This window comes from Camelus dromedarius, chromosome 8 (assembly GCF_036321535.1).
Source record: "Camelus dromedarius isolate mCamDro1 chromosome 8, mCamDro1.pat, whole genome shotgun sequence".
Lineage (NCBI taxonomy): Eukaryota > Metazoa > Chordata > Mammalia > Artiodactyla > Camelidae > Camelus > Camelus dromedarius.
Genome location: NC_087443.1, coordinates 53,588,693 through 54,120,645, shown reverse-complemented (window position 1 = coordinate 54,120,645; position 531,953 = coordinate 53,588,693). Strand labels below are relative to the sequence as shown.

At 39.0% G+C, this 531,953-nt stretch overlaps 5 protein-coding genes, 2 non-coding genes and 1 pseudogene across 14 annotated transcripts; 1 reads left to right on the top strand and 7 right to left on the bottom strand.

Annotated features, from left to right (window-relative positions):
• Window positions 1-2,229: 2,229 nt before the first annotated feature.
• On the bottom strand, window positions 2,230-37,994 carry LOC105084249 (cytochrome P450 2C18). Of its 2 annotated transcripts, none has more exons than XM_031461414.2 (9): window positions 37,627-37,994; window positions 31,204-31,366; window positions 30,884-31,033; window positions 27,934-28,094; window positions 25,437-25,613; window positions 20,475-20,616; window positions 17,387-17,574; window positions 4,403-4,544; window positions 2,230-2,605 (listed from the first exon to the last, which is right to left on the bottom strand). In XM_031461414.2, exons 1-9 carry the CDS (start codon window positions 37,792-37,794, stop codon window positions 2,424-2,426), a joined length of 1,473 nt encoding a protein of 490 aa, XP_031317274.1. In that variant the 5' UTR covers window positions 37,795-37,994; the 3' UTR covers window positions 2,230-2,423. The 2 variants fall into 2 exon arrangements, with proteins under 2 accessions (XP_031317274.1, XP_010972613.2); XM_010974311.3 differs by lacking the exon at window positions 37,627-37,994 and adding an exon at window positions 32,929-33,161.
• A 22,641-nt stretch (window positions 37,995-60,635) lies between these two features.
• Window positions 60,636-97,257, bottom strand: HELLS (helicase, lymphoid specific). The gene is made up of 22 exons (XM_010974310.3): window positions 96,994-97,257; window positions 96,449-96,570; window positions 91,347-91,469; window positions 88,954-89,010; window positions 86,363-86,399; window positions 86,212-86,276; window positions 83,691-83,732; window positions 80,835-81,059; window positions 80,301-80,483; window positions 79,560-79,703; window positions 77,114-77,310; window positions 74,961-75,057; window positions 73,470-73,631; window positions 72,110-72,249; window positions 71,884-72,022; window positions 70,582-70,665; window positions 70,379-70,498; window positions 68,883-68,999; window positions 68,407-68,566; window positions 65,941-66,037; window positions 65,780-65,856; window positions 60,636-61,186 (listed from the first exon to the last, which is right to left on the bottom strand). Exons 1-22 carry the CDS (start codon window positions 97,022-97,024, stop codon window positions 61,092-61,094), a joined length of 2,514 nt encoding a protein of 837 aa, XP_010972612.1. The 5' UTR covers window positions 97,025-97,257; the 3' UTR covers window positions 60,636-61,091.
• Window positions 97,258-103,625: 6,368 nt separating this feature from the next.
• Window positions 103,626-178,132, bottom strand: TBC1D12 (TBC1 domain family member 12). 3 transcript variants are annotated; one of them, XM_031461412.2, is made up of 14 exons: window positions 177,037-177,164; window positions 152,680-152,803; window positions 149,180-149,216; window positions 130,850-130,965; window positions 125,750-125,832; window positions 124,426-124,543; window positions 123,068-123,174; window positions 118,106-118,186; window positions 115,346-115,434; window positions 114,305-114,376; window positions 109,140-109,268; window positions 108,766-108,875; window positions 106,237-106,495; window positions 103,626-105,495 (listed from the first exon to the last, which is right to left on the bottom strand). In XM_031461412.2, exons 5-14 carry the CDS (start codon window positions 125,772-125,774, stop codon window positions 105,427-105,429), a joined length of 1,059 nt encoding a protein of 352 aa, XP_031317272.1. In that variant the 5' UTR covers window positions 125,775-125,832; window positions 130,850-130,965; window positions 149,180-149,216; window positions 152,680-152,803; window positions 177,037-177,164; the 3' UTR covers window positions 103,626-105,426. The 3 variants fall into 3 exon arrangements, with proteins under 3 accessions (XP_031317272.1, XP_064344306.1, XP_031317273.1); XM_064488236.1 differs by lacking the exon at window positions 149,180-149,216 and having other exon boundaries at window positions 177,037-178,132; XM_031461413.2 differs by lacking the exons at window positions 149,180-149,216; window positions 152,680-152,803 and having other exon boundaries at window positions 177,037-177,239.
• Window positions 146,344-146,506, bottom strand: LOC116156130 (small Cajal body-specific RNA 16). The gene has a single exon (XR_004139989.1). It is a non-coding gene; the product is annotated as a small Cajal body-specific RNA 16 (non-coding RNA).
• Window positions 178,133-198,790: 20,658 nt separating the features above from the next.
• On the top strand, window positions 198,791-234,660 carry NOC3L (NOC3 like DNA replication regulator). The gene is made up of 21 exons (XM_010974308.3): window positions 198,791-198,918; window positions 199,808-200,015; window positions 203,177-203,309; window positions 204,031-204,188; window positions 204,780-204,833; window positions 205,942-206,072; window positions 207,731-207,892; window positions 208,087-208,180; window positions 210,729-210,904; window positions 211,339-211,467; window positions 214,852-214,983; window positions 216,447-216,527; window positions 216,990-217,090; window positions 219,240-219,312; window positions 219,391-219,454; window positions 219,540-219,611; window positions 219,974-220,155; window positions 221,239-221,367; window positions 222,235-222,332; window positions 225,289-225,373; window positions 225,724-234,660. Exons 1-21 carry the CDS (start codon window positions 198,910-198,912, stop codon window positions 225,850-225,852), a joined length of 2,400 nt encoding a protein of 799 aa, XP_010972610.1. The 5' UTR covers window positions 198,791-198,909; the 3' UTR covers window positions 225,853-234,660.
• Window positions 229,712-530,528, bottom strand: PLCE1 (phospholipase C epsilon 1). 5 transcript variants are annotated; one of them, XM_031461396.2, is made up of 34 exons: window positions 530,362-530,528; window positions 500,779-502,334; window positions 398,121-398,409; window positions 364,224-364,540; window positions 317,996-318,141; window positions 312,506-312,764; window positions 310,481-310,686; window positions 300,041-300,716; window positions 294,290-294,472; window positions 293,163-293,280; window positions 291,537-291,693; window positions 288,738-288,860; window positions 288,510-288,646; window positions 286,156-286,394; window positions 284,588-284,649; window positions 284,065-284,230; window positions 280,403-280,510; window positions 278,218-278,334; window positions 275,232-275,390; window positions 267,662-267,791; window positions 264,562-264,603; window positions 263,521-263,642; window positions 262,498-262,615; window positions 258,332-258,463; window positions 257,067-257,357; window positions 252,045-252,208; window positions 250,488-250,749; window positions 248,425-248,543; window positions 244,608-244,736; window positions 242,902-243,111; window positions 240,172-240,330; window positions 239,201-239,419; window positions 233,767-233,979; window positions 229,712-231,037 (listed from the first exon to the last, which is right to left on the bottom strand). In XM_031461396.2, exons 2-33 carry the CDS (start codon window positions 501,979-501,981, stop codon window positions 233,791-233,793), a joined length of 6,951 nt encoding a protein of 2,316 aa, XP_031317256.1. In that variant the 5' UTR covers window positions 501,982-502,334; window positions 530,362-530,528; the 3' UTR covers window positions 229,712-231,037; window positions 233,767-233,790. The 5 variants fall into 5 exon arrangements, with proteins under 5 accessions (XP_031317256.1, XP_064344305.1, XP_031317258.1 ...); XM_064488235.1 differs by having other exon boundaries at window positions 264,562-264,600; XM_031461398.2 differs by having other exon boundaries at window positions 291,585-291,693.
• LOC105084359 (small ribosomal subunit protein mS26-like) lies at window positions 301,673-302,500 on the bottom strand (annotated as a pseudogene).
• LOC116156161 (U6 spliceosomal RNA) lies at window positions 311,817-311,923 on the bottom strand. Its single transcript, XR_004140008.1, has one exon. It is a non-coding gene; the product is annotated as a U6 spliceosomal RNA (small nuclear RNA).
• Window positions 530,529-531,953: the final 1,425 nt, after the last annotated feature.

Here is a 531,953-nt window from a genome sequence, read left to right as displayed (position 1 = left end):
TGGAACACTGGTTGCTTCTACGGTTGGGGATTGACCAGAAAGGAGGTGAGGGAACATGTTAGGGGGTTGGGATTGTTCTATAGCTTGATAGGGTGTGGTTACTCAGGTGTTGGTGTTTGTCAAAACTAACTAAACTGTACACTCAGCTCCCATCAGAAGGCTCCATGCCCCTCAAATGAGCAAGATGTTAAAGGCCATTTCTAAAAGGAAAGGTGTACCTGAAATAAATCTGTTTTCATATCCCTTCTCATCTAAAGTGGCCATGTATTTATACTTGCTCTTTCAAGGCACAACTGGACTCTGCTTTTCATTATGGTTACAGATTAATCTTGATAAAGATTATTTCTGATAACAAATAATAAAATAACTCACTTTAAATGGTAAGAGGGACTTTGCAAATATAATTATGTTAAGGACAGTAAGACGAGGAGGTAATCCTAAATCACCCAGGTGGACCAAATGTATTTACAGGGTCCCTGTAAGAGAAAGACAGGGAGATTAGCATAAGTACTAGGAGATAAGAAAGAGGATAGAGCCATGTGAGGAAGGTGTCATGAGCCAAAGGATGCTGGCTGTATCCAGAAGCTGAAAAACATGGGGAACTGGACTGTCTCCTAGAGCCTCCAGAGGAAGCAGCCCTGCTGACACCTGGATTTTAGCCCACTGAAAGTGATATTTCACTTTTGAACTCCAGGATTGTAAGAGAATAAAACTGTGAAATTCTAAGCCACTAACTTTGTGGTCATTTGTTACAACAGCAAGAGAAAACTAATACAAATACTACCTACCTTCTAGGTTTATGAGAAAGACACAGTAACATAAAACATACAAAGTACCAAAAACTATATAAGGGAAGTCAGAAGTTGAAGGATGGGAAAGGTGATGATGGAGGGGAGATTACAAGTTTTAATAAGATTCTCAGACTTCACTAAGAAGGCGACATTAGAACAATTATAAGACTGCCTGTATCCTACACATTTACTAATACATTAAACTTTTTTTCATTTACCAATCAAGAAGGGTCAAAGTAATATAATATAGTTTTAATTTGCACTTTGTAAGACTTTTCATATGTTTAATATCATTTCCATTTCCTCTTCTGTAATCTGTCCCTTCAAATTATTTATTACTTAGAGGTTTTCCTGACATTACTTAGTGCAAAAACAGCAAGTTGTAGAACAATGTGTTGTATGAACCCAATATTGTAAAGAATCATGTTTCATCTCATATGCAAATGTGTGTATACAATATATATCACTGTGACCACTTACTTATGCACATACATATACACAGATATCCATATACATGTATATCCACGTGTTAACTTAAAATGCATACCAAAGAATAAATGGATTTCTCTGGGAGATAAGCTAGTAAAAGGTGAATGGGTGATACCACTTCTCTTTTCACGCACTTCAAGACAGAAGGAAGGCAAAATGATGCCAATAATTTGACTTGTACAAAATGTTCAGTCATCTACACTTTAGAGATGGCATGAGACTGAAGACTTCAGGATCATAGCATCATGCTATCCATCACTCTTACATTAAATATAAAACAGTGTGAAAGAAGGTATAAAAAATAGAATTTGCTGATGCCTTGCAGGGGTTTTGTTCTCATTCAGGAAGAAAAGATGGATGTTATTAGAAGATGTTATTAGAAATATTATTAGAAGATTTAGAAGATGTTATTAGAAATATGAAAGCATATGATAATATTTGACTATAACCTTGAAACATGTAGTAATGAGAACATGGTATGTCTTTAATTAGCATTCACAGTGACACCAAAGCCAAGAAATGAGTTCCAACCCTTATTGTTCATTCCTCCCACTGCTGATCTTCTCATTGTTTCCCTACAGGTTGGAGCTGCTCCTGAATACAATTTCTCTCACTTTCAAATCCAAACCTCAAGTAACTGTAGGAGACACTCAGCCAAGGGAGTTTTTCTGGCCCATTCCCCTATGTCCCTCTCAGTGCTCATCATTCAGGAGAAGTAAGGCCTCTTTGGACTCTATTTTCTTCCATTTCTTACCTGTATTATGTACAAAGAAGGAAAGTTTGAGAACAGGCCCAGCAAATACTGAGGCTATTTAGAACATCCAGAGGACAAATGGCTGTGTAGTGGCTTATACTCCTCATTCTTCTGTGTTTCACAGTGATAACATAGTACTAAGTCAATATTAGATAAGTGTTAGCATTTGTGGTGGCCAAAAGAAGTGTTACAGACTAAAAAGAATAACACATATATTTATTCAATAAAATTCAGGAATCTCACCTACAATGGAGGCTGGATGTTCACTGGATATTGATGGAAAGGGAAGATGTGAGATTAAGTGGCAAGAGAAATCATCCCTGGTAGTGAGAAAAAGGAGGGGGAATTAGAGACAACAGCACAGCAGCAGCTGGATGGTGTGCCCTTCATCACACAGGAATGAAGCAGAGCTGGTACAAGGGTGGCACATGGCCAAACCCACTAGAAACTGGGGTGGTGTCGATATCCTTAGGGTCAACCATAGATTCCAGGGTAAATTTCTGTAAAATGGTGGTCAAGAATAAAAACAGCTCCATGCGGGCCAGGCCCTCTCCAAGACACATCCGTTTTCCTGAAAATAACACACAGAGGGGATTTGTTCCGAGAATAAGACGTTGGGAGCTGTAACAAAACATATGCAGTAACTATTTAATGAATGAATGACTAGATGGAGGGCTGGAAGGATGGTTTAAGAGACAGATGGACAGAAGGATGGATACATTCACTATTCACCTATTATGTTAATGAGAACCTTTCATTCAACAAATATTTGAGTGTCAGCTCTATATCAAGCATTTCATTATGTATGCCCACATTATAACTGCTCTTTTCCATTTCCAGTTTCCATCAGTCTTTGTAGAAATATCCTCACTCTGCTTCTCCAGACGGGTTGAAGGTAGAAGAACTGAGAGGTGGGAACTCATGTTATCTGTGTTTCCCTTTCTACCTCTGGCACCAAACAGCCAAAGATTCTTTTCCTTCCTGTGCTTTTAAAAGCATGTGTCGAAATGTGTCACTCTCCCACTTTAAAATATTAAATGTCTCTCCCATCTGTTCCATGGGATGAGGTCCAAATATGGATTAAACTGGTCCTTCATATTTTGTTCCCAGTCTGATGTTCCCTATCATTCCTTCCATTCTTCATACCCTCTAGTCTCAGCACTAGCCATATCCACTCATCAATTCCTAACATACCATGGAGTTTCTAGCTTTGTCTTGTGCTGTTCCATTTGGCTAAGATGCACTTCTCTTATACTTCCTTCAGGACCTAGGTCCCGTGTCATTTCCTCTTTATGATCTTTGTGATCTTCACAGGCAACAGAATTTTTGCCCACCCTGGGTTTCCTCAGCATCATTCTCACACTTCAATTGAAGCACGGATCACCTTGAGTTGAAATTCTCTGCTTATTTATTTTTCTGCTATGCTGAAATGTGCATTCCTTGGAGAGGGCTCAGTCCTTGACATCTCGGTATAGTCAGAGCAAGACCCAAAGCAGACATCAAAAACCACTGAATAAATGAAGGTGGCTCTGGAGCCAGAAATCAGCACACACTGTAGCTGTGAAGACTCAACATCCAAGACCTCTGATCAAGAGTGGAGGAAGATCACGGTGCTCAGGAACCACTGCACAGTATCCTGCCACATTCCCAAGAACTTCCTTACACCACAATTTGTTGGGAGTTTCCGACCTTCTCAAACTACAGGAAATGTCCTGCTCCTATGAAAGTGCCTTGCTCTCTCTTTTTCCCTTGCTCCATGTCCTCTGTGATGCAGGTTAAATTACCTTTCTGCTGTTGGAATGTTGCTTACCCATTTTAGGCCTCACTGTGGGGTATGAGTGACCAGAAAGGAGGTAGCTTCCCTCTTGGTCTCCTGGCAGCCTGTGCGCTCCTCTCTCACAACACTATGCTTAATGAATTAAATTGATCTGTTTACTAACCTCCCTTCCCAAGTAGGATGTTAGCCTCTTTGGCGCCATTCTGTGCTTGTGGATACTTGCAACCCCAGAGCTCAGCCTGGGAAGTGAGGGATAGCATATAAAAAATACATGGCAGGCAAAAAAAGTCTAGATGAGTTTCACCTGCTAAGAAGAGCTCGTGGGTAGCTCAGTGATACATTTAGAGGCAGAATTCAATCTACCTATTTTCGAACTTTCTCACTTTGGAAGAAATAGGTCACCTCCCCAGACTTTCAATAAGGCAGATGTACGATGAGTGAGTGGAAAGTGCATGGGCACTGGGAGTGGTGCTTGTAATCATGAACAAAGTGCAATTCTACCAGCCCCTGAGTGAGCACCATGTAAGTTCCAACTGGTTGCAAAACCATTTCTTGTCCCCTGAAGTATCTTAGGAAAGTAATTTTAATTACCTGCTGAGAAAGCCATAAAGTAGTCACTTTTCTTAAAGCTGCCACTATCATCCAAGAAGTGGGCAGGGTCAAACACCTCTGGGTTGGGGAATTCTTTGTCATCATGTAGCACAGAAGTCAACGATGTTAATATAGTCGTGCCCTGGAATGAACAGATGAAGATAAATCAAGTTATAAAGAAGTCCTGAAGCTGGAAGAAATGCTGCAAATCATTTACTCTGATCTTTCAATCTGTAGATGAGAAATCCCAGTCCAAAGGAGGGCAGTGGCATTTCCGCCCAGACACAACAAGCAATAACAGGGATGAGTTTAAGACCAGTGTCAGTGATGTTACTAAAGTAGACTCCAACAGCATCAGAAATACTGAGTACTTGGTTACTTGGGTGCTAGATCTCTGAATCCCCTTACTTATCACAATGTTTGGACACCGCTGTCTGTCCCACCCTTTGCTCTATCTCATAACTTCAGTCTTCATACACTGTATATGTGGATTGTAGCTTAAAATGAAAAGTCTCTGCTCACTCTTGAAAAGTCAGATGTATCTGGAATATGTTTATAGAGCTTTTAAAGATAGAGATCTGATCTGATTAAAAATGACATCTGGCAAGTTCATACACACAGAAACAGATTAGTAGCTGTTAGGGGCTGTAGGGAGGGAGGAATGGGCAAGGACTGTTTAATGGGTAGAGGATATTCTTTTGAAATACCGAAAATCTTATGGAACTAGATAGTAACTATGGGTGCACCACATTGTAAATGTAATAAACTTCACTGAATTGTACACTTTAGAATAGCTAAAATGGTAATTTTTATGTTATGTGTATTTTACCACAATAGAAAAGAAAACCTGGGAAGGAGAGATTTCTGGACAAGATGGCAGAGTAGTAGGACCACAAGCCCACCTCTCCTCATGACTACAACAAAACCACAACTGACTGCTAAACGACCATTGAAAAAACAGACTGGAACCTAAGAAAAAAGAACTACTGGAAATACAAAGAGGAAACCACAGCAAGACAGGAGGAGGGACATGTTCACAATATAATTGGGCCCCATATCCCCGGGTGGGTGACCCACAAGCTGAAGAATAATTAACTTGCAGAGGCCCTCCCACCAGAGTGAGATTTCTAAGCCCCACGTCAGGCTTCCCAGCCTGGGTTCCAGCACTGGGAGGAGGAGACCGTAGAACATCTGGTTTTGAAGTCTATCAGGGCTTAACTCCAGAAGTCCCATGGGACTGAGGGAAACAGAGACTTCATTCTCTTGGGAAGTGTACATAGAATTTCACGTGCTCCAGGTCCAAGGGCAGAGGCAGCGATTTCACAAGAACTTGGGCCAGACTTACTTGCTGGCTTTGGAAGGTCTTCTAGCGAGGTAGGGGACAGCTGCAGCCACCCGGGGAACCTAGAAGCTGCTGGTGGATATTCAGGTAGTGTTCATGGACATGAGCTTTCCTGGAGGCTAATGTGTTGACTGGATAATTAGCACCAAGACCTAGCCCCACCCAACAGCCTACAGGTTTAAGGGCTGGGAAGCCTCAGGCCAAACAACATACATGGAAACACAATCACACCCATCAGCAGACTTCCTGAGCCTCTAGACATGCCACTACACACCAGTACCAACTTCTACCCAGCAATGGGCAGGCAGATTCTTCTTGTCAGGAAGCCTGCATAGGCCTCTAATCCAGTCTCACCTACCAGGGAGCAGATACCAGAAATAAGAAAACAACAATCCCAAAGCCTGTGAAAAGAATTCACAAACAAGGGCCAGACTCTACCTTGGGACTGGGTGGACTCTGGCCCTTGGGTGACAAGAGAGCAGTGTACTGTCAGGGCAAATAGGACATCTCCCACAGAGGGCTACTTCTCCAAGGATGAGATATGTAAATAATCTACCTAAAAATACAAACAGAAAGATAGAAGATATGAGGCAGCAGAGGAACATCTTCCAGGCCAAGGGACAAGATAAAATCCTAGAAGTAGAAATAAGTGATGAAGAGATAGGCTATCAATTCAAGAAAGAGTTTAGAGTAATGATGGTGAAGATGTTCAGAGATCTCAAGAGGAGTATCGATACACAGAGCAAAGTTTTTAGAAAATGTTGGAAAACATAAAGAATACCCAAACAGAGTTGAATAATAAAATTATTCAAATGAGTAACACACTAGAAGGGATCAAGAATAGACTAAATGAGGGAGAAGAACAGATCTGTGAGCTAGAAGACAGACTAGTGGAAATCACTTCTGCAGAAGAGAAAAAAGAAACAAGAATGAAAAGAAACAAGGATAGTTTAAGAGAAGTCTGGGACAACATCAAGCACACTAATATTCTCATCATAAGGGTCCCATAAGGAGAAGAGAGAAAGGATCTGAGAAAATTTTTAAAGAGATAATAACCAAAAACTTTCCTAAATTGGGAAAGGAAACAGTCACCCAAGTCCAGGAAGCTCAGAGAGTTCAACACAGAATCAACCTAAAGAGGAACACGTTGAGGCACATAGTAATCAAATTGACAAAAATTAAGGATAAGGAGAAAATATTTAAATCAGCAAGAGAAAAGCAATAAATAACATACAAAGGAACTCCCATAAGGTCATCAGATGATTTTTCAGCAGAAACTCTACAGGCCAGAAGGAAGTGGCAGGATATATTTAAAGTGATGCAAGGGGGAAACTTACAACCAAGAATACTCTATTCAGTAAGGCTCAGATTTGATGGAGAAATCAAAAGCTTCACAGATAAACAAAAAGCTAAAAGAATTCAGCACCACCAAACCGGCTTTACAACAAATGTTAAAGGAACTTCTCTAGTTATCAAATTACAAGAAAAGAGAACAAAAAGAAGACGAAAAAAAGACCTACAGAAACAAATTCAAAACAGTTAATAAGACAGCAATAAGAACATACATATCAATAACTACCTTAAATGTAAATGAATTAAACGTTCCAACCTAAAGACATAGTCTGGCTAAATGGATACAAAGACAAGACCCACAGATATGCTGTCCACAAGGGACAACTTCAGAGCTAGAGACACAAGCAGAAAGTAAGGGGATGGAAAAAGGTATTCCATGCAAACAGAAAGCAAAAGAAAGCTGGAGTAGTAATACTTATATCAGACAAAATAGATTTTTAAATAAAGACTGTTACAAGAGACAAAGGACACTACATAATGCTCAAGGGACCAATCCAAGAGGCTACAACAATTGTAAGCATATATTCATCCAACACAGGAGCACCTCAATATATAATGCAATTGTTAAGACATAAGAGGAGAAATGGACAATACACAGTAATAGTGGAACACAGTGCATTCCATCCAAAAGCAAGAGACTACACATTCTTCTCAAGTGCACACGGAACATTCTCCAGAATCAACCACATGCTGGCCACAAAGCAAGCCTCAGTAAATTTAAGAAAATTGAAACCATACCAAGCATCTTTTCTAACAACAATGCTATGAGGTTAGAAATCAACTATAAGAAAAAAACTGCAAAAACTGCAAACATGTGGAGGCTAAACAATACACTACTAAACAACCAATGGATCACTGAAGAAATCAAAGAGGAAGTCAAAAAATACTCTGGGACAAAAGAAAATGAAAATACACATGATCCAAAACATCTGGGATGCAGCATATGCAGTTCTAAGAGGGAAGTTTATAGTGATACAGCCTACCTCAGGAAAGAAGAAAAATCTCAAATAAATAACCTAATGTTACACATAAAGCAACTAGAGAATGAAGAACAAACAAAACCCAAAGTTAGAAGAAAAGAAATAATAAAGATTAGAGTAGAATAAATGAAATAGAGACTAAAAAAAAAAAATAGAAAAGATCAATGAAACTAAAAGCTGTTTCTTTGAAAAGATAAACAAAATTGATAAACCCTTAGTCAGACTCATGTTGATCAAAGGGAGAGGGCCCAAATTAATAAAATTTCATTTCAGAAATGAAAAAGCAGAAGTTACAACTGATACCACAGAAATACAAGGGATCATAAGAGGCTATTATAAGCAACTATATGCCAACAAAAAGGACAACATAGAAGAAATGGATAATTTCTTAGAAAGGTACAATTTACCAAGACTGAACCAGCAATAGACAATATGAATAAACCAATTACCAGTACTGAAATTGAATCAGTAACTAAAAATCTTCCAATAAGCAAAGGTTCAGGACCAGATGGCTTTACAGGTGAATTCTACCAAACATTTAGAGAGGAGTTAACAGCTATCCTTCTGAAACTGTTCCAGAAAATTGCAGAGGAAGGAAAACTTTCAAACTCATTCTATGAGGCCATCATCACCTTAATACTGAAACCAGACAAAGATATCACAAAAAAAGACATTCTATGAGGCCATCATCACCCTGATACTGAAACCAAAGATATCACAAAAAAAGAAAATTACAGGCCAGTATAACTTATGAATATAGACACAAAAATCCTCAAATAAAATACTAGCAAACCAACTGCAACAGTGCATTAGAAAGATCATACACCATGATCAAATGGGACTTATCCCAGGGATGCAGGGATTTTTCAGTATCTGCAAATCAACTGATGTTATATACCACATTAACAAATTGAAGAATGAAAACAACATGATCGTCCCAATAGATCAGAAAAAGCTTTCGATAAAATTCAACATCCATTTATGATGAAAACTCTCCATAAAGTGGGCATAGACGGAACATGCATCAACATAACAAAGGCCATATATGACAAACCCATAGCTAACATGATAGTTAATGGAAAAAAGCTGAAAGCATTTCCTCTAAGATCAGCAACAAGACAAGGATGCCCACTCTCACCACTTTTATTCAACATAGTTTGGAAAGTCCTAGCCATAACAATCAGAGAATAAAAGAAATAAAATGAATCTAAAACGGAAACGAATAAGTAAAATTGTCATTGTTTGCAGATGACATGATACTATGCATAGAAAACTCAAAAGCGGCGACCAGAAAACTACTAGAACTAATCAGTAAATTTGGTAAAGTTGCAGGATACAAAATTAATACACAGAAATCAGTTCCATTTCTATACACTAACAACAAAAAAGCAGAAAACCAATTAAGGAAACAATACCATTTACCATCGCACCAAAAAGAATAAAATATCTAGGAATAAACCTACCCAAGGAGGCAAAAGACCTGTACTCTGCAAACTGTAAGACACTGATGAAGGAAACTGAAGATGACATAAATAAATGGAAAGATATATGACGTTCTTGGATTGGGAGAATCAATATTGTTAAAATGGCCATACTACACAAGGCAGTAATATACAGATTCAAAGCAATCCCTATCAAATTACCAATGACATTTTTCACAGAGCTGGAACAAAAAATGTTAAACTTTGTATGGAAACACAAAAGAACTCAAAGAGCTGAAACAATTTTGGAAAAGAAGAACAGAGCTGAGGGAATTACACTCTCTAACTTCAGACTATACTACAAAGCTACAGTAATCAAAACAGGATGGTACTGGCACAAAAAACAGACACTTAGATCAATAGTACACTATACAAAGTCCAGAAATAAACCCACGCACTTATGGTCAGTTAATGTATAATGGAATACTACCCAGTGATTAAAAAAAGAGTAAAATAATGCCATTTACAGCAACACAGATGAACCCAAAGATCGTCATTCTAAGTGAAGTAAGCCAGAAAGAGAAAGAAAAATGCCATGTGACACTGCTTATATGTGGAATCTAAAAAAAAAAAAAAAAAAAAAAAAAGACACGAATTATTTTTACAAAACAGAAACAGATTCACAGATATAGAGAACAGACTTATGGTTACCTGTGGGGAAAGGGTGCGGGAATGGATAAATTGGGAATTTAAAAATTGCACCTCTTGGAGAGAGATAAAAATGTTAGCTATCTTGATTGTGGTAGTGGTTTTATTGGTGTATATATCTATCAAAATTCATCAAATTGTACATCTGAAATATGTGTAGTTTACTGTATAGGAACCATACCACAATAAAGGTGTTAAAAAGAAAAGAAGAAAAAGACAAGTTGCCCAAGAGGAAAAATGACTTCTTAGATATATCAACAGGTACACTAACTACTAAGTATCTATCTCTGGGATATAATGACTACACTTCAATAAAAGTACATATTTAAAAAAAAACAATAACCTGAAAAAAATATGGGAGCACTCTACATTATAGATGAATTCTAGATTAAAAAACAAAGAGGCATGATAAAATTAGAAAAATTATCACTTTTCACCAATTCAGGTAAAGATCATCAATTAATGCTAAAACTGCTGTATGAATGATTTAGGAAAACATGATATTCACAAGGTCTTAAAGTACCATACCACAGATTTATTATTTATTATTTATGAAAAACAGAACCTCAGCAATGGAGATGGCAGACACCTCCTTAACAGTACCTTAGCAACACCAGTAATGGAATAAACTGACATTATATGTCTTCAGCCAAAATGTGATGCAGTGGGACATACACATCACCTATGTAATTTTTTTGCCAAAAACACAGAACTGGAATCTAATCTCAAGAAAACAATCACACAAAGCCAGACTGAGGAACATTTTACATGACAATTGTCCTGGACTCTTTGAAATTGTCAGTGTACTGAAATAAAATAAATAAAGGAAAAAGAACTGTTCTTGATCACTGAGGATTAAAGGGACAGATAATCAAATTAAATACTTGTTCCTTTATTGGATTCTGGATGTTCCCTCAAGAAAAGCTATAAAAGATATTTTAGGATAATTGAGAAAATGTATTTATAGGCTAAGTATTAGATAAAATTATTGTAGAGGTGATCATTCTTTTCATGTGAACGCTTTCATTGTTATGTAGGATAAAGTCCTCGCTCATATGTTCCTAGAAGATATATACTGAAGTATTTAGGTGTTAAATTTGGTAGCTATCTTATATAGACAGATGCAGATAGACATGTAGTTAAAAGGTACACAATTTCATATATATTTCATGTAGTGTATATATATAGTGTGTTTAAATAACTACTTCAATTTTAAAATGTTTACATTCAAAATTGGGAAGAAATTTCACCCCTTAAGTTTATCATATTTAAGACCTCTAATTTTGTTTTTTAAATTACTACTTTGTATATTTTAAAACAAATAATAAGTGAAAATGTTACTTTAAGATTTAAAAAGCAGGTGTATTTTCAACAAATGGTGCTGGGACAAGTGGATATCCATAAAGAAAAGTAATAAAGTACGGTCATTACTTCACACCATAAGTAAAAATGAACTTTAAATGGATCATAGACCTAAATACAAAAATTGAAAAAGAAAAGCATAAATATTTGGTAGCATATGTTGGAAAAGAAATATGACACAAAAGCACAAGTTGTAAGAGAAATAATTGATAAATTGGACTCTATCAAAATTATAAACTGTTCTTTGAAAGACATTCCTAGAAACTACAAAAAAGTAAGAAAAAACACATACTGGGAGTAAATATCCACAACACTTAAGATATAATAAAGAGGCTACATGTAAAATATATACAGAACTGCAATAATTAAATAATAAGGCAAATAACCCAATAAAAATAAGAATATAATTTGAGCACTTTACCAATGAACACATATGAATGGCCACCACATAAAATCACCACATAAAAACCCAGAGATCATTATTCATCAAGAAAACAGAAGTAAAACAAAACGTGGTATCACTACACAACTACAACAGTGTCTAAAATTTAAAAACACTAAGAATGGCAAGTGGCAGAGGGCACTGGAACTCTCTTACATTACTAGTGGGAATGTAAAATGTCACAGTCATATGAGAAAATAGTTTGGTGGGGTTTTTTAATAAAGTTAAACACTTAAGCAACCAGCCCTATCCTCGGTATTTACTCAAAAGAAATAAAAATTTATATCCACACAAAAACCTGCATGCAAATGTTCACAGCACTTTTATTTAAATATCCCCAAACTGGAAACAATCCAAATATACATCAATTAGTGAATGAATAAACAATCTGTAGTACTCCATATGATGGATTACTCATTGTATAAAACAAACTAATGATACATGCAATAACAGAAATGCATCTCAAACATATTCTGCCACATAAAAAAGAGATACACGTATATACTGATTACAAGTTATTTCATTTATGTCACATTCCATTATATTGAAATATTCTTGAAAAGGCAAAACTGCAGGACCAAAAACAGATCAGTGATTACCAAGGGCCACAATGGGGGGAAGTGGACTAGTTGCAAAAGGAGAATAAGGGAACTTTTTGAGATGATGGAAGTATTTTATACCTTGGTTGTGGTGGTACATACATAATTTCACACATTGGTCAAAACCATTAGACTCCACACATACCAAAAACCATTACTCTACCTTCTACCATATGGGACAACACAGATATTCAGAATTATCTCTTCCTCAGAAGATAGAAGTAGTGGTTTCAACCTTAAACTCATAACCCTTTTCCCCTTAAAGTGAATTTTTAGTTATCATATTTTTTATATAATAGTAATATGTGCAGGCTTTAGATGGGAGTAGTCTGTAGGATACCAACTAGAAAGTCTGAATAAAAACAGAAACCAAGTGTTAGAAAGCATTAAAAAGCTGCTGACAAAATGAGTTTCTAGATTCCATAGAAGGAAGAAACTTGGAAAGGTACACTAGTATCTATAGTCAATTTCTGACTGCATTAATATCCAATTCTGAAACAGGAGGTGTTAAATAATTCTTCCTACATAGTGGAGGAAGGATGAACACCTTCTGGAAGAAGATAAACATCATCTGAGACTGCATTCTTTATCTTATGTATATCTGAGCTTAACCAAAACTTATTAGGCACAGGAAAGACAGAACAAAGTGAACACAAAAAGAAGAGAAAAGCTGGCAATTACATATATACATATATATAAACTCTCCACAAAATGGAAAATAACCCACCTTATTTTATAAGGCCAACATTACCTTGATATCAGAAGTCTGATTAAAAATTTGAGAAAGAATAATTGCAGATCAGTCTTTTGTGAATATAAATACAAATGTTCCCAATAAAATGTAGCTAACTAAATCCAGCTGCTTATATATGAGAGACAGACACAGAGACAGAGAGGACAAAACATATGCCATATAAATGAATGCAGAGAATCCATTTGATCAAATTGTACACACATTTATGAAAAACTATACAGATTGCAAAGAGCAGGGGAGAGGGAGATATGGGGAGTTTCTAATCAATAGGTATAAAGTTCTAGTAATACAAGATAAATTCTCAAGATCTGCTATATAACACTATGCCTATAGTTAAAATTAATGTATTGAACATTTACAGATTTGTTGAGGACATACCTAATGTTAAGTATTCTTAAAACAATAAAATTAAATTTTGTTTTAATTTTTTTAAATTAGAAAAGTACCAAATCACTACAATCTTTCAGGAGGTAGTAGCAGCAGCAGTTGACCCTAACTCATTTTATAAGGCCAGCATTACTCGAATACCAAACCAAAGACATTACAAGGAAGGAAAACTAGAGATCAATATCTCTCAGGAACATACGTGTAAAAATCCTGAACAAATTTTACCAAATCTATTCCAATAATGTATAAAATGATTTTTATCCCATGTATACAAGGCTAGTTCAATATCTGAAAACCAATTAATGTAATCCGTTACATCAACAAGCCAAAGAAGAAAAATAACATGATCATATCAACAGATGCAGAAAAAAGCATCTGACAAAACAGAACAACCATTCATGATAAAAATTCTCAAAGAACTAGGAGTAGATGGCAACTTCCTCAACTTGATAAAGAATATCTACAAAAAAACTACAGCTAACCAAATTTATTGAGAAACTCAAAGTTTTCCCACTGAGATCAAGAATAAGGCAAGGATATCTCATCTCACCACTGTTTGTCAACATCACACTGTAAGCCTTACCTAAAGGAATAATAAAACGTATACAGATTGGGAAAAAAAATAGAAGTCTTTGTTTGCAAATGACATCATTATCTATGTAGAAAATCCAAAATATTTGAAAAAAATTTCTGAAAATACTAAGTACCCCATGACTACAAGATAAAAAGTTAATACACAAAAGTGAATCATTTTCATATGTCAGCAATTAACAATTGGAATTTAAAATTAAAATCACAATGCCACTTACATAAGCATCCCCAAAATGAAATACTTAGTCATAAATCTAACAAACTATGTACAAGCTCTATATGAAGAAGACAACAAGATGCTGATGAAGAAAATCAAAGAACTAAATAAATGGAGACATTCCATGTTCATGGATAGAAACTTAATATTATCAAAATGTCAGCTCTTCCCAGCTTATTCTACCAATTCAATGCAACTTCAGCCAAAATCCCAGCAAGTAGATATTGATAAACTGATCCTAAAGTTTATAGTCAAAAGACCCAGAATAACCAATTCAATATTGAAGAAGAACAAAGTTGGAGAACTCATACTATTCAAATTCAAGACTTACTTTAAAGCTATTGCAATCAAAACACTGTAGTACTGATGAAAGAATAAACAAGCAGATCAGTGGAACAGAGTATAGAGCCCAGAAATAGACCCACATAAATGTAGCTGACTGATCTTTGACAAAGGAGTAGTGGCAATACAATGGAGAAAAGACAGTTTTTTCCAAAGACCATTGCTGGGACATCTGGACATTCACAAGCGGAAGAAAAAAAAAATGAATATTACATCCTTCACAAAATTAACTCAAAAAGGGTCATAGATCTAAATGTAAAATGCAAGACTATAAAACTCCTAGAAAATAACATAGGAGAAAATGACCTTGAGCTTGGCGGTGACTTTTCAGATGCATATAAAACCAACACTAAAGGCACAATTTATAAAAGAAAGAACTGATAAGCTGGACTTCATTAAAATTAAAATTTTCTGCTCTCAGAAAGACATTTTCAAGATAATGAAAAGACAAGCCACATTGGGAGAAAATATTTGTGAAAGATATATCTGATAAAGGACTGTTATCCAAAACATACAAAGAATTTTTAAAATTCGACAATGAGAATATAAACAACATGATTTAAAACTTGAAAAAAAGATGTGAACAGATACCTCATAAAAGGAGATATACAGATTGCAAATATGCATATTAAAAGATGGTCCACATCATATGTCATCAAGTAAATGCAAATTTAAACAACAATGAGATACCATTACCTGTTAGAATGGCCAAAATCCAGAACACTGACATCAAATGCTAACCTGGATGTGAAGCAACAGGAACTCTTCATTCACTACTCTTGGGAATGCAAAATGATACAGCCACTTTAGAAGAAAGTTTGGCAGTCTCTTCTAAGACTAAGTATATTCTTACCATATGATCTAGCAACCACACCCTTTGGTACTCACCCAAATGAGCTGAAAACTTATGTCCACACAAAAACCTCCACAAGGATGTTTATAGAAGCTTTATTCATAATTGTGAAAACCTGGAAACAACTAAGATGTCCTACACTAGGTTAATGGATTAAAAAACTGAGACACATTAAGAAAATGGAATATTATTCAGCACTAAAAAGAGATGAGCTATCAGCCATGAAAAAAACATGGAGAAAACTTATTTGCATATTATTAAATGAAAGAAGCCAATCTGAAGAGACTATCTACTGTATTCCAACTGTATGATAATCTGGAAAAGGCAAAACTATGGAGACAGTAAAAAGACCAGTGGTCGCCAGGAGTTTGGGGGAGGGAGGGATAAACTGTCAGACCACAGTGAATTTTAGAGCAGTGAAAGTACTCTATATGATACAACAATGATGGATATACACTTGCCCCAACTCACAGAATATACAACACCAAGTGTGAACCCTAATGTAAATGATGAACTTTGGATGCTAATGATTTATCAGTATAGGTGCATCAATTTTAACAAATGCACCATTCTGGTAGATGATGCTGATAATGGCGGAGACTGTGCATGTGTGGAGGCAGGGGGGATATGGGGTAATCTCTCTATCTTCAGCTCAATATTGTTGTGAACCTAAAACTGCTCTAAAAAAATAAAGCTTATCCCCTCAAATCACACAAAAATAAGAGTTGAGGAAATACTTCCCTAATCTTTTTTTTAATGTTTACAAAAATATACATAAAACACCATTCTCAATGATGAGATACTTAACCCTCATCTCTTCCTGGATATCATAAATGACACAAAGGGCACTAGGATCACTTCTGTTCAGCATTATCCTGGAAATCCAGCCAGTGTGATAATGAAATAAAAAAAATTAAAGTCGTAAGAATCAGAAGATATGAAATAAAACAAATATTAAACCATAGAGCAGAACTGCATACACAGAAATTACAAATAAATTCACAAATTATTAGCAATGATAAATGATTTTGGAAAGGTTGCTAAAGTCATCAAAATAATAAAGCCAATATTTCCATATAAGAAAAAAGTAGAAAAGGCATTTTAAAAATTATGCAATGTAAAAAAAATTATGTAATGTATAATGACATCAAAAATATTTATCTGGGAAAAAAATAACAGATGTGTAGTCAGTGCACTGAAAACAAAACAGTATTAAAAAAAAGTAAAGAATGTCCAAATAAATTGGAACACTATACCACATCCATGAATTGAAAGATGTAACATGTCAAGATGTCAATTCTTTCCAAATTGATTTAATATCATCCTGATAAAACTCATAGCTGAGTGTTTTGAGTAACTGACAAATGGATACTAAAAATCTTATCTGGAAACACAAACAGGTAAGAGTAGTCAAAATAATATTTAAAAAAAAAATTTGGAAGACTTAGCCAGATATCAAGATCTGTCATAAAGATTTATAGCCACAAACTGGAAACAATACAAAATCTATCAAGCTACCACATGTATGATTTTTGCAGTTCTCTCTCATCTTGCATTGGTAGAGGATTGAAACCACACATGGATATGGGAGCTTCAAGAGTGCTGAGGTCACTACAGGAGAAATCAATCTTACCTTGGGGATGAGGTAGTTTCTGAATTTAATGTCATGGGTCACCGCATGGGGCAGGTTGGTGGGGATGAGGTCGATGTATCTCTGGATCTCGTGCACCACAGCATCTGTGTAGGGCATGCGGCTCCTGTCCTGCATGCAGGGGCTCCGGTGTCGGCCAATCACACGGTCAATCTCTTCCTGGACCTTAGCTGATAAGAGACAAGAAAGACTGATGGAAAAAGAAAAATGTGCCTCCCACATTTGCATACCAATTCAGAAATACATGAGGCATTATGAAGTTGTCCCAATATCATTGTAAACATTAGTTATATTTCAAAAATGCACCTAGACATTGAGTGAACTGTCATAATATAGGTACAAATGACTCATACAAGCTATGCTTTGAGATAAGTCTGTGCACACCTCTATATTAGCATACAGAATCATTAATACAAGTAGAAAGGATGAAATACTTCATATATAAATAGTACATTAACTCAAGAAATTACTGTCCTCACAGAAAGAAAAACAGGGAACAAGTATTAATTACAGATCAAATAATATATGATGCTTTAAAAATCAAATTCTGTAACTGATGTATACCTATGTATGGTTTGTGTGACTGTATGTGTGTTGTGTGTGGATTTATTTACAAGTTGCAATTCTATCTTCTCTAATCCTCACACTCCCCAAAGGTGACCACTTTGAAACATTCTAGCAGTTTCTTCTGAAATTTATCTCATATTTCTAAACAATGACTATTTATATTTCTTGATTTATCCATTTTTAGACAAAGTGTGACTTTATGGTAGGTGACCCGAAGGCTAATATCTCAACCACTACCCCATACAAAATACACACACACACACACACACACACACAAAACTTCCCCTCACTCAATTTTCTCCAGTATATTTATATCACAATTTTTTATTGTATCACTATTCATTGTTTATATCATTATGACTATGTAAAGTAAGACAACTGATTATGTTTACCCTTTTCTACATTCCTGGTCTTACAAGCACCTATTTCAATTCCTAATTTTTAGGTGCCAGTTTAGAATTATTGAAAATGCTCAGCCAGATGTTTCAAACTCCTAGTAATAATTTTCTGATTACTGGAAAGCCTCAATTTATCATTTCTCTTTTGTTCTTGGTGTTTCCTCTCACATCTGTTTTATCCATCTAATCCATTTTGAAATAGTTTTCTAAGCCTTTTGCACAGCACCCTCTCTGAAACCTCCATTCTCCTACATGAGATCTACTGATTCTTTTTCTGCAACTTAAACAGGAGTAATTCTCATCTGCAATTAATTTATCATTTCAATGGGATTATGACTCAGACAAACATAATTTCCATAACCAATCTGCTATTCATAACCAGAACCTGCTTAAAGATAATTTAAAATTATTTTTTAAAAAGTTGTTTATAAAAGTTAAAACTATTAACCTGAAAGGAAATTATTATGGTAAACACCATTTTTCTGGACTCAGACTTCTGGAATAAAAAAATTCCTTTTGAATTGTGACACAAGTACAAGAAAAGAAAATTACAGGCCAATATTCCTGATTAACACAGATGCAGAAATTCCCTACAAGATACTAGCAAACTGAATACAACAGCACATTAAAAGGACCAGACACCATGATTAAGTTGAATTTATCCTTGAGATACATGTGTGATTCAAAATATGCAAAACAATATGATATACCACATTAATAGAATGAAGCATAAAAATCATATGATCATCTCAATAGATGCAGAAAAAGCATTTGACAAAGCTTAAGATCATTTCACGATAAAAACTCCCAACAGATTAATTATAGAAGGAATGTACCTCAACAAAATAAAGGCCACATATGACAAGCCTAGAGCTAACATCATACTCAACAATGAGGGAAGTGATGTTATAATCACAACAGTATGAGATGCTCCCTTTGTTTCTCACCTTCAATCTACCAGTAAAACATCCATAACTCAACAAAGGTAACTCTGCCCAACACACTAGGATGCCACAGAATTCCACACAACTGTTCATTTAAAGGTGGGTGGACTGGAACATCCAGAAGCAGAACTGGGAGAACAGACGAGGCAGTGCCTGAGATTGTGGCACCCAGCCACGGCAGCTGAGCCTGCAACTCCAGAGAACCCAGCAGTAGCAGGGGAGGCACTGCACACAACTCTGACCACCTGGTCAGAGCAGCACGTGTCCACAGCTACAGGCAACTGAGCAGCAGTGGAAGCAGCACTTGTGACCCTGTCCCTCCAGTTGTGGAGGCAACTGCAACTCTGGACCCCCCCACGCACAGCAGCAGCACCTACAAACCCAAAAAGCCCTAAGACAGCAGAGGAGCCCACAACCCCAGCTGCCCTCCGGACAGAGAATGAGCATCGCACTTATGGAGCACCTCCGCAGACCTGAAGCCATGTCCCCAGCTACGTGTGGCAGCCCTCATCCAAGGCCCTTACTCACATGTTTGAGGTCACTGCTGGGACTGCCCCTAGATGGATATCAGCAGCTTTAAGCTATGCCTGGGCTAGTTTGTAGTGACTCACTGTGGAGCATCCCCCAGACTGGCATGTGGCTCTGTATTTGTAAAGTTATCGGTGTAAGAAGCAATTAAATTTTCTCAGGCTTTCACACCGAATTTCTAGAATTTCTGCTATACCTCAACAAATATAGTCCCCATTATTCCCTACCCTAGCATTAGAACACTGCATATTCAGAATAAGGAAAGATCGCTGCAAAACCATACCTACCATTCAAAGTGGCCTCTTCTTAAGAAAATTAATATTCAGTTCAAGGCCAATTTATGCTGGCTGTGCTTGCTGCAAATCCCTGTCCATGAAATCCAGTCACTTACCCAGAATTTTTCACTGATGAAATCCATAGCTTTATTGCTGTTACTACTGTTCACACTATATTCACTTCTCTCAATCATCCTCCCCTATTGTACCACTTTGTCTCACTTTTATCCTTTTTTATATTTGGACAACTTATAGCTGGTAACACAGAAATCTCCACAGTAAAGCTTCATGAAGAGAAGTAAGATGACGGACCCAATACCTTCTCTGAAATTCACCCTGCCCACCATGTTGGTCATACCTGTGACTTTTCGGTGCTTCAGCAGGAGCAGGAGAGCATATCTTAGGGTGGTGCTTGTTGTCTCTGTCCCAGCTCCAAACAAATTAGACACAGTGGCTATCAAGTTTTCAAAAGTAAACTCCGTCTGTTGATTGTGCTTTTCCTAAGAATTTTTTGATGTAATTATTTGATAGTTTACCAGCATATACAATTACAATGAATCCAAAAAACTCACATTGTTATAAAATTAAAGAAACTCGGACACTGTGTTCAGTATTAAAACAACAAGAATACCATATGGTATGGCAAAGTGTTTGGATTGACTAAATCTTCATTTCCTACTCTCACACCTTGCTTGCCTAAAAATCCCATTCCCAGCCTCTTCTGCAGCTATATTGGCCAACCAACATACTTCTTAACAATGGCCTACTGATGCCATTTTCTTATTTTTCTTCTTACTCAAAACACAGATATGAAGATGGAGGTGGTGTAGACATCATCTTGGAACATGAGTATCTGAACATGAAGATGAAACCTGTGTACTAAGTATGCTTAAGAAAAACGGAAGCCACCCAAGTCCATGATTCTCTGGGGCTACCATACTAGCCCTGGACGGCCGAATGCCCAACAGGAGACTCTCTGTATGTAAGATAAACTCCATTATTTCTTTAAACCTTTATTAATTGTTTTTCTTTCTTACTAGTAGGCAAACACAATATTAATTTAGGCAAATCAGAGCTGTATCTTGAAAAATGCTACAAGCCAGGATCAAGAGATTGCAATTCTCTTCTATTGCTGAAGACTTTATGTGGATTCTATATTGCCTAAAGACTCATTATGAAGCTGAAAATGTGCAAAAGCTACCATAGCAGCACATCCTAGAATACATTACAGAGAAAGAGAATGGATTCACAAAGACAAAATGGGGTCAGCCACTACTGTATTCCAGATGTGAGGCAACAGGCAATCTGGTCCAGGAAACAAGTGCAGGAATTAACAGGAATATATACACAGAAGAAATGTTACAAACATGAAGACAAAGAATTTGGGCATTAAATGCCCATGGAGGATGAAGGAGAGAGATGAGGTAATGCAGATGCTGAGAACCGGAAGTGACTGAACAGAGCTCTCATAAATTGGAAATTGGGAGAATAAAAGCACTTCATGAGGACAACTAAGGTTGCTTTAAGATGAAGGATATTGTGACACAAAATTGATAATAACAATAGGATAATTTGAAATATTAACTATGGATGTCATTAATATACAAAAAATGATTTCTCCCTATCAGTCCTCTAGACCAGCATTAATAAGGCTCTTTGAATCCCCAAGGGACCTGTGCCATGTATAATATTGTGTCATCAATTCCATTAAGACAGACTTAATCCTACCTACAGTGGTACTCGGTAGACAAAAGTAACCATCCACACTGGTAACAACAACTTCATTCAATTTGCTAAACTTGTCAACTCAAAATTACTCTAAGGCCAGAAGCAGAGTAGAGTACCTATAAACCATTACTAGTATTTCCATCTGTTCAAATGAATCTGAAGAATCAAATGGCTGTGTACACTTAGGCTATCAAAAAAAGTTAGCCCATAGAAAACATTGCTAAAAGAAATTAAAGAAGACCTAAATAAGTGAAGATACATCCCATGTTCATCTATGAAAGACCTAGTATTGTTAAGATGGCATTACTTCCAATGCCTACAGTTTCAACATGATCCCTATCGAAATCACCGCTAGCTTCTTTGCAGAAATTTATTAGCCTATCCTAAAATTCATATGGAAATTTAAGTGACCAATAGACAAAACAATCTTGCTAAAGAACAACAAAACTGGAGTACTCACACTTTCCAATATCAAAACTTATAATAAAGCTACAGTAATCAAGACTGTGTGGTACTGACATAAAGTGAGATATACAGACCAATGAAACAGAATTGAGAGTCTCATACTTACAGTCAATTAATTTTCTACAAAGTTGCCAAGACCATTCTATGTGAAAAGAATAGTCTTTTCAACAAATGGTGCTGGGACAATTGGATATACATATGCAAAAAAGAAAAAAAAAAAGAAGCTGGACCCATACCTCACACTATCATCAAAATCTGATTTAAAGTGGATCACAGACCTAAATAAGAGCTAAAGCTGTAAGATTGTTAGAAGAAAAACTGGGGAGAATCTTCATGTCCTTACATTAGATAGTTTCTTAAGAAATGACACCAAAGCACAAGCAACCAGAGAAAAAGTTAATAAATTGGATTTCACAAAATTTAAAACTTTTGAATATCAAAACGTTATCAAGACGGTAAAAAGACAATCTACAAAATAGAAGAAAATATCTGCAAATTATATATCTGATAAAGGACCTGTACCTCTAATATTTAAGAATTCTTACAACTTAACAACTTAATAATAATAGCCAAATTAAAAAATGGGCTAAGAATTGAAATAGACATTTTTTCAAAGAGATATATAACTGGCCAACAAGCTCATTAAAGATGCTCACTAGCCATCAAGGAAATGCAAATCAAAGCCACAAGGAAAGACCACTTCACACCTACTAGGATGGCTGGAATCAAAAAGACAGATATTAAAAAGCATTGTCAAAGATGTAGAGAAATTGTAACCTTCATACAATGCTGGTGAGAATATAAAATGGTGCAATTTTATGCACAAGTTTTCTCCTAAGAGTTTTAGTTTCAGCTCTTACACTTTAGTCTTTGATCCTCCAAAGGTTAAATATAAAGTTGTCAAAGACCTGACAAGTCTACCACCAGGTATATATCCAAGAGAAATTAAAACATATAAACAAAAATTTGTATACAGACGTCCACAGAAGCGTTATTCCTAATAGCCAAAAAACAGAAACAACCAAAATGTCCATCAACCAACAAAAACATATAAAATATGGTATATCCACAATGAAATATCATCCAATGATTCAAAGGAATGAAATACTGATATATTGCACATCATCAATGAACTCTGAAAACATTAAGTGAAAGAAGCTATACAGAGAAAGCCACATATCATATAATTCCATTAATATGAAATGTCCAGAATAGCTACTCTATAGAGACAGAAAGTAGATTAGTCATGCCTAGAGCAAGGAAGGATGGGGAGCAATGGGGGTGACTCCTAAAGTATAAAAGTTTTCTTTTCAAGGTTATAAAAATATTCAGAAATTGATTGTGGTGGTGGTGACAGCACAACTCTGTGGAAATATGAAACTACTGAATTGTACTTAAACTGTGTGAAGGGTATGGTATGTGAATTATACTCAATAAGGATTTATCAAAAAATAATGTTATACTCTAAATACCATAGTGAAATCCAGAGAAATAATGTGGTTTTTAAACATAGCACTGAGGAAGCAGGCTAATTGAAATTACTGACATAGCAGACTTTAACACCTCCTTAGCCCAGGATTAGTGGAGAAGTTTCATAGCATTAAGGAAACCCCTCAAAATATGTGCAGAATATCAAGAACTCATATAGACGTGTTCTTCTGAGAAGGTAACCATATTTTTAATCAGATTCTCAAGTCAACTGGACCCCAGAAAGATAAAAATATTTGCCCCAGCAAGAGAGAAAGCAGAGAATAGCAATAATTTGCTTCTTCCTTCCTCCAGTTTCTTCAAACCATACCATCTGCTTTACTTTGTTCCACCTGGGACACGTGATTTGAGCAGTCCAGTTCAAATCCATAGACAATTCTTTCAAAGCAACCTTCATCAGCGTCTGTGACTCCTTGACGTTTTAGTATACTAACTGATTTCTCATTTCTGCCCAATGCTACAAACTGGTTGAATAAAATAATGGTGGCCTCAGATAAAGGAATTTCCTTCTCTAGAATTAGCTCTTTACAGTGTGTTCTGCCTTTCCTCAGTTCAGAAGTTCTCTGCACCCATACAAGGGTTTTGATGTCATCTACATTCCTCTTATCATAGTTTCCAACCTGACCCTACTACTATTCAAATTCACTATTCAGATTTACTATCTGAATGTTTCTCTCCTTGGTTGAACTTCTCAAATAAGGTATTTGGTCATATTATTGAAATTTCCCATACAATCCCTACAATTTGGCTCTCATCCTCTCCGCCAACTAAAACCAATCTTTATTGATCTCTGATAATATGACAAGATGGGCAGCTTGATTTTATTTCAGAATCTTCTGTATTTCCATGGTCTAAACTTTCATCAAACCAAAGTTCAAAAAAAAGAAAAATCTCACAGCTGGTCCTTGAGCTCCATTCTTATGATACAGTTCATCTCATAGAACTTTCAGGATAATTTTCCCCAGTAGTTATTTGCATTCTACTCTTGTTTTGGCTCACACATCTCTGCCTGATCAAATCAAAATTTTTCATGCCAAAACTCAGGTTTACAGTTACTGGACAGACACCAACCTCCACCTCTGCTTCTGTCCAAATGTATTTTTGATGACATTCAGTTCAGGCTTCTCTCTTCTAGCCATCTAATTTCCTTACCACAACACACCTCTGAACCTCTCACTGTATCCTTCTACCAATCTGAAATTCCCTCCCCTATGACTTACTGCAAATATTTGAAGATCTACATCAAACCTTAGGACAAAGAGGAAGCCCACCCAGGTTAAACTCTTCCTTCTCACCCTCCCACATGCTGTGTGAAATGATCACATCCACCTTCCTTCTATGGCTCAACATTTTGTATGTCTCGCTTGTTTGTATTTCCATTTCACCTGGGATATACATTCCTTTCTCCTCAGGTAGCCTATTAGTACCTAACAAACAAAGTCAATATATTCTAGTTATTTAACAGTACAATTTTAAATCTCTCATGATGTTCAGTCCAGATCCATGCACACACAAGTACCCAAAGTGCTCGTCAAGCATTTCTTGTCAAACCATTTAAACATCCCAAGTAAGTACAGAACTAGTCAATGAACCAAACAATTCAGGCAAACAGATAACCAATCCGTCATTAACATTTTACCTGTTCCATTTTGATCAGAAAACAGTCAATGAAGTCCCGAGGGTTGTTAATGTCCAGGGATACTTGGTGTTCTTTTATTTTCTCCAAAACATAGCTTTCTAAATAAGCAAAATTTTTAAGTATTTTGTTATGACTGCCTGGGAGATAGTCAATGAGAGCAGGGAAATTGTTGCAGACCTTAAAGATTAAAAAATACATTGTTTATTAACTAAAAACATATATTGGAGACATATACCATATGCAAAGCCTTGGTTAAAAACAGAGATGAATACAAAATGGTCTCTGTCTTCAGGGGGAGCATTTTATATTGTACATATAAAGTAATTCTCTCTGCTGGTAGAGATATTTAAGGGAGAAAATTCTGACCAGTTGATGAAAATTGATAGTAATTTTCTATACTCATACATCAACCTTATAGTATTAAAGCATCTTTACAGCAATTCTTTCATTTTTTAACTTAGTTTTTTGTTACAACCTATAGAATGAGATGAATTACTAGGACTCACAGTTTACATATGAAGACAAGAGGTTAAGGAAGTGTGGGTAAGCTGACATAGATCACAAAGCCACTCCCTGCTGGTTCTACTATAAGGCAGCCCCAGAAACAGAATCACTCTTCTAATTCAGCAGGATGCAAAACTGGCAGGAAACCCGACTCAGCATTTTACGGATAAAGTACATGTGCACCAGAGCAGGCAAGTGACTTTTCTAAGATCATGTGGTTTTATTTAGGCAGAGTACAGGACACACAAGCTCAGCACAGGGAAAAATCGTGGTGTTTGTTCATGGTTCATACACCAGAAAACCATTCTGTCATCTTAACCCCAATACTTTGTCAGCTCGGATCCCAAACTGACACATGACACACCCTTGCCCTAGTCAGCGTTCCCTGGCAGCATCTGTTCACAAACATTCTCCCTCCTTGAGAGATAGTCTCTTCCTTTCTTAATTAGGATATTTCTGCTAAGTTAAAGTGATGAAGAGGTAAGTAAATGTGACTGGAGGACAAGACTTGTGAGCAATGGAGACCTTTCAGCAAGGACCTGGGGGTTCACTGGGTGCTATGGCCATGCTTTGGGGCAGTTATGGAAACTGCGTTTTAGGGGGTAGTGGAAAAAACACTGGCCCGGAACCCAATAGGCTTGAATTCAGGTATTTCTTTTCTTGTCTGTAAAATAACGGCTCAGCTATCTTTCCCAGATGTTCACTCTGTGATGCTAGCTCTGGGCAGGACTATGGTGTTCAAATATTCACAGATTAACATCAGCAAAAACAGTGTAACAGATAGCTCCAAAGGCCCAGCCCTACACAGAATGTTGGAAAATCAAGCAAAAACTGTCAGAATCAATTTCTCAGAACTCTTGAATTCAAAGGTTTGGAGCAATCACGTGAATGCTGAATCAAGAAAAAAGGTAACTTAAAAATGGTGGGAAAGATTTGTGGCTTTTTTCCCCCTTGTTCCACCTCCCTCCTCAGTTTGGCAGTGGTCTTCACAAGGGAAGCTTCTGCCAATGTGGGACCCTGGTTCCTAGTTCTGGAGGGACCAGAGCAGACCTCACTCACAAAGAATTGTGTTTCTGTGTCCTGACCTCTCTGGGGCCAAAGAACTGACACAGGCATCTGTCTTTGTGTCATCTAACTTAGAACACAGGGTGGAAAAGCAGCAGGTATGTCTCAAAAACCCTGCAAGATGAATGAACAACCCACAGCCACCTGGGGCAAAAGATTACAGTTAAGGCATACAACAGAGCACCCGACCTCGGGAAGAAAAGCTGGCGGGGGGAGTCCCTCTGGGAAATTAGAACATTCAAAAGCACTCATGTATACTGAGGAACTCAGAAAGCTACACACATGCCCAGGGCGGGACACAGGCTAAAAAAGACCTGAGAGACACTATGCTTTCACTGCTGATCTCTAGGCTTAGCGCAAGCAACAAGTGAAGAACAAGACAGAGTTAAAAATGGCCTGGCTAAGGGCTGAATGAGTGCCCAGCAACACAGAGGCAATCTGGAAGAGTTATTTCCATCCCTCCTTCCATCCTTCCTTCTTTCCTCTTTTCCCCTCTTTCTCTTTCTTTTCCTCCTTCTACCTCTACCCCTTTCTCTTCACCTCTTTTTTTGGCTCCTCACATTCAAGGACATCTCTATCCAAACACTAGCTGAACATAAGTTAAAGGAACAGAGATTTCAGAGACCACACACACACACACACACACACACACACAAAAGACTTTGCAAAAATAGTTTAGAAAAGTCACTAAATAAACAAAGACCTATAGCCTGTAATGGGGGGGGGGACCTCCTCCTCAAAAAAAACCCATAGGGTAAGCAAAAAACAAAACAAAGAGAGGGGAGAAACTAAGTCCCAGAGTTACCACACTGTAATATCCAAAATGTTCAGTTTTCAAGCATTCATTTCACAGCCTGGTCCATATGTAATTCTGAACCTGTCAGAAGAGCATAAATGACTTTTCAGGAAGAGAAGATCTTGACCTTACCTGGATCCATGGGGAGCTCATAATCCTGAGGTTTTCATTAAATTTTTCCAGCAAACTAAGAAAATCGTGATCTGTATAATCAAAACGGTTCTGGAAAATAATGGAGCAGATCACGTTGCAGGGAGCACAGCCCAGGATGAAAGTGGGATCACAGGGTGACGCTAAAGAATTGGAAATATTTATAAAACATCATTAAAATATACATATAAAACTTTGTTGTGGTTAACAAGTAATTTTAGAATATCTAAAGCAGTATCTACCTAGAAATTCCCTTATCAGCAAAACTTTAAGCATGCTTAAAGTCAACACACCACTTTTCCCTTAAACATGAACTGACCATTCCATCCCAGTTTGTTTAATAACAATTAATAATAAATTTTCCAAATACTCCAGAGTTATATCATTGCCTTGACCCAAGGTGCTGGGTATTTTGAAAAGCAGAAAAAAAAAAAGGAAAAAAAATTAAAGGCTGGTTTTTAAAACACTTAATAATTCAGGCTATTTATCAATGTAGAATCACATCTGCCTAGTAAGCTTATAACCAATCAAGCATTGATGTAGGAAGGAAAAATAGTTAGGGACCCAGAAAACTTTTATACATAATGAATAGTTGAAGGAACAGCTTGTATAATCAGTGAAGGAACAGATTAAAGATAGAAAGATTATGGAAAAATTCAGGTATTTGATGGAACAATAGAAAAAAGCAAAAGCCATCCATGTTGCATGAAAAGAAAAACTAACACAAATGAACACAAATTATAAGATAGATTTGTTTTCCTAAAATAAAAGAAAGTAAGATTTCTTCATTTCAAACTTAAATCACAGATAGGGCAAACAAGAAAGGTTAAACTGATAAACAGAGTCCCTTCGTCTCTCTATTGTAATATGGTGGGGGAGGGGGGAACATCCTGCTCTAAGAAATAGTGTCCTTACTCCCAACCAGGCCTCACATTTAACTTATTTGACAGAACCTGCTCTCTTGTGGAATTCTGGGATATTGCTATATATGCCCATCAACAGAATACCATGCTATTATAAAATTTTAAATTCGAATTTAGATCAATTCCATCACTGTACAGATAGAGCAGAAGAAAAGTAGTTTTCTTTTTTAGGGGTCAATATTTAAATGAAGTTGCTGTAATCAAACAATCAATAAAATTTATATGCCCAAATCCACATCACAGATGTAATTAAGGGTGACTTGAATCAAGGTGTTCTGAAGAAATGATAGGGAATTAAGTAATAGGAAACCTGTTAAACAACTGCTCCTTTTCAGCTGAAACATGCCAGGGCACTAAGCTTTCAGAAAAAAAACTTCTTTTAGAAGGCAGTGGATGATTTCTTTCTGTGTGTTGACAACTAAAATCTGATTTTTAATCTTTCCTTCTACTTCATTTGAAAAAGAGAATTACAGAGCAGGGAAATTTGGAATTCAGACTGAAAATAAGATTCATTGTGACAAGCACTTCACAAGTCAGTATAGCTGGCAGTAGGTGGTAAAAAAATTACCAAAAAGTTCTAACTTAAAATCCAGTTGTTTTAAAATGTATGTGGGGTTTTATTTTTATTCAGATGGTGAGGACAACAGATCAGCAGATGATAGCCATCAAAAAGACAGTTTGTTACTTACACATCCCAAGAAGAGGGGGTACACCACACAGGGCCACAAGGGGGAGCACCAAGGTCAGTCAGGAGGCAGAAGGGTCAAGGGGAAAGCATGCGCCAGAGCCTTTACTGGGGTTTTCATTGAAGAAATGAGCAATGCAGGGTATGCATGCTGACTAAGTTGATGATTAGATAGTTTGGGTAATTTCAGAGGGCTCTAGACTATAGGCGTGGTCTCCAGTTTTCCAGTAACTGGCCTTGGGTTGATTTAGGGCAGGGAGAATATTGGCTTGGTGTGTGAAAGTTTAATAAAGGAGGTGGCTAGGGGATATGGACATTGGATAGGTTAGTTTGAAAATCAAAGGCATGCTCACAGACAAGATGTTTGCTCTCAGAATTAGCTAATCCTGGGAGAGGCAGTTGTTCCCTGGGTCTGTAAGGCCCCCAAGATGTCAAAGTATCATAACAGAGAAAATTAAAAACATGATTATTACATTAATAAAGGAGGAGAGGAATACAAAGAAAGCTGAAAACAGAAGCCACTACTAGGGAAGGCAGGGCAATGAATTATTCATAAAAGCTGAAATCTGTTTGAATAAATCATTTTATAACCTGGTATTTGGGGAATGTTGAGGATTATGCTATAGCATCTATTTCTTAAAATATATAAAACAATACTTAAGTAGGGAGCAACATTAAATAACTTAAGCTGGTAATTTAAAAGCAGTTGTTTACAAGGAAATCACAGCTAATGAGGTCTGCACTAAGGGATGCCAAAGCAATTAAAATCATAGAAAAGTATCATTATGAGCCAGAACATCAAGCAAAGGGTCTTGGAAGAAACCTTCAGATATGTGAGTGAGGCTGAGCATACAAATATAGGCCAATTAAAAAGCACATATCATTTGTTTCATGCTTTATCAGGGTGTATGAGGTCACTTCTACCATGTCCACCTGACAAGTACTCCTTGGTGAAATGTTCTGGAATAGATAACCCACATTTACACTATGGGAAAAACACTGTTCTCTAACGTCAAAAAACTAAGACTCAAAACTGTCTACCTTTATGACCTAATGATTTGAAAACAAGAGTTCAGGACAGAATAGCATTAAATGACTTTTAATCCACACTGTATGCACCATTCTGGGCCTACACACACACACAACAAGCATAAATACACAAAAGCTCCTTTGCTTCTCTGGGTCAAATCCTTCCTCCTCCACATGAGGACTGACAGCCACTACCCACGTGAAAAATGGGGCCGCCCCTGAAATATTTCCAAGGACGTCACTGGAGAAGTGAGCAGCCTGTTAAGGTCAGAGATTGAGTACAGAAATCACCCACCATTGGTTTTTCTCAACTCCTCCACAAGGCAGCGGGCTTCCTCTTGAACACGGTCCTCAATGCTCCTCTTACCCATTCCGAAATTCCGCAGGGTCATGAGGGAGAAGCGCCGGATCTCCTTCCATCTCTTTCCATTGCTGAAGAGGATTCCTACCAGGAGGGGAAGCAGAGACTAGGAGGGAGGTCCTAGGGAAGGAGGAGTGAGCTGACACTTGCCAGCCTCTGGGATGAACCAACTCTGCTGAGGAGTTTTTCAAATTTCTGTTCTCCACCGTCCCCACACCCATTGCCAATGCTGAATATGAAACATGCACACATACCATATCCCTTATTAACTCTTTCAGCCAATGGGAAACTGCCTCTTCCAGAAAACTCTTCTCCCATATCAATTAGGGCTTCTTTCACTGCTTCATATCCATGCAACACAATAGTGGGCTTCAAGCCAAAATACAGAGTGAACACAGGGCCATAAACTTTTGAGAGCTGGAAAATGGAAAGAAAATGCAAATATTTTAAAAATTAATAAAAATTTTAAAAAATTAATTAAAAAATTTTAAAATTAATTCAAAAAATTTTTAAATTAAAAAATATTTAAAAGAAAATGCAAATATTAGCAAAAAAAGTCACAATTTGGTCTATTTTGCTCATGATTAAGATTGCTACCATCACATTGTTGATATTTTTATTCTGCCACACATAATTTCAAACATTTCTGGATCTTATATATAAACGGGGTGATAATTCAACACCATTCACAATAAAAAGTCTCACCAAAGTGGGCATAGAGGGAACATATCTCAACATAATAAAGCCATTTACAACAAGCCCACAGGCAACATAATATTCAACAGTGAAAAGCTGAAAACCTTTGTGCTAAATTCAGGAACAAAACAAGGATGACCACTCTCACCACTTCTATTCAACATAGATTGGAAATCTTCGCCACAGCAATCAGACAACAAAAGGAAATAAAAGGCATCCAAAGTGGGAAGTAAGAAGTACAACTGTCACTATTTGCAGATGACATCGTACTGTATCAAGAAACATGTCTCCACCAAAAAACTATTATAACTAAGAAATGCATTCAGCAAAGTTGCAGGATACAGGATTAATATACAGAAATCTGTTGTGTTTCTATATACCAATACTGAACTATCAAAATGAAAGTTTAAAAAAATCCCATTTAAAGTCACATCAAAAAGGATGAAATACCTAGGAATAACCCAATCAAAAAATAGGCACAAGGCCTAAATAGACACTTTTCCAAAGAAGACATACAGATGGTAAACAAGCACATGAAAAGATGCTCAAAACCACTATTAGAGAAATGCCAATCAAAACCACAATGAGGTATCACCTAACACCAGTCAGAAAGGCTATCATCAGAAAGTCTACAAATAATAAATGCAGGAGAGGGTGTGGAGGAAAGGGAACCCTCCTACACTACAGGTAGGAATGTCAATTGCTGCAGCCACTATGAAAAACGGTATGGAGGTTCCTCAAAAAAAAACAAAAATTGACTTACCACATCATCCAGCAATTCCACTTTGGTTATACATCCAGAAAAAACAAAGATTCTAATTTGAAAAGATACATGCACCCCAAAGTTCACAGTAGCACTATTTAAAATAGCCAAGACATGAAAGCAATCCAAGTGCCCATCAACAGACCACTGGCTTAAGAAGATGTGATACATATACACAACGGAATATTATTCAGTCATTAAAAATTGTGACCAACTATTCAATTTAAAAAAAATGAAATGATTTGCAACAACATGGACAGGCCCAAGGAATATTATGCCTAGTGAAAGAGGTCAGAGAAATAAAAAATACTATATGATATCACTTAAACGCAGAATCTAAAAAATAACACAAATGAATCTATACACAAAACAGAAACAGACTCACAGACATTGAAAACAAATTTACGGTTACCAAACAGGGGAGAGTACAAATTGGGAGTATGGGATTAACAGACACAAACTACTATACATAAAATAGATAAGCAACAACGATTCACCGGACGCAGAGAGAATATATTACATCTTGTAACAGGCCACCGCCAAGATGGCGGTGCCCAAGCTGCGCTGCATTTTCCATCCGGTGGTTTGGAGCCTCAGGCCAGTCAGGAGTTCTGCTCCCCGGGCTGCGTGAGGCCCACTCAGGCGCTCAGGGGTTGCTGGCGGTGCAGAAGGCTCAGGGTCTGTTCAAGTTCTTCCCCGAGAGTGGTGCGAAGAATGAGCTCACAGAGCTCTTCGACCCCGTCACCACAGGCAACTTTCCTCAGGCCACTCACTGAATGCAGGGCACCTGCTGGTGCTGTTGGGCCTGTTTTCATTTCCAGCGAGCGGGCCACAACCGGATCAAGCTGGTGGGAGTCAGGCGGACGCGGAGCGCGAGGCGTGGGACGCGGAGCGCGAGGCGTGGGACGCGGAGCGCGAGCCGCGCGCACGCAACCTGCACCCAGGACTCAAGGCGCCTCACTAACCCGCAGACCTGGGGCAGCTTCGGGTGCTGGACGACTCGGTGCGGGGCTAGAAGCAGCTCCTGACGAACTTCCGGTCGGCAGTGGGCGGCTGCTTCCGCATGGGCGCACAGCTGAGCTCGCTGAGCGTGCAGACTGGGCTCAACAGCCCCAGGAGCATGAGTTTGGCCGGTTTTTTCTACCAGGTGCTCCAGGCCTGTGATTTCTACTACCTATTCTAGCGTTATGGATGCCAGGCTCAGCTGGGTGATCTGATCAGCTGGCCAATATCATGTCCGGATACGAGTTCATACACAAGTTGACTGGAAAAGACGTTTTTGGACTCTGTTCCTCTAATTACAATTGGAGCAAAACTGGGAAAGTCCGCCAGCGGTGCTGTTGGGCCAAACAGGTATAAGACATCTCCGTTTGAATTGTTTCCAATTTTTTTGTCAGGCAGCAGGACTATTTGGCAGAAGGTTACCTGACGCTCTCTACTTTTCTGCCCCCTTCCAGGGGTTGACCACATAATGCAGCTGCATGTCAAAGAGCCAGAAAAGCCGAGTCCTTAGAAAGGACTTGCAGAAGTAACAAAGTTTGTTCGTGAAGGAGAAGGGCTGGACTCTGCTAAAAAGGTGTACACAAGCCCTTTATCGTAGCAGCATAGATGCACTGGAGGTCATGTCTGATCAAGAGTTGTTTAAAGAAGCTTCATTTTCTGGAATTTTGTTTTAACATTTTTATTGAGTTATAGTCAATTTACAATGTTGTGTCAATTTCCAGTGTAGAGCACAATTTTTCAGTTATACATGAACATACATATATTCATCGTCACATTCTTTTTTGCTGTGAGCTTCGTTTTCTGATTTAGTCCTTGACCCAGGAACAAGCGTCCTAGATACATGCTGCAAAGCAAATGCCTGATGGTCCTGAGGGTATTGGATGATAACAGAAGGCGGAGTCAGTATAAATCACAGACAAGTAATAAATCCTGAGCGCATTTTAGTTTTTTGCAGAACATATTCTTAAGAACGGACTTTCATTACTTACAATAGGAAAAAGGAATTTCTACATTATGACTTCAGCTGTGGTGAAAATCCTTCTGGTGGTTCAAACTCATACATTATTCATTCTAAAGACATTCGAACTTACACCTTTGCTTATGCAAATGAAACACAGAGAATGGAGTATACTCTAGGCATCACAGTGTGAGTAATTTCATCTTTTATATAGGTTGGTTTTGTGTGTCTAACAGTGGGATATTTTATTTCCTAATCCTTAAATATGAAGGACTCCCACAGAAAAGCATGATTTCCAGAGTTAATCTCTTAATAATTTTACTTCATAAAAAAAAAAACTAATGGTTGTTTTCCTGTCCTGTTCTTGCTCTTTTGGAGATGGGAGAGGGAAAATGAAAAAGAGGTAGTATAGGAATTGTGGGTACTTTTATATCAGGTATATATATCACTGAATTTTTTTGTTGTTTAGGAAGCTAATACAGTTCTCCTTAAAAAAGGAAACATGGTAGAGGAAGCCATAGTTGGCATTAGAAATTATAGTAGAAGTAGTTTCTTTTCAAAGAAAAGAACAAAAATCAGTACCTGACTTTTCAGAAAGTTTCTAATTCAATTTTCCAGTCCCTTGCCTATGTTTTCATATAATGAAATTTACTCAAGCCTTGTCTTTTTATTTAGTAAAGTAAGGTAGCAATGATTTATAAACTTTTAAATTAGTTTTGAGTTTCAAATTCTGTCCCCAAGCATATTGCAACTTGAGATGAACTGAAAAGTTAAGTGACCAAGCAGATAGAAGAGAGTTAACCAAATGAGACTATCCAAAGATAAAAGGGCTAAAAAAAAAGAAAAATTCAGGTCAGATTTAAAGGATTTGGAATCAAGGCTTAGTTAAATTAAGCTCTACATACATCAGGTGAGTTAATCCTCCAGCACTATTTGCAACATGTGAAAAACCAAGATAATAGCACCCTTATGTCCCTGAGGATCAAGTGAAACACAAACACACATGAAATGGTTTACAATCAGATTTCTTTTAGAATTTACAGGCAGCATAGCATGGCTTTAGAGTTCAAATTCTAACCATTTACTACCTGGATTTCTTGCAGCAAGCCACTATCTTCATGTGCAAAAATGGAGATGTTAATAATACTTCAGGCAATTCTGAAAATCTAATAGGAGAAATATCATAAAACTTTCATACAGTATAAGCTGTACTGCTGTGTTCCAAAGTAGATTTCAGTGTTAAAAATCTGGTTTATCTAAACCTTCTTCTGAGAGTAGAGTTGGGAAGAATTCACTCCTTGACAAAGTTTTATGTCACTATATGCTGGCAATTTTTTGACATAGTAAGTAATAGGTATCCAATGTAAATGTCAGAGATCATCTCTATGGTTCAGAACTTCACTGTTTGAGGGCCAACAAAAGGTTTTCTCTTTCCATACCTATCTTGCCTCTGTTTTTCTTTGTACAGGGTGTGTAGTACTAGCAAGTGCATTAGCACAGCAGGTAACGTTTTCAAATTGAAATTTGTTTGATATATTGGAGAAAGGTGCATTATACTTACTTTTCCCCCTCCAAATTCAATAGGCTGAAATAGCATGGTAGTCACCGGATCTATCCGAAATAAGTCATGTATGGCTATAATTTCAAAACTGATGTTGAATGATGGCAGAGTGATTTTAAAGTGTGCTAACAAACATTTTGGAAGCATGTATTCTATGAAGATATAGAGTTGTACCATATCATAGCAGACCGAGTCTGTTTTTTTTGTTTGAGATCAGTTGCTGAGCCTACTGTTTCTTAGTAAGTAGGTACCATTAGATAAAGATAACAGACACATCCATATTGTTCCTGCCAGTAGTCCTTCATAAATGTTGTGACTTAAAAAATTTTAATATCTGCAATATATAATTTATCTTAACATGTATAATGTAATTCATGTCAAGAATCACCTGGGGAATTTTAAAATGTGTGTATGTTCTAGACCTCATTCCCAACACCCTGAAAGCCTTTAGGAGTATGTGTGTCCAGATGTTTTGCTTTAAATAATAAAGCTCCACCACTATTTTCATTAAAAACAAATCTTATAATATCATATAATAGCATAAAATCTTCAAAAAAAAAACTGAATCACTATGCTGAACACCTGAAACTAATGCAGTATTGTAAATCAATTATAAATTTTTATTATCAGTAAAAAATTTTTAGACTAAATATGATACTGATAGTTATATCACCTCTGATGTGCCAGGCAATGGCCTGGGCAATTGGTACTCAGATTATTACTAACCACCAGATCAACACTTTGAGATAAGTCTATTTACACTGTTCTATAAATAAAGAGATTGAGGGTCAAAGAATTTCCTGTTTATTTGCAGTGTGTCACACCTAATAAATGGAAGACCCAAATTTCAGCACTTCTTATTCGACCTCTAGTGCCTGAGCAATTTATCAGTCCCCAATGCCTACCTTAGGGCCAATTTCCAGCTGACTATTTCCGGATCACCTGTAAAGGTCATCCCATGGGAGTTGTGACTCAGTAGTGATAAATGCTAGAAATCTGTATTTTTTAAAACCACTCTAGGTGATTCAAATGCCCAGCCCATTTCCAAATCTGCTGGTATTACTAACACAGAAAGGGTGTAAGCGTAACAGAGGCAGTGTCAGGACATGCAGCATCTCATGAAAGAACAGTTTCTTCCACCCTGCAGCGTTCTTGGCCTCAGCCGCTTTGTGCAGAATTCAGATTCAGTCACCACCCAGCTGGCTCTGACTAGTTACTCTTTTCTATCATTCACTCATCCTGGTCCTGATCCCCAGCTATTTACTGGACATCAGGCATAATTTGCTTCTTCAGAGAAGTTCAAAATTCATGGCTGTTCTGACCAAAACATACAGTTTGTATAGTAAATGACTTCTTGAATGAAATCTCTGATGACAAAACACTTCCCTTACCATTCACTTGCAGCCCCAGATCATAGCAAATGGTGGTAAAACAAAGAAGAGAAGGAGCACTCCCATCTTCTGCCACTTTATTATTTTGATTCTACCATACAAAGATCTAAATGCTTCTCCAATCACAAAATGCATTACTTCATTCCACTGTTCTTGACAATGACAGACCAAAGGTAAAACTCTACAGGGAGTATTTGCTTTAAAATGACATATTTTAATATATTATAATAAATAGATTTCATTTTAAAGTAGAAGTTAACTTACTTACCTTTTGCAAGCCATGGGAGGACTATAAAACATACTTACAATTCTTAAAGATTTGCTGATGTCCTTAACATCTAACTGTAGGATATTTCCAAGAATTGGGAGAGGAGTGGGGCCAGGCGGAAGGCTCCCTCTCTGAGATCTCTGTTTCCACAGAGACAGGAGGAGCCAACAGGAGAGACAAAGCACGAGGACCACAGCTAGATCCATTGAAGCTTTCTCTTCTTACTTAGACAACTGTGAGCCTGAAATCTAAAGCTTTTCTAACAGTCCGGCTAATTCAACCTGTGAGTCTTTGATTCATAATGATTCAAAGTAAACAATCAGCTAGGTGTACTTTAATCTCTCTTATGAAGGGACTTTGGCCCTCTGATAAAGATTAACATATGGTGTTCTTTGCTCTAGTTCTTCTTTCTGTCTAATGCCCCACCCTGGACAATCTGGTTTAACAGGTCTGGAGTGGAGCCCAGGTACTGGTAATTGTTTAAAAACACCCCATGTGGTTGAGAACCAGTGAAGTCAGTGATTTAATTTTTAAAAAATTGATCAACATTCTGGATTCCCAGATTAATGACCAGTTGAGAATTTATGGCTTTGAGGGCAAATCTTTGTATATTAAAAAATGTTTATCCTTTAATGCTTGATCAAGCACTAAGATACTTTGTTCTTGAAAATGAAAGCCTTTTGAAATATTTTAGTGCACTGTACCAACATTATAGCTTCCTAAACATAAACTTGGTAACGTAACTCATACATCTGGAAAGTCAAACATGTATCAAGTAATTAGCTAAGTAAATTTACATGTATTTTACATCAAACTCTCCTCCTCCCACCCCCCCAAAAAACCACTAGAAGAATGGATTATTAAATTTTATTTTCAAATAGGGAAAGGGAAATTCAGAGAGAATTGGAGATCCACCCAGAGACACACAGCTCATAAGTGACAAAACTGGAATTTGAACAAATGTCCTCTAATGCCCCTTGTAGTGCACTGTGACTTACATCACAGCTGCCTCAAAAACAATTTTAGGAAAACAAAACCAAACCCCTAATACATTAGTCTCTGAATGTACACCCCACTGAGTGTTCACAGAATAACAGACTTCACACTAAAGCAGATGCTCCTCACTTGACTCCAAGGATAAAAGGATTGTGGATTCTCAAGAGAAGACATACATGATACGGATTCTCCTTCCTCCACCACTGCAGAGGTAAAACTTGTTCAGGCAACTAAGGGAAGAGCCAACCTCAGAGAATTTAGGGTATAGGACTTGAGAAGCCACGACTTCTCTCCTCCCAGTCACCTCCAGGTACAGCTGCTTTTCTTTGGTTGCTTTCTTTGGCCCATCATTGTCAGAAATAATGGAATGAAGTGTGCACAGCAAGGAAGGGAGCTTTTAAACAACAAAAGGTGTGGTTTCAGTGGAAGATGGAAAACAGGGACTTCAATGAACAGATTCACAGCCCAGAAACCTTCAACATGCAGACACAAACAGGAAACGTTTAGTGGTCATGAGGATCTAAATATCACTGAAATTATATACATTAAGAGATTGCTAATAATAATGCTTGTACAAAGACATTCTGTAAAGATAGCATCATAGTTTTTATTGAAGTATAGTTGATGTACAATATTATATGGTACAGGTATACCATATAGTGAAGTTATACTATATTTACAGTTGTTACAAAAATTGGCTATATTCCCTGTGTTGTACAATATATTCTTGTGGCTTATTTTATACCTAATAGTCTGTACCCCTACCTCTAACTTACCCCTCCCTTTATCCCTCCCCCAACTGGTAACCAGTAGTTTATTTTCTTTATCTGTGAGTCTGTTTCTTTTTTGTGATATTCACTAGTACAGGAGCATGTACTTTTTCAGGCTGTACTTGAGGGAAGCTTCTACAGAGTCCACAGACTTCACTGGACATCCTCAGGGAAAAGAAAAGTAGCCACCCTATGAGCAGTTCTTGTATTTTCATATCCAGCATTCGATTTTCAGAACTCTAAAACACTTTATGTTAAAACTTCTTTTTTTTTAGATTTATTTTTTAATTGAAGTATATTCAGTTTACAATGTTGTGTCAGTTTCTAGTGTATAGCATAATGTTTCAGCCATACATGTACGTACAAATATTTCTTTTTATTTTCATTTTCATTATAGGTTACTGCAAGATAGTGAATATAGTTCCCTGTGCTATACAGTAGAAATGTGTTTATTTTATTCATTTTTTATTCTTATCTTTTATTGAAGTATAGTTGATTTACCAAGTTAGTTTCAGGTGTATGGCAAAGCAATTCAGTTATACATATACATACATATATATTTTTTCAGTTTCTTTTCCATTATGGCTCATTATAAGAAATTGAATATAGTTCTCCATGCTATACAGTAGGTCCTTGTTTTTCCATTTTATATATAGTAATGTGTATCTGTTAATCCCAAACTCCTAATCTGTCCATCCCCCCTCCTTTTCCCCCTGGTAACCACAGTTTGTTTTCTATGTCCATAAGTGTATTTCTAGTTTGTAAATCAATTTGTATCTTTTCTTTTTAGATTCCACATATAAGTGACATCATATGTATGATACTTGTCTTTCTCTGTCTAACTTACTTCACTCAACATGATAATCTCTAGGTCCATCTATGTTGCTACAAATGGCATTATTTCATTCTTCTTTATGGCTGAGTAATATTCCATTATATATACACCACAACTTCTTTATCCATTCATCTATTGGTGGACATTCAGATTGGTTCCATGTCTTAACTATTGTAAATAGTGCTTCTGTGAACATTGGGGTGCATGTGCCTTTTCAAATTATAGTTTTCTCTGGATATAAGCCCAGGAGTGGGATTGCTGGATCATGTGGTAGTTCTATTTTTAGTTTTTTAAAGAACCTCCATACTGTCCTCCATAGTGTCTGCACCAATTTATATTCCCACCAACAGAGTAGGCGGGTTCCTTTTTCTCTACACCCTCTCCAGCATTGATTATTTGTAGGCTTTTGAATGATGGCCAATCTGACTGGTGTTGTAGTTTTGATTCTCATTTCTCTAATAATTAGCAATATTGAGCATCATTTCATGTGTTTGTTGGCCATCTGGATTTCTTCTTTGGAGATAAGTCTGTTTAGGTCTTTTGCCTATTTTTTGATTGGGTTGCTTTTTTTTTTTTATATTAAGATAAATGAGCTGTTTGTATATTTTGGAAATTAGTCCCGTGTCTGTCATGTCATTTGCACCTATTTTCTTCCATTCCATAGGTTGTCTTTTTGTTTTGCTTATGGTTTTCTTTGCTGTGCAAAAGCTGTTAAGTTTAATTAGATCCCATTTGTTTCTTTTTGCTTTTATTTCCATTACTCCAGGAGCTGGTTTGAAGAAAAAACATTGCTGATTTACATCAACAGTGTTCTGCCTATGTTTTGCTCTACAAGTTTTATAGTATCCAGTCTTACATTTATGTCTTGAATCCATTTTCAGTTTATTTTTATATATGATGTTAGAGAATGTTCTAATTTTATTGTTTACACATTACATTCCAGTTTTCCCAGCACTACTTATTGAAGAGACTGTCTTTTCTCCATTGTATATTCTTGCTTCCTTTGTCATAGATTAATTAACCCTAAATGTCTGAGTTTATTACTGGACTTTCTATCCTGTTCCATTGATCTAAGTATATATTTTTTGCCAGCACCATGCTGCTTTGATTACTGTTTCTTTGTAGTATAGTCTGAAATCAGGGAGCATAGTTCCCCCAGCTCCATTCTTCTTTCTTAAGATTGGTTTGGCTGTTTGGAGTCTTTTGTGTTTCCATACAAATTTTAACATTTTTTTGTTCCAGTTCTGTGAAAAATGTCATGGGTAGTTTGATAGGGATTGCATTAAATCTGTATATTGTCTTGGGTAGTATGGCCATTTTAACAATATTCATTCTTCCAATTCAAGAACACAGTATATTTTTCTGCTTGTGTCATCTTCAGTTTCTTTCATCAGTGTCTTACAGTTTTTAGGGTACAGATCCTTTGCCTCCTTAGGTAGATTTATTCCTAGCTATTTTGTTCTTTGATGCAATGGTAAATGGGACTGTTCACTTAATCTCTTTTTCTGATATTTCATTGTTAGTGTGTAAAAATGCAACTGATTCCTGTATATTAATGTTGTGTCCTGCAACTTAACTGAGCTCTGGTAGTCTTCTGGTAGCATCTGTAGGGTTTTCTCTGTATAGTATCATGTCTTCTGCAAATAGTGACAGTTTTACTTCTTTTCCAATTTGGATTCTTTTTATTTCTTTTTCTTCTCTGATTACTGTGGCTAGGACTTCCAAAACTATGTTGAATAAAAGTGGCAAGAGTAGGCATCCTTGTGTTCCTGATCTTAGAGGAAATGCTTCCAGCTATTCCCCATTAAGTATGATGTTAATTATAGGTTTGTCATATATGGCCTTTATTATGTTGATATATGTTCCTCTATGCCCACATTCTGGAGAGTTTTTATTATAAATACATTTTGAATTTTATCAAAAGTTTTTCTGCATCTATTGAGATGATCATATGATTTTTATTCTTCAATTTGTTAATGTGATATATCATACTGATTGATTTGCAGATATTGAAAAATCTTTGTATCCCTGGGATAAATCCTACCTGATCATGGTGTATGATCCTTTTAATGCATTGTTGGAGTCAATTTACTAGTATTTTGTTGAGGATTTTTGCATCTATATTCATAAGTGATATTGGCCTGTAACTTTTTTTTGTCATATCTTTGTCTGGTTTTGGTGTCAGAGTGATGATGGCCTCATAGAATGAGTGGAAGTGTTCCTTCCTCTGCAGTTTTTTGAAGTTTCAGAAGGATAGGTGTTAACTCCTCTCTAAATGTTTGGTAGAATTCACCTGTGAAGCTCTCTTGTCCTAGACTTTTGTTTCGTGGAAGTTTTAAAATTACTGATTTGATTTCAGTATTGGTAATCAGTCTATTCATATTTTTTATTTATTCCTGGTTCAGTCTTAGAAGATTGTACCTTTCTAAGAAATTGTCCATTTCTTCTAGGTTGTCCTTTTTGTTGGAGTATAGTTGCTCATAGTAGCCTCATATGACCCCTTGTATTTCTGTGGTGTCAGTTGTAACTTCTTTTTTATTTCTGATTTCATTAATTTGAGTCCCCTCCCTTTTTTTTCTCAATGAGTCTGACTAAAGCTTTATCAATTTTGTTTATCTTTTCAAAGAACCAGCTTTTAGTTTCATTGATCTTTCTATTGGTTTTTAGTCTCTATTTCATTTGTTTCTGCTCTAATCTTTATGATTTCTTTCCTTCTACTAACCTTGGGTTTTGTTTGTTCTTTTTTGTCAAGTTGCTTTAGGTATAAAGTTAAGTTGTATTTGAGATTTTTCCTATTTCCTGAGGTAAGCTCTGTCACTATATACATCCCTTGTAGAACTGCTTTTACTGTATCCCAGTGGTTTTGGATTGTTGTGTGTTCCATTTTCTTTTATCTCTAAGTATTTCTGATTTCCTTTTTGATTTCTTCAGTGATTCATTGGTTGTTTAGTAGCATATTGTTTAGCCTCCACGTGATGTGGGTTTTGCTGTTTTTTTTTTCTTATAGTTGATTTCTAATCTTATAACACTGTAGTCAGAAAAGATGTTTGATATGATTTCAATTTTCTTAAATTTACAAAGGCTTGCTTTGTGGGCCAGCATGTGATCTATCCTGGAGAATGTTCCATGAGCACTTGAGAAGAATGTGTATTCTGTTGCTTTTGTGGGGAATGCTCTGTAAATATCAGATAAGTTCATCTCATTTAATGCATCATTTGAGGCCTGTATTTCCTTATTGATTTTCTGTCTTGTTGATCTGTCCATTGATGTAAGTGGGGTATCAGGGTCCCCCACTGTTATTGTGTTACTGTTGATTTCTCCTTTTATGTCTGTTAACAGTTGTCTTATATATTGAGATGCTCCTATGTTGGATGCATATATATTTACAATTGTTACATATCCTTCTTGGATTGATCCCTTGAGCATTATGTAGTATTATTATTTATCTCTTGTAACAGTCTTTATTTTAAAGTCTATGTGGTGCTCTCTGTGGGGAAACTCAGGCTGTTCTGCACAGACTCCCAGCCTCAGCCTGCACCACACGCCAGCCCCCTGAGGCTGCCTTTGCACAGTCAACTCAGTTCCCCTCCCTGGATCCATCCTGTGAAGCCCAAGCTCCAGCACCCAGTCCCAGCCTGCATCTGCCTGCTCTTGTCTTAATCTAGGGATTGCACACACCCTCTGTGCTGGTTTTTCTCTGTTCTGTCCGCCAAGCAACTGCTGCTTTCTTCTCTGAGCCTCTGAAGCTTCCTTCTGTCCCAGCTGACCTCCCCGGTAGAGAGTGGGCTTCCTAGGGTGAGGGCACTTTTCCTTCTTTGCCACTCCCTCCCCAGGGAACAGGTCCTTTCCCATTTCCCTTTTCTTTTTCCTTTTTTATTTTTCTGTGCATTTTTGTGAGGATTATCCTTGTAGTTCCAATTACAAGAGAGAGTCTACCAAAGTTTAGTAGGTCTTCTGTGAGAATTGTTCCATGTGTAGATGTAGTTTTTGATGTATTCATGGGAGAGGGTAAGCTCCGCATCCTTCTATTCTGCCATCTTGAAGCCCTGCCTAAAACTTCTTATTTTTATTGCTCTACCTTCTTTGTATTTCCTTTTTAGTTTTTAACTTTTTAAGCTATATTATTCATTGTTTGACTCATTTTCACATGCTTGTCCTAAGTTTTCTCAAGTATTAATTGTACAAATTTTCTTTATTGAATAATGTTATCTCTAGTCTATGTATTGTTGGTATCTCTGTTGTTAGTATTTTTTTAAGTATTGTACAATATTGTTTTAGGTGACTTCTTTGATCCAGAGATTATTTAGGAGTGTTCTAAAATTTCCAGGCAGTTGTATTATTTACTTCACACTTTCTTTTTTAAATTATCCTAAAGTGGGATTACAGGAAATGATCTCCATTACACGATTTAATTGTTTTTTTCAAAGGTTGAAAAATGGTGAATGTAGTTTTGTAGTTGAAAATGGTGAATTTTAATTAATGTTTCACAGTCATCTGTTATTAACATTTGTTCAACATTTTAAATTATACCACTCTTTTATTCTGCATTGGCAGGAGTTTTAACTGCCTGATGAGTCAGCAGAACATGATGTGTGAATCTCCAGCGATGGCAAGTGATGGCTTTCTTCTTCCTTCCTTCATTCAAATGCTCTTTCATTTATTCTTCTCACAAACATGCATTGAGCTCTGGGCCCCTAGTCCTGGTCAGAATCAGCCCTGGGCACTGAGGACGCAGGGGCAGGAAGGCACAGTTGTTAAAGGAAGGCGTGTGTCCCACATGGGCAAGGGGAGGGAGGTCTTTTCCAGCCTGAGAGGACAGTTTGCCTTGAGGGTTGGATGGACCTGCTGGGGCCACAGAGGAACGAAAATGCTGAGAGCAGGGTGGAGAGTGTGTGTATTTTTTATTGCTTTGGTGCTGTTCACTCAGCCCTCTGCATCAGTTACCTGTCACAGGAATGATTCTGGGCGGAACCCAGCTCCATTTTTCCCACAGTTCGGTGTGGCCCCCGGCCATGGGAGCAGCTGCAGGGGCCTCTGCATCAGGAGCCGCTACTGAGGAACTGCATCCTGGCAGGATTGAGTACTTGTAGCAATTGCAGCAGATGCTAAAGAGTTTCCTGGCAGAAACCCCTGACAATGAGACGTCTCCCTGTCCCTAAACACCAATGGGAGATGGCCAAGGGTACTGTGATGGTTCAGGTGTTCATAGCTCTCTTAAATTTAGGAAGAGTTTGTCAATCAAAGAATGACTTTCTCTACAGGGAGACAAGGTGTCTGCCAGTTGTTCAGCACTAGCTGTGGCAAAATGTAATACTCTTGACAAGTTTTGTCCTGTGGGCCAAGAAGATACAAATATGGAAGTGTCTGGTGACGTTCACATGTTCAACCCTGTGATGAGGAACATCAGGTACATTGTAGTAAAACGTGGGGGGAAAGAAAATCCCCAATATTCCGACCAAGAACAGTTGATACCTGTTTCTGCAAAAAAAGATCCAGCCTCTGGGAGATGAAATCAGTTCTGTCAAAAAAAGTGGAAGAAGCTAAACCATAATTAAAGCTATTCTGGGCAACTGAAAAAAGGCTCAGGGTCTCCACAGTGAGCTCCAGGCCTGAGTGGAGAGTCAGTCATGTCCCCGCATGTTGCTGGCTCAAGATCAGAGTCCTGACAGCTTCCCCGAAGGAAGTGCACACAGGTCATGACCTGGAATCAGAGGATGGAGAGAATGTTTACAATCCAGAAAACGGATCCAGGAGGACAAAAAAGAATACTCCCAAGTCAAATGCACATTCCAACATTCAAAATAGCAAGAACAGTCCATTCTACACCAACACAGTGTAAAGAAGAGAAGAAAAAGCCCACCAGACAGGTCATCATGAAGACATCCGGCTGAGGAAGCCTCAGTCAAGTGGGCAGATCGACATCCTAGGAGGGAGGAGAGGAAATGACTGAGCTTCATCAGCAGAAACAAGAAGAGCATCTCAGAATTACCTGTTGTGGCAGGTCGTGCCTTGGCAGCAAGAAGTGGGAAGTTCTGAAGCAAGTGACCTGATAAGCCATGAAAATGATGAGCTCAACAACTATGGAAAACAATTCAAAGATCTCAAAGAAAAGCTGGAAAGAACTATTTCTTCTTCACGGAGGCACAGTCTGTCCCTGGAACTAAAGCCTCAGGAGAGTTCAGGAGGGACCTGAATGAAACTTCGTCATCTACAGAGAAGAGGTTGCAGATTTGAGCTAAAGAAAAACTCTGTGATTAAACTTGGGCTTCTAGAAGTGGTTCCTCAGACATCTGTTGAATCCAACTGTTGAACATTTGGCAAGGACCATTTGTTCCCAGTCCCTGTGCCCAAATGCTGCATCCCTCTCCTCCGAGCCTCCCCTTGAGTGCAAGGCTGACCTGCCCCTGCAGCTCTGTTCCCTAATCCATGTTTCCTGTGAGTCTAAGGTGGGAGCTCCTGGCAAGAGATGTTCTCCACCTTTCTAGGAAGACTGCATGCACCCCTCTGAATCAGATCCCAACAAGGAGTTTGGTCCACCTTTTTGTCCATCACGGCCTGTTTTTTTTTTTCCCTGAACACCTCCACCATGAAAATCAAAGTGTGTTACCTGTGGCTTCCTTCATGACACTAGTCATAAAAGTCCTAATACATTGGTAGACGTTTAGATCACTGAGTTTCTTATTTTTCCTCAAAATATTATGGAACTATATATATTATTTTCAGACTAGAAAGCTAACTTTTGGCAAGTGGTTTTGATTTTCTCTCATCCTGATGTTAATATTTCAGGATCAGTTCAGAAAACAGAGATCATTTAAGTCTTTCTCATTACATTATACCTCTAGAAATTGTAAGTAGTAGATATTTCTTTGGTAAGTCAGTTCATTCTTCTTTAAACAATACAATATTATCTGTGAGCAGTTTAATCCACAAATACCCTTGAAATAAGAAAATACTTTTCTCTGTTAATGTTTCTATCTACCAGTGTTATAACAGAGAGGTGAAATTTTCTTCAGTCTATTATATTTGAATTTTAAATGGCTCATTGGTGATGATTGAGTGGAGAGGGCAGCCTGTGGAGTGGGGAGTCAGTCCAGCAGGACTGGTACCCTTTGGCTGTGTGGAGCTCTGGAAAGGGCTACACAAATTGTAAGTGTTCAGTAAAGAGGGAGGCAGCCTCAGGCTGTCACTCCTTGCCTATGCCCCAACTCACCAGGAGACCTGGTGGCCACTGGGACCCTCAGACTCTTCATCGGAAGGTAGACCTATCCCAATATCACCCCCTCTTCAAAGTACTGTCTTCAGGCTTCACGTGCTGATGTCATCAGCAGTATCTTGCTCTAAGAGCTTGATTACCAGAGGACTAGGTATGGAGGCAGCTCTGCTCAGCAGCAGGGCTGACGCAGAGTCAGGCATATCCCCAGGGCTGGGCAGAGCTGGGTGTGAAAGGGTGCGGGAGCAGAGAGCACAACGGAAATCTCAGGTATTTAGGCAAGGTGTCTTGAGTCTGAGGCCTGGGCCAGTCCCACGCTACAGACAGCAGACCAGGCTGTGCTGATCCTGAGTCTGGTCCAGAGCCACACACATTCAGGGCAGAGAAGCTGTCAGAGTCTTCAAGGGAGCTGGGTCAGAGGTCTTCAGTGTCATCCAGACCATGGGGCTGGGGAAGTTGTACACCCTCTGAGCACTGCCGAGTCTCTGATTCCCCATCTGTGCCTGGGTCCAACATTAGGAGCTCTCACTGTTCCTGGACGCTTCCAATATGAGTAGAGTCTTTGATTCAGGATAAACCTCTTGCCCAGACCTGTTCCCAGTTACTCAGTCTGAAGCAGGAGCGGTGGTGCTGTTGAGCAAAAGCGACTTTCCTTTCTGTTCAGTGATGTGGTGGGAGAGTTTCGCCTTCTAACAATGGTGGACACGCTAGCCTCATCCCGCCTTCTCCCAGGTAATGATGACTAAGTCTGGGCAGTGTTTTCATAGGGAAACAATTCAGAGTGCGTGTGGAGAACCGCCCAAATCAAACAGATCCTCGAAAGGATTTCTTAAGGAAAAAAAACTGCAAGGAGCAGGATCTGTAAGGGGGAACAGGCCCCCAGATGCACTAAGTATCAGACTTCACACAAATGACACCAGGGCAAATAGAAAATCTAAAAAGTCACGTGGGTCAAAGAGAGTGATTTTATAACCAAAGTTAACCCCACAAAGTCAACTTTGAGTTCAGATGGCTTTCTTGATGATATCAAATTGGAGAAAGAGAGAACACCAAACTTACAACAACTCTTTTAGAAAGTAGAGGAAGAAAAAACACTTCTTGCTGTCTTGCTGAACACCATTTACCATCCTGACAGCACGCCTGGCAGAGACATCACACAGCAACAGGACACACCAGTACAGTCGTGATCATGCTCTCATTGAGTCTTTACAAAAGATAATGATCCAGCAACATGTGGTAAGCAAAACATCATGGCCAACTGACACTTATCAATAGGATTGTAAGTTAACCTTGAAAAATATAAAACTTAAGTCCACCCTTGTTAACCATGTATAAAAGACAAAGCATATATTCATATCAATAGATTTGGTAAAACTTGGGAAAACATCATTACCCATTCATTATGAAAAAAAAAGACTCACAGCAAAAATGAATAAAGAGGAATTTCCTCCGTGTGATTAAGTACATCTATTAAGAGTCTTGAGATTCATCGGTGAAACATGGAAACACTTCCCCCATGCTCCTGAGAACAAGGCACTTCTACTCAACATTAGGTAGCAGATTTAGTAAATGAAATATGGCAAAGAAAAGAGAAAACAGACAAGAATATTGAAAAGGAAGAAGGAAAACTTTCCCCCTTCACAAATGATATGAATTTATATGTAGAAAACCTAAATGTATTTCTAAAAGCTGCGGACCTTAAAGTATACCTGAGATTTGTTTTACTCACACAGACACAGAAATGACTATCATGAAGGAAGAACTTTTTGCTCACAGCTGCCTAGAAGCAGGAGGCCTGGCACCGCATGCAGGGCCATGCTGAGGAAGCACCAGGTTGCTCAGGAGGCAGGAGTGGGTGGAGGGGAACGTGGCGTGGTTTTCTTGTGGTTTTCATGGGCAGGAACGGGCCAGGCAGGGTAGGTAGACTAAGTAAATGTAGGTTTAGCTGTTTGCTTCATTTCCGTGGGCTCAGGGTTGTAGGTACTACCCTGGTACCTGGCTGCCTGGTGACCGACCCTGAGACGATCAGGGGAGGGGAGCATTGCCTCCTGGCAAGTGAGCCTGATCGAGGAGGCGGGTGGGATCCATTGGTCTGCATATCAAATGCATGCCCCTAGGTCAGTCATTTACTCCCTTGAAGAATTAGCTAACCCTGGGAGGGGCAGTCTCTCCCTAGTCAGTGAGACCCCAGATGTCAAAATATAAAATACGGAAAGTAAAAAACAATACAATTGGCCCCTGATGATTTGACATCACGTAAAGGAAATTTGGGGGGTGATAGTAGCGGAGACTTAGGAAGTAGGGCATAAGTTGCCCTGAACATCATAGAAAACATTTTGTAATGGGGTAGAAAGGAGGGACACAGTAGAGGCCTAAGACGTCGTTCTGCGTTTGCTCATAACTCAGTTCCCGTTTGTATGGCACTAGCCAGTGAAATGGACCTGAACTTGTCTGAAGTCTCCAGCAGTATCTCAGTGTAGTTGTAAAGTGAAAATACGAATTTGACATGCTATCTCGGTACTTCTCGGGTCAAGGTGGCAGGTCCGGCAGTTCTGTGGTTGGGGAATATGAACTGACATGTCAGTAAAGTGCATGTAAAGATGAGTGTGGTGTTTGTGTGTGACCCAGGGAGGAGTGGTTGTGGTCGGAGACGTGGGGCAGCAGGGTGTGGGAAAGGTGGCAGGGGTGGTAGCAGCAGGCACTGGGGAGTGAGTGGTCCTCTCCCCAGAGAGTCAGGGGCTGACTGATACGAGGCCAGAGCCCCCTGGGGAAAGTACTGATCTCCAGTAATTTTGGAGTGGTACAGGTAGTAGTAACCTCCACCAGACTTTTCTTGAGGCACGGGAGTTGTGGGGGGGTCTTGACAAAGAGCAAGGAGTATACCAGAAACATGGGCTAAGCAGACAGCGGGCTCAGAAGTGTAACAGAATCCCTATTATCCAAGGAGGAAGAGCAGTAAGTGTCCTGGGTCCAATTTGTGCCTCAGGAGAGGCAGTCCCAACGTGGCTGAGGCTGAGGTTTTAGTGTCTGGGTGAAGCCGTCTCTGACACAGAGGGCCAGGCCATCTCAGCGGTGAGGTCTTGGCCTCCGGCAGCAGCGTCTGGGCTGTGGGACTGGGGTATCCTTTCCAGTGGATACCCTTGCAAATGGTTGTGGGTCTCAGCATTTGCCATGTTTGGTTGAAACTGGCTTATTTGGGGGGTGGGGGTGGGTTTGGGCCTCTGGGTTGTAAACCAGTGAAAGCACCTGGACCAACAGTAGTAAAACTAACAGTCACTAAAATGATATATAGCAGCACTTGACAGGTTTTTATTCTTGTTTTTTGTTTTGGGGGTTGTTTACACTTAAATGGTCACATACCCAATGAACACTGCCTGGCTTGTGGGACAGCCTGTGGTTAATGGGTTCCAAGAGAGTATGAGCCTCTATCTGACCTCCAGCCCTTATGGGATGGGGGCAAGATTGGAAATTCATAAAGATGGGGGAGGCATTATTAAAAGAGCCTCATCTGTAATGAGTTTTTATAGACAGGAGACAAGACACATCCCCCTTTACATATAGGAAACGGTGATGGGGAAGTTTTAAAGTGAGGTGTGAGCCAAGGGGCCTTGAACTAAGAGATTAAGGCCTAGGGAAAGGGAGAGGCCCATTTAGGAATTTATTTGCCAGACTGGGTTCAGTAAGCAGAGATTCTGGGTTCAGTGTTGTAGCTTGAAGAGTTAAAAGGGCCCAGAGAGTTTGGATGGTTGGTTGGCTAGAACGTGGACCCAAAATGGCCTACACTAAATGGGGTTAAATGCCAGAACTGCCTTGGCATGCTGCAGATAAAAGGATCCATAGGCTTAGGAAGACTGGAAAGTTCAAGTGGGTTTATCACGTCAGACTTGCTCACACACCCCAGGAGGGTCCAGAGTTAGACCTTGCAACACGACTATGAGAAATGCACTTATAAGGGAGCCCTGCATCCCTAAAGAGGTCTGTGGTCATTCTTCTAAGTCAGAAATTACTGTGGACACTGCTGCCACCAAGCTGACGTACTATATTATTCCATTTAGTTGGGGAAAATTTAATCGATAGTAACAGAAATCAGAAAAGTTGTTTTAGGACAATTGTGGACATTGATTGACTGGATCAGGCTCAAGAGAACTTCCATAAAAAAGAAATTATGTTTATATATTGTATTTTTAGGTGAAATTGACATATATCATACAACATAACGGTTCGATATTTGTATATATTGCAAAATGATCACTACAGTAAGTCTGGTTAACATCTGTCCCCATATATAGTTAGAGAATTCTTTGTCTTATGATGAAACTTTTTAAGACTTACTCTCTTGGCAGCTTTCAGACATGCAATACAGTACTATTATGTATAGTCACCATGCTGAACAGTACATCTTCATGACATTTATAACTAGAAGTTTGTCCCTTTTGACCCCCTTTGTACATTTTGCCCACCCCCAAACCCCTGCCTCTGGTAACCACTAATTTGTTCTCTGTATGTAAGAGCTTGTTGGTTTTTGTTTGTTTGTTTCTAGATTCTACATACAAATGAGATGATACGGTATTTGTCTTTCTCTGTCTTATTTCACTTAGTATAATGCTTTCAAGTTCCATACATGTTGCTGCAAATGGCAAGATTTCATTCTTTTTTATGGCCGAATAGATCCATTCCATATATATACTATATTTTCTTTATTCATCTGTTGATGGACACTTAGGTTGTTTCCCTATCTTGGCAATTGTAAATAATGCTGCAGTTAACATAGGGGTGCATATACCTTTTCAAGTTAGTGTTTTTATTTTCTTCAGATAAATACTTGGAAATGTAATTCCTGGATCATACGGAAGTTCCATTTTTAATTTTTTGAGGAAATTCTATACTGTTTTCCATAATATCTGCATCAATTTCCATTTCCACCAACAATGCATGAGGGTTCCCTTTTTTCCACATCCTCATCAACACTTATTATTTGTTGACATTTTGATATAGCCGTTCTAACAAGTGTCAAGTAATGGCTTATTTTGGTTTTAATTTGCATTCCCCTGATGATTAGTGATGTAGAACATCTTTTCACGTGTCTGTTGACCATCTGTATGTCTTCTTTGGCAAAATGTCTGTTCAGAACCTCTGCCCATTTTTTAGTTGCATTATTTTGGGTTTTTTGTTTTTCTTTTTTTTGCTGTTGAGGTGTATGAGTTCTTTATACATTTTGAATATCAACCCTTTATCAGGTATATGATTTGCAAACATTTTCTCCCATTCAGTAGGTTGTCTTTTCGTTTTGCTGATGATTTCCTTTGCTGTGCAGAAGAGCTTTTTAGTTTGATATAGTCCCACTCATTTATTTTTGCTTTTGTTGCCTTTGCCTTTGGAGTCACATCCAAAAATTCATTGCCAAGACCGATGTCAAGGAACTTAACACCTATGTTTTCTTCTTGGAATTTCATGGTTTCAGGTCTTAAATTCAAGTCTTTAATCCAACCTGAGTTAATTTTTGTGTATGTGTAAGATAGTGGTCCAGTTTCATTCTTTTGCATGTGGCTGTCCAGTTTTCCCAATTTTATTGAAGAGACTGCCCTTTCTCCGTTATCTAGTCTAGTCTTGGCTCCTGTGTCATAAACTAATTGAGCACATAAGCATGGGTTTATTTCTGGGCTCTCTGTTCTGTTCCATTGATCTATGTATCTGTTTTGATTACTGTAGCTTTGTAATATAGTTTGAAATCAGGGAGTGTGATGCCTTTATCTTTGTTCTTCTTTCTCAAGATTGCTTTGACTGCTAGGGGTCTTTTACGGTCGCATATAAATTTTAGGATTGTTCGTTCTTTTCTTTGGAAAATGCCATTGGAATTATGATGGAGATTGCACTGACTCTGTAGATTGCTTTGGGTGGTATGAACATTTTAAAAGTATTAACTCTTCCAATCCCTGAGCACAGAATAGCCTTCCATTTGTTTGTGTCTTCTTCAGTTTATTTCATCAATGTCTTATAGTACAGTCTTTACCTCCTTGGTTAAATTTATTCCTAGGTATTTTATTCTTCTTGATGCCATTCTCTACATTGTCTTTTTACACCAGCACCAAGTGGAAATTAAATTTTTTAATTGTCATTTATAATAACAAAAAAAAATCACGTACCTATTAAATCTAACGTATTACATGAAAAAATTCTCTGGAGAAAACTATAACACTTTATTGAGCAGAATGAAAGAAAATTTAGGTAAGTAGAGGGCTGTACCAAATCCGTTGATTGGAAGAGCTGATATTGTATAGCTTATTAATTCTCTTCTAACTGATCAAATAGATTCAGGGCAATCCCAGTCAAGCTTTTTTCTTTTCATAAAGAAAAAATTTTTGTGAAAAATGTAAAGCCCAGTAATAGGAGCAACAGGAGAAAAAGGAGAAGGAGGAGGAAGAAGGTTGGAGAAGGGAGAGGAATAGAAGGAGAAAGAGGAGAAAGGAAGTTTTACTCTCCCAGAAATCAAGACATTTCATAAAGCTAAGTAATGGGTGATGGGTACAGTGACAGAACAGATAAAGTGGACTCTGTAAAGCAGAGTGGTTAATAAGCATGCCCAAAAGTAAGTTAAATTATCATTACTTAGACAAAGTTTACAAGACAGACTGCTCCTAGGTAACCTTATGAACTGTTTTCTGTGATTTCTGTCACACTCAATATTACACGAGCGTCCCCACTGCCTGCCCCGTCCCACTCGCAGGTGTTCTCTCTTGGCATCAACAGGGACATCGGGATGTTCCTATCCCAACACCTCAAGTTCAGGCTTCTCGAGCCTGTGTTGATGCTCTTAGCTTCGTTAAGAGAAACCTAAGTAATCTGATGAGAAAATCATAAAGTTACTCATAGAAAGAAAGGCTTTTCTGCTAAAAGTATTTCAATAAACGTCAAGAATTTTAGCCCTTGTGGGGGACTACTTGGTTATTCCATGAAAATATCTTAGGCCAACATTATAAACTCCTTACTAGCCACAGAATCTTATTTTTAAAAATTTTAATGTCAATAATTTTAGAAAAGGTATGCTGTCACCACTTTGCATGGGCCCCAATATTCCCAATTGGCTTCATTCATTTCCTTTACTCCCCTAGTTCCTGCCTTGATCTTTAACTTAATCAGAGACTCTCTTGGTGGGTACCTTGCTCACTTGTTTAGGTAGAATGGAAAGAACGAAGTATAGGAAGTCAAGAGATCTAGGTTCTGAGTATTACTCCAGCCTTGTCATCTTTGGGAAAATTGCTTTTCTCTCTGGCCTTAGTTTCCTTATCAAAAAAATCGAATGGGGAAACATCCTGTTCTCTAGGGTCCTTGAAGAGAGGAAATTGTATAACTGAGCTCTGCTAGGAATTTTGGTACTTTTACCTTTTAAAAAAACAGTTTTAAACACTTTTTTTTTTAAACTATCACTCCCAGTGAGAAATACATTCACATGGCAGGAAGATGCACACATACACACACACACACACACACACACACACACACAAATGAATTGATAATAAATGAAAAAAAATGAGTGAATAAATGAATACACACTGCTTGTAAAGTGGGTAAGCTCTGTTTTAATTTTGGGGAGGTAAGATACAGCTATAAGATTAGATAGATAGACAGACAGACAGACAAATCATTCCTACACAATATGCATCAAAAAACTTAGAAATATTTACAACTTCCCATTTAACAAAATTAATTGAATAAGTTAATACACATACACAGTGATAGGTAAATGGGTAAATATTTAAATGGGCAAATCATTCTTAGACAATATTTATCAAAAGCCTAGAAAATGTTCACACTGCAGGCTTACAGAAATGTACCCCAAGAAGCAAATCAGAGGCTTACAAAGCCCTACATAGGAGACATCCCTATATATCCAACAGTTAGCCAACAACAGACAATTATTTAAAAATAATTATGATCCATGTATAGAGTAAAATAATTTAGTATATACCCAATAAATTCTTAGAAAATATTTTTAGATGTAAATGTGTGTATCTTATGTTCTTACAGAGAAGAAAAATTCACTGTTATATACAATATGACCCTGAGAGTATAAATATGTGTTTAACTGTGTACATAAAAAGAGGCAAGGAACATGATTTCTCTGTTTACCAAATTTTCTGAAACTGTGAACTTTTATAGAGAAAAAGTCGACTCTGCTTTAAAATGTAGTGAAATAACTTATAAATTTCCCTTGCTGTAACAGATACAGGAGTTAGTGAGTTGTTGTTGTTGTTTTGTTTTTCAACAGGCAAAATAAAATTGAAATCTTGCTGGGTAAAGTAGAAAGACTGCCTAGTATTTACAACCCCAGAGGTCCGTTTTAATCAGGGAAATCACGCCACGTTGTGGTCTTTTAGTATACTGCCACGTATAGCCATTTTTAGTACAAATTTCAGTACTCAGTTTTGAGATTGTCCTCCAGCTTGCACATTTGAGAGCTTCTCCTGTGATTTTATGCCATTTACTTGTAACAAAGAAGACTTTGTCTAAGGAATGGTACGGTCATAATCAATCAAAAAAGTTTGTATTCACTAAGCTACTATTATCAATAACAGGACATCTTTGAATTAGCTAACCCCTAAAGTCCCTTTTCAATTGAAACTATAATTCTAAGCTTGCAGCAGAATTTTTATAGTCTCTGGAGAGAAAGACTGGAGTCACTGACAAATTTTTTTCCCTTCATTGATTGTCAAGTGAGAAGTGAAAGGGCTGAGGAACACATTAACAGCCAAGGGGACCAGTGGAGCCATTCAGTGGCCCTTAGTCTAAGCCCAGCCCAGGCCAAGTCAGATCCTTGCAGGCACAGTAATCACAAGCAGAGTCACAAGGCTGGGGGAGACAGTGGGTGCAGTCACCTAGCTAGAGGCCTAAACAGTTAACAGGTTATGCAAGCTCCAAGGCAATTTCTTTTAAAGCAAAAAAGAGCTAAGGACAGATTCACAGAGAACGAAGTAGGAAAAGAAAAAAAAAAGCAGAAGGTAATTGATAACAGTAAAAATCTGGCAAAAGATGGCATATATATATATATATATATATATATTTCGTCATTAAAGTTTTTGGTTGCTGGTTTGTTTTTTTTTTGTAAATTGAAGTATGGTCAGTTACATTGTATCAGTTTCTGGTGTACAGCACAATGTCCCAGTCATGCATATACATACATATATTCGTTTTCATATTCTTTTTCATTATAGGTTACTACAAGATATTGAATATAGTTCCTTGTGCTATATAGAAATTTGTTTTTATCTATTTTTATAGTGGCTAACATTTGCAAATCTCAAACTCCCAAATTTATCCCTTCCCACCCCCTTTCCCCCAGTAACCATAAGATTGTTTACTATGTCTCCAAGTCTGTTTCTGTTTTGTAGATGAGTTCATTAGTGTCCTTCTTTTCCTTTTTTTAGATTCTACATATAAGTGATATCATATGATATTTTTCTTTCTCTTTCTGGCTTAACTTCACTTACAGTGACCATCTCTAGGTCCATCCATGTTGCTGCAAATGGGATTATTTTATTTTTTAATGGCTGAGTAGTATTCCATTGTATAAATATACCACAACTTCTGTATCCACTCATCTGTTGATGGACATTTAAGTTGCTTCCATGTCTTGGCTATTGTATATAGTCCTGCTATGAACACTGGGGTGCATGTATCTTTTTGAATTAAAGTTCCCTCTGGATATATACCTAGGAGTGGGATTGCTGGATCATATAAGTCCATTTTTAGTTTTCTGAGTAATCTCCATACTGTTTTCTATGATTGCACCAAACTCTTTTCCCACCAATATTTTAGGAGGATGTCCTTTTCTCCACACCCTCTCCAGCGTTTATTTGTACTTTTTGATGGTAGTCTTTCTGGTGTTTGTATCCCTTCATTGGAGAATTGCTTGTTTAGGTCTGCCCATTTTGGGGTTGAGGTTTTTATTATTATTAAGTTGTATGAGTTGTTTATATATTCTGGAAATTAAACCTTTGTCAGTCACATCATTTGCAAATATATTCTCCCATTCCATAGGTTGTCATTTTGTTTTGCTTATGGTTTCCCTTGCTTATATGTTTAATTAGGTCCCATCTGTTAATTTTTGCTTTTATTTCTATTGCCTGATAGACTGCCCTAGGAGAACATTGCTAAGATTTATGTCAGAGAATATTTTGACTATGTTTTCCTCCAGATTTACCATGTCTTGTATTTAGGTCTTTAAGCCATTTTAATTTTTGTGTATGGTGAGGGAGTGTTTTAACTTCATTGATTTACATGCTGCTGTCTATAGTTTTCCCAGCACCACTCACTGAAGAGACTGTCTTTTCTCCATTGTATATTCTTGCCTCCTTTGTCGAAGATTAATTGACCATAGGTCTGTGGGTTTATTTCTGGACTCTCTGTTCTGTTCCATTGATCCTGTCTGTTTTCATGCTGTTTTGATTACTATAGCTCTGTAGTGTTGCCTGGAGTTGGGGAGAGTTTCAGAGATCTACCTAGTTACTAGATGAGTTTCATAATTCAACCACTATATACATTTATATACAATGTGGTTATTCTACCTCTTTAGGAGAAATTGTCACTAGAAAGTCTGGGTGTGATTTGTGTCTGTTTCTCTTTAAAGAAACACTTCAAATAAATTAGATTTTAAATTAATGTTACTAGAGGGAGGGTATACCTCAGTAGGAGTTGCATGCCTAGCGTGCATGACAGTCCTAGGTTCAATCCCCAGTACTGCCATCAAATAAATAAATAAGCCTAATTACCCTGCCCCAATTTTTTAAAATTTATAATTCACTTTAAAAGTCATTTCGGGGGGGAGGGTATAGCTCAAGTGGTGGAGTGTGTGCTTGGCATGCATGGGGTCCTGGGTTCAATCCCCAGTACCCCCTCTAAAAAAGTGAGTAAACCTAATCACCTCCCTCCACAAAAAATAAAAATTAAAAAAAGTCACTTCAATTTTTAAGTAAACCTGTTTAGAGTTAAAATCTTTACCTAAATTAGTGATATAAAACATATATGTCAAGCTTCATCAGATTGATGTTACCTCTTCTCTGAATGCAGCAATAGTACACCAAGTGATGATTCCAAAGAAACAGACCAAAGGTATCTTTAATTTTACTCATAAATATGATCCCTTGGGCTCGACTTTTATAACCATAATTGATGGTAAAGTATTAATTAACATAGTGTTGTTTGTGAAGATGTACTAATACAGCAAATAGAATTATAAGAAGTAGCATTAACTTAAAAAGCTCAAAACCAAAATACACCCTTTGAAATATAGAATTTAAACTAGAAGCACTTATTTAATGTTTTAAATATAAATATTAGTGCTTTTCATAAAGTATTACTTCAAACTTCTAAGACTAAAAAACCATATACAATTGCTAAGATATTAGTGAAAGATTCCATTAAACGTATTTGCCTGGAAATGTTCAAGTACCACTTTCACTATACCTCTCAACATATTAAGAATTGCCTAGTAATACAGAATGACTCACTGAGCAAATAAAGTTAATGAAGTTATTTCCCACGGCAATTTGAAGTGATGGAAGACAAGTTCTGGTTAGAGAAAACCTTTTTACAAAGATGAAGCAGGGAGCATTTGTTTCAATATTATGGAATGAATATATCTGTTCCCCTGTGTTCCTTAAACTAAAATCTGGAAACTAAAGTAACAATAAAAGGATGAGTCATTAAACTCCCAAGCAAAAGAACACACACATACGAAGCACAGGAGAGCACAAGAGATGACAACACAAGACTTTAGAAGCTGAAAAATAAATGCACGAGTGGTATCAGTCTCAAGAGGCTGGAGAACAAGTTCATTAAATTCAGATTTGGGACAGTTTGTTATCAGGCAACCAATTAAAAATGTCAAGTAGGCAGTTGGAAGTGAGTCCAGGAGAGATTCTGGCTGGAAATACAAATCTGAGTCATCACCACATAGTTGGTATTTAATTTAATAGATAGTTGGTATTTAAAGCAACAAGGTAAGACATCAAGGGAGCCCGAAGCCCTAGTTTGAACATAACGTTTAGGGGTCCAAGACTAAGAAATAGCAAAGGAGACTGAGAAAGAGAAGTAGGAAGGGAAACCAGACAAACCTGTTTGTGGAAAAATCCAGCAAACTAAAGAAATTGTTTAGTGGAAATTAAACTGTATGAAATGCTGCTGAAAGGCCAAGTAAGTGAAGTTGCAGAGGTCACTGGGGACCTTGGTAAGAACAGTTCCAGTGGAGTGACAGGGATACAAATGATTGGAATGGGTTCAGGAAAAAAACTGAAGAGAATTCAATAGTTAATAGAGACAACTTTTCAAGGAGTTTACTATAAAAAAAAAAAGGCATTTCTGTTGGCTCTAACTGGGACAGACTATATTCATACTAACAGGGAAGGAGGATGGGTGGGCACAGATGCTGGTGGTTGCAACTCTGAGTTCTTTTCTGATCGTTTTTATTTTCAGTGTAGACAGGGAGCAAGGTGAGAGGGAGAAGTATTAGAAATGTGAGGACAGAGATAAATCCATGAAATAATCATTTGAGCCAAATACGAGAGAACAGAGTAGGAAAACAGTATGAGTACCAAGCAACCAACTAAGGTCACTGATTCTTCGGCATGACTGTGTGCCTGATGAACACTTCCACTTAAAAAAAAATACCCACGCTGTAGCCTGTTCTTTCCTTTTGCTGATTATTCTCTCAAAAAAGTTTTTATTCTGATTCCCAGGTTCCATTACACTAAGGCAGAGAGAATCTGATCTACATTTGAACATACATGGTGGCAAGAATAACATTTTCCTATGAGATAAACAACTTACACAAAAATGTACGTATGGTTCAGGGATCATTCAGTATTTCTCTTCCTTAATCTCATACACACGGGGTCTAAATTGTTCCCATTCTGGCCTTTAAGCTCCTCTAATATGGATGTTGATTGCTTATATTCCTAAGTCTTATTTTTACCCCTTCCTGCTATAAATTCTCGGGGTCTCTTCTCCCTTATTTTTCATGATACACGGCCACTTCCAACTTTTGGTCTTTTGTCAAGAACCTACAATTTCTCCCAGAGCCTTCTCTACATTAACCCAATGTGCAGCTGAAATCTTATGGCATATGTGTATAGTACTAATGAATGAAGCTGAGTCACCATAATAATGTTGAATCGCAGTGCCCGTCAAGACTTCTGCTATTATTTCACCTGAGCCATTATTTTCTGAAAAAATAATTTGAGATCATCTTATAATAAACATTTATTTGGCAAACTTTTATAGAAATAGACCCTAAATCAAACCATATCTTATTTAAACAAAAGAAAGTATAATCCCAATCTTTCCCCCATCAAAAGCCTACTCCATAAATGAAGTACCAAAAACCCATGAACTGTAACTGCTAAAAGAGGGGTGGGGGAAAGACATTAAACTTCCACAGGAAGACTGTATAAATCTGACAGTGGTTAAGAACACATCAGCCTGTACCCAAGAGTACTATGAAGTCTGAAAAATCAACTGAAAAATCTAAACTTTCTATGAGTATGTCTTTGTTCTTTCAGAAAAGTATGCAATGGTACAAGTTATGTTGTGTAAACTGATATAATCAAAAAAGTAGAGTGAAAAATCTGGCTTTTAACACCAATGCAGGTAAATCACTAGATGTAAACAAGAACTTTGAAGACATTCTTCCTCTCCAATTTAAAACAAACATTCAGGACTGGAATCTTCAGAATTCTCTAGTATCTTGAAAATCCCCATCTTCTCTTTAACTGGTCCCGAGGCATTCATTTGATCTAAGAGAAAAATATATAAACAAGTATTTCTTTTTTTTTTTCAAAAAGGAACTTAAAAAGAAATCTTAAAAGAGATGTCCAGAATATTTTTATGACAAGTGAGTCATCTGTCCAAAATTTTAAGATCTGCAGAAATATGGGCTGCTTTCTCCCTCAGTCATTAACAACTGGAAGTACACTCCTCTTATTACAACTAGAACTGGCCTCCAGGAAATAAACAAACCCAAACATCAGCTTGCTCATCAGAATCACTGCTGCTCAACATATACAGATACAGAGCAATAAACAGAACACCAATTTGAATTATGTATTCAAGAGACGTTTTTTTTTTAAGTCCAACCATGGTTAGTTTAAAAGGGAGGCAAGACACCATGAAAATTTATCTTTATGCACTTCCATAGCTGATATGCAGTCTTTTATATTTTTGTCAAATTGATAGCTATTGGAATGAAATCATGATGGTTTTAATTTGCATTCTCTGATTTCTAGGGAATTTGAAGCATCTTTTTATGTTCACTGGCTGTTTCTCTTCCGGTAATCACCTGCTTTTAGGCTGTCCAGTTTTCTTGTTGATACTTATTTATATATGACAAACATTTCCTGTGTGCTACAGATATTTGTGGTTTGTCTCTTATCTGTTTATGGTATTGTTTGCTTTTACAGAAGTCTTTAATAAAATCTATCAATTTATTCATTTAGTTTTTGAGTTCTATATCCTGTTTAAGAATTCTTTTCCTATCCTAAAGCCATACATATTCCTACTTTTTAAGTTAAAACTTCTGCTTTTATTTATATTCTGACTACCTAGATTAATTTATCTAGAATTTATTCTTTATGGTATGTTGATACAAACTGTCCAGCATACCATGTTTTATTATACTTTGTGAATATTACATTTTTTACAAATTGAAGTTTGTCGCAACCCGACGGGCAAGTCTATTGATACTGTTTTTCCAAGAGCATTTGCTCCCTTCATGTCTGTGTCACATTTTGGTCATTCTCACAATATTTCAAAACCTCGACTGGCAAAAAAGATTACAACTTGCTGAAGGCTCAAATATAGTTAGCATTTTTTAGTAGTGAAGTATTTTTAAGTTAAAGTGTGTACACTTTTTTAGACAATGCTATTTTAAAGAGACTACAGAATACTGTATGACTTTTATAAGCAGTGAAAAACCAAAAATTTATGACTGCCTTTATTGCAGTGGTCTGGAACTAAGCCTGCAGCATCTTCTAGGTATGCCTATATATATACTGAATAATAGGAATTTCCCCTCTGGTGTGAAATGACATTTCTGTCATTGATTTTCCATGGAAGTTTGGGTGACTTTATAGATTTGCGATACCATTAGTCAATTTATCATATGCTAATTAAACAGTCTTAATTTTTATGACTTTTTAATGACATCTTAATACCTGATACAGAATATTTTATGTTTCTTCAAAGTTGTTTTGGCACTTGGCCTTTTACCATTCCATATAAAGTTTTCAAAAAGCCTGTCAGATTTCTTTAAAAAGTCATAATGGAATTTTAATTAGAAGATCAATGTAAGTTAATTTGGGAAATACTTACAACTATTGCGAATACACATTCTACTAAGTTATAGCAAATTTCTTGAATTCTATTCTAACTTTTAGATTCCCTTTGACTTTCAATGGAGACAGTTATACTACCTGCAAAAGCAGTAATAATGAAACTAATTATTATGCCTATTTTTGCAGTCTTACAGCATTAGTTAGGCCCTCCTTGTACATTGTATTGTGTTGTACACTGTTCAATGGAGTGAGAGCTGTTACCCTCGACTGCTCTTGATTTTAGTAGTAATTTACTAAATGAATGTACTGTCAGGTTAAGAACATTCTCTATGTCAAATTTAAGAATTATGAGGGTGATTATCAAGTGGATTTTCAGTATCTAGTTCTCCTTTATTCAGTTAACGTGAATTAATATTTTCAGATGTTACACTATCCTTCCGCAACTTCTATAGTGCTGATTTTTATTTGATAATTTATTTAAAATTTGGAGATAATGCTTTATCTTCATCTTTTATTTTTTCCTGAACTATATGAAAATTAAAACCCAGAACAGCTAAAGCCAACTTGAAAAAGAACAAAATTGGAGTCGTCACTCCTCACAATTTCAAAACTCAACCATAAAGCTACAATAATCAAAGCAGTGTGGTACTGGCATAGGAGTAACAAACAGCCAACAGGAACAGGACAGAACTCAAGAGTACGAAGTAAACCCTTATATTTATGATCAGCTGATTTTAAACAAAGGTGCCAAGGCAGTTCATAAGGGAAAGAACAATCTTTTCAATAAATTTTGGACAACATGCAAAAAAATGAATAAACCTTTACCTCATACCCTACACAAAAATTAACTCAAATCTAAGACTATAAAACACTTAAACATCACAACCTTGTTAAGCAAAGATTACTTAGATATGACACCAAGATCATAAGTAATAACAAAAAGATAAATGGAACTTCATCAAACTCTTCTTTTGCTCTTTAAAAGACACTAATTAAGGAAGTGCAAAGATAAGCCACAGACTGGGAGAAAATATTTGCAAAACACGTATTGATAAAGGATTTGTATCTAGAACATATAAAGAATTTTTTCAACTCAATGATAAGACAGAGAACACAATTTTAAAAGAGCTATTTAACTAAGTTGAAGACATCATGACATTACCCAATAGTGTGCTGGTAGCCTAACAATCGGCTCCCTGCCCCTCAAAAAGGGCCCTAGTTTACAGTTTTTTTCCCTATTCCCATGGTATTAAGGATTCCTACCATCACCAGTACCAAGTCACCAACGTAACACTGCTGAATGTAGTTGGAAAAAGATGCACAGAAGCACACCATTATTTATTTCCACCCATAGATACAAGACACATAAATAATCAAGAGCGTAGATACCCATAATATGTTATAAAATTAGGAAATGATGAGTTTTAAGTATTTATTTTATTTGTATTCAAATTAATTCACCACTGTAAGCATCAACTCATTATTCTTACAACTGATACACAGAAGAAGCAATTTATCCTGCCTCATCTGTATAGACTGTATCTCAGAGTAACCAAAGAGTTGAGATGGGAGAATTATAATAGACTGATTAAAGCTAATAAAGAAATGACAGAAGAAAAATCACCACTTTGCAATGCTCAAAAACGTAATGGTTCAAAACCATAATCAATGAATGCTAAAACCATCAGGTTAAATAAAAGATAGACAGGAAACTTTATAAATTAAGATCAGCCTGAATCAGCTGATCAACTTTAACTAAAAATAAGAAACCCAGACATGATGCATCTCCTGGTATGATTTAAAATGTAAGAACAAAGCGCTGATATTCCCAAAATATGGAACCTGGATCTAATTAAGCCAAAAGAGCTATTTTCACAGCTATTTACCACTTTACAGAAAATAAGTAAATAGAGGAACAAGTCAAAGGATAATACAAGAAAGGAGTGGTGGAGAGAATCAGCCAGTTCCAGAATGGAAGTCTTTTTATAGAACAAATAACCCATTTTTTCCAGGAAATCAATGGCATGGAAAAACAAAAGAGAAGAGGGTGTTATAGAAGAAAACAGCTGTAACAAACAATGAAATCTGCATACCAACTCAAACTGTAAAAAGATTTGAGAGAACTGGGGAAATCTGGATGTGAATTGGGTATTAGATAATACTAAGGTTTCTTTTTTTTTTTTTAACTGAAGTATAGTCGGTTTACAATATTTTATCAATTTCTGGTGTACAGCAGAATGTTTCAGTCATACATATATTCCTTCTCATATTCTTTTTCATTATAGGTTACTACAAGATATTGAATATAATTCCCTGTGCTATACAGTAGAACCTTGTTACCTGTTTTATATATAGTAGTTGGTATCTGCAAATCCTGAACTCCCAATTTATCCCTTCCTACCTCCTTTTCTCTGGGTAGTAACCATAAGTTTGTTTTCTATGTCTGAGAGTCTGTTTCTGTTTTGTAAATAAGTTCATTTCTGTCATTTTTTTTTTTTTAAAGATTCCACATATAAGTGATACATGGTTTTCTTTCTCTTTCTGGCTTACTTCACTTAGTATGACAATCTCCAGGTCCATCCACGTTGCTGCAAATAGCATTATTTTATTTTTTATTGCTGAGTAGTATTCCACTCGTGTGTGTGTGTGTGTGTGTGTGTGTGCGCGCGCGTGTGCGCGTGTGTGTGTGTGGCACAACTTCTTTATCCAGTCACCTGTCAATGGACATTTAGGTTACTTCCATGTCTTGGCTATTGTAAATAGTGTTGTTATAAACATTGGGGTTTATTAATGCCAACTCTCTTAAATGTAATAATGACAGAGTGGTTATGTTTAAAAATATGTTCTCATTAAACGAAGCCTAAGAAAGTGGTTATGGGTAAAATGTCAGGAATTTAATATTCTGAAGAAAGAGTGGCAATGAAGCAAAATTGGCTAAATGTTGTGAACTATTATGGCTGAATGACTTATACAGGGGTACACAATACTATTCTCTCTACTTATGTTTCAAAGTTCCCATAAAAATAATAAATAAGTAAAAGCATAAAAGATAATTACCAATGAGATCACTTCGATCTAATAACAACTCCAGGTCTTTATCGCTAATGACTTTCTCCCTTGATCCTTTTACTTCCCTATAAGAAAACAAAATATTTAAATCCAAATGATGAATCAAAACTTTGAATTATATATTTTTAAAATAATAAAAAAAATCTTACCTTTCATAATCTCTAGATTTTAATAATTCCATTAATTCCTTAGGGTCTAAAAAGTTCTTAGACTGATTTAATCCAGATTGACCACCTTTGAAATGATCTAGAAAAAATTTTCAAGAAATTAAAAATACTCAAAATTGCTTTTAAAACCAAATACAATACATTATAAACCAAGCAGAATGCCTGACTTTTAAAAGGACAAACCAAAAGTTGTTAAGGAAGAAAAGCAACTGCAATTCTCATACTTTGCTGGTGGGAGTGTAAAATGCTATGTCCACCTGGGAAAAAGTCTGGCAGTTTTCTATGGGTAAACATATACCCTTCCCACCCCCAAGACCAAGAACAAATAAATACATATATCTACCAATACTTGTACAAGAGGAGGTTATTCATAAGAACCAAAATCTGGAAACAATTCAAACATCAACACAGAAGAGATGAACTATTCAGCAATATTTTTTAAAAATTACAAACTTCTAACACAACATAGATGAATCTCAAAATATTAATAAGTAGCGAGGCAAAAAAGAATACATACATACAAATGAATCTCAGTATAGAGGTAAAGAAAATACTAATCTGTGACAAAAGCAGAATGATGGTTGCCTTCTGGGGAGGGGTAAAGGAGCCTAGGAAATGACTGAAAAGAATGCATGAGAAAACTTTCTTGGATGATGGAAACGTTCATTACCTTAATTTGGATGATAATTACATGACTATATACATTTGTTATAGGAATCAAGCTGTACACTTAGCTGGGAATTTTATTGTATGTATATTATGCCTCAATAATACATTGTCAGCATTTGAAAAATTCCTTTCAAATTATTCTCTGAAATTAATCTTTCAAATTACTGAAACTACAACTTGGGAAAATAAAATCTTATTAAGATCAAGTTCCTTCTTCCTCTAACAGAAATTCCAACTATAGTCTGAATGCTCCATCAAACCAAATTAAAGATGTCTAAAACCTAATCCATTATTTCACCCAAATCAGATACACTGGAGAAAAGTATTTCCAAGTAGAAAAGTAGCATAAAATAAATTGGTAGTGTTTTTCAAAATTATTATGATTTCTATATGCTTCAAAACTTGCATAAAGTGATTTTCAACTTTAAGGTAGTTTTATCTTTAGATAAAAAAGAACTTCAATGAATAAAAGTAGAACTCCAAATCTTACAGAACAGAACATAAAATGCCACTGCCTCACCCACTTCGCTTACCCTATTCCTCAGAATCTTTTCTAGATTAAAAATACTATCTTTAATATACTATGATTTAAACTATGAAAATGGCATACTGGAGTCAAATATTTTTTGAAATAGTGGGTTCAATGCAATAAATAGGTTTTATTATAGCACTATTTTAATAATTTAATACTTAATACATTGACCTTGCAAGAAGAGGCTTAAAAGTTTTCTTAAAGCATTTTGGTAGGCAAATCTCTTACCAAGAATAAACATGAAGAGTAACATACTCAATAGTGAAAAGCTGAAAGCTTTTCCTTGAAAATCAGGAATAAGACAAGGATGCCTACTCTCACTGCTTCTGTTTTACACAGTATTGAAATCCCCGACACAGCAATTAGGTAAGAAAAAGAAAAGGTATCCAAATTGGAAGGTAAGACGTATAACTGTCACTGTTTGCAGATGACATGAAACTATCAAGAAGAAACTATGAAGTCTCCACTGTTAGAACTAATAAATGAGTTCAGCAAAGTTTCAGGATACAAGATTAATATACAGAAACCTGTTGTTTCTGTAAGCTAATAATGAACTATCAGAAAGTGGAAGTAAAAACAATCCTGTTTAAAACTGCATCAAGAATGAAATACCTAGGGCTAAGCCTCACCAAGGAGGTGAAAGATCTGTACTCTGAAAACTGTAAAATGCTGATGAAATAAACTGAAGATAATACAAAGGAATGGGAAGATCCCCCGTGTTCTTAGATTAGAAGGGGGAAGGGGCAAGGCAGGGGTGGAGGATTAAGAGATATAAATTACTATGTATAAAATAAATAAGCTGCAATGATATATTTACAGCACAAGGAAATATAGCCATTATTTTTCAGTAACTTTAAGTGTAGTATAATCTATAAAAATTGTGAACCACTATATTGTACACTTGAAACTAATACTGTAAACCAACTACAATTTTTTTTTAAAGGGTTTTTTTAAATGGGAAAAACAAGCAGTCAGTACATGTCAAATCCTCATGCCAGAGTTTAGGAAAGGGCACTTTAAAAGTATACTTGATATTTTTCTCTGCCCCACTGCTCCTCATTCTAGGCACTCACTAATTTTTCTTTTATGTCCATGATCACACTCACTCAGCTTAAGTCTTCACAGCTCCAAATTCCCCACTGCCTATTTAAATCCTGCACTAATTTCTCTTATAAAGAAACAGTACCAAAAATCACAACACACAATATACAACTGGAACAAAAAAAGTACTACGAACTGTCATTTACTTTTGTGGATGATCAACTTTTCCAGTTTTCTTTTAGCAGCTGCTCTTTCCACAATTTTCTGATCAATAGTATTTGCTGTGACAAGACGATATACAACAACTGGCTTTGTCTGACCAATTCTATGACATCTGTCCTGGGCCTGAAGATCAGACTGGGGATTCTTAAAAGTTAAAAAGAAACAACATTTAATAGTTTAAGGTTAAAATTATTTAAACTCATACCATGTAGGTAAAATCAACATGCATGATCCAATCAGAATCTTTTAAACAGTGCCTTAACTCAATTTAGATTTCTAGAGTGACTTCAATGATGAAGTATGTTGAAGTCTTACACACCAGACACTTGACAAAGAAATGATTCTCATCTTAAAGTAGATCCCTTTTCAAAATAGATAAATGAAACTGCTAAGTATACAATGAAATGATTAAAAATTTAGACTAGAAACGTATTGGTATATTGCTACACTTCCAACTTACCCAATCACTATCATAAATGATAACAGTATCTGCTGCAGTCAAATTAATGCCCAGGCCACCAGCTCGTGTGCTCACTAAAAAGATAAACACATCTGGATCTGTGTTGAAGTTGTGCATCTAAAAACAAAGAGGAAGTAAAACACAGGGATTAAGAAAGAAACTACTCCTGCCTTGGAATGTGGATATAGTGCTACATACTAAGCAGCTATGCGTTTACCAGGAAAGGAAGGGGGAGGGCGGTAGTGTGCCAAGGGATATAAGTCAACATTCTTCAAACTGAGTATTAGTTCTTCAGCATCCACAGAACTTTTGAATTGGGATAAATAAATACTGAAAATCCCAGAAGCCAGGAAGTTGAAAAAGGCTAATTAGGTGGAAAGAGATTAAATAATCAAAGATTCACCTCCCATGAAACAAAAAAATTATAATCATGCTGATTTCCCAGGTTGTTGTGTTGATACACCAGAGGCCCCAGGATGCACTGTATCAATTTGACCTTCAGAGGGGCCAGAGACTGAGTAGGCTCGGGCCAGTCACACAGAAGCTCTATGCCTACATTACTGACCCTCAATAAAACAATCATTAAGATCTATAAAACAATTACATTAACTAACAAAACATCTGCACATGTTAACTTCATTTATTTTCCAAGCACCTATTTTAAGATCTTTGTTAAAAACAAAACCAAACCCCCAAATATCACAAGGGAAGTTTAAGAGAGAATATCAAATATTACAAGAAAAAATATTCTAGGCCATCCTCCCTCAAATAATGGTGACAAAAAAAAAAAAGGGGGGGGGAGTTGCCTAGGAGATGGGGTAGGCAGGATAGGTGAGTTGACTTGGGAAGGGGTATGAGGGAACTTTCTGAGCTGATAGTAATGTTCTGTACCTTGATAGGATTTGGGTCACAGGTATATATGCATACAGCAAATAAATACTTTATTCCCTTCAACAGATGTAAAATGTATCCCCGAAAGACAAATATGAAATAATCAGAAAGAAGTATCATCTGTAATTTATTCTGAGATGCACCAAGAGGATGGAATGTTGAATGGATACAGTAATGGACTGATGCTATATCATGGGTATGTGATTAAAAAAATGAATAGTAAAAATTTAATGGCAGGTACTATGTGGATTTACAGGTGGTTACTATAAAATTCTTTTGCCTATTATATATTTGGAATTTTCGTAGTAAAATGTTGGGGTGGAGGGAAGAGCCAGAAAGGTCAGGAGAAAAAAATCTCCTGTTATCTCTATAACCTTACAGTGGTGGTTAAGGAGAAAATTATTAAGTAAGGTTGTGCTAGAATATATAATTTGAGAAACATTATAACTTATTAGTACACAATCAAAATGCTTGTTTTTGATCCTGCTATAGGGTTTTTGGTCTTTGACACCTTATTAAATTATAGGTCTATTTTGAACATTACTTCTGAAATCAGGACAGGAGTTATAAAAAGTATTCAGTATTCATGACATAAATAGTCTTACATTTTTCTCTCTCTCTGAATAAGACATGGATCCATCAAGCCTGCTGAAGTTGAAATTTCTAAAGTGACAATAATCCATCAAAATGTCCAACATTCTTGTCATTTGTGAAAAAAGCAGCACCTGAAATTTAAATATATCTTAGTATCTATATTGATTAATAAAGAATAATTAAATAACCAAAAATCAAACCAAAAGTACCACACCTTGTGACCTCTGGTTTTTAGTTCTGGTAGCATTCGATCCAAAATTAAGAATTTCCCAGAATTTGTTACCAGTTCTTCATCAATCTTAAGTGTGCAAAGAAAGAAAAAAAAGTCGCAATTACTAATAATCTGTTTTTGTCAAAATAAAAACCATGTGAACAGTTTAATTTTCATTGACAAGTCCTTACAAAACTTAAAAAAAATTTTAAATTGACCTTGTTATTTGATCTTTCCTATCAAAAGACAGTTCTCAAGGAAAGACATACTCTAGAATTTAAAACCAACGATTTCACAAAAAACAAAATTCAGTTTAAGTATAGACTTGATCTATCCTCCTCACCCCTCTCCCAAAAACTGTGTAACATTAAGTTCAAACTTAATGTTGAGGTTTATTCTTTATATCTGAGTATACTTTCAACCAAATGTATATGAAAATTACTGCTAGAATTCAAATAGGAGCTTATAAGCAATGTTAAGTATCAAAGATGATCTGGTGAGTATCAATTACCTTGTTAGAGATTATCATCTTCCTTACTTGAATGAAAAGCATTTAAGTTGTGGTTCTCAAATGGGGCAATTTTGTCCTTCACCCCTAGATTGTATCTGGCAGTGACTGAGAGACATTTTAGGTTCATACAACTGGGGGAGGGAGATACTTTTGGCACCTTTGGCTAGAGGCCAGGAATGCTGATAAATGGCCTACAGTCCACAAGACAGCACCTCCTGAACAATTGTCTGGCCCAAAATGAGGGAACTTTCTGAGCTGATAGTAATGTTCTGTATCTTGACAGGATTTGGGTCACAGGTATATATGCTATTTTTCCATTCAGCTACCTAAGAAAGCAATTTAATTCACTTGATCTCAAAGCCCACAACTCAGCATCAACTTTTTGTTCTCTTCTGTGGCTATTTGTTGGGATTTAAGCAGTGGGCAGCCAGACTGACTTAGACAAGTTGAATGCTAACTAAAAGGAATAATGAAAAGGTAACAACTGTCTCTAAAATACTCAGCAGGTAAAACACAGAGTGGATATCAATTGCCAGTATCAGTCTAAGTTTAGGAGGATTCTTAGCTGTTCACATAAAATATATAAATAAAAATGTTAGTAAGCTTATATGTATAAAACACTCTTCATTCTAACACTCATAAAGTTCTCTGAATTTGGGGGAAGACTGTCTCTGCCTACTAGAAGGATTATAATCTTCATATAAGAGCACAATATTTACTATAAGTAATAATTCACTTTCACCCAACAAAAAAGTTACAGAAATCAAAACAGTATGTTCTTAAATGGTATTCACCTTAAACTCTTGCGTGACTGGGTCTATAGGGTACTCAATCAAATATGGATGATTACAGCATTTACGAAGGAGCATCATTATGTTCTGCAGTTTCAGATTAACTTCAGATTCTATAGGGATATTTGTTTCCACAACAGCTCTGCCCAAAACATATAATGCATGAATATGAGAAATATGAAAAATATCACAATTTAAAAGATACTTAAATTTATTTTTAAACTCACACCTTTCTCGGTCTACCTCTGGCTGTATTTGACTGATCAATTTTTCCAGTTCATTAGGGAAATCATCTATTTCGCTGTAATTTATTGACTTTCGAGTTCGCCGTTTTGGTCGTCCGGTGGGACTTAGCTCAACCGTTTCTTTCTAATACAAAACAAATTATTATTATTGTTGTTGTTGTTATTATTATTGGGGTGGGGAAGTAATTATGTTTATTTATTTACGTTTAGAAGAGGTACTGGGGATTGAACCCAGGACCTTGTGCATGCTAAGCATGTGCTCTACCACTGGAGCTACCTCCTCCCCACCTAAAATAGAACAAATTAAAAGAGTCTATTCAAAAAGCTATACCTTGAGTTCTATAAATAAAGTGGGATATAATATTTTTATGTACAAAATGTTTTAAGATAAAAGAAAAAAATAATTTTGTCTTACATCAAGTTTAGTAATTTCCAAAGGTACAAAATCAAAGCTCCATAAACTATAGCCAAATGCAAATGTTTTCAAGTGAAATTTGTTTTAATACTAATGACAGTATCTAGAATCTGAGTTAATGCATTCATATCTCACATTCATATCTCAGTGGAAAAAATTAAAGATGGATAAAACTGTTTTGAACTTATATAAACGAACTTAATGGCTTACAGCTGAAATAAGGCTTCATATATATCTGCATTACAGAGGGTGTTTCTTTGGATTGGTATAATATTGCAATGAAATCCCTCATAATAGGCAACTAATTTAAATTTCTAATTACTAAAAAGGCAGATTTTCCCTTTAATTAAAATGAAACAGGGTAACAGTCTAATGGTTATACAAAACAGAAATGCCTAACCATAAATATTTTGAAAAGAAATAGAAAAGTCCATGGCAAACAGTAAAAAATCTGGACATCTGAACAAAATGTAAGGGTCTCCTAGTCTTTGATTATAAGATAATCACATTCTAATTCAATGTCTTATAATATGGTGTGTGACTAAAAAAGATATTTCTTTCAAATAGAGTATTTTATTAAACTTTTTGGCTACCAGTAACCTCCCGTAAGGGGATGTGCATTTGCAAAGACTGCTTACTTGTCAAATCCTCAGTATACTGTGTGCTTGTTCAAATGTATTTCTAAGTCCATATCCAGACAGTATTCCAGATGATTATAAAGCAACTAATATATGAACCATCACTGGAATTTTAGTTAAGACCACAGAATTACTAAGATAATTTTTGCTACTGGCCTTATGCCTTACCCTCCAGTTAGAAATTCTCAACAGGTCATGAAAACAGTTGATGAGCCTATGTAAGACCAATATCAACCATGAAATTTTCTACACCCACTGTTAGTTATGGTTTATTTCAAATCCACAGTCTACCTCACTGGATCCAAACATGTTTGCAATTGTACGGTTCACAATGGCTGTATAAAAGATCTCCTGTTTCTTTGCAAGTGGTGCATAAACAACTACTTCTCGTTTAGGAGGAACTTCAAGAGCAACATCAGATTTCAGTCTTCTCAATAAGAAAGGTGTTAAAATCTAAAATTTAAACATGAATAAACATGTAAATAGTAAACGTTCCTATATTTTCAAGGAATATGTTCCCCACATACCTTTTTACCCCTTTTTCCCCTTTTCTTCCTATATAGAACTATTCTCAAAAGGTCATATAAAATATCTCCTTGAAATTTTCCCAGACCAGACCACCACATGATAAATTTTCACAACATTTATCCATACTGTTTCACAACTTATTAATTTTTCAAAAACTCTGATATAACATCAATACTTAAAAAGCAGAAAGAAGGTGTTATCTCTACTTCTTAGGGATAGTTATAGCCTAGTTTTTAAGAGTGAAGTTTTGGACTAGTAGCAAACCAACGAATTGATCAACCCAGAAATGTAGACATGAAAGTTTCTTTGTTTAAGTTCTAAAACTTCAGACTTAAAATTACTCTCCTTCATTAGCTATGTGATGACGAGATTTCCACATTTATAAAACATAGAAGCAATAGATAATTATACCATTATTAAACTACTTAGGTCTTTAAAACAAACTTCTTTAAAATCATTTTATATCCTATATAGCCATATCTTTAAATATAAATTAGTCATGAATTTATACACAGAAAAAGTTCATTTACAGGGCTCTGTAATTAAATAGCCCACAGGTAGAGTCAAGCATAGAGAGACTTTAGTTTACCAGGGAAAGAGCATTATCAATAGTTAAAAAAAAAAGTATCTATACACAGCAGCCCAGAAACAAATATACCTACAGGCAATTGTCAGGTAAAAAATACAAATGATTTGGAGAAATATGATTTGGAATATTATTTTTACTTTGATTTCTGTACTGTTTCACATTTTTATCATAAATGTGTGTAAACTTCAAAGTCAAAAAAATTAACAAAGCTTCTGAATAAAACTGTCAAAGCACAATTGAGGCTTTCAGGCCTACATATGAAACTAGGAGACCTTTGAAAGATTATGTTTAAAGTAAAGATAGATGGGATGGATGGAGATTGCAGGAAACAGCAGACTGGATCATACAAATAAGTAAGTTATGTAACCACTACTGGCAAACATTGCATAAAAAAAACACTTATTTTCATTTTTGGCTAACAAACATGTCAGTAACCATTAGTCGTAAAGTAAGTATACACGAAAAGGTCAAAATTTTGAAAAGCACTTTAGTTCTGCTGTAAAGCCATTTGACCTCTGGGGGTGGGTAAAAGGCAAGGGAATAATTTAAATTGGAGGGGGCGGCTCATTTTTAAAAATCTCCTACAATGGGTTGAACAGGTAATCTCCAGGGTTCCTTTTTTATTTATGAGTCTATACTAAGCAGAATAAGAAAAATGTTAAAACCTGGTGCAGCATGTGCAGTACATTCTGTTCTCTTTCTTTAGCAATAATATCTTCAGCAGTTTCAGAAAGACTAGTGATATCAAACCAAGATTCAAAGCTGTAAGAGAAAAAAAGTATTACAAGTTAACCTATCACGTAAGTCAGTTATAATGACATGACATGTTTTGCATTTTTAACTTTATATTAACCTGTATATTATGAAGCAGATTATTTTCTTAAAGGGAACATTTTTCCTGATTCATAAATACATTATCTTAAAGTAGAATGAACAGCAAATAAACATTAAGGTATATTTTTTCTTTTTTAAGGGCAGACTGCCACCTGCAGCACCTCATCTGGACCTGTCTGGAATCTTGGAAGCTTAACTAACCTAGGTTCTCCTACAAATGGACCCTTGAGAGCTTATCTGGAGGTTCTAACAGGGGAGTGCTGCTTCTTGTATACCCTAAACTGAAGAAGGGTCCTCCTCTATCAGGAAAGATCACCCTCTTACACCAAATGTGAAGCTTCAGGAAAGATGCACATGTACCATGGGAGGAAAGGGATACCCAACTAGCCAGCCACATCAGCTGAATCAACCCTACCAATCAATGGGGTGACAGATTTCACAGCCAGATCAACCTTACATCTTAAGGTACATATTCTATGAAACATTTTACTGAAGTTATAGAAATGAAAACTGTGAAAGCCAAGGCCATATGATCTCTCTCTTTAGGTAAAAATATGACCCACTACAATCAACGTTTTTAAAATTCAACATATAAGTAACCCAATAATGATATCTGTTAATATCCTTAGTTCTTCACAATGTAAAAAACAACAACAAAACCCCACACCTATTAAAATGAGCGATTAAATACAAGCATGTCTTACAGTCTATAATAAGTAACACTTTATTGCCAGAAATTCAATTGGGAAAAATACTAGTAATATTAATGAGGTAGTTAGACCAGATATTCCCAAACTCTGATCACCTGAGGCACATTTTATAAATTCAGATTCTCAGCTCCTACCTCAGTGTTCTAACTCAGCAGAAATGCACAGGACCTGGAAATCTTGTCTTTCAATAAATATTCCCTAAAACAGCCTGGCTTGGGCTAACTTTGGTAACCAGAGGTAGAAAACATTTTCAAAATAAAACAGTTTAAAAAGATATTTTCCTATATAAAATTAACTTTCTTCTGTCACTGATGCCAAATTAAGTATAAGCAATTATTTTGCCCTCCTGATTCTGATATTTCTGTCATAATTAGTTTTAATTTCTGGTAAGATTATTTACTCTTCCATTCTGAGCATACTAATAATTTTCAAAAACTATTTTTCTATTTTGGTTTTTATGATATAAGCTAAGATTCAAACAGTTTCTAGAATAAAAAGCATCAGGGTGATACTGGGAGACCCTGGTTATATTTTTGACTCTGACATTAACTAGTTATATTTTTAATAACTTTACACTGGGTTTTCTTATGTTTGAGACGGGATACATTCAACATCTTTTATCTCTTGTTTGTGGGAATAAAATGAGAAAATTCCAACTGAAACTGTTTCACAAAGTTAAAGAGCCACATAAAAATATTTGAAGGTAGCATTCAACGGTTTTTCTTTAATCAACACAAATAAGAACTTGTAATAATCTTTCCTTTATCTCCTTTAATAATTTGTGTCAGGACTAGAACATATACAGGCAAGGGGAATTGGGAGGTGGTTAAAAGGTACAAACTTCCAATTACAAGATAATAAACACTAGGGATGTAATGTACAACATGATGACTATAGTTAACACTGCTTATGATATATAGGAGGGTTGTTAAAAGAGTAGATCCTAAGTGTTCTCACCACAAGAAGGTAAGTTTTTTCTTTTTATTGCATCTATTTGAGATAGATTTAACAAAACATACTATAGTAATCACTTCACAATATATAAATCAATCATGCTGTACACCTTAAATTTATACAGTTTATATATGTCAATTCTTTTTCAATAAAACTGGAAAAAAGAAAAATAAAAAGAACAGAACATATAATATATACCACAAAGTTGCCAAAAGCTATCATTTTAATCCAGGTACCTAGAAGAAATTAATTTTAACTATGAGCAGATTTTGAGAAGGTTGGAAAACCACAGAAAATAATTAAATAACTGGCTTACTCACCTTTTCAAGTCATCAAAGACATCTGGCAACAAAAAGTTTAGCAATGACCAAAGCTCTGATAAATTGTTTTGTAAAGGAGTACCAGTCAAAAGAAGTTTGTTATCCGCATTGAATCGTTTCAACTCCCTGATCAGACGGCACTTCATGTTCTTAATCCTGTGTCCTTCATCTACTATTAAGTATTTCCAATAGCAATGCTAGAAAAGGAATTCATGGAAATATTTTTATATGATGCTCCCACAATTTTTCCTAAAAATAAAATCTCTTTACTAGGAATGTATGTTCATTTTTATCAAATGGTATTTCTGCACCTATTGAGATGATGTTTTCCTCTGATCTACTAAAAGAATAAGCTAATTTCCTAAAATTAATATGTACTTATGTTCTTGAAATAGACCTCACTTCGCCCTAAACTAATAATTAAAGTCTACCCAGTCTTATGTATTTAAGATTTCACCATTCACATTCTTTAATCAAAGCAGTTTGTAATTCTCCTTTCTAATGCTTTGTCAAGTATTAGTGTTATCCTAGAGTCCTAAAAAATAACTGAAATACTAATATAGTTCTATATATTCTGAAACATTAAATAGCATTAGAGTGTTCACTCTTGAGGCCCCATCTGAGACTGATACTCTTTAATCTGATGGTGTTTTCAACTTCTTACATAGTTATTGGTTGTTTAGGTTTCCCTTTCTTCTGGAGCTAATTTTAATAATTTACATTTTTGAAGAGCCATCCATTTACTGCCATGAAAATTGTTTTAAATTCTCATTTTAATCTCTCTTTTATTTCGATCAGGCAAGCTTAAAGTTGATCTAGCTTATAGTGTAAAAAAAGAGAAATATACACTATTTCTGGGGAATATAAATACCAAACTGGAAAGAGAAGGTATCCTTGGATAATAGGATTGGCAAATTGGGGGAAGAGTATGAAAAGGGGCCATCTTTTACATTTTATGTTATATATTCATAGCTGAATGGAAAAGAGAAATTTTTAAAATAATGTTATGACTTCTTTAATTAAAAAAAACTTGGAACTTCTTTTTCAGATAATACGGCAAACAAATCAAACAGCTTGAGTAATTTCTCCCAATAGGACATCTACATTAAAAAACCAAACAAAATAAAAAACATCTTTCATAAATGAATAGGCAAAAGAGAAGACCCAATGGAACAACAATAAGGAATTTGAAAAATGAAATAGTAAATGGACTCAGATACTTCTCCCATTCAGGAATAGGAATCCTGCACCCCAAATGCCATCAACCCCTAAAGCTAGGATCCTTGAAATAATATAAGCTCAGTGAAAGGGAACATTACAGAAATTCTAGCCACTTATAAATGTAACTGACAAAAAAGTTTGTTTCAATATGGGCTGGGGATGGAAAGCAAAATATTAGAAAGGTCTTCATGTTTTATTATTTAGTAGAAAACAGGTGTTTTAATAAACAAGGTAAAGTCTTACCCTATGCATACATTATACCTATATGCTAACAATAGTTATTCTCAGGTAGAATTACAAATACTTTTAAGTATTTCTGTAAGCTACTTTTTTCTACAAGTAGTATCTATTACTTTACTGTGAAGAAATAACTGCAAATCATATTCCAAAATTCTACCACCACACAAGTAAAATTTGATGTACAGCTGCCTCTTAACACAAGGTTTGAACTGTATGCGTCCACTTACGTGCAAATTTTTTTCAACAGTGAAAACTACCTATCGTACAACATGATTCACAAGTTGAATCCATAGATCTGGAAATTGTGGATATGGAGGGGCAGCTATAAAATATATGCAGATTTTAAACTGTACATAAGGTTGACACCCCAACCCATGTTGTTCAACATTCAACTGTACGGGTCAGAGAGAAAAATAAAGCAGTAAAAAACTGTATGTGAAGTAGGTGAGTCAGTGAGGAAGAAGTTCAAAACACCAAAAACTAAACTGATAGAGGCAATGAGAGGTCAGTTTTCCAACTGCATTGTAATTTGGGCACTAATAAATAAGTAGTTATAATACAAAAAACAGATATGGGAATGTTACATCCTAGTAGATTCATAAGATAGCAAAAACATAACTTCTTCATATATTCTATCAATTAAAATTAAACAGATAAGTAAGTTCTATACATGAAAAGAATAAGTCAGAGATTATCTGTAATACATTCACAGATTAAGTCTATGTTTGGCTGATTCTAACACATTTAAAATGGTGTTATGGCTATAGACAGTGCCAAAGGCTTTAATTTTCTTGTTAGAGACTACAATCTTCATCTCAATCTGTTAATATAAACCTCCAGTTTCTAAAAGAATATGCACAATACAATCTATTGCTTCCACCTGAAAAAAAAATTCAACAAATGCTACTGGATGGTTAGAAAGAGTTATGAATTAAGAAAAATGTGATTTACGGATTACAAAGAATCAAATGAAGACCATTTGTACCTGTAATGCATTTCGGTCTCTCATGGCTATTTCAAATGAAGTGATCACAACAGGATGAATCTGCAGAGTCCCTTTCCGTTTGTGAATATGCTTTACCAGTTTTCGACGTTCTTGCTGGGCCCCATGATATAACATAGTAGGAATCTAAAAGGTTTTATGTTAATTTGTAACAAACTTTAGAGAAAAATGTAAATAACAACGATTTGGAAAATATAAAATTAATCATTTTTGAGAGAAAAAATATAATTTAACCCAAGATTAGTCCCATTTTTCTATAACAAAATGAGTCAATCAATTCTAATAAATTATTGGGCTACTATGGGAGAATAAAAAAGTCATAAAAACAAATTAAGTATAGGTAAGGAAGATGGCAAAGTTATTTCTGGAATATGTATTTCTCATAAGGCAAGGATGTGGCTAAAACACATATATATGGAAGGAAAACACCATTATAAGGATGAACAGAATTAAAAAATAAATTCTACCTAGGTCTGTCTCAGGTAAATCAAATTTTTCAATGCACTAAATAAAAGTCATCCAGGGATATTCTTGGCAAGATGTCCAAGATTACTGACACCCATTCTTCTATATAAAAGTAGGTATTGCTGAGATTGAAAGGTAAGTCATATAAGATTCAGTGCTTAAACAGAAATCAATATAATTATAGTAAGAAATCTGTAATTCAGGTAACAAAACAAAAATTTATAATGATAATATATTTAACAAAAGGAAACTTCTTACTTCTGGTGTAAATCTTTGGAATTCAGCCATCCAGTTAGGAAGTGTAGATAAAGGGCCACAGACGAGGAATGGTCCAGGTACTCCTCTCTGAATCATCAGTGCAATTGTAGCAATGCACTGAACTGTCTTTCCCAATCCCATTTCATCTGCTAAAATGCCATTAATTCCATTTTCCCAAAGCATCTGGACAAAATAATATACACTGTATTTAAATGTTAATATAAACACCTGTCAAATTAGCAAGATTCTTTCTTCTTTTACTTATGATGAGACTGATATAGTCACAGTTTAAGTTATAGTAACATGGGAAGTCGGTTATCAAAGCCATAAAAATGTTGGTAGCCTTGAATAACATAATTTTTCACTTCTGAAAATTTACTCTGGGGAAATAAATCAGAAAATAAATATTTACACAGAGATGTTTGTTTTATATATAATAGTGAAACATGAAAGGAATAACTCAAGTTGTGTTATACTAATAGGTTATTATATAGAAGTGAACCAATGTCTTATTTAAAATTGGGGATTCATTACCCTGAGCCATTCCATGCCTTCCACTTGGTACCATCGCATCACTCCTCCTGTGAAGTGTTTTGGTTGCTGAAAGGGTACTGGCTGTCCATTACATTTCCGAACTGGGTCAAAAAAGAATTTAGTATTTTGCCTAACCGTTTGAGATAATCTATCTTTAATTATGCTATTTGAATCCTTGTTTTTCTGAAGATCTTCTACACAGAGATTAGAAGAGGAGCTTTCATTCTGTAAAGAAAAAAGTTTAATTAGAAGTTTAATATGTAATAATGCTACCACCCTCCGTTAAACAGAAAATGTAACTACTAATCATATTGTTCAATCCTATAATCACTGAGTAATAAGAAAAAAAACCATTATGTTGACTAAAACCCCAAAGTTACTTCCATTCCCCAACAAATGCAAAGCCACTGAAAAAAATTTTTTTTCTGAAAATAACTCTTACAAATAATAGGTGCACACTTTTGAAATGACCTTTACAAATGTACATCCGTTTCAAATTTACCCAGGAATTTACCCAAGCAAAAACTGTCTTCTTAATAATTTCCTTCACCCATAGCAAAGGTAACAGATAATGCTATTAAAAAAAAAATTATTTTCAAGGAACATAAAAACATTTACTTTCACCTAAGTAATTACTTTGACTACAGAGAAAGGGGCAAAGTAAATATAGTTTAAAAACTCACTACATCAAACATAAGAGTGTCAGTTTATGTTTGTTGACAAAGCACCAACTTATGACCAATGACAGATTTTACTGGTTAGCTATATCCACAATTCCATTTTAAGAATGTGAAAACAAGGATTAAGTCAGTTCAAAGGGAAGTCTTATAAATGATAGGTCTTATAAATGATGCCACAACTGAATATTCAACTGGAAAAATATGAAACTTGAGTTTTACCATTCCATACATAAAATTTGTGATGAAATCATATACCTAAACATCAAACCCTGAACCATAAAGTTTTTAGAAGAAAACAGAATATCTTGATAACCTTGAGATGGACAAATATCTATAAAAGACAAAAAAGCACCAACCACCAAAAGAAAAAGTACTAAATTGGGCAATTACAAAATTTAAAATTTTCTGCTTATTAAAAGATACCATTAAGAAAATGAGTAGGCAAGACACAAACTGAAAGAAAATACAGTACACAGATCTGACACTGATAAGATTAAAGAACTCATATTATCAACAAAAAGACAACCCAATAACTGGGCAAAATTATGAACAGAAACTTTACAAAACATACAAATAGCCATTACAAACATGAAAACAAACTCTACATTAGTATTTAAGAAAATACAAAATAAAACCACACAGGATTCATTTCGTATTACATATTATGGCTAAAATTAAAAAGACTAACAACATGAAATGCCGGCAATAATATGAACTGAAACCTTTATACACTGTCAGAGTAAAATGGTGTGTTCACTTTTTAAAAAGATTTGAACTTTCTTATAAAGTAGTTTAACTACATTTACCATATGACCCAGCAATTCTATTCCCAGGTATATCCAAACATGAAAATATGAAATATGAAAACACATCCACATAAAGATCTTTTACACAAATTATCATAACAACTTCATTCATTGTCACAAACTGGAAATAATCCAAATGCCCACGAAGAGAATGGATAAAGAAATTATAATATTCAATGGAATACTACTCAGTAATAAAAAGAAACCAACTAGTAATAAACTTAATAACATAAATGATTATCAACAATGCTGATTGGAAAGTAGCACGAAATAAGAGAATACATATTTATACTTCATTTGTATGAAAACTAGATTGTGAGGGGGAGGAGACAGCTCAGTGGTAGAGTGCCTGCCTAGCATGCACAAGGTCCTAGGTTCAATCCCCACTAGCTCCACTTAAAAAAAATAAGTAAATAAATAAACCTAGGTACCTCTTCCGAGAAAGAAGAAAGAAAGAAAGGAAGGAAGGAAGGAAGGAAGGAAGGAAGGAAGGAAGAAAGAAAGAAAGAAAATTAGATTATGATGGAAGTTTAAGAAAAATAATCAGGCAAAACCAGTCTGTGGTAGAAGTCAAAAAAGCAGTTACCTTTTAGTTTGGGGTGAAGAAGTGACTGGAAAGGGATACAAAGGATCCTTATACCATAATGAAAAATTGATTTGGATGGTGGTTACACAGATGTATATATATATTTGTCAAAATTCATCAGAATGAACACAAGATCAGTATGTTTATTTATTGTTTATTTTACAACATGGTCAATTCCACAGTAAATTGTGGTAGTAGATTGGATTTTATCTTTAAAAATGCAACTAAATTATTTATTAAAATATGCTTAATCTTATTTACATTTAACATGGCTGGGTTATAACTGCATCATAAACCTTATACTGAATAAAGAATAAATCTTATAATTGAAGAGTCTTGGATAATACTCAGATAACAAGAAACCTCTCTACATAAAATGGGGCTGGCAGGGGAATACCAAGTCTTGATCAAGCCTTCCCAAACAGAGCCAAAGAAAATCTTTTAAGGCCAGGAACAAGATTGAAGTACTCCCCAGGGTTTCCACATACTATGGAATATATATATGTGGAGTGTATATATCCATATGGTTACAGTTACTTGCATAATTGCTAGATCCCAAAGACCCATAAATTAATATTCACACATTAAGAACATGCAGTAGAACATGATATATAAGAAAGAAGCACGTTAAGATAAAAAAAGCAAATGGGTATATTTTTTTAAAGCTAAGATACAGGATAACTAGTGAGAAAAAAATGTACACTGGTGATTAAAAGAAAAGAGCCTAATGATCAGGGAAGCAAATTATGATTCCTAAATTTAATATCTATTATAAATCTCTTACCTCATTCTCCTTTTTACTTTTCTTAGCCACAGATAAAATTTCCTAGATCATTGAGAAAACAAAAACAAAGTAACAATGTATGTAGTTCACTCATTTATCTATTCAACAAACACACACTCTTGTTCTGATTTCATGCTAGGAAATGGGAATAAGGCTCTCAAGGTAATTAAAATATAAAGGAATAAAACTGGTGGACCTCAGACAAAATTAAGCCTACAGTGTCTATGAAATTCTAAATACATTAGCAGCACTTAAAAATTGGGATATTTACTCCTGTATTTTCCAGTTTTTTTAAAATTGAAGTTTATCTGAATAAATCCAAATTCACACAGTCCTCCAGTACAGAGGTTAGCAAACTATAGCCTGTGGACCAACTCCAGCTGGCAACCTATTTATATAAATAACTAAATAAAGTTTAATTTAGAACAAAGTCAGGCTCTTTTGTTCAGTTTGTCTATGGCTGCAAAGTTCAGGGTTGGTTAGTTATCCACAAAACTACTCAAAGTAAAAAAACGTTTACAGAAAAAGTTCTAGAGTCAAGTTGTGGTTACTCCCGTTATTCAAGGATTTACTCCCAAATATTAGTCCCAACTTCAGCCCACTTTAGGCCTCTGGAGAGACATCTGAGTTTGTCTTTGCGTCTTGCTCAGAATTGCAAACACATTAAAAACACAGAATAAAAGTGTTCTGATTCTCAATTACTTACTAAATGCTAAGGGAAAGGAGACAAGCAATATATGAGTGTCCCTGGTAACTTAGGAGAGTATTATATGACATCAAATTATCTGGAAAAGTTATAATCAGGGCATAATCATTAAAGACAAATTTAGGTAGGGGACATTTCAAGCAGAAAGAACAGCATGTGCAGAGGACAAGGGGTATGAAATAGTTGATACATTCAAGAAACTTTAAACGTATCTCAAATTTGAGATACACAGATGAATGACAAGATGTGTAAGTGGCTGACAGCCACATAAATATATACAGTATAATGTTTCATATGTACATGTAAAGTATATAAGTATAGACATTCATATTCTAAGGTTGAAGGTATTTTATATAAAGAATGGATAGAAGAGTCGTCATTTAAAATGATTAGATAAGCTGAATCTTTTTGGAGAACAATTTGTGAATGAATCAAACAAACAATACCAACTATGAAGTATTCTTTTTAAAAATTAAACCTTCTAAACTCCTGAACCTGCTTACCTCCACATCCTTCACCACTCTTTCATTTACAAACTGGAGCCAAATTTAAGTTTTTTGAACTTGCAGGGATCTTTCCTGCCTCTGGACATTTGTCAAAAGTTCTCTCTTCCTAAGAACACTTCCCCATTATTTTCCCTGTAGCTTACTATTTCTCTATTAACCCACCCTCACTTTTAAATGATTTAACTTTTATCCCTTATGTCTCATCTTCCTCGATGAAACTTTTATGAACCTCATGCCTGAGTTAAGAGCCTTCTCTCTCTATACTCAAAAGCATTCAGTTTTCCAATTATATTTGACTACTTACTTCTAAATAGTTCTCACTGGATATAGCCTAAGGCAAAGACAGTGATTCCCTTTCTTTACTAATCGATCTCATCAACTTAGAAGTTTGCCCATAGCAGATATGCCACACACATTTGATGAATTAAAATAACAGCTATGTAACAGATACATACTACTATATAAAATAGTATATAAAACAAGGACCTATTTTATAGCACTGGGAACTATATTCAATTTCTTACAATAAGCTATAATGGAAAAGAATTTGAAAATGTGTGTGTATATATAGATGTATTACTGAACTGCTTTGCTACACCCCTGAAACGAACATTGTAAATCACTACATGTCAATGAAAAATGAAAAATAAATAAATAAAATAACAGCTATGTGCTTAGCTAAACTTCAATACTTGTCATTAATAGTGTTTTCCAAACTGCAGGCTGAGTGTATTCCATAATAAATTAAGTGTGTCCTAACTATTATTTTTAAATGGAAAAAATGAAAATATCAAAGTATATCTCTACAGTAAAGCCAATATATTTTATACTTTATAAAGATGAAAAGTTCGAGTTTCAGGTAAAAGAAAAATGTAGCAGGTAAAAAGTTTAAAATTATTTAAAATATAAGAATAAGACGTTAAATTATGACTAAAGAATATTTAGGGTCTATCATAATTGAAGATGCTCTTTAATTAATTTCTATTTAATAAGGCACCAATAAGGTGAAAAAAGGATCTGGTTTTAGAAATGAATTTATGATTTTAGTTTCTTAATGGTCTTCAAACAAGGAACAAAGTTCTTAAGATATGGTTTTGAGGTTACAAAGAGTTATAATCATTTCTGATTAGGCCAAGCTCATGCTTCTTTAACAAACAGGAAGACGGTGCCATCTTCTTCCCTAAAACACTTATCTGGCTGAAAAGCCAGGTGAAGCAACAGTAATCAATACAGCTTTAATGTGGTTCAAAACCCACAGTAGGTTTTACTCAACATCAAATCTTATGGGCCCTTCCCCCTTTATTTTTACCTCTTTTGACATGACCTCTGAAATATTGTATGATTCATCTTCTCTTCCTCTTTTCTTTCTCATAACTATAAAAAAAGACCATTTTATTTTTGATAGTAATTAAAGCAAAAATATTAACATATATTCTTCAAAACTAGAAAAGGAAATTTACCTGTATTCTCCTCACTTGCACCCATGGAATTTTTACCCTACAAAACAAGGATTTAGACTATTATTTCCTTAAAGACTTCTATGGTATTACATGTTCAAAGGCGCTGATTAGGTAAATGTTCTTTGAAGTTGCACCAAATCCACAACTCTTCGCTATTATACTTACCAATATGTAACCTTTTTCTGTATTTCCCTACTATAACTTGTTTGTAACCACATCTCTCTCCCAAAGACCCTACTTCCTCAGTTTTCTTCCATGTAAGAGAAACTTCAAAATTAAACAGAGAAGGTATTTTTATTTTGAAATTTCCATGTATATCTTCTCTAACTGTATGTTTATGCTGAAGATATTCATTGGGCATGGTATGAAAGGAGTACTCATTTTCAGTACAACTTATAAGTTAAATACAACTGAAAACAGACATAAAAGAGAATACTGACTGAAAAAATATTAGTGAGGGGAGATAAGGGAAAGAAAGAGATGTCCAAAAATAAAGTTTCAAAATGAAAGCTGGAAAAGAAAAAGTAGACAACATGTATGAAAAATCAAAACAATGAAAAAATAAGGTAAATTTTAAAATAAAGTAAAAAATTTAAAGGATTAAAAAAGAAACTACCAGGAGGGGTGGGGTATAGCTCAAGTGGTAGAGTGCATGCTTAGCATGCATACGGTCCTGGGTTCAGTCCCCCATACCTCCTCCAAAAATAAATAAATAAACCTAATTCAACCCCCTCCTCAAAAAAAAAAAAAAAAAAAAAGAAAATACCAAAAGAGACCAGGGAAATGGAGTAGGCAATATTTAACATTTTTTAGAACAAAGGGGAAAAAACCAAAACCTGGTATAAAAAGTTAGCTGGGTGAAAGTGAAGTTAGCCGGACTAAGTCCAAAGGTTGAAGTATAGTGAGTAAATGCTTAAGCCAGGAAAAGTATCTTTAAGTAGGTATGTTCTTCAAAAACCCAAAATAAGTCCCTTGAATTCGCAGCTTAGTCAAACATCAGTTTTCAATAACTGCTTTTTTTTGCAAAGTTATCTATTAGGTACTTAAATATCACCACTAACCACACTAAGAATCAAGTAACTGGACTTAAAAGATATCCTACCTATTTTTCCTATTGACATTTTGATATTTTCTAATAAAGGCAGTTTAGTATACAAGTGTGGGGTCTGAAACTAATCCTGGGTTCAAATCCTGGCATTACTATTTATTAGATATGTGACCTTTCTCATTCACGATTATGAATCTATACAGTTGTGTTCTATAAAGTCACTGTGACTCCTGAATTAGTGAACACTGTGTCAGTGCATCTAGAAGAAATACAAGTTTAAGTTCCTGCAAGCCAATGGTCACATCTTCAACAACTGATCAATACATAACCCTGTTTTATGTGTGTTGTTGTTTAAAAACATCTCACTTAAAATATATGCTGATTAACACTGAACTCAGGGCCAACAGCACTGTAACTCATACCTGAAGGAAGCATATCTAACACACGTATTTTCTCCATGAGGCACATCACAGCCTTCCTGCATTAGAAACACTAGACAGTAGTTCAGCACAATGTGGCTGACAGTCCTTTTCAACAGCAAATCACCAAAACCACAAAAATGCAAAAATCATGGCATTAAATAGGCCATGAAAAACTCTTGTTTATAAATAAGGCAGACTCCCTTGTCTGACCTCAGCTGGGAATGTGCATATTGGGAGACTCAAATTTTTTGCCATTCTGCACATGCAGATGTCTGTAAATGACCACAAAAACACAACTATTGATTTTGGGGTTACAAATAAATTTTAGCAAGTAGGCTAATTGGCAAAAACAGAATCTATAAATAAGGAGGATGGACTGCACTTTATCTCCTTGCATTAGCTTATTTGTATGTAAATAGCGATAATAACAGTATTCCTACTTAACAGAGCTGCTTTGAGAATTAGGTAAAAACATGTAAAGCTTAGAACAATCCCTGACACATAGTAAGTACTCAATAAATGTTACCTTTCTTATTTCTCTTATTACTAGCACAAGTGTTGTTTGTACAATCCTTATCAATATGGCATTAAACAGCCTCATGTTAAAATATATTCCCAAAGAAGATCACATCTACAATTCAAGCTATCCCTAGCGAATGTTCTATCTGAGCTGCTATTATCATATGTATTATCTGTTTTGATTTTGGTTCCACTGCTGCAGATACAAATTGAGATTATTGTTAAGGCTGCAAGATGACGTGATAAGGTTGGAGGCATAAAAAAGTAATCATTACAGGCTCCAAAAGAGCTGGCCACTTATAAAATGCCTTGAGGTGTAAAATATTTGTAGATTTTTCCCAGGTAAGAAAGTAAAACTTTACTATTATGAAAAATAGTCCACAGGATAAGAAATTGAAGGGGTCATAGTTTAGCTCTTCTCCCACATCTAAAATACTGAGAAACAGATTTTATAGATTTGCATAGGAACAGTCAACAAAGATAGGTTATCAGATAAAGGTTAAAATTAAATAGATAATCAATAGTCAAAAGAATTCAAAAGAATATCTTCAATATTTAAGGTAATGTATATATACAAAATATTCTAGCTTACTATATATTACCTTAGTAACTTTTAAAGATTCCTTTTTTCTCTCCAATTTCTCTTTCTTCTTCTGTTCCTGTTAAGATAATTTCTTCTTAATATCACAAATAGAAAATGCAAAGTATGAAAAGCACATCTCAAATAACTTAAGTTCACAATGAAGAAACTATAAAAATTTAAAAACAAGGAAGAACTTGCACTTCAAACCTTTACGGACTAACAGAGAGCAGACTGACCATCCTGCCTTAAGCAACTAAAATCTGGATAAAATATATCTTTGAGACAACATGCAGCAAAGAATAGTAAACACTGACAGAAGGGAAACAAATGAGGTGAATCTTCTGATTGTCCCGCTTACTGCCTGGAGACAATTTTCAAGTGCACATAAAGGAGGGAGAACCCAAATAAAGCTCAACAGTCTCCCTGTGTCAGGGAGATAGTGTGCAGAACTCAGAGGAGCTAGCAAACCAGGGTCAAATTCCAGAGAGGAGAGAGCTGCACACAGAAGAACTGCTGAAGATCTGTAGTGGCGTCCTCAGGTTGAGTACTGATCAGCTTGAGTGGAAGGAGAAAACCACGGCCATGAACAGAACAACGAGAAAGTAGATGAACAATCCCTGTGCTCACAAGGGATCAAGAACAGTTCACATTCCTGTCAGCCAAAATGGAAAGGCCTCTTAACTGAGCAAATCTTCCTACAATCTAGCAGACTATAAATAAATTATACAGTCTTAGGTGATAAATGCAATGGGGAGAACTGAGCAAGGTAAAAGGGATCAGAAGTGTGAGGCTGGAGGTGCCAGGTAACTAAGGTTGTCAGGGCAGGCCTCACTGAGAAAAATTTTAAGCCAAAGCTTGAAGATAATGATGAAGTAAGCCAGGCAGATAGCTATTGAGAGGAGGGTTCCAAGAAGAAAACAGCCAGTGCAAAAAGGCCCAAAAGGCAGGGAACACACCCAGAACAAGGTCTGAAAGGTAATGGGGTTGAGAGAGGCAACCAGACTCTTACAGTCTTGTAGAGCATCAAGAGGACTTTGCCTTTGTCAGAAACAACATAAGCTGGAAGGCAGTAAAACATCATTAAAATACTGCATAGGGGAGGGAGGAAGCAATAAGAAAATAAATAAATTCTCTACCCAGGAGAAAACCTTTCAAAAATGAAGGTAAATGAAGACTTTTCCAGACATACAAAAGCTGAAAGAACATACCACCAACAGAAAATGCAAACAAATCTTTAATTACAGAAAGGAGACCAGTAGCTATCCGGTGATGAAGACAGGATATGAGAAAAGACAGGAAGTGAGGGATGGAAGAGAATTAAAAAGGGGCAGAAATTTAGCCATAAGTAATCTTGCCATTTGTAAAAATATGGGCGGACCTTGAGGGTATTATGCTAAGTGAAATATGTCAGACAAGGGAAGTCAAATCTCACTCATATATGGAATCTTTAAAAAAAAAAAAAAAAGAGCTCATAGATTCAGAGAACAGATCTGTGGTTGGGGGCGGAAGTCAAAGGGTACAGATTTCCAGTTATAAACTAAAGTCATGAGGACATACTATTCAACATGGTGACCATATTTAATAATATTGTATTGCATATTTGAAAATTGCTAAGAGAGTAAAATCTTAGAAGTTCCCATCTTAAGAAAAAAAAATTTTTTTGAACTATGTGTGGTGACAATGGTAACTATACTTACTGTGGTGATCATTTTATAACTTATACAAATATTGAATCATACTGTACACATGAAACTAATATAGTGTTATGTGTCAATAATATCTCATTTAAAAGGGGGGACAGGAAGAATTTTTTGGAATTGATGGTTATGGTCATTACCCTGATTGTGGTGGCTTCATGGGTATACATTTTAAATATGTACAGTTTTATGTATATCAATTATACTTTAATAAAGCAATTCTTTAAAAGGGGACTGAGCAATGTAAAATTCACAATTCCTAGCATCCAAAAAATACCACTGGACAGGATGAAAATGAGTCAACAGGTGACTAGAAAAATAAACATTGATATATTCATACAGTGGAATGCTTCTCAGGAATAAAAATGATCTACTAAATAAACACACATAAGTGAGTCTCAAAATATGCTGAGCAAAAGAAGCGAGACACAAAAAGTGCTTATCATATGATTCCATTTATGTAATATTTTAGAAAATTAATCTATAGTGACAGAAATCAGTGGTTTTCCGGGGCTAGGTGTGAAGATCACTGAAAAGGGAACTTTTCAGAGTGATACAGAAATGTTCTTTACCTTGACTGTGTTGGTGGTTACACAGGTCAAAACTCATCCAACTCTAACCTTAAAATATGTGCATTTAATTGTATGTAATTTGTATGCCAATAAAGCTGTTTTATAAAAAATGTAAGCTATGTTAGCTGTAATCAATCACATACCTCTAATTGTTGCTGTTCCATTTTAGTCAATAAAAATTTGGAGTAGATATTGCTTTTTTCAAGCAAATGTTGAAGTCTACGATATCGAATGTCCATGGACTCTCTATCCCAAGACATGCGAGCCTATCCAAAGAGAAAGTTTCCAAAATTATTAAAGTTTTCTGACATACATTGATTTTTTTTGCATAAGGTATAACAAACATGGCTAAACAAATGCTCTTTAGGTTTAATATGTACCCTGTAATTAATGAAATTATTTTTACAATATTAAATTCATTTACTAAAAATTAAAAATGGTTTATCTTCCAAAGAAAAAACTCAAATAGCTAAAAAAAAAAAATATGATTCTGGGGTTCAACAGGCAATCTGGTAAGATATAGCACGGATAACAAAATATTGAAATTTGAGAGTTAAAGGCACATTTTCAAAATATTTGAAATAAAAGTTAGAAAGTAAATATTTAAATCAAGTTAAATTTTAGTTTTAAAACAACCAAATGACTTCAGAAAAGAAAAACTTTATATACCAGTTTTATCTGAAAGAGCACTGGAATTAAAAGATAATTTCACTGGCTAGGGGCTAGAATATCTATTTTTAGAATTCAAAAACTACATTGTGAAAATATTTCAACATGTTAAACCTACTGATAATTTCTTAAAACCTTCTTTCCTCCTCAGTATTGTGCTGCCCAAGCCTTGCCCTTACCTTCTAGCTTTCTTTTACTCTCATACTCTTCGCTTTATCTTTCACTTGTATATGCCTTCCGTTTACAAACCTCTGCTTTCCATATTACTCACACATACTATTGATTTGTAAGAGTATACAGTCTAGTAGCTGAGGAGGACCCCTCACTCAATTCATAAGAAAAGTTAAACATTTTAAAAGAACAATACCAGAGGGCACAACAGGGAAAACAAAAGCAACAAATAAACAGTATAGTTCAATAGTCAACAAACTTTTTGTAAAGGGGCAAAGGGCAAATATTTAAATATTTGAGCATGATACGGTTTGTACTGCCAGTTCTTAAATTTGCCTTCTTACATAGGAGCAGTTATATACAATACATAAACAAATAGGCAATGTGTTCCAATAAAACTTTATTTACATAAAGCACAGGCCAAATTCAGTTCATAATGTGCCAAGGCAACACTAATCTGAACTCAAAAGAAAAGCATTAAGTGGTCAAAGTGAGTCAAGTGAGAGTTGAATATATGCAAATCTTACTAACCAGCATTCTACTCCTGAGACTAAGAGTGTGTGAGTGTATTAATTTAGTGATTATGGCTTGACTCTGTAAATCAGACACCACTGTATATTGGATTTCCCAAATGTTATGTCATCTCACTAACTTTTCTTTCAAAATAAATTTATTTTCTATTACAAAAGCAGTGACAATTTAAGACACCTAAGAATAAATCTAATGTAAGTAATACATGCACATTATAGGAAAATTCCAATTCTTTTAAAAACTACCCATAATCTTACCCATGCAGATAATCTGCTCGTATCTCATAAAACTATTTTCAGTTCTTTTATGACAGCCTTTCTTTTACTATTACCAATATACTACTGTGATTACAATAGGCAGTTGAAATGTTACGGAAATGACAGGCCAGCAAGAAAAAAGCACCACTCGGAGGGCTGGAGTACTCAGATTACGCCGGCAGGCTCAGAGGGGCTTCTGCTCCGAAGCTCTGAGCACCTCCAAGACGTGTGCATGAGGTTTTACAGGGTTAATTACAAGCTTGGGGTATTTGGCCAATAGGCATGGAACAGCTTTAGCGGCATCATTATCACAAAAGTAGAGGCAGGGAGGCAGCAAACCAACATTTCAAGGCCAGATATGTTTCTCTGAAAATCTGGCTAGGTAGCAAAAAACATGAGCAGAGAATCAGCAAACCGACACTTATTAACTTAGTTTTACGAGTTAGCCCAGCAGAACTCAGGTCAGTAATCCGACACTTGTTACACTTAGATTTGCGAGTAGGCCCAGCCCGGCTTTTCCTTCACAAAATGAAATGGATATTATAAATGGGGAGATGAAATTATATAAGAGTTTATACAAATGAATTCTTAAATTTAACTTTAAAAAATATTTTTAGTTAAAATACTCTGTCCTTAATTTAGGTATTTCTGCTGCCTTAAATCTGTTCAGAATAAATAAGCATGCATTTTTAAAGTAATTAAAGCTCTATGGTGCAATCATGGAACAATATTTATAATATAATTAGAACATTATGCCAAGGGTTAACCTATAAACTCAGTCCTCTGTATTTCAAAATAATTTTGTAGCAAATATTCTCATGTGTCATTACTCCTTCTTGACTTATATTTTATTAGTTGTTATATTAAGGTAAATTGTAGCCCCATCTGTGGAAAGTACTTAAGTGCCTGGCAGGAAGCTTCTCTTGATGATGAGAGAGGATGTCAATGATCACCAAGAGCATAAATTCTCCACTGTCTACCTCATTACCTCTCCCAACACCAACCCCAGATTTTTTTTTTTTTGGCAGGGGGAGTTATATTTCAGTCTACACAATATGAACCATCTTCCTTTTCTCTCTCCAAGAAACATCACAACTCTTACGTCCCCCCTCCCCCACTAAACAGCCATCAAGGCTACTCTCAAGTCTTCTAGATTAACAATGACTTCTTTCAAAAGGAAATGCAGGTGAAAAGTCAAAGAAAATAACTGTAGCAAATGAATGTCAAAGTCACTCTCCAGGCTCTTCACAAAACTTCCTAAAGCAAAGTAAATGCTTTTCATTAAGAACTTAAGCTAGCTCTTCTTCTCTTAAGTACTTTTAAATATATGCCCATAAATACTGTATTCTCCCAAAATAAAAGGAATCTTTACTTTTGTAAAGTGAATTTTTTGGCTCCAAAGACAAAAAGTAATCAAATTCTTTCAATACCTATACATAAAAAGACCATGTAATAACAATGGACCACAATACTACTAGGTTTTTAGCAAATTACACCCTTCTGTTAGTAAGACTGAAAAGAAAGAGCTATACACTTTATTCATGGAAAGATTGAAAAATGGATTAAAAATTGCTTTTTAAAATTCTATGATGCATAAATTCTAAAGAAAGTCTAGTTATAACATACCTATCCCTCAACACTAATAACAATTGCAAAAAATTTTAGAGCTGATTACAAAATGCTTGTTCAAAAGCTTAAATATTTCACTCAGAGTAGAAGTTACTTTGACTCCTAGTGTAATCAGCAAATATTTATGGTACTATATAAATTTTTAGGTTTTTTTTTAAAACGTGAAAATAATGTTTTTTCACTTGAACTAATACATTCTGGAAATGTGTTCTTATTATATCCCATGTCTTTCTTCAAATATTTTCTTACCTACCAACCTTCATGGGTTATAAAAGTGAAGTACATGACTCAAAATTAAGGCTTTATCACTCTTACAACCTCTGAAGTTGATTATACTCTGGACACTTGACCCAGGAATCATCCTTTACAATTCACCTTGTTACAATGCTAGCAAGTATTTTTTTTTAATATAATCATACATGTTATGTAATACATTATAAAGTATTCTTTTACCTTGGTTAGAAATTCAACATTCACCATTGCCTACTATTTGCAGGTGCACAGCCTACAAAACCAGAACAGTTAAGTGATGTGCCCCCAAGAAACAAAATGAGAAAGGATCAAGTAATTAATAGTAATACTGTGTAACAAAATAATATCAGAATTCACAGAGTATAGTAAAGGTGGTTCAAGGTTGACCTCTCAAGTCCCTTAATAAGTGTTAAAATATTACCTTAATGTCTTATGGTCAACTACAGATGATCAGTAACAACAGAACTAGCATTTACTGGAGTCAAAGTTTAGCAAAGTGGTTAAAAAGTGAATTCTGGAACCACATGGCCTACATTAACATCTGTGTTCTGCCATTTACTAGCAGTGGGACCCCAAGCAACCTCTAGGTATCTGCTTCCTCATCTGTAAAATGAAAGGAAAATTGAACCTACTTTACAGAATACTTTAATAAAAGTAATACTAGTAAGTTTAATAATAATAATAATAATAATAATAATAATAATAATAATGAGTTTAATAATAGTACCTACTTTATAGAATAATAGTATCTACTTTATAGAATAGTTGAGGATTCCATGAGTAAATACATGCATGGCATTCAGAACAATGATTGACTCACAATAAATGATCATGAGGTATTAACAATGGTAACAAAACCATTACTGTTGATAAAAAATAGCAGGGAACCAACTAATTCATTATGTCTTTGGAGTGTACTATTTCCCAATTTAAGTAGTTTTGTAATTACATGGAGTTAATTCAGTATCAATGTCCTTAGAAGTATAGGGTTAAGGACAAGAACTCTGGAGACAGCCAAATTTGAGTTCATTAATGTGTGACACCCCCCCCCCACCTCATTGCCTCAGTTTCGTCATAAGTGTAGATATCAAAATTACCTTAGGTATAACCATAGTATTGGTTGGGCTAAATAAATTATTACAAGAAAATTACTTAGTAGGCAGTACGTAAGAGCTGACAGGTATCATTCTTCTTGCATGAGCAATAATTAAGCAAGCAGTAAGATGAGACATTACTGGAGTAAAACAAACTTAAAAATTAAATTTAAGAGGTCAAATACTGGTTTTAGTAATCTACAAAAGACTGTACAAGAAAACCACAAGTAAAATAACTTTTCATTGAAAAAGTACTTCACATTTTAACCTAAAGGATCTTACTTAGCAATTGCCCACGAAACGGAAAAGAAAGCAAAAAGCAAGGTGGAAATACCGCACTGAAAGAATTCAAAAAGTATTCACTACCGACCTTGGAAGAATTATAAGCGCTAAACAAGCCATGCTCACTTAAGAGAGATGAAGCCAGTTAACAGACCAAGACTATCTCATAGAAGCATCTTTCAAAGCTCGTGCAAAGGTTTCTCAAAGATAGCATCGGGAAAGATACAAATAAATACCGAAGCCCCTTTTAAAGCTCATTAAAAAAAAAAAAAACAGACTAGTAAACTGAAGAACAAGACCACGCCTCCAAGGAAGCTCCAGGTTACTACTTCACGAGGATGAACTTGACTGCTAAATTACCTTTTCTAGCATCTTCCGCTCTTTCTCCAGCCCAGCAGCCTCAAGCTGTTCTTCCTCTTCTAGCATGGCTGGGGTAATCACGGCCGTCTTCGACTGTTCAACCATATCTGGAGCGAGGGACCCTGTGGAGGGGACGAGGCTTTTAAACTGCAGTTTTAAAAAGTGACCAAGTACCCGCTCCCGAATTTAAATAACCTTCCTCCCCTTCCCAGATGTACTTAAGATAGAAGTTGAAGCCCCACGGGGAAGCCAGCATCCTAGACATTTTAGGTCTTCACAATGTCAACAAGTTGCCCGGACCCCAGTTTACATATGGGGGTGTTCGGGAAAATGCGGCTCCCCTGCGTAAAAGCTCCTATATCACGCACGTATGTGCAATTCCGGTGTCCTCCAATCACTCCCCACAGAGTGGGTAACCCTACTCTCCTCCTCAGTCTCTGCTCGGGGTCGGCTGTCCCGGCAAAACTCGGCTGCAGTCTCCATGCTGCCCGCCACCCCCCTTCACCCCGGGTGCCGCCGCCCGGAGGCAGGTTCTTCCCACTCACCGCCGCTACTCGCGGGCCGCTGCGCTGGCATGGCTGGACACACACTCCGGAGCCGTGTACCCTCCTCTCAGTCCCTCAACACCACCCGCTAATTCCTCACAGCCGCTGCCGGTCCCAGTCTCCCGGCCAAGTGAGCGGCCAGAGAAAAACGCGCGCTTCTCCTTCGCGGGAAAACGCCGTCATCTCGCGATACTTCGTGCTCCCTACCACGCCCCCGAGTCCGGGAGGCGCGAGATTTGGTGAAGTTCGGTTTCCGTCGGAACCCACTTGAGCGACGGTGAGCTTTTGTGTCGACCTCGGTCTTGGGAAAACTGGGTTCTGTTGAAGAAGTCAGCTTTTAACTGGCTCTGTGATACCAAGCGAGCCTGACTACCGCGGAGGGTTCAGTTTCCTTATGTAATTGGTGATGATGCCGAGCTAGTGCAGTAGCGCTCGTAACAGTTTGTAAGGCACCTTCACACTCTGGCTGATGTGATTAAATCCTGACAACCGATGATCCTCTAGGTAGGAAAGATGTACGAGTATCGAGGTGTAGATGTCAGAAACAAATATTTCCAAACTTGCCCGCCACCTGCAGTTCACATTTTGAGTGGAAATGACCCAGAAGAGAGGATATTTGTAGGCAGGGTGGTAGAGAGAAAAATGAGATTATGGTAGAGTTCAAAAAAGTTGTTTCAAGATAAGGGAGAATTGAGTGCAGTGATAAACCAAGCGGAGTGGCCAGTAGAAAAGACATAAAGTTCAGGAATTCAATAGACCAGTAATTAGAGTGCCTAAAGGAAGGAGCTGGGCTTTTCTTGTCTCTGGTTTTCACTTCAGCCTTCAATCCCACTCTTTATTGCCAGCAGTCCCCTTTAACAAGTTCTTGTATCACCACCCCTACTCCTACCCCCGCACCTTCAGGATTTATTCTATACCAGCCATGTAACCACGTGATTCCTTCATTTCTGACTCCAACAACTTTAATAATTGTATTTGTACAAAGTTTAAGGGTTTACAATGCACATTCCTCATAACCATCTTCGGCAACCTCGTAACACTGAGATTAGCAGAGCAAATTGTTTTTATTCCTACATTACAGGTGATAAAACTGATGCTCACAGAGGATAAATTGACTTGCCCAGAGCCTGCAGTCACTTTGTGGTAAAACAGTAGCCAAACTCAGGTCTTTTGAAAACTAATTCAGTATTAAGGTAAACTATAATTTCCACTAATAATTACTCTTAAATCCTACCTCTTTCTAATTAACCACAATAGCTATCAGTCTCTCATTACTAAAATTTTTGACCTTCATCATACTAACTCCAAAATTTCTTTCCCCTTGACTTTATAGGATTTTCCCCTAATGTACTGAAAATCTTTTTGTCTTCTTTTGAACTCAGTGGTGCCCCATCTCTCAAAATCTTTCATCTGTTGCTTTTCTCTGTATACTTTTTTCCTTGTAGCATTTGCTCTACAGATTTCAATGATCAGCTCAGGGCCAACAATTGCTTCCCTTCTAATTCCTCAGAGACTGAATGGGGAAGATTTGTCCAAAAACACATGGGATGGAATTCCAGGCAATTTCATCTGCTTCTCAAAGGTCAGAAATCTCATCTAACATGTGACCCCACGCTTAACACAAGTTGCACTGATGCATCTCCTGACACGTTTACCACCGTGCAGCCTCAGAGTGGCTGTGAAAAGTTTCATTCTTTCACTTTTATGTAAGGGTCTACATTTAAATGTCTCCTGGGTACCTGGGACTTTTTTAGGTGCTATGCAGCAATGAACCAGACAGACAAGATCCCTGTTGATAATGGAATTTACATTCCAGGAGTTGAGGCAAATAAGTGTGTGTGAGAAGTACTCTGCAAAATATTAGAATAGAGTGACGTGAGAATAACTGCATAGGCAGACTGAGTAATCAGGTGTCTGAGAAAATGACAGACATTTAAGCTGAGAACCAAATGTCAAGCAGCAAACAGCCCAGGGGAAGAGTGGTCCAAACAGAAGCTACAGCCAGTAGCTAGTGCCCAAAAAGACAAGACATTGTTCCTGACCTCAGAGTTTACACTGTACTGGAAACAACAGACACCTATATAGAATAATTGTCTGCTAGTGATAAGTAATAGATGACAATAAAGAAATATGAAGTAGAGTAAGGTCATGAGAATGGTAGAGGATGGATAGTTAGAGAAAGCCCAACTCTGAGCAAGTGACATTAAGTAAAGACCTAAATGAAAAGAAAATACAAGGCATACAAAGAGTTAGGCAAAGAACATTTCTGAAGGAAAAGCAAAAGCCCTTAGGTAGACAGAAAATTGGGAGATTTGAGCAGTTAGGTCCACGGTGAAGTTAATAAGGTTGAGTGGCAGTTGAAATTGTAGAGATAGGTGAAGACCAGAATATATAGGACCTTGTAGAGCAGGGTAAAGAATTTGGATTTTTATAATGAGGAATTTCACTAGAGGGTCTTGAACAAGGAATGATAGGATTTGATTCACACTTTTGAAAGATCATAAAACATGTAGTCTAAATAAAATTTTGATGAGAATTTAAATACCCTTCCAAAGGCTCACATAAGTGGCTTTAAAAATCAAATCATAAGAAATATTTACAACTAAGTAATGACAAATTACCTTATTGCAATACTATTTAAAAATCACTTTGTATAATTTAAGAATTTAAAAAACCCTACTGATACAGGAAAAATGGGGTACAAAAGGATAGTTGTGTCCCAGGTCTTGGGCGAATCCCTGGGACGCGTCCCACCAAGTGAGGATCCTTGGCTTCAGACAGAGAAGAATCCAAGAGCGAGCCATAGCTGGGTAAAGTAGATTTATTCAGAGATGCACACTCCATAGGAAGAGTGTAGGCCATCTCAGAAGGCCAGAGAGGCCATGAGGTGTGGGGCGAGTGTTTAAAGTAAAAGTAGATACTTACTGCATAGTACAGGTAGTTTCCGAAGGGAAGAGAGAGCGACCACGAGGTGAGGGGTTGTTAGTATTTATGGGCAGGTAGTTTCATATGCTTACAAGTGGGAGGACAGTTCCAACTACTTTGGGGAAGGAGCTGGGATTCCCAGGAATTAGGCCATCACCCACTTATTGACCTTTTATGGCCAGCCTCGGAACTGGCGCCTGTGGGTGTGTCACTGACCATGCTAATATATTACGATAAACGTACAATGAGACTCAAGATCTACTGAGTCAAATCTCCCACCATCTTGGGCCTCAAGGTCTAATGAGAGTTCAATTTCAATTGCCGTGTCATTCCTTTAATGGCTGTGCCCTGCCCTCTTCCCTCCTGTCTGATCAAACCCTTTCCAATTCATCTTTTCACCTTAAAAGTCCAAACACAGGCATTCAAAGCCTTTTACAATCTACCAAATCTGTTTTTTCCTTTTTTGTTGTTGTTGTTGTTTGTTTTTTGTGAGGGGAGAGGTAATTAGGTTTATTTATTTATTTTCAATACCCAGGACCTTGTGCATGTTAATAAGCATATACTCTACCACTGAGCCATAACCCTCCCCCATCTATCAATGTTTTAATCAAGTTAGTACTTCCCTTTCAAAGTTTAAGAATATAGATGCTAAAATTAAAAGACCTAGGATTTATGTGATAATCAAAATACATCATGTACTTACAGTATTATCAATATTGTTTAGAACAAGAAAATTTGAGCCTTCACTTTATGCTTTTATAATACCATTGTGTACATGTAGTCCTAAACCTAACGACGAAAAATGAAAACAAACATATATACCCCATTGTTGTCAATTTTATATACTTCTTCACATCTGTATTAGTTTATCATTTACATTTTATTACAACAATGATTTTCCAAATATATTGCAATAGTACAAGTCATTTTGAGACAGGAAGGAAGGGGGCAGGGCACAGCCATTCAAGGAATGACACAGCAATTAACACCAAAATGGTAGACGATTCAACTCCCAGTAGACCTTGAGCTCAAGATGGCAGGAGATTTGGCTTCTTGTAGACCTTGAGGTTCAGTATACACTTATTGTAATATTTTAGCATGGTGAATGACACTTCCACAGGTACCATGACCCTTCCAAGGCTAACCATAAAAGGTCAAAAAGTGGGCAGTGGCCCAATTCCTGAAGGGAATCTCAGCCCCTTACCCAAAGTAGTTCGAATAATCCTCCCACTTGTAAACATATGAAGCTATTGAGCCCATAAAAACTAACAACCCCCACACCTCGTGGCCACTCTCCCTTCTGAGTAAGACGGTCTGCACTTTGTCTATGGAGAGTGTATCTGCTTTTACAGCACCCAGCCCTGACACTTCGTGGCCTTTCTCTTGCCTTCTGAAACAGCCTGCACTCTATGGGGTATGTATCTCTTTAAATCTACGTTTACTCAACTGTGTCTTTCCTGCGTGAAGCCAAGGATCCACACTTGGCTGGGCATGTCCCAGGGACTCAACAGAGACCGGAAACACAGCCATCCTCTCACTCCATATTCATTTTTCCTGCATCAGTTTTACCTTAAATAAGGAAAGTACTGTTTACTTAAATGTTCAACAAATGAAACACTTTTGCAATGCAATTTTTTTAAAGTCAAATTTCCTTCTTGGAGTATTTCAGAAAATAAACCCATGAAATGCACAAAATAGAGCCTTATTAGTTGGAACTGAGAGAAAAATCAATATAAATGGTAGAATGTTTAGAAAGAAATGCAATTTTGCTAAGTTCCCATGCCTTGTAACTTTATGCAGCCTATCAAAATACTAAGGGGCAGTGCTTGGTACATAATCAGGGTTTACCAAGTGTTCCTGCATTTATTTAAAATACCAAGGAGCTCACTTCTATTGCAATTGCACTGTTAGTAAGCAAACTTTTTAAAGGGCAAGGCTTTCTCCTTTCTCTGAAGTGGCTAATTTCCCTGAAATTTAAAAAAAAAATTTAAATCTTTTAAAAAATGATATAATTTTCATTTTTACATGTTGTGTAGCAGACTAGTACAAATTAATGATTTTACTACTATAAAAAAGCAAAATTTGCCACCCCAAAATGTGTCTCTTTGGCATGAGGATTAATTTAGGCTAATAATTTTTAAGAAACAGAAGACGCAAGAAGTTTTTCTTGTTTCTTCCCCCTAAAACTTCCTAAAAGAATTTTTATAGAGGGCCTGTTCTGGAATAGAACTAAGAATATGGACTAGGTGAGGTGGGGGAAATTAGGCAGAGCCTAGAAATCAGAGTCCATTCTGTGTCCCACCCTCTCTGCAAGGCCCGGCAAACATTTGTTTACCGAACATGTGCTCTGCATCTCCACATGAATTGCCTTACTCTGCCTTTGATGTCTCAAACCTTACCTCCAACATCTTTTGTTTCAGCTGAAGATGGTATTTAAGGTGAGGGTTTCAGTTATTTTGTTGAGTTACTCAGTTTTCCTGAGTCTCTCCCATGTATACATGTTATTAAACTTTTGCTTTCTCCTGTTAATGTGTTATATCTGTTAACGTGTTTCATGTTAATTTAATTATTTGGTGGGGTGGTAATTAGATTTGTTTGTTTGTTTGTTTATAATGGAGGTACTGGGGATTGAACCCAGGACCCTGTGCAGGCACTCTACCACTGAGCTATACCTTCCCCCTTCAGTTTAACTCTTAAACCTGCCAGAAGAACAAAAGATACAGGAAAATTTCTTTCTCCCTGACATGACATTTGGGAATTCATATTTTGGACACTGCTTTCACAAAATCAAAATAATATGAATTGAACAGAAAAATAACTTCTCACCAGAGGTAAGAACTTTGTTTTCTGACAAGATATATGTCAACTATCATGGCAAATTAAATTCTGATTTTCCATTGCTACCTCTCATTTTTTTTTTTTTTTGCCTCTTTTTTATCAGCCAGTCTCTGCTGTCTGAATATACCTGTGGAATACAAAAAAATTTTACCTTATCCAAACAAAAATAGGAAATGAAAAATCACAATAAACCATATGGCATTTTAAAGTAAGACAAATTATTCCATGATTATATGCTTTAGTATCATACCCTCCAACAGTGTAAATTTTAAAAAGTTGACAATTCTAGATAAAAATAGCATTAGTTCCTAAGCTACAATGAAAGCTGTTATTCTGAAATCAGAGGCTTTGAAAATCTCAATGCTCTTTCACAAATGCTACCTAACTTCTGTAGAGTCAAAAAATATACTCAAGCTGGTAACATTATATGAAGGTCATCAGTGTGAAAAGAATCAGCAAAACTATGACTATGTTCTATGACTTTAGAAAACTATGCTAATTACTGGAATTTTCCAGTAGCATTTAAATGATACAATGTAGACCTGGGCTAAAAGGACAATGAAGTGAGAAATATTAAGTATACAAGCAAATGAAACACCATTATTAAATTTCACATTATCTTGAGGATTTTAGGAAAATGTTAGTTTTTAATTGAAAATATACTTTAACCAAAAAAAAAAAAAAAAAAAGAATAGCCCCATGTTTCCTGTATAGGAGCTTCAAGGGAAGATATAGTACTATATTTTAGCTGCCAGTTCTGTCAGTCTCAAGAGGCTAAAGGCCTTGTGCATCCCCAAGAAAAGTTCATTCCTTTTTATCTCCATCTGTAGTTAAATATCCCCAAAGAATTTAAGACTCATTTCAAGTAATTACTCTGCTTGCAAGTTTTATTTACACAGTAATTGTTAATAGTGGTTTTTAGTGAATTCGTTGTATTTACATTTTATATACACATTTATACTTGAAAGGTAAAGAAACTGTACAAGTTTAAAAAAATGAGAAAAAGAAATACAGTAACTGAGGTCCAACTCAGGAAACAAATACATAAAAGTAAGATTAAATTTAGGCAGGTAATATAACCTCAATGAGATTACTGCCAGGGGTTACATTCCTCTATCAGAGCCACCAATACCAAGGAAGTAGTTACCAGAGTTCAAATGTCATTCTAAAACCTATTAAGACCCTGGGTACTCCCTCAATATTTTACTACACTACTAGTTTCCACTAAGCAAGCTCCTATGATAGGAGTTAACTTCTGAAGGTTCCATTAGTGGTCCCTAGGCTAGAATGACCCATGGGGTAAAAAAATATGGGTACCATCTGGTCCCATACTCTAAAGAGGCAGTCACTACACTAACAAGGTTCTCAGGCTTGTTAGTTTGAAGACTATATACCACTAACAGAAATAGTGTGCTTAAGTGTTGTTTCAAACCACACTGCAACATAAAAGCACACTGTAAGTCTAATTATTACCAAATAGCATGTTATATAGATATCACTCATAATATTCAAGTGATTTATTTTAGGTTCAAGGATTAAACATATTATAATAAATTCAATGTCAATTTACCAATAACTAATCATTCCTTTATCTATTATACCATCAAAGTTAGACTCATTAGAAAAAAATTATCTTTTTCTTTAACTCTTATTTCCATTGATTAGAAAAATTATACACAGTGTTTTACAAGTCATGGACTTGGCTACATATTAAGATTTCAAATTTCAAGTTGAAATCAACAAATTTTGTTTCTACAGACAGTGAAGGAATTTTAACTAACAAAGCTGAAGTTTTGCCAAGTACCATGCTATTTAAGAACTCTCAGAATTCATCACTTTTTACTCCTACCAGTGAAAAACCTCATTTATATTTATGGACTTACTCCCCAAAACAGTCTTCAGTCCATTAAAGTGCAAAGAACTTTCTTTCTACCAGTTAGCTTTCTTAAATTACTAGATGAACAATTTCTTAAACTAAAAACAGGCTAAAATTTTTTTGAGTGATAGAAACTCTGTAAGGAAAAGAAACAACTTCCCTTCAAAAACTAGACATGATACTGTGGAAAACACCTAAACAAATGCTAAACAATCTCCCATCAATATTTCCAGTTCCCAGATAACCCTAATTTCCCCCAACCTGTGAGTGAAGATAAACAACTTCAGTGACTTAACTAATTTACAATAAAGTTGCTCATTCTTGGTCTATAACATTTTCAAAGGTTCGGAACTGAAGATAACACCTGTACTAAGGTATTTATTTCAAATAGTATTTTGGAAGTTAAAGTAATATTTAACTCTCCTGTTCTGACCACCAAAGTGCCTTTATGCTAATTGTTAAAAAAGAAAAATTTTTTAAATTTAAACTATCTCCAAAGCTGTTAAAAAATTTTATTGCATTAAACTGTTCACTCCAAATTATGGAGTATGAACTAGCCATTTAAACTTTTTCCTTTGTAAAATGGCTCTCCCTACAAAATACCATTTTTTTTTTTTTAATACTGTCAATAGGTTACTCATTTATTTCAGCCATGGAATTCAAAATCAGCAGTTTTCCATGTCTTGCTTCTTTCAGCTTTCTTCAACATTTTCTTCCATGCTTTTTACATAGGAAACAAAAAACTTTTATAAAAAAAATTTTCTCTATTTCAACTAGTCTGTTAATTTTGAAGATTAGCTTTTCAGAGCAGGACTATTATTCTTTTCTCCTTCTTTAATATCCTTCATTACAGATGCAAAGACCTGGAAATTATATAAAGTAAACATTAATCCTAAAAAAACTACCATGCCGATTAAAGAGATTTAAATAACTGTAGTTTATTAACATGAAAAAGCTTTAGTATACTTAACTCTGCCCCCTTAAAAACTGCCATTCTCAAATCCTCGTTTGTTTCAACCCAACTTTATGGCATATAGTTAGATCCTAGTTTTCATCATTTGCCAAACATTCTAAAATTAATATTAGGTAACAAAATATTTTCTGGACCAATATTCTTATATTTTCATTTGGATAAGCAATAAAACTGTGAGCTTATAATGCCTACTGTCTATCATTCATGGAGCAAGTTTTAACACTACTTTTATGTAATTTAACTTTAGACTGCCAATGCATTTGCTTCCCTAACAAGGCTAAGCATCTAAAAAGTCAGGATCATACATTATGTTCTTTCTGTCGCAAACCCTTAGTGCACATCAGGTGTTTCACACAATTGCTGTCTACTTGAAATACCAAGGTAATTACATAATTGCCCTGGCAAATACATGACTATTGTAGGCTGCACTTCACTAAACTCATGTATCTGGATTTACATAAAAATAAAACCATAGAATAGGTGAAAGAGAAGCAATCCATTTTTTTTGAAAGTGAAATTTTTTAAAGTTCTCTTTTTAATTTAGCACTAACATTTGAGAAATACATACTTTTTTTTTTAACAAGTAAACTGTTTTAACACATCAATTACAAGTAGGAAAATGTCACTCTACCTGAGTCCATTTTTTGGTGCTATTCTGCATCTGAATGGCTGCAATACAGCTGAATAGCTTTTCTGATGTGATATCTTCCGGCAATTTAGTTAGAAACTGTGCTATATGAATAAAGTCCATCTGTAGGAGAATATCTTCATATAATCGGAGGATTCCTAATCCAGTCCTAAATAAAAATTCCTCCCCATCTCTGCAAAATACATCCCAGACTCGACAGGCCAGATCAAGTGGTAGTGATTTGCTATACAGTGTGAAGATCCTAAAATTAGGGGAAAAAAATAGTCATTCAGATTTTTCATTCACTTACTCGTTTACTCATTAAGCATCTCTATGTAAAAAGAACAGTGCTTAAGTAGAGATAAAAAGGCAAATAAGATATGGCTCCTTCCCTCAAAGAACCTCAGTCATGGGAAATTAAGTAATAAATAACAAAAGCCGGTGAATTTATAACCTTAAAGTAGAGATATGGTCCAGTACGAACCAGAGTGGCAGAATAACCTCATGGTTAAGGGTATGGGTGCTGAAACCAGAATACCTGAGTTTGAATCTTAGATTTGCAATTGATTGGTTGTGTTACCTTGAGTAACATAATTATCCCTGCTGTGCCCCAGTTTCCTCATTAGTAAACAAGATAATAAAACTACCTTTCAGGGTTGTTTTGAAAATTAAAGGAGCTAATAAATGTAAAGTGTTTAGAACAGTGCCTGGCACATAAGAAACGCTCAATAAAAGTTACTTATTATTGTATGAGGAACCCAAGTATTATCTTTTAGTAACTTAAATACAAGACCATAAAGTCTGACTTCTCTCTTTTCTCTTTCCACAAGCATCCACTGCTTTATTTTCCCTTCACTGAACTTTACTTACTACTTCTTTTGGAGCATGTATACCCTCCAACAGAATCACCAAAATGGTTTTTCCCATCCTTTCTGACAATGTCTGATCATTTAAGTCTTTATCCAGTAGTACTTCAGGGTGGCATTCTGGCTGGAAAAGTAGGGAGAGTAGGTGCTAGAGAACTTCTCTTGAAGTTACCTTGACAAAGAAGGTACATATTTTTTAAACAAACTGTGTGTATATCTGAGGTAGTGCTGATGAAACGTGAGCAAAGGAACTAAAGGCTCTCCTGCGAAAAAAAGAAAAATATACCCTGTAGTACTGCCTCTTATTTATTCCTCTTTTTTTCTTGCATCGATTCTGGGATTTGTATGTTATAAGCTTAACAAGGCAGTGAAATAAATTCACATCTACTTCTTAAATTATAAACCCATATTTGACTACATAACAAAAAGCACACATACTCTTGGTAGCACAGAGAATGCTAACTCACTGTTCAAAAAGAGACAGGGTACCAGTAGTGCCTAGGCAGTTTCTATTATACAGTACTCACTTGGTATTAATTCCATTCTGCAAACTTTAACAATTGTGATCCTGTTTTGCCTAATGTTCACACTCCTTAAAATGAACAATTGAGGGTTTTCCCCCACTTCTTTACAGATTTAGTATTTGATCTTGGTCCTCTGGGTCCCATGATATAAAATCCTTCTCCCCATGATCTTAGGTCTTACCCAGAGGAACTCTAATGTTCCTAATGGGAATGGGCGGGAATACATCGAAAAATAACTTACTTTTTTTTTAAAGCCTGAATAAAAGAAACCCCAAACAACTGGAAAGATATTTGATCAATGCCATTATCTATCTATCTATCTATCTATCTATCTATCTATATTAAAACTTAATGTCATTTATATAAAACCTACTGATTTTTTTTAGAGGGGGATTAGGTTCATCTCTTTATTTATTATTTTTGGTGGAGGGACCAGGGATTGAACCCAGGACCTCCTGCATGCTAGGCATGCACTTTACCACTGAGCTATACCCTCCCCACCCTGACTTTTTAATGATTACGATTTAAGGTTTAAATATTTAATAATACTCTTAACAATCTATCTTAAGAGCAACAGCTCCATCTCTTGGGAAAAATTCAGTCCCCTTTCTATAATCAACTGGCTACTGCTCACCAGAGTCCTAGCAACAGAAAAGCTAGAACTGGAAAGTTGAAAAAAGACATTAGCACTTAAATAAGGCATCATTACTCTGTCAGAAAGCTGGATAAGGTCTTGACAAACACAAAGCCCTTGGTAAAGAAATACTATCATAACTTTCATAAGCCTTTGTGTGTTAAGAATACTAAAGGAATAGCAACTAACTCTTTTTGAGAGTTCAGTATGTACCGGGCATTGAATGAAATAATCCACGTAAAACACTCTCACTACACCTCAAGATACAGATATTATTATTCCCATTTTATAGTCAGGAAACTGAAATACAAACTGAGGGATTCTGATTTCAACCCAGAGTCTATGCTCTTAATCAAATGCCTCCCCACAAAAATGAGAGTTTCTCTATATGTAAGAGTTTTTTATATGTACTATCCTGTGCATAAGATTTACTCTAGCTCCTAAAACATAAAAAAGTTACACTTTGTTTCCTTTTAATTATATTTTACATATGTATGTTATGACTTACCAGTCTATCAAGTATATGTCTGGTGTAAGACTGTAAGATTTGAAATGAAGAAATAGTTTGGAGAGATTTTCTTCAAAAAATACTTCAAACGTTGCAAAGTATTTCAACATCTACAGATAGAAATTTCAATAAAATTATTTAAGAGTATACTCTAGAAATAGAAAAATTAAATCCTTAATCATAAATTAATAGAAAACCTTGCTTAGCACCTCTGACTCTTTTCATCAAGCATTCATAAAACTATAATTCCATGAAAACTTTATTTTACATCAGATTATCTTAGTCTTCTAATTACTGTTTTTCACTCTAAAGGGCATTTAGACTACAGAAATTGACAGTCAAAGAAAAACATGATTCATTCCAAATGTTCATACCATGCTGTGATCCACACGAAAAAAGGCTAATTGGCATGGCTTATTCAGAAGATTTGCAAATGCAATGAAGGCATCTGCCTCTTCCAAATTGAGAATGAGAACTGCTGCTATGAAGGACATCCCTTGAACCTTCAAAGGGAAAAGAAATTAATCAAAATGTGCTTACAATAATAATTCTATACAGTTTATTTTATCATATTCCTCAAAAATGACAAAGTGATATTACAAAGTAGAATTAAACAAGATTTCTTATTTCTTTTTATCTCCTAACAAAGGTAAATATAGAGAACCACTAAAAATTATGAAATTCTCCCTAATTTTACATTTCTTGTTCTTATAGTTTAAAAAGCATTACAGAAAATTTTGGAAAAAAGAAAAAAGTATCACCTTTTACTTGCTACATACAAAAGCCTATCTCAGTATCCTACTCTAGTTTTCATTTTCTCTGTCTGAAGTCTTTCAAAGTATAAACTCACAAAATTTAATGAAAATGAGGTGATTGTCCTCATTGTTATAACATATCTGCTGAGGTAGAACGAGAACAACTAAGAATAAAAGATCTATGAGAGGTGCTGCTGAAATTCCAAGAAACAAGAGGTTGTGGGGGTTAGGCTAGTAAGGCTGATTCCTGGGAAAAGCAGGAGAAAGAAATCAAGAAAAACCATTCTAAGGAGGTGAGCAGAGACATACAGGACCAGCTCAGCTGGAGCACAAGATTTATGAGAATAATGGGGGAAATTAGAAAAAGTAGGATGTATTTACAAACTGTGGAAGGTCTTCAGTAAAAGGCTCAGCTATATAGATGTCTGCTTGTGAGTTATAAGTAGCTCTTGCACATTTCTGAGCAGATAAATAAATTAGAACTGCTACTGCAAAAATATTGATTCTTTCATTAAAAAAAAAGTTTATCAAGTACTTCCGGTAGAGATTTGTATAACAGACTTATACAGTGGCCACTGAGAACATTTGCAATGATACTTCTGTCTCTTCCTCCCAGCAAAAAGTTTTGAAAGGGATACCTACAATCACTATGTCTACTTTCTCAGCTCCCTTTAAACTCTTTAGCGCACTTCAATCTGGATTCCCACTCTATTACTATATATACTATCATGAAATGTCTCTTGCCATGACAACCAATTATATTCACTGTAAAATCCAATGGACACTTTCCTACTCTCTTAGTAGAATTTCCTTAGCTTCTGTGATCCAATATTTCTTTATTCTCCTCCTGTTTCTCTGGCTTCTTCTGAGTACTCTTTGCAGACTCTGTAGTAATTACCTATTTGATTTTCTAGAATATAAATTCCATGAGGACAGAGCCTGTGGTAGGTAGAATAAATCTGCCCGTGAAGATATCCACATCCTAATCTCTGGAACCTGTGAAAATGCTACCATACATGGCAAAAGGGACTTTACGGACACGATTAAATTAAGGATCTTGTGATGGGAAGATTATTTTGGATTGTATGGCTGGGCCCAAGGTAATCATTACAGACTCTTTATAAGTACAAGAGGTTGGCAGGAGACTAAAGAGATATTTGACGATGCTACACAATTGACTTTGAATTTTGGAGGTGGTGCATCAAGAGCCAAGGAATGCAGGCAGCCTGTAGCAGCTGGAAAAGACAAGGAAATGGCTTCTCCCCTAGAGCCTCCAGAAAGAACATAGGCTGCCAACACTCTGACTTGAGTCCAATGAAATCTGTTTCGGACTTCTAACCTCCAGAGTTGTCAGATAGTGAATTTGAATTGTTTAAAGCCATTAAGTTTGTAGTAATTTGTTACAGCAAGAATAGGAAACTCATACAGAGACAAGATTGTGTCTGTTCATTCACAGTTGTATTCTTAGTACCAAAATATTTGCTGAATGGATGCGAAGGGCAAACTGTTAACCATCTGTAACAGAAGGGTAGCAGAACAAAAGAAGGGATTAAAAATATATTTAATTGAATCAATATGTTTATTATAAGAAACATTATTTTACATATCACAAAAAGGACAAAATGCTGCCAATTAAACAATGACAACGCTTTCTTAGAATTTATATTTTATGTTCACTGAGCTATTTAAAGCTCAGATTTACCATATATCACTCTTCTGAATATATGAAAAGGAAACAAGTTATATCTACAACATCTTTAGAGTCCAATTTTTCTGAATATTCTGTATTATTTATGAACTCATGGTATGATGCACTGAAATAGGCATTTAAAGGAGACTAAATAGATACAACAGCTAAGTGCCACACAGGATTCTGACTTGATCTGGAAAGGGGGTAACAGAACTCCTACAACTTTTTTGTTAGTTTGAAGTTGTTCAAAGTAAAAATTTGGGAAACAAACAGTAATTAAAAAAACAAAACAAAACCTATATATGGGCCACTCACCTTCAGAAATAAAACTTTACCAGTTAAAGCACCTGTGTAACCCACCTACTTTCTGCCACATGAAGTCTTTCTCTCCTCTCTTCCCCTATGCCTGCCTCGGATATGGGAGGAGGGCATCTACTCAGATTCCCCATTCTTTGTTATCTTTGCAGACATGCACACAGATCTTTCTTATTTTAGGGGTTTTACTGATATAATCACTATTGAGAAACAGAGTTACAATGAAAAAAATTAATGTGGGAAAGTTACAAAGCTTACAGATTTCTTATGGTAATATCTGACTTCTCGTCTACAGTTTCTGACTCCTGTAATGATGGGAAATTTAATCGGTCTTCTCATCTTCACTTTTATGATACACTCACCTTGGAGTCCCACCATAGTGCAGGCCCAGTTCGCTATATGTGCCAGCAGATACAATCTGGCAAAATAATAGCAACCTATCTCCTTGCTTCAAAGGAGAAAGCTTATATCAAAGGACCTACAGACAGCTGACACTCAAGACTCAAAGAGTTTTACTCTATTCACAAGTAATCTAGAACGATTTCCTCCTAGTAGGAAACTAACACAATTCAACAATCAAAATAGAGTGGGCTTAAATTGGGACAACCATACCCTGTAGAAAAAGACTTTCCAAAGAGCACACTGTATTGTCATGAATTATTTTAAGGGAATTCATTTGTTTAATTTACATATTTTTCTTTTCTTAAAATGGTCTGCCTAAGAATGTCATTAAATTCATAGAAGCAAATGATAGATAGTCACAGTCCTCACCCATTACAAAACTATGGTGAATTGCTCTGAGGCATGAAATACAAAACAGGATAATTCTAAATACTGTTTTAGAAAAGCCTCTGGCTTCCTATCATATATAAATAGAAATATGATTGAATTCCATCATGTGATAGAATAGAGATGAGTAATTACAATTTTCATTTCATTTCATTACAAAATTCAATTACAATTCTTCATTCCATACCTTTTATCTAACAATATGTAACATTTGATGGAGAGTCGCAGGAAAATGAATTAAAGATAGCAATGCAAATTGGTGCCCTTTGTTATTTTAAATATAACTAGAATGTAAACCACTACCAAATTTTTACAAAATATACTGAAGAGAATTCCACAGATAAAAGTTTTGGTGTGACTGATTTAGAGATTCAGATGTATTTTTTATTAATGTAGTTAAAAACCTTTTTGTCAAATCACAGCATGAAATATGTATTCTAATATAGTTGATACTATTTTTATCTCTTCTTATATGTCTGATTTGGCTGACTGGTTTGCCAATGAGGCATGCATGGCTTTACCAGTTAGGTTATAACATGGTCATTTTACATCAATCTAATGAGTTAATTAATTTGTATATCCTGTAGAATACTAACAAAGGGATTGTTTATACATTTTTCTTTAAATGGATGATGACATATATAAACTCATTGTAGTGTTTAAAGTGTTTGGCTACACTTTTTAAAACAGACATACATTTTATTTTAAAATGTATTTAACAAGTGCTGAAAATTAAACCCTTGACAATTACACTTATAATGAAAAAATTTAAATAAATGTTAACTTAAAAATGTGATGGGATTATGTAATGTTTGTATGATTCTATTACAGAACACATGAGCAAGAGAGTATAGATTTTCTGTTCAAATTTTATTTTCTCCATAAGGACTACGTGATCACCTTCTTTTAATACTACAACTTGCTCCATCTCCAAACTCGGCACTTCATCCCCTTTACTATGGCACACTTTTTCCATAGCACTTATTACCTTTTAATATAACATATGATTTACTTATTTATTTGTTGTTTATTGTCTGTCTCCTCCTTCTAAACTAAAAGCATCAGAGAGAGGAATCTTTCTTTTTGTCCACTGGAGTGAACAAAATGCCTAGAACAAGGCCTGGGAAATATCAACAAACACACAATAAATATCTGTTGAGTGAATGGATGAATATACAAATGAACATCAAACAAAATAATCTGTACCAGGCAGCTACCTACTGTGAGTGCTCTAAAATTCTTCTATTTTAAGACAAAGGCGAGAAGATGAAGGTTTTACGATTTCTAGTTAAACACGGCAAATTGAACGCATTGTTTTTTCTTTGTTCCCTTCGAAAGCCAACTAAAATAACAGAAAATGTTTTTCAAAATTGTCCTAGGAGGATAAAAAAAATCGAAAATAATATAAAAAGTAGATAAAAGATGTCAACAGCATTTTAGAAATTTTAACTTCACTAAATGTAGAATGTTGATAGTAAAATATATGTAGAGAAGGAAGCCAATAAGCAGTAAGCCAATTCAGCCATAAAATTCGGAAAGGCTCAGGAACTGAAGTTACCAGCTACTTTTAAAATTGAAAGGTAGGGCTAAAACTAGGATTGGCTGAAATCCATAGAAAGAGCAAATCCTCTCCCCTATCCTGTATGGACAGGTGCCTATCTTTCCCTCAACGTAGCAGAACATAAGAGGTTTACTGCTAAAGGAACAGTCAGGAAAAGGAGCATTAGGGAGAAGAGGACAAGGCACCACAGCAGGGACAATAAATAAACATTTACAAATTGAATGGTGAAATCCCCAGCTGCTCTCCCAGAAAGCTGGCGGTCTAGTAAGTCCCTGGTAGGAGATGGGAAGATTCCTCTCCAGGTAAGTTGACAGGACCAAGAAAAAAAACATGAGATACAGACAATTGGGAGCTAATACAATATAAGATACTATGAGATATGACAGTTAAATGTTTATATTCAAAAAACAGATTGAAACAAATACTTACATAACCAACATCAGGTCTGTAACATGTATATGCCCCTAATATACTATGTAAGACATCATGATATGGGCCACCCTTAGAGAAGAGAAAAATGAAATGTCAAACTGTACAAATAATTGTCTGCAAGTTAACTCTCAAAATACATGTTAATAAACTTTATACTTCCTAAATGACTAGTTTTAGTATATTTAATCATTGTCAAAAATATTCTAAATGCACTCTACCAAAATGTTTTCTAAGGAATGGATAAAAAGTATTTCATTGTGAATAACAAAAACCAAATAAACTAGTTTAATGGACACAAGCTATACAGTTTGTGTACAATGTTAAAGATGTCTACATTTGGTATAATAAGAGTATAAAAGATTGTTTTGTTTGATACAATTTCAGCAAAAGAAAACCATCAAGCTACACTAAATTAAGTTTATCAATAATTTAATCTTAATGATAAAAATTTTAATCTCATTTTATCAACCTACAATAGAAGGATTCCATGAACAAAGGCTTGAGTCATATATACATATAAAATGTAATTATTTCTCTCCTCATAAAGTATAAGCTACTTTATAACAGCCACTGCACAAGAAATTAACCACTTCTTCCCATTTCAATAGTGATTGTGAAAACGTTTAAGTTTTGGAACAAACTCCTTCATATTTTAACAATTTACTAGGCAAAAATGTTAAAATTCAGATATGTTACAGAATAAAAATAAAACAAAGAAACTCACCTCAGTGAAAATTCATCAAGCATCTTTATGTGCTATGCTAACTGCAATCTATTCAATCAGTGGAATCAAATAATAGAGGGAGGGGAGGGTACAGCTCAGTGGTAGAGTGTGTGCTTAGCATGCACAAGGTCCTAGGTTCAATCCCTAGTACCTCCATTAAATAAAAACAAAAATAAACAAAACTAATAGAAATGCCTTAAAATTTTCCTACTAGTTTCACATTTTTTTTATTTAAATGTCCCTAATTTTTATAGTTTTGCCTGTTCTCTTGGATTTAAAAAAATAGTAGTTACAAGCTGGTTAGAAACTCTCACCTTCTGAAAGATGTAGAGAGATGGAAATGTACGAGATATGTCCAGCTTAATTAATTCCAAACTGGCTTCTCGATCAGCAACAGATACACCTGCATTTGCCAGGCAGAAAAAATTTAAATGATTACTTGACTATACCAAATCCAATCCTGTAAACACAGAATGATCACATAGCAGATATGTTACTTAAGGAAAGATGAAAGTTGAATAATCAAGAAATTTCAACAAGTGACACATAGCTTTTGGTAAAACTTAGAGCCCTTAATATGAAGAAAGTAACTAAAAATTTATCAGAAAGTTACACAGTGAAGGATTTCTGCTTTCAGATTTAATAGAAGGTGGGCAAAGACTATTGCTCCCACAATAACAACTAGGGAAAAACAAATACATTTCAAATATTATATATTTTAAAAAAGGCAAGAGAGCTGTGAAACAAAGAGGTCTAGAGGATTTAAATTCCAGAAAGAATATTCTTTCATTTCCCAAGTGAGGAGACACCAGTGGCCATTTTTCTTTCTAGGGGCATCTGCCAAGTCTGGGCAGGGGCTCAGGACTAAGCTTGCCAATGACATAGGTATTCTGGTGGGGAAGGAGAAACCAGAGAGCTTTTTATGGCCACATTAAGTCTGATGTGAGAGATAAGACCTGGAGGAGACTGAATGTGTATTTAGTTTTCCCCTGTGGGACTTTTGAAAACTGAGTGCTACTGTAGTGCAGGAGGCTGGGCAGGGGAGGCAGAATGAAATCATCCTAAATCACATGGTCCTTGGGAGAATGTCTTGGGGGGAGGGGGCTGTAATCAAAATAAGAAAGTTCTTCCTATCAACAAATTTGAAAATCAAGATGAACTAAATCTGGGGAAGGGTATATAGCTCAGGGGTAGAGTGTGTGACTAGCATGCACAAAGTCCTCGGTTCAACCCCCAGTACCTCCATTAAAATAAATAAATACCTAATTACCTTCCCCCAAAACAAAATTTAAAAATAAAATCTTTAAAAAAACGAATGAAATCTATCTAAAGCTGCAATCTTGCCCCAACTTAGTTCAGGTTACTGACTGAACTGAGGTAATAAGTCCACTGCCTAACAGAAAAGAGCATGTGCCCTCTGCAGGGGAAACATCAGCTTCAGTTTATACATTCTTTTCATATGTAATGACTGACATACAATTTAAAATTTTAAGATATGTAAAGAATCAGGAAAATATGACTTAATAATCAAGGGGAAAACCAGCCAATAGAAGCAGACTTGCATTTCTGAATTAACAAACAAGAATATTAACTGTTATAAATATGTTAAAGGAAACAGAGAAAATGAAGGGGGAAATGTATGGGATAGAAAGATGAAGAATTTCCACAGAAAAATAGACTCTACAAAAGAAGCAGGTAGACATTCTAGAATTACAAAATATAATATCTGAACTTAAAGACTCATTGGACATATTTAACAGACATATCTAATAGATATGAGAAGAGAGGATTCATGTACTTGATTATAAAAATCATCTAATCTGAAGCATAAAAAGAAAAATAATTTTTAAAAAATAGTATGAGACTTATGCGACACTGTTAAATGGTCTAATACACATATAATCAAAGTCCCAGAAGGAGATGAGAGATAAGGCAGAATATTTGAAAAGATAATGACCAAAAAAGTTAAATGACAACTGCAAATTATAAACACTCAGGAATAAGAAATCAACAATTTAAATAGAACAGTGCTTCTGACTGAAAAAATTCTTCATTTATATTTAATTTCTACTAAAGTGTAACTTTTACCATTTAATCATGGCAAAATGTCTCAGAAGTAAATGCTTATGATTTTAATTCTTATACTTTTAATACTTATTAAAAATGAGTTTAAAACTCAGGCTGAGACCCTGCCAATTAAAACTTCTTATATCTTCTTCCTTGTACTTTTAGTTTCCCATAAATAGCAGACATAGCACTAGGTCTTGGGATGAGTCAAGAAATCAAGTCTTCTCCCTAACCTTTTTTAGTCAATTTTCCCCACCCTACTGTTCACTTTTCTAAAGTAGAAAAAAAGAGTATTCAAGGAATTTAACAGAGTTGTTTAGATACTCACAGAAAACCACTTAAGATGTGTACCATTTCTCTACCCTAAACCACATTCGTTAACTTCTAGAGTTTTACTTACAGGCAAGAGAAAAATTTGCTTTTTATGAAGTAGAAAGAAAAGTGACTAGCAGACAAACAGCTCTCCTTTACTCAAGGACAAGAGATAACTGAATTAATTTACCTAACTTTAATAAACTATGATGACAGGAAAAAAAGTGTTCTTGTTTTTCCCAAAATGACAAGGAAAAAAACTAATGAATGAGATTAGAGGGAAAGATGACATCTATGTGTGAATTAAATGAAAAAAAGGTTAAGGTACAATATAGAATTATAAATAATATAGTAGAGAGTGAATTAAAGTCAGTGAGGGGGGAGACAAGAGGTCACAAGTGAGGTGTAAATATTATCTGTCTTTAAGTTAAGTAAGAGTTGGGCTAAAAATACAGCACAACATTAGTCTTATCGTTGTGATTAAATCCTGGTCCCTGGGGTCCAACAATCTGGGTTTACATTACACCTTCACCGTTTACAATTTAACTGTTCTGAGCCTCAGTTTCCTCTTACATCATTCAGGATAATACCACCTACTTAAGAATTACTACAGTTCCTGACACATGGAATCACACTATTATCTCAGCAACTGGATTTTCGAGAAATTTTTATTGAAAAGAAAAAAAAAATCACACCTTCTATATCATTCTCTGAACTTGTTTCACTAAAGCTTTTCCAACGTTCTTTTGCTCTTGAGAGGAAGATTTCATAAAGCTCTGGGGGAAAAAAGAACAAAAACTCATAAATAGTAGGAAAGAAATTTATTTACATATTTTTATTTCTACTCTTAAAAAGAAAAAGAAAAATCCTATTATAAGGTCAGGTCTCCCTTATGTAGCAGGCATCAAAAATGTGGCAAACTGAAGTATCTGATTCTACCAAAACTTCATTACACAACCAGAAAGGCAAAGAAGAACACTGCAGAGTGGTCATCCAAATAGCTACGATACAGAATGCATGTAAGAGGCAGGAAGAGATGCTTCTGCTAAAGTAGCATCATTGTAGTACAGCAGAAACATGATTTTTTTTTTGAGTCAGTCATACCTAGATTAAAATTCCAGCTCTGCCACTTACTACCTGTGGAACTTCAAGAAAGTTACTTGATCACTTTCAAACGTGGCTTTCTTCATCTGTAAACTGGAGAAAAATAACACCTAATCATGGGGTTACAGACGATTAAAAAAGATAATTTACATAAAGCTCCTGACACCTTACAGACCCTCAATAAATGCTAGTTCTTCATTTCCTTCTCTCTTGAAACTAGTTTCTCCATTATAATATTGCTATCTGAAGCTACTGAACTTTACACAGATTTGGCCAGAGAGTCTACATACAAAAATCTCTACCCCTATCTTTTTTCTTCAAGTGCCTGATCACTTTCTGAGAATGCCACTCTGTGCTTCCAAATGCAGAATCTGATTAAAATGTCAAGAATAGAAAAAACTAAACATTTTCCCTCAGTTCTCAAATTTTAATTGTTCCTCCTTTCTAACTAAACAGTGCAGATACTATTGTTTATTTTTCACTTTTTTAAAATTGAAGTATACTTGATTTACAATGTTGTATTAGTTCTGGTGTACACAAAAATAGTAAATTTCAATGACAAAACAGGAAAAAATATTTCTTGCCCACACACCAACATTTATATATTGTCCCAAATATCAAGAACATTTTTTGCTTCAATGAATCTTTTTAAAAAATGTATTTGTTTTTAAAGATAATACATGAACATGATTTTTTTAAAATTCAAACAGTACAAAACAGTATAGAGTGAAAAATAAATTTCCTTCCCTCCAATGCACCTATTCTTACTAAAGCTCTAAAAATAAACACATGCATCCACAAGCATTTATATAGTTTCCTTTAAAAAAAAAAGTGGCTACATATTAAATGCACTGATCTGTGTCTTGATTTATCATATTGGAAGTTATTCCATATCAGTAAAATAAATCTGCTTTAGGTTTTTTTTTTAACAACTGCACAGTATCCCAATGTATGACTGTACTATAATGAGTACTCTTATATTGCCAAGAACCAGATCATTATAAAATAGTTGACTAGATATATTTCAAAGACTCTTACTATTCTGATCCCTTCTCCCTTCTGTTCACTTTCCATTTCTACGAATGGTTTGGAAAGAAGAAATTAAAAAAAAATTTTCCATTATCTGTGCCCAGCTCCGTCAATGATTTGATATATGAGGTAGATATAATCTTAAAATTTAGATATACAATTTTTTTGTAGTTATCAAGTATCAAATTGAAGTTTGCGCTTTTTGATTTCAAACTGATTCCAAGCTATGTCCAGATTCATTATTCTATTCAAATTTCAAAACCGTCTTCGGGGAGAGGGTGTAGCTCAGTGGTAGAGTGCAAGCCTAGCACACACAAGGTCCTGGGTTCAATCCCCAGTACCTCCATTAAATAAATAAATAAACCTAATTACCTCCCCTCCAAAACAAACAAACAAAAATCTGTCTTGGAAGAAGAAAGGTTAACCAAGATCACCTTTGAAAGTCACAAAATTGATCCAATAATAAAAATGTGGCAATGCATTTCAAAATATCAAAGGACACTTCTCCAGGAAAGATTTACAGTGCTCATCTATAGTAAGATGATCTGCATCTCAGTTCAATTCCACTCTTGACTCCATATGTCACACATTTTATTTTGTATCTACCAATGTAGAGCTTGAAGCAGACTTAAAGAAGTATCTTGGGCTTCAACAGAGAATATTCTGAGATCAGTATATGTTTCACTTTCTGATTTTCTGACAATAATGATTTGTATACACTTTCAGCAAATTTCACTTTCACTATAATTTTATGTTTCTTTTCAAAAATAACTGTTAGAACACTCCTTTGAGATAGCTAATAATCTTACCTCTATTTACAGATGAAGAAAACTAAGACTTCCAGATGTTAAGTAATTTGCCCAAGGTCAAAAACCTATTATATAGTGGAACCAAGATTTGAACCACATTTGACTGACTTTAGAATACTTATTCTCAGTTACTATTTTCAGATGGTTATAAATTTCATGATTAAAACCAATACAGCAGGTATAGTCACCAGTAGAGCCACTGAAAGTAATAAACAAGGTTATCCAAAGTAAATTTACTTCAATCGAAATTTAGCTTCCTTCTCATCACTAAAGAAGAGAATGAGTACTCATTCCATTCCCGAATACATAATTGTTTAGTAGAGAAAACCTAACATTACTTTGAAAATAAATCACCCAGTTATTTCAAACCTTATAAATTTCAAGCTTAAGAGAATTTTTTGATTATAGTATCACAAAAGGTTAATACCAACTTAACCAGTATTTTAATGTCTGAGTGAGTAGGACACCTAACATTGTAAAGCCAAAGTTCTCAACAAAACAAAATTGTAAACAAAATTTAAAATAGCCACCAATACTTCATCATCTCACCTGTATGCAAAACCGATTCCTAAGACTTTAAACTATTACAATACCTAAGTTTAAATTAAAACTCGATTCTTCTTTAAATTCTAATTTTTTAATTGAAAAAAGGTCCAGTTAAAATGACATATTCATTACAGGATATTTGTGAAAATCAATTTTATAAATCATACATGATAACGCTGTTCAAAGTTGGTATCATTTTTAAGACTAAAGATAAACATTAGGTATTTGTTATAAATTCATTCCAACTATATATAATGTTGGTTGCTGCAATGAATATCCTTGTGGAAAAGTTTTTGTACCCAATCCTAATTATTTATTCACTTAGAGTGTTAAAACCGGAATAAATGGGTCACAGGTTATGTTTTTAAAGTTTTTGATAAATAGTTCTGAATTATTTTCAGTCATGCTTTATGTGGATAATTTTCATTCATTTTAATTACTTTTGAGGAGTAAAAAAACAGTATCTTGATGTGGTTTTAACATATATGTCTTTGATTTAACTATCGCTAGGAAAATGGTTAAATAAATTATAGTACAGCCAAACTCTGGAATACAGTGCAGCTACAGTACATATAAGGTACATTTGTATGTACTGACACGGAAGGATGTTCAGAATAGACTACAGTGTGGAAAAAGCAAGCCACAGAATAACCTTAAAATCCAAACTGCCTTTTGTGGGAAAAAAAATAAAATAAAAGGAAGAAAAAAAGAAGCCTTAAAAATTATCATATGTAGATGTACACCTTTTTTATGTGCATAGAAAAAAGATTTGGAAGAACATATACCAAATTGTTAACTTGCACTTATAGTAGGATCAAGAACAGGAGTTTGAGTGGAAGAAGGGGAAGAAACATACAGTTTGTATTTTACTATTACTTGACTCTTTTTCAATAAATATGTAAATGAAAAATTTTAAGTAACAATACATATTTATATTATTATAATAGAATCCCTAAGTCTTTCTGTGGTGCCTTTGTCTAGCATTATCCTTATCAGTCAGACCACTTAGCACCTTTTATTATTAACTATTTTACATTTTCCCCTATTTGATATTATCCTTATTTTATCTAATTTTTTAAAATATATTTTTTATTGACGTATAGTCAGTTTATAATGTGTGAATTTCTGGTGTATAGCACAATACTTCAGTCATATAGGAACGTATATATATTCATTTTCATATTCTTTTTAACCATAAGTTACTATAAGATATTGAATATAGTTCCCTGTGCACAGTATGAACTTGTTGTTTATGTATTTTATATATAGTAGTTAATATCTGCAAATCTCAAACTCCCAGTTTATCCCTTCCCACTTCCTTCCTCCCTGGTAACCATAAGTTTGTTTTCTGTCTGTAAGTCTGTCTCTGTTTCGTAAATAAGTTTGTCTTTTTTTTTAGATTCCACATATAAGTGATATCATGTGGCATTTTTCTTTCTCTTTCTGGGTATCTAATTTTTTTTTTAGGTCATCAAAACTATACTACATTTTACTCCTCTCCTTCAAGGTTTTTTTTTGGGGGGGAGGTCATTAGATTTATTATTTTTTTATTTTTAATGGAGGCACTGGGGATTGAACCCAGGGCCTCGTGCATGCTAAGCACAGCTCCACCACTGAGCTATACCCTCCCCATCCATCCTTCAAGGTTTTAAGAAACTTAATAAAAACAACTACTCCTTGAGAACCGTCTTACTTCTTTATGTTTTTGGTTAACTTAAAAAAATTTTTTTTAAATCCAAGAGGACTGGTTTGTGAAGAAAGGTAGGAAAAAAGGAAATTTCTAGCCTTCCCCCAATATTTACGTTTTTTTGAATAAAGAAGAAGACCGTTCCACAATTAGACCATAATTTTTCCTTGGATATACTTACTCAACTACTGCTACCTAGACTCCCAGAAGTTGTTGAATTTACCTACAGTTAAGGTATTTGGATGTCAAGATTATTATTGATGGTTGTAAACTAAGGGAAAACCCACAAATCTTATTTATAGAATATGAAAAATAGTAACTTATTAAATCATACCAGATTTTAGGGGGGATGGGGAATGAAGCATGCTCTTAAAATAACATATATGGTAGTGCCTTTTCAAATGCCCAATCCACTAATCTGTTTTGTAATTCTGGAGATAGCTATTTGCATGTGTGGGAGTAACTGAATACAGAATACAAACCAGGAGTGATATTTAGTTCATTTCCTACAGCTAGACTCCAAACTTTCCCACGAACACTAGGGGGCAATCCCTGCCACCACAATTCTCGAACTCTTCTTGTACTACGCCTAGAATTAAAGGGGGAGAAAAAAGGAGAAAGTTACTTTTAATACCAAAAATACTAGCTGCACGATGGTTTATCTAGTCTATGGCCAAGTGACTGAATGATTTTTTTCAGAACAGAGAGAGTTAAGTATGTGATGCATCCTTTCCTTAGGTTCATGCTTGTAGGCAAAAAAAAAAAGCCTAAAAATATATAGTACCCCAAAGAGGGGCAAGAGTAATTTAAAAGGAACAGCCTTCTATAGCTGCCACTTACACTCAGAATACAATGAAAGAATCAGAAATACGGGGACAATTATGAAAAAACAGGATAAAAGGAAAGTTGTCATTTCAGTACCAAAAACAAAATCACAAAGTATTTACTGAGGGCAAAGCCCTCGTCTTTGAGAGGCAGCATAGTCTACTGAAAGAAATGTGGGCTTTAGAGTCAGATAGAGCTGAGTTCAAATCTGGTTAACCATTCACTGACTATACAACCTTGGGCAAATCACTTAACCTCTCTGACCCTGAGCTTCCCTGTAAGATAAATGGGAGCAAAGGTTGTAAGAATCAAATGTGATTACTTATATAAAGAGCTTAATAAAATATCTATCACACTCTGCAGATAGTCAACAAATTCCCAATCCATGTCCTACACTAGGCATTGCAGAAGACATCGCCTATCCTCCAGTCTAGAGAAAAAAATAAGGTATATATAAAAATATCATCAAAAAATAAAAGGCAGTTAGGCAAGAAGGATATCACTCTCAAAGTATAATGGGATATTAAAGAAGGGGAAGAGCATTTGTGTCATATTCTCTTGAGTATGAGAGAAGCATATTAAAAATCACTTAAATATTTAACATTTAATGAATGTATACTAGATTTAGAATGTACACATTTAATATTTTTTAGCCAAAAGCCTGCTATTGCATCAACAGTATATATTGCAATAGATGGTATGTTAGAATTAAGAAAATACGGTAGATGATGAAATTAAAGATTTCATAGATCAATTAGTATTTCAGATGGGACTCAAATGATAGGTAAAATTCTGACAGGCATAGAGGGTGGTCAATAAAGGAAGTAGGCATTAGAGACTGAGAGATTTACAAAAGCAAAGCACAGAGATAAACATGAAAATTTTCAGACATTAGTTAATCACAGTATAACTTAACCAAAACATAAGATACATGCTAGAAGTTGTAAAAACATAGAATTGGAAACATGAGATCTTTGGAGACAGACTGTAATTCAGGAAAAGTCTGCTTACTTACATTACTTCCCAATTGGGTAGTATTTCATTGATCCAAATAACCATTGCACTTGCAATATTTTCTTCCTGTTTAAAGCGTTCTTTCATTATTTTTTTTCTTTTATGTGCTTCTTTAATTTCTGTTTTAAACAAGTAAAAATTATTTCAAAACAAAAAGAGCTAGATTAAAATGCCTTTCTTCTACCTAAATCTACAAAAGAGGCTTTCTCAAAAAGAATACTCTGATAATAGGAAGGAAGGATAGAAAGGCAAAAGGGAAGGAGAAAGAGAAAAGGAGGGAAGGGAAAAAAGAGAAAGAAAATAAACTTAACATTATTTTAAAATAGCATCTATTCTACAAAAGTAAATGGAAAAAAGCTCAGAAAAATGATTTATCTAGAATTCTATATCACATATTCTATTTATACTTAATCAATGAACGAAATTTTTCATGAATTAACTATGTAAAAATAAACAACTGTTAGCAACTAACCAATACCATTTTTTCATACAAGGGGTTTATGAATTACCTCACATAAACCCACATGTCATTAAAAAAAGATTTTGCCAACAGCACTTATTACAGTGAACTCTTTTTAGTATGATGTTTCATTTAACTAATTAGATGGAAACTTTAAAATCCCCCTAATACACACACATACACACAACAACCCTCTGAAAAGAAGTTACAATCTTGGAATACAAGATGCCTCAAAAATAGAGAAATGATAGATATATCATTAATAGTGCTTAGTAAATAAATATTGTTAAGTTATCCTTATATTTTTGGTTGAAGAGAGAATAAATGAAAAAATGTGTGAATTTATACACATAAAAGTGCACACTTACATGCCTGTCCAAATGACATAATCAGGATTCTAGAAACTTTGTAGGTCATAAGAGCAAATTTTAATTCCAAATCATATTCTCACAACCATATACAAAGTTACTGCAAAGTGTTAAAATTATTAAATTATAAAATATCAAAAGCCTAATGTAAAAGAAGTGATTTTCATGAATAAATTCACAAATAATACCTTCATTTATATATTAAGATAATGGTAGTCCAAGTTTTATGACTGTAATTACAAGGTCCCTCATAGATAGTCTGCTGCCTTTCTCCTCCTACTAGTTTTGTAAAAGTACTTACAGAAAAACTGTGATTCTAGTATGACATTTTATTTTTCTTTGAGAACAATTTTAGTTAGAAAAATAAAAAATCAGCATCATCTTAAAGACAGACTTGGTCAATTTCACTATCTGCCTCCCTGCTGATATTAACCAAGAGGTTGATTGCCTACTGACATCAATAAATTAAATATACCAATTGGAGTTCAATTTTATACCTCGTTTTTTAGCCTCAGCCACCATCTCATCATATTCTTGTCGGTGACGTAAAGCTTCTTCCACAGATTTGGCAGGAAGATTTCTGGAGAAAAGATAATTTAAGTCAATTTTTAGAAAACTTTTAAGCTTATTGACTTCTTCCTTTTTATAGCCAGACACAAAGAATTTCTAACAACTTTCACATTTCATACATTACAAAAGTAAAAGGTTGAAAAGAACTCTGCATCTTAGAAAAGAATCAGAATCTAGGTTGCTAATATTTGTTATACATATGTGTATATATTTATGTCATACATATTTGTTTATATATTAAACATGTCAGATTTCAGCCAATAATTCTAGGTTGTTAAACTCATTTATTATAGTTCTTTTTTAGTCAACTTCTTTGAGGTATAATTTCATACTACAAAATGGACAAACATATTTTAAGAGTGTAGTTTGATGAGTTTTGACAAATGTATAACACAACAATCAAGGTACAGAATGTTCCCATCATTCCACAAGTTTTCTTTTCGATCCCTTTGCACTTAATACTTACCAACCTCCTAATTTAAGCAATCACATACCTGATTTCTATCACTGTAGATTAGGTAGTTGCCTTTAAGGAATTTCATATAGATTCTTTTGTGCCTGGCTTCTTTTATTGAGCATATTTTTGTCTTTTTTTTTTAAATTGAAGTATAGCTGCTGTACAATATTATATACAAGTGTACAATACAGTGATTTACAAATTTTAAAGGTTATACTCCATTTATAGTTATTATAAAATATTGGCTATATTCCCTGTTCTGTATGATATATCCTTGTAGCTTTTTTATACCTAATAGTTTGTACCTCTTAATCCTCTACCCCCACATTGCCCATCTCCCCTTCCCACTGGTACCCACTAGGTTGTTCTCTGTGAGTCTGCTTTTTTGTTTATTCGCTGGTTGGTTGTATTTTTTAGATTCCACATACAAGTGAACCATACAGTATTTGTCTTTCTCTATTTGACTTATTTCACTTAGCATAATGCCCTCTAAGTCCATCCACGTTGCTACAAGTGGAAAAATTTTATTATTTTTTATGGCTGAGTAGTACTCCATTATAGATACAGACTACATCTTTATCCAGTCATCATCTGTCAATGGACACTCAGATTGCTTCCATATCTTGGCAATTGTAAACAATGCTGCTATGAACATTAAGGTGCATGTATCCTTTCAAATTAGTGTTTTTGTTTTTTTTCAGATATACATGCAGGAGTGGAATTGCTGGGTCATGTGGCGGCTCCGTTTTCATTTTTTTGAGAAACCTCCATACTGTTTTCCATAGTGAATGTACCAATTTACATTCCCACCAAGAGTGTACGAGGGTTCCCTTCTCTCCACATCATCACCAACATTTGTTATTTGCATTCTTTTTGATGATAGCCATTCTGACAGATGTGAGATGATATCTCATTGTGATTTTGATTTGTATTTCCCTGATGACTAGCAATGTTGAGCATCTTTTCACGTGCCTGTTGATCATCTGCATTTTCTCTTTGTAAAAATGTCTACTCAGTACTTCTTCCCACTTTTTAATCGAGTTTTTTGGGTTTTTTGGTATTAAGTTGTATGAGCTGTTTACACAGCTCAGCATGTTTCTGCTATTCATCCATGTTGTTCTATGTATTAATAACATAGTCCTTTTAATTGGTGAATAGTGTTCCAATTAGCCACATGGATGGACATTTAGATTGTTTCCAGTTAGGCACTACTATGAATAAATGGTATGATAAATATTCATTTCAAGTCTTTGTGTGGGTATCTGCATTCATTTCTCTTGGTAAATACCTAAGAGCAGAATTCTTAGATCATATGGTAAATGCAGGTATATTTTTATAACAAACTGCTTTCCATTAGAGTTTTAGGGTAACATTCTAAATAAAAAATTTATAATCAGTTATTCATTTGCACACACTATATTTTGGTTTATAAAACCAAAGGCTTCACAGAAGCAGTGGCTTAGATATATGACTACACAAAAAAATACACTAGAATATTATCACATATTCAAACATACCATAATAATGTCTAGTTTTTGGAATCAGTTTTTTAAATTATTTTCAACAGGCTAGGTGGGGAAATGTATGTGACAAACTTTCAAATTATACATTCTACTTCTCTTCTCAAGTTAGTCAGATTCCCTGGGTATGCTGCAGCAGGGAGGAATAAAGGGTAAAATTTCTGCTTCAGACCATAATGGAATACAAGGAATCAGATTTTCCCTCTTGCCCTAATTAGAAAAATAAGTATTAAACAACAGTTTTTAGAAATTGGAAAACAGGCAGCAACAGACCACGGTCCTTATGAGAAAGAAAACAAAATAACAGTGCAAGTGCCTGACCTTACAGCTTGGAGTTTCCAGGTCTCCGTGCTGGGAAGGAGTGCCAAAACAGAGCCCACCAGGTCTTGCTAAGTTGAGGAAACAGAATTTGAAGTTGGGGAGTCCAAGACAGCTAGAATTTGCAAATCAGAGTACCAGAGAGGAGGGAGCTACAGAGGCTTTGGCTGGATACTGATTTGTGCATGCATGTGATTAAACTATAGTGGCCATGGAAAGAAACACCAGGAAAAAAACAAACAAAACATTCTCAAAGATCACACTGGACTGACCAGCCAGAGTGGAAAGACCTCCTAATAGACAGGGTATCAACTGGAGTCCTTAGGGTAATGCCTTGGTAGTAATGATAAATCAGCCCTAAACTAAAGGCTGTCCTGGATGCACTCCAAAGATTATTAGATCCAAAGGATCAAACCAATTCAAAATAACTTAACTATAAACCAAACCAAAAAATATTTAAAGTAATACAAAAAAGTCCAACTTCCAACCATGTAAAAATCACAATATCTGGTATACAATAAAAATTACCAGGGATGTAAAGAAGCAAGAAAATACAAACAATAATGAGAAGAAAAATTAATCAACACAAATGGCATAGAAATGTCAGACAATAGGATTATAACTCAGGGATGATAAAACTGCTGTTACAAATATACTTAAGAAGTTAGAGAAAAGCAGGAGCATGATAAGAGAAACTAAAGATCCAAATCAAATGTATACAGATGAAAATTTCTAAAATTATAAATATAAAAGATGGAATTGACAGCAAATTACACACTGCAGAGGAAAAAATAAGTGAACTTTAAGCTATAATAATATAAAACTATACAAAATGAAATAGGGAGAGAAAAGAATTACTTCCCCCCTAAAGAAAAGCATAAATGAAATGTGGGACATGGAAAATATCAAGCAATGTATGTTTAATGGACATCTCAGAATAAAGGGGGGACAGCAGACAATAAAACTGTTGAAGAAATAAAAGCTAAAATTTCCCCAAAATTGATAGAAAACTATAAATGCACAGACACATTAAGCTCAATGAGTGCCAAACAGAAGGAACATGAGGAAAATCCTACCACAGCATATCATAATCAAATTCGTGAAAATCACATAGAGGAAAGTCTTGAAAGCATTTGGTAAATAAAAGAATTCACTGAAGGTTGAAAAAGTCAACAAAGACTTGGAAGAAAGGAAAACGTCTAATCTTTAAAGGGTTAGTAAGTAAGTAAGAAGTAGAAATATGATAACTGCCTTACAAGTGAAGGTAGTAACAAGAGCAAAGGCAGGAAGGCAGGAATTTAAAAGACAAATTTGATTATAAAATAGAGAATGGTATAAAGAAAAACTTGTTCCAAACATTGTCTAGAACAGAACTTTTGGCATAATATTTTTATAAACTCCTTCTGGGAAGAAATTACCATTCCTGGTAAAAAGCTTAATCTATTTTGGATGAATTTTAACAAGTTTAACAAAGCTTTCCTGGGAACTTAGCTATCTTCCTACTCAGCTGTCAATCAGTCAAGAGTCTACAGATCATTAGCCAGGTGTTCTTTTCTTATCTAATCACTCTTTCAACTGGCCTGGTTCACTCCTCCTTGGCAGCAGGATTGAAATAAAACTTTGACATATTCTCAAAACTAAATTTCTAAAAAGCTTCTCTCATACCATGAAGTTTTCTCTCATGAAAGAATAAATATGAATACATTCACCAAATCCTACATGAGTTCTGGGATGAAGGACTGTAATAAAAATTTTAAAAAATAAAGTACTTGTGTTCAGCCTTTCTTCTCTCACAATGTCTAAAGAATATTCAACCTCTGTCTGTTTGGCTCCAGATTCTTGTATTATTCTCATCAGGATCATGAATGGAAAAAGCTGTAGACCAGGAAAATGACCAAAAAAAAGTTAGGAATTTTTATACTGGAAGTAAAGAACAATCTAGAAGAAGAAAAAGATTACATTCAGAGAGCCCAAGAAGGGGAAAAGGAGTTAAGGACCAAGTTGTCTTGCTTTAGGAGAAGTGTGATTTGTTTGGCAGCAAATCAGAGACTATATTTTGAAGAACAGCAGCCTTGCAGAAGACTGAGATGGGGAAGGGCAGAAGCAGAAAGGGAAGAATTTAAGATGTTTTGCTGGGTATTAAGTATATATATACATATTTTAAAACATATTCTTAATAACAGTAAACCAACTAGTTGACAGCCAGTAGTTGTATGGCATAAAAGGCCAGAACAAATACATCTTAAGTACATATTAAATGTCAAGAAAGGAGAAATAACTGCTCTATCATGTTAAGAAAAGGCAGACGAGGGTGGGCAAAATAGATAAAGGGGAAAGGTACAAACCTCCAGTTATATAATAAGTAAGTCACAGGGATGTAGTAAACATTATAAGGAATATGGTCAATAACATTGTAATAACTTTGAATGGGGACAGATGGTTACTAAACTTATCGTGATCATTTCATAACAAATGCAAATGTCAAATTATTACATAGTGCACCTGAAACTAAAATAATATTGTATGTCAACTATATTTCAATAAAAATATGCATAACGCTTAGGCATAACAATTCTTCCCTGCAGTTTTAAGATTCATCACTGGAATTAAAAAAAAATAACAAACCTATTTCTTTATCTAATTCCCTGATCTCTTTCAAGTGAAACAGTAAGCAAAATTAAATTTAAATTTAAAATATAAACAGTGTGCCTGATGATCACTAAAATACTTACGATGGTCGATCCTCAAGAATCAGGGCAGTAGTAGAGAGTGGCTCAAATTCAAAATTCTTACGTCTTGAAGACTGAGGTGGTGGTTTACAGGCTCTCCCTGTTCGTGCTTCATATTCCTAAATGAGATAAAAATATATTTATGCAGAGACTTTTCCAATTTTCAGTTTGTTTTCCTGTATTTGTATCATTAAAGATATTATGCTATAAGGAGTATATACAATTCATACATTAATTTGGTAAAAATGTCAGGTAGTCAAAAAAAGTCACTTTTTCTCTCTGAAGCAATCTAAATTATGAATTCATATTACATGCAAAGTATGAAAGTATGTTAAGAGAGGGGAAGACAGAAATGCACTAATTAGGTAAGGTTTTAGAAGATGTTCTCAACTGCCTTCTACAGTATCAGCTATGCCAACTGCAGCTCTGAATAATGTACAAGAAGGAAAGTCTAATTCTAAACTTTCAGGCAGATCAATGATGGAAATATTGACACGAGATATAGTTACTCCCACTGGATGCTTTAAAGATCTCTCTCAATGGTGACACTGAACCTCTTATCAAATGCTGGCTTTGGATTTCAATTTACTCTGAAACTAACTACTGTAAATCTACCTACTTACTGTAAATTTAAACAATTCACCAACAAGCCTTATCCAAAAACATGGACAAAGATTGTCAAATACTTCACTAAAAATAACAAGTTGTTACTACAGTATTTTTCTCATTCGACTGAATTGATAATCCTCTTTTAAAAGAAAAGAAGTTAATTTGACATGATATGTTCTTGGTGGACACATTTAAATCTCTACAGTTGAGAATTTTTTCATAAATGTTCACAAGCTTTTGCCGAAATTTATTTCTAGAAATCTGCAAAAGATCAGTAACAAGATTATTGGCTTGTAATTTTCAGAACCCACACTTTTCCCTTTCTTAAAAAAAAAAAATCAAGCTAGTGTTTGATCATCTCCAGATAACAAATATATTTTTCATGACATTCACAAAGACTACCCAGTGATTTCATGAGTAGATCTGCAAGTCCATTGGCATCTAGAGAAGGCATTAATTTAAATGAAGAAAATTAAATGCACTTAAAGTGGTCAAGTGTTTCACCTGCTAGCTGCTTTCCTACCATAGCCTATAATTCTTCTAAAATTATTATCCTTTCTAACCCAAAGACTCTTTCTCCCTACTGAATCTGACAGTGGCAAAATATGAACTGATGGTTCTATCTCTCTTAAAAATTTGATAATCTTGTTGAAGCTTAATATTATTTGACATTACTTTAAAAAACAATTTATGTTGTCCTAAGCATTTTCTGTAAACTTCAAACTTGCTTTATGGTTCCTGCCACTGCTTATAAAGGTTTATACTATTGTTTTATAATTGTCTTCAGTTCTGCATCTCTCCTTCCAGCTACTAAATCTACGCTGTTAATCTGAGAGTTCCTTTGCACAACTGCATTGGATTTTGAGAGACTTTTTTTCTCAAATTATTTAGGACTGTGCATGCTGATTTTTTACTAACTCCCACCCCAAAGAATTGTACAGTGTCAAAAGCCATGGGGTCACTCTTCTCCACTCTTAAAATTTTCTTTCCTAATATCTAGGATATACATGTAATTATGATCAATGTTTCTTTTCTTCATTACAAACTCAAGTGTAACAAATCCCCTTTTCGGCTAGTGTTTTTCTTATTAAAAAATCATAGATGCTAGATACATATGAGGTTTGTAATCACTTAAATGGCACTTTGTTTTCCCACAGCATGACCTGGTCTCACTGCCAGACAGAATGCATTGAGTATTATCCAGTAAAGCATTTTCCATGCAAACAAATGCCAGTGCATAGACAGCAAAATAAAACTTCTAAATCAGTATATTAATAATAACAACTAGCATTTACTGACACAGCATACTACGCACTGTTTCAAACATTTAACATATTTAATCCTTGAGACAATCTTGTGAGGTACCTAACTCACAGTAGAGGAAACTGAGACACAAAGATGTGCAGTCACTTGCCAAAGGTCATAAATCGCAGGCAGGGTAAGCTCCAGAGCCTGGCCTTTTAACAATCTATTATCTTACTATATTAGCAGACAGCCAAGTAGCTATCTATGACAATTTAAAATAATGAGGTAGATGAAATCATTCAGTGAGAGGATAATGGGGAACTTTAAAATGGGGAGATCAGGCTAACAATACTTCAATCACCGATCCATCTAAACAGTACCAAAAAAGACCACCAGATAGTATGTGTTTTCTGATGCAATATGAAGTACATGCCACCATTCTTGAAATATTCTTACCAAAAGAAAAATCAAATAAATATTAAGCCTCTAGAATTGTGCTTTCCAATAAGGTAGTCAAAAGAAGTGATAACCAAATAAGTCATATACTCTCAAATATAAATAGAAAAATATCAAGGAATTTGAACTATTAGGAAGTTCTCCTCTAGAGGGCTGGACTAGAAATGAAGGGCACTTGTCCAACTTTATAAAGTATTGTTTGACTTTTCTTACAAGAGAAAATAAAGTTGTTTGTAAGATTATTTATACTCATGGTGGATAATTGGCAAAGATTTTATTGAAGGGTTGGAATCAGAACAGGGGCAAAAATAATAGGTATTAATTACACAGACAGAAAGTATTGGAAAGAACAATCCAGGGGGAGCAAGCAAAGGCGTGGATCAGGGAAATACATTAATCTCACTGAATATGAACAAGGATGGGAAATAAGTGTAGGCTAAATTAAGGGGCCCTTCATTGGCAAAAATATTTGGAATTCATGAACAAAATGGAGAGCCACTGAAAGTCTGAACAAAAAAATGAAAAGTCTCCTATTAAAAATTAACTGAGTAAGTACACATTTAATATAAAAGGCAACACAAAATGAAGTACATAAATATTTATTTATGTATTCACCTTACGAATGAGCCTTATTCAGAACTGTCACTCAAATATTTTTCACATGAGAAAAAGAAAGTTGATTCTAGTGTTTCCTATCAGAGCTCCTTAGCTTAAAAATGCTTAAAATTTCTAGACTGTAATTTTTTTAAAAGCTTAAAACATGGTATCAATTCATCCATATCTGAATATAAGATAGATTTATTTATCTTTAATGATTCAAATATTTGCCAAATAAAGATGTTAATGTGATTAAAATTGCAAATTGTATTAGAAATAGTCAACTGAATTAGAAATAGTAAAATACTAAGTATCAGCACTTTCAAAATTAATCACAAAGTGATATCAAACACATTTAGGCAAACTGATTAGACCACAAGACTGAATAGTCCATACACTCAGCTAACTTTGGACTCTGACTAAGAGGCTCATAGCGTCAGTCAGACTCCACTGCTCTACCACTCTCAGCTAAGCCCTCCTGCTTCATGTGGAGGCTCGTTGCTGCTCAGAGAAAGGACTGCACAGCAATGCGAGTTGTCACATCCTTATAGTGTAACTTTCAAAGATCCTCCGGTTGCTCTTTTAATAACTCTCACAAAAGAGAAAGAAAAGATCCTTCCTGGAAGTTCCCAGTAAACATCCCATTCCACAGGCAATTACAAAGACCTGAGAAAGACAGACAACAAGTTTCTTCTGTATAGCACAGGGAGCCATATTCAATATCTTGGAGTAACCTATAATGAAAATAAATACGAAGAGGAATATATGTTCATATATATATGACTGAAACATTATGCTGTAAATCAGAAATTGACACACTGTAAACTGACTATACTTTGATAAAAAGACTTCACATCAAAAAAAAAAAAAAAAAAAGACCTGAGAAATATGCTTTATCTATGAGTTAAAGTTAATCAAGGTGTATCCCTGTAGCTGAGGAAAATCAGATGACTCTTAAATAACTCAAGCAGAAGGCAGTAGAGAGAGATAACAGCGCTCAAATTATTGGTAAGTAGTTGATATACATAAGACTTCATTTAAAAATACAAACAAAAAGTATCTCATGAGTAGAATTCCTGAAGTCATTTTCACTTTAAATCTGTGTATCATGTCATAAAAAAACCCATATATTTATTCTATAGAAATTTAACAATGAGCAAAATAATGATAATTTTCTTATTAAAAAAAAACTTTACGATAGTAAAAAGCAACTGGAAATATCATAGTCCAAGGAAATCAGTAAATAACTAGCTATAATACATTCACTGTTTGAAAATACTGTACCAATCTGCCTCATTTCCTGACAACAAAGGTCAGTTTTACCTGACTTATGAGTGGTTGGGAGCTACTTACCAAGTGTTAAGACAAGAGGCAATCAGTTTTTCTTTTAACATGGGAATGTATTTCTATGAGGTGTTGTAATAAAGCCTGTTACTTTAATTTATTCTTCATTTTCCACTCAAAATATTGTCCTATGACATATGTTTACTTTCACTGAGGTAATTAGAACAGTAGATGAAACCACTGCTAGGGGTAAGCTGGCAAATAACTGTAGGATAATTTATTCTAGCTACTGTAAGAAAATTTGAGTCAAACAGGCAATTAATTTTAAGCCTGATCAAAAGATGCTGTTATCTCCATGAGCATAAAGTAGAAACAATGACTTCTAATTCCAAGGCAAAAAAATACTGGATTCACATAAATGAAAATGATGTTTTTACTCAAAATAATCTGTTAGAAAAGAGGGATCACATTTGTTTAACAACATCTCTAATAGTATGGGTGCTTTCTCTCTATTGATTTCAACAGCAAAGCATTATTTGGAGAAGGTGCATTATCCTGAGATTCTCCCAGTCAATGCTAGTTTGAAAGGTTTTTATAATTTTTACTGAAGTATAGTTGATAAACAATATTGTGTTAGTTTCAGATGTACTGCATAGTGATTCAATATTTTTGCAGATTACACTCCACTTTAGGTTATTACAAGATAATGGGTATAATTCTCGTGCTATACAGTATATCCTCATTGCTTATCTATTTTATATACAGTAGTTTGTATCTGTTAATCCAATACCCTCAATTTTCCCCTCCCCTCTTCCCTCTCCCCACTTTGGTAACCACAAGTTTGTTTTCTGTATCTGTGAGTCTGTTTCTGTTTTGCAAATACATTCATTTATATTATTTTTTAGATTCCACATATAAGTGTATCATACAATATTTGACTTTCTCTGACTGAAAGGTTATTTTTGATTAGTGGGTTTTTCTGCTGTTTTGTTTAATTGGAGTAGGAGAGGAAGAAAATAAGCAAGGAATACAAATAAGCAAGGATTCCAGGAGGTAGAACCATTCAATTGCAAACTATCATAAAGGGTCTTTTAAACATTACCTTCAAAAACAATATAGTAAGAGACTAGGTTGTAGAGATCAAAATTTTATACTTATATTTTTTAAGAAAGAGATTTAAAGGAAAATTTTTAGGCAGAAAGACTATATCTTATGGAAACATAAATCTACACAAAGAAATAAAAAGCAACAGAAGTAGTAAATACAGAAAGATATTTTAGAAAAGACATAAATAAAAGATAAACACATGAAAGCCATTTTTTAAAGTATATTTGACTGCTTAAAGCAAAAATAATATCAGCATACTGAGGGGTTTACAGCACAAAATCAGAAGGGAGAGAATGGCAGTATATATACTGTTGTAAGGTTATTACATTGTGTTCAAAGTGGTATAACATTATTTGAAGATAGACTGTGATCAAGATAAATACCGTAAGTCCTACTGCAGCAGTTCTCAACAGTGTCCCAGAGATGCTTTCATGAGGTCTGCAGAGTCAAAACTATATTCCTAATGGTGCTAACAGTTTGTCAATGTGTTGACAATGGCATTAATTTTGCTAAAGCAATTCTGAATAAAACTATTGATGCCCCAGCATAAATCAAGACAATGGCACCAAATAGTATTACTAATCACTGTATTTATTCTTCATGACATGCACTCACAATTTTAAAAAAAGGGGGGGGGGAGAGGGTGCTAGCCAATTCCTCTTAAGATTGTCCATGATAAAACAGTAAAATGTATTAATTACATTAAATCTTGACCTATGAGTAAACATCTCTTAAATATTCTATGTGATTAAAGGAGAAGTATACCTAAGGAACTTGTGCTACACACCAAAGTACAGTGGTGTCTAGAGGAAAAGCACATGTGCAATTATATGAATGGTGAACTGGTCAAACCCCTTTTATCATGAACACTATTTTTACTTAAAAGAAAAACTGATTGCAAACTATATTGTAATTCAGATGTGAATATATCTGGCAGACATTTTCTCAAATTCAGACAAAGTGAGCACTTCATCTCTGTGGTATTCCTCCCCAAAAAACAAAACTCAGTCAAGTCCTGTGGAAATCATCAGACACACCCAAACTGAGGATGCAACATAATAAGAAATACATATTTGGTCTCTGCCCATTTCCTGGCACATAGGCTTTGAAACCCTTGATATCTCTAATGTGTCTTTTTGTATGCTAATGAGATGACTAGTGGCTGAATGTCCCTGGATATTCTCAGGATAGGGGCTAGTTGCCAAAGGTACTAATCATATAATTACAGGGTTAGAAATTTCAGCTTTACCCCCTGACTTCTGGAGGAGTTTTGGAGGTTGAGCTAATCACTAAAACCCAATGATTTAATCAAGTGTGCCACTATAGTAAAGCCTCCATTAAAAATCCTAACTGAAGGGGTTCAGAGTGCTTCTGGGTTGGTGAACACACCAAAGTACTAGGAGGGTGACGTACCCAGAGTGTGCGTGGAAGTTCCATGTCCTTTCTCATAAACCTTGCCCTGTGTATCTCTTTCATCTGGCTGTTTACGAGTTGTCCCCTTTTTATAATAAACTGGTAATCTAGTGAGCCATCTATTTTCGTGAGCTCTGTGAGTGGTTCTAGCAAATTAACAAACCCAAGAAGGGTGTCACAGGCATCTCCAACATACTGCTATTGGTTAGAAGTACTAGAAGCCTGGATTTGTGACTGGCATCTGAAGTGGGAGGCAGTCTTGTAGGACTAAGGCCTTAACTTGTGGGATATGATGGTAAGTACAGGATAACAACGTCAGAATTAAATCAATTTGTAGGACATCCATCTGGTGTTGAAGAATTGGTCAAAGTGGAAAAAAAACCTGACATAGTCACTGTCAGAAATACTGAGGGAAGAAAATAAATAGTAGTTCTTCTTTTAAAAGACATTTTGGAAAATATCTGACCAGTATTCCCCAAAAGTGTCACAGTCATAAAACCAAGGAAAGATTAAGAAACTATTAAGGGGCATAGAGACCAAGAAACATGATAATGAAATACAGTGTGGTATCCTGGACTAAATCCTGAAACAGAAAAAGGACATTAGCAGAACAACTGGTGAAATCCAAATGAAATCTGGAGTTTTAAATGTTGGCTTCTTAGTTTTGACAAATGTTCAAGGTAATGTAAAAAGTTAACATTAGGGAAAACTAAGTGAGGAGTATACAGGAACTTTCTATATTTTCTTTTCAACCTTTCTGTATATCTAAAATTATTCCAAAATAAAAAGTTCATTAAAACAAACAAAAAAGATGAATTGATCCAATGATTTCAAGGAAAGTAACTGAAAGTAACTGTTGCCAATAATCAGAGTCAATTATTCAAGTGAAAATTAAAATTCTGCAAAGATTGCAAAGCTTCAACATATGTTTCACAGTTTCTAGTACTTAAAATTTTCAGATACGATCAATGGTGATATTACTGTAATGTTCTGATACTAAATAATGAAATGTTACATTTGGGTTATCTGCATAATTTGATGAACCAATATTTTCCAATACATGATATTACAAATCACATATGGGTAAAAACATCTATTCAAAAGTGCAAGGGAGGGGATTTCAGTCAAGATGGCAGAGTGGTAGGAAAATGAGCTCAACTCTCATTGCGAAAACAACAAAACCACAACTGAATGCTAAACAACCATCGGAAAAAAGACTGGAACCCAGCAAGAGGGATCTTCTGCAACTAGAAACATGAAGAGGGAACCACAGCAGGACGGTAGGAGGGGTGTGCTCATGATATAATTGGGCCACATACCCCCTGGGTGGGCAACCCACAAGCTAAAGAATAGTTAAGTCCCAGAGGCCCTCCCATAGGCATGAGAGTTCTGTGCCCCACGTCAGACTTCCCAGCACTGGGAGTAGAAGGAGACCCCAGGATATCTGGCTTTGAAAGCCAGTGGGGCTTGGCTCTGGGAGGCCCTTTGGGACTGGGGGAAACAGAGACTTCATTCGCTTGGGAAGTGTACACAGAAACTCACGTGCACCAGGTCAAAGGACAGAGGCAGTGATTTCATAGGAACCTGGGCCAGGCCTGCCTGCTGGTTTTGGAGGTTCTCCTGGGGACGTAGGGAACACGGGACATAAAAGCTGATGGCAGACATTCCAGGAGTGTTAATCTACATGAGCTTTCCAGGAGGCTGATATCTTGATTGGATCATCAGCACCAAGACCTAGCCCCATCCAACAGCCTGCACAGAAGCCTCAGGCCAAACATACAGTGTGGGAACACAGCCCCCGGTAATCAGCAGAATTCCTAAGCCACAAAAGCCTCTAGATATGGCCCTACCCACGAGAAGTGCAGGACCAAGCTTCACCCAGCAGTGGGCAGGCACTGGCTCCTCCTGCCAGGAACCCTGCATAAGCCTCTAGTCCAGCCTCATCCATCAGAGGCAGATACCAGAAATAAGAAAACAACAATCCCAAAGCCTGTGGAAGGAATCCAGACAGGCCAGACTCTACACTGGGACTGGCTGGACCATGACCCTTGGGTGACAAGAGAGGAGTGTACTGCTGGGATGCATAGGACATCTCCCACAGAGGGTCACCTCTCCAAGGTCGAGAAACGTAACTAACTTACTTAAAAATAAAAATAGAAAGATAAGCAATACGAGGTGGCAGAGGAACGTCTCCCAGGCCAAGGCACAAGATGAAATCCCAGAAGAAGAAATAAGTGATGAGGAGATAGGCAAATTATCTGAGAAAGAGTTTAAAGTAATGATGGCGAAGATGTTCAGAGAACTCAAGAGGAGTATAGATGCACAGAGCAAAGTTTTTAGCAAAGAGTTGGAAAATATAAAGAATACCCAAACAGAGTTGAAGAATAAAATCGAAGTGCAAGGGAGACTAATGAATTTTAATATGACAGAGTTGTATGACTTCAAATTCCACAATATAACTTACCTTTAAGAAACTACGACTTGATGAGTTTTGGAATGGTATCAAAGAATAGACTCAATTATCTGAAAAGGTTATTAAAATGCTCTTCCTTTTACTATCTACACAACAGTGTAAGGCCAGGGTTTCTTCACATACTTAAACTAAAACAACATATAAGCAAGAAATTGAATGCAGGAGTAGAGGTAATCCAACCTTCTTTTTTTTTTAAGCCAGACATTAAAGAGATTTGCAAAAATGTAAAACAACATCACAATTCCCATCAGTTTGTTTTTTTTAATAGTTTTTTCAATAGAGTTAAAATAAACATGTTATTTATGTTAACACATAACTTTATTACTGCTTTTTTATTATTGCTATTTTAATTGAATTAACAATATTTTAACATTTCAGTTTTAATTCTGGGTATAGTAATAATTAATAAACAAGCCCATAAACAAAAACTCTTTGGAATTTTTCATACCTAAGAATCAAAAGGAGCTGTGTAAATAAAACATTCGGAAACTTTTGCCCAAGAGTAATCACCGGAAAACTAAAACAAAGGTATATCTAATAAGCCAATAGTGGAAATAAAGTAGAATACTAAAAATACTCATTTAATCCAAAAGAAGGCAGTAAATGAGAAAAAGAAAAAAATACCAGATGGGACAACTTGAAAAGTAGCACCAATATGGTAAATTCAAACCAACTCATATCAATAAATACATTAAATGACATGCCATTTAAAAAAGAGGGCATCAGACTGCATACAAAGACCCAAATATATGCTATATACAAAAAAACCCCACATTAAATATGAAGATGGATAAAAAGTAAAAGGATAGAAGAATAAATATCACACAAACACTAACTGAAAGCAAGCTGCAGTGACTAAATTAAAGTCAGAGAAAAACTTCATAGTAAGAACCATTACTAGAGCAAAAGGGACATTACATTAATGGTAAAGAAGTCAATTCATCAAGAAGACAACAAAACAAAGATTCAAAAGAAAAGAAGAAAAAAACAAAAGGAGAAACAGCCAAGTAGATTATGGTAGACATTTTATTACTCCTCTCTTAGTAATTCACAGAACAAACAGAAAATCAGCAAAATTATACAAGACTTGAACAACATTATCACCTAACATGACCTAACTGACATTTATAAAACACTAACCCAACATCAGCAGGATGGCTGAAAAAGAATGAAACTGCATAATATATATTATGAGCATAATGGAACTGAATTAGAAATTATTTACAGAAACGTACCTGGAAAAGTTCTGAAATATTTGAAAATTAAAACAACACATTTCTCACAGACAAGCAAAAACTAAAAGTTTAGCAACACTAAACCCATGCTAAAAGAAATATTGACAGGTCTACTCTAAATAGAAAAGAAGGAGGATGCTACAAAAATGAGAAACTCATAACTGGAAAGGTGATAGCTACCATGAATTACAAGTAGAATAAACATAAAATTGTAAAAGAAGACATCTAAATCATTAAGAGTGGGAGAGGGAAGCAAGGAAAGCCACTGTGGAAAACAGTATGGAAATTCCTCAAAAGACTAGGAATAGACTTACCATATGACCCAGGAATCCTGCTCCTGGGCATATATTCAGAAGGAACCCTACTTCAGAAAGACACCTGCACCCCAATGTTCATAGCAGCACTATTCATAATAGCCAAGACATGGAAACAGCCTAAATGTCCATCAACAGATGACTGGATAAAGAAGATGTGGTATATTTATACAATGGAATACTATTTAGCCACAAAAACTGACAACATAATGCCATTTGCAGCAACATGGATGTTCCTGGAGAATGTCATTCTAAGTGAAGTAAGCCAGAAAGAAAAAGAAAAATACCATATGAGATCGCTCATATGTGGAATCAAAAAAAAAAAAACAAAACATAAATACAAAACAGAAACAGACTCACAGACATAGAATATAAACTTGTGGTTGCCAAGGGGGTAGGGGGGTGGGAAGGGACAGACTGGGATTTTAAAATGTAGAATAGATAAACAAGATTATATTGTATAGCACAGGGAAATATACACAAGATTTTGTGGTAGCTCACAGTGAAAAAAAAATGTGACAATGAATATAAGTATGTTCATATATAACTGAAAAATTGTGCTCTACCCTGGAATTTGACACAAAATTGTAAAATGACTATTACTCAATAAAAAAAAATTAACGTTAAAGAAAATAAATTAAATGGGTTCAAATTTGAAAAAAAAAATGTACATCTATTCTTCATAAAAACTCTCAATCCTTAACATGATTAAGTAGATCTATCTTAACCCAAAAACCATCATTATACTTAACGGGGAACCACCAGAAATATTTCCATCAGAGTCAGAAACAAACAAAGGTTATTTAATCACTCACACTGAAGCAAATGGTAAAGTTTGTGGAATTTTGCATTCAATTACCAGGGTTCAAATCCCAACCTTGTCACCTAGAACCTACATGACTGTGGGCAATTTACTTACTATTTCTCTGCTGAGTTTCCCTCTCTGTAAATGGAGATATGATAATACTTAAATCTTAAGGCTGCTTGCTGTGAGGTGTTAATAGCTTGATAGGTCTAAAGTACTCAATAGGTGCATGTAAGTATTTGGTAAATATTGACTATCATTGCTACTATTTAATATTATTTTTGAGATACTAGACAAACCAAACAAAGAAGAAGGGAATTAGAGGTGTTAAGAGATAAAATTATCTACATTTTAGTTACTATAATTGTAAAACTTGAAAATCCAAGACAGTCTAAAAAAAAAAAAACACACACACACACATTTCTGAACAATCATGAGTAAAAGAAATAACAGAAAATATTTTTAATCAAGTGAAAATAAAAATACTGAAACTTGTGAAACACAGCTACAGCATAGTTAGAAATGTATAGTTTAATACACATATTAAAAAGATAAAGATCTAAAATTAATGATCCACCTTAAGAAAACTAGAAAAAAAAAACGAATTCAAAGCAAGAGGAAAGTAAATAATAAAGAGCAAAAATAACTGAGACAGAAAAAGCGAAAGAGGTTAAAATCAATGAAACAAAAAATGTTTATTTTTAAAGATCAGTAAAACTGATATATTCTGGTAAAACTGACCAAGAAGAAGACACAAATGACTAAAATTAGGAATATATGAGAGATAATCTCTATCCATATCACATAACCAGTAGACATTAAAATAAACATTATTAACAACATTATTCCAATAAATCCTACAACATAGGTGAAATCTAAAAATCTCTTGAAGATGTAAGTTGCCCAAACTGACTCAAGAAAAAATACATCAATTAAAATATTAAATTCATAATTAAAAACCTATTCAGAAACAAAAACACTCCACACTCAGTTTATATGTTAGAAATTCTCAATGGGGGTCGATTTTGGCCCCGAAGAATGTTTGGCAACATCTAGAGACATTTTTGGTCACCACAACTGTGAGGGGATGCTACTGACATCTACTGGGCAAAGGCCAAGGATGCTGCTAATCTTACATTGCACAGGAAAGGCCCCAAGAACAAAAATTACAAGGCCTACAATGTCAGCAGCACTGAGGTTGGGAAACCATGGCTTAGATAATGTCACTGATTGGAAAAGGAGGAACAAAAACTGTTTTTGTTTGCACATGCCATGACTGCCTATGTAGAAAATCCAAAAGAACGGTCAAAAAAATTCCTGGAAGTAGTAAGCGATTACAGCAAGGTTGCAGGATATAAGGAAAGTCAATCACTTTCTTATATACCAGCTATGAATAAAAGGAATTTGAAATCAAAACACATTAATATTTCCATTAGCATACAAAAATGAAATAATTAGGTATAAATCTAACAAAATATGTACAATATCTACATGGAGAAAATTACAAAACTCTGATGATACCAAAGAATGACTAAATAAATGAAGAGATAATCCAATTTCATGAATAGTAAGATCAAGAGATACTGTCAAGATATCAGTTCTTCCAAACTTGATCTATAGATTTAACACAATCCCAATAAAAATCGCAACAAGTTACTTTGGGGACACTGACAAAGTGATTCTAAAGTTTATATGTAGAGGCAAAAGACCCTGAATAGCAAACACAATATTGAAGAAGAAAGTTGAGGACTGATACTACCTGACTTCAAGATCTACTATAAAGCTACAGTAATCAAGCAGTGCAGTAATGACAGAAGACTAGACAAATAGATCAATGGAACAGAATGGACAGCCCAGAAATAGACCCATACAAACACAGTTAACTAACTTTGGACAAAGGAGCAGAGGTAATAAAATGGAGCAAAGACAGTCTTTTCAACAAATGGTGTGGGATAACCGGATATCCATGTGTAAAAAAAAAAATGGATCTAAATATAGACCTTACACTCTCCACAAAAATTTTAACTAAAAATGGATTATAGACCTAAATGTAAAACAAAAAACTAGAGAACTACTAGAAGATAAGAGGAAACCTAGATTACTTTTGGTATGATGATGACTTTATTTAGATATAAGACCAAAGGCATAATCCATGAAAGAAATAAATGAGAAGCAGGACTTCATTCAAATTAAAAGCCTATGCTCTGTGAAAGACACTGTCAAGAGAATGAGAAGACAAGAAAAGACACAGACTGGGAGGAAATGTTTGCAAAATATATATCTGAATAAAGGACTGCTATACTAAATCTCCTAAAACTCTACTGAGTTCTTTTGGCGAAAGATCAGAAAAGAAACCTCACTAAATAAGATATACAGATATCAAGTAAACATTAAAAATGCTCTACTTCATATGTTAATTGAGAATTGCAAATTCAAACAACAATCAGATACCACTACACACCTATTAGAATGGTCAAAATCCAAAATGCTGACAGCACCCACTACTGGTGAGGACGTGAAGCAACAGGAATGCTCATTCATTACTGGTCGAAATGCAAAATGGTACAGCTACCCTGGAAGACAATTTGGCTGTTTCTACAAAACTAAAATGCCATACAATCCAGCAATCAGGGCTCTTTGGTATTTATCCAAATGAAATGAAAACTTACATCCACAAAAATACTTGCACACAGACGTTTACAGCAGCTTTATTTATTATTGATAAAACTTGGAGGCAACCAAGATGTACTTCAGGATGTGAGTGAATAAATGAACTGTGGCACATTCTGACAATGGAATATTATTCAGCATTTTAAAAAAATTTCATGTCATGAAAAGACATGAAGAAAACTTGGATGGCTATTACTAAGTGAAAGAAGTCAATCTGAAAAGACTGTACTACTGTATAATTCCAACTATATGACATTCTGGAAAAGGCATAACTATGGAGATAGCAAAAAGATAATTGGTTGCCAGGAGTTAGGGGAATAGGGAGGACGAATAGGCAGAGCAGAGATTTTCAGGGCAGTGAAACTTCTACATAATACTATAATTGTGGATACATGTCATAATACATTTGTCATAACCCATAGAATGTACAAGAGTGAACCCTAATGTAAACTGTGGTCTTTGGGTGATAATGATGTGTCAATGTAGGTTCACTGTTTACCACACAGTACACAAATGTACCACACTGTGGTGTAGGATGTCAATAGTAAGGGAGGTTGTATGTGTAGGGAGAGAAGGGACATACAGAAACTCTCTGTAATTTCTGCTCAATTTTGATGTGAATTCAATACTGCTCTAAAAATAGCTTATTCATTAAAATATATATAGGTGTGTGTGTAAAGGAAATTGAATCCAACAACATACAAAATGGATAATAACTGTGACTAACTGGAGTTTATCCCAGGAATGCAAAGTTAGTTTAACAATCTGAAAATTTTACAATTTAATAAGAAAAACGGCCAAAACAGAATGCATCTGAGCTTTATCTCATCTGGATGGACGAAAAAACTAGATAGCTAGTGCCATCAGGGACCTGAGAGACATAAATTCAAATCTCTGAAGGATGGTCACCTTAGCCTTCAAATTGTTTTCTACATATGATGTTTCAAATATCACATCCAGCACCCAAAAGGTAACCAGGTACACACAGAGATAAAACAGCATCTGATGATAAAAACTAGAAGAATCAGTATTCAACATAAACAGACCTACAGAATTTCCAGCCATTGGAATTATCAGACACAGACTATGAAACAACTATACTTACTATGTTTAAGAAAATAAAGGTCAAGCTTGAAATGTCAGCAGGGAACTGTAAACTGTAAAAGTGATATAGTAGATTTGAAAAAGAACCAACTACAAACAACAAGAATTGAAAATCACATAACTGACATTAAGAACTCAAAGTATGGGGCTGAGAAATCTGGTTTTTTTTTTTTTTTTTTTTTTGGTCCTGTTTGCAGTATCATACATGATCATCAAATGGCTGCTAGAATGTTCACACCTGTTACTGCAAATTCAAAACCCAGGGAAAAAGTCTCCTGGGAATTTACTTTAGGTCAGGGTTGGGCTGCCTGATACAAGGTTGCACTGAGGAATCTGTATTCTTAACACATTTCCAAGGTATTCCACTGTGGGAATCAGAATCATAAAGTACCATAATTAATCTTAATGTCCTTGTTTGCAAACCTACTCTTTTATAACTTCTATAATGCCTCCAGAATTTTTCTAATATATGGATTTGATGTCTTAGTGCCTTATATAGAAGTATTTTGGTTAAAACTCAACTTTCTAGCTTTGTGGCTAATGACCTTCACTATATACCCTACCTCCCTGAAATACTGACCTAATACTAAGCTAAACAATAAACAAGTCTTATGCATTCCTGTTGCTCATTCAATTGCCTCTATCTGGAATGGCTTTCCCATCTTGTCTATCTAGTGAACTTCTACTAGCACACTTCAGAACACAAATCACCTGTCATCTGTGCAGAAAATTATTCACTCTTTCATCTCTACTCTCAAACTTTGTTCACAATTCTACTACAGCACTTACTACACTATATTAAAACTACATATGAACCTTCCCCCTCATGTCCACAGTTATACTAGAATAACTGAAAGGCTCAGACTTATATTTATCTATATTCCAAGAACCTGAATCATGTCTATTGTAATGTTGAATACATTATATATTCATCAAAATGAAAGTCAGACCATCTTAGGAATCTAGGATCAATTAAAGAATTTTGTCCTTCAAGGTCTGCTAGAGAAAAGGTTTAGAGCTTGCTAATATGAGGTCACACAGTGAGTAAGTGGCAGAATGGTATTCCACCACATTCTGATGCCTTGGGTTCTGTATCTAAAGGGATTCACCAGAAAGAGCGTGTACTAGGAGCGAAATGTGAGACAAGATCAGTCTATGGGTTCAAAGGGAGGGAGGCAGGAGTCTTTGATTAGCTTCTCAAAGTAAAATATAGGCTAGGGAGAAGAAATAGAATAGGAGCTTCTCTTCAAAAGACAATGTCAAAGTCAAAATAGCCTGATATACACACTGCCGTGACTTTTGAGTTTCAGTGGACAGTGAGAACACTCCTCCTAAAGGGATTAACTATTAAACCCACATCAGTAAGTAAACCCTCCTATTTCTGTATTCTGTGGACAATTTACAGAGAGCCAGAATGATGTTTCAGAAATGGAAGAAACTCCCCATGTGGATATCTCTATCACCTCAAGACCATATCTGCTCAAGATAAAGAAGCACTCTTATACCATTTGATCCAAGAGCCAGGGAAATTAATCATGCTTGGAGTAGAGAGGGTTTAGCTGATTAGGATGCCTTTACTGGTTTATTCCAGAATCTGTTTATTAGAAGAAATAGAACCCATCCCAGAAATTCAAGCTTAACTGAAACCTTCAGGCAAAGCATTTCATCACCTCTGGCATATAGAAGTCCCTTAACAAACTTCATTTTGGCAAAGTTATCAGTACAATCTTGTTTGTTTAGTGTAATCTGAAGCCTAACAACATACAAATCTGACATAAAGATAGAATGAATACAACTTCTACTGTAACTCTGATATTCAAACTGTATGTATGGAATCAAACAAGTAAGTATTTTCAAACTGAAACTCCTTTCCAAGGCTCTGTCTCTAACAATATAAAAAAAATTTCCCCCAAATCCTGTCCTGTTCATTTTATGGGAACTTATCATTTTTATTCATTTAGTTTTAACTAATTTAACCTTCCCTCTTAAAGTTCATACTTTCCCCCTCTCCCAGAAGCACAGGCCCAGAGCTGTTATAAATTCCTCTCTCAATCTTCAGACCGCAAAAATTAACTTTTATGAAATCTATTTATTTATACATAGGAGAGATATAACTCATTAACTATAAATAAGGAACACACATGCAGCTAGAAAGGTATTAACTACCTTTTCAAGGTGAGGATACATTAGGTAAATAAAAGTGAAAAAAACATGCAAGTGTATAACAATTTTAAGGACTTATCAAAAATGAATCCTGAAAGTAATCCAGCCCCTCCACAATTAACTGCAGTGCTCAAATTTTACACCTGTCGTATCTATATTTAAGCATAATTAAAACCAACAAGCTGTTTTCAAGCGTCCTAATGCTACACACACCAACAAAGTTAGTAACCAGAAAATTAAGCTCTACCACTTGCAAGATGTTATATATTTAACATAACTGCTCACAAAGGACATGTATGTATTCTAGTCCTTTCCACAATGCTATTGTTCCCAAAGCAAAAAATTTTAAAATCAAAGGCTTAATTGAGGAGAGTGACCTATTCTACTTTTAGACAGTATGAAATGCTCAGATTAAGAAATCACTGTTTTAAAACATTTTTTCCCTTGCCTTTCAAAAGTTATGTGAAGGTGATTCAATCACTGAAGTAAAACATCACTCAGAAAAAGACATGAGTGATGAAAAACATGAAACATCATCTAAGTACCACAACCTTCTTTTCTCATTAAAGATGCCAATATAAAAACTGCCAAGCAAAAAAATCACTTTCTACTGCAAGATTGTCAGTTTGACATAAATAGAGTATACTCAACTAATATGCAATCATGTTACAATTATACATAACATGGCTCATTTGAAATAATTCTCACTTGCAGTTTGGAAATCATGAAACAAACTATGTAGCTGCATTCCAACTTCAGCCTATTAATTTAGAAAAAACAAAAACTTAGGTCAATTGAACTACCATATAACTGAAATATTATTTATAATTAATAGATGCAATTTTTAACATGGCTCACCAACTGGTTCAAATGGCCACAAGCAGGAATTTCACACCTGCAAGAGAACACATGTGATAATCCTCATAAAATAACATTATGAATATTCATGTGATTTGGGAGTTGATTGTCAAATTAAATGCCAAGCTTGAGTCAGTCTGATTTTGCTGTTACCTAAAGTGATTTTTATATTTGTTTGCTATTAACATGGAAAGCACTAAAGTTGATTTAGACATTTAATAAAATTTACTACAAGAATAAAATTTAAAAAATATTTAATCTACAAGTATCTTCAACTTTTGAATTTCATAAATCTTCAAAAAGTTATAGGTGCAAAACATGGAAAAGTTAAGTAAGTCCCCCCAAAATGTATATATAGTAACATTTTGTTCTTGAAAAAAATACATAACACCATATATGTAAAAATATACACACATGAAAATAATCATGTTTTCCACACAAAAATTGAATTTTAAAAGGCCTAAAAACATGTAGGGAAAGTGAAATGAGACATACATTCCTATAATGTTTTATATTTTATATAGAGAACATAATCGTGTTATTTCTGTAATTAACAATTACTAGGGGAAAAAGTTTGTATATCAAAACTTACTTACTCTCTCGTTCACTTTATAATCTTACGGGTGTCTTTCCACCAAAAAAAAAAAAAAAAAAATTCTAGCCCCAAAACATATACTTATCCTTAAGAGTATAGCAACTGCTTTCTGAATATTTGCTATAAAAATAATTACCCTATAAAATACTTCTACTGCTCTAATACTGTAACAAATCTTACTGTTTTGCCACTCAATAACCAAATGAGGCATCTTTAGAAAGCTCAAAGGAATCTAACTTTCCTTAGTACTTTTATCACTGCCTCACTTTTTCAGGCAATTTTACACTGGGATTACTGTCTACCTTAATTTTCTATAACATTAATGGCTTAAGACTGTACCCTAAAACATGACAGACATGTCCTAACATTCTTCATGGCTTTAGTGGTAAGATCATTTTTGATTCCTGATTCCAAAACACATATTTAACACATATTGTAACACATATTTAAAAGGAGTACATGATCAAGGATCTCGAATACAGTTTTACATTCATAGTGTTTTACAGAGTTTAGAAATCAGGTCTGTGAAAAAATGTTTTCAAGTGGGAACAGAGACGCAAAGCTGTAAATTTACTATTACTAACAAAAGAAAATGCTGTCGACTTTGAAAATGACAATTGCAGGGAAGAGGACAGCAAAGTGAGACAAGTGGGGAGTAGAGGACATACACAGGAGGGAAGGAGAAAGCAGGAAGGGAGAGGCAGAAACATATTCCATCACATGGTGAAAGAGATATATTTTGAGGGTGGAGAACGGTCAGAAGAACAATGACTTTGCTATCCATCACACCCTCCAGAAAACAAACAGAACCATGAAAAAGACACCATTGTACACACTCGTACCTACATACGACTGGAAAGCTCAAAAAATAAAAGAAGCAGCGAAGAGAAATCATCATCCATAAAAGGCCAGAAAAGGGTTTTGGAGGATACCAACTGCATTTCAACTCCACTCCTTCTTCCCTATGGAAATAAGAGTTGTTCTTTTCCTGACCACTCATCAAATTTTCAAACTATATATACATTATATACATATAAAGGAGAAAGAATGTGAGGCCTTGGCTTTCCAACATGAAAACAGCAGATAGGCATAGGCATATCAGTAAACAGATAATTATCCGGCTAGTAATTTATTTAGAGATGTATGGTCATAAAATATCACAGAATGTTAGTTTACATAAAGATATAAAAGTATATGCACATGCATATTTAAGGTAAACCACCATGAAGTCAAGAATACAAACCTTCAATAGCAAGACCCCTGTTTTTACCTCTAGAGGGCGAACTTGGTCTTCTGAAAAACTCTAGATGAAAGACGTTACTTTCAGACTTTACAAAAAAAAAGTTAAAATTTAAGATGTCCGGATAGCAAAGATTCCAAAACTTTCTTGATTTACAGTGACCTCAGTATCTCAGTAATTTTTTTATGGCACTCCCTAAACCAACAGAAATAACTAATCATTCTGTTTAATAAGTAGTTATGCCAAACAGTTTAACAAAGATTTATGTCCTAACAGTAGCAACTTGAAAAAATAGTATACATGAAAGGAAAAAACAGTTTTATTTCATTCTTTAATAACCACAATTAATTACTAATTGAGCATATAGTATGCCTGTAGTGCACTGTACAATTTCACAAACCTTGAAATCACATTGGACACCTCATTCACAACCTCATTTCCTGTTCCACAATGATTTTCGCACAGTATCTTATTTTTTACCACAGCAAACTCAGAAAAACCAGATTCACAAAGATACAATGCCACAGAAAATAATATATTACTATTTAATGTTGAAATTATGTACTACCTCAAGCTTACAGACTATACCATATTCAACAAACGTGGAGTAACACTGAATTTGCCACGGTTCCCTCTCTGTGTTAGCTGGAGCACATGGGGTGCCTGGGCATACAGCTTGGGAATCACAGCACTATAGCTTTAAGTCCCAGCAGCATATAAACTAGTCAATATTTTAATTACTTGTAAATAAAATTAACTATAACAAACGCTTTTAAAGATCTAAAAAGTATTTTTAAAGATCTAAAAAGTATTTTCTTATTTACTTGGGAAACCAGTTTTTCTTTTAAGCAATTAAAAGACACTTAAATCCTTAAAGAATTTTTTTTTCCAATTTGAATGATGATTATAGCTTTAATGTAATTATTTTTATAAATATTGGTTGTGTTAAATCTGATAAACTACATACAACTGGAAAGGAGAGAAACAGGAAATTTATTATACATCTCCTTCTGAGAAACAACTTCTTTGAACTTAAAAATGCTGCAAATTGATCCAGTCTTACTGCTTTCCAGCCTTACTTATCTCCTAGCACTGAGGAATATAAGTTCAGGAGTCAAATAAGATCTGAAATTCTTTACAATTCAAGAATATGGATATTTATACAGATAGTAGAAGAACTGGCTCATAAACTACTAGAAACAGACTATATGCCCACCCATCTCACAAAGTCCTTGGTAAAGACAGAAAACCAGAAAAGTGACAAAGGAAAGAGTTCAATCCCAAAATCTACTCAGTTTTCACTGTATACTATTTCATCAGTTCACAAGAATCGTTATCCATAAAATCTGTGCCATTGGCAAATGCTACCATGTTCAATTAGAAGTCAAAGTATGTGGTGAGAATGGCTGGCGAAGAAAAAAAAAAGAACCTATCCTAGGAATAACTAGGAAAGGAAATCAATGTTCAATTATTGTAAAGAATTTTCACAACCATAAAAGATAACTGAAAATGTGTTGTGTTAAAACAAAAATTAAGGTTACTACAAATATCTGTAATCCCAAAATGTTATATATAAAAATATGAATGAGAGTATAATATGGTTAATTATCTAGGAAAAGCTTTTTGGAAAGCTAAGACAAACCATACGGCTATACTAGTACTTACCTGCTGAATGATTTTGGAAGTTTTCTGAAGATTCTCTCTGGGAGGGACTTTACCAAATAATTTCCAACCAGGAGCACTATGTACAACTGATTTGAGCTCCTTTGTCCTTTTTGGAAAAAGGTTTCTGAAACACAGAAAGTTACATGAATTGTGTTTCTGGTTACCAGGGAACCACTTAATAGTACTTTTTAAAGAATGATTATTCCCAAGATAAATACGAAATTCTTTTAAATTAAAATTATTTCTACTACTTATACTATTATTAGACTAACAAGACTCATTTAAAACTATTTGGCTTATACAGAAATATTAGAAGAATCATCAACAGAGATATTAGAGAGATAAATAAATTGGGAGAAAAATGACAACTATAAATTAAATATAAATATTTGCCTTGAATCAGCTACAAAATATACCAGAATTGACTATACATGTACTTGACAATAAAAGTCAATAATCTGAAAACAAAAAAGTTAAAGGGAACCTGTATACAACAGGCAAAAGATTAAGTAATACAATCTTTGGGGAAAATATTATTTAATTATTTCCAGTAATAATTTGTTACTGTTTATAATAAAAGGGTATCTACTGAGCATCCATTGCTATAATATATGTACATGTAAATTATTTTTCCTATGACAGGTATGCAGTACAAGAAAAGCTTACTGCAAGAGTCAATATGTAACCAAGGAAGAAAGTATCTGTCACTGAAAATCCAAAGAAAACCTGCACAAGGATCAAGGATTTTACTTATTATCTCCATGTCCTTAAAAACCAAATTAAGTATCTATTGCACATGTAAGTAGGAATGATATTCAAAATATGTATTCGTCAGCACAGAAAGCCAGGGCACCATGGACCAATGAGAAAGGTACTGATGAGTCCAACTGAATATCAGCCCTGCATATAAGCTGTGATATAAATGCTCATTAAGAAAATTTTAAATTTGCACATACACTTACGGTTACAAATTATTTGAAGTCCCAAATAACTTGGTTTGTCTACACTTAAAGTATCATATAAATACATCTGTTCTTAAAAGTATAGTATTGTGGTAAAAAGGAAGTAAGTTTTAATGTATAATGTTAAGGCTATTCTTCAAGTTTAGAAAGGTATTAAAGGCTCCTACAAAAGAATGTGGGCTAATCAATAGTAACTTAAAGAAACACTCTAATTTCCTTGAGTGTGCAATGGAAGTGAATCGACGACAATTTAGACCAATTTCTACTCAAACTCTATAGAGGTTTCACCTCAGAGACCATATATAGTAACTCAATTCTTTATTTTATAAGCTCTCTAGGTTGGAGGTTTTCAATAATGATTATACTGAGGACTGGTATATTTATAACAAAATTTTACGCTGCAAAGGATGGCCTATTTTTTTAAACAATATTTGGTATCTTGTGTGCTGCCTGTCAGTTTATTGCCTCTTAGTTCCATATTCACCCTGCAATATATGCTCTATGATAACAGAATTCCTTTCAGCATTTCTTCTTTTAAAATAAACATGAAACTGTTTAGCTTTCTCAACAGACAGCACAGAAGGGACATTGCAAGAGAAAGGGGGTCTGCTCTCCTGTGGTTTCCAGTTGCTGCAGAGTGGGTCAGTAGTTTGGGTGTAAGGACATCCAGTAGAACTCTGCTCAGTCATATGCCCAGAACATGAAGTCCCTCAGCAAACTTGCAGCCTCAGCAATTCATCCTGGAGATGGCTTTTCCACAGCCTTGTTAACATGGAAACCAGCACCCTAAAGACTTCATGCCAGTACTGATGCACCAATCCTCTCTGTAAGCTCCACACAGCTCACCCACACTCCTCAAATAGTTCTCACCAACCCATGCTTCCCCTTAAGGCCCCTATATGGCATGCCTCCACTCCAAAGGTTTGACTTCCAACCATGCTAAACACAGGAGAAAAACTTTGTCACCATGATTTATTTGAAGAATTCTTGAACGTGACAAAAAAAAGAGCATGATATATAAAAGAAAAAAAAAGATGAACCAGGCTTAAATTTAAAACATTTGTACTTCTAAAGACATCACTGACACAAAAGGAGGAGTAGGAAGATCTAGAAATCAGTCCCTTCACCAAAGTAAAAACTGAGCCACAAAGAGTAATTGGAATGAACTATTTTAGAACTACAGAACATTATAAGATACACTTATAACAACCAGGGAAATGCTTCAAAGGAGAAGTATTAAATTAGTTTAGCAAGTGGTTAGCTATAAGATCAAAGAACAAAATTTTGTCTTTGTATCCATTGACAACAGCTAAAAATAAACAAGTTGAAAGAGATACAATAACAACAAAATATAAAGTACCTAGGAATAAATCTAACCAAAAATTTTAAAAGATCTTTTGGAGAAAAGATACAATCATCCTGAAACACATCTAAAAAGACCTAATTACATAGACCATAGATAGGAAAATGCTATCATAAAACTATCAATCATTCCTTAATTTATCTACAGATTCTATGCAATCTCCATCATAAGTCCAACAAGGTTTTTGAAGAACTTGAAAAAAAACTTTAAAATTTATATTAAAGAATAAAAGTAACAAAAAGAGCCACAATACTTTGAAGAAAAGGTGAAGGCTGAGTTGCCCTACCAGATATTCTAATTCAATGATTACGGTTTTTAAGACAGTATGGTATTGGCCTAGGGATAAAGAAATTGATTGATGGAAATAGAATACACAACTCAGAGACACATCCAAGCATATATGGAAATAGGTGGCACTACAGATCAATGAGGAAAGGATAGATCATTTAATAAGTGGTCCTGGGACCTTTGGCTATCAATGTAGGGAAGATGAAATTGAATTCCTACCACCTACCACACAAAAGTGTCAGTTCTCAATGGATTCAATAGTTACAGCAAACTTTTAAAAGTTTTAGAAAGATATACAGGAAAACTTTAAAAAAAAACCTCACAGTACAAGAAGAATCTAAAAACAGAACCCAAAAGCACTAATCACTTTTTAAAACTGGATAAAATCACCAACATTAAAATTAAGGATTTCTGTTCAAAGGGCACTATAGAGAAAGCAAAAAGATACAAATTTGAAGGAGAAACTCCAAAACATATAAATGGCAAAAGATACAGAAAAATATAAAGAACTCCTTACTAATCATTTTCATAAAAGACAAACTGTCTAATAGAAAAAAAGACAAAAGCTATAATATAAAGAGGGAATACAAATGGCAAATAATGAAATCTGTCAAAAGATATTTTGCCTCATTGGTAATATAGGTGAGCTCACAAACTAAAACCAGAATAGTATTTTATATACTGGACTGGCAAAAACTAAGACTGATAATACCAAATTTAGAGGGAAAGGAATGCTGCTAGGAATTTACATTGGTGTAATCACGTTTATTCCTAAGCTTATAGAACAACTGCATACATTACCATCTAGCATTATATTTCTAGCTACATACTCTAGAGAAAGTTCTGGATGTGCACACTAGAAGACATATAAAAGAACATTTAAGGCAACATTGTTCAAAAGAGCAAAAAACCTTTCAACAATTCAGAGATTCATTGACAGAAGACTAGAACACTTAAACTGTGGTATTTTATTAAATGTAACATTATTTCACAGTGAAAATGAACCAAAGCTACATCCATCCAAATCAATGACTCTTAAGAACAAAGCTGAGTTAAAAAAAAAAAAAAAGGCAAGATGAAGAAGAGTTCACAGTATACCATTTTTATAAAGCTCAAAAATAATAAAGTAACAACAAAAATTTCATGGCAAAAATTATTCCTTAAAACATCAAAGGAATTCACTTTTTAGGGGTGAGCAGGATAGTAAGACATTCATAGGCAGTATATCTCAAAAGTAGTGTTGATAATGTTCTATTTCTGAGATTGGACAAAGGGTTCACCAATGTATACTGTTCATCATAATTCACATATCTATTACATATTTTCTTTTCTATGTGTCAAAAAAACCCCACTAGTTTTTATTAAGTTACATAAACCTATGTCCCAAATTGGAAATCCCTTGTAACATGAGAGCACTAGCTAAAACAAATAAAATACTTCATATTCTAAATCCACCATTGTTTAGAAGCTATAAATTTAGCCTTTTCCTACATAGTGTTAGACATCTACTTTTGCCACAAGCTTAGTATATTTATTTGGACCAAAGTTGATAAACGTCTCAGATTTTAAGAACTCCTCTTAGGGTTAATTTACATACATATATAAATTTGTCTTAATCATTATGATTATTGAGGTAGTTATTAGGTCAGAAGCCTTCACACTAACAATTAGCTCCTGGAGGGGGAAGTCTACAATGAACCACCAGTTTTGTTTGTTTTCCAAAGCTACCAACAACTCTAATCAATGACCAGAATCAGATCTTTAACTACAATTTTAATTGTTTCAAATCTAAAAACCTGTAAATTGTTTTTCTCCTCACAACAATGCATGAACAACGTAGTGCTTATGAGGAGGGAAAAACAGCACTTCATTTTCCATACTACAAACGTAGGGTTATATTATATATATAATATGTATAATTAATTAAAGCAGGGTAACCATAAAATAAAAAGGCATAAGAAATTTTTTTTTTCAAACTTGTGAATCACAGCTTCCAATAATGTGACCTGGCTGAGAACACAGACATAGCAACAGAATGAGGAGACCACAGTATAAGATGCAATTATACCAAAGGACAGCAATAACTACAGATAAGAAAAATCTCCATATGCAGGGTTTTATACAGATTCTTTGGGGGTGGTTATGTCTCTTTACCTTTACCTACAATTAGATACTATAATTACTACCAAACACATTCTCGTTTGAAAAACTAGAAGCTATACATATTAATACTGTACATCAGACCTGTATAAGTTACAAAACTCTTTAAAAATCCTAGCCAAAATGCCAAATATACGTAAATTTTTTAGTAAGGACTGTTAGAAATTATCTGTATCATTTAAAAAAACTTAAAATGTATGTATGTGTTTACATGCAAAATTAATTTATAAGGATATTCTGGACTTCTAAAATTAAAGTCAAAGAAAACTAACTGCTTAAACCAAACAACAGTAGGTCTTTCAATGGATGTAGTTTCTGAAGAATCTTGCCATCACTAGCAGGGATACAAAGGGAAAAAGAAAAAGAAATAAATAACCTCCACAATAAAAAGTCTGGTTTATGTCAGTGTTGAAGAGAAGGGTCATTAATTCTGTCTGTTTCATGTTTCAGGGGAGGGGCAGGGAGCCCTTAGCTTCTCCCTGCCCCCTGATTCATCTCCACCTGTTGGGTTAAAATTTTGGTGACAGACAACTGCTACCTATCAGCAGAGAAGACGCAGTTTGCTCTACTTTTCTAATATGCAGGCTGTTTCCTCTGCACCCCTCTGTCCCCCAACTCCACAGGAAAGGCCTGCTATGTGAGGGAATAGCTGGATAAATTTAATTCAGGTGAAGTATTAGGAGGCCCACTGAACCCAAAGGCATGTCTTTCAATCCAGATTTCATGTTTTGAGGTTCCCATTTATCTTTGCCCTATGTCTTTTTCTCTACTGATTCCAAACCCAGATGGGTTGATAAACAGGTGTTATTTACTGGTTCTCCCCAACCCCAACAGTCAAGTTTTTGTAAGTTAAAAGGTGTCTTATGCTTCAGAAATCCTCAAAATATTAAAAACTATGTTTTCTAGTTTTTTTTTCATTCTGTGACACATTTTTGTCAGTATATATAGGGGACAGGTAATAGTAGTGGCAATCCATCTTTCCCCCGTTAAATTTACTCTCCGCCCCAACCAACACTATATTCACATACACAACTACCTACACATACAGAGATACAAACACACCACCTTCCCACTCTCTACAATTTGTGCCCACACTTTGTAACAAAAAGAAATTGAGGAAATCTATTGCACCACTTAAGAAACAACACCAGCTGAAAAATAGCAGTTCAGTGTTTCTATATTGCTAAAAACATAAAGAAAAAGAAAAGAGGCACACCAAGAAAACATTGATGTGGGGATTAGAAGAGAAAGAGAAAGAAGAAAAAAATACCTACCGTTCTCTCAGTGGTTTTTATAACAAAGGTTGATGAATGACTCTTGCTTGTTAATACTTGCTTCACATATCTGTGTCTTTTCATTTTTCCAATATTTCATTTCTTTTACCACATGAAAAGAGTTATAGATGATATAAAAGAGTCATATTCACTACACCATATTAAAGGATACAGCTAACCAAAAAAGGGCAAAACTTACACCATGTAAAGTTCTCTCCTCACGATTTCCAAAGTACAACCTCCAGTGCTTGGGTCTTTAAGAACTGGCATACTCATTTGTATATCTGGGCAAAAGCCATGTAAATTCCATATTTTCTCAGATTGTGAAATTTAACACTACAGAAAACTGACTGCCTAATCCTGAATCTTTTTACTGCCAAAAATTCTGTCAGTGCTAGCAAAACAAAATAAAACAAAACAAAAACATTGGTTTTGCCTAATATTTACATCTATATGACTAATTTAACTCTTCAGATTCATTAGATAAATTCTTAAATGGAGTTATACATTAAAAAGGGGTTAGAATACTTTCCCAAACAGGAAAAACTTCAACTTTAATCAAAAGAGTAAAATCAGCTGAAAAAATTAGAAATCATGACTTGATCTTCAAACTCTGTCTCAGCAGAAGTTGAACTGTTGGAAACTCAGCAACTTCCTGGACTTTGTACTTAAGTTTCCCCAAAGTATAATAGAGGGCCAAAAACAAAACATTATCTAGTGAACATGGAATGTCACAGTTGACTACATAATTATTTCAAAGAAGTATAAGTACTGTCTCTTTAAAATGCAGTACTTTGGCATCCCTTAAGTATTTTGGATTAAAGATCTGGCATGAAGATTACTTAAATTCTTTCCAAACCTCAATCACTTTTCACTTGAAATAGACTTTCAGCTCACTATAAGCAAAAAAAAAAAAAAAAAAAAAAAAAAAAAAAAGTGGGTTTTTTGGCCAGATAACTTAGTTTTTTTTTAATTCCAAGAATTTTCTTTATCAGGCTGTTTTTGGATCTTGTATTTGTCATTATTACAAATCCTAAAACTCAAAAAATAAAAGAGAATTTTATTTACAACACACTGCTTAACTATCCTAAGTAGTGCCATAGATCAGAACGATCAGAAAAGGCCAGAATTCAGTATCATCTATTCTTCGTCAAAAAAAAGACAGAATTTCAATGCTGAAAATACAAGGTTATAATTTTTTTTTAAAGTACTTTAGAGTTGCCAGGGACCTTAGAGAGTAACTAAGTCCAAGGATCTTCATCAAGAATCAGTGAATCTACAGGAATGGGCTAGAGGAGGTCCATAAGCCTCCTCAAACTGTATGCACAATTTGAAGTAAATGATGTGCTCATGAACATTCTTCTTGGACAAGTGTATATGGCTTTCATCAAACTCTCAGTCAACGTGCCACCCCACCCCAACCCCCAAGAAAGGTTCACAAGCCACTTCCCAAGGTCACATCAATACTAAGTGTTGGAGCCAGGTCTCTTGCATAGTTCCTCTTCTTTCTAACCACACCCACCTTGTTCATGTCCTCCACAGAACAATCAAGGTGTAAGAGCTTCATAACTATGCCTAATCTCTTTCATCTTACACATTGCCAAAATACCTCTTGATATTCATTTAAACAATTCAAATATATAAACTATTTTCTTCTTCCACCTGTGCTCATGTCAGCAAGTCACCTTATGGTATGTCTTACTTCTTTTAGTAAATGAATTTAAGGCAATATCTTACTTATATATATATTTTTTACTCTTTTGTTGCAGGGAGAGAATAAAACTGAATACAATTAAAGAGAAAAGAAAAAAATTATAAAAGTATTCTTGCTTTGTGCTGCATACTAATTACACCATGTATCAAAGGCTTCACAAAGAGAATCCCCATTGCTTTAAGCCTAGTGTAGTACTAACACATTCAGAGGAAAGACAGAAACCACCAGAAGAGGAAGGATAAGGAAAGAACTTTTAGGAGAGGAACATGGGCAGCAACAAGGAACAACATCAGCAAAATAAGAGCTAAATATTCCAGTCACCAGGAGGCAGGATTTCTTTTAACCCCTAAGATAAAGTTGGAAAAGAAAGGCAAGATAATGACTGATAATGATGAATAAAACTAGCCACATATGAATTTGCCACTAGCTGCATTTTCCATTTATGTCTCTTATATGAATAAGTAATGTTAGTGTTTTTGTTTACAATAAAAGTAAAATATCTTCACATATATTTAATCTTCATAATCAATACATGTTTTTTTAGAGGGTTATAAAAATGTTCCAAAATTGTGGTGATGACTGTGCAACTGTGAATATACTAAAAATCACTGAATTATACAATTTATTTTTTTTTTTGCATTTCTAGTTCTTTTTTTTCTCTTTTTTCTATTGAGGTATATAGTCAGTTTACCATGTTGTATCCATTTCTGGTGTAGAGCACAATTCTTCAGTCATACATGAATATACATATATTCATTTCCATATTCTTTTTCATCATAAGCTACTGTAAGATATTGAATATATTTCCCTGTGCTATACAGTATAAACTTGTTTATCTATTTTATATATACCAGTCAGTATCTGCAAATCTCAAACTTCCAGTTTATCCCTTCCCACCCTCCTCCCCGCTGGCAACCACAAGTCTGTGTTCTATATCTGTGAGTCTGTTTCTGTTTTATATATAAGTTCAGGAATTATACACTTTAAATGGATGAGTTGTATGGTATGTGAATTATAACTCAATAAAGATTTTTTTAAGTGAAAAAAAAGTGCAAAATGTAAAAAGAAAAATAAGGCCAAGTGCAATTTATCTCAGGAATGCAAAGCTCATTCAAAACTCCAAAGTCAATGTAATTCACCATATTAACAGTCTAAAGAAGAAAAAACACATGATCATATCAATTTATACAGTTGATAATATCCCAAATCCATTCTTGGTTTAAAAAAATAAACAGAAAACTACGAATAGAATGGAAGTTCCCTAGTCTATTAAGGGCATCTACAAAAATAACCTACAGCTAACCATACTTAACTATGAAAGACTAAATGTTTTAGAGATAGGAAAGTAGGTAAGGATGTCCACGCTCATCACTCCCACTTAAAATCATACTGAAAGTCCTAACCAGTACAATTTAAGGCAATAAAAATAAGTGTTACAGATTGGAAAGGAAAAAATTAAATGTTTCCTATTTGCAGACAACATTATTGTGTACACAATCCCAATGAATCCACAGAAAAGCTCCTAGAACTAATAAGTAAGTTTAGCGGATATAAGGTAAACAAAAATCTATCATGTTTCTATACAGTACTAGCAATGAATAGAAACTGAAATTTAAAAAAAACATCATTCATAACAGCTCCAAAAATATTAAATATTTAGATATAAATCTAAGAAAACATGAGCAGAATATGAATGCTGAAAACTACAAAACACTGATGAAGGGAATTTTAAAAAGACCAAAATTATAGATATATGTATTCTATGGATGGAAAATTCAACATAGCAGAGTTGTCAATTCTCCCCAAGTTAATTAATAAGGATTATCTGTAAATACAGATAAGCTGACTCTAAAATCAATATGGAAAGGCAAAGGAAGTAGAATAGCCAAAACAATTTTGAAAACTTATTTAGTTGTCATTTTCTGCAGTAGAATGTAAGCTATAGAATGTAAGAATGTTGCCACCATACTAGACTGTGAGCTCTGTATTAACCAATGTATCCTAGTACTGTGCTTGCATGCATGAATAAAAGTCTGCTAATTTGGGGGCTACAGAGAAAAAAAGTAACTGCTGTTCTCAGATTTAATTCTTATCCATTCATGGATGCTACAGCAAAATACCATAGACTGCTGGTTTATAGACAACAGAACTTCTTTCTTATAGTTTTAGAAGCTGGGAAGTTTACAATCAAGGCACTAGCAGATTCAGGGTCTGGTGAGAGCCTGCTTCCTGTCTTTTCACTGTGTCCTCACAGGCAGATGGCATGAGAAAGCTCCTATGGGCCTCTTTCATAAGGGCATTAATCCCATTCATGAGGGCTCCACACACAATCTAAGCACCTGTCAAAGGCTCCACCTCCAAATAGTATCACACTGGGGATCAAGTTTCACATATGAATTTTAGGGGGGACACAAACATTCAGTCTATAGCATTAGTCTAATGTATGAGTGCAGTCTGGTGAGCTATTATTTCTATGAACCTTTCTCTCTCCAAGCCATTTCTCCTACAAATTATTCTCTCCTTATACTTTTTAGTTGCTAACCTTACATACTTATCTGAATGCTACTTTGAAACTATAAATGCATTGAAAGTGAATTTGTGTGACTTTCACAATACCTGCATACAAGGTAAACACTCAGTAAATTTTTATTTTTTAAACTAACAATATTGGCATACAGTTATACAGTTTTTACTGTATGTATAGATTTGTGTAACTACCAGCACAATTGAGGCAATATAAAGTTGTACTATCCCCCAAAAAACTCCATCATGTAACCTCTTTGTAATTATCCCTCCCCTAATCCCCATAAAGCACTGAAATTAGAAGAGGAAAATGACCTATAACTCATTCTGGCTAGAATAAACTTCAACGTACAAGCAGAAACAGATAGAGCATTTCATTTCTTGTCTCCAAATCCTCAACCCTCCTTAGTATCTACAGAAAAGTTTTAATTCTTTATCTTCACAATTTGGACCCAAATTATTTTTCCAACATTATTTCCTACTACCCTTTTCACAACTAGGAGAAATACATATGGCTTTAGCATACCTGCAACCCACTTCCATTTCTTTGACAGAGCCTTTGTTCTAACCCTGACTGAAGCAGTAGCCTGACGTGGCCATACTTATATTTCATGGTCTTGCCCCTCAGTCAATACTGATTAAATTGGACTGCTGATAAAATATGAACAAATTAATATGTAGGCTGAGACAATCAGATTCCCAGGATTTTTAAATAGAAGACTTAGAGAATGAGTCAGTCAAACAATGGCAGATAAATCATGCACAATTGGGACAGCTGTATAGGGCTTTTGCTGGTAGAAATCATGCACTGAACAATCCAGAGACAGAAAAGAGATAAGAAAAAAACATACATCTCTAGAAAGGTAGAGAAACCACTATTCCAGGTAATCTGTAGCCCAAGTATATTTTCTTTTCTTTTTTTTTCCCTTTATTTATTTATTTATTTATTTATTTATTTATTTACTTACATATATTTTATTTTCTATCTTCAGAATGTGCACAAGACATCTTTTATATGCCTACAATAAAACCTTCTTCATTTAAGGTAGCTTAAGTGGGCTTCTGTTCCTTAAAACTAACATATGAACCCTAACATATTAGCCAAACTGTACTCTTTTTCACACATTCTCTACCTTCCTGCCTCTGTGCTCTGGATAGCTATATACACATCTTATCTTTTTTTTTTAAATTTTTATTGAACTATAGTTGATTTACAATGGTGTACAGCAAAGTGATTCAGTTATACATATATAATGTCTTTCAGGTTATTTTCCATTATAGGTTATTATAAGATACTGATTATAGTTCCCTGTGCTATACAGTAGGGCCTCGTTGTTTATCTATTTTATATATAGTAGTGTATATCTGCTAATTCCAAACTCCTGATTTATTCCTCTGCCCGCCCCCCGCTCTCCCCTTTGGTAACCATAAATTTGTTTTTTATGCCACATCTTACCTTTCAAAGTAAAAACTAAATTGGTTACACATTCTTAGAACTGTATTACACCAAATATAAAAAGTTTCTACTTTTGTGCACCAAATGATACTATCAAGAAAGTATAAAGACAAGTCATAGAATAGGAGAAAATATGTAATTTGTTTTACTAGTTAGAACAGCTAAAGAAAATATTTACTTCACAAGTAGAAAAAGCATGAAGGATACAAACTGGCAACAGCATTAAGGCAATACTTACAAAGTTCGATACTTCTTTAACACTCTCAATTGCAGATGCTGTGTCATGGATTTTACCACAATCTATACGTTAGTCCTTTAAATATGGACTGTTTTGCAAACACACTGTTAACAAAAGAGTTGTAGGCTTCACCAAAATTAAATTGATATAGCTAGGTCTAACCAAAAAAGACTAAATTCAGGGGTGGCAGACCCTCACATCACTAACTTTACTAAATCCTTCAAGAGAGTACCAGAGGTGAGATCATTTATGGTTGTTTATTTAAACTTCAACTATTTACATATTACGTGTCTATTTGCCTGGGGATTAATCTATTACACCTAGAATATTAGAATACTACAGTTAACATACAACTGAACTTGCTTAGTTGGCTTCCTATTTCAGCGATAGTTCCCCTCCAATGTTCAACTCTTCAGTCCTATCTTACATTGGCCCAAATGATTTCTCTCCCACAGAAACATCTCCCAGAGACAGGTACCAAACATACTTTGAGAAATGGTACCACTACTTTCAGAGTGACAACTTCAAAGGTTCCAATCATTTGGCTATGTAAGTCCTGGTACTTTTTAAAAAGCATTTAATCCAATAAATCTTTGCATTCCTATATATAAACAGCTCTACATATCTACGCAAAGACAAAAAAGCAAAAAAGATGTGCTTCCTATCTGCAGGGAGTTTGCACCTTAGCAGAAGAGACACATATACATACAAGTAATTATGGAAGTCTCAATACTTGGTCTTTTTTTTTTTTTTTTACAAAAAACACCTTTATTGTGGTATGATTCCTGTACAGTAAACTACACATATTTCAGATGTACAATTTCTATACTTTGTCTTTACCTCATTTAGTCTTCAAAAATGGGTGATGATTCTTCCACTATTCATTTTTAAGAAGCAATGTATAGAACTTGTGTTGTATTGGAGGTAAAGACTTGATTTTATCACAACTTTACTCTCACAGGGTTTTCCCTGAAGTTGTTTCCTTTCTGATCCACGACAGCTACAAACTAAAAGGTATTAAATAAATAAGATACAAGGTTGTGATGTACAGCATAGGAATTATAGCCAATTTTTATAATAACTTTAAATGGAATATATAAAAATATTGAATCACTATGTTGTACATCTGAAACTAGTATAATATTGTAAATCATCTATATTTCAATTCGGTGGGGGAGGGGGGGACGGGGGACTGGCCTAACAGCTATTCTGGCTCTTTCTCCCTCATCAAATTCCTTATAAAACATGGTAGACATAATTTTTCACATGATTCTCCATTTTTGTATCATCCCATTTCCCTCAAAACAAAAACCAGATTCAAAGTTTACATTCATGAGAGCTTCACAAAAAGGCTACTGTGAGCTACCTCTTCTGACAGGGACTGAATTTAATGTTGTTTACATCAACAATCTGGCTATCTCATTTTAATAAAGAGACTGACAAGGACCAATAAACTACCACGAATGTACCCAAGCCTCAGTTTCTCAAGTCCCAAATCATCTGCTACACTGCTATAAGAGTCACTGTTCTAAAACACAATCTTAAGCATGTTGCCCTTGTTTTCAAAATCCATCAAAGGTCTATGCACTGCCACCTCTCATGGAATCCATTCAAACTACTTAGTTCTAACATACAAACTCCTTCATAATTTAGCCCCAACCTTTTTGCCTCAGTTTCTGACACTCCACCTCACCAACCCTAAGAGTAGTCATACTGAGTATCTCCAGTCCCAAAAGTGCTGTGCTATTTCACATATAATTCTGCATATGCTGTTACGTGCCTGTGCTGGCCTCAGCCTCATTCCAATCCAAACCCTCCTCATAAGCAAAGAAACAAGCATTCATGTTTCATCTACTGTGAAGAATTCCCTAACTTCTCATCCCAGAGTCAATCACTTCTTCAGTGCTACTGATGCATCCCTGTATTTTCTTTTCTAACACTAATCAGGTAATATTGTAAGTACTGATTTACATGATTCTCTCATCTTAAGTTTATTAATAAAATAGAGTATCTAATTTCTTAGCACCTCGTATAACAGGGTTTACAGCATCTGCTGAATGAATAAATGGTAAGAAAATGGCAAACTAACTTATAAGAACTGTTTATGCTTAGTTTAGAGGATCCAAAAACAAACAAAAAGATTCAGTAGCAATCTTTAAGTTTCTGAAGAGTGGTTACATAAAAGAACTGACTTGTTCTTTGTGGCTCTAAAGGGCAAATTAGGACCAGGCACATTACAAAGAGATACACTGTGCTTCCACATAAAGAACCTTCTAACAATTAATATCCTCAATAGGCTGCCTTAAGGAAACTGAGCTCCTTATTAGTGAAAGAATTCAAGCAGAGGCTAAACAACATCTCAGATGCCTAAAGTCTCTAAGAATAAAGAGGCAGACACTCTTAGTTTTAGGGTTATTGTTATTTTGTTTTGTTTGGTTGACATTTTGTTCATCTGACCTGAACTGAAGGTATGCAGCAGCATAGCTGAAATACCTCTCCTGACAGAGGTAACTTTTTTTTTCACATGGTGTTATGTATGGTTCCATCAAATGGACAACTAAATCAAAACATTGTATTTCTTATATAGGAGAAAAACAATCTTACTTCCTCATTAAAATGTATAGCTGGTTGTTACTTCAATCAAGAACATTTTACAGTGGTTATCTTCTAAAATTTTTCCTTCATGTGGTATAATTCTCAGTTATTTTATTAGTATGCCCAATTTTCAAAGTTAATCACCGTCCTAGCATTGCAATCTCGACAGTATTAATGTGCTTCTGGAAGAATATCACAAAGATGGACATCTCTGGTTGTACATTCAATTACTGTGCTGATTATCTTATACAAATATTATCTATCAAAAGTTTTATTTTATTAGTCTTTAGATAACAGATTTTGGTGCTTGATACCCAATTATGAGTCACAACAAATCTTTTGTTTTCCGAACAACACACAAGGATTATCAATCTCTTTAATTCTAGGTAGTACCAATGAAATTAAAAAGTCAATCCAATAGGAGTGAAGTGAGAAGTGTCGAGAGCCATACAAGCAAACAAAGCGACTTACATTTTATTGCTTCTCAAAAACACAGAAATACTCAGTTGAGATCTTTCACTGACATAAAACTTCAATAACTTACCTTCAAACCTAAATTTCTATACGATATATATTCCTGATATTGAACAATTAATTTTCTCCTCATGGGCAAAAGAGATTTACTTATTTGCTAGATTTACCATGGTGCTTGTAGGAGAAATCTGCCTCTTAGCACTAGAGCTCAGGTAAGAATACCTGGTGTAAAACTGTATATTGCATTTATCTTACACTCTGATACATGTGCTTTTTAATATGTGAATCTGTCATACTAACAACCTAAATTTTTAAAGTCTAAATTAAATCTTACATATACAACCTGTCATTAAAAATATTTCCGTTGCACAATATAACCTATTAGGAAGCCATGAGGGGATGGGGATATTAGGGGAAGAAGCTGCTATCTTTAAGAAGTTGCTAGACACATCCACAAAGGCATCAAGGTAAGTAGAGTAGAAAAATAAACATGGAATTAATCTGTAGTAATACTCTGAAGCCCACAGGCCAATTACAGAGCTAACTTCCAGCTAATATTTATTCTCTCCAGCAATTTTTCTCTGTATAAATCTGTTCAAACTCTCTTAACAGTTTCTCCTGCCTCTAGTCAAACCTTCAAAAACCTGATTTTATCTTTTTTTTTCCATTTTAGCTGAAATAGTATAAAAATAAAGCATTTATAGTTAGTTTTATTTTATATTCTCTGTCTTACATTTCAAAAGCAGATAATATGAGTATTTTATGTTTTTCTAACAACAACAAAACCCCACTATACTGTTGTAGTCTTTGAATAACTTTATCCTGGGATAAGAGCAGAAAAGTATTTCCCCTACTTAACTAGAAAATGACTACAAACAGTCTAGATGAAAACCAGATTTGGAAATTCTAAGTGTATGATGAGTAGTCATATATTACAGTATTTGGAAAAATATGAGAAAATAGCACAGAATCTGATTTCAAAACTATCATGTACAGTTCCAAACTTAAAATGTTTAATCCGTGTGGGGTTAGGGACAGGGAGAAAGAAATATTTTTTAACCAAGAAATGTACCCCAAAATAAAATTCAAATTAGAAAGAAAATGAAAAGTCAAATTAAAAGGTAAATTAAACATATTATCAAGTTTACTCTCAAACTAGCTCTAAGTAGGAACATGAGTTGTAGCTTGGTTTTCTAAGGTAAACTTCTCTTAATTGCAGGAAAGAGCCTGCTGAAAACCCAGACAGTCACATGGGTTTTCCTCTCTTGTTTTTGCCACAGAAATAAGAAGTGCAAGAAAGGCTGAAGCAGCAAATTCTGGAGAGGGGATAAGCCATGTGCAACGTGCAGGATTTTTTCTTAAAGGCATGGAAAAGAATTATAACTACCAGTGGAAGGAAGGAAAATTAATACTTTTTTTTATAAACTATAAATAAGGAGAGGTAAAGTTATGACTGCACGTTGAAGAGACCTGAATAAAGGCTTTGTAATTAAACTTTTCACATAACAGGTAAGCATGGCTATCTAGACCACATAAAAGAAAGTAAAAGACCTCTCCCACTAATGAAAAGGAAACAGATTTAATTAAGCAGAGATAATTTCTCAACCTAGTGAAAGTTAGCAAAATACTTCTACATTTGTATTTATATCTATTCTTTACTGTTTCTCTATACTCATCAATTACATAGTATCCAAATATGACCCAATTCTAATCAATAAAGCAATCTGAGCTATAAATGTATGTTGTACCTTCTTTCAGTTATTACCTGAGTAGACCTGCTTATTGATAATTACAGCTGACCCTTGAACAACCCAGGGATTAGGAGCACCCTCCCTCCACACAGTCAAAATTCCAAGTATAACTTTACAGTCTGCCCTCCGTATCTGTGGTCTGCATCCACGGATTTAATCAATCAAGGATGGTGTAGGACTGCAGTATTTACTATTGAAAAAAATCCACGTATAAATAGACCAACGCAGCTCAAACCCCTGTTGTTCATGGACGGGTGAACTGTATTTCACTAATTATAGTCTGGGAGCCACCTGCATCAGAATCACTTGAGAATCCTTGTTAAATATATGGATTCCTGTTCGGCTCCACCCAAGAGCTACCGAATCAAGGCGAGGAAGACCACCTCAAGGAATCTGCATTCCTAACCCCTACCCCGCGCCCCCCCTCCCCCGATAATTTTAAACACTAATGTTCAATGTTCAATAATTACTGACTAGGGTCTAAGTATCTACCAACCAGAACCACCTGGGGACATCTTTTATTGTAGCTAATAGTGTTCCTAAGGAATAAGCCAACTCAAAAAGGTTTGGCTTTCCCTTTCTGAATAGTACATTTAGAGATAGGTAACAGATGTATCACCTCTAAAATCTCCAAATGTTTCCACTTTTCCCTAAAGCTTTCCTACCACAGCATACTAAGTATAAAATGTATGAGTAAGCCAAGTTAAATATTTCTTGAATTTAAACTTAAAAAGTGGCTTTGCCTCCCTGTAAAAATTCCTTAAAACAATAAGATACAAATATTTTAATCTTTCTCAACATTCCCTCCTTTCAGTTTCTTCTCTGATTTGCTTTTTAGTCAAAGCTTCAAGACTTCTGGAAAGTTTATACCACCAAACCAGAGTCCATTTTAACACCCATACAATCCCAAATACAAATTAAATTTTAAAATCTACTACACAAGTTGTGCAATGTTTCTTCAGGTAGTACACAAAAAATTCATTCCAATCTCTTCCTTTCTTTAAAACACTGCATTTCAGTGATGGAGTTGGGGGAAGGGGCTGTGGTGGTCTTCTGCAGTTTGGATAAAAACACTGGAATCTTCACCATATGCCACATAATAAATACAAGGCACTTAGAATATTACCTCATTTAGCCCTCATGACAATCCCACGAGGCAGGTTATTACTATTATCCCCATTTTACAAATGAGTTGCCTGAGGTCCAGAGAGGTCAAGTAACTTGTCCATAATCACCCAGCTAGTAAGCTAATTCAAACCCAGGCAGTCTATCTCTAGAATCACCAACTTTAACCACCACACTGTAGCCTATGGTTTGAAGATGCCACCTGCCAAAAGCAAGTCCCTCGAATCTGACTAGGTAGGGGTTGTGAATTCAAGAGAATCTAATTTGTTTAAATGTGCTTTTAGGTGATTTTGACAAAGGCCAGGAACTACTGCACTAGGCTATTAGTTCTCCAATGTGGAACACTGGCAACCTTTGAGAAATAACTCATGATCTAAAGTCTCAAATTCCAGTTCACTGATTAACTAGAATTTACTTATTATTCTATTCTCTCTTTCCTACTCCAAAAAAAATGATAAGGAAAAAAAAATCTACGATTTGCTAAAGAAAAAAAAAAAAGAGCTGCTTCTCTGTACTTCTACATATGAGAAACTAACAAATCACTGATGTTTAGCATGTTCAAGGTAGAATATAATGCGGAAGGGGATATTTCTATGTCTGGCAACCTTCTCATTTTAAAGATAAAAAACATGCTTTTTAAAAAAGCATCCTCTTTAACTCAGTTCACATTTATCGTATTTAGCCAACAAATATTTGAAGTCTACAAAAGTGAGTGCAAAAGAATTGTGCAATATCACGGTGTACTGGAGCTAAAAGGGACTCTGAATCTCCTAATTTCACAGATGAGGAAGCTGAAGTCTAGAAATTTAATGATTTGCCCAAGGTCACACATTACTTAATGTGTAGGGCAAGCTACCCAGGACAAAAGCCAAGGTTCTTATCTCTCAAGCCAGTAGTATTTTCACTACACCAAAAGCTACATTTCCATTCATAAACTTCTTACAATTCAAAGAAATCAACATATTAGCTCCAAACCCTAAGAATCACATGTATAGTTCAGTCTGATTTTTTAATTAATTATCTGACTCTGGGAAAATAACTATAAAATAAAAATAAACCCTACCCTTCTTATGTCACAAGAATATTTCAAGAATCAAAAAAAGAAAAACACCTTGTAAAGGAAACTATGAAAATAATTTTGGAAAAACTGAAATTATGTAGAATTAAGATATATTTTTACATTTTTTTCTAGAGGCAAATAGGTATTGGTTGTTAAAACTACTGAATGTTGCCATAAATACTCTGAACTGAAAAAGCCTTGAAAACCATTGCTCTAGATCACCTGAGGAACAATTCATTACCATGTCTAACTCATTTCCAATATTAAACTAATACCACCTCACTAGGTGATGTCTAACCAATAAAAGATTTCTCTGATGACAGCATCACTGATTTCCCATAGAGTATTAAAGGGTGAATACAGTGATTCTTGAAATTCCTTCTACTTTAAACATTTCTGATTTTATAGTAAAACACAACTGCTCCCCAAATAAAACTCTTCTCGTAAATATCTCTAAGCCAAATAAAATATAAAGTTTAACTAGTAGTAATGTACAAATGTTGGTTTCTTAGTTGTGACAAATATACCACAGTTATGTGGTGCTGACAACAGAGGAACTGTTAAAGGGGTATACCAGAACTCTGTGTAGTACCTTTTCAACTTTTCTGTAAATACAAAACTATTCTAAAATTAAAAGCAGTTAAAAAAATAAAAAGTAAATCTCCATGTCCATTTTGAATTGTTCAGAAAATTTCTACTAAACAACTCCAAGTTAATATTAGAATAATAGTCTGCTTTGCTTCCTGGCGTTTATTGTTAAACAGTCAATTTAGTTTAGCACTTCAAAATAATATGTTTGAATGCTTAAAATTATCTTCATCCTACAAAAATTGGAGTTTACCAGTATTTTCTACTTTATTTATATTTAAATGATCACATCGCACACCTTAAAACCATGAATGAACTTCTAAGGTGAAGTCTCTGAACCAATGCTGTATTTCCAATGGTTTAGTGTAGATATCTAGAGTTTCATGGTTGGTTAGTTTGTTTTTTAAGAAAATGCTGGATCTGAGTAGGGGAGAGGGTCAAACACAAACAAAAGATTAAAAAAAAAACTCTTCAGCCATTAGCTCCCCAATCTAATATTATAATGGGTAGCTTCACAACACTCTAAAATCCTAAGACTCTTATTTTTATTCTAGAGCAATTAATTACACATTCTTTTCAGCTCTTTAAAATTTTAAACATCTTAATTACATTAATATATTATTAATATATAAGTAATGTCCAGCAGAGTTTCGTTAGTGACACATTAATGAATATTTTGCATTTATTTTTATAATCTTTGTATTAACAAAAAGTTAATATTCAGATCAAGATACTTCTCATTCTCCTTATAATTATAACACACCTGCATTAAAGAACTGTTTGCTTTGGGGAGCTATAAAAATCTTAATACTCATCAGAAGTTTTATATTTTGCCTTTTCTTTATTGAGATGCTGAAAAGGGATTTTTTTTGAGAAACTGGTCTTGAAACTGTAGTTTTTTATTTCAGTTGACTGGGAGGAATACACATTGCAAATATAGGAGCCCTATCTGACACAGGTCTATGATGGCTCAGTCACGTGAATTATGATTTAGTCAACTAGTATAAATTCTGAGTAGGAAAAAAAAATGTGGTTGATTTTTTTGTTTCTGAGAGCCTTAAATTAAGAAAAATTATAAATGTTAGGAATCTTTAATTCTCAATATCATAATAAAAAGAACAAATATTCTCAACAATTTTCATGCTGGAGAGCATGAAGACTGCCTAGATATGAAAAGAAATCACTAAATGAGCCTTTAGTCTTCCCTATTCAGCCTACCTGTAGTAAAAAGAGCTCCATAAATAAATTTTTTTGCAACAACATTTAGGAAGTTTCAGAAGTCAGTAATTACAGGGAAAACTACATGGATCTCTGTTCCAGCACCTATAAAGTCAATTTTCTTTTCAAATAGAAGGAAAAAAACTTCAGTACTTTCTTCCTTACCTTAGCTATGTCCTTTTAAGCCACTAAATTCTTGTGATTCACCATGAAGACTTTGTAAAAAGCTATCAACACTATGAGACAGACAGACAGATAGATACCCATGTTTCTAAATAACAGTAATTCTACCAGTGCAATCTGAACAAGCCTCAAAAGTATTGAATGGCTTTTAAAAATACATCTATAAAGAGTGTATCAACTTAAAAAATAAACAACTATAGTCTGAAAACAATTAAGATATAAATATGCTATAAACAAAGTTCCACTATATAGCACAGGGAACTATAGTCAATATGTTGTAATAACCTATAATGGAAAAAAATACGAAAAATAATGTTTAATTGAATCACTATGCTGTACACCAGAAACTAACACAACATTGTAAATCAACAATACTTCAATAAAAATAAATAAATAGATAAAAGACATGAATTTCCTTTAAGGACACATAAAAATGGTTTAAAGCTACTTTACTTTCAAAATACAGTAATAAACAGATCCTTGAGGAACAAAAGCTAGCCTGGAAACACAAGAGTTTTTGTTTGACTTTCATCTTCTTCTCACTGCTGAGTTGGGGACAGTGGAGGGTAGTGGTACTCACCTAGTATTTCAAAACTTACATAGACAGGAAAGGGCCAAGGATCTAAGGGAATGTTACCTCAAGGCTCCCAAAGTCAAGTCACCATAAACACAGAGAGATGCCCAGGTGAAGTGGAGGCAAGCCCCCAACAGGGACTGAAATACAACTCACTTCATCTGGAAGGGAGGGCAAGCCGGAGATAATGAGGGCAGTCCCATCCTGGACCAAATTCCTTTTTCTTCTACATTATTTCTACCGTACTCAGTGAAGCTACTATCAAAAATGTGTTCTGATTGAATATAATTCTGTAGTAATGTAGATACATTACTATAAAATGTTCTCCTCTCTTTACTTATGTTAAAACAAACACGAAAATATTCTTTTTAAATATTTGTTACGGACATTTTGCCCAGTTAAGGGAAAGAGAAGAAGTGTAAAGAAGGTAAAGATAGAGAGGATAATCAGATGGGAAAGAAAAGAGTCGCAGGTGAACAGAAGTTATGATCGAATTCCTGGACTGAAAATCAGAAATTCTGGTTCTAATCCCAGCTCTGCCATTAGCTAACTAAACTACCTTCTTTAGACAGATTCTTCACCAAAAAATGAAGTGAGGGCAGAGGTTGCACCCAAGAACAAGAATGCATCCTAGAAAAAGGTATCACCAAAGGAAACCCTCACCTGGGCTTCAGAATTAAGAATGACAACTGTACACAGGAAGGAAAAAAAAACCTCTTAGGTTGTAGGAACAAGGGAAATTGCCGATCATTTTGTCTAGGGGTGGAAGATTTGTTCAAAAGTAGCCTACCTAGGAAAAAGTAAAGAGAGAGAGTCCATGAAAGTTGTCACTTCAACACAATCTGAGTGGGATTCTTCATACTAGCACTATGTATTGTAAGTAGATTTAGAAATGAATGTCAGTCTCTGCCTTTAAGGTTTTCAGAATCCAGTTAAGGTTTTGACTAAATGCTACAAGAAAAACTGTGCCTCTGTCTGATTTTGCCCTTTCCCAAGAATGTTATATAAAAGGAAGAAAAGACACCTAGAATCCTGACATTCAGATCTCAAAAATGAAGCTTAGAGAAATTGAATTCCGGCACCTAAGTTTACTGACTTCATATCCAGTGCTCTGATACACATGAAAAGTGTGGCCATATGAACGTCAACCAGCTATGTTAATTAAAGTCCTATTAGTCTACAGGTTAAGACAATTTTCTAGAATTATACCAAAATTCCTGCCTACTGTTATTAATCTAAAAGCTTCTTATAATAGATTTGCTTTGTTATTCTTCAAATATTGCAATACATGTATAGTATCTGTCTTCAAACTTAATCCCCACTAGCCTGCACTCCACCTCCAAGTCATGGACCACTGCTTAAATCACCTCTATTCCCAATGGGTGGCACAGAGCAAGTTCTGGGTACTGGTTCAATCAGTGCTCTCCAAAGCCCCTTCCAGGTCTGAAACTGCCTGACACCTGACATCAAAACATGACCAATAAACAGCCAAAGGTTTCACAAAGTCACAAATATGTAAACTTAACTTACGAGCTTTTAAAATATTGCCACCACAAGCTTTAAGTATATCTTTGCAACTGTGGGCACAAATTCATATCTAACTACTATATATTTTGTCCTATGAGTAAGACGTAAGTAGGATTTCCCAATTTGATTTAAACAACTTCATAATTTCTTTGTAAGTTTATACAAGCAGGAAAAATAAGGGATAATAAAGTGGAAAAAGGAATAAGAAGTTGCAATCACAAAATATGCATCCGAACTGTATAATTCTCTAAAAGTTGAGCTGTAGAATATGTTTTTCTCTTATTTCTGGTTTTTGTAAAGATCTCTGAAAAGGGAACAAAAACAGAGGAGAAAGAACTTCGAAAGGGAGGATTTTACAGGTTGGGAACAATTTCCTATTTGCCTGGAGACCTTAAAAAAAAAAGTGTTAAAATCTGACTCAAAGGAAATTTTTTCATTAACAATGTGCATTAAGATGAGTATTTCCTAACTGCTTACTTATCCTTATCAAAGCCCCATTCTGAAATCTGCAATGTCCAGCACCACAATTTAATTTCAAAAACGGCAGATAAAATCACATATACATACAACATCATAAAATACTTAAAACTTGCTTTAAAAAAGTAGAGGCCTATCTGGCAAAAAGTAAAGAGGGATTTTCTAGATAAAACGTCATAGTAATTTGGCTATATAGGCTGGGCACAAATTCTAAACACCATTTTAATAAAGGCCACTGAAACAAACTGTTTAACACTATGAAACACAACCATTTCTAATTTCAAGAATTCCCAAACTACTTGAATGGATTTGGACGCCACGCAAATAGCTGTGCAAAATGACTTCCCTTTCTTTCACAACCGCACCCCTACACACATACCACAACCCCCCCCCGCCCCGGGAATCCTTGTAGTACAATTAAACCAAAAAAAAAAAAAAAAAAAAATGGGGACAAAGGTTGTCTGTTTTTCCGGAAAAGGCAAAACTGTAGATGGCACCAACACGCTGGCAGGACAGGACCTGAATACACAGAAACCAGGTGTGATTGGCAGGTATAGCCTCCAGTGGACAAGGGAACAGAAAGATTCGCTCCTCACCGCACTCACAACTTCTATACAGATCCACAACACAATGCAGACCCAGTTCCTCTTCCCCGGGTGACAAATCAAAGCTCAGTCCTAACTCCAGCGAGAGCCGGCGCGGAGGCGGCCCCCACCCTCTCTCCGCCAGCTCCGGGCCTCGGCCTCGGCCCGGGCCCCGGCCCCGGCCCGGAACCCGCCCCGAGCCCCGGCGTAGCCTGCGCTGTACCTGGCAAAGAAGTCGGCGAAGCCGCCACTCCGTCGAGCCCGGGCGGAGGTCCCCGCGGGCCCCTGCTCCGCGGCAGGCGAGGGCACCGGCGGCCCCGCCGGGGGCAGGTGGTCGCGGGCGCTCTTGCGGTGGCTCACCTCGAACGTATTCCGAGAGTTCGAGTGAACGTCGGAGAAGCCGAGTTGCTGCTTGGCGCCCTCGCCCCCGCTAGTCCTCTCGGCCGAGGTGACGGGGGACGCGCCCTCTGCGGGACTCCCGGCGCCAGCTCCTGGCGGCTCCGAGAACTCGCTGCCGCTGCCATCGCTGGCCGGGCTGCCCCCCGAGCCGCTGCCCTCTCCCTCGGGCTCGTCAGCGTCCGCCGCCGCCAGGCAGCAGCTCCGCAGCGGGTCCTCGAGTGGCGCGGCCCAGTCGTACGGGCTGCCCGCGCCGTCCGCGTCCTCGTCGGCCGACTCCTCCAGGCGGAGGCGGTGGTGGCGGGGTTCCCGGCCGCCGGCGAGGGCCAACCTGCGAGCCTCCTCCAGGTCGCGACAGTCCTGGCCCGGCAGAAAGCCCGAGTCCCCGTTGGTCATGCCCCCGTGCCGCGCCGCGCGGGCATCCGCCGCCTCCTCGCCGCGGTGCCTGGAGCCCGCGTCCGGCGGGCTGGCGTCCGAGCGCGGCGCTGCCAAGGGCGGCGGAACGCGGGGCTGGCCGGCGGGGAGCGGACAGTAGCACAGCCCGGGCTCCAGCTGCCCCCCGTCCGCTGCGAGGTAACGCCGAAGGATCTCCTGAGGCGGCGGCATCTCCTCCTCCTCCTCCTCCTCCTCCTCCGGGGGCTCCACAGAGCCGACGCCTCCGCCAAAGCCGCCCGTGGCTCGAATCATCTTCCCGTCCAGGCCCGCGCGCTCGGGCGCCGGCACAGGGGGCAACTTGGGGTTTCTCCCCGAGCAGGCTCCGGCATCCTCCGGACCCACCATCTGGGACCGGCCGAGCGCCGCCCAAGGAGGCGGCGGAAGACTCCCCGGCGCAGGCTCGGCCCAGGAAGAGCCCTGGGTGTAGGGACCGCGGCGGCTGCCGCCGCAACGTTCCCAGACCCACCCCTCCCTCCCAGGGTTCGGGCAGTTGCGGGAGGGCGGGCACGCGCCTGGGCTCGCGCACGCGCAAAAGCCTGACCCGTCAAGCCCCGACCTGGAGATTCCGCGAACCATAGAGACGGTAGCTAGAGAGACCGGCTCCGTAATACTCGGACGGCCAATCTGGGATCAGCCGTCTGGATGGTGGAGGCTGGTTGGCCCAGTCTGTACAAGACAGCGCTTACAGAAGTACGGGTATGGCTCGCTTAGCAAAAATTCACTTGACGTACTTAATTTATGGGAGTAGAATGCAGGCTGTAAGCCCTTCCAGCTCTAGTTGGTTACCACTCGACTATATACTTTTACATCTACCGCTCCATCGCCATTGCCATAATTTACGGCTTCATCGCCTCATGCCAGCACCTTCCCTTCTCCACTTCACCATTCTCAATACTATCAAAGTTATTTTTCTTATCTAGCACCACGTTTCAATACATCGCTCTCTTAAAGATTTCCATTATCACTTAAGGAGAGAGAAGTAGAATCAGGCAGAGAGGGCTATTGACATAATTCCAGCACCCTATGATAATTGATTAAAACGGGATGATAATCAAGGAGTGGAAATGAAGTGTGTTTAGAGTAGAAACCACAAGATGTGATATAATGACTTATCAGATATAAGGAGTGACTGAAGACGGAGGAACCAGCCAATTACCTACAAAACTCTTGAGACTGAACTGATGTGGTTTGAAGACAAAAGTATTTGGATTGGTAATTAATTAATAAGAGAAATGTATCTGGTCAAGTAAGAGACTGGGAATGTCCAGCATATGATTAGAGTTCCAAAAGTTGGTTTGGGGTTTTGGTTTACAGATGCAGATTATAGAGTCATCTGCATATTACAACTAGGTGAATCATGAGTAACATTGCCTAGGAAGAAAGAATAAAGATGGAGGTGAGGTAGAGACTCAAAGGTGTCATTATTTCAGGACCGACAAAGAAGTTGTATTGCAAGGGATTAAAATGACACTAGTTGTGGATAAAATGAAGTGGCAAATATGGACCACGCATTCTAGAAGCATGTCAATGAAAGGCTAGAAGTAAGAGATTGGAGAATTAGAGGAAGCAACATTGTCAAGTCTTTAAAATTTTTTTCATATATATATATATATACACAAAAGAATGAATAAAATATATATGAGTGAAAATAAAATGTGTAAGTAAAATGGACATCCATGTACCTAGCACCCACTTTAAGAAACATCAAGCGTCTTTTATATTGTGTATTTTTTGAAGGCCTTAAGGAAAGACTAAGTGGGAAGGGCATAGTTACTAGTGTATTTATTGTCAATACCTTTCAGAAGAAAAAAATAACTTCCAGGACACAGATGGAAAAGTTAACACAGGAAGAGAGAAAATATTTGCAAATCATACACCTGATAAGGGTCTAGTACCCAGAATATATAAAGAACTCAACTACAAGAAAGCAAAGAACCCAATTTAAAAATGAGTAAAGGACTATATCTTACTCCTGGGCATATTTCTGGAAAAGATGAAAACTCTAATTTGAAAAGATACATGTCCCCTCAATGTTCATAACCCTGTTATTCATAATAGTCAAGACATGGAAGCAACGTAAGTGTCAGTCAACAGATGAATGGATAAAGATGTCACACACACACACACACACACAAATGGAATATTACTTAGCCACAAAAGAGTGAAATATTGCAATTTGCAGCAACATGGATGGACCTAGAGATTATCATACTGAGTAAAGCAAGCCAGACAAAGATAAATATAATATGATATCACTTATATGTGGAGTCTAAAAAATAATACAAATGAACTTATTTAGAAAACAAACAGACTCACAGACATAAAAAAAAAACAACTTATTACCAGAGGGAAAGGGAGGAAGGGAAAAATTAGGAGTATGGGATTAACAAATACACACCATTATGTATAAAATAGATAAACAACAAGGACTTACTGTATAGCACAGGGAACTATATTCAATAGCTTGTAATAACCTATAATGGAAAAAAATCAGATAAAAACATATATATGTATAACTGAATCACTTTGCTGTACACCTAAAACTAACACAATTTTGTAAATCAACTGTACTTCAATTAAAAAAATGAGTAAAAGACTTGAACAGACATTTACCCAAAGCAGATATGCTAGTAGCTACTAATAAGTGTGTGAAATGGTGCTCAACATAATTAGTCGCTAGGGAAACGTAAATCAAAACCTAAGTGAGATAGCACTCACACCCACTAAGATGGACAAATGAAAAATAACAGGTGTTGTAGAGAATATGGAGAAAGTGGAACCCTCGCTTTACACAACGATGGTAGAAATAAAATGGTACAGCTGCTGTCGAAAATGTTTGGTGGTTCTTCAATAAGTTAAATATAGAATTACCACATGACCCAGCAATTCTGCTCCTAGGTATACACCTGAAAGAATTGAAAATAGGTTCTCAAACAAAAACTTGTACGTAAATGTTCAGAGCAGCACTATTCATAAAAAAAAAGATGGAAATAACTCAAATATCCATCAAAAGAGGAGTGGATAAACCAAGTGTGATATATACTCACAATGGACTATTGCTCAGCCATAAAAGTCAATTAAGTACTGATATAGTCTACAAAGTGGATGAATCTCAAAAGCATTACACTAAGTGAAAAAAGCCTGACACAAAAGCCTTCACGTATTATATACTTTCATTTATATGAACTATTCAGAATAGGTAAATCCATAGAGAAAGAAAGCAGATTGGTAACTGCCAGTGGCTGGGGGAAGGGGGAAATAGGGAAGGACTGCCTAATGGATATGGGGTTTTCTTTTTTGGAGTGATGAAAATGTTTTGGAACTAGATATAGTGGTAGATGCATGCCATTGTGAATGTACTAAATGCCCCTGAGTTGTACATTTTAAAATGGCTTTATTTTATGTGAATTTCACCTCAATAAAAAACTTTAAGTTAATATAGGAGATATCTAGACATAGATATAGTTATATGATGGCAATGATGAAGCTAGCTAAGAGAGTCTAATCTCAATCTTTTTGTCTTTTCAACCTCCTTCCTCTCTGTCTGGGGAATTTATCCTTGCAATTTTCTTCCTATTGTCAAACTTTCTCTAACTAGCTTGTTAACTTATTCCTTTTTTGCTACCACTCTGTTTCTCCCTCTATGAAATCATACTATTTTAAAAATCCAGTTTCTCCAAATTGTTTATTTGTTCGTCTCCTTTCTCTCCCATAGTAAACAGCAGCAAAAGTTTTATGAACGATAATAGCCCATACTACCCTACTATTTTCTCAGTGCAGGCTTTAAAACTGAGACATATTTATTTTTTATAACTTTGTATACAATAATATGTATTGCATAATAAATTATTAGTGGTTCTCGTTAGTGATTAGTGGTTCTATTTCCCACTTTCAATAACAAAAATTTCTGTCTTATCTGATAAGTAATATTATATGCTGTTTTACAATGAAAAAAAATCTGCTTTCAGGGTATAGCATATCCTTTCTGTGGTTCTTAAGAGTTTGACATTAAAGATTCTTTATATGTTACATTATTATAATTCTAGGCATAAGTTATACATCCTGGTTCATTCCCATTAATCAAATGAAACTCCTATTAGAAAGGATATTCTCAATCTCTGCTATAAAATATTAATTTATTTAAAATATGGAAAACTATTGGTATCCTTGGAGTCCTACATTTTCTAGGAAAATTTGATTTTCACTGAAATTCTTAAAATACATATTGTTGGTCATATTCTATGTGTATGACCCAACTGTCATTACTGAAGGGTGAAATATGGTACCACTATCCCATATTATTATTTTGCTACAATTGTATATACAATTGTAGCAAAAGGCCTCAAAGGCCTCAAAAAAAAAAGGCCTCAAACCCCCTATATCTTTCTTTAATTATCAACTTTTTTCTTCTTACACTGGATTTCCAAATAGCACTCCAACATACTATACCTTCTATCATGTTAAGTCACCATCATCACCACCCATATACCCTTGGAGCAATGTTTCTCAAACTTAGCTGCACATTAGCAGCAATGTTTAGGAAGTTTTTTTTTAAATGCTGATGTCTGGGCCACAGCCAGGGTATTAAGTCAATATCTCCACATCTGGAGGTGGAGCCTTTACACTAGTATTAAAAGCCACTCAAGTAATTCTAATTTATAGCCAAGGTTGAGAAATACTGCCTCATAGCTACAACCTTATCTCTCTGCTTTCCTGAACAAGCAAGCTTCTTTAAAAAGATGTTTATGCATTGTGCACCTCCAGATGTGACACCCTGAGAAGATCCAATGTGACTGAGGGTGTATAACCTCAGTCTGATCCTACAGAATCATCAGATGAACTTGAAATGAGGAAAAAAAATTTTTTAAATGGAGGTACTGGGGATTGAACCCAGGACCTTGTGCATGCTAAGCATGTGCTCTACCACTGAGCTATTCCCTCTACCCCTGAAATGATGAAATTTTTATTTAAAAAAAATGAAATGGGGGAGCTCTTTTCTTCAAAAATGTCAATATCATAAAAGATGAAAAAAAGTTGTGGACATGTGTGAAATTAAAGAAGATTAAAACAACATGACAATTACATGCAAAACCTGTCCCTAAACTGGACTTCATACCAGGTAGAGAAAAGGAAAATATTTAGTGAAGGACATTATTAGATCAGCTGACACAACTGTCATATGCAAGGTGGATTAAATAAAGATGTCAATGTAAAAATTGATATTTACATATTTACAATGAATAATTGCTGTATTAGTTCTGTAAGAAAATATTTCTATTCTTAGGAAATGCACACTGAGTATTTAGGATAAAGAGCCACTATATATGTAATTCACCCTCAAATGATTAAGAAAAAAAATGATGTATGCACACACATACACACAGAGCAAATGGTAAAGTAAATGAGATAAAATGTTAACAGTAGGCAAATCTGGGAAAGATATATAAGCATTCCTTTTACTATTTTTTTTCCTCTTTGTATCCAAGCTTTATTTTATTCCTTTTACTATTTTTATGTTTACAACTTTCCATAAGCTTAAGGTTACTTCCAGTTCTTTACTCTCATTAATGACTTCCCTGTCCCTAATTTAATAGAAAAATTTCAGTCTCCATCTTGCTTGATCTTTCACCAGCACTCCTACTGTTGATCACTCCCTCCATTTTGAAACACTCTTTCTTTTAAAAAAAACACCTTTTCTCCTTAGTTTTCATTACTCTATTGTTGCCATACTCTCTTAGCTTCCCTCCTATCTCTTTGGTCACTACTTCTCAGTTTCCTTGGGGTGAGGGTCAGGTAGATTCTTCCTCCTTAACTGAAATTTCCTAATGGAACAGTTCTGAACCCACTTTTCTTCTTACTCAACCCCCTTTACCCTAAGCCATCTCAATAAGTCCCATGATGTAGATGATCACCTATAAACTGATGACTCTAGAATTTATAACTATACCTCCAACAATATAATCCAAATGCCTTCTTGATATTTCCATATTGATACTTCCAGGCATCAGAAACATAATATGACTAAAATGAGTCTCTCCTACTTTTCTTCCAGCATCCTCCATCTTAATACATGCCACACCATCAACTGTTTTTCTAGATCCTATATGCCAATTCTGTACCCAGTATCTCTGCTTGGTGGTTTCAAGGTCACCTGAAACCCAGTATGTCCAAGTCTAAGCTCATAACTGCCTCCTCCAAATCTGCTGCCGATTATAATACTCCATCTCTCACCGAATGACAGTACTTTAGTTGCACACACCTAAAAACCAACAGTGTCACCTATGATATCTCCCTCTTTCTCATCCCCGTAACTGTGTGGTGAATTGCACTGTGTTCCCCCAAAAGATATGTCCATGTTCTAACCCCAAGTCCCTTGAATGTGACTTTATTTAGAAAAAGGCCTTTGTTGATGTAATTAAGGTAGGGTTCTCATAATAAGATACTCCTGAATTGGACATATTTCCTCTCCTCACAGAGACAATAGGTGTGATAAGTGTCCTTATAAGAGAAAGAAAAGGAGAAGGCACACAGAGACACAAAGAAGAGAGCCATGTGAAGTTGTAGGCAGAGATCAGAGTGATGCACATACAAGCTAAAGGAACCCAAAGGATTGCTGACAGCCACCATAAGTTAGGAGAGAGGCGTGAAATTAATTTTCCCTCTGAGCCTTCAGAAGAAACCAACTCTACAAACATCTTGATTTTAGACTTCTGATCTCAAGAATTGTGAGAGAATAAATTTCTATTGTTTTAAGCCACCAAGTTTGTGGTAATTTGTTATCATAGCCCTAGAAGGCTACTGTAACAAGTAATATACCACTGAAGTCTGTTTTTTTTAACCCTCCTAATTATCTTTTTTTTATTGTATCATATGGTGTTATCAACTATAATTCACCATGTTTTACATTAGATCCTCTGAAATTGGATAACTAAGAGACCCTTACAAACTTTCAGCTATAAGATGAGTAAGGTCTGCGGCTCTAATGTAAGTATCTTTTAAATGTATTCACTTCATACTATATCCACCCACCCAGACTAAGTTACCTTCATTTCTTTCCTGGATGACAGAATTAACCTCCAACTGGTCTCTTCACATTCACTTGGGGCCACATCCAAACAGTTCCTTATACTGCAGTCAAAGTACTTTTTTATAAACACACATCCAATCATGTCACTGCCCCAGTTTTTTAGTCATCTTCATATGAACCTTTCAACCTTTTAAAAGAAATACTTTTCCTTTAGTTTTCATTACTCTCTTGTCTCCATTTTTTTCTCCTACATTTCAGCCATTTCTTCTAAGTACTTTATGGGAGGGTTCTTCTTCCTTAATTCAAATGTAATATTTCCTATTCTCTTAACACCAAAGACATTTGTGCAATCTTCTACTTCTAGGTTGTTCTCCATGATGACGCCAGTCTTTGTTGTAATGATTCTTATCTACCTCTCCAGTCTCATCTCACATTTCCCTTCTCCTCACTCATGTTTCAGGCACATCAACATTTTCTCTCTTTCTGAAATTATGTGCTAAGCCCTTTTCTTTCTAAGGGTCTTTATGCATGCTGGTCCCCTGCCTAGAGGGCTCTTCCTCGGTTTGTTAACCTGTTAACTCCTATTCTTTCTCCAGGACTCAGTTTTTTTTTGTTTTTTTTTTTTAACATTTTTTATTGATTTATAATCATTTTACAATGTTGTGTCAAATCCCAGTGTTCAGCACAATTTTTCAGTTATTCATGGACATATACACACTCATTGTCACATTTTTTTCTCTGTGAGTTATCATAACATTTTGTGTATATTTCCCTGTGCTATACAGTGTAGTCTATTCTACAATTTTGAAATCCCAGTCTATCCCTTCCCACCCTCCACCCCCCTGGTAACCACAAGTCTGTATTCTCTGTCTGTGAGTCTATTTCTGTCCTTTATTTACGCTTTGTTTTTGTTTGTTTGTTTGTTTTTGTTTTTTAGATTCCACATATGAGCGATCTCATATGGTATTTTTCTTTCTCTTTCTGGCTTACTTCACTTAGAATGACAGGACTCAGTTTTAATGTCATCTCCTCAGAGAAGCCTTCTCTGATCTCCCCTCCAATTGCTTAGACTCCATTTACATGCTTTCATAGCACCATTTTTCTTTGTGGTCATATCACAGCTATAATTTTATAGTGTTGGGGGCTGACATTTGTACACACACACACATACACACTACACTATGAGCTCTATGAGGAGAAGGAGTATTGCTGGTTTGTTCACGTTCTTAGCAACACAATCAACCACAGTGCCAAGCACATAGTAGCAACAAACACTTATTAAAGGAATGCATGGGGGGCAGGGTATAGCTCAAGTGGTGGAGTGCATGCTTAGCATACACAAAGTCCGGGGTTCAATCCCCAGTACCCCCTCCGTGAATAAACAAACAAACAAACCAACCTAATTACCTCTCCCCTGCAAAAAAAATCTTTTAAAGGAATATATGAATAAATAGATGAATAAAACCACTATCAAAATATGTGTCTAGTCCCCAGGAATTTCCCAACTTAAAAGACTAAGCATGTCTACGATCCTCAAGACCATAATCCAAAAACTGCCTGATGCTGCTTCCTATTTAAACTCTTGAACACGCACAATTTCATCACCCATGAATGAACATTTGCCCTAAAGATGGTTTGTTTTATATGAGTATGCACTATTAAAACCTAAAATAACCATAGGTTGTCCTCACTACATACTGATTTGAAAGCTGGGAGTCTTTGATGATGAGCTGATTAAGAAAAATACGGTCAGTATGTCTGTTTGAAAATTGATTGACAAGATGTGGAAATAATTTAGTACCAAAATCCAAAAGAAAGTTCTTTAAGGCAGGGGGAATGAACCATCTTCTGTGGGACTATGCGGCTTGGATTGCTACTGAAATCATCTTCAACTTCCACAAATGATTTAAATTCCACACATGCCTGGTAAAGCCTCAGCTGGTAAGAGAAGTGACTAGGACTAAGGTTGTGGATTATAGCTAGATAACAAGTATCGAAAAGATGTGTATTGCAGATGAACTTAGCAGGGTGAGACATGTGTGGGAAATAAATGATAGTAAGATCACAAAGCAGCTGCTGTTTGGTAAACCACAGCGGGACAGCCACAAACCAAGAGATAGATGAGATGCTTTAGAAATGCATACCAAGCCTTTGGGGAAGCAAATTGATGCCACATATCAAGAGGCACTGTAATCCTACTCCTGGGAATCTGTCATAAGGAAACCATCCAAAAGAAAAAAGAAAAAGAAAAAAAAAGCTATGCCTGTAACAAAATGTTTAATAGTTAAAAACTAGAAATTACTTAAATTGTCAGTAATAAGGGAGATGTTGGAAAAACTAGGTATATCAGTGAAATATTATGAAGATAATTTAAATTATTAAAATGCAGACTTATGTTTTAAAAGTTAATATTAAATAATTCAGTATTTATTTATTATTAATTTTCTACAAATTAATATTAAATAAAAGGTAGAGATATACAATTGCATATAATTTCAATGATGTATAAAACTGTATATATCTAGCTTCAAAAATGTCAAAAAGGATATAAATATGAAAAAAAGAATGATGAAGGGGTGGGGATATAGCTCAGTGGAGCACTTAGCATGCATGAGGTCCTGGGTTCAATCCCCAGTACCTCCATTAAAATAAGTAAATAAAATCAAAAAAAATTTTAATTTAAACATAGAATGATGGAGTTTTTCGGATTTTTATACTTTTCCTTTCTATGATACTTTAAGAATTGACTAAGTGGCAAAAGAGTGCTTTAAAAGAATGCTCTGAAATGCATTTCCAAATTCATGCCATAGCTGTGAATTGTGAAGAAATAAGAGTTGCAAATATTTTTTATGCTGCAAGAGGGCATTCAGCTACATTTGGAGGAAAAAACTATACACAAACCTGCAAAAACAATCACAGGTTCTGCACATAGTTGCTCCTGCTATTATCAAATGAGAGTTCTTACATAAATTCACCTTAAGGAGGACTAAAATTTGTTGTTATTTTTTTCAGAAATAATTTGTTTGGGGCAAGATCTGAAGTAGGTTAAATATTTCTTTTTTTCCAATGATGTCTTTATTTTGATTACAAAAGTATAGCAGGAAGCCATTTTGCAATAAAACAGAAATAGCAAAAAAATTTTTAAGCCAGAATCCCATTACCCAAAATTAATCAAATTCAATGTTAATTGAATATTCTTTTATAGATGATTTAATTTACTGTTTTGTTTTCTAATCTGTGGATGAAAAAAGTATATTTAACCAACCTCATTATTGGACATTTTGATGGCTTCCAATTATTTACTCTTATAAACACTGCTGTGGTTTAATTTCTTGTATATAAATATTTATACATATCTTTGGTTAGTTTCTTAGGAAATTTTATCAGAAATGAAATTGATAGGGGAAATCATACAAACATACATTTTATTTTTTAATTAGACTTGAAGTCCAAAAATTTTGCATTGCTTTACATGTTATCATCCTAAGTGCAATTAAATCTTTCTATCCATTAAATTCTCATCATAATCCCAAACCTAGCTTTAAGCTTTATTTTCCAAGACAATTTCGGTGAGTCCTACAATGCTAATTTCCTACATCTTTTATTATTTTTATTTTAAACTTTGAAATAATTTTAGACTTACAAAAGTTTGCAAAGACAGCACAAGGTATTTCCTATGCTTTTGTTTAGATCCCCCCAAATTAATATCTAACATAACTACAACACAATTATCAAAATAATGAATTAACATTTCTATACTACTATTACCTGATCTACACACCTTATTCAAATTTTTCATTTTGTCCTACTAATGTGCTTGATCTGGCATAGAATCAAGCACTCTTTAGTTTTTATGTCTCCTATCCCTCCAATGTAGGACAGTTTCTTGGTCTTTCTCTGTCTTTCATGACATCGGTGCCAGCTTCATGGACATGTTACTTGTCCAGTTACACAGGGCCCTGCAACTTTTGGTTTAATGCTCTGTTGTTGCTATCTTGAAATTCTTCAGCATTTTAAAATATTTTTTTTGAAAAATTCACATTTTAATTTGAACAGGGCCCTGTAACCTATGTAACTGATCCTGAATGACCTTGACATTTTCGAAGAAGATTGGCCACTTGTTTTGTAAGATCCTTCCATTTAGGTTTGGCCTAATTGTTTCCTCATAATTACATTCAGGTTATGCATTTTTGGTAAGAACATCACAGAAATGATGTTGTGTCCTCATACATTGTAGCAGGAGGTACATAATGTTGGTTTATCCCAATACTTGTGATATTAACTTTAATAACTTAGTCAAGATGATGCCTGCTAGGTTTCTACACTGTAAAGTTACTATTTTGTCCTTTGATACACATTTTCAAACTGCTTTGCAAAAACGTTGTACAGTTTTACATTTCCGACCAGTACTATGTGGAAATGCCTATCTTCCCGAACCCTCCCGAAGATGGATTATATCTTTTAAAAACTTCCCAACTTTGTATGAGTAAAAGGACTTCTCTTAACTATTTCAAATCACTTTTCTTTGAAAAGTACTACTAATAAAACTAGACCTCCCTCCCACCCCTCACCCCCACTCCCATATTACCTAGTCATTTATATTTCTTTTGAGACTAAGTCAAAAATTTCTTTGGTCCAACCTGCTTCCAGTTCACCTTCGTGACTAGATAACTAGATAAAGGGGACCATGGAGAAGTGCACAAATTATGGGCTACAGATCATCTTACAGTACTTTGAAGTGTTCAAGAAAAGACAACAGATGGTGATTTAGAAGATGGCGATTATCTTATCTTTACAACTGTGTGTTGTAAATTCCTGAGAGGGATGTGGTAAACTGGCTCTGGATCTAGGCTACAGGGAGATAACAGAACCCCAATGCCTTGCTCAAAATGGACGTGTGAAGGATAAAAGATGTAAGGAGAACAAAAGAACTGAATAGAATCCAAGATGCTCTGTTGGAGAGCAGTGGGGAAGAGGTGACCATATAACAGAAAATCTCTGATAACTGAGCTCTTCTGGAAACCTAGCTGGCATGACCTAGTCAAATCAAGTGCATGCATACCTACGACCTAGCAGTTGCATTCCTGGTTATACCCTTCAAAGGAATTTTCTCACAGGTCCCTATGGGGATGTGTTAAAAGAACACTCATTAAAGTGTGTTGTTGTCGTGTGAGGTGGAAAAGGACTGGAGATAATCCTGAATTGGAGTAAATATATAATAACCATGATGTAGAACCATGCAATATTAGCAACAGCAGATTAGACATACGCAGAGCACTTGGGTAGATATTAAAAAGATGGTGCCTTTATTCCTTTGATAACTATGTAAATTTAAAAAGCTAAAGCTCTAAATGTTCTTAGAAACAATGAACAGTACATATGTGTAAATTAAAAAAATATGTGCAGTATATTGTGTATATGTATTTACATACAATATATTGTATATTGCAGTCAAACTGTAACAATTCTACCTATCAAAAATGGAAAATGAAAAAAATAGTGCCAAATGAGAGAAAGAAATGAGAATACTAATACAATATTATTAACATAAATTAATCATACATACATACAAAACAAATACAACTTTTCACAAGAATATAAATAAAAATTTTAAAGCTACATTAAAGTGGTTGCACATGGAAGAGGGGAGAAAGGAATTGCTGAAAGGGGGATAAAACTGAGTATATTGATAAAAAATTTAATGGAGAGCCTTTGCATGGATGAATAATGATAACTGAGAAAAGTGTTAACAACTCTCTGCATTCAAGGAGGAAGAAAAATAAAGGAAGGAAAAGGAAGCAAGCAAGTGAACAGCAAACTCTGACTAGTAATAAGCTTTAGCTCCCTTTCATCACAGGGCTTTGCACATGCTGTTCTATTTGCTGGAAATTCTTATCACCACCACCACTGCACACACACGTATACACACACACACACACACACACACACACACACACACACACACACACAGAGTTAACTCCTCTTTCCTTCAGATCTCAGCTCAGTCATCATTTCTTCAGGAAAAGCCTTCCATGAGCTCTCTGGTGTGAGGCCATATACCTCTATTATAATAAGTCTTAACCCCATCTACTCTCTCCTTTTTGGCATTAATTACAACCAAACATTTTAGAATGAGAAAACTTTACATTTATTTGTGTGGTTCTTTGATTAATATCTGCTTCTTGCTAGTAGACCACAAACTCAACAAGAGCAGGATAGTATCATTTTCTGGTTCTCATCCCCTGACACAGTGGCTGATAGAGTAAGTGGCCGGTTAATATTTGTGACATGTGAATTAATAAAAGGATAAATGAGTGAACTGACAAGAATAAAGATAGGAAAAGAGAATCAAAGTGGAAGAGCTATGCAAATGACCTCACAGAAGATCATGAAATGATTTATCAGAAAGAAGGAGGGACTGTTTCTTAAGTTCACCCCACCTTTCCCATGCCAGGTGCTATACTGTATACACTGTCTCACTCACAGGTAGGCATTGTCACCCCCATTTAAAAATTCCATAAAAACTAAGTCTTTCTGCCCTCAATGTTCATGCTTTTTTTCTATATATCATTTAGGACATGGGGATTAAGATACAGGAAAAGGAGAACATTCTGCAAGAATGCTGACGAGGAGGGAACAAAGAGACAGGATGAAAACAAGAGGGGATACTGACTAAGCTAAAAATGAAGGTGGCTGCCAGAACTGTACTTCTGACCAAAAGCCAAAAGTGATCTACAGGAAAGAGCTCACCCTTGGGATGGAGAATAAGAATAGGTTATAATAATAATAAGCAGTGTAATCCTGAGATTTAAAACCTAGATGCGTGAATCTCACACTCAAATGCCCTTTGGGACCCATAAGGCTGATGGATGTCAGATAACAGGAGGGAGTGGGATCGTGGGGGAACAAGAGGGTGCATATTGAGTGTACACCCCACATAAAGGATTCAAAAATCAATGAAAAATATCTCACACACATAAACACACGCAGAATTTTAACCAAACAAAACTATTCCTCCGGCAGAATTTGGCCCATGAGCCTCTGGTTTGTGCCTATGTGACTGCTCCAAATTCTGGAGAAAAGAGCTGACCATGCCAAAGACATAAGTAACAGAAAATATCCAGAAGAAACATAGTAATAAAAATCTGTAACAATCAGATTGGGTATCTAAGTTTATACTTAGGGTTCACCTTAATTCATCAGTTAAATTTAACTCAACAAACCTGCAAATATTTACTGATTATTTGTAGATACAAAGTAATAACCTCAGTGTTTGGGCTTAGGAGATGGAGTAAGTCACTGCTTCTGTACTTTGGTATTCAGTTCTCAGTTCAGGTCCTTTGAAGTTTTCTGAATGGACCATCACACTTGTTACAAAATATCCTTCCTCATTTGTTCAGGAGAAAATCAGTCCCTCATGTTCTCCATGATTTAGATCTCATCTTCACATCCATTCAGCTTTGAACCTATCATAGTCATGTTATGGCCTATAATCTAAAATTGCCTCCTGTCTATCTACATAAAAACTCTGATTTCTGTAGTCATAGGTGACAGGAGAATAATTTGTGTTTAAATTCCAGTGCCTACCCAGATTCCATTAAAGATGCTCAATAAATATTCACTGAACCCAACACTGATGTTTTTTAAAATGTATTCAAAAATTCCTTGATTCTTTCCTTCAAAAAAGTGAATTCTAATTCCCCTATCATTGAGAGTGGTCTGAATTAAGTGACTTACTTTTAACAAACTGAACAGTGGAAGTAATGACTTACAAGACTAGATCTTAAAAGGCATTAGAGCTTACCCCTTGCTCTCTCTTGGATAACTTGCTCTGGGGGAAGCCAGCTACTGCTTTATGAAGACATTCAAGCAGCCCTATGGAAAGGTTCACATAGTGAGAAACTGAAGCTTCTTGCCAACAGCCAGTAAGGAACTGATGTTTCTTGCCAGGAGTTATACAAGTGAGCCATTTAGAAGTTAATTCTTGAGCTCAGTAAAGTCTTCAGGTGACTGCAGCCTTGACCAACAACTAGACTGCAACTTCCAGAAACAGAACCATCCTGCAAAACCACCCCCTAAACTCCAGGCCCACAAAAGCTGTGTGAAATAATAAATGTTTATTATTGTTTTATGTTGCTAACTTTTAGGGTAGTTTGTCAAGCAAATATATATAACTCACACATTTACTGAAAGTATCATTATATTATGATACACACACATCATTATATTATGTTGAAAGCCTAGCTGTTTTGGAATCTCTTTCACTTACCTCCATCCCCTCCTCCACTGCCCATTTTTGTCACCTCCAAAAGCCACTGATTCCCTTTTTTTCTGGATGTTAAAAATCCTAAATAGAACATTAAAAAGTCCTTTTACTCCTTGTGGGCCCAAGAAAGAGATTCATTAGGGGCAGATCTTTATCTTCTTTCTGGTAGGACAGATGTAGGAATTGATATTTTGGACCATCCAGACCTCTCATCAATGTATTCATAAATATCCTGATTTCACTTATGTATCGATTTATTCACCCAAGTGGATTTAAGTTATAGTCAGAAGTATCTGAAAAAATGAAGGACAACAATCAGAAGCATAAATGTCACCTAAGCAGGTCTTCAGATAAATCCACAAGTGGAAGTATTTCCAAACTTGTAACCAGAGGAAGGACGACCTTTGGTGACAGATGGAGTAGAGAATATTAGAATCAACAGGAGCAGCATTGTGAGAGACGTGAGAATGGTATATAGAATACCTTAGATGTTGGTTTCATTATAGTCTCTTCCCTGCTCAGCATACTTCCCAGCAGCTTTAGAACAGAAGCAGAAACAATGCATCCTTGTTTTGCAGAACATTGTTTCACAGAGAGCTCCTAGCAGAGTCTGGTACAGGCAGAAGAGTGAGCAACTATTGCTGCCAAAGGGACTGTTAGAAACTGCACATGACTTTGTGCATGGAATCTACTTCCCTTTCCTAGAGATTTTTGAAAGTAATGAGTAAATAAAGTGGCTCGGAATGGCCAATGCAAGTAAAGAAACAGGTAACATTAGGTCTTAGAAGTTTAATTTATCAATAAAAATCTTAAGTAGTAGAGAACTTATATCACAACTCCAGGAAAATTCTTCTTTAATTGTTTCCTGATCTGTAATATGGCAGATTAGAAAAAGAGCTTAGGTATTTGATCCCTTTTTCTAAAAACCACTCCCACTGGTGGGACTGAAATCTTATTATATTTCCCACCTGGCCTAAGACACACTTGATTACACTATAATATCTAATCCTCAGGTTTGTTAACTTTAAAATGGAGCTAATATTTATCTCATAAGATTGTTGAGAATTAAACAAAGTAATTTATGTTTAGAGATATACAAAAAGTGCTTAGTGATAACTGTCTTAGGTTGGGGTCCCTCGAATCTGACCCTTTGTCAAGGTGTTATGGGTTGAATTATGTGCCCCCTCAAAAGACGTTAAAATCCTAACTCCCAGTACTATGTATGTGACTTTATTTGGAAATAGGGTCTTTGCGGATGTAATGAAGTTGAGATAAGTTCATCAGAATGGATCCCTAATCTAACTAGTGCCCTTATATGAGAGGAAGATGGCTGGTGAAGGCAACAGAGACACAGGGAGAATACTATGTAAAGGTGGAGGCAGAGATTAGAGTGATGCATATAGAAACGAAAGAACACCATGGGTTGCCAGCCATCACCAGAAGCTAAGAGAGAAGCACAGAATAGTTTTCTCCTCAGAGCCCTAACAAGGAACTAACTGCAGCAACACATTTATTTCCAACTTCTAGACTCCACAACCGTGAGAGAATAAATGTCTGTTGTTTTAAACCACACAATTTGTGGTACTTTGCTACAGCAGCTCCAGGAAACTAATATACAAGGATTGGAGTATTCGTGGTTTGTTTTGAAGGAGAGACCAGGAGCCACTGATGGCAGGGTAGGGACGTGAGACAAGGAAGAGAAGGATGGTAATAGAATGGATATGGATTACCTCTGCAGATGGGGCTCAGTCCTTTTGCAGACTCCTGGAGACAATGTGCAAGATGCCTCAGAGTTGTCCTGTCTCTGGGGAATGAAAACATGGATATATTTATTAGTATAAATATTGGTGTGTTAGTGCTCTATGGCCCCTGTAACGAATTACCATAAATCTGGAGGCAGAAAACAACAGAAACTTACTCACTCACAGGTCTAGAGGCCAGAAGTCCGAAATCAGTATGACTGGAATCATGCAGTCAGCAGGGCCATCCTCCCTGCAGAGGCTCCAGGGAAGACTGTTCCCAGCCTCTTCCCTCTTCTGGTGGCTACCGCTCGACACGCTTGGCCTCTGTGGCCAAATTGCTTCCTCCTCTTATGTCTGTGTGAAGTCTCTCTCTGCTTAGCTCTTACAAGAACACAAGTGATTGCATTTAGGGCCCACCTGGACGGTCCAGAATGAATCTCCCCATCACAAGAATCTTAACTTAATCATCACACCTTTGGGTCCATGATGTCTTTGGAAAACACTTTTCTCATCCATGTATTTATCCATGAGCTTCCATTTGTCATCGGATGAATCTGCTCTCAGGGGTGAAAACTTCTTGGCACTTCTAGCCTGCCCTGCAGGAGTTGAGAAAAAGTCTTCAAGTGAAAAGATTCAAGTACTTGCAGAGGACTTTTTTCTGGCATGTAAGGAATGACAAGTGCTGAGAGGATGTCACTGGGACAACAAAAACACCTGCTACATTATTATTTTATTTTTTGTTATTATTTAGTTTTTTTGTTAACAATTTTAAATTGAGCGGGGAAGGGTAGAGCTCAGTGGTAAAGTGCATGTCTAGCATGCACAAGGTCCTAGGTTCAATTCCCAGTACGTCCATTAAAAATAGATAAATAAATCTAATCATCTCCCCACAAAAACAAAAAAACAAAACAAGTTTGCAAATGTAAATATCTAAATAAAAAATAAAAATTGAAAAATTTTTAATTGAATACTTAATCATTAGTTTTAATTATTGTTATCAGCTCTTTTAGCCTAATTTCCTGATGACCCACAATATAAATTATTTGCACTACCTGTGTAACCTTGCTTAGAAAATATTACCCACCTATCTGAACTTTGTCCTTTCCATAAGGGTCCATTTAAGTATACACTGCTTTGTCCTTTCTTCCAAAGTAGCTTTCTTTCATCTTTTTTAGCACCTATGCAATCTCTTATTAGTCTCTATTTGGTCACACATAATTATCTTTCTAACTATATATATGCATTTTTTTTTCTTAACTGTATTTTAACATTGTCAAAGGTAGAGGTCATAACATATCCATTTTCAAATTCTTGATGTTGGGGTTTTGGAGATTTACATTTATAATCTGGTCCCACTTAATAATTTCTCATAAGGATACATGAAGCATCTACTTTGAGACTGTTATGCACTTTTAGTTTCTTCAATGTCCCTTGTTGTAACTTGTATAAATTATCTTGTGGGACAGGAACACCAGAAGCCTTATTGTCCTATGACCACCTAGTGACAGTTTTCAAAGCAGTTTGCTGGTAGAAAACAGAAGAACTGTAATACGGTGAATGGCCAAGAAAGCCATGGCTTATTTCCAAAGATCTCTGGAATGTCAGGATTCTAGCTATGGGTAAATGAATGAAATAGGGACTGCTGGAAGAGGCACAAGTGAAGAATATAATTTGGTTTTGAACACGGTGATTTGATGTTCCATGGAGATGTCCAGGAAGTAGGTGGCTACAAGACTGAAGCTTGAGGGAGAGGTATGGACTGGACAAACTATTTGGGAGTCTCTTTGCAGTAGGTAGATGAATGAGATCATGCCTGAAGAGCAAGTAGAGCAAGAAGAAAAGTAGAAAAGTAGGCCAAGAGTAGAACCCCGAGAATCACCTGCATTGAAGAATCAGGAGGAAGAGGAATGGAAGGAGGAGAACCTGGAGAAGAGACTGTTAGGGGAGTCAACAGAGTCAAAATTCTAATGTGAGAAAGGAGAAATGCAGCAGAGAGATCTAGTGAGGTTACAAAAAAAAAAAAAAAAAAAAAGAAAAGAAAAAAAAGAAAAAAAAAGAAAAGAAAAGAAAAAAGAAATAAAAAAAAAAGAAAAAAGAAAGAAAGAAAGAAAGAAATCTAATCCACATACACTTAAAAAAATTTCACAACTTGGAAGTTTTTGGTGATCTTAATGAGAGCAATTTCAGTGGAATTTTATGGGAAGAATCTCCAAAGGGCTCACAGGAATCTCTTGGGACAATCCCTGTGAAGATAGTTTGGGGTAGCCCAGTAACTCTTCTTAGCTCAAGTGTACAGGAAAGCTATGGAAGATCCAAGGGTCTAGAGCCCAAATTGAGCTCAGCAGTGGATTGACTGAATGGGAGGTGACACAAAGCTGGGAATGATATAACTGAATAACCAGATTACATTCGTAGGAATCATGTAAACTTCCATTTGTTGAGTTTAAAAAATAGTTCGCTCAAATTCAAGATGGGAGAAATTTAGCTTGGCAACAATTGCTTAAAAATGATCCAAAAGTTTTAGTTGATTATAAACTTAAAATGTGCCAAGAGTATGATTTAATTCTTAAAAAAGCTAGCACAAGCTTGAGCTGTGATACTAGAGAAGAGGAAGAGGAGACACCAGGAAAAAAACTAGGTTTTTTTGGAAGTAAACACAAGCAGGGAAGGAGGAAAATAAAACAGTAAACAAAAGGAGATGGGTCAACTATTCTCAAATTTTAAAAAAAGACAGAGAAAAAAAAGGAGATGGGGTCATTAGAAAAAAAATTAAGGATGGAAGAGATCTGAATATATTTATAGGCCAAGGAGAAAGATCCATACAGAAGAGAAGGGATAATTAGTGATACAGGAGTCTGAGGAAGCTGGGAGAAGTTGGTTTTGAATTGAAATGGGGATGTCTCACCCTTGGAGAGACTGGAGGGAAGGCTTGAAAAGATAGGAGTGACCACAAATAAGTTGTTATGTTTGGAAAGGAATTCAGACACTTGGGAAGAGCACAGGCTAATGTTTTCAATTTGATGAAGTAATACCCCAGTGGGACAGGTTCTGCTGTTTCTGAGAGTGTGTGCGGAAGAAGAGAGAGCAATAGGGAAATTGGGGGAAGCTGGAAGGGAGGGAAAGAAGAGTTCCAGATGGAATGGGATTCTTGGTCTTTGAAATGAGATCCAGCAATTGGTCTCAGTCTCTTTAAGACCAACCCACTAGGGAGCTCAGAATCTTTTGAGCCTCTGCTGGCTTTTCTCCCCTGGCTCAGGAATGCCCCGCCAGACTCAGTGTCAGGGATGCGTTCAGCATCACAGACTTCTAAATTATTTTTATTTTATTAATAACCCGAAGTGGAATTCTTAAATTTATTCATCAAAAAAAAAAATCTTTGAGAGAACCGTTTTGAAAAACATATTCTCATAATGCATAAATCATCCTATTAAAACTAATGGCTTTGGCGAAATTACTAAGCAGACAGAATTTACAGAAAGGTAACAGTTGTAAAATACTGAAATGCAGTCATAACTGATTTAACTCTTTACCAGACAATGGTTAAAATTAAGGCAAAAAGTGTTTCAAAGTAAAACATTAAGAATCAGAGACTTTTGAGTGCCGGAAGGTCCTGAGAAATCATTAGCCATTCCACAAACACGCCTAATAGGGCCTACCGAGGGCCAGGCGAGAGGGCGGGTATTACACAAAAAGAGTAAGCTCTTCTCTGTCCTCGCGACTTTACGGGAGGAAAGCTGACTACAAAAATTGGAACCTATAACAGAAAGATGAGACGAGCTACCTCCTACAACAAGATGAACATGAGGAGAGGCACAAAATGCAGTAAGGTGATTGAAAAAAAATCAAGTCCTTTCGTTCTAAGAGAAGGAGTCCGATTTCCTGAAGAATTTTAAGGAAATAGGACGGGAATCAAATATTCAGAGACCCTGTAAAGTAACCCCTGGGGACCACTCGCCTTCGGCGGTTCAGGGTTCCGTCAGGGGCGTGCAAACCCGGGCGCCTCGGGCCCAGGGCCGCAAGAACGCGACCGCGAGAGGGCGCGCGCCCGCCCTGTCTACGGAAGTCCCGCCCCCATTTCCGGCGGCGGCGGATTGAGAGGGGCTGGGACTAGACGTAGCTTCCGGCTTGCACTGTGTTGCTGGTTCCGCACGTGTGTCGTCCTTTCGGGATTCGCGGGTTACAGCTGCGCCTGGTGGATTTGTCCGGCCGGGACCACCTGCAGACTTCAGGATGAAAGCCGTAAGTGTCTCCAGAACCCTGGTCTCCTCAGCTAAGGACTCCTTTGCCTGACAGTCGCTGCTTGGTGTAGCTTTTCGGCGGGTTTTCGCCCTTATATGGAGGATGGTGGCCTAGATTAGGGGCTCCCTCCTGGCTCTAGGAGCTGTCAGCTTCCCTGCCCTTAGACCTGGCTCCTCCTTCATGGCTCACTGTGAGCGCTTGGCTTCAGGGGGCCGCCATGAGAACTGAGACCTGAAACGAGTCCATTTCCCCGTCCCGCCCCGCCTGAAGTATAAGGAGATAGGAAAGCAAGTAGTTTCTGAGTGAGAGGTCACCAACAGGAAAGTTGGAATCCACAGACCTGTATTCATTTTTGTTTTCTTTAGTTTAAGGGTCTTTGACAAGTCACATTATGTTTTTAAGCCGTAGCTTCATCAGTAATATGAGGATAACAGCAGTTACTAATTAACTAGGCTGTTAGAGGTAATAAGTTAAGAGCACTTTGTAAACAGTAAAGCGATGCATAAATACCAGTTGTTGCTGTTAAAACAGTCAGCATTTTACCCTTAGTATGCCAAACTACAGGTGTTAAGCTAGCTTTGAATAACGATTTACCGCTAGCTCAGTGGTTCTTCACCTTGTTTTGAATCTTAGACTCCTTTGAGCAGCTGTGGATTCTGGTCACAGAAAGAACCTCTGATTGAGTAATTGATGACCTAGTGCCATTCTGTAGGATTAATGCCATAGTTTGGTTTTAACTCTTATGTGTGTAAGATCCATGACTGTGAGACATTAAAGTTGTGGAATTGGTCCGATGAAATTTATATATCAGTTCTCTTTAATCTGATTTTAAAAATGAAGTAATATAAATTTCTGAGTATGCAGTGTGCCTGTTGTTGTTGTTTCCTAGAGAAGAAATAAAAAACAGGTCCCCAGCTTTCGGAAGTTGCTAAAAACTAGTAAAGTCAAACTTGAAAACAAGCTAAAAAACAAACAATTTAAACAACAAAGCACTCTCAAGAAGTACCGAAAAGAACAGAGGAAACTAAGGCAAGCTGTAAGAGATGCTGTGTCTAAGAAACCTGTTCCACTGGAGGACCCAAAAGAAAAACGACCAGGTAATTGTGAGAGCATTCACGTGCTCCAGTTTCCATTGATTTGTTCTAAAATGCTCTTCATGGAATAACTTTGCTTTCTAGTAATCACTCTTCTTGTTCTCAGATCTTCTGAAGAGTAGGTAAAGATAGTAGTCCTATATGAGGATCACAATCAGTACGAGAAAACATTTCAGTACAGTATTCACAGTAAGAAAGAGCTAGCCCTGCTTTTAGTTTGTCTGGAAAGTATATCTGAAGATACAATACATACTTAGGAAAACAAACTCAGAGTAGCCATGTAAGTAAATGTTGGGCAGCATGCCAGTGCTGCCACTTTCCCATTAGTGAATGGCACTTAGTTAAGGTAGGAACTTTTTGCTGGGGCATTCTTTGCTGTGTTGCCAAGGTTCACTTAGTTTTCTGGACTTCTGGCTTTCTTTTCACTTGGAAACTTGGAGTGAATTTGAGCAGTAATTGTCAAGCTTATTCTTTTGTAAACCTATTTAGGAACTCCCAAATACTCAAAACAGGTAAGGATTGTGACTATTTTGAGTCAGACCAGTTTTTCTGCAACGTTACTGGTACTTTCAGGGTATTCACATTTGATTATATCCAACTCTTCATTCTTCCCATGCCCATCTCATTCTCCTAACCTATTTAGTTTGAGCCTTTGGTAACATGTTATTGTGATACATAAAAGGCCACGGGACTGGAAGTCAGGAAACTTGAGCTTTTCTCTTGATTTTGTTACTTACTAGCAATGTGGCCTTAGTTGGTCACTTATTTAATCTCCAGGTATTTCATCTATAAGTGAAATGCAGTGGTTGAGTTAGATGCTTTTTAAGATCTCTACTGGCTAAATTTCAGAAGAATTTAAAGAGCATGATGTGTTAATAATTATATATTAAAAATAAAAACAAAAGATTTCTTCATTCTTACATGTTGAGCATCTAAATGAAGTCTCTCAGGCAGTTGTATATAGGAATATAAGGTTCAAGGGAAAGATCTGGGTTGGAGAGAATAGTTTTGGAAATTATCAGCATATCCATGGTAGTTGAAGCCTCAGACCTGGGCAGAATCATCATGGAGACTGTGTAGCAAGAGAATAAAGAGAACTTCAAACAGAATTTTAAGGAACCCTAGCATTTAAGAAACAAACAGAGGAAGAAAAACCTGTATTGGGATTTGAGAAAGAGCCAGAGTATTAGGAAGAAAACTTGAATTGTACAGTGTTTCAGAAATCAAAAGAAGAATAATTCAAAAAAAAGAAGGAAACTCTTTATGTTCTAACATGAAATAGTCTGTAAAATAAATTTTTAAGTTTAAAAAAGAAGTGAAAATTTGTATTGAAGCGTTCACTCACTTGAAATTATAGGCTATCACCACATGTGAGGTAGGCTTACACCATTTGAGTGAAAAAAAAATATGTATGTATACTCATAAACTCATGTAAGCTGTCACAGGAAGGATTAAAAAAAAATGAACTTTCCTTTGACCCAACAATCCCACTTCTAGGAATTTGTTTTGTAATTATTTGAAAAAATTTGCCTAGAGTTTATATGCCCAAGCATGTTCTTTGCAACATTGTTAACGTTAATAATGGCAAAAAAAGAAAAAAGGAAGAGAGAAACAAAGAAATACCACAACCAAAAACTGATTGTTAAAATAAATAATATAAATGTACAATATGGTGGAATACTATACAGCTGTTAAGACTGAGGTAGAGCTGTATTCTAGCTATGGTATACGAGATCTATGCAGCCAGTGATACAGTTATCCTCATTTCCTACTTTGTTCATATTTTTTCTTAGCAGCCACTTATTTTTCTCTTGTATGAAAGTTTAACTAGTTTAGAATATATTTTAAATTTTGGTAAGATATTGATGAATTGCCTGCTGGAAAATGACCATCCTAAAATGTTAATATAAAATCAATAGATGGGAGAAGTTGATGATATAAGGGGAAAGAGGACTTAAATGGTAGAACAAGTCCAGTGAAGGCAAGAATTTTGGGGATCCAGAGCACAGGAGGAAAAGTGCCTCTTCCAGTGTAATGTGAAGGAAAAAGGAAAAGGTGGATGCAGATGCTCTTGAATTCATTGTGGGAAACTGCAGGAGTTTTTAGCTTATAACTTTTCTTAGTGACATAGGAAGCTGGATCCTCTGATGCTTGTGAAATGACGTAGGTGATGGGATTAGAAGTGTGATGATAGTCAGAGATTTGAAAAGGTAGTCTAGGGCAGAGAGAAAGTAGACCAGGGAAATAAATCAAATGCTGGTTAGTTTTGAGAAATGACAGACTCATTTAAGGTAGGTCAGTGTTTCATTCTGTGCAGCATGTACATTTGTATAGTGATATTTACAAGTGTTAGTGGATTCAGGAACAATTATAAGGTTCATTAGGAAAGATGCTAAGATTGGCTTGTTTATGGGTGGATCCTTAGTGGTTAGAACAGTGCTGGCACTTAGTGGTTATTCATTTTTTACTGAGAGAGAGAGAAGGAGAACGAGGGACAAAGAGAGTAGTTAGAATGATCTGTAGTTGGAATCTTGTTAGATGTGAATGCCTAAAATGTAGAAGGGGAAGTAGTTGAGGATATTGACAGGAGGATGTTTGAAGTGATAACCATGCAAACTAAGCGACTATCTAAGTAAAGATAGAACACATTGGTAAATTAAGTAGGATTAACTGAAGGTCTATATATCTGGTCAGGAAGTGTAGTGAAATAACTGAGTGAGAGTCAGAAGGACAACAGGTTGTGGTCAGAGTGGAGTGAGCCAGGGTTTGGGGTGTGGCCCTGACAAGGGGGTGGCTGAAGTGGAATGGAAAGTCTTTGGAGATCAGACAGAGTTGAAGGGCTAAGTCATTGATTGATTGCTTCTCAGATGCTCTGAAAGACATTGCAGAATGGGTGGAGACATTTATTTTTTGGTTGTTACAGTGACCTAAGAATGCTGCTGGAATTTAGATTTCAGAGATCATTTTGCCTAGCCCACGACACCAAAGTACAACAGAGAATTGTCCTGCCTAGCGTGTCAGTAGTGCTTCCATTTGAAAACACTGGGCTAAGGTATTAGGAGCATAAGCTTTTCCTATTGGACACACAAAAATTCAGAGTTCTATATTTCTAATACTTGTTCCTCATTTTTTCTTTCTTTCTTTTTTTTTTTTCTGTGGAATAGGTAAAAGGATTGAGAGGGAAGAGGAAGAAGAAGAGGAAGCCCTTCCTTTAGATATGATGGATGAAGATGACTTACAGTTAATGAAGGATTTAGGACAAAGAGCATCTTTTCTAACGAGAGATCTTTCTTCTAGGTAATACTTCATTTACATTATGATCACTCACGTCCTTTCAGTGTTAAAAACTTGGTTGTGAATTTTGCTTAGGTGGTTATGGCAAGATGCTGCTCAGCTCTGAACACAATGTTTACAAAGAGTAAACCCTATTCAGTTTATTTCCTAAATAAAGAGAGTTCATGAATAAAACAAGTTGATTTTATCTAGTGCATATCTTTATTTCTTTTGAGTCTTAATAGTGAAATGAAGTGAATGGGTGAAGTATGCTGTTCTCTATGTCCATGATCTCAGTCTTTATTACCCTATTAAGTAGGTATTATTCCCAGTTATAGAGAGGAAACTAATGCTTTCCCATAGTCACAAGTAGTGGATCTGAAATTTAAACTTAGGTATTTCAATCTCCTAAGTCTGTGCTATGCTCTGAAGGTTTTTGGTAAAGTAAAATAGCATGATGTCACCCTTGGCTCTGTGGATTTTTCTTCAAAAGAAAAAAAAATCTATTTGTTATCTAAAGGGAAAACTAAATGTAGCTATGGTTGAGTCTTACAGTAGACTGTACAACTCATTTATTCATTTACTGTTTGAATGCCTGCTATGTTCCTGGTCTAGGTGTTCATATCTCTATGCCTTTTAAAGATTTGGTTATTGGTTTATTTTTCTGCACTTTAAAAATGATAGGTCTCTAGGTTCCTTTTTAAATAATACATTCAAACTAAAAATTAGGTTTTTTTTCCTTCAGTGAGCCTATTCACGCCAAGAAACGAAAGCATGAGCGTGTTATAGATAAATATGAAAAAATACCAAGAACCCTGCAAACTGCACCAGAGAAGGAACTGATTCACTTGCTTCCTATCAAAGATAAAAGTGGTATAATCCCACAAACCAGGGAGAAACCAGGTGAGTCTCATCAGCCCTTGTATTAGTTACAATTTTAGCCCCTTACCAACATCACATTTTTTTTCACTCAAAATTTAATTTTATTTTGACTTTTACGCATAGCTACAAAAAGGGGTAGCTCCAATTTGTCATATAGCAAGCTTAGTGGTTTTGGCCAGAAGTAGAGATGATTATCTCAGGTGCATTATACTGTGAGTACAACTGAAGCCACAAGGTTCAGGTGATTCTTTTCAGAGTGTTTCATTCTAATTCTGTTGTTTCTAAAATTAGAGCATATTAGTCATCCCTTATTAGCTTTTTTTTCTTATATGTATTTTCTATGAAATAAACACACAAAAGTCGAGATATCAAAGATGTGAAATTACATGGTTTATCACAAAAACACACCCATAAAACTACCATCTGGGCAAGAAAGAAATACTCCCACCCAGCACCCAGAAACTTCCCTTGTGCTCCCCTCAGTCACTGATTGCTCCCTCCTAATAAAAGTAACTATTTTCATGAGTTTTTATGGTAATCACTTCCTTGCTTTACTTTGTGATCACCACTTAAGTATATTATTGCATTTTTAATTGCATGTTTTCTATATAGTTATTGACAGTAACCAAGATGAAGAGGATCAGGAAGAGACGGAACCTGAGGAAGGTAATAGGGTGCATTTTTCTAGTTACTAAATTGTTAATTGAGAATTACCTTTTTTTGTATAATAGTTAATTTTAGATAAAATCTGGAATGTGCAGTTTGGAGTACTGGTTATTTCAAGGTCATTTTGAACATTTTCCCACATTTTGAAAGTCTCACCTTGTGTAATTTGATTCTTTATTGCTTTTATTATGGAACATTTTGTGCAGTTATGTTTATGATGGCTAGGCATGCATGAAGAGTCTTGTGAATTGTTACTATTTTGAATTTCTTTTTAATTTTAGGTGAAAGACCTGCCTACAAATAACTATTAACTTTTTAGCTTTAAATTACAAAAGTGAATCTGTGTTATGAAACCATTTTGATTCTTTGTTACAACAATTTTATATATGCCTGCTTTATGTAATTGAATGTGGTTTTCTAATGGCTGGAAGAGTTCTAATCAAAGTTAAACTTAAAGAACATATTTTATTGTTTGAAACTGTATTTGTTTAGAATTTGTGATAGAACAAACTTATTAAATTTTACTTTCTCTTAGCAAATCTTATTAGTGTAAATGAGATTACAGGTCAGCTATTTACCTGTTTTCAGGCCTCCTTTGTAAGAGACTCACTACAGAGCATGCTTGTATGCTTATTAAATTTAGTTCCCTGTGAATTTCTTAAGGCGGATGTATTTTATTTCAGATGATTGTATAGAGTTGAAAATGAAGGAGCATATTCTTTTTTATTTTTTAAAAAAATAAATCAGATTGCTTTTTTCCTTTAATTAGAATGAATTATTGTGGGTTTGTTAGCACAGGTAAGAATATGAACTGTCAAGTCAGACTACCTGGGTTTGAATCCCATTTCTGCCTGGTGTATGAGCAAGTTACTTTCTCTTTGCCTCGGTTTATCAACAAAGTGGAGTCAGTGATAGTACTTGCTTCATATGATTGTTGAGAGGATGATATGTAGTAATCATGGTCTATGGCAAGTGCTCGATAAAAGTTAGCTCTCATTATGACTATTTGTTACTACAAGAAAATTATTTTACTAATTAAGTAATGCTTGTAAATAAAGATGCTTGTAAATAAAGAAATGTTTAAGAGGGGAAAGTTAATCTGTTTCAGAGATCATTGAAGAACCCATTCGAGAGCTGACATTAGAAGAACATTTAATTGAAAGGAAGAAGAAACTACAGGAGAAGAAAATGCATATTGCAGCCTTGGCATCTGCCATAATATCAGATCCAGAAAGTAATGTAAGTATAATTAATTTCTTTAGACTCTTCATATTAGATACGGTGTAAGTGTCTAATCTTTTAAGATTCTCTTGTTAGCTATAAGCACCCATAAGAAGGAACAGCATTAACAAAATGTAGTAACTGAGTTAGAATAAGAGAGTAGACAGAACTTTAACCTAATCCTACATCTGAACTTCATTTCTTCTGTGAGTTTAGAAGAGTCATTTAAATACTCTGAGTCTTGTTTTCTTCATGTCTAAATGAAGATACTGGACTTAATGTTGTAATTCTAAAAATGGTGTAAGTGTAAAAATTAGTAATACTAGAGAGGAAGTACCAACTTGCTGATTTGCTTGACTGAACTATAGAGTTATTAAGAAACATACTACACAAAAGTCAGTGAAATTAGTACATGGATATGTAAGTGGAAAATATTTTTAAGTGAAAAAGACTGAAGAATTGAAATGAATTACCAGTGGGCCTTGGGCAGTGAAAGATGGTGATAGTTATAACATGTGAACTCAAGAAACCTGAGGTTCAGTCTTGGCTTTACTCAGTACTGTCTGTTAGACTTTGGGTAAGGTGTTTTACCCAAGACTCATTTTCTTCATCTTTAAAAAGAGGATAGCACCTAATTTTAAAACTTTATTGTGAGGATTAAGTGATAAAATATACAAGAACTCATTTAAGTGGTACTATTATTCTTGTTACCTTTGTGTGCGCAGCATCCTACTGTGACAGATATTTGTTTATTGAGAGATAAAATATGTTATTTACATTTAAAGAAAAAATGCATGTGGCTTATATTTTCAGTATTGCTTGTCCTTTTCTCATAAACTGATGGGAAGGTTTGGAGTGGAATCGGGAATTGGAATTTGGAGTATTTTTTACCAGTATGATCTTGTTTAATCAGTATAAAACCATGGAGACAAGAACTGTCAATCTCAGTTTATAGCTGAAAAAATGAGGCTTAAAAAATTCAAGTGATTTGTTCCAGATTTTAACAGCCACTTGATTGGAACCCAGGTCTTCTAACTCTGGATCCTCATGCTCATTTCGTACAAGTCAGGGATGTAGATAGGTGGTGGCATGTTTGTCCTACTTACTACTGTGGCAGACATTGCTGACAGCGCAGACCCTTGCTTTTCAAGGTATCCCTTCAGCTGGCAGTGGTCGTTCATCCAATCAAGCACATTTGTTGAAGCCAGTTTTTCACTTCTTCAACACATAATATAAATGATCTTTATTATGAGTCTTGCCGAAGCTAAAGTTAATGTGGATACATTATCATTAATTCCTGATTAGCTCATGTATAGGTGCTTAATGTACATGATTGGTGTATGTAATGTTTTAGCATATTTCAGAAAGTGTTTTTAAGAAAATGGGATGCATGTGCTTTAAGAAAACCTAAGAATTACTAAAAAACATGTAGATTAATAAATTTAAACTTTTTAATGTGTATTTTTTCTAACTGATTATTTAACAAAAATATGATTCACTTATAACTTTAGTGATTTATCTGTTGTTAATGTGAGCAGTGTCTGGAGTGGTGTGTGGCTTGAGTCGACTGTGAGCCATTGTGTGAATTCCACTTACTGTGCCAGATGTGAGGCTGTTGTCTTCTGTTTGTAATTGTTTTGCCATTTCTCTAGCTTTATGAGTTATTTCTTTAACAGATTAAAAAATTGAAAGAATTACGTTCTATGCTGATGGAGCAGGATCCTGATGTGGCTGTTACTGTTCGAAAGCTGGTGACAGTTTCTCTGATGGAGTTATTTAAAGACATTACTCCTTCGTATAAAATACGACCCCTAACAGAAGCAGAAAAATCTACCAAGGTAATGCTGGATATCACTACTACACAAAATAAGCTGAAAGTTTTGGAGAGCCTAGATTTGGGAGAAATAGTGCAGGGTTTTTTGTTCGTTTGCTTTTTACAGGACTGAGTATAGACTAGGCATTCATTTTGTGCTAATTTAAAAATGGTTTCAATATTTTGATTTAAAAAGATGATCTTTTTTGGTCTTTTTAGATCCGCAAAGAAACTCAAAAGTTAAGAGAATTTGAAGAAGGCCTGGTTAGCCAATATAAATTTTATTTGGAAAATTTGGAGCAGATGGTTAAAGGTATCTTGAAACTATCTTAAACGTATGTGACACACTTAAGTTTGATCAGGAAGATGAATTCTGTATTCTGTCTGTGTATTGAGAGTCAGAATCATGCATGGTCTGGATCAGGGTCTAGAGTCACTCCCTGGGTTCAGATAGATCCTGGTTCACCTCTTAATATCAGTGTGATAGGCAAGTGACTTAATCTGTCCATGCCTTGGTTTTTCTGTCTATAAAATGGGAATAAGATTAGTACTTACCTCATAGGATTGTTGTGAGAGGTGAATTAATTAATAGATATAAAATGCTTAGAATTGGGCCCAACCTGTAGGAGACACCGTCAGCTATCAGTATTAGCATTGTCGTTGCTGCAGTGCTTTACCTAGTGAGTAGTTGTATGTTTCTTGACTTCATGAATGGTTGGAATTTGTTCTATTTTTTATTTGGAGGGGGTAGTCAGGGGAGAAGGATGACTTGAAATGGATGTAATGAGTGCCTTGAAAATGGACTTACAGTTCAGTTACTTGGTATGATAAACTCTTCTACTGAACCTTTGTCCTCTCTCTCTTTGATCAGAAAGGGAAGAAAATAGGAAGCATTCGGGCATGAATGAGGAAGAGATTTAATTGCCAAGGCGAGGTGCTTTCACTTGACTCAGTTGGGCTTTTGTACTCAGTGCTGGGTCTATGATCACTTAGTTGCTAGCTCAGCTGGAACAGGACTGCTGACTCTCTTGGCTGAATGATGGCATGAAGGTAGGGGTGGGTGGCATGGGTATTGCTTCTGTGCTCTGGCATGCGAACTGGAACCTGTATACTAGCATTTGTTCTAAGGCCTGGGAGCTTTGTGTAGACCAGCACTGTTCAATAGAAGTCAAACATGAGACACATGTCATCTAAAAAAGTGTTAACCACACTGAAAGAAAAAGTAAAAAGTAATGAAATTAATTTTAATGGTAAATTATATATATATATGTATATATATATCCAAGTTATTTCAGCATGTAATTAGTTTTAAAAATTAGTGCAATATCTTAGGTTCTTCTTTTTTTTTGGTACTAAATTCAAAATCTGGTGTGTATTTTACACTCACAGCACGTCTGAATTTGCACTAGTCACATTTCAAATGCTCAGTTGCCACATGTGGCTAGTGACCTCTGTACTAGACCGTGCAGGTGTAGGCCTTTTCTAAGCAGATTGAACCAATATGAAGTTCTTTTTTTAATGTATTTATTTTTATTTTATTTGAATTTTTTTGGAGGGTTTGTAGGTGGGGTAGGTAATTTTTTTTTTAAGTTTTTCTTTTTTTTTCTTTTTAAATTTTTTTTTAACATTTTTTATTGATGTATAATCATTTTACAATGTTGTGTCAAATTCCAGTGTAGAGCACAATTTTTCAGTTATACATGAGCACTTAACTGTTGGTGGGGTAGGTAATTAGGTTTATCCATTTTATTTTTTAATGAAGTTTCGGAGGATGGAACCCAAGACCTCGTGCATGCTAAGCAGGCACTCTTACACTGAGCATACTCTCCCCCCTCTTTTTTTTAATTAAAAAAATCCTGATACTATATATAACATAAAATTGATCATTTTAACTGTTTTTAAGTGTATAGTTCTGTGGCATTAAGTAGATTCACATGTACAACCATCACTGCTATCCATCTCTGGAACTTTTTTATCCTCCCCAACTGAAATTCTGCAACTATTAAATGTTAACTCCCTATTTCCTCCTCCCTGCAGCCTGTGGAAGCCACCATTCTACTTTGTAATTTGACTACTCCAGGAACCTCATAAGTGGAATCATAGAGGATTTGTCCTTTTGTGACTGGTTTCTTTCACTTAGCATAATGTCTTCAAGAGAGTCATCCTTGTAGCATGTGTCAAATTTTCCTTCTTTTTTAAGGCTGAATAATAATTCTATTATATGTATGAACTATTTTTTTTTACCCTTTATCCATCCATTATGAAGTCTTGCTAGTTGTGAGTAAATGGAAGATACAGTTCTTACTTATGGTGAATACAGTCTCTTTGAGGAAGATTCATATCGATGAGAAGCAAGTTTAAAACAAAGACACTGTCATCCATACTGTCTTTCTCCTTTCTGGCTGTGTATGATGTGGAGGGAGGTATTGAACCTACTCTAGAAAAAAACCAGCAGATTTCCATCTTCTTATATTCAATATACTGTTACAGTACCAGAGTATGTATGTAGAAATTTCTAACAAAGAGATACTATGAATCATCAATTATTTTGAAGGAGAATTTAGATATCTTCTGGACCACCTGGGTAAAGATACCACAGTAAGCATCAGCAAGAAGCCAGGGAAAAAGATGTTTATGAAAAGCCAAGGTTCTTGTAATCGTGGTTAGAGTCAAAGGGTGGGTGATGGTAGACAAATTTTAATGATACTATTTGTACTCATGTCTAAGTGTAGACAACTCATATTGAAGAATTCATATGATGTATTGAGTTTTCATTTTATTGCTTATTGCTGTCAATTTGAAAGCTAATTAATTGAAGTTTTGACCAATGAGTAAAATAACTCCAGTTATCTTTTGATTAGACTGGAAGCAAAGGAAGCTGAAGAAAAGTAATGTAGTTTCCTTAAAGGCATACAAGGGCCTGGCAGAGGTGGCGGTGAAGAGCCTGTGTGAGCTGTTGGTGGCCCTGCCTCATTTCAACTTTCACAACAACATCATTGTATTGATTGTTCCTCTCATGAATGACGTGTCAAAATCGGTGCGTTGCTGTTTGTTGCTATTATCCTTAACAGAAAATTATAGATGATGTGATTATTTTTTTTCTCTTGCTCAAAATTCTTCTAGAGCTATTACTTATTGCTAAGATAGGGTCCTTTGTTAAACACTGTCATTTTAAGAAAATTATTTGAACGTAAGTTTAGTGCAGTGGTTCTGTACAGGAGGCAGTTTTGCCCTCCAGAGAACATTAGGCCATGTCTGGAAACATTAGACCAGGTCTGCACACATTTTGATTGTTACGACTGCCATGGTTGGGGGACTGTTGCTTCTGAAATCTAGAGGGTAAAGGTCACTGAGGCTTCTAAACATCCTACAGTGCACAGGACAGGCCCCCACAACAAAGTTATGTGACCTAACATGTAAGCACTGCTGAGGTTGAGAAACACTGGTTTCGTGTAACATTTTATTTTTCAGATATCTGAAATGTGTTGTGAAGCAGTAAAGAAACTCTTTAAACAAGATAAATTAGGCCAAGCTTCCTTGGGTGTAATTAAAGTGATTTCTGGTTTTGTGAAGGGCAGAAATTATGAAGTTAGGCCAGAGGTAAGCCTTTCTTTTCTTACTTTGCATTGTGTTTGTTTTTAAATTGCAAAGTTAATTTTCAGTTGTTACAAGGAATTTACTTTTTATAGATGTGTGTAAAGTGAAAGTACTCAACTCTTCAAAAATAATCACTCAGTTTGGTATGTATCCTTTTGGATGTTTTTCTGTGCAGATATAGACGTACTTTGTTTATATTTTAAAATAAAAAGTGGTTTTATGCTATGGAAACTGTTCTGGAGCTGTTTTCATTTTACATGTTGTGGACTTAACGTAGAGGGCCAGCGCGTTCTTCGTAATCTGTGCTCTAGTATTCCGTTACGTGAATATATAGCCCCTATGTGATGGGCAGCTGAGTTGTATCTAGAATTTTGCTGCTGTAATCAGCATGGAAGAGAACGTTTTGGCCACATTGTTTTAGTACACTTGTATGAGTATTCTGTGAGTTAAATTTCTGAAGTGTAGATACTGGATCCAACAGTATACACATTTAAATATATGAGAGATAATGCCAGATTGTCCTCCAAAAACGTTTTATCACTTGTGTTCCCTACCTAGTGCTGAATATTTTTGCTATTTAATCTTTGTTAGTCTAGTAGGTAAAAATTTATGTATATTAGTAAATGTTATTTTGTTTATACACTTTTATTAGTGAGGTTTTACTTCCTTTCATACATTTGTTAGTCATTTGAATTTTTTGCCTGATTGTATTGTTTGCCACTTTTTCTCCTCAAGTATTTGTCTTTCTTAATGAATTGCTATAAATTTTTAAATATTTATTTCAGTAAATGTGAGCTATGTACTAGGCACTATTCTAGGTCCTGAGGATAAAATAGTGAACAAAAGAAACAAAAGCTCTGTGTTTGTTGAGCTTACATTACCTAGTAAGGATGTTAAGTCTTTGTTAGATAAGTTGCAATTTATTTGTTACTCTTTTAATTTTGTATTGTGGTCTTTTTACTTTATAGAAGCTTTAAATTTTAATTGACTTATTTTACAGAATTGATTTTTTGTATTCAAGAATATCATGTATGTTGCCATTTAGTGAAGGCTTCTTTTATGTTCTTAAGTGAAGGTTTATTGTTTCCTTCATTTGGGTCTTAGATATTTTCATAACTTTATTTTTAGTCATATGGTTTTGATAGTTAAGCTGATATTTTCTACTCTGTTTTATTTCCTAATTTCAAAGTCTTCCATTGCCATCAAATCCTTTTCGTTTCTTAAGGCTGATAATTTTAGTTGAACTGCTAAAATTATAAATAATTAAGTATTACTCAGAATTTTAGAGTAATCAGATAATAAAGCTTGAACATGAAATTGAACATATGGAGACAGTTTTACTTTAGTGATGCTAGCATATAAACTGCATTCTTTACTTCCTTGGGTGTTTGTTTTGTGTATATATAGTTTGTATGTTTTTTATCTTTCAGGTGTACTGTGTGATGATTTAATATGCATGTACACTTGTCTGTTTTTTCTTTTGTTGCCTGTGCTTTGGTGTCATATCTAAAAAATTATTGCTAAGACCAGTGTGAGGGAGCTTTTCTCCTATGTTTTCTTCTAGGAGTTTTGTGGTTTCAGGTCTTACATTAAGTTTTTAATCCATTTAATTAATTTTTGTGACTGCTGTAAGATAAGGGTCCGGTTTCATTCTTTGGCATGTGGGTATCCAGTCTTCCTGACACCGTTTGTTGAAGAGACTGTCCTTTCCCCATTGTGTATTCTTGGTGCTGTAATCAAAGATTAGTTGACCATATGCTGCATTCTTTGATTTGGAGTAATTTTTCATTTGTGGGTGATATTTTATGAGCACTTAGAATACCTACATAATACTCAAATTGATCTTTCTGAAACCTAGAATGACTTCAGGTTCAGTATTTATGCTTTTAGTTTTTCCTTGTTTCCATTCTGTGCTTTAAATGAAATTCTCAACCTTCTTCCAAATGTACATATTGGAACCTCAGAATAACACAGATCTGTAGTTCTCAGTATATATATATATTTCCAGGAATGCTGTTGTGACTGCAGATCATTAGAGTGGTTTCCTCCTGAGAAATTGTAGGAGTTTAACCCCTCTTTAGTCTGTGTTTGGATGGTTGTTGTAGCACACAAAACACCGATTTCTAAATTAGTTTCTGATTTTTTTTTTTTTTTTGAATGACTGAAGGCAGTGGTTTTCATTGTGGTCCCTGCATCAGCCGGCAATTAGAAATATAAATTCTGGGGCCTTACTGCAGACTACAGAATCAGAAACCTGGGGATGGGGTCTAGTTATTTGTGTTTTAACAAGCCCTACTGGTGATTCTGATGTTTGCTGAAGTTGGAGACCCATTGGTTTAAAGGAAAATAAGTTGTCTTAAAATTAATAACACTAGTCTTCTTGTCATTTTTTTTTATTACTTTTTATTGAAATGTAGTTGATTTACAGTGTTAGTTTCAGGTGTACAGCAAAGTGATTCATTTATACATATACATACATACATGCATATAGTTTTAGTTTCTTTGCCATTACAGCTCATTGTAAGAAGTTGAATATGCTTCCCTGTTCTATACAGTAGGTCCTTGTGGTCCTTGTTTATCTGTTTTGTATATAGTACTGTATATCTGTTAATCCCAAACTTCCTAATCTATCCCTTATCTCCCCCCCCGCCCCCAGTAACCACAGTTTGTTTTCTATGACCTGGTTTGTAAGTCTATTTCTGGTTTGTAAATAAAATTTGTATCTTTATTTATTTATTTTTAGATTCCACATATAAGTGACATATGATATTTCTTTCTCTGGCTGACTTACTTCACTTAATATGATAATCTCTAGGTCTGTCCATGTTGCTGCAAGTGGCATTACTTCATTCTTTTTTATGGCTGAGTAATATTCTGTTGATATATATACACACATCACATCTTCTTTATCCATTCATCTGTTGATGGACATTTAGGTTATTTCCACATGTTATTTTTATTGAGAAAAAAAGATTAGAAATCTTAATTACAAAACAGAATCTGATATGGGAAATTAAAGCTGGTTTAGAAATAGCTAATAAATGTCCTCTTCACCCATACTGGTCCAAACCTTTTTCTGGCCTGTCTGCTCTCTGTAATCCTGTCTACCAGTGCCGTGTAGTGTTAGTGTTCTCTCTTCCTTGTTCTTATTACACTGCAAAATAATATGTGTATTTAGACAAATACTAGTGTCCTTTCTTAGACACAAATTACTGAGTGTTTTTGGCAAAAAGATAATAGAACTTGTATAAAATGTGATTAAAGATGTTTCAAAGTTTTGTTTTGGCATGAAGGAAGGAAATAACATTGTTAAATGCTTATTCTGTTTAAAGTATTTGAGGGCAGTATAAATGTTAAGCTGTATATTTATGTTTTCTTCAATATTAGATGTTAAAAACATTCTTGTGCCTAAGGATCAAAGAAGTAGAAGTGAAAAAAGATACAGAGGATATTAATAAACCAAAAAAATTCATGACTTTCAAGGAAAAGAGAAAAAGTCTATCAAGAATGCAGAGAAAGGTTTGATTTCCTTTTTTATTTCATTTTAGATTAAAATCATGGAATATGTACAGGCAAAAACATAGTTAAATCATAAATTTAAATATTTTAGAATCTAACATTTAGGTAATTTTGTTTTCCCCAGTTATTGCAAACAAATGTTTTATTAAATCAACTTAAACTCACAGTTCACTGGCAAAAAGAACAGTAGATGAAATGGTTTTCTTGCCTTGCTGGCGTTTAAGATCCTCTTAGATTCATTGTGATAACACAGATTCCTTCCTTAACAGAAAGGATGTATTCATGTGAAGTTGGCAATGAAGTAGGTTTTAACTGAATCATGTTTCTCTGTTGGTTTGTATTTGAAACCTAGGTTGAAATTCCAGCCTTTTGTTTACTTACTATGAGACTTTGGAAACTTTTAAAAAATATTTTGAGAAATGGAGCTAATAACACCACCTACCTTGCAGGGTCGTTTTGCAGTTTCAGTAAAATGATGTAGGTAAAGCACTTAACAGAGTGCCCAGGAGTGGGCGTACTTCATAACCGTTAGTTACCACTGCCGCCATCAATATTATTACCACTTCTCAAAACATTTCTAAACAGTTTATTAGGACTATCAACTTGTTTATAAAAACAAAAGAAAAAATAATTTCTGGGGATATCCATCTTTGTGTCTAATAAATTTTGAAGACATGGCAGGAATATCAAAATAGACTTAATAATTGTTAACAAATGAAGGTAAATATTTTTAATTGTTTATACTATCCTAATGTAAGTTGGATGTGCCTGTTAAGAATAGCATGTATGTGGCTCTGATGGGGAAACAAAGACTCAACAACATGGCAGTTCTTTAACAAGTTGATGTGAGGGAAGGAAACTATTCCTCAGTCAGTCCCCTGGGGCCCAGGCAGCTTAGCAACCATTGTTGCCCTTACAGCATAAAGGAGTGGGAAAAAATTGGTATTTTGTTGAATTTCTCTATATATAGCATTTGGTTTTATGCATTGTCTGTAAATGAGTTTGGGAAGTACTGTTTATGACTGGTTTCCATGTTGTAGGTGATTTAACAATAAGAATTATTTTGGGGTCAGCATGTTCTTCCCTTTTTTCTTTTTTGAAAAATTTTAATGTAAATTACAGAAAACTATAGAGGATAATAAACATATCCCATATATTCACCATTCTGAATGAGCAAATATTAATATACTTAGGTTTTTTCTTGAAAAGAAAGAAACCATTGGTGATAGAGTTGGAATCCCCTTTGTTGCCCTCCAATCTTGTTCTGCCCTCCTCCTGAGAGGCAACCACTGTCATAAATTTGGCTTGTTATCCATGTTTTTTACTCTCTTTTGCTTATATTTGTATTCATAGACAATCTATGGTATTATTGTATGTGTTTCATAATATTTACACTTAATGCATCTCTGAAGCTAGTTTTTTTTCACTCAGTGCTACACACTCTTTTTTCAATCTATTTTCAGTGGAAGAAAGCAGAGGAGAAACTAGAGAGAGAGCTTCGGGAGGCAGAGGCTTCAGAGAGTACTGAGAAAAAACTTAAACTGGTAGGCAGTTTCACATTCTCTTACGCTTTTAAAATGTCTTGGTAAGTGATTATAACTAGAGATCTGTCGTTTTAACTTGTGGTTACGTAACTTTGGTTTATTTCATGAGGCTTAGTTGTGATATGTGAGAAATGACAAAGTGATCGACGCTAGTTTTATGAGATCATAGGATGTGTATCTTTATTCTGTTTGTTTATTTAGGTTTATTTTCTTGGAGGAGGGAGGTAATTAGATTTATTTATTTATCTATTTACCGGGGGGTACTTGTGCATGCTAGGCACGTGCTCTACCACTGAGCTGTATCCTCTCCCCTATTCAGTTTTGTTGAAACTCTTAAGATTGAGTTGTGGGGAGGGATGGGAAAGACCAGAAAAGATTGAGCTTTGAAAGGGACAGTTATGGTGACCCAGGAGAAAGTACTCTAGGTTATATCAAAGTCATTTTGTTTGTTTGTTCTGCCAGCACACGGAGACTTTGAATATTGTGTTTGTAACCTACTTCAGAATATTGAAGAAGGCCCAGAGGTCACCTCTCCTGCCAGCAGTTCTAGAAGGTCTTGCCAAGTAAGGGCTGTGTAGGTTGAAACCTTTTAGATTCTTTCTAAACACATAAGACTGAAGTAGCCATGAATTTTAAGCAGGGTTCACTAACGATGACCCAGCGTCCATCTCTGTTCATTCCTTTTTTATTTGTCACCAGCTTTTCCTTGAAACTGTCCGCAACCCTGCACTGTTTTGGTTTTTTCATCTCAAATGTTTTATTTTGTGAATCTGCTTCACTAACTCTTTCCTTCTGCTTGCTTGCTGCTCGCTATCCCTGAGGTTCGTCTCAGTGCTTGTTTCCTTCTGCTCTGTCATGAGTTTTCACCATCAGTTTGAATGGTTCACGCCGGTGACTCTCGGGTCTGTTCCTGCCCAGCTTGCACATAGTTTCTCTAGTCCTGTGTCATCTGTTCCTCTCAAGACAGATCTTTTTGTATTTTCTGTCAACACTGATGAACTTGTTAGGGGGTGTGAGCCAGGATAATAGTTGTCATGATAGTTTCCTACAGTTATTTGAGGTATTATCCTGTAGAACAGTGCTGGCCCATAGAAATATACTCTGAACTACATACCTAATTGAAAATTTTCCTTTAGCTACATTGAAGAAAAAAGAAAAAACAGGTGAAATTAATTTAATATATTTTATTGAACTCAGCTTATCTAAAGTACTATTTTGGCATACAGTCAGCATTAAACATCAGTGAAATAGTTGGCATTCTTTTTTTTCTTAACATATCTTCAAAAACCTGTGTACATTTTACGCTTAACAGCACATCTCAGTTTGGACTAGCCACATTTCAAATGCCTAATGGCTACCATTGTTGGACAGCACAGCTTTAGAAGTAGGGTTAATGTCTGAAAGATAGAGAAAAGGAAAGTTCAGTTCAATATAAAATAAATTATTTTCTAATGACTGCAGCTAGCTGGTGATGCGATGCTTTCCCTTATGAGGTAGTGTAGTCCTTGTCACTGCAGAGAGATCGGTCAGAGGTTCAGAGAGGAGGGATTATTCTTACATTAGGTGGGACCTGTTTGTTTTTCAGTGACTAATTTCTTTAAGCAAATTTTTAATAATATATACTCATTTAAAAAATTGCAATAATGTGATTAAAAATTTAAAAATCGTAAGTTCCCCCTCCTATGTGCCTTCTTTCATACAAATTGAATCTTTCACACAAATGTATACTATTCTGTAATTCCTTTTTTTTTGGATAAACTTATTCTCAGTATCCTTCCATGTTAGCACCTATAGATAGACTTTTTTTAAGTTCATGATATTCCATTTTATAGCTATATAATACTTTATTTGGTCAGTCCCCAGTGTTGTACTGGGAATATTCTTAACGTACTTGTGTGCATATATGGCAGGTCAAAGGGTATGCTCATTTTAAATTTTAATAAATATTGCCAAATTGCTTCCCAAAAATGTTGTGCTGATACACAGGGAATGTGTGACTTCTAAGGTCCTTCCCCCTAAGATTTACGTAGTGTCAAAGGCTCTTGCACTAATATTGAAGAGATATCCCAACTTTAACTACTTGGGTGCCTAATATTTTATAGTGTACAGAGTGCTGTGACATTGAGTAGCTCACATGATTCTTTCTCTTTAATACTATTGAGTGATTTCACTTATTTCTAGAAATAGAGGCTGGGAGAGTCAGTTTTTACATAGGATTATACAGGTAATTAATTGCTGAGCCTGAACTAGACACTAGGTCCAACATTTTTTCTCTTTTATTTTTAAAGCTTTCCTAAATTTTTTTATAAATAGCAGAATCTTTCCTCCTTTCCTTCTTCTTGCCCTGTTTTTCTAGAATCTGTTGCTGCTGGCTCCTTCATTGCTGGACACCTGGTAAACCTCCCTCAGAGAAATTGTTTGCTCTTAGCAACTTCTTTCTCAGAGGGAAGTATTTTTGAAAAATTTAGTTTGTCTTGTGCCACGTATATTCCTGCTGAGTATGGTGTCCAGTTGTGGTTGGATTGTCCAAAAGGGTGATCTGAATTAATAAAAAGTATTAATAATCATCATCATAATCATCATCATCTCCATCGTAGCTAACACTTTGAAATTAGGAATATTAAAAATATGGTTTCAAAGTCAAGTTTAATTTTTAGCTGTTCTGTTTCTGTGTTTAGGTTATCTTTTTAACTAAGTTTTGTTTGATTTTAGGTTTGCCCATCTTATAAATGTGGAGTTTTTTGATGATTTATTAGTAGTTCTGCATTCTCTCATTGAGTCTGGTGTAAGTAACTCTGCTAATGAATTACTTTTTAAGATATAAATGGTAATTATTCTTAATATCCTTTTTCTTTTCTTTAAGGACCTAAGCTATCAAGAAAGTCTGCACTGTGTCCAGACCGCTTTTCATATTCTTTCTGGGCAAGGTGAAATATTTTCTTGATCAGGTTTTGTTTGCTTTACCTTTGGAGGCAGTAACATACCTAATTAGTGTTTGTTGTCATTTCAAAGGTGATGTTCTGAATATTGATCCAATGAAATTCTATACACATCTTTACAAAACACTGTTCAAGTTACATGCAGGTATGTATGTTTAGATAATGTGTCTTTAGTAAATCTTTGTCTTTTAAGAATATAATGTGACCGGAATTGTAGTCAGTGAAAATTGAGAGATAGGAGCTGAGATAGAAAATGCCGGTCTGCCAGTGCCACATGTCTCTGTTTAACCATACGTGAGTCTTGGAGAGAGCACTTCCGGAATTGACTGGAGATGCAGTACAACTCAGGGCTTCATCTCTCGAGCAGTGTAGCACTACTTCATCGTTTAGGGAAGTGATGTGGGGCAGGTGCAACAGGTTCATCTTGGATTTTTTTCCAGAGTTCAGTGAAATTGTGTAATGAAACAGTAACGAGAACATCCCTGAAGAGTATACCTGCTGTTTTAGGTGCTACCAATGAAGGTGTTGAGATTGTGCTCCAGTGCCTTGACGTCATGTTGACTAAGCGCAGAAAGCAAGTTTCACAGCAGCGGGCCCTTGCCTTCATCAAGCGCCTTTGTACCCTTGCTCTTCACGTTCTTCCAAATTCAAGCATTGGCATTTTGGCAACTAACAGAATATTAATGCATGTAAGTGGTGATACAGATGAAAAGAGCTAAGTTCTTGCCATGCAGCAATGGTGTTTTGTTTGATGCATATCTTTTTTCCTCATTTAATTATTTTAATTTTAAAAGTAATTCACACTTGTAACAAAATTAGGTGATAAAAGAAGAACATAAAATTACAAAAAGGAAAGCATTCCACCCATATTGACACTCTCTAGAGATAACTAACCATTTTTACCATTTGGTAGGTATCCTCCCAGCAGACTTAAAATTTGGTTATAAATGTGCACAACAAACACAGGAAAACAACAAAACTTTTTTTTTTTTTTAAACTGGAAAGGGGATTGAGGGGATTACAATATATATTATTGTTCTACAAGTTTTTTAAACACTTAATGATGATGAACACATTTTTGTGTCAGTACAAATAAAACTATTTTGTCTCCTTAATGACTATATATAAAGTTATTGGTCTAATAAACACTTACATAGTTCTTATTATGCGACTTCCATTATAAACACTTTACAAAAATTAAGTCACTTAATTTTCGTAACAATAATGAAGTAGCTACTACTATTGTTCCCAATGTATAGATGGGGAAAACTGAGGTCCAGAGAGGCTAGGTAACCTGCCTAAAGTGACACTGCTAGTAAGTGGCAGAGGTGGGATTTAAATTTAGGCAGTTTGGCTTTTACACCTCACATTTTTCTTTTGGTGGACATAGGGTGTTTCCTTTTTTTTTTTTGCTATTATGAATGATGCTTAGTGAATATTCTTACATGTGTATCTAATGTAATTATTTCTATAGGAAAAATTCCTAAAAGTGGGATTGCTGAGTGAAAAGAGTATCTATTTTCTTTTCTAAGAAAAAAATGAATTCTTTTCAAAACAAGCTAAGAAAATACTCTTCCAATTTTTGTCCTCTTACGGTGTAAACTTAGATTGCAAAAATTAAAACTAGATATAAAGTGCCTGTGCTTATAGCTCTTATGTAACCATAAAATCAAGTTATGTTTAAATACAAATAAAAGTACAGAACCCAATAACATTCATAAAATTAACAGTGTTACTTTAATTAATCCTTCCTTTTATTGATATTATTGCAGACTTTCCCCAAAACAGATCTGTTGCTTGACAATGAATCTCAGGGAAGCGGAGTTTTCCTTCCTGAGCTGGAGGAGCCCGAGTACTGCAATGCTCAGAACACTGCTCTTTGGGAATTGCATGCACTGCGGGTAAGAGTGCCCCCTCCCCGTCCCGTCATTTTTTGTGAGTAGTTTTTTTTTTTTCAGTTTTCCCCCAAGCAGTTATAATTGCCATAGAACTTAATGTATTTTAATCTGCGACCACCTCTCCTAGAAATTTTTTTTTTTTTCGTTTTTTTTTGTAGGGGAGAGGTAATTAGGTTTATTTATTTAACTTTTTTTTTTTTTTTAATGGAGGTACTGGGGATTGAACCCAGGACCTTGTGCATGCTAAGCACACGCTCTACCACTTGAGCTACACCCTCCCCGTAGAAATCTTGTTTTAATAGTCTACATTACACTTTGCTCTTACTGTTAAGATGTTGAGATGCATTTTCTAATGAAGCAGAAAATGATGACAGTTTTGTGGGGTAAGATTTCTTAAAATCTTTCCCTAGCACTATTCAGATTTGTCATCAGGCACATTTCTATTGGGTCCTATCCAGGGAGACTTCCACAAGCCCGCCAGTTTCAAGAGGGTTTCCCCTATGTTGTGATCCTGCAGTGCGGGTAGCAGCTTTAGAGTGAGGCTCGTAGGAAATATGTTTCAGGAAACCTGGTGTAAAAGAACTTTTTTTTTTCATTCTGAAAGAGAAATTGCTCTTTGATTTTTCTTTTTATACTGTAAAAAGGAAGACTAAGCAGCATTACTGGTAACTTGGTCATCAAACAGATTTGCAATCTGGAATCTGTTGGAATCCTGTGAGCAAAGATAGTGTTTTTTCTGTAGGTATGTGGTTCTTATGAATTACTTATGCATATGTGTTTTTTTTTTTAAATAAGTGTTTATTGAAGTTTAGTTAGTGTTTTGTAAAATACTGACCTGTGCAAAATATGGTTGTCCTGTTTCCCCTTCAGCGACATTACCATCCCATTGTGCAGAGATTTGCAGCGCACCTCATCGCTGGAGCCCCTTCTGAAGGCTCAGAAGCACTCAAACCAGAGTTGAGCCGGAGGTGGTATTTAGCATTGCCTTATTATAGAACTTAAGATTTCAGTTGACAGCTATTTTTACTATGAGAAGTCTGTTTTATAAAGTAGTAGGTTACAGAATGTAAAGTGCTTATTGGTTATTCTGGATTTGGTCCACTTCATACTCCTGAATTAGTCTAAAGATAAGACATGATGACTGTGATTTTGCTAGTTTGTTCTGTGTAATCACTTAACAATTTTGGGGGGGGGGGCGGTCATAAAAAGTTTCACACATACAGATAAGTAGGAAGATAAGTAGAAGAAAGTGAATCCCCACACCCATTACTTAGGTTGAACAATTAATAAGATAATGCCATATTTGCTTTATGTGAGGATCCATGAGTCCAGCCACAGTGAAACTCCTTTTTTTTAATCTTCCTGAATGGTTCTGCTAGGTCCAGAAATGAAGTTTCTCTCTTTGGCCCTCATGGCTATCTCTGTCCAGTGCCTCCTGACCTGTGAGAAGCTTGGGCTGGTACTTCCAGCCCTTACCTTGCACTCTCTTCCAGATGGCGGAAAGGGCCCTCCTAAAAGAAGCTTCTTTCCCACAAGTATTTATTCTGAAAAATTTCAGAAAGTACAGAGAAGTTGAAGCAGTGGTAACTACCTTCTTCTCCCCACAAAATCAATTAGGAAATACTTCAATTATACAGAAAAGAAGGGAAAATGGTATAAAAGACACCCTTGTAATATACTCACCACTCAGAATTAATATTTTGCTGTAAATTTTTCTCCTTTGCAAGCACACTGGTTTATTTTTTATTTTGAAAATTCTTTGGAGCAGAGAAAGATTCATTGCATAGGCCAAACAAGGAGAATGGTGTCTTGTGCTCGGAAGACCTGAATTTCACTTACTGGTTTCTTTAAATCAGAGGTCACAAGTGACCTGTAGGCAAGATTTTCTGGCCTTTTCAGAGTTTGAACAAAAATCTAATTAGTTGCTATCTTTTAAATATTGAAAGAATTCACCTAAAAATCACATTTCTTGCTTCTCTTGAAATACTGAGAGATTTGGCAAAACAGGTCTATATTTTTACATGGCAATAGTCAGCTGCTGCCCTCTCTAAATGAGGCATAAATGTAATTTACCATAAACTCTTTTCCTTCTGGGTAAGATAGAGATAATCTTTGGCATTATTAAATAATAAAATGGACATTTACTTTTTTCATCCCTCATGCTTCCCACCTGTCCCTCAGCCTTGATTTTCAAAAGGAAAAAAGGAGAAAACGATTCTTTGTCACTTTCTTATGATCCTTTTCTGGCATGATTTTATCAGAGATCTTGAACATTTGCCTCATTTATGCCAGAGTTTCATTTCCTGGCGGAATATGAGGAATGGGTTTATCCCAAAGGCTTGAGAAAGACGACTTATGGAGGGCCTCCCCTGGGGAGTGGAGCTTGGGACGTGAGCCTCATTGCAACCTTTGTAGGCCCTGGCCAGTGTCCTTTGGAGAATGGGAACCAACCCCAAATCGTTAAGGATTCATTTACATGCTGTGGGTATAAACATTTATTCTGTCCTGATTGGCTTCTCCTTGCTTTCAGTCCAGGCAAACAACTGAAGGGTTGAGCTGTTTTAAATCTGTGAAGGATAACTCCATGCATTATGCTCCGTGATTGAGTCACACTTAGTTGCATATCGTTCACATAACTGGTTGGGTTGGGATTTGATCACATTGAGCTTGAGGTCTTTTGCTCAGGCTTCCTTTTATCTAGGCCTATATTTCTAAATGTATTATCAGACCTTTCTGAGGTGGATTTAGTGGGATAATGTTGTCATAGCATGGGGATTTAGAATTTATCTTATATAAGTGTATTTTGTTGATGAAAGAAAACAAGAACACTAATTAGAAAAGATATATGCATCCCTATGTTCATTGCAACATTATTTACAATAGCCAAGCTATGGAAGCAGCCTAAGTGCCCATCAACAGATGAGTGGATAAAGAAGACACACATACATGCACACAATGGACTATACTCAGCCATAAAAAAGACTTAAATCTTGCCATTTGCAACAGCATAGACCTAGAGGGTATTATGCTAAGTGAGAAAGAGAAACACAAATACTGTATGATTTCACTCTAAAAACCAAAACAAAGAACAAACAAGAAATCAGAAACAGACATAGATACAGAGAACATGTAGTGGTTGCCAAAGGGGAGGGGGTATGGGGGAAGGAGAGAAGTAGATGAGGGCGATTAGGAGGTACAAACTTTCAGTTCAAAATAAATGAGCCACAAGTATGAAAGGAACAGTGTGGGGAATACATTAAATAATTATGTAACATATTTGATGACGGATAGTAACTAGACTTACAGTGGTGATCATTTTGAAAAGTATAGAAATATCGAAACACTATGTTGTGTAGCTGGAACTAACGTACTGTTGTAGGTAAATTATACTTCAAAAGAAAACAAACTCAAAGAAAAAGTGATCAGATTTCTGGTTAACAGGAGAGGGAATTGGATGAAGGCAGTTAGAAGCTACAAACCTCCAACTGCAACATAAATGAGTACTAGGGATGAAATGTACAACATGATAAATACAGTTAACACTGCTGTGTGTCATATATGAACATTGTTATGAGAGTAAATCTTAAGAGTCTCATTATAAGGAAACATTTTTTTTTCTATTTAGCTTTCTATCTATATAAGATCATAGTTATTCACTAAACCTTACTGATAATCACTTCATGATGTGAGTCAAATCATGTACACCTTAAACTTACGCAGTGCTGTATGTCAATTATATCTCAATAAAACTAGAAGATAAAAAACCTGGGACAAAGAAGATTTTAAGGAGAAAAAAACAAAAGCAGGATTATGTTATACTTTAATATATGGGTTTAGAATAATAAACATTTGGGTACAATCTAATTATTTTTGAATTATACAGATACAATGATATCTTTACGTTTCTTATATTTGTGATTATAGATCCGCTGCAGAACTTTTTGAGGCTTATAGCATGGCAGCAATGACATTCAATCCTCCTGTTGAATCTTCAAACTCCAAAAAGAAGGTATGTGATACTTTTCATTATATTTTTAAAAGATAAAATAAAAACTAAATTAATATGTCTCTCAATAACTTATTTCAACTTGCTTACTTACTTTCTAGGTAGATTTTTTCATATTTAGCAGCTGATGGTAGGATGGATCTCTGGGGTTGGACTTCTGTAGAGGCAGTCATGAGACAGTTTTATTCAAAGTGAGACATGGCCCATATGTCCAAGACTTGACCCAGCACCTGTCATTGTTAAGTTTCATGCATTGGTTTGGTGTCAGTTGTTGTCATTTTTATCTTTGCTCACAGCTTGGCTTTTGCTTATGGCATAAGAACTTCTAACTCATACTTTTAATATTTTTTTAGGATAAAGTTTTACAGGGGGATTCATTTTTGCATGAAGATTTAAATCAACTAGTCAAAAGACATTGCAATGAAGTTTCTACTCAGTTGCCTCTGGATTTCACCAAATATTTGGAAACATCACTACGGTAGTAGAAGAATGAAGAATCATTGGACTTTCTTGTATATTTGTGTGCGTATGCAGATGCACATAAAGATAGATTGTTAATTTGGGATCTTCTCCTTTTATACAAGGGAAACTTCCCAAGAAAATGAACAGAGGAGGAAGAATTACCGTTTGCATGGCACTGGGTTCTGCACCAATTCTGAAAATGTGCACAGGAAAATCAAGACCCTGAGATTGCTTTTTACCATTCAGTTACTTTTTATTACTAAATACTCTTTATAACCAGATTAATCTATTTTTATTGCAGCACCATGATGGAAGTGAGAAATGTTCTAAATTTGAATGCATATATTTTTATGAAGATTTTTGAGAAAAGAAAAAAATAGCTTGAAATTGGAAGCCAGGTTCATTGGCTCTTACTGGATGATTTACTAGAAGTAACATAATTTGGCCTGTTTGAAAAAGAGAGTGTTCATCATGGCTACTTTCAAAGAAAGTTTGAATGGGATTCTAGTCTCTTCAAAGCTCTTCGCATTTTCTGACACTCTCTGGAGGGTGATGGGGGAAGAATTGCTCCCTGGTAGAAAAACCAAGTCTGAGACCTTAACCATTCTGTTTTAAGGATAAAGGGTACCCAGTGTAGGGCTTTTTTTTTTTTTTTTTTTTCTTTTTGTATGGATGAAATGCCTATTATGAATATAATTAAAAAGCAGTATTTTATGTAATAGCTGTTGCCATGTTTTAGGAATGACCTATGAAATAAGTGTTCTAATGACCAGGTTGTAAATATTCTCTTCTGTAAATAGTTGAGTAACACAGCGGCTTTCTTCTTTTTATTCTTGTGACCTGAGAATCTTAAAAAAACGCACAGCAGTCCAACTGAATAGATTTGTTATTTCTTCAGAGCTATAGTAGCCTATTCTTTTGGTTGAGAGCTTGAAGTTTTTTCTTGTGAAGTAAATGAAAATAGGAAGTTCTTTTATCATTCCAGCGAAGTAGAGAATATCAGCTTTATATAGTGCATGTTGATCATTTAGCATATTATATGTGGTTTGAAAAAGTGTTTTCTAAGGTTAGTGTTTTGGTTTGAGCTAACAATTTATTCATGATTTGTTTTTGTATATAGTGTTAAGAGAATGTTCAATTTCAGTCTTCTACAGGTGGCTGTCCAGTCTTCCCTGCACCACTTATTGAAGAGACCGTCTTTTGACTCCATTGTATATTCTTGCCTACCTTGTTGTAGATTGACCATAAGTGCATGGGTTTTTTCCTGTACTTTCTGTCCTGTTCCTTGGATCTATTTGTCTGTTTTTGTTCCAGTACCATACTGTTTTTGATTACTGTAGCTTTGTAGTATACTATGAAGTCAGGGATCATGATTCCCCTATCTCCATTCTCCTTCTTCAAGAATGTTTTGGCTATCCAGGGTCTTTTGTGTGTTTTCATACAGAGTTTAACATTTTTTGTTCCAGCTCTGTGAAAAGTGTCATTGGTAACTTGATTGGGATTGCATTGAATCTGTATTTCCCTTGGGTAGTATGGCTGTTTTAACAATATTGATTCTTCCAATTCAAGAACATGGTATATCTTCCCATCAGTTTATGTCCTCTTCAGTTTCTTTCATTGGTGTCTTATACAAGTTTTTGGAGTACATGTCCTTTGCTTCTTTGGGTTTATCCCTTGCTATTTTATTCTTTTTGGTGCATTGGTAAATGGTATTGTTTCCTTAATTTCTTTTTCTGCTATTTTGTTGTGAGTGTATAGAAATGCAACTGATTTCTATACATTAATTTTGTATCCTGAAACTTTAGCAAATTCATTGATAGGCACTAGTAGTTTTCTGGTTGCTTCTTTAGGGTTTTCTATGTATAGTATCATATCATCTGCAAACAGTGACAGTTTTACTTCTTCTTTTCCAATTTGGATTCCCTTTATTTCTTTTTCTTCTTTGATTGCTATGACTAGGACTTCCAAAACTACGTTGAATAAAAGTGGCGAGCGTGGGCATCCTTGTCTTGTTCCTGATCTTAGAGGAAATGCTTTTAGCTTTTCACCATTAAGTATCATGTTAGCTGTAGGTTTGTCATATGGACTTCATTATGTTGAGGTATGTTCTGTCTTTGCCCACTTTTTGGAGAGTTTTCATCATAAATGGATGTTGAATTTTATCAAAAGCTTTTTCTCTGTCTATTGAGATTATCAGATGGTTTTTATTCTTCTATTTGTTAATGTGGTGTATCACATTGGTTGATTTGGAGATACTGAAAAATCCTTGCATCTCTGAGATAAATCTCACTTGATCATGGTTTATGATCCTTTTAGTGCATCATTGGAGTTGATGTGCTAATATTTTGTTGAGGATTTTTGCATCTATATTCATTAGTGATATTGGCCTGTAATTTTTTTGTGATATCTTTATCTGGTTTTAGTGTCAGGGTGATGATGGCCTCAGAGTGAGTTTGGAAGTGTTCCTTCCTCTGCAATTTTTTGGAACAGTTTCAGAAGAGTAGGTGATAACTCTTCTCTAAGTGTTTGGAAGAATTCACCTGTGAAGCCATCTAGTCCTGGACTTTTGGTTGAGTCTGGACTCCATATTTCCCCTAACCCGAGAATTTATAAATAACTTCCTTGCTAAGCATGACATGAAAAGAGGCATTCCCTCAAGAAGGCACTTTCTGCCCAAATAATATTGTTACTTCCTACAGATTTATCTTCAGACTGATCCTTGATTCCTTCACACCCTTATATAATCTTGTATTAGTTTGCAAAACAACCAATTCCAGTTGAGGTGACTGAGAGGAACTTAATCTGTTTTTTCTAGCGTCACATATCACACTGGATTCTTACTGTAATCCTTCTTTGCCAGATATCATCTTAAAAGTTGGCACCACCTAACAGTGACAGAATTCACATTCCTTTTTGTTTTTAGTGAAGCGTCTTAAAATGTTTTTCCTCAATATCTTGTAATAAGTGCAGCTTGCATATTTAGATTTTTTTTTTTCCCATATCAACTTTACTGATGAAAGTTTGCTACCTAGGTGTTTAGTAGTCTGAAACATGAAGTGGTAGTGTGTATGGTCTGGGTGGCTGTTTTAGATACAGTCTAAACAATAGGATCATTTCTTTCATTTGCTGTACTAACATAGCTGTATAGTTCAGAGAAGCTCTAAATCAGAATTTCCTACTTTCGGCAAACACCAGATTGTGCTGGTTATTTGTAATAGTAGAGTAAACCCTTTACACTTTGAGCAGTGTGTCCTTCCTAAAATCCTAAAGACGCAAATACAATAGAGTATGTGCTTTCCCCTCACAGTGGAATGAACAGCCAGGTAGGTTACAACCTGGGCAGTAGACTGGCTTCACTCACCTGCTAAAACCTCGTCTCCTATTCAGTGTTAAGGTACCTTAAGTTTCAGATTTTGTGCTGTAGCAGAATCAACTGTGGTAAGGGCCATGGGGTGAGATGGGACGGGGCAGATCTTAGAGTCAAGGCCAAGTGATAAACCTAGTGAGACCAGTCTTGCTTTTCATCTGGTTACTCTGCACAGTTCTCATCTTGACTCTAGCCAGTTATACCAGTAACTTAGTTTTTATTATATGGTAAGCCCAACCAGAGGAAAAAATGCCTGTTAGCTTTGAGAAGCTTCCCTTAAGTGTTTCTAGAGTATTTTTAAAACTGAGGCAGCATTGTGCATTTGTTGTTGCGTTTGTTGATTTAAAAAGGAACCTGGAGCACTATACAAATGACATCAAACTGGAATATCCTGAATTGTGTTGACAAGCAAATGGTAGTTCTTCTAGCATTAAGGCTTTGAGTCAGTAAGAACTTCCAACAACATGAAAGCTATGTCATGTGTTTTTAACATTTCTCTTAGAGTATGCAAAGACCTTGGCAAATGCTTTATTCATTTTTATGGTGAAAAACTCAAAGCAAAGGTTAGGATTTTTGGTGTGTTTTATAATTTGAAGAAAAATGTCTTAAATTTTAATGTCAATAGATAAAACTCGGATTTTACTTTAGAGGAACACACATTTCATTTTAAAAGTCGTAATTTGTCTCATACCAAGAATAAGAAGAATCCTTTACACTTACATGATAGTTTTATACAGCAAGGCTTTTAAATTAATTTACATTAAATGGCAAGTTTGACTTGGAGCAATAGCTCTTCACTATAATGAAAGTGAAGCTTGTTTACAGAAATTCTGGCCTATTTCAGCTGTTCAGAGCGTACATTTACTTTTTAGGAGATTTGTCTTCAAATAGTGAGATAGAGCCACTGATGCTTCTAATCCATAGGCAATATCAAGAAAGCTATGAATAATAAATACGCAAGTACAGTGTCAGTACAAACCTTGCAAAATAAATAAACACCAACTCAATCTACTTTTGCTTTAAAAATATGGTTACATTTCTTTTTAAGATGACACAACTCAGTAGGTATTAAATTACACATTATTCTAAATTCACTTTGTGGAAACCCAAAGTGGAACAGTCTGTGACTATATAAGGAATAAACTTAAAAAAAACCAGCATCATTCTACATGTAAAAAAAAAATCCTACAGAAAAGTACACTATGGTACACAATATAGAAACTAAACTGAATTACTTTTTAATGAATCTTACAGGACATATTTACATTTGCAATGCCCCAAAGCTTCCAACTCCCACCCATGAAATGTATGACTGAACTAGCTTGCTTGTTTTCAGATCTCTGTGCCTCTTTTCCCAGTTAGAAAACTTCTAAGTCAGGTCAGCAAACTAGGGCCCTGGGGCCAAATCCAGCTTACCACCTGTTTTTGTGTGGAAAAAAAAGGACTATGACGTGAAAACTATATGAAATTCCGCTTTCAGTGTCTAAATAGCTTTATTAGAGCACCGCTCCGCTCAGTCACGTGTGTGTGACGGGCGGCGCTTCCGCTCTGAAGCAGCTGAGCCGAGTAGCTGCAAGAGACTGTGTAGCCATAAAGCCTAGGATGTTTACTGTCTAGCCCTTTACTACGTTTGCTGACCTTTGTTCTAAGTCAATTATTGCAAGCTTAGCGATGGTTTTTCCAACTGTTGGCGTGGGTAACCAGGCTGGGCCTCCCTGTGTCACTCCTCAGGAGACTGGTTGGTAGCCCTGTGCCATTCTGCTTGACCTCAAGGTGGACCTCACGTCAAGTGTGAAGAAGGCGTCAGAAAGTTCAGAAGTCAATTTCCAGTTTTAAGTCTAGTGAAAAAAAAAGGAAATTAATTTGTTTCCACCATGTTCGTTCCTGACTTTAACTTCTTGCCGATAGTGCTTCACCTGTAAGGTTGTACACATAGGCTTGTTAGTCTACTTAAAAGTGAAGGAGCAGAAACAGTCACAGTGTAGCAAGGGTTTCGTGTTGTTCAGCCAACAGAAACCCACAGCCCTGGCGGCCAGGTTTGGGGGAGAGACTAGTTCCTATAAATCCAGTGTTATAACGCAATGTTCCTGGGAGGTGGAACATAAGGCTATTTCAGCCCCAGAACACCACGTTCTTTAGAAAAGTTTTTTTTTTTTTTTAACCACAATTAAACTGTTCAACTTTTTTAAAAAAAAGTGGAACTCTCAACTAGTTACTTATATTACTTCAGATAAGAGGTAAATAATTTCTTCTTTAGAAATTCTTAGATTATTATTAGGGGGTAACTTCAAACTTTAGAGGCAAATATTTCAGAATAGATAATATGAACTACTAACGTCACTCAGAAAGTAGTAAAAATACTAAACTTGTTTTCTTATGAGCATATACAGAAAGGCCTTTTATATTCACAGTGCTCTTTTTTGGAAACACCCTTTGTGAAGTTAATAACATGGGATGTATAGTCCCTTAGATGCAGCAATGGCTATTTTTATTATTTTATCAGTGGCTATGAAATATAATTGATTAACAATGTATTAATTTCTGATGTTAGCATAGTGATAAGTGTGTGTGTGTGTATATTCCTTTTCATATTCTTTATTATTATAAGCTATTACAAGGTACTGAATATAGTTCCCTGTGCTATACTGTCAGACCTTGTTTAAATATAGTAGTTAGTATCTGCAAATCCCTAACTCCCAATTCATCCCTCCCCACTGTCTTTCCCCACTGGAAACCATAAGTTTGTTTCCTGTGTCTGTGAGTCTGTCTCTGTTGGTAAATAAGATCGTGTCTTTTTTTTTTTTTTTTGATTCCTCAGTGGCTATTTTAAAGAGAAGCTTTCCTAAGTTTAAGGAAAGATGTGAGTCTAACTCTGAATGTCTGCTGCTGTAGGAAAATTGAATCCAAAGACAATCATCTAAATCATCACTCTCCCTACTCTCCTAAAATATAAGCAATTAGTAATGCTCATCGTAGCAAGCATATTACTTTTAAGTCAAATTGCTAGCGGAGTTGTATTCTTATGTACTTAATCTTCTAGCACTCTAAAGGCTCCTTATGTGCAGAGTATGGTTTCACTCTGTTATTACGGAGGTTATAATACAGAGGTGTGTATAACATTATCACACCTATGATTTATCTGATGCTAAGTTCTTGTTATGGAAAACAGTATTTTAAATTTTGATCACTGTCCTTAGGGCATGCTCACAGACCCATTACTGTGGTGAGTCATTTTTCCAAAAGTTGGAGAGGCTTGACGTGGTGCTTAGCCCTAAAGCTCACTTGGCTTTTGGAGAAGGCGTTGACTGTCCCAGTGACACTGGGGCAGAAATGGAAGTGAGTCTGGAACTTTATAAATGGGACACCAGATGTACTGCAACAGGAAATGGGTGCTGAGCCTTCTGAGAGTCTGAACAGCCCAGGCCTTCACTATTCTGTGCATATTCACGATTATCTGATGCTATGTAATGTGGTTTGCTGCCACAGTGCCGAGATTTCTTCCTGGTAAGTCTGCATAGAGAACCTGAACAACCCTGACTCTTCTTGACCTGAATAGTTGGATGTGCAGATGTTCTGAAGGAGGTGGTGTCCTGTATTTGGCCTTGTCTGTGTTGAAAGAGCTTTCTTTGTAAGTACAGATGGGGCACCAATTGTTTTAGGAGTTGCTCCTTAAAAGTAGAAACATGGGCTCAATATATAGGGCCTTCTTTGGGGCTGTTATAAAGCAAACTTAGGCCTGTCAAGAGGCATCCATGAATTCTTTAATTATGAGCTTCCATAATTTTATATAAGAAATATCTGCTTGTGATAAAGTCAAGATGATGAAACTCCACGGTATAACAATGACTTTACCATGCTTTTGGTCTCTTGTGAATTTTAATTTTTGAAACTGTGATGAAACAGGTGAAAAGAGGGCTTTAATCCTCCCTTGGGTTCATTAAGAAACTCAGTGAGTGAAAAATCTATGGTTTGTTCTCTTCAGATGCTTTTTTTTTTTTAATTCAGGTTCCATATAAAATGTTTAAGACAGAATGAAACTCATTCAGTATGTGAATACCAAGTAGTGAGTTGGTGACCAAAGGCATGATTTACTGCAGGCTGTTATGTCATTTTGCTTTCTTTTTAATCATCACATCCTGGATGCCAGATTTTTACTTTTTAATTGAGGCAGAAGTTGAAGTTGCTGAGGCTAAATCAAACCTAAATTAGAACATCAAATTGAAAATCCAAAGGAGTAGAAGCTGAATGACCCAGAGCAGTCCTTCAAGAATGTTAACATGAGTTACCAGGAACTAAGACAGTTCTGTGTCTCATGAACTAAAGCAGCTGTAGTTTGGGCAAGTCTGTTACCCTCTTGGGGCCTTTAGTCATCTACAAAATAAGGATATCTAAAATTGAAGTGCTGAAGTTATGTGTATCTTCAGAGCCCTTTTCCTGGAGGGTACCATTCCTGCCTGCCTCAGGGGACATCCTCCTCTTGGAAAAGATTAAAAGGTACTGCAAACTATGCCTTAAAAAGTGGCATAAGCTGACCCCCATTTCCGAGCTGTGCAGTGACTCAATATACCTGGGTGAAACGTGCTACCCTCGCTCACTGTCGATAGTCCATCGCGTCACCAGAGGACAAGCTGCTCACAGGTTTCTCCTCCTTGTTTTGGACATTTTCTGAGGCCAAGACCTGAGAAGGTGATGTGAGTCCTCGGGGCTGTTTTGTTGACTTGGTGAGCTTCTTGAGTTCACTTGCAAAAGAGATGCCTTTTCTTTTGTCTTCTCGGGATGCCTGTGGAAAAAAAGAACTTGCCATTGATATTAAGTTAAACCAGGCTCCTCAATCACATGACACTGTATCCAGAAAAGAGCCCTCTCTTTTCTCTCTAGTGAGAACTTTGGAAAGAAAGGCCGAGGGACTCGCATCTCCAGACTGCTTAAGCACAGAGGGAATGTGTTTCTTTTCACACAGTGAAAACAGAGCCAAACAATATGCCTCCGACTTCTTTCCTTTCTAAAAAATTTTTTTTAAATTTATTATTCTTATTATTTTGTTTATTTTTTATTGAAGTGTAGTTGATTTATAATGTGTGTTTCAGATGTACATCCAGCAAAGTGATTCAGTTAAATGTACACATATTTTCTTTTCAGATTCTTTTGTTAAGTTTCTTTTTTTAATTTTTACTAAAAAATGTTTTTATTGAAGTATAGTCAATTTACAATGTGTCAACTTCTGGTGTACAGCATGTTTCAGTCATACATATATATACATATGTTTGTTTTCACAATTTTTTCATTATAGGTTACTATAAGATATTGACTATAGTTCTCTGTGCTATACAGTATAAACTTGTTTATCTATTTTGTATATAGTAGTTAGTATTTGCAAATCTCGAGTTCCCAATTTATCCCTTCCCACCTCCTACCCTTCTGGTAACCATAAAAATTTTTTTCTATGTCTGTGAGTCTATTATATCTGTTTTGTAAATAAGTTCATTTGTCTTTTTTTTTTTTTAGATTCCACATATTAGTGATATCATATGGTAGTTTTCTTCCTCTTTCTGGTTTACTTCACATAGAATGACAATCTGGAGATCCATCCACATTCCTGCAAATGTCATTATTTTATTCTTTTTTATGGCTGAGTAGTATTCCATAAATATACCACAGCCTTTTTATCTAGTCATCTGTTGATGAACATTTAGGTTGTTTCCATATCTTGGCTATTGTAAATAGTGCTGCTATGAACATTTGAATTAAAGTTCCCTCTGGATACATGGCCAGGAGTGGGACTGCTAGATCATATGGTAAGTCTATTTTTAGCTTTTTGAGGAATCACTTTACTGTTTTCCATAATGGCTATGCCAAATTACATTCCCACCAACAGTGTAGGAGGGTTCCCTTTTCTCTGCACCCTTTCCAGCATTTATTGTTTGTGAACTTTTTTTTTTTTTTTTAACATTTTTTATTGATTTATAATCATTTTACAATGTTGTGTCAAATTCCAGTGTTCAGCACAATTTTTCAGTTATTCATGGACATATACACACTCATTGTCACATTTTTTTCTCTGTGAGTTATTTGAATGATGGCCATTCTGACTGGTGTGAGGTGATACCTCATTGTAGTTTTGATTTGCATTCTCTGATAATTAGTCATATTGAGATTTTTTTCATATGCCTACTGGCCATTTGGATGTCTTCATTGGAGAATTGCTTGTTTAGGTCTTCTGCCCATTTTTGGATTGGGTTGTTTCTTTTTTCATTATTAAGTTGTATGAGCTGTTTATATATTCTGGAAATTAAGCCCCTGTCAGTCTCATCTTTTGCAAATACTTTCTCCCAATCCATAGGATGTCTTTTTGTTTTGCTTATGGTTTCCTTTGCTGTGCAAAAGCTTATGGGTTTAGTTAGGTCCCATTAGTTTATTTTTGCTTTTATTTCTATTGCCTGGGTAGACTGCCCTAGGAGAACATTGCTAAGGTTTATGTCAGATAATGTTTTGCCTATGTTTTCTTCTAAGAGGTTTATAGCGTCTTGTCTTATGTTTAAGTCTTTAAGCCATTTTGAGTTTATTTTTGTGTATGGTGTGAGGGAATGTTCTAAGTTCAGTGATTTCCATACTGCTGTCCAGTTTTCCCAACACCATTTGCTGAAGAGACTGTCTTTACTCCACTGTATATTCTTGCCTCCTCTGTTGAAGATTAATTGAACAAAACTCTGTGGGTTTATTTCTGGGCTCTCTATTCTGTTCCATGGACCCATATGTCTGTTTTTGTGCCAGCCCATGCTGTTTTGATTACGGTAGCTTTGTAGTATTGTCTGAAGTCTGGGAGGGTTATTCCTCCAGGTTCATTCTTTTTCTTCAATATTGCTTTGGCAATTCTGGGTCTTTTGTGATTCCACATAAATTTTATTATGATTTGTTCTAGTTCTGTGAAAAATGTCCTGGGTAATTTGACAGAGACTGCATTAAACCTTAGATTGCCTTAGGTAGTATGGCCATTTTAACAATATTAATTCTTACAATCCAAGAACATGCGATGCCTTTCCATTTCTTTAAGTCATCTTTAATTTTGTTAGCCAATGTTTTGTAGTTCTGTGTTTAAGTTTTGACTTCCTTGGTCAGATTTATTCCTAAGTATTTTACTTTTTTGGATGCAATTTTAAAAGGGATTGAACCCAGGACCTTGTGCATACTAAGCATGCCCTCTACCAATGAGCTATACCCTTCCTCTTATGCTGAGATATGTTCCCTCTATACCCACTTTGGTTAGAGTTTTTATCATAAATGAATTTTATCAAATATTTTTTCTGCATGTATTCAGATGATCATGTGATTTTGTCCTTTCTCTTGTTGATGTGGTGTATCATGTTGATTGATTTATGTATATTAAAACAACCTTGTGTCCCTGGGATGAACCCAACTTGATCATGGTGTATAATCATTTTTATGCGTTGGATTCTGTTTGCTAATGTTTTGTTGAGGATTTTTGCATCTATGTTCATCAATGATATTGGCCTATAGTTTTCCTTATTAGTAGTGTCTCTGTCTTGCTTTGGTGTCAGGGTGATGGTGACTTCATAGAATGAGTTTGGGAGTATTCCCTCCTCTTCAACCTTTTGGAAGAGTTTGGGAAGGATCAGTATGAGCTCTTTGTTTGTTTGATAGAATTCCCCAGTGAAGCCATCTGGTCCTAGACCTTGTTTGCAGGGAGGCTTTTTATTGTTGATTCTATTTTACTTCTAGTGATAGGTCTATTCAAATGATTTATTTCTTCTTGGTTCAGTTTTGGTGGACTATATGTTTCTAGAAACTTGTCCATTTCTTCTAGGTTGTTCAATTTATTGCCATATAGTTGTTCATAGTATTCTCTTAGGATTTTTTGTATTTCTGTGGTGTTCGTTGCCCCTTATACTGCTTTCATTGGTTTTTACTTGCTCTTCTATCTGCTGTTCTGATTGGGTGATTTCTGTTACCCTATCTTCTAAGTCACTTATTTGTTCCTCTGCATTATCTAGTCTGCTTTTGACTGCCTTTGTCTCAGCTCTTACCTCATCCATTGTTGTATTTTTAATTGGCTCCTCTTTGTAGTTTCTATTTCCTTTTTATGGTATTCTGCATCTCTGTCATAGTCTCTTATTTCTCTCAGTGCTTTTATCACCCCCTTTTTGAAGTCATGGTCTAGACTGTTCAGGTCTATCTTACTCATTCTTTCAGGGGACTTTTCTTGTTCTTGTAATTGGGAGTGGTTCCTCTGCTTCATTTTACTTATATTTCTCTGGCTTTATGGATTTAGGAGTATCAGTTATCTACTGTGGTCTTGAAAGGCTGCTTTTTTTTTTTTTTTAATTTAAAGTGGGAGCATCCTTGTGTAGACTGTGCCTATTTAATAGTTTTTTTGTGAGGGCTGTTCTTTGTATTGACAGTCTTTTTTCCATGTGTTCCCTTTGATTGGGGGTGTGGTTAGTGCTGTGGTGATCAGAGCCTGCCCTGATTGTTGTTGTTGAATGGGCCCTCCTTTTTTGTTCTGTGGTTGTCACAGTCCTGATGGGCTGGCTGGGTCTGCTCCCCTGTGGCTGGAATAGAGGCTTCCAGATCTGTTTCTGAGCTATGGTGTGTTGTAGGCAGGGTTGGAGCACTTCAGCTGGGAAGAAGAGCTGCTACTTATACCTCCACAGGAGAAGTCCACCAGGCAGTGCCCTCTGTCGTATTGCCTGTCACTTGTTATGTGGGCTTACAAGGTACTCTTTGTTGATGCTGTCCTTGTCCCTAATGTAGCCACAGAAATGTCAACCATCTGCCCTGGTGTCGACCAGGTTCTGTACCTGCAGCACCACCAGTGCAGATCTGCCAATGTCAGGTGCAAGGACCAGCCGTAGTGAGCATGCAGTCATAGACCTGAATCCGTGGCGCACCACAGGGTTAAGCGTAGACCCCAGCCCTGCCTCCATGTACAGTACAGTATGCTGGCCTGTTATAAGTGCCATATCTGTACCCACCGTGGGCCAGAACTCTGCTTACTGCCTGTTCGTCACAGAGGCACACGTCCAAAGGCACCAGTGGGGCTCCCGCCTCTGAAGCTGCAGGGCCCCTGGGTATGGATTCAGCTTTCAGCCCTGCCTCTGCCCTGGAGCCTCGCAGCAGCAATGTGATGGCTATGACAAAGCCCCACCTCTATTCTTGTGAGAACACACCAATGGAGTCAAGCAGAGACAGTGGCTACAGCTTGGCTGCACTGTGCCCCTCCCCTCCCCTCGCACCAGCAGCAGTGCTTTTTTATGGGGGTCCCAGGCTGCTCTATTTCACACATATTCCCAGCCACAGCTCACACTGCCTTCCAGTGCCCTCTAAGGCTGTCTCTGTGCAGCAGGCCATAGCCCTCTACCCTGGCTCCTCACCAATCCCCAGCAGCCAGTCCCGGCTTGTCCCTGCTGGCTCGCGTCTAAGGCTGGGGGATCTCAGGGATGCTCCATGCCAGTTTCTCTTAGTTCTGCCTGCCAAGCAGCTGCCACTTTCCCCTCCAAGCCTCGGAAGCTTGGCTTCTGTCCCCACTGACCTTCTGGCTGGAGAGGAGCATCCCAGTGTGAGGGTGCCTTTCTTACTTTGCCATTCCTTCCCCATGGACCGGCGCTGCACTGATTTCCTTTTTCTTTCTTTTTTTCTCCTACTGGTTTTTGTGAGGAATCCTCCTATATTTCAAAGTGAGAGACACTCTGCCAAAGTTCAGTAGGTGTTCTGTGCGATTCTGTGGGTCTGCAGATGTAATTCTTGATGTATTTGTGGGAGGGGGCGAGCTGTGAGTCCCACTACTCTGCCATCTTGGCACTCTCCTTCCATTATATGCTATTAAAAGAAATTGAATATAGTTCCCTGTGCTATACAGTAGGTCCTTGCCAACTGCCTTGACTCAGGAACTTTCTCCTAGATATCACTAGCTCCTGAATTTGATTACAGTGTAGTTATGAATATCGAATAATTTGTGAAGATAGCAAAGTAACTTTGAACTTTACCTGCACCTGTTCCTTTAGCTTAAGGATGAATTTTCCTGCCCCTTTCCACTTGTTTTGGGCTTGAAACACGCACTCCTGATCCAAAAGGACACGCTGGGAGGACTTAGGGGTAGAAGACTTCTTGTTGGCTGTGTCTTTCACCACCTCTTCCAAAAGCACATAGTCACTTGGGTTGGGGTTGCTCAGGATGCTATAGGAATATTTGGCTTTGCATAAAGTCTGAAAGATAAGTTATGATCAACTGAATAAAGACACAGTATCTCCAACACTTGCATTCACTGTAAAAGAGACTTTAAGGTGGAAAAATGTCACAGACTTTTAGAGATGGTGGGGATCCTTCAGATCACGTCATCCCACTTCTCATTTCACATGTATGCAGCTGTAGCTTATGTGTACTTTCCCACATTGCCTCATTTAGTTTTACAATGGTCCATGGTTTAGGTATACCTTCCCCATTTACACACAAGGAAAATTAAGCTTACAGAGATCAAGCAGATCTAGAGTCTGTGCTGGTAACCATTATGCTATACCACTTCTCAAAAGAGTGTTTAATAAACAAAAACTATGACAGGGCTTCTAAAGAAAGAAACAGAGTTCTCTGAAGCCATGTACACAGAGAAGCATAACCAGGAGGAGGGGCAAGGTCAGAGGAGGCCTCCAGCATGGCCTTGGAAGGATCCCTGAGACATGGTCATGAGGTGCTGGCTTAGGCCTCTGTGGGATGATGAAATTCCTACTCTGCAGCGCCACCTCCTACAGCTTTATCAAGGCTTCACAGAGCACCTGACTCACAGTAGATACTAGGCAAGTGTCTGTGGAAGGAATGAGTATTTTCCAGCTTCAAGAGGCACACTTACCCTTTTCAGGTCCCCACTGTTCTAGAACTTTGTTCACAAAATGAGCTGACATCAGATTTGTCCCAATAGTTCACACTAAGGACAGGATGGAAGTGAGGGAGGGGAGGCCGTCACCTGCTGAATGACGTCCTGCGCGGTGCTGACGCGGGGTGCTTTGATGACTGTTCGAGGTTGCTCTGGAGACACGTCATGCACTTGGACAAAGAAACTCTCCTCCTCTGAGCTCAAGATCACCTCCTTGTCATCCTGAACAGTGCTTTTCTCTTCCAGGTTCTGTGTATGAGTAAATGGTAAGATGATGGAGAATAAGGAAAAGAAAATCTAGCAAAAATTTGAGTGGATCTTGGTAATGTGAAAACGTCTTAGCTTTATATTCCATATGCTAGTTAATATTTCATAAACTATTCTAAAAGGATATACATGTCTTCTTACAGGAAGAAATACTGTTAGTTTCTGCTGATGTTGACACACTGATAAGATCTGGTCCAGAACAAGCCAGTAGACCTGCTCCTATATGCTGTGGATTTTGAGTCCAAATCAGCTATAGATACATTTGTAAAAAGACAATATGCCACTCTACCAATTACTAAAAGCCAAATAAGAGCACAATAAATTACACTTAAGAGAAATCCCACTCATTCCTACACAGATGAGCATTTAAGAAATGCTGGACGTCTGAAATGTGAAACATGCAAGATTGACATTCAAGTAGGCTGGATGAACAAAACCCACAATGGAAAGGCTAAAACAATGATGGGACGTAAGTTGTACTGAAACAAATATTGACAAAATTCTCAATAATTATGAAACTTGGTCATCAGATTAGATGGCTTTTGGTGGATTGGCTTTCAGTTACTTTTACACACATAATTATGTATATTACATATATAGTTAGGTATACCTGCAGACATGTGTCATTAAAATTTTTCAAGCATTACAAAAATTTATCAATAAAAAGGCAAACTTCCAGTTTTCAACATTTTTTTTCTCTCTCTCATCTCATTCTCCAAAAAAACCCAAAAAAACAAAAAACCCCAGTGTTAGGTGATAACAATCTTTTAAACATCTGCTGTGGATATACAAATGTATTTTTGTGCATGTGAATAAATACAGACAGTGAAACCCTGGAATTACGTGAATTGAGATATAATGTGATTGTCAAGTGACTCTTGTTCTTTGTCAGTCCCATTCTCAAATGAGGGTAGCGTAAAGTTATCTCCTACAAGGGGGAGGGATGGAGAGGAAGGAGAAGTGAGGCAGGTAAACAGTAGGCAACCTCATCTCAGGAAGTGAGGGTTCAGCAGGAAGGCCCTCTGATCCCCAGCATTCTCCCCGCCCCCTCTCAGATCAGGGAACTGAAATGGTGCTAACTAACCAAAGGAATCCAAGAATCACTGTCAATGTCCTGGAAATTCCAACCAGCCATGGGACCCTGAGTTGTCCCCACTGATATTAAAGTCAAAATGGGTAATTGTCACCAGGTGGCGCCAAACTAGCCAGGAGGACCAGAAAGGACAGGCCGCATAAGCTCACCCCAATCATTTCATTAATCTTGCAGTCGTAGTCCCTACAGTTTTCACAACTGGAGTGTCTGGACCCCATTCATTATACTACGGATGAGGGAGAGAGAGTTATTGTCTATTTGTATTACATAAAGAGATCGTACTCTAGTACATACACTGTTCTACAACTTGTTTTTTCTCCTTAGAAGATTGTGGTTATCATTTCATGTCAGTTCCTAAAGATTCTGCACAATATGTCATTGCATTGATTGTAATATTTAACCGATTGGAGGGTGGGGTTGGGTGGTAATTCACATGACATAATTTATAATCTCAGTGTCCAAGGATACAAATAAGCAAGACAAAAACCAAAAAAGTTATGTTGCCACAAAAAATATCCCAGTGATCATGCACTGGGAATTACTTCAAAGAGAGCTCCTTAGAGTCTCACTCAGAGCTTAGTGATTTTTTAAGTTGTTTTTGCCACATAGGAAGCCACAGACTATGACCATAACAATAGCCCTCATCTGCATATCCCTTTACAGTTTGCTAAGCATTTTGCTACATACTGTGTACATGCCTGGCATAAGTCTCATGATAATCTTTTTGAGTCAAGTAAGGTAGTTTGTATTATCAATTTTACAAATTAGGGCCCAGAGGTTTACAGAATTAAGATGAGCTGTTGAAAGTCATCCATCTAGTTTGCGTCAGAGCCAGGCCTGTCTGATTTCAAAGCCAGCAGCTGTCAGGGGAAAGCACATTGACCATAGGAAGATCTCGAAAGCTCAGGAGACAGGAAAATTACAAAAAGCAGGCAGGTGAGATCAGAGGTCACAAACAGCAGCTTGGAGACTTAATATATGGGCCAACTGCTTATATATCTTACTAGTTCCACAGAGTAAATTAAATAGAAATACTTACAGCCCAGATCTACCAACTATGCCAGTGTCTGCTAAAACTTTAACAGGCACTAACAGGAAGGCAACCAACCCCCAAGTATGGAATGCCTCCAGGCCTTCTATTACACAGCACTACGACCCTCACAACGATGTCTTCACACATACAGATAAAAGCCTGGACCCATCGCTGACAACATGCTTAAGGTATCCTTTGAGTTCTTGCTTCTTTGTATCCTAAGGGATGAATTTTAGACCAAATTTCTGTAACCTAGACATAACATTCTGGGTACCCGCAGAAGAGTAAGATAACTTCTCCATATTTACTTAAGAATAATAATATAAACCAAGTTGCCATTATAAGAAATTCTGAATTTGAGGGAGGTGGCCAGTGACGAGGTGGGGAGTTACATACGAGCTGTTACTGTGCCCCGGGACACACTTACTTCCTGCTGGGTTTTTAAGACAACCCTGCCAACATATCCCTCTTCGGGGAACCAGCTGCTTAAAATCTGCATGATCTCTTCTTCTGGACCAATGGCTCTCTGGAATGGTTGTTTCCTGCATTCATTTTTTTCTTTAGATATAAAATATTTCTCTTCCATCAAAAAATAGTCTGTAGCAATAGGTTTGGTATCTTGATCAATGGTCAGAATCTAAAGAAAAAGTACAGGCAAATTCAGGCATACCTCTGAGGAGTGGGCAAAAAGTCATTCAAAACAAGCCTATTTTCAAGGGGTTCAGATAGGTCTGATGTGCAATTAAGTGAAACCTGCCCTGCAGTGTTGCAGAAATCTCTTTGGAAGACCTAAGAATTCTCTTATGTCCAAAAAGGATTGTTTATGTTCATTCTGGGCAGTGACACAATTTATTCATAATCTCCAGACAGCATAACTGTTTTTCCCACTGTTGGAATGAGAGCTCTTACTGAATTAAAAACTTTAGGTTTTTCAATCTATGAACTACCTCTTTGTAATCTTGCAATACAGGACTGAGGGCAAAGAACCTAGTCCAGCTTTTACCAAGATTATACCCCATTCTCATGTTGGAAATACTCAATCATCTTCTAATCTCATCTGATCTAAGATTCTGGGAACTCTCCTCTCAATAAACTCTTGACAGTGTGCCTAGAGGCCTGTTTTCTTTATTGGCTCTGACCCTGGCCGTCGGAGTGGTTGAGACCAGGCTGGGGAGCCAGACAGATCAGGGTCTGCAATTTGCCTTTAATACTTACTGGCTGTGAAGTATTGTGTAAGATATTTGACCCTCTGGAAACTCAGTTCCCCCATCTATACAATAGGAGCTGTAAGAGTAACCACCTCTTAATTTTGTTTTGTGTTGTGATTAAGGCACTGACTATAAAGCATAGCACGGGCACATTTAGGAGAACTCAGTGAACACTAGTCATAATTACTCTTCTTGATGTATTCTTTCACATTTTTTACTATTGTACAGGTTACTGACAAAGGCTGAACTTGAAGTGGGTGGCCACCATCTGGCTTGGATTAAGCCAATACCCTTCTCCTCAGGCATCTCCCTGCCCCCGCCCCACAAATGATGCAATGGCCAGAATGAGCACTGCGTCTCACCCACCTCAGAGAAGCAGAATGAACTAGGGATGGTGGGGGCAGAAGATTCTCGGGAAGACTCTACTCCCTTCACCCTAGCCCTTGGTCTGTAATCGACACTGCGCTATGTGTTGTATGGGCGGCTACCGCCACAGGGATGATTCAGGGCATGAAGCTTCCAGGAGCACACTGTCACTGCCATGAGAGAGCCAGTGTCCCTCCCTCCCAAGTCTTGCTTTATGGCCAAGTGACTACTTACGCAGGGTGACAGAGTAATGTGCTGCTTTTTATGACTGGTCCATGGAAATATTTCTTTAGACCTTCACATTTTATAACGTCTCCAAAACCCCAACAGGGCTTTGTGAGGGTAGACCCTGAAGTTCATGACCTGACTGATTCAGAAAACCAAAAATCCCTTGGTAGTAGCTTGTTTGATAATCTATGAAACTGACACTTAAGCAGCTCTCTCTGATGCTGTTGAAGTCAATTGTAAAATGTTGAGCCAAGTGTTAACCTGTTCATAGGGATTCTCCTCAATAGAAAACCGTAAGTTTATTTATTAACCATAAGTTCAGTGAACTTACTTGCTGGAGAAGCTGCTTTGCCTTGGTGCCTCCATTTATAGAGAAAACAGTAAAGGGCTCTGGACCTGGGACCCCGTGCACTGTGACTCTGTGAGTCTGCAAACATTTCCTTTCTTCTGTGTTAAACATCTGTCAAGAAAGAGCACATAGTTTCTCATTCACTCTCATTCTCATGTTGTCCTGATGCTACATTCAATACAGAAGTGCTAATTCTTAGAAGTATGTAAAGGGACACGTAAATGCAAAAAAGCATCCTTTTACAACGTGATGCATCTTTTTTGTGGTTGAAGAGGCAATGGTGCATATTCCTTAAGAGTCTAGTAAGAATATCTGGTAGCATACCACCAAAATATTAATTTATGTTAAATAACAGTGTCTCTTTCTATCACAATTAGGGACTGCTGTTATCTGAAATGTGTTAGTCCTTAACGTATGAACTGACATTCAACAGTGTCTACTGAGTTCCATCTCTCTTCAGGACACTGGGCTAGAATTTTGAATAAGAGGATAAATAAACTATTCTGGCCTTAGGGAGCTCACTGTCTAGACGCACAAAAAATTATAATACAAAAAGTATTTGTTAGGAAAAGTTGGGGAGGTGTATAACTTGCAACTCTTTGAGCATTTTGTATGTTAAAATACATTCTTTCATTTAAAATACAAAATCATTTATGAAGGGCTGACAGTGAAATCAGACATGACGCCTGGCCCTGGGGATTCAGGGAAAAATGGGACCTTATTACTGGGCTCAAGGGCTCCTAGTTGAACAGAAAAGCTAGAAGAGAAAGTGGACAATTGTAAGAAGCATGTTAAGTTCCTTGGGAACACACATTTGGAGGAAATCAGAGGGCCTCTTGAAAATGGTATCATCTGAACCAAATCTTGAAGGCCCAGTGTGACTTAGCAGATAAAGAATGGGACAAGAACATCCCAAATATTGGTGTAGTCTGTGTGCAGAGAGTTAGAGGCGTCCTAAAGCCTAAGGGCATTCTGGGAACCTCAATGAGTTTTGTGACCTGTAGGAGGGGAAAAAGCTGCCTGTGTTTTGTTTAGCATACACTTTGTCTTTACTTGGTGTGGGGGAAGCAAGGTTGGCTGTTACACTTGTACAGTGTCTTTTTATTATTTAATCATTTTTATTAAGATAGGATCTGCCATACCATAAAATGTACACATTTTAATTGTATGGCTCAGCCTGCATTGTACTTTTAAAAAATTGAAGCAGTTGCCAATATTTATGCAGATCCAGATGTTCTGATTCTCTTGAAAACCAAAAGATCTGGTGACACTACTTGGAGCAGCTGGAGCTGAGAGCAGGGTACCAGATGCCCCTTTAAATGACCCGCAAGCACTCTACTTTCCCGGAGTCTCTGCCCCGTCCACACAGAAACTGTCCTGAAAGCAATGGAGAGCCAAGGAGGGGTTTTTAACAGAAGAGTGACATCCATGGTCAGATTTGGGTTTTAGATAGATCTGTCTAGAGGGTGATACAGAGGGGGACAAGCTCCGAGGAAGAGACCAGTTAGCAACCCAGGACCACAAGCCAAGTGAGAACGAATGAGGGCCAAGGTGGAAGGGGTGAATAGAGATGAACAGATACTAAGGAGACAGACTTATCAAGTCTCAAATGGGACAGTGAGAGAGGGGGAGACATCTAGGATGACCTTCAGTTACTGCCTTGAGTAATGGAGGGCGATGACTTCCAAGGTCCAAGAACACATATTTACCTAGTATATACACTGCTGCCTGGGCTATACCAGGGATGGCATGGTGCGATACAACAAAAAAATAAATATTTGGTCTTTGCTCACAGTTCCTGGCACACACACCTCCTAAAATTCTTGGAGTCCCTGGAGTGATGAGTATTCTCTGAACGCTAATAAGAGGACTTACTGCTGGAGGCCCCTAGATGGCTTCAGGATGGGAGGTGGTCACCAGGAAGACCAAGGCATGGTTAGGTGGGTGGAACTTTCAGCCCCACCTCCTTACTTCAGGGGAGGGGAAAGGAGCTGGGGACTGAGTTAATCACCAGTGGTCATTGATTCACTCCATCATGCTTATGCAAGGAAACCTCCATAAAACCCCCTAAAAGATGGGATTCTGAGAGCTTCTAAGTTGGTGAACACATGGAGATGCTGGGAGGCTGGTGCACCCAGAGAGGGCATGGAGGTTCAGGACCCCCTTTCCCCTACCTCGCCCTATGCATCTCTTCCACTGGCTGTTCCTGAGTTGTGGCCTTTATAACAAACTGGTAATAGTAAGTAAAATACTTTCCCGAGTCATCCGAGAGTCATTCTGTGAGTCATTCTAGCAAATTTCTGAACCCGAGGAGGGGCTTAGTGGCAACCTCCTGAATTTACAGCAGGTCACTCAGAAGTACCAGTGACAACCTGAAACTTATAATTGGCATCTGAAGTGGGGACAGTCCTATGGGACTGAGCCCTTAACTGGTGGGATCTGATGCTCATGCGAGGTAGATAGTGTCAGCACCAAACTGAAAGGTAGGACACCCAGCCTGCATCAGAGAGCTGGAGAAGTAGTGTCTTGAAAAGACACCACACATTTGGTGTCAGGAGTGTGGTAAGGAAGAAGGGTTCATTCACAGCATGTGTGGACTCTTTCGCTCTAATAGGTACTGAGGGCAACCAACTCAGAAGCACGCTTGAAGCCTTGCCAGGCCTTCTGGAAGTATCTGATTCTTGCTCTCAGGTACCAGGCAGCCCCGTCCCTGCTTCCCAGTCCTCCGCAGAGGCAGGGGCAGAGGCAACACCTCCACTTTGGCCAAAGTGCTATCTTCAACCTTGGCCACACATTGAAGGGAAAAGGAGAAAAACCTAAGAAAACAAGGTGAGGGACAGAGAGAAGAAACTGACCAGGTCAGGGAGACAGAAGCAGAGGAGAAAAGCTGGGCTATTCAGAGGTGGCAGGGGCCAAGCCAGCACCACTGTGAGCACAGAAGGCGCCTTCCCAAAGGTTGTTAGGACCACATTGAAGTAAAATTTAAGCAACAATGAACAGAGTATTAAACACGTAAAGAGGCAATTGGTGGACACTCTTTTAAACTAATTTTTAAAGAGCAAGCAGAAAGGAATTAGCCAGTTAATTAAAGCAGTGTTACTTGTTTAAGTAAACAACCCTGTGTTACTGGGGTGAGCACTGGTCCAATGGCTCTAACTTCAATGCGATGGACCTTACCTGGGATATTTACTAAAACACAGATTCTGCAATGGTGGCCCTTTCCCTCTCCCATTCCCAAAATGCGGGTACTGAGTCTCCCCAGGTGCCAGGGGGCTGCTATGCTTGCAGTTACATGCCGCCAGCAGCACCTGGCTGCTCAACCCGACCCTGCTTGCCTGTGACATCTGCCCACGGACTGCTGAAGAAGCAAAGGATTTTCCTGGTTCAACTTGAATTTTCTAGAAGCATCAAGATGCTTTCGAGCAGGCTTTGGATCATTTGCCTTTTCCCCACGTTATTATTTTTGGCTCTCCTCCCTGGCAGGCACTGTAGTAAGTACTTGTGCAGAGCACGGCTTTGGTGCTAGATGATCTTGGGTTTATAGCTGTGTGACCAGGCGTCCTTAGCCCTTACCTTCCTCTGTAAAATGGAGATGACACTAACAGCTATTTCATGAAGTTACTGAGAGAATTAAGTGAGTTATTATAGGTGTAAAGTGCTTAGCAAGCGCCCAGTGTCAGACACTATTGTCACTATTTCCATAGCTACCTAATCGATGACTTTAGCTGGACCACAAGAGAGCCTGCTTCCAGTGCAGCAATTCCCCGCAAACGTGCTGAGTGAAACAGAGCTTAATTACCAAAGAGGCCGGCATAGTGCTGCCAGAGGAATTTTCTTCCATCCTCCTGCTGTTTATGAATAAACTAGAGATTTCCAAGACTTCATTGTGGAGGTTTCGCAGCTGAAGATGTCGGTATCCTGGAATAATGCAGAATTGGGAAAAGCTTATTAGCCATGCACTGCAGAGCTCTGCAGAGATCCCTCACGGAGGTCAGTAAAATAAGACCTTAAGATGGGCAGGGGTGGCAACCACGGGAGAGTGCTGCCCTGGGGGACAGTCTTGGGCCACCTAGTGGTAGTTAACTTGTCCAAGTACTGTTTCTAACTCAGATTCAAACTGAAAATTTAAAACTCAAACCAAATATAGTAGGAAAACCTGATCACCTTTGTGTAAAGTCATCTACAAGTCACTGTTTTACAAACATTCCATCTTAGAATAACTTTAGTGATAATAAAGTATTTAAACAAAGTATTAAACAATGGGGGTGGGGGCTGGTTAAGTAAGTTATGGTTTGAGTATTAGTGCAAGTATAAAATGGGGTAATATGCAGCCCTTGAAAGTGGTGATGAAGACGCATCAACCTGAAAAGTTGTGCACTACATACATTAGTAAGTGAAAATCAGTAAGTTGCAAAACACTAAGATTAATAGGAATCTTACTCGTTAAAAATATATACTATATGCTAATATGTATATACATGGGTAGAAAAATTAAGTCTGCAAAAGATATATATCCAAAGTAACTCTTTTGAAGTGATGGAAGAATGGATAATTCAAAACAATTGTTTTTGCTTCTCTGTACTTTGTCATATTTCTGTAATAATTGTTATGACTGAATAGTGTCCTCCTAAAATCTGTATGTTGAAGCCCTAACTCCTAGCACCTCAGAATGTGACCACCTCTAGAGACAGAGTCTTTAAAGAGGTGATGGGGTTAAAATGAGTCATCAGAGTGGGTCCTAATCCAATATGACTGGTGTCCTTGTAAGAGGAGGAGGCTGGAACACAGACACAGAGAAACAGTAGATGCTATGCACACAGATCAGGGGATGACCCTGTGAGGACACAGGGAGGAGGTGGCTGTCTGCAAGCCCAGGAGTGAGGCCTCAGAAGAAAGCAAACCTGCTGATACCTGGATCTTGGGCTTCTAGCTTCCAAAACTGTGACAAAGTAAACCTCTGTTGTGTAAGCCACCCAGTCTGTGGTATTTTGTTATGCAGCCCGAGCTGACTAACAGTGACCATAGGTACTGACACAATGGAGAAGAGAAAAGGGAAAAGAACAAAAAGTAAGAGACTGTAACATGTTGGTGGAGCTGACACGTTGAGTGTGGCTGCAGAAGGAAGTTCGCACTAGAACCTTGGTACTCAAAGTAGGCCTTGGTACTCAAAGCAGGGTCAGCATCCTTGGAGCTTATTAGAAAGGCAGAATCTCAAGCCCCAGACCCACTGCACTGGGATCTGCACTTTATTATCAAGAGCCCCAGGTGACTCGGATGCACATCCACGTTTGAGAAGCAGCACACAGATCGTCTGGACAGGCGAGACAAGCTGACGTTCCCTGAGGGCCGCGGCAAAGCCAATGCACAGCAAACCAACAGCTCTGACCTTTGCTCAGAATTCAGGGAAGCACCTTCCCTGCTCTGAACCTGAACACATCCCTGGCTTTTGACCTGGGCTCCCACCAGGCACCAACTCCAACCTCGGCCCACTGATGCCACCAGCACACCCCAACCCCCGCTCCTCTCAGTTCCTCACCTTATGTCAATCCCTGTTTTAAACACGCTAGGGGTGCAGTGGGTGCTATCTGGGGAGGGATGTGTGGGAACACCGCTCCCCACGTCAGCAGTGGTGGGAGAGGCTGCCCTTCATAAGCTCAGATTTTAGAACAACATAAAAGAAAAATGTCCTTCAAGAAGTGCTCCAACGGTGTTCAGCTGTATTATTTCCCTTTGCCTCCTACGTTAACTTTTTAACATAAAAATTTCAAAAATACACAGAAGTAGAGAGAAGCGTATAATGAATTCCGGGGCATCCGTCTACTCAGCTACAGTGATTGTGAGCTTTTGACAATTTGACTCTACCTCGCTTTAGAGCCTTGAGTGGGAGGATTCTCTGAGCAGTTACCGCCGAGCTGTTGTTCTCCACGACGGCAAAACGAAGAAATACGAGGTCTTCAAAGTGAACCCGGAAGAGAAACTGTTCGTTCCACATGGGGTTCAGGGTATTGCGGTGGATGGGCTTCGTGCGGAAGTGGCAGCTGTCCAGGGCCATGCCCAGGACGTCAACCTCTATACACGGGCTTCCCATGCTGTTACTTGGGCACACGTTCTGCCCAGAGACAATCTAAGAGGGAAGAAAAGGGCAAAGTCACCAAAGGTGTAAACGAAAAGAGGTCACCTCTCAGCCTCAGTGCTTCCCTCCATAAAGACAAAGAACCCTGTGGAATGGACCATGTAAACAATTCATAAAGCTGCTTAAAAAAAAAAAAAGGAAGTTATCCCAATAGAGTAACTGCGTGACGGGAATCATGTGAAAGCCTCTTCTGTCAACAGCATCCACCTAACCGTGACTGTTCAACTGTCAAAATGCTCAAGTATCTTCAAAAAGCACGCAGTTAAGATGAACCTAAGTTTCATCTTAAGAAAAGAAGAAGAAAGAAAAAAGAAGACTTTACATATGCAACCACAAATGTGTTACTAACATTCTGTTCAAAGCATTTCAGGTGTGTATTTTATAACTTCAAAACCTTTTTCTTGAGTAGTTTAGTTTTGGAGCAAGTCACAGGGCATATTGTTAAAAATTAATTCACAGCCCTCTGTAAACATGAAGCTATACTCAAGACTAGCAAAAATGGTCAGACAGAAAAAGAGCTACTACTCTACTGTCTCAGGGAAACAGAAAAGGCAGTTTGGTGGTAGAAAAATCAGTGAGTGGGGCTCTCCCAGAGCTTGGAGGAGTCGTAAGCAGAGGCTGCTTGGCATTCCTCCTTTGGAGGGAAACAGATGTGATCTAAAGATGAACAGAAAGATAACTTCATCCTTCTTCATCTTTCATATCACCCATTCAGTGGTTTTTATTTCAGTCAAGAGGGAGTGAGAGAACTGGGAAATACAGTACATGAGCTACCAGGACTCTGATGGTAAGGGCAGTCTGTCGAGTTTTGACAATTAGTTAATTAAGCAAAAAAAGAATAAGGAAGGGCCAGGAATGGTAAAGGTTCAACTGTAAGGAGGAAAGATATTGAACTGATTTGTATATTGAGGCCTGTTTTACCTTTTATAAGAGCTTGGGATGAGTTTGGGATGACCTGCTCTAACAAGGAGCTCAGATTTTATGGGTCACTCTGAAGCTATGATTCTGAGGGCTCAGGCAGAATTACCATCATCAGTTTAGAAGTGGAAGCAGGGAGCTCTTAACTCCACCTACTGGGCTCTCGCAAAGACAGCGCCTGGTGACTGCACACCTAGACCCCAGCCACTGCTGTCTGAGATGGAAAGAAATTCTACTGGGAATTAAACCTGCATGAACAAAACTGTGAAGTGAGAGCTTTGTATTGCCTTGAATTCAAAACCAGTTCATATTCAGAAGGGCTAAAACCCCTTTCTATATTCTGTTCTGATGAAAGGGGCCAGACTTACAGTTAGAGAATAGATGGCAGGTTCCATGTTGTCCAGGTCTCTTTCCAAAGGAGAAAACTTCTGGTACATGGGACAGTTCTTGTCCCATAGAACTGGGGGTTTCAGAACATAACCACAGCCTCCGTTGGCCTCAAACATGGCGGCACTTAAATGCAAAGGGAGATCTGCAAAACAGTGCACATCACTTGTTACTTTGTCCTTTAAGTGTCATCTTATACACTGACTTTAAAGTTCAAAAGAACTTTGTATGGATTTTCCCTAAGCTTAAGCAGGAAGAAGAGAGAACCATCCATTAATCCCCAGATTGAGTGCCTACTATGTGCCAGGTCGTATTAGGCACCAGAGATACAGCAGGAAACAAGACACAAAATCCCCATCTTCATGGAGCTCACTGGCTAAGGGATATGCCCCGTGTTCCCGCTCCATCCCAGAAGCTGCTGAAAAACTTCTTTTGCAAATAAAAATTTGTAACATTCTTCCAAAAAATAATCTTTGGAATACCTCACTTTCCACTGAATTTTAGAAAGGCATGATGGCATTTTCTTATCCCCAAACACCAAGCCATGCAGACAATTGTATGACCAATTCTTGCTTTTTCAAACATAAGACAAAATCTTCAACAGTCCAAGAAAGACTAGAAGAAGAGCCAGAGAAATACATCTTTTCCTTGAAATCTCAATTTCAACTCATAAATTATAGCACTTCTACCTCTGTTTTTAAATTGTTGTTAAATTAAAAAAAAAATCATTATCACATGTGATTCACATCATGTCCACAATCCCCTCAATCACAGCTCTGGTAACCCTCACCACGGCTTCCAGTCTTCTGTGGCCAAATTTTATTTGGCATAGTCCTTTGATGAATGATTGGATTCCTTCACTGTTTTGGGGCTCTTATACACTCAAATGCTCATCTGATGGCACAAGTCTGTAGAAACACTGCATTCCAAATGAGCAAAGTTTACGAGATACACCTGACAAATGTTCCCCCTGATAGATTCCTTCCATGTGCAGAATGAACTTTGCTCCATGGACTAACATTAAGGAGAAGTGTGGTAAGTGAGCACCATGGAGCAGAGAGAAATTGGCCTCTACTCATCTCATGTGTAAAATTTTTCCCCATAGGTGGGGTTGGCCAGGACGATGTGCAGGAATTCCTGGGGTAAGATGTCTTAGATGCGTATCAGAGCTCCTTGGGCTTCAGTCACCTTATCTATCAGATGAGTGCACTGGACCCCACCTCTCAGGCTCCCTCAAGCCCCAGTGTGGATTCACTGAGGCCAGCTGTCTTGCCTACAGTGGGAGAAAACTCTCTTCCCAGGCTACTCTGTGACAGAGGAACACAGACATGGCGAGGATGGTGCAGAGTGACACAAACTAGCTCGCGCAGAGCTGGTAGTGAGGAATGGATCTACAGTACGTTACTAACAACATGACAGCAGCTCACACTCACTGCACTCTTACTATGTACCAGGCCCCATTCTAAGAACTTGTGTGTATTGCTGCCTCTGTAACCCATGAGCTAGATTCTTTTACTATTTTCATTTTTATAGATGAGGAAACTTGAGGCACAAGAAGTGAAAAAACCCAAGGCACACAGCTGATGAGAGGTGAATGTTAGGGTTCGAACCCAGACAGCCTGACCCACAGTTCCCAATCTCAACTACCAAGCCATATAATGTATGTCTCACAGGAGAGTCATGGTGCTCGATAAACAGGAGCTATTAAATTATGATTCCAATGTCAACACTCATTTGGGTTGGAAGTCTGATTTCATTAGTACTGTGTCTATCTTTGTAGCTTTTCAAGAGTACTTTTTTTCTTAACTAAAATCTCATTTGGTGATTTAATATGTAAAACAGAGCCATGTGGAACTACTCAGTTTGGAATAAAGGTGGGACCTTAAATCTAGCCTGCCTACTGTCCCCTAGGGGTGGTGCCAGGACTTCCTGGAGGGCTGCAGTTTTAAAACCTCTGTTTTAATCAAGTGAAAGAAGGTGCATAAATCTGTGAAACCCCATCACCCCCTCAGTCAACACATGAGATGGCAGATCAAGCACACCCTTACCTTTATGGGAGTCTATTCATTAAAAATCTGTTTTAAGTGGACACCATTCTCATATTCATTATCCCTATATTTGGGGGCTAAAAAAGTCATCGGAATGAGTGTGATAATCATTCAGGAAAGCATAATAAATATTAATAGAAGCTTTTCTTTTGACTGGGGCTGCCTTTTGACATATTTGTAGGTCCTGGGACATCAGGCAGGAATCATTCTGCTCCAACTGGGAAGAACTTTGAGGGGCTGTTGTCTGCATTTCAGGCTCAAGTCAGTTTCCAAACTCACGAGTTAGTTTGAGGGTAGACCTGGGATACTCCTGGTTCCAGATCAGTGCAGATCTTCTCGGAGTTGATGGAACCATTAGAAATCCTGGGAAGAGATGACCCTAAGTCCATGGACACCCCTTTGGGGCATCAGGGTCCCCTGCAATTCAGGAAGTACAAGGTAGATGATCCATGGAACGTATCTGGAGGCTGGAAGAACACTGGGACGGGGTTCTTGTTATTCAGTTGGGATGTTTCATGGAAGATCAAGAACTCCCTATCTAGGAATTCTTCTCAAAAATTAAAAAACAGTGATTCCAGTGTTGACTCTTATCCTTCTGTTTGGACTTGAAATTCACAAAGAACTATGCAGAAGGGATCTGGACCAAAAATCAAGAACCACAGGTTCACAATGCAGTGGGGCTGATGGAGAAAATCTGTTTCAGCTCAGTGCAATGTGCACTTATTGAGCATCTACTGTGTGCAAAGTATCAACCAGGCTCTACCTCCAGTTTGCAGAAACGAAAACCATTTTACAGATAAACAGACTGAAACTGCATGGATCTTGGGCTTTGTCCATTGTGGGAGGTGTGTAAATCATTGCCTGCTGTACTGAATCAGGAGAGGTTATATGGCAGCACTCCCTCCTGGGCTGGAAGACTGTAGAGAAACTTGAGGATGAACCACACCTCATAGCCACCTGCCTCTCCTGAGAGGGGCAGCTGGAACATGCACTGCCGGCTCCATCTGGGAGAGGCAGAGCCTTCAGAGGGGAGTGGAAGCCAAGCTGCAGCCTCAGTGAATGCTTCTGGACTGCAGGGAGGTCTGAGGAGGGGCCATCCCCATGTCCCCTTCAGCTGTGGCTCCCTCTGCCATCAGTGGAGCCAGGGTGTCTGTACCAGCCTCAATACTTCAGGAGAAAGGACACATCCAAAGCCAAGCTCATTTCCATTTCCTTGAGAAAACCATTTTGCTGGCTATTTCAGTTCACTTAAAATATTTCGGTATCATATCAACCAAGGGCGCCAGTGGACACAGGGCTAGAGACAGGGCCAGAGATATAAACCCACAAGCCACTTGGGACAGATTGAAAAGAAATTTTTACAGCTTTGCAAATATTTCACTATTATTTCCACTTGTGAGTCCAAGTCATGCTGTTTTCATAACTTATCAAAAACACTTAATGATAGTTAATGTCTGTGGAATGCTTTCTGTGCTCCAGGCACCATGCTAAGTATGGTACTTCACCTGCATTAGCTTATTCAATTTCAACTGAAAGAAGCAAAATATAACTAGGGCAAAAAAAATATGACTGATGTTTCTAACCGTATGTCTGCAAAGTCAGCCACAAATGGGCTCCGACGGCGCCAATGCCAGGGAGCTACCTGCTCCCAGAGCTAAAGCTGTGGTTTGACCTTGGCTGCTGTGGGTGATGGGTCAGCATGGTTGGTTATAATCTGATTCACTTCACATGAGGAAGGAGAAGGCTGCTTGACTGTTCAAAGAAGACTGTGGGTTTTGAATGAGCTTCTAGGAAACGTTCCTCATCTACTCTTTCTACATCTTCTGTAGCTCCCTCCACCTCACCAACATCTATCTACGTGGAACCAAAATGTTTTATCCTCTAAACTGGAAGTTTAAGTCATTCTGTGGCCTTGAGCAAATTAATTGCTTTGTGTCCTGCTTTGCTCATCTGAGAAACAGGGATCATAAAGGTACCCACTTCTTAGGATTGTTTCAAAGATTAAGGAAGATAATACGGAGCAAAAACTGAGCACAGTGCCTGGTACACAGTGAGCATGCGTACTAACAGGGAGCTTTTACTCTGGAGTTTTCGTCTGTGAGAAAGTCTCATGGATAGTGAAGCACCAATACTTTCTCTGTTCATGTAATTCACAGACTTGTTTCCTTTGTGTTATCTGCTCTTAGAGCACTGACCATTATTCTCCATTTCAAACTCAAAGGGATGAGAAGAAGTTAAAATGGCATTAACTTGCCAAGTGTTTGGAGAATCCTATTTTTTTTAAACGTTTTTTAAAAAATCTTTTTGTTTAAAAATATTTTTTTGTTTTTTATTTTGCATTTTTGGTTTCTATTTTTCAGTTCTTCTCTTTTCTTTACTTTCTTTCTTCCTTTTTTTTCCCCTCAAGATCCTACTTTTTAACTGCAAGAACAACAGATTAGCAACACTGCTACTAAGAGGTGTTAGGAAACCTCTATTTCAAAAGATCTTTAAAAACAAACTGGGTTAGGGTGGGTGTAGCTCAGTGGTAGAGTGCCTGCTTAGCATGGACAAGGTCCTGGGTTCAATCCCCAGTACCTCCATTAAAATAAACAAACAAACCAACCTAATTACCTTCATCCCCCAACCAAAAAAAAAAAAAAAAAAAAAAAAAGGAAAAGAAAAACCAAACTGGACGCAGCCATCAAGAAGAGTCTTAAGTTTAAAAAATACTCTAAAAAGGAGGCAGGAACAGGAGACTAGTAGGCTCTTTTCTGTTGCCTTAACTCTGAAAAGTCAAGAGCACAATTCAGTATCAAATTCACTTCCGCTTCCCATTATCTCACATATGCCCTAGATGGGAATGTGGCCCCCTTGATGAAATGTTTTTTTGTGGGATTATGTCTACTGAGATCTAAGACGCCAAGGAGAGTGGTAAGGAGGCACCCCTCCGGGTGAAGCGGGCCCATTACCTACCGTCTGTCTGGTAATTGAGTGCCACGAGCTGGATCCCATGCAGCCAGAACAGGAGGGGGTTGGGGTTGGATGAGTCAATGCGGGTGGCAGCTGGGTACGTCCTCAGCAGCTGGCAGGCGGTGTGCTGGATCAGTTTCTGGGAATACCTGCGACACAGACGTTTGGCGGCATTTTCATTCAGCGAGGAGATGTGGTAACATTTGGGAGTTCTAATGATGGCGCTGAGGGATGTGGCTGGGTTGATGGAGGGAGAAGGGTCCTCCCAGGCCGGTCGCATTCCTTCACAGGAATCTAAACCCCCAAAAGATTAGCCTTAGATTAGTGCAGAAAACCTTAAATATTTTAGAAAGATCAACCGGAACAACATCCCAGTAAACAATCACATCATACATCAGAAAACATCTTAAGTGTTACTGGTGAGTTACTCCACCACCTTGAGACAAAATGATGCCTGAATGTCTTTTGCCTTGGTACCTCATCTATCCCGTGGATATTTTTGCACAAATATAAAACAACATATATACAAGGGTGTTCACCCACGCATTGTTTTTTATAGCAAAAATAAATAAATAAATAAAAGCAACAAAACCACCCAAAAGTTCTACCAGTGAAAAAGTGGTTAAGTAAATGACAGCATAGCCACACAGTGGAATACCACGGAGCACTAAGGAGAATAAGGTGGATATATGGACAGAGAGCTAAATGAAACGTGATAGCAAGTATAAAAGTTACACAAGTTGAGTTTGGTTATATCCCATTTGGATTATCTTTAAAAGGATCTTATTTTTCTTGAACTAAACACAATAAACTTAATGGCAGTTACCTCTGGGGAGCAGAACTGGGACACTGTGAGTGGAAAGAAATTTTAATAATACTCTGCATTGTTTGAGTTTTTTTTTTAACCGTGAGAATTTATTACTTTTACAATAAAAAGTAATAAGATATGAAATAGATATATCTTCTGGAGTTATAATGGTGAAGAGTGCAGTTCCAAGAGCCACCAGAAGGTTCCAAGGTGGCTCCAATTTTTACTTTTGAGGCAAACACTGTTAGAACATCTTCACTGAAATGCTAGTTTTTTAGAAAGTTAAGAGAGTAATTTTGCAATTTAAAAAATATTTATACCACACTTAGCTAATACGAACATTCATGAAAATTAAAAAAAAAAAGATTTAAAAAGTTCCAGGGAAGTGCTTGGACAGTGAAATAGCGCTCTCCTCCAGCATGCAGAATCAAGCAAAGAAATTGTTAGAAGGTGACTTTACTTTTTCCAGATGTTTTATTAAATGATGCTGTCTCCCCAGGGCTCATTCTGCCCGGATTGTTGCCAAAAATGGACTTCCTGCTTTTCCTTTCTTTTCCTCTGCTAGAGCCAGATGCATTTAGAGTTGACAGGCCTGTTCCCATAAAATGAAAATAAATAAGCCAAAAACCACAAGCAAGGGAGCTCAACATTTTCCATCCCTGTTACTGTTTATTTTGAAGTCCTACTACTCCTTTGTAACCCAGTACAGAAGATCTACTAACGTTTTTAGCACTGTTAATAATAGCATTGTAGGAAATGATAGCAAAGTTCTTATCTCTGTAGGCAAATGAGACAAGACCTGCATGATTATTACAGAATGACTACAAAACTCACACCCCCACCCATCTGCTTGTGCACCAGAAAGATTTTGAAAAACTGTACGAAAAGAAAGTGCTCCAGAATCTAATCAGGCAATTTGGAGAGATGAAAGAATGGCCAGGACACACATGGCCTAGACATCACACTGTCTAGGCTCCTGCCCTTGTGAGCTTTGACTTAACATCTACCTTCTAGGTTCCTCAGTTTCCTTATCTGCAAAATGGGTACAAGGATAGGTGCTCATTCGTGGGGTTAATCTGAGAATTAAATGGGAAACAGATTATGATGATAATCATGTTTCATGGCTTCTCTTTTTCACTCCTGGTCCAACCACTCCCTGGATTCTTCCTGCCTGGCACAGGGCCCAGTGCATAGCAGGAACTTCACAGATATTTGCTGAACGAGGAAATGAATGCACACCATGCAGACCTGGCTCCAGGGCAGGAGGCATGACTTAAAGGCACTGATGAAGCCAGAGTGGCCTCCAAACTGTTTCCACTGTCTATAGTTGTACCATAAGAGAGAAATTCCTTTAGCTGAAGCAGCATTCAGGAGGTCCACTTTGAGATGAAAATATACCTTCCAAGATCATCATCAGAGTAGGCAGAGTAAAGTAGTGTTTAATGTAGACTCGGGTTTAAACCCTGTTCCCTGCAGGGCGGCCTCACACAAGTTACTTAACCTCTCTTGATACTCCTTCCTCATCTCAAAAGGGTGGTGGTTAGGATGAAATGAGATAATGTCAATCTACATACTTAGCAGAGTGTCCTGTTCAGAGAAAATGCTCAGTGCACAGCAGTTGTGGGGCTTCAACATTTTTTTTTCTCTGACATACCCATAACTGCAAAGGTGCACAAACTTGGACTAGTGAGTTCTCATGCTATATCTTAAAATTTTGTGTGCATTGTGCCCTCTACACAATGATGTAACAATGGATTTTCTCCTGAGTAAAATGGAGGAGGGGCCACAGTGAAGTGCTGTGTTCATTCTGGGGTTTCTGCAAACATGTTGACATCCCCCAGGGTTGAGGGGCCCTTCTGTGAGGAGCCTGGGTATTCTCATGGGTGGGGTGAGCAAGCAAGGAACCAGGGCCGGTAATCAAGAAAGGGGAAGGAATCTGGAGAGGCCCAGAGAAGTAAGCGAAGGAGCAACAAAGAACCTTCCCCTGCCCTGCTGATTTCCAGAGAGCCAACTATTTTCTAGATAGTGCACTATGCACATTGTATACTTCTTGCTATTTTTTACAACAACCCTGCAAGTTAGGACTGTTATGCCTCTTTCATAGGTAAGGAATATGAAGCTTAGAGAAGTTATAGAATTGTCCTGGTCAAGGTCACTGAGTCATCAGTCCCTGCCACTGAAGCAGGTCCATGATCCTGGGGAGGTTACTCTACTTATGGGGAAGGTCATACCCAGGATCTTCATGATGCCTCCCTGCTCTGAAGGTTTTTTGCATATGGCTCCTTGGAAAGGACTTGGGATGGTGAAAGATGAGATGCACTGGAATTGATAACATAGTCCAAGCATAGCGGGGTAGGTATATCTCAGCGGCAAAGCAGATGCTTAGCACGCATGAGGTTCTGAGTTCAATCTCCAGTACCTCCATTAAAAAAAAATAGTGTAGCAAATGAACATTTTATGGTAGGCATTTTCCTCCTGAACATCACAACAAATCATAATAACAGTAAATACTTAGAAGGTATTACAATTTAGTTATTTTGGGAAAGGAAATAACTTTGGGGGAAGAAAAATGTAGGAAACTTCAATTACTAAAAAAAATAAAACAAAATAAAATATAACGTACCTATAAAGAATGCGGGCTACATAAACATTTTTAAAAAATAGTCCACTTGGAATTTTAAAAATAAATCAAACAACCCCATGCTTAGCCAGTGCCTCAAGTAAGAAGCTGGACCAAATGACCTTTTGACCCTGCCACAGTTCTCTACCAGTACAGAAACTTTATCTCTCGTGGTGACTTCAAATATTTCTGGGAATTCGTGCACTTTGTTTACTCAGTGCTTGAGAAGAAAAGACAAAGTCAGAGGAATGGTTTGGGTGCAGTGGCAGCTGAATTTATAAAGAACAAGAGATGCCATGAGGGTGACTCTTGAATGGAGTGGTCGTCACATTTGTTCCTGTGATGAAGGACATGCAGGCTCTTCGACAGGGAAAGAATTTTACCCCATGATAAGAACAATGTCACCAGCTGTAAGTATGGTCATGTTGTACTGATGAGCTGGAAAGCCAGAATCTGTGAAACTGAACCTACATGGCTAAGTTCCTGCATTTCTTTGAAATCTTTGCTACTTATTCATTCTCATTCTCCTCAAGAGAATTTGCTAGCAGATAAACCGTAGCAGCTGCCACAGATAAAAGAGTGCTTTGTGGGAGAAAACTTAAAATTGAGAAAGTTCTAGCCATGATTTCTTTTCCCCTTCTGCTGTGTGAGAAGACCACTGTGATCTAATTTGTTAACAGCCCAATACCTCTGTCCCGTTTGCAGGACAGGGTGTGAAAACTGGTGCTTTAAGAGGAGCCTCTGGAAGCCAAGATCTGCATTTAGACTGTCTTGAAGAAAAAAATGGGGGTTGGTATTTTAACTTCCGTCTCCAGGCCACGTTGATATATGCTGCTTACCAACATTTAGATGGGCCCCCCAATTCCAGCTGCTTCCCCATACTCAGAAATCTTATAAGAGGGACTCCTTCTTAATAGGAGGAGATGAATTTTTCTCACTTCCCTATATTTATGGACTTTCTTGTTTGCGCCCCACCTCCCGCAGCCCCATTTGGGTAAGCCCATTGACAGCATACCCTAACAAAAGAGGCAGGGTAGTGCAATGATTAAGGGCAGAACTTTGGAGATAGACAAGCTTCAGAATCACAGTTCTACCACTTATGAACTGAAATGCACATTTTGGGGGGAAAGTGGTTTATCAGCATACATTTACTTGTACTTCTAGAAACAGCTTCTCCACTGAAACCTTGTCCTTGATCCTGTGGTTTGGGTGGAGGCTCACTACCCGGCTCAGGGATGGGGCATGCGACACAAGCCCTGGAAAGTCAGAGCACTGCACGCCCTTTGCCACAGCGATTGGTTCTGCGGTGGGCCAGTGAAAAACAACGAAACTGCTGCTGAAAGTTCTGAAAGAGACTGAAGCTAAATCTAGAAACACGCAGGGCTAACCTGCTGCAGCCCCCTTCCAACTACGAGGGGAAAAGTGCCAACACAGGGGAGGCAGAGTGAGGAATGGAGAGAGAGAAAGCTGTGGAGCAAGCCATACCTGAAGCCTGTAGATCCCTTCATTTTTCAAAACATGAGCCAATACATTTTCTTTTTGCTTAAGTCCATTTCTGCCACTTTGAAACAAGAGACTTAACTGATAACATTCTGAAACCCTGGGCCGATTATTTCATCTTTCTCAGACTGTTTTATTCAAAAAATGAGGATAAATCCAGACTTCATAGAATTACTTTGAAGTCAATTAAGATGATGTATGTAAAATACTTAGCACAAATTCTGGTACTTAAATGCTTAATAACTTTTAGCTATTAGATGTTATAAATATTATTATCATTGACTTTTATGAAAACACATGACATGATCTGAAAAATGAACATTTTATAGTATTTTCCTCATGAGCATCAAGAAATAATAGTAACAGCAAATATTTAGAAGTTACTGTTACAATGATTTCAGCAACACTAAAACATTTAGTTATCCTGAGAGCATTCACAATGCCCAATTAAACAAATAGCATATTTTCCACTTTTGGTAACTTTAAATGTTATAAATGATACTTACCTGGAAATTTTACTGCCTGGCAATAGATGACAAGGTCAGAAAGCTCTGGTGCAATCTGTCTGCTTTCCTTTTTATTTTGAGGAAGATAAAATTCTTCTCCCAGTTCCATGTCATAAACCTATCAAGGGAAAAATGATACCAGTTTACACAGAAGGTATATGCCACTCACCTCTGAATCCCTAAAGCTCTTTATCTGCTACTTTCTCTTGTCATCAGTGTGTTTCCCTTGCTCTGTCTTCTCCATACACATGTCCCAACACCTTCCCTAGAGAAAAACTTTCTGAGAACAAGGGCTGAGCCTAACTTGTCCTTCATCTTCCTTCAGGGCATAGTCCAGTGTCTGAAATGTAGAGGACTCAATGCATATTTATTGAATAGGTAATGGAGTATGTATTTTCTGTAGCTCAAATTTTTGGCGTTTTTTTTTATGATTTTGTTCTCCAACAATGTCACTGCAGCTATGTCTACAGATCTGCTCACAGTTTTCCCACTGCTGGGCACCTGAGGGTCAGGTCTGGGTATCTCATTTATCTTTCGATTCAAAATGTCCTTCCTCCATTAACACTTTCCAATCATCCCCGTTTATATTCTTGGTCATCCCAAACACTTTTAAAACTTCTAGCAACTCCTTGAATGTACCAGGCTGTCCTCCTGGTCGGAATGCCCTGTTTTTGCCTGCTTTTCCAACGTCATCTTCCCCGTGCTCTGATAACACTGTGTAATCACTGCTCTTTGTATGTCTCTACCAGCACTGTTCAAATGTTCTTCTCCGTTGCTAAATCACCTCCTGTGCCACCTGAGTGCCTGACACACACAATACCTTCAGCAGGTATTGGCTGGATGAACCAATGACTAACCTCCTACAAATGGCAGATGGGGGTCCCATACCATCACCATGTGGGCTTTGGCATCTAAGGGAAAGTGAGGGGAAAGGGAAAGGATGGGGAGGGAGTGAAATCCCACCTGAAACTGACAAGAGCACCATAAGGTCCAAGTATAATTTAACAGAAACCATTCACCCACCTTTCCTTTGTTGCAAGTAGAGTTATCTGCTTTCTTTATCCTCTTGGGGATTTCTTCATTATATTCAAACTGAAGCTTGTCATTACATGATTTATTTTCAGGTCTGTCTTCTAGAATGTTGTCTGAAAATGAGTTGGCAGGCTTCAGTGGACAAGAACTAAATGCTTTACTTGGGGGCTGTGTCTACGTCATTGCAAGGATATCCAGAGACCTGTGCTTATCTGTAAGACTGATGTTCTGGCTACATGTTACCAAAATGATGGCTTGAAGTATAATTTTAAAAATTTGTTAAATAACATGTTTATTTTTTGATTGAATGGGCTCATTTACCAGTACTTTTGGTACCATATAGACATAATCTAAATGAGAAGGCTCATTTTCATACAGATGATTGGAACTGTGCAAATATATGGAAGATACCCTGTCAAGAAGCCCTCAGCACACAAGTTTGGGAAGGATTTAGTGGCTGATGCACTTCTAAATGATGCATGTGTGATTTAACCACTCTCGCTTTAAAATGAAGCTATCAGCTTTCACCTCTAGAATAGTCAAAACCAGAGGGAGAAAAGACATTGTTCTTTGTAATGCAGTTTTCACAACTATACTTAATTGGAAAGTAAAGTTTCCATAATAGTCTATCAATTTATTAAGTGACAATCTCAAGGATAGGAATCAAGACATATCTAAAAATTTCCAAAGTATGAGAGATAATCTTATCCTTTGTTCTTGTTTTGGTATTTCTATTCAAAACAATTTTAAAGGTGTTAGAGATATATCAGGATTATGTTCTTTGAAAATGAAAAACAAGGAAGCTCATTTCTCACCCATGATTTACAATTTCATCAGACCACAAATGCTTAGACCAACATATCTTTATGCCAAATCAAGGCCATGCAGGCTGCCAAGAAGTAAATGAGATCACTCATTTTATTACATTTTTATTCTCATAAGCATCACAACTTCATGCTAATCAGGTCTAAGAAACTGGAAACAGAATGCCGACATGCATGCAGTTAAAATGCCTGGTTCAAATGGCTTTACCTTCCTGACTGTTAGGAGCAGGAGAAGCAGTAAGGACATCTGCTACAGAAAAACAGAATCAGAAAGGTGATAAAAGTAAGGAAAGTTAAGACAAAAATCCAGGTAAATTAAACTAAGGTTTGAAGCAAAGCATAAACAATAACAGCTTAGATTACAAGATAAATGAAACAAGACATCTTCCATTCACTTAATATTTTGACTATGAAGAGATGCAAGGGCTGGCAATAAAAGAATGAACGTGTAAACACCGCAAACACTGTCAGTGTTATTCATGTTGCCACAGTCACATTACATCTCTTTAGTTACTGGTTGTCATAATACTCCCCCAAATGCTTTATGTCAAATGGACAGAAATTGATAAATTTGTTAATACCATGCAGTCGTTGTCAAAGAATGTCTGTAAGAAGTGGCAAATTCAAATGTGTACTCTTGTGCACATTCAAAGCTAGTAAGGTAAGCAAGGCTGGGGAAAATTAACTGATATTTATTTAATAAAATTTAATTATTCATTAAGAACTTATTGGCCAAAAGGTAAAGTAGCAGTTCCTGAAACACTTGACCCTCACTTGTAACTTCCTTCAGATTTTCTGGAAGTAATTTTGTGGCTAGGAATCCTCACATTTTTGTAGCCATCTTTATCACATTTTATATAAAAGAGGTTTTGGACTAATTTGCTCATTTTATGTATGTGAAGATTGAGGGCAGGAGCTGTCAGAGAGTTAAACTGAGCCACCAAACCTCAGAGATGGGTTTTTGGCCTGAGATGCCTGTAAGGGGCTCAGAAGGCCCATGAAAACTCCTGCAATTTTATGTAGAAACTTGAGAGCGTGTTTATTTTTCCGAGGCAACTGGTAAGAGCTTCCATCTCATCCTCAAAGGGATCCATTGTTACAAGAAGCTTGGAAACCTCTGAGGTCCTGCTAAGAAGCTGGGAATGGTCCTACCCAGAGCAAGCAGACTTCTGTTTCCCTCTCATCTCAGCTGGAGAAAGAGAGATGTTAGAGGGCGGCTGAGATGAGTGAGGCACCACAAACTGTGACCGAAAGTGCAAGACCGGCAGGGCATCTAACAGTGGCAGAAGGAGGCCTTAACAGGACAAGCCTAAACAAGTCACAGCATCACTACAAGACCTGTTTAGGCATCAGCCAGGCAGAGGAATCTTTCAATGAAATGGGAAATAATCATGTGGCGGCATGGACTTAACTGTCATAGGTCACAGATGTCAGGGCTGGAAGGAGGGAGAACATCAGCCAACCTGTAATGGGACCTTCTCATTACACATCTGGGGGACCCAAAGCTTAGAGCGGTGAGAGGACACTGACCCAAGGTCTCACAGCCTATTGGAGAAGAGCCTGCTGGGGACCTTCTGTGTACAGCCTACCGCAGCACATGAGTGTTTTAAAAGAGCATGACGTTATCACAGAAATTCAGTGGGGTAGGGTTTAAATTTTATCTTCCTAACTGAAAATAAATCATAAAGCTCCTTCCCCTACCTGTTCATTTTGTTATTTGAATACCAAAATTTCCTCTCATAATAGTAATAATAGAAAAGCCTTTTCCTTTCCTGTATTCAAAAGCACAGAAAAAGCACAGAAGGAATTTATGATAGAGAGTGAATTTCTCTTCCAGTGCACTAACTTCTTACAGAGGCAAATGACATCTGGATTTGGTTGATTTCTTTTTTTTTTGAAATTTAATCAAAATTTTTTACTTATATGTATTTTTTAAAGTATAATAAGTTGTTTATCTATTTTATATTGGTTGATTTCTTAAATGTGGTTTTCATTTCTTATTGAATGAATTTGTTCTTCTATGAAACAACATCACCATGACTGTAGTATAGACCAATAGGGAAGAATTAGTCAATACAAAAAGAGTCATATTCCCATAACTTCAAAGGAATAAGATTCAAAAAATTATTTTGACTTCTTTGATTTTCTCCCTTTTTCTACCTCTCCATTAGAGAATATGACTCTCATGTTATCTGATGGGATTTCAGGTCAGGTACATCGGCTTTTAGGTAATTATATGAAGCAATCAGTTGTTACTAAGGACAAATATTAAATGGACAGAGGCTAGTATTGTATTTTGGGGCAGAAAGAGACTAGACTGCAACTGCTGGTCACGACGGAGGCTCCTGGGACCAGACATGACCAGAAGACAATCATGCTGCGTGAGAAGCAGGTATTTGGGGGAGGGTGGCTTGGCTGTCTTAATGCCAGTGGTAAATGGCTGCTGGTCTGGGCGTATCTGCATATTAACGAAACAATATCCTACAAAGAAGTAACATATTTTATATTTGTAATGTTTAAGTAAAGAGGAACTTTGGAATTTTTTTCATTACTACCTTGTCTTTCAGAAGTTGCCAAAATGAAACAGTCTATCATCAGCAGTGGTACCCCAGAAAACATTTTGCAATCTCCAGGATATGACACTAACTTAGTGCAAATGAAACACACCTGAAACCTAATTCTCTCGTAAGAAGAATCCTCCGCCTGTAATACATAGGTAACATCATTCATGTAACTTCTTTGTATTGCACCATTAGCCATCAGTCGTGTTGTTTTATCTTTTTTGGTAAGGCCAGAGGAAATGTCTGGTTGGCTTAGCAATCCGAGAACCAGGGAAAGAGGGGGTGGAAGGGAAATGATGCCTCTTTTCTATGCTCTTAGAAAGCAGGAGTGAAAGCAGTGAAAGGGAGGAGCAGAGAGCATGGGACTACGATGCTGCCCCCTGCAGGTGGTGCAGGGGAGAGAAAAGATTCAGCCACCGTCTTCGGTTCCCACCAAGAGCATCAGCCACGCCAAAGCACTGAAGGGTGAGAACAGGGTCTCTCTACTGTAATACCATCTCTTCCTTTAGAAACCAATTTAGGAACAACCCCTGTTGCTTCCCACACCCTCCTCTTCTCTCCTGGAGTGGTGGCTATCATGGCTGACAGAATCCCTTTCCTTGCTTGTTCCTCCTTGCTAAGTGGCTAAGTGATCTGTACTGTTGGTCTACGGAGTGCCAGACTTTTTTTGGAAAACAAAAGATACCCAAAAAACCCAAGAGAAAATCATCCAGGCACTTTCCTATACGCAGCACAGGGTTCTCTTACCATCAGAGAGGGATTCATAGTCATAATCATATTCGTCTTCCTCATCTTCCTCCTCTTCGTTATTAGGAGGTGGGGGGTTGGCACTGCCACCATTATAAGCCTGAGCTTGCATGGATGCCAGCTGATGAGCCTGTAAGATGTCAATCATTAAAGACTGCAGATGCTCAGCTACTAAACTTTCATTTACAGTTTTCAAAATGACCACCTAATGCTTACCACAGTCATAAAAAGTGGCTTAACCTATTTTGATTCATTTGGGCATACTCAAAACTCTAGATTCACTTAAAGTACAACATTAATACTTAGGCGAATGTTAACATCCCTGGAGGAGGAACCCAGGAGCTTTCAGGAAATGATCACAAGGAATCCGCGTGGGGTGCCCAGCCACCCAGGATCCCCGGGCAAACCCTCCAGAAGAAACTCGGGTGCTTCAGAGAACCACCATCAATTCCAGTGATGAAGTAGATTAGCCAACCATTTCGGAAAAACAAATCTCAGCTAAGAAACTTCTTTTTTCTCTCTTTCTTAAAACAGTATCTAAAGGCCTTTGACCTTGAGAAACATGTTAGAATCCCTATGGATGAGACGAAAAGAATAGTTGATTCAAATAAAGTTTCTTTCAACAGACTTTCTTTCAACTGAACCGTCAGTCAGATCAACAAAATAGGTCTGGAAACTTCTGGAAACTACCAGGGATGTCATGTGCCTCTATTTTTGACCAGAATTAGTGTGAGGGAGTATCTCAGAAGACAAGAATAAATATAAATCTAGGGACCTAGCATAAGGAAATAATCCAAAATATAGGAAAACTTCCTTGTGTGAATTTAAAAAAAGGAAACAACCTGAAAGTCCAACAACAGAGGAACAGAGTCAGTAAACTACAGTGTATCTGCTTGAGATTGAGACTTGAAAAAATAATTGTGATATATATTTATTGAACAAAGGATACAGAATTTTGTGTGCATATATTTATATATACAATATTTATACACATAAGTATATACATACATACATGTATCTACAAATATATATAATTCTAAATCCTTTGTTCAAAAATGATTTCTCTATCTATAATTATTATAATTATATAAAATGACATACATAAAAGGCTAGACACCTTAGGCAGTCTGGTGAGGTAAGATCCCTTCTCAGAATGATATTTTAAAGGCATAAGTTAAAATACATAAGATTATAAAGGAAAAAAAAATGCTGAATACAGTTACCAGATGTTAAAAAAAATTTGTTCTATAGGAATACAAGTTTTCTTATTAACACAGTAAAAAAATATGTAATAGTAGTTCAAGTAATATTTTTGAGCATAAATAATTCCTGGAGAGAGCAATAACTGTGATACAGTATGAAAAATCTGCAATTTCTACTGGTGACAAAGACAGATACTGCCAACTCTACTATGTTTTTTTCCCTACGTTTATAATCAGAGGAAATGCTTAATTAGAGGTAGAGGTTAGTGAAAATAAAGATGTAATCTTTTCTCATGAACCCCTGGATTCTATCTGTGGATATTACTAAGATTAAGTAAGAATCCCTGTAATACAGGTTGTGTTGGCCTTGGAATTATGTGTGTTTTAAAATAATTCTTCCCTAAGCTTCCTGAAATGTGGCTCTATTACCCTTATAATAAAAATGTATACATAAGGAAGATACAATTTAGGCTATGTCTCTATCCAGATAAATATTTTACAATGCAGTTCAATCCAGATAACTGAACATTGTCTAGGCTCAAAATTTTTATGGAACACGAGATCCACGAGGGTTAATAGGTGTTACGTAAAAAGTGACAGTTACGGTAACCACAATACACAATGGAAGTTTAAAAACAGCAGCTTACTCAGACTGAAACACACTCCTACTACAGAGTTTTACAGAACCTTCATTTAATAAGCTAAAGGGCACTGTGATTCTTCAAAGATCTCCTGTGTAGCATTTCCCACGCTATTTAACTGAGCAATTTAGTTTTCTTTTTTCAGAGTGTCTCATAGGATTAGCGTTCTTCCAAACTTTGGGAAATCTGCTCTAAGCACAAGGGAGCCACAAAAGCATGTCCACCCGTCCTAGATAAGTGAAGGGCCTTCACACAGTCAACACACAAGGTGGAGCCGAGTCCTGGGAATGATGATGCCAGGAGCCTGGCTGGCCCCCTGGCAGAAGGTTGCTGAGAACCAGCAACAGGGGTGCTGCCATCCAAAGACCCACTGCCAGCAAATGTCACAAAGTGAGCACCAAGGTCCCTTGACACTCAGGTATTTCCACCAGTGCAGGAAGTATGGGACAGGCGGCCAAGAGACAGCCAAGAGCTGCCTTCCTTGTCCTTTCCAATATCCTACTAATTTTTGAGGCAGAAGAACAGGACCGCAGCCCTTGAATAAAAGCAATTCAGACAGAGGTCAGGGGGTCAGAGTGAGGGGTCAGATGAGGAGACAGGCTCAGATGGGTCTAAGCAGGAGCCATGTCTTTCTTGCTCTGTTCCTCTGGCCCCAGCACAATGCCTGTCACCGACTGTGAGCTGTTTGAGTGGAGCAGGTTGGAACACTGGAGATCTGGCGGTGGGTAGTGAGGGATCCTCAGCAAGAGCCTTAGCACAGGCCTGAGACAGACAGAGTGCTTCAGAAATCCAGCTCTGCATCAGTCCATCCTTGCTGAGGGTGAGTTCCTCACCCAGAAGGGACCCAGGCCTTCTAAGTTAGGGGTGGGTCTGAGCACACCGGAGCGCTGGGCATGCATTCACCCCGCCCCGTGTGAACTCAGATCACCAGGTCCAGACCCACACCTGCCAGGCAACTAAAAGGCCTTGCAGATATGACCATCCATACTCCCTGGGAAATCATGGGGGTTTGGAAGCCATCTTAAAAAACAGAAAATAGGATTACATTGTCCCATTTTTCCAAAAGATGGAAGAGGTAAGTTGTGGAAATCATAAGGCAGGAAGTGTCAAGGTGATACCTGACAAAATTCCAGAATGGATTATTTGGTTGTGAGAACACAGAAAATAGAGGGGATTAGCAAGAATTAGCATAGGATTACTAAGAACAACTCTCCCACACAGTAACCTCTTCAGACTTTTTGGATAAGGTAACTCATTTTGCAGGAAATAACAGATAAGCAGTGTTTCCAAAATTTCACGATGATAAGAAGTATTTTTAAATCAACAGATTACCAGGCCTCCCTTATGGAAATTCTGATTTAGTTGGGCAGATTTGGGACCTAAGAATCTATGTCTTTAAAAGTACCCCAGTGATTCTTCCCACCCCCCCACCCCCAATGGAGGCAGTGGGGATTGAACCCAAGACCTCGCACTCGGGAGCCAAGCATGTGCTCTACCACTTGAGACTTGAGCTACACTCCTCACCCTCTAAAAGGGCCCCAGGAATTTTTATCAATGTATTTGGATTTCTGTATTGCCTTTGAAAAGGTCTTTCCTGAAGACCTGAATCTGAATCCTGACTGCCACTATGAGCTGTGTGGCTTGGAGAAAGTCTCATGAATGGCTAAGCCTCAGTTTTATAGTCTATCAAGAAAAAGGTTGAAGCAAACTCTGCAGAAATGTAAGCTTCAGAGAAGAGAGCACCACACAGGAGTGATAATCACTTAAACTCCAGGGAGGTTCTGCAAGAAGGACCACAGGGCTCTCCACTTGGCTGTCTGACTCAAGGGCAACTTGGGTGAAGGCACAGTTTGGAAAACTGCTAATAAATACAATGGATGACAGGTGTCAAAATCCACAAAGAACCTTGTATGCTGTAATAATATACCCAAACCAAGAATAGCACATTTGATAGAGATAAATGTGAGGCTCTGGCTACATTAAAGATTAAAATTAATTGTAAACCTGGAAAAAAACGTGGAGACTAGGCACAAGTTGAGTCCTATGAAAATAACTGAACTTTCTGTTTTCCACAAACTCAACATGAGCCTAGTGTGTGTTAAAGAATTTAAATAGCAAGAATAGTCCTTGGTTGTATCAACTAAGGTGTGAAGTTCAAATTAAGAGAGGTGATGGTTTCACTGTCCTCATGTTATCAGACCCTTAGCACTGACTTATTTCTGGAAATGATATTTGAAGATGGACAAAAATCAAGCATATCTACAAGTTTAAGAGTATTGAAAATATTCTTAATGGAAGTGAAGAGTCCTAGCAGCCACAGCCTGAGAGGCACAGTTTATACAACAGGAATGTTTAGCTTGGCACAGAGAAAAGCTGATGGGGAGACACATGCTAGCTTTCTAGATATGCAATTAGTCTGTGCAGCTGCAGAGGGAAGTAGTGCCAAAGAGTAGGAGGAACAGGAAGGGCTCAACAGAAAGAAGACTTTTTTGCAACAACATGATCCATTCATTAGTGGAACGGAGGCCGCGTAAGCAACTGCAAATGACCGTGCAAAGAACGGGAAAGGCGGCAGCTACAAGAGTGTTTGGATATGTCTTGAAGATCATAGAGCAGAGGTACACACCGGGCAAAATTGGATCTGCTTGGCACCGAGGAGTGGGTGGTCACTGCTGGATAAAGCAAACAGCATGGAGGAAAAGTCGTGCTGAAGAAAAAGCACCTTATGTTGGGTAGTCAGTTGCTGTGGCAGAATTTGAGGAGAGCCAGGCATAAGAGCATACCTGCTAATATTTCAGTCAAATGACTTCCTAACAAAGCCCACCTGCATAGGTCTAGTGGCTTTTGGAACCCAAGTAAATGCCAGGCTTTTGGGGAGCAGCTTTGGGAGTGCAGATCTGGATGGAGGTAGACCCAATAGAGGACTCAAACTGGTGGCACTCAGGGCTGACTTCTCTGCCAAACCAGACTTGTTTGGCTGATGCAGTGTCTTGAAATTTTTTAATTAGAGCTATTCATTTATGAGGGCATGCACATCCTCTCCCGTCCTTACCATCTCCAACTGTCATATGTCTAGCTGGCTCTTACCTATTTATATTTCCTGCTTGGCCCCTGAAGGTGGCTGATTTGGCAACTCCTGGCCTAGAGCTGTGTGTGATCTTCAGATTGGGCAATGGGTACCCCCAGGGTACACAGAGACTTCTAAAAATATGCAGGTTCAGATCTTTTTAAAGAAACAAATTCTAGATTCAAGATTTTCAACAACTATGTATACTCTTTTAAAAATAGGCCTGCCTGAGAACAAGCTTGCGGTTGGCTAGAATTCTCTTCAAAATTGCTCTTCTCCTACTTTACAAAAGAAAAGCATAATCTCACTTATCAATAAATAATCTTACTATGATACATGACATGAGGTCAAGAACTACCCAAGGCCGCAGAAGGACATCTGAAGATGCAGAGCTCCTGAGACAGTCTTGAGAAACTAAAGAAGGGAGCATCTTATTTCATCCAAGCAGTAAACATGTTCAAGGTTCCGTGACTTTGTCTATCTCTCTCTTTCTATCTGTAATTTATCTATCTACCTATCTTTCCTTCCTTCCCTTCCTTCTGTCTGTCCATCTATCCATCTATCTTAGAATTAAAATTCAAAAGTGAGACAGTCATCATAGGTGTGATAATAGTGTTTATTTGAATTAAACAAATAAAGTCAGACTTTTTCTGACCAAACATTAAGTCCAGCTGACTCGGCTGATTATTTGATAATGAGAATGATTTTTGCATATTATATTTTTATATAATTTATGTTATCTACTGTATATTTATACATAATAGATATTATCTTTGAAAAGATATTTTGTGTAACTATTTAAACATGTGATAAAAATTTTAGTATCATCTTAAAAATGTATGAAAGGGAAAAATGTTTGCAAGAGGTATACAGTTTTTCAAAATTCTTTTAAAAGATGCCTTGAGCAAAAAAAGTTTGCTGATTATAGGTCTAGAGGACCTACGATAGTGTTGAGCAGCTCCTGTTAGGGCAAACCTGTTTGGTAGTGATCTGCTGGGCTGGATTGGTTTGGGGCCCTTTCTGTAAATATCTGCTTTTCTGCCCAAAAGGGTGAGTCTAAGGAGGATGGAGCCTCTGGCTTCACTCCCTTTCCCCACCCTGAGGGCACCTGAAGCAATCTGGACTTCCGCTGAGTCACTGAGGTTAGCAGGTGATATAACAAAAGCCCCTAACTCAGCCTGCACTTTGGGCCACCTGGAATTCTGCTGTTGTGTGAGCTGGACAATCTGGGAGCTCCCAGTACTTATTAGGATAGTCGATGACAGGATGCTCCAGAGGGCCCCTCAAAGAAACAGTAATGTTCTAGAATGGCAAAAAGCACTGGAAATAGAACCTAAGAAATGGTATAATGAAATGCTTACAGAGTAGTCTGTAATTCTGATAGGGGTCCTATGCTTCATCTTGGGAGAGATTTTATGATTTTATTGTCAGAAGGGTCCTTCGAGGCCAGTTACCATAACATTCTTATTCTAACATTCCATGAAGACATGGAGGCCCAGAAAGGTTGATCAGCCCATGATCCCATGGCTTGTTTGTGACAGAGTCAGTGGTTAGAACCTGGTATCCTGACTCCCCACCTAATGCTCTTTCTCCAGTTATATATAATTTGGCTTTAAACTCAGGTCCTACCTGTGAGTTCTATAAATTAGAGTTTTTAGAAGATTTGATGATTATTCCAAACAGACTATTCAGCTAGGTTAACCTGGACATTTGACTCAATTCGACTTTACATTTTTTCATCAATGACTTAGGACAAAGGTTCCAAACTTTTTGGGCTCAAAGAAAGAATCCTTCTGCTGAATTCTATGTACTCTGGAAACCACTTCAAGTAGGACTGGTATAGGGCCTGGAGGCTTGGAGGTGCTGTTCAGAGAGAAATTAAAAGCTGTAGGTTGTGATCTGGTTTCATCTCTGGACTGCCCGTGCTGCTGGAGTTGCACTATCTACTCCTGTTGGGGGTTGAGGTTCATGCAGCAACTTTTGGTTGCTGAAAGTTTCAGAAGTGTATTTCAGGGCCAACAGTGCCCTCCTAAATAGGACAAACAGTTTTGGCAGCTTGTCACTCTGTGGCATATGGACTCAGTGGTCCTGGACCTGAACTTTTTCCACAGACTCTTGGTCTGAGGACCTTCCTATACAGGCAAGTTTGTGGTGCTTGGGGTTTGGATCTCTGTGGATAAGGCACGTAGAGAAGCGCCTTGGGGTCCACATGCCATAGTGGTACGCTGTGCCAGCTTCCATGCTGGGACCACAGGGCTGCTACTGTTGGGGCTCTGTTACTGACCTCAGGAGTCACAACCCCAAGGCCAAGTGCTCTTCCTACAGGGGGCTCTTCTTAAAGGGGACTATAGCCACCACTGTGGGACTGACAGCCATGAAGCCCAGTTCCAGAGACAAGAATAACACATTATCCTGCTCAGAATAAATTAAATAGTGAGGTACATTTTACATCAGTTCGTCAAAATAAAATTCTAAGAGAGTGGGAAGAGAGTATTTATCAGCCTATTAACTGCAAGGCCAAAAATCAAATATATCATTCAAGTAAACTCAATCTTTAAAAACTGGTCACCCAGCCAGTCATCTGAAAGGTTAGAATGACATTAATTTCTTTGTTCTAGGTATACAGCATTCCCATAACTTCTTCAAAAAGAGGAGAGTACCTTTTGCTTTAAGATATCCACTGGTGTCTGATGGGCTTTTAACTTCTTATTTTTAAGAAGCACTTTCCTCCTGAGTTGGTCAGGTGAGGGAAGCATTGGATCATCTGAGAAATCGCTCTCAAATAAGAATTTAGCCACCAGTTTTTCTCCAAACACAGTCTAAAAACAATAAAGGAAAACACATCATCAACGCCTCAGTACTTGAATTACTCAGCTAGCTATTTCAGCCCAGTTGAATTGTTCAAAAAATCCTAAGAAGAGGAACTAGGAAAGTATCTGTACGTATCTGTGTGTCCCCGCCCCGCACCCCTGCATAGCTTCTTACTAGAAAGAAGGGAGGTGGTCAGAAGGAGAGGAGGAGGGGTCCAGGCCACTCTCCAAGGGGGCTTAGCTCTAATTATTTAGCAAAATACTCTGTGGTCTGATGCACTAAGGGAAAAAAATGAGATTCAGTTAAGCGGCTGTGGTTTGTATGTAGCATATAGTCCGTTCCAGATGTGGGTAAGAAGTCACAGGGATACAAACCTTGAAGTCAGTAGGAAGTGGGGACAAAAATGAAAGATAACAGGGAGAACCTGCCACCTTGTAGTATAAATAACTGTAGACACCATTCTCATAAAGGTTTCCTGAACATCAGTCTCCAAAGAGGAATGTGTGTCCCTCAGGGAGGTGGGTGGTGCGGGACGTCACAGGATGACCCACTGGGGTGAGGGTAGAAAATACGGCAGTTTCTACTTCCAGTTATTATTTATTTTACTTTACTTTTTTACTATTTTCTTAAATCTTTTTTCTTTTCTTTATTTTTGGTGGTGGGGGAAGGTAATTACGTTATTGATTGACTGAGTGATTTAAAAAGAGGTACTAGGGATTGAACCCAGGACCTCGTGCATGCTAAGCATGCATTCCACCACGAGCTATACCCTCCCCCTCCTTCTAGTTATGTTTTAATGAAAAAATAACACAAATAGAAGATTAGTACTTAACGTTCAGATTGAAAATGGCGTCCTTGGTGTATCAGGTGCTGCTCATGAAGCCCCTGGAGACAAGGGGGACTCTCCTGATGCAGAGGGACCAATGGTGAGTCCCTCTCATCTTTGCTACCATCTTATTGAGGTGGTTGCAGTTTGGGTGCCCTGGGATGTCACCACTGGGGCTAATTTCAGAAAAAGACTTTTCTTTAAAATATTTTATAATGAGATGAAAAGTGATCATGAAAATCTTTTGCAGCATATAGAAGTTCACACTTTATATAATGAAAAGGTGGTTAAGGGAGTATTTCTAAGTTATGCAATTTTCTTAAGAAACAATCCTAAAATTTCTGACTTTTTCTGTGTTTATTGTGGGTGGTTATACTTCATTGTTATCAAACGATAATGATAAAAATCACTGTTAATCTATTCCTATATGATAAGGTAATGTTTTAACACTGAGAAAGTAATTGGTTTTCAGACAAAATTTGAGTTCTGGAAGGAGTAAAGACAGATAATCTAAAAATATTTCTATTGTAATGTGATTTTGTTGTAGGAAAGAATATGTGTTAACATAAAAACTCTCATATATGCACACTGAAGCAACTTGGAAGCAGATTTTCTAATGGTTAAAAAATCTTCTAAATTAATGGTTTCAGTAGAATTTGAGCTCATCTGTTAAAAATATAAAAGGTAACATCTTTTCAATAAGTTTCTTAGAAAAACTGATACCAAGAAACATACAAATAATCTAGCCAAATTTCAATAAAAACCTTTGCCTCGTTAATGGAATTGAGAAATAAGTACCATGACTTGGCAAATGCAGTTAATGGATACATGCATCTTCATCAGCTACTACAGCTGTTAAAAGCAAATTAAAAAATTTTTTATTTTATTGAGTTATAGTCAGTTTACAATGTTGTGTCAATTTCCAGTGTAGAGCACAATTTTTCAGTTATACATGAACATACATATATTTAAAAGCAAATATTGAAACAATAAAATGAACTTAAAATCAGACATCCAAGTCAACGGTCACAAAAATTTCAAAAACAATGAAGTATGTTCAGTCACATTACTCCCACTAAAAATTTAGATAATAAGTAAGTAGTAAATTCAGTTAAATTTTTTATAACAGCAAAAAAGGGTTTTGTATCATTAATAAATAATAGTATTTGAAAGTTATTCTTTGCTTCATCCTTTCCACGTTAACTCTCATTTATATTCTATTTTTGCATATCTCAGTTAATGCATAAAACATGTTATGTAGGATATGTATATAATTTATAACTAAGTCAATATACACACAGTAGGAATACATACTATATTTTACTGATAAGGATATACAATCAAAACAGTTTAGAGATCATTATTCTAAATGACGGCAAAGAAAAGACAGTATGAAAGGCTAACCAGTATTGCTGGCATTAGTATTTGGGGACATTACACTCTGGTCATGCCCCTTTCTCCCACTGAGAGCCATATTTCCATAAATGCCTCTACCAGTGGGGGAAGAAGAAAGTATAATGGAATGTTTCCCCTTAACACTGTCTGCATTATAGTTCCCTTGTATAAGGAAGGGCCGAGTATTAACAGCAACTGTTCTGGCCAGTCTGACCTTTTTGCCAACCTGGATCCCCATATCTGTAGTTGGGCCACAAGAACACTTGACTTACTTGCTCTGAGATATTTTCAGCTTTTCCACATACAACTGACAGGTGACATCCTGGCATCCCTGATTTGTGGTACCAGAAGTGTGGGAGTTGGACCTTTTTTATCTCCTAAGGCTTTCTAGAAATGGTCAGCAGATCATAGAACAGTGCTTCTATCACTCCAGCTGAAAAGATAGACCATTCAAGGGAGAGCCCAAGCTCCCAGAGCATCCCCATTTCTCATCTGAGGGACCCTAATTGTACATGCCCTCACAGCTGTGGTGTGGTCCATGGTGCCCCAAATTAAACTCAACAGTCACAAGACAAAGGCCAAGAGACCATTCTGTCACTTAGTTAGTTCCTTACCTTAAAAATTTCTGCCATTTTCCGTTGCTGAGGCAATGAACAGTGGTTCTCAATTGATATGATGATGGGCAGGTCAGAGGTGATGAAGGCACTGCGATCAATGGCTTCAACCACTTCCTGTGAGAGCCAAAGAGCTCATTAGAGTTCAGATATTCGCCCAGGGTGTCAGAAGGCAAGGTACTTAGAGCCACAGAAAGCATCTAAATTGTTGTATGCAGAAGACTCTGGCCAAAGTGCGTTTCATTTTTTCAAATGTATTTTCAAATTAAGCAAAACGGTAGGCTATTTTTTACAAAGACATTAAACTATTCATATTGAGTACTGTTCACATACTACAAAGAACAGATATCAGCATCCTGAACTTAACAAATCAACATATACAGTGAGTATATTGTAGGTAAAATTTAATTGTTGTAAAATGTAGGTTGCAGCATCAAAAATAATGAGGCATAAGATACTCTTCTGCTTTCAAGAAGTTTATAGTCAAATCTACCTGGGGCTATAGCGATAGAGGCCTTCCTCAAAAAAGAAGAACAATTTCAAACAAACAATCTAACCCACCAGCTAAAAGAATTAGAAAAAGAAGAGCAAAAAACCCCAAAAGGCAGCAGAAGGAAGGAAATAATAAAGATCACGGAGGAAATAAATAAAACAGAGATTGAAAAAAAAATAGAAAAAAATCAATCAAACCAAAAGCTGGTTTTTTGAAAAAAATAAATAAAATCGACAAACCTCTGGCCAAACTCACAAAGAAGAAAAAAGAGAGAGCACAAATAAGCAAAATAAGAAAGGAAAATGGAGAAATTACAACAAACAAAATAGAAATACAGAATATCATACTAGAATATTATGAAAAACTATATGGAACCAAAATGGATAACCTAGAGGAGATGGACAAATTTCTGGAAATATACAGTCCACCAAGACTGAACCAAGAAGAAACTGACCACTTGAACAAACCGATCACTACAAAAGAAATCGAATTAGCAATAACCCCCCCCCCCCTACAAATAAAAGTCCAGGACCAGACGGCTCTACCGGGGAATTCTACCAAACATACAAAGAACTCATACCAGTCCTTCTCAAACTCTTCCAGAAGACTGAAAAGGAGGGAATACTCCCAAACTCATTCTATGAAGCCACCATCACCCTGATACCAAAACCAGGCAAAGACACTACCAAGAAAGAGAATTATAGGCCAATATCACTAATGAACATAGATTCACAAATCCTCACCAAAATATTAGCAAATAGAATCCAACAGCACATAAAAAAGATTATACATCATGACCAAGTGGGGTTCATCCCAGGGACACAAGAGTGGTTCAACATATGCAAATCAATCAGTGTAATACATCACATCAACAAGAGAAAGGACAAAAACCACATGATCATCTCAATAGATGCTGAAAAAGCATTCGATAAAATTCAACACCCATTTATGATAAAAACTCTCACCAAAGTGGGTATAGAGGGAACATATCTTAACATAATAAAAGCTATACATGACAAACCTACAGCCAGCATAGTACTCAATGGTGAAAAACTCAAAAGCTTCTCACTAAAACTCAAAAGGACACCCACTATCACCACTCCTATTCAACATAGTCTTGGAAATCCTAGCCACAGCAATCAGGCAAGAGAAATAAAAGGGATCCAAATTGGAAAAGAAGAGGTAAAAGTGTCACTATATGCCGATGACATGTTACTACATAGAGAATTTGTAATAATAATCCGGTGAGACCAGCTTTCCTGGGTGACCAATCTCTTCAGGTGGAACCAATTCTCATTACTTTCTGATGTTAATTATTTAGTCATTTCCTAATACATGATGTTGGCCTTTGTCAGCAGGATACAAGGACAAATGACCTTTAATTCCAATAGCAAGAGAACAGCTCCTGCCATTTTTATATCATCACATGATGTAAAAATTGCAACAATATTATTACATGAGAACTGATTTAAGGTAATGGTTACTACTGGTCCAATGAGAATCTAGTGAGAGTTCTAGATCAAATCCCAGAAAGATGAACATGTACACATCCCACACTATTTCAAGAAATCTTTAGACTCAGGATAAGAACACCCAAACTAAGGTCTAACTTGGAAGAGTCACTCATTTAAATGATGAGTGAAGATGAATGAGCCCTTGTGGTTTGATTTAAAGACAGTTATGAAGCACTACCTTGAAGGGGATCTTGGTTGTCAGCGTATGCCCATGATAAATGATGGGCGTGCCATCATCTCCGTCCCAGCAGTCCAACTCGATACTCCTACAGCCTTGCAGCAGGACCTGTGAGATTAATGAGTGAATCCAGCCAGGTGAGCAAAGGGACTAAAGCCTCAGATTAAATCCAGCACATACTTCTACATATCAGTGTTCACACTTCAGGCTCAAACAGAAGAGCGTAAAATTGAAAAGAAATATTGCTTTTTGGCCAAAGGCCACAATTAATCAGGGAAGAGGAAGACAGAGAACAGATTTAGGCAAAAAGAGTGCTTACCAGAGCTGAATACAACTGGAAGATAAAATCTAACAGCAAAAACATATGACCACTTGATCATGGTGGTGGTTTCATGGGTGTATACATCTATAAAAATTCATCCAACTGTACAGCTGAAATATGTGTAGTTTACTGTACAGGAACCTACCATAATTAAGGTGTTAAAAAAAAAGAAACATTTAATATAGTCTCATGCCCCCAAAGAGGGGGAAAAAAGTGGCTAGCATGGTGAAGAGTCTTGAACATTCAATATGAATAGTAATTAAAGACCTAGGGAAGTTTGACCTAACACATGTTAGCTGGTTGGAATTTTGTTGAACAGAAGTGGGAAAGATTTTTGTTTTAGTGTAATAGGGGAATTATTCTCAACATACAAAAAACCTTAGAAACAATTAGTGGCTACTTGATGTTGATGCAGCTGGACTGCATTAAGAGAGATTGCCTCAAATGTAGTAGGTGTTCAATAAATATAAACAGAGATGTTGTAGAGGGACATTCCCACTCTGGTGGAATGTTATCTTCATGACCTCCTAAAATCCTTCAAAATTATACTAGTGTTTATCATATTTCCTAATTATGAGACTGCTCTTCAAAATATTATTTCCTATAATATAGTAAATACTTTTGTAAGATGCTTTATTGTTTATAAAAGAAACCATATACTGAAAAAAAAAGACCATTTTCCCAACAATTTTGGTCCCTCAAGGGACCTATACAGGATATATCCTGAAATGAGAGAGCCAGACTAGAGCTCTATCTGGGCAGACGTCAGTGGAGGTGACACAGGTGCTGTTGCCACAGCCTAGAGAGAAGAGGCAACTGATTCCTTAATGAACTGGCCAGATAGTCACATGAATCCATCAGGATAAAATCTCCTCTATTTAGATGCAAATTCTGCCATCTGCTAATACCTCTGTAATGAACAGGTAGTGTGTGAGAAGAGCAGAAGCAAGGAGTCACAAGGGACCTGCCTTGCTGTCTAGTCCTAGAACAGCATCTAGAGCAGAGATGGTAAATAATCCATACACTTCCCTAACCCATACACACAGCAGCCATCAGCCAGCAGTCACAATACACGTGCCCCCTAAGCTCTGATGTGTTATCTTACGGCCTCTTTAGCAAAGTACTACAGGAAACGCTATCAATGAATTAGGTGAGATGATACCTACTTGCCCTCCTGGACCTAGCACTGGAAGCAGAGCTCCTGACACATGGGCCTGGGTTGCAGCTCTGTAACCTTTACTTGGAGCAACTTCTTCCTTCATTGACTTGATTTGTGGACCATCTTAAAAAATGACCATGTACTGGAAGGGTCAACCAAACTAAGAGATGGATATGTCTGTGAATGGGCCAACTCTCTGATTTAACAATCCTCGTGACTATTTCCACGTGACAGCAGTCCAGGACAGGGGGCTAGTGGCTACTAGAGTTGTTGCAACATATCTTGGATAGTGGAATCCCCCTTTTGTTAATATTTTTATGTGAGGTACTTGCTAGATTCTGTCCATTGCAAAACAGGCAGCACCCAGTTTTCCTAGGTGACCCAACTTCTCAGGTGGAACTGATTCTGTGGCGAAGAATCCCAAGGTGACCAGCTTCTCTCAGGAGCTAGAGTATCTACAGGTATGTTGCTCTGGGCTGAAAACTGTTGTGTAATGTGGCAGCCGGGACATGAGGCTCCTTCATCTCCATAGTAAGTTAAGCTGGGAAGAATGTTCACTGACCGGCAGCAGATGAGATGGGTTTTCAGCATGAAAAGACTAAAGATTTTTTTTTTTTAAATTACAGTCTGCATGACATGAAGACCTCCACATATGGCTAGAAAAGGAAAACCAGGGCTGGAAATTCCAAGTGAGAACAGGGTTTTTTCTCACTTCTCATCTGCCCCATACAGTAACATTAGGAGGTAATAGGGGGGCTGAGGGAGAGCAGAGAGTGGTAAGAAACAGTAAAAGGGAGCTTCACACAAGTTTAATCACGTCTGTGAGTCTGTCTGAGGGGTTCTTGTACCTTATTCAGAGGCTGTGACAATCTCTACTTGGAATGTAATGTTAAGGAGTTAAAAAAAAAAACCAAAACCTGTTTGGCATCAAACAGGGAAGCAAGGTAGGAATTAAAGCTAGGACACTGGTCCCTGCTTGTTTTCCTGGGGTAAGTACCACCCCGCTACACACACATTTCACTCTCCCCCTCTAAAACAATGGATTTCAAACTTCTTTTAACCTTGGAATTCTTGGTGTGAACTGAAGGCCAATATATAAAGCACATAAAAGAGCAGATCTTCAGCTTGGTGGGGCAGATATGGCACCCTCTACTGCCTGCTCATCTGTGTCAGCAGCTAAGCCCCCTTGACAAAACTCCTATTTCAAAAATCACTACTCTAAGGACACATCTTCATCTCATACTAAAAAACACCTCAGATTTCAGAGTTTAAAATCCATACTTGAGTAAAGTAAATCCATACTCCATACCAAGCTTTGGGACAGAAGTTTGACCCATGCTTTGATGAATATCTAGACTTATCTGGAGAACAAAGGAAGCTCAAGTCCACTAGATTTGTGTAAACAATACAACTATAATTTTCACAGTTGGACCCCCCCTCTCCCCGGTCCTCACCTACACACAAACACACTTATATTCCCTGGACCTAATTAGCTCCTTCCTGATTAACTCTTCTTGTAGGAGTTCACAAAGCAGGCAGCATAGACAAGGAAGTTGCAGAAAATATAACAGAAGCAATGGACATGCAGATCATTAAGAGCTGGATGTTTACGTCAAAAGGATGTGCTTTTTCTAGTCCAGAGACCCTTCTGTGTTTCCAAGAACATTCCCATGAATTCAAATGTGTAGAGATAGTGCTTACAGTCTGTGTAGGTTTTTTTTTTTCTGTAAGTTGGTTGCCACAGGGATGGATTAATTGTCTAACAAACTGCAAAGCAAAACAAACAATATTTTGGGAATAACCTCATCGAAAGTTGCATTTTCTACTATGCTTTCCCACTACAATGTATTGATTTATTTAGCATTTAGTGAAGCGATTAGATAGTTTTCCCATGGGAAAATCTAATTTTAGTAAGAGTAGGTCAGACTAACTGGGATCTAAAAACTATGAGTCGCAAACAAATACTTTTTTTTTTTTGGTCTAGAATAAAGGTTAAGTGTAGATGGGGGGAAAAGAAAACAGAAATAAAGAAAACCACTGTATACATAGCAGTTTTCCCACACATAATGTTTCCTCACAGTTCACATTTAATAGTGTATACGTTCTTCAAAGGAGTCTGGGGTCAGGTTTCTGTGACTTTGGGGGTTACGAAATCCACGTTCCAAGTGAAATTCTCAGTACCTGGCTGTAGAGTTCTACTGAGGATTCTCCTTTGAGCTGATGGCCTGTGAGGTAGGTGTTGTGTGAAGATTCAATGTAATAGTAGGAGAGGGGCAACTGCAACTCTTTCACATTCTCTTGTGACTCATCATTCTTCGAGGCAAAATTATCTTTATCCATCAGAAACCTAGAGGAAACAAATTTTCTTAGGACTGCATAGGAAAAATACATACTTTTTAAAAACTGAAGTATAGTTGACTTATATTAGTTTCAGCTACACAATAAAGTGATTCAGTATTTTACTGAATTATACCTGTATAAAGTTATTATAAAATATTGGCTATATTCCCTGTGCTGTACATTACATTCTTGTATCTTACTCATTTTATACCTCGTAGGCTTTACCTCTCAGGCCCCATTCCCTATCATGCCCTTCCCCTAACCCCTTTCCCCACTGGTAACTGCTAGTTTGTTCTGTGTATCTGTAAGTCTGTTTGAAAAATATATGCTCGTAAATAATGGGCAAAGACATGTTAAAAGTTACCTTGCAAATCCTTCAAATGACATTAGGCCCTGATGACACATACTAATGCTAGGCTCAAATTTCTGCAAGGGACACAAAAAGAGGGTTATTTAGGTAAAGAAAATTAAAAGGAAAAAACCACCACATCATTTTTTTTAAAAACTTCTGTTTTCACCAGGAAACAGCCAAATCAAATATTTGAACTAATTTAGTTTTAGAGTGGTAAGATGTAGTTTTTTTAGTCCAAAAGAAAACATTGTATGTGAATTTATTACACAAAGCATATTTATTTAAGAGATAAAAAGGAGAAAAGAATAAGGCTGATTTATATGAAAACACACAGTATCAGTTTATCCAGGTGAAAATGGGATAAAAATAGCAGCTACCATACAGCTGGTGGGAGGTGAACCGCAAGGACTCACGTGGAACACTCAGTACAGTACAGAGCTCATACTCCAGGGTGTTACAGCGAGCCCTCCATCGTGTGATTGTAACCTCCACTTCTAGCATTTCCAGTGATCATGTCTAACTGCTGGATGGTTAATCTACTGATTCCCAATCAGAAGACAAGGGAGGCTGAAAACCTAGACTCATTCTGTTGCAGGTGGTGCAGGCACAAGGAGCCGTCTCATCCCATCTCCTGGCCGCCCTCTAACAGAAGCCCCACCATCTCCTGCCTGGGTTACTGTCACAGCCTCCTATCCAGTCTCTCTGCTTCCGCTCCTTCCCTAGCACAATTTATACTCCAGGTGGGCCAGAGTGACCTCCGCAAAACATACATTATACAACTCCCCTGCTCAAAAATTTCCAGTAGCCAGTCCATCTCACATGGTCTCAAGCCAAACTCCTCACCACGGCCTAAAACGCCTTGATGCTTCGGCTCTGCCCACCTGTCTGAAATCCTGTCTGCTGCTGCCCCTCTGGTTTACGCAGCTCCCGTTACACCAGCCCTTTTGCTGTTCCTCACCAACTCTGAGCGTGCTCTTGCATGCTACTCCCTGTCTGGAATGTTCTTTCCTGAAACCTTCTCGTGGTGTATTCATTGGGCTCAGCCCAAGTGTCACCTTTGTTTACCCCTCAGCACCCCTGCATCACTCCATCCCCTCACTCTGCTCAATTTTTTCAGAGCCCCTTGTTTCCCGAAATCGCATGATCTCTTAATTCGTTTATTGTCTGCCTCACCCACTGGAATGTAAACTGCTTTGAAGGTCAGAACTTGACCCTATTTAGTACTACCACCCCAGGTGCTAGAGCAGAGCCAGGCCCAGAGTAGGAGCTAATACACATTTGTTAAATAATCAAAGTGGTGGACAAGCTGTTAATTCTCTTCCACGTGCTAGAATAACAAGAAGCGACCATGTACTGATTCGCTGTAGTGGTCACTGAATAAGAGAAGGCTCAGGACCTGTGTTAATTACATGTTAAATCAGAACACTTATATATTTGGTATTAAAAAAAAACAACTCTTTATTTCTGCCCCTGTCTTAAAGGTGTTAGAAAGAAGTATAGAAAGAGTGAATGTTTAGCAGAAAATAACTGGAATACTGAGAGGCTTTACACATTTGTGTACACACAAATCGGGTACAAACCTGGATGATGCTGAGGATTTCATCATAAGTGCAGTGTTCCCCTTGGCAATTCACTAGGAAGTCATTGAGCTGGAGGATGCCAACCCCAAATACGCCCAGGGATGTGCTCTCCACCCCGGTGCCATTTGTCACGATACTTGCAGCAGCAATGGCATCAGATATCTGCCTCTGGTTGTCGGACAGCTGCTGTTTACTCTTAATGAATAACCCCAAATCCGAGACATTTCTGGTCAACAAATCTGAAACAGAACCGCCCACAGAATGTGAACAAGCTCACCAGCATCTTTCACACAGTTCATTTAGGAGACAGTGGTGGTGTGGAACTGTTAAGCTGGAGAAACTCTTCACTAATACGTCTAAACAAGCCATCAAAGTCAGTGCTTCTTCCTGGCTTCACATAGTTGAAGGAATAGAAAATAAATCAATGATTAAATAAAAGAAATTAAGAGAGAGCTAGGTCAATGATCTTGAAAGTCCACAAGCTTTAGTATTAGATGGAAACTAAATGTAAATTCAACTGGGGACTTCAGGCTGAATTCAGACTTTGGTTTTTGAGGATAACTACTTCTACATTTTTATGTTTGTAGACATGGAAGATGTACCTTTAAGATTACAGTTTTCCTATACTTTAAACGTGTAACTATAAACATTTATGTGTAGGTTTCTGTGTGAACATAAGTTTTCAGCTCATCCGAGCAAATGCCAAGGAATACAACTGCTGGATCATATGATAAGAGTATGTTTAGTTTTGTAAGAAACTGCCAAATCCTCTTCTGAAGTGGCTGTACCATTTTGTGTTCCCACTAGCAATGCCTTAATCACTCCACATTTGTACCCACATTTGGTATGGCCACTCATTTTAATTCTGGCCACTTTGGAGAACAGTCTGTCAAGTTTCTTACAGAGCTAAAGATAGACTTATACAGGATTCAGTAATTGCGTTTCTAGGTGTTTACACAAAATAGTTGAAAACTTACATCCACACAAAACAACTGTACCCCAAACACTTATAGCAGCTTTATTCATACTTGCTAAAACTTGGAAGCAACAAAGACATTCTTCAATAGGCGAATGGATAAACAAACTGTGATACACCCATGCAATGAAATATTCAGCAATAAAAATAAATGATCTCTGAAGCCATAAGAAGACATCAAGGAACCTTAAATATTGCTCAGTGAAAAGAGCTAGTGTGAAAAGGCTACATACTGTATGATTCCAACCATATGACATTCTGGGAAGGACAAAACTATGGAATTAGGAAAAAGACCAGTGATTGCCAGGGGTTCAGAAGGAGAGTGGGAACAATGGAAAGGTGGTGTACAGGAGATTGTTCGGGCAGTGGAACTATTCTGTATTACTATGGTAACAGTAGATACATGTCATTAGACTTTGATTAAAACTTACAGAATGTACAACAGAGTGAACACTAATGTAAATTAAGGACTCCAGTTAATAATAATATATCAATATTGGCTCAACTGTAACAAACATACCACATGAATGCAAGACATTACTAAATAGGGGAAACTATGTCTGTGTGTGTGTGGAGGGTAGATGGGAACTGCACTTTCCACTCACTTTTCTGTAAATCTAAAACTGTTCTAAAAAAAGTCTATTAATTTTTTTAAAAAGTGTAGCTACTTCACTATTCCATGGTTACACATATTTATGGCTGATGTTGAAAAAGGTTAATATTCTTAGCTTAATATATTTTTAAATAGTTAAAAAGCAAATACATGAAAGAGAACAGGTTTGTTTTTGTGGTTTTTTTTTTGCTTTTTAGTGTTTATAGTTTCCAGTAAGAACAGAAGAGAAAAGTAATAGGCTTAAAATACGTGGGTGTTGATGGTAATGGTGGTGGTGGTGAGTGAGGTAAAGGAGCTAGACATTCTGGTTTACATATTAAGAAAAGTGTCCTGGACATTCAGATAGGAGTGCTCTGCTGAGGTCACAAAAGACTCCCCTTGTCAAAGGGCAGGTAACTCTCATCCTGGGGCTGAGCATCCACCTGCCTATAGGTAGGGAAGAGACTGGTGATTCCCAATTGGAATGCACCACATATCTTAAGGACATGTGGAAATGGGAAGGAAAGGGTTTTTTTTCCGTTAGAATAACTGGGAGCCTCCATTGGTTAAATATTCTGGAATCCACGGACAATGATGTATTTCCTTATCCAAAATGCCAACAGTACCCATCCCTAGGACACTTTCAAATGTTTCTCTAAGCATTTCACTGTGCTCCAGGAAGCAGCATGCCATGTGGGACAGGCTGAAGGCTTGCGTGATTGGATCTCTAACCCTCATCTTCAGATAAAAAGGTCTCAAAGGGAAGTATTAAATTGTCACACAAACCGAGGTCAGGCTGAAGTCCGCTGGTGTTTTCATCAATGGTCAGGTTGGTGTAGAGTGGGGCTGACTCGGAGCCAGCTCGGTCGCAGGGGACAGCGTAGACATCAAAGAGATCCTTCAGGTCCTTGCGGCTCCTCACACTGGGCAAAGGATGGAGAACACCTCACCTTTAGTATTGTTATGACAAGGGTGGGGCAAGAAGAGAAAGGCTAAGAAGAAAATCGGTCATACCTGAATGACTTGAACAGCTCAACGAACTCCACAAAGCTCATGTTGCTGTCTGAAACCATGAAACTCTGAAAGCCCTTCATTCCTCCTTTGATCCGCCCATGCCAGCTGCTACTGCTCCAAGCACTGCAACAAAGACATGGCCTTAATGGGCAGAACGGGGGCCACGTTTGTCATTCTGCCCCGAGAGACAGTTTCTGATTAGCAATATGAGCACAAAGATGGACCACGAGTCATTAAAGGTTTAGCTTCTTTTCCAGACTCTCATTTCTCTCAAAATTAATCTGTATTGTGTCAGAGGAGTGTAAAACATTTTACACTGAAACTACTTCATGTTTACAGCCTATCTAATAAGGGCACAAGGTTGACGTTAATATTCCTCTGCTAATCAAAACAGTTCTTTGAAATCACAGGTCAATGGGAGGGAAGAAAAACCACATAAATTCAGTGGTTTTGAAGAAAAGTTGTTTAAAAAAAGAGCTCCAAATGACTAAATCGTGACCTATGGTAAATTATGCATGTTCTTTCCTATATTCAAAATTACAGAAACGCATTTAAGAAGAAAATCTTGAATGTATCAGTGTCTTCTCTTTTTCTTTTCTTAACCAGTTCTTAAATGAAAACAAGGAAGGGCTTTTAATATTAATGGAAAATGTGAGTCACAAAAATATTAAAGATGGAAAGAGGCCAACTCTGCCTAGAATTATATTTGCACCTGCCAAGACTGTATCTATTTAATATAAAAATATCAGTCAACTTGGTTAAAACTTCAGTCTAGCTGTTTCACAACATTTTAAATTTTCTACACTGGTTCCCTGGGAGGAGAGTATGAGAAATGTTTTGACTGGTTTTTAGTCAGATCAATGAACAGGATCTTTTTTTTTTCGTTTTCATTTTTGTCCTTTATTTTATTTTTTATTTTTAAAATATTTCAAATATATATGAAAGTAGAGAGAATATTGTAATGAATAGCTAGTTTTTTCTCAGTCCTGCTAACAATGTTTATTATATAAAATTATTTTGTGTTAACATCTGAAGGTCACCCCCATTAACAGAGGACTATTATAAATGGATAGATTTATAGTACTTTGTTGGCTTGGGCTGTGATCCCCAGTGTGGTATGAGAAATAGGGTGGATGTTCAGGAAGAAAAAAAGGTCTGATAACAATGTGACGTATTACTTGCCTTTAAATGAGTACGTTCCCTGCCTGTCTTCCTTCTGGTTCTAAGTTCAGCCACTGTCTGTAGGCACCCAATGCCCTCTGACTTTAGGAAACTATCTGTCCACTGGTTCCCTGCCTAGGGCTGTCTTGCTTTCTCTTTGACAAGCATTTGGGTTGACTTCTCTCCTCCTGCCTTGTCCTCTCTGGTTTAGAACACCTGGTGGGCACAGCCCCCTGTCCTCCTGCCGCGGGGTCCTGCGATCTTGTATCTGGCATGCTAGTTTCTCTACTTCTACCTTTTGAAAGGATTTTCCTCCCTTACCTTGTCCTTCCTTTTCCCGCTTCTGAGTGATTGAAATAAAGGGAAAAGATGCTTAATCCAAGTATTCTGGCTATCTACCCCGACACTGTATAGGCTGAAACACACTGTAAAGAATTCTGATTCTTGGTAGCTTTTAATTTTGTTACAAACCTAAATTTACAGAAGAGTTGCAAGAGTGGTGAAAGGAATTCCCATGTGTCTGTGACCCAGTTTCACCAAGTGTGGAAATTATATTCATTATTCACATTGTGAAAGGATGCTTCCAGTTAAAAGACTGTTTACTGTAGGTTCCTATCTATAGCAGGCTTCCCAGAGGAGAGGCAGACAGGGAGGGAGGCAGAGCGAGACAGACTGTGTGTGTAGTGTGTGTGTTTACGTAAGTGAAATTAACGTTTCTAAAGTCAGTATCTGTACAGACCCGTTTCCTCCTCCCATTCCTCTGCTTGACAAAGTAAAGAGTGTCTATCTTATCATGGGTCTGTCTAGAACCTCAACATTTCTTAAACTTGAGTGTGGGGTTGAGAGAGATGGTGTGGCATTCTGATTCCTTTGAAAGGGTTTCATTTTAATATTATTTCTTCTGGGAGAGTAGCTGTTGTTTCAAATCTATAATTTGCATGTACCTTATAAAATAATTTACAACAATACCAGTTTTAGAATTAAACCTAAATATCCCCAACTTGCTGTAATAATTCATTTCTCCAGACATATACATATTATCTTATACGTGAGAGAAGTGTTAAATATATTTTGACCATTAGCAAAGGGTCAAGCTGCTTACATTAAAATTTCATTTATTCTTCATTTAGAGCAGTGTTATCCAACAGAACTTTCTACAGTGATAGAAATGTTCTTTATCTGCACAGTTCAGTACAGCAGCCAAAAGCCACTGTTAGCTGTGGAACACTTTTAATGTGGCTAGTGTGACTGGGGAACTGAATTTTAAATTTTATTTGATTTTAATTATTAATTTAAATTTGAATTTAAATAGCCACCTTAAATTTCATTTTCTATGGCCAGCACTGTATATACATTAGACAGTGCAGATTACAGACTCACAGCTCAGGTTTTATTACTGCTACTGACCTCTGAAGGGTTGGTCTGTCAAAAACTTGGAAGCAATTATAGTAATATGAGACGGTAGGAGTACCAAATCAGGAAAGTTAGGAGCATTTTAAAAAGCTGGGTTTTTTAGTTTTAATGTGATTGTTAAGTCAAAAGTAGACAGTCCTTCCAAAGAGCACTGGAAGAAGACACCCTTCTACACAATCTGAATGATGTGAAGTGTCCTTCTGTTTTATCATGTTAAGGCCCCACCTGGATGGGCTCTTGTTTGAAGAAGACAGCACAGGGGAGGACACTGGCCTGATGGGAGATGATGTCCCGGCAGCCAAGTTAGGGGACCCGGCCGTGGTCAAAGAGTGGGCTCTTCTGGAAGGGAGAAGGTTAGGAGGACTCATGGTGGCATTTGCCTCTGTGACAGAGGGAGACAGAAAAGAGACAATGACTCCAATTTTATTTTCCATCAGAAATCAAATTAAAAAGATGCTTTTGAATGTCTGAGGAACTCAATCTACACGGGCAAGTTCTGTACAAGAAGCATCGAAATATTCTGGTGGGTTCTCATCCTGGGTAACCTATCAGAGTCATCATATATATATATGCACACACACAATTAAAACAATTGCATTTAATCTCAGAAAAATAAATAAAATATTTCTAATTTGATGTATTATTGATGATCATTTCAAAATTTTTCCTTCCTAAAGATCCCAACCTATGTTAAGCATCAAAAATTAAAAATTAAAAAACCAAAACCAAACTCAATAGTAATAACAGTTGGCTATGATCTCCCTTCCTGGGATATGTACTCTGGGCTGACAATAATATAAAATAAGTACTAGTTTTTTTTGTCTATGATGCTTATATATTCAGTTTAGCTCCTGCTTACGATAAAACTACAATAGTTGAAAATTTGAAAGAAATTGGTGGCAAATAAACTATTGGTTATTTCTCTCTTGCTCACTTTCCTTTTTAAAAAAAAAAAAAAGAAACACCACACAAACTCAACTGTGTACATACTTCAAGAAATCAATTTTATCTGAAGTTATGATAATAACTATGGCTAATTTTTAAGCAATAGAACTTATAAAAATATTCTATCCAGTGAGTACCAGTCAGGTCACAAGCCATATGTAATTACACGCCTAGAATTTTAAAATCGTACTGTATTCTTGATTTCAATGCAAATAAAGCAAAAATGCAGTGCTATTATAATTCAAGTTAATATTATAGCTGATTCTGACTCACACATACTGATGGTTCACAAAATAGTAACACACCATGTGCTATATCCTATTCAATTTTCTTTTCTTCTGGCATTATTTTATAAGGACCTTTTCACAATAATATCTATGAGTGTTTCTAAATTTTATACTATTCCACATGGAGAGTACACAAGATTTAAGTTGAGAAAACAAGAGTAACAATTAGTTCTAGCCCTACTGTAAGTTGTTAAGTGGATAATCTGGGGAGCTTAAAAAGTACATAGATGTCTAGGTCCCAGCCAGAGAGCATCTGAATCAGTTGGGCTGGGATGTGGCCAGGGAATCCAGATCTTTTTTAAAGCCCTAATATCCAACCAGGGGTTAAGAATCTCTGATCTAATCCATCAAATTGTATCTTCTATGTCTAATATTCCCTGTCAATAACAGCAAGTAAGTGAATGAGACTTTTCTACTAAGCACACTTGTTTTTGCAAACCTGTGTCTGCAGAAATACCTCTTGGCTTCCATCATCCACTTAAAAACACAGGTAAGTGTATTTAACAAGATTACTTACATAATATATTACACAATACCTACATCACAATTTAAAACCAAATGCATATATTTTTCCCATAACATAAAAAAAGAAATCTCAGATGTGGATATGCTGCTTTACCTGATTCTTCTTGTTCATTAATGTCTTGAGGATCAGAACCACTCCGGCTCCGACACTCTTTGTGTGTCTTGGCTTTCCGGGTGCCCATCTCATCGTCGGTGGCCTCTCCACTCTCACCCTGGGGACACAAAACTCACTATGTTTCTCATTCTGTATTTCTCTCCATCATTGCTTTAGTTCAGGCAGGCCCCTCTTTTCTGACTGACCCTCTTTCAATACTGCCTCCCCCTGGAGAAACCAGTAAAGACCTGTGTGAAGGCCGACCAGGTATTCCTATGTTATATTATTCCATTTGTTCTTCACTATAACGCAGCACTCCTCTGGGGAGGGGGCTGACAAGAGGAGGCATAAGACCCCTGGTATCTTTGTAGAGACATAATTATGGAGCAGAGTTCGACTTAGGTGTCAACAGCCTCCTGTATGCAAAGAGTGGGACTTTTTCTAGCTAACTATGAAGAAAATATATTATTGTGTTATGGTGATAATATAAATAATGTATAATATATAGTGATACATATACATATTTATCATGGTTAAAATATAATGTAAAATTTATCATCTTTACCATTTTTAAGTGTACGGTAGAGCTAACTATTTGTACCTTGTGCAGAGAGATCTCTAGAACTTTTCCTTCTTGCAAAACTGATACTCTACACCCACTGAACAACTCTCCTTTCTTCTTCCTCTCAGTCCCTGCAACCACCATTCTATTTTCTGTTTCTAAGTGACCACTGTAGGTACCTCATACCTGTAAGTGGAGCCAGGCAGTATTTGTCCTTTTGTGACTGGTTTATTTCACTTAGGATAATGTCCTCAAGGTTCATCCATGTTATAGCCCATGACAGGAGTTCCCCCTCTTTTTTAAGGCTGAATAATATTCCACTGTATATATATACCACCTTGTCTTCATCCTTTATTTGTGGATGGATGCCTAGGTTGCTTCTCTTGATAACATATTCTAAATTGAATTCTAGAAGTTTGGTCCTCTAAGACCTTCATAATCTGATCCCTGTTCCTGTCTAGCCTTCCTTGCCCACCAACTTGGAGCCTGAACCCAGGGCTCCATGTGCTTCCCTGAACAAGCCAGATGATTGGGTTTAATGATTAATAAACAAGTAACACTCTACCCTCATAAGGATTTTCTTCTTTTTCTTGGTGGTGCTTATCCCCAAGGTGTTGTTTCTCTGCATGCTGGGCTTGTCGGCACTCTTTGCTGATGTCCCGGGACTGGGGTTTCGAGTACTCCATCGTCTGCCGCCAAACAACTCCACAGCGTGAGCCAAAGTTGGGCCTTCATATCGTCCATCCTCCTGTAAAAGAACCACATTCTGAACACATAAGGGAAAAGCAAGCAATGGGGAAATAAATATATTAAATATATTAACAGCTTCCAGTATATTCCCAGACTTGGAAGAGCACAGGCAGTCACCAAAGAATAATGACCTGGCCACCCAAGTGGCTCTGTTTTCTGTCAGGACTCTCTGTTGGGGATTTAATCAAGTCCTCTGTTGTCCTGCTCACATCCCGCTGAGTTTCAGAGACGTACTTTAATAGGGCCATGTTCAGCTGGGATTAACAAAAAAATCTCCCTTCCCAGTTTCAGAGGTTACGTTCTAGAATTATTACTGTAGGAAAATTCATTAAGATGAACTTTGCAAATTAGGGTTTTGGAGGACTTGCAAGGGGTGTGTGTGTGTGTGTAAATCAATTTAAGTAAAATCAAGTTCTACTTGTTACTGCATCACTCCAGGTATATTCTCACCTAGCTTGATGATTGGGACAGGCTGACCTGAAGTGAGAGTAGGTGGAGTACATACAGATCACTTTGAAGAGCTCTGGGAGCACCTCAAATAGTTGAGCTGCAATCCTCTTGAGTGACTGATATCCAAGGGTAGAGAGCCCAGGGGACTCAGAACTCCATGCATATTATGACGTTGTGAGCAGCAAAGAGTGGGTAGGTGATGGTTTACAGTAGCTACTTCTTGTAAGAAACTGCATATAACATTCACTGAGTATCTGCAGGGATTCACTAAGTAAACAGTGGTCAACAATTCTCCCTATAAGTCAGGAAAGCCAGTTAATAAAACTGTAAAAAGTCACATATGAATTAAAGACAACATTGATGATACTTCACAGGGTGCAGAAAAGGTACCTTTTAAAATTAATTGATTTTATGACTCAAGTCATGACTTCCCACTTCCTACATCCTGTTATGGACTCTAGGATGCTGAGTAACTTGGATACTTGATGATCTTTTGAATGATACTTGATGAAACCTTTTGGTGACCTTTTGTTGTAGGTATCTTTGATTTATGCCTGTCCATGGATCATTTCTCTTTTCTCTAACCAAACTCCAATTTTGCTTTATTTCTTTTTCACTGGATGCAGTCTTGGGTCTGTGAATCGAGGTGAAACATCCTTCCTTGACCAATGGTTGGCACAGAATCCAAATAAGCCACTCAGACTATCCCTCCCTGGAAAATGAATCTTGAATGCAGTGACCCGGAGAATGAAAATGGCTGGAGATGATTCCACTAGCTGTAGGTCTGCTGCAGAGAGTTCCTGTTAACAAGTCACTACAAATGACTCCAAAGTGGAATAAACATTTCATGATACAATTTCATAAATAGGTTTTAACCATACTATGAATCTGAAAGAAATCTTGTAAAATTTTTTTCTATGGGTTTTAACTAACACATCTTTAAACATTTACTAGATCCCTCATTCAAATGTAAAAGTTCTGCTCTGCAAAAGACATTGTCAAGATAGTTAGAAGACCAGCCATAGACGGGGAGAAAAGATCTGCAAAAGAAACATCTGATAAAGGTTTGTTATCCAAAATATACAAAGAAGTCTTAAAATTCAGCAATAGGAAAACAAACAACCTGATTTAAAAAACGGGCCAAAGACCTTAACAGACACGTCACCAAAGAAGATATACAGATAACAAACAAGCATATGAAAAAATGTTCCACATCATATGTCATTAGGCAACTGCAAAATAAAATGCGATACCACTACACATCTATTAGAATCACCAAAATTGAGAACACTGACAACACCAAATGCTGGTGAGGATGTGGAGCAACAAACTCTCATCCATTACTAGTGGGAATGCAAAATGGTACAGCTACTTCAGAAGGCAGTTTGGTGGTTTTTTACAAAATTAAACATACTTTTACTTATGATCTAGCAATCACATTGCTCGGTATTTACCCAAGTGAGTTGAAAACTTATGTTCACACAAAAACCTGAAGATGTAGCAGCTTTATTCATAATTACCAAAACTTAGAAGCAACTAAGAAATCCTTCAGTAGGTGAATGGATGAATAAACTGCGGTCCACTAAGACAATGGAATATTACTCAGCACTAAAAAGAAATGAGCTATCAAGCCACAAGAAGACATGGAGGAAAGTTAAATGCATATTACTAAATGAAAGAGGCCAATCTGAGAAGGCTACATTTTGTATGATTCCAACTGTATGACATTCTGAAAAAGGAAAAACCATGGAGACAATAAAAAGACCAGTGGTTGCAGGGGCCTCAGGGAGAGTGGGGTGGGGTCGGGGAAAGAGATGAACAGGTAGAGCACAGAGGATTTTTAGGGCAGTGAAAATGCTCCATATGATAATGATGGCCACATGCCATCATATATTTGTACAAACCCACAGAAGGTACAACACCAAGAGTGAACTCTAAAGTAAACTATGGACTTTGGGTAATTATGATGTGTCAATGTAGGTTCATCCTTTGCAAAAAATGTACCATTCTGGTGAGTGATGTTGATGATCGAGGAGGCTCTGCATGTGTGGGGGCAAGAGGTTTATAGGAATTCTCTGTACCTTCCTTCTAACTTAGTGTAAAACTGCTCTAAAAAAATAAAATCTTTAATAAAAAAATTAATAGACCCATTTTAATGTACATATAAAAGAATCAGCCTTTACTGCTTTGGTTTTTCTAAATTAAGAACATCCCAACATGGGCCAACCTTTACTTTTAATGGAAATATTTTAGGACTGGAAAAGGCAGGATGTCTTTGTTTAATCTTTAAAGGAGACTTTCTGGGAACTAATATGTAGTATGAATCTTCCGTTTTATACAAAACAATAAACTTGTTTGGGATGGATGAAAGATGTACCTTCTATTTTTAGTTTGGGAAAAGGAGTATTGTGAGTGGAAGTACAGTCTCAGTTTTAGAAAACAGTTCCTGTGGAAGTTGACGATTAAGAAATTGATTCCTTAAAAAATATTCATACACTTTTACGTTTAGGCATATCTTTGCATATGATATCTTGAAGACTGTTAAACTAATCTAATCCTTCAAAAAAATCCCTTTTTTCCCTTGAAGATGGCCAGAATCTGTTTCTGTTGCTTGCAACTAAAATTTATTGATAATCCTGTTTAACCTTCTCATCTTCTCAGATATTCCCAAATATATGGGTTCTCAACTCTGCCTATAATAACTTTTAAGCCAAAGCTCATGATACCAGTCTTTCCTCCACATTCCACATCAAATCTCTGCAGTTTACTTTCTTTTACTTTCCTGTATTCCTAGGCTTCATTACAAATGTTACTATTTCTTCTTGTCTTTTGCTTTATCTTCTGTTACTATTTCCATTAGATCAATTTACTACTACTAAAATACTTGTGTTTGAAAGTGTGCATGCATTTCATCATACAAGAGGACTCCAATTTCAGAAAAATTATTTTCTACATAAGTTCTTCCCAAACTGGAGATTAAGAAATACTCTTATAGGGCTGTTAATGGAAGTCTGGAATAAATCAGGATTTTTCATTCATTTCTTTAATTTATAGATACATTTAAGTGGGTTTCTTTTGTACTTGGGACTTCTCAGAGTCTTAAATGTGACTATTATAAGTCACCAAGAGAGGCATTTAGCATGATGCCTATTTGACCTTTTGTTCTCCAAGTACCAAATTAGCATCTTTTTGATATTCCCTGAGTCAATTTGGGAACTGCTCTATATGATGGGAAAATGAGTAGTCCGTTGATCTTTTTCACTTAAAAAAAAAAAGAGAGAGAGAGAGAGAGAAATCTTGAGTGTTTAAGACTGTTGCCTATCTCCCTAGGTAGCTTATGTAGTTCATTGTTCTGAGGAAGAACATCACCTATGTTTTCAGAAGTCGCTGAGGTATCTGGAGCTGTTTCGCATTTACACTCAGTTCCACGCAGGGGTGGAGGGACAGGGGCTGGGAAAAAAGGAGGGGTGTAGCTGAGTTTGCAACTGCGTAGGACTGCGTCTGCTCCTGGAGACTGCCTCTGTCTCTGCTCCAGTAGCACCTCCCACCTCTTCTCATCCCATCCATTGCTCATGGTCTCAGCTGGTACCTCCTTCAGCAGAAACTGAAGGTTGCCAGGGTAAATGAGAAACTAAGTAGACCTTAGATGTTAATTCAGTTACTTTGTGCTATAAGATTGGGAAGGAAACAATTGGAGCAAATAAACCACATAGGCTTTGTGACAGTGATTGTAATGGAGCTCAAAGACTTTGGTTTATGCCCAGGTTGAATGATTTTCATGATTCTAGAAAGCCGACAAATGACTGTAATTGAAAATCAATATTCACAATAGCTCTTCCAAGCAGCTGAGGGCACAGAGAGCTCCCTGTGGAGCAGACAGGAAGCAGGTATCTTGGTTTCCATTTCAGATGAGTTAACTAAAACTGGCTTCATGCTGTGCAGTATAATCGTGTATACAGGCCAATGGGCTTATTAATTAATCGAGTTAGTTATTCAGGATATGATCTCTATTCATAAATACTGCATGGATGTGGGGAAAGGGGAGAGAAGGGGCTGATATGTGCCTCTGCTAACATCACAGAGGACAAAACGTTTTTACTTGTCAGAAACATGCCAGAATGGCAAAAAGAACATGAAATCAGTCATTTGAGTAATAGTTCTATTTGCTCTGTGACACTGGTAGAAAAGATAATTTTTTCCCCAAAAGACAGAAAAGCATAACAAAAACTGAATACCTTGTACAACTCATTTGACAATGCCACCAACAGGGTCATCTTATAGCGGGGTTTATGACTCAATTTCCAAACAACCTCTGCCTTCTCCCTCCACAAGTGTGCTACTCTGGTTATGCCTGTATCTCTTCTCACCACCTCCTGCAGCTCAGCCCTGCTGCCACCCTCAGCATTAAAGTTAAATTTACTGATAATTTAGGGTTAATGAAAAATTCAGATTAAGTCGAGACTAGGAGAAACTGCCTCCTATGGGCTGCTGCCACCACAAATTTGGTTTGGAAGAATTATAGGTATGAGTTTATTTCGCATTTGGGAAAGTTCCTTTTAACCTTAGAAGTTACAGTTAGGCAGCTGTACACAGTGAGTTAAACAACACTGAGAGTCATATAGTGTATTAGTGATGATACAGGATTTCAATCTCCAAAGAGAAGGTTTCCAGTGTATCCCTAATTAATAATAAAAGCACTCAGATTACAGTGCTTTCCATTTTCACTCTGAGTAAGTGCAAATGCTTATATTAACTTGTTTCTTTCCAGACATGAGAAGTACAATGACAGTGTCACTATTTTCACACAGAATAATAATAGGACCTACTAGGCGCCAGACACTATTCTTTATCCATATGAATTGACATTATGGCTTTACACATATTAACTCGGTTAAACATCACAGCCAGCCAATGAATAGGTATTATTATTATTCTCATTTTATACATTTGAAATTGAGGCACAGAGAGGTTAAGTAAAAGCTGTCCAACATCACTCAGGTAGTAAGTGACAGTGCTGGGAGAATGAACCCTGGTGGTCTAGTTGCCAAGTGTTTCTATAAGATTTATATCTTGAGAATTATGCTACTGAGGAGAGAGAGAAGGCTGCATCCCTTACCTGATAGAGGCTGACGTATTGCTTCCGCAGCCACTGTTGTCTTTGGTCAGGGAACTTCCTCATCTTTCTCACAGCTCTAGTGAGTTCCAACAGTCCGCTGAAGAGCATTTTAGCTGTGTGCTTTGGTGCCACAAAGTGCAATAATCTATTGTCTGTGGTTTGAAGCCCGTAGAGCAGTGTCACACCAGTCTCTGAGAGAGACATGTTACTCAGTTTGTTCTGAACACACACAGTGTGTATATCAATGCTAGGGTGTCCCATGTACACAGCCTTCGCTGAAAACAGATCCAAGACTCCCTCCGCCAGGCCACTTAATCCAGCATTGCCCAGTAATGGGAATTTGCCAGGTTCAGATGTATTAGTAAGTACACCAAGTTTTGCTTTAGCACTGGCTGGGGAGGCAGTGGTGGGCTTTATCCAGGTCAAGGTGCTATTGTCAGGCTGAAGCTGGAGGAAACAGCGGGCAGAGAGGTGCGTGTCCTGGTCATAGTGGATGACCGTGGCACCCTGCAGCAGGAACTGGTGCACATCAGCTTGGATGGACAGCACATACCATGGGATGAGCTCTGTCCCATGGTCAAAGGCCTTCTGTGGCTCTTCTGATCCATGAGGGTCCCATTCTTTGGGCTGCTCAAAGATGTCATTTTCAGAATCCAACAAATCTCCAATTATAAACCTGATGGAAAGAGATACAAGTTTGCTCCGCTTTATAATCATAAGTGAGAACAACACAAAATCTTTCACTGATTCTGGACACCATTTTTAATTCCACTATGAACTCAAATTAGCACAGGAAATATAAAATGCTAAAAGTCACAGAATGATTTTTATAGTTGTATTCTAAAACATATTTAACAATGTCTGACCATAGGCTTAAAGGAACTACTAGATCAGTTATTGCATTTTTAATATAAACAATAATAAACTTCATCATTTATTAGTTTACTCTCTTGTGTCAGGAACCATGTTAAATGCTTTACATACATTTTTGCACTTAATTTGACCTACCTGCAAAGTAAGTTTTCTTATTCTTTTCTTTACCTAAGGGGAAACTGAGGTTCAGAAGGGGTAAGTAACTGGCTCCAGGTTACTCAGCTCAGAAGAGGCCTACCCAACGCAGGATTCTGATCTGCCAAACTCTAGCACGGGATCTTCAACACAAGGTTCATTGCCTTCTACTTGGTCATAAAAGTCATGACCTGAATACAATGGGGCTAAAATAGGCAAAACAAGACCTAATAAGTGGGCCTGAGAGGTGCTTCTGTTAAGAATAAAATACACTTAGTTCAAAGACACTCAGTGGGAAATACTGTCATGATGGCCAGATGAGCAAGAACAGCTTTCCTTGACTCAATCTTAGATTTTCACTTTATATGTGTATATGTGTACGTGTGTGTGTGTGTGCTCGCACGCGCATGTGGACATAAAGGACTCATCTGCTTGGGAATTTTTGTGTGTGTATGCGTGTCTGTTCCAATATACTTTACAAAAAAAAGGCAACAGCCCAGATTTGGCCCAGGGACTGCAATTTGCCAACTACTGCCCTTGAGGATACTCAGGAGATAACCTGGCTGTTAGAAGGGACTATGGCCCAATCTGCTTCTCTGTGAGATGGAAACTTCTAAGGTCTGGTGCTGTGCTGAGAGCTGTACAAGAGTGCAGAAAAAGGCACTGTGTGTGTAGGAATTTGACTACGTGATGGGTGCAGAGGCCTCAAAGTGAGGGCTGCACTGGAACAGGTTGAGCCTCCTTCATAAGAAATACCAACTGCTTAATTCCAGATCAGGACCAACCCTCCTACTTCCATACACACATGGTCCCTGGGTGGGCACTGTCCTTCCAGGGCCCTCAGGAGCCCTTGTGCTGTGGCCTGATCATCAGCCCCTCTCTGGTGATGGCCCAGTTGTAGCTCTTTGGGGAATTCCAATGTTTCTTCCACCTGTGCCTCAGGTTCTCTCAGGTGATGAAGTTTTTTGCCTCCTCCTGCAGCTGCAGCGCTTCCCGCTCCTTGAGCTGCGCCCAGGCCTGCGCCTCTCCGGCCCACTGGGCCTCCTCCTCCTCGGCATGCCGCTGCTCCTGCTCCGGCGCCTCTTGCCGCAGCCGGGCTTTCCGCAGCTCGTGCAGCAGCCGGTTCTCTGCCTGGTTCCTGGCCATGAGCTCGTGGTGCTCGGTGGCATTCTCCAGCGCCTTGCGCCCTGCCAGGCCCCGGGCCCGGGCCTCGTGCACCTTCTTACGCACCTCCAGCCTGAGGGCGCGTACTGTCTGGCAGTACTGCCGCCCACGCTTCGTCAACACGAAGGATTCCACAGGATCCACCGGTGGCGGGGTCGCCACGCGCCCGACCTTGGACTTCGCTGGCGGGTCGTGGCGGGTCTTGCTGCCGCGCCGGGAGCAGCAGTAGCAGCCGGAACCCCTTCCGCGCGCGGACCTCACGCGTAGGCGGCTCAGCGTGCCCAGCATCGCGAGAACAGCCCGCCTCCCGCGCGCCGAGCGCCTGATCGGGAAATTTATCAGGTTGCCTTGCCTTAGTCGGGAACCTGGATTACCAGGGCCAGAAGGATCTTGGGGGAAAGTCAAGGGAGACTTTACTGCCTCCTTTCTATCTGACCACTTTGGTAGAAATGTACCCAAGAGAGACTCATTCTCTTCTAAACATGAGGAACTGTTTGTAAGGTCAAGCTTTCTGCTCTTTGACCCATAGACATCACTAGCAAAGTGGTGGATAAAATTGAAGAGCTGGTCCGTACATCCCTGGGAAGGAATATTCCCATCACCTTGAGGCACTTGGACAGCCACCTGCCTCTTGGCGAGGCATAAGCGGCAACACTGGGCTTCTGGACTCTCAGTCTGGATCCTGGTTCCTGAGCAAGATCCCACTCCTGCTTTCAAACAGCAAGAGATTCTTCTTCCTTGTCTAATATTAATAGATATTCTTAAAAAAGAAAAGAAATTCACAAGAGATCTCACAAATCTGATGGTCAGAATATCCTTTTCAGGTAATCCACACTGGAAACAACCCAAAGGTCCAGCAACAATAAAATGTATAAATAAAATTTGTTTTCATATAACATAATTATGCATAGCAATGAAAATGAAAATGCAATGGCTAACTACCTGCAACAACATGGACAAATCTTCAGCAAGACCTACAAGCATATATACTATATGATTACACTGATGTAAATGTAAATTTCAAACCCAGGAAAGACTACTATACCGTTTAGAAAGGCATAATAGTAGTAAAATTATAAAGAAAAGCAAGATATATTATCATAAAATTCACAGCAGTGAATTTTTCTCTAGAGGGCAAGGTGGTGACATAATTGAGAAGGGAAACAAGGGGTTTAATGGGTGCTGGCAATGTTTTCACTCTGGATTGTAGTTATGCACGCATTTACTTGACAATTACTCAAATACATTAGTTTTTTTAAAAAATTAATTTTAGAATATTTTTAGATTTGTAGAGAAACTGCAAAGATAGTATAACCCACATCCAGTTTTCCCTATTACTGACATCTTACAGTAGGGTGGTGTATTTGACACAATTCATGAACCAATACCGATGCATCATTATTAATTAAAGTGCATACTCTGTTTAGATTTCCTTAGCTTTTTTTTTTTTTAACCTGTTTCCCTTTTCTGTTCCAGGATCCCATCTAGGATACCATGTTACATTTAATTGTCATACTTCTTTATGTCACAGTTTCTCAGACTTTCACTGTTTTTGACGATCTTGACAGTTTTGAGGAGCAGTGGTTAGGTGTTTTGTAGAATGACCATCAATTAGAATTTGCCTGATATTTTTCTCTTAATTAGATGGGTTCTGGGGAGGAAGACCACAGAGGTAGAGTGCCATTCTCATCACATCATATCCAGGGAACATACTATTGACATGACTTACCCTGTCAATGTTGACCTGGCTGAAGTAGTGCTGGTCCTGTCCCACTGTAAACTTACTTAAAAAAAAAAAAGACAACTCCTTTTATACTGTCCTCTTTGGAAGGAAGTCACTGTGTGCAGCTGCAGCCCACACTTAAGGATGGGGAGTCCTGCTCTACTTCTTAGAGGGCAAGTATCTGTATAAGTTATTTGAAATTCTTCCACATGGGAGATTTGTCCCTTCTCCCTCATTTGTTTATTTATCATTTAATATATGGATTCACAAATATTTATACAATACTTGGGATTATAATATAATACTACTTTATTTTGTTGCAAATTGTTCCAGCCTAGGCCATCGGGAGTTCTTTCAGTTGGCTCTTGTGCTTCTTTGGCATAGCCTGATATAACCCCATTATTGTGGGTTTTTTTCTCCAGCACTGCTTTACTTTTTGGCACAAGAAGATGCTCCAGGCTCATCTTGTGTATTTCCTATCCCAGACCTAGAACCAGCCATTTCTCCAAGGAGCTTTGCTTTCTTTCATTGAAGAGTGTTATTAGAAATCAAGATCTGGGTCCCAGGTCTAAATCCATTCTTTCTTACACACTTTTCTTAATGTTACTTTTCACCATAAAAAGTGAAGAAAAAAAGAAAAAGGAGGAAAATCTTTTGTATTTAACTTAGCTCTGTCCCTCTGAAATTGCTCTCAGTAACAATGGAAAACCAATGCTTAGGTCTTCTGCATAATACTTCTGTCCATGCTTTATACATATGCATGGTGGTTAGGAACATGCCCTCTAGAGTCACCTTGGGTGTAACGTTTGGCTCCACTACCTCTTTGCTGTGTGAGCTAGTCAAATCACTCAACCTCTCTGAGCCTCACCTTTACTCATCTGTTAATGGCAAAAAGACAATACCCACTTAATAATGAGTAATAGTGAAGCTCAAATAAGATAATACTTGTAAAAAAAAAAAAACTCAGCACAGCGTCTGGCTCAGTGCAGTACACAATTATATTTAAGCATAAAAAGACCGAGGTTTCATCCTGTCACTTTTTCTTCCCATTTCCTTTTCTCTAGGCTAAATAGCCCAGCTGTTCCTCTAATGGGGCTTTCTTCAGGGCCATATCCAAGTTCTTTCATCTTTTTATTTCCTTTCTCTGGGACCACTTCCACATTCTCCCTGTCACACTTCTTGTTGTTTTTGTTGTTTTTTTAAGAGTAAGAAGGATTCAATTGGTGAGCATCAGTACCTGTGAAATGTAACACATGTTAATCTGGACATAGAACTTCTGCTTTTAATTTAGCAAGAGAAATGGAGTTTTGCATATTCCATTTAATTTGAGTTCTGAGCTAAATCAAGTATTTTCCAGTGAAAAACTACAGGCATTATGGAAAGTGGTATCTGGGAAGAAAAATTATGAAGCTTCTCTGGGGCCTGTTTCTGGTGCTCAGGGATGATGTAAGTTGGGAGAGAGAGGACACTGTCCTTCTTAGGACCAGGAGCTATTTTTAGAACACAAGAAGAACTAATGCTTGGTGTTAATAATTCCTTTAAAAAGCATTCTTCCAGGGACTAATGGCCAAGATAAGACTGACAACTGTTTGTAATGAAATAAGTTCAAGAAGGAAACTAGAAACTTAGATCATATGGTGAATTTTATGCACTTCTGTGCCTGATTCTCTTAGGAAACAAGTCTCTGTGGGTTTACAAGAAGGAATAAGGTGGAACTTAAAGAGCTGTTTAGGAATTAAATAACATTAACCAAATCAAAGATATGGTTTACCAGCAAAGAAACTACCTAGTCAAACTTAGGTCATATGCCTTAAGGAGAGGACCAAGGAGTGAAAACAATAGGAAAGTCTGTGTCTGACCCCAGAAGAGGCTCTGAAGCATCCTTCCATGAGAAACCATAAATTGATAGATGAACACTTTTTGTTTTTATGTATCCCAATGAAAATCTTGTATTAGAGGACAAGTGGGCTATTTATCATCCTGGTTACGTAGTTTCTTAATAATCTTGTGTTACTTCCTGCAAAATCAATATGATTACATAAACATGATTCATCAAGTGATAAGACTACATTTAATTTTGTAAGATAGAAGAAAATGCACACCTTTTCCAAAGGACTTGCTATAGCTGGTCCCTGTAATAAAATCCAGAGTTCTAAGCTTGCTTCTGGCAAATTCTTGCTTTTAATTAACCTAGCACCTTCCTCAACCGTAGGCAGCTTCTATTTTATGTCTGGGTAGTGTGAGGACTTCAGAGCCAGCCTGCCTGAGGTTAAATTCTGGCCCTGAGTGAAATGGCATTGCTGTGAGGAGTAACTAATTTAATATATGAGAAGTATTTAGCACAGTGTTTGTTCAAAAGTAGGCTCTCAATAAGTAATAGCATGTTAAATATTACTAGCATTATTATTGTTTGGATCGGATTTGCAGAGTCAACATCCTAGAACATAGACACCTAAACAAATACTGCTTTTCTGTAAAAATGGAGTCCAAGTTTCAAGTTGGCATTCAAGTGACAAACAAGCTTAAACTGAATGTTGTGCAGATAGTGGGAAAACAGCTTTCTTTCTTACAGGTCACAGAAGCAGGACTGGGTCTTGGTCAAGGGGACAGAAGCGGGTAGGTATCCCCAGTCCCAGGTACCCTCAGCAAAGCCAGACTGGGGGTGGCAGAGACCATGTTAAGGTCTGGGCTTGGCGGAAGCAGTCAGCTGTCCCTAAAGAATGTTATGAGGTAGGTGTCCGTAAGATTGGGTCTTGTCTGCACCATCCTCAGTGGAGAATAACTGATTGGTTTCCTATGATTTTATTATTTTGTGTGGGCACGTCAGTGCATGTGTGTGTCTGGCAAATCCTGGTAACTATGATCTTTTCTCAAGTACTCTACTTCCTTACGCTTAGCTTTCTTATTTTTATCTCTGAGGATTTGGATCATCTTCCAGGCAAGTCTCTAAGGAGGTTGTTGGGGTAGGAGGGCTGTCTCCAGTAAGGGTGACTGAGGGGTCACCTCACCTAAAATGGTGACTGCTGCCACAGGTGCCCACACCTTAAGTGCCCAGCTTGGCATCTAAAGGGTGTAATGGCAGGCATTAATTACAATAGCCACGATTTATACGGCATTTAAAATGTAAATTGCTTATTTTACAGTCATCTCAAGTACAACAACCCTATAAGGTATTCTGATCATTCCCATCTTGCAGATTAAAAAACTGAGCCTTAGGAAGATTAAGTCACCTATGCAGGTGACACATATAGTAACTGGTGGGGGTAAGATTCAGTCCCAGACAATGTGACTACAAGCTTTGAGCTCTTAATTATCTCAAGCAGCTTCCATTCTCAGCTTCTGTCTGAACTACTTATATCTGATTTCTCCAAATGTACAAATCCTTCTTAAGCTGCAGCATCTTAAAGAGGGTCAACAATATTGATAATAAGAAGCTGCAGCCCCTATATGTCCCAGCACTCTTCTCTGCACATCTTAATTTCCATTTTCTTACAATTGTGCCACATGCAACTCTTATGCCTTCATGACTTACACATGTTCACACAGGCAAAGCTTATTTATTCTTCATGGTGGTAAATTTGAAAAGTCATTATTAATGAGCTTTATACCTTATATGAAATGTAATTGGAATGTTTTTAGAATTAAGATGTTCCTAATCTACAGGGACTAGAAATGAAAAGAAGCTAAGAGTTAGCTCCTCTACAGTGACAAGAAATGCCTTAAACACTGAAGAAGAAAAGATCCTGTTCTGCAGTTGAACACATGGTCAGGCTCACACCCCAGCTCTGCCAGGCATCACTTAGGAGAGTGACTTCACCTCTCTGGGTACCACTTCCTCATTTGCACAGGATGATGATGAGTTGGATGAGTTGGTCTGAACATCCTACTGACATTTTGAGTCTCTCAATCCTGTTCCTTTCCTGCTGAAGTCTTAAACCTTTTATGATCACTTTTCTGGGACTTCTGTGAGGGCTTCAAATGGGTTTTTGGGCAGGAGTAGCTGAGAAGTTTGAGAAAAATTATGAGTAGTCTACAGGCTGGATGAACCACAAGACCATGAGATTGTCCCTTCTTTCCTTGTAATTTTCACAGGGTTGGTGGCTGCCACAGGAATGGAGATTGGAGGTTATTGTTTGTAGAGTCCTTGTTTCAACCAAATGAACAACAAACCACACTTCCCAGGGGTTTTGGGATCTGGAAATCTCTTTTCCACATACAGCCTTGTGCTGGATATTTTAACGTGGGACTCTGGATCAGGAATGGATTCCGAAGTCCTGGCAGATGGTCCTGGAAACAGTGCTGATCTAGTTTCAGTGAATTCTATTAAACACCCCCACACCTATCCTATGTGGTTCAGTGGTTCTTTTCAAAGTAGCAGTCACTTGGGGTAAGAACACTTACTGGTACTGAGGTACATAAATTTCAATATGACTTCGCAGGTTTTGTAAAAGAAATACTTGCATTTTTGTATTTTTTTTACCCCTTCTAAGAGTGCTTACAAGCAGAGTCTGAAAAATGGGAAGTGGAAGAGCAATGTTCTTAGGACGTAGATGATAAAAAATCATTATGGAGAGGACAAGGGAATAAGCAGAAAATTGGATATAAAGATTTCATGGAAGGTGATGAGATGAGGTAAGAAACTGATCACTGGACAGAATCCCAGACAAAAGGAAAGAATGGTAAATGGAAAGCTCAGAGGCTTGGTCTCTGAGACTCAACCAAGGTAGCATTCCTAAAAGTATTTTAGAAAAGCTGACACCTGTAATTTACATACACACCTATACACCCACACCCACACCCAGGGCCCCAAGTGAAAGCTGTTATAAAAAAGAGTCATATGAAATTCATGATTTTATCTATTCAGGGGTGATGTATCCATTATTTAAGGATTTAAGGAAGGAATTTTAGCCAGATATCAGTATGAGGAAAAGGCATGCTTCTCCCAAATATATTTGATTTTTCTCACAAATACTGTGAATCCTGATTCCCTCTTTCCTTTGGCCACTATCTCAGAACAAAATTTAGTCACTGTAAACATCATATAGTATATATTTCTGTATGTTTTATTTTTTCCGATCCTGTTTTCCTTTTTCTTTAATATCTTCAATTATTCATATTTATTCTTATAAGCATCTACAAAATCCTTTGTGGGAGGATGTAGACATATACATGATATCTATATATAGAGATGGGTAGATAGAGTTAGATACAGATTCAGGACTTAGATGGCTATAAGATGCGTCTTTGTGCATATTTGTAGATGGTCCTTTCTCTTTATATATAGAGTGGCACTAATGTCAGCAACAATTGTGAGAAAACTTTCAAATAATCTTTGACTTGAGATACACTTAAAAAGAACAAATGGTTGCAACTTAGTTGTGAGACATTTGAGCTTTAGGGATGAGACACTGTGGTAAGGGCAGTGATGATTAATCTTTGAGCACTTGGGTCCTCTATGGGGGAATGAGCTATGAAGTGAGGTTTGGAAGAAAGTCCAAAGACTTTGGAGAAATCTGGATACAGACTTACCTCCTTGAAACATAATAGCGTTAGAGATTCAGACACAGGCATTCATTTCTGTGTTTACAACTGATTCTAAAGATCTAGCGCTACAATTCCAAAGAAATTGTTTTCCAAAAACACTGTCCCCCTTCCCAATGAAAGCTCCCACACACACAGATAACTGGGAAAGGCTTTGCAAAACAAACAGCAATGTCTCACAAACGCACATATGCATGTACAAGGACTCGAGGACAACTTCAAGGTATGATTCATGAGTACTGAACACAAATAAAGCCTTTCGTGGCCAAGATGTCAAAGTCAATAGATGTAATAGTTTTGGATGGTGCTCAAGGATTCCTCTAGCTGGGCCAGGCTCTGCCATTTGAGTGGGGCTTCACCATGAGTAAATGGCCTTGAAGAGATGCAATGCCTGCCCCAAGACCACTGATTTCTGGACTTCTCATCTGGTTGTGGGTCAAGTACGCATGTCTGGCCAGACTGCAATGCCTGACAATACACAGCAATTGGAACAACTGAGCAGTCACAAAGCTGCAGAGGCCACCTGAAAGTGAGATCCCGAAACCACCTGCCTTAGAATCATCCAGAGGTCAGGGGAGCTGCCACAATACTGATTTCTGGGTATGACCGACTCCAGCCCTACTAACTCAGTATATTTGATTTAAAAATATGTTAACACTCACCCCTCTGCCCCACCCACGATGAATAAAAATCATTCTTATAGCAGCTATGAAATAAATAAAGGATCATGGTTCTAATTCTGAAATTTAATTTGTTACATTTTTAGAAATGGCAGGACAGCTCTAGTTTTTAAGAAGGGATCACAGATAGCAAGAAGTTAAATTTTAGAACAAAGCATCCAGATTAGAAAGGTAAATCCTAATTCAGAATTGGAAAAATTTAAAGATAAAGAAGCCCAGCTTACGGATAAAGGTGGTGGGTTTTTATGAAATGTCGACCTGAAACCAAACTGGAGTAGGAAAAAGAAGAAATAAGCAACCTAACTTTTAAAATGAAAAACTTACTGCCATCGGGCTTTATCCTTCAGGGAATTTTTCCTAGAGCCGGTCCCCTCACTGGGGCTGTCCTCCTCCTCCGTCTCCAGGCTTCGACTGCAGCTCCTGATGATCTGGAAGATGCTGTTGACCGTGGACTCCTTCTCCAAATTCTTTAAGCCATTTTGTCCCACTCGTTGTAAGAAATTATCTTGTCCACTGTAATCGGCTACAAACTACAGAAAAACATACTCAGAATTTGTTTTTGCAACTTCACACACTACATCTGAAGAATCTACTTGGCTAAGGGAACGAAATCATAACAGTCATAAATAATGGCATTTGGGCCTATTTTATTGAGGGGGGAAAAACAGAACCTCCAGGAAAAACATTTTTCCCTTTCACCACATGAAATATCCAACTCACTCTTGTTTCCACTAAGACAACTTTAGTCCCTCTAGGAATCAACACTCCACTTCGAATTTACAACACAGAAAGCAATATTATTTCAAGGTTCCCTAGGGAGAAGATTAGCTACTTTATGGAGGAAGGGCAGGGTTATTTTATCCTCGTAGTGAGAATTGAGAAAAACCACGACAAAGTGTATTATCCTATGGAACCAGATAAAATGCCTGGGGCCAAAGGAAATGGTTGAGAAAGGGTAACGTTTTGCTTTATTTTCCATATATCCTATTGTAACACATGGGCTTCCTGGTGGTTTGTAAGCTCTTATTGTCTGTATTTGTGATCAGGAAGTTTCTCCCATCAGAGGTGAGAGGGGCAGTGAGGCCATGAGATGTGTTTCCTCCTCCTGAGAGGTGAGGGAGCCAGTGTGGGTGCAGCTTGGGGGGCTTTCTATAAGCTTTCGCCTCCATTTCTTGCACCTTTAATCCCCCTTAGAAGCCAGGGAGCTGTAAACCGGTAGTGCTGCCGGCACCTGTCAGGGGCTCTTAAGTCTTCCGGATTCCAGGCAATGCTTTGGTTCCCAGGTGACCTGGAAGAGGCTGCAGTTTTAAAGGAGTTTTCTTACTGCCACTGAGAAGGAGCGTGTGTGAGTGTGAGCCTGTGTGTGTGTAAAGTAAACAGTGGGTGCTGTCACCATGGGGAGAATGAGTCTAGATTTGGGTGTGGGACTTCCAGGTATGAGATTCTTCAAAATTCTCCATAAAGTTCTTCCCTTTTAGTTGCTTTTTTCTTTTGTGTGTGTGTGTGTGGGGGGTAATTAGGTTTATTTATTTATTTATCTTCTAAACAGAGGTACTGGGGATTGAACCCAGGATCTTGTGCATCCTAAGTTCACGCTCTGTCATTGATCTATACCTTCCCTTTCCTTTCATTTCTTTCTTGCTTTTTTTTTTTAACATTTAAAAATATGGAATGCTTCACGAATTTGCGTGTCATCCTTATGCAGGGGCCATGCTAATCTTCTCTGTATTGTTCCAATTTTAGTATATGTGCTGCCGAAGCGAGCACTTCCTTTCATTTCTAAACACCATACAGAGGTTTCTGTATCGTCTTCCATTTCTCAGTGCCCAACGCCCTGAGTCTGAGCTCCCATGGTCCTCTCCACTCTGGGGATCAGGAACGAGATGCAAATCAGCCAGGGAGAAAAGAGGCACTGATTGTCCTTAGAGGGGGCACCAGCTTCCCCAGCATCCTCCCACAAAGGAGGAAAGGAATGGGGGCTCTGACCTCCCCCAAGTCTTTCTTCCACTGATTCAAAAAAGTTACTACTCTCGTATCCTCTGCACCCAGACATTCCCACCCAAGAAGAGAGAAGTCAATCCCATCAGCCTTTAAAAAAAATCAGAAAACAACCCCCATCTGTCCTTGTACTTACACATGGTCCCATTAACGCTAACTCAACAACATGAAGCCCCAGACAGTGCTAGCTGGCCTACTTTTCTCTGGAACTTCCAAGGACTCAACTGTTATCCAACACAGCAGTGAGAGATGATAACGCTGGGCTCAGAGAGCTCTTCTCTGGCTTCAGTGAGTGATGAGCCAAGTGGCAACAAAGACTCTCTAGACCACGAGGATTTTGAAAGGCCTCACCTCTAGAGTTTCTTCTTGGGAATTGTACCTCGGGCAAAGCTTCATGAGGCCAGAGGCTCCGTCAAGCACCTCGCAGAGCTCCTTAAGAAACACGCCACAGAACGGGACCACCTTACAGCCAGGGATGTGCAGCGCTCGCGTTACCACCTTCCTGTACTCGCAGGAGGATTCGTGCTGGGCCATAGCGTCCTTCAGGCTCCTCATGGTCTCCAGGTCAGACTGGTCCATAAACTGCCACATTTTTAAAACTTTTCTTGACCTATTGCAAGTCAGTGACATATTTTTTAGGCCAAAGGAGAAATAATGTAACTTACAGTAAAGAGCCTAAATGTCATACAAATTCATTCTTTCTGTTTATGTTTCCTTTATGTTTTAATACTCACATCTCCACCTATTTCCCCACATGATGTGACTATTACTTTAATAAATTGAAGCACAAAATTAAATAGGACAGATACATACAAAAACATGTGTGGGAGGAGTTAATTTCGGAGGGTGGGCGCTGAACTTCAGTTTGAGTTTCTCTGGTTTCCCAAAAGGGAAAAGTCGTGGGTAATATGGTTTCTGCAAATATTTACGGAGGCTGGCTCACAGAAAACGTGTTCCATCCACTCCTCCTGATCTCTGAAATGTTATTGGATGAGGCCAGTCCTGCAGTGATACATATGAAGTCTATTTTGGCTTCTTTTGTCAAACTGCTTCTACTGAATCCAGCTTTGACATTAAGTCATTAGCCCATCTTGAGGGACATTATCTTAAAGTATTATTTGCAGAACAGAATTTGTTTTTTTAGATGATGATGTTGTTCTATTTTACTTAAATTAAAAATTTTTTAAATTATTTTTTGGGAGGAGGTAATTAGGTTTATGTATTTATTTATTTTTTAAGTGGAGGTACTGGGAATTGAACCCAGGACCTCATGCAAGCTAAGCAGGCAATATACCACTGAGCTATACCCTCCCCTTGAAGAGGATGTTAAATGAGACTTTTCCTATTTTGAAACTGCTGCTGAGAACAACAGGTGACATTGAACCCCACCTTCTAAAAAGAGGCAGTGGGTGGTCACCAGGAGACCCAAACTGCCCTGCCCTCAGAGGTCTCTCAACCTCCATCAGCAGAGGAACTGGACCTGAGCAGCCAGGTAGGGAATGCTTCTTTGGCCAGGGCTGTCAGGGCGCCATATGTGAGAAGGAGGAAATCACCCCAAGTACAAGGGCTTCAAGGGAACTCTATGGAGAGGCTGACCCGGGTCCTGGCAGTTTGCTGATCACGCACACTTGCTGCTGTGTGACTAGGAAGCCTAAAGAGGAAATGCTGCCTGGAGCCACGGGATGGCAACATGAGGGAGAAGGTTCCAGTGGGCGTGTCCTGCATTTGCAGAGTCTGGGAGGACAAAATGCTGAGTGTTTCTGCATCAGGAACAGATACTGAAAGGCATTTGGACCCGAGCTGTCTTGAAAGGCCTGCCTGCCAAATGAGGTGACCCTAGTGGAGTCTGTGAGGGAGGGACCTCCAGAACCAGAGGCCAGGGGGCAAGGACTGAGTGGTCGGTCAGGCCAGAGGGTGCACTGCCCCTACCAGGTGATGGTGCAGTGGGAGGTCCCTATGGGACAGGAAGTGGGGGAAGCTAGAGCAGGTAACTAGGAAGAAACCCTGAAAGCACCCCCACACAGCTCTCTGTGGGGGCATCAAGGCCAGATCACAGCTGCCCCAGTCAAGGAAGACTTTACTCCTCCCCTCTTCTCCTCTTCTGCTCACTTTTTCTGCTGGGACCCTGAGCTGGAGGAAAAGGAAGAGAAAAGGTAAACATATCTTCCCACCCTATGGTGGCTTTTGGAGACTAGTGGGGCTGGGAAGTGTGGGGCAAGGGTGAAGCTTTAAATGAGAAGTTGAAATTTTCCTTTCTATCAGACTGGATTTTAAAAATTATTATGTAATATCTAAGATATGCAAAAGACAAAGAAGTACAACATGACAAACATCCATGCATCAACCTCTCAGTTTGAAAAATAAAACATTAATTAATATGGTTGAGGCCCCAGCAGATCCCTCCATGTCCTCGTCCCTCACCAACTGCAACTTCAGAGTTCTTTCCTCACAACTGATACCTTCCCGACACAGGTAGATAAGCAGTTTGTAGAACTGTTTGTGTGTCTTTAAACTTTATACAAATGGTGTCACACTGCAGGTACTTGCAGGCAACCTGCTTTTTTGGCACAGCTGAACGATTCTGAGATTCCTTCGCGCTCCTGGGCATAGGGGAATGAGACTGCTTATTAACCACATGAGAGATCAGGAAAGATACAGGATCCCCCGAGGTGTGATCCAGAGTCTGGGAAGGGAGAGCCAATTGGGCAGGTTTGAAAGACAGTGAGGTCAGAAAAATAAAATTGTCTCCTGATTTCACCCCACTAAGTCCAGCCTGTCCTACAACGGGTTCCTTATAAGGTGGTGAGAATCCTTTTGGGGGCATGGATTGGAGGTTTAAATAAACGGAGTACCATGAGTGAGACACAGTTCTCATTATTTATTCACCCTTCTCTCCGTGAGTAATGGCGCAGTCATGGAACGCTGGGGGGCAAAGACAAACCTCAGCAAAGATCAACGATCCTTTGTTAGACTGCAAACTGGCACTTTTAAAAAACTTTTATTTCTTTTTATGATCATAAAGGTACTAGATGCTCATTGTAGACGATCTGGAAAATACCCCAAATATCGAAAATCCACCCATAGTTCTTCCATACACAGACAACATTAGGTATATTTCCTTCCAGTATTTACTCCATTTGTGTCTGTCTAGTCTAAATATTTTATAAATTTTGGTTAAATATTGCTAAGGTTATTAAGTACAGACAGTTTTGTTCCCAGGTAGTTTGACATATTATGTGTTGTTTTCCAATCATATTAAACATTTTTCATATATATACCATTTTTGGTTGCTAAATAATATTCCATTGTATGGGCATCATGTTATTTCCTTCATTTTTCTCTTGGTGTTCATTTGGGTTATTATTTAAAAATTGAGATATAGTTGACTTTTGGGTTATTTTATGTTGATACTAAAATTGAGTAAATATTGTTATATATAATTCTTTGTACTAATTGTTTCCTAGAAATAGCTGAGAATTTATTTTGAGGAAACGAAACAGACAGTCTATAGAAAATCCAAGTCACTTAATAAGGTTGTACCCTCTTCCCATCTAATTGTTTAAAAAATGAAAAACTTCAGTTATATTGGTGTAGTTCAATTACTTGTAATCGAAATATTTTCAAACCTGAAAGTACACACACGAGCTCTGCCTCCACCATCATTCCAACATAAGGTCATCTAGCAACTTACCTCCTGGATATGTTGTGAATATTGTATATTGTTCCAGCCAAAGAGCAAATACATCTGGTACTTTTACCCATCTATTTGTAAAGAGCAGTTCAATTTTAAGCCAAATATAGGAGCATGAAACTAGGGGCAGTGGGTCTGCGAGGCACAGGAATCAATGTTGAGGTTTAGCTGGTTTGAGGTTATTGCTCACCTAAGAAAGAATTACTTGGCTTTATGGACCTTTTGGATTTCGAATTCAAACTAAGTTGGGTCTAAAAGACACATTCACTCAAGGCTTCCGCAGGTCATTCCTGAGGCCATCCTTGTATCAAGAGAATCTCTAACACATGGTATGTGGCAGCCCTCCAGGATGGCCTCCTGCTGCAGTGCAGTCCCCAACCACCATGGACCAGTGCTGGTCCTATGTGACCAGTGCAGTGTGTCAGAGGTGACGGTGTGTGACCTCTGAGGCCAGGGCAGAAACGGCACTGCAGTTTCTGCCTTGCTCTTTTGGACTGCCCACCTCGGAGGGAGCCGGCTGCCATGCTGTGGGGACAGTGACATCCAGAAGAGAGGAAATGAGGTCCCCAGACAACAGCCAACAACAGTTTGCCAGCCAAACCCAAAAGGATAAGCATCATTAAAACAGAACTGTTTTATCCCAATGTGATTTTTTTAAGAGAAAAATAGCACAAGTTCTTTGTAGAAGATTTATTACAAAAAGAACCAAGTCATCTGGATATAGCCTTCTATTCTCCCCATAGTTTTTCTGTTTCTCCTTTTGAGCTATGCCCAGTGCATTTGTATGACCATATTAAATGCCAGTGACAGGATCATTTGAGTTTATTCTTAGTTAAGAAAGTTCAAAAGGACAAAAAAACTTTCCAACTCAGAATTTTCCTCTCAGCTTCCAACCCTGAATCCCTATGTGGGGCCTGGAGAATCAAAGGGAAAAACCTCAAAATATTTTTAAGCAAGATCTATTTATAGTGAAAATCCTCACTGGGAAGGTGAAGCTCAGACAACAGCAGCAATGATGGGTTCTCTGGAGCCTAACTCCAGACAGGACACACATGCTCAACACCTGACATTATCTCACTAAGTCCTCTGTAAAGGGGTAGGTGCTTTTCATTATTGTCCCCATTTACAGATGAAGAAACTGAGGCTCAGTGAGGTCAGGTCACTGGCCCAGATTACACAGCTACTCCATGGGGGAGCCAGGATTTGGTTCCCTGTTATTGTAATTTGACCACCCACACTCTTCTTCCTCACTCCACACTGCCACCCCCAAGAGAGAGGGGCCGTTGCTTTACACAAGGTACCTTAGGCTGAAAGGGAATAATGCAGGAGGCTTTACTGATGGAATGGTGATCTTATTATTAGCTTGATGGAGAAAGTGTAAGAGCAGGATATCATAGAGGTTAAGGGCAAGGGCTCTTAAGTCAAGGCTGCCTGCGTTCGCATCCAGCCATGCCAGGTGACCTTGGGTGAGTGGCTTAACTTCTTCTGACCTTAGTTAGAAGTTTCTTCTTTTGCATGGTGTGGGAATAATAACAGTATCTACCTCAAAAAATTGTTCTGAGAATGAAAAGATTTAATGCCACGGAGTATACTTAGTCTGATACTTGACACGTAGTAAGTGTTCGGTAAAAACGAGAGCTATCTTTTTCATTGTTGTTGTTTTATGGATTATCTTTTTTTTTAAACTGAAGTGCAGTTGATTTACTGAGAGCTAACATTATTAAATGATTATTATCAATGTTAGCCACTGTTATTATTAAGGGCAGTCAGCGGCTGGGAGTTTATAGTGCTGGAGTAATTCGTAAGGCAGAGCTGGGAATAGGCAGATAACAGTGGGGCTTACAGGGCAGGCAGGGGAAGAAAGTCCGTGATGGGGTTGATGGAGTTATGCAATCAGATACTCAGCTAGGCCAAGAGTATGGGATCAAAGCAGACACAGCCAATTAGGATCATGACTGTGCACAGGGGCTGAATTCTGCAGCATCTTTGAGGGGCAGGATTGTGGCACTAGCACAGGAGAATATATCTCCCCCAAATAATCACTACCCATTGCCTGGTTTGGGTAAACAGGGTTATCCAGGCAATTACATCAGCGCCCTTTGGCTGGTAAGAAGAAACCCCCAGATCAGCCTACTCCCCACTGCCCATACCTGAGGCCAGCCAAGAACTCCATGACGGCGTTGTAGTTGCCCATGTTCCAGCAGCACTTGGCCACATGCACCAAGTACGAGAAGACTTCCCGCTTCTCCTCCATGGAGCCCGCCGTGAGGATCAGCCACGTCACCCAGGAGCTCACCTGGAGATGGAGAGAGGCGTCCACTGAAACCATGCCCTGGAAGCTTGATACATATTTTTTCATAAGAAAAATGTCTTTTTTAAAAAAAAATCAGTTTATTAGGAAAGGAAGGACCTGGCCAAGAGACTGACGTGAAGCTCTAGCTTCATCACCGCTTTGTGATGGGATTAACCCTCTCTGTGTTCTTCATCTCCATCTTTAAAATGAGGCTGCAATATAACCCACAAAATCCTTTTTCATCGATAAAATTCCATGAGACCATAAGAAAATAAAGCCCAAGATTAATATTGATTTAAGTATATCTGACTGATGGAGCAAGATTAAATGTAATCAATGCACTTAGCCCTTGAATGACAGTCCATTCGTCAAGTAGTAAAATGTATATTAAGTGAAAAAATGTAAAAAATTTTTTTGAACTATCTTTCATAAATACATTATCTATTATGTTCCTCAAATGACTAAATGATGAGAACCAGTACAACACTTATTATATAACTGTTCTAAGCACTTTATATACATCAACTCACTTTTCTCTCACAACAATCCTAATAGTCAGGGACTATAATTATCCTCATTTTATAGATGAGAAAACAGAAGGACAGTGGGCCTAAGAGACTTGCTCAAGGTCCCCAACCAATAGGTGGCAAAACCTGAATTAAAACTGAGGGCTGGGCCACAGAGGTGACACCATTAACCACTCACTACCGCCTAATGTGTATACATGAAATCTACTGTTCTCCTGGCTCGAGGCTTAAATTTAGTCTAATGTGACTTGTCTTTTCTACTACATAGCCTGGAATATAATATTTAATAGGGATCTTCTACTGAAGTCTCCCCTTTATGAATGCTGCCTCAGAATCCTCTTAATCTCTAGGATTATTCTGCTGCTACCTATACTTTGGTGCTTGGACACTAGTGTTCACTTAAGTTACTTTCCCATCCTGGTTAATGTCTGGGCTGATAAGCTTGGTTGTTAACAGATCAAAACCTTGATCTTGACCCCATCACGGTCCATTAGTTGTACGTGGTTCAGCAACAGTGATGAAACCTGGAGAGCAACTCACTTCCCTGACCTGAGTGAGAGTGAAGCCTGAACGGAGAGTTCATGGTGACCCATGACAACAACCGCAGGGAGAAAAGAGTTCAAGGTCTAAAGCAACCGCTTCCTTGACTCTCTCCCAACCCCAAATAAAATGAGAGGAATGAACGGCATTTCGTGTTGGCAGCAACCACAAAGGGCAGTCCAACCCCATTCTTCCCGACCAGGAATCTAAGGCTCATGGGAGAAGTGACTTTCGGAGGTCACAATTCAATTCAGTGTCAAAACTAGGACTCCCAGGCTGGTGCTCTTTCGTCTAGTGAAGGGTAGCTAATTTTTTAAACTTGGCACTGGTAGGTCCTTCAGAGCACTCAGTAAGAGCTGCATGTTTGAAGACAGAGCTGGAATCAAAGGAGAAGGTACCGAGAAGAGTACCAAGAAATGATTAAAGAAACGAAAAAAAACAGAACAGAAGAGAACGATGCTAAACACCTCTTTCCTCTCCCTACACAGAAACAAAGAGGGAAATAGCAATGGGGAATTTCAGTCTGAAACAGGGTTGTACTCTGGTACCAGCCAGGAGCCCTGCGTAATAATCTGTCTCTTCCCTTCTGAAACTGGCTGCAGTGAAATGTGATGAACCACCTGCCATCCCTGAGGCTGGTCTCAGCCCAGTGGGCTCCGAGCAGGTACCTCTGCTCTCCACCTGCCCTGGGCGTTGCTGGGCTCTGGTGAAACATCAGGAGAACAGATCTGGAATCAGACCCCTAGGATGATGAGCTGGGGTCCACATCATCCTACAAGGAATTCAGAGCCTCTTGGGAGAAAGATAACCATTCACCTGATCTCCAGGCACCGCCGTGAGCACACAGGAACCCTCTGGGATTCCCTGAGCCACCAATTCTCCTGCAGCTATGAGCAAGCTCTGATCCACTGTCTCCATGCCTGTCCCTTCACCTGGTTACCCAGTGAAAAGTCACCTTTGTGGAACTCTGGCTCTCTAGAGCAAGGAATTATTTTGCCAGTGGGGTCATGGTTACTTCCAGCCAATTCCTCCTTTGGTGTGATTAGCTTTTGATAAGCCCTATCCTACTATAAGATCATCAGAAAACACTTAGAATCATAACATCATTGACTCTTTGAGCTAGACATTCAAACCCATCTCCTCACAAATAAAAATGAAATCCTGAAACGTTAAAATCATTCCTGAAAGACACCCAGTGTGGGGATAACTCAGTGGTACAGTGCATGCTTAGCATGCATGAGGTCCTGGGTTCAATCCCCAGGACCTTCATTAAAAATAAATATATAAGTAAATACATAAACTGAATTCCCTCCCCTCCCCCAAAAATAAATTTAAAAAATTAAACGATAAAGATATACCTATTAAAAAAAAGACACTCAATGCATTAGTTCTTGAGGCCTCTGGCTATATTCTTTCTATGACTTTAGCTCCCTTCTTATTGAAATTGACAGCAAATCAGTGTCTCTGCAGAGTCACTGTTCTTTCAGGCTATTCTGGTACCACACAATGACTTATTAGCACAGTGGCCTGAAAGGGTTAATTTATCTTCCCCTGGAGAGACCTGCTTCACAGAGCAGGCACAGACCGTCACGTGGTTTGTGCCTCAAACCTGATCACACAACCAGATTTATTCCCTATCAGTCAAATCATTTTCCATATACTTTCCCACAATGCTAGGAAAAAAAATAGTGATACCATATTTCACATGGAAACCTAATTTAAACCAACTGTTCCATCTCCGAGTGTGTGTCCCCAGGGCTTGGTTACTGAGATTATGTAAGCACTGTTATCTCACACACACACACACACACACACACACACACACACACACACACACACACACACACACACACAGACACTTACCCTCCAACATCTGCTAACAGACTTCAGGGACAATTCTTATTGTGGTCTAATGTATTCATAATTCTACAGGCATTAAGTCATGAGAGTGTCACCACTAATTATAAAAAATAAATGACACAAAAAGTGATGACACAAACTTGGTCATATTTACTAAGCAGACAATGGGATGTATTGCCAATCCAAAAAGGATTTCAGGACACTGAAATCACACAGGAAAAACATACAAATTGCACACGTGTACAGTACTATGATTCAAGAGTAGGGAATCACTCTAGAGTAGAAAGGTGTTAAATGTGGCAGATTATTTTGCCTTACTTTCAAACTTATTACTTATCATTACATTTATTATTTTGCCTTACTTCAATGGTCAGCACAGCATGGAGAGAGAATCTGGCCCCCAGCCCAGTTCTTTAAGGGTTCCTCCCAGAAGCTCTGTGCGTACCCTGATGACCCTGACCCCTTCCTACATGCCTACAGCCCCTCCACAATCGCTCCCCCAGTGTTTTTTTTCCTTCCTCCTCCGGCCTTTCTCAGTACTCTTAGGCCTAGCTGAAGTGAACAGCCTGCTCTCTCATCTCATGTCAAATACCTTACCGGCATCACACAGGCTCAATTTGGGAGGAATGTTCTTGCTCCATTCAAAACCACCTTTCCCTGGTCCACCACGTCTTGCCTGCGTCCTTTGTAGAGCCGAATCCTCACCCCAGCCCTCGAGGCCCCTGTCTGTTCTCCAACCTCACTCGGCCCTCGCCACACCCCTGTTTCAGGGAGGTGAACTAGGCTTTTCCCTTCTTGTGGATCTTGTACTGGTTGTTCTTTCTTTACATGGGAAGGCTTTCCTCAACCTACCTTTAGTTTAACTAATGCCAACTCATCCCTTAGGCAGAACTGTGCTTAGACCTGCAGTCAGGATCCCTGCCTGGGCCCCAGGCTTTGAAAGGCCCATGTTGGCCCTCATCCAGCTCTGCCCCCTCTACAGAGTGAGAAACCTGTTGGGTGGAGGGAACATATCTGCTGTGCCCCCACTTCCAGATCATTCACCCCTGTAGACTCAGGACCCCCAGTCCCCTGTCCAAACAGCCCCAAGCCCACTTCCAGGCCAGCAAGGGGCTATTATCTGCATTGGTCCTCCTGAGAGTAGATCATAACTCTAGGTCCGAAGGCTGGCCTAGGACCTCTGGGGTGGTGGTGTGTGGACGGAGTTTACACATGAAGCCTGAGGTGTCCATGCAACACAGGCATATGAGCCAGGATGGAAAGAGGAAGTGGGCAGGCCACAGGCAAGGCTTCTTTTGTACTTCATCCTGACTCCCCTAAAGTCAGGGGCAGGGCTGCCTTCAGGAATCTGACAAAAGCATCACTGCCTTGAGGAGGCCTGTGCACGTGCTGTGCGTTATGCCCTGCCTCTGCATCTCCTTGGCCCCAGACTCCCTGAGCAGTCAGCACTGTGCTCCCCAAAAGGCAGACATCGGGGATACCATGCTCACAGTCGCCAAGCCCACCGTAAGTGCCTGATGAGAGTCTGGGACTGCATGGAAGTGACCTCCCCCAGGAAGGCCTTTCTGAGGGCCCACCTGGCACCTCACATGCGACTTCCTCCTGCTTCCCTTTCACTGATTGCTGGACCTTATGCCTGCACTTGGATTCTCACAGCTGCATGGATTTGCATCTGGCTTATTTTGGTTGTGTTTGTTTCCCTGACTCTTTCGCATGGGTTTGTTCTGTCTCACCACCAAGACCTTAAGTCCTTGAGGGCAGAGACCATCTTTCCCACATCTCCAGTGTGGGGATGCTCCGTGCCCCCGACTGACAGGCAGGCCACTCAGGGTCCCAGGAGGCCGTGGGCAGAGAAGATTCTCAGCCTTCGAACAGTCAGAGATTATATTTGGGAAAAGGCCTGAACACTTCCCACTGCCGTTCCCAGGTCCAGAGAAAGGGGACGAATGACTTTCTGCCAAAAAGTTTTTTTGAATACACTGAGCAGTTTTTGGAGAAAGATGATCCTTTTAATGGGAATCTGGTCACCCTAAGTGCAAAGTCCAGGCTCAGACGGTGAAATGTAAAGAAGACAATGAAAACCTATGTAGACAGAGCTCTTCTAAACTGGGTCGTGTGCATGCACATCTATACATGCCCTCCGTGGGGCTTACTAGAACAGCCCTTGAACTAGAGCGTGTGGCATGCACATGCGGGCAACACACAGACACATAGACACACACACACACACACACACACACACCCTGCCTAGGCAGTACTCCTCACAGTGTGGGCCCCAGCACCAGAATCTCTGGACTGGTGGTAGGGTGTTTGCTCAAATGCAGAGTCCAAGGCCTCACCTCGACCTAGAAACCAGACTTTCTAGGAGTGGAGCCCAGGAATCTGCACCTTTAGCTATCTCCCTGACGTTCTCATACACACTGAAGTTGAGAGCGATCCCAGAGGTTCAGCATCCCTTCCTGCACCCCTGAGCCTCGGGTCAGAAAAGCATCACTTCTGTAGGACCTGTCCAATACTATAAGTCACTGCCTCGGTCACACTACCTGAGAGTGGCGCTGTGACCCACCTGGAACATGGGAGGAGGAGCCGGCGGGAGGCAGCACAGTGCAGGTGGGGAGCGTGGGCGCCGGAGCTGAATGAACTTGCGTTCGACTCCCAGTTCCACTGTTTCCTTGCGCAGGTCCCCGAGGCAAGCCACCCACCCTCCCTGAGTCTCATGTCCCCTTCCAGTAAAAGGGGACTAATACCCCATACAATTATTCTCAGGGTGAAAGTGGAGACTGTATCTAAAGATCCCAACATGATGCTCAGCGTGTAGATAAGGCTCCATAGACGTTTGCTACTGCGACCACCTGCTGCCACGACAACTACGATTAACATTGCTATCTGAGTTGTGGAGAAGCTGAATTCCAGGAAGCAGAGTACAGAAATCCAGAAGAGAGGACTCTTTAAGTCCCGTTGCCTAACTACGAGGAAGGAAGTAGTTCAAGGCTGGACCAGGAAGAATTTGTAGTTGCTTTGAGAAGGAACTGTCCTGAAAGTGTAACTCACCTATTTCCCCCTTTCTGAAGGCTTCCATGACTCCCTATTAGGAATAAAATATCCTTTTTCTTTCCTATTTAAATTGCCTAATTCCATATACATAAGTACATATGTATATATATATGTATGTACAGGTGTATTAATACGACCTTGTTCTAAACCAGTCCTCCCAACTTCCCCCAACTGTGAACTCCTTAAAGCAGAGGCCAGGACTTATTCATGCTGGAGTCTCAGGACTGAGGATACAGTGGCCAGCAAGTTACCCATGCCTGGGCATCCTCCTTGATGTGAAATGAGTCCCGAAGAGTCTCTTGAACTCCTGGTCCTTCCTGGCATGGTTCATCCACGACTCTTTGTTCAGGAGAGACACAGATGGAAAAAGGGAAGCACCTAAGGGTGGCTTCTGCAGAAGCCCTAAACACATCTTGGACTATACCCCCACCATGTCCCCTCAAACTGCATCACAATTGTCTACAGAACAAACTCTAAACCTCTTTTTTGGCCTTCAAGCCTGGTACCATGTGATCTAGATTTACATTCCTAGCATTAATTGTCACTGTTGCCCACTGCTCATCTGTCTGACATCCCAGTCCTACTACATTTTGCATCATGTCCTATTCTCTACCTTCCTGTCTCTATGGTATTGTTCAGTCTGTCTCCTTGTATCATGAGCACACAGGGGATTTTGTGTTTATTTGTTTTCCTATGCCTGTCCAACATCTCTTAGTTGCTTAGTTGAATCATCTTTTCCCCATCTTAATCTATACAGATTACATGAAGCTGCCCCTCCCCTGCCTTTAGGTCTGGCCTCAGTGATTTGTTCAAAGAGCTCTCCTTTGGTCTTCTGCTGAAACTATCTGGAAAAGAGACACAATCTTTTCATTGGAATGATAAACTCCAAAGATATGAGCCTGGAGCTATTGATGGCTGTCTTTGCCACAGTAACAGGAGCGTCTGTCTGAGAATGAAGCCAACATAAAAGAAAGATTCCTGAGGACATTGGTCAGATTCCTAGATCCAGCCGTACTTGAAGCCCTATGAAGTTTCCATATAATATATGAAAAAATTCTTTTAGTTTGTTTAAGCAGGTTTGAGTTGAGTTGCTGTTAACTTGCAGCTGGAAAAAAAATCCTTGACCCTTCTTATCAGATGACCCTCTTTCTTCCCACAAACACTTATGGGCTATGTACTGTGCACCATGTAGGATGCTAGTAAACAAGACAAATATGGCACCTGCCCTTGGTGAGCTTGGAGCCTTGTGGGGACAATAACATAAACAAGTAATTAAGTAGTAGTATGGTTGATACTATGGTTGGGTATGTATAAGGCCAACTTTACCTATTCATATGCTGCCATCTTTGGAAGGCCGATCTTTTTACCACTCCTTGGTCCCAGCTGCCCTCCCAAAGCATTTTATTTATATCTCTATAACAGTGCTTATTCTTTCCACAAACAGTCACTGCATGCCTGTGAATTTGCCAGGAACTATGCTAGGCATGGGGGCAAGAGAGGTTGCAGCAAGTATAAGAAAAGTAAGGTAGCATGCTCGGCCTTGCAATAAAGTCAACTGTATATACATCCACCTCCTCTGAATTGTCAGCTTTTTGAGAATAGAGACATGTTACTCTGGCCATCTTTTCATTGTTTGCAGAATGTCTTCCCTGTAGTATGCAAAAGGTATGTTTATTCTCAAATTCTTCAACTTAAAATTCTCTAAATACTCAGAAATTACGTTCTAAATTCACTAGAATTATTTACTGTTTTTTGAAATCAGTTTTCCTTTATTTTGGTTCCATTTAACCAACAGCTAGTATCATAAGTTACATGTGAATGTTCCTAAGATGTGAACTCTAGAAGCTCTTGACAAGTCCTCAATTCACATGACATAATTTAAACTGTCTTTTTGTATAAAGAATAAAGTTATTAAAAGTTTTGAATATGTTTTGCTGTTCTACTCTTTGTGACACTACATTACTTTAAAAAAATTGACGTATAGTTGACATATAACATTATATTAGTTTCAGATATACAACATACTGATTTGATATTTGTATATATTGTGAAATGATTATCACAATAAGTCCAGTTAACATCCATTGCCACACATAGTTACAAAAAATTTTTTTTCTTATAATGAGGGCTTTTCAGATCTACTCTCTTAGCAACTTTTAAATATGCACAACAGTATTATTAACTATAGTCACCATGCTGCATATTATATCCTCATGACTTAATTATCTTATAACTGTCAGTTTATACATTTTGACCCCCTTCACTCATTTCTTCCACCCCCCGCCCCTTGCCCCTGACAACCACCAATCTGTTCTCTGTATCTATGAGCTTGGTTTTTTGTTTTATTTTGTTTTGCTTTAAATTCCACATATAAGTGAGATCACAGGGTAGCTAGTTCTCTTTCTCTGTCTGACATTTCTCTTATTTAGTATAATGCTCTTGAGGTCCATTCACATTCTCCACAAATGACAAGATTTCATTCTTTTGTATGGCTATTTACTATTTAAAAACCAACCGGGGGGAAAATATTTTGCCTTAGCAACGCAAATGCCATTTCTACTTAAATGGACTGCAGAGAATTGCAACAGCTGTGCAGGCTGTGTTACCCTCGTACCACAAGCAACTGAATGGATCATTCATTCTGAAACCAATTTTTAGATGGTAATCAAAAGTAAGCCTCATTTCATGCATATTCTCCCCTTTTGTAAGACTATTTATTGATAGTCCTGGAATAGGGTCTTTGTTATTTCATCCCATTTTAATGATGGGATTAAAACCCATGGCTAGCAGTTTACATAACACGTCTTGGTATAAGTGAGTTGTTAGCTCCAGACTATCCTGATCCTATAGCAGGGCCACTGATGAATCAATTTGCTCTCCTCTTTGCATGATTTTAATAATGACATTTATAGGAACAACAGCTTCCGTGTATTGGGCAAGTGCTTGTGAGAGGGAAACTGCTTATCCCCTTTTAATCCTCTCTGCCCTACACGCTGGTTCCCCTTTTACAGAAGAGGAAGCTGAGGTTCAGAGTGGCTAAGCTAGATTTCCCAAGGTGACATAACCGCTTTTAAACGACCGTGCTTTACCACTTTCCATCTTCTCCTGAACATTAGACAAAAGAGGGAGTCAATTACAGCTTCTAGCGCTGACAACTGCCCTGATCTACTGAGCAGAAAGATGCCTTAGCAAAGGCTACGTGAAGATCTGAGCAGCAGAATCACATTTCCTTTAGAAGCAGAATGTTAGTGTTCTGAGAGGTCACAGAGAATGTGGTGCAGGCGCTTGCCAGCTGTTTACATGTCTAAAATTCTAAGTTTTCTACAGCACACAGAATAGGACTGTGTCCTCATGAATTAGAGTCTGGAAATGAAAGGAGTGTGTGGGAGAAGGCCTGGGAGGGTCCCATCCCTGCAGCTCATTCATGAAGACAGCTCAGTGTCCCAGGCAGAAGTTTGAGAGAGAGAGTCAGGAGATGCCCCAAGAAAATCCTGCCCGAGCGGCTGCCACCACTGGAGTGGCCTACTCACTCTCCCTGTCCCTGCAGCCCCTCCACTCCAGCTAAGTTGTAGGACCTTCAGCAAATCCATACTCATTGAGCAGATCTTTGCTGAGCGCCCTCCCTCCAGGAGCTCACACTCCAGTGGGCACCACGCTGGGCACTGGGGTATGCAGTGAATGAGGTAGACACTGTCCCTGCCTCCCAGGAGATGGTGGCATCGGTGCCACTCACCATGACTGGTCCCTTCCCACCTCAGCTGTAACCTGCCTCCCACTGGGGCTCTCCTTCACCTCTCCTCACCAGGAATCTCAATTGGGCAGTGCCAGTGGACACTGAGAGGCTGATCTGTCGCAGGCTGCGTCTGCCCTTTTGGGACATCAGTGAAATAATAATTATATAAAATGCTCTTAAAGCGTCTACTTACATAGACTCTGTGTTAAGTACTTAACATGCATTAATTCCTTTAACCCTACAACAACCCAGTGAAGTGCACGTCATCATCACCCCATTTAACAGATGAATGGAAGCACAGAGAGGTTTAGTCACTAGCCCAGTGTCACACAGCTAGTAAGTTGTGAAGGGGGATCCCAAGCCAGGCAGCCCAGTCCCAGAGACCAGGCTCATAATATTGTCCTTTGCTGGTGCCAGTTGATTCTCTCTCTCTCCCTCTTTTTTTTGGTAACTATATATTTTTTTATTGAAGTATAGTCAGTTTACAATGTTGTGTCAATTTCCGGTGTACAGCATAATGCTTCAGTCATACATGAACATACATATATTCTTTTTCATATTCTTTCTCACCATAGGTTACTACAAGATATTGAATATAGTTCCCTGTACTATACAGTATGTATTTGTTCTATTTTATATATATTAGTTAGTATCTGCAAATCTCAAACTCCTAATTTATCCCTTCCCACCCCTTTCCCTCCCTGGTAACCATAAGTTTGTTGTCTATGCCTGTGAGTCTGTTTCTGTTTTGTAAATAAGTTTGTCTTTTTTTTTTTTTTTAAGATTCCACATATAAGCAATATCCATATGGTACTTTTCTTTCTTGAATGATGGTGTTCTGGAAACTTGGGGCACTGTCCTTGACCTGTCTTGGATCTCTTGTTTTTTTGGGGGGTTGGGGGAGGTAATTTGATATTTATTTCTTTATTTGGAAGTACTGGGGATTGAACCCAGGACTTGGTGCATGATAAACATGTGCTCTACCACTGAGCTAGATCCTCCCCTCCTTGGATCTCTTCTTATACTACCTCCTCTCCCTGGATGATTTCCTTCACTTACCTGTTTTACCCATCTCTCTGCTGCTGTCTCTGAATATCTATCTCTTTTCCTGTATATTCAAGAATTAAATGGCCCTTTCACTTGAGGGGCCCAAAGGCTCCTGAAGCCTACCCTGACCCCAGTCCTTGACTCTTCCTTCATTTCCATTCCCACATCCAACTGATAGCCAAATAGACTATATGCCACCTCCTCCAGGAAGCCTTTCTTGAACCCTCATGTGGCTAATCAGAATTACTTTATCACTGCACCATGACCACTCTCTCCCGGTCCTTGTCACCGCGGTTCAAGCTCTTTGAAGGCAGGCATTGTTTCATTCATTTATTTTCCAGCACAGAGGCCAGTGTGATTGGTAGGTGCTCAGTGACCCCCTGTTCTGATCACACACAAAGCACAGTGGCTAACTCCCTGCTGTGCTTCGCTCCTGAGAAGTGTCCAAGCGCCTGAGTGTCCAGGGTATCTGGAGGCTGCACCCATCCTGCAATTACCTATCAGCTTGCTCTTCACCCAGGAGGCTCAGAGACTCGTGCTGGGAAGGACACCCAGGGAGCCATGACATAGAAGGCCTGTGAGCAGTCTGGCCCACGGCTAGAAGATTCCATTTTCCCTGAGCCAACTGGGCATCAGAGAATGAGGGCATCAGAGATGGCTGTCTCGTCTGCTCTGGAATGAGCTGGGCCCATTCTGAGATGCCCCAGGTGATGGACAGGAAATGCCCTCCCTGGTTACTTAAGACCCCCGATGGGGAACATCGCTGGCCACAGGCCACACTGGTTAAGAAAGGGGGAGAGTGAATGTTGTCTTCTAGGGCTACTGAGCAGGTATGGGAGGTTCTGAGACCTGCTGTGAATCACTCTGGGTCCCAGCACAGGTGGACACCTATCACAGGAAAGGAGAAGTCAGCCAAACAAGTCACCATTTCAGTTGTAGGCACCAATGGCAAATGTTTGCCAGCTGTAATGTGGATGGCGAGCAGGAAACAGGAGACCAGCAGCTAAACTGACACCAGTGATCAAGCAGGAAGGAGAGAATGGAAGGGAACTAAATGGTTTGCATGTGTTGGCCTATGTTCCCCTGAAGACAAATCTGTGTGAAGAAACAAAGGATACTGGCATCCCACCAAGATCAATTACATCCTGCCCTGCTGGACCCTGGTAGATAAAATAGATCATTAAGAAGAAGATAATTAAATCTGCAGTCTGTGCAGGACATGTGTGTAGGGGTGAGCTTCTGTGAATGAAACCTGTTTGGGAATAAATCTCCTGCAAACCAGAATTCTGTGTCTTCAGCTTCCCTGTTTTCGTGGGTGGTGGGGGAGAGAAGGAAGAACCTAGGGTTTGGAGCCAAAGAAATGCAGGTTTACTTCCTGGCACTGCTTTTCATTATTTCTGTGACCTGGAGCAAGTTTCTTACCTTCCCTGAGACTTGACTTCTCACCCATAAAATGAGAATAATAAATGTCCTGTCATAAGGGGGTTGTGTAGTGACTAATAAAAGATATAATATTTGTAAAGGGTCCAGTGCTTGGAGCAGAGCACACACTCAACTGATGCTGACCATTAAAAAAACAATAAACCGCTCCTTCTTCCAGATGTTGTCTCTGTGGAGACGATGTTGGCCTTCTTTTAGGGTGCCAGCTTCTCTTCTCTGTTTAGCAGAGAGGGACTTCCCAAGGATGAAACCCTCAGAAAGAATGAGCTTTTGCTTCTTTGAAAGAGGCCAGAAAGGGGAGGCAGAGGGAAAGTGGAAAAGGGCAAGAAAACAACTGAGAAAAAAAACTCCATCAATAGAAAGACTAAGGTTTGGCACAAAAATAGACATAAGGATCAATGGAAAAGAATAGAGAGCCCAGAAATAAACACACACACTTAGGGTCAAATAATCTATGACAAAGGAGGTAAGAACATACAATGAAGAAAAGACAGTCTCTTCAATAAGTGGCTGGGAAAACTGGACAATTGCATGTAAATCAACGAAGTTAGAACACTCTCTCACTCCATAAATGGCTTAATAAACTCAAAATGGCTTAAAGACTTAAACATAAGACAAGACACCATAAACCTCCTAGAAGGAAACAGAGGTAAAATATTCTCTGACATAAATTGTAGCAATGTTCTCCTAGGACAGTCTACCCAGGCAACAGAAAAAAAGTAAAAATAAACAAATGGGGCCTAATTAAACTTATAAGCTTTTTCACAGCAAAGGAAACCATAAATAAAACGTAAAGAAACCTACGGACTGGGAGAAAATATTTGCAAATGATGCGACTGACAAGAGCTTCATTTCCAGAACATAACAAACAGGCCATACAACCAAGTAACAACAACAACAACAAAAAATCCAATCCAAAATGGCAGAAGACCTAAACAAATATTTCTCCAACGAAGATATACAAATGGCCAACAAGCACATGAAAAAAATGCTCAATAGTACTAATTATCAGGGAAATGCAAATCAAAACTACAGTGAGGCATCACCTCACACTGGTCAGAATGGCCATCATTCAAAAGTCCACAAACAATAAATGCTGGAGAGGGTGTGGAGAAAAGGGAACCCTCTTACACTGCTGGTGGGAATGTGGTTTGGTGTAGCCATTATGGAAATCAGTATGGAGATCCTTAAAAAACTGAAAGTAGACTTACTCTATGATCCAGCAATCCCACTCCTGGGCATATATCTGGAGGGAACTCTAATTTGAGAAGATACATGCACCTCAATATTTATAGCAGCACTATTTACAACAGCCAAGACATGGAGGAAACCTAAATGTCCATTGACAGATGACTGGATAAAGAAGTTGTGGCATATTTATACAATGGAATACTACTCAGTCATAAAAAAGAATAAAATAATGCTATTTGCAGCAACATAGATGGACCTGGAGATTGTCATTCTAAGTAAAGTAAGACAGAAACAGAAAGAAAAATACCATATGAAATCACTTATATGTGGAATCTAAGAAAAAAAAAAAAGGCTACAAATGAACTCATTTATAAAACAGACAGACTCACAGACATAGAAAACAAACTTATGGTTACCAGGGGGGAAGAGGGTGGGAAGGGATAAAATGGGAGTTCAGGATTTGCAGATACTAACTACTATATAAAAAATAGATTAAACAGCAAGGTCCTACTTACTGTATTGCTATATTCAATACCTTGTAATGGCCTATAATGAAAAAGAATAGGAAAAGGAATATATATATATATATATATATATATATATATATATACACACACACACACACACACACACACATAAATTAATCACTATGCTGTACATTAGAAGTTAACACAACATTGTAAATCAACTCTATTTCAATTAAAAAAAAGAAAGTCTAAGGAGAGTTAGCAGGGAGGGGTGGGAAACAGGAGATGAGGGAGGTTTGGGCAAGGGCTGTCGGAGGAAGTGGGGACACGTGGATGTGCTGTGAAGGAGGGGAACTGCTCGGAAACCAGCAGTGAGTCACAAACAGGTTATAAAAGGGCAGCCGCCCTAGAACCAGGACCCCTTGTCCAGGGAACGTCACATACATTAGAAGGCAGTTCCATTCAGAGCAGGATTAAACAACAGCACAGGACACTGGCCATCTATCTTACTTTGTGAAAAGGAGGTCACCTTTTCTAGAGAAAGAATAGATCCTAATTACAAATAAAAACTGACAGAGCTGTACCTGCAAGGCAAAAATTCTAGGATGTTCAGCACAAAATGAAATTACTTGGTGTGCCTCCCCAGCTACCTAATCTATAAAAATAAACAATGACTGCCTTGCGAGGAGATGGTGTTGATGCAAAGCAAGGAACTGGAGACTGACAGCCAATCACCCAGAAGTTCGCTTGGGGAAGCAAACCACGGCCCAGGGGCCTGGCACCAGCACTTCCACGCTCCGCCTGACACTTCATTTGTCCTGTCTGTTGACTAGCATGTTTCTTCACGTCTGCTTGTCCTTCTGCTGCTTTAGGTTTTGAAATGTTGGCAGGCAGACACTTGTGTCAGTGTTGAGTTATTCCCATGTATTCTGCAGACCGTAGGTGCTCAATAAATAGTCCAGGAGCTACAGTGACCCCATTCTGCCCTGAAGACCCAGACAGAGGCAGGCCAGCCGTGTGCTGTGGTACTGTTCCCAAACTGTGCTCTGGGGACACGTTCTACCAGCTGTTAAGTATTTTGTGAAGAAAGTGTCTGGGGCCACACAAATTTGCAAGATGCTGAGATAAAGATTTCTCCACTGGCAGGTTTTCTTTAAATATGTTAATGTGCATGGATTTACCAAGAAAAGGCTAATACTCAGTTTCCTAGATTCTTTGTACCATCTGATATGTTTTTCAAAGGAACGCTAACATCTAGAAAGACCTTGGAATACGGGCCCAGGTCTCTCCAAGCTCCTAGAGCCTGGAGCCAACAAGAGCAAGAGGCTTGTCTCTGCTGGCAATTCTGGAGCCCTCAGCCTGAGAACACACCCCTCCATCTCTAGAAACCTCACGGGGTGAGTGGACTTCGGGAGGCAGAAATAGTCAGAAATGGCAGCGTGTGGTTTTGTCACAGGTGTCATAGATTCAGAATCAATATATCATCATAGGAATTCCAAAACCAAGACATGAAGATTTTTCCTATAATCCAAAATAAAGAGATGAAGGCACATGGACAATTACTTTGTAGCTGAGGCTGTCATGAGGAAACAGGTGGGCAGACCAGCTTTTAGTCATGTGGTTCCACTACATAATGTGACAACGAATACATCAAAGGACATTAGAGATTATTTAGCTCATTTTCCTTATTTTATAGATGAAGAAACCCAAGAACCGGAGAAGTTAGGTGACCTGCCTGAGGTAATCCAGCTAGTCAGTGGCAGTGCTGGGCTAGACCTCAGGTCTCCTGACCTCAGGACACCCTACAGGCACAATCTGCTGGGCTCCTGCTGTCTCTGTGAAGAGGATCTGATGCACCGCCACCCCTCCCTCCCTCTGTTGTTTGGTCCGCAGAGGCAGACCAAAGATGAAGAAGCAGCCTGTGCCAGCAAGGAGCTAACCCAGTAGGATGGGGAGGAGAAGGCAGAGAGCTGGGAGCTGCAGGAACTCTTGAAGACACTAGAGATGGTGGCACTGGGTCCTAGTTGAGCAAAACCCAGGGAGCAAAGGGAAGAAGAGTCAAGGAAAGAAAAGGAGAGTGGCCAGCGCTGGGGCTGCAGCATCACGGCCTTCGGGAGGCAGCCACCTGCCGGCAGAATTTCAGACATGCTGAGGCCTGAACTGTTCCCCTTCAGAGAGGTCCCAGGAAGAGGCAAAAAGCCTCCTCTGCTTCCCTGAGGGGAGGGGCCGCTGGGAAGAGCTGTTCTGGGAAGAATCCTGCCAGGAGGTGTGTTTTGGGAAGGGAGACAGCGGCTGCTCCCTGGCGATGGCAGCAGATTATGGACTAGGGACCAATGAACAGCTCATGGGCAAAACCCAGGACTAGAATTGCAGAAATTCAAAACTCTGGGTGTGAGGAGGCTGAAGGTGCGACGCGGACCAGCAGAAGAGGGGATTTACTTTGGAGATTGGGGCCATGCGGCTGGTGGGACTTGGGAGTGATTTTGCTAAGTGGGCCGAGGTTCTGCTTGTTTTCTTCAGGAGAGCCAAAGAACTTTGGGGTGTTGACAGTTTTTGAGAGGGTGTTGACAGTTCCTGTAAAAGGGACTGACCTGTTTGGGGTCTGGTAATTTAAGGGTTACTTGAAGCCGTGGCAGGAGGGGACCAAGCACCAGCCTTGCTTCTCCTGTAAAGAAAGGGTGAGTTGTCACTCCAGAGGAGTTAAAGACATATTTCATACCTGGCTCAAGAAATCTCTTTAGACAAATATTTACTTGGAAAGTGCTTAGAGGGGTAGATGACAGAGACTGAAAAGTGAAAAATACCATTTAAGTATTACAAAGTGGCATATCTTATACCAAAACAAAACAAACCAAGAGCAAGTTTTTGGGGTGCTGACCAGACAAATGGGAAGAGGGGGCAGCCCAGGTTTGAAGTCAGATGGGCTAGATTCAAGTCTCAGCTCTAATATTTACTAACTGTGATCCTGGGCCAATTAGTCTTCCAGTTCTTCAGTTTAAAGCAGGCCTGTCAGCAACACCGACCTTACAGGATTGTAGGGTTAAAGGAAGTAAGGTGAAAGTGTTTAGATTTACAAGCACTCTAGAAAGGTTAGCCAATTTTACTAATATTAATGGGCATGTATTGAATGATTTCCAGATATGGCATTTAGTTTTGTGAGATACCTACATTTAATGTGGTATTTCTTTGAACTTAGAAATCACAATTTTTTATTAATATCTTATTATGTCTCCCTCACCTCTCCCTGGACTCTCTGCTCCATGGTGGTGCTGGAGAGTATCCTGTCTTAGACTCATGAATAGACTATGCCTACATTACCCCAGCCTCATTCTTTCAATTCTATATTTTTATGTCTGTCTTGTGGCAGGGAAAAAACTAACAGAGGAAGATACTATTAATGTCCACAGATAAATTGATAGATGCTGATGAAAGAGAAAAGCAAGTTCTGTTATGAGCCGATGAGAGAGTTCAGTGTATAATATAAAACTAAAAATATCTGAAAACTAGGTATTTTCATATAAGATTGACTCAAAGATTTCTTTCTATTTTCTCCTCATTTTCTAAGATAGAGTCAAAAGCTTAAGTGTCTTAGTCAAATCTTTTTCTGAAAGAAAACTGGTGTGCATAATTTTTTTCCTTTGAACTCTAAATGAATAGACTTCAGCCTTCTAGCAAATATATTCAACACCTGTAGCATATAAACCCAGGCCCAGATTTCCTAAAAATGCTGGACATGTTTTAGTATTTTAATGATAAAACCCAGATGTCTTGTTTTACATGCCCTGGAAGAAAAGAAACATACAACCTTACAAAGAACACTCACCATTTTAAATCTGATTAAAGTCTATGCCAAACAAGGACTGGAAAGAGTATGATGTTTGTACAAACAATCTTTCAAAAAGTATTTTTCAAATCCACTTAAATGTCCTGGAAAACTCCTGAAATGTGAACCAGCAGTATTTATTTACATTCCACCCCTGCACTGGAATATTAGTTTGGGGTCATATCTCTGTGCTTGGAGGAGCAGTCGTGGTGGTAATTAGCTTGATTCTCCAATCTGTATTTCCAGACCCGTAGTGAATGAACCCACTTTGGTCACTTATACACATGACAATACCACTGAGGGACTGGTTGTTCCCAAACGTGGCTGGGTATCAGAACTACCTGCGAGGGTTTGCACTAAAGTGTCTAACTCTGTAGATCTGGGGAGGGTAGGAATCTGTCCCTTTAAAAAGTTTTCCAAAGTGATTCTGATAAAACCTAGGAACCACTGATCTAGGGCCCTGGCCATTCTCAAACTTTTGTGTACAGGAATCACTGGGTGGTTTTGTTAAAATGTAGGTTCTGGGGTTGGCGTTGGGGTTGGGCGGGGAGATTCTGCCTTACGTTCTAAGGTCTCTTCAGCCTTTTCCAATCTGGAATAGGTCTTCCATATTTCCCTGTCTTCCTTGTCCTCTGCAGTTTCAAAGATTGCAGGCTTATGTTCTGTAGGATAGCCCTTAACCTGGATCTGGGGGATATTTCCTCATGACCAGACTTCGGTGATGCTGTTTTGGTAGGAATGCCCCAGAATGAAGATGCGTTTGACTCAGTACATCACAACAGAGGTCACAGGATGTCAACACTTCATGCCACGTGGTCATACCAATATTCACCATAAAGTCACCCTTTGCCCCCTGATAACTGATTAGTATTTGGTGGGCAGATCAAAGATTGCACTGAAGTCTTGTCCTTCATTAACCCTCTGTCTACCTGCCTTCTAAGGATGACTACCACCTGGATAAACCACCTAGATGAACCACCTACCACTATGAGAGCTGCCAAATGGTTACTTCTATTTCCACTATTCCTTCTGTATTTATTAGTTACATTGTTTGGTAAGAACAAGCTTTCCCTTCTCCCCATTTCTTTCTTTATTTTATTCACTTAAATCAGCAGAGACTCATGGATTGCAATTTTCCCCCCACTATATTAGAATCCATGTTATCACAATGAAGCTCAAATTGTTGCTAAGTGGCTCCTGGGTCTTTTTGACATGTCTCAAGCTTTATTTGAGCATATCCTTACTTTCTAGCATAACAAGGTGTTTCAGACTTATCTTTAATTTTTCCTGCCCCAGCAGGGGAATCAGTCATTTCTCCAAGAAGCCCTTGGTTTCCTTTTAGTGGAGGATGGTATTTAGAATCCAACGTCTGTCTGCTCAGTGCACTCATGCTACTGAATGTCATTACTTCTAGGTTCCCCCAGGCACACAGAGCCACGATACACACACATCCTATAACTATTCCCATATTTATCTCTTTATATATGTATTTAAAAACATAAGTTCATAATGAAATCTACATTTCCACTTTAAATCTCAAAGTTCTTCCTTGTTTCTAGGTTTGTATCTTTTCCAACATTGAAAAGATTTATCTTTAATATATTTAGGACTTACTCAATCAGTTGAGTTATTTGCTCAAAGTAAGTGATATTCCAACCATCCAGGCCTTCTCTTCTGTCCACCACACATGTGCCCCCTTCCCCACCCTACACTCTCTGACATGATGTACCTCTGCGTGGCTCCCACACCCCCCACTTCAATGGGGCAGGCCTACCCCCGACTCCTCTATGCTGGGAAAGAAAGGGAAGGCTATTCATCCTTTGCAAATGGACCAACAGTGTCTTATGTTTAAGCTACAATAGTTAGTAAATTTGTAATTGTGAAAGTAAATTTGACTTTTTTATTGAAACATTCACTAATGAAAAAATAAACATTAAAATATTTTAAACACTGTGCGTATGTGTGGGAACTTTAAAGTTGTAAAGAGCTTTAGAGGTCACTTAGTCACATGGTTTGAAACATGGGGGCCCCAGGATTTTATGGGGATACCAAGGATACGACCTTGAGTAAGCAGAGCTGCTCTGATGAAGAGAGGCTGCGTAAGGCATCGGGCAGAGTCTCTTCTAGGAATATTCCCTAGGGCTCCTCAGAACATCATTCCAACACCACCAGCCTCATCCAATCCCTCAAACTCTGAACAAGGAGAAGGCAGGCTTGACCAACTGTTCACTATTTGCTAACAACTTGGCTACATAGATTTGTCCATTGTCCACTGTTGATACATGGAGAGGAACCACCCATGGGGCCAAGCTGCACATCTCAATAGATTTCAGGATTTTCACATTCCTTTTGAATCTCTATAAAGGGGTATCAGAAGATTGCATTGCATAGGATTTGCCCATTGATGGTAGATTCCAGTTGTTTACAGGAGAAACAGGATGGCCTGGATTCCTATCTCTTAACTCATCCCCAAATCATTTCAATACGCCCCCCACTCTCCACAATTGCAAACAGAAAGACGTATCTACATGATGACCAAAAAAATGAGAAACTACTGTCTTTCAATGGTAGAAGCAATTTTCTAAGGACTACCCGAGCAATGAAAATGAATCAACTGTAGCTACGTATATCAATATGAATGAATTTCAAATACAAGGTTGAGTGAAAGAACAGGCCAGGAAAGGATATATACAATTTGGTCAAAACTTTCCAATAATTTCCCGTATCATTCTGGGTAAAGCTGAAATGGTCTGCAAAACTCTATACAATCAAGCCTTCTTACCTCCTCCACCCCCCAACTCTTGCCGCTCCCTTCCATCCTCCACAGCCGCACTGACCTCCTTGAATGTGCCAGGCAAGCGGCCCACCCCACCCCCATCTCCACAGGGCATTTGCACTTACTCTTCCCTCTGCCTGGACTGCTTCTCCTTCAGACGTCCAGATAGCTATTTCCTCCACCCCTTCCTGCCTTCACTCAAATACTAGACTCTCAGTGAGGCCTTCCCTCACCACCCTATTTAAAGTGACAATAGCCACTCCTCCCTAATGCTCCCCATCCTCTTCCCTGCTCTATTTTTCTCCCTCGCACTTATCATGCCATATGCTTTTCTTATGCACATTCTCATCTGTCTCCAACTAACTAGAATGTAATTCCTATCCAGAGAGGTTTCTGTCTGCTTTTTTCACTGCAGGATCTCCAGAGCCTAGAACAGTGCCTGGCACACTGTCGGCACTCCAGCAATATTTCCGGAGGAATGACTGAATGAACAAATGAATGATAGCGTGGCCTCAAGAAGCAAACAAAAGTGCTAGCTGACTGATGACAGGAGGAAGTGCTCATTTCCAATTGTGCTGGATCTGAAGAGTTGCTTTTGGCAGCCTGCCTCTGACACAGAATTCTAGCTGATAGATGAACCCATTTAATGGTCCATTTAGGAATCTGGGTGGGGGGATGCCTTTTGGAGCTGCTCACCCTAGAAAGGGTGTTAAGATGCTGCCTCAGTCACAACAAAGTGTTTTAAAGGAGCTGAGGTACATCTGTGCCCTAGTCAAGGTGGCCAACTTGCCCTCAGACTCTTCCCGGCTGGTCCTCTTCTCCGTGTTCTGTGGAGTTAATCATTCGACAGATATCTGTGGAGCAACATCTAAGGGACAGGCCTGCACTAGGCCCTCCTGTGCCTCACCTTCTTCTTTTTGTTAAACAGACCTTTTCAAATTTATTTGCATGCAACTGTACTTCATTTTCATTCTCTCTCTTCCCCTCTTCCCTCCTTTCCTTCTCTCTTTCCCTCCATTCACCAGGTCCTTAGTTTCAACTTTATTGTTTTAAGCACTACATGTTTGTTGTAAAAAGAAAATCCAACAATAGAGCATGCTCTGCAGGAGAAAATGAAATTCTCTTCCTCAGTCCTTCACTATGGGTCACCCTAATGATGTTTCTCGGCCCTCTCTGCAGGTAGATAGGCGAAAGTCTCTGGGAATAGAAAAGTCGCGAAAGGGTGGAGAACTTTTACAAACCTGACTTTTATATATAAAGGAACTTGCCAGGAATCTCCATTTTCAGTCTGTAGCATGTCACACTTGTCCAAAGCTTGGCTGAGGCAACTGGTATTTGAGAAAGACATCCAAAGGGTCATACCGGACACTCATGCCTCAGATTTTCTAAGCTTTATCCCTGTGCCAAGTAAGACTGTCAGAGAGCAGCACACCTGGACTAGATTATTTTAGCTCTCAACATGAGTATTTTTCAGAGAGCTATGGTTTTAAATTATGTCCTTTTATTGAAGGTCAATATAAAATATGGCCAGAAACTCTTTCTTGCAAATGTTTTTGACCTCAAAACTGCTCTTGAAGACTATCCACCTTCTATGGGACATGTAGAAAAAAATTCCTCCCCGAATTTAGCTTTGATTTTTGGACGATCTGGTATGCTGCTGCTTCTTTGCCTTCCTCCTCTCATTCCTCTTCTTCCCCTCCTCTCTAAACTCCTTCTTTTTCAGATAACAAGAATAATATTCTATCATCTTTCTCTTTTTGCCTAGGCTACCAGGAAGCTCAGACCAAGTTTTGGATCAATGGTGTTGGTTTCCCTTTGCCTAGGCTTTTTTTTTTTTTTCCACATTGGTCTAGCCTTTCTTGTATGATTCTATCCTTTTTACCACCGTACTTCTTGAATTTTTTTTTTTCTGCATGGAGGAGACATAAATAATCCATTAATAAATAGTCTAATGCTGACATTTTACAATTTACAAGTAAGGGAAATAAGGCTCAGAGAGGTTGCCTTCCTTCACTGAGAGCCGCAAAAAGCTAGTTAGTGGAAGTTTTCAGATAAAACCCGAGGGTCTCCATTCTCTTATTACCCTATATAATTTCAGATTAAACACTAGTATTTCTTATGCCTTCAGATGTTGTGAAGATTAATTTTGCTTGATTTCCTTTGTGTTCTGCTTTTGAGGAGAGAAGTCAAGGCTGTGGTCTGTATGATCTCCCCAATGCACAAGGTTGACTGGGTCCAGGAGGGATGGAGATATCTTCTTACATCTTTTCTGCATATGGAGGCCCAGCTCCAGCAACCTACCAAATTCACTTGGGACCTCAGACATAGTAACAGAGATGCAGACAAAATATCTTTAGTAAGCTAAGTAAGACATTTTTGCTCTGAGTATTTCTCAGTATGACACTTTGTTGTGGAATGTGGAGTCGCCAAAAAGGACACAGTGAGTTTAATGCAACTGAAGAGCTCTACTTTTTTTTTTTTAAGTGAAATCAAGTTTATTTAGAGAAATACACATTCCATAGACGGATAGAATGTGGTCCGTCTCAGAAGGGGCAGCCTATATTTCTAAGTTTGAAATATGGTACTTCCAAAGCAGGTGTGATTGATTGGATTTAAAATAATAATTTCCATCTATAATATTAATATGAGAATATTACCATTAATGTGAAACATTCTTATTTGTACTTTTATGCTTTCTTGTATGGAAAAATATGGCAAGTGTAAAGATAGGTCTAGGAGTGCTGAGTTGGACAAATATTCAGAGCAGACTGACAGGTGTCCATTAGTGCTGTGGAGGATGGGGTCACAGCTGGGGGAGCCAAGAGCATGGCGGAGCCCTGATCTGACCCACTGCCACCACAGGTAGGGTGTTGGAGACACACAGACTCCAGAATCCCAGCTGTGTGAACTCTAACATGTTTTCTAAGTTCTTCAAGCTCCAGTATGCCCATCTATAAAATGGGAACAACAGTAGCCATACCCCAGGACTGTGCAGAGGATTCAAGAAGGCCACATGGATGAAGCACACCATGTAGACCTGTTTAAGTGCTCAACTAATCATAGCTATCACCACTACTGAGTCAGGTAGGAGCAACCACGGGGGCCAGTCAGTAACTATGTTACTTGAACAATGAGGCAACAATCATAAAGGAAAACCTGAGAGATGGCAGTAGTCGTGGAAGGTACAGTAGAGGTGCTGCAGACACTCAACTGAGGACAGACTTCCCTCTAGGGTGGAGGTAGCTGTGGAGAAGAGTTTTCAGACTGAACTTGTGATGAGCCAGACTTAACATGAGGATAAATCCAACCAATGAATAAACTCCATACCTGGTCATTGCCTAACTCTGCTGGACTTACATATCTTGCAGACAAAGGCCCAATGTTTCCTCACATTGTCATCAAGTCATAAATGACCAGCTGAGCACAGAATGGGCCAAAATGCCCCTGGAGAGTTATAGTGGGGAAAGACCTCAGTCCTAAGGTCAGAGCCCCAGGAGAGGAAACCCACGCAAGCTGAGTGCCTGGCAGCCCTGAGTCTTGGGGGCTGAGGCTGGGGAATATCAGCTTCTTGGCGGGGGGAAAGTGGATGTGGTGGTGAAGTTCTTGGCTCAGTTTCGTCACGGACAGTAAATTGGATCTGAATGTAAAAACGTCTTGCCAGAAACTTTCTGTTACAGGAAGCTCACTAGAAAGCAACGGAAGATTAAACTGCTCCATATCCTTCAAAGGCATCACTATTATCTCAGGAAGGAGGGAAGAGTACTATGGCCAGGAATAAATTAAACTGACAAAAGGAATACGGGAATTTCCCCTTGGCATAAAACATCTTGATCGACTGAACTAGACGGTCCAGATGTTTGGATGTGGACAACCATGGTCATATCATAAAATATTGGGTTCTAAATAAAACATTTGTGAGTTGATCTTATTTGTACACTTGCTCTTATTTGTTAATTCGAAAAGCAAAACTAAATAACATTTTAGAGAAGGAATGTAAATCAAGCTGGATTTTCTTTTTAACTTGGCAGAAAAAGTGGTCTTTGATATTGTGCCCGATGTTCTGAATAATTATCTTCTGAGTTTATTTATTTATTTATGTATGTATGTATTTATGTATTTATTTATTTTTACTAAATGTTTCTTCATATTTAAATTTTATAAAGAAAATGCTCCCAAAATATTTATAGTTATCCTTCTCTTTGGGTATCTAAGTGAGTAACAATAAAAAAAAATTTCATTTGAACCTTACCTAACTCATGTCATATAACCTTTAAAAAAATTATTTTGTTTAAAATTTCATCAAGATTAAACTAAAATTCTTCAGGGAATGTTTTTCAGTGGGGCAATTTTGGATCAATTTTTCTTATTTTGTGAGAAGAAAGCTTTTTAAAAGTAAACTCTAAATTTTGGAATATTTTTAGACTTACAGAAAAATAGCAAGAATAGAGACAAAGAATTCCCAAATACCCAGCACCCAATTTCCTCTTTTATTAAGGTCTTAGGTTAGTATGGTACATTTGTCACAATTAATAAAATAATATTGATATATTATTATTAAGCAAATTCCATAATTCATTTTTTTCTCAGTTTTTACCTAAAGTCCTCATCCCGTAAGGTTACTTATTTTCCCTCTCTCTCCGCATTGTCCTCTTTGGAAGGAGGTCACCAGGCACAGCTCACTCTTAAGGAGTAGGGAGGCACACTCCACCTCTCAGAGGGCTGTTTCTATAATTAGTTATTTGGAATTCTTTTGGATTTAGGAGATTTGTCTGTTTTTCCCATTTACTTACTCAGTCATTTACTTATATCAGTATAGATTCAGGAATATTTATCTGATACCCCGGGCTACGCTGAGAGGCTAGCTACTCTCTGATAGTGTTGTCTGGCAGCCATTGTATGCGGCCAAGCCTTAAGCTGCCACCAGCCCCTCCCTCCAGCAATGCCCTGGATAACAGCCTGCAGAATCACAAGTAAATGTAAGTTTCTGATATGACTGCCCCCAAAACTCTTGTGATGAGCACTTTCTCCCCATGCCCAGGGCCACATGTTCCTTAGACAAGGCACCTGTGGAGTTTACCAAAGCCCTGCTCTTTTTGTTTTGGATCGACCAATCTGGCTTTAGCCTGGGAACCCCAGAGCACTCCACCCATGAACCTTAAGAAAGGCATGTGCCCCAGGTCCTGCCTCTCTCCTGACCTGCACCCTACCTTGGCTTCTCCAAGTGGCCCCTTGAGGTGTGCTGTGAATCTCCTCCACGACCTTTTCCTAGAGGCCTTTGTTGAAACAGCGGCTCACCATCCAAAACCGGGGGTTCCACTTAAGTAGTGTTCATTTAAAAAAGTCACAGCAGGCAATGCTCTAATACAGGTTTCCCCCGCTATCTGAAAGTAGAGCGCTCCCATGAAACCTTTGTAACCCATAATGGCGTAAAGAGAAGTGATCACCCTAGGACCCATCTTGCTAATGGATACAGGATAAATCGGTATAAAGCACAGATGTTCACAGACCCAGTTCAGAGCTGTGGCACTAAGGTGCTGAGCGTAGCTCCCGGGGAGGGAGCTTGGCAGTGCCACTCACTGCTCAGCGTGGTGCATGCTGTCTCTATAACTGCTCGCTGCAAAACAAACGCTGAACGCTATTATTGCTTTTTGCCTTTTTTCTTAAAAGTAGAAATCCTTTTTGAATTTTTGTTTTGTTTAACAAAAAGAGAAACTAGTGTAGATCTTTCATAAAGTAAGATGAAGTAAACTGAACCTTTGAAAAGCCAGAGAGATATTTGTAGCACTTTATTTTGTTGCTCAAATTGCTCCAGCTTTGGCCACTGGGAGCCCTTTCATCTGGGTCCTGTGCCTCTTTAACACACCCATCAGTGTGGGCTTTTGACCACTTCCTTACATTTTAGCACTGCCAGATGCTCCACGTTCACTGTGTGTATTTCTTGCCCCAGTCAGAATCAGCCATTTCTCCAAGGAGCACTGGTTCCTTTTATTAGAGGACGGAATCAGAGAGCAAGATCTGAGGAGCAGGTGTTTTCATTGCTACTGGGGTGTCAGTTGCTTCAGTTGCATCTAGGCCCTCAGATGCCAGAGCAAGGAAATACGTATGTGTATACCAACCTGTGAATTCATACACGTCTATAAATATTTCTACATGTCACCATCTGACGTCTGTAAACATTAGTTCATACTGATGTCAATGCGAAAACCTTTGCTGGTTTGTTTCTCACACCTTTCTGTTTCTAACATGGAAAAAAGTAAATTTCAATTTTGAAAAGAATAAGTTGAAATTACTACTGTTATTTTCAGCTTTCCTGCCCACTCCTCCCACCCCATTCTGACGGGGCATGCTAGGCAGCCAGTCCTCTTAACTGCCGCAGTTATGCGGGCCTTACCCTGGGGACACCGCCTGGTTAGGCCTGCTTTTATTTCTCCCACAGCACGTCATACTGCCTGTCTTGCTGACTCTACTTCTGCTGACTTCCATCACAGAAGGTCATTTTTCTTTACAAAACTTATCTGCTTCTGTGAAAAGTTCAAAAACTAGAGCCAAAATAAACTTCAGAATGCATCTGAGGCAAAACCTCTCACTGCTTTAGACTTGCTATAACTCATTCTGCCTGCCAAGATGGAGCAGAAAAAACACAAAATATTTAGCTCATGTGGGAAACAAGTTTTACATATAAGTGGGCATGATCATTATCGTCATAAGCAGCAGCATTTCTTACTTGGGTACAGCACTTTACAGTTTACAAAAACACTGCTACTTATGTGGTTTCACGTTTACTTCTATCTAATGATCCTGAGAGAGTAAGGCAGGTATTGTTGTTCCATTTACAGGTGAAAAAACTGAGGTTTGTGACAACAAATACTGGTGAGGGTAGGGAGCACTTGGAAACTTCACATATTATCGTCGGGAATGCCAGGTGATACAGACACTTTGCACAATGCTTTGCAAAATAGCTTAGCATTTACCCAAGAGAAATAAAAATATTCACCTATTTGAGAATGTTTTTAGTGGCTTAATTCATAGCTGTAAAAAAATTGAAAATAACCCAAATGTCCTTCCACTGATGAATGGATAAATTAAACTAGTTTAGATATACATAAAATGAAATACCACTCAGAACAAATTATTGATATATTCAATAACAATGATGAATTTTCAATGCATTCTGCTTAATGAAAAAAGCCAGGCTCAAAAGGCTGTAAGAGTCCATTTATAGGACCTTCTGGAAAAGGTAAAAGGATAAAGAGAGGAATCAGACCAGGAATTCCCAGAGGTCTGCAGTAAAGGAGGAGAATAAATACAAAGGGGGCAAAGGGAACTTTTGAAATGAGGGAAATATTCTCTATCCTGATTGTGGTGGTCATTACACAACTGTATGCATCTGTCAAAACTCAAACTGTAAACCAAAAGGGTGAATTCTAGTGTATGCAAATTATACTGCAATTCAAAAAAGTAAAGAAAATCACTGAAAAGGGGTGGTGGAAAGGAAAGTTTAAAGAAGCTAAGTTACCTACGAAGCAACTTGTTCATAATCACCAACCAGAACCAGGAATTGAACCCAGGTCTTCTACCTTTGAGTCCAGAGTTTTTCTACTGAGAATGGATACATGTCTATAAAACAACGATTTTCTGTCTTCCCTGCTAATAGACATAAATCCCAGTTAGAGGGGGAATCTTAAGTGCTGTTCCCTCTCTTCTTGTCCATACTTGGAAGTAGAGCTCTCACTTTCCCTACCCAGAACACACATTCACAGTCAAGGATTCAGAATGACAACAGCCCATCTATGAAGGATGAGACTGTATCTTAATAACATGCTTCACTGTCAGAAATGTTGTGAGAAAGAATTTGAACATAAATTTCTCTAAAGAAGATACACAAATATAAGCACATGAAAAGATACTCAACATCACGAGCCATTTAGGGAAATGGTATCAAAACCACAGTTTGCTACCACATCACGTCTACTAGGATGGCTATGATCAGAAAGATAGAGTTTGACAAGGATATGGAGAAATCAGACCCCTCGTATGTTGCTGGTGGAAATGCAAAATGGTGCAACCACTTTGGAACACAGTTTGGTTAATTCCTCAAAATGCAAAAAATTGAGTTACCATATAACCCAGTGATTCCACTCCTAGGTAATTACCCAAGAGAAATGAAAACATTCATCCATACAGAAATTCATACATGACTGTTCATAGCAGGATTACTTGTAATAACCCAGAAGTGGAACAACCCAAATGTCCATCAACTGCTGAATGGATAAACAGCACAAGTTATATCCACATAACAGAATATTACTTGACAATAAAAGAGAATGAAGCACTGGTATGTGCTACAATGTGGATGAAACTTGAGAACATGCTAAGTGAAAAAAGCCACACACAAAAGACCACATACTGTATGATTCCATTTAGGTGAAATGTCCAGAATATGCAAATTCATAGAGACAGAAAGTAGATAGATTAGTGGTTTCCAGGGACTAAAGTTAGGGAGGAATGGGGAGTGACTGCAGATGGGAATGGGGTTTCTTTTGGGGGTGATGAACATGTTCTAAAATTGACTGTGGTGATGGTTGCACAACTCTATGAATATACTAAAAAAAACCCACTGAACCCTAGAATTTAAATGTTTGTATTTATGGCATATGAATTGTATCTCAATAAAGCTGTTACAAAACCACAAATACTGAAAATAACAAACAAACAAACAAGAACTGTTGCCAGCAGCAAGAGAAAACACACAAGGAAGTAGGTTGGGCATTCAGGGCTGGGCAGTCCCATTTCATTACGCCTGAGTGAGGCCCTTTCTCCCTAAATTTCTTCCATGAAAGACAGGGTATTCATTCTCCCCTCGCATCCTAAGAAGATTCCCCTCACTCTGAACTGGGGGTCCAGCTGCTTCCCCTCTGGGGGCTCTGCCCAGCTGTAATAATCAGGGTGAGGGTGGATCAGACAAGAAATCACTACCTCAAAGAAATGAAGAGAGCAGTTCATGGCAAAATATATAGTATGTAGCAACAGCAGAACCCTCACCATCACCCCACCGCACAGAATCCAAGCTGCTGAGCCCAGGGCCGTGGCTGTTGACCAGAAGACTTGGTTCCTGCCCCTTCCTCTCCCAGGAATAGGGGTATAGTGAGTGAGTAGCTCATATTGGATATTTTGGATTCTGTATTACATTCAAACAGTTGATGGCATTAATGGTCCTAACAAGCCTATCTAGAGGGCAGCATTATCCTCATTTGACAGAGGGGAAAAGAGAGACTTAATAACTTAGGTCATGTAAACAATGCAGCTGGGATTCAAACTTGGGAGATCAGACTCCAGAGCTCAGGTTCTAAGGGGTGTTGGAGATCATCTGGTCTAATCCTTTGTCTTACCGAGCAGAAACTGACTCCGGGGGGCTAAAGGAGTTACTCAAGGTCACATGACTGGCTAGAAGGCAAAAGGAAGACTCCAGACTCATGACAGTTAAAAGTTTCCTTGGCCTTTTTTAGATTCATGGTACAGAGATGGAAGAAATTCCCTGAAGTCAGGGTCTCACATCCATAGTTCAGAGTTATCTAACTTGAGTCCAAGTAGACGGGTGTATCGTTTTCTCAAGGATTTCTAAGAAAGAAGTTTTCAAAAATCTTCAGGGAGTTACATTGCTGATAGGATGTCTTTGCGCATGTGTGGTGTTTTTCCTACTAGTCTCATCTTCTCAAGAAAAAGGGAATCACTGGGTGTGGTGTTATCCTCCTCAAAGATGTCCTGTCATGTCATTCCTTCCAAAAAAAATTAAAAAAATAAAAAAAAAGAGCTCCAATTCTTAGGGTGACATCTCATTGTGTCCCTTTATACAGGAACTTCTTTCCTGTTAAAATGAGGACTTGGATCTCCAGGGTTTTGACATTTAGTCCCTAAATCATAAACTCCTAGGGCTAGAAGAGCCCTAGGGGTCATGTGGAATCTGGACCAGTCCACCACCTGTCAAGGGTGATGACAGTCTTGGCCAGGGTTGGGACAGGGCAGGTAGGGGAGAGGAGAACACATAATATTTTAAAATGTATATTCAGCATTTCACTAAATGCTGTCATTTATGCTATCAACTATATTCAGAAATTTCAAATCACATTAAATGTGGATATGAGTGGTTTCTTTCTTTAACATTTTGAAAGAAGACTTGAGGTAAAAATATTAGAAAACTTTCCTTTAGATGCAGTTTCTCTATTTTATAAATCCAGGTACAGACAGTAGCACCAATCCTAATATCAGTGCCTCTATCTGCCACTTTTGCAATCATTCAAAGACACCACAGATGTGTGTTCAACTGTTCAAAATGGGGACTTCCATTTCCCCAAACATCTTGCTAGCTTGTAAATAATGATCTTAAAATATTACAATATTGGAAGCAAGGAGCATTTTCTTATATGTTCTGAAAGGAGTGATCCAAAGTTATTAGTTTCCTAGAATCATTATCTTCACCATCAGTTATTTACTGAGTTCTTGAGTCTGGATTGATCAAACACATTCCCCCAAATGATCTCTTTTAATTCTTGCAACAACCCTAAATGTTATGTGGGTGTTTTAAATACTATTTTACAGATGAGGAAACTAGGGTATAGAACCGTTAAGAAACTTGCCTGGGGTCCCACAGCCAGGAAGTGGTGGAATTGGAGTTTGAAGTCAATCTTGGAGTCAGCACTCTTGTCCAGAGCTGCCATTTAGTGCATTAGGTGAATGGCGCCCTCTGGAATTGTGCAGTGTCTCTGCTGCTTCCCACAGAGCACAACAGCGAGTCATCCAGGCTGATGCATGTGAAAGGGGCATGGAGGAATTACCAGGGGAGAAAACTGGAGAGGTGCGTTGGAGAGCCCCTTCAATATGCTAAAATGCCTGAACACTATTTGGTTGGCAATGAGGAGCTACTAGAGGATGCAGAGCAGAGAGCTAGCTTGTGTTACTGCCCCAGGGACAGGGTATAAATGTGAAAACCAAGTGAATGAATGTGGGTCTTCTTAACAGTTGTCACATAATTCCCCTGGGAAAGGATGGCAAACCTGTTAGCCAAAGTAGGATGTTTGGGTCTGTGGGGTTTTTACCAGCAGAATATCTGGTTTCCTCATTTGCACAGGTAACAGTTACTTATATTGGCGTATATAACAGGTATGTTGTCTTATTTGGAATAAGAACAGTAACCAGCTTCCTGTGTCTGTCTTGAAATTCTGGAACACCATTATGCTTCGAAACAGTGTGAAGTCAATATTTTTTGTGATTGGTTACGAGATATTAATAAGGAAATCACACTATGAAAAGCAGTTTAAAAATGTGCTTTTTAAAAAGACAGTTTCGTACCATGGGTTTAGCCTGCTTATCTCATCCATTGGTTGGGGACCAAGCTTTTGAGAGCCCAGCAGGGAAGCCCGCGTTGTGTTTATGCGGCAGTAGAGAGAATTAGTTTCAACTCACTTGTAGAAATGGATTTCAGAGGAAGGGTTTTGACAAAGTTGTTAAACCCAGTGGAGGCAGAAGAGGAAAGCAGGGTTGATTATGTATCTGAGCACTGTCATCTTGAAATTCATTTTGGCCCCCAGTGTATAAATACACTTCAGTATTTTTGTTAGGATTGCCAGAAAATCAGCAAGTGTTCACTTTCTTTGGCCAACAAAAGCATGACTCTCTGTGCAAAAATTTTCTGCACATTTATAAACAAGAACATTTAGAAAATCCCCTCTTGCTGAGAGATATTACAACAGATAAATTTAACCGCGCTGTAAAATAAAGCAGATACTAAGAATACCGTTGGGTTCATCAAGCACAGGAAAAGTTTTTATGTCTCTCTTCTGACATGTCTTCCTATTCCCTGAAAAATACCTTCCCTGCACTGCGCTGGTCTAATGAGCTGCCATCCAAGTTTTCACCTTTGTTTGCTGTCATACTTCTCAAACAAGTATTCCCAACCCATCACCTACATTTTCTCAACACTGCATTCTGGTTTTCCCTTCAGGCTATTGCAGTGGTGGTCTCCAAGTGACCCAGGACCTCCTACCCAAATCTAAGGCAAAAACTTTTCACCCTCACAGAATCTTCCAGTTGAAAAAAGGCCATTGGATGATCTCAAACTTTTTGGTAAACTTTTTCTCTGAAGGGCGAGATGATAAATATTTTAGATTTTGTGAGTCATTCAATCTTTGTCACAACTACTCAGCCCCGCCACTGCAGCGTGAAGGCAGCCATAGACAATACGTAAATGAATGAGCCTGGTTGTGTTCCAACGTAATTCTATTTATGAAGACAAATTTGAATTTCAGATAATTTTCAACCATGACAAAATATTACTCTTTTGATTTTTCAAAATCATTTTAAAAACCTTAAAACGACTCTTAGCTCACAAGCTGGACAAAAACAGGTGGTGGGGTAGATTTGACCCATAGGCAATAGTTTGATCTTGGTCAATCTCCCAACCCACACCAGGAGCTTCTTCCTAGTTTTGCAGCCAGCCGGCCAGGCTCTGTGTGGAATTTCTCCAGTTACAAGAGGCTCACTACCTCAGAAGGCAGCCTGTTCTAAGACCAAGAGTCCAAGATGAAATGACAGGGCTTAGTTCTGCCTACCGAAATCAAAAAGAAGAACCCAATTTCATCTTCATGGCAGTCCTTCAAATACTGAATTGCACCTCTCCTGACCACCTTAGAAGTCTCCCATCTTGGTAAAACAGTCCAAGTTTTTTTTAGCTGTTGTTTGTACAACAATTTTTTTTTCCTTTTAGTGTCCTGTCCTGTGTCCTCACTGTTCCAGTCTATAGAAATCTTTCTGCGAATCTGGCCTCAGACGACAACCCCTCAGGTGTACCCAGTTTAGGGGACAGGCAAGGAATGCTACGTCATTCTGTGATCTGCTCACCATTCTGGACTCTGTCAGTGCACATCTCAACTCTTTCAGCTCAGGATAGTGTGACACCCGTCTTGGAAAATCTTTCCCCCTGGTTTTCATCACCCATACTGCCTGATTCTCCTATGATGCCCACATTCTCCTTCTCACTGGATGATTTTATCTGCCATGACAGTGGGTGTTACGAAAGCTTGATCCTTGGAGCCTGTGATCTCTCCCACACTTGATATCTTAGGAAACAGGTTAATTTTGATGGCTCAGCCATCCTGCTATAGGGTGTATTCCCAAACTGTATCTGTACGTTGATCTCGTAGTACATGAGCTCCTGTCTCCTACCTCCCACCAATTTGAATTAATTTAATTTAATTTAATTTATTCTCATCCTAAAATCTGCATGTCCAAACTCAAACATCTCCTTAACACGAAATAAGAATGATGATAATAGTAGTAATAATAGAAATGAGATTAATTGAGCACTTACACTGTGCCAGACACTATCCTGAGCTAAGGATTCACTAGCTTACTTAATCTTTACAACAACCCATGAGGAAACTATTCTTGCCTCTTTTATAGTGGGGGGTATGGGCTCAGAGAAGTAAAGTAATTTTGCCAAATCCACTGTGCCAGTAAGAAACAGGGTCAGGATTTGAATCCATGTGTGTCTGAATCAAAGCCTGTGCTCTTGGCCACACTAGATAGTCTTTGTACCTGCCCAGGTGCTGTCACAGGAGCACCATGTATTCCAAAAGCCCTGCCTGGAAAGCCTGACATCAGTCTTTAATCTTCTCTTTCATTAAGCCTTCCTGTCCAATGGGTCACTGCACTACTGGGATTCTTTTCCTAAACAATCAGGAGCCATTTTCCCCGTTATTTTCACCGGAATCCTACACCAGGCCCCTTTATCATCTCCTGTTGTTTACTGCAACTCTCTCCTCATGGGTTTTCCTGTACCCAGGCCCCCTCTTCAATCCATCATGCATGAACCTGCCTAGAATATGTTTGATCAAGCTGGTTCTCTCACTTAAAAGGTCCTCCCTCCCATCTACCTCTTTGCCACTCATTCATCTGACCTATCTTGGAACTGTCCAGCCCTAACTGACCTGGAGCCTCATCCTGGGGGGAGGAGAGGAGGAAGGCTGGAATGTATGTCATCTATCATGTAATTTAACTACTTCACGTGCGTACTTCTTGTTCCTTACTATTTTTTGTATTTGGCTGTTTCAAGAGCAACGTGTTCTGCAAAAGCAGAGAAGGATCAAGAAAATAAAGTTCCAGGTGAAATATATTTGAGAAATGCTGGTGAAATATAAATGTCTTTATTGCTGGACTCCTTAAGCCTTCAATATGCTAATGTGCATTGGGGATATCAATATACCAGAAAAAAGCTCAAAGAGGTTTCTAGAAGGTATTGAACCATGAATCTTTTTTTTTTTTCTTTTCTCCAGAGTAGGTTGAAAAGCAGGCTCCTGCAGCACAATTTTTAGGAAACACTACTCTAGGAGTGTCTATGAAAATGCCAGGCATGCGGCAGGAGTGAAAGGCAGCAGTGATGGCAGGGGAGAGCCCTGGACTTGGAGTCCGAAGGACAGGTTGGAGCCCCAGATCCAAAATCAGACCAGCCCTATAAGGATTAAATGAGATAACTTGTGCGAAGAGCTCAATGTAAGTATAAAGCACGGCATAAACGTGTCTTTATTTGATTAAGCATTTTATGTACACCTTGAAATCTTCCCTCAAGATTTGCTGTTGGTTTCTCCAGCTAAAGATTAAAAAATCATATTTCATACAGCAATAGAGAGAATTTTAGACAGCAATGGGCTGAAGGACTATAAATATATAGATTTTTAGTTCCTCCACTTCTAGGGAGTATTTGTTGCATTTATATATTAGATTGATCCCAAAAACAACTGCCACAAATACATGGTGATTTTATTTTTCATTGAAGAGAACAGAATGTTACAAATTACAGAATGACTCATAACAAAAGATGAGCTTGGCCATTTGTATGCTAAAAATCTAGAGGTTTTAGTTGACCTTTGTGGGGTCATAATTAGACATGGCTGATAGAAAAAAAGTAAGAGCAGAGGAATAACCCAATTGCAAGAAGGGAGAGTCTCATTGTTCAGGACAGGGTAGGGAGCCTCAGTTTTAAGAGGGATATTGAAAAATCATATAAGTTTTGACAACATGGGGGAATGTCCAGCCTCAAGAGAACCAAACCAAAGGAAGACAATTTCTATTATTCTCCTGGGAGTGACAGGTGGAATTTTCAAGGAGGCAGGTTTCAGTTTGATTTAAGGAAGAATTTTAAAACAAACTGCTGAACTCCATCAACATAATAAGCTCATTTAAATGAAGTGAATTCTGTCTTTGAAAAGTTTTTAGCAAAAGCTGGGTAAGAATATGCAAGGGAGGGATTCCTACATTTGGTGAAGATAGGAGAACATAACACAACCTTTGAAACTTCATCAATGATAAAGTTCATAATTGTGCCTGGCAGAAGCCTTCCCAGCCTCCAAGGCTCAGAAGCCCTTGATTATCCTTAAGGAAGATGTGCCTGTGTGGCCTCTCTCTTCCACTTTTATGACACGTACAGTCCTTGTCTCTTATGTGGCATGAAATCCCACCGGTTACCATTTATTGAGCACCTGTCCTGTGCTGGGTGATTTTATGCACATTAGCTTGCTTAACTGTCCCCCAAACCACGTAAAGTTGATTAAATGACCCCATTTTACAGGTGAGAAATACAAAGCTGAAATAAGTTTACGTCACTTACTTGCCCAAAGTCCCACAGTGAGTAAATGGCAGATCCTGGACTCAAAACCAGTCTTAGCAGTAGAATCATACTCTTTCCATTACCTATAGCACCTCTCTAACCACCATCTCTCCTGTGATAGTTAATGATTTGCCTTGCTTTCTTCTAAATATGTATATTTATTCAATATTTTATGTCTTATATGCCTAGAACTAGATTGTAAGTTCCTTGAACAAAGGGACATACCTTGCTTTTCTTATTATTTCGAACAGCATTTATTCCAAGAAACAATTGCTAACACAAATTAGCATTATTCATTCATTAAATATTTACTGAGCATCTACTGCAGAGCTGGCATTTTGCGAAGAATCAGACATATAGCAACAAATAGGTTAAACAGGTTTCTAAGGAAAAAAGCAAACAAGTCAATGGCTTCTCTGATTTTTGAACTGAGACACAATCAACAGAAGACATGATCTGAAGAAGATGGTAGCTGGGGGAAGACAGTCTTAGGCAGAGGGAACAGCAAGTGCAAAACCATGTGGAGAACACAAGCTCAGTGTGTTCAGGAGCAGAATGCGCGTCAGCATGGCTGGAACAGAGCCAGTGGGTGCTATAAAGTTAGGCTGGAGAAGTCAACACCGGCAAAATAGAGCAGGGAAGACCTTGGGGGGCTTTCAGGAAGGGTATGACCTGATCTGCTTTACTTTTATAGATCACTCTGGCTGTTGTGGAAAATGGATTACAGGGCATGTGAGCATGAATGCAGTACTGGTGGTGACTGCAGTGGTGGCTGGCTCCATGGGAGCGGCTGGTGAAATGCCTCAGGAATGGTCCAATTCAGGATGTTATTTTGTAAGTAGAGTAAACAGGACTTGCCGATGGTTTGGGTGTTGGGGGTTTGGGAAAAGAGAGTAGATCAAGGTTGTTAGACTGAGCACCCAGGTAGATGTTGAGATGGGAAGGATGAGGATAAATGAGCAAGACACTACGTGATATTCGAATGTGGTAGAAAGAAGGCAATAGTTCTATTTTGGCCATGTTTGACATGCTTTTTAGATATTAGGATGTAAGCTCCAGGCACGGAGGGGCTCTGTCTTATTCTTTGCCATATCCCCAGTGTACAAAACAGTACCTAGTATATAAGTTGGGACTTGATAAAATTTGTTGAATGAAAAAAGCCAAGGGGAGGCATTGAGAAAGCAATTGGATTTATGAATGTTTAAATCTCTTTGGCGAATGCAGATTCTTGGCAAAGCATAAAGACATTCCTTCTTGGCTCCTACATGTGCCGTAAAGATCTCTAAGAGGGTGGTTTTTTAGAGGGATGAATTAAACATCCTAATAGGGTCAGTGAATGCAGTCTGAGAGACAGGCTCAAAGTCCCAGTCTCTGACTAAAGCAGACCTGCTCTTTCCCACAGTGTTCAGTGTCATTCAAGTGATAACGTCTCACGGCAAAGAACACCGGGCCTTGGGAAGACGCTGCACTGCTTCTCTGAGTCATGTTAACTATTTCCAGTTAAAAAAAATACTTTGCACGTATGTCAAAATCTTGTTTGTGTGTTTGCTAATTTCTACTGGACTCATTCTCATTTCTCTCAGCCCCAGAATTGAAGTGGTGACTTGATGCCTGCTTTAAACAGAATAAAACAGGCCTCCAATGGGTCATGGATTTGGCAGTTCTCTTTCTAGGTTGGCTAAACCCTAAAGACCTGATGTGAGCTTTAAGAAGGGTAAATAAGAGAATAAAAATATCCTGTCAGAGTAACAAAATAGTTTGAATATTTAAGATTTTGAAACCAAGTGCTTTACTGAAGCATGAGGATCAAAAAAAAAAAATACAGAAAAGAAGGAAGGAGGAAAGGAAGGAAGGAAAGAGGAAGCAAGCCAGCAAATAAGCAAGTCATCATATTTAAATTTACTTTGGACAATTATCAACTATTATGCTATCCCCAAAGACAGGAGTCATTTCCCCCCTATTTGCTCTGGGATACAGCTTTGTTCGAATACTTGTGTGTGTGATGGTCTGGAGTAATGATTCTAAACCATAAGTGGCATCAGTATTATCTTGCGGAGTTCTTTAAAAATACAAATCCCTAGGCCCACCATGTATCCACAGAACCAGGATCTACTGGGGACTGGCTTCAGGCATGTGTGTATGTTAAAAATATTCTGATGCCCATTGCATTCGTTCTGCTGATTAGTGAAAGCCGCTGTTAAAGGAAACCATGTCTGATGTTTAAAGAATGAACACAGGCGTGGAGGTCCTGATTCATAAGGTGCTTCGCAGCCCCTATCCACTGCCTTATCCTGCTGCCCCAACTCTGAGCACAGCCTCCCTCCCTCACAGTCTTCTAGCAGTGCCGATTTGGCTAAAGATGTTGAATTTCAAAAGCCATCCCTGTTGTGGGGTGTAGGTTTCATGTAAAATTGAAATAGAGTGAGGAGAAAAAAGATCGCTGAGGTGGTGTGGTCAAGAAAGGGAGATCGAGAGATAAAATTTGGATTGTAGGGGCATCCTACATTCTCATCCAATACCTAGGGAAACTTCAAAACCACAAAGAAAACTTTAAAAGCCAAAGACCTTAAATCCCTCTTCTGCCTGTGCTGAGAAATGACAACTTATCCTATTCGTGTTCGGGAAAAATATTCTCAGGCACTGAGCGATACCGCTGTCCTACCGATTTCAAGGCAGTCTTCCAATTCAAAGGAGATGCCGAGTTTCCAATATCTGGGACTACTGCCACATTTTCAACATCATGGAGTCAACAAGGAGGTCCACAGTGTTAACATATGTTGAAATAATAAAGAATTTTTGAATCCTGTTGTGAAGCAAATGGTTTCCTTCAGAGCAAGAGACCAAAGTGAGGAAAAAAGGGCTCTTATGACTTTGGATTCAACGGCACCAGGAAGATGAGCCAAGAACATTGACTCTGGAAGTCACACCACCTGGGTTCAAATCCTAGCTCTGAAACCCTGGGTCATTTACTTAGCCTCTCTGTGCTTCCATTTTCTCATCCATTAAGTCAGGGGCAATAATAATAATAAGTGGACTCTCTTATCATTAGTTATTCTGAAAATGCAGTTATTTGAGTGTTTTTTGGTAACCAACCCTGAGCCCAGGACTGTGCCTGGGGTCCTCACTACGTGCTTCACACTTATCATCTCTCTGACTCCCTATGTAAACCATGTGAAGGAGGTACTCTTAATATCCCCATCTGAAGATGAGGGATTAGGTACACGGCCTGAGGTCCCACAGTGGGGAGTAGTGGGTTAGAATCCAGGTAGGCTTACTCCAGAACTGCACCCGGAATGCTGGCATTCCCAGCCCCACCATTTACTTAGTGTTGCTATGAGTGAGTAGAATCCTGTGGGCGCTGATTGCCAAGAACCACCAAACATGATTTGCTGTCAATTGGCTCCAGGGCAGATGAGCCCCCTACAAAAAACCTTGCTCTCAGAACACTGCCCTGCACAGCTGAATCTCTGTGGTTTAACTGCCTACTGTATTTTTTAAGTCTGGAAACTTCTGAACTAAAATTTCTGTTAACCGGGGAACGTGCCATGAAGTGTTCTGGGGAATGAATACAATGTTTGCTCTCAGAGGTGTGCCTCCAGGGAGATGTGCTTTCCCAAGGAGAAATCTGGTTTTTCCAAAGTGAGTTGAAATTTCCCTTCCCCCGAGAGGCCTTTATTAACAATTTACCTCATGAGTGCTCAGATATGAGGAAAATGTTTGTATAGCAGCCCTGAATAGAGAGTTTGCTTGGCTTTCTGCATAAAAAGGGCGGGGGTGGGGAAGGCTTTGACAGGAGACTTTTCTAATATGGCTGAATATACAAATTCAAAACCAATATTTTTCCTCCAAAATATTTCAAGTGAAGAAACACATTTGGACATTATCATATGTCATGCTCTTTCCTTACTATGCTGAAATGATCTTTCCTTGGCTATGACCCAACAGGATTCTAGATGTTGGAATTTGTCAGAGTGATCATCATCACTTAGGAAGTAGCTAAGGGATTCTGGCTGAAAGGACCCAGGCCCAAACAGCCCTTCTCTGGCCAGATGGTTTATTTATTCTTACAATCCTGCCCCAGGGAGCTAATCTGCATTTTGGCATCCTTTACACTATTGAACTGACACCTGGTGAAACCCACCAGATGGAAGGATCAAGCAGCACCTGAGTCTCACATCACCTGAGTCACACTTTTGTGTGGCTTGAGAAGCAGACTGATGACTGCTTAGGCTGACCAAGTGGAAGAGGCTGGGGAAGGTCACTTGGGGCAAAGAGCCAGGTGGAATCCCTCCAGAGCCCTCTGGGGTCTTAGGGTAAACTGTAGGCTCAATCTTAGGCTCATCACCTACCCTTGGACAAGCTGGTCTGAAAGAGGAGCCCAGAGAATGGTCTTGCTAAGATCTACTTGACAAGAAACACTGCCTTCTCAGGGCATAGGAAAAAGTAAACCAGTTTAAGGCCTTTTGAGGCTGAAAACCAGCCCTCAGCCAGAGATATCAACTACCTGTTACACAAGAGAGTGTCTGGCAGTGATATGGACAGTGGTAGGTTACGGAGCCAAAAGTTTATTCTGGTGATAGACCCTGAGGACCAGCTGGAGATGCAGACCATGATGAATACCAAACCCAAAGGTCATGAGTGGGTGAAGAGCAGGACAGGAGCAGAGGTCCTATGGAGGAGGCAGAAGGTTTGAGAACCAGCGACTCAGAACTGTGACCGCAGAATACACCCTCCACCCTAAACCACGTTCCACCACAGTCCTTCACAAGAAAAAGGCATGAAAGCAAAGGGAGTAAGAATGCTCTTCAACCTCTACTTGCCTTTCATCTCTTCTCAAGTGCGTGTGCTAACGTGTGTGATCTCTTTGGTAAACTTATCTCCCAAAAATGCCTCTCTGTCTCCTCTAGAAAAGACAAATGGGTCTGGAATTTATTCAAAGAGGAATTAAAAACCAGGAAGATCAAAAGGAATGTGGATGAGAGGTAGAGGCTGGATAGAAAAAGAGGGGGAAAAAGAACAATATGGTTTGACACTCTCCAAGCAAGAGACTTTGTGGGTGGTCAGGGAAGTAAGGCTGCTCACCCTGAAAGGAGGAAGAGAGAACACTGGCTTTTTGGAGCTTTAGATCAAGACTATGACTACAGAGAGGTGTCCAGATCAAAAGGGTTCAGGGGGTCCCACCTCCTAAACCAAGTGAAGCAGGATTGAGCCTGCCTCTGGGACCCACCCTGATTACCACTGGCTTGGGGACTGGCCCCGGGTACCTGCTTCTGTTTATATGCAAGGATAAACAGAAGTCACTCTGGTGTGTGCCAGTCTTGACATCCGGCAGGAGAAAGGGAAATGTGGAGAAACATTGCTTCCAAGCCATAATCTAACTTGGTTTTAAAGAATTTATCTCCTGGCTTTCCTTAGCCATAAGACAAACCCTTTCAGTTATCTCACGATTGTGCTTGGAATTGCATTTTAACCATATTTTCCTAAGAACGAATGTTATGCAGCGTGGCCCAAAAGGCATCAGGGATTTTCTTCCCTTTCCCCACATTACAGTTAAGTCGTTGTGTAAAGAGTTGTTAGGATTCGGGAAACTTCTAGAACATGATCATGTTCTACTGGCAATCAGGAGCAAGCTGCCTCCCTAGACTGTGAGTCTTTCTTGATAACGACAAGAACTGGTTGTCTTCTTGTCTGGAATGACCTCCTTCCCTTCCCCACAATGTAACTCTCTATCGCAACCATCCTTCATGGCCCAGCCCTGAACTCCAGAGCTGAGCAGAGAGGGCTCTGATCACCCACCTAGACACTTCAGCTCCCACTGTCTGTGCCACTCACACTACATGTACTTCTTGCCTTTTTTGGTAGTGATTTGTGCCCATGCCTGACTACAATTTAAGACTGGTAGCTTTTGGCGGCTGCAGACTGTTACTTTCCTTCGTGCTTATCCACTATGGTGCCTGGCTTCTGAGATGTGCTAAAAACATGTTAACTGAATGACTGCATGAACAAATGCATTTGCTTCTCCTCTCAGCTACTAGCAATGGAGCTAATATTCTCTCTCTTGTCTTTGAGATTCTCCAGTGTTCAAGAAATATATACTTTACTTCCATTGAGGAAAGTGCATTTATTTTGTGTACCCAACTTTGACAGAACCAAAGTATGGGCTAATAATGTAAATTTCATCACATATTGCTAATTTCTTACTTAAAAGAATATGTTTAATAAACCAAAAAAAGAGAATGTTACAACATAGTAGATGCTCAATAAGTACGTCTTGGGTGAGTGAATGAATGAATGAATGAATAAGTGATAATAAGAAACTGGATAAAAATAGAAAAAGGAGGAGTAGAAAAAGTGTAGACACATAGGAGGTTTAGAACAGAAGTAGAGAGAGGGAGGAAATAGGGAAAGGAGACCCAAAGGTAATTAAATTCTAAAGCAGAAATTCTGGTTTTACTACAAACTTTAATTTGGTAATTTAACAAGTAGAGAGGCAAGGGAGTTGGCTGACAAGAGAATAGACTTTAAAGACAGATATCTGGACTCTGACACTCACTCAGCTACTGTGTGACCTTGGGCAAATGACTCAATCTTTCTGAGCTTCACTATTTTTTTTTTCAAACCTTTTAATTTTGAAGTAATTTTAGATTTACAGAAAAGTTACAAAAATAGTATGGAGAGTTCCTGTACATAGTTCACCCAGCTTCTCCTAATGCTAGCATCTTTCATAACCATAGTTCTGTTATCAAAAACAGGAACTTAACATTGATACATTAATACTAATTAAACTACATGCCTTATTAGAATTTTACCAGTTTCCCCATCAATATCAATCCTCTAGTCCAGGATCTCACAGAATCTCAAACTGCATTTCATGGTCATGTCTCCTGGTTTCCTCTAGTCTTTGACAAGTTCCTCTGTCCTTCCTTACTGTTCATGACCTTGACACTTTTGAAGAGTAGACTGCCTTCATGGTTTTTTCTCATGATTAGATTTAGGTTCTTGATTTTTGGTCAGGGGCAGGGAGCAAGAATGTCATAGAGATAGTATCAAGTCCTTCTTCATATCAGAAGATACACATCAATATGTTTTCTTACTGGCCATGCTGACCTTGAGCACTTACTTAAGGTGATGTCTACTGGGTTTCTCCACTGTTCTATTTTCCCTTTTGCAACTGATAAATACTTTGTGAATACTTTGAGACTATGCAAGTATTTTGTTCCTCATACTTTTGCCCAATAATTTTCTCATTCATCAGTAGTTCTTGCCTGTAACAATTTATTGCTGGGATGTCCTAATCATCTTATTTCCCTCATTTCTTTCTACATGTATTAATTGGAAGCCCTTTATAAGTAAGAGCTGTAACTTTAGCTCGCCCCATTGATTGATTTATTTAATTATCCATTTTTATCAGTATGGACTCACATATATTTATTTTATTCTATGCAATAGTTCAATACTATTATTATTTACTTTGTTGTTTAAATTTCACTTTCTTCCTCTGTGAGTCAGAGATAATGGATACTGCCTTATACAACTGTCATAAGGATTAAGTGGGATTAAAAAAAGTAACAACTTCCAGTCCAGACCAGCTAATAAATAAATGCTAGCTCCTTTCCTTCCTCCCATTTTTTCTTTACAGGAAGTAAAGCCATGCTAATTTAGAGGCAAGGCCATTCTAAATAGATGAAAATCTGAATCTACAAGTTCTCTTTTAATGGAATGCACCTTTTTTACCCAAAAGTATATAAAGCAACTAGAATTTAGCGATCCCAGTTTTGCCTAGTGTGGGTCATTTGGAATCTGCCTGAAATGACTATACGACTGTTTTTTTTAAGACTGATTTTTAATCAGCATATGCATAATTTGTATGAAAATAGATGCTTGAGAATACTTGAAAATTCTCTTAAGTAGTTTAAGTGTTTTCCCAGAAATCTTATTTACATTCTGAAGTTGCTTCGCTAAACTCTTTTCGGAGATAGTCCCATGCACGCTGCAACCCAGCTGTGGTTCGTATCATCACTAACTCTGAATGAGTGAAATCACTGATTCATCTTTGATTCCCAAGGTTATGGTACTGAAAGGAAGAAATCCAAGTTTTTTCCCTCCAAAACTAATATAAAATTCGCTTTTAAAAGTTCAGGCAAATCACTTTTAAGTTCAGGTAGAATTTAAAACAACTACAATAACCACAACGACAGAGGACAAGGGCAGGACCCTAAGGGTGTCTGAGTCAGTCGATTCGAAAGTTTAAAATAATTCATGAAATACAGTAAAATCCATTAATAAAATCACTTGATTTACTGGAACTTTCATTTCCACTCCTTTTATCAGTAAGGAAAATCAAGAACATCAGGAGATTTATTTTAAAAGGCAACTTTGGGGCTATGTGGTTTACAAGCACTCACGTGGACTGCCTTAGTTTGGGGTGGGCCAGGAATCTGTGTTTCAGCAGGCGTCACACTCAACACGAGCCTGATACAGGCGGGAGGCAGGGTATTGTCATGGTTCAAAGCCCAGGCTCTGAGGCCTAATGATGTGGCCTTAAATCTCACCATTGCCACCTACCACCTGTGGGACCCTGGGCAAAGGACTTCATCTCCACGTGCCTCAGTTTCCCTACTGGGAAAATGGAGTTAACGACAGTACCTGTCTCCCAGGGTTGTTGTGAGGAGCAAATAAGTGGCACACGTTTAATGATCAGCATGACACTGCTAGATGGATATTAGTAATTCCTATGGATAACGGATCTCCCTTTGAGGAATGGTGTTCAGGGCATATCTGGACACAGAACTTCTTGAGCTCAGCCTCTAACACTTTCTGCATCTACTGGTCATGATTCAACCACCATCAGGGTCATGATTAGCAGGCTAGGGAGGCTGCAAGGTGAGCTGCCATAGTTAGAAAGTGTTTAAATAACAAAGGCTGATTGATCCTCCGTCAATCAGAGACGTACAGGACCTAGGATGGAAGCATCCTTTTAGCATTGAGAAAGTTGACAAAATGACTAAACTAGGAAACTACTGTATTTGTGGAATTCAACCAACCAACAACCAACAAACACACGGGCTGAAATTTTGAGTTTTAATAATCAAAGGAAAGAAATTAAGTCTAAAAGAAATAAAATCTAGCACAGAAAGCTCTGGGTGAGAGGTTATGCTATGAAGAGAAAGTGTTCTTTAAGCTCAAGAGTGTAGCATCCCCTGACCCTAGCACTGCGTGGAGCACAGTATGGACAGGCAGGTCTCCAGACTGTGCCGTGTCCTTGGTCCAGGGCCATAGGGTGTCTGCCATTGGCTCTTTTCTTCCCAGTGAGACACTAGACCTCTTATAGTGCCTCCCTCCTAAATGTTCTCAGGCTCTGGTCACACTTGTCCTCTTTAGGACTCTTGGTAAGGTCTCAGAGGCTTGGAGGGGTTTCCTGGAGCTGAGGAGCTTGATGGGATGCAGAGATCAGGAATAGGGCGATTCATTGTCCCTCAAGTCCACATTCCTCCTGGTTCTCTTACCCAGCTGTAATCGTATTTAATTTCTGTTGAGAAGGCCTGATCATGGAAGAGGGAGTGGGCTAGATGGATCCCATGGTCAATGGATCATGTTGTCAAAACTCAAAACTGAGATGTCTGTTCTTAAAAGCATTTGCAGGAACAAGAGGGAGAATATTTGACAATGGGCCCAGGGAGAATATTTTGGCAAGGGCATGAGGGGGTTCTGGTCGTCCAAAGGGAGAAGGCTATGGACTTGGTAATGATATGGGATGGAGACGGGCTCGCTAGGCTGGAGGACAGGGTGGGGAGAAGTGAGAGGGAGGATGACAACGTGTCGTCCATCTCTGCCTGGAAAGAAAACAGCCATCACAGAAGCGGCAAGACAGACAGGTAGATATCAGTATCAGACAAACCTAAAAGGAGAAATGCTTAACAATCATTTACTAACGATTCAAATACAAAACATTTCAAAATGGCTTCTTACCTCATTAAATCGCATCACAAGGTCTTCAAGGGCATTGTGTTCTCCATTCTGGGAGGTAAGAATGGATGCTGAGATGGACGCTTTGAGGCAGGGCAGGGACCTCTGGCATTCCGGAGTGCCCAAGTTCCGGGTCAAGAAGCAAAGATAGTCAACTGGCAAGACCTTTCGGTAAATATTCTGCTCCTGCTCCATCAGGATGCTGGCGACTTCCTCTGGGAACTGGATGAGGGGCTGCAGATCAATCAGTTCCTTGCTGATCCCAGCTGAACTTGAAGGGAGGGCACTGAAATTAGCCATAGAGGTGCCTGGTTGGCGTTCTGAAATAAAGCAACAAAAGCCATGGTTACACCAATGTTGGAAAACCCTACCTGCAACAGATATTTACTTCAGAGCCATTCAAAATCTTATAGCTCTCTTCTCCTTTTGTTTTTAAATTTTCTTCCTTTTTAAAAAACATTTTATTGAGTTATAGTCATTTTACAATGCTGTGTCAAATTCCAGTGTAGAGCATAATTTTTCAGTTATACATGAACATACATATATTCATTATCACATTTTTTTTTCGCTGTGAGCTACCACAAGATCTTGTATATTTTTCCCTGTGCTATACAGTATAATCTTGTTTATCTATTCTATATATGCCTGTCAGTATCTACAAATTTTGAACTCCCAGTCTGTCCCTTCCCACACTCTTCCCCCTTGGCAACCACAAGTTTGTATTCTATGTCTATGAGTCTATTTCTGTTTTGTATTTATGTTCTTTTTTTTTTTTTTTTTAGATTCCACATATAAGCGATCTCATATGGTATTTTTCTTTCTCTTTCTGGCTTACTTCACTTAGAATGACATTCTCCAGGGACATCCATGTTGCACAAATGGCATTATGTTGTTGTTTTTATGGCTGAGTAGTATTCCATTGTATAAATATACTACATCTTCTTTATCCAGTCATCTGTTGATGGACATTTAGGTTGTTTCCATGTCTTGGCTATTGTAAATAGTGCTGCTATGAACATTGGGGTGCAGGTGTCTTTTTGAAGTAGGATTCCTTTTGGATATATGCCCAGGAGCGGGATTCCTGGGTCATATGGTAAGTCTATTTCTAGTCTTTTGAGGAATCTCCATAGTGTTTTCCACAGTGGCTGCACTAAACTGCATTCCCACCAGCAGTGTAGGAGGGTTTCCTTTTCTCCACAGCCTCTTCAGCGTTTGTCATTTGTGGACTTTTGAATGATGGCCATTCTGACTGGTGTGAGGTGATACCTCATTGTAGTTCTGGTGTGCATTTTTCTGATAATTGGTGATATTGAGCATTTTTTCATGTGTCTATTGATCATTTGTATGTCTTCCTTGGAGAATTGCTTGTTTAGGTCTTCTGCCCATTTTTGGATTTGGTTGTTTGTTTTTTACTTATTATGTCGTATTATTTGCTTATATATTCTGGAGATCAAGCCTTTGATGGTTTCATCATTTGCAAAAATTTTCTCCCATTCCATAGGTTGTCGTTTTGTTTTACTTATGGTTTCCTTTGCTGTGCAGAAGCTTATAAGTTTCATTAGGTCCCATTTGTTTATTCTCGCTTTTATTTCTATTGCTTGAGTAGACTGTTCTAGGAGAACATTTTTGAGATGTATGTCAGATAATGTTTTGTCTATATTTTCTTCTAGGAGGCTTATTGTATCTTGTCTTATGTTTAAGTCTTTGATTCATTTTGAGTTTATTTTTGTGTATGGTGTAAGGAAGGAAGTGTTCTAGTTTCATTGCTTTACATGCTGCTGTCCAGTTTTCCCAACACCATTTGCTGAAGAGACTGTCTTTATTCCATTGTATATTCTTGCCTCCTTTGTCGAAGATTAGTTGACCAGAAATTTGTGGGTTCATTTCTGGGTTCTCTGTTCTGTTCCATTGGTCCATAAGTCTGTTTTTGTACCAATACCATGCTGTCTTGATTACCGTAGCTGTATAGCATTGTCTGAAATCTGGGAGAGTTATCCCTCCAGCCTCTTTCTTTCTCTTCAGTAATGCTTTGGCAATTCTAGGTCTTTTGTGGTTCCATATAAATTTTATTATGATTTGTTCTAGTTCTGTGAAATATGTCCTGGGTAATTTGATAGGGATTGCATAAAATCTGTATATTGCCTTGGGCAGTGTGAACATTTTAACAATATTGATTCTTCCAATTCTTCCTTTTTTTTTTTAATTGAAGTATAGTCAGTTTACAGTGTGTCAATTTCTGGTATACAGTATAATGTTTCAGTCATACATATACAAGCATATATTATTTTTCATATTCTCTTTCATTATCAAAATTTTATAGGCTTCTTAACCGAAGTTTCTGCTTGGTGAATAGTTCTAAACTATCTCTCTTGTTATGGAGACCTCTCTGATATCTGTCTTGCCTGCCCCTCCCCACCCCCAGGACTGGGGGGAGGGCTTAGTTTCCCATTTTCAGAAGTGGAATGGACCTAGCACACCATTCCCTAACTAGTTCACTGTGACACTCTGTAGAGTAAGTGACATCAAATGTACCATTCACTTCCTCATCCTCCAGGGCTAACCATGAGAGTGGACAGAAGTGAGAGTGGGTGTGGACACATGGAGAAACGGAAGAGGAAAGAAGGCTGTGTGGGGATGAGGCATGTACGTGTGTATGCACACTGTGTGTGAACACACAGGAGACCCAGGGACCAGGTTTCAAAACTTCATGGTCTACTCTGCTCCCCTCTTGGAGGAATGCTTTCAGTGACAGTCTGAAAAAAAATTGTGAAGAGAAAGCTTTAAAGTTTAAGCAACATTGCTCTCCACTGATGCCTCCTTGAACTTGTTTTAAATGTATTCCCATCAGAACTTTGTCTTCTGTATAAAAACCAGGGTAACCAAATGATCATTTCTCTTTGGTTCTAAAAGGTGAGCTGGTGAGTGAGAAGTTCAGTGATTTAGTCTAAGTATTTTTATCCACCTTTTGGACCAAACTACCATAAATCAACTGCAGCAAAAAGCAGGAAATACCAAACTCTATCTGGTTCTCTCCAAGCTCATACTTGAAAATTAAAATAAGACAGGTGCTCAAATCAGGCCTACATGTCCTCAGATTCCAAACTTCTGAATAGTTTAGAAAGTGACTGGATTTCCCCAAAATTGGGTCAGAATGTGGCCTGAATGATGACAGAGGCAGACTGCAGTTCCTGACACTGATAATTTATGTACAGTGAAAGTAGCCATATATAGGAAGTCTTGCCAGAAGCAACCAACTCTAAGACATGATTTCAAAGTATAGCACTCTGTGAAGGAAATAGAAGTAACTCCCAAATCCTATGAAACAGTCACATATCTAATATGTAAGAGAAGAGATAATATAACAAAACAAATAACGTAAGATGATACATTATAAACCACAATGTATCTTGAGATACGAATCACATGGTGTTACAAGGAATGAAGAAGAGTCTAGTGATAGTGGGAAATAGCAGTAAAGAAGACCTTAAAAAAATGAAAAAAAAAAAAAAAAAAAAGAAAAGAAAAAGAAGCTTGGTCAATGCAACCCAAACAAATGTAGTGGCCCCATGTGTCTCAGTATCAGCATGACACCACACTCAAAGGAAACACAAATCTGATGTTATAAACCTTGAAAGGCCATAATGTAGGCCTTTGCTGTAGGTTTCCTTAAAGCAGGATTACTGAGGGATTTTTATATCATGCACCATAAAGAAACATCCCAGAAATCTTCTTGGGGCATAGTTTTCTCTTCTCCAAGTTCTACCCTTAGAGCAGCCGTTAAAAATATTTCCATACTCTCTCATTCTTACTGAGCTCTCTTTATAATTTCCTCCTTCCCATTCACGTGCCACGTTGCCTACACTCTCAGTTCTAAGTTACCATCGGACCTTCCTCTTTGCAACGTGGACGACTCTATGATGGATTAAAGACCCAGTAGCTCTGTGATCCCTGGTCATTCCTCATTATTTGTAGAGCAAAGTTCATTAATCCCACTGGAAACAGCATTTCTTCTCTCATGAAAAAGTTTTTGAAAACTTCTGGTGAATATAATTATCAGTCTCATTTACAGTCCATGTTTGCACTCAACCCCAAGTTCGGCAGTTAATAGTTACTCTACGGTAGAAGAGGGCTGTATCTCTAGACACTCTTACAGCCTAGAAAAGTTTATCATGAGATACAGTTATCCAAGTTCTGATACCCTGTTCAAACAATAGCATTCCGAGTTAACTACTTTATATGGATTAATTCAAGAGGTAGATACTATTATTAGGTGAGGCTCACATAAGGTCACTGAAGTAGTATGCCAGGAAGCTGGGATCTAAATCAGGGTCGTTGTGACTTCAGAGCTCGTGTTCTTGATCCCTCATTGGCATTCTGGATTTTAGGGCATCTCAAGTGATTTTAGTTGGTATAACTCAACTTCTGTGCTTGTTTACCTGGGGTAGTCTGATAAAATGAATTGTTTAAACTCCAAAGGTAAGGATTTGACCCTAGAGGACGGACAATTTCCCTCTCTGGTCAGCCTGGAACCATATGTCAATCACTACATTAGAACTACATTAGAGTGTACCACATAGAAACTCAAAAAAGGCCTCTCCTTTCCTTTTTCTAAGTTCATAAGAATGTTCCCATGCTTTAAACCAATATTCTCCAAAGTGTGTTACACTGAATTTATGCAAAACTTGGTTTCTTCGTTAATAATTTAGAGACATACTGGGTTAAACAAAGTTAAACAAGCTTTCTTTTTCTATTTAAACTGCAGGACTTCTCAGAGCCTTTAATAATTCCCATGAGGGGAATGTACTACCATAGCACACAGTAGCTCTTCTCAGCCTTGCTGGCTATATCATTTATGAGGGAATGACAGTCCCCTCAAACCTTCTGTCATTCATGCTTAGTGGTTCTCAATGAGGGAAATAGGGCCTCAGCTGTTTGTGAGGTTAGTGATTCCAAAGCAGCTTAGTCCGTCATATTGCCAAATGTATGGAAATGTAAAGGTTTAAGGGTGAGACGGACCGTGGCTTATTGAGGAAACTGTGAGTCATTCCCAGAAGCTGAAGCATGTATCAAGAGAGATGGAGCATCACTGCAGAAAATGAAGGAAGCTTTATTTTCCTGAAGGCACTAGAGAACAGTGTGGCTGTGAAGAAACAAGGGGAGTAGTGGGAGGATCCAAACACTACACGTGAAGAGATATATATCCTAGACTTTGGGGTCTCTGGGTGGATCTAGGCAATCACCTCACTTTGAAGGAGGGGATCTGGGCCAAGGCTCCCCTTGAGGGAAGCTGCTGTCAGAGGCACCCTCTCCTGCCATCCCCACAGAGCCCTCCACCTAATCTTGGTTCCCTCCTTCCTTTCTGGTGATCAGAAAGCCCTAATCTTGCCTATAAACTGCCATTCTCAGGGGCTGTCCAGAATTGTGCAGCCCAGAAATATCCAAAAAAGCCTCTAAACTTGATGAGCACTTTTCTGTGATAACTGTTCACCCAACACCCTGGAGTACAGAGTCTTTGGGAACTTCCTCCTCCAGAATTCTGAACCCTCCTTCAGGGTTAGCGCTTGTTCAGAAACATTACTTTAGGTGCAAGCCCCTGGGAGAGCCTCGGGCTTGGGCTAGAGCTCAGCTAAACCTGCCCACAGATTTCTCTTTCCACTTTTAGTCCCTCTCAAAATGAAAGGCATCCATATGATCCAGCAATCCCACTCCTGGGCATTTATCCGAAGAAAACTAATTCGAAAAGATACAAGCACCCCAATGCTCATAGCAGCACTATTTACAATAGCTAAGATATGGAAGCAACCTAAATGTCCATCAACAGAGGACTAGATAAAGAAGTTGTGGTATATTTATACAATGGAATACTACTCAGCCATAAAAAGAATAAAGTAATGCCATTTGCAGCAACATGGATGGACCTGGAGATTGTCATTCTAAGTGAAGTAAGACAGAAAGAGAAAGAAAAATACCATATGATATCACTCATATGTGGAATCTAAAAAAATGACACAAATGAACTTATTTACAAAACAGAAACAGACTCAGGTACATAGAAAACAAACCTATGGTTACCAAGCAGGGAAGCGGGTTCCGAGGGATAAATTGGGAATCTGGGATTAGCAGATACAAACTAATATATAAAAATAGACAAACAGCAAGGTCCTACTGTATAGCAGAGGTAACTATATTCAACATCCTGTAATAGACTATAATGAAAAAGAATATGAAAAGGAATAATATATATATATATAACTGAACTATATATATAGCTGTACACCAAAAATTAACACAACATTGTAAACCAACTATGCTTCAATTAAAAAAAAAAAACTTACCAAATAGTAAAAAACAAAACAAGACAAAAAAAGCATTTGGCTTTTCTTGCTGTGCTTCATGCACAAATCTTGAGTTTACCAAGTAATCGCACATAATCTCTTACATAATGTGAGGGATTCATGACAGATAGGTATTGCTAATCTTATTTTTCATAAAGCTTGAGTTAAGTTGCTGTGTGACTTGCTCAAGAATCCAGCTTGTGCGTGGCCAGCCCTGGAACTGGTAAAAGCGAAGAGAGAACTGGAGGGTTCTGGCTCCTGGCCCAGTATCATGCATTTCCTGCAGGCCAAGCCTGGGTTACCCTGTGTCCCGAAGGTGGGTGGAGAGCCTTCTTAGCTGCCAATGCATATGAATGAGGTTAAGAAAGGCTAAATAGAAATTCCTTCATTCACTCATGGAGTGCCTACTATGTGCGGGGCTTTGTTTCAGGCCACACTGATGTGGGATTTAATGAATAAGAAAAGATCCTTGTTCATCTAACAATAATACAGTGTGGGTGGGGCGGGGGACGATGGTGGATGGGGTGGGAAAGGTGTGGTATGACTTAGCCTATTGTTATCAAGAATGTCAGTTATTTCCTCAAGTTTTTCTGCAAAAATTCTCAAAGCCTTACCATCTAGGATGCTTCTTGGCTTGGACCCCCGAACCCTTCTCTGGGGTCTCAACAATAGCTCCTCACCTAGCTCTAGCTCTTCACCATTTACTAGCCCTTTGCATAAAGTAACTCATTTAATTCTTACCGAGAACCTTATAAGGCAAGTGCGGTGGCCCCTGTTACAGACAACAAAACAGAAGTCAGAAATGTTCAGCAATTTGCCTGAAGACTCATTGCTCCTAAGAGATGGTGCTGGAACTAAAAATCAGTTCTGACTCCAAAAGTCTACCGTCTATCATGGTCAGCATTCTGAGGGATCTTCTGCAGGGGAGACAGATTCCTCTGATTTCCTGCTGTGTCTGTTTCTCTGTTTCTCTCTCTCATATACACACACACACACACACACACACACACACACACACACACAGAGCCTTTTTTTCTGGGTAGGGAGAAAGGTGACTGGAGAGTTAAGCAGAATTATAATTTACAGGAATCTGACTTTAATGAAAAATAGAGTATCTCATATACAAAAAATAGATAAACAACGAGTTTATACTTTATAGCACAGGGAACCATATTGAATATCTTATAGTAACTTATATGGTGAAACACAATATGAAAACGAATATATTTATGTTCGTGTATGACTGAACCATTGTGCTGTACACCAGAAACTGATACATTATAAACTGTCTATACTTCAATAAAAATATATTAAAAAAAATAGAGTATAGTACTTGTATTACTTTGATGGTAGCTTAGTGTGTATGTTCGTATGCATTTATTCACGAAGGTAAAACCTTTGGGAGAACCTGCCACACAGCTCTGCTTCTGAAACGTTATTTTTCATTCTCATTCTCTGTGTGTGGCAGTGTAATAGGCACAAGTTTTCTTGGAAGGCAAACCAAAATCTTAAATATGTACACCCTCTGTCTTAGCAAGTCCACTTCTGTGATTTTATTCCACAGAGAGTCTTGCGAAATATAGATAAAGTGAGGTAAATTCACAGGTACTAAAATTGAAAATATAGTTTAAAAAAAGCAAGCTGGGAAAAAAAACCAATATGAACTTATTGGAGGAAAAATAATTTTACAAATATAGGTGTATGTCTGCATATCTGTCCAGTACACACCAAACTAATAATAGTGTTTATATATTGTACAGTTCTGTTTCATTGAACTTTTTTCTAATGTACATGTGACAATATTAAATAAAAATCAAAACAGTATCTGAAAAATTCATCCAGAGAACAAAATTCTAATCTTCTCATCGGTACAAACTGGTTCGCCACTTCAACTGTTCAGGGGTTTTTTTCCCAAATATTGCTATATTGTTTTTGGAAAGTTTCTTCAAATTCAAGATAGGGAAGAAACTAGGAAAAACTTTTATCTACGCTGTATATTTTTCTTTGATGTGCATTCATTTTGTAGACAGTCCCTTAATTTTTTTAATTTAAGCACTGGATTCATCAACTGCACATTTAATATTCTTTGAGAGGTGCAATTCCAATTATATAAAATAAGACAGAAGAGGAAGGATGTCAATCTCTTTTTATGAAAGATTTAGAGTTGGCTTAAAGATGCCAAATCTCAGTCAGAGTTGAAAATTGCTTTTCAACAGGGAAGTAATGGGTTTAGAGAAAGGTTGGTTTACTGCTGATTCTAATTATCTGTTATTGGTTTTCAGAGTAACAATCAATCTTGCAAGAAATGTGTCTGGTTTGTCCTCAATACTACATGAAAAAAATGAGTTCACAAAATCAATGAAGCATATTATTTACAAATCAGTACTTAAAAAAAAAAAGGAAAAACCCAATATGCCCAGATTGAGAATTAAGCCATATTCAGATAAAACAGTTTACTGGACTGAAGAGCCTCACAGCAGAAAAATATCTGACAGAATTCCTATTAATAAAAAATAACTTCTGCACTCTGATTTCCAAAGGAATATGAGCCCACTGTGAAAGTATAAAAAATTCAGAGACGTATAAAGGAGAAAATTAAAATAATCAGCAATCCTACACCCAGAGATAATCTCTATTAGTATTTTTGTTGTGGCATTTCATATTTTTTCTATAAATACACACAATATCTACAAAATTAGGATCAGAACACATTCTTTCTCCTAAATTAAAAAAAAAAAACCTTACTCTACACTGCACACTTCCCCAATTCTAAAACTAGTTTTCTAATAATTGATCTTAACGGCTCTTTAGTAGTCAATGTTATGTTTACATTTTTTTTTTTACCATTCTAAATAACACTGTGATAAAGAGTATTGCAAATATATCATTATATGTACTTATTATGTTATCTAATAACACTGAAAGAGAGGATAATTCTCCACCCACACAGGGAAATTTCCAGGGAGTAGTAATTGCTTTTCTTTTTAGAGCACATTTAACTAAATGTTTTGTCAGTATCTCTCATTGATCATTTATTGCTGATTACCTTGGGTAAACAAAATTAACTGAGCCAAAACTCAGATGGCAAGCCTTAATAAGATGCCGTGCTGTATAGAGGAAAATGGCACCACTGACTCAAAGTTACCAGGAGGGAAACTCTGGAGTGTTAGAGACAATCTAATGCCCTTTTAGCCCACAGCATATTCTTGATGGACAACCCAGTAGATGGGGAGAGGTCTAGAACAGAGCACATGCAGGCCATCTGAACTCTAGCATCCTATTTGGCTGAGCTATTTAAATGTACACTGATTACCCTTAAGGGATTCTGTGTCTCTGTTGTATAATTATAACCATCAATAATACTACTACTAAATAAATGATAATATTAGTAAATAATATATAATAACCACAACTTACAGTATGCTAAGAATTGCACTAAGCTCCCCAAAGAGGTCTTACTCAGTCCTCACAAGCACTTTGTGCAGATGGCATAGTACTCTGTGCTATCATTATACCCATTTTAGCAGATGGGGACAGAAGTGTCAGAGCTTGCTCAACATCACCCTAAGAAGAGCGATGGAACCAGTGCCACATCAGTCTAATACCAAGGTCCAGGCTCCCCACGTCAGCACCCTGGAAGGTTTTGTTCCTCACAGTGTCTCTATACAACTGGCAATCAGACGTTTACTTGGTAGTAGGTAAATGAGGCAGGACTCAGACTTGAATGTTTGAGCTGGAAGGACTACAGATGGGGATAGTTGGGGTGAATTTTCTCCACTTTACAAATGAGGAAACTACACCTCTGAGAGGTCAAGCATCTTGCCTAAGGTCATGGAGCTGATGTTTGGCAAAGTTGGAGCCCAACTCAGGCCCCCAACTTCCAGTCTGGTCCAGAGTATTCCCTCTCTACTCCACTGCCTCCCCTACGTGGTGTGCTTGGAACCTCAGGTGCTGTAAACTTTTGAGGGGACTCTCCCCCAGAGGGAGAAAAAAGGGAAATGGAGTGTATAATCCAGTGGTTATGAGTGAGGTCCTGGGAGTCACACAGATGTGGAGTTGCAGCCCAACTCAGGCACTGACTTGCTGCATGACCTTGGGTAAGTAAGTTCTCTATAACAAAGTCATGGTGATGATGGAGAAATTAACATGGGAAAATACATGTAAAATGTTTAGTACATATTCAGCTCTCAGCAGTTATCCATTTTATCATCATTAATTCATCACTTGAAAGAGGAAGAAGGAATTCTCAGGCCTTCCATCTTAGAAGCCAGATGGAGAGACTTAGTCATATATCAAACCATTTCAGGCTATGGAAACTTTTGCTTTGTTTTTATAACCTGCAACTTGTACCCTCTAGTGTGGCACCCACCATAATCAAGCTTTTTTTCTTATCTTTTTTTTTCTAAGACCCTTATTTATTTCTGTGAAAAGGAGTATCTGTAACATCTTGCCATACATTGTAGTAATGGATTCTCCAATTTAAAAAAAAAGCCATCCCCTCACTCCCTCCAATCCTCTGTTCTTAACTCTGCAGCTCTTCCCTTGATGAAGAGAACATTCATATTCTCAAAGCCTGGCATTATCAGCAAACTTCATCAAGGCATGAGAGCAGTCTCAGAGTTAAATCCTTTCCTGTTAAAATATTGCTGAGCTATTTATGTTCATTCTTTTTAAAACTGAGATATAATTCGCGTACCATAAAGTTCATGTTTGAAAGTGTACAATTCAGTGGTTTTCCAGAATGTTCACAGAGTTGCACAACTGTCAGCATAGTCAGTTTGAGAACATTTTTATCACCCCTCCCCATTAACAGTTACTCCCTACAAACCACCTCATATCAGCCCCGACAACCATTACTCTTTCTGTCTCTATGGATTTGCCTCTTTGTACATTTCCTATAACCGAATTATACAATATGTGTCCTTTTGTGTCTGGCGTCTTTTACTTACAAAATTTTCAAGGTTAACCAATGTTTTAGCATGAATCAGTGCTTCATTTCTTTTTACAGCTGAATAAATCTATTTTATGTAGATACCAAATTTTGCTTATCTATTTATCAGTTGATGGACATTTGTGTTCTTCCACTTTTTGGCTATCACGAATAATGCTAGTACAAACTTCTGTGTAAAAACTTTTGTATGTGTAAATACCTAAGAGTGGAATTTCTGGATCATGTGATAACTCTATGTTTAGCAGCTTTTGAGCAATATCCAAACTGTTTTCCACAGTGACTACACCAATTTACATTCTCATCAGCAATATATAGGGCTCCAATTCCCCACATTCAGGTCAACATTTGTTTTCCTTAATTAAAAAAAAATTATAGCCATCCTAGTGGGTGTGAAGTGGTATCTTATGCTTTTGATTTGCATATGTCTAATGAATAATGATGCTGAGTATCTTTTCATGTGCTTATTGGCCATGTGTATATATTCTTTTGAGAGGTATCTATTCAAGTCCCTTGCCCATTTTTGAATTGGGTTTTTTTTTTTTTTTTGCTGTTTATATATATATATATACTGGATATTAATCTCTAGTCATATGTGATTTGCAAATATTTTATTACATTCTGTGGGTTGTTTTATTTTATTGATAGTGTTCTTTGATACAGAAAAGTTTTTTTTTTAAATTACAGTTGATTTTTAATACTGTGTTAATTTCAGGTGTACAACAAAGTGATTCAGTTATATATATATATTTTTTCAGATTATTTTCCATTATAGGTTATTACATGATACTGAATATCACTAAAGTGTTAAATTTTGATAAAATCTACTTTGTCTATTTTTCTTTTGTTGCTTGTGCCTTTGACGTCATATCCAAAAATCATTGCCAAATACAATGTCATGAAGCTTTCTCCCTCTGTTTCATAGTTTTAGGTCTTATGTTTAGGTCTTTGATTCATTTGAGTTAATTTTTGTATATAGTGTAAGGTAAGGGTCCAAATTCATTTTTTGCATGTGGATAGCCAATTTTCCTAGCACCACTTTTTGAAAGATCTTTCCCCCTTGAATATTTTGGTACCCCTGTTGAAAATTATTTGACCACATGTTCACGGGTTTACTTCTGGGATCTCTATTCTATTCCATTGGTCTATACGTCTGTCCTTATGCCAGTACTACCACACTGTTTTGATTACTGTAGCTTTGTAGTAAGTTTAGAAATTGAATGTATGAGTCTCCAACTTTTCAACTTTTTATTTTTATTTTTAAATTTATTTTGGCTATTTTGGGTCACTTGAAACTTCATATGAATTTTAGAATCACTTTGTTAATTCCTTCAAAAAAGGATATGGATTGCACTGAATCAGCAGACAACTAACAATATTAAGTTTTTAATCCATGACCACAGGAGGTCTTCTCATTTATTTAGATCTTTCAAAATTCTTTCAACAATGCTTTGTAGATTTTAGTGCACAAGTCTTGAACTTCTTTTGTTAAGTTTATTCCTATTTTATTCTTTTTGATGTTGTTGTAAATGGAACAGTTTTGGTAACTTCACTTTCAAATTGTTCATGCCTAGTGTACAGATATATGACTGAGCTTGTATCCTGCAACCTTGTTCAACTCATTTATTAGTTCTAGTAGTATTTTAGTGGATTCCTTAAAATTTTCTATATACCAGATCATGTTATCTGCTAATAGAGATAGTTTTACTTCTTCATTTCTAGTTTGGATATCTTTTATTTCTTTTTCTTGTCTAGCTAGTTGCCCTGGCTAGAACCTCTAATAAAATGTTGAATAGAAGTGATGAGTATGGATATCTGTCTGTTTCCTGATTGTAGGTGAAAACTCTCAGTCTTCCACTATTACGCATTATGTTAGATGTGGGTTTTTCATAGATGCACTTTATCAGGTTAGGGAAGTTCCCTTTTATTTCTATTTTGATGAGTGTTTTTATTGTAAAAGGGTGTTGGAATTTGTCATATTTCCTGCATCTATTGAGACAATCATGTGGCTGTTATCTACTATTTTATTAATATGGTGCTTAACTTTGATTTTCATATGTTCAACTGTACATTCATTTTATATTAATATCTTGCATGTTTAAGTACAGCCCGAGAAGAGCTTTGTATGAAACCAGCAGACATTTTTGCCTACTTGCAGTTCTGACCCTAACTTGGACCTGTACATTGGACAAGAACAGATGGCAAACTGGGACGTGACTGTAACCATGACTTCAAATCACAAACACTCTGATATTTTTAAAAATCATGTTTGCTTTAAAGAAAGGAAATATATATTTTTAAAATTCATGTTGAAAATGCACTCTTTATTGTAGTTTGTTATTATATCACATTTTCAACCCATGACGATATGAGTATCAATTAAAATAGCTCTAGGACTTAAAAGAAAACTGGTGCATGTTATTTCTGATTTAGAACATATTATTGCAGAAATGACCTGTACCAGACTTTGGGTAGGTCAAAGTCACTTAATAAAAAAAACACAAATGGACCTGGAATTTTTTTTTTTTTTGCACCCATAAAAGGCAATACTACTGGTACTGACAGCATTACTTGCTAACATTTTATTTAAGTAACTCCTTTTATTCTGCCAGTGACTCTGGCCCAAGTATGACTAAATATTTCATTTTACAGCTGAGGAACCTGAGACAGGTTAAGTAACTTGCCTAAATATTCACAGTAAGTAGTAAGGCCAGGATTCTGACCCAGACTCATTTGACTCCAAAGCCCATCCTCTTCACCATTTCTTGTACTCTGGGTACCAGAGTTAAATTTACACACAGACTCAAAACTGTTCATTTTCCCTTTCCAACTAAAATGGGACCAAAACTTGGAAGGCATTAGGAGTCACAGTGTCCCCCTCTTGTTGACCAAATGCTATTTCAAGTCAAACACTCTAATTAGTACTTACCACGTGAGTAGCCTATGTAATGTACCTAATCTAGTAGTGGGCATGGCTGCACAGGAATTGTTTTCTATTTAATTATGCAGTTAATGGCTTTTTGACCATATTAGATGAGAAAGTCAAAGCCACCTTTAATAGGAAAAAAATAGCCATACCAAAGTGGCTAATAATAGATTTGAGGACATAATGATTTGGTGAATGAAGATCACCATGGAGTTGCCATGTAGAGGGAGCCTAGTAATCTACAAGTCTAAGCTCAACACCATTTCCTTCCTTGAGTCCTGACTCAGGACACTACACGATCTTGGCTTTCCTCAAACCTCTCCAGCAATGGCACTGGTTTCTGGGCCTCCTTGCAGCATCTCAACCTGAACTCTACAGTCTTAGCTCTCTGCTCATCTCTCTCCTCCTAGAAAAGCTCATCTCAAGCTGTAACCATCACAGCTAAGCAGATGACTTTGCAAAGTGTACTTCCACCTCTGACCTCTCACTCAGCTCCAATCCTGATGCTTCTACTGGGAGCGTCTACTGGAATATCCCAGCAACTCAGGGTCAAGTTATCCAAACTGGATCTACCTTTTCACTTTCTTTTTAGGGTACCACCTTCACTTCCCCAGGTCCAGATTCTCAGAGGCATATGTTTTTCCTCCATGTCCTGGGCTGAGTTTGTATCCATTCATCTCCCAGTTGTTGTAAAAATTAGTCCCTTCCATTCATTGCTTTCTCTCAAATCCCTCTTGCATGGATGCCTGCAACAGCCCCTTGACTGTCCTCTACTGTGGAATACCAAGAGGAATCCTTACGAAACCCTTCTTAGGCCAAAGTCCAGGGGGCTCGCAAGGCCATTTGGCCCCGTGAGGTGATGTCCTCATATAATGGCAGTGGGAGGTGGAAGAAGGGTGGAGCCAGACCAGTAAAATGTGCAAAGAAAACACACACAGGTTTAAATGTGTCTGGGAGAGACCTCATACTTCCTTCCTGAGGTCAGTTCCTCTCTGATTTAGTATAAAACAGTCATGGGACCTGGAATAACAGCTGTTAGCCTCTCTCTGAGCAGCAGAGACAAAGGAGAGGCTGGTGCTCACACCTGGACGTGAATAGTTTGGCTGCCCAGCCTCTAGTATCCGTGACCTTGAAGCTGGACTGCTGCCAGCTCTCACGGAGCAAACCAGGGCTGCATGCCTGGGTGCCTTGCACACCTTCATTCACACGGCCCCTGCCAGAAGCCTACGGAAAAGAGGTGGTAAAGGAGGAGACCCAGGCTCCACTTGCAGGAGAGTGAGGTGCCCAGGCTCTAAAGTGGAACAGAGCCAAGTTCAAATCCCAGCTCAGCCACTCTCTAGTTGCTTAACCCTGTAATTAATCTCTCAGAGTGGAACAGGCCATCTGCTCAGCTCCCTGTGAACTCCCAGCTGGAAGAAAACACCACTGGAGAAATGAGAAGATGGGGAAAATCAATTTTCCTAAACTTCTCAGAAGCGAAGTATCACACGTGGCTGCAACAAACACTTTGGCAAACCTCTGAAGTCAGAAGGTAGTGGGATGACCATGAGATCCCTAAAATGCCTTTCAAAACAGAGACACCCACTTAGTCTAACCACAGGGCCTTGTGTTTGTGGACTAGGGCAGGCAGGTTTGGGGCAAGAAGGGAATATATTGCTCAGGGCAATAGAGGGTAAAGCACCAGCCGTTTCCCCTTTTCTCAACCTCCTTCTGAAGCAATTGAAATGTATAGGGCACCAATGTATAGCCTCTAAGTCTCAGTTTTCTCAGCTTTGAAATGGGGATCATGAGCCTACCTCAGCAGGTTGCTTTGGGAATTACATGAGACGTCCATAAAACACACAGCATAGTAACTGGATCATTAATGGAAGACCTGCATTTCCCCACATGAACTCTGCGGAGGTAATGTTCCCTGGGAGTGTATTAATATTTACTTGTTTATAAGCACATGGGAGTTGACCAAGGGAGAGACTAGGTCATTAATACATGTGGCTCCTTCACTCTGTTGAAAGCTGTTACTCACTGGTCTGTTCTTTCTTTCAGGGTGACTTCCTTTTTGTCTACAGTTACAGATATAAATATAAATGATACAAAGAGATTATATTTTCTGACAGCTGGTGGATCATATCTAATTACTCTGTCTCTTCACCTAAAGAGACTCAACTGGCCGGCCCCTGCTCTCTCTGAAGGAAGAATCATAAACTGGAACTCCCCTCTGGCCGCTCTCAATGAGTCTTGACCACCAATCCTGGGCATCAAAGAGAACTCCCAAACATCTTTGCCAGTGGAAGGTACTTGGGGTCTTATCAAGTTGATCTTGAAACTGAATAAGACCAACAGATTGAAGATGGAAGGCAAGGAAGAAAAAGTTAAGTTTGCACAATTAGTGAGTGGCATACCTAGGACTTGAACTCAGGATTTTTCCCTAGGAATTTTATTGTTAAAATAACAGATTCTGATTCATGAGGTCTCAGGTGGGGCCTGAGAGTTGTTGGTTCTGGGTTGCCAGAGAGTGTGTGTTGGCAAAGCACTTACAACAGATTATGGCATGTAGTTCCTGATTCAATACATGATAGTTATCATCATCATTATTGTTGCTATTATTTGCACTGGTTGAGCTGCATGTAGCTCCCAGAAATTGGGCAAGTGCATGGGTTTAGAAGTCTGATTTCTGTGGACTTGATTGGCTGAGACCAGTGCTCCAGGGTTCAAAGATCGACTCAAATAGGGTAGTAAACTGACAATGCCAAGCTTTGAAGACACCTTCAGAGCTGAGGTGGAGTGGAACAAACATACAGAACATTATATTCTTTAAAAAGCTGCCTCCTGTGTGTGTGGCAGCAACCCAAGGGTGCTGCGGCAGGAGGGGGCTCTTGCTCTGTGTGCAGGGGGTGGGCTTCCTGCTCCAAGATCAGGCCTGGGGCTGGCATGGGAGTCATGGCCCTGAGAGGGTGACACAGTCCTCCTCAGGCAAAGGTGGGTGACACAGAAGCCATGAGACACAGAAAGGTCCCTTGAGGATGCTTCCAGAGATAATCTAGAGTCTTGCTACTCACAACATGAGAATTTTGGCTAGCAGCAACTGGGGAATCCCCTAAAAATTCAGAATCTCAGTCCCTACCTCAGACCTAGTAAATCCAAATCTGCACTTCAGCAAGGTCCCCAGGAGACCCATATGCACAATACTTTTTGAGAAACACTGCTATGGGGTGGTCACAGGGAAAGAAGCATCCAGATATGGCAGAGAATAAACCTATTGGCTTCACAAACCCACAACCAGGACCACAATCATAGTCATTACTTATCATCAAAATTATTTGCAATAGTGACACAGCAGCTTGCATTTGTGTAATGGCTTAGAGTCAACACACTGAATGCCTTTACATTCCTTTGATTTAAAGGATAAGCCTATTATTTCTACTTTGTGGATATAGAAAACTAAGGCTCAGAGAGACTGAATAATCAAATACAAGGTCCCCCCAGAATGACTCTTTGAAACTGCACCTCAAAAATTCATTTTCAGTGTAGAGGCTTAAATTATTTTATTCTACCATATATCACTTCATAAATACATAATTTCTCATTAATTTGTACTAATTAAGCAATAGAAAAGATTAGACTCAATAACAGTATTTTTAAAGCAAACATAGGCTATTTGCTTTTAAGTCTGAAGGAATAAAAGTACAAGAAAGATCTTTTTTTAAAAAACAAAACCACCAGATTTTATGTCCGAGTTAAACACTAAGCAGTCACCTTCGGGTTGTGAATACGTGCTACACAGGTGCTCTTTTTTGGTGCTGTTTTCAGAGTCTGTAGCACTATTGTTTGGACCTCATATACCCTAAGTTGCTATCTCTGACTCCTGGCAGAGTGTCTGCAGAGAGGAGAGTTTAGTAACGGTCATCGAATGAACAGATGGAGAGACTGATAAACACAAAAGAGTGTGTCACAGCCTAGGACCAAAGGCATCTATGACCTGGGTCCCCCTGCTATGGAGAGGTCAGAAGGTTCTGGAAGGGATGTGGCATCCATGTCAGCAGAGACTTCCTCAGATAGCTAGTGTAATCTCTCCAGGTCCAGACACTCAGGGCAGAAGCAAGGAAGAGAAGAACAGGAAGTCCTACAAATGGAATCCACTGGCAAGGCTGATCTGTGTGCCCCACTTCTGATAAATGAGGTAGGAAGTCTGTGCTTTGCTGAACATGTCTGTTTCGGTGCATCTCTATGTCCTTTCCTTCCCTTCCTCTCTCCATTCCCTCCCTTTTCCTTCTTCTAACTCTTTTCCTTCCCTCATTTCCTTCTATTCTTTTGCTCTTTTTCTTTTAAAAAGGAGAGTTTGCATTAAAAATTCCAATTTTCTCATAACTGAGCTAGAGAAGGAGGAAAAGGACTTTACCTGTGCATTATCCACCTGAGCTAGCTGCGAAGACAAGAGAGACCTTCCAGGCAGGTAAGAAGCTGTCAGTGGCTGATGCGGCCTGGAATCATGGAAAGGAGTAGGTGTGGTTGGCAGAACTGAGCTCTCAGGGCAAGAGACAGGAAAAGCTCTGTCAGGATCCCCGTCCTCATGAGGTTTGCTTTGACTCAGAGCCCACCCGCAGCTCCAGACGGCCGAGGCACCCTTCCCAGCCCCATTTCCCACAGTCTCCTTCATGCTCCCTCCTGCCAAACCTGACCTCTCACCAGCCCACTCCTGAACCATCCTGATCTAAACCTTTGTTCTTGCTATTTCTGGAATGTCTTCTGTAAGTCTTCTTTGCTCCATCTCTGCCCTTTTTCATTTGTTTTGTTTTGGACACTGTGCTGATCACCTTATATTCATTAGGTTCATTGATTTTTATCTCATTATAATTTTCTGAGGCCAGTATCTGCCTTGTCTTCATTTTACAGGCAAGACGATGAAATGTAGGAACAGAAAGGTTAAGTAATTTGCCCAGGTCACACAGCTTGTATGTTGTAGATCTGGGATTTAGGTCTGTCTGTCACCAAAGTGCACACTCTCAATCACTAATCTTTGCCTCATATGTGTCACAGTATATTGTAACCACATGTTCACACATCAGTCTTTCTGTCAACTAAATCACCAACTCCTGGAGACAAAGAACACTGGTTTTTTGTCCATTATTTTTATCCCTGGCTAGAACAAAGCCATGGTGGACACTCAGTAAATGTTTTCGTATTGTGCTATATCACATTATCTTTCCTAGAAGTGGACTAGAGACAGGGGAAGTGCTCAAGCCTAACCTGAGACTAGTTTACATCATGCTTCTGTGATCTCTGGATTTGTGACCATCTAAGGTTTTGTTCTCAGCTGCTCTGTGTCTTGGTTTCCTACCTCTATGTCCATCCCCACCTTTTAACAGATTGTGAATATCTGGCAGATAAGGGTATTGTGTATTCTTCAGTCTACCTCCTCCACTGTCCCCAAACAGTGCCTAACAGGGTGTCCAGCTAGTAGGCACTAAGTTGACTACTTAGTGAATGAATGGACATTCATAACTCTCCATGAATCTGCCTCTCAATTTTTTTTTAATGGGATCAAAAAAGAAAACATGCCACTTAACTTTTCAGGAGAGAGATACAAAGTTACACTATGTTATGCATATAGAAAACTGAACGATGAGGCTGGAAAGAGTGACAAATGATACCGAAAACAGAAATCGAGGTTGGGAACGTACCAAGACCCTGTCTATGGAAAATGTGAATGCTCCCTGGAGCTTTTCCAACCCAGTTCCTTAATATGTAACAGGCTTCCAGAAGATCTAACTAGAGCTCTAACATCCCATTAGCAGGAAAAAAAAGGTACTGTATATATTTTAGGTTCAGAACACAATCCATTTCTGGGTTTGCAACTGTGGTGTTAAGACACTTCAAAAAAGGACAAAGACCAAAGTGCAAGCAGTCATATCAGACTGGAGCGAAGCAGAGAAACAAGGCATTAAGTCACTTGTAGACCCTTGAGGTTTCTAGCCTTTCTCCTTGGATAACTCTGTAAGGCGTCCAGCGAGTTCCAACTTGGGCAGGGGTTTGTTTACTCTGCTTGGTTCAAGTCAGGGCTACGGATCCCTAATGGTTTTCACGTCCCTCAAGGTTTTCCACATTTGGGCAAGATCTATGCTTTATAGAAGCCCGTGGAGGCCCCTCTCCCAGCCCCTTGGGCTGGGCCGACTGCGCCAAGAGCACTCAAATGCCCTGACTCTGGGAGAGTTTCGCAGCATCTACCCCTTGGCACAAGCTTGGGGATTTTCACAATGGTGCTGTGTCGTAGTAAAAATGCCTCCATTCTTAACCAACTGTAATTTTTATTACATTTCATTTTCCTCCCGGTGAGGCTAAATTTTCAAGACCAATCTTTTTCCTGTAACCACTGCCCTGTGCCAATGAAAACTCAACGGACTCACACTGGTTTCTGGCCCTCTATTCGGAGCGCACCATTCCTGACCTGGGAATACTCATGCAGGTTTGTAACTGCCAGTCTCCTTCCTACCCAGGGTGTCCTACCTCCAGGCCTCTTGACCCTAACAGGTTTTTGTTGGTTTCTCCTTCCTAAAATTCAACCTGCTTCAGAGCCCATGATGGCTCTCTAATGCCTTGGGTCCAAATTTTCACCTTGTTCTCTCCAAACTGTGACTACATCTACCAAATCAGTCTTACACCTCACTGTATCTGCTGAGCATCACTTCCTCCTTCCCACCCTGGCACTTTATCTTACATACCTCTCCTGCCTGGGAACAGGACCCCCACCAGAAGCCGGTTCAAAGAACTTCTTGTGTTTAGAGCCTATCTCCCATTTGTCCCAACATCCAGCCCAGCCTCTCAAATCGATGAACTGAAATCCTCCCTAGCACACAATCCAAGGGTCACAGTGTAGGCATCTGGAGGGCCAGACAGGTAAGGAAATGAGACCTGAGCTGGGAGGGAGACAGCTCAGCGGTGGGGTGGGGCCAGAAGGACTTGAGAGGGAGCGGGTGGGTTTTACTTGGGGGCAGGGGAACAGACCAGGGCCAGGGCTCTGGGCCAAGGGAGAACAATGGCCCAGGGCTGCCAGAAAAACCAGAACCCTGCATTTTGATGCAAAATGTCCTAATTAAAAAAAAAAAATAATGCAGCTGTCAAAGAAAAAGCCACATGGCCTGGACTTGGCCCATGAGGGAGCTTTTGCTCTCCTGGGCGGAGTACGACACTGCGATGACTCAGCTCTCAGTCTGGCTTGGGGCTGGGGAGTGTTAACAGTCCCCCTGGGCCTAGAGGGGGAGTGTCATCAATCCCCCCTTCCAGTCCACACCACACACCTCTCTCGTCTAAACTTCTTGGAATCCAGTTCCCAGAGAGTAACAAGAGGTGGGTTAGCAGGCTAGTCCTCCTTTCTTCGCCGCCTCAGAACAACCACGTGGCACTCGGCTCATCTGATCTGTGTCTCTCTTGCAGCGTAATCATTTATTTTCAGATTCAATATCCATGACGGTTTTAAATGTAAACATTTGTATTTGGGTACAAAGAGGGCTGGAGGGGCAATGGAGGTGGGGGCATCTCCAGTTGATTTTTGTCGGCCTCATCCTTTTGAAGGAGAAATCCTATTGCATCACTTCTTCTGCTTAAAACTTTCTGACGGTTTCCTGTTGCTCCTAGGGATACAGACAGGGGCCCTTAACAGGAGACTGCACTACCTGGCAGTTTGTTTTGCCTCTCCGTGGCTTAGTGTCCTCTGATGTAAAATGTGAGTCTCAAATTAGATAATACTTAAAAAAAAACACTTGTCAGAGTGCCTGGTCCACAGTGAGCACCCAATCCCTGTTAGCCTTGGTTGTTCTGAATTCTCCAGACTTTCTTGAAGAACCCTCCAGATCTCCACTCTCCATTCAAATCCCAAACTGGCCATACTCCCTGCTGCCACAGGGCCTTTGCACAAATGGTTACTTCTGTCTAGAACACTCTTCCATGTCATCTTCTCGTAGTTAATATGTATTGGACTTTTAGCTCTCAGTCAAAACATCATTGCCTTCTCTGCCTGGATCAATTCCCCCTTTCAGAGGGTCTCACACAGCCATGTCCCTTTCCCTGGCAGCATGTGCCGTGGCCACCATTTGTCATTTATTTTTGTAGTTACTTGATTCCCTATTGGTCTTTAGCTCCACGTGGGTAGGGACAATGTCTCTTCTATTATTGGTACCTAGCAGTGCAGGTGTTTAATAAATATTTCCAAGGTAAATGAATTTCCACCATTGTGCTGGGGTATGATGACCATAGAGAAGAGGGCCTTCCCCAAAGATATAGAGGAAATAGGGACTCCTCTCTCAGTGTAAGGGCTGGAGAATGGAGACAACTTCATCTCTTTGTTCAGGAAAGGGACTCCAGATCCTCCAGAGCAGGGCTAACACAGAGATCGGAGCCACTCCTTCCTTTGTTTTTTTCTTTCCTTTTCTCTTTTCTTTTCTCAACAACAGTGTTCTGCAGAGATAAGCTCTTCAGGAGCACTTGCCCACTGGCCCAGGAGGATGAGGGCATGGAGAGCAGTGACAGAAACAGACCAGAGAGGAATCATTCCAGTGAGCTATCCACCTCACTGTGGGCCAGTTAATACCTCCCAACAAGGCAGGACTTTCCTGCTGAGAGGCCAATGAAGGTCAAAGGTTTAAATATGCCTCCTACGGCTTTCAGATGATCTGTCCCAGTGTTACATATTGAGCAGGGCTGGGACCATCCTAAATGATTTTTGTAGGTGCCGCTTGAAAAATAGTCATTTGTGCTAAATTAACTTTAGATGTTGGTGATGCTCACAGGATCAAATCAGATGGCGTCAAGTGTTCTTTGTTGTTTTTAGCATTGGTGAGTGTGTGTTAGCCTAGGGTTGTGTGCATGTGTTCATTTATTGATTCGTCCACTCAACAAATACCTTCTGAGACTTATCCTCCCATTTGGTTGATTCTGTGCTAGGACTACTCAGCTGCAGATGGGAAGATCCCCCACCTACCCGCATAGATGCCCATATCAAAGAATGCTTGAGGTATTCTTGGAGTCTTCAGAGGTCTTAAGGTTGAGGAGACAGCAGGTAATGCAGGGAAATGATTAATTTTGTAGTCAGATGGACTTGCATTCAAACTGGGGGTTCCATGTTGTACTTATATATGTATGTATACACACACACACACACACACACACACACACACACACACACTCAGGTCAGGCTAAGATCTGGAGGGTTTCCTAGTGGTTAAGAACTTGGATTGGGAATTGGACAGACTTGGGATTAAATGCCAGCTTTGCTTCATTAAACCCAGTTAAAAGCCCATGAAATCTTGGGAGTTGCCAGAGTCTCTGAAACATTTTATACTCTCACTTCCCCTCCATGTTCCCAGACATCCACAACAAGATCTGCTTGCAATGGATTTTAGATGACTCTGCTTATTAATGCAAAAAAAATGTGATTCTGGGTATAAACACAGTATAAAGTACCCACGACTGCCCCCAAGGGTGTTACTGGTGACTGTGAAATTCACAGGAGGAGGCTCAGAAGGGTTGAAGCATCCATCTGTTCAGGCCACCATAGAATCATATGTAGGATTAATATTATATAAATCATTTTTTTTAAAGTTTGTTGTTATAATGAAATAGAGTTAAAAGACTTAAAACACCAAATATGTACATATTTCCAGCTGGCAACACATTTTAGCCTTTCTAGAAGATGGTAAAATATCTTCTGTTAGAATTCTGTCCATTGAAAGCTAGACTCTTAAAATGCCCTCTTACTACTTTAACTGTACTAGTATTTTCTTGGTTTTAAGATTCAATTCCAACAGAAGTCTAAATAATGACTCAGACTATCTTGAGATCTCTTTTTTTTTTTCCTCTTAAATATTTGCTACTGACCCACATGTTATTATAAACAAATTATAAGCATATTCCATTATGTTCTATAAATGTTCCCATGGACAAGAATTTTCATAGCTCATTTAAATGAGGTTTTTGTTCTTTAAAAAGCTAAACAATTAAAACACACTCAAAAGGATTAGTTGAAAAATCTCATTTAATTTTATTGTAAAGAGTAATGCATCTTCATAGAAATGTGCAAATTCTAACTTGAACACTAAATTTTATACCAGTCCTAGTAGACATGGCACCCAACCCCAGGAATAAATGCTTAGCATCTTTTCTACTCTGGAGGGAAGGATGTGGTATCAGCAGAGAATGAAGCAGAAACAACAGAACTACAGAATACACATGAGGGCTTGTTTTCCTTGGTTAAATAGGTATTCACATTTCTCCAGGGTCTTAAGTGGTTTTAGAAACCTCAGACTTCACTCAAGATGGTACAGGGACTTCCCTCTGAACCCCTACATCCTTTTCCTACTTCAACTATAGCATTTATTCTCGTCCTATTGCATGTTTATCTGTCCATCTCCTCCACCAGCAGGTGACCTCCTTGAAAGTTAAGACTCTGTTTTATTAACTGTTTTATCTTCAAGGCCTAGCACAGTGCTTGGCACACAGAAGACACTCAACAAATAGTTGTTAAATGAATTAATGAATGGTCTGATGCATGAGTCCTAAGGAAAACCTAAATGAAGACTGTACAGAGGGGTGGCCCCTAGCCTCTTGATACCTCCTTTCAAGAGTCCCATAAGATGCTACTGCTCTGGGCCCACAGCCAGGGAAACCTGGAGGGTATTGTTCCTTATGTGCATCTATGACTGAGCTAAGAGCAGAGCACCTGAGTTAAGAACCAGGGAGGGTTGGCATTTCCAGGGGCTGGTAGAGGGTGGCAGCAATCGTCATGACCACCATCATCACCCTCAGCATCACATCATCATCATCACTGTCATCACATTTACTGAACACATATTAGATGCCAGATGCTATGCTAAGTCCTTTATGTACGTTATCTCATTTAATCCTCAGACGACTCTATGAAGTTGTTGCTCTTACTCCTGCTTTATGGTGGCAGACACCGAAGCCTAGAAAGGCAAAGTCATCTATTCAAGATGACACAGTGGTGAAGTCAAGACTCGAATCCAAGATGGAATGAAGTTTCCATTCAATTTCTTTTAACCATGAAGCAGCTCAGAGCTGACAGTCCTACAGGACAAAGAGAGCCCCAGATAATACTTGTCTTATTCATCCTGAGCCTCTCTCTCCACTTACTTCAACAAAGCTCTGTCCCCCTTCTCATTTGAATGTGAGCCCACATTTCATTATGGCTGCTGAAAATAACAGTATTGGAAATGAGGGGTTTGAGTTCATGAGTCTTCACATAGGCTGCAAATGTCTCTTTTAAGACATTATTCACGTAGTATGTGCACATGGAAATTAATAGTCAAACAGCACAGATGGGTAGGAGGTGACAAGTGAAAGCCCTCTCTTGGAGATAACCATTTTTGCATGATTCTGGGTCTATTCTTTGGTAGTTAACTCCTAACTCTAAAAAAATATTTCATCCCATTTTAAAAATATATCTTCCCTTCCTTTTCAAAAAAACTGTATTTAATCACCTTGATGAAAGGAGGAATTTGGCCCATTCTCCCTGTTATTATAAGTTTTATTTTTTTTAGTTTTATTTTTCTATCAGTAACTGATTGTTTCAGCTTTAAATACCACTCTTAACCCTCTCTCTTTACACTTCAATGTAAATGTATTTCTTAACCCTGCTCCCCTCCTCAAGGTTATCCATCTGCTCTTCAGCCTTCTCTACACCTGCCTCTTTTGGGACAAACGCAACGATTTCCTAGTCCAAAGTAAATCTGTTCTGGGGGAGCATTTATTGACAGACATTGAAAAATCATCTTTTAGGACTTTTTTATTTTAAACAGTATAAGTTCAGTTTTTTATGTCTTAAGCAAGCTTTTGGGGGAAAGCTTGGAATCTAATCTCTGTTGTTCCTTTAGGTACAGAGTTTCAAATAACTATCTTGCAAATAATCTTCAGGAATAAGGCCCCCTCTGAGTTTTTGTAACTAGGACTTGATGTTTTTCATGATCAGCTCAAATATGGGAACCCCAAGGGACCGACTGGGGTTGCTGTCCTCACCAATCATCTTTCTGAGTTCAATGATCAGTATTTAAGCAAGCCTTAATTTCCTGATTTCTTAAAGTGATGGGCAGCGGGGATGGGCATATGATCCAACAAGCCTATTAATTTTTAACCCTTTAATAATACATTGGAAAGATTTGAAATGATTTTTTTAAAGAAAAAATTAATGGTCATCTTAGATTCAGCTCCCTTCCCCTCCGCCCCAGTATCCAATTAATCTCCACATTCTATTAATTCTACCTCTTACTTACACCACTCTGCTGCTTCCCAAGGATTTAGACTTTTTGGTACAGTGAACAGTTTGCACACTGCACAAAGGTCCTTACTCAGGTGAAGGAGAAGTCTGGTATCCAGCCTGCATGCTGTGCACTAAGTGGTATGTGTGGGTATGAGGCTGCATCACCCCGCAGACAGTGGGGAGGGGGAACTTTTTGTAATTTTTACTGATTACTAAATGTGCCAGCAGCACCCGACCAGGAACACTGCCTTAACAACAGCCTCCTAAATGCCTCCAGTTCTCACTGCATTTTCCCTCCATCCACCTTCCACAACACACATGCTCACCTGAAGCATCAGAGAGTCTTAATTCGGTAGGTTTGGGAATGAAGCACAGAAAGGTACGTTTTGATCTCTCTGGCTGGGCGATTTGGACGCAGGTGGGCTAAGGATGACACTCTGAGCAGTCCCACCGCATACTGCAACCAGATGGATCTTTCTAAAAACTCAATCTGATCACATCACATGCTTCCTTAGAACCCTTCAGTGTCTCTCATTACTTACAAGGTAAAACCCAAGCTCTTCATCATGAAATACAGCCCCTGGAGACCTGCTTTCTACCCCAGCCCCAGCCCCAGCCCCATGCCTTCCTACTTACTCCCTGTACTCCCCAAGCTTTGGTCAGAACATCCTGGTAGACCAGCATACCGTGCCTTCTCCTGTCTCAGGCCTTTGCACCTGGGTGCCCTGTTCCCTCTGTTAGTTAGCATCAGCTCCTCCATCTGTCCTTGGCCCTCCTGGGGGAGTTTCCCTCATCAGTCAAAACTCTAGGTCTGTATTCCAATCCATCAGGTCACTCTCCTCACAAAGCCCAGCTGGGAGCCACCGCAGAGAGAACAGAAGACTGTGTACAGGGTAGCGAGTGAGGAGTGAATGGGCAGGTAGAGTTAGGGGGGCACCCCTAAGGCAGCAGGTGCCTGAGAAGGAGTGGACAGGAGTTCAGACAGGGAGTAAGGAAGGTCCCAGAGATAATCCTGCAGCCATTCCAGGGCCCTGAAGCTGACAACAGCTTTTGAGACACTGAAAATAGGTTTTGTGCCAGCTTGGAAACCGCCTGAATATATTTCCATTTTCATTTTGGATGAGTTTGATAATGTTAGTACAATGTACAATGCAAATTACTGTTTTCTTTCTTTGGTTTGAGAATTGTCTCATTCAATTAAGTGTCACAAAGAGTGATGATGACATGTTCCCTGATTCTGTGAACACACCCATCACTTGAATCCATGAAGGTTTATGAACTGTCTGTTCTGTGCCTGATTCTGTGCCAGGCAAGGTGTGCATGGAAGAGGAGGATAAGTATTAGAAGTTGGGACCAGAAAAATCCAAAAACAACTAAAACAAAGCGGAAATGGCCATTGGAGAACTGCAAATGTGTCTCCATCACAGCTGTGATGAAAGGCACCGGAGACGCTTGATCTGGCTTGGAGGCACACACTAGTCACGTGACCTTGGACAAGTCATTTAACGTCTATGAGTTTCAGTTTCCTGGTGCTAATGATTTTTTCTTTACAGGACTGTCAAAAAGACTGTCACTTGCCTAGTGCTGCCTTAACAAATTACTATCACTGGGATGGTTTAAAACAACAGAACCGTATTCTCAGTTCTAGAGGCTAGAAGTCCCAAATCAAGCTGTTGGCAGGACCAAGCTCCTTCTGAATCTCTGGCCAGAATCTTTCCCAGACTCTTCCTGGCTGCTGGCGGTGGCCGGCAGCCCCTGACACCCCTTGGTTTGCAGTTGCATCATTCTAATCTCTGCCTCCATTACCACAGCGTGTTCACCCCAACATGGCCTGTCTCCATGTCTCTTCTCCTGATAAGGGAAACCAGTCACTGGGTTTAGGGCCCACTTTAATGGAAAACGACTTCATCTTAACTCGACTACATCTGCAGAGACCTTATTTCCAAATAAGGTCACATTCATAGGTGCTGGGGGTTAGGACTTCAGTACATTTTTTGGGGGGACACAAGTCGACTCACAACAAGGACTAAATGAAATAGTGCAGATAAGGGGGCTTGGTGCATTGCCTGAAACACAGTAAGTGCTCAACAGGCTGCCTGGGTTCAAGCAGTGACTCTACCACTGACTGCCTGTGCAAGTTTCTTCATGTCTCTGGGCCTCGGATTCCTCACTAGCAAACAGTACCTCCCTCATTGGACCACTGAAAGGTTTACACATGTAAAACACTCAGAGTAACACCTGGCACCCAGCAAAAACTAAAACACGTTCACAAGGATTACTATGATTCTACCCAATGCTAATCCTCCCCTGTACCCATCTTTCCCTTTAGAGACTGAAGAGTTTAAAATTTCAGAGATAATAGTAATGAGGATGTCATCTTGAAAAAAAAATTTTTTTTAATGTAATTCCTCTGCTGGATCCTCCTTCCCTGGCAAAATATACATAATTGTTTTGACTCAAGAAGCACTGTGTCTCTAGTAATATTTGAGGTAGGTGACTTCACCTTCCACTGGCGCTTTGAAGAAGCTCTCCCTGGTTACAAGCAGGGGTGTGGAGTCCCACTCCTCAGTCACACCTGAGCATATTTAGGTCACATTAGGCATGAAGTCACATTCCTAGCCATACCTTAGGTATGGAGCTGCACTCCATGGTCACATCTGGGCATAGAGTCACACTCCTGGATGACATCTGACCACCCGTGGTCCCAAGGCAGAGGGCTTTTGTTCTGTGCCCACCAAATTTCCTGGCCCCACAAGCAATAGCTCCTACCATCAGCTGAGCAGCCAAGCACTTAATGACTCTCTTGGGAGTAGTAAGGGCTACCTCAATAGGCCTGAAACCTAATATTACATTTTCTCTGGGGTGAGAAATATTATTTTACGAGTTGAAGACTTCCAGATGTGATCTTTTTTTTTTTGCATTCTTCCCAAAGGTGACACAGCCCTAGGTTACAGTGGGCATCGAACGAATACTTTTTAGTTGGTTAACTGTACAAAAACATGCCTCAAGTTACATTAAAGCATACTTTAACCATCAAAAAAATAATTTCAAGGCCACGAAACTAGTAAGTCAGAGGATTTCTTTAAATAAACTTAAATCTTGGAATTAGAACTATGCATATACCTTCCCCTGCCTGGCAGGCATGTAAAGGGTAATTGTTTTGATTACGAGGAAGTTAACCAAGACAGCATTAATAAACTAAATTATTTACGAGGTACAATCACATAGTTCATGTGTGCATATTCCATTAGGACTTGTTATTTTTATACTCAAAGGTATTCACTTTAGAAAAAGACACAAATAGAATATACTTATTGCAGTGGAAGAAAATACATTGAAATTTTATTAGACCTTTCTATCAAAAACAAAATAGTCCCCATTTTCAAATAAGAATACTACATAATATTAATATTCTATTTATTGTCTATATATGACCAGTAACTTTAATATAGTTACTCTATACATACACATACACACATCCAAACTGGTTAAAAATGAACACTGGAGTTTTTTTTTCTACCACGTAATTTAAATATGAGTAACTAAGCTTTGTCCAGGTTATATGTAAAAATTTCATCCTTTAATTTACAAACTTACTTAGCAGTAACTTGAGAAGGAAAAATTGAGCTTAATGTACTAAATTCATTATATCGGCTGAAACAATATGCACATTTGAAAACACCTAGCTGCCTTAGGTTGAAAAATTCTCTTTCTTATCACTGTTTATCTTTTCACTTTTGCTATTTCAGTGCTTTACCTTACTATCAATTATCTCACTCCTTTCTCTCCCTTTTTACTTTATCTTGCTTTTGTAAGCTTTAGTAGGGAGTCCATTGGGAAAAAAGAAACAAGCAGGGGATGGATTTAGAAAACGTTTTCCTGATTATTGAAGCCAATAATTCTTTTTGCTGCCACCAGTATACAGAGTTGCTGAGATTCTTGCAAGGTAATGGGGAGGGGGAGAAGGGGACTTGGGTGGAAAGTGTAAGATCTTATAATCATAAGCACTTCCAGGAGACAAGTTGACTTGGGGCACCTGGAGGTCACATGAAAAGCTGTGTTCATATTTCTTTTTCACAAACTCTGTTCTTTCTAACATCTTAACAGACCTGGGACCAAAGACCTACATAACATGTTTCTCCTCTAAAATTCTTCGATTCTTGTGTGTGAATGTGTGTGTGTGTGTGTGTGTGTGGTAAAATACACGTAATGAAATTTAGCATCTTAACCATTTTTAAGTGTAGAGTTCAGTGGTATTGAGTACATTCATATTGTTGTGCAACCATCACCACCATCCATCCCCAGAACTCTTTTCATCCTGCAAAACTGAACCTTTGGACCAGTTAACAGTAACTGCCCAGCCCCTCCGCGATCAGACCCTAGCAACCACACTTCTACTTTGTCTCTATGATTTTGACTATTCTAAGTGCCCCATGTAAAATGAATCATACAGTATCTGTCTTTTTCCCTTCTCTTGTTTCTCCACCTTTTCCAACTCCATTTAATCCATTTCATGCTCTCTCTCATGGAATAAGTCATTCTTTTTGACCCTCTTCCTTACCCATTTCCTCTGGGAAAAAAATTTAAACCCTGCCCTGCCTCCCTCTTCCCTTCTTCATTCCATTTATAAGCCTCCTATTAAAAAAAAAAAAGAAAAATGAAAAAAAAGTTACTGTGATAACAATTTTCTGAATCTTTCATATTAGACATGAGTTTCGAAATGTAATTAACCATAACAAAAGATGCCAACATCTAAAATCTCTGAAATGGCTCAAAGTTCTTTTCAAAATCTTCATATAAGTTTCAATTTAATTCTCTACTCATCTTAATTAAAATTGTTTCCTCTCAACAAGAAATGTCTTTTAACTCACTTGTATTGCTTTTATCCTGGAGGCTGACTCTCAGTATTCTAAGAACAGTGTTTTTCTCTTTGTTCCAAGGGAAATGTGTAGATTTCAATGGTGTTATGGCTTCAGGAGGTTTTTGAGGACTAGAAACTAGGAGCCAAATCACAGCATTTAATACTGCTTCTCTGGGAAAGTGTTCTAACTTCCACATAGCTCCTGAGAAATGAACTTGGGGAACACCAGTCATTTATAAATGGGATTTCCCATAGGTTTCTGTTAGTGACACAGAGCTGTTGGCCAACTTGGTGCCACAGGACACACAATGAACAATAAAAGCCGACAACCGCGGCGCAGCAGCCTGCAAGTCCTCAGCCCCAGTGCGGAGTCTGTGGCCAACAGCGCTCAGGACCCGCCTAGGCAGAATCCTGAACCTACAGTGTCCATAAACGCTCTGTGACTTCGAATGGCCATGTTTCTTCTGACGCATTATCTTCCACTGCATGTTGAAGAAGCACGTGTTTCACTATGACACGTACAGACTTTGGAAACCCCATGGGAGAGGGCACTGAAGTTGAAAAATGTTTCCAAGAGCGCAAGTCAGAGCTACAAAAGTTAGCCTGGAACTGAAGCCAACCAGCTAACTGTATTTCTCAGGAGAAGCTACTGACAGAGGGGGTATCAGAAGCCATTAAACAGCTACAAAACAGAAAGTTAAAGAAACTCCTAACTCTGGCATAAAACCCCAGTTTAAAGCTAACACCTTAGCTGATGGTCCAGTGAGTCTCAGATGTGGGAATGTTGATCTAGGAAGTTCTAATCTGAACAAGGAAGTGCAAAGAGCAGTTGCAGTCAAGTTACTATCAGGGCAACAAACACCTTAACCCGTAGTCTCCTTTTTCCTCCCCAAAGGTCTGTGTAAGACTGGAGGCAACCTGCCTTAGTTGGGGAGCTTGGAGATTGGTTCCTTTGCAATCATGGAGAAGAAACAAAATGGCTTTTGTTGACTTCTGTTTGTTTGTTTGAGCCCAAGCCATTTGTCACATAGAACATCAACTCTCTCTCCAGACTCTTTGAATGCTTAGAGCCACATTATTTGGCATTTAACTCTGCAGTCTCATATTCTTTGAATACTTGGTGCACGCAAATCTGGCCTCCTCATTAGGATCATAAATAACCTAAAGGCAAGTAAATTGACTTGCACTTTATTAGGATCTCCCATAATACCTCCACACTGCTGGGCACAGACTGGCTCTCTGATCAACACAGGTTGATTAGCTCACAGGATAAGGTCCTCACATAGAATCACAAGCATAGAAGCAATGCCAACGCCATGTGCCAACCCCAGGCCAAATTCCCAGGAAGAGAACTGATGGAGAACATAAGTTTAGCAGCCACCAGCAGCCGCATCAGAGCAGAGAAATTTTGAATCCTGTATATAGGGGGAACTGCTTACCGCCTAGGGACTGCAAGTTCCATGAGGGCAGGGCTATGTTTTGTTCCCTAACCAGCACTTAGCACCTAGTAGTGGCTCTCACAACATATGCCAAATGCATGAAACACATATGCAATCAAATTTCTCCCCTTTAGTCTCTTGGATTAGTGTTCCCACATCTGGTATTCTTCTTCATTCATCATTTATAACTAATCCACGAAAGTTGACGTGACTAGAAAACAAATCAACATGGCTGCCGTGTGTCCCTCTTTTAGGGACTGCCCAAGGGGTATGTTGGAGGGGGTGGGGGAGGTTGAGGACCATGGAGGAAGGTCATGGTCTTGGTGGTTGTGGGTCTGGGGCTGGCTGTGGAGGGAGAAGAGCTGCTCTCTTTGAGAGAAATGTCCAGATGTCAGACTGAGCTCTTGGCAGCCCCAAGGCAGCGGAATGCTGCTCTGCGTGGTCTCTGTCTGGCCGGCAGCTTCCTGCCAGGGAAGGCTGCCCAGCGGGCAGTGACAGCTGTGCAGGGCACAGATCTACAAGGCTCTCTGGTGCACTGCCATTTCTGACCTGCCTGTCTGCTACTCGTGGGACGGAGCTGGGAAGTTCTGATGCTGAGGGACCCCATTTTCCATTGGTTTTCATTTTTTAGCAGGACGCCTGACTATCTTGTCTTAAGATGGGAGACACTGGAAGATGACCTTTGGCTCTTCTGGTCAACATGAACCTACTGATTCTGTGTGGGAAGGAGAACTACCTTCCACTCTGTTCTGAGTGAAACTGTTGGTTTTCATTGTGACCACATGACTACACTTGTTTACTAGTCTCTTACCACAGTAATTGACATCTGTCATACTAACATTAGGAGAAACTATCTATCTGAATAATTAAAAAAAATTAAAGATAGCTTTTTAACCATTTACTTCTTTTGAAAAAGAAATTTTAAAATCTTAATGCTTATTATTCAGAATGTTTACACCTTAAGAGATTTTGATAAAGGACTACCTCTTTATATTCTCTTAAAGCAGCTAGCTTTATTTAAAGATGCTGATAAGCGGACTCAATTTTCCATAGGAGATGCATAAACAGTAACTTAGATTCTTTTCTGCACTCAAAGATGAAAAGTTAAAAGTGAAATTTCACATATTACCTTTCAGCATCATTCGTCCGGTGGATCCTCCGAAAGAACTGAGAAGGCCACTTCTTGCTCCTAAAGATGTGGTGGCTTCTAGGAGAGAGCCGGTGATGTAGTGAGATATGGATGTCCTTTGGAGGGTGGCACGGTACTCACAAACAGTGCCTTGGACACATTGCTTTAAGCATGGACCAATGCTAATCCTCTCAGGGGCTGTCTCGGAGGCTGGGAGCTTTGTGAAGAAATGGAGAAGCGATCCAATTGTGTCCTCTCTTTCCTCTCCACTTCTCACTGCATTGTAGATCTGTGAATAGCACAAAGTACAGGAAGTATTAATCTAGTTTCTTAGAAAAGCAAATTAAATTGTTGACAAAATGCCAAGATGACTTATTAAGAAAGAAGGCTCAGTTGCTTTAAGTGCAAACACTCATGAACACTGGCCTCATGTATTAACCTGAACATTCTACAGACACCATTTCTTTGGGAAAGCTATGTGTGGTTATGAAATAGGCCATTCAAACAACTCTGCTATCAAACAGAGCACTTACAAGTTGTACCAACCAAAAATATATTCAGCTCAAATTTCTCCTTCTCCTCCTCCTCAGCAGAGCAAAACTTTTCTGCAGATGGACGAGGGCAAACCTTTCCTTTTTGTCCTTTAGACTCTTCTGAATGATGGTCCCAGATCTGTCTGTCTCCCAGGAGCACTTCAGACTGACACTCATGAGGAATCTTTTCTCCATGCTCTAAATGAAGCAAGGACTACAGGGTTACGAGGAAGGAGAACTTCTGTGTTTCTCTCTTGGGCATAATCCTTCAGTCCATCAGCTTGGATCAAAGCTTTGAATCCTTTTTCCTCTTCCTCTTTCCTCATCTCCCACATCCACAGATTCTGCCCACTCTTCTTCCTTCCTTCCTTCCTACCTTCTGTCTCTGCCACTATCCTGATTTCCTCTCCCCGTCTTCATCTGAATTCACCAAGAATTATCTCAAGGAGATTGGATTCTTTGGACAGCTTCCCCGCCATAATTCCAATCCATTTCAATGCAACCATTCAACATGCATTTATACAGATCTGTTCTGTGTGAGGCACTGCCTTGAAAGCTGGCGATGGGGCATGTACAAAGAGTAACATGCACCTCTTGTGCTGCAGGATTTCACAATCTAATTTAGAAGACAAGGCCTGAAATTTATGAGGTTGACATTATTTCTGGGAAGTGTGGGGTTTTGTCAAGGTCTCTGGGAAGCCAGAGCCTTCTGGGTAGTGTATAAACAACAGGGAAGAGAGAGAACATGGAGTGAGTTAACCTGGCTTTCCGGTGGTGGGATAAAGGTTTACTATACAATTGTGTTGTCTCCATGTGCTACCTTGATCACCTTGCTTGACTGTCATTCATTCACTAAATCAAAAAATAGTTATTATGGGTCTATATACCTGTTATGTGTCAGGTCTGGGTAAACAGGACAGCTTCTTTCCTCAAAGAGTTAACAGTTTAATACAGAAGACAGACAGATAAGCAAAAAGCTCACAGTAGGGAGAAAATGGAGGTCATTGCCTCTGGTGACACCAATGAGTGGCCAGGACAGATAAGAAAGAGAAGTCCCTTGCACGCCCTGCAGGCCAGACATGTGCTCCCATGATGCTGCACACTCCAAATCTCACCTTAATCCTCCCCCAACAGGCACTCAAAAGGACCCCTGTTGAGCTATGTTAGGTCCTTAGGAGACCCTGGAGTGTAGGCAGAACTCCCCTGATATTCAAACTGTGCTGACACCCTAAGTAGATTTTGAATCTGCCTTCCTCTGCCTACTGGTGTACACTTGCCACTTGAAGGCAGAGTGTGAATTCTTTAGCTTTAGTTCCCTGTCATTAAATTCCTGGTGGCCAGTGTGGTCATGGACATGGTGCACTGGGATAGAAAGAGCCCAGGCTTTGAGGTCAGGTATGCGAGGCTGTAAACCTGGCTCTGTCTTGCCCAGCTAGAGAGGTCATTAATGCTCCTTCTTAGTGTTGTGGGATTCACCAAGACAACACACATACAGTGCTCAGTCCAGTGTCTAGAAATGGTGCCCATTACTACGGAGCAAGAAGAGAACGGACTCAAGGAACAGCAGGTGGTTGTATAACAACAAAGCATCATCTATGAAATTCACTGGGATGGGGTTATACCCTTGCTCTTACTGGATAATCTTATCCTAACCTTATTTGGGTGCATTGTGAGGACAAACAGGTGGAGAGCTGCAGGGCTCAAGGCATGCTTTTCTTCTCTCAGCTCCAAATCACAGAGGCAACTTCCAACACACTAAGTCTCAAACAAGTCCTTCCGAAGCAAATGGTCTAGATGGTCAGGGAAAAGAACCCTCTGTGAGGTTTGATAGTTAGAGAAGGCTTCGGAGAGAAAGAAGTTTTGAGCTGTGCCTTGGAAAACAGGCACAGCTTTAATGGGGCAGCGGGGGCGAGGCAACTCAAGTGGCAAGGAAGGGTGAAGAGGTTGGAAAACAGTGAACGTGTCCTAAGGCCAGCGAGCAGAGCAGGTGTTAAGAGCAGAGGGTGAGTGTAGGGACATAGCTGGGAAACTGGAAAGTCAGTTGGCCTGACAAAGGGGAGCCTTGAATGTCAAGCAGAGAGGTATTTAATCCGTCAAAGGTGGGGAACACTTCACTTTTCTTTGTTTGTTTTCAGCAGACGAATGAAGCTAAAAAGGCTTTATTTTACAAAGATTGCTATGCTGACGGTTCCTAGTTACCAAATGTTGACCCACTTTCTTTACTCGCCCAGCTGCTCCGTTATGGCCTCATGCATTACCAAATGCGTTCCTTTCCACACCATGCTTTCAGAGATTCCCAGTGTCTCAGAGCTTTACTCAGCTTTCCCAAAGCGTCTTTCTCACATCATTAGATCTAGAGAAACTGCATGAAATACAGACTCCTTGATCGTGGAAGTCTGAAAAACTAGGGACATACTTCTCCTTTCGAAGATTTACATTATGTATTAGAATACTAACAATTAAAAGGATCAGAACAAAGAAATCTATTTTATTTTGTTTAACTGAGAGTTTTTTTTTTTTAAGGAGAGGAATTGGTTTGTTTGTTTATTTATTTATTAAATTTTTTTTATTGGAGGTGCTGGGGGTTGAACCCAGAACCTTGTGCATGCTAAGCATGTACTCTACCATTGAGCTATACTCTCCCCCCTTAACTGAGTGTTTTGAATATTTCTCATATCATTTGACTACAGATTTTTTTTAAAGAACATAGTCTGTGAATGTAGCATTGTATCAAATAATTTGCTCAACTCTAATGGCCTTTTCTTATTCTCATGTCCTTGACCTCTGTGGAATCTCTGAAATAGACTATCACCCATCTTCCTTGAAGTCTTGCTTCTTTTATCATTTCACTGCTCCATCTTTGCCTTACTCTGTGGTTCCCCTTCCTCCTCAGGCCTCTAGGACTGTTGTAATGTAACAGAGAGGTGCCAAAAAGTGTCTAATGTAGGTCAACAATTGGCTGGCCTTAGGCTAGGTTCACCCAAACGACCTGCTTCATTTGACACACAGTGTTTCAAAATCAGGATAGTTTATATACATATCTGAAATTACAGCATTATCTGAAAAATGGAACAATCTGGCAACACTGAGCATTCCCATGTGGCGTCAAGTGGCTAGACCTCCCCCTCATCAGATGGGGCATGAGCTCTCCAGTTAGTGCCAGCCCCTCTACGCTCTAGTGAGCACACCTGGCTAATATCTTGTCACTACTGTGTATGTGTTTGTGACCCGTGCCTTAATGAGCTATCAATATGGATATAGATCCATATAATAAGCATGTACTAAGCTCCTGCAGTCTGTCTTCTATGTGCTCATCCCTGTGCTAGTTTCCAAGAATACAGAGAGAAAACCATGTCCTTGCTCTCAAGGGCTCGTGCAGCTCACCTCCAACGTATATAAATGCTATGTCTCTATTAAGTACTCGTTCAGCACTGCTATCAGCCACTTCGTTCCAAGTCCTCAAACTCATCTGAAGAAATGAGAGGTGAAGAGCTCTGAGAATGCAGCTCTGAGCTGTCTTCACTATCACTAACACTCCGTCCACAAAGAATCAGAAAGATACCTGCAGGTTCTACCACGATCTGGACTAACAGCTGTCACTCACACCAATACAGGATGAGCTGAATTCAAGGTGCTTGTTGGAAAAATGCTGAAATGTGAAGTGGTGGTAGATACGGCAGTGCTCAGGGTGCGTGTTAAAATTAGGCTATCATCTCTTATTACATCATCCACTTAAAAAAAAAAGAAGCAATCATGGAAAGTCCTACATGTATAGAGTGGGAAGGGGAGTCAATACAGTTATCACCAGTGTTGCTCTGGAGTGTTGGTTTGAGCCCCAGCTCCTCTGCTTCCCAGCTGTGTGACCTTGGGTAAGTTGCTTTGCCATTCTGTGCCCCAGTATCCTTTTCTCCAGTATGGGGATACAATGGTATCTGCCTCCTAAAGTTGTGGTAAGAATTACAAGCTTGATAAAAGTAGTACTATGATTGCAACAGCCACTTAGTAAATGCTCAACAAATACTCGTTTTCATGATGATGGTGACAAGGATGATTGTGGTAGACTATGAAAATAGCCATAAATTATTTCCTTCATTGATTCTGGGCCAGTCTTGTGACTTGCTTCACCAAGGGGAATTCAACAAACATGTTGCAAGCAAAGTCTTCTGTGTTGGAGCTTGCTCTCTCTTGCTGCTTTTGGGAATTCTACAACTACCACGTGGAGCAGTCAGAACTAGCTTGCTGGAGGATAAGAGACCATGGCCCAGTCCCTCCTGTCACCTTTGCTCAGACACATAGTGGGTCCATCCTAGATCGTAGGTGACCCACTTGCCAGTCCGACTGCCATCACAGAGAACCCAGCAAAGATCAGTTTATCCAGACACGGAGAACCAGCCAGCCAATTCAGAGAAACATGAGCTAAGTAAATTGCTGCACAAAGTCACTAAGTTTTAGGAGTGCTTTGTTATAGAGCAAAAGTTAACTCACACAACGATGATGTGTTGGGCACAATGGTAAGTACTTCTTTGCGTGAGATCTGAATCTAACCACACAGTATGAAGTGACTGCTTTTGCAGATGGGGAGAGTAAACCTAGAGAGGTGGAGAAATACAATCAACCTACATAGCTAGTAAGAGGCTGAGCCAGGATTGAAATTGGGTTTGTCCAACTCTGTGCTCCAGCTAAATCCACTGCACTAAACATGGTCACACCCAGAGCCCAAACAGTGGGATTCAAGAAAACGTCGTTCTTTGGCAAGAGTTTTAAGCGATGTTCACAATGCTGTGTTATTGTTTTTAATTCATGATTAGCTCCTTTCATGGTCACCTTAAATTACTTTGGAAAATAGTCAAGTTATGACTAATGAATGATCAAATATGTTTCCTTTATATGGAGATTTGTAGTTTTAAATTACAAGGTGAAAAAATAAATAAATTTTATCTCACTTGATTAATGTGGAAATAGAAGGTGCTGAAAATTAGACAGTCTACTGCCCTAGAAGGGTCAATATCTCTTTTTTGAGATAAAATCAATATATCACAACAGGGCATCTAATCTTGCTAAACAGATATGTGTCCATTCATTCATTTAACAGCTGATTTATATTTATTGAACACATATATTGTGCCAAGCCCAATTGCTTGAGGATCCAGCAGAGAGCAAGAAGAGCTTTATTTTAGTGGAGGATGGCAGACAATAAACAAGTAGACCAAAAAAGTTAATTAAAAATTTCAGACTATTATAAATAATCAAGCTACATTTTGGATATGGACTCTACAGGACTTGCTGAAGTTGTTGGGAATGAGGAAAGAAAAGGAGTCATGGTTTTTACAGTTGGCCATTGTGAAGTTCTTAGAGATTTTAAGATTTATATACGTATATTTTAGACTTCACATGTAAGTGATAACATACAGTATTTGTCTTTCCTTGTACACACAGGGAATATAGCCAATATTTTGTAAAAACTTTGGAGTACAATCTATAAAAATATAGATGTTGTACACCTGAAACCAATATAATATTGTAAATCAACTATATCTCAGTAAAAATATTTATAGAGAGAGCTATAGGTCAATGTTGCAAACAGTGCCCCTCGTAGCACTTACATTTAACAACCCCCGTGAAGTGTGAGTGGATCCTCTCCATGGAATTACACTACTCCGGTTACAGTGGGTGCTGCATGTGAGCAGAATGACGTTGATATTATGAAGTTACTTGCAGAAAATCAAGCAGTGCTTAGACAACACTTAAGAAAACATTTGAAGTTCCTTGTGACTTAAGAAACCGGCCCTGGGACATGGAGTTCAGACCCAAAACAAAATAAAATAAACATCCAAGGCTGAAGAGAACTGGGTAACTCAGAGGGACATGAAATCAAAGACTTGAGTGCACTGAAAGGCATGAAGCAGCCAGACACACTATGTCCATAGCAGTCACCCGGGAAGAAAGGGCTCCTCTCTACTGCCAGAAAGGGCTCCTCTCTACTGCCAGAAAGGGCTTTGTTTTAACTTGCCTTCTGCCGGGGTCAAAGAGGGCACCTCATAAGGGGAGCCAATTTTGTACTTGCTCTGTTTTGAAAGCTATCTTTCTAGGGTCGTAGCTATGAGATTTATGCTGTTCCAAGATCTGATGGCTTATCTTCTAAAATCTTTCAACAGAAAGAAGGCTTGCTACTTGGGTGTCCATTGACTCTTAATAACAATATTTGTAATCACTGCAACATGTATTGAGGGCTTAAAATGAAGTAGGCACTGAGCATTGAGACATGCCATTGAAACTTCAGAACAGCTAGCTCTAGGAAGAGATCTTACTACATCACCACATAAAAATAAGGAACTAATGCAAACACACCTGGAACTGAGCATCAGGACTCTCCATCTCTAAGCCAGTGCTGCTAACCACCAAACCAAACAGTTAGAGAATCCTATTCCACAGTTGTCAAAGAAACCACTGTTAAGAGAGTGGTAGTTACAGTAGCGAGCCTTCCACCTCTGTTTCTTTATTGTCTGTCTCCTCCCTCAAGAATGTCAGCTTCATGAGAACTTTATTTCCTTTTTCATTGCTACCTCCAATGTCTAGAAGTGTTTGGCATTATAGTTTCTCAATAAATAGTTCCTGATTGAATTAATGAATGTCTATATTTTATATCCTCACCAAGAACTTGGCTAGAATCCTCCAGTTTTTTGGTCATGAATTTATCGAATTCACCCGAACTACAGGAGATACTGTGTTGTCACCTGTTTTTGCAGAATAGCAGATACAGAAATCACATGAAACAGCATCAGATCTTTGCAGCGTATTCAGAATAGCTGTAGCCAAATGAGGCTCTAATTGCTGCTAAACAAATGTGGTCTGTTCTCAGAAATTTGCCAATAGTTTAACATTACTCCATTATCATTTGCTTATTGGCTTAGAGTTGAGAATGCTTAATCAGATCTATTCTCCATCCTGGCTTTTTTTCACAAAAATGATGATTCGGAAGGATAACGGGGCTTAAAAAAACAGGATATGGATTTGTATGTTGACTTTCCTAATTCAGTTTAATTCAGCAAATATTGAGTTGCCTTTACAGAGACTATGGTAGATGCTTGAGAACAAGGGAAAAAAAAAAGATGAACTCTGCCTTCTGACTGACACCCACCCTTCTCCGACAGTCTTCTTATCTTTAACACAAAGGGGTCTGCCAATGTTTTCTCCTACGTCCCTCTTAGTGGTAGTCTTCGATGACCAATATTTCCGAGCTTTCTTAAATGGAGGATGGAGGATATTAATTAACTTTAATTTTGATGATAATTTTGATCATCATTATTCTCAAATACAGTGTATTGTTAGGGTCTCCAGTTTTCTTCTCACTTATCAGTGTTCTTCTTCAATAACAGCTGTCATTTCTCACTAGTGACCATGTATCTACTTCTAATAGCACCCTTATCCTTCCCATAATGTGATTCTTAAAGTATCCTGAGCTAGAAAAACAAGTAACTAAGGGGGCAGGGAGGGTACAGCTCAGCGGTAGAGCACGTGCTTAGCAAACACGAGGTCCTGGGTTCAATCCCCAGTACTTCCACTAAAAAAAATTATATAAAGAAAGAAGCATCCAAAAAAAGAAAAACAAACAAAAAACCCCAAACAAGTAATCACACTTATATGAACTGTGTTAACTGTGAGTTAATGGGCTGTGTAGCAATGTAGAAGCCTCCCTGATGGAAACAAGTGTGAGAGCTGTGGTTTGGAAATGCCTTTTACTGGTCTCCTGGGCCTCTTTCCTAACTTCTGGAATCCAGAAGCAGCGTTCTAGAAGGTTGACTATGCTGGAAGTTTGATTTCTGATGCGTGTGTGCATCTAAACAAAATGCAATGACATAAGAACTGCCAAATTTCCTGAAGAGTCAAAAAAAACAGAGAGGCTGATATGGGATGGGGGTGGTGGCTGAGCTGCCTGGAGACCCAAGAGGCAGGGACAGGGAGGAGGATTTTGGTAGCAGGCTGTTGCTTCCTCTGCTCTTGAGTCTACATTCTGCTCAAGTGCCTGTGTGGAGAATTCCATTCTACTGAGAATATTCAGACCATGCACGAGACACGGACCAAACAGAGCTCCAAAGAGCCAAAAATAAGAGCTTTGCTAAGGCCAGGCCAATTAACCAGAGCTATGCCACCGGCTTCTGCAGGAAGTAAGCTGAAACTTTATGACTGCCGAAAACATCTAAGGAGTGTGAGAGGATGTCCCAGCACATTTGATAATCAGGGAAGTTAACAGCTGGAAATGCCTTTCCACATAAGCCACATTTTACCATTGCATTCAGATTTTGCCTCTTCCAATGCTGCCTTCCCTCGGACTCCAGCAAGAAGTAAGCATCCTTCTTTTTGTGCTCCAACTGCACCTATGGAGAACTCTATAGTGGCGCTTTCTGTGGAGTGTGGAAGTCGCTGTTCACTCCCCTTCCAGGCTATGAGTTCCCAGGGGGAAGGAGCCGTGTCTTGCTCAACATTTTGTCCCCAACAGGGAGCACACTGCTTAGCATGCTGCAGGCAGCAAAGAGAGGGGGCAGTGGAGCATGGAGGTAGAACTGAAGCCTTAGAGCCAGGTGCTCAAAGTGTAGTCCCCAGACCGGCAGCCACATCGTCATGTGGGTACTTGTTGAAAAAAAATGCAAATCCTTGGGGCTCACATCAGATCTACTAAATAAAAAATTTTGGGCCTGGGGCCCAGAAATCTGTGTTGTAATAAGCCCTCTGGGTGATCTTGCTTCCTGTTAAAGTTTGAGAACCACTACCTGAGACTTTAGGAGACCATATTACCTCTCATCTCATATTATCCATCATAAACACTCATAACCATGTCATCTTCCTTCTAGAATGGGAGCTCCTGAGGGCAGGGGTAAAGTCCTATCGAATCCATATTCCCCAAAGCCCCTACCTAGCTCAGAGTCCAGCATGGCCAACTCGACAAATGCTAGCTGAATGAAGGGGTATCTCTTGCAGAAACTCCCTGTGGCTGTGTATGTAACAGGCCTTTCCGAAATGATGCTTCTGGCTTAATCTTTCTAAAGATGAATCATGTCTGAGGTACTAATTCTACTGAGAATTACCATACAGATGAATCACATTGTAATGAGAAAACCTGGCTGTCAAGGAGGCCTCTTGAAAAGAAAAAAAAAAAAATCAGGACAAATGGATTATGTTGGGAGGCTTGTGATGTCAGGCTGCGAATTAGACTAACAGAAGGGATTTAATGGCCCGAACTACCAGGCTCCCTGCAGCTCTAAGGAGCAGCAGGTCAGTTAATGAATCACATGGGGACAAAGCCCCTGCGAGACAAAAACAAACGTTCACAAATCCTGTACACTGTGATGTCCTGGCTCAGGGTCTCTGGGGCTCAGGGGCAGTGTTCTGGCTAAGCCGTGCACATGTGAAGCTGGGAGGGAAAGTTCCTAAAGTCCTATGGCTCCAGGCTGTTGTGTGTCCACAACAGGTGGAGGAGACCAAGGCCGACCTGAAGGGCCAGGCTGTGTGCTTCCTGTGCCCCAACCGGATTCCCACCCCCCCACCTCTAACCTCCCTCCTCCTGTCCAACGGGAAAGGGTCAGCGTTGCCATCTATTTTCATGGCTCCCAAAGGCCCCATTCTGCCTGGATCATCGCTTCTGGACCAATCAACACTATATTTCCTTTTCTACTCTTTGCCGGAAGACTGCCTGTGGCTGACATCCTGGAACACATTGCTCTGTCTGCCAAAGGTGGGACAGCCGAGCAGAAGCCTTAGGGTGGAGAGTAAAGAGCCTGGTCTTTGCAGCACACAGATCATGTTGGGCTCTCAGTGCCCCCATCTAGTGGCAGTGGGAAAGTAACTTGTGTTTCTTTAATGGAGATTATCACAGGGTTGTTCTAAACCAGGATTAAGTGAGATAGGATAGCTGTGGATTCTCCAAATACACGGCCCTTGAGTATCCAAGCGGTCATAATAGCATCAATGCCTGAATCTAAGCGCTCCAAGGCCATGTCTGCTTGCCTACAGGACCTGAGACAGCTTCCCACCCTCAAAAGCTATCACCCCCAGCCCCACGCCTCCTACTTACTCACTGGTGTCCTCAAGGTGGTGGAGCTTCTCCTATGCTCAGGAGTAAGTCTGCCCAGCCTCCTGCATGTGAACTCATGTGGAGATGCCTGAGTGTTGTCTGGGCCACAGCTCCATGATCAACCAGACTCTGAACTCAGTTTTGGGTTAGTGCACCCACTATGCTATAAATGCAAAGCCTCGTCACAGTGCAGGGTTACATAGGTGGCATTCAATAAATGAGCGCTCATTAATCCTCTTGGCTAACATAGGAATTACAGCATGAATGTGCTCTCTCCCCCATGTTTCTTCCTTTCTGTCACTTCTCTGTTCTCTTCTTTCTCTCTAGGGTGATTCTGGAGGCATTTTCTTCAATTTTCTGTGTCTTCATGGTTTCTTCACTCTTAATTTTTTTACTCTTCTTCATGTTCATATCTACAATTTTGCTTTCTTATTACTCCTATCCTATTTTCCCTTGCTCTGTCTGCCCTGACCTTCCCATCCTCCTCACTCTCTCTTCTTGTCTTTCCTTTATCTCCATTGCTCATTTCTCTCCTCCACTCCCATTTCTCTCTGCCCCCACCCAACCCCCTTAAACTGGATCCTGTGAGCTTCAGCTCCATGGGCAAAGGAAAAGGTGGGACTAGGGGAGGAGTACTGCCTAGTAGGGTCTGCAAACTGAGACCCTCCTCTAATTCTGAGTGGACAGTTGTTTGTCATTATTGAATGCCCTCTGTTTCTTCTACCAGAAAACTGCAGTGATTTAATTCTTGAAAGTCTCTCCTTTAATGGGAGCCAAGTAAATGGTCAACAGAGAGGAGTTGGGGGCATTCCTACCCTACATCCCCAGGGAACAGGAACTCAGTAGTTGAGCCAACACTGGACCCACCCTCAGCAATAGGACCTAACGTAAGCGAGCCTGGACTTGGTGAGCTAGTTGCAGTCGTGAGGACACCCACTTCAGAGCCTTATGCTACTGATAAGACTTGAGAGCTCTTTAGAACAAGCAGTACAGACTCTCAGGTTATATCCAAGGGTAGAATCAGACTTCACAGCCAGTTAGTGAACATGCTTTAGGCAGTGCAAATGGACTAGGCAGCCATGGGTGAATAGAGACCTCCAGGTTTCTGGGAGCCAGAGTTGTCACCGAGCTCAGAGAGGTCAGGAGGCTGGGAAGAGCCTCAGTAGCAACCAGACCCCACAGAAATCCTCTGAGAAGCTTGGACTGGTATCCAGTGCAAACATGGACAAAGTCTCTAGCTACACTTTAGTTTCTGAAGGAGAAGAAATCTATGTCTATGAATATCTCCCTTGTTTGGACACCATTCATTCATTCATTCATTCACTCAACAAATATTACTGATTGTCTACTTTGTGCCAAATAGTGTGCCAGAAGCTGAAGACAAAATGATGAGTTAAATAGTTTTTGTCCTCAAGAAAGTTAGCAAGTATCAGGGGAGGTAGCCCAGAAAGTGGGCAATTCTGTAACAGAAATTCTGCAGTGGTGTGAATATAGGATGCTTTGCGAACACAGAGGAAGGTCTTAGGAGGCCTGGAAGGCTTCTCCTAGAAGGTAACATCTAGACACAACCTGAAGACAATAAGAGTTAGCTACGCAAAGGTGAGGGCAGAGTAAGATAAAATAGAGGAAAATGTCCTAAACAGAGACAGCAGCGTGTGCAAAGCAGCTCCCTGGAGTTGGAGTCGCTGGAGCTAAGAGAGTGACCAATGAGTCTGAGGAGATAAACAGAGTCCTTTTTTTTTTTTTTCTCTAGGAGGGAGGTAATTCAGTTTATGTATTTATTTATTTATTTACTTACTTACTGGAGGTACTAGGGATTGAACGCAGGACCTCGTGCATGTTAAGCATGCACTCTACCAATTGAGCTATACCCTCCCCCCTCCTTCATTTTTTTTTTTAAATTGAAGTACAGTTGATGTACAATATTATATAAGTTACAAGTGTACAATACAGTGATTCACAATTTTTAAAGGTTATACTCCATTTATAATTATAAAATATTGGCTATACTCTCTGTGTTGTACAATATATTCTTATAGCTTATACCTAGTAGTTTGTACCCTTAGTCCCCTACCTCTATGCTCCCCCTCCCCTCTTCCCTCTCCCCACCGGTAACCACTAGTTTGTTCTCTATATCTGTGAGTGTGTATAAGCAGGGCCTTTCTGAGTCTTTACAAATGGATGCAATTCTAGCCCAGAACTATCTCCTTTCACAAATATTTTCTAAGCTAACTACCACGTAAGTAACTTCAATAGCAAAAAAAAAAAAAAAAGAAAAAAAGTTTACAGCTGGAGGGTTATATCTTCTTATGCCTGGGGCCACCCATCACCCCTTTAGGAGTATCATGCTAAACACTGAGGATGTAACATCAAGTAAGACCCAGTCTCAGGTCTTAAGTCACCAATGGGTCAGAGATGATCACTTCTAAGATTTCTTACAATGTGATGGTTTCCTCATTACTAACAAAAACCAAAGGGAAGGGACAAAGTGCCCAACATACCTGCCAGCCTGGAGTAGGAGAGACCATGGACTTCATTCACACCCACAGTGTAACAGTGACAGAGCCATCCCACTGGGTGGGCGGCAGGTTAGAACTTTTCCTGTCTAGTTGGAGGTGTAGAACCAGATAGAGACGGGAAGACTCTGAAGGAAATGTCATCTTCCTCTCTACCTTTGGAAAATAGCAGTGGGAAGGTAAGCCTTCATGAACGTTCCAAAATATTAGGGACTACAAAAGAAAATGAACAGGGTGGGGCAGTATATCTCAGTGGTAGAGTGTGCACTCAGTGTTCAATCCCCAGTACCTCCATTGAAAACTAAAAAGAATTTTTTTTAAATCCCTCCATGAATAAATAAATAATGAAAAGAAAATAAAATATTTTAAAAGATATGAACAGTTGATGGCATTAGAATTGTACTCAAGTTCATTGAGAAGAGTCAGGGGCTCTCTGACTATCCCCAAAGAACTTCCATCCTGTTACAGAGGCTCTCAGCTGCATGGTGTCTGCGCACATGTGTTCAGGGGCAAGATTATATGGAGAAACTGAAGGTCAAAGACAACACGTTCAGAGGGCTCTAGGGTGTGGGAAAACTGTCACCTTCCACCTCACTCGTGCCTACCCTGTAATCAGATCAGGAAGATAGAGTCATCCTGAGCAGCAATCCAAAGAACTCATGGATGACATTAAAAAAAATATCCTGAAGTTGATAAAAACTGAGGGCTAGAGTCATATTAAAGACAGAAAGCTTCTAATTTACATTCCAAAAATAAGGCATTTTGGCTCTTACATTTCGTCATTTAAAGAGCCTGTTCTGTTGTCTGCTGGGCTTAGGGTTTTTCTTGGCTATCAAAACAAAGAGGTCTTTTGTTGACAGAAACAGGCGACAGTGTTTTGGTAAAAAGATTATATACAGAATAATGGTATGAAGCTCTATTGTATAAAAAGTAGACTTAAGAGCTTTCCCTGTCTCCAGATTCTCTGGGTTTCTGGCAACAATCTGAAATAGTATTGTCCTTCACTTTGAGGGAACCCTAAACAACTGGATGCAGACATGATTTTTAAGAGTTTATAAAGGACACCATGCAGATGTGAGTGCCTGTAACGAAAAGCACTGCCAACAACCGTGTAAATACAAACTACAGCTGCGACCAGGCCCTCTGGGATCCACCACCCTTGGGGTGTCCCAAGATTTTCTCTCCTTTGTGCCTTCCATGATTGCAGTGATCCAGGGTATGCTGTGTCACATACAGTTGGAACTCATGAAATATCCCTTGAATTGATTTCAGCGGCTCTTAGGATCTGCACTTACTGGACACGATCAGTGATGTCAGAGGCAGGGGCAAACAAAGAGGATGCAGCCAGCGTGTGGCATGAGTCCATGGCCGGGTGGGCTGGAGGGAGGGTGGGGTCACTGACGCTCATTTCCAGAAGGAGCTAACAGAATGTGACCCGTGAATGTGAATATAGCGCTGAACTGGAAGAAGGGGCCTTCGGTGGGGTCACACTGTGCAAATCCTACACCTTTCTATAGCTTCTTCAGACATCAGTGGGTGGGTGCCTTTTCAGAAGCAAATGCGGCTTCAGCTGGAGGGATCTACTACCTAAATCCCCAAAGTCAGGCCATCTGCTGTTCATGGAGAAGCTCATTCTCTGTGTTCTTTCTTCTCTCAAAATCTTGTGCCCTCACTACAAGAACCCCAGCCATGCTTAACCATCCACTTGATGGTGAAATAGAGAGGAGCGGGGCTCCATTTGCTATGCTCATGATAGGAGGAGAAGGAAGTGAGACCTGGCATGGGGCCACATTGATGAGCAGACCACAGATGACCCTGTTAACTCTTGCTTGTCTGTGATCGGTAGTGACCACGATGTGCTACAAAACAGGAGGCAGAGGCACTGGGAATGAAGAGGGAACAGGCTCTGGAGAACAGACTCTAGAGAGTCTGGGGTGCAGGGATGCTATCTGAAGCTCTTTCCTTTCTTCTGACACTCTTCCTCCAAATTGCTCCTTGTCAGCTCTCCACCTTGCAGCCATGGAGAAGCCAAGGCAATCTCTTTCAGGAGGTTGAACATATTCTGTGTTACCAAGGAGGGCATGGCTGCCGCTGGCTGGGTTAATTCTGGCTTCCATTAGTCCCTCTAACAGGTTTGGTCCTCTGCTCTTCCACATTTTGTCCTGTACACATTCCTAAGACTTATTAAGACAGACTTGGCAAACTTTTCCTACCACAGATCCTTTCCTCACTTTCAAAATCAGTCAGAGGTGACACACAAAAACTTAAAAAGAAATTATAGTTAGTATTATTTTCAGACACAAGACATAGAAAATAAGAAAAGCCAAGAGCGACACATAGAATATATGTAACAAATGTGAGGATAAATGAGATCTCCATCGTGAGCAGTTAGAAACTGGGGCGTGTCTGGGTAGGGGAGGAATTTGGCAAGGAGAGAATCATAGAAAGAGAAAAATTTGGAGCTTAAGATGGAAAGAGGAAGGCGAGGGCGGGAGGAAGGAAAGCAGGACAGGGTGTCTGAAGCGAGTGGGCTTGGAAGACACCTGCGGTTCGCCCTGGGTGTGGACACCAGCACAGTTATTGCCCTTCATCCCTACTCTGTGAAGTGCTTAGTGATTAATCAATGACTCACCCCTGCTTCATTGAGTGTCCCTTACACGATCAGGGATAGCTGGGAAGGCAGGACAGGTAATAGGGAAAGTTAATTAATAGGATGAGACAGGAGACAATAAGTGAGAAGAGAGAGGTTCAGGCAGTTGGGAACAGGCCGACTGCCCTGAAATGTGAACGGCAACCGTGCGCCTAGAATCACACGAGGGCAAAAGATTGGACAGGGCGTAACAGAACTAACCCATTGTGAGGTCTGGGGATGAAGAAACAAGGACAGAACAGCTGTATTGTGATTATATTGATTATCTGGGGTGATGTGGAGATTTTAAGACTAGCAAAGCTAACTCTGAGTGAGGTGATACGAGGTTTGGTATCAAAATCTAAGCATGGCAGGAAGTCAGACCAGGGAGAGATCATGGAAGAACCTTCATGAAGGAACTACGCCCTGAGATGGAAAGGGCTGGGCTAGGATGGCCAAGAGGAACGTGTTCACGGGATGGAAAGCCACTGGCCCTGAAGTGCAGCCTGAGCAGCTGGATGTTCTCCCTTCCTCTGCCCATGTTTGCCACATTACTGTCGGTCCCCGTAGAAGGGAGAGACAGGCTGGGAAACCCAACAAGCAACAGGCCTTTCCTTCCCCTTTGGAGAGTCTGCCTCTCAGTCCAGGAGGCCTGACACCAAATGTCCTGAACACTGGGCTTGGGGAGCCCCCTGGGCTGGGACTTTGCTATCACAGCAAAGAGTCTACCGTTCTAAGGTAGGTCCTATGGAGGCTTTCAGTTCCCCCAGGTCACTGCGACTTCTGTTTTGGTGGCTATTCCCCAGCGGCCATCACAGGGCCAGGTGGGCTGACAGGTCCTGCGGTGTGCCCCTCCACACACCAGAGGAGATGCCAGGGACAGGGTGGTGCTACAGACAATACACTTGTACCTATTTTTAAATAGACCCAGAGAGACACCCATTTGGACACACACGCACCTGTGCACCGAGAAGGTGCAACATGGTCTTAAGCCTTGCTTTGATTCAGTGATCTTCAGAGGCGCCCACCGCCTGCATTCTGATGCCTTAGCATGGTCATGAGAGCTCCTCAATGACCTCTCCCTGTCCACCCTTCTAGAGTTGTCCTCCATTATTACCTTACCCGAACCCACTGCTCCTTCCACCTAAGCTGCTTACTGTCCATCCGCTCAGCGCACCCCAGTCTTCCCGCCCTCCTATCCCCTGTGCCTCTGTCTTCACGTTCCTATCAGCATCCTACCCACTCCTTAAGGCAGTCAGTGTCACTGCTTAGAAATAACTGCCCGATCGTGGGACAGTTACCTTCTCTGTCCCTCAGTTTCACTGTGTAAAATGGGGGTAACTGCATGGTGAGTAAATGAACTTCTGTCCGTGAAGCACGGAGAGCAGTGCCTGGGGCTCAGCAAGGTCTGTGCAAGTCCTTGTCTTCTTCTCACCGACTGGACGTGCCAGGACTCCTGCCTGGTTTCTAACCCGTCCTCCCCCAGAACGCTCAGGTGCTATCTGGAATACAGGTGAGAACTAAATGTCTTCAAGCAGGATTTGCTTTATTTTGCTCTCAGTTACAGTCCCCATTTTAAGCTGTCAATTTTGAAAGGAATGGCGGGGGGTAGGGTGGGAGCTGGACAGCAAAGTTTCTTCCTCCAGTGTTAGGTCCTTCCAGCAAAGCATAGCTGTGGTTGGTAAAAAAAATTTTTTTTTAAATAGCAGCTTTATTGAGAGAGAATTCACCCATTGGAAGTGTACTATCAATGGTATTCACAGAGTTGTATAATCATCACCACTCTTTAATTTTAGAATATTTTCATTACCCCCAAAGAAGCCCCATACCCATACCAGTCACTCCCCATTTCCCCCCAACTCCTCAGGCCTCGGGAAACACTTATCTACTTTTCTCTCTGTAGATTTGCCTAATCTGAACATTTCATAGAACCCCCTGTTTTTTTTTTAAGGGGCAAAACTGCTTCTTTCACTCATCATTAAGCTATTTTCCCAAAATACTCAGGCACAGGACTAAGCCCTTAGTAGGCACCCAATAAATGTTCTGTTGAATGAAAACCAAAAGCTGAATGAAAATCAAAACACGGGTTTGACTTAGTTAAGCACTTTTTTCCTCCCCATTTCACCTTTGGACCTTGTTGGTCCAAAGCAAGTTTGGGAAATAAATCAGGAGTAGTGGTGTTGTGTTTTTGTTTTTCTAAGGCATAGAAAAGCTCTGCTGAGTCTCCCCAGAGTGCAAGTCTAGTGCGGTGGTTCTCAAACCTGGATGTGCCTTAGTGTCATCTGGGGAACAAAGAGAGCTAAGGCCTGAGGTCTGCCCCTCCCCAATCTCTCCTCCAGGATTCGAATTTATCAGTCTGGTGTGGGGCCCATCAGTATCTTTGAAACATTTCCCAACTTTAAGTATGATTCTATGAACAGCCAGGGTTGAAAACTCTCGTTCCAATGGAAACAACCATTCTAAGTGAGAATAATTTGTTGAATTCCAGCCATGCCCAGAATGATACACAGCCCCACTTTTCAACCCCGTCTTCAGGGAAATGAATCTGAATTTTAAAGAAAGCAATAAAGAACAGAATATTCATTTCACAAATATTTTCTTTATAGCCAACATTAGTATTAGACTGAACCATATGAAACTGCTGATCTTTGACTCTTTTCAGCTATAAAATGGAAATTTCGTATCATTCAAACTAACTGAATGCTTATATTTCATGATATAGAAGATACGGAAAATACTCAATCTAACCCACCATTTACTAACCCACCTGTGCATCTTTCTTGTGCTTCACACACTTTTAAAAAAGAACATTTCAGTGGGGGGAGGGTAGTGGCTCAGCGGTAGAGTGCATGCTTAGCATGCATGAGGTCCTGGGTTCAATCCCCAGTACCTCCATTAAAAAATAATAATAATAAAAAAGAACATTTTGAGCTTTATTAAATAGATATTTTTAGTGCAGAATGGAAAATAAATTAGCTATTAAGGAAGACGAAGCCATGACAATTCACAAGCAGATCAAACAAACACCAGCTTTATAGACAACCTTCACTTTTTGCCACACATTTTTTTCTGGAAAGCATGTCATAAAGCAGATTGTCATAAAGCAAGTTACATTTTCCCAAAGGAAATATTTTGTGATTAGGGACTGTGTTCCTGACTAGACATCATATAAATCAGAGATGTAATCAACAACAGGTCTCAAAAGCAAAGCTGCAACAGCTATAAACCCCTATAAACCTTTAAAATAATAAATTTGCTATTCAAACACCATAAAATGCCACAGTTATATTTTACCAGTTTGATTATTATACTGTCATTGTGGAAGGTAATTTAGCATTACCCATCAAAATTCCAAAAGTGCACATTCTTTGATCCACGTCTAGCGATCTTTCCTATAGGAAAGCTGGCGCCATCTCTTCCCCTGCTTACAGGACCCAGAATAAACGTCTCAGTCCAGACCTGACCCTGCCCAGCCTCACTTCCACCTTGGCAGTGCCCTCGGGGCTGTCGCCCATTCCTCCACCTCTTAGCATCTGAGGCTCTGCTCCTTCTACCTGCAACCTCTGTGCTGCCCCAGGGTGTGGGGACAGTATTGTTCCAAGTCAGGAGGGACTTAATGAGCTTTAGTGCTTTGGTGCAGCCTCCACAATGTCTAGTTAAGTGCATCTGCTTTCATTTCCAACTCAGGCTGCTTCTGCCTCCTTCCTGTGACCAGAACTGCTGGGAACTCAGTCCTTCTGAGCCTCGCTGCTTGCCAGACTCCCTCCTCACTTCACCTCTGCCTGCAAAGGGCTGAAGTTCTATTCCTGAATCCCACCTGCAGCTGGAATAAATCCTGCTACCTATCACCACACCTTTCTGATGCCAAACACCTCTCTGGCAAAGAAGTGTTTCATGAATGAATGAATTCCTAGATTTCTCCATCACTGTGCACAAGTGTGCACTGCTACCTCTTGGTGGGTTTCATTGATCCAGGTGGCCCGTGGACTGCCAGCTGCCATGATCTCTTTGTGAAAACCATGTGCTATGGATGCCAGCTCGGCCTTCCTGGCTGTCCCCAGCAGCTGCCTCCCTTTGGAAGGGTCTCCAGGACTCCTCCCCCTCTCTCTGTCCATTCTTCCTTACTACACTGCCCTAAGGCATTACTCTCTTACCAAAACCCTTTGGATCAACCTTTGGACATTCTCTTTCCTGCTTCCTCATCTCTCTGGTCTCTCATGCACCACACAGGAGGGTGGGAATTTGGGAAAGTATCAGCACATGGTTCTAGAACAGTGGTTCTCAGCCATTTTGCCCCCAGGGGACATTTGGCAATATGTGGAGATATTTTTCGTTGTCACAATTGAGGATATGCATCTAACAGGTAGAGGCCAGTGATGCTGCTACCTCCTAGAAGGACCTGGGCAGCTCTTATAACAAAGAATTATCCAACCCCAACCTGGCTGAGGTTGAGAAACACTATTCTAGAAAAATGAAGGAACCCTTTGGCAGCACTACAAACCAAACCAAACAAAAAATTACCAACAAAGAAGGATGATGCTTCTGTTTTCAGTTAAAGAAAGTCTCTTTTCTCCAATTATCAAAATCATGCTGATTATAGAAAAATTAGAAAATAAAGAAAAGCAAAAGATCACACATGATACCCCTGTCACCGTATATTTTAACATAGTTGAAACTGTATTAGATACAATTTATTTTCTGTTTTTTCTGCCTAATGTGACAATCAAGCTTTTCTCCCTACTACTAAAAGACATTGCTTTCATTGTGAGATTCTTCCCATGAACAAACCACTGTGTAATGAAACCTTCTCTTATTCGTGTAAATTTTAGTTGTTTCCAGTTTTCCACTGTTTGAAACGCAAACAGGATTTGTCAAAGGATTCCATCTAACATCGAAACTCATGTGAAATGTTCTCTTGGACCCTGGCTATACACTAGTCTGAAAACATACTCCAAACCTGCAACTTAAGATGTCTCCATTTGAGAAACATCAAAGCAGTCAGCAAAAAGAGAAAAAAAGAAGAAAAAGAAAAAAAAAATCCATTCCAGAACGTTGAATGGAGCACTGCAGTTCTGTGGATCATGAGAACAAGAATGAAAGATCTTGTGATTTTTGGCATAAAGAGACATAACTAATATGCCCTTAAGACAGCAGGATTTGCTGGTGACAGAGGCAAAACAATTTTATTTAGAATGTCTTTCTTATAAGCATAAGGCCATTTTCTATTTATTAAAGCAGCTTAGGTATTTAACTTAATTTATTTTTTTGGTTGGATTTTCTCTTTATCTCAGGTATTCAGGCCTTTGGGAATGCAAAATTTTGACAAACATCTTAACAGCTGTTGTTGGGCTAAATTCAGAACATTTTGAAACAAGAATAGGTCAAAGATAAAAAGGTTTCCCCGTCCCACCCCCAAAAGACCTAGTTTTCCTCCATATTAGCAGCTGATTATAGTACAGCTACCGAGAAGTAGAAGTTAAACTATTTCTTCCTGCTCCCAGATTCAAAGGAAAATCTACACATACATATGAAGCAAAGCAATATGCCTTGATGTGTAAACTCAGTGGTGGCAGAGAAAGGTAAGAAGCTGGGAATCAGAGCAGCAGTGTTTCTACTTCCCTGTGCCACTGGCAAACCCTGGCTTTGTCTTTGACATCTGAAGGGTTCAATTTCAAACAAGGAAGACTATCAAATATGAAACCGTATACGCGAGGTGCTTTTGGAGATACAGTGTACTTCTCTAAGTGTAATTACAGTACAGAGAGGGTTGTTACTGTGTACTCCTGTGCACTGTGTGCTGTCTTCTATGATATCAACCCAAGCATGGTCAAGGACAGAAAAGTCAGTGTTGATCAGGCGAGCTGTGGGGCTGGAAAGAAGGAGGAAGACATCTAATAGTGGTTCAGAATCAGGTAACACGGCAGGAATCAAATTCTCTCCAAGTCATGGGTATAGCAACTAGGGCATTAACAACAATGATGGGAGGGTGGGAGGGCACAAAAACAACACACATCAGCAGCAACAATGACCACTGACACTGCCATCTGAGGGCTTACCTCACTCGGCTAAGTGCTTTACTTGTATTATCTTAGTCAGTCCTCATAACCGCCCGGTAAGAGTAACTACAGAAACATACATGAGACAGGCTTAGAGAGAGGTTCAGAGGAATATAAAATCTTACAGCTGCAAAATGGCCAAGCTGAGATTTGAACCCCTGTCTTCCGACTCAGAGCCCAAGGGAAAGATCAGGCAAGAGTAGGAGTTAAATAAGGAGCTCAGAGGCAGCACAGAGGAGGCAAGAACCTGTGAGCCAGGCTGAGGCTGAGGCTGGGGCTCTCTGACTCTTCCCCATGGGCAAACAGCAGGTAAAGCTCCTGGAGGCACCACGACTGCAGAAGAGCTCTACCTTGCCTGGGGCAGAGCGGGTGGGAAGCCAGGATGTCTTACAAATGGACTGTGATGGTTCCTCCAGTCACAAGGAACAGTCCTTGTGGCTGTACGCGCCCTCTCTTCCCTGCTGTCCTCCATGACTGGGGTCAGGAATGGACTAGGAGGCCAGCAGGCCCTGGCCTGTGCTGTGGAGAGAAGCAGCAGGGGAGCATTGGTCCAAGGTAAAGTCTGCCTTGGTGGGTCAGCCTCACAGTCCATTCAACCCAGGGCTCATCTCCAACAGTGAAGTCAAACAACTAATGCAGTGATTCTGAATTAAAAAAAAATAATAATAACACAAAAGATTTCTCAAGAGAAATCTCATGTAGAAGCCCAGAATTTACAAAAGATAAGAAGTAGAGAGATTCTGGTTTAAAGAGAGATGAAGGGAGCCCAGAAGGTCCTCCTTCCACCTCCCCTCAATCTCAATACTTTCACAGACACTGGGGCTGAATGCACGGTTGCAGCCCTTGACATCAACAGGAATGGGAAGGACTCCAAACATTCTAACTTTCTTTAGAAATCCAGTAGCAATCCATTACCATGTAGTTTTTAAAAGCCTTTTTAAAAAATCCTTTTTTTTCCATCTGCACCACACTTGCGGCTACAGGGTCCACTACTTACTTGGCCCCTTTCAGAAGCATCTTTCTCTTATCCTAGGCTCATTCTGCTCCAGCTTCAAAGGCTATCTTCTCTTCTTCCTAGTAGTTACACTAGGAAGTCTATTTATGATTTTAGAAACTTTGTTCACATCCTCCTCCTCTTTCCAGATAGACCATTCCTGATCTGTTTAGTCTTTTCTCACTGGAGGATTAAATGCAATAATGTGTAAAGCACCAAGCAAGCCAGGTGGCGTAAAGGTGGGGCGTGGGGTTCAAGCATTGTGCCTCCAACCTTCCTTTTCTATCTCCTTCATCATTTAAAAGTCTCTTCTCTAGTTTTGCTTCCATTGTAGCCCTTTGTTCCTTTCTTAATCACAGTCATTGTTGTGCTCCAAGTAAAGTTGGGCAAGATGGCGGGGACATCTCCACCTACACAGTGATAACGCAAGACCTCAAGCATCAACCCCAACTGGCACCATGTGACCCGTCATCACAGCCAGGAACACAGAGCTCACTCTTTTCTATGTCGCCTCCAAGTTCCCTTAATAGGAAAATTGTAACAAAGAAACCTTGGCCTGAATGAGCATCTCTACTATGTTGTTGCATAACGGAGGGAGGCAGAGAAAGAGACAGATAGAGACAAAGGACAGAGAGAGCCCATGCAAGGGAGAAGCGAGGCAGCAGGGGGGATATCATTATAGCCAAGCAACGTGGAAAGAAATAACTTTCTTCAGCAAAAAGAGACGCATGAGAAGCAAAGGAGTTCTCAGCGAGGACTGGAACTGTTAGGAAGAGAGTGCCCACTTCCTGAACTTGTATGTCGAGGGAAAGAAAATCAGGGGGAGCTTCAAGACACTTTTGGCAGGAGGATAAACTGGCACAACTTTTCAAGAGGACCATTTACCAATATCCATCACAGTTTTAAATGGGCATACCCTAAGATTCAGCAATCACGGTTTTAGGAATCTAAACTTAGAGAATTATTAACATCGCACAGATAAGGTGTACAGTGATGTTGATTCCAGCAGGAAGTGATCCCTTAGGAAGTTCATGAGCAGTAGACTGATTAAATAAATTAGAGTGTATCCACACAATGGAATAGTAGGCAACAGGTGAAAACAGTGAGGCAGCAATTTATGTACTAACCTGACAAGATCTCAAAGCACAGTAAATGAAAAAGGCAAGTTATAATATGTGTAATATGAGCCATTTTTAGTTTTAACATTAAATGAATATTCATGGAAACATAAGAAAGCCATCCGGGAAGATACATGTGGATTATCTCAATTTTCTGGAGAGGAGGACAGTTGTCACTTTTTACTTTAGGTATTTCTAGATTGTTGGAATTTCTAAAAGTATAAACAAGTTCATGCTGTATAGCAGAGGGAACTATATTCAATATCTTGTAGTAACCTATGGTGAAAAAAATATGAAGAGGAATATACGTACGCTCATGTATGACTGAAGCATTATGCTGTACACCAGGAATTGATACAACATTGTAAACTGACTATACTTCAATAAAAAAAAATACAAAAAATAAAGTAGATTAAACAGGAAAGCTAGCTATAGTACAGTGGTTATGTGCATGGGCGGTGAAGCCACACTACCCAAGTTTGAATCCCAGCTCTGCCTCATCCTAGAAGAGATGGGTGATTTCACCTCTCTGTGACTCAGTTTCCTCATCTATAAAATGGCAATAATGACAGTACTAACCTTATAGGGTTGCTGTGCCAATTAAATAAGCTAATACACATAAAGAGGTCAGAAAAGGCCTGGCATAGAGTGAGCACTCCATAAATTGTTAGCCTAAAAAAAGAGTATCTTTTATTTTTAATTATCAGGGGGTAGATGGGGGGAAGATTGGAAAAGATTAGTGTCAGATGATAAAGGGCCTTGAATACTAGGTTAAGGAGGGAGAATTAATTTATTCAGTAGGAACCGAGGAGACATTTATTCACTGAACACATATTTATCGTGTGCCTTTTATGTGCCAGATAACATTCTAGGTGATTGAGATACATCAGTGAATGAAACAGACAATTTGGAAAAGTTCTGATGTAATCAAGATAGGCCTTTTGGGTATGATAGTTATGTGTCTTTTTTTTTTAAACATTTTTTCATTGAGTTATAGTCATTTTACAATGTTGCGTCAAATTCCAGTGTAGAGCACAATTTTTCAGTTATAGATGAACATACATATATTCATTGTCACATTTTTTTTCACTGTGAGCTACTACAAGATCTTGTATATTTTTCCCTGTGCTATAATCTTGTTTATCTATTCTACATTTTGTAATCCCAGTCTGTCCCTTCCCATCCCCCACCCCCTTGGCAACCACAAGTTTGCATTCTATGTCTATGAGTCTGTTTCTGTTTTGTATTTATGTTCTTTGTTTTTTTTTTTTTTAGATTCCACACATGAGTGATCTCATATGGTATTTTTCTTTCTCTTTCTGGCTTACTTCACTTAGAATGATATTCTCCAGGGACATCCATGTTGCTGCAAATGGCATTATGTTGTCATGTTTTATGGGTGAGTAGTATTCCATTGTATAACTATACCACAGCTTCTTTATCCATCGATGAACATTTAGGCTGTTTCCATGTCTTGGCTATTGTAAATAGTGCTGCTATGAACATTGGGGTGCAGGTGTCTTTTTGAAGCAGGCTTCCTTCTGGATATATGCCCAGGAGCGGGATTACTGGGTCATATGGTAAGTCTATTTTGAGGAATCTCTATACTGTTTTCCACAGGATAGTTACGTGTCTTAAAAGTGTTTTGTGTGTGTCTTGGGGAGATGATCAGGAAGGCTGGAGTTGTCAGTCAGGAGGCCATTACATTTGTTCGGGTGATGAGGGCCGGATGGTGGGAGGACTCCAGGCCTGAAGCCCAGAAGCGGTGTCTAAGGCCCGAGGGAACAGACAGACAATCCCTAGTACTGGGAAGGTGGCTGGGGCTGGAGGTGCCAGCCAGGGAGCTGTGGTGGGCTGGAGAACCTCTTAACACCAGCTTTTTAGAGTTTACCCCAGCTTCGGTCAATTCACTTGGCCTGCAGTCAGGTGATCCGGTTCTAGCCCACATTTACCACCATCACCCTGGAGAATGAAACTTCCCGGTTCTCAGAATCCTCACATATAAAGTGAGAGGGTACCCCTTGATGATCTCCAGGGCCCCTGCTGAGTCTAACATTCTGCAGTTTTCATGTCAAAGAAGCAAATGAATAGGACTTCCTTTCCTATTGCCAGTGTACTATACACCAGAGTCAAAGGCGCAACCATTAAAACACAGGATTCAGATGTGCAGGATAATGCATGAGAAGACTGTTTACATTCACCTCGTTTTTGAGAAAGTGCATATTGAATCTTAAGCCAAATGTATGCATCAAGGTCTGAAAACCGGTTACTCAAATAATTTCCTTCCATATGTGCAGCTGTTCTAAAGTATAAACCACACTCGTCCAGTAAAACCATCATCTGTTCTATAAAGAATATAAGCATTCATCTGGCCTTTATTTTTAGAGTAAGAGGTCATATGCACAAGGGGTGAGATGTGGTTGAGACCCCTGTGCCAGATGCAGGCAGGGGCTAAAGGCCAATTATAAATCGTAATATCCGAACTTGTGTGTATTTCAATTAGATGGCTTAGAAGAGAAAAAGAAGATTTCAAATTACTGAAATCAGAGTGGCAAAGCAGAAGCTGCAAAAAGCCCTTGTTTCATTTGTTCATTCATTGAACACATCGCTTTCACAAATTAAATCACCAAAATAAACAGACTCTGACTCATTTCCCATTGCTTGTTGGAGTTTGGTTCTTTTTTTCCCTCCAGGGTCATGGAATGCATGAACTTCAGGCTTACTCTCCGTGTGAGAAAAGCCTTGCATGAGGACAATCAACTCTAAGTTAGAAGAAACTGTAACTTTCTATTGCCCAAGATTAACAGGCACCAAAACCAGGCTGCCTGAGCCTTGATCCCAGCTAAATGACTTTGGGCAAATGACTACTAAGCTCTTTCCTGCCTCAGTTTCCCCCAGTAGGGTTGGGATGAGATGTTACTGTTCCTACGTTGTTTTGAATGGCGCCTGCTGTACAGTAAGCACTATAGACATGTTTATAAAATAAATCTTAGTTGCTAGAGGCAACACAAGGCAGCTGAGAGCAGTTGCACAGTGAATTCTCTTAAAGGTTACGTTCTCTCTGCTCATCCTACTCTCATAAAAGTACCATGGAAAGCCACACATTAGATAAGACAAGGATTGGCTGTTCTTCATTTTACTTAGGAAGGGCTGGGAGGAATTTACATTGAAAACCTCCTGCTAGGACTCTTTCTTTTGAGTTAGAAATCAAAATGACTCTTCTCTTTAAAAAGAAGATACGAGTTTGTTGGTAGAGATGAAATTAGAATGCCTTGGCATGATGCCCACCAGCTTCAGAGTCTGTAATTTCAACCAAATGTTTGCTTTTGCTTGAGTTATTTGAACCCATTTTATTCTTGGCTGTTCTGGTGTGTGCGTGATTGAGGGTGTCAGTTTGCCTATCTATGAAGTGGCGACAATGATAGGAACAGTATCTATCATATCAGGTGCTTCTGAGAATAAATGAGAATACTCAGGAAGCACTGAGCATGATGCCTGACTCTTTAAATCAGTCAGTGCTCTTTAAATAGCGGATTTCACAATAATAGCTATTCTTGTCCCCAAGAGCCCCAGTGACACCTTAAGTGTATTCATCTTTGGATTGTAATGGACACTTGATTAGCTGGTTTTCATATTTGCTTTTAAGATCTCCAGTGAGAACTCTTTTAAAACATGCTATCTGCCTCCTTCACTGTTTTTCTTCTTCTTTTTCTTCTCCTTCTCCTCCTCCTCCTCCTTCTTCTTTTAATTTCAAAACAAACCAGCTATTTAAAAGTGTGTCTGCATGTTACCCATTATTCATCAGAAGAGATTCTAGGGCTCTGTGGGAAGGATTTCATGTCGGGCTGTTTTAGTCAAGGAGCTGCCTGTCCTGTTCTTTCTCCGCCCTCTACAGCCTTGGAATGAGTAGGGATTCGAGTATCTTCCCCTGAGGTGGCAGGATGGGGCCCTGAGCGCTCAACCTGGGGCAGCAGGGCGGAAGGTCAGAGAAAGCCTGTGGGGAAGTTCTGGCTTTGGCCCTTCCAGTAATTAGCTGTGTGACCTTGGACAGGTCCTTAAACTTCCCAGACTGTACTGACTTCATCTGTGATTTGAGATGCTAGCAAATGGGCAAAAAAAGGGAAGACAATTCATCCAAGAGGACAGACAATACGAACACTGTACCCTTCACTAGTTATGAAAGAATGCAAATTACAGTAATACAAAGACCTCATTTTTAATATCATTAAAATAAAAATTTTAAAATATCATTGCTTGTAAAGCAATGAAGCTAGAACACTCCCTTACACCATACACAAAAATAAACTCAAAATGGATCAAAGACCTAAACATAAGACAAGATACAATAAACCTCCTAGAAGAAAATACAGGCAAAACATTATCTCACATACATCTCAAAAATGTTCTCCTAGGGCAGTCTACCCAAGTAATAGAAATAAAAGCAAGAATAAACAAATGGGACCTAATTAAACTTACAAGCTTCTGCACAGCAAAGGAAACCATAAGCAAAACAAAATGACAACCTACAGAATGGGAGAAAATTTTTGCAAATGAAACCGACAAAGGCTTGATCTCCAGAATATATAAGCAACTCATACAACTTAATAAGATAAAAACCAACAACCCAATTCAAAAATGGGCAGAAAACCTAAACAAGCAACTCTCCAAGGAAGACATACAAATGATCAATAGGCACATGAAAAATGCTCAATATCACTAATTATCAGAGAAATGCAAATCAAAACTACAATGAGGTATCACCTCACACCAGTCAGAATGGCCATCATTCAAAAGTCCACAAATGATAAATGCTGGAGAGGCTGTGGAGAAAGGGGAACCCTCCTACACTGCTGGTGGGAATGCAGGTTGGTGCAACCACTGTGGAAAACAGTATGGAGATTCCTCAAAAGACTAGGAATAGACTTACCATGTGACCAGGAATCCCGCTCCCGGGCATATATCCAGAAGGAACCCTACTTCAAAAAGACACCTGCACCCCAATGTTCATAGCAGCACTATTTACAATAGCCAAGACATGGAAACAGCCTAAATGTCCATCAACAGATGACTGGATAAAGAAGATGTGGTATATTCATACAATGGAATACTATTCAGCCAAAAAACACGACAACATAACGCCATTTGCAGCAACATAGATGTCCCTGGAGAATGTCATTCTAAGTGAAGTAAGCCAGAAAGAGAAAGAAAAATACCATATGAGATCACTCATATGTGGAATCTTAAAAAAAAAAAAACCAGACAAAAGAACATAAATAGAAAACAGAAACAGACTCATAGACATAGAATACAAACTTGTGGTTGCCAAAGGGGCAGGGGGTAGGAAAGGATAGACTGGGAGTTCAAAATTTGTAGATACTGACAGGCATATGTAGAATAGATAAACAAGATTATACTATATAGCACAGGGAAATATATACAAGATCTTGTGGTAGCTCACAGTGAAAAAAAAAGTGACAATGAATATATGTACGTTCATGTATAACTGAAAAATTGTGCTCTACATTGGAATTTGACACAACATTGTAAAATGACTATAACTCAATAAAAAATGTTAAAATAAATCAGTAAGTAAGTAAGTAAATAAATAAATATTTACATCAAAATAAAGAAAAAACACCATTGCTTGTTTTTTTGTGTTACTGGGAATGTGGCACACTGGTACAGCCGCTTGGGGTGGAAAAAATTCACATATGTCTCATGAAAGAAAAGGAAGAAAACCTGGGTGTGAATCTTCATCTAACTCACTAGTTCGGAGGCTCAACCTTTTTGAGATTCCATTGCCTCGCTGGAGGAAAAATGGGTAAAATGGGGATGATAAAGATAATGCCTACTTGCTGGGTTGCTGTGGGGTTTGGAAATAACGTAGGTAATGGACCTAACTTAATGTTTGGCACATAACAGAGGCCAGTATTGTTGTGAAGATGAAGTTGAGGAAATGATGATGGTGATGTCTGATTCTGCCCTGTTCATACAATAATGCTGCTGGAGAGAAAATCCATTCTCCTCTCCTTCCCTGGATTCCTTGCCAGAATCTGACTTATCTTCGGCAGGCAGAGCAGATAACTGCTTAGCTGTGGCCCCACGCATCCAGTTTCCTAAGTGATTCTGACCACAGAGGTCCCAGGCAACTCCAAGTAGAGGCCCCGCACAAACACGTCCTTCCACATGCACAAACACACCACCACATATCTGGCACCAGTCTTGCCCTGCTCAGCTGGCACTCAGCTCTGCAAACAGCCTTCGACCTCTCAGGCCAGACCCCTCTGGTGCCCTGCACACAGAGTAGAGAGTGACATCTGCTCTGCCCTACACAACCTCCGAGCAGACGCAAGCCGGCCTGTCCTGAGAGCTCACGCTCTCTGACGCATGTCCACAGCCACCATCACCCCGCACATCTCCTGGGCCAGGCCCTGGCCACCATATTTACAAAAAGACTCCCCACCCCCCTTGGGGGGGTGGCCCTCAGTCCCTTTTCTCAAATGCCCATTTGCTTCTGAGGAGGATTTTTCTCTTCTTCTTCAGATTTCTTCTGTGATTCATCTCCTGTTTTTTTGGTGATTCAAGCTCAGCATTGATTTGAATTGCCACAGACTCTTTATCTACCCAATATCAAAGATGTCTCTCCTCAAATGTTTCTCTGAATTCTTTCTCAATACCAGGTTCTGTTCCTGTTCCCATTTTGCAACCTAATAAGGACTGAAGTCTGTTTTCAGTAGTTATTTGATTTTTTTTTTTCTCAGCTTTAAAAATAATTTCAGAGAGCCATGTAACCAAGGCCCTGACAGGAACTCATGAGTCCTTGCTTTATTCATGAGAACACTGAGGGCCGTGGCGGTGGTGGGTGGGGGAGGCGCAGCTCTGCTGGGGTCACACAGTCATTCGCCAGAGAGAACGCAGACCACCAACCCCTAGCAAGTGCTCCTTCTACCTCCCAGCCGTATTTCCTTGGTAAAGCAGGCCTGGTTCTGCACGGCAGGGCTCCTGACAGACAATGACTGCATTTCTCTCTGTGGAGAGACTGGAGGGGCTGAACTGGAAGCTGGAGACTGCAGAACTGGCTCCCCCCAGGTGTCCCAAAACCATGGTGGACTCTTTCCTCTCTCTTACTTCCAGGCTTTTGTAAATGCTGTTTTCCCTTCCTGGTAACTCTGGCCAAGCCACCTTCATTCTCTCGGTGCTTTCTCCAGGAAGCCTACCTGAGCCCCCAGCTCCAGACAGGAAACCCTTCCCACGTGCTGTGTCCTCAGCAGTGCATGGTATGCCCTCTCTCTGAGCTGGGTACTGTGTGCCGGTCTTGAAACAGATCATTACCTGTTTGCATCCACCCTCCCTGGAGGTCTGCATGCAGCCAGTGGGCAGAGCAGACCTGATTAACTCACACCAATGCGTTAGTGACCTTTAAAATCTCTCCTACCTGCAGAGACCTGGTGCTGAGCACTTGACTAAGGGAAGAGTCCCGAGGGCAGTCTAAAGTCCAAGGACAAATGACTTTAAATTTTAGACCACATGTCCCTCCTCTAAATTCCTTAAAATTGGGAATAAACTTCTTATTCAAGCAAGCAAGAGGAGCAAAGCAACCAGGGGCCCAGACGAGCGTGCCCAAGCGCCCTGCTCTTGGGTCACACCTTTTCTTACCCAGGACCCTGATTCTGCAGAAAGGGATGAAACTTTCAGGGCATCCTCACCTTGTCGCTTTAGCAGCTTGGCCTTTGACTCAGGGTGACCCAGAGTCCTGGCTGCCCTTCAGGGGGTGATGGGAGAGAAGGACTGTGACCCCTCAGCAGAGGCAGAAAGCACAACGTGGATGTGGGAATGGAATAACTCCAGGTCCTGACATCTCTAATTCTTTCTCCACGTTGTCTCATATAATCCCCCAAACAACCCTGAGATGTGGATCCTTTCCATTTTCCATTTTACCTAAGAAGAAACAATGAGATGCCAAGTTCAAAGACAGACAGGTCAGAGGTTATGCTGAGACTCACCTAGAGTACCAGGCTCTTAACCATCGCCTCTGTTTTATAATTTCTTAGAGTCTTCTTAAAGGGGCCAGGGGTGTATGTGTGTGATCTCCCTGACCATATAAGCACTCACTTGTACTAACAAGACAACTAGGAAGTCTACGACGGGGATTTTTAACATTTTTCCTGTCAAGTCTCCCTGCCTGGGCTGCTCCCCATCCTGAAATGTACTTTTGCCTCCTCTGATTGTCAAATAACCACTGGGCCCTACCTGCCTCCTCCCTCACCGTAAGGGCTTCAGCTCAAGTTAACTTCTTCACCCTCCATGGGTGGCTCTGCACAATGTAATACTGCATAGAATTGTCCAACCATATACTAATTTACTATTTTATAACAACCATGAAAATAGATACTTTTTAAAAAAACTAAAATAAAAATTTTTTATTGAAGTATAGTCAATTTACAATATTGTGTTAATTTCAGTATTCGGCATAGTGATTCAGGTTTTTTTACAAATTATATTCCATTACAGATTATTATAAGATATTAGGTATAATTCCCTGTTCTACACAGTAAATCCTTGTTGCCTATCTATTTTATATATAATAGCTTGTATCTGTTAACCCCATACTCCTAGTTTGTTCCTCCCTTACTCCCCCTCCCCTTTGGTAGATGTTAAGATAGTTTTCTATGTCTGTGAGTCTGTTCCTGAAAAACAAATACTTTTGAGCATTTGCTATCTGCTGAATATATTTTTCTTGTTTAATTTTCATGAGAATCCCATAAAATGGATATAACATCTCCCTCCTTACAAACAAGGACACTGAGCCTTAATGAACCTGTTTGGGAAAAGTAATGTATCCTAGCAGCTCAGAGTGTGAGCTCTGGGTTAATCTGCCCAGGTTCAAAGCCCAGCTCACTAAGTAGGTGAATGGGCACAAACTGCTTCTGTAAGCCTCAGTTTTATGATCCATAAAATGGGTTTGCTAACAGGCTCAACTTCATGTGCATGAAGTGCTGAGCACAGGACTGGCATGGAGTAAGTGCTCAGTGACTATGAGGACTTAATATGATTAGGAAGAAGCAGAACTTAGAGTCAGCTCCTGACTGACTCTGGGGCCCAGGCTGCCTGCTTTGCATATAATCCTGAAGTAAATAGTTTATTGTCCCTATTTCATTTTTTAAATAAAAATCCCTCCTGTCTACTGAGTGGCCATGTACAGACACTAATCTACATATTCTGCTTTATATTTATTATTCACATTATCTCCATAGCTTTTTTTTTTTTAATGTAGGTACTGGGGATTGAACCCAGGACCTTGTGCATGCTAAGCTCACAGCTCTACCACTGAGCTATACATCCACCACCATCATCCCTATCTTAGAGATGAGGAATTAGGTTCAGAAAGGTGAAGTGACTAGTTCATGATCACACAGCTGTTAGGTGTCAAGGCTGGTGTAAGAGCCAAGTGCAGCTTCACTTGATTTTCCAACACCACGCTGCCTGTGTGAACCTGTTAGTTTCATGTAATTTTCCTCCTTCCAACCAAATGATAAGCTCCTCAATGCCAAGCAAAGGCACCTTCACTTTCCCTGTGTTTCCCTAATGGCCTGGCACAGCATCACACATGCTGTGCTCTCAGTGTACAACTGGTGTAGAAAATACACGTTGCCCTTGCTCAGCCTGGTACCCAGCTCACTCTTCAAAACCATGAAGCATCAGCCACAATACTGGAGACTCCTAAGTCTGAAGGAATACAAGAAAGATGATTCCAGAGTCACCTAAAGATTTTATGTCCACTGTATTCGTAAGAAGTAAACCTCAAATAGTTATTTAACTCTAAAAATGACTGAATGTACAACAGGACAATCACCACAGCTTATTCAATAAGTAAATGGTGTATAAAAAGAGAGAGGTTGGCTAAAGATTAAAAGACTCGAGAGATCATATTGATCAAATGTAATATTTGAACTTCATCTGATCCCTGATTCCAAATATCAAATATTAAAAGCCATGCTGGGGACAATCAGGGAAACTTGAATATAGGGCTCATTATTAAATAACAGTTTGGAATTATTATTTGTCTAGGTGTGATAATACTGTAGTTACGTTTTTTAAAAGTCTTTATCTGTTTAAAAAAACATATAATGAAGTATTTATGGATAAAATGGCATAAATCTGAGGCTTCCTTTAAATACTCCAGCAGGAGGGGAAAATACTCCTGGGAGGAAACTGATAAAACAATACTGGAAAATGCTGATACACGTGGAAGCCAAGTGATGGGCACGTGCGGGCTCACTATACTATTCTCATTGTGTGTGTGTGTTCGAAAACTTACACAATTAGAAGTTCTTTGTTTTTTAAAAAGAAAGAATGAATGGTGAATCCCCATCAATTTTCTGTTTTGTTCTGCAACTACTTTTCTTCGGAGAGAGTTCAGTCCCTTTATGACATAAAGTCATCCTGTTCCAAAGACTCCCAAACGTACTCATCCAAGTGAGGTTAAGCACCCGTTGTGCTGACAGCTCACCTGGACCATTCTGCCAGCCCTCCCCAATCAGCCTGCGCCAAACTGACCTTGTCACCTCCCACCAAACAAACTTAGTCACCGCGATCCCAGCTTTACCATTGCGACTATCTCCTTCCACTCTCCTGGTTGGAAACCGCAGCGTCGCCTTGCCTCTTTCCTTCCCTTTGTCCCTAAACCAGGCAGCCAATGATACTTGGAACATGACCCAGATGGACACTTTCCTCCTCCATCCTGACTGCTCCAGCCCCATCTAAAGCCTCAGCACCTCACTCCTGGATTGTTGTAGCAATCCTGCCAAGTCTCCCTCCTCTGACTTTTCCCCTTTCTGTACAAACAGTTGGATTTTCTTAAACTCCAGACTGCGAAGCTCGACACTCTTCCTTGGAAATGCCCACTTTGAAACCCATCTGTTACGTCCATGTCCACTAACATAGCCCTCTCAGGAGCTGTTACTGTTGAGCTCCATCTTACCACCTGGAGCAGCTCACTGAATGCCTCCTCCAGCCGTTTCAGAATAAGTCCGGTTACAGGAAGCCTGGAAGCTCCATCAGTCCAAGGCTTGTCTGTGCACCACTATGTTCCAGCCCTTAGCTCAGTGCCTGGTGCACAGTTGTGGGTGCTCAGTAAATATTGGTTGAATAAATGGATTCATTAATGAACAAATACAGTGAAAGAAAATCAGTGACTTCACTCTTCCCTCCATGGTACCTCAGCATGGGTCCTAACCTTGTCAATACAGTATACCCTGAACCCACGATAACCAAGTCCTCAAGACCCTTTGTTGGGAGACCTTATTCAAAAATCCAAATACAAGATACTCTAGGGTTTCCCTTTTCCCACATACACAGTCTAAACAGGCCTTAACTGATAGGTCAAATAATCTTAGCGTTACCTCTGCCTATATGTGAACTTGACCTGGCCACTAATGTTTCTGATCTTCAACTTCCTCATCCGTCAGAGGAGGAGAAGGTTGGGTAATCAGTGGATCCTGTTGGGTCTAATCTTAGTACTTTCTTCTGTAGAAGACACAGTGCTTTGTGCCTAACATGTAGTGTCAGCTGACTGTTCAGAGAGAGTCCTCTTTATTATACTGCTTGGCTGACAGGGAAATCAGACTTGCTGATAACAAATTCCTCTTTGCAACTCACCTCCAGATGGAGTTTCTTTCATTCCTTTGTTGAATACACATGCATTAAGTTCCTACTATGAGCCAATTCAATGGTAATTTGTCCCCTGCAGCGCTGACACAGTACCTCTTGATAGTGACAGATAATGCATCTTTTCTGTTTGCCTTTATAGCCCTAACGTTATTCCAAACCCCAGGCAACCAGTGGAGACAACTAGGTAGGGTTTATGACTGGCTCAGCATTTTGCAAATGAGTCACCTGGATAAGCAGCATACTCAGGGCCAAACAGCAAATGGAAGGCAAGGGTACCTAGCCTCGAGGTCTCCTAAATCCTGGTCCTGGCCTCTTTACCATCATTCCACGCTGCCCATGGGAGCAGAAACCAGGACAGCCGGGAGGGTAAAGAGGACCTGGGTCCCTGCTTGTGAAGTCACTTCAGGAATCTGTGAATCAAGCAATGAAGTGATGGCCCTAATAAAAAATGAATCTGGATCACAAGAAGCCCCCCAGAACAGCTGGAGATGACAGGCTCACTTTTAGTCCTGGAGGTCACTCAAGTCCAGATCTGCCTTGCATCCTGAGAAGACCTTGACCAGTCTGTCCTAATGGCCTTGGGAGTTGGGCCACAGCAAGGCCCATGGGCCTGGGTGGTTCCTCCAGAACATGGAAGTGGAAGGAACATGGGTTCAGAGTCTAGCAGGTGGGCTATGATCCCACCCGTGCCCCTTAGTAGCTGTGTGAAATCAGACCTGTTACTCATCCTTAAAATGAGGATGATACCACCCACAGAGTGGAGTTTTCTGAGTGGATCAGAGGACATATCCTATGTGAAAGCAGCTAGTATGGTACCAGACCTGATTGTTTCCCTTTCCCCCACTCCTCTCCCACACAGCCCTGTGGTTGTGGCACATGGCAAGTGCTCAGCATCAATTTCTATCATGAAGGAATGGAAGGGCCCACGAGGTACCACAGAGATTAAGGAGCCTGCAGCAGAGGTGGGGTGGAGAGGGGATAGGGCCAAAGCGAAGACACAGAGTGCATCCTCCCTGAAAATGTGTGAGCCCTGAGGGAGACCCAGCAGGTGGCTCACAGCCCTCTCCTGGCAGAAATAAAAACCTGTCTCTCCAGAAAAGAATCAGTTACAGAGGAGGCAGAAGGAAGAGGGGGAGCATTTGAAAGGTGATTAAAACATATTCTTTGTTCAACAGTTGCTAGAGTTACCAGCATTGGGAAAAATTTCTGCGGTGGCCATGTGAGAAAAGAACTTTTTTGCTAACAAGTTTTGAATCTTACTCTAATTTGATTTAGATTTAGCTAATCGAAAATAGACATTAGAACCGAAAGAGGCAATTAGTCAAAATTCGTCTTCTAAGGAAAATTCAGCAGGAAGGAGACTGGATACCTACTTCTTCCCTTGCACCTGTGATCACCAGGCTAAGCGTCTCTGAGCCAACATGGCTCTTTCCCTGGGGGCAGCTGCTTGAGTCTAAGCACAGCAGCCAAAAGGTGCTGGCGGACGTTGGGTGTGAAACGCTGCCCCTCAGGCACTGATAACGTTGTACACGAAAAGAAGTGTGCACCACCATGAGTGACCGCCCAGCTGGCCCAGGGTCCCTCCTGCTGGTGTCTAGGTCGTTCCCTGGGTCTAAAGCACGTCCCTTCCTGACCCTCCTCCTCCCAACTTTGACCTGAGGGCTACTCACCCTGCAAGTCTACTCTTGAGATGACTCCCCTCCTGGCTTAATTAAGGGCACCTCCCAGGAGCTCCTGTGATCACCTGTTCTTTCTTCATTCAGGCACTTATCATACCCTACTGCAGTGATTCTCAACAGGGACAATTTGGCCTCCAGGGGACACTGGGCAAGGTCTGTAGACGTATTTGGTTGTCACAACTCTGTGTGAGAGAGGATGCTACTGGCTTCTAATGCTGCTAAGCATCCTGCAGTGCACAGGACCATCGGCACAACAAAGAACTGTCCAGCTCAAAATGTCACCAGGACTGAGGTGGAGAGACCCCACCCTAGTGTAATTGTTTACTCATTTATCTTTCTCACAGTGGCTGTCTCATTCGTATCCTCAGGACAATGCCAGCACATTGTACTAAAAAAAGACCAGTTCAATGACTAAATGACTTGAACCCCAGTTCCCATCTCTCGTTGATTCCTGCTAGCTTTGACCCTGACCAACTCCCTGTCCCGGCCTCTCCATCTCACCTTGCACTAATTCTGATGGTTCTGACTCTGGCCAGCTCCCCCACCGGGCCCATTCTACAACTCTCTACACACCCCTACCCCATGCACTAGAGAACTAGGGCTACCTAGAGCAAAGCAGAGAACAGGGCACCTGGACTAGTCATCCAGCCAGGCTAGACAAAGTCAAGACCACGAGAAAGGGAAGAAGGCCTGAGCCAGCTGGGAGCAGGGCCAGACCACCAGGCGAATCGGGCAGCTGGACTGCAGTTAGGGGCTCAGAAGCTGAGTAGTTTCCAAATCCTCCACATGCCTTTTATTTAATTAATAAAGAGTGGGCGCCCATTTCCGAGGCTGCAGGAATCTTCTCCCCTTTAAGTGAAGCAGAACTGTGTGATGAATACTTTCTCGAAACCCTGAGTCACTGCCCACTTGTTTCTATGTGCTTTTGCTACTGAGTTCACATGAATAACTATAAGCTTATTTTACATGATCGTAAAGGGCTGAGTAATTCTCAGCAATTTCAAGAATGAAATGTCCACAAAGGCTTTCAAAACTGTGACACAACAGGGTTTGGGAATTCAAAATCACTGCTGTCTTAAACATATTTTCTTATTTGATTGACTATATTTCATGTTTAACATATCTCTATTACAATTTATGTTCAAATGAAGTAGTGAAGAGAGATGGAGTCAGGTGCCTTTTGCAGACAGCAAAGGTTTAGGGGATTGCTGGGGTTTTGAAGCTAAAGATTAGTTGCTTTTACCATCAGCCCCGGGATTTCACCTCTGAATTCCTTTAGAGCTCTTGGCTGAACGCCAAGCTGTCCCCGTGATTCATCCACATCCAATCTGTCGGCTAGGTCTAGAACATTCTGTGCATCTACTACTACTCCACCTAGTGCCTCTGCTTCTAAACATAATTTAAGACTGTTATTCAGTTTGATGTATTTTTCTGAAAAGATCAAGGCAAGTAATTTATTATGCCTGCTGGCTCCTTTTCATATATCCAAGGGAGTGTTCTGATAATCTACAAAGGTTCTACCGGGTCTTTGGCTGGTTCCTTCCCTCCAATTACTTTAAAAGGCCTTCTTATTTTTGCTTTAACGTCGTTTTCTAGAGGATGCTCCTAAAATTATATTTGGATCTTTTCCACGGGTTTCCCAGATGGATTTCCCTGTTCTTTCAACTGAATTAATTTTCTATTTTTCCTGAAAGATATCTATTTCTCAGGGAAGTATCTCTGCCTTGAGCATCCCTCTCTGAGCTGCATCTGTAAATAGAGATTATTATCCCAAACTCCAGGGCTATGAGGGTCAAATGAAGCAAAGCATGTAGAGGGTTCTGCCCAATGCCTAGCAAGCAGTAAGTGTTTAGCAAAGGGTTATTTATTCTTATCGGCTTAGCCAAAGAAGGTAGTAGGGAAAGGAAGCTAGTTCGTCTCAATCCAACCCCCTAAATGGTTTTTTGAATACTGTCATACTTCGTGCTTCTCCAAAGGTTTTGGTAATGGTTTTTAAAAATTAGTTGGCAAGATTCTTGAGGTTTTGACAATTTTTTCATAGTCACAATTCACATTTTTCTTAATTCTTCTGTTATGTATACATTATCATGGTTTTCCATCCTTGCATCAGACCGTTAATCTTAAAATTATCGGGATCATTAAATCACAGTGGTCACACACAGATACTTCCTGCACCTTCTACGGCGCTTCTCTTCCTTTTCGTCTGTAAAATCATTAGCACAGGAAATGATCATTTGTCCTAATTCATCCCAGGGAGGTATTTTGCCCATCTACAAGTGAGTAAACACCCTCATTATTACTAATTGGCCCAATTTTTTAGCTTGGCCAGTCCTATTCCAGTCTCCAGCTCAATCTCATTATCCTTGTCAGGTGGCCCATAACCCCTTTCTACGGCCATATTTTCATTAGCTGTTGGCTATTTCCACCCACTAGGCATTTCCTGATGGCATTTTTATGCTGAGGCTCTTTGGATTTCTCCACTACCCTGATAATCTGTTTCATGACCCTGGTTTCTTACGCTTCTTTGCCAGATGTCTCCAGAGAGCCTTTTATTTCTGAGAAATTCAACAGCCTTGTGTCCTGCTCTTACTAGGACCCTCAATTTCCATCTGTTTCATGGCTACTATGTATTGCAGCTATCTGTCTGTCTTTCTGTCTGTCTCTCTCTCTCTTTCTCTCTCTCTCCGACCAGAGCTCTGCAATGATCACAAAAGGTTCTGATCTTCAGCCTCTTTCTCAGCTTTCCAAATTAGCCTTCAAAAGCTTCCTATTGTATGCTCCCAAGTCGTGGTACTGGGACCAAAAAGGAGAGTTGGGCATGTTACCCCTGGGGTACGCACAGGACAGCTTCCATCCAATTGATTTCCTATCTCTGTTCTCATCATTTCCACTAGATGGTCTTTTCTCAGTTAGTGCCAGTGTATAACAAATTCCTTTGTCAACTGTTGCAAAATGGTTTTGGAATGCCCCAAGGCTTCCCTGTGTCGTGCACCTGCCTAAGCCTGCAGTGGCTGTACAGTTCTTTCCTCATGGGTGTGATTTGCTGACCCCACTGGATTCCTAAGCTAGACTGACCCCAATGGAGAAATCAAAGAACAGACACAGAGTCAGGCAAAACCCCTTTCCACTCCACACACATATACACTTGCTGCTTCTCGATATAGATTCATGTCGCAGGTGAGAACATGGAAATTATTAGTATTCGATGTCTAAGCAGTTTGAATTCAACTGGCACTGCACGGCAAAGCAAATCAGGGTGTGAAATGAACTTTAAATAAAACACAGTAGGTGTTTTACCTTTTTGTTCTTTTTACAGCAATAGCTTCTTTGGGAAATGGCAGAAGTAGATGTCAGAGACGTGCTTATATTTTATTATCCAACCATGTCACACTGTCACACAGGGACCACAACGTATGGGGAAGCTCTTTGTGAATGGCTGGACTGTTAGGGTTGTATCATTTGCTCCTGAACAGCAAACTCTTTGAGGGCAAGAACTATGTTTTACCCTCTTGGGTATCCCCTATAGTCCTAATATCATGACTTGCACTGAGTAACTGTTTAATTCAACTGAACATGAACTGGAAGGGGTACACATACACCCAGTCATTGCTAAGCACCTACCATGGGTGTCACATAGTCCTCCCTTTCTCTTCTATCGTCTCGCCTTCTCCATCCCTGTGCTGGGTTACTCATCTCCTTTCCCAAGAATCTCTGCAATATCTGAAGCCTAAAGGCAGGCACCACATCTGTCCAGCTCACTGCAGTATCTCAGGGCCTGGCAGTGCGTGGCACATAAGACCCCCAGTAAACGCTGTTTGAGACCACACATCAATGAGAACAAACCTGATTACAACTCGGGCTGGTTTCATGGAAAATACTCTGATCAATACCAAAGTGTGAGCTGGGTTCATTTGTGTCATGCAGATCCATGTGTGCCACCTGCCCGAGGACAGAGCAGGCATGGTGATACTCACAGGGAAGTGGAGGTGAGTGGGGGCAGAGACAGGTCTCTTTGCCAGCACCTATGTGTATGTGTATCTCTATATGCATAATTATGGTAAATGTTCTCAAAATCACAACCCATACAAAGAGATTTTTAGTGGAGATTGTGCTCACGCCAGATGATGGCATTATTTCTGATTGTAATTGAGGCTAGGACTTACGGTGGCCCAGCCATAGGCAATGCCCTTCACTCTGTGTGTACATCACACACCCCAGCCATAGGCAATGCCCTTCACTCTGTGTGTACATTCTGTGACTCCCACAGAATACCTCCCCCCATCTCTACTCCTCTCTCACCCAGATTTTGATTACTGCTATCTGATCTTATTTGCCACCACGGTTTTCTCCCAGTGGGTTAGCGCAGCTATTCTTTTCAGCAGCAGCCGTTCTGAAAACCGGAGAAGAGAAAGTGAAAAATAGACGCAGAAGAAGGAGTCCTTCACTTGAAACCAGCGCCGTTCAAAGTAGGGTCCCGGCAGACAGCATCGGCACCCAGAAAACTGCTAGAGATGCCAATTCTGGGGCCCAACCCCAGCCTTTTAGAACCAGCATCTCCGGGGTGGAGGCCCCGAAGCTGTGGTTCACCCAGCTCTGCAGGTTTTGCTAATATTTGCTCAAGTCTGGGAAGTGCGGCTGGAAAGCACTGTTAGTTCCTCCCCAGAATTCTCTCAGACTTGCCCAGGGAAGAACTGGGGCTCTGGACTCCATGGAGGAGGGTTTTTTTTTTTTTTAATTGAAGTATAATACAGGCAACTATTTTCAATAACTTGTAATAACCTATAATAGGTTATTTACCTTTTGTACTGTTTGAACTTTTTTCAGCCCCACACATGTCTTACTATTTTAATAGAAATAAAAACAACAAACAAATGAATAGAACCTTTATCAACAGCACATTAAGAGGGAGAGGATAATTCGTGGCAACAATTCTAGGATGTTCTCAGTAATTATTCCTCAACTGTTAACCTGGACAATTTCCCCTCTCTCCTAAACAACAGGTAAGGAGGAAGAAGGCATAATGAAGATACAGTAGTACATTGACAAATCATACTTTGTTAACAAAATCCATTTTGCTTAATATTTCCAAAAATATTCGAGGACTAAGGATACCCCTTAGAAGACATCAATATGACAAAGGACTCAAGTCAGGACATCAGGGTTTGCCATTTCCACACTACACGGCATGATTTATTTTTTTAAAGCTCAGTGATGGAAAGCATTTGTAACAACAGCTTGTCTAGATTCGCCAATAATTGGAAGAGACTGAACACAGCACAGTTAGGAGTTTGCATGTTTAATCCTTGGCGTGATTCTCTTTTCCTAAAGACTACAGCTGTTCTCACACCTTCTCAAATTCAGCCTCAAGCCTGCCTTATTACTCGCCATCCCACTGAAAGAAAACACAATGGCTGAAGTGCTAGGTTCAAGTAATACAGAATGCTGGAGACCCTACTGCCAGTCTTGTTTCCCAAAGGAAGAAACAGAGACCACGTGAACTAAAAGGGCTCATCAAACAGAAACAGTAGGAACAAGTGGATGTAGAGACCTCCTCTCACCCAACCAAAGATGTAGAGTTGGAGTCCCCTACATTCAACGAAACATTTTATCTTAAATAAATAACAGAGATCGGGAGTCCCTGCATCTGTCCATCAACCACAAAAGCCATAGGCATTCACTCCTAACAAGACACCCCCACCCTCAAGGTAAACAGGTGTGTCAAATGCCCCCTCCCCCACTTGACAACTCCACATTCCTTTGGATGCAGGAAAAATGAGCTTGTGTCAGGGAACTGACACGATTCCTCATGTTATCTTCTTAGAGTTGTTACCCATTAACCAGGGGTGTAGAAGGAATGAACATTTAATTGAAAACTTTAATCTGAATACTCATAAAAAATCATATGCTCTTGAAAAGGGTTATAGAAATTTGCAGATAGAGCTGTGTGAGCCATTTCAAGAGTAGTCTTCATAGCTCGAATTCCTTAAACACAGTACTTTGCAATGAAGTTAGCCAAATACAGAGAAACAAAACAGTTTTCAAGTTTTATTCTGGGTTATTTTTAACCCCAGAATTTTTTTTTTTTTAAAGAAAAGCAACAGAATTTGGAATTGAGTTGGTGGTGAGCAGAAAACTACTTTTCCAATTATCTCTTGAGCTAATCTTATCAAAGATCTATCATGCTTTTAATGTTTGTCAATAAATAGCTTAACCACACAGATAAGCTGCATCACCGGTCCCACAAACTATGGACATTTATACAGAAAAAATTGTTTTAATAAGGTATATTTCAAACATCAAAAAACATGTAGATCATTTCAATCAGAGATACTATCAAATATGATTGCACTGGTCTCTTAAGCTTAGTTTTTTCTTCTTAAACATTAGTTATACTTAAGGATATTTCTTACTAGCATAGTATTCACAAAAGCCAAAATATAAAAAAGAACAAAAAAATCAAATCTGCAAAAAGTAGATGAACTCATTCAAAAGCCAGCATTATGAAAAATACAATGAATTAGAAGTTTTCATTAAACCAGATACTGATACATACATAACACACCACAGGCCACTATAAAGGGAAGGAAAACATACATCTAACAAACCTTCAGGATTCCTTTCCAAACCATGTGGATTAAAATGCACAGAAATAAATCTTAAAGCTGTGATTTCAAAGGAAGAAAAAATCTGCATCTCTGTAGTTAAGTATTTTGGGTTAAAACATTTTAGAAACTTTCTTAACTAGGAAAGCAAATTCCCTGATCCTCTCTGTGAAACGTCTCAGAGGAATTGGGTTTTGGCTAACACTGCACAGCGGTGTGAGAAAAAGAGCAGTCCCCAGAATTTCATACATTATGAACATCGGGGGACGTCTTGGACAACGGGAACCCTTACCTGGTTTTCTTTAAGCCTCCAGCATCCACATCCATCCTTTAGTAAGGTAAAACTGGGTATTGCAGAGAGAGGCAAGAACCAACCAACCCTCAAGGCAGGCTGAGAGCGTGCAAAGCCCCAGCTGACAGCCTGCTTCCCTCTCCTGAGGCTCTCTGCCTAAGAGGCTGCACAGAAACCAAGCGCGGTGCCAAATCTTAATCCCTTTGCAGAATCTCACATGGAGCTGCCTCACCTCTTCCATTCCCGCAAAGCCTCTTCCTGCTGCACTTCCTTCTGAAACCATTAATCACTGCAACGACCCTCCAAGTGAAGCCCCATCTCAAATCATACTAAAAATCCTGTAACACGTGGGGTGATGAGTGTTTACATTAGCCAAAATAAAATGATGTAATATCCAGAATCAAGGGAGGGCCCCCATCCAGAGACAGGGCATTGTAAGAACCACAGTGGAATACAACTTTTCTAGATGAGAAAAAAAAATTTCACCCTAGGGTTTTATGAATCTGGTCTCTGTAAATTTAGGGTTATTTGGGTTGTTCCAGTCTCACCCAGTATTGTGTTTTCCAAATAGAAATTCAGAACTTTTCAATTACTCATAGATTTAGTTGAGATTTTAAAGAAGGTAGCAAAGAGAACTCAGTGTATTCGAGTGCAAAGAACCTGGTATCAAGGTAGTAATGGTGGGAGGTACTAGTCCAGGGATTTGGGAGCCTGCCACACTACAGGAGGCCAGAGCCTCCCACAGGTGCAAATGCCTTCAAAGGAAAGGCATCTCCCAAGAAAAACAGTGTTTCTTTAGGCCAGAAGTCCATTTTTCTTCCCTTAACTTTTGATGAGTAAGTAAGCCCAGGGCTTCTCAACACTGATCCTGACAGGCAGCTGCTGTTGATTACTTCAGGATCTCACGGTCCCTGATCGGGGTGGGTCGGGAGGATCTGAGAGGCCACGTCACTGCTGGGTGAGAAAGGGGTGAGGGAAGGGTAAAGGGTTTGTCAATAGAACTGCTCAGGAGAGAGCCCATGTAGGGTTTCACAACTGATCAGAGGTTGGCTTGAGGCTGGTGGGGATGCGAGAGGCAGACTGTTTTTGGATGTGTTACTGATCATAATGTGAAATTTTAAAAAGTATTTACCATGTGCAAGGCACTGTGCTAACAAGCACTTTGTGTGCAAACCTCCTTTAACCCTCACAACAACCCTATGAGGCAGGTACCATTAGTGTTGCTCTTCTACAGATGAAGAAACTGGAGCTCAGAGGGGTTGAGTAGTGGTGAGGTGGTAAGCAGTGGTACCAGGTTTGTCTGGTGTGCTCTTGAACCACCAGTCCGTTGCTGCTGCCGGCTTCACTAGCCACACAATCACACCACTGTCAGTGTACTCTGCACTCTGCAAAGTGACAGTGTTACGATGCAAAGCTGTGGGAAGCATGTGTTTGCAGCTCTCCAGATGCATAAACCACATCCTTGGCTGCTGCTGCACAGGAGTGCCAGGCCCTGGAGCTCCTGGTCTGCTTGCCAGGTCCCTGAAAGGAAGGTGGAAAACCTCCAGATGTAGGGGCAAAAATCAAATGTCGCATAAAAGGAGCTCCAGCCTGGCCCAGTTCTGCTGTGAACCAATGTGACCTTAGTCAACCCACTTCCCTTTCTGGGTCTCCACCACATTAGGAGTTTGGACTGAGGTGCGCTCTAGGGTTCCTTCCAGCATAAAATCTCTGCGACATTTGATTTTAAATGATGGGAATGCTGGGTGAGGTGTCATTTTTTTAAAAAAAACAGCATTTATGCATCCAAATGAGAATTTATTCCAATATGACAACAACAACAATAGTAAAATAAAACAATTAATCCCATTTATTGAATTAGTGTACTATGCATGCAATAGGCACTGTACTTAGGGCATTAAGTGAATACTCTCATTTGTCCTCATAAAAGCTGCTGAAAGGCAGTATCATGATCCCCATTGCACAGCTGTGGAAATGGGGGCTCAGAGGGAAGAATGATTTGCATAGGGCCAGCCACACAGCTGGTAAAGGGGACGAGTAGGGATTGGAGTCAGCCCTGATAGACACCAGAGGCCACACATTCCATCTATACTACACTGCCTATTGTTCCAACAACACTCTTGTCACTCAGAGCAATTCTGGAACACTTCTTGCAAACATCCTTCAGAATCTGTACATTGCGTTTTAGTAAATATACCTTTTTGAACATCCAATCCATGCTGGACACTACAGAGTATTATAGACAAACAGTCCTTCCACCGCAAGGGAGACTGGGCTACGTGTTACAAAAAAGGCACAGGACAATGGGAGTTTGGACGAGTGAGACATTATTTCAGAATTATCCAAATTACTGCTAATAGGCTCAGCGGTGGTAAATATCCATCCTTAGAGGACAGAGGCAATTTTGGCTCACAGGCAAGTCAATCAGAGCCAAGTCTGGGGAATAAAGTGGGTCATCAAGCTGGGCAAGACCATTTTTGGTCACAAGCTAGGTGTGGCTATAAAATAGTGAGATTTTCCTGTGTGGCCCAGACTAGCTCTGAAGGCAATTCCTAAAGGGCAGTTCCAAAAACGTTTTGAGCAATGATACTATCTCCAGGTCAAAGGCAGAGCCACCCAAAGCGATTCCAAAAGACAAGGCTTCCCGAGCACAGCACTAGACCACGGCCAGGGCAACGGCCCACAGAACTGCTCTCTGTGTGCCCCCATCAACAGGCCTGGTGAGTCTGCTTGATGCTGTGTCCCCAGCATCTGGCATGATGCTCAGCACAGGGGGAGGCTCAACAAATATTTGTTGACTGACTAAATGAGAGATGTTTTTGAATGTGAAAACTCTGGACAATTTGTTATTCAACTGTCTTATTATTTGATCACATTTAGGCATCTGCATATTGACTGTGGACACATTCCCAACTGAGCCCAATGGCCAAACTAGGACTATGCTTACCCAGTCTGTCTACTAAGCCAGGGCTGGGGCAGTCGCCCTGACTGTGATTGGCCACCACAATTTCCTATCCTGTCCCTATCCATGGCCATTCTTGTATTCAGTGTGAAGAGGAGTGAGAAGAAGGTACAAAGGAAGCCACCATGTAGGATGTGCTTAGGGCTTGCAACCAAATGGGCTGACTGGGTCGTTGCTGAGAGCTGGCCCTGGAAGTCAGGCAACACTGGGGAATGCTTTTACTGCCCCCTTAGTGGGGATGGGGCACCCTTGTACCCCACGGCCACCCTGGCCTCCCAACAGATCTAAGTCTGGGGGAAACTGGGATGTCCAAGGAACCATCCTCCAACCACAGCCTGACCCCACACACATTTCAAAAAATGGGTTGACATCTCTGAGATTCCATGGGATTCCCCAAATAAACAGGATGAACTGGAGTTCAGAATAGATCTCAGGATGGTCAGAAGCCAGAGAGGTTTCTCCAGTCTTCCATAGTCATCAATTCTCCCCCTCCCTTGTTTGTGGTTGGCTTCCTAATTACTCACATAAACAAGCCAACACCAGATGGGTCAAGGCCTCTTTGCCACCAGGATTCTCAGGACCAAAGGAATTCTTTGAGTCTAATGTGACCCCTTGGCCTGACTGTCTACCACTAGTGAAGGAAGGGTGGGGAGGGAGACCTTGCCTGGATACTTAATCTTTCAGTGCCTCACTTTCCTCATCTTTAAATAAAGAAAATAATAGTCGCCCCAAACATAAGGTTGTTGAATGAGAAAAATACACAGAAAGAACTTAGTGCCAGGTCCAGAGCGGGTCCTACCATGTATCAGTTGTTACTGTTGTTGTTTCCGATGGGGAGTGGGGAAGGGGCCGGACAACGGACACAGCTGGCCGTGAGGAAGAGTATTCATGCATTTCTGAGTCCATTTACTGTGTCATCTAGCAGGAAGGATTTATGCCCTGGTTGAATGCCGCAGAAGGATCTGGTGTGGTTTTTATATTAACATACATAAGATCTAAGAAGGACTCAGAGGCCTGAGTTGTCTGAGGGAAGCCACTACTGTTAACCGCTGCATTTAGCTCTGAGCTTCTTGGCAAATGCAGTAATAAGAGAAACACACTTAGGGGGTATCCCAGATGTCATCCAATCAGAAAAACAATGTGAGGGTTTAAGCCGGAGACAAACTTTTTCCTGGCTCCGAATTTCCAGAGGAATTTATGAGCCGGGATATAGGGCACTGGGTAACATAAAGGACAGCGCCTTCCCCGGGACTTGCGTGAAAGATACAGAGACATCTTTCCAAGGGCCCCACCATAAAAGCTGAGGGCTCACATTAAACTGTAGCTCCAGGGAGGCGTTTATGGTTTCACAGAATGTCAGCAGTGGAAGGGCCTGTAGCCCAGCCCCCTGGTTTTACAGCAGTAGAAGGGCGGCCGGGGAGCTTGAGGGACCGCTGGCTAAGGACCCAGACTCAAGCTGATGGTACAAGGCCTCTTCCCAACCCCAAACTCTCACCCTCTCCCTCATTTCTTCCACCAACAAAAAGAAGCCTCCCTCGGTCCCTTTCCCCATGGGAAATGGCAAAGCTGTGGCAGCCTCCTTCACACTGTGGGAATCCCTTTTCTTTAAGTTTAGTTAAAAATAAATTTGAAAATGTTTAAAATTTCAAAGTCCGGGCTGGCGGGTTTCCAGGTGGCCTGAGGAGTCTGTGGTACAAAGCTGTTCTCGGCTCTAAACTGCAAGCTGTGTTTGCTGGTTGTTGAGATGTGTTCCTTACCCCGAGGTCATTTTAAATGGTTGTGTGTTTTAGCAGCTACCATTCTTAAAAGCTTTCTAAGTGCCCTAAGTGATAGCCTTACTTGCAACAATACTATGTGGAAGGTTGTATTATTAAAACAGGGTTTGAACTGATGGGCTGATGAGAGCCCAGGGTCTTATCTACAAACTCTGTGACCTTTACAGATCGAGAATCCTTATGAAGCAGGAACAAAGTCTGGCAACCATGCTTGTGTCCAGGCCCCCAGTTGAGGAATGAAATTTCTGAGGCCAACACGTGGCAAATGTCAAACGAACTCTAGCTGGTTATCCTTAAGTTCTAAGGGACTCTCTGGAAAGATGGTCTTAAAAGCGGGACAATTCTTTAATTGTGGTGTCCTGAGGACACCATCAAAACAAGACCCCCAGAGTATATCTACATGCCACACTTAACAGGGACATTCACTTCTAGCCAATCACAGGAAACTGGTGTTTGCCATCACTGGGTGCGAAATAAGTGGGGCAACATGGTGGGGTGGTTGGGGCACAGGCTGCAGTTTCCAAGCCTTGGTATAGTTTCTGGCACTGTCATGTGCTCATGTGTGACCTGGGCAAGTTGCTTAACCTCTCGGCCCCAGTTTCCTCTTCTGTTACAATAACAGCAGTACCTTCTTTATAGAGTCATGGGCATGACATGAGATAACATCAATAAAGTTGTTTAGAAAAGTGGCAGGTTATGGGCTCAATGAAAATTAGCTGATGGCAGAACATGTGTTTTAAGGCAGATACAGAGTATGGATTCCTGGTTGAAATCCGTAATATAACTGTCTTCATTGTAAATTAGATGCTGCGAAACACTTGAGGCAGTTTCCCATTTTCTATATACATCCTGATTTTATTTTGCCTAACACACACTTTTCTAATTTACAAAGCAATTATGGTACCATATGCATATTATGGGATTATCTAAGTTCTCGTCAGCACCCTTCACTGGCAGCATGTAATATATTTACCTTCAAATTCTTGACCAAGAATGTAAACTCCAGTTCCCTGCTGCTACTTCTTACCAGGAGCTGGATGCAAAAAGTAATAATCATAAAGAATCGCCAAAATTATGTCCATTCCATCTATTTCTCTTAAAATTTTAAATTATAGTCTTTGATCAAATCAAGTCATCAGAAAGCCACATATCTAGAATATCAATATTTTTACTTTACATTAAATTGCTTTTAATAAATTTGCTCCAATGTTTTGCCATTGGCTTTTCAATGACATTCTGTAGTTTTCAGTGTCTAAGTCTCGTACCTTTTTTGTTAAATCTATTCCTAAGTATTTTATTCTTTTGGATGACATTATAAATGGAATAGTTTTCATAATTTCATTTTGGAACTGTGCATTGCTAGTGTAAAGGAAATATGATTGTTTTTTGTGTATTGATCTTTTATTGAGCCATTGGCTTTTATTGATGGATATAACAAATAATATTCATTCATTCAAAATACATTATGAGCATCCATTACGTATCAGGCAGGGTGCTGGGCTCTGTAATATAATGTAGAATAAAACAAATATGGCCCCTGCCCTTTCAAGGAGCTCAGGGTCCAGGAGGTGAACCAGGTCTAAGTGAGGTGCACTTCCCCATTACCAAGAAGATGCTGGTAAGCACTGCCCACATCACTACACAGGCCCTACATGAAGGCCGTGACAGAAGCTCCTCTGTCTCTCAGAACTGGGAATGCCGTGTATCCCCTTGGCAACAGTTCTATTTTGAGCCCATGCCCACTGTGCATTCTGTAATGTAGCTGGATAGCTTTTCTTTGCTTCAATTGTTAGGAAGCTTAGGGCTCTGTTGTGGCCAAATTCTAGCAAATGACACTAAGGCAAGAAAAAATTGTTATTTTGCCATATCTATTTTCACTTGGCCCTGATTTTTTTATCTTTTTATTTTATCTTGTTTTGGATAGATCTTTGTTGCCTCAGATTTTTTATGGATAGAAGATGGGAAAGGAGGAAGCAAAGGAAGAAGGGAGGAAGGAAACTTCAGTTATTTGCTAATATTTCAGAAAATGTTAACTTACTATAAAGATCTACTTCTCATTTCTGAAGTTCCACCAAGATGTGATTTTATTACCTAAGTGAATGCTTATACCATCTGGAATAAGAATGATTTCATACATATATGGTTGTTTAATCTGTTTTTGGCAGGTCAAAACTAAACAAAATCTATTGGTTTGGTTCAGACACACTGGAAGTGCTTTTCTGGCATCACTTCAATAAAATTTTCTTTCCTCATTAGACATAGAGGTTCTGGGCAAGAGCATGCAAGGTAGAAGGGGATCTCTTTTCCCCAAGTCATTTGTGGCCAAGAGGCAGTATAAGTAATTCAACTTTGTAGCTGCTCAACCTAGGTTTAAATTCTGACTCTGTTATTTACTTACTAGCTGTATGATTCTGGGAAGGGTACCTATCTTCTACAAGTTTCAGTTCCTTCGTCTATACAGATGAGGTAACACCTACATTACTGATGACTACTGTAATCAAATTAAATGAGATTTAGCATAAGGTTGAGGACACATCTATTTAATACTGAACTACAAGTACTAGGCAGTGTAATAAGATAAGAAAAACAGACAAGAAGTATAAACATGGCAAAGGAAGAAATATACCCAACTGTATGTAGCAGCTTGGTAAAAATAAATTATATTTCTACCTAATTATAAAAATAAATTCCAGATGAATGGAAGTCCAAAATGTGAAAAGCAAAACATTTAAAACATTTTGAGGAGAATGTCTTTACAATCACAGAGTAGGCAAGGATTTCTTAATCAAAATATAAAAATCAGAAATCATAAAGGAAAATGTTAATTGGATCATATTAAAATCTAAAATTTCTATAAAATACATGATAATGTAAACAAAGACAAAAGAAAAGTTATGGGCTAGAAGAAAGTATCTGTAACATATGTAACAGGCAAAGGAATGATGCAGCTACACAGGAAACTTTACAAACCAATAAGAAAAAGACAAACAACCAGATAAACAGAAAAAAGATATAAACAGGCAATTCATAGAAGCAGTCTCAGGAGCCAATACATATGAAAAATGTTCAACCTTACCAGTAATCAGAGAAATAAAAATGAAAACAAGAGTGAGATAATATTTCCCATCCATATGGTTGGCCAAAATGTCAAGTTTTCTATATTCCTCTACTTACAGACTATCCAATGACTGGTGACAATCATCCACATAGTGTCACCTCTGAGGAAGGAGGAGAGAGTGGGGAATGGGGCCTACAATGGTCTCTGAAACTTTTTGTTTCTTTAAAAAATTTTTGAGGAAAACATGACAAATGTTGACACTTGCAACTCTGGGCAGTGGGTACTTGGCTATTTGCCATAAGCTTCTCTGTGCTTTTCTACAGGCTTGAAATATCCATAATAAATACACATAAGCAAATAAACTAATATCTAAAATAACCTGGTTGATGTTGAGGAGGAACAACAGAATAGAAAAGTGCCTAAATAAGTCAGTTTTTGAGAAGGCTGGCTGGGCCCAGAGTGGGAACCAGGATGCCCTGGAGAGGGCCAGTGTGAAGGCCAGCAGATGGGGCAATGAAAAGGCAGGTGAGTGATGTGTTAAGAAAGATGACCATTTTAGAGGAAACATTGGTCCAGGAATAAAGTCTAAAAGCAGAGGAGCTACTTTTCTGGAAATCCAGAGTAGTACAACCCTTTCTTGTCCATTCACCACACAAATTTTACTGTACTAAAATATTTTATGTGATCTCTGGCCTAATACCACATCCAGTCTTATGGTAGAGAGACTTACAAAATATTCAAACTAATGGCTGATATTGGCAGGGGAAAGGTGTGGTTTGGGGAAGGCTTCCTTGAAGATGTGAACTGAAGTCAACCACGAGGTACAAAAAGGTAACAGGTAGAAGAGTATGTCCCAAGCAGAGGGATCAGCATGTGCAAAGGCCCTGAGGCAGAAAGGACTCCAGGCCTGTGAGGTGTTAGTACAGAACCTACAGAAACCTCCATGTAAGGTTCTGGCATATTGTGAGGAAGGGCACTGCAGTCAGGGTCAAGGAGAGTGTACCTATGTGTTCCTCAAAGTCCAAGGAACCAAAGAGAACTCACCCAGGGTGAAAGACCATGAGTAAAAAGTTAAAGACATTTAAAAGCAACAATAAAAGCTGTACAGGAAAAAGAACAACAGGAGTAATTCACTGGTCTGATATTCCCTTTCACTGAAGTAAAAAAAGTTATAAACTTGGAACTTTAAAACAAGTCAGTAGGTTGAGCTGCAGAGGACCCAGTGGGAAAGGAGCATTAAGAAATGGGAATCTGCTGAAGAATGGGAAGGTTCCTTCCATGCTGATTTTTGGAGAAACTCCTAGAGCCAGGAGGTAGCAAAGTGGATTATGTCAGCAGCAGCTAAAAAAACCAACCTAGGAGCATCCTTCTTGGACACCACCTCAGCCTAAGCTGGTAACACACAAAAAATTCAGGAATCAGAAATTCCAGTTGGCTTGGGGTAGGAATTTCTCCAGAGGGTTCTTGGATTGGCTCTGCTATAGAGAACAGAAGATAATATTTTTTACACCTGCAATTTTCATAATGGACACTGACATCTTCTTGGGATTACACCAAGAGAAATAAATATAACTGAAAGCTTTCCCCTAATATCATATCAAATCCAGGCTTCAGGGAGGACGTTAGCATTTTCTCATTTCAAACATCGCTCAGTACTAGAGTTCTTTGGTGGGAGAGCGTGTGACCTTAGACTTGCTTCAATGAGCTTCTCTTAACATTGTGATGAAAATATCCATTTGACGTGAGTGACATCAGCTTATCTGCCCTCAAGTCCAAGTGCAGCCCCTTGAAAGAAAAAGCAACTGGGGACTAACTATTTTTCTCAAAAAAAAAATTTAATGACTATCAATGTAGAAATATTAAAACTGCCCACATGGGGGGAAGTGAATTGGAATAACACCAGGGAAGGGTGCAGCACACACTACTACAGGCTTGGGTTCTGCATCTTCCCAGATATGTTTACTCTGCCCAAGTCCTCACCTCCTGAAGCCAGTTCCCTTAAGTATAAAGGAAGCCAAAAAGCCCACCTCCTAGTGGTATTGTCGTAAAAGTCTGACTTAGTAATGGTTAGTAAGCATGAAGCACAGTAAGCCCTCAATTTTTGTAGCTATCGCAAATATTTTTGATGATATTTGTAACTGTCGAGGCAAAAAGTGTTCCTCAGGATTGTGCTTGATGTTTTCTGATAGGCTAATGTGAGTGGAAAATCACGAGGTACTGGGGAGAATTATGACCTGAATACATACGACTTTTCTTTAGAGGAACAAAATCACCTTTGAAGGGGGTTTTAGAGGCTGAAAACAAAATCATTAAATCACCGCTATCTGCTCACTCCAACACATGAGAATTACAGGGACTAAATGAGGCGCATCACTGCAACATCAAAAAGCTGAGAGCATGGCAATTCAAATTTTTTTTTCCAGATTGAAAAAAAAATCAGTGAGGTACTTCGGCTGTATATTATGTAGCATCCTCATCAGAGACTGGCAGCATTCCACAATCACAAAATGACTAAATATTCACATTGTATGGAGTAAATAAAGGTTGCAACTAGCCTTATGACAGTTCATGTCAGGCTTCGCCACCAAATAAATGAGCTTGCTGTGTGTGAATTTAAGAAAACACTTTCAGTTTTTAGGTCTTTCACTTTTAAAGTCTCTACATTAATATATTTTACTTCTGTGTCCTTATCTTGCAGAAATAAACCCTCACAGTGCTCATATCTTACCAGAGATGTAAGATAATGTTCATTGCAACTCTGCTTTTGATAGCAAAGAGCTGCACACAGGCTTAAATGACTACCAAGAGGTATAGAAGCATCCTAAGTGTCCATCAACAGGTGAATGGATAGAGACACGGCATATACATACAATGGAATACCACTCAGCCACAACAAAGAATAAAATAATGCCATTTGCAACAAGATGGATGGGCCTGGAGGGTATTATGCTCAGTGAAATAAGTCAGGCAGAGAAAGACAAAAACTCTCTGTATCACTTATATGTGGAATCTAAAAAATAAAACTAGTGAATATAACAAAACAGAAACAGACTCAGATATAGAGAAGCAACTGGTGGTTACCAGTGGGGAGAGAAAAGATGGGAGAGGTAAGATAGGGGTAGGTAGGGGATTAAGAGGTACAAACTACTATGCATAAAATAAATAAGCTACAAAGATATCTTGTACAACACAGGGAATACAGCCAATATTCTATTAAGTATAAATGAAATATAACCTTTAAAAATTGTGAATCACTATGTTGCTCTCCTGAAACTTATATAATATTGAAATCAAGTATATACCTCAATAAAAAATGACTGCCAGTTGAAAGATGGATTAATACAGGACAGAACACCATACTGTGAATACTATGCACCCATTACAAAGAATGAGGTTCTCTCGAAAGGGGTTTCTCGACCTCATCACTACTGACATTGGGGGCCAGATTATTCTAGTGATGGTAGGGGGTGTGTCCAGCGCACTGGAGGATGTCTAGCAGCATCCCTGTCTTCTACACATTAGGTGCCAGTGGCACCACCAACTACCCCAGTTATGACAACCAAAAATGCATCCAGTCATTGCCAAGTGTCAGCTGGGGGGGAAGACTGCCCCCAGGTGAGAACTGTCCTGGAGACAATCACATATACCGGCAACCCTGAAACACAGATCAGTGGCAAAAGGAAGGTGCAGAATAACACAGATTACATGATTCCCATTTTATTTCAATGGAGATATATGTATATAGACAGAAAAATGCCTGGAGAGCTAAGCAACAAACTGTTAGTGAACACCTTGGGAAGGTGTGTGTGTGTGTGTGTGGGTGTTGGCCCAGGGGGACTTTTTTCTTCTACTTTATCCACTATGTACCATTTTAATTTGGTAAATTTTTATTTCAGAAATGTAGTTCCTGAAAAAAAAATCATGATACTCAATTTGACAGTAAGCACAGAGGTGTAAAATTGGGAATAAAAGTCTTGGGAAAGGACATGTGGTCAGGACAGGTAAAAAAAAACCCACTCGAAGTGGGTGTCCAGCAAGGCTCACAGGAGAGCCATGGTCGCCAGCAGCTGCTTCCAGTACCCTGGCCTTGGAAGGGGTAAAAACTGTTATCTGACCATCAGACTGGAAATAGTCCAGTCTGACTGCAGAATAGCAGTCCTCTAACTGCACACTTCAAAATTCTCCTGAGGGCTTTTTCGGGTTGCTGTTCTTTTAAGGCAGAAGTGAAAGGAATCCTGCCAGGACTCAGCTGAATGGGCAAGTGCTGAAAGATTCAGTTCTATTTCCACCTACTGGTAGGAAAAAAGACAACAATGCATGACTCAGAAAAGGCAGCACAGCCCTCAAACAATTCCCATTGTCCCCCTCCAGCCCTAATGAAGACCTCTGTCCTCTGAACTCCCGCTCCAATGGACCAAAGTCTCAGAAATCACCTGACAGTAACATAACCTTAATCGGATGCAAAAAATCAAGTTACTGATCAAATCAACCACCGTACAGTTTTATAGTATCTATCTTTACTCGGGGCTGAGAGCTCTCCCAAGAAAATATATAGCATTATCTTCATTACCTTCCTACTGAACACCTTCTCTGATAAGGATATCCCTGACCCCTTCTATTTATTTGGCTTTTTTTTTTTTTTTTTTTTTAATCAGGCTCTCTGGAGTGCCCAGAGAGGCAGCTTAGGGCAGAGGTAAAAAGACAAGCTCTGTGGTCAGAAAGACCCAGATTTGAGTCATAGATTTTTTTCATTTTCTTGCAGCCAACCTTGAGCAAGTCACATAACCTATCCAAGCTGCTGTTTCCTCTCCTGTGAAGTGGGGATCCTAATGCTGTCACTGTGGCTGTTGTTAGGGTTAAATGAGCTCATGTATTTGGCACAGTAGTTGACTCATAGGAAATAAATGTTAGCTATTTTTATTACACAGTAATTCCACCCATTTCCCATATGGAAAACTGAGGCAAAGGGTGATGCTCAAGAGAAAGGGAACGCGGAGCAGTGGGGACACATTCTGGATGTTACTCCCTTACCCGGGTCATGGTGCAGGCTTCCCCAGAAGCCCTGTGTTTCCCATTTTGCTCAGGAAGAGGATTTCATCTGTTGTCCTAACAGGAACGCTGGCCTATTTATCTCATGACGTGCATGTTTTCAGTCATACGATCCAAACACATTCCCTTCACTCAGATGAAGGTAGGCTCTGCCTGAGATAGGCACCAACACCAATGCTTTCACCCCATGGCACTTTTAATGTAAAACACAGAATGTCAGCAGTTTGGTTAGTAGAAAAAGTATTCAGCCTTCCAAGATGAATGACTCCCAAAACCCACATTTATGAATCTGTCATCTAATTTTATACCTATCTTGCTTTCTCAGGTAAGTCAGCGTGAACACTGACACATTCAAACAAGATGAAAATTCTACTAGCCTGGTATCTCTAAATGATACATTGCTGTAACGAAAATAAAGGCTGCATCCGGTGCCTACCTCATGCTGAGTGACGGGGAGGCCCACGGTTTCCCTCAAAAAGCTCAAAGTCCAGCGGGAGAGGTGGGCATGGCCCCAGCAGTTCTGCTGAAGGTGCAAAACCAAAAGTGCTTAGAACAGAGGAGAGAGGCTAACTGTGATGGAGGGCATGGAGGTGTAGGAGCGATCTCACAGAAACGATGAGCCAGTTCTGGAAAGATAAGCATTCAAGGCCAGGAGAAGGGGAAGGAGGGAGGCAACGAAGGGAACCCACAGAGGCCCAGGCACTCGAAGCCCTACTGTCTCCATGGAAAACATTATGTGCAGACCTGTGCTGTCCAGGCGTAAACTATCCATTTGATAAGAGAGGAGTAGAGCTTATTAACACAGAGGTTCCACTTGGTGTTGCAAAATTATTCCTAAAAAAAAAAAATCAATACCAAGCTCTGGAAGGTGGGTCAATGCCAAACTGAAACCTGAGGAAAAAGCTATTCACGTCAGGCACTGGCCTAACGTCACCTAAAAGCAAATGGGTTTAAGTGTCCATTAAAAGGGCTTCGGTGCGTCACTCTGAAACTTACATCCTAGCAAGACAGTATCATAATGTGTTTTGAACAATTGTGTTAATGTTGTTATAAATGGATATTTACATTTCTTACTTAATGAAGTTACTCCTAATACAGTCCCATTTAGAGACAGAAGTCGCCAGGTTGACTAAACCCAGGGCAGGAGGAGCAAATGGATTCCCTGCTGCATGCAGCCGACTCTGATCAACTGGTAGAAGTGCTTGGGCTGTTTCACTAGGAAGGATATTAGGCCATGCTGGGACCCACCAAAGGACAGGGTCACAATGATAAGCATTGTCTGTCATGGGTGCAGTGGGTGGACAGCAGCACAGATGCCCAGCACAGCCATTCCTGACTAAAAAATTAAAGAAAGCCAAGGGAAGGGAAATTAATTAAATCACTCAATCAGTTTCCACTTATTGAGTCGTAAAAACTCTCCCAACGTGTTTCCTCCTCTCTCCTCCTCTTCACTGTCCTACAACAATTCTGCTCTGTTCTTCACTCCCCAACCCAGAATATCTCCTTTTCTGAGCGTCTTCTACACCTCCCTTAAGGTCTAACTCCAGGCCCACTTTCCGTGAAGCTGTTCCTGATGACTTGCAGTCCTTACTGAGCTCCACGCTGTAACTTTAGACATATCAGTTACAAGTTTATAAGTCAGTTATTTGGAATTCAGAGCATAGAAAAGGTTATTTAAATGTTGATTAGTACCCTAAGCCATGCTATAAAAATATAAGTTATCACATGGAAAAAATGTATTCTCCAGAATGTTCATTTAAACATAAACTAGGACGTAAAAGCAATCTGGCTGTGACATTTGTCACCCCACTGATCGCCAGGGTTGACCTGGCTGATCTGGCTGGCTAGGCGGGTGTCCTCTTCCTCCCTCTACGCTCCAAACATGTCCCTCCTGAAACTGCGTGCTTGGGTGAGGAGGACAACCTTCCTGGACAGAGGAAGATCATTCTTCAGTCAGGGGTATCTGAGTAGCAGCATTCCCTTGCTAGAACCTCCAAAAAAACTCTCAAGGTCTGTAGGGTAGTTAATCTTCCAAGGCTCCAGACACATCCAAATGAGGGGGGCAGGGGGCAGTTTGACTTTTTTAAAATACATACATACATTCATACATAAAATATGGCTGTCATGAGCTGCTTGGGATGGGGAGAGGAGGGGTTTACACACCAAGAAAATGTCCAAAGCTTGGGGTGGGAAGCTGGATATAGAAGGGTGAAGATAGGAGCCAGGAGCGCTGGGTGCCCCCTGGGGCAGGGGGTAGGGCAGGGAAGGGAACAAAGAGAACTTCTGGTACTGCCTGGCCAGGAGACTTTGCAGTTGGAGATGCCAGGTGAGGGGTCTGAGCTGTTAATGAGGGGAAGGTGATGTCAGCCTTCGTGGCCCTCACCAATGCTTCTGCATGGGGAGTGGGTGCTTCTGGGAGAGCTCTAACAGGAGGGCCACTTGATGGCATCCAGGGACTTTCACTTAACCCTTATCATGACATGCAAAAATGAGAACAGAAAACCTTTATTGCAACTCTAGGAAATGAATGTAATAATAATTAAAAAAAAAACCCACAGTGTCACAGTTGGCACTTGGAGAGAAAAATGATTTATTTGTAGGGGAATAAAGAAATAAATGGACAGAGAAAGGAATGTGACAATGAATATATATATGTTCATGTATAATTGAAAAATTGTGCTCTACACTGGAATTTGAAACAACATTGTAAAATGATTATAAATCAATAAAAAATGTTAAAAAAAAAAGAAATAAATGGAGACATTCTGAGTAGTTTTCAAGCTTTGGTTTGTGTTGATCACAAGCTCAAATATCAATAAGAGCCAAGCAGATAAATGACATGGGTGTCCAATGCCAAGTGGTAGAAACAGGGCAGGTAACAGGTAGAGACAATGGGCCCCATTCAGATTCAAATTTGAATTCAAATAATAATAATAATAACAGCCAAATAATAAAGGAGTACTGCATTTCAGTCACAGTAACTTCTCTCATGCCCATTTCATAGATGAAAAAATTGAGGAAGAGAGTCAGCCATTTGTCCAAGGTAAGAAGTAAGAAAGTGGTAGAGCTGGGAGTGGAATCCAGGCAGAATGACTCCCACCACTCTAAGTGGTGCCCTAGAGCGCGGCTCTCTTAATCAGCCACCATCCAGTTATTCTTTAGCTCCTCAAAGGAATGAGATGGGTGAAAGAGAAAGAGAGAGGTAAAAGAGGGGACAGAAATAAGAAGATAAGAGTTAACATAGAGAGGAGACACAAAAATAAGAGTGATAAACAGAGAGCAAGGGGAGTGATGAGGTGGCAAAGAAAGAGGTAGACTGAATGGAGACTGAATGTCCTTTAAGATCAAAGCAGAGGCTCTACTCAGGAATAATAAACAAGTACTGGGGTGTAGAGCTGGGGAAAAGGAACAGGGAGAAAGCTCGAGGCCAGAATTCAAGATAATATCCAAAGAGTTTGAATATGAGAACCACATAGAGTTCTAGAAACAGAGGACAGACATCCAACCCAATCCTGTCTCTTCTTGAAGCCACGATTTGAGTAAACAGATGGTGGCCATGATTTAAGGAATATGTGGGGTTCCAAGGAGCTGCGTGGGGTTTGCCCAGACTTCTTAGTGCCTGGCACACAATAACACTCCAACCATGTTAACTGTTACTGTGTTGATGGGAGCACAAAAGAAGGAGCGGCCAATTCTACTTGGTGAGGAGGCTAAAGAGAAGCTTCACAGAGATAGGCACTAGAGTTTAGTTTTGTAGAAAGTCTGGCAGTTGTTAGGTGGACAGAATAGAGAAAGCATTCCAGGCAAAGGAGGTTATGTGAGCAAAGGCATAAGCAGAAGAATCGCCTGGGACTTCTCAGAGCCCCTGCCGTCTACAAAGGCTGCAGGGAGGATGGGAAGCAGCAGGAGGCAGCCTGATGGAAGAGGACATGATGTGCCACACCTTGATGCTTTGGTCCTTCTCCTATATGCACTGGTTAGAAACCCACGCTAGGTAACTTCTGTTTGTGTGCCCCACCTCTCTCCCTCACCTCCCCAAATCCCATTGTCCCTTCTCCATCATGCTCTATACCCTGGAGGCTGCCCAATATGGACTGCACCCCTGGCTCCCTTTCCCTCACCCAGTGGGGAACACTGACAAGAATTCAGAGAGAGGAAGGAGAAAGAGGAGGAATATTTATTTTCCTCTCTCCTTTCTGGTCACTGCCTCAGGTTGGATGCCTCTTTCCACGAATGATAGCCCAGGTAAGGCAGTCCTCTCTTTCTGAACACAGAACCACTCCCTCTGCTTACCCTTTCAGAGCCTGTGCTGGCCTTGGAGTACTGCCCTAACCCTCATTTCTGTCTCACCCCCAGCACACCTCTGCAAATATCACCTTGATTATATTCTCTTCAAATTACCCATTTTGAATGTGCCATGTGCAATCTGCCTTGACCCTGACTTATTAAAAAACTCTTGAGGGACTCTTAATAGGGAATAATGTGATCAGATTTGAATTTCAGAGAGGTATTTCTAGCTCTTGGGTGAAAGATGGTTTGAGGGTAGCAATAATAAATGCAGAGCTTTTAACAGGGCTTAGCAGATCAGGAATACTTGTTAAAACAGAGATTCCTGGGCCCCACAACCAAAAACTCTGATTCAGTAGCCCTGGGTTAGGGTTCCTAAATCTACGTCTTTAAATAATGACTCCATGTGGGTATGACAGACTTTCGCAGTCATCCAGGAACACTGACTAGTATGCTGGGCAGTATCCAGGAGGGATCCAGAGGACGGGGGAGGACAGCTGATTGAAGTTCTGGTTATAGTGGACCTGGAGGATGGGGAAGGAAACCAGAAACAAAGGTAGAGGGATTTGTTTTGAGAAGGCCAAACAACACCTTTTCTTTTGAGGGCAGACAAAGCAGAGTGTAAAAAGGAAGTTAAAGGAATTTTCACCTTGTACCTTCAGTTTCTCATGGAAGTAGGAGGCAGAGTCCTATGGAGACTGAAAGGACAGGCAAAGGTGTGAGGGGCGAGGGTGATGCAGGTTTAGAATAGCCACTGTGGGGCATGGAGTAGAGAATAATGACAAGCAATGTTTTAGGACTCCTTGGTGGAGCTGAGACAAGAGAGCATGAATTTGTGTATCATCCGAGGGCTTAGTTTTGTCATTTCTCTCCAGCAGTACTAGGCCTTGTCTGGAAATGGGGAATGTGGTAATTGGATTGATCCTAGTTGGGAGGGTTGCAGAGCAGGTGTAATGGAAAGAAAGAGAAGGGGCTCAGGATGTTGAAATCACACACAAGCATGGGAGTAGTAGCACTAAAACATGAGGGGGAGTGTCCAATGGATGCTGTCCTTGGTCCTGAATTAGCGTTGCTCCTGAGGGCACTGTAATTTCACTATGAGGCTGGGGATGGGTTGGCACATATTACCCTGCTTCTCCACAACACCCTGCCACACTAGACTCATGGTGTCAAAGACTATGCTCCCAGCCCCATAAGACTGTGATCAATACAGGGCCTTCAACCATCATTTGTTGAAAATCCAGTTCCAATATTTAAGGAATTAATTGTACAAATACTTGTTGAAAACTTTCCCTGTGCCAGACATTGTGTTGGGCACAATGAAAAGAGCAATACAAAAACAGAGAAAGTTTATTCCCAAGTCAAATCTTTTATTTGCTTTTCTTAAAGAACATTGGAGGGGCCGGTTCATCCCTTCTCTTTCCTCTCCTATTCCTTTTCACCTTTCAGCAGCTGCAGAGCACCCTCTGCAAAATGACCTCCCCTAGGTTCACTCTTTCCCCAGACAGATCTTTGATTTCGGCTCTTCTCCTTCCCCAAGGTGTCCACTAATCTGTAGATGAACTTAGCTTCTCTCTCAGCCAGCCAGAATACCATCTCTTTTGGAAGACAGAGCAAATGGAATACCAGAAAAGCCAGCACAGACTTATCCTTAGCAGGCTAAAGGAGAGGAAGATGCTACGAACATTAATACACTAATTTTTGTGCCATGTTCTTATTTATAAAGCCCCCCTAAGCAGAGAGGGAGGCCACATCACTGACTATCAGCTGACTATGGAACTTTCCTCCAACTAATTTGAAGCTGACTATTTCAGGAACTGTTCCAAGGTCCCTGCTGCACTCTAGTAGCCAATGGCCCTATTCCGCCCCAATGGTGCAGGTTGACCCTAGCTTTCCTGGCAGGGTGACAATTTCCAATTAATTTTGAAAATCTTTAATTAAAGGCCTTCTTTATTTTCTAGGGCCTGAACTAAATACTGGGAACACAGAAATAATTAAGGACAACTGTTGTCCTCAGAGATTTCATAATTTAATGGGGTAGGCAAATATGATGCAATAAGTTCTAGGCCTGCAACCTGAACAAAGTACAGAAAGAGTGAGGCATATAGAGGTAAATTCTGTTTTTAGTATGTTGAGCCAGAGCTGGCGATGGGAATCCAAAGGTCATGTCTCTTATCCAGGAAGAAATAAAGGCAGCAACAGCATGAGGTTTTACATGTAGGAAGTAAGGCCAACAGAAGGCTGGACATGAGTCTGAGTCTAGGACTGAAAAACAGGGTGTAAGTTTCCCCAGATGGTAGGTGTTAGAGGTGAGGCTTGTCTCTAGAGCCAGTTGGTCAAAGAAATACAAGGTATCATCTATCCAGTGCAATTCAAGCATCTGGGACCAGATTATTGGATAGGTTAAAAACAACAGGGTCTCAGTGACCAGGGCAGACAAAGGTCCAGAACCCAGGACAGGTAGATGTAGGGGTTGAGTGAGTTGCTGGGGTGGGAAATATGGACATGGGGAATGATAGTCAGAGGCAAACCAGCAGAAGACCAAAGAACAGATAGTTTCCCTAAGGAATGTTGCTCCCTAAAAAGCAGAAGCCGGGACCAAACGTGGATTTTAAATGCTCTTGAGAGCAGAACAAGGAAAGAAGAGAGTCTTTGGCTTTCATACCTGCAGAACAAAACACACACAAAAACTGAACTCTCATCCCAGGTACTGCTCAGGGCTCTGCCGAGAAAGGTCAAGAAACAACAGAAAACGGCTGTGTTACTCTCACGGCACAGGGACTCTGAACGCTCCACCACCTTCCACAATCTTCCACAAGCACAGCTATATGATGAGCAATTAATACGACCCAAATTCTGTGCTCAGCAATTTTACTCCATGCATTTATTTGATCGTTACCAAATTCACATGGTAAATATCATCACCCACTTTTTCAGATGAGAGAATGGACACTCAGAGAGGTTAAGTAAGTTTCCCAAGATCACCCAGCTAGGTGATGAAGCTAAAATCTGAACCACAGCTCTGCCTGATTGCCAGGCTCATGCTCTTAATCATCCAATTAGCCTCTCTTACCATGATTAATAATCTACTCCAGGTCTCATGATTGTGATCACTCTGGGTTGGAGACAAGGCAAAAAGAGTTTTTATAGGGATAAAAATGCATGAGGTGTAGAAACATGCAGGGCAGGGAAGCACTTGTACAAAGTTGACGGCCACGATGTTAAGGAATATCAAGGGTCATCAACGTGAGTACTGAAGTTCCCAGGCCTGGCCCTTGCCCATCTCTCACAATCCTTAGCCGCCACTCCTGCTCCTGAGGCCTCTAGTCTTCCTTCAGCCCCTTCAAATTGTACTGTGCTTCTTCCCTTCACAGGGCCTTGGCACAGCTACTCCCTCTGCCTGGAACACTCTACCCTACTTCTCCCAGCCACCTTGACCTAACCAGTTACTATTCCTTCTCCTACTACAGAACTGAACCCCACTTCCCTACAAAAATTCCTCACTGGCCACCCCATTCCCCACTAGGTTAGCCCCATAGGACCCTGAATTTTTCTTCAAACACTTACCACAACTCTAGTTAATTTATTTAAGCAACGTATCTTCCTCTTACTAAATGGGATGTCTCAAGAGAAGAGAAAACCAGTGGTCAACCACCCCTAGCACTCTATAAATATCTATTGAGTGAATGAATAAGTAATGATAGAAAAATGGGGTCAAGGAAGGCAAAAAATGTGCCAGTTGATACAACTCCATAGAAAGATTCATTCATTCATTCATTCATTCATTCATTCAGTTCACTCAACACATACTGGAATGTCTACTATGTGCCAGGCTCTGTCATGTGGGATTATAGAAATGAGATGAGGCAATACTATAGCAAGGACCTTAGACAGATGACACGAACATCCTGTGAGAGTCAGGGAGAAGGTGGCAGTTCAATGCCTACTCCCAGCACAGGGCAATGAGGAAGCCACATCCCCTCCCTCCCCTCAAAGAAGGTGAGGCTTCCACGTGTGCAGACAGCAGAGTAAGTGATGTCTTCATTAAGAATAAAACTGCTATAAAGGAAAGGACAAGAAGAAGAGTGGCAGAAAAGGCGGAGACAGGGTCTGCTCACAGGAGGGTAGGTGTTCTGAAGTGAGCAGGAGGAAAAGGCAGCTGGTGAGGAGAGAGTCCAGGTGAGAAAGGGCTGGATACGTTTTGGGGATTGGGCTAAAGGCAGCAGGAGGGGAGGGGGCATGGAGGGGTGGGCATGAAACCAGGATGAGAAAGCAGGGGAAGGGGGTGCCAGTGGGTGACATAAGCAGATGAAAGGACGTGAGAACATCAGGGAAGAAGGCTATTTAGGAGATCTGCAAAGAGAATCACACGTTTTTATGAAGCTCAGAAGTACAGAGTCAAGAGTCCCATGATGATTCATGTACTTTCCTAGAACCTGATGTGTTGCCAAGATTGGCTATAGAACACTGCGGTCTGGGAAAATCAGAAAGACAACAATTGACTCTGTTGTTCAGGGGCCAACAAAAAATCTGGAAAGGAGATTCCAGCACGGGAAGGTGGAGATAGGCCCCCAGGGCTGTCACCCTCAGATTTTCCAATTTTCTGCTTGATGGCTGATCTGCTTTGAAACCTGAAGCCAGGAAAAATCAAGAAACCAACAGCTAACTCTGAGTGATTACTATACAGCAGGCACTGTGTGAATTATGAAGTGCTTTGTAAATTTAATTGCTATATCCATCCTATAAAGTAAGTATCATCATTTAGCAAATATAAAGACTCTGAGACATTAGTAACTTGTCTACGGTCAGCTCAGAAGTAGGGGCACAAAACTCAGGCCATCTGAGTCCAGAGCCCACACTCTTAACCACCAAGTTATCAAAATAATAACAGCTCACCCATATCTAATGCTTTCTCTGTATGGCAGGTACTGCACTTAACATTATATATTTATCAACTCTTTTCATTCTCACATCTCCACAGGAGATACTGCTATTCTGACCCTGTAAAGATAAGGAATCTCAGGGACACAGAGGCCAAGGAGTGCTTGCCTGAAGGCACACAGCTACGAAGAGGTGGAGCCTGGATTCAATCTCAGGCAGTCTGGCTCCAGACTTTGCTCTCCATCACTACACTGGCTCCTCATAAGTGGCATCTTTGGAAGGATGAAAAAAACCAAACTTAGTCTCTGTACTTGAGCTCTCATTGTGTTGCAATTTAGATACCATTGGTTAAACTCTCACTTCCTTAACCTGCCTGAATAAAAAATAGAAAATCACAGGGGATCATTTCTTGATCACATAAGTAAAAAAGGCAACTTCTTCTTGGCTAATGGCAAAGAAATCCAGCTATTGTTTTGTGCAACGTTAATCACTGCTTTTCATTTGTCCTGGATACTTTATTTAAGGGCCTGGTCCTTAGTACACGTCAATCTCCATCCACAGATACGTGGTGTTGGGCCAGTCTTTGACATTTCCACGGACTTGAGAACTACCGTAGAGATCACCTGCTTAAGCCAATCCCTTGATCTCCAATAAAGAACTTCATTTCCACTGCAACTGGCTATAATCTTCCTATATAACTGGTTTCTCTGGCTTGTCTCAGTGAGAAACATGTTTTGTGGAAAGTTTGCTCAGATCAGAAAAAAGCAAAGCGGGTTTTACTTGAAACTCGCCACCCTGAGCACCCGGTGCCCTCGTCCCGCTGCTTCCTCCTTGTTGAACACTTGGGAGGAACGTTCTCTGCCATTTCCTTAGTCTCACAACCGAGAAACATAGAAAGGTTTCCTAAAAGTTGCAAAAGGGCAGGAAAAAAAAAATCTAAGTCCAACAACTGGGGCTGGGTTCATGCTAACGTTAATGCATCACAGCTGCAAAAAATATTTCCTCCTTTGCAATCAGAGAGTCCAGGAGTTCAATATAAATGCACTAATCCTTGTAATTTTCTTGTGAGGAAAGCCACAGAGTACTCATTTCTTCAAGGAACAGGGAAGTAAAGTCTTGCCAAGCTTACAAAACTAAGAAACAGACATTTAAAGCAAGCTAATCTTATTTCTCATTTTCTCCTTTATGTTCATATGTCTTTAATTCTTTTCTGCAAGTATAATTAAATTTTCTAACCAGTTCTATCAGCTGTAGACCTCATATAGTTCCATTGCTAATAATAAAAATAGTAATAATGATAATGATGATGGCAGGCCCTGTACACTGAGTACTTAATAGGTGTCAGGCACCATGCTGAGCCTTTATACGTATCAACTCACTGGAGTCTTAGAACCACAATAGGAAATAAATAGTGTGACTATCTCCATTTTACAGCTGAGAAAGCTGAAGTTTAGAGAGGGAAAGTAATTTGACCAAAACCCGGCATATAGTAAGCCTTCATTTCAAAGCCACACTGCCTCTCACACCACCCGGGCACTGACCTACATACCACATGCCATTAAAATCATGAACCTTAAAGAAGTGCCCACAGGGATATTGTTTTTAACTACCTTTTTATTTTAAGAAGGCAAAACAAAAACCACAAATAATACTTCCACTTGAACTTGATGTAATTTGACAGTGTGCCAAGTTTAATCAAACCCAGGCACTTCTTCAAAAGCCATGATGAACATAAACAAACAAAAAGAGCTATCAGGAGCTGTAAGAGAATGCTGAGTGCTTAAGTTGAAACAGGGACCACTCATCACATTTGCAAAACCATAAAGAAATAAAAAGAAGCTTGAGAAGCAGGATAAATGTCAAATGTTCTGAAGCATTGAAATAAATTCACCCTCACACTAGGTAGAAGGTGTGTGAAACGGAGTACACAGGTATCTTCTCAGTGTAATAGTCTGTGAGCAAATAATATTAGCATGGAACACAGATATTTCTGATACTGGAAGCAACAGTTAATTTTTCTTAGTCCCACTTTCCGATGTGCTCAGCCAGCCCTGCTTACTGGCAGCTCCACTGGGCTACCTCTCTGTCTCTCCAGATCTCAACATATCTAGTGAAAAACATCATGTTCCCTCTACATCACTATTTCTGCACACCTTCCCTATCACTGCCCAAGGCATTGCTTACTTTCCTGAGATCTCCACCCTGGAGTTACCACTGGTTCCTCCCTCTCCCTCAACAGTCAGACCTCATGAGTCACCGCGTCCCAACAACCCTTCCTCTACATTGCTCTAGTCATCCACCTGGCACGGCCCCATGTCTGCCCACCAAGTTACTGCCAAAGCCTTTGTCCTGGTCTTTGCAGGAATTCTCTCTTCTGATTTATCCTAGCATCACAGTCTAAGCAGCTGGTCTAAGCCACCCCTTTCATAATATTATTTCTGTACTCAGGAACCACGGGGGCTGCTTATTACCCCATGTCATTTAAGGCTCTTGACATATTCCTTTACACACACACACGCAAGATTTTCTCCCTTTCCACTATCTCTGTGTCTGTTTAGCCAAACTTCTTTTCTTCCTTTCCCTTTCAAATTGTCACCACCCTGTGGGTCTGATATATGGAAGTGTGCACCTGAATTTGTCATTTAGACAGTTAGATCAACACATGCCCTATTCTGATCTGTGCACATGTTCATGCTATGGAACTATTCAAAAATTCATCGGGAAAGATTCCCATGAGTCAATTGATTCTCAGAGGTTCAGCAAACCACTTTTATTTTTTTGTTGTTGTTTTGGTGTGGTTTTGTTATTATTTTGTTTTCGGCAAAGCTGTGTTTATGAGAAGTTTTTTCTTTACACGTTTATAATAAAGTAAATGATAGAATCCTATAATATGAGAACTGAGACTTTAGGTGGAATTAATCCCCTATCCTCATTTTATCAAGGAGAAATTAGCATCATAGACCGGTTAGGTGACTTGCTTTAGACTCCCAGAACTCACCCTTGCAGGCTTCTGGTCATCACCCAAGTTGTAGATGACCCACTCAACTCTGCTTACCCTGACTAACGGAGACAGGGAGCTACACAATGATACACATAACCAAACAAAACAAAACAGTAAAATATGATGTCAAAAACAATAATTGTGGGGTGAGGGGAGTAAAAATGCAGGATTGTTAAAATGTGTTTGAACTTAAGAGATCAGCAACCTAAAAAAATCATGTGTAGATATTGATTTCCAAATACAAACCTCATGGTAACCACAAACCAAAAATCTATAATAGATACACACACAAAAAAGAGAAAGGAGTCCAAATGTGACATCAAAGATAGTCATCAAATCACAAGGGAAGAGAACAAAAGAAAAAAGGAACAAAAGAGAACTGTAAAACAACCTCAAAACAGTTAACAAAATGGCAATAAGTCAATATCAATAATTACTATCACTAATTATCAATCCCTATCAATAATTACTTTAAACATAAATAGATTAAATGCTCCAATCAAAAGACATAGAGTGGCTGAATGGAAAAAAAACCAAGACCATATGTACACAAACAGACCGATAGTGCAAAGCTAGAAGAGATAATTCTAAAATTTGTATTGAAACAGAAAAAAAAACAAAACCCCAAATAGCTAGAGCAATCTTGAGAAAAAAGAACAGAGCTGGAGGTTTCATATGCCCTGGCTTCAGACTATACTTTGAAGTTACAGGCATCCAAACAGCATAGTACTGGAACAAAAACAGACACATACATCTATGGAACAGAGTTGAGAGCCCAGAAATAAAACCATGCATTTATCGTCAATTAATGTGCAAGAAAGGAAGCAAGAGTAAACAAGGTAGAAAAGACAGTCTCTTCAGTAATTGGTGCTGGGAAAATGAAACAACTAGATGTAAAAGAATGAAATTAGAACATTTCTTCACACCATATACAAAAATTAACAAAAAAATGGATTAAAGACCTAAATGTGAGACCAGAAAGTATAAAACTCCCAGAGGAAAACATAGGCACAACATTCTTTGACATAAATAGTATTAATATTTTTTTGGATTTGTCTCCTAAGGCAAAGGAAATAAAAGCAAAAATAAACAAATGGGACCTAATTAATCTTGACAGCTTTGGCATAGCAAAGGAAACCACTGACAAAATGAAAAGACAACCCACTGAATGGGTGAAAATATTTGCAAATGATATGACCGATAAGGAGTTAATATCCAAAATATATAAACAGCTCCAACAACTCAATCTTAATAAAATAAACAACCTGATTAAAAAATAGGCAGAAGACCTGAATAGGCACTTCTCCAAAGAAGACACACCGATGGCCATGAAAAGATACTCAACATTGCTATTATCAGAGAAATGCAAACCAAAACCACAATGATGTATAACCTCACACCTGTCAGAATGACTATCACCAAAAAGAGCACAAATAACAAATGCTGGTGAGGATGTGGAGAAAAGGGAAACCTTGTACACTGTTGGTTGAAATGTATAATTGGTGTAGCCACTGTGGAAAACAGTATGGAGGTTCTTCAAAGAATTAAAAACAGAACTACCATATGATCCAGCAATTCCACTCCTGGTTATATATCCAGTTAATGAAAACACTAATACAAAAAGATGCATGCACCTCAATGTTCACAGCAGCATTATTTACAATAGCCAAGATATAAAAACAATGTAAGTGTCCATCAATCATTAGAGAAGATGTGGTATATATGCACATTGGAGTATTACTGAACCATAAAAAGAATGAAATTTTGCCATTTGCCAAAACATGAATGGACTTGGAGGGTATTATGCTTAGTGAAATAAGTCAGACAGAGAAGGACAAATACTGTGTTATCACTTATAAGTGGAATCTAAAAATTAAAACAAATGAATGAATATAACAAAACAGAAACAGACTCACATATATAGAGAAGAAACCAGTGGTTACCAGTAGAGGAGAGGGAAGGGGGAGGGGCAAGATAGGAGTAGAGGATTAAGAGGTACAAACTACTTTGTATAAAATTAAAAAGCTAGCTACAAGGGTATATTGTACAGCATGGGGAACATAGCCAATATTTTATAATAACTTTAAGTGGAGTATAATCTATAAAAATTTTGAATCACTATGTTGTACACCTGAAACTAATATAATAAGGTAAATCAATTATACCTCAAAAAAAAATAAAATAAAAAAGGGTATGAACTAGAATATTAGCTTTGAAGCAGAAAAGAGTGAAAGACATTATAGAGTAAGAACTTAATTGTTTAGTAACTAAAATTTAATATGGGAAATAAATTTATTATTTCCCTCTTTCTCTCAAAAAAAAAGTATTCTGCAAAACATTATGAAGATGGTGCAGTTGTTTTGGAAAATAGATTGGAGATATCTCAAAAAAATTTTTAACATTTTTTATTGATTTATAATAATTTTACAATGTTGTGTCAAATTCCAGTGTAGAGCCCAATTTTTCAATTATATATGAACATATATATATTCATTGTCACATTTTTTTCTCTGTGAGCTACCATAAGATCTTGTATATATTTCCCTGTGCTATACAATATAATCTTGTTTTATCTATTCTACATTTTGAAATCCCAGTCTATCCCTTCCCACCCCCCGCCTCCTTGGCAACCACAAGTTTATATTCTATGTCTATCAGTCTGTTTCTGTTTCATATTTATATTTTGTTTGTTTTGTTTATTTGTTTTTGTTTTTTTTAGGTTCCACATATGAGCGATCTCATATGGTATTTTTCTTTCTCTTTCTGGCTTACTTCAGTTAGAATGACATTCTCCAGGAACATCCATGTTGCTGCAAATGGCATTATGTTGTCTGTTTTTATGGCTGAATGGTATAAAATATATTGTATAAATATACAACATCTTCTTTATCCAGTCATCTGTTGATGGACATTTAGGCTGTTTTCATGTCTTGGCTATTGTAATAGTGCTGCTATGAACATTGGGTGCAGGTGTCTTTTTGAAGTAGGATTCCTTCTGGATATATGCCCAGGAGCGGGATTCCTGGGTCACATGGTAAGTCTATTCCTAGTCTTTTGAGGAATCTCCATACTGTTTTCCACAGTGGCTGCACCAACCTGCATTCCCACCAGCAGTGTAGGAGGGTTCCCCTTTCTCCACAGCCTCTCCAGCATTTGTCATTTGTGGATTTTTGAATGATGGCCATTCTGACTGGTGTGAGGTGATACCTTGTTGTAGTTTTCATTTGCATTTCTCTGATAATTAGTGATACTGAGCATGTTTTCACGTGCCTATTGATAATTTGTATGTCTTCCTTGGAGAGTTGCTTGTTTGGGTCTTCTGCCCATTTTTGGATTGGGTTGTTTGTTTTTTCTTATTAAGTTGTATGAGCTGCTTATGCATTCTGGAGATCAAGCCTTTGTCGGTTTCATTTGCAAAAATTTTCTCCCATTCCGTAGGTTGTCATTTTGTTTTGCTTATGGTTTCCTTTGCTGTGCAGAAGCTTGTAAGTTTAATTAGGTCCCATTTGTTTATTCTCGCTTTTATTTCTATTGCTTGAGTAGACTGTTCTAGGAGAACATTTTTGAGATGTATGTCAGATAATGTTTTGTCTATATTTTCTTCTAGGAGGTTTATTGTATTTTGTCTTATGTTTAGGTCTTTGATCCATTTTGAGTTTATTTTTGTGTATGGTGTAAGGGAGTGTTCTAGCTTCATTGCTTTACATGCTGCTGTCCAGTTTTCCCAGCACCATTTGCTGAAGAGACTGTCTTTATTCCATTGTATATTCTTGCCTCCTTTGTCGAAGATTAGTTGACCAAAAGTTTGTGGGTTCATTTCTGGGCTCTCTATTCTGTTCCATTGGTCTATATGTCTGTTTTTGTACCAATACCATGCTGTCTTGATGACTGTAGCTCTATAGTATTGTCTGAAGTCTGGGAGAGTTATTCTTCCAACCTCTTTCTTTTTCTTCAGTAATGCTTTGGCGATTCTAGGTCTTTTGTGGTTCCATATAAATTTTATTATGGTTTGTTCTAGTTCTGTGAAATATGTCCTGGGTAATTTGATAGGGATTGCATTAAATCTGTAGATTGCCTTGGGCAGTGTGATCATTTTAACAATATTGATTCTTCCAATCCAAGAACATGGGGTATCTTTCCATTTTTTAAAGTCTTCTTTAATTTCCTTCATCAATGGTTTATAGTTTTCTGTGTATAATTCTTTCATCTCCTTGGTTAGATTTATTCCTAGGTATTTTATTACTTTGGGTGCTATTTTAAAAGGGATTGTTTTTTATTTTCTTTTTCTGTTGATTCATCGTTAGTGTAAAGAAATGCAACTGATTTTTAAACGTTAATCTTGTAACCTGCTACCTTGCTGAATTCTTTGATCAGTTCTAGTAGTTTTTGTGTGAACCTTTTAGGATTTTCTATATATAGTAACATGTCATCAGCATATAGTGACACTTTTACCTCTTCTTTTCCAATTTGGATCCCATTTATTTCTCTCTCTTGCCAGATTGCTGTGGCTAGGACTTCCAAGACGATGTTGAATAGGAGTGGTGATAGTGGGCAGCCTTGTCTTGTCCCAGATTTTAGTGGGAAGCTTTTGAGTTTTTCACCATTCAGTACTGTGCTGGCTGTAGGTTTGTCATATATAGCTTTTATTATGTTGAGATACATTCCCTCTATGCCCACTTTGGTGAGAATTTTTTATCATAAATGGGTGTTGAATTTTATCAAATGCTTTTTCTGCTTCTATTGAGATGATCATGTGGTTTTTGTCCTTTCTCTTGTTGATGTGATGTATTACATTGATTGATTTGTGTATGTTGAACCACCCTTGTGTCCCTGGGATGAACCCCACTTGGTCATGATGTATAATCTTTTTTATGTGCTGTTAGATTCTATTTGCTAATACTTTGGTAAGGATTTTTGCATCTATGTTCATCAGTGATATTGGCCTATAATTCTCTTTTTTGGTAATGTCTTTGCCTGGTTTTGGTATCAGGGTGATGGTGGCTTCATAGAATGAGTTTGGAAATATTCCCTCCTTTTCAATCTTCTGGAAGAGTTTGAGAATGACTAGTGTAAGTTCTTCTTTGTATGTTTGGTAGAATTCCCCGGTAAAGCTGTCTGGTCCTGGACTTTTATTTGTAGGGAGGTTTTTCATTGCTAATTCGATTTCATTTGTAGTGATCGGTTTGTTCAAGTGGTCAGTTTCTTCTTGGTTCAGTGTTGGTGGACTGTATGTTTCCAGAAATTTGTCCATCTCCTCTAGGTTATCCATTTTGGTTCCATATAGTTTTTCATAATATTCTCGTAAGATATTCAGTATTTCTATTTTATTTGTTGTAATTTCTCCATTTTCCTTTCTTATTTTGCTTATTTGTGTGCTCTCTTTTTTCTTCTTTATGAGTTTGGCCAGAGGTTTGTCGATTTTATTTATTTTTTCAAAAAACCAGCTTTTGGTTTGATTGATTTTTCTATGGTTTTTAAAATATCTATTTTTATTTATTTCCTCTGTGATCTTTATTATTTCCTTCCTTCTGCTGCCTTTTGGGGTTTTTTACTCTTCTTTTTCTAATTCCTTTAGCTGGTGGGTTAAATTGTTAATTTGAGATTGTTCTTCTTTTTTGAGGAAGGCCTGTATTGCTATAAACTTCCCTCTTAGCACTGCCTTTGCTGTCCCATAAATTTTGTGTGGTTGTGTTTTCATTTTCATTTGTCTCAAGGTATTTTTTAATTTCAACTTTGATTTCATCGTTGACCTACTTGTTTTTTAATAGCATGTTGTTTAATCTCTATGCTTTCCTTTTTTTCTCCTTTGTTTCTCTGTAGTTGATTTCTAGTTTTGTGGCATTGTGGACAGTAAAGATGCTTGAGATAATTTCTATCTTCTTAAAATTGTTGAGGTTTCTTTTGTGCCCTAGTACATGATCAATCCTAGAAAATGTTCCATGTGCACTTGAAAAGAATGTATATCCTATTTTTGGGGGGTGTAATGCTCTGAAAATATCCACCAAACCCAATTTTTCTACTGTATTATTTAATTTCTCTATTGCCTTATTTATTTTCTGTCTGGAAGATCTGTCTAGTGATGTTAATGTGGTGTTAAAATCTTCAACTATGATTGTATTCCCATTAATATCCCCCTTTGAGATATCTCAAAATTTTAAACATAGAATTACCATAAGGCGCAGGATTTCTACTCCTAAGTATAAACCCAAGAGAACTGAAAATATATTCACACAAAAAATGGTATACATATTCACAGCAGCATTATTCATAAATGCCAAAAGGTAGAAACAATCCAAATGTGTAACAACTACTGAATGAATATGTAAAAAGTGGCATATCCAATGGAATTCTATTCAGTCAAAAAGGAAAGGAGTATTGATATCTGCTACTCAGAGATAAACCTTGAAAACATTATGCTCAGTGAAAAAAGTCAGTCACAAAAGCCCACATATTGTATAATTCCATGTATATGAAATATCCAGCACAAGCAAAGAGACAAATTAAATTTGTGGTTTCCAGGGTCTGGGGGAGTGACTGCTAATAAGTACGAAGTTTCTCTTTGGAGAGATTAAAAATGTTCTAACACTGATTATGGTGATAGTTGAACAACTCTGTGAATATACTAAAAACCATTGAATTATACATTTTTGGGGTATTTTTTAAATTGAAGTATAGTCAGTTACAATGTGTCAATTTCTGGTGTACAGTATAATGTCCCAGTCATGCATATACATACACATATTCATTTTCATATTATTTTTCATTGAAGGTTATTACAAGATATTGACTATGGTTCCCTGTGCTATACAGAAGAAATTTGGTTTTTTATCTGTTTTTATATATAGTGGTTAACATTTGCAAATCTCAAACTCCCAAATTTATCCCTTCCCACCCGCTTTTCCCCGGTAACTATACGATTGTTTACTATGTCTGCAAGTCTGTTTCTGTTGTGTAGATGAGTTCATTAGTGACCTCTTTTTCTTTTCTTTTCTTTTATTTAAGATTCCACATATGAGGTCAAGATGGCGGAGTGGTAGGACCACTAGCTTGCCTCTCCTCATGACTACAACGAAACCACAACTGAATGCTAATCAACCATTGAAAAAAGACTGGAACCTAGCAAAAAAGACCTGCAACTGGAAACATAAAGAGGGAATCAGCAGGAGAGTAGGAGGGGCGTGCTCGTGATATAATTGGGCAACCCACAGGCTGAAGATTCGTTAAGTTGTGGAGGCCCTCCCACAGAAGTGAGAGCTCTAAGCCCCATGTCAGGCTCCCCAGCTCGGGTCCCAGCATTGGGAAGAGAAGGAGACCCCAGGACATCTGGTTTTGAAGGCCGGGGGGGGGCTGGCTCTGGGAACCCCATGGGACTGGGGGAAACGGAGACTCCATTTGCTTGAGAAGCACACACAGAAATTCATGTGCACTAGGTCCAAGGGCAGAGGCAGTGATTTCATAGGAACCTGGGCCAGAGATGCCTGCTGGATATGGAAGGTCTCCTGGGGATGTGGGGGAAGGCTGTGGCTCACTCAGGGGACATAAAAGCTGATGGCGGACATTCCAGGAGTGTTAATCTTCATGAGCTTTCCTGGAAGCTGACACCTTGATTGTATCATTAGCACCAAGACCTAGCCCCACCCAACAGCCTGTAGGGAAGCCTCAGGCCAAACAACATACAGGGTGGGAACACAGCCACACCCATCATCAGACTTCCTAAGCCACAAAGTCTGCTGGAGACAGCCCTACCCACCAGAAGTCCAGGACCAAGCTTCACCCAGCAGTGGGTAGGCCCTGGCTCCTCCTGCCAGGAAAGCTGCATAAGACCTTAGTCCAGCCTCATCCACCAGGGGCAGATACTGGAAATAAAAAACAATAATCCCAAAGCCTGTGGAAGGAATCCACAAACACATAGAAAGATAGAAAATATGAGGCGGCAAAGGAATATCTCCCAGGCCAAGGCACAAGATAAAATCCCAGAAGAAGAAATAAGTGATGAGGAGATAGGCAATTTATCTGAGAAAGAGTTTAAAGTAATGATGGCCAAGATGTTCAGAAAACTCAAGAGGAGTATAGATGCACAGAATGAAGTTTTTAGCAAAGAGCTGGAAAATAGAAAGAATACCCAAAAGAATACCCAAACAGAGTTGAAGAATAAAATCACTGAAATGAACAATACACTAGAAGGAACCAAGAATAGTCTAAATGAGGCAGAAGAACGGATCAGTGAGCTAGAAGACAGATTAGTGGACATCACTACTTCAGAACAGAAAAAAGAAAAAAAAGGAATGAGGATAGTTTAAGAGAACTCTGGGACAACATGAAGTGCTCTAATATTCGCATTATAGGGGTCCCAGAAAGAGACGAGAGAAAGGACCTGAGAAAATTTTTGGAGAGCTAATAACCAAAAACTTCCCCAACTTGGGAGAGGAAATAGTCACCCTGGAAGTGTAGAGAGTAACACACAGAATCAACCCAAAGAGGAACACACCAAGGCACACAGTCATCAAATTGACAGCAATTAAGGATAAGGAGAAAATATTAAAATTAGCAAGAGAAAAGCAACGAATAACATACAAGGGAACTCCCATAAGGTTATCGTATGATTTTTCAGCAGAAGCTCTACAGGCCAGAAGGGAGTGGCAGAATATATTTAAAGTGATGCAAGGGGGAAACTTACAACCAAGAATACTCTATCCAGCAAGACTCTTGTTTAGACTTGATGGAGAAATCAAAATCTTCACAGATAAGCAAAAGCGAGAAGATTTCAGCACCATCAAACCAGCTTTACAACAAATGTTAAAGGATTTTTTCTAGTCATCAAACTATAAGAAAAGAGAACAAAAAGAAGAAAGAGGAAAAAAAGAGAGACCTACAAAAGATTGCTTTGGCTCTTCGGGGTCTTCTGTGTTTCCTTATAAATTTTGGAATTGTTCTAGTTCTGTGAGGAATGTCACGAGTATTTTGATGGGGGTTGGGTTGGATCTGTGGATTACTTTGGATAGTGTGGCCATTTTGATAGTGTTGATTCTTCCAATCCAAGAGCACAAGAACTCTTTCCATTTCTTTGTGTCATTTTGGTTTTCAGAGTATAGGTAACTTCTTTGTTTAAGTTTATTTCTAGGTGTTTTGATGTAATGGAAATGTCTCTGCCAGTTATAAAATTCTGGTTTTTGAAGTGAAAAAAAAAAGTGAATGAAGGGCCACAAATGGCAAAATATTCTTTTTTACGGAGTTGTATTCCACAATATATATATGTGTGAATATATGTGTGTGTGTATGTGTGTGTGTGTGTATTGCATCTCCATTATCTATTCAACTATTGATGTGCACTTAAGATGCTTCCATATCTTGGCAGTTATAAATAATGTTGCTGTTAATAGCAGGGTGTATATATCTTTTTGAGTTGATTCTTATTTTGTGATTGGCTTTATTCCTTTGATAACTATGTAAGTTTAAAAAGCTAAAGCTCTAAACATTCTTAGAAACAATGAACAGTACATATATGTAAATTTAAAAGTATATGTGCAGTAAAAAAAATGATTTATCAAGCCATGAAAGACATAGAAGAAACTTAAAAAGACATATTACTAAATGAAAGAAGCCAGTCTGAAGGGGCTACAAACTGTACGATTCCAACCAAATGACATTCTGGAAAAGGCACAGCTACAGAAACAATAAAAAGATTGTGGTTTCCAGGGGTCTGGGGAGAGGCAGGGAGGGAGGAATGAATAGATGGAGCACAAGGGATTTTTAGGGCAATGAAATTATTCTGTACAATAATATAGTGGTGGCTACATGTCATTATGCATTTGTCAAAACCCATAGAATGTACAACATCAAGAGTAAACCCTAATGTAAACCTCAGACTTTGGTTGATAATAATGTGCCCATGTTGGTTCATCGATTGTACCAAATACGCCACACTGATGAGAGACGTTGAGGGTAGGGGAGTACGCACATGTGGGTGGGGAGGGCTATGTGGGAACTCTGTATTTTCTACTCATTTCCGCTGTAAACCTGAAACTACTCTAAAAAAATAAAGTCTATCCTCCCCCCCCCCCCCGAAAAAAGATTCCACATGTGAGTGATATCATATGGTATTTTTCTCTTTCTGGCTTACTTCACTTAGAATGACGACCTCCAGGTCGTCATGAATTGCACATTTTAAAAGGGTAAATTTTATGCTATGAATTTTATACTAAGAAAATTATACCTTAATAAGCCTCTTCTTTTAGAAAAAGGCTAAGAAAAAAGCATTATATATGATATGACTCAAAATCTGTGAAAAAAGGATTGAAAGGAAATTTAGTGGTTCAATTACAAAAAATATTTTTTTCTCTTTTTTGTATTCTCAATTTTGTAGAACAGATATGAAAACACTAAAATCTGAAAAATCAGTTACTTTGAACATTTTTATACTACCTATCATAGTCTATCCCAGAATCTAAAATAAGAAGGTATTTAATTTAGTATTAATGTTATCCCTAGTTATTTAATGTTTCATAAAACATAATTTCATTGCATTTGAAAAGAGAATTCTCAGTGATCTTCTAATCACATTTAAAGGCAACTTATCTAGTCTAACCCTCTCTCTCTCTCCCTTTCTTTTTAACCCTCTCTTTTTAATATTGATAAAATCCAAGAGTGATTAGCATAAATTTAAGCATATGGTGCTGCTTCTTAAAAATGAAACAAACAGAAAATGAATCTTTAGCTTTCAGAAAATTCATACCTGAGGTAGGAAAGAGTTTGCTAATATATATATATATAATATATAATATTATATCACATTTATATAAAATCTTGCAGTACAGGTATCTATAGACTAGCCAAGCTACAGAAACCCACTGGATGTAGACCACAGAGTTGGGCAGCATCTCAGAATGTGTTTAAAGTCCTTTGACAATTCAAATTGGTATGTGGCCACAACAGTGATACAACCACTCAAATTTGCATGATACCTTGAATGGTTATTCAATTCTGTGTGCATATCTTGCCTCCTCAAATGGCAGTAAGGTCTCTGTGAGCAGAGATCACAGAGCATCCTTCTGGAGCCTCACACAGTGATAGCTCAAGGTCAGAGATGCTCCAAAACAGCCTTAAGAGAAAGGCCACAAATTTGTTATGCACTACACAAGGCACTGAGGAGAGATCCATAAATTACCTCTTTATTCCTCACGATAACTCTGTGAGGTATGTATTATTGGCATCCCCACTTTATCAGTGGGGAATTGAAGCTCAGAGACGCTAAATAAACTTCCCAAGAAAGAGGCAGAACTGAGCTGTGAACCCAGGAAGTCTAACTCAAAAGCAAGACAAAAAAAAAAAAAAAAACCCCAATTAATATTTACTACAATGCAGGCAGTGTTCTATGTTTTATCGATTTATGTATGCAATTATTAGCTTATTTGCAAAATATCATTAACTTAATCATCAGAACAACCCTATGATATAGGATCTACCATTATCCCCATTCTACTGCCTCCTTCCCTAATAAAATGATTCATATTCCTCTCTCAGATCCCGGCTCTGAAATTTCAGCTCTTCAAAAGTGACTCTGTAATCTACTGAGGCTTACCCTTGTATTCTCTGATCGAGTGGAGCATTTTAGTATCACCTGAATAATTTGTCATTTAATTTTTGTCTGTTCCCCCCAACAGACTAAAGGCACTAGAAGGGAATGTTATTAATGCCTCAGGTAACTCTGAACCCTGAACTCTCAGGGGCTTCACAAAGTAGTTTATTTCGTGCTCACACAGTCAGCTGTGGGTACTCAGCAGGCAGATTTCCACATGGCGATCCAGGAAGCAGGCTCCTTGCATCCTTCCCTCCACCTCTCCTGGGCCTCCCATCCTTCACCTCCAGCAGGTGGGTGGGGAAAGAAACAGCGTGGAGGATGGACTAGGAGGCTTTGTTAGTGGGTCAGACTTAAACACGGTGTACTTCCCTTCTGTCCACATTCCACTGGCCAAAACTCGGGCACATGGATGCATCTGGCTGAAAGGAAGTGTGGGAACGTGGTCTAGCTGGGAGCTGAAGAGGGAGGGGAAATAGGTTTGGTAACAGCTAACCAGTCTCCTTCACAGAACAGACCACTATATATGTACCCTTTCATCTTCTGATATTGTAAGAGACTTGCAGGATTGAGGGGCTATCCACCTCTCCATGTGACCTCTTGTTTCACCCAGTGGGGAGTGGTCTTTAATTTCCGTGACAGAGAAAAGGCCCCACTGAACTCTAAGCTCTGCTATAGAAACTGCTGGCTCTGTCTTGTTTTGTTCATCAGAATATGCCTGCAGCCAACAAACTTTTTAAAGGTCTATAAAGAATGATTAAGCCCTTAGGAAATAATTTATTGACTAAAATATGAAAGAAAAGACTACAATATAAAGATTAATAAATGACCTTTCCCTGTCGATTAGTTAGTTCACTCGACACGGTCACGCATTTAAAACAGCTGAAACCACAGGAACCAAACAGATAATTTATTATTTTAAAAATTCAAAATGATAAAAATCCCTTCAAATACATAAAGTAAAAGCTGTTTATGGATGGACCTAGAGATTATCATACTAAGTGAAGTAAGTCAGACAGAGAAAGACAAGTATCATATAATATCACTTACATGTGGAATCAAAAAAATGACACAAATGAACTTATTTAAAAAACAGAAAGAGACTCACAGACATACGGTTACCAAAGGGGAAAGGAGGGGAGGGGTAAATCAGGAGTTTGGGATTAGCAGATACAAATTACTGTATACAAAAGAAAAACAAGAAGGTTCTACTGTATAGCACAGGGAACTATATTCAATAGCTTGTAATAACCTATAATGAAAAGGAATATATATATATATGTATAACTGAATCACTATGCTGCATATCAGAAACTAGCACAACATTGTAAATCAACTATACTTCAATGAAATTTTTTAAAATAATTTTTTAAAGTTATGTTTAAAATGGTTTATGTGGTACAGAGAAGGGCTTCAAAAATAGGAGTGCATCATGAATCAAATGGAAATTATCATCAAATAGCCCTCCTATACAGTACTGGGCACGCAGAAGGTATGCAGTAATTATTATTAAGCAGTTAAGTTATGTTAACATATGTTATGTTTTAGAATGACAATGGGGACATTTGGAATTCTTATATGAAATCCCATAAAAGCAGAGGTCTGAGGGGAAGGCGGAAATTGACGCGGTTCAGTGACGACGAGCTGGGGTAAAGATAGCACTGGCCATCAGAGGGAAAGGGAACAATTGTGGAGTTGGATTCCACGCTGGTCTCTCTTTCCCTGAACTCTTCCTGGAGCCCACCAGCTTGGCAGGGAGGATCTTTCACCTCTTCATTAACAGACTGTACAGAGAATTTGCATTTTTCTGTTTGCTTAGGATCGATTTCATCCTCGTTGGCTGGAAAGTTCGGCAAGGCCGACTTCATCTACAACTGACTGTCCCCTTCTTCCGTGTGGGAAGACTTTCTTACCTACATCTTGAGACAATCAGGCCTTCATTTTTCCCTTGATGATCTGATCGTTTGTACTGACACTCTCAGTGCCTGTTTCTTCTTCAACCTGGATTCTGACAACTTACACATCTGAATCTCAAGTTCTGATCATTTACTTTTTATAATGTAAAATATTTACTAGGGGGAAAAAATAAACTAATGTGGCCACGCTGTAAAATGGACTAACTTCTGTTTTCCAAATCTGCTCTACTTTTCAGCTTCATTCAGAGACTGGATGGCTGGCTCTTACTATGGTGACTAGCACCTTGGCAGTCCCAGTTCCTAGCTGGAATGCGAAATCCCAAATCCCTATCCCCGGCCTTCATTCAACAACTGGGAGGATATTTCTAAGACAGAGCCCTCACTCTGGAGCAGGCTGGAGCCCAGCTCTTGGCCTATAACCTCCCAAAGCAATTCAACAAACTTTTCTTGAGGTCCTGCTGAAGGCAAGCCACCCTGGCAGACGCAAAGGCTAATACAAAAGAGCGGGTTAGGAGGTGTACAATCCAGGAAGGGCAACGGCCTATACACAACTACCATTTCACAGAGTAAAAAATCATGCACTCTAAAAAAGCTACTGTAGTAAGATAAGATATTCTAATGTGTACAATATTTGCTCAGATGTAGAAAGCACACTCCTCTACTACAAAACTGCACATTTCATTATTACTCGTAATAGTCCCAGAGATCATAATCATAATGGCAGCAGCTCAAATGGGTTGGAACAACTCCTATGTGCTATGTGTAGTGCTTTTTCAGATAGCCAGTCTTCACGACTCTGCGTCTGGTGTTATTTTCATTATTCTCATTTTACAGGTGAGAAAAACGGAGACTTAGGAAGACCAAGTAAATTGCTGAAGGCTCCACTGCGAGTTAACGGTGGAGCCGGGACTCCTTCCAGAACCCAGCTCTTAACTGCTTGCTCTGCTGCCTGTATAACACATTCCGCTATTACGAAAACTCAAAGAAACGAAGGTCCTTCCAGAAGTTTTCCCTTCGGAAAGCACTCCTTGGGACAGTACACTTCGGGCTCACCGGGAGGATTCGAAAGCATGCCCGTGGCAATTCATCAGGATCGGCAAATGGCTTCTTGCAGCCCAGACTTTTTCAATTTGCTAGCACCAAATAAACGTTTAGTCATGGAGCTGAAGAATAAGAAAATAAAAATGAAACCCTGGGGAAATAATATGAATCACACCTTAAGACTCTATTTTTCTAGCCTTCCAAAGTCATTGTTTCTTGTACTGAAAGGTAACTACTGGTTAACGAGACATGATGCTCACTACCTTTATGCCCAAAGCAATCATTAATTTTTCAGTCCAAGTGGGAAAAGACACTTTGGACTTTCTTCGTTCTTTTATTTTTAATTAAAAGAAAGAGGGAGGGGAAGAAAAAAAGAGTTCTCCGCCCTTGTGCTTAAGGAAATAAAATACAGTATGTTTAAATTGCGATGTGGAGTCTAGATGTGCTATTACCAACGTAATTTCAACTTTCTCCAAACACATCTGTAAAAGAAATTACACATAAAAATACTCCACAGCAAAGTTTAGAGTCAGACGATACAAAGAAAGAGATTTATCTAGTGCTAAGGCCCCTCTCTGTCCTCCCCAGCCTCCCCTTCCTACACGTCCTTCACTAAGAAGGAGGAGGGCAGAGGGACTCACACGTATCTTTTCTCAGGGTTTTGTTTATTATCTCTTCATGATCTGGTGTTAAGGGGGAAAGAAGAAGTAGAAAATAACTATCAGAGTGCTCCTTCAAAGGTTATTAGTTATATATATATATATATATTTTTGTCAAATACAACTGAATTGGACATTGAAAACTTTACTTTTGGTTTCTCACAAAAGGTTTTCATTTGGACCTTTTCCCTCCAATCCCTGTTTAATCAATCATGAGTCAAATAAATATGCACAGAAAACTTGTCTTATGCAAAGCACTTTTCCAGGTAGAAAGGGTTACAAGTTAAATAAGAAAGTCATGTCCTCCAAAAGCTTAAAACCTCCATGAAATTCATAGGAAAAGGTCTGAAACCAGGACCAACAACTGCTAACTTGAGGGTGGGATAGAGATGGGAGATTAGGGAAAGAAGAATTAATCACTTGTACATTTTTATATGCTATTTTGTCTTTCAAGAAATGTGTGTTGCTTTTGTATTTTTTTTAATATTCAAAGCCTAGTAATGGAGATAAGATACAGAAATACAAACAAAGGCATCTAAGAAGTGAGTCAGATGACCAAAAGCCTACCCATAGGTCTACAGATGGTTTGCTTGTCACTGGTCACTTGTAATCACGTTGATGGGAATATGGATATTTAGCATGCTTAACTATACTCATGCATTATGGACTGTATTCCGTCCCAGCACATTCCAATTCTGAATCCAGGTTTATTTTATCAATGGTGATTTTAAGTTTCATGTTTAGTGATCTTATGATAAAGAATGTACTTTTATAATGTCCACGGCTCTCCAACATTACCCAGTGTTTGACAACATCATCAGAAATGCTTGGCTGGTTCTGGGATGTGTATGCTTATCTCCAGAATTTATGGAATGATGCATTCTTTGATGAGCATAGTTTCTTTTCAGATGGATGCATTTCTCTTAAAATGAGCTAACAGTGGTGAAGCAGATGTCTGATCACCCAGATACACCATGCAGCCAGCAAAATCTTGAAGCATATTCCTACTCATGAAAGACAGTGAATCTCTCATGCAATTATGATGTCAATTTCTTATAAGTAATCCTGCAAGTCCATGAGCTTAGGAACATGTATGAATGGTGGAGTTATACATTCTCCATATGCCTCTTGATAAAATATCACCTAATCAGAGAATTCTTCTCTTATCTCTCATTAAAATAGTATCTTTCCCCTTTATCCTCTTTTTAGGTACCTTGCTTTGTCACACATCACCATCTGATTATATAATATCTATTTATTTGTGTTTTGTCTGTTGTATTTTTCCCTTTAGTAGAACATAGCAGAGACTACTAATTGTCCTCCATTATCCATTCTCTCCTGGACACAGAGCCCTTCAATTTTGTGTATATGATCTTTCAGAATCAAGACTATCTCCCAGCTTCCTTTGGAGCTAGGTAGTGACCATGTAACAAAATTCTGGCCAATGGAATGTTTTGGAAAGTGATGTGGACAATCTCTGGGATGTGTCCTTTAAAAGGAGTGGGCATACCATGTTTTCCCAATTTTTTTCTACCTACTGTTGAGAACATGGATGAAATGGTGAGCCATCTTGGATCATGTGAACGAGACAAATATACCAGATGGAGTCTGAGTCTCTGGATGACGTAGCAGAGTAGAATTTCTAAATAACCACTGACCCCTCTTAAGTGACAAAGAAACATACTTCTATCTCATTTAAGCCATTTTAACTTTTGGTCACTTTTAAAGACAGCAGAATCCCCATCCAGTAAACTACTGATGTCTCCAAAAAAAAAAAAAAAAAAAAAAAAAGACAGCAGAACCTATATCCCAACTAATACACATCAAGAAGACAGGGGTATTTCAATTTCATTCACTATTTTCTCTAGTTCATGAATAGTACCTGGCTGGCACATAGTAGGAGGTGCTCAATGAATATCAAATGTTGAGTGAATGAATGAATGTTCAAATGCTGAGTCCAATTTGAGTCTGAGTATCTTTACTTTTTTGAGCAAATCAGCATTACACTTATTTTAATTTATTTGGTTTGGATTTTGCATTTATTTTAGTATTTTTTAATTGAATATATTTAGATGTCTTGTCCCATTAGTAAGAAAACGATGCATTTCAAGCACTCACTACTGATTCACAGAGTCTTTTGGTCCTCCAAAAGTCCTTAATCTGAAAAAGTAGTTGAGACTTTTAAACAAGTTTCCATTGCCTAGCCATCTGACGGCATTAAAATAAACTAAATATTAATACTGTGCTCCAACTTCTTCCAAGTATCTCATCCCATAAACTGGCAAGAGTTAACAGCAGAAGCACATACGTCATTAACAATGTTGTTCATTTTCTCCATCACATCATACTATGAACCTGGCCTACACTTTCTCCTAAAGAAGAATGAAATGGAAGTTGCTTATTCCAACCACTTCTCTGACTTACACAAACTCTCGGGCTCCCTCTTTACTCCCTCCTTTCCTTGTATATGACTACAAGTGAGCTCAATGTTTACGTGTTTAGGAAAAACTTCTCAGATTTCTTAGCAAGTAGTTAGACCCTACTAGTGCATATTTGCTAGATAATAATTATCTTGTAAAATTTTTTTGGGGGGGGCAAAAATCTTCTGAGTACTACACTTATGGTTCAACTCATGGGCTGTAAGTTTAGATGCCCTGACAGAGAATAACTTGGTATATTGCAGTAGCCTAAGAAAGGTTCACGAAAGGGATAGGATGTAGTTACCAAGGCTTTATAAAATGGCCAGGATCTTATGTAGTGAAGTTGGGGCAGGCAGGCATGACAGGAAAAGGGAACCAGCTCAGGCAAAGGCTTAGAGGCTGGCAGGGAACAGAACAGCACTATTCATAATAGCTTCAAACTGAGGACAACTCAAATGACTGTTAACAGTGGAATGGATAAAGAGTAGGATATTCATGAAATGGAATGAGCAATGAGAATGAACAAACTACAACTACATGAAGCAATATGAATGAATCCTACAGACAAAATGTTGGGTAAAAGAAGACATACAAAATAGTACCTACTATGAGTTCATTTACATAAAGTTAAAAAAATAGGTCAAATGAATCTAGAATGTTAGAAGACAGGCTTGATTACTTTGGGGGAAGGCAGAGAGAGAGACTGGAAGAGGATACAAGGATGGCCTCTGGGGTGCTAATGTTCTATTTGTTGATTTTGGTGCTAGTTATTCACTTTGTGAAATACAGTGAACTGTACACCGTGTATGGTTTGTATTTTCTCTGCAGGTATATTATACTTCAATAACAACAACAATAATAGTAAAGAGTAAAGGACTAAGAATAGTAATGACACTTCTGTTCTGTTAGGACTTCCTAATGTTATTGGCACAGTGATGTGTAAATTATCCAGTGAACTACAGTAGAGGGCTCAAAGAAGACCAATGCATATGTGGAACTTTGGTATATGACAGGGGTGCTGTGTCAGATTAGAGCTGGAAAATAGATACCTATATGGAAATAGATTAAAATGGGATATCTGCCTCACACCATATACACAATCAAGGATTTAAATGGATTAGAGAGTTAAATGTCAAAAATTAAACTATAACTCCTAGTAGAAAATGTAAGTGAATCTTTCAGACTTCAAGTAGAGAAAAGTGTCTTAAAAACAAAAAACACTGACCATAAAATAAACTTTAATAAATTTGACTATAAAGATTAAGAATTTTGTTTATCAAAGGAAATCTTATATAAAAGAAAAGACAATTTAAAACTGGGGGGTGGGGAGGAATATTAACAATACACACAAAGAAAAAAGGATAATATCAAGAATATGTAAGGAAATCCTACAAATCAATCAGAAGCACAAGCAACCCAACTGAAAATGGGCAAAAGGTCTGAGGCATTTCACAGAAAAAGAAACACATACAGCAATAACAATACGATGATATGGTTAGCATCATTAGTGATTAGAAAAATGCAAAATAAACCAGAGAAACACTTTTAAACCTGCTCAACTGGCAAAAATAACAAGTTGAAAATATCAGGTATTAGAGAGGCTGTAGATTCAGAGAATCTTTTGCACATCCCTGGGGTAGGTGTGGAGTCTAAATTGGTAAAATTTAGAAAACAGCCACTATCTCCCAAAATAAATATTCACATATCCTATGTCCAGCACCTCTACTCCTAGGTATACAGCTGACCCTTGAAAAACAGGGTGGTTGGGTGCTTAGCTGCTTCCCCTGACCTTGTACAGTTGAAAATCTGTGTATAACTTTAAAGTCTCTCCATAGCAAAGGTTTGCATCCTCAGATTCAACCAACCCCAAAGAAGAGCTGTACTGTAGTCTGCATTTATTGACAAAAATCTACATATAAGTGGACCCATGCAGTTCAAACTCCTGTTATTCAAGAGGCAATTGTATATCTAGGAGAATATTTTGGACATGAAAACAAGTGATATATACAAAAATGATCAAGGAAGGTCAGTTTATAATAGTGAAAACATGGACACAATCTAAATGTCCATCAACTGGAGAACACGAGTAAACTATAATATATTCAGAGGAATACTGTACAGCAATCAAAGCAAATGAACTACAGCAACATACAACAGTATAAATGCAACTGACAAATACAATGCCGTGTAACAAAAGTCTCAAAAGACTACACATAGCATGCACATTCATGTAAAATTCAAAACAACTGGAATTTAAAATGTATAGCTTTTTTATTGTGGTGAAATTCATATAACATGCAATTAACTAACCATTTTAAAGTGGACAATTCAGTGGCATTTATAAAAATGTATAGCTCTTAAGAAGGCATGTAGATGCAACAACCTTGTATTAAAAGAAAAGTAAGGAAATGCTGGAAAGGACTGAGGATGATGATACCTGGGTGGGAGGAGAGGGGGCAGGCAGAGGTGTGTGATGGCCGAAAGAGGGGACTCATGTGGCTGGATACAGGGTATTTCAAGGCCCTAGCTTTAGTTTTGGCTGATAAGTTTATGAGTGCTTAATTCATTACTGAAAATGACCAACTATATATAAACAAGCAAATGCCTCACATCTAACAGATGTTGTCAACAACCTTTTGCAAGGGATTGAAGGCAACTTTCACAATAGGTGCTCTGAAAATAAAACAGGAACATTCCTATTCTATTGAGAGAAATTACATCACTTTAAATTTTATGTGAAGTAATTTCTTTTGGGAAAAAAAGGGGCTAAGGCAAAATGGTAAAAGGCCTCTGAAATCAATATCATATTTGGAATAATATGGAATGGGCTCCTGCAAGTGAGAATGGTGGTCAGTCTTCTTATGATGGAATATTTTGCCTTCTGGAAGATGAGCAATCCCAACTCCTGTCAGGTCTCAGCCAGGACAGCCCACCTCCTCCAGGAAGACTTCTCAGACTATACAATTCTTCCTCCCACTCTTCTGGCAGACCCTATATCCCACAATTAAGAGTTATTCCTTCAGGGTCCTTAGAGAAACATCTCTATTCATAGGGAGATAACACAGAATTATGGTTAAAAATTGAGGCTTGAGAAACAACAACAAATAGTGCCAACAAATACTGTCTAAATGCTTTAAAATTAAAAACATTTTTATTAACACATGTTAACACTTAACATATAACAACCTATTGATTTTTACAACAACTGAAAGAAGTAGATCAAATTATTAGACTTTTAGACATGAGGAAACAGAGGCACAGAGAGATTAAGTAACTTTCATTAGGTCACAGAGCCAGGAAGCAGAGGATCAGAATTTCAACTCAGGCACTCTGGCTCCTGAGCTCACTTAACCACTCTGGAGCCTTCAATAACTTAACTGTCATATTACAATCAGTTCAGCTCCACACCTATGGGTCAGAAATAGTGTCTGGCATCTGGCACGGGGGAGGAGAGCTGGCTTGAGAGCAGTCAGATTACAGGCCCAGCTCTGAAACTGATGCTTGACCAGACCTGGGCAAGGCCACTGCCTCTCCTTGAGCCTCAGTTTCCTTCACTGTAAAGTGAAGCATTGGACTTAGTGGTCCCCAAGGTCCTTCCAGAACTAATGTTTTATGAGCCTGGGATTCCTGGCTGGATTCCTTGCAGCTCAGGCCATTCTGGCTCTTCCTGGGCCAGGTCTGGCCCCTCTGGCTGGGCTCAGTGTCTCACATTTGGCTCTGCTTCCCATAAACAAGAGAAAAAGAACAAGGGGAAATATCCTCCTGAGAGACTGGGAGGGAGCCCATGGCTGCTCTGGATGCTTTGAAGAACTTACGGTCATTAACCAGAGAAAGAGCTACCTGCCAAGTGAAGGATGGAAAGAAACTGGACTAAGGGGAGAAATGAACTCACAAAACTTGGCTACATTCAAATTAAAAGGGCATCTCTGAGTACTTAAAGAACTGACAATATTATTGCAACAAGATGAGCCAGCTTCTTAAAGAACTGAAGACAGGATAAGCCGTGAAAACTGGAACAGACCAGAGAACACAGGACAAACCCGATGAACTATGCACCAACCAAGGTTATTTGCAATTGAGAAAACGATGGAACAACAAGGGCAGGTCAGGTCAGCCTCCACCACCCCACCATGAACTCTTCCAGGACAGGTGCTGGACCAGGAGTCTGTGCATCCTAGGAACCCTAAAAGCATCAGGGTTCAGAATCAGCTGACATTAACAGAGTGCCTATATGGGACAGATTGCCTCATATGTTTTTATCCTACTTTAGAGATCAGGAGACAGTCTTTGGAGATCCAGATTCTAGTTCCGTGTCTTCTGTCATTAGCTATGTGAACCTTAGTCAAGTAACTTCACCTGTCTAGGGCTTGGGCTACTTTATCCATAAAAGGAGGAGCAGAATAAAGTCACAGAAGATGAGGCTTCCAGCTCAAGAATTCTGTAGTTCATAAAGTCACCAATACTTATTTTATATTCACCTAGAAAAGCAGACATGCCAGACCAGTTTAATTTGCTTATATTTCAGACCATTGGAATTCAACAGACTCCACTGTGCTGAGCACATAATATATGAATCCAAGAGAAAAACAACTGTAGCTTTGGGCTTGAGCAGCTTTTCTAATTCTCTTCCATACAGTACTACCCAGGATTGTGACATATCGTTGAGCGTGCGGTGCCCTTGTAAGGCACCAAGAGGGGTGAAGGAGATGGGGCCAAATTTCAATCTGCCCTCTGGCATGAGCCTGGTGTTTCTGAGCCTGGGTCCAAATCAAAGGTGCATTATGAGTTTGTGGGTGCTTCTGAACTACCCATTGGCACTGAAGGAAAGCAGTGACCAAGCCAATGTGAAGCAATGGCCAAGTTTGTGTTCAAGTTTTATATGTAGGACTTGTAATTTTACCTTTGCTCAAAATATTTCCAGACACCTCCTTTCACCCCTGGCCAGTTTATAAGACCCTCAATAAAACCAGTCCTATCCCTCATAGTCACACACCAATATTTACCCCAACCACCATTAGCCAGGATGCTTGAATGGATTGTTTTGAAAATCTCAATCCAAGCTCAAAGGATTTTGCATAATGGCAGCAGGGATGGAAAACAGGGAGAGCCTTTCAAGGTGTTTCCTTAGAAAGGAACAGCCCTTATTTAGCTGAGCATGACCTGGTGTTTAAAATCAATCAATTTAATTACCTTCACAATTCCAAAGCATGGTAGCTACCAAATACTTGCCAAAATACAGAAAAACAAAAACTTTGGGAAAAACACTTGTTGGATCCCATTCTAGGCTTCCAATGTGTTGTCTTTACATGTGGACAATTCTTGGCCACCACTATCAAGTCATTCATTTTCAGGCTCCTGATTTTTCTAACAACAAATTAGATTTTGCACTAGTTGTGAGTTGCACTCACCATCTTTTCCCTTTATATTGTGATCCATAGCTCCCAAGACCAATCATTCTGGGTCAGTCTCAATTTCAAATCTTCTGTCCCTCTCTCCTCTCCATAAAAAGTTCCCAGATTTTTAGTTGGAAAATACGGTTGCTGCAATAATGGCATTACCCTCACAAAACATCAGTCCTGCCAGTCACACTGTCATTATGGCATCCACATCTGGTCTGTGGCCATTGAAAGGAGAATTGGCTGGTCCGTGCAGGGCCTGAGACCATTTTCTTGGCCTCATTAAAGAGAATAATAATGCATTTGCTACTAGACAAGTTTTGGATTCACCAATTTAGAACTCAAATGAACTTGTCCCTGGTCCTAGAAGAGAGTTTTTCAAGGCTAAGAAATGACTATTTGATGGAAGGGTACACAATCTGGAAAAACTGAAGCCATGGGGCTTTCCAACTGCCAAACTCCCACATGCTGGCTCTCGAGACACATCCACACTCACTATTAAAGTGTCACCATTTATAATTTGGTGCTAAATCTTTCTGAAACTAGGCTACTCAGCATGGTCTACTGAAAAGATCGATTCCTTATCCTATCAAAACACAGGGATAAGACCAACTAGGTGTCAGTGACAAAAAGTTATCTAGTCTCAAGTTGAAGATGAAGTTATTCAAACTAGTCTGGCATCACGAAGGGAAACCAAAGGGTCGGATTTCAGGAAGCAGGTTCCATTCGACACTTGCAGCATTTCTGAAAGGATACAGCTGACTCTGATTTTGTTTTGCCGCCTCTGCAGTAGTTTTTGAGTCCTCTTTTCCCCAGGTACCTCACTCTGAATCTCAGAGCATGGAGGAAGAAGAGAAAAGTTATAATTGCGGGGAGATTTTATAACTTTGGGCAAGCATTTGAACACACAACCAGCTCATTTTTTGCCCTCTCCAGCCTCACAACCTTGTGAAGTAGGTGAAAACTTCATCTTAATGGTGTGACTATGGAAAGAAGTGTTACTGAGTCATGTTTTTCATACTCAGGTCAGTTGGTCGGAATCACTGAAGGATCAGAGAAAACTTTAAGTTAAAATGGAAAAATACTGAATTATGTTCCCGCTCGTTTTGGTTATTTCAGCGTGATCATGAATAAGCTATAGATTCTGAGTCAGATGTGTGCAGTTTGCTTTGGACTTTGTTCTTGCTTACTTACTTATAAAACTTTTTAAATGTCTTTCTAAATTACAGCAATTCAGTAAAAAATTCAAACCTTCGGGCTTGGTTTCCTCCTCCTTGCAGGCTGAGTCATAAAAATAAATCTTCGCCATTTCAATAGCCAACACGCCCCTCACATTAAGAATTGTTATTGTTCCCCGCGTCTCCTATTTCATCCAAAGGTCACACCCAGCTCACATATGAAGAAAGAAACAGTGCAAGGATTCATCCAGCTCAACATTTGCACATTTAATAAGAGAGCAGAACCTCTGGCAAGTTATTGGGGCGAGTTACATCGGAATCTTCCAGGGAACTTCTGAGGAGCTGTTATGAACATGGGCTTTGGAGGTAGCCAGACCCAAGTTCAAGTCCTGACACTGTGTGAGTTTGGTCCTGTTACTTATCACGAGCGTGAAATGGGAATGTTCATGACGTCGACCTCATAGACAGCTGCTGTGAGAATGAAAGGAGGGAAAGAGCACAGACGTCTAGGCAGCACAGGGCCCGGCCCCCAGTAAGAGCCCACTTGCTTGCTGTTGTACCGCTGCACGCATTTCAGAGCTTAGCCAGTGATCAAAGAGCATCTCTCCTCTGTCCTTCCGCGACTGAAAGTGTTTGAGTGACAAGTTTCTCTCCAAATCAAACCTCTGGAGGCACTGCTGGGAGAGGTAGAAGATTCACTCAGTGCCAAATCCAGGGTTGGGACTTAAATCAGGAAGATACAGACTGCTGGGGCCTTTAGAGTTAAGAGGAAACATTCATTCAGTTAATAGATGCAAATCATTCATACAGTGTCTGACACAGCAGGCAATGAATACACGTCTGCCCTCACTTTCCTTCACACCCAAAGGAACTAAAATCCAGGACCTAAAAGTGACCTGTGTAAGGTCACACAAACAGTTAATAGTAGAGCCGGAATTGGTATTTAGGTCTTTACTGGGGTGGGGAGGTGCTGCCTCAGATCTATAATTGAGAGTATTGGGGCGGCTGGGGGGGTGTCAGATGGTTTGAAGGAACTGGCCAAATACCTCCCAAACTGCAAGAACGATCTCCCCAACTAACAAACACAGTATGCTGTCCCCATCCTTTGGCCACCGGTCTCATCCCTGACCAGGACTGAGAAACAGAAGCCAGCTCCCCGTCTGGTCCATGATGGAAATCAACCTGTAAGGACTGGGGGTTCTGAAGGGCAAGGGCAGAGCTCCCGGATCTTGAGAGAAGGGGGCTTTCTTCCCTCCCTGACCCAGTGCAGATCGCAGCAGTCTCAGGTGCTCCCTTATAAACACAAAACATTTGGAAACTTTCCCAAGGGTTTTTTACAGCCAGTTGAAATGGGGAGTGGGGAACAAGGAGGTCCAAAGGTATCCCTTCTTTGTCTTTTAGGCCAAGTCTGTGGAGGTGACAAACGTGGATCTCTGGGTTCACAGGACTGAAGAAGATCCTTTTGAATGTCATCAATGGAAAATTCTGATTCCATCCTAGATACTACAAAAGGACCTGGTTCCAAGCTCTGAGGGTCGGGGGAAGGACAGCTATCCTGCGTGTGCTGGGTCTGGGGAAGGAGAGAAGACACCAAAAATGGGTGGAAACTGCCTTTATTCATTTATAATTCAGGGAGCCATTCAAGAAATATGTATTGAGCACTGACTATCAGTCACTCTGGACTGGGGTCCATGGTGGGGGGAGGGGACTGGCCGTAAAGACCACAGAGATGATGTAAAATCGAAGCTCAGGAAGGAAGGAAGGATAGGTAGGAATTAACCAGGGAGACAGGGGTGTTCTAAGCCAGGGGGAGGCAAATTTTTTGTTGTAAAGGACCAGATAATAAATATTTTAGTCTTTGCAGGCCATTCAGTCTGGACTGCAGCTACTCAACTCTGCTGTTACAGGGAGAAATCAGCTATTAAGCAATTCATAAAAGAATGGGTGTGTTTCTATAACTTTCATTGATGAACAGTGAGATTTGAACTTCTTGTAATTTTTTACATGTCATGAAATATTATTATTCTTGTGATTTTTTGAAGCCTTTAAAAATGAGGAACCATTCTTAGCTTATATTTTAATATCTGTATTAAGGTATGTGGGGGTTTAGTCAAGACCATTCCTGGACTAGGAAGATAACATGTATTTCTAAACCATAGATTCTCTTAGACTCTCATACCCAGGGCTGGGACTAGGGTGAGACAAGTAAGTCGCCTAGGGCTTAAAATTTAAGGAGGCATTCACTAATAAGTAGAGGGTTGGCACTTGCAAGATGCTGCCTCCTTAAAGTTCGCACCTTAGGCACCTGCGTGACTCACCCTCGGCCTGGCTCTGCTGCACCTGTGCAGGATGGAGCATGTTTCTGTGAAGTGGTGACCTCCTTCTCAACATCACTGCCTCGGATGCCTTCCTTGTGATGCATAAGTTTGCAGTTGATAGTCTGGTTCCCAGCCACTGCTCTGGGGAGCAGAAGTTGGATAATAATAAAACTGGCCTATACGCATGATAAAAAGCTTAGCAGAAGAGGAGGGGAAAACTATGAAGAATGGAGTTTGGAGAGAATTGTAGGGAGAAGAAAGACAGAAAATTTTACTTGAAAGTTGTTGCTGGTGGGGGAGTGTGAGAAAGACTAAGAATGAGATAAATGAATGTCCAAAGAAAAGGTTTAACAAGTTATACTGTGCATTAAAATTGAAAACCGTCTTTGCCACCCTCCTGACTTCTATTATATCTATACCTGTACCTGTACCTACAGCTGTATCTAGATATCTATTGCAAATTATACATCTGATAATGGACTTATATCCAGAATATACAAAGAATGCAATAATAAAAAAAATTAAAAATAGGCAAAGGACTTGAATAGGCATTTCTCCAAAGATGTGCAAATGGTCAATAAGCACATGAAAAGATGCTCAACATCATCAGCTATTAGGAAAATGCAAATCAAAACTATAATGAGATATCACTTCATACCCACTAGGATGGCTACAAGCAAAAAGACAGACACTAAGAAATGTTGGTCGAAACAAGGCTTCTCACACACGCTGGTGGGAATGTAAAAAGCTGCAGCTGCTTTGGAAGAGTCTGGCAGTTCCTCAAAAAGTTAAATTATATGACCCAGCAATTCCACACCTAGGTATGTACCCAAGAGAAATGAAAACATATGCCCACACACAAACTTGTGCAGGAAAGTTCACTGCAGCATTATTTATAACAGCCAAAGAGCAGAAAAAACCCAGTGTCTAACAACGGGTGAATGGATAAAGAAAACATGGTGTATTCATACAATGGAGTATTATTCACCAGTAAAAAGTAAAAGTACCAATACATGATACAATATAAATTGTACACTGAGTAAAAGAAGCCAGTCACAAAAGACCACATACTATATGAGTCCATTTATGTGGAAGTCCAGAATAGGGAGATCTACAGACACAGAGAGTAGATGAGTGGATGCTTAGGGCTAGGGGAGAAGGGAAGGGATGGGGAGAATGGAGGGTGATACCTAAAGGATATGGGTTTCTTTTTGAGATGATAACAATGTTCTAAAATTGTGGTGATGGTTGCACACATCTGTGACTATACCCCAAACCACTGGGTTATATAGTTTAAATAGGCAAACTAATGGTATTATATCTCAACAAAGCTTTTTTAAAAAGAAAAAAATCAAAGCATATTTCCTTCTCTCCAAGGAGATCTGCTATTGAGTTGCAAAGTACGGGCTCTCCTTACCCTTGAAAATCATTGCATCTTTGTGCTGCTGAAGGCTGAGGTGGTTTTCTGCTGAGCTCTTTCTGAGGGTTTGAGGGGTGATAGCCTAAATGAGAGGGAAGGGGTTGGGGTTCCAGGGCTGAGAGTTGGGGTTAGGGATTTGAATACCTGAGCTCTGTAAGATCCATGTTTGATCTGAGGCTCTGACTGCATCCAGGCCAGCTGCTGGAACAAAAAACTATTGGATGGGGCTCTCCAGGGCCAGAAAATGATCCCAGCACCATTGTCTGAGAACAGCCACTCAGGGAGGGCCCTGCCTGAGCCATGACTTAGTTTACTCATGGACGGGTCAGGGGATGGTCACTTCCCGCCCCCTGCCCCATTGCCAATGATGCTTCAATCTTTGATACTTCATCACTCATGACTATGGGGAGGTCATCCTATGGGCAGTCTGAGTCCTTCCTGTGTAAAAATGCACCACATGTGTTAGATCAGACCTCCGTTTGATGTTTTCATCCTTGCCCATGGGTTCTGATTCTTTTCAGGCCACAATCTAACCATGGCCCATTTCCAGGGATGGGGTGGGCCTCTCCAGTTGCTAATTCCCATTTTGAGGAAAAGGGAAAAAAAAAAAAATCCTAATGCTGACTGTGTCCCAAAGCTACTATGAGAATAACAGTGGCCATAAATATATTCACCTTAAACTAGGGTCCAGGGTCAGTGTTTTTCATTCCATATCACCCCTCCCCCAAATCCTAGCTAAAGAGCTGGTGTAACTACACAAGATGTGGAAGTAAATTCACCCTAAGCTGCCTCGATGCAGCTAATAAGGGAAAGTTGTCTAACCGTCACAGACCTGGCCTCTGACAGCCCGTCACATTTTCCACTGATGCACTAGACGTGACTAAACTATGCAGGGGCTGGCTGGGAGCTGGATTCCCCTTCACTGTGCTCAGCAGGAAGGGGCCAGCATCGTCCTAGACCCATGTCATGAACTCGACATAACCCTTGGTAATGGAAGAGGAGGCCTGGCATGGCCCCAAGCACAGGCTTTCGGCTTAGCCTGTGCACCCTGTGAAATTTTAATTATTTCAAGGTCCAAACTGTACCCAAGCTGCAGGGAGACCAAATTTCCAGACAAGAAAACACAACATGTTGCTATTTCAACTGCCATCTATTACAACACTGGACAGCAGGGCTCAGCGGATATTTGATCACCCATAAAAGTTACAACTTAGAAGATGAGTTTATTATCGGCTGGTCCCTTGACGCATCATAGAGAAAACACAGAATCAAGGATATATATACCAAGGTATTTATGCTAAACATTCAAAAAATTTTTTCATTGCCTCTCAAGTATAATTTTCTCTGCTAGAGAGCAGAATAAAACGGGAAGAAGCAAGGCACAATTTAGAAGGAAGAAAGCCAACTAAGAACTAGCAACACAGAAGCTGCTTTTGACTTTCCTTTTCAATTTAGTTTTTCTAGTCTGATTTTTAAAAAATAAAACTTCACTTCCCCCTATTTTGCCATACATATTCTTGCACAGTAAATCCTCTTGTGAATCAAGGCAGGGAAATAAATGAAGCAGTAAAACAGGACCTGGTGGGCTGTCTGCCCTGCCACCCTCGCCTTCTCTGTGTTCCATCACTCAGTGCACGCAGAACTCAGGTTACATGACTGATTCCAGCAGAGGCAGGAACTTCTTGTACTTCATATTCAGAATAACTCTAGGTACCTAAACTCTTCAAAATTCGGGCAAGGAGAAAAAAATTTTTTTTTTTAAAAGGAAAGGCACCCTTAATCAACCTTTAACCTGGAGATGTTAGCCACTTGCCAAAATATGCCATCTTGTTGAGCCAGTAAATTGAGAGCAGGCGAGAGGAGTGTGGCTGTAACTAGATAAGGGGTAGGTTTTAATTTTTTACAGGCTGGAGGAGGAGAACACCAATATGGTTAGTCAGTCAGCAAGCACTGATCCTTATTAATGTCTCCCATTCAAATCTATTCTGCTCTGCATAGCTGTGCAAACATAAATTAGTTGGGTCATTTTGATGAAGGCATACAAGAAAAAAAATTTTAATGTGAGGCAAAGGAATTACCTGGACAAATAACACATTCTCTAAATGCATGGGAAGGATTGTTCAAGCTACCACATCATAGATTGAGGGACATACATTCAAATTCGCACCACTGTGAACGTCCCTGTGTGAGAAGCCACGAAAGGGTGGAAGGAGGTGAGAACATGTTCACGACAAAGCATGTGATAAATGGCCCCAGGTGAGAAAAGTGGCTCTCGCTCCTTGCCAGGCACTGCGCTGAAGACTTTATGGTAACATTTCATTTTATCCCCCAAGAATCATTATTTGCAGTTTACCTATAAGGCAATTAGGGAAAAGGAGGTTAAACAACTTGCCTGAGGTCACAAGGCCAGTGGGTGATGGAGTCAAAGTCACAATTTCAACTCAGGCTGGCTGACTCTAGAGACCATGTCTCTATGCATGGCATTGTTCTGTTTCCTTAGTACTTGGCATTGTGTTTGTACTATGGAGAATTTAGAAAAGGTAGGGCCATTTCTTGCCCTTAATAAATTTACAATCTGATTGGAGAGCCAGGAAGGACACATGAGAAATAATCAGAGAACAGGAGCATAGCCATGGGGTCTGCATTTTTTAGGTGGATGAAGTAGTTTATAAGAGCAAGGGGAAAGGGGCTATAATTCATCTGTGAAACTTCTGAGAAGGATTTCCACCAGACTGAATAATGAGATGTAGAGACAACATCATACTTAGAAAATACTGATTCATTCATGCCATATTTGAATGTTCAAAAAGGGCTCTCCCTTTTAGAAATCTCCCTTAAGAAAAAACAGGAGGATAGCTGGCCCATCCCCTCCAAGCTTCACCTTAGAGGTTAATAAAAATGCCCACAGCCTCCTGAAAGCCCAGACAGAGAGAAGGAGAGAGAAGTTCCTGGAGTTCACTCTGCAGGAGGTATGGCAGCCTCTCCCAGCCTCCAGAGACCAAGAAGCAGGGAGGAGATAATTTGCATCATCTCTTCTGTTCTGTTCATCAGAAATTACCCATTTCAAGGCCTCTGATCCACAGAAAGGGGCAGGTTTGAGCTAGGGACCTGTGAACATTCTTAGAAGATGTGGCAGGGCTCTAGAAACTGGAGGAAAGAGTACCGGCATGCCAAAAATCATTCTGAAATTGACATCAGATTCACGACCTTCATGACTGTATGACTATGTGGGAAATTTTGTTAATGGTTTCAATCCATCTTCTTCCATTTACTTGGCTATATTTAAATTTCTGTTGTATGTTTACTGTTCAATTTCAAGCGTACATGGATTTTAAAATCAATGTGTTTTTAAGTGGGCTGTCAGCAGCCGTTCCACGATGAGCACTGCCAAGTCATCATGGTGCAGGCAGGACACGCCTGGGATGAGGTTTTTTTTCTCTCTGCATGGAAAAAATTCTGTCAGAAGAGCTGGGGAGCATGTGGGTAGCTGACACCACCTCCTGACTCAGGTTTCATGAGGAATCAGGTGAAGATTCAAAAGCAAATCCCCTGACACTTGCTGGGTTGAACCACTCGGCAAACGTACAGAGAGAAAGGCCTGCGGGCCGTCACTTTTCAGGCAGGCTCCCAGGGCTGTGGGGCAGCCCTGACACTCCTGAGAGCCTGAGATGGGTCAAGGAATTTAGGGCAGAGCAAATATTCCTGAAATGCCCTGACCAAAAAGCAAGGACCTCAGTTTAAGCTCCTAGTCAGTGTTTCTCAACTCCATTGAATCACAGAATCACAGGGAGAACTTTGAAAAAATATTCACGCTGTGCCCTGCCCTAGCAGTCTTGATTCAGAGGGTCTGGAGTGGGGCCTGGACAGGGATTCTAACACATAACCAGGGTTAGAGTGACCATGTTGAACACGACCAAGTCTGAGATACCGTAAGATCAGTGAGTGGGGCTACTCCATCACCAGACACTGGAAAAAACGGAATTCTTTCATTCCTTTAAAAACTTCATTTAAATTTTCTTTCTTGAGAAACTAAGAGTGTGAGATGCCTGAATTACAATCCTGGTTATAGCTCTTACTAGATAAGTGACTGTAGGCAAGGTACTGAACATCCTTGGGACTCCATTTTCTTAGCAATACAATGGGCTTAATAATCAGACCACTATCAGAAGGTAGTTGAGATGACTGCATGAAATCAAGTATGTAAGCTATTTGGCCCAATGCCTGGCACATGTGAAACACACAATAAATATTAGCTCCCATGATAGACGATGATGAAAATAAAAATATACTAGTTATATTTCAATAAAGGAGATGTTTTTCTAGACCAAGTGTTTTATTTATAGGGCCAGGTTTTAAGGAATTGTGAAAAAATGGAACGCGAGAGTTATAGAAACAGTTCCCCCATGGAGATCAGGGCTGCTTAGCCAGGAAAGGAAAAAAAATCAAGAGGATACATGGTGCTGGCTTCAGATGCAATGACTGGGTCCAAGAGTGGGCAACCTGGTTGTGTGCATTTCCAGAGCAGGAATCTTAAAGAGGGGGAACGGTGGATAGAATTCAGAGAGTCCAGAAATTTGGGTGAAAAAATTTTTATTACTCTCAAATAGAAATTTAGCATTTCCTTCAATTATGAATATAAGCAACAAACCTCAGGAGAATTAGCAGTACCTGTGATCTTGTCACCTACTGAAATCACAGATATTTTCGTACATTATATTCATGGAAGAAACCCTAAAACAGTGTTTATAATTAGGATGACCAGTTGCCCCAGTGTGCCCAAGACTGAGTGGCCTCCCAGAAGGCGGAACTTGCCGTGCTAAAAGTAGGAAATCCCCAGGCAAACCACTCCCTACTAACATTCATCACTACTTTGAAATTACGGTAGTTATCACATGGCTAGATATTTAATGTGCCACTATTTAGTGTGTTGATAAAGAAGCACCCTGCTACGTCACAATTTCAAAAAATACTTTGATAAAAGCATATCCACATAATCTGTGTCCTTTGTGACCCTTTGTATTTCATTTGATGTATTTAAAAGTGTTCTTCTCAGTCCAAAGTCTTCCCAAATTGCCAAAGGCGCCCATGGCATTAAAAAGGTTAAGAAGGAAGAAACTGGGAGCACTGGCTAGAAAACGGAGGAAACCAGATTTAAATTCCTTTAGACCTTGCAGCCTAAAAGCAATGATGAGCTACGTGGCAGAAGAGGACAGAGGCATGTATCTCCAAAGGACACAACTAGATAATCAGTTCAGCGGAGACACTTCCCCACTCCCCTACTCTACCTTGTAATCCCATACACTGTAACCAGGGAAACTTCCTAATTTCTCCACTCTGGATGACATATGTGTATTTTGTTTCTTATATTGTTGTGGCATTAACTCAATCTTGACATTATCAATTACAGTATCTATTAGGTCTATTAGTTTCTGATAACTACAAGTGCTTCCCCTAAGAATCATAATTTGACAGAACCGAAAATTGCTCATGAGCTAAGACAATGGAAACTTGGATTTTAAAAGATCAAGTTTAAAGAAATGATCAAAAGAAACTTTAACTCTTACCTGATACCACTGGGCTTCTGACAGACGTCGGCCCCCATCTTGCCTAATCACCACCGTTGACAGCTGTTCTGTGATCCTCCCCCAAGGCGAGAAGAGACCGTTTCTCTTCTGATCAATGTAACCCCAAGCTCCCAGCCCAATGTGACCAGAGGGCAGAGTTCTCACAATTGCCCTTGTCCCGGTATACACAGATTTCTTAACTTCCCTGTCATTTTTACAGAATCTCCTCACTAACCAAGTGGACCGCTCTTTTTTGCTTTTGAAAAGCTCTTCTTCTACATCTTCACAATTATCAAGGAAGTCCTCGAAATGGCTCAGAAAGGTCTTGGCAGGTGGTCTGTCAGTAAAATCCTCCCTGCAAAAGCTGTCACTTGAACATACCACATCGGCCTTTGGGCAAGAGGCTTCAAAGCACAAGTACTTGTCATTCAAGGGGTCACAAGGCTCATACTGCAGCTGCCTATTCTGGTTATCACAGTTATTTGCCAATTCCATCAGTTTACAAGTATATGCCATGTAATTTTTCTTTTGCTCCCCACCAACAGCAGGCAGTACACAGTTTCCACAATCATCCAAAATCAAGTTATCTGATAGGGGACAGAAAGTGCCCGACATTGTCCTGTCAGAGTCATAATGAAAGTGAAATACTGCCATGTTGCCGTCAGGGTGTGCCCTGCCCGTCTCTATGACGGCCGACTGATTTCCTAATGGACTAATGCCCGTGGGAGGTCCGTCTATTTCCAGTTGAATTCCAGGGAACACCTTTCTTTCCAGTGAAGAAGGGATTCCAGTTTCCAAACACAGGCCTTCTTCTGTGATAGAATCACACGGTTCATAAAAGGTGTTCTGAGGAAGGCTACGCTGATGGCTTTTCAGTATGTTGTTGCAGTTAATGTTAAGGTTTTTCACAGAGTCTGGCATACTTTTCTCCCAGCACTTTCCATTACTGTTCTCATCACTCATTATTTTCTCCCTTGCTACTGAGAGAATCTTGGGTGAGTTGCGTCCAGAAGATTCTTCTGTGGGTCTGTTGAGTTGTGAGATGGTATGAGAAGTCTCTCTGCTCTGCCTGACATGCTGCGCCTCTGGAACACGGATGTCTGGGACCTTATCACTACTTTCATCGACAACCGACTGAGCAGGTATCACTTTTCTCTGAGTCACAGGTCTGAGAACAGAAGCTGCCATTTCTTCAGAAGTCATCTTGACCAACGCACAGGTTTTAGCTATTATTGTTCTGTTTCTTCTCCCTGGTGATCATGTCAAGATTTTAATAAAACTACTGATTATTAAAACATCTCAGATACACAAGCCCTCTGAGAAACTAAGTGGCAATTCCTTTCATTTAGGTGCATTAAGAGCCAAATAAATTTCCAGTTATCACTTCCTACCATGTGCAATACATTTCTCTAGATCAGGGTTTTAGGATGGTAAATCAATTTTTTTCTTCGGTTATTTGAAGCAATTCTTTCGAAGACTTTTATTTGGGATTGCATTCTGTAACTTCTGATCCATTACTGGCTTACAATGATTTAAAAATCCAGTTTGAATATTTCCTGTAAGACAAAGGGATAATGTCAAACTGTGGCACTAAATGAATTTTTCTTAATGCACTCATAATCCTAAGTTGATGCAAAATATGGACCAATTTTGAGGAAGGAATTCTGCGATCATAAGTTGGTTTTAGGTATTTGTTTTTCTGATTCAATATTTCAGAACTTTTGTTTCTAGCCAAAATGGAGAGACTAGATTTATCCTCCTGCCTTAAACAATTAAAAAAAAAATCAGAAAAAAATAATGAAATAATGGCTCTCAGATACTGAACAAAAGATAACATAGAATACTGATCCCTGAAAGAACAAAACAAATTAGGTGAGCTCTATAAATGCCCTAACTTACAGCTTGAGAACTTCTAGGCTATTAGGGAAGGAGATGGAGACTAATTTAAAGGGAAAAAGTTGAGAGTTCAGTGAAGCCAAGGAACTTAGAGAAAGAAGACACATGGAATAGAGAGGAGCAAAGAGAAGCATGGCAGCAAACCTCCCATTAGAAACTACGCAAGCCAGAAGAGTGGAGTAAATCTTTAAAGTATTGGGGGAAAAAATACTGCCAACTTAGAATTCTATACCCAGCAAAAATATCTTTTGAAAACAAAAATGAAATAAAGATGTCCAGACATACAAAAGCTGAAAGAATTCATCACTAGCAAACTTGCACATAAGAAATGGTAAAGAAAGTCTTTCAGGTAGCAGGAAAATGATACCAGATAGAAACCTGGATCTATACAAAGAAATAAAGAGTATGAAAAATGTTAAATATGTAAGTAAATATAATTTTTTCTTACTTTTGAAATGACAAGATAATTGACCATTTAAAGCAAAAATAATAATGATGTCTTGTGGGGTTACTAACAAATGCAGAAGTAAAATTTATCACAATAATAACACAAAATTCAAGAGAGGGGAAATGGAAATACATTGTTATAAGATTATTTTCTACATGATTTGGGATAACATTACTTAAAGACAGGCTGTCATAAGCTAAAGATATATACTTTAAGCCCCAGTGCAACTACTTTAAGAAAAAAATATAGGAAATAAGTCAAAATACTAGAATCTTAAAAGAAGTTTTTCAAGTAATAAAAAAGAAGGCAGAAAAAAGGAAAAGGTGAATAAAGGGCAGATGTGACAAATGAGAAACAAATGGTAGATTTAAACATTTCAAAATCATATTTAGGCAGTGTTTCCATTTTTTTCCTGTAAAATACATTTTTAACGCCCTCTGCTTCATTTGAATACATTATTCAGTTAATATCAGTAGACATAAACATTTTCAATTTGTAAAAGGCATTATTTTAGCCTATTTTATTCTCTGAATGATTGAGCCCTGCTCTATGCTGGGAACTCAATGTTGGTGTAATGGGCTAGATAGCCAGGATCTGCTTGCAAGTCTATTGAGAGAGAGAAAACTGAACAAATTTCAATCCACTGTGGCCAGTACAATTATAAAGGATGTTTACGGCACTCTCAGTCCATAGAGTGCCTGTCACAAGTATACCATTCCTTTGTAGGTAAAACTGTTCTTCCCAAGGCAACTGATGAGCATTCAGGCTCTGCTGTCAACAGGAGATTTGCCCTGTCTTCACTCTTTGTCCCCCAGATGTCCCTCTTCTCCTTGCTTCTCCCTTTTCTGCTTTTCTCTTCTTCTCTTACATGCATAGCCTCTCTAGAACAATCACAAATTCTCGTCTGCTCCCAGCACATGCAGGTCTTCACATCTACTTTAAGGGATCAGAGGACACCTTATCAATCAGATACTTCACAGGGAACAGACCAGCTCACCCAGAGCAGCATCCTAACCCTTTCCATCTGTTGTGTTCTTCCAACTTGGTTTCTTTTTTATTTTCTTTGGAAAAGTCCTCTCTTACTTTTGTAGATATATGCTTAGTGTGAAACAATTCGAACAATGCAGAAACACACACACACAAACACACACACTTTTTTTTTTACCTTAACACAAATCCCATCACTCAGTGATAACCAAGATTATAAGGAACCTTCTTCCAGAATGCTCCCTATGTATCAACATACAGAGATTAATGTACATAATTACACAAATACCAGATCATACTGTACACGCTGTTTTATACCTGCTTTTTAAAACTCAAAACATAAACAATTTTTCATGTCAAGAACTATACTGATAACTTTACTTTAATGGCTTATGGCACCAGCTTGGTTTCAATATCTTTGCTTTTTTAGAGTGATTTTTCAAGCCAAAGCTTTCAAATTGACAGTTCATCTGTCCTTTCTCACCCATGAGGAAGGTAATTCAAGGTAGGTGCTGCTTAAGTTCTGTTCTAAGCACTGTACAATTATTATCTTATGTAATTCTGACTCAACCCTACAAGACAGTGTGATGCTTTTAAAATATGTCCATAAATTCTTTGATACTCTTCCCTCCAAAAGGTGGAGGCTGATTCCCTTCCCCTGGCCTGTGGACTGTACTTAGTGACTTCCTTCCAACAGGGAATGTGGTGGAAGTAACCGTGTATGACTTCTGAGAATAGGTCATAAAAGTCATTGGGGTTTCTTTCTTGCTCTTCCTCTCTTGCTCTCTCAGGGGGAAGTCAGCTACCATGTCATAAGGAGAGGTCCCTGTGGTAAGAACTGAAGCCTCTTGCCAACAGCTAGTTGAGTGGGCCATCTTGGAAGGTGATCCCCCAATCTCAGTCAAGGCTCCACACAATGGCAACCTCAGTCAACATCTTGACTGTAATCTCATGAGCAACTCTGAGCCAGAAGCACTCAGCTGAGCCCCTCCCAAATTCCTGACTCACAGAAACTGAGATAATACATGTTCACTATTTTGAGGCACTAGGTTTTAGGGGTAACTTATTGCATAGCAATACGTAACTAATACAGGTAAGTTCTATCATTATCCATATTTGACAGATTAGAAACCAAAGTCCACTCAGCAAAGAGATTAAAGAAAATATTTTGTCTGCACAACCCTTTCCTCCATTTCTCCCTACCACAGGCACATGGAGTACAGTTGGAGGTGTATGCATACACCCACACCCACTCTACACGATGTGAGTCAGTCTTCACTCTTTCCTCTCCACTGAATGTCTGCTCTTCCACTCCTTCCCAACCTCCTTTCTCTGAACTATTATGATGAAAATTCCATAACTCACAAAGAAACAAAGATTTTAAAACATTCCCAAAAGGCACTGGTGTACCAATCTACACTCTTTTCCAAGACCCTTAAGACTTAACCTCTTATGACTTCTACTCTCCTTATTAGAAACATTTCAGAGTTTGCGATGCAAGGCTCGTGACCCAGAAAATCCAGAGATACCTTAATCTTTATACTCTGTGTATATTCGATATCATGAGTTGACTGAAAGGTAGATGAGAAAGTTACATAAATAAATATTTTTGGAACTACTACACTGATAAGACTGCCAGTAACGTGGAGGATCACAAAAAAGGTTGCCCACTGAGGTAACTGTAAAACTCATTAGGAAATCCTCACTGTCAACACAGTCTCCAATTGGTTTGCAAATCACTCCTTCTCTCCCTACTGCTCTCCCAGAAACACGAGGATATAGACATTAGAAGAATGTAACTTTAAGCCAAGAGTGGAGGCAGATAGGATTATAGTTTCATGACACTCACAGGATGAGCACACACAACGACCCAAGTTTTTGATAAAATGATGAGACAAAAGAAAAGTGGGCAGCACTGGATGGCATTAGACCCTTAATGATTTAGTCCCAGTTGATTTTTTCCGGTTTCATCTTTGACCAGTACCCTCAAAGAAAAGATATCCTGTCACACTGGTCTTTTTGCCATTTATTGAAGCAACCTAGCACTTAATGCCTCCATGTATTTCCCTTCCCACTGTCTTCTAACTCTACTAAAACTGTTGCCCAGCTTCAATAGCATCTCCTCTCTGTAGCCCTCTCTGATGCTCACCTGTCAGCATTAACTGCTCTCATCTGTGTTTCCTAGAGTTCTTCCTATATCTCACCACCACAGCATGTCACGGCACACTACATTGTAGCTACTGATAGCATAGGACCCTGCATGGATAGAGAGCTTCAGAAGAACACAGACCTTGCATCTTCAAACTTAAGGACCTTCACAGAGACCTGCACCCCACATTCCTGGCATATACCTAGGCACATACTTGATCTCAAAAGGCATTTGACTCTCTCCTTCCCTTCCACGGCTATTTGAGCCCAATCCTTGTCCATTAGGACCTGGATTCCTTAACAGTTTCCAGTCTCCCAAATTCTACCCTCCTCCTCTTTCAATCCACCCCATATGATTTTCAGAAAAATCTTCCCCAAACATGACTCTCATCACATGACTCCTTTCAGCCACATCAATTGGGAAGGAACAGAGTGCCACATCATTTAGTGTAGTAAACCCAAACTTTACCCTCATCCTCAAGAATATCAATTTCTTTAAAAAAAAAAAAATTCCTGCAGGGACCTTGGGATTGGTTTTAATCACTATATCAATCTGGACAGAAGTAACATCCTAACAATATTGAGGCTTCTGATCCTAAACACGATGTAGCTAGCTTAGACTAGTGCCTCTCTCTCTGTCTCTCTCCAAATATATATGAATATATGTATATCTATGTATACACACATCTATGTATATATACTCATATCTTCTCTTTTTGCCATTTCAAAACTATTCTATTGTGGTTTAAAAGCTTTGCATAAAATAATACCTGATATCCTCAAAGCTAATATTTAAGCTGAAATACCTTTACATTAAAACTAAATTAGATGCCATGAACATCTAACAGTATTTTAGAAATGAAATACTGGAAGCAAGACATGGCTTAGAATTAAATTGGTTTTCTTGTTTTTAGGTAAAAATAATGTCTAATCATGCCCAATGTTACTGTTTTTATGAATATGACATATTGTGTGATCGCTCGGCCTAGCAGCTGTCTCATTGTGAGTGATATTTATATAAGAGCAAACTTAGAAAAAGAAAACTCTGCAGATCTGGGGGGACGGAGAGCCCTTCCTGACTATTGTCTGCATGTCATGGGTAGAAGAGCTGCTGCATGGCCAGGCTGCTTTCATAATGTGTGTGCCACTTGCAGGATGTTACACAGCTGAACCGTGTGTGCTCACAGGAGGCAGAGGACAGTGGATGTGTAGAGTGGCCATGCTGTGCAGAGGTGGTGGCACCCCAGTGTTCATAGCAGCACTATTTACAATAGCCAAGACATGGAAACAGCCTAAATGTCCATTGACAGATGACTGGATAAAGAAGTTGTGGTATATTTATACAATGGAATACTATTCAGCCATAAAAAGAATAAAATAATGCCATTTGCAGCAATATGGATGGACCTGGAGATCATCATATTAAGTGAAGCCAGAAAGAGAAAGAAAATACCATATGATATCACTTATATGTGGAATCTAAAAAAAATGACACAAATAAACTTATTTACAAAACAGAAACAGGTTCACAGACATAGAAAACAAACTTACGGTTACCACAGGGGAAGTGGGGGGGGATAAATTGGGAGTTTGGGATTTGCAGCTTCTAACTATTATATATAAAATAGATAAACTACAAGGTCCTACTGTATAGCACAGGGAATTACATTCAGTAACTTGTAATAGCCTATAATGAAGAAGTTTATGAAAAGGAATTATATATATATATAATTGTGTGTATAATATATGTGTATGTACATGTATAACTGAATCAGTATTCTGTACACCAGAAATTAACACAACATTGTAAACCGACTATACTTCAATTAAGGAAAACAAAAAAAGAAAGAGGACTCTGCCCTGGAAAGTGAGACCAGGGAGAAAACGGAGGAGAGAGGGAGTCTTGTCCTGGAGATGGGATGGAAGGTCATGGTGTGGATGGCACATGGGGACTACTCTGCCCTTGCTAAACCTAACTGCAGCATAAGCAGTAGGCCATCCCGGACAGAGGCTGGGAAGTTCTCATACCAGGTCAAGGCAGCACATTTTGAAAGCTATGCAATGAAGAGGAGGAGAAAAATCAAAAGGACCCAGAGCTGATTCCTTGAAGGCCCTGCATTACCCAACCAATGTATCAAAAATATCATGGGCTTCTCCAAACAGCCAACAGCCACCATTTAGCTGGGGGACCTACAGCTCATGTTATAAGCAATTTTTAATTAATTGATAGCTAGGCAACATCAATACACTACCATTCACTAAATGTTTTTTTTTCCAAACAAGTCATTCCTCAATTAATGTAATTGTCTTTCCAAAGAATTAAAAATACATGTGATGAAAACTAACTCTCTCTGGACGAGATAAACATAATAGAACAGCTCTACTACCCTAACACATTCTCACATTACAGCCTCTCAGTAAAACGATCCTGATTTAATCACAATAAGATATGATTCAGTTCCTGCAAACTCTTTTCTTCACGGCTGTGCTTTCTGCCCTCCCTTTTTCCTGGGTCCCCTACATCTGATACCTAGCCTACATTTCATCATCACACTGACCAAAACATTTTCCAGACTAAATAACTCTCCAGTTTCATAGAGGTTCCCCAACAAAGCCCTAGCAGATGGAAAGTATTTTAAAACCATGAACTTAATGCATAAGATGGCCATTTTCATTTTTATATTTACATTACATTTAACACCAGCACCAATGAAGGGTCTTCAGATCAACAAGCTTCAAAATTCTTTCTGTTCCTCACGGATGCCGCTAATGACATCAAATTCTGGGTGGGAGCCCAAGCCAACAACTGACTCAAACAGTTGATATCATCCTAATGGCACTTGTTTTCGGTGGAGTTGAAAATACAAATAGAACACCTCGTTAAAACTCGAAGTTCACTTTAGCTGTGCCTCTGATTTACCACTGAGAAGTCATCGTCCAAAAGGAAGAAACAATATTATTCATACTTTTTACCTGATTGAAAAAAATGATATGAACAAGTTTTGGGGGTTCTGCTGTTGTTGTTTTCTTAACTTGTTTGATCTGTAGGCCAGTACCTAGGCACTTCTGCTATTTTTTAGGGCAGTGTAACCCCAAGTACAGAGCTGTTTGTTAAGTCCACAATCTGAAGCAAGCAAGGCTGCTCTGACGGGCATTACCAGCCTTCTCGCCATTTCCTGAGCCTCTGATAGGGGAGCGAGTGGGCGTGGTACCCAGGGAGGCTGAGGGATACGCAGGTGGAAGCAAGGAGCTGCCGTACGGCCAACGGCAGCATCTGGATGGTGTGGGCTCCTCAGTACTTCCGCTGCATACACAACACAGACAGTACTATACTTGGTAAGGTGAAGTTCATTTTTGTTATCATTGTGTCATTATTTCAAATATCGGTTGTGATCTTCATGATGAGTGCCAGGGATAAGAAAACAAAGCAGGTAAGCATGTTGCACCACATTCTATACTAACTGTTGAACAAATAACAGGTTGTATTTTTCTGATTATAAAAGTAATACACATTTACTGTAGAAAATCTGGGAAAAAAAGTCTGATACGTATAAAGTAGGAAAGATAAGGTAAGATCATTAGGTAAGGCCTAATTTTGTTATGACTTCTTCCCAGTTCCCCCTCCCATGAACATACTTTTTTAATGGAACTGAAATTATACTGTTTGTATCATTTTTATCCTGCTTCTCTTGTTTCATACTGTATTGTCTAAAAGAATAACTTTGGGACATAATGAAATCTATATAAACATCTGCAATCTCTTTCCCAGTGTTCTAAATCTTATTTTAAAAAGGAGAAGATCATGGAAAATCACATGCTGTGCCCACCCCCCACTGAAATTATGCATCACTTCACTTGTTTTACTTATTTGTAAACAATGCCCTATTCCTGGGCAACAACTTCCTAGAACAACTTCCAGATTGCTCAAACTTTCTTCCAACGGCTGGTCAACCACAGAGTATGACTCATTCATTCAGTTATTCAACAAATTTTTTCTGAACACCTACTGTGTGCCAGATCCTCTCCTAGAAACTGAATATAGATGGTCCACAAAGCTACTGGGTCTAATTGAAATGTATTAACAGGCTACTTGCTAGGTTTAAGTGATACTGCATGATATTAAACTCGGCCAAACAGAGCCAGGTCTGAGGGTGGTGTGCTCTATACTAGCCTCTCCAACTCACTAATTTGACATCCACCTCAGCCATGGTTCCCTGAACCTGCCTATTCACCCCATTTCTGCATCCTGCTCATCACTCCCTAGACCCCCTACCTTCCTTTCTGCAGAGCCACATCCTATTCAGGAAGCTTTTCTGAACAGTGACTGCCAGCCTCACTCTCAAACTACTGCCAACCTTCTAGAGCCCTCCATTCTTTAGATAACCTTAACCGCCCTTGTCCCCAAGTAGGGTGGTGGTAAGTATTGGGGACAGGCACCAGAGTCTCATTTTCTTTACATTTCCCACAGCTACGCACTACCTGCATCACTGCTGGTGATTAGACCTGACCATTTCTCTCAGGAACTTCTCCACACGGATCCATCTCTGAAAAGATTTTTCAGGAAAAACATTCAATTACTGCAGGTACATTTTTTTTTCTTTTTTCCTGTCCTGACTGATACCCTTGGTTGTTTTCCTGCAGTGGGACAGCTAAAAAGAAAGCACTTTTGAAATAGTGAAGTTTAGTCCACTTTATCTGTAACTCCTTAAAAATACATAACTACTTGGGTGACCTCACCACCCCTATGCCACATCGAGATCTGAGATCTCCACACAAGGCACCGATCCGAGGGCCTCGTGTATCATCTTATTCAGTCTTCACAGTGACTGCCGTGAGGAACATGCTACGATCACAAGCTCCAAATGAGAGAGATAAGAAAACCGAGGTTTAGAGAGATTAAGGCACTTGCCCAGTTTCTGATGAAGCAGAACAGAACCCACACAGCTACCTCCCCTAGCAGGCTTTTTCTGCCCTGGCTCATATTTTAACTCACGTGTTCCTCCCATGAGGCTGAAACCAGTGATTCTCACATTTACATCAGGATCAGAATTCTGCAGGGGACTTTGTTCAAACCCACTGGCTTGAGTGCTAGTCAAGAGATTCTAGTTCAGGAAGGAGGGGGAGACCTGCATTGTAGCAGGCACTTTTCCCCTGCTCCCCCAAATCCGGCAATTCTGGCGCCAGCTGTCTTCAGACTACACTGAGAGATACCACATTAACAGAGGGGACTAAACCCCTTCGGGGAGAGGCTTTGGGAGAATGGCATTTGGTTCCTCATTATCCATGATCCATTGGGGCTTTTTAAAAAGTGGCAGGAGTTATTGTTGGATAGATACTGAGTGTCAGCTTGGGATGATAAAAAGTTCTGGAGGTGGATGCTTGTGGTGGCTGTGCAATAATGTGGATGTACTTAACGCCACTGAACAGTACAATTAAAATTGGTTAGAATGGTAAATTTCACAGTATATGTATTTTAGCACACATACCAAAAAATGGCAGGATGGCCAACTCTCAGTCGTCTTGTACAAAGTGTCTCTGACACCCTTTCCTGCTGATGTGGAAAGAGGTGAGGTTTGCTCCTAAGGGATGGATCCCTTGAGGAAGGGATGACTGAGAGATGAAAGGTGGAGAAGGTTGGCACCCAGGCGGTCCCTCCTCGGCTTTGGGCTGGCTGTGCACACTCAGGGCTCGCATTCAGTGAGACTGCCCGGCACGCTTAAGTACACCTCCTCCCCTGCCTGCCCAGTTTGCCCCGGACATACTCATGAGCATCCATGGACACAGGAGGGAAGAGAGCAGGTCAAGGGACGTTGAGGAAAAGGCCTGCTTCAGGGCTCCAGCGCCCGCTCCACCCTGGACTCTCCGCGAGTCAACCCGCCTCCCTCAGGTGTCACCTGGCCTGTTCCTTCTCACCGTTTGGATTTCAGCTCAGATGTCATCTCCTCAGAAAAGCTTTGCCTGCTCTAAAGTGGCCCCTCCTCCCCCCAACTCACCTCTTTCTGTAATACTACCCTGCCTGATTGTCTTCTTAGTGCTTACCATTACTGGGAATTCTATTTATTACTCATTTGTATACGAGTTACTTGTTGGCATCACCCAACTAGAACCAGAATTTCCTGACAGCTGGGAATGTGCTGGTTTTGTTTACTGCCATATTCCCTCACTGGAGACATAACAGGAACTCAGTAAATATTTGTAGAATAAATAAGTGAATCAGCCTCATTTGCTTCACTGTGTCTAATCAGTTCCACCTCCCAAGGTAATCTGTAGGAAAGGTCAAATGAGATCAGGTGTGCCAAGGTGCTTTAAAAGGAAAGACTCCACACACGATGTGGGGTTATTGCGCACGGGGGGAAAGGCAGTTCATGAGGCCCTGAGCACCTCAAGGGGCCTCCTCCACAACCCTGGCACTTCAGCGTGCCCCTCCTCTCTCTCCCACTCCTCCTAGACAGAGACTTGTCTGGAATCGAATAATGATGATGTCCCACCCTGCAGACCATCCAACACAATGCAACCCAATTACGTATGACAAGGCGAGGCCTCTCAGTGGGTTTTCTCTCTAGTGGGGCTCAAGTAACGAGATGGTACATAGGAAGTCAGAGACCTGCCAGGAGGGCAAACTGAGAAGAAGAAGCACAAAGATGCTTCCTGCCCCATGTCAGTCAGGTTCAACAAGCACGAACTGAGTTCCAGTCTATTCCAGGTCCTGGGCTCAGCCCTAGGGACAGAGAGGTGATGGAGATTGTCACAGTGGAGTAGAGGACACAGAAACAATCGAAATGCAAAATCGATGAGGTGAATCCAGCCCAGGGGAAGCCTTCTAGAGTGACTGACACCTAAACTGAATTTACAGTACAGAGAAAGAGGAATGGGGAAGGGAGGCAGCCCCAGGTGAGGCACAGAATAGAAAGACCGCGTATTGTGTTTAGGAAGCTCCTAGTCATGAATGCAGTGGGCATTTATTGCTGGAGTGTCCAGTGTGCCAGGGGACAGGTCTGGGACAGAGCAGGGAAAAGTGGGCTGGGAGATGTACCCAGAGATGTGGGTGGCAGCCACACTCCCGCAGGCAGCAGATCAGAGCTGTTCCAGACACATGCTCATGGAGGCCTTGCGGAGATGGGCCCACTCACTGGTCCAGCAACCCAGAGGGCCGGTCTGGCTTGACCGGGAGTAGAAACAGGTGAAATGAAAAAGATCAACCAGACTTCACTGTGCTGCAAGCAGGGAGGACTTGGGTTGGGCGGGGCTAGGCTTGAGGAACTGGAGAAAGACTCCGAGGGAAAAAATGTCCCAGCCAGACTTGTCGCACTCGCTGGAGGACGCTGGCTGCCTACGTCATTGATTCGGGGCTGCCTGCGAAGCCCAGCTCTCGGCAGCCTCACCCTGGGATGGTGCCGTGTCCTAACAGCCTGGCAGAGCTTCGCAGCTGCTGAGTCAGTGCTGAACAGAGGGAAGAGGAGAAAGAAGAACCAGCATGACTCCGTGCCTTTGAGCCAAAGTGGAATCTCCTCTGAGCCCTGGGTGAAGGCAGCAGAAGTGAAAAGAAGGAAAATTAGGGCCCTGGCATTTTATATAAGATCCATATCCCCTAAATTTGCTCATGAGATGTGATATGATTCCGAGCATCAAAGGCAGGAAAACCAGAGAGAGAAAGAGACGGGAAAAGAGGGGGTGGTGGTGGAGAGAAAATGGTTGGGTTGGGATAAATCATGTACAGAAGAGGGTTCTCCTTCCTTTCCTTTCCCAGATTCCTTACACCCAAGAAATCCCCAAATCCCATGCACTCAAGAAGAAAGGGAACAATGTACCAGTTTCTCACTGGGGGATATATTTTCAGGGGCCCCCAGGGAGGAGTTAAAACTCTGTTATATTCATTTTGATGATATTTGCAAAAAGAAAAATGTTCTCAAACCCGACCCATCCCTCCCCAAACCAATCACTCCAAAGCCCTCATCTCATTAGCACATATTCACCTTTTCCCTTTCTCCCCACTACTTCCAGCTCCTCCAGCTTAAGGCAGAGAGGATCTTGGCAAGGTTGAACACAGCAAGTGGCTGAGCCTAACACAGAAATTCCTTGTCATATGGACAATAGCATAACAGTAGTTGATCCCTGGAGGGTGATGAGACTGGGGCACCAACAGGCCACAGAGCACAGCTTAATCATCCAGCCGTGTTTCCATCCTGCAAAACCCAAAGAGCTCAGCCTCTCTCATCTACTTCTGAATCCTCACAAGGAATAAGGCCTCTTTCCCCTAAACCACCATAGCATGTGGCAACTTAAAGAAGTAGCACTTTCTGCCTGCCATCTTCCTTACGTGCTCTCATTGCCCCGATAGCCTGCCAGCTTCTGCCTTACTATTACCAACGTATCCCAGTTTCTGCTGGGCAGTCTCCTACCCACTGTGAGCAGTAAATACCTGAAAGATGGCCAGATGAAAAAAACTGGAAACAAGGTAGATTCCTTCCTTAAGGGAATGATTAAATAAACAGTACATTCGTACCTAGGAAAACAGATTTTTTTTCATTTTTATGACTTAGATCTAGATACATTTACCTGCAAAGAGCTCCAGAGTATATCGTTTAATTTTTTAAGATAAAAATAAAGGACAAAACATGTTAGGAGCCACTTATATAAAACAAAACAACACACACAAAACCCAAAGTATATCTTTATATGCATGTGTGTGTGTACAACTATATAAATGCATAGAAATACATTTATAAGAACACCTACCAAACTAAGAACAGTGAATACTTCTGAAAAAGAAAGTAGAATTGGGTAGGGATTAATGGGGGCTTTTACTTTATCTGCAGTGTTTACACTCTTCACAATCAAGAACGTATTCACGTGTAAGTCAACTATAGTTTAATAAATTAAAAAACAAATAAATTTTTAAAAATGTAGTCACATATTACTTGTGTAATTAAAAATAAATCAAAAACATAATCTTTTTAAAATCTGAGATTACTATATGAGAATTCTCATCCTGTAATACTTTGCTTTAATGTGTTAAAGAACCCATGGAAGGCAGCAGAACTAGTTCCCTGGGCAAGGGTTTGTTTATCTTCCTTATCTCAAGTTAGAGCCAACAATGCTAATGATTCTGAATAGCACTGGCCACTCCTTGGCCATCTCATCCCCTCCCACCCCCGGCTTCAACTATCACCTCTATGTAGATGACTCCCAAATGCCTCTTTCCAGACACAGCCGCTCCCACGAGCTACAGTCCTGACTTTCCAACTTCCTGTTGGATACAGCCAACACCCCATGTACAAAACCAGACTCCTGTCCTCCCTTCTCTCTCTAATTCATTTCTTCTGCCTAACTTCCTCCTTCTATTAACTGACATGTCCTCTTCTCCAGGAACTCAGAAAGCAAACTTCCCAGTCATCATTAGCCCTTTAATCCACATGTCTACCTAGTTATTTGTCTTATTTTGATGATTTTTCTAAAAAGTTCTTCCTGACTGTTAACTCCCTTCTGTTGCCACTGACACCACCCTAGTTCAGATCCTTTCCATCTGCACCTGGACTAGTGGAATCACCTTTTGAATGGTCTCCTTGCCCCCAACTGCCTGCTTTGACCCATCTGCCTGATGCCTGACTTCCCATTTGATGAAGGACAAACATTCCAGCCTGTCGAGGACATTTTGAGCCTCCATTCCATCACCTATTGTATTAGCTATTTTCCCAACTTTGAGTCATCTACAAATTTGGGAAAGAAGGCTGTATGCCTTCATCCAAGTATCTGACAAAAACATTAAACTGGGCTGAGCCAAAGACAAGCCTCTGGACTATAGATCTCTTTCCAAGGGAACCCAGAGCTTATCACTGGAGGAAAGAAAGCAACTTAAAAAAAAATTAGTGTCAGACGCTTTTCATATACCACCTCATTTACACCTGACAACAATTCCTGGTATGAGGTATTGTTATCTTAATTTTAGAGGTTTAAAAAAAAAAAAACCCTGAGGTTTACAATGACTAGGTAATTTGTGAAAAATCTACAGCTATTAAGTGGTAAAGTTTCAATTTGTACACACGTCTGTTTATCCCACAGCTCATGTTTTTTTCTGCCACACGGTCAGAACGCTTCATGGATCCTCACCTTCTAATAGATACAGCACACACCACTTACTCTGCACTGAGGGGCTTTGACAGTCTAGCTTCAAACCTGTCTTCTAACAGTAAAGACTCTACTATGTATCAAACATGTTTTACATGCTTTGTTACATTTAGTTTGCCCCAAATCTATGAGGTAGGCACCATAACTAAGTCCATTTTACAGATTCAGAAACTGATGCATAATGAGATTTTAAAAACTTAATCTGTACATATATTAAATTTGTATTATTAAATGTTATGCTATTATTAATTATATTATTAATAATTACATAGTTATAGATAATTAATAATGATATATAAATTGTTATTAATTAAAAATCTCAAAATAAAATTTTAAAAAATAGCTCCATTAAGGTGACCCAGTCAGTAAAGAGCAAAGCAGGATTTCAAACTGGGGTCTGCCTGGCTAGAGAGGCACTGAAAGGGTAGATGGACAGGACGTTCAATTTGTACATTCAGTCAACATATACGTGTGGAGCACCTTTGTCACAGGCTCAGTACTGTGCTGGGCCTGGAGATCCCAGAAGGGGGTGCCATGGAGCATATGCTTTATTGGGAAAGACAGACACAGAAATGGAAGGTAGCAGGTGCCGTGAGTCCTTGGAGAGCTGAGGTTTCTGGCCTCTGTTAAGTGGGTCGATAAATGCTCTGTTCACTGCATTGGGGAATGTGGGAGAAGCAGGTTTGGGAAAAGACTGAGTTCAACGTGAGACATGAGTTCTGGGGAGATGTCTCACAGGTAGCTGGATATACAGCTCTGCAGTTCAGGAGTGAAACATGGGCCACAGAAAGATCTGGAATCATTGATGTAAAGGTGAAACAACTCAAGGAGATGTATTTACTCTAAGGATCCACAACACATATCTGGGGTAAACAGGAAAGAGAAAGCCTCGAGGGAGACCCTGCCTACCTGGCCAACTAATGCTTTCCTGTGAACAAGACTTCTAAGGATGGCTTCACTTCTTCCCAAGCAGAAATATCTTTCTATCCTTTCCAGCAAGACACACCCTGCTTCCTTCAAGCCTTCTCTATGTTTCAGAAAACTCCAGCCCAGAGCTCCCTCTCCTGGACTCAAGCCATTTAACAGCTGGCCAGAGACTCAGCCGTTTCTTGGTAAGGACATTGAAAATTTCAGAGACTCAGCCGTTTCTTGGTAAGGACATTGAAAATTTCAGAGACTCAGCCGTTTCTTGGTAAGGACATTGAAAATTTCAGAGACTCAGCCATTTCTTGGTAAGGACATTGAAAATTTCAGGTATTTGTGCCCTGTCTCTGGAATCAGACTTATAGATCTTTGATGGCAAATTCTGGGTATGACATCAGGAATGCAGTCAACATCCTCTTTACAGAACCAACCAATAGTACTCAATTTCAAAAAATGTAATAAACCAATAGCAGCACATTTATGTGAACTGGTTACTCCAGATGAACCTGAATGCCTTCCTCAATACAACAGCAACCAACGTCCTGGGCACTCTCCCAAGTTTCCCCCTGAGCCTCTGCACAATAGAGCTGGTCAAGGTGAGCACTCCTTGCCTCTCCTTGTGCTTTCTACTCTATTTCTTAGAATATGCTGCCTTCTTCAGTCCCAGCAGCCCTTGCTTCCAGAATTCTTCAAGTTGAAAGGAAATTCCTTCAGAAGGGAAGAAGCAAGGATGAAAACGTTTTTCTTGAGAAAACACCAAGCAGCAGAAATAGACACCTCCTTCCCACGAGTCAAGTCACAGAGTTTTAACTAAGCCCCTTTAACAAAAGTGTCTAATTTTACAATTTATAAATGATTCATCATTCATGATGCTTTATACTACCCTTCCATAAATAAGCAAATGTCTGAAATCCTGAGAAAGGGAGAGAGTTAGTAACATCTTGTTTCACAAATTACAGAAATTGTCAGCTTCTCACCTGCATCATCACCTGGCTCAGGTAAGCACAGGTAGGCAGTAGCCGTGGGTATCTTGCTCACAGGCATCCCCCACCAGCCAGCATAGTGCCTGACACAGGGAGGGACTCAGACGGACTGCTGAAGGTCTGAGAGTTGAATGGATGAGAAAAGGAGGTTGGGGAAAAAACAAAGTTGTAGAAAAGAAAACAAAATAGGGAGTAAGGGGCGACAGACATGTAAGTAGGAAGAATGAGAAGAGCCAACCAATCACCTCCTTACTTCTTAGACTCAGCTTCTCCTCAACTTCTCCACAAAGACACCCACAATGTAGGTAAATCTTCGGGTCACTTTCTCAGTCTTACAGCTGTCAAATGCACACTTAGAGTACTTGCCATTTAATATTTTTAAATTTTATAGCTGCTTTCTCTCTTCCTTCCTATATGCCTTAGGGACATATTTTTTTTTTTTAAACCTTTCACCTAAACTAAGACTTGACAATGAATCTGAGTACTACTAGATTCTAAGCTTGTCTTTCAGGTTTGCTGCATTGCTACTTAACATTCCATCAGTCCAGAAAAGGACTGAGGTCTACATTCAGCATCTGGAATCCTTACGGATGGTGTGAACCTTCTAATAGCAGAGCTCCAATTCTGCCTATCTTATGAGGCATGCAAAGAAAAGAGTGTCCCAATTAAAAAAAAAAAAGAGGCATTGTATTTTCACCTCAGAGGAAGAGCCCCCAATTAACCAGTCCACGGTGTGCAATGTACCCTCCTTCCCTCCCCCACATGAGCAGTGTCTCCAGCTCCTCACCACATCTGCTGCTGCCCCTGTCACTTCCAGGAAACACAGGGGGTCTCCTGGAATTCAATCTATGCAGACTCAGGAGCCACAAGAGAATTTTAATACCAGTCTTTGATGATCATGGCTAAATACTAATTTTAAAAAATACAAAGTAAAATCTAAATAGGGTCTAGATTAATCTCTATTTTATAGACAGAATTCATTAACACAATGATAATAAACTGTCACAACAAGATTGCAAACATGGTATAATGATGGGAAACTTGTTAACATAACATAGCAGTTGGTCAAATGTGAAAAAAAGCACACAGTCATCTCAAAGATTATCTTTTCGGCTTTTAACAAAATTCAACTCACTTTCATTGAGAAAAAAAAATAGATCTATGGATATGACATTACTTCCTCAAAGTCATTTAAACTATTTTAAACCATAGGCAACATCACACGAGGATAGAAAGCATTATGAATATGAAAAGCATTTCCATTAAAATCAAGAATAAAATTGAAAGGTCTATTATCCTCCCTTAGTTATTAATGTACAAATTTCTGACTTAAAAGGGAAATAATCATTATTTGCAGATAATACCATTCTCTACCTAGAAAGCTCAGGAGAATCAGCTAAAAAACTAAGCTGATTAAATAAAAGACATAAAACATATTTAAAAAATAAGTAAGAAATATATGATTAATATGAAGACTGTAAAACTTCACTAAGATATATAAAAACATTTGCGTAAATCAAGAAACATACCAGTATGTAAATATTAAATACTGTAAACTTATTACTTCTTCCTAAATTAATATACAAGTTTATTATAATCTCAATCAGGATATTAATGAATTTTTGAAATTTTGACAAAATGTCTCAAAATTTAGATTAAAAAATTTCTTCTGTATAACACAGGTAACTATATTCAATATATCTTATAATCACCTTTAATGAAAAAGAATATGAAAATAAATATATGTATATATATGCATGACTGGGACATTATGCTGTACACCAGAAACTGACACATTGTAGCTGACTATACTTCAATAAAAAAAGTCATTAATTAGCTCAGAAAATTTTTTTAAAGTCTCAAAATTTAATTTATTAGAATAAGCAAGGAAACATAAGGAACATTTTAATAATTATAATGAAATAAGTTGCTCTACATGATATTAACATGTATTATAAGGCTAAAATAACAAACAGGATGGTACTTATTCAAGAATTGACAGTTAAATATCTAAGGCCTAAAATTGCCTTAGAATATACAAAATAAGTTAGGAATTGTTTAGTACTACCCAATAAATACATCAGTTAGGGAAATTATACAAGAAATATACATATATATGAGGAAATAAATACATTATGAAGGAAAATTAATTAAGTATTTAGAATACAGGTTAGGTCTTCAACTCATAATGTATACCCAAAAAAACTGATTCTAAATGAAAAGTTGAATGTAACTAAAAGCCTAAAAAGCTAAAAAAATAGAGTTAATCACAGAAAGTAGATAAAGAGTACAAATTTGAAAGCCATGGAAGTAATCACCAGGGAGGACATAGACCTACCTGGCCATATGAAAATTAAAATTTTCTGCACATTAAGAAACATGATACACATTTCAAAAATATATTTCATTAATATTTACATATAATATCCCATAGTTGGATAAATATAATTTGCTTAAGTATGATTAACAAAGTTAGGTGAAAAGTTATAAAACATGAAAGCATGATCTCAATTTGGGAAAAAAAAATAGGAAAAAAAAAAACCCTAGAAAGCCATAAACCAAATGTTAGTAATAACTCTAGGTAGTAGAAGTATAGGTGATTTTGGAATTTTCCTTTATTGTGCTTTTCTCTATTTTCCAAATTATCCAAAATTAACTTGTATTATTTTGCAATCAGGAAAAAATGCTAGTTGAGAAAAACAGCATCAAATGACGATAGGAAATACTTGCCAAAAAATATGATAAAGGGATGTAATATTCTTAATTCATTAAGAAGTCTCAGAGAAAAAGAAGACAAACGGACAAAGAACATGATTAAATAATTAACCAAGAGAAAGCACACTGATGAGATATGAATGTTTTTTTATTTCCAGAAGTAAAGGAAATGCACAATCAACCTATGAAGTACAAAGACTGGTATCTCTCGTTGATATACCACTGGAAAGACTACTCTAGCACATCATTAGAAGTGCAAACTGATGCAACCTTTTCGGAGGGCATTTTGGCAGTAAGTCTCTCGAGCCTTTAAAACAGTTCTCCACTTTGACCTAGTAATTTCACTTCTAAGACTCTGTGCTAAAGAATTAGAGATCTAGGCAATGGAGAGTTACTTAAACAGAAAAAAATTGGGGATCAACAACTAAATGTCCACCAAGAGGGGAATGGGTAAGCCCTCCATGGGACCACATGATGGAATGAGATCTAGCCACTGAAGTCAAGGTTTGGAAACATTTAATGGTGTGAGAACACCTTAATAATGGAATGTTAGGCAAAGAATCTGGGATTGAAAATTGTGCAGTATGTATCTACCTACAGTATAGTCTTAATTTTGTTTGAAACAAACTAAAGTCCCAATTCTGCTGCTTCCCAGCCAGGTGGCTTTGGTCAAATCCTTCAGTCTCTCAGAAGACCAATTTTTCAACTCTAAAAGTGAAAGGGATTGGATTCCTCAATTTTCACTGTTACATGACATAGCATATAATTAGGAAGTAAACATGCATAATGTCTGCATTAATAGAAGGTAGAATTTTAGTTGTTAAGATAAAATTGGGATTAAAAATTCTTTTTTAAATTAATTTTTATTGAGGTATAGTTGACTTACAATATTATATTAGTTTCAAGTGTATAACATAGTGATTCAGTATTTTTATAGAGCACACACCATACAAAATTATTATAAAATTTTGACGATATTGCCTGTGCTGTACATTACATCCCTGTGACTTATTTATTTTATAACTGCTAGTTTGTACCTCTTAATCCTCTCACCTATTTTCTCCCTACCCCTACCCCTCTCCCATGTGGTAGTCACTAGTTTGTTTTCTGTATTTGTCAGTCTGTTTCTGTTTTATTTGTTCATTTTTTTTTGTTTTTTAGATTCCACATATAAGTGAAAACATACAGTATTTGTCTAAAAAAATCTTTATTTTTCAAACTAATAATCTAAACAAGTGACATATTCTAGACTTGACTGCTTAGATAGTGATAATTCATTAGAAATACGCCACATGGCTAGAAATAAGCACACTCTCTTATCCTCTGTAACTGATTTGATCTGGGCTTGCCTGCCTGAGTCGAGAACACACTTCACCTGTTGTCAGCCATCCCGTGACTTGGCACTGGTGAGGCCCAGCCCATCCTCAGTCAGCAAAGGGTAATTAGTCAAAATCCTAGATCCAAGAGATGTCCTGGGAGAACCTGCAGGGCGGTCTGACTGCCGTTGCATTGACGGCACAGGAAAGTCGTATTTTGGAGTTCTTTTCACAAATTTATGTAGTTCCTGTGCATAGCTCATGAAGTTCTAGCAGTCCCTCCCTTAGATTCAAATAATAATTGAGCATATTTCTTTCACAACTGCCTGGAGCTTTACCAGTCCTTCCCACTGTGGATTTTAAGACCCTGCCGGAGGCACAAGGAAAGAAAAACCTCAGGCACAGGCACGGTAAGCCAGGCTAAGTGAGGAACTAATTAGCATGCTGAGAAGTGAGCAGAAAGTGGATCTGAATTTGCTCAGACCCCAGCAGTTAACAAAACTGCAGACCAACTACCCAGTCATCCAAATTCATTCTGCCTTTGAGGGGAAAAGGGAATACAATGTCATGCCAAAACCATTTAACTTCTGTGAATTGTATCCACCTCTCTGAGACTGACAAACCAGACTATGAGGGCGCCTCAATTCCTCCAGGCAAACACACCACAGGCGAAAAGATGTTCATCAGTGAAATCTGAGTTCGTGTTACTAATAACAACAAATGAATTGAAACTTTCTGTAGAAATGACAGTAACTTGAACTAACTCCAGTGATATCCAAATCAAACTGTGCTATCTGATATTTTAATCCCAGATGTGTATAGCACGCACTTGGTCACATGTGCTTTTCCCAATGATTTTTTTTCCATTCTCTGGATTTTCCATAGTCAGTGATACTATATAGTTTAAACCTAAAATGAAGTCATCAAAATAGTCTCTCCTTGCTTCTGCCTCTTCCTTAACTCCGAATATAGCAGTCTTATAGCTTTATTATTAAAATGTAGCTGTTCCTACAAAGCAATAAAATACATAAATGCTAACCACATTTTGTCAGAGCTTTGAACCTGTGTGCACATATAATCAGCCCCTCTGAAGGAGACCTTCGAGTATTTCTATAAATGGAGCACATTTCATTGGGGCCACCACACAACAGATCATTCCGCAGAGCCGGCAGCAACACCACCACTAAGTAGATCACGGCACTGGCCAGCACTGTTTGACCAATAACCCTGGCAAGCTTAGCCGCCCCATATATGTTTATTTCGTTTCGTTTTCTTAAGCCTTAGGGGTAGAGGAAAAAGGATGCAAGAGTATGGAGTTTGTATTATAGACCCAAAGTCCTGGAGAAGAAGCAGGGAGGAGACTGGAGTTCTACTCTGCCCCTCTCGTCCCAGCCCCCACAGCTGGTGGGAAGGGGAGGAAAAGAGCAATTGTCCAGCAGCTCCTGAAAGCAGAAGGGACCCTCTTCCTGGCAGGGGCAGTGGGATCTCAGAGACCTCGGGGAGAGCTGTGCATCCATGAAAAGCAGCCTTGAGTCACTGCAACCAGAGTCACCTGTGGTCAGGGACAATGGACATTTCTGTGGCAACCAGACCAAGAGAGGAGTAATGGAAGGAAGACTCCTGGCTGCACTGGGGGAGAGCATCATGGGAGAGCAGAACCCCGTAAAGAGATGAGGCTAGAGTCTTCTGCCATCCCACTGGGAGACTCGGTAGGAATAAAAACAAGCCTAAGAGCTAGTATTTGTTTAATTCTTACTGTGTATCAGGCACTGTTCTAAACCCTTTACCTGAATGATTTCATGTATTAGGTACTACTATTACCCCTCCCATTATGTGAATGAGGACGTTTAGGCCCCACTAGGACAAGTATTCTGCACAAGGTCATACAGATTGCATGTAAATAGTGGAGCCAGGTAAACAAATCTAAGCAACCTGTCTCCAGAATCCAAACTTGTAAAATGCAGTTAGAGAAACTACAGTGAGTTCTATTCCTTGCACAAACAAGTCTTTGGGCTAAAGGTAAAGGTCATATATAGCATGCCTTAACTTGGGGTTTAGGTCTTCTCAAACTTCTCTCTGTCTCTCTAGCAATCAAAGTGACCTTTCATGCCAAATCTAAGGCAGGACCTCACTGTATAAATAAAATGAGTAAGAGTGGGGGTGCACAGCAGAAGCAGGGTAAAGGGATGAGATCTTCATCTTCTGCCATCTCCCTCACCTGGCAGTGGCCCCAACGCTCCCAGAACACAGTTGGAAAACCACTGGCCCAAACCAGTATCACTCTGAATTATGTGCTTGACAGACAAAAGCAGTATGGCTAGAAAACCAACAGCAGCCACAGCTAAACCAAAGGTAAAGGCAGAAACCATCACCACCCACCCTCCCGCAGTCCCAGGGGCACCTCATCATCCAGACCCTGATGCTAACCATCTCCAGTCTGAGCATTTGAGGGGCCAGAAGGAGGTTGAATTCGGGGCTGGAGCAGAGAGTCAGGAATGAGGCAAATCCAATAAACAGGCAGAGGTGGGAAGCAGAGCCAGCTGGGCGCTGGGGCCAGCAGTCTGTGGTGAGTGAGCGGGGCTGCTGTAGGAACAGAGGTGGGAACTCGAGAGGGAGGCCAGCACAGGAACTGCTCCCAGAGCCGGCGTCCTTCAGCTTCAAGCTGTCCACACGTATTATGTGAGATAGGAATGGCAAAAACTTACCAAGTACTTCAATGCCCATGTTTCTCCTTCTTTTCTTTTCTTTTCTTTTTTCTGGTACAGAGGGACTACATCACCCTCCCTCTTGCTGATTCAAATACTGCCTTTTCTTTCTGTACAGTAACAGGCCACTCAATCAGAAATTCCTGCTTTGGGGAGTCGTGTGGGTAATAGTCAAGAGTGCCAGACTGCGTGGATTCACATCCCAGCTCTACCCGGTACCGGCTGTGTAACCCTGGGCAAGTTACCTAATTCAGTGCCTGAGTTTCCTCTTTTGTGACAGGCAGATAATAAAAGTACCTTCCTCAGAAGATGGTTGTGAGGATGGCAGGTTGATACACCTAAAGGACTTAGAACAGTACTGAGCAAAGTTTGAACTAAATGCTGGCTGTTATTGGTCTCTTATTTTGACAGCTTTCACTTCCCTTCTGACCACTTTCTTTTTTCCCTTCCACACTCTATTAGTTTCCTATTGCTGCTGTGACAAATTGCCACAAACGTGGTGGCTTAAACAATGCAAATTTGTTATCTTATAGTTCTGGAGGCCGGAAGTCTTAAAATGGGTTGGCAGGGCTGCCTTCCCTCTGTGGAGGCTCTAGGGAAGAATCCATTTCCTTGCCTGTTCCAGCTTCCAGAGGCTGCCTGCATTCCTTGGCTCCTGACCCCTTCCTCATATTACCCCTGCCTCCTACTCCAGACTGGTCCTCTTGCCTCCCTCTTATAAGGACCCTCTTCATTAGATTGAGCCCACCCAGGTAATCCAGGATAACTCCCTCGTCTCGAAATCTTTAATTTAATCACAACCACAAAATTCCTTTTGTCACGTAAAGTAACATATTTACAGGCCCCTGGGATTAAGACTTAGACAACTTTGGGAGGCCACTGGCATCATTCAGCCTACCACACATGGCTCTCTAAGGCCTAAAGCTGCAGGCTGGCAAGCCTTAAGTAGGCTCAGAGGGAAAAGACAACAATATTAGGAGACAACTTTTTGAGCACCATGTGCCTGGCACTATGCAAAGTGCTTTAGGTGCATTATCTTAGGTCTCATAGCAACCCTTTAAAATTACTATCTTACAGAAAGGTCAATTACTTGTCTAAGGCTGTACAGCTAGTTGGTGGCAAACCCAAGTAAATTTGATTCCAGAGCCCTTATATTTGACCAAGAGTGCCTTGTCCCTACACCTGAAGCTATTATAACTGGAGGCACCATGACCACCAGGGGCCTTGGAGACTATGCCATGGGAGAAGCACATGCTTCCAGGATACAGAGAGACAGGGGCCCTGCAGACCTCATGCTATAAGGTCCACACAGGTGGAGGAGCCGTCAGAACATTTTCTTATATTCAGAGGAGAAAGCCTGGGGTTACTCAAGAATGTCTTTAAATGCAGCTTTGGACCAAAAAGCCAAGAAGGGACCAGCTGGAGAGAGAAAGTGAAAAGTCCAGTGCTGCCCCCAGCCCTGCGGTTCTAGACACCCTCCCAAAAGAAGAGAGACACACTCTCCCTGGGAGAGACTTCCAACTGAGTCAGGTTGATCCAGAGCCTCTGAAACCAAACCAGGAAGTTTCAGAACCCCAGCTGGCCTCCAGAACGGCCCTACCCACAGCACAACAGTCAGCACATATCAGGACCAAGCCACCCCCTACCTTCCCCACAACAGTTGTGAGTATACAAGCCCCCACATGCCACAGATTTCAGCAAGGGTCTAGTAGTTTTACCAATGGCCACAATGAACCACCTCTTTTCCTATCAGTTCTTACACAGTGAATGGTTCAGAACCAACTGTGATTAGCACAAGGTGGGAAAGGGCAAGCTAAACAACTGCTAAGCACACCAATTACGGTGGTTTAACTATCCATAGCATTTCAAAACCTCAGCTGCTTAACAATTTAGCCATAGCCCTGTCTGAAACTTTCTAAGCTGAGTTAAAGCTCGTTGGCTTCATGAAGCCAGAAAAGGGCCAGTCATTTGTTTTGGGTGATGAGCCCAGAGGCTGATGCAGGAAAGCACAGTGGTCAAGGGAATGGAGTCTGGAGCCAGCCTGCTCTGACTGAATCTTGGCCCTGGCACTTTCTTGCTGTGACTTAATGCAAGTGACATAAACTTTTAGTGCCTCAGTTTTTCCATTGTCAAAAGGGGCATAGTAATGGAGGTCCATATGTCCTTATGCAAAATCAGACGTTTTCTGGCTTTTGTAATGGTAAAACAGGGCATATGCCATATGTTAAATAACACTGTAGGTGGGATCTGCAGCAAACGTGTCCATTATTTCTGAAATAAAAATGTATAAATAGTTTTTACCAGGTGAGAAAAATAAAGACTCTAATAACCTCCTGTTGACTCAGACCAAATTTTGTAGCCAGACTTGGAAATCTCTCACAGTTTTGAGAGATTTTTTGATTTTAGAATTACAGGTAAGGGATAATAGATTTCTGGCACTTACCACCTAATGCTGTTGTTAGGATTATGAATGAACAGATCTAAAGTGCTTACAACACTGCCTGTATAAGTGTTACCACCACTAGCTACTACTATTATTTTCATCTAAATAGATTTGGTAGGGGAAATGTTTAATTTATTAATAAATTTGGATTGGAAATCAGTACCTTGGAGATTAACAGTCATTAACCCTTTACAACAATATTCCAGAGCAGGATTTCTGAGATGATGGACACATTCTGTGTCTTTATTGTCCAGTATGGTAGCCACTAGTAACTTGTAACCATTGAGCAACTGAAATGTGGTTAATTTCATTTAATCCTAACTAATTTAAATGTAAACATAAATAGCCATATGTGGCTTGTGGCTACCATATTGGACAGCACAGCTATAGAGGGCTGGGTTTCAATCTGGCCCATGAAAGCCTATTTAAGCCATAATACAGATGAATTACAGCATTAATAAAAACAAGCCTGAATTCTGTACCCTGGGAGCAGAGAAGACCACACAATGCTAAATAGTTTTCTCTTTCTTTGTAAGCCCTGCAGTTGGCCCATGGCAAAGTGCATCTTTGCTATTTTCTTCTTCTTTCTCTACTCCCCACTTCCCCACCTCCAATTCTCCTCTTGGGGACCCCACATAACTGGGCCACATGCTTCCCTAGGCCCCCATCAATGCCTCCCAGCCCTCCTACAGGAACACCATGCTCCTCAATCACCTGTCTTCCTTCTCCCCAGCCAAATTCCCACTTGCTCAATGCCAAGATCTCAACTAAGTGTCTGAAGGAAAGCAACTTGACAAACAAATTCACACTCTAAGCTGTTACTGCTTTTTCTGGCTTCCCTGCTTCTTCTTCTGAACTTGAAGTCTAAATTGTTGTGTTCCCCTGACCCCCACCGTTCGCCACAGCAGAGGGAGCCCAAGCAGAGAAAGAAAGCGCCCAGACTAAAGCAGTTGTTGTCCTATACAGGCTTTCTCAGCCAGGTCTGTGGAAGGCAGGGACAGTGAACATACACAACACACACACACACACACACACACATGTGCAGAGCAGCCTTGCTCTGTGCAAATACCTTCTCTTGCCCAGGCCTGGAAAACATTCCCTGCTCTCTGCTTTAGAAAACATCAAGCACAATTCTTTTCCACTTTCTTCATTTAGAAATTTGTAGGTAACAGATAGCACATCAAATGAATTGTTTAAAGTATATAACAAAAGCCCAGAGAAGACTGTGACTAAGAACGGTTGCAAATAGAAAAAGAAAACCAACCACCTTCATTGGAATCTAGCTTCACCACAACCCACTCGAGCATGGAATTTTTAATGACACAGGTCAACCTTGGAGCACATCCAAGGAGCTTATGTTACTAGAAGGACTGGAAGACTGTCCCTCCAACTCAATCTCACCTCTTACCTAGTCCCAAGGCATGGACCAAAGACGATTATTAGCCATGGTTCCTGGGTAAAAGGATAATTTCCCCTGTGGGGCTGTAAATGGAGGACAATTTGGTAAATATGCTTTTCTCTGAATCTTTTTGAGTACATTATCTGCTTCTCCAAAGGAGAGATTTGTATTGAAGAATCAAAGTCATAATATTTAACACCTACCCACAATTATTTTTAGAGGGCCTTCTAGACACAAGCACTGTGCCAAGAAAGCCACAGTTAATGCCTTCAGTAGGGAAAATGAAACATCTACATAAATAACTCTTGAAGAATGCTGAGAGGAGAAATGCCTTGAAGGTAAAAATGCTGCAGGAGTGAGGGCCGGGGAAGGTTTGGGGCTGGGTTATCAGCAAAGGTCTCACAACGGCAATAAAACCCAGTTTGAAGGATGGTTAGGATTTAGAATGGTGAAATGGAGCAGGAAGGGCACGCAGGAAGGACATTCAGGAAGAGCAAAGGATGTTGATGACATCATCATCAAGCATTCTTCAGAAAGTATTTGTGAAGACGGGGCTGCCTCCCCTTCTCTCCCAATGCCCCTGGGACCTGTATAGGTATCTACGGGGTCACCTGCATTCACCTCCCAAGACAGGCTCTTAAAAATTCTCCCCGGTGGGATGCAGCACTCTTGGCTTCATCTGTGCCCATTCTGTGGCAGTGGCCCCAACTACCCCTACCAGGGGTTCCTACAAGAAATACAAAGAAACGTACTAATCTTGCAGGGATCTAAATGACCTACTGTGCATGATGCAACTAATATTAAGAACCATGTGGAAAGAAAACTTTTCCATCAAGTGAATTCTACTTAACATCTATTCGGGGAGCTCAGTCTTTAAAATGACACTGCTAAATCTCTGAATGATGGATCTTCCTTATACTGAATAATTAGTTGAGTCAGTTGGACCAAATGTCTCATGGCTTACACTGCGCATTTAACATTAGCCACAACGGAGGGCTTTTCCTTCTAGATTATTCATTATCACAGCGTTAGAGGACGTTAAGAAAGAAGATGGAGCCATTCTTCCAGTTACCAGTCAGAGTGAGACCAGGTCCAATACTGCATTTTGTAGGACTTGATGTAGCTAATCTCTCCAGGAACAATCTCTTGAGCACTTTCCTTGAAATACTGTTGCTAGGTACAGCCTCAGGAAGAGCTTATATTTTTCTTCATTGTACTGTACACACAAAATGCAGTGGAGACCTGAGGCAAACGTCTGAAGGGCGAAGGAAGCACTTACAGGGTGTTCTCGAGCCCATGTGATGGCTGGCCTGTGTCCCCCCCGCGAGTCGCCTGCCTCAGTTCTCCCCTGGGGAGAGGAGTGGGGGACATTCTTCCTCCAGGTACGCGAAGGGAGGCTACAGCCCTCGGCGGGTCTACAGGACTCAGAGATTAAAAGCCCCTCTTTCCCCTTCTCCAAGCCTCAGGAACCGAGCCACAGAGTCGCTTCCTCACCTTTCCTCTTCTGGCCGGTCGCACCGTAGTCCCCAAGTACAGCGTCTCTCTGGGACGCGCCCGTCGCTAGCGGCGTCGGGTGTCCCCGCTACTGTGTGTCAGCGGCGGAGCGGGTGCCAGGAGCGCGCAGAGCCAGGCAAGTGCCCGGGATGCAGAGCCCGGGGCGCGCAGCCCGCCGCCGCCGCCGCCGCCGCAGCTCCCGCCCGGGGATCTGCCGCCCGCCCGGCCCGGCGTCGCCGAGTGCGCCCCCGCCCGGCGCCGCTCCCTCGCTCCGCGCCCGCCGAGCTGTGCACGCTGCCCGGACGGACGGCGGCGCGGGCGGCAGCGGGGCCCCCGCCCTGGGCCGGGCTTTCCCAGAACTCGCCCGCCCCGGGTGAGAGGCCGCGAGCGCCGCCGCGGGCCGCTGGGCAGCGCGGGGAGCGGCCTGAGCCGGGCCCGCCCCCGGCCTCGGGCTGCGCGCCGAGAAGGCGGGCGCGAGGGGCGGACCCCGCCGCCACCCCCGCCCTGGCCGCCCGCCGCGCGACCGCAGCGCGACCCCCGCCCGGTCCCGGCCTCGGGGGCCGCCCCTCAACACGGCCCGGGTGAAAGCTAGTGAGAGCGCGGCGGGGTCACCCAGCTCCGGGGAGGGCGGGAACTCTGTCCACCTCAGGCCGCGGGAATTTACTCTCACACCGTCCGCCGGGGGACCGTCCCTGCTCGACACCCACGGACACTGAGGCTCTTGGAGGTTCAATTACTTGACCAAGGTTACTCTGGTAAGGGCAGCACCAAGTCTCCAGTCTGTTCGGTCATTCACTTAGCAAGTATTTATTGAGCACCATAATGTGCTCAGCGCTGTGCCAGGCTCAGGAGATACTCCTTTGGCTGTGACCGTTCAAGTCCCTGGGCGTCAAATCTAGCTTCTTTCGTTGCTGAAGCAAACATGGAGATGTTCACCGTTGACAGAAACTAGGCTCTGCATGGAGCCTTCCCTAGCTGCTGGGGAGGTTTTTATACCCAAGTGGCAGTCAGGAGAGCCAGGGACCTGGAAAAAATATCGAATTATCATCCTCCTCTCTTTCCCCTAAACCTCTTTCGCCTCGCTCTTTTCCTATTCTAATGGACAGACCCTTCCATAGGTCTGACCCCTTCCCCTATATTCAATCAGGACCAATTCCTGTGGTCCCTACCCTTACTATCTGTCCTCTCCTTGCACTGAATCATCCCTCACACCACAACCATGTTATTACAGCCATATTATTCTTCCTCTTGTACAACTTTAATCTGCACAGAAAACTTCTTTGGCTCCCTACTGGCTTCCAGACTAACTTCCTGTGACTGTAGGAACCCAACATGCCCTGGTTAATATGCACCACCCAGCGTGATGTTTCTCCCATTCCAACTCTGTACTTGTCCTTAGGCTGAGCTTCTACCTGGGGCATTACCATCTCCTCCCACATACTTTCTTCTGGCTCAAGTTTGACCCTTTCTTTCAGTTTGCTCTTAAAAGTGGCCTCCCCTTCTTTGAGCCTTCAGGGCACCAGAGGGTTTGAAACAGGAATGCACAGGAGGTCACCAAAGAATTCTGCCTATAAGAAAAATATGCCAGCCTG

What these genes read in the sequence shown, in the direction of transcription:
- TBC1D12 (XM_064488236.1), bottom strand. Translation starts at nt 177,989, where the DNA reads ATGGTGGGTCCGGAGGATGCCGGAGCCTGCTCGGGGAGAAACCCCAAG. An exon ending in GGCTGAGGCTAAAAAACGAG is followed by an intron (nt 124,544 to 125,749) that starts GTATAAAATTGA and finishes TGTTTAAAACAG; the next exon opens with AAATTAAAGAAGCACATAAA. An exon ending in GCACCAAAAAATGGACTCAG is followed by an intron (nt 105,496 to 106,236) that starts GTAGAGTGACAT and finishes TATAATTTCCAG; the next exon opens with GTCTTTGCATCTGTAATGAA.
- HELLS (XM_010974310.3), bottom strand. Translation starts at nt 97,024, where the DNA reads ATGCCAGCGCAGCGGCCCGCGAGTAGCGGCG. An exon ending in TCCAAAGATTTACACCAGAA is followed by an intron (nt 79,704 to 80,300) that starts GTAAGAAGTTTC and finishes AAAACCTTTTAG; the next exon opens with ATTCCTACTATGTTATATCA. An exon ending in GAGACCGAAATGCATTACAG is followed by an intron (nt 77,311 to 79,559) that starts GTACAAATGGTC and finishes TTCCTTTTCTAG; the next exon opens with CATTGCTATTGGAAATACTT.
- LOC105084249 (XM_031461414.2), bottom strand. Translation starts at nt 37,794, where the DNA reads ATGGATCTAGCTGTGGTCCTCGTGCTTTGTCTCTCCTGTTGGCTCCTC. An exon ending in TCAGCAAATCTTTAAGAATT is followed by an intron (nt 31,367 to 37,626) that starts GTAAGTATGTTT and finishes TCCATTTTCCAG; the next exon opens with CTCTCAAAAGTTTATGGCCC. An exon ending in GAAACTACCTCATCCCCAAG is followed by an intron (nt 4,545 to 17,386) that starts GTAAGATTGATT and finishes TGTTCATTCCAG; the next exon opens with GGCACGACTATATTAACATC.
- PLCE1 (XM_031461396.2), bottom strand. Translation starts at nt 501,981, where the DNA reads ATGACTTCTGAAGAAATGGCAGCTTCTGTTCTCAGACCTGTGACTCAG. An exon ending in CAACCAAGATCCCCTTCAAG is followed by an intron (nt 278,335 to 280,402) that starts GTAGTGCTTCAT and finishes TGGCTCTCACAG; the next exon opens with GAAGTGGTTGAAGCCATTGA. An exon ending in ACTCAAGGCTCTAAAGCGAG is followed by an intron (nt 248,544 to 250,487) that starts GTAGAGTCAAAT and finishes GCATTATTCCAG; the next exon opens with GATACCGACATCTTCAGCTG.
- NOC3L (XM_010974308.3), top strand. An exon ending in AGAGACGGAACCTGAGGAAG is followed by an intron (nt 204,834 to 205,941) that starts GTAATAGGGTGC and finishes AATCTGTTTCAG; the next exon opens with AGATCATTGAAGAACCCATT. An exon ending in GGGAATTGCATGCACTGCGG is followed by an intron (nt 221,368 to 222,234) that starts GTAAGAGTGCCC and finishes TTTCCCCTTCAG; the next exon opens with CGACATTACCATCCCATTGT.